This window comes from Lygodium microphyllum, chromosome 8, assembly GCF_053477565.2.
Source record: "Lygodium microphyllum isolate KBCC chromosome 8, Lygodium_microphyllum_v1.1.10, whole genome shotgun sequence".
Taxonomy (NCBI): domain Eukaryota; kingdom Viridiplantae; phylum Streptophyta; class Polypodiopsida; order Schizaeales; family Lygodiaceae; genus Lygodium; species Lygodium microphyllum.
In genome coordinates this window covers 67,210,408-67,787,123 of record NC_141142.1, presented here as the reverse complement: position 1 = coordinate 67,787,123, position 576,716 = coordinate 67,210,408, and the positions used below count along the sequence as shown (strand labels likewise).

At 40.8% G+C, this 576,716-nt stretch overlaps 3 protein-coding genes across 4 annotated transcripts; 2 read left to right on the top strand and 1 right to left on the bottom strand.

Annotated features, from left to right (window-relative positions):
• The first annotated feature begins 97,654 nt into the window (after positions 1 to 97,654).
• LOC148032411 (LEAF RUST 10 DISEASE-RESISTANCE LOCUS RECEPTOR-LIKE PROTEIN KINASE-like 1.2) lies at positions 97,655 to 100,950 on the top strand. 2 transcript variants are annotated; one of them, XM_087683063.1, is made up of 3 exons: positions 98,294 to 98,585; positions 98,880 to 98,944; positions 99,050 to 100,204. In XM_087683063.1, the coding sequence occupies exons 1-3, from the start codon at positions 98,433 to 98,435 to the stop codon at positions 100,053 to 100,055; spliced, it is 1,224 nt and encodes a 407-aa protein (XP_087539189.1). In that variant the 5' UTR covers positions 98,294 to 98,432; the 3' UTR covers positions 100,056 to 100,204. The 2 variants fall into 2 exon arrangements, with proteins under 2 accessions (XP_087539188.1, XP_087539189.1); XM_087683062.1 differs by lacking the exon at positions 98,880 to 98,944 and having other exon boundaries at positions 97,655 to 98,585; positions 99,050 to 100,950.
• A 311,909-nt stretch (positions 100,951 to 412,859) lies between these two features.
• On the top strand, positions 412,860 to 415,789 carry LOC148032410 (LEAF RUST 10 DISEASE-RESISTANCE LOCUS RECEPTOR-LIKE PROTEIN KINASE-like 1.3). Its single transcript, XM_087683061.1, has 2 exons — positions 412,860 to 414,087; positions 414,179 to 415,789. Exons 1-2 carry the CDS (start codon positions 413,079 to 413,081, stop codon positions 415,474 to 415,476), a joined length of 2,307 nt encoding a protein of 768 aa, XP_087539187.1. The 5' UTR covers positions 412,860 to 413,078; the 3' UTR covers positions 415,477 to 415,789.
• A 120,642-nt stretch (positions 415,790 to 536,431) lies between these two features.
• On the bottom strand, positions 536,432 to 539,344 carry LOC148032409 (wall-associated receptor kinase-like 20). The gene is made up of 2 exons (XM_087683060.1): positions 538,349 to 539,344; positions 536,432 to 538,257 (listed from the first exon to the last, which is right to left on the bottom strand). The coding sequence occupies exons 1-2, from the start codon at positions 538,962 to 538,964 to the stop codon at positions 536,957 to 536,959; spliced, it is 1,917 nt and encodes a 638-aa protein (XP_087539186.1). The 5' UTR covers positions 538,965 to 539,344; the 3' UTR covers positions 536,432 to 536,956.
• Between the last annotated feature and the right edge of the window lie 37,372 nt (positions 539,345 to 576,716).

Here is a 576,716-nt window from a genome sequence, read left to right as displayed (position 1 = left end):
GAAATGAGTGTTATTGTACTCTCCTCTGACTCATCCTATAGCATAGAGTTGATAGGCCACACTATCAGGAGGAGCCTAAAGTCCAATCAAAGCTTACCTCATTGAAACCTAAGAAAATAGTAAAACTTAAATCAAGGGTTGTTCAAAGAATAGGACCTCCAAAATCATGTCTTGAGATATTACATATGTATAATTTTCAACCTTTTTCATCTCTATAGCTTCAAAGTTGGCTATCATTTGTAGGGCTATCAGTTTTTCTATTTGGTTCGTGCTTGTCTACCTGTAAAGGACAAGACATTGCCATTGCTTAAGGCAATAGGTAAGACCTTCCTATAATGGCCATGGCCTATCTATATGTAAGGTCTCAAATTCACAAGTTCAATGGAAAAGATTTCCATCCTTGGCAAGTCCTAGTAAAATATAAAATGATGGAACGAGGCTACTAGCACTTCATAAAAGGGACCAAAGTTATTGACCCATCCAATCTCCTTGATGTAGAAGATGATGAAAGAGCTCGGGCCATCATCATGCTTCATTTAGATGAATCTTTAATTCATCATATTGACCAACTCTCCACTGCCAAGGAGAAGTGGGATGAGCTTGAAAGGCTCAACGTTGCTACAAGAAAGAACTCCAAAATCTTTCTAAAGATTGAGTTTTTCAGCTTGCAATACAAACAAGGAGAAGATCTAAGGAAGTTTATTTCACATATGAAGGGGCTTATGGCATAGCTTGCCTCCATTCAAGCACCCATTCATGATGGAGATGCCACTGCCATCCTTCTAAAGTCTGTGAAGAAGGTTTTTAAAACCCTTGTGACTACCCTAACTAACATTCCAAACCCAACCTTGGCAAGTACCATCCAATCTTGCTTGGATGAAGAGAAGAGAAACCATACTGAAGGAACTTCAGCATTCACTTCCCATGAGCAAGTGTTAGTTCATACTACTTCCACTAAGTGCTCCTTCTATCACAAAAAATGACATATTGTAAGGAATTGCTAGAAAAAATACCCTAACAAAATGAAGTGCAATAAATGCAAAAAGACCGAGCATATCACCAATAAGTGTCCCAGTGTTCCCAAAGTACCTAAGGAATTGGAGGTCAACTTTGCCTCCCAATCCACAAATGGTCTTGTAACACTCTCTACCTATAACCTTCTTTTGTAGCCTAATTTATAAAGGCATCTCATTGTGGATTAAGGGGAGGCATCCTATCATGCTTTATCCAATGCCACCTGGCATTGGGGGGGGTGTTGAGAAGTAAGCATGGGAACTCTCCTTATACTAGAGAGGATAAGGGTAGCTAGGTGTAAATGGACTAGAGGATAGGGGAGCAAGGGAAAACCCTAACCCTAACCTCTCGAGAGGCTATATAAACAGCCTAAAGTACACACTCACAGTTGAGGAGAGTCTACTAGTTGTACCTTCAACAACTAACTAAGCAAGTTCTTATTTTTGTACTTGAGCTCTCGCTCTCCCTCTTTTGCACACTTTCTCATGCTTCCAACTCTGATTTGCAACAAGTTCATCATAACTCCATGCAAATATGTCCCTAAACTCTTGCATGAGCACTACATAAAATATCGGTCCTGACACAAGTGGATTCTGCATCCACGACTGAGAACTCATTTGACACATCTTTTAATGTGCACTCAATTACCTTTTCTGTCACAGCTTTAAACTTACACTACAAGATACAAGCCTTATACCGACGTTGAAAGTGACGAAAATGTTCATAAAGAAATTTTCTCCCATCGTCGCAAAAAGCATCATTATTGGCGACGCCATAGAACAATCGGTATTAGTGTCGTTATCAATGTCGCTATTTGCATCGGTATCAGTGTCGCAAATACCGATGCAAATAGCGACACTGATAGCGACGCGTGTAGTAAATTTTCGATGCTAATATCTGCCGCGTCCATACAATCAATTGAGCTCATCATTAGATAACATGATGCTGACTTTAATGGGGCATGGATCATTGGGAGTCCCAAGATCCAACTCTTATCACATCAGCATCACAAATCATGTCCCTTTCCTTTATTGGCTCATTATAAACATGAAAATATGCTTGGATTATTATTTGTAAATTATTTATTTAAACAAATAAACACACACACACACACATACACACACACACACACACATCATGTGTGATTTTATGATTAAGTGCACTAAGTTAGAGTGAAAAAATCTAAATTTGAAAGCACTAAAGCTAGCTCCCTTTTCTGTACCCTGGATCAATTTATTAATTTCCACTTAACCAAAAGGTCTTCATACTAAGTTTGTCCCCCATGCAGATGCCAACTCACACGCCATAGCAAGGAGTCAATGCAATCAGGGATGCCAAATATGATGAAAATAATGGATTCTTCACCCTAGAACAACAACAATGGATTGACTATTGCTCGTAGCAATAGAGAGTGGGGCTCACCTCTCATTTGATTTGAAGGGAAAGACTGGTCACTCAACCCACCCTTTGTCTCACACTCACTGATAGATATAGAGGGCAGCCCCTACTCACGTCCCCATCCTGTTAGGATGAAAGCTCGCATCACTCAAGGGGTTGGTGATGAAGATTAGGTCGGCTGTTGTTGTCATTAGGATCTTGAAGATGAGCCTCTCTCAGTGGCGCGGCTCTGATACCATGTCAAGAATTGCGTGGTGGAGGGACTTGCTTAAGATGCTGCGCCGAACACACATAGAATGCACAAGGAGAAGTTCACTCAAGAGACAAGAAGAGAGATGGAGGCCAAAACGTTTTCTTGCTGATTTCTTCTTCTTCTTCCACACACTTTACAACGTACACAAAGTATAGATAAGATACAACATAAAGGAAAGTGGCCTATTAAGTCAAACAATGCATAACCAACTACACTAGTCGACTGGCGCTATAATTATGCCAGCTGTAAATAGGTGTAACAACCTGAATATAATAAGTAATGAGTCAGTGGCCATGTGTGAGTCATAATGACCACTGACGTGCTAAGTGTGGACGTGTGGACCCATCTAACCAGGCGGTCCATCATCAATGTCCGCATGTGTTGAGCTTGTCATCTCAACAGTTGGGATGTTTGAATGGTGTGATTTGCGTGTTGTTTATTGCTAATTTTTTGATGCATATCATGACATAGAAGGTTTTATATTTTATTAAGAGGGTAATAGTACGAGTGTTGTCTTGGTGCTATCCTTACATCGCCACAACGGGTTAGTAAATGCATTGGAAAAGCCTGGTTGTGCACCATGTTTCTAATTTAAAATGATGTTTGAGCACTTTAGAATCATTCACTTTTGCATGTGCATGACGATCATGGTATCGGAATAAAATGACTGGATGCATAGTACCTGTTTTCAATGACAATGACCCACACTTGAGTGTGGAAAGACATCCTTAGCCGTAGGATAGACGTTCATTTCTTGGGGAATTATTTGGAAAGGACACATGGTATTTCCTAGATTACTTGCAAAATGAAAGAGTGGAGTTTGTTTGTTCGTTCTATATGTTGAGTAGTGCATCAAGGGGCTAATCCCTGCAGTGTAGGAGAGCTGCAGTGGGGCCGCGGTGATTCTACCGAGAGGTTGCCTTCCATGTATGTGATTATCGTGGTATTGATTGCCAAAGTGTATGGGTTCTCCCTCCGTGGAGTTTATAGAAAGGGAAACATTGGACTACAAAACTATAAAACTATAAACGCATAGATTAGGCTTTAGGATAGTTCGTCCTTTAGCAGCAAATTGACGCTCCTGGTCCGCGAGGCCGTGAGGGTGTGTTTACCTGTTATGAGCATGAGGTCCGGCTAGTGCTATAGCCAGTGCCGGCCCATTTGAGGACCCATCAATGAGGAACTGTATAAGGCTTTGGCAGGCAACTCAAGCTTGCAGCGAGATGCGCTAGCTAGGGTTTTTGAGGAAGCCATCAGAGTTGACGACGAGCTGAAAGAGAGAAGGTTCAGGAGCTTAAACTCAGAAGAAACCAACTTGTGGAGCTCAGAGAGAGTTTCAACCTCTAGCAAACGATCAGGCCCAACTACCCAAGATAAGGGAAAAGCCACCGAGACAAACCAGGACTTGGCTGATGTTAAGATGGAGATAGCCAAGCTACAAGATATGTTGAGACGACCAACGTGCCCACATGTCCAATGCATGTACTGTGGCAGAAACCACTTGCCAGCTGAGTGTCAAGACCCTAGGTCAAGAACTTGGACCACCTGTGGTAGGTTTGGTCACGACCCATCGCGCATTGTAGATTACAAAGAAGACTTCCGTACTCACAACCATATGACCAACCCTACCTAGCAAACAGGCCGCAACCATTCTTCGGAAGGGGATCCCTATTGGCCCTTCCTGCACTTAACGACAGTAAGCCGGCTGTTCCTAGGATGGACATAAACCCTACAGGCATACTTAGACCGCCGTCTAGTCCTTACGTGACCCATCCATCAAGTGACGCTCCAGTCCACTATGTGGAAGAGCCGAACAAGGAAGAGACTTACGTATACCCTTACGTCTTGCACGACGACAAGGGAAATAGAGTCCTTATGGACTATTGACCAGTGCCGGTGATGGCATTGGGAAGAGGATGAGGTAGAGGCCTAGGAGGGTAGATGCAGGATCCAATCACCTGTTGGACTTATGGTCACCCAAGGCATGTCTCATCATAGTGCCCTGAGGGGGAGCAGCAGAACAGAGACAAAGCTGACCTAAGGTGCGTTGAGTGCAGGATCACACATCTTTTCGTAGACTGCCCAAAGCAAAAACCATCTTCGAGGTTCATCCAACGTGCCATCTGTCCCATTGGGGCTGTTTGGTGTCGAGAACCTCAATGGGGAGGCCACACCTATCCCATTGTGGGTCATGACTCGTGCCTAGAAGAAGCAGGCAGGCATATCATTGCCAGGGCCTAGCAACCTCGATGCAGCATCGATAGGGAAGAAGAGCTGTAGGCAAAGAAAGAAGAGGCCTGAAGCTAAGGTTGCACTAAAAACTGAGAGTGCTACTACTCTGCCTACTAGAAAGAAGGTCACTGATGCAGAGGCAGAAACTTCAACCCCTAAGACAACCGAAAAGGGAAGTGCTAAGGTAGGGGAATACTCGTATCATCCGAAGCGCCAACTAGAGGCCATAGAGAAAGTGAAGGAATGGGTGAAAGCGGCCCAAGAGCACCTAAAGGACATTGAGCCCATCCTAGAGGATGAGATGATCTCTCCACCATAAGCATGCCAGTTTCACCCCCCTCGACCAAAGTCGAGGGATGCGACCGCACCACAAGAAGTACCGCTTAGGCCAAGTCTTGATGCTACAGGTCCACAAATCAGTCACAACCATTGGCCAGGGTAATCTAGATTAGGAGAGGGACAAGTAGCCAACGACCTCCTTACCACACTGGTGACTACCCCTGTGATGCTAAGTCTAGGAGACCTGCTTAAGTAGCATCCCACCCTATGGCAAGACCTGAAACAGTGGGTTGAAGGATCATGAGAGCAAGATGTTGATCTACACAACCGTGATGCAGAGACATAGATACAGACTCTGGCATTGCACTCTGTGCCAAAGCCTTTGCACGTTAATGCCTTCTAGGAGGGCATCGAGATGCATGCAGTCTTACCGGTCCTAGCCCTAGGGGACACAATGAGAAAGGGAATCGTAGACACATGAGCTAGGGTTAGTGTGCTTAGCCACGCATTGCTTTAGACTTGGGGAAGCCCATCGGTTGAGACTACTAAGTTCAATGTCACACTAGCAAATGGTATGAGAGTGAAACCATTCGAGGTGCTAGAAAATTGGCCAGTGAAAATCGTAGGTCTCCAGTTCTCGGTTGACTTTATAGTCATGAAGGGTGTGGACTACGGTATCCTATTAGGATGACCCTGGATGCGCAATGCCAGAGTCACAAAAGATTAGGATAACAACTTAATCTTCCTTGGCAATAGAATGGATGCCGTGAGGGTGGAGATGGACACCTGGAATACCTCACCGGTCAACTTGGATGCCATCTCTGCAATGCAGAGGACGAGTGAGATTGGATGCATGTCCTTGCTACAATTGACCTGCCATTCTCGGATCATGAGGCATACGAGCAAGCCATCAAGACAATCGATAAGTCTAAAGGCGCACCCTCCATACCAGTCTGCATGATGGCAGGAACCCTTCAGGGGAGACCTAAACCTGTCACCTTCCAAGTGCCAAATAACAAGAGGGAACTCCAGGAGATTCTGGAATATTTAATGGGCAAGCTAGTTGGCAATCCAGCAGCAAACTTCAAACCACTCCAGGATCTCTTAGATGAATCCAAGTGGCAATGGACCAGGGTGCATGACTTGAACCTCATGTACAACTAGGCCCTAATCCGTGATCAAAGACAAGAGATATACCAAGACCTAGGAGACAATGAGCAGTTTGATGAAGAGGACTTTAATGATGAATGCGAAGACTACCAATCTTTCAGTGAGGAAAGCAGGGGTGAGATGGATACCGTAGAATACGACATTGAGGAACAGGAAATAGAACAAATACAGGCAGACTCTTAGCCGCAGAAAAAGAGTGTCTTCAGGATAGAGCGATGACTCATGCGCATCGATTGTGATCACGCCTGGTTGGAACACGTAGGAGCCATAGATTTCGATCAAGCAATCCTAGCCCAATCCGGTACGACACCAGTGCTTAGGATAGAGTCACCATCTGAGTTGCGACCACCAGGGGAGACCACCTCTTTTAGTGAAGATGGGGAGTTCGATTCTGAGTTGGAGGTAAGTTTAGATAGCGACCCATAGATACCTAGGCCAATCAAGACCAAACACACCAAGGGGGACCTACCCGTCCACTTGAGGTGCAGATGGTTGAAAGAGAAAAGGATAAAACAACCAAGGGACACACGAACGGAAGAACAGAGAAAACTACAGTACCTCCCCAAAAGATTTACGAAATTCAAGAAAGAAGATAGGGTAGTGATTCTGTTGGGTGCCAAACGTCAAGGGCAAACGAGTGAACCGATCGAGGGACCAGCCAAGCTCAAGGAGGTGAACCTAGCCTAGGAAGGGGAGACACCCCGACCAGTCTTCATTGCCGATGACTTGACTGAGGAAGAGGAAATGAGTCTTGTCGCTCTCTTGTGAGAGTACATAGATGTATTCGCTTGGTCCTTAGAAGAGCTTAAGGTGGTAGATCCGAGTGTAGTGACTCATAACATACCCATGACACCAGATGCTACGCTGGTCAAGCAGCGACCATACCCTATGAATCCAAAACATGCTCACGCAGTCAAGGAAGAGATTGACAAGCTGATGAGAACATGATTCATTTACGAAATTGAGCACACAGACTAGGTATCGCCCATAGTCATTGTCATGAAGAAAAAAGGAAAAATCAGAGTGCACGTCAATTACAAGAAGGTGAATGCTGCTACTAAGAGGGATAACTATCCATTGTCGTACACCGAACACATGCTTGAAAGAGTGGCTAGCAAGGAAGCCTACAGTTTTTTGGATGGCTCCTCGAGATACAATCAGGTGCAAGTGCATCCTGTCGACAGGCATAAGACTGCCTTTGCCACTAAGTGGGGCATCTTTGCTTACATAGTCATGCCCTTCGGATTGACTAATGCCCCCGCCAACTTCCAATGCCTCATGTGCGCCATATTTAAAGACATGATATGCAAAGAGTTGGAAGTCTTCATAGATGACTTGTGTATTCACTCGACCTAGAGAGAACACTTAGAAAAACTCTGAGCAATCTTTGAGCGGTGCGCCTGTATCGTCTCTCCCTGAACCCCTAAAAGTGCCAGTTTTGGGTGAAGCATGGATGCATCCTAGGGCACGTGGTGCCAAAGAACAGCATTGCCACTAACTTCTTGAAAGTCTAGGTTATTGTCAATGCTTCTTAGGGGAGTGATAGTGATCCTGAGCTATTAATGAGCTGGTTAAGGAGCAAGGGGGTGGAAGTTTTCTTCTTCATCGGTGTGACTATCTCCTCAGCCGTCAGTAGCTGGTTACCACTGGGCACAAAGGAAGCAGATAAGGGCAAACATAATGCTTCACTGATATTGGCTACTGATAAACAGAATGTCCGGTTGTTTGGGAACAAAATGAAGAGCAGAATCAGAGAGAATGACTATCCATGGAAGATTTGGCATTCATTGAGAAGTTTCTATACATCATCAAGTGGGAGATTGTGAAGAAGCTTCAGGAGTTGTGGTCTGTGGAGGTTCACGAAAACAAGAAGGAAAAGAGTTGGAATTTGTTCGTGGATGCTGAACATCAAGATACGTGGGATGCTTGGTGCACTGATAATCTTCTGTTTGTCCAATTAGCAACCCACTGGAAGTTGGTAGACAGAGTGTTTTCCACAACATACATTGTTGAAATCCTCAGAAGCTGGCATTATTATAATGGCACAACAACGATCCTAAGAAGAATGAGTTTTGATACTTTCAGAATGGAATATCTCCCCCTCTGTAGTGGTTTGAAAGCCGAATTTAGATATGTTGAAAAGAGGGAAGTAGAAGAGATGTTGGCTAGACAATCCCTCAGAGACTAAAGCCCTCTCTGATACTATCCTGTTGAGTACAAACCCACTGGTTGGAGCCAACCTCCTGATGAATGATGCAATCAAGAGGCAAGCATTAGAACGAGTCCAAAGGTAAGTGAGAAGAGAGAATGCAAAAATCAAAGTTGAGAACGAGCTCGCAGTAGAAGCCTCCTTTGACACTCTAAAAGCACTCTTTACAGAAGTCCCCATGGCGACTCAAGGTCCCCTTCCTAGTTAGATTCGTCCTGGAAATATTGATGACATGCCAGCAAATTTAGTCCCATTGCCAGTTTTTAAAGGAGAGTACAATGAAGACCCTGATCTTCATGTAGCAGAATTCATGGTAGCATGTGTGGCTAACAATGCCAGAACCCCTGAGCATTGGTTTGCAATATTCCCCGCCACTTTCAAGGGCGCGGCATTTCAGTGGTATGAGAGACAAGTAGTAGGAACTTTTGGCACATGGGATGTCTTGAAGTTGGCCTTCCTCACTAAATTCAAATGTGAAGGTTTTGAAGAGCGGATGAGAGAGGAGTTCATAAACCTAAGTGAGTCCTCTGGAGAAAGAGTAGAAGCTTATGTCTCGCGAATGGAATCCATCCTGAAGAGATGGACTAAGTCCTCTGGAGAAAGAGTAGAAGCTTATGTCTCGCGAATGGAATCCATCTTGAAGAGATGGACGAACCATCATTTGGACGAAGGTATCCATAAAGGAGTGTTTCTCAGAGGCCTACAACCAGAAGTTCTCAAGTTTGTGGAATTGAGAAGACCAGTCAATCTGCAAGCTGCAGTGGAAGGTGCAAGATTACATGACAAAGTTGAAGCAAGGCTGTCAATGACTCTAGGAAGATGAGTCTTACCTTCTCCCATTCCAGGAATGGTATACCCACCAAATGCAGTTCCAAGGACAGCTCCCTACCCCTATCCCCAGATGCAAATAGTGCCGCAGTATAATGCACCTAATCCACTGTGGTCATCACAGACGACAGTACTTCAAATGATGGTTCAACCACAACAACAGTATCCTCAAACAGTTCCTGCAATGGCGACTCAACAACAGTGGAACCCTACTAACTGGAATCAACAACCCCAAGTCTCAACATGAGCTCTGAATCAGAACCATAACAGAGGACCTTGTGGATTGATCCAATCAGTGTAGGCAGTAATTATAGAAGCTTCCCAAAATCCCACTACATGTACTTCAGGAGGTGAAAATCTGAAGGATTACTTATCCAACTCAGTTGCAAGTATCAAGAAAGAGCTTATGGATGTGATTACAGAGAAGCTACAGACACTGAAGGTGAATACCGCCAATATATCCACTCCTATGGGAGCTGGAAGAGATGTGATGCGCTCTAATACATGGTATGGAAAGTGTCATCAAGCGGGACATTTAGCCACTGAATGTACCCGAAAACCAACCATTCCTGGAGCCTTTTGTTCCTACTATTTGCGGAAGAACCGTACAGAGGATATTTGCTCTCTGAAAGAGATGCACGAATGAAGACAGAAGGATGAAAATGCAAGATTCAACTTGCTAGAATCCAAAATGACAACACAGGATATTGGACCAAAGCCTAGGGAATTTGGTCCTAATTTTGGTCCAAAGAGGTTTTCCTCTCAAAGTTACAGAGGGCGATAGTATGGCGGTGGTCAGAGATCAGAGGTGGAATGTTATAGGTGTGGAGAAAATGGTCATATCTCCCCAAATTGTCCAAACCCTAGACGATCTGTGGATTACAAGCCCTTATGCAGCCGATGCAAAGGAGAAGGCCACATTGCAAAGGACTGTCCAAGTCCAGCACTTGTAAAGGCCAATAGCACTGATAGCCAACAAAAGGTACAAGAGCCTGCCTCCAATTTGGTAGAGTTGGAAGTTTCTGCTGTCACACGCACCAAGAAGAAGGAACTAGTTGTTCAGAACGAAAATAAATCTCCTGCCAAGACTGTGAAGTTCAACCTACCAACAGAGGGACAGAGCGGTACAGGGCAGAACAATGCAACGTCATAGAGACAGTCCCAGAAACAGGACCAGAGGTCCAGGAGATAGATGAGATAAAAGCACTTCCAGAAACAGAAGAAGTGCGATGCTGCAATTACTAGAAGAAAAAGGAAAGATGAAAATGGGTGTAGCCCCATTCCCCAGCTGGTTGGAGAAGCCTGTGGATCCTATCAAATATTATGACTTGGTCAAAGACCTAGACACTTTTAAACCAAACCTAACATTCTGATAATTGCTGATTGTGTCTCCCGAAAGAAATTCAAAAGCATCTTGACAAGAAGACGTGGACTAAGGATCACTCCTTCAACAAAGACCAAGATCAGTAAGGCCTTGGAGCATGTAAAGGAAGTTGATGTGGCTAACGCCTTCCTAGATCCTGGAACCCCAGAGATTAGTGTATGGATAGAAGGATGCTTTATTTTAGATGCATTGATTGATGGAGGCTCATTAGTAAACATAATGACGGATGTGACAATGAAGGACTTAGGGTTGCAAGGAATTCAACCTACACAGTGGCTTATCAGATTGATAGACCAAATCAGAATTAAACCGTTGGGCATCCTCACATATGTAAAAACAACCCTTACAGGAAGAGACTATTGACTATCATATCTGGTGGTCAAACCAAATTGTTATGGGACCTCATACCCTCTGTTGTTGGGAAGAACTTGGCTTTTTGAAGCAAGAGCCAGGACGGACTGGTTCAGAGGAACCCTAACCCTAGGCAGAGGACCCAAGAAAGTGGTGTTAAAGCTGTATGGATTGCAAAAAGGCAATGGATCCACATCCATCGAAGTCATAACTAACTCCTCCAATGAGGTAATAGATGGTACATCAGGAGACGAAGAGGCTGTTAAACAGATCTTTCCTAAGAAAATAGAGGCACAATCCCTAACAGTGGGTGCTGTAAGCCAACTACCAAGGGAAGCAAAGTCCTTGTCCATGGGAGAATACCTCCTGCCTCAACTTGAATTGATTTCTAAAATCACTTCTAATAGTGAAATAGAAGCATGGATGTACTGTTCTCCTTGTTACATGATAGTCACAGAGACAGAACAGATACAGAGCAGTAACAGATATAGAGACAGTAACAGACATAGAGCTAGAGACAGAGGCAGAGGCAGAGTCAAATACAGTGACTGTAACAGAAGCAGAAGCAGATGCAGGGGAAGAAGATCTGTTCTTCTCTTACTATAGAGCCTCTACAGAAGTAGAGACAGAGCCTCTAGAGGAAGAGAATGAAAATGATGAGGAAGAAAACGAAGGAGGTTATGAAAGTGCATATGAAGAATTTCCTCTGATAGAGGATGATCTTGTTAATGTCCCTACAGAGACCTTAGAGGCCAAAGATCTCAGGGTGTTGGATGGAATGACCATGGTTCCATTTGGGTTGATCAATGGACCACAAAGTATGCAGAATCTGTATAAGCAATGTATTAAAAGCATAAAAATTAAGTTCACCAGTGGCTCCTATCGCCCTGATTGTTCAGTCCAGAGAAAAGACGATGATGATGTCCCCTGCCAACAGAAGCCAAAGCCCTCAGAGCCATGGCCTTTAGAAGGTGTGTGCTATGTGACATTCCTCGACGCATCCTCTGAAGATGAATCCCTAAGTCCAGAAGAGATTACCACTTACACAGAAGCAAGCAAATCTCTGATACCCTTCCATCAGCCTCAATAGATGAATGAGTCATCTGTTCAGAAGGAGGACACTGGTTCTAGTGGAACATCAAACGATGACACTAATCTCTTGAAAGAGTCAGACCTCTATCCAGAAGAAATCCATGGGACATTCATCTGCGAAGTGGAAGGTGAAAGACAAGTAACGTTTCTGGATACTGACGGTACTGAACGTCACCTGAAAGTGGGTCTCAATTTTCCAGAAGAAGAACTAGTGGTCCTGCGAGACTTATTAAATTAGAACTTAGACGTGTTTGCTTGGTCATATAAAGACCTAAAGGGGATCGATCCCACAGTATGTCAACGTCACATTGACCTAGAGCCTGATGCCAAAACTGTAAGGCAAAGACAAAGACGTATGAATCCTAATAACTCTGCTCTGGTGAAGACCAGATTATTGAAACCTATTTGTTGTCAACACACTTCAAGTTCTATGTGGATCATGAAGCCTTGTCCTTCCTGATGAACAAAGCATATGTTAAAGGACGATTGATGAGATGGTTACTCCTATTCTAGGAGTTTGATTTTGAAGTGGTCACTAAGCCTGGCTGTTTCCATGTCCTAGCCGATCATCTGTCACGGATCCCTCAAACAGAAGTAGAGGAGCAAGATGATCCAGACCTTCCTAATGCTTCTTTGTTTTTAGTTGAAATAGTTACTCCTTGGTATGCAAACATAGCCAACCTCCTGGCAACTCAGCAGTATCCTCCTGGCATCTCAAGCCACTAGAAGAAGAAGTTTCTATTAGAATCAGCCCCCTACACTTTGCTAGGCAGTGCACTGTACAAAAGAGGCAAAGATAAAGTGTTGCGAAGATGTGTTGCAGGGGATGAATCAGTATAGTATTGAAAGCATGCCATGAAGAACCATGTGGTGGACACTTCGTAGGAGAAGCGATAGCCAGGAAGTCTCTGTTAGCAAGATACTGGTGGCCAACCCTCCACAAGGATGCATTTGATTACTGCAAGAGATGTGATGCTTGTTAGCAAATGGAGAAACCCACCAAAACAAGTGCCATGCCACTGGAACCCATTCTTTCCCTAAAGCCATTCGAGAGGTGGGGGATTGATTTTGTGTGTCCCATTGATCCACCTACCAGACGGAAGCAGAACATATATATTTTAGTATGTACGGATTATGTCACAAAGTGGTGTGAAGCTAAAGCTCTCAAACAGGACGATGGTAATAGTGTAGCCCTATTCATGTATGAGAATATTATCACTCGTTTTGGTAGTCCCCTCGAGTTGGTAAGTGATAAAGGTACTCATTTCCTTAACAAAATCATGGAGGAGCTGACAGAGCTGTATAAGATCCACCATCGCAAGTCCACTCCCTATTACCCCAGAGCCAATGGCCAAGTTGAAGTCACCAATCACATCCTCTGTCCGATCCTGACAAGAACGATTTCCCCACATCATCGCCACTGGGACGATCGACTTACAGAGGCACTCTGGGCATACAGAACCTCTCATAAGGCAACTATAGGACATACCCCTTTCCAGCTACTGTATGGTACAGAAGTCGTCTTCCCTGTCGAACTTGAATTACCCTCTTTGCGAGTGGCAATTAAAGAACACTTGGGAGATGATGAGTCACTACAATGCCATCTCTTGCACTTGGAATGCTCGGATGAGATATGGCAGATGGCTCTACAGTGCATGGAAATCACTCAAGCACGATGCAAGGCCTATCATGACAGTTTCATCAAGCACAAGGAGTTCAAAGAAGGTGATCTTGTCTTGGCCTATGATTCGAGATTTGGCAAGTTTCTTTGGCAAGCTTCAACAACGGTGGATGGGCCCATACAAGGTACTTGCTGTCAACCCTAATGGCTCTGTTGAGGTGCAGATCGTTGATGCCTCTGATGATCCTTTCATGATCAATGGTTATTGTCTAAAAATGTACTTCCCTCCCTGGGGATCTTGACAATCACAGTCGACCTACCCTTTCCCTTTTGGGCATCGCACTGTCCTTCTCGTCGTGCTTCTGATAGCCCTTCTGATTCTCCTCATGAGGCGGTCTCGTTCTGCTAACCCCTCGTAGATACATCTCAACCCGACCTTGTTCTCTTCTTGTCTGATCCAACAATGGTGGCGAGGTTGGTCCTGACACATGGTATTTCTACCATTCTCTTTCTCAACGAAAAAAAAAGAAAAGGAAAAAAAAAACAAACAAAACTGTTATGGGAGAAAAGTAAGAAATTCCCTGTCATAGCAGGCCTCATTCCAAGAAAAGGTGGAAACACCCTTGGGTGGAAAACTGACTGTGGAAAAGGTGGTCACACCCCACAGTTCAGGATAGCTAACTCACCAGGCAGAACCTTTCCAGCAAGTAATTTGACGCCACCTCCCTTGGTGCACTGTCTCTGCAATATCAGTCCATTTGTCCTTCTTAACAAACGATCTTTCTTACAAATCATTGAAGTACGAGACCTGTAGGCTGCCTCCCTGGGTACGCCTCGTCTTCAAGATCCTGATGATAACAACAGCCGAAATGATCTTCATCACCAACCCCTTGAGTGATGTGAGCTTTCATCCTAATAGGATGGGGACGTGAGTATGGGTTGCCCTCTGTATCTATCAGAGTGTGGGATAGAGGGTGGGTTGAGTGACCAGTCTTTCCCTTTAAATCAAATGAGAGGTGAGATGTGTGAACAAAGTGTTGCACGCATGGGATGGGCCTCTCAATGCACAATGCACGATCTGTTCCTGTGCACTGCACCATAAGGCTCCCTGGCCTTCCTTCTTGCACTGTATACCGGGACAGGGTGGGATGCACAGTTGCACCATCAAATGCGCACAAGGCATACAACCTCTGCACAAGTGACAGTGAGGACCCCAACCTGAGTTTTGATGCATCAGCCGTGGAATCCCTTTCTTTTGGACATTTTTCCTTTTTATTGTCCTCTATTCGGGTGCACAGTTCTTCCCGTCTTAATTTTCGAGTCTATTTTTGGGTCTGTTTTGGGGGGTTTTTCCCATGTGAATGCATCCTATCTTGATCGAAACTGTGTTTTTCCGTGATAGGGTTGTTGACACATTGTTTTGCACATTTTTCCTTGTTTTCGCACTTCGTTCCGATGTGCGGATTTTTCGATATTAATACCCGTATGTGTTTTCGGGCTTGTTTTTTGCGTTTTTCCCATGTGAACACCTTGATTTTGCCCTGGACCCGGTGTTGCATGTTTCCATCATTTTCTCCTCGTCTCCCGATACATTTTTCCTTTTTATAGATTTTTGATCCGATGTACGGTTTGGGTTTTATTAAATTTTCTTCCTTTTTGTCAGGTGGCCGCGTTTCTCGTGTCGCGTGTGAACGTGCCTGTTTTGGTTTTACGCGCCTTGAGACACCCCCGTGGCGTCTATGGCTTGCACGTTGCCGTCTCTGCCCCATTTGATCCCATCGATGCAATTTTTTTTACTCCCGCCCCCCGCGCATGGGACAGGGGTGCGTTTCTTTTTCACATCCATACCCAATTTATTTTTAAAAAAAAAACAAAAAAAACAAAAAAGAGAAACCATGAAAAAAAAACACCAAAATCAACAAACAACACACACCATTTAAAAAAAAGAAAAAACCAAATACACATAAAAACAAAATAACCCATATTAAATTTTATTGAAAAAAAAACAAATAAACCACAAAAAAAAAAACAAACGACAACAACAAATTAAAATAATCATGATATAAACTTAAAAAAAAACACATTCATTTTATAAAAGAGAGAGAAAAAAAAACACCCCTTGAAATAGAACAATCAACATGAAAAAAAAAAACAAAAAAACACAACCAACACAAACCATTTTACCAAAAAATAGAAAAACACAAATTGAAAAAAAAAGAACACGAAAACAAAAAAGAAAAAAGAAAACCTCCAAACTACCTTGTCACCTCGCGGGCTCCTTCTTTCTGCTCTCGCCTTCCTCCATACCCTCGCCGACGTACCAGTGCACGAAGGCGCACTTGGCGTACATGAGGTCGAATTTGTGGTCCAGCCGAGAGAACACCTCCGCGATGCTGGTCGAGTTAGAGATCATGCACATTGCCCGCTGCACCTTGGCCAGGTCCCCACTTGGCACCACGGTGGGCGGTTGGTAGTTGATGCCGGCGCCAGCATCCTCGTCTCCTCCCCACCCTCCCTCTCCGCCAGCACCCTCGTCTCCTGCCCACCCTCCCTCTCCGTGCTGCCACCCTCATCGCCACCTTCTTCGCCTCCTCCCCACCCTCCCTCTCCGTGCCACCACCATCATCATCACCATCCTCGTCTCCTCCCCATCCTCCCTCAGCCGCCTGCACCATCGTCGCCTCCTCCTCATTTACGACCTCCTCTCCCTCTCCACCCTCTACTCCGCCTCCTACTCCTCCCTCCTCCGTGGCCATCGCCACCCCCCTTCGTCCTCTCCTTTCTCCCTTCGTCATCCTCCCCCCTTTCGCCCTGCTCCTCCATCCGCCTCTCCCTCCTCCCGCCTCGTCCTCCACCTCCGCCTCTTCTCCCACCTCCGCTCCTCCCTCCTCCGCCTGGCCTCTTCTCCCCCTTCTTTTCTCCACCTCCTCCCCTCCTCTCCACCACCTCCTCCCCTCCACCACCTCCTCTCCCCCTTCTCTTCTCTGCCTTCACCTCTCCCTGGTTAGTCTCCCTTTGGTTAGTCTCCATTAATTTCATTGACTTACCTTACTAACTTAACCTACCTGACTTAAAATACTAACTTAACCTACTTGACTTAAATTACTAATTTAACTTAACTGACTTAACATACTAATTTCACCTAATTTACTTACCCTACTAACTTAATCTACTTGACTTAACTTACTACCTTAACCTAATTCACTTAGGTTACTCCACTAACCTAATTACCTTAGGTTACTACCCTAACCTAATTACCCTTCTTCTAGCCATCGTTTTCCCGTATAGCCTCCGTTTTTGCCCTTTTGCCCCTCTTCCTCCTTTGATCCTCCGTCGCGCGCACACGTGTTGTGAGCTGCTAGCGAGCGTTTACGCGCAAGGACGCGCTTCCGATCGTTCGTGCGGTGGTGTGTTGCAGCCAGTCGTTCACACGTAGTCATCCTCTGCTATTCACATGCAGCTCGGGTACCGCCTTTTAATTTCCACACCCGAAAAATATATAAAGAAAAGTACATAAAAATACACATAAAACACCAAAAAACTTCAAAAATTCATTTAAAATCCAAATAAATTGCAAAAAAATTCCTAAAAATTTCTCACATTGCTAAAATAATTTGGAATATTTTTCAAAAGTAGCAATTCAAGAAAATAAATTGTAGAAAATTCAAAATTCAAATTTTTTTCAAAAACACATGTAAAATGAGTAAAATTCATTAAAAATTAGTAAAAATTCAAAAAAATATCCAGAAAAATTTTAAAAAATTTCACAAATCCCGTTGCCCCTTTTGCCAATAATTTCTCAATTGGAAATACTTCCATAAATGGCTAAAGTATTATTTGAAGCAAAAATCCTAAATTTAATACCTTACCTCATGAAAATTCATTTTAAATTCCAAAAATAAGCTGAAAAATCATGGATAAATTACAATACATTGTTGACACTTGTTGGATTGCTGAAATTCCACCCTTACACTTCACAACATATTCATGTGTCCTATATCTTGATTTAATTATTATTATTTTAAAAAATAAATAAACAAGAAAGAGAGAAAAAAAAACCAAACACTATACAAATTACAAACACACCTAAAATAAAATTAAAACAAAATATAGCAAACAAAACAAATAAACAAATAAAACAAAAACAAAAACAGTAAGGTGCTTTATTTTTTCTAGTCAGTGGTGTTTGTTTTTTTGACTAGATTCCTTGCATTTGGGAACTACTCCATGCCCCTTCAGCCTTTGCATACACGCTCCTACCAGGTATTTATTTTTTGAGCTTTATTCATTTTCATTATTCCTTAACCACAGTGAATTGCTAAAATGAATTATATTCACCCACTTTTTCACGTACGCTCGCGCTAAACACACAGTTTCTAATAACTTAAAAATCAACTAGCCGTTCACTTTACACGCGCTATGTGCGCTTCAGAGGCACCTTAATTTTTAATAAAAATGAACAAGCCGTCACAAGAAAGCACGCACTTGTACAAAAGTGCTATACATCACTATTAATTTTTAATTAATGAATTTTCATTTAGAGATCCCAGTCTGGGAATCGAAGTTCGGGTTTCGTTAAAGCACCGCTTCACCCGAATAAATTTTAATTAAAACTTTAAGAAAGAATTGTCGTTTTCTTATTAATGTTTATAACCTAATAAAATGTCACCCATTGTTAATAATTTCTTAAAATGAACTCTTCATTAAAACCATTTTCCCTCACTGCACTTTTTTCTCCTTTTAATAAACACGCTTCATGGGATGGGCGCATAAAGTCCTCTTAGCTGAAACTATTGGTCAAAGTTATGGTCAGGTTCTGATTAGGTTTTTTATGGTATTATGGTTTGCTTATGTGCTACGATTACAGGTGCGGTTTGTAGTTTTTTTTCTCTTTTGCCTGATATGGGGTTTTGGGTGCCTGCTTGTTGCATTGCATGAAGTTTTCGATCGCATATGTGTAGAGGTCATGCCGAATTTTTTCTAGGATATGGGTTGTTTGGGGTGGTAAATTGGTTAGTTACGTCTGTGTGTGTACTTCTTTTGATCAATTTCTTTTTGATAGCTATTTTGGTTGTTTTGCAGGTATTCTTTATGATTGTCTGTGTTTGTGGTGTGTGTTTTCCATCTGAATGGCGCCTCACGCTCCTCCTCCTATCCAGTATGTCCCGCTGATCAGTAGGGATTATTCTTCCCTACTGGCTTTTGAGCCTATAGCGAAAGAGCAGGACTTGCGACTTTCATGGCTGCTTCATTCCCATTGATTCTAGATGATCCATCTCTATGTGCTGAGTTTCTTGCATCATACAGTAAGAAGTCGGGCCTGGTTCATGGTGCTTCCATGGTATTGACACCCTGAGGGTTAGGGAAGGGTTTGTCTCTTCCTTACAAAGGAGAACCCTTTGTTACAGCCAGACAATTATTCTCCAATGATGAGATTTTCAAGCTGTTACAGAAGCAGACCAAAGAGATTTTAGATGTCAAGAAAGTGATAAACACTTCAGGAGTATCTTTTTCCATGATCACTGATCCTCTTTGGAAGTTAGTCTACCAATTCCTCCAAGATAGGTTTATGCTTGCCAAAACACCATCTCATTATTTGTCCAAAGAACTCTTCACAGCGTCAAGGATGGTGTTAAAAGGGGTGGCCATTGATTGGAGTACTTACCTGCTTACAAAGATGGACCAACATTTTGTCAAAGTAACCAGAGGAAATGTCACAAATGTCACCTATGGTTCCTACTTATATGCTTTCTTGACATACTCAGGCCTTAAGAATGGCGTGCTACCACCCTCCTTCATCTAAACCAGTACCTCCCCCTCCACCTTCAGAAGAGTCAGAACCTATTGACATAGAGGATCTTGATTCCCCTCCTCCATTGGTAATTCAACAGAAGCACTTGAAGCATGTAGTAGATAAAACTCCCTCAGTCATTCCTTCAGTCACAATTCCTGCTACATCTGGCAGTGACATCCCTGCCTACCTCACATGTAACAATTTATTCAGGGCACATAGTGAGGGTTCTTTGGAAATATCAGTCCCTTCACTGAACAATTTAGTGTCAGGAGATGCTATCCATTCCTTTGTAAAGACATCCAGAGTTCGATTGAACTCTCAGTGACAGCTTGTGTTCAACAGCTGTATGCTTCTTTCTATGAAGAACTGATGTAGTCCAAAGACCAGTTGTATAAGGAAACCTCAATGTTTGCCTCTGCTAAAGACACTCTTGCATATTTGTTTAAGTAGATGGAGCAGCAGACCCACATGATTGAGACCCATAGAGAAGAAATATCTTCTTTGCAGATTCAGTTAGCAGAAGCTCACTCAGAGGTCACTAGCGTCTCGGAGGAGAAAGAGAGAATGTCCAAAGAAGCTCAAGAGTTTCAGACTCTTTTAGATGCAAAACTGTTAGCTTTACAGACTGCTCATAATACAGTGGAATCACAAGCTTCCCAGATTAAGCAGTTGCAAGACCAACTGATACAGTCACGGTCCATTTCTCAAAGCCCCAATGTTCCTATTATTCCTTCTATCTCTAAGCAGGACTTGGCAGTTTTCCAGAGACAAGCCACATTGTGTCCCTTATTTCAAGATAAAGTGGAAAGATTGCAGTCCAAGATGGATTTGCTATGGTCTACATTTGAGAACTTTCAAGAGTATGTTCCTCCAGACCATTCTTTCTTTGTCCACTATCAGTTGTGCAAAAGTTGGCCTTTTATATGAAGCTTTCTTTGATGGATCTTCCTCTTCCAGAGGATGGTTGGAGTGGGGCCTAGTCTCCTGATTTGCTGACAGAAGTGGTCCATATGGTTTTTGAAGATTCCATGACAACGGATACCATGTTGCTGTCTTACATGTATCTACAAGGTGATCTGTTGATTTTCAGATGATGTAGATTTGGCCTGGTATGTGGGGGGATGTGGTTTTACAAGTTGTTTTGTATGTCAACTATTTGGAGTTGCGGATAGATGACATGTTCCAATGTTATTCTTCAAAAGTGGCTACTTGCCCTGATAATTCATGGCATTCAATGAGTGATTCTGTGGTCTTGAATCAACGTCAAAATACAGCTTCTACTTATGTACAGAGCACTAGCCAACTGAGGGTGGCTCTCCTAGATTATCTTTCCAAAAACCATCCATTTGATTCATCCTTTTTTTATGCCTATCAGAGAAGATTTGTTTTAGGTCCCTTTGTTCCTAGCCTATTGTACTACCAGCAAATGGCCCATCGCTATGATACTTATCTTTCCCTTTATCAAACCAACTCAGCCAGCTATCTTGCCTCTTCTTTTTCAACCTCAAGGTTTTCCTCAAATTCCTATATTTACCTATTGTTCTTTCATCGAAGATCGAGTTTTTTCCCCTTCTCCATCTATCCATATACCTTCTACTTTTCCTGTTTATCAATTGACACCTTTCCTAACCGATTCACTTAAATTTTCAGCCACTCCTTCTTTATCTTATTCCTCCTTTTATGATTTTTCCTACCCATATCTTCATCCTCTTTTACTTATTCCACTTCCATCTCCTGCCACTTCTATTTCTCAACCCCCTCAGTTGGTTAATGAATACAAAGGATTTGATCAGTAGATTCCCTCACATGACCATAGATTAACTGGCCATTAATTCTCTCACAGGGCCACAGATTAACTAGCTATTAATTCCAGGGGAATGGACAACTGCTAGTCAAGCATACCAGAATTACCTTCATTTTGCTCACCAATATTCACAATCTCTAGATCCTTCAATGAGGTTGACAGCTCATTTTGCTTGGTATCTAGCATACATGCATAGGCATTCCCATAACAATCAAAAGGCCATTCCAAAGCTTTGTATGAATGTCAATGTGAACATTGATTCCCAATAGTTGGATGTCCTCTATTTTCATGCCCTATGTCTACCTAGCAGATATCTTGTTTTGCTAGAAAGGATGTGTTGCATGTAGTTCTTTCAAAATCCTCCAAAGACATTTGTGGATGAGTCCTTCTCCATGGATCGTTTTTGAAACCACCAAGCCTTCAAAAGGGATCACCTTCATTGATGCCTTTGCAATGTATTTTGGATGATTCTTAATGATATATATATCTCTTTTTGGAGGTGTCATTCAGATGGTTGTGTTAGTGTTTGTGTGTGTGTTGTAATAATTGTATGTGATGAGTTCGTGCTGATTGAGAATAATTTGTTCGAGAGCTCTTTTCAAACTATTGATGGTGGATGGGAAAGCCTATGGTGGAAAGCTGAAGAAGAACCTTTTATATCCTTTACATATTTGTTATGACTTTTAATTGATTATCAAATGACTTAATGAATAACGAAGTTTTCCTTTAGTAGTTTTTTCTAGAGATACAGGTGATGAGTTGGGGTCGTGGTTTAGAGAGATTGTTGAAGATCCTACGGAAGATAAAATTGAGCTCTTTAGTGAACTTATATTCTTCTTTTCCTTAGGTCATGAGGACGCTTCCTTTCTAAGTGTGGGGATATGTTGAGAGTGGAAAAAGATTGAATTTTTGACTGATTTTTGTTGTTTTTGAGGTCTGAATGATTGATTTTTGATGGATGATGTATGGTTGATAATGGAAGTGCTTGAGAGTGTTTTGGATGATATTGATTATGTTTTGGAATTTCATGATGATTCTCAATGGAAATATGAAGCTCTGTGATGTTCTGATAGGTTCTATTGAGATTCTGATTGGTTCTGTATACCTTCTGTAAAGCTTCTGTTTTGTTCTGATTTTCTTCTGTATGAAGCATGGATTGATGATTAATGAAGATTGAAATATTTTGGAAGCTTATTGAATAGTTTTTTATAGTTTGGAATGGTTTTAGTATGAGTTATGAGGTTCTGATGACCTTCTGTAACCCTCTGTAAACCTTCTGTAGAGCCTCTATCTCTGCTTTGTAACTGTTCTGTATATGCTCTGATCTTGTACTGTACTGTTCTGTAGATCTTCTGTAAGTGTTCTGTAGAATGTATGTGTGACTTTGGGAAAGTTTTCTAACTTTTGGAAAGGATGAATTTAAGTTCAAAAGAGCTAAAACAAATGGAAGAAGCAGTTGCTGAAGATTGAAGAGAAGACTGGAGTGACAGTGATAGTAGTGAGCTGTGAAGGGACACTGTAGTGGATCTGGTGCCTCTTCATATCAGACATACCTCTTGGGAGGTGTATCCACCACCTAAGAAGGATTATTGAGAGTCATTATGAGAGTATTATAGTGAGGATATAATGTACTATTGATAGAGAGAGAGTCAGAGATAGTGAATTCTATCAAAACAGTGTAACTGTATATGAGAGATTGAGAGAGAGAACTATGAAGACATTGAAGATAAATACTATGTGATTGATTTCCATTCAAAAATGGTGTATTATTTTTGGTTCATTATTATGTTGAATAATTCTATGAAGATGTTGAAGATTATGGTTGATTCTATCAAATCCGTGGGAGATATCTACTATGATGCTGCGTGAAGATTTGCTGTTTTCTTTGTTTTGGTCATCAAAAGAATGAAATAAAAGCTTGTTGATGTTACAAGATAGATTTTCTTGCAGTAAAATACCATTTTCCTTGGTTTTCCTCTTGGGGCTCCAATAAGAGGGATCAAAAGCAAAAGGCTTTACAAGGCCTTGGTGTGCAACTGAAACCTGCAAAGAAATGTGCTAGCTAGGGTCTTTGAAGAAGCCATATGAGTGGATGACCTACTCAAGGAGAGGAGTTCAAGATCCATAGCTTGAGACATTAATGTCTCTAGAACTTTAGAAAGGGCTATAGCCATTAATGAAAGATCTAACTAGAGCACCCACCAAGACTAGGAAAAGAATGCCAATTAGAGCCAAGAGTTGGTGAATATGAAGCTAGAGTTGGCTAAGCTTCAAGAGACGATGAGAAGGCCCGCACGACCTCATGTGCAATGTATGCATTACGGAGAGAACCACCTTCCAATATGAGTGCATGGATCCTAGATCCAGAACTTCTGCCAATTGTGGTAGGTTTGGCCATGATGCAATGCATTGCTGATTACTGAGGCGGTTGCCATACCCACAACCATACAATCAGCTTTACTACCTAGGGAAAAGACTGCCACATTATGGAAGAGAAGATCGGCTATCTCTCCCAGCACCCAATGATTCAAAGTGAATTGTCCCTAGGATGGACATAAACCCCACAAGGATACCTAGACCACTTGGACTCATCGTGACCCACCCAATGAGCGATGCTCCAATACATTACATAGAGGAACCAAACGAGGATGAAGCATACATAAACCCTTACATCTCATATGACAAAGAGGGAAATTCCATTTTGATGGATTTCAAACTAGTGCCGCCCTGATGGCATTGGGTAGGGGAAGAGGTAAAGGTCAAGGAGGATAGAACCAAGGATCCATGCTGGACTTGCGGTCACCTAGGACACATCTCATCTCGATGCCACAAAAGGGACAAGATAATCAAGAGAAGGTTGACTTAAGATCACACACTTGTACACTAAGTGCCCTAGGCGGAAACTCTCCACTAGTTTGGCTATCATGCCATCTATACCATTGGGACTATTTGCAGTTGAAACACTCATTGGTGAAGCCACACCAATTCCGTTGAATGTCATGACCCGAGAACATGCAAAGCATGCCGGTATTTTATTAGCAAGACCTAGCAATCTCGATGTAACATCAATAGGGAGGAAGAGAATCTGTAGAAGAAGGAAAAAGCAAGATGAGATGAGGATTACGTTAAGACAGATAGTGCTACCATGTTACAAAAGGGAAAGCAAGTCACGGATGTAGAAGCAAATTTTGAGATATCGAGCTCCACTCGTGATATGCCAGGGTGACCGTTGTGCATTTATGTCACGTTGTTCGTGGTAAGGAGCTCAAGAAAGCAAGCCAAGCTCGCGGTGTTCTGGTAAGAGGAGCAGTGTTGCTTTCATTTTCTGTTTTGGGAGCAGATCTCTGCAGGTAGCATAGCCGGAAATTGCAAGAGTGCATTGTCTCAGGTTGAGACGCCCTTCGCGGTGAAGCAAGAGGGCAGTATATGCTGTGGATAAGGGCTTTAGCCCTTGCTGACCCTGTTTTTTTGATTTGAGGCCATTTCGGGGCCTGTTTTGGAGGCGGAAGTTTTCTGCACGCACTCAGGAAAAGACCCTATTTTATGCTGTGCGATCACTGTTCTACAGGTCGGTGAAAAGTTACTGTAGAAATTGCATCGTATGCTTGTGCGCAGAGACATTGGGAGTTACAGAATCATCCTTGTTGCATGTTGATGCAAAATTGTCACTTGGAAGTGACTGTGTGGTCAAATACCACTTTCGTCAGTTTTGCAGATTTGCCCTTGTGAGGCTGAAGCTGTGTTCTTTGCAGTGACATAATTTTTTGCAGTGTTCTATAATGGCGTCTGATTCTCTTTCATAGATTGTCACTGAAAAGCTTGACAAGAACAACTTCCAAGCATGGAAGTTTAGAATGACGAATTTCCTTATGGGAAAAGGATATTGGGAATTTGTTGCAGGAAATGAAGAAGAACCAGTTCTTCCTAATGTTCCCAATCAACAGCAAATGCAGGCATTTAAAGCATAGCATGAGAGAGCCAGGAAAGTTATGTACTGGTTGTCTATCAGTATTTCAAACTCTATGATTGTGCATATTCAGGATGCAAGTACGCCAAACGAGGCATGGGATACTCTGTCAAAAATGTATAGCACAAATACGCAAGCCAGGAAAATGTAGCTCAAGCAAGAGTTGCATAATGTGCAAAGAGAAAATATAAGCATCAATGACTACCACATGAAGGTGAAGAAGATTGCAGATGCACTTGCTTCCATTGGGTCGCCAGTGGAAGATGATGATTTTGTTTCTGTGACCTTGAATGGTCTAGGAAAGGATTATGCACAGTTTCGGACATCCATTTCAGTTCGTGAAAGATTTCCTGATTTTGAGGAGTTGATTGCTCTTCTAATTTCTGAGGAGCAGAGAAATGGTGGTGCATCTTCTTCAGGAGGAACTTCAAAGGAAGCCGTCTTCTACTCAAATGCTGGAAGAGGTAGAGGCAGAGGTAGAGGAGGCCGATCTGGAGGCCGTGGTAGAAATCAGAATATGCACCAAACTAAGAAAACCAGTCCTATGGAGGAGGACGTGGTAACTCTAGAGGCAGGGGGAGCCAAAGAGATCGTGGTGGATGGCAAAGAGGCCAAAATGAAAACAGTAATGTTGAATGCTACTACTGTGGTAAAATGGGTCATATGGCTAAAGACTGCTATAAAAAGTAGAATGACATCATGAATGGAAAATTGCAACAAGGGAATTATGCATCTTCTAGTAGACAGGGTGATGACAGAAATGAGCATTTGTTTATGGTGCAGCATATGAACAATTCTGTGACAAGTGCAGAAGAAAGTAATGATGTATGGTATGTTGACTCAGGTGCATCAAACCACATGACAGGTCATGCAGAATGGATGGAGGATGCAAGGAAAATGGAAAAACCAGGATTTGTGGAGACTGGTGATGATACTGCACATCCTATTGTGCAGATTGGAAAAATTACTTTGTCTATGCAGGATGGAAAAAAGAAATACCTGTCCGATGTATTTCATGTCCCGAATATCACCAAGAATCTGGTTTCTGTTGGTCAAATGGTTGAGCAGGGCTTGCAGGTCAGATTTAATCCTCATGGATGCTTTGTTGAGGATATGAAAAATAAAGATCGCTTGATAGCAAAAGGAAAGAAGAAGGGCAGAATGTTTACGTTGGATGCAGACATGCCTGAATTGAGTGCAGCAATGTTTGCACATGGGACCGGTGTAGTTACAGATATTGATATCTGGCATAAACGCATTGGTCATGTTAATGTACATCGACTTAAATCAATGCAGGCCCAAAATATTGTTGCAAGATTGCCTAAATTCAAGGTTGCAGAAATGCATAAGATATGTGAAGCCTGTCAATTTGGAAAACAGGCAAGGAAACCATTTCCTAGACATGTTCAAGAGAGTAAGAAGCCATTGGAATTAATCCACTCTGATGTGTGGACTACTAAAGCTGCATCTCTTGGAGGCTGTCATTATTTTGTCACTTTTATTGATGACTACAGCAGAAAAGTTTGGGTGTATTTTATGAAAAAGAAAAGTGAAGTTTTTGGGCATTTCAAAACTCTTAAAGCTATGGTTGAAAAAGAAACAGGCCTGCAAATAAAATGCCTAAGGTCAGATGGAGGGGGAGAGTACCTCTCAAATGAGTTTGCAAGGTTCCTGCAGGAGCATGGCATAAAGCAGAAATATTCATGCAGTCATACCGCACAACAAAATGGAATTGCAGAAAGGAAAAACAGGCATATTGGAGAGGTATCTCGTGCCATGCTCAATGAAAAAGACATGCCAGATTTCTATTGGGCTGAGGCAGTTGCTACAGCAGTCTACATAATGAACAGGATTCCCACTGCAGCAATACATGGGATGACTCCAGAGGAGAGGTATACTGGTAAGAAACCAGATATTTCTCATTTGAAGATTTTTGGTTGCATTGCCTATGTTCATGTGCCAGATGAGTTGAGATCCAAGTTGGATCCAAAAGCTAAGAAGTGCATCTTTATTGGTTACTCTCTACAGTAGAAAGGGTATAGACACTATAACCCTTCTACTCGTAAGTTTACAGTGAGCAGAGATGTTGTTTTTGATGAGATGAGGAGCTGGTATAAACCAGTAAATGTGATTGATGATGTAGATGCACAAAATGGTAATGCTGCACAGAATTCACAGCAGCAGTCACAAAATATTAGTGGACCTGGAATGTCTTCTAGCAGTGGTTCACATTCTTCGCCATGGACAGGCAGATTGAGATCAGGAGAATCTTCTCAAAGCAATGTAGATAGTGGTATGCAGGTATCATGAAAAGGAAAAGAGAAGGTAGATCAGCCCATATTTGATGTGAATGCAGGTCACTCTTATGTGGATGGTGAATCCAGTGGCTCAGAACAGAGCATTGATGATGAGTTGGGTATTCCTTCTATTGTTACACCTGGAGTAAGGAAGACCAGGGATGTTTTGAGAGCACCTGGGAGTGAACCTACTTTGCGCAGGTCTACCAGAGTTAGGTATCCTGTGGATAGGCTGAAATATGATGGATTTACAACCATTCACTATACATATATGGTCAAAGGGATACAGGAACCAGAACCCACTTCTTTTTAGCAAGCCATGGAAAAAGAAAAATGGGAGAAAGCCATGGATGAAGAAATGGATGCCTTGGAAGCAAATGCTACATGGGAATTGGTACCTTTGCCTAAAGGTAAGAATGCAATTGGCTGTAAGTGGGTTTATAAGGTGAAGCACAATGCAGATGGTTCTGTGAACCGATACAAGGCAAGATTAGTAGTCAAGGGATATGCACAAACATATGGCATTGAGTATGAAGAAACATTCAGTCCGGTTGCAAGGATGGCAACCGTAAGAGCAGTCATTGCTATGGTTGCATCAAAGGAATGGTCTTTACATCAGATGGATGTAAAGAATGCCTTCTTGCATGGTGACTTGCAAGAAGAGGTCTATATGGAGCAGCCACCAGGTTATGTGCATGCTGTTCATCCTGAGTTTGTTTGCAGGTTGAAGAAAGCCTTATATGGCTTGAAGCAAGCACCTAGAGCATGGTCTAACAAGATAGGACAGTATCTTGTCACTATTGGCTTTCAGATTTCCAAGGCAGATTTCTCACTTTATGTGAGAAAAACAGAGAAAGGTATTATGCTACTTGTGATTTATGTTGATGATTTGATTATGACAGGTGACAGTGATGAAGATATCCTTCATGTGAAAATGCTATTGAAGCAGAAGTTTGAGATGAAGGATTTGGGAGAGCTGAGTTATTTCTTGGGCATTGAGGTGATTAGATCACCAAGTGGGATACAGCTCTTGTAGAGGCAGTATGGATTGGACATGCTGTCCAAATATGGGATGGCAGGCTGTAAGCCTATTTCAGTTCCTTTGGAGCAAAATGTGAAGCTGAGCGCAGATGCAGGTGAGTTTCTGGAAGACCCTACTATATACAGACGCATAGTAGGAAGCTTGATTTATATGACTATTACCAGGCCAGATTTGAGCTATGCTGTTGGATTGGTAAGTCAGTTTATGCAGGCTCCAAGGAAACCGCATTTGGATGCGGCTAGACACATACTCAGGTATGTGAAGTCCACATTGCAGTATGGACTATTTTATGAGACTGGGGTTCAGATACAGTTGCATGGATACACTGATGCTGATTGGGCTGGTAGCATTTCTGATAGACGATCTACCAGTGGATATGTGTTCTCTTTTGGGAGTGCTGCAGTCACTTGGAGCAGCAAGAAACAGCCTACAGTTGCCTTGTCGAGCACAGAGGCTGAGTACAGGGGTGCAGCAATGGCTGCATGTGAGGTATCTTGGTTGCATAAGCTACTTTATGATATGCATCAGCCTACAGATGGGCCAGTTGCCATTTATTGTGACAACATGAGTAGTATACACTTGGCAAATAACCCAGTCTATCATGCTAGAACAAAGCACATTGAGGTGCATTATCACTATGTGCGGGAGAGGGTTTTACTAGGTCTTATTGATCTAGTTTATGTCAGCACAGAGGATCAGGTAGCTGACATATTCACGAAGGCATTGGGTGCAGAGAAGCTGCGCAAGTTCAGAGACTTGCTTGGTGTGCAGGAATTGGGATTGAGCTCGAGGGGGAGTGTTGAGATATCGAGCTCCACTAGTGATATGCCAGGGTGACTGTTGTGCATTTATGCCACCGACTTGTCAGTTGCAGATGCGGTTGGTACACCGCCCATGAATAATAGCTAGATGACAGCTATCCTTATCTACTCTAGTTCGTGGCTCAGCTAGTATGCCACCTTAGTTAGTTGTCTTTGGTTTGAGACCCATATATAGGGTTCTTCTATTTCTTTGTATGAGAGTTCTTTTGGCTTACACAACTAAGAAGAGGAAAACGGTTTTCAGCCTCCACCTTTGTGTGTATTCCCCCATTGTGCAAGCAAGAAAGCTACAAGTGAGACTCCTTCCTTCTCTCCCACAATCTTGACAGCAAAGACATTTGCTCCTAAGATAGCAGAAAAGGGAAGTGCCAAGATTTGAGAATATCCCGATTCAAGGCACCAATTAGAAGTGGTTGATAAGGTCAAGGAGTGGGTAAGAGAAGCCCAAGTGTACCTTAAATATGTGGAACCCATCATGGAAGACAAGATTGATGATCTCTCTAGCATGAGCACACTAGCCTTGCCTATTCAGTTTAGATTAAGAGACACATCTACACCTCACGTAACACCACATAGATAGAGCCTAGATGCCACAGGTGGGAAGATTGCCCAAGATCATTGTAAAAAGAGTGTAGAGCCTAACAAAAAGAAAGCCATTGGAAACTTTCTCACGACATTGATATCAAACCCCCTGTGACCCTACCTTTAGGAGAACTACTTAGGCAGAACTTGATGCTATGGCAAGGGTTGAAGCAATGGATAGAACAACATAATGAGCTTGGAATGACCAACTTGCCTGACCACGATGCAGTAATGCACATACTAAACTTAACTTTGAACTCAGTGCCTAAGTCTTTGCACGTTACTGATTTTTGGGAAGGTACAAAGATGCATGCAGTCTTGCCTATCAAGGCATTAGGAGATGCCACAAGAAAGGGAATTATAGACATAGGAGGTAAAGTGTACTAAGCCATGCAGTCCTACAAGCTTGGGGTAACCCACTTGTGGAGACCACAACGTTTAATGTCACATTGGCTAACATAATGAAGGTTAGACCATTTGGAGTATTGAAAGACTAGCCCTTTAAGATAGTGAGAGTTCAATTCTCAATGAACTTCATAGTCATGAAGGGAGTGGACTACGACATTGTGCTAGGCTGACCCTGGATGCAAAATGCATGAGTGATAGAAGATTGGGGCAATGGTCTCATATTATTAGGCAATAGATCAGAGGTTGTAAGAGTCAAGATGTATACTTGGAAGACCACCCCAGTTGACCTAGATGCCTCCTCTGCTATGTTGAAAGGAGACTCACAAGTCAGCAAATCCTATGGGCCACTAACAAAGTATATCCCTTGCCTCGAGAGATGAGTGGGATTGGATGTACCTGTTAGCCACCATTGATATGGTATTCTCAGAGGAAGAGGAGAATTATAAGCATGCTACCAAGGTAGTTCGTGAGTCCCAAAAAGTCACATAATCTTAGCTGTCGTCAAAGAGTAGAGTCCCACCATCAAGTACTACTCTGCATGATGGCCAAGGAGTGCTAGTAATCGATCAACACGAGTGCACCTACCGTATGATACTCCAATGATGAACATGTCTATAAACGTAAGAATAGCTACCATCACTAAGATTGAGAAAGAGGGTGAGGAAGCTCTGGCACTTGCCTACCTACACATATTCGTGACTTCCTAGAAGACATGTCTTTGACGTACTCATTGATGAGGGAGTTGATTGTAATATCCTTATGCATGATCATTAGACCCTCATTGATAAGCCCCAACTGTAGCCTACCAATGCTAAACTCAATCCATTTAGGGGACAATCCTACTCATTGCTGGGAAATTGCAAAATAGTGGTCTCTCTATTGAGACTTAACATTACTATAATGACTCTCCTATAATGAGGCATAAAGCAACGGATTGTCATCGCATGAGTGATGTAAAAAGCCCAGTCGCTATTGTAGATTGTTTATGCAACATGTATAGTGAGGATATTAGCGACTAGAAATCATCGCATAAGCAGCTTAAAATTTTTAACATGGCTTTAGTTGCTTAAGCGAGGTAAAATTTGTTTGGTGACGGCGTCGCTTAAGCGACGAAGGAATATTAAAAAAAAATCGCTTAAGGAACGGTACCATGAAGAGCTCTCCGTTTTCGTCTCCTCTGTTTCTCCACAACTATTTTTTGCTACACCCCTCTCTCTCCCTCTCTTTCTATGTTGTGCATCTCTCTCTCAATCTCTCTTTTGCTTACACACACACACACACACACACACACACACACTCTCTCTCTCTCTCTCTCTCTCTCTCTCTCTCTTCCCCTGTGTTTTTTGGCAATTCCTTCCTTGTACTCGATTTGGACATTGTATACTTTGGTCCGGCCTATGCATAGGTGATTCTTTTCAAGATTTTTTGGCTGATCACAAACTGATCATGAACATGGATTATGGTGAAAAACTATCTCCATTTTCTTGATAATTTATAAAATAAAATTATTAAATAGAATGAAAAATGGGTTTGTGTTTTTTTAATTGATAATTTTAAAAATATCATAATTGAATAAGATAAAAAATAGATTTTTGTACTTGTCTTAACGATCACAAGTCTTAATATGTGTAGATGTATATACAGAGAGAGAGGGGGCTTGCCATGAAGTCTTTAATTACCTTGAAAAGATTTTATTTTTCTAAGTCTTGAATTACTTTTAAGATTCATTAAGTTGTTGTATACATTCACGAAGTGAATTTGAGAGGTAGGACTCATGATGCTTGTGCTATTTTTCTCAACCTATTGTTGCATGTAAAGACTGTTGTTGCATCTAGTAGTTCTTCAAGAATTTTTATGAAGGAGAGTGTAGTGCTTAGTAAAGAAGAAGTAATAACATGTTAAGAATAGTGTAGAACCATGACGTTTTTCCCAAAGGATTGGGTATTTGTGTGATCCTTCTTGGGTGCTGATGGGACCTAAAACGGGCCAGCACTGGCTCATGCACTAGCCGGACCTCTATCATGCGCTCAACAACCCCACGGCCTCGCGGCCAGGAGCGTGGATGACACATACATCATCTTCCTAAATATCTTGCGTTTGTATCACGTCTTGAAGTCCAACTCTAACCCAATTAACACTCCTCCTCAGAGGGAGTCCCAGCACATTGCCAAATGGCACGAAGCACAAACATAGGAGGTCCTCCCATGGCTGACTGCCGCTACCTCACTGCGACTCTCCTACATCTTGGGGATTGGCCCCTCGATGCGTCGCTAAACATATATATCACTTCGCACATAGTTCTCTCAAGGTACCAATTATTTCGTTCCAGGAATGTACCATACCTCACTTTACTTTCCCCTTAGACCCAATGCCTAGCCTACAGCTTAGGACAACCTTACTCACTCAACGTTGGTCACCATTTAGAGAATACAGGTGCTATGCATCCATGAGGTATTGTCTGATACCTTTCATCATTTTATACTTCATGCAAATTGTGAATGTCCACGTGCTCAAACAATTAAGAAAATCAGCATTTGTGCACTTGTGGAAAACATTTCTTTCAATGATTTTGACTATCGCTCGTATGCAGCGTTGCATGAACCTAGCACTGAGAAACCCTCGTGCTACTAGGTCCTTAATTTTTAATTATCGACCAACCTAAATGGTATGCACAAAAACTAGCAAGCTTTTCATCATTTCATTCAGCATTTAAACACCTTTTATACACTCTACCCCCTCACCCGTTTAGGTTGTGCATTATTGATCGGTTTAGGGTTCATTTTCATGTTTTTTGTGTGTATAAAAACAATAAACACTCACTAAAACATAAAGGTAGGGCTGAACTGAGGCTAAACCTCATACTTCAAACCCCCCATACATACACAAATATGAATCTTATTTTTCCTTAATTTTCGGCACTCAAAATCCATTTTCCCTTATTTTTCCCCATTTTCCCTAATTTTCTTGTAATTTTTGCAATATTAAATAACTGAAAATACAAAATGAGTTGTGGGATGTGGCCCTTAGGTTCATTTGCAGCAAAAACTCAAATTTAGTTGGTGTGTCTTATTATATTTTCCATTCACAACACTTATGATTTTCTAATTTTCTGAGCATAAACTGATCAAACTCATAGCAAAAAACAACATAATGCATAATCATCCCATGGGAACAAATATTCATGAAGCAAATTGCATAAAACATCAATTTCCTTTGTAAAAATGAAATTACCGTTCTTTGCGAGTTGCGGGTTTCTATTTGCCATGTCTCGGGACTGATTTCCAGCAGCCATTAATGCTCATGACAGTCCACAATCAACAATCTTCATTCCTCTTGAACCACGGAGCAATCCGGTCTTCATTGGACAAGCATCTGTCATCCATTCTTCTTCTTCTTCTTCTCCACATGAATCTGCCCTTAGAAGAGAGGGAGGGAGGAGAAGAGAAATACTGAAATCAGAGATCTTCATAGAGACCACCATTTGAGGAGCGACAGGTGACGATAGAGTCAGCATAGAGAGGGTAGACAAGGGCCAATGTCTGTTGCATGGGGTGCATTCAGCCTCCATCCTCCGTCTCCCAAGATCATGGTGCAAAAATCGGCGCCTTCCTGCCATGTTTTTTTCCTTCCTTCCTCACCACGATTTCATGCTAACTCAAAAATTTGGCATAAAATGCCCACTAGCCCCCAAAGGTCACCACTCCTTTGGCCAAACTCATGTCCACCTTTTCAAATCTTGCCCACTTTGTGGCCATTTCCCCGTCCGGACTCCGAATTGAGCTGTGAAAAATCTTGGGCATCTGGCTCGGCATCTCGCATTGGCAGGTAACTCTTGTCAACACGCACGACAGTCTGAAAAATTATGAAAAATCAACAAGTGTCGCTCGGGCTCCTTTAAAGCACTTTGACGCTTAAAATCATCCTAGATCGAGCTGCCGCCTTCGATGTTGAATATTTTTCCCTTGATATTCGTAATTTTTAGCTATTTTTAAGCTTTTCTCAGTATCAAAATTCCGCTCTTAGGTGCATATGAGATTCGAACTAGTTGTTTGGTATGGAGTGGATTCCTTGTAGCTTGATGTTCTTCACAGAATAAGCACTATAAGATATCACAAAACTTGTTAGATTTCGTTGTTATACTAGTGTTATGGTTCTTTACTATAATTGATCCTTCAAAAAATGTCTCATATTTTTGTGATTCTTGATAATTTCGAAAAACCGTCAAGTTAAAGACCTTAATGTTTATTTGGCTCCTCTCATTAATGATCTTCAAGATCTATGGAGAGGGATTGATGTCATGGATATGTCCAAAAGCAGTGGTCAAAGACAATTTGTGGTTCGTGGAATTGTAACATGGACTATCCACAACTTTCCAGGATATGGTTTTTGCTTAGGTACACGGTTCAACATATACACAGTCTCGTGTGTTTTTATGATATTTGTCAACTAGGTTGTTCAATTTTTATTTTTTTATTTATTCATGGATATCTACCAAGGGTTATAAATCTTGTCCTTTGTGCTGCAATTGGTTGAGATCGACATATTGCAAAAGTCTCAACAAAAATATCTATCTTTGGCATATATGATTTTTACATGCAAATCATCATTTAGGAAGTAGGGGACAAGCTAGGCATTTTAATGGAAAGGTGGAGAATGGGAGATGTCATATGCGGATGACACCAATGGATTGGTATCAAAAACGTATTGCTGGACTCGCTATCAATTCGGAGTCAGAAATCATAAGTGGCGATGAGAGCGATGATGTCTAGATGCAAGCTAGAGGAAAACATTCTTTGGTGTTAAGTCGCTTGATATGGTATGCTTTAGAATACTGGAAGGATTTGAAGATTTTTCATATTCTTGATCCTATGCATATAATCAAGAAAATTGGTCATTCCTTATGGCAACACCTAGTTGGTTTGAAAGACACAATTGCAGCAAGAAATGACTTAATGAACCAAAAATCGAAGCCCAATCTATGGTCACAATTTGATGAAACTATAGGTGAGAAAACTTATGAGCCCACCCCATGGGTGCTCACATAAGAAGAGATGCAAAATCTCAACCAACAAATTCAATCTATTCGTATGGCTACAGGGTATGCCGCGTCTTGTCGAAACATGTTCATAGTAGATGACAAGAGCTTGTCTAGCCTAAAAACACATGATTGGCATAATTTTTTGAAGGTAAATCTCTCCCGATCTTTGAAAGTAATTTTGAATACCTTCCTTATTTCATTCATCGAGCTTATCATGGATTCATATGTGCAGCATGTCCTACCCCTTGTTATTGATGGATGTACTACAAGAGAGGCATCCGAGATATCATTTACTATCTTGGGTCACTTACAAAGTATTCCTTTGCTCGTTAATTTGCAGTACAAAAAAATTCAAAAACATATCTAATATATATTTTTTCCTCTATAGATGGATTACGTACAAAAAAATTGACGAAGGGTTCATTCCACAAAAGAAGCGCGAATGCATAGAGCTTCTTTGTTTAATGGAGAAGGAGCTTCAAATGTCCTTTTTTGATATCCAAGTTCATGTTCTGATCCATGTAGTGGACGAGATAGAGATCACTGGTGTTGTGAGCACTCCATGGATGTTTTGGGTTGAGAGATTTATGGGAGTTTTAAAAAATTATGTACGCCAAAGGACAAAACTAGAGGGTTCCATGGCCGAGGGATGGGCACTCCAGGATTACATGTATTACGTCTCTGAATACCTAGAGCCAACTGATGAGGAGGCTCCACGTGCATGGACAACCGAGTCTTCTTCTACCATGTCAAACGAGGTATTGTCTGGTCAGGGGGTCCCTTTTTGCCTCAAGGTCCAAGACAAATTGGATATATCTACTTTCATAGGCTACAATAGCGAATGCATGCAATAGTTTGTTGATGAGTACGATGTAGAACTTGCAAATAGATGAGTTGACAGACATAGAAAGAGGAGATCAATACGTTAAGCCAATGTAAATGAAGATGAAGACGTGCCTTCTTTCATGGATTGGATATACACCTGTATGCAATGGGCAATTAGAAATCATGAGTCTATCTCATATGAATAGAGAGAGTTTATGATTGGGTGTGAAAGATAGGTAACCTTTTATAAAAAAAAAGTTTCGAGAACTTTGAACTAAACAAGTGGATTTTATATAAGTTACTTTTTTATGGTTTATTTGTTGGTTCAGGGTTGCATGTATACAAACATGTGGGCTTATGGACAACAACTAAGGGTGAAGAGTATTGACGACTTACTTCTCACTCAAGATTCCCTCGTTGTTGCTTCTTTCAAGTAAGTATCACGTGCAAGTTCAAGAGACAAAAATCTTGTCGACAGTGAACTTGGCTATGTGGGAACCATAGTAGGCATTTATGAAGTATCGTATCATATCTTCAAACATGTAAATAAAAACACTCTCTTGAATTGTATAATCGTGACATCTAGACTTCTTGAATTTATACATAATTCTAAAGCTTCAATTCATGCATTTTAATAGGTGGTTTTGAAGGTGGATTGGTTTCAAGTAGAGTACAAAGGTAGTAATGCCACAATGAGACAAGAGCCATCTGGATTTTGGTTTGTTGATTCCTCCAATTTAATACGGGCTTCAAAGGAGCCATATATTTTGCCAGCTCATGTTGAACATGCATTTTTCTACAAGAATGCATATGCTCATCCATGGTGGCAAGTTATGCATGTCCAGCCTAGAGGTCAACGGTTGTTTGATAGTGCTGACATAGTGGTTGATGATTGGACTGAATTGATTTCACCTTCTGATCAAAATGCATCAATGTTGGACAGTCATAGAGTTCTTCTTTCTGATCACGATGACCTTGTTAACGCTCAGAATGACAACAATCTGCACTGCGACACTAGAGACATCGAAGAGGAGGAAACAATGGATGCCAAGCCTGCAGCAGAAATGAACATCAATACAGGTTTAACAATGGAGGAGATTGAAAAAGTCAACAAGGATAATGAAGATGAGATTCTATTGACAATAAATCTTGGAGATGACGATGAGAATTACTAGCATTAGCCAAAAAACCTACGAATCAACCATTTTTGAGGGATGCTTATTATTTCCAACACTTGGTAATGTATCCAACTCTCAATATTTCATTATGTGGTCATGATTTTTTTTTTCCCATTGTATTCTTACTAACAAGAGAGGGTGGACAGGGAGTCTTGTGGTGATAGCCGCATATGGCTAGTGTTGGGGTTCAATTCCCCTTAGACTCTCTCATATGGGATAAGCTTAATGCCCATATTTGTTCCTTTCTCTTTCTGTCATATACTATAGCCGTGATTTTCCACATAGAGCACTTGACAATGGCTAGGGAGATATGGCTAGAGTTGGGGACCAAATGTACAATCGGATGACCATCATGAAGAGGGTTTTGTTGGAGGTTTAGATGCGGACTTTGAGTCGGAACAAGTCATCTTCAATGCGGGAGCACGCCAACAAGTTGAGGAAGCTCCAGATGCAAGTGCAGAATGTAGAAAATGTGATCACTTTTGAAGACATGGCGATAACATTGCTGTCCTAGTTACCACCACGGTTCGGTGCATTTTATTCCGCCTTGATTTTAGGATGGGGACGACACATGATTCCTTTGACGGATGGTGTTGCCCATTTGTGACCTACGCATGGGCAGATTCTAATTGGAGATAGCTCTTTGGTGCCTATTGAGGGATAGGGTGACATGCCACTAGGAGGCCATACCTTGCCGCTTCAGCCTCTCCATGTAGATAGGCCCATGCGGGACATCTTAGGATGACCACACTCCATGAGTAGTTCCACACTGCACTTGAAGTGCATCAAGATTATATCTAGTTTGTATACCATTTTGTACATACCTACTCATTTAGTTTACGATAGCACTAGATAGTTGCTTTACTGGATTTGGAAAACTTTCCAGACATTCTATATGTAACTTTTTGGTCTCATAGGCCAACTTGGCTTTTTGTAGATGTTAATATAACTTTCTTTCTTCTTTCTTTCTTTCCCTCACACACATACGCACACACACACACATTCATATCAAAGCTTCTCATCGTGCACAGTCACGTCGATGGCCCATAAGAGTAGACATCGCCCCACAAAGCCACTTGTGGCTCCATCCTATCCCATACTCCATCTCTAGTACGCTGATGAAATATTTATTGTCATCCTGGCAATGATCACTACATTGAAAAACAAGGCCCATTAGTAGTTTTAAATAAACACAATTTATCATTTTTATGTTAATTAATACTCACCCACGGAATGTGGATGCGTGGCATATAGGAGTAGCATAGCTCTCCCATTCGACGTCGAAAGGCAATGCATGCTCTTGAGTAGTCAATGGAGCTGTTGGGCACAATGTAGCAGGTAACACCTAGGATGTTGGTACAAGGTCACAGCGGGACTCTAGGTACGGATAGCGGTGAGACTGAGACTCTTGGGCTCTGTTGTTGCTTGTTAAGCAATCAGGCAGTGTGTTGCTCAGTCGACGCCTGCATGTAATAGAAAAATAAGACAATGAATTCCTAATTATTGAAAAACACACTTAACTTGATGTGTTGCCATCGTAAAGGATATATCTTTGTGTCTCTTGAGTAATAGGAGGTGCATCATGAGGTATGGGCTGGCTCGATGGTTGTGGCAAAGGTATAGGAGACCTAATATACACAGACATCAAGGAGACATTGAGATTTTTAGATTACTATTTTTATTTTTTGAGATGCTTTCTATTTTATCGTTTGAGATGCGTACCGACACTCTCTGATGATACCTCCAGTTGAAGAGGTGCCTCCTCTTGTAGGTGGTTGAGATGACGTGCCCTCCCCAGGCCGCATGGGCTGCGATGTCCTTCCCAGTAACTCAATCACACTATCCAATGCTCCATTGGACAACTCCTCGTAGTCCGCCATGGTTGCGTGTAGATAATCACGTGATAGTCCACCACCTCATAGCATGGTGTTTATGGTCACCAGGACTAGCCTCGCTCTATGGCCACGGTCACTCATAGTGCTTGCATATTAAAACAACCATTAATAAAAAATAAAATACATTGCTCTCTTCCATTAAAATTAATAAAATACTATGCGATAGCATGATGGATACTATAGGGCAACACTTGTATTGAGTGCTTATTGCTCATTTGATATGCTTATGTGATACTGATTTGATGCTAACATATTGATAAGTGTTTGGTCCTTGCTTAGAGTTTCTTTCTAAGCTATGTTTCTCACTTATTTATCTGCTCAAGTATATGCCTATGGCTACTTGATGCTTCTCAGGCACTTTGGATACTACATTGGTATTTAATGTATAAAGCACTTAGTTGTATTTTATTGTATACAGTTTGGAGAGCAAAGGGTGCTGTTTGTATAATCCTCGTACTTGAAATATTTATGTCAATGGAGATGCCATTTTTGCTGAAAATTCTTCTTGTTCTAAGGATCATTTTGAGATGCCAGCCAGCTATGAGTTTAGTGATGTCTTTGAGGGTCTTTTGCCACTTGTATTGGGATCCGAGCCTACTATAAATGCAAAAATAGATGTATTACATCAAGTTGCTACTGCTCCACCTGCCCCAGATCTGTGAATACTCGGAGTTTGCACCAAGAAGGATGTGCACAAGGGAGATGAGAGCTCAAAGTACAAGAACAAAATCTTGTTTACTAAGTTGCTTAGAGTACAACTTGGGTACACTCTCTCACAATGATAGTGACCCATAGGATGTTTATATAGCATGTGCTAAGGTAGGGCTAGGGTTTCCCTTGCCCCTTAAGGCCATTCTCATACATCTACCCTTATAGACCCTTGATTAGGGTGGATTTCCATGCCTACATTCTAACACCCCCCCTCAATGCCAAGGTGGCATTGCATCACAAGACATGTTAAAGTTCCCCCCCACCCAATTTAAATGAGATGCCTTTATAAATCAGGCTACAAGGTGTGTATTGAGCCAAGACCCACGGACCGCTTATTGTTCAAGTGTTCCAAGTGAGCTCTAATGGCTATCTCTCACCTAGCCAACATGCCATCGATCCTACGAGTGTAGTGAGCTTACCTTAGTGCCGATATGAGTTGCCTCCTCTCTCACACACGTCGGTAGCTCCACGATCCTAGATGCAAGCTCAAGCATCCTCAAGCCTCCTCCACCTCCAAGATCCATCCTCCATAGCTGCGCGCACGAGAAGAGATAAGAGAGGAGAAGAAGAGAAGAATAGAAGAGGAGATGCTGAAGAGCTTCACTCTCTTGATCCCTCACTCTCACACACTCACTCCCTCACACTCTCACACAAGTCATGCCTCCCATGGAGGGTGGCGACAAAATCCACGCCTACTCTATGAGGATATGCCATGAATGTGGGGTCGTTCCTCTCGTAGGGTAGGGTGTTGCAAAATGCCATCCAGGCGAGCATGTTAGTATTGCATATTCGCCTTCTCCAGAGGGGTTGGCATTCGTAGCTCTTTACGGTGTGTAGCACTTCGTACACTTTGTCTTGCCAAAATTTTGCTTCCTTCATGCCCCACAGAGTGGGGGTCTTTGCCCTATCATCTAGCCATTTTTGGCCTAGTCAGCTACCAGTCACGATCACCTCCTCCATTACTTTGATTGTCAGAACCCTTCTTAGGCTGTTAGGCATAAGGAAGCTGAAAGAGAAAGAGTCCTTTTAGATTTCTTGCCGTTCCTAGACCACCAGCTCCACGTGGAATTGCATTGGGAGGTCATCGGGGCATGGTGCGAGAGATGCGGATGGCCACACAACTGACTTGGCTTGCAACTTTTTCCTGGATTCTTCCACCAAATTTTTCCGTCATTTCTTGAGCGTGGCTTGTCTGTCCAGGGGCGGGTCAAGTGGTTTTGTTCCTGAATGTGCGGCGGGGGGGTTGTGGGATCACATCTTCCGTGAATCTGTTCACGTCAACTTCGAGTTCGGCTTCCTCCCCCTGCCGGTTTCCCTGTGGTGCTCTTTCTTCAAATCCTAGGGCATCTGCTTCCTAGGGCGTTAGGCCGGCCAACAGTAGGTACTTCCGTTGCTCATCTAGGCTCAGCCTAACCTCCACAGGTTGGGGTGGCAATTGAAGTCCTGCGTGTAGGGCTCTTCGTGAAATGTTGAGCTTTCTTTGTGCCACCTCCAACGGCTCTCCCTCCTCTGAGTGGGTAGTATCCCTAATGGTGTCGAGGAAGGCTTTTTGTTGGGCATTGAAGGCCACTTGGGTGGCTTCTGCCTTGCTCTCTGCACTGATCTTTTCATTTTCTGTTAGAGCGAGGCACCATGCTAGTGTCTTCACCCTCTTTTCATTATGCATCACTCACTCCTCTGCCTTCTTGTTCATGTTCTCCATGCTCTCCCCTTGCTTCAGGGTCAGTATCATGAGCCTTTGCTCTTGGTCCTCCAATTCCTTGATCAGCCTCTCCTGTTCTTCTCTTTCCGCATTCAACTGACCGGTTAGGCACTCATTCGCTTCTTGCTGCTCCTCCACGTCCTGCTTCCTTTTCTCCTCCCTGGAGTTGAGCTCAGCCACGAGCTCTCCAACTTTAGCAGCTTTTGCGAAGAGCTCCTGATATTGCATTATCAGGAGCTTATGCTCTCTTTGCATCTTTACTAGCTCCTGTGTTTCATTCTCGAGCTGCTGCCTCCAGTGCTCCTGTTTGTCATCCTTAGCCTTTATTTCCTGCCTTTGTTGCATGGCTATCATCCTTGTTTTGTCAAGCTGGAAGGTGGCTATTGATTCCTTCTTAGCTGCCAACTCAGCCCCGCTACCTTTCATTCCTCCTTAGCTCTCTCCAACTACGAGAGTAGCTCGGCGACATATTCGTCATAATTAGTTGGCGGCGTCATCATTGTTTGAATGGGTGTTGTTGAGCCCTCCACCTTTTGTCGCTTAGAATCTTGCCTAGACTCTGCGTCTGTGGCCGGCCGCTTTTGTCCTGTAGCCGTGGTTTCAGTGCTCGTCCCCTGGGCTATCTCCTTATTAATGAAATACTAAGATTTGATAAGTCTGTACTGGTGGGGATGCTGGGAGTGATAGTGGTTGGCTTGGTGGGAGGCACCAATAGGGTAGGAGTTGGGTGGATCGGGGCCTTTCCCTTGCCCTCAGTGACGGCGGGCGACACAATCTCTGGCACCTGTGTGCTTGACCCAGGCCTTTCTTCTCTATTTGGGCTCAAACTCCTCAGTTCATTAGCTCTGCATTGTTGTTCTATGGACCGGCGTGTAGCTTCCGCCAGGTCCTCTTCCTCCTTCCTTCTTAGTTCTTCCTCTTCTTCATTAGCCTTTCTTTGCCTTTCCTCTTCTGCTTTTCTCTGCTCTTCCTTCTTCTTCTCTTTTTCTTTCTTTTCCTTTCTTTTTCTCTCCTTTGCCTCCTGCTTTGATGCCTTCTTAGCCTTCTGTAATTGCTCCCTTTCCTTTTCTTCTTCCTGTTTTTTCTTTTTCTCCCTCTCTTTGGCCTCCCTAAGGGACTCTCTCTTGGCCTTCTCCAAGTCTTCATTCTCTTTCTTGCGGCCCTCGTCATCCTTTTTCTTTTTCTTTTGCACTGCCTTCTTTTCGGTCTCCTTGACCTACTTTTTACTTTTATGTTTCTCCCCTTCTTCCTCGGTCTCAGTCCTATCATTGGACCTCTCCTGGTGTTGATGAGGAGGTGATCTGTCGGGTGTTTTCCCCTCCCCCTCTTCTGCCTCCTGCACCTCCTTAACGGCCTCCTAGATAAGCACTATTAAGACACCTCCATACCCGATGTAAGAGGCCTTGGATGAAGCTTTCTTTCTCTCTATAGCCTTGGAGGCTGGAGACCCTCCACTTGCTGGCACACTTCCTAAAGCCAATGCTTTGGATGCCTGGTTGATAGTTTTTCGTACATACCCGTTCCAGTCAATTTCGTCCAGAGTGTGGGCCGCTATATTCTCCAGCACAGGTGTGCTGATTTGATGCATCAGGGAGTTGTAGCATTGGCTGGAGAAGAGGACATGTACTATCTTTGCTTGCAACCTAGCTTCTGCATTGGGGATGTCTAGGATGCTGATGCCGTCATTGGTAAGTACCTCTTCCTTTTTCATTTTCAGCATCGCATAGACGTCCCTCTTCTATTTTCTCTCTGTCTTTGGCTCCAACCCCAACGCCTTCTCTACCAAGGCTGGGTCTAGATGGACCTGCACCTGCTTGGCACTTTCTCCTGTACCCAACGTCACTGTGCTGCATTCTTGGTCTCGGTCATACGATCTGAGGAACTCTACGCACTTCAGGTGTTCAGGCTCTTGTGAGAATTTTTCGAGGTACTTGTTGAGGTTACATTGCTCGACCACCCTCCTAGCCGCTTCCTCCCTAGCCATCACAACTTCTATGTTGCAGACGATTTGAAACTTAAGCTGGCCGAAGGCACGGTTTTCTAGGTGGATGCGATATTGCTCTCTTTCCTCGTCTGTGAATGGGAGCCAGTGCATGCAGTCTTGTTGCGACATCTTTTGTTCCTGTCATAAACAGTAATTTTCATTAGTGCTTGCGACATAATAATTTTTTGAAAAAGAAAAAATCTATGCTTTTGAATGATTTCATTAAGATCCAATGCAGATTCTCCTTTTTAGACTTTGACTTTTTGCCCTTTACTTGAAAATTTCCATGCCCTTTTCCTACCCCATCCATTTTTCATAATATATGTCTATGTGTTTCACTGACTTTGATTTGATTTACTGATTCTAATTTGATTCACCTTACCCCCTCCCCTTCCAGCTTGGGAAGAATCCTTCCTAGGATTTAGGGTCAGAAGGTTAATGGCTTTTGGCATGGAGGTGTAGGGGTTACTTGTGAAGGAGCCAAGTATAGAAATTGGGATTGTATTCCAAATGAGCTTCGCGGTCCAGGTCAGAGGGTTTAATCCCCACTTGGGTGATGTATGTGAGAGCATCTGTTAGGAAGTCACCCGAGTTGACTCGGCTAGCAATGTGTAACTCCTCCTCGGTTAACAAGCGGTCGAGGTAGGGGTGTCCTTTGATGTGTTCTTCTATAGGACGGCCCCAAAGAGTGGTTAACACTCGATATGAGGTTGGCGCGACATATGTGGGATCGCATTCCGCTGTTTCGATAGCGCGGTGCTACTCCGCGTTGGTCATTATTCGGCATCCTTCAACTTCCCATTGCAACCTAAGAGTGTACCAATGCCTTAAGAACTGGGATTCCGTCTCAGCAAGTCTTGACAGCTCTGCAACTTCTTGGTCAGTGATGGCAGAAGTGGTTCGTTGATCATACGACGTGATGAGGCATTTTTTGATTGCTTGCTTTGTGGATATCTCAGTGTTGCAATTTAACAGCGGAGGTAGCGGCTTTTGCAAACACGAATTCAAACGTTTCCCAAGAACAATGCATCGTTTGAACTTTGGTTGCGAAGGATTCGTCCAATAGGCCTAAGTCTAGGCGATCATAGCTCAGAGCTAGAGACACAAAAGTGGCGTCCAGTTGCTTAATGCAATCCATCACGTCATCCCCTGTTTCTTTAGCTAAATCAGCTGCTAGTGTGAGAAAGGATTTCCTTTCGTAAGAGGGTCTAAGGACTGTGGGTGGTTGGGGTTTGGTAGGACTCGAGCCTTTGGCGACGATAAGTTGCAGTTGTGAGTATTCTTGAGCTTGTGATTGGGTCACTGGGACTATGGCTGGGTTAGCAGTAGCCTCGAGTGACGGCCTGTTGCTTTTGGGATGGGTTGGGAAAGTTGGATCGACTCTGGCGGGTGATGCCTTTTGTGACAGTGGTGTCGCGTGGGTCGATAGGCTTGGGTGACTTTCATGGGTTCACGCGTGGATAAACTTGATAGTCACAGGTCAGGGAAGCTCTACGGCTTGTGGTTTTGAGGTTTTGCGGTTTTTGGGATGATCTGGCGTACGAGTGGTGCCTTTGGCCATGTGGGCCTTAGGTATCCATATCCAAGCATTGCCCTCATAGTAGCCTTGAGCGTTCTCAAGAGGGCTTTGGGGACCCATCTTTGACCGATTGCACGTCTATTCCTGTAATTGCATCTGGGCCTCCTAGATGTAGAGTTTCTAGTCTTATGAGGGTAGGAGCGTCAACTCCTAGGCGGCTACTGCGGCTGTTTGGGCATCCGTTGAAGGCGAGGCTATGGGGTTTTAGCTTTGGCTGTTATGGGTTGCAGTCTATGAAATTCGAGGAGTGGCGGCTGTGCACTACCCCCCTCCTTAGACTTGACTACATATGTTTCTATCGGGGGCTTTGTAGCCCGAGTTGAGGTCTCGCAGCCCTTGTTGAAAGCAGTAACAATGCGAACGTTGCCTATTGTGAGGTGGATGCGCTGCGACGCGTAATCCACATTGCAGTGGGTCTGCTTTTTGAAAGTTCGCCCCAGCAGTGACTCTGTGCCTGCGTTTTTAGCATTTGGCAACACGTAAAAAATCATTGGAACAGTCTCAGACTTGATAGAAATGGCTGCTTTGCACTTGTCGAGTAGTGCGTAGGAATGGGCCCCATATGGGCTTAATTTGGCAGTGGTGGTTGAAGTTGTGGTTTGCCAAGTTGAGTCCAATGATCATGGGTTAAGACATTGAAGTCTGCTCCCTTGTTGATCAAGGCATTGAAAGCACATGTTTGTTTTGCCGTGACCGTAATACGGAGGTATGGAGGTTCTATGGCTTCCTCATCCTCGTCGTCGATTTCAGTGACTGTGGCTACTCGTACTTTGATAGGCGGTTCTAACATAGGTGGCTCATGCAAAGGGTGCGTAGGAGGATAGTACTTCTTGACACGACTGCCATTGAAGAAGCCTATCCCTTCACCGTCTAGGGTCTCAAGTTCGACATTGCCTATTCGGCCGATCGCACGAACTTTAAAAGGTCCAAGACCTCTAAAGTTCCGCCGATCGCACAAACTTTAAAAGGTCCAAGACCTCTAAATTTCATTTTTTGCCTATGCCCCTTAACTGAGTAGAGGAGCACTAAGTCACCTTGTTCGAACTCAAGCTGCTTGATGTGCTGGTCAAACTAGCTCTTGCATCGGGCTTTCTCACAGATTAGCGCATGAGTGGCTAGAAGACGAGTCTCCGAGAGGCATTTGAGCTCAACTAGGCATTGTGTCCATGCCTCCTTCCCTTCCCATCATTCTTAAGTGCTATTCTCAGGCTAGGAACAAAGAATTCTAATGGTAGAATCGCTTCTGTTCCATATGTCAGCCTAAAGGGGGTTTGATCGACAACCATTTTATAAGCTGTTTGGTAAGCCCACAGAGTTGCCATCAGCTTGTTGTCCCAGTTGCTGCGTGAAGCAGAGACAACCTTGGTCAGGACACTGACAAGAATCTTATTCGTTGATTCGGCTTGGCCATTTTCCTAAGGGTAGTATGGTGAGGATTTACGATGGATGATGAGGAAGGTGGATAGAAGATGCGTGATCACTTCATTGATGAAGTGCGTGCTTTGGTCACTGACCAGTTCGATGGGGCAACCGAATCGTGAAATCACTTGCTCCCATAAGAACTTAGCAGTCGTTCTAGCATCGTTTTTTTGTGTTGCTCTCGCTTCTGCCCATTTCGTGAGGTAATCTGTGGCCACAATGATGTACTTGGCCTGCGAATATTGTGCCGCAGGACTGATGGGTCCAATGAAATCAATTCCCCATTTTTCGAAGGGTTGTCGAGCAATAACTGGGGTTAGTTCCATTTGATCCTTGCGAATTGGAACCTTCGTCCGCTGGCACTTGTCTCACAGTGCTTGACAAATCATGTTGCATCGCAGAAAAGCGTGGGCCACTACAGTTGAGATTGCAACACTTTTCGTGCTGTTGTGTCTCCGCTAAAGTGCCCTCCAACAATGCCGCCGTGTGCCTTTGAGAGCACATCGTGCATCTCATGCTCACAAACAAATCTACGTAGCAATCCATCTTGCCCCAGCCTATAGAGTTGGCCTGCAATCAGCTGATAGGGCTGGATCTTAAGGATTAATCGCCTAAGTTGGGCTTTTTCTATTGGTCGGTCCGGCAGTCCGTGCTCAAGTACTTGGACTATGTCATCTACCCAATAGGGCGTTAGATTAGCCTTAAATAGATCTCTCTCACTGGAAAGGTTAAATAGATGGGCGTCGGGTAATTCATCAACCACACCTTATCCAGCGGCTTCTCCAGTGGGAATGCGTGACATGTGATCAGCCATGTAATGCTGTTTTCCCTTCCGTACCACCACAGAGAAGTCGAACTCTAAAAGCAGAAGGAGCCATTGATCTATGCGTCATGTGGCACAAGGTTTGTTTACTAGATAGAGCAAGGCTTGATGGTCCACGAAGAAGGTAAAGGGCATGGCCAAAAGATAATGCCGAAATTTCTTCACAGTGAATACCATGGCTAATCCCTCTCTTTCTGTCGTCGAGTAGTTCATTTCGATCTCAGTGAGTTATCTGCCAGCAAATCTCATTGGATAGTCTAAATTGTCGCCAGGTTGGCACAACACTGCCCCCACGATAAACTTAGAAGCATCGATATGCACGTGGAAGGTAATGGTCCAATCTGGGGCTCATAGGTTTGGTGCTATGGTTAGAGCCTTCTTCAACTCTTCGTATGCCCGTTGGCATGCTTTGGTCCATTCGAAGACAATAAGGAGCTTGTACAAGGGTCTGACGATTAACGCATAATTCAGTACAAACCGTCGATAGTATCCAGTATGGCCTAGGAAGCATTGAACTCCCTTATAGTTGTTCAGGGGTGGAAGGTCAACAATAACCCTGACCTTTGAGAAGTCAGTGGTGGCAATGCCGTTCTTCGATACCACGTGCCCTAGGATGCATCCATGCTTCACCCAAAACTGGCACTTTAAGGGGTTCAAGGATAGATGATATAAGGGGCACCGCTCGAAGACTGCTCGGAGTTTGTCTAGGTGTTCGATCCAGGTCGAGTGGACACAGAGGTCGTTGACAAAGACTTCTAACTGCTTGCGAAGCATGTCCTTAAAGATGGTGCACATGAGGTGTTGGAAAGTGGCAGGGGCATTAGTCAATCCAAAGGGCATGACTATGTAAGCAAAGATGCCCCACTCAGTGGCAAAGGCAGTCTTATGCCTGTTCGCAGAGCAGGATGCACTTGCACCTGGTTGTACCCTGAGAAGCCATCCAGAAAATTGTAGGCTTCCTTACCTGCCACTCTCTCAAGCATGTGCTCGGTGTACGGCAATGGATAGTTGTCCCTCTTAGTAGTAGCGTTCACCTTCTTGTAATTGACGCACACTCAGATTTTTCCATTTTTCTTCATCACGATGACTATGGGCGAAACCCAGTCTGTGTGATCAATTTTCTAAATAAATCCCGCTCTCATCAGCTTATCAATCCCTTCTTTGATAGCATGAACGTGTTTTGGGTTCATGGGGTACGGTCACTGCTTGACCAGCGTTGCATCTGGCGTCATGGGTATGTTGTGTGTCACGACACTCGGATCTATCCCCTTAAGCTCCTCTAAGGACCAGGTGAGCACGTCTATGTACTCTCGCAAGAGAGCGACAAGACCCGTTTCTTCTTCATTAGTCAAGTCATCGGCGATGAAGACTGGTCGGGGTGTTTCCCCTTCTTGGTCTTGGTCCACCTTCTTGACCTTGGCTTTGGTTCGCTTGTTTGCGCTTGACGTTTGGCACCTAACAGAACTACTATCCTATCCCCTTTTTTGAATTTCGTAAATCATTTAGGGAGGTCCTGCGGTTTTCGTTGTTCTTCCGTTCGTATATCCTTGGGTTGTTTTGCCTTTTCTTGCCTTAATCGTCTGCGCCTCAGGTGGACGGGTAGGTCCCCTTTGGTGCATCTGGTTGGGGGCGGCCTAGGGATTTCTGGATCACTATCTGAACTAACTTCCGATTCAGAGTTGAATTCTCCGTCTTCGCTAGAAGAGGTGGTCTCCCCTGGTGGGCGTAGTTCAGATGGTGATTCAGTCCTAAGTACTGATGTCGTTCCTGGCTGGGCTAGGCCTGCTTGCTCAAAGTCTATGGCTCCTACATGTTCCAACCAGGCACAATCACACTCCATATGCATGACTCCTCGCTCCATCTTGAAGATACTCTTTTTTGCGGCTTGGAGTCTGCTCGTATTTGCTCTATTTCTTGTCATTCAGTGTCATATTCCATGGTATCTACCTCACCCTCACTTCCATCACTGAAGGATTGGCAGTCTTTGTATTCGTTGTTAGAATTCTCTTCATCAAACTGCTCGTTGTCTCCTAAGGCTTGGTATATCCCTGGTCGTTGGTTAGGAACCAGGGCCTAGTTATACATGAGGTTTAAGTCATGCACTCTGGTCCATTGCCACTTGGATTCTTCTAAGAGATCCTGGAGTGGTTTGAAATTTGCTGTTGGATTGCCAGCTAGCCTTTCTGTTAGGTATTCCAGTATCTCCTGGGATTCCCTTTTGTTGGTTGGGACCTGAAAGTTGACGGGCTTTGGTTTTCCATGAAGCCTTCCTGCCATCATGCAGACTGGTACGGAGGGTGTGTCGTTAGCCTTGCCGAATATTTTGATGGCCTGCTCATATGCCTCGTGATCAGAGAACGGCAGGTCGATTGTAGCAAGGACATGCATCCAATCGCGCTCGTCCTCTAGGCATGGGATATACTTGGTCAAGGGCCCATAGGACTTCTTGACCTGAGCATTACCCTTGAGCATAGCAGAGATGGCATCTAAGTTGACTGGTGAGGTCTTCCAGGTGTCCATCTCTACTCTCACAGCGTCCGTCCTATTGCCAAGGAAGATCAAGCAGTTACCCCAATCTTCGATGACTCTAGCGTTGCCATCCAGGGTCGGCCTAATAGGATGTCGTAGTCCACTCCCTTCATGACTATAAAGTCAACAGAGAACTTAACACCTGCGATCTGCATTGGCCAATTCTTAAGCACCCTGAATGGCTTGACTCTCATACCGTTTGCTAGTGTGACATTAAACCTAGCAGTCTCAACAGGTGGGTTTCCCCAAGTCTGAAGCAGTGCGTGGCTGAGCACACTAACCCCAGCTCCCGTGTCCACGATTCCCTTTCTCGTTGTATCGCCTAGGACTAAAACCGGTAAGATTGCATGCATCTCGGAACCTTCGCAGAAAGCATTGACGTGCAAGGATTTAGGCATAGAGTGCAGCATCAGACTCGGTATTTGCGTCTCTGCATCATGGTCATGAGGGTCTACTGTGACCTGCTCTTGTGACCCTTCAACCCACTGCTTAATATCTTGCCATAGGGTGGGGTGTTGCCTAAGCAGATCTCCCAGGCTAAGTGTTACAAGGGTAGTCACCAACGTGGTTAGGATATCGTTGGGCATTCGTCTCTCTCCTAACCTGGATCGTCCTGACCAGTGGCCGTGACTGAACCGCGGCCCTGTAGCACCGAGGCTTGGCCTCAGCGGCACTGCTTGTGGTGCAGTTACTTCTCCCAACTTTGGTTGTGGAGGTGAGGTTGGCATACTTATGCTGGAGAGATCATCGATCTCGTCCTCTATGATGGGCTCAGGGTCTTTTAGATGCTCTTGGGCTTCCTTCACCCATTCCTTCACCTTTTCTATGGCTTCTAACTGTCGCTTCGGATGCGGGTATTCCCCTACGTTAGCTCTTCCCTTTTCGGTCGTCTTAGGGGCTGACGTCTCTGCCTCTGCGTCAGAGACCTTCTTTCGAGCAGGCAGAGTTGTAGCACTCTCCATTTTTAGTGCAATTTTAGCTTCCGATCTCTTTCTCCTCCATCTACGGCTCTTCTTCCCTATCGAGGTTGCATCAAGATTGCTAGGTCCTGGCAGCCGGCCTACTTCGTTTGGGCACGGGTCATGACTTGCAATGGGATAGGTGTGGCCTCCCCATCGTGGTTCTCGACACCAAGTAGCCCCAATGGGACAGATGGCTTGTTGGCTAAGCTAGACGACGGCTTTCACCTTGGGCAATTGACGAAGAGATGGGTGATTCCGCACTCAGCACACCTTTGGTCAGCCTTGTCTCTATTTTGCTGCTCCCTTTCAAGGCAACGTGATGAGACATGACCTGGATGACCGCAAGTCCAACAGGTGATTGGATCCTGCGTGTACCTTCCTAGGCCTTTACCTCGTCCTCTTCCTAACGCCATCACCGGTACGAGGCGATAACCATGAGGACAGTGTTGCCCTCATCTCATGATTGTTCGGTTCCTCCACATAGTGGACAGGAGCGTCACTCGGTGGATGGGTTATGTAAGGACCAGGCGGTCTAGGAATGCCTATAGGATTTATTTCCATCCTAGGGACAGCCGGCTTAATGTCGTTAGGCGTAGGGAGGGCCAATGGGGCTCCCCTTCTGAAAAATGACAGTGGCCTGTTCACTAGGTAAGGTTGGCCGTATGGTTGTGAGTATGGAAGTCTTCTTGGCAACCTACAATGCGCAACATCATGACCGAACCTACCACAGTTAGCGCAAGGTCTTGACCTAGGGTCTTGACACTTGGCTAGCAAGTGGTTTCCGCCACAGTACACGCATTGGATGTGTGGGCACGTTGGTCGTCTCAACATGTCTTGCAACTTGGCTAGTTCCGTCTTAACGTCATCCAAGTCTTGGTTCGTCTCAATGGTTTTCCCTTTATCATGGGATGATGAGACTAATCGTTCACTCGAGGCCGATGCTCTCTCTGAGATTCGTGAGTTCGTCTCTTCTAGGTTCGCGCTTCTGGAGCTCCGCTCCTTCAGCTAATCGTCAACTCGGATGGCTTCCTCAAAGACCCTAGCTGGCATGTCTCACTACAAGCTCAAGTTGCCTGCCAAGGCCTTATATAGTTCCTCGTTCTGAATCCCGCTGATGAATACAGTTGATACTACTCTTTCAGTTGGCCGTTCTCCAGTAGGGATTCTCTTGAAGAGACTTCGCACATGGGTCACGTAATCGCGAATGTCCTCCTTCTCTTTCTGCTTGACGTTCACCAAGCGTACCACTAGATTATCGGAGTATCCGAGCTCGACAAATCTCTTAATGAAGAGATCCTTGAGGCCATCGAAGTTGGCTCGCTCTGCTTTATATAAGCTTGTATACCACATCCTACCCTTGTCTCCCAAGCAAAGCCCAAACACTTGAGAGCGTTGAGTCAGGTTGTTGAGGCCGTTGGCTTCGCAGACTTGCTCGAACTGCTCAACAAAGCTGTATGGATCGCCATGGGGTTGGTACTTATCAAATTGCTTGGCAACAATAGGGATTTTGGACTGGCTCTTTGAGCCTTGGTTTGCTCCTAACCCTATGAGTAGTGTTGTTGCTAGTGCTGTGGCACTTTGCTCTGTAGTCGTGTTATCGAGTAGCTGCTTCATGAGAAGCTCGCTCAGCATTAAGTCTCCTTCTAGCGCTCTCTCATGGTCCGTTCAATTTCTGCCAGCCAGGTTTAGTACACGCTGCACCTCTCGCAACTCCATGCCTTGCCTTTGGCTCCTAGCCTGCTGATCCCTATTGTATTCAGCCATGCTTTGCAATGCTTTGTGGGCCAGCTTTCTCTCCTCTTCTAGATCTGCGATGATAGCATCTGCTGTCCTACCCCGGTGCTCATATCGGGCATGAGCATTGTAATTGCTGACCAGTTGTGCTGAATAGCATCTGGAAAGACTCCTAAGTTGAATTCCTCGTTAGATCTGCGGTCTGAACTTTCTTCTGCCATTGTCGAGTTATCGTGCTCCACCAAGCTATCGATCAGGTTCAGTAGACTTGTCAAATCCACTTCGTCGGCGTCCCTTGCTTGGTCCTACTTTTGCATGTTGATGGCTTGTCTATGTCTTGGGTCCTCTCTTACTGGTGGGTTCCTTGAGTGGTTTATCTCGGTGAGTTCCTTTATTGAATACAATCCTCAATTTATGGCCACTCAACGTGTGTGTCTTTTCCTGTGCACTTGTGCTCAATCAGGCTTTCAGTTTCCTTAAGTGTACTTCAAGTGCGGAAAGTCAGGGTGAGTACAGCAACCAACTTCTAGAAGTCTTACGCACTCTCGTGTTGTTTCGGGCCTAATAGGCTTGTTGGTCAATTTTCTGGCCGTCTTGGCAGGGTTTAGGGTTTCTCTAATATGTTGCCTTGTTCGTTTTTGGTCCAATCAGGCTTTACAATTCAGCAGTTTGAGTCTAAGTCTCTAGGTCTTGCAACTGCCTACTTCTAGCTGCTAAGCGGCTGCGCCCTACGATTTTGCATATTCCGTGTGCTAGAATCAAGTTCTGAGTGTCCTAAGGGCTTCGACATTTTGCACTATTGAGTTCTAGCCGAGTCAAGTCAAATTTCTAAAAATTTAGTAAAAATCTACACTTGGCCCAACTGGTCCGAATTGTAGGGTCCGAGTGGGTCACTCGGACGGGCCGAGGCGCATGGGCCAAGGGCCGAATTTGGGATTTGGACAGGGTGGGCTCGAACGGGCCGAGGAGTAGACTCAGATGAAGTCACTTGGACGGGTTGGCTCGGACGGGCCGAGTGGTCAATTTAGACGAGGTCGCTTGGACGGGCCGAGGCAATCTGTCCGAGGGAAGTGAGCCGAAGGTCGAATTTGACACATGGCAGAGGGCCGAATTGGTCCACGGTCCGAAAGGTAGACTTGAACGGGGCGAGTAGGTTTGGGCCGAGTGGGCCGATTAGGGTTTTGGCCGAATGGGCCGAATGGTAAGGGGCCGAGGGCCGATTCTGGGACTCGGCCTAGAAGTGACCGTTCGGATGGGCCGAGCGCGGCGCACGTCAACAACGCGAGTTTGATTTCAATCGTTCCTTGTGATTTACTCAATCGTATCAGGCATAACCCTCCAGATCCTACCTAAGGGGGTAAGGAAAGGGATTCATATACCTGGATAGAGTGGTGGGCTCGTTGTTGGTGCAATCGAATTGAATCAGCAATAGCTCTCTCTCTCTCTCTCACTGAAATGGTTGCAAATGAGCTCTCTCCCTTGGCCTCTTGGCTCTTATACCCCTTCCCGGGTATGATGTTGGTGCCCCCAATCACTCACTTGCCGATCTTAGGCATCACAAGCAAACTTTTTGCCGTTTTTTGCACAATTTTTGTCCTATTTTGCCCTGTTTTGCAACAGTAAACCCTACCCTTCTCCAGTGCAATTTCCTAATCCTAGCCTACTCTAAATGCAATAAGAATCGAAAGCAAAACACTGAAATGATTTCTCCATGTTTCCAAATCATCAAACAAACAAAATAACCCAAAATACTTACTTGTTTTGAAGATCAAAAACACCCAAACTTCCTACCTATCTCAAGCTTCGTTTCGGGGATGAATCCCTTACTTCAATGCTCGATATGAGGCGCGCAAGTGCTCAAGCTTGAATTCGTTGGTCCCGAAAATGGAACCAAAATGTGGGAGCCTTTGCTCAATCGCTAAGACCCACAGACTGCTTATTGTTCAAGCGTTCCAAGTGAGCTCTAATGGCTATCTCTCACCTAGCCGACACGCTGTCGATCCTATGAGTGTAGTGAGCTTACCTTAGTGTCGATATGAGTTGCCTCCTCTCTCTCACACATCGGTAGCTCCACGATCCTAGATGCAAGCTCAAGCATCCTCAAGCCTCCTCCACCTCCAAGCTCCATCCTCCATAGCCGCGTGCACGAGAAGAGAGAAGAGAGGAGAAGAAGAGAAGAGGAGATGGTGAAGAGCTTCACCCTCTTAATCCCTCACTCTCACACACTCACTCCCTCACACTCTCACACTCCCTCTCTCAAGAGAACACACAAGCAAGAAGATGGGAAGGAGAGAAGAAGAAGAAGACTCTTGTTGCCACACACCAAAGAATGATCTCTTATTCACTTTTTGAACTTTATATATACAAACCCTAAAATCCCATGGGCACCCATCCCTTTTTTACACGACCGGCCATTGTGGCAAGGTTCTTTTTCCATTTCCCTCTTCTAGCCTTGTGCCTTTAGCCTACACCCATCTAATATTTTACAATTGGAACAGGAGGGAGCCTGGTGCTCTTTTACAAGAGTTTTCTGAGTTTTTTGAGGCGCCTTTTCATTTAAAGTTGTGCTTTTTGCCCCGGTTCATCTTTAGAGGCCGCATGCATGTCTTTGCTCTTTTTCCATCTTTCTTTTGCTTTTTCCTTTATTTTTCCACCGTCTCGACTTGGGGTTAACACAAGGATATTCATAAGTAAAGGAGTTTACAAAACTTAAAAGAGTCGGCCATCTGTGGATTGGGAGGCAAAGTTGGCTTCCAATTCCTTAGTTACTTCTGGAATACTAGGACACTTACTGGTGATATGCCCGGTTTTTTTGCATTTATTGCACTTCATTTTGTTAGGGCATTTCTTCTAGCAATTGCTTACAATATGCCATTTTTTGTGATAGAAGGAGCACTTAGTAGAAGTGGTATGGACTAACACTTGCTCACGGGAAGGGAATGTTGAAGTTCCTTTAGTATGGTTTCTCTTCTCTTTGTCAAAAATCGTGTGGTGGGAGGACTTGCTTGAGTTGTTATGCTAAATACACACTGTATATACAAGAGGAAGCTAACTCAAGAACACATGAAGAGGATGGAAGCCAAAACGTTTTCTTGCTGATTTTTTCTTCTCCTTCCACACACTATACAATGTACACAAAGTGTAGATAAGATACACTAAAAAGGAAAGTGACCTACTAAGCCAAACAGTGCATAAAAATCTACACTAATCGATTGGTGCTATATCTTCGCCAGCTATAGGTAGGTGTAATAAACTAAATATAATAAATAATAAGTTAGTGGCGCCATGTGAGTATCATAATGACCACCAATGTGCTAAGTGTAGACGTGCAGATCCATCTAGCTAGGCGGTCCATCATCAATGTTTGCACGTGTTGAGCTTGCCATCTCAACACTCCCCCTCAAGCTCAACTCTATCTCTACAACTCCAAGTAAGCTTCAGAACTTTCAAAGCTTCTCTGCACCCAATGCCTTTGTGAAAATGTCAGCCATCTGATCTTGTGTGCTGACATATACCAAGTCAATCTCTCTTGCAAGTACCTTTTCTCTCACAAAGTGGTAGCGAACCTCAATGTGTTTTGTCCTAGCATGGAACACAGGATTCCCAGCTAACTATATGCTGCTCATGTTGTCACAACGAATGACAATTAGACCATCTCCCTGCACATCCAAATCACCTAATAACTTTTGTAGCCATACCACCTCACATGCTGCCATAGTAGCACCTCTATACTCAGCCTCCGTACTCGATAAAACAATTGTAGGTTGCTTTTTGCTGCTCCATTTAACTGTTGCACTACCAAGGGAAAACATGAATCCACTAATAGATCTTTTATTTGACATGCTACTAGCCCAATCTGCATCTGTGTATCCAAAGACATGTACATCCTTACCTGCCTCATAAAAAATTCCATAATGTAAAGTGGACTTCACATATCTCAATGTATGTCTAACTGCATCCAAATGAGGCTTTCTAGGCATCTACATAAACTGACTAACAAGGCCAACATCATAGCTCAAGTCTGTCCTTGTGATAGTCATGTAAATCAAACTCTCTACTATCCTCATGAACATAGTAGGGTCTTCTATCTCATCCCCAATGTTGGCACTCAACTTCACATTTTTCTCCAATGGTACTGAAAGAGGCTTACATGCTGGCATACTATACTTGGATAACATATCCAAGCCATATTGCCTTTGGGATAGCCATATACCATCATCACATCTGATCACCTCAATACCAAGAAAGTATCTCAGCTCACCCAAATCCTTCATCCCAAACTTCTCCTTCAAGAAGTCCTTAACTTCAGGAATCCCATAGTCATTGTCACCTGTAACAATCAAGTCATTCACATAGATGACTATGATGACCAAACTTGCATCTATCTTTCTCACATAAAGTGAGTGATCAGCATCATAAATACAAATCTAATATTGACAAGATACTCTCCAATCTTGTCAAACCATGCTCTAGGTGCTTGCTTTAGCCCATAGAGCACATTCTTTAACCTGCATACATATGTGGGATGCTCTAAATCCTCATAACTTGGTGGCTGCTCCATATACACTTCTTCTTGCAAATCACCATGCAAAAAGAAATTCTTAACATCCATTTTCTGCAAACTCCAACCTTTGGCTGCTGCCAAGCACATCTAATAGTTTCCATCCTAGCAACTGGACTGAATGTCTCTTCATAATCTATGCCATATGTTTGAGCATAACCTTTTGCAACCAGCCTAGCCTTATACCTGGTTCAATCTGCATTATTCTTGAATTTGTAAACCCACTTACAGACTAGCTTTCTTACCCTTAGGCAGCAAGGGTACCAAATCCCAAATCTTATTAGCTTCTAATGCAACCATCTCCTCATCCATTGCTGCATCCCAATGAGCATGACCAACAACATTCTCAAAACAAGTGGGCTCAACATCCTCAACTAGTTTCACCATATAAGCATAATGGTGAGCTGCATAACCTTCAAAGCCAAATCTTTTAATAGGGTATTTGACCCTGCTAGACTTACGTACCACTGGATCACTCAATGGAGTCTTTACATTACTATGAGCTCTCTGTACACCTGGTGTCTTGACTGAAGGAATACCAAGCTCATAATCCAAACTCTTTGAACTACTAGAATCTCTATCAAATCTGAAATGACAAGTAGATGCATCATTACCATCCAACACTTTCTTCTTTCCTTTGTCTTTTCCTGCAACACTTATAGATACACTTGAAGATGTGGGGCTACTCCTTTGTCTCCCAGACCAAGGGCTCACTGTGTAGATGTAGTACCAGATGATGTTTCTGGTCCACTAAGACTCTGTGATTCTTGATTTTCTTTCTGCACATAGCTAACATGATCATTATCATCATCTAATACATCACTAGCAGGTGCATACCAACTGTTCTTCTCATAAAAAATAACATCCCTGCTCACTTTGAACTCACCTGTGACAGGGTTTTAACAATGATACCCTTTCTACTCTAAAGAGTATCCAATAAAAATACATTTTTTAGTCTTTGGATCAAGCTTCTTCTGTAGCTCATCTGGCATATGAACATATGCAACACATTCAAATACCTTCAAGTGTGATATGGCAGGCTTCTTGCCAGTAAAGAATTCTTTAGAAGTCATCCCATGAACTACAACTATGGAGGTTCTATTCATAATATAGACAATAGTATGGACAGCTTCAGACCAAAAATATTTTGGCATATTCTTTTCAGCCATTAATGCACGTGCAACTTCTGCAATATGTCTATTTTTTCTTTCTGCAACCCCATTTTGTTGTGGGGTATACCTACAAGTAAATAGCCTTTTTATCCCTTGAGTCCTCAAGAAGCCACTAAACTCATTAGAGAAGTACTCTCCCCCTTCATCTAATCTCAAGCACTTCACTTTCAAGCCTATTTCTGTTTCAACAGTTGCCTTGAAAGATTTGAAGTACTCAAATACATCACTCTTTTCCTTCGTAAAATATACCCATAGCTTCCTTGAGCAGTCATCAATAAATGTGACAAAGTATTTATTGCCACCAAGAGATACATTCTGTGTAGGCCCCAAACATCTATATGCACTACATCAAGTATATTTTTGCTCACTTCTCTATCATGCGAGAAGGGTTGTCTCACCTGCTTACCAAACTGGCATGCTGCACAGACTTTTATGAAATTTTGCAACTCTAAAAGAAGGCAAACCTGTAACCAATCCTCTGGACTGCATTAATTTCAGCCTTTGCACATTTTCATGCCCAATACGTTTATGCCATATTTCAATTTTTGCAACCACTCCTTTTTCTTTAGCATACATAGCAGCATCCATTGCAGGAATTCCAACATCTAAAGTGAACATGCGGCCAACTCTACTTCCTTTTGGACCAACATGCACTAAATTCTTCTACAAAATAACCTTTTGCATTGAATTGAACTTGTAACCCTTGCTCTACCATTTGGCTAACAGACACTAGATTCTTTGTGATTGATGGCACATGTAATACATCTATCAGACTCTTTGTCTGGCCATCATACAAGGATAAGGGAACCTTTCCAATGTGTGAAATTGGGTGGCATGAATCATCACCCGCATCACCCATCTGCACATAACCTGGATTTTGTAAGTCTTGCATCTCTCCAAACCATTCAACATGATTGGTCATATGATTAGATGCACCTGAATCGACATACCATACATCATCATGTGTCCCCTTTCCTGTAACTACATTCATCATATGCTGCATAACAAACATACACTTATTTTGTCTTCATTCTGTTGTGAAGTCGATGCATAGTTTCCTTGCTGCAATTTACCATTGCAAATATTATACTTCTTAGCATAACAATGGGCTACAATATAACATGTCTTGCCACAGTAATGGTAAACAATAGTAGCAGAGTTTCCATAACCTCTACTTTGCCATCCACCTCTTCCTCTAGAGCTCCTCCTACCTCTAAAGTTTCCTCGGTTTCTTGAAATATGCATTTCACCAAATTGCTGATTGAACCTGTTTTGCTGGTTATCCCTAGCATGTCCCATACCATGACCTCTCAAAGAGAATCTACCACGTCCCCTTCCTGAACTTAAGTAAAATGCTTGGACCTGTTCATCTTTTTTAGATGAGTCCCCTTGCATATTGATTTTTTTCAGTAATCATGAGAGAGATTAGCTCATCAAAATTTGAAAATGGTTTTTGTATGTATATTGAAGTAATAAATGATTTTCATGCCTTCTCATTATAAAGGCTGCTCAAAGTGGATGAAACCAAATCATCATCATCAGGCATTGCATCAATTGCTGCTAAAGGATTTGCAATGCTTCTCACCTTCAAAACATACTCATTGAGATATATTTTTCCTTTTGTTAAGGTATTCAACTCTTGCTTGAGTTGAATTTTCCATGCCTTTGTATTTACTGAAAACATATTCTAAAAATTGTCCAAGTTGCATGTGAAGTTTTTGCATTCTTGATATGTCCCAACATCGTATTATCAATGACTGCAGATAGTCAGTACATCACTTTTTTGTCTTTTGCATTCCATTCTTTCCATGTTTTTAATTCATATGCAGTCTGAGGGATATCCAGCTCCTGGCTCCTTTTCTTCACCTGAAATAAACTCATAAAGGCCCTTTCTAATGAGGAAGTTAGTCACACGAAACTTCCATGAAGGGTAGTTGTTCTTGTCGAGCTTCTCAATAATAGGATTTCCACTATTCTTTGTCATTATCACAAAAAAGGATATAACATAGTAAGCTAGTCTTCTACAGCCTTTCACAACTAGTGTACGACAATACATCAAGCAACCTTTTTCACTGATTGCTCAATAGTACATGTAATCTACAATCTGTTTGGAAATAAACCTTATGTTTGCTCCCTAGAAAATACCTCAAAATATACAGATTCAAAATTTGTAACGTGTGCACTCACTTTCGGTCAATACAATCGAAATCACAATGTACCCTGAAACTACTGTCCGCAACCTTGTAGCTCTAAAACGGGGCCTGAAACGGCCTCAGATGCCAAAACGAACTGCAGGAAAGCCCTAAAGGGCCGATTTTCAAAATATACAGTGCTTTACTTGCACACAAAATCTCACAGCAATTTGAGATTTTCACTATACCACCTGCTTCCGGTGCCTCCACAGGCACTATCTAAGAGAGAGAGTGGAAGAATGGGAGAGATTCTTACCCGTTTCTTGCTTTCTCAAACCTTGCTTCTCCTTCACTTCAACCTTCAAAATTAGTCTCTCTTAGTGGCATGGATTTGATACCATATCGAGAATTGTGTGATGGGAGGACTTGCTTGAGTTGCTGCACCAAACACACACTGTATACACAAGAGCAAGCTCACTCAAGAACACAAGAAGAGAGATGGAGACCAAAATGTTTTCTTGCTGATTTTTTCTTCTTCTTCCACACACTATACAATATACATAAAGTATAGATAAGATATAACATAAAGGAAAGTGGCCTACTAAGTCAAATAGTGCATAACAGACTATAGTAATCGATTGGTATTATATCTTTGCCAGTTGTAGGTAGGTGTAACAAACTAAATATAATAAGTGATAAGTTAGTGGCCATGTGAGTATCATAATGACCACCAATGTGCTAAGTGTAGATGTGCAGACCCATCTACCTAGACGGTCCATCTTCAATGTCCGCATGTGTTGAGCTTGCCATCTCAACACCCTTCATCTAGGCATTGGATGGTACTTGCCAAGGTTGGGTTTGGAATGTTAGTTAGGGTAGTCACAAGGGTTGGAAAAAACCTTCTTCACAGACTTCAGAAGGATGTCCATAGCATCTTCATCATGAATGGGTGCTTGAATGGAGGCAAGCTGTGCCATAAGCTCCTTCATATGTGAAATAAACTTGCTTAGATCTTCTCCCTATTTGTATTCCAAGCTGAAAAATTGAATCTTCAGAAATATTTTGGATTTTTTTCATGTAGCACCGTAGAGCCTTTCAAGCTCATCCCACTTCTCCTTGGAAGTGGAGAGTTGGTTAATATGATGAATTAAAGATTCATCTAAATGAAGCATGACGATGGCTTGAGCTCTTTCATCATCTTCTACATCAAGGAGATTAGATGGATCAATAACTTTGGTTCCTTTTATGAAGGGCCAGTAGCCTCTTTCCATCATTTTGTATTTTACCACAACTTTCCAAGGATGGAAATCTTTTCCATTGAACTTGCAAATTGGAGGCCTTACATCTACATAGGCCATGACCATTTTAGGAAGGTCTTACCTATTGCAATGGCAGTGTCTAATTCTTTAGAGGTGGCCAAGTATAACCGAATAGCAGAACTGATAGCCAACTTTAAAATTGTAGAGTTGAAAATGGTTGGAAATCATACATATGCAATATCTCAAGATAGGATTTAGGAGGTGCTGTTCTTCGAACAACTCTTGATTTAAGCTTTACTATTTTCCTAGGTTTCAACGAGGTGAGCTTTGACTAGACTTCAAGATCTTCCTAATAATGTGGCCTATTTGAGGAGTTCTTGGTGGAGCATGGCTTATTGATCAACTCTATGCTCTTGGATGAATCAGAGGAGAGTACAATAACACTCATATCTCTATGTACCAGCAGTAGACTAATATTGGGATATGGTCTATGTGTTTATAGTTGTACACATAGCCTTACAACCAAGTAAGAAGAGATAAATGACATAAAGCACTTGATGGATTTAATTTTTTGATAGAAAAATTAGATTAAGTCAATATCCAGCTAGCAACATGATTGTAAAATGCAACATTAGTGCTTACAAGCACTTATCTCAAAGTTTATGCCACTTGAGATGTGAGATGTGGGTTATTTTATGAACTTAGGTGGTCCACCAAGGGTAAGAGACATTGCAATAGAGCTTTCAAAGTTTCAACTAACTTTGGAGAAGATCAATCAATGATTAGAATCACTGTTAATGATAGTAGTAGTGAAAAATATGAAATTTGAAGCAAGCTTGAGGTTTGGCTATGGCTTGATATATTGAGAAACCTTCCCTTTTTGCATTAAAATAGCTCCAATAGCATTTCTTCCCATTGCAAGATTCATATAAAAGCATTTCTTCCAATTTGGAGTTTGAAAATTATCCAAGTTTCCCAATACCTCTTTCACCCATGAAAACATCTCATACTCGAAGGGAACCCGGGGCTCACTATGAAGAGAAACCTCGGGCTCCCTTTGATTAATGAAAAGCACGCACTGTGAAGAGAAACCCCGGGTTTGCGCTTCTGTCAAAATAAGACTTCATCGCTTAAGCGAGGAATTGCAGTTTTCCAACATCGCTAAGGCCGTCACTTACGAGCATCACTTAAGCAACAGCCTTAGAAATGACACTTAGAGACGGTCTTCCTCATGTAAGAAAGGGCAAAATTTAAAAAATCAAATGCCATTGCTTAAAGGATGGTTTCGTCGCTTAAGTGATGACCCCCGTCATCGCTTAAGCGATGACCAATTTTTTTACTCCCTCACTATGCACGGTCATGGCTAGTAGTGGAAATCCTTTCTATGATCTTCTATGTAATGCCTAATACCAAAGTCATTGGTAAGGAATATACTAGGATGTGCATTAAAAAAGCAAGCACATTGCAACATTGGCTATAGCTTGCAACGCATTCACCTTGCCATTGGCAATTTTTGGATAGTGACAACTTTATCAAGGGAAATGTAGCTCCATTAAAACCTACAATGCCACTGATAGAGGAACTTAATGCAAGGTCTAAGGAAGGGGGTTGTAACTTGTCCCATCCTACCAAGAAAAATCAGCCGCAACCTTGTTTAGATTTGTAATCACATCCATGCTGCCCCTTTGTAAGAGCAAATGGGCTGAAGACATGCAGGCTACAGGAATCCCATATGCATAGAGAGGAAGACTGGCACCTACCCATCTCTATATAACATTGTACTTGGATGTCACTTTCATATATGATGAATGCAATATCATGATGCTTTCCTCTTTCAGTTAGTGTCTTGGTCATTGTCTAGTCTTATACACAAGATTTGTGTTTATGAGTCCAAGCTTCCATCTTGGAACCTAATTCACTTGTGTAACAGGTCAAGTCTTTGTCTATGTCATCATGAGCTTAATCTTTATCTTCCATCCACCATAGCTTGTGCCATGCTCTAGATCTCGTGTCTTTTCACAAACCTAAAGGAGCCACACTTAAGACCATTGAGCAACAACTCAATTAGGTTCCCAAATGACCATCATGGCCACCTAGGAGCAACTAAGCTGCACAAACCCATAACCACAAAACCTTACACCCAAAGCCTAGGAGACAAAGTTGGTGATATACAAATATACGAACGATCAAGCCATGATGGGTGCCCAAAGACCTCTTGCATACTCAATGCTACTATCAAGGCAACAACTTGATTTGGTTGCCCAAGACTAGGAGTGGTACACATGCTCCTCAATTCAAGCCCTCCTATCTATCTCGACAAACTAATGGGCCAGCTAAAAATGAGAAATTCATTGAATCAAAAAGCACCAAATCCATAGAACCTCAATGAGTCTATCAATTAAAGCCATAACCAGTTAGCCCTAGGCCAACTCAACCTAACATTTTCAGTATCCCAACTACTCCACATGTCAAGAATAGCATATCAACTAAGCCCCAAGAATAATCCATTGTGCAAGTGGCCAACAATAGACACCCCATTGAATAGCACAAAAGACATGCATCAGTAGTTAAGCTATCTAGCTCAACCAAACCCCAACCTCCCAAAAGCTTCAAACCCTCCTATAAATGTAGACCTATCGTTACATTGGCCATGGACCTAGGCGCAAATATGGGGGACAACTTAGTCACTTGCATCAGATGCCTGGATGCAACATTCACCATGCTAGCCAAGAACTATGAATGGATGGACTTAGGCTCCTCAACGAGATATGGAGCATCTCTTAGCTCCCTATGTAACCACAAGTGTTGGCCTTAGCACCAAAACTCAACGAGGTGGATGAAGTGCACTCCTTGACATGCACTTGGGAGGACTATGAGTTCATGTTTGTCAAGATTCCCAAGGTAGCCTAGGAATTGATTGACAAAGAAATCTCTCGAGAGCAAGCTTACACACAATGACTGATCACATCCTATTGTATAGGAGCAAAGTCTCTACAACAAGAAGGAGCTAGAAGAGCTAACAAAGCTAGCACATTTTGACTCTTCCTTTCTATGAAAATGGTATGCTCTACATCTCCAATGAGAACAAGAAGGTTGCCAAATCATGACCAATGCCACCAGGCAAAGATGCACGATCAAAACTATTGAGTATGACCTTGCCTATGTGGCTCCCACCTCATTCAAAAGTCTTGGCCATCACATAAAAATGACCTTTAGAGGAATATGTCATGACCCACTCCTATTTCAATCGAATCATGACTTAGAAAGAACTGCATATGGCTAGCAAAATGAACTCCAGTGACTTCCTCACTAATGTCCTAACCTACATTACACATGCATGCATCAGACCTCATGACATGGACTGTCATGCGCACATGGAGTATAACCCAAACTTGGCTCATGACAAAGTAAAGCACAACAAGCATGCACTTAAATGCCCTTAACCCTTAACCCTTCACTCTTCAATCCTAGGAAGGATTTTCATCATTCCCAATGGGGAGGGGGTAAGGTGGAAAAGAAAACCTACCTTGTGGAAAAGAAAACATGATTTGAACTTCAAAACTCCAAACTAAATCCTAAAAGTAAAAAAAAGGATGAATAAAGGAAACTTGTACTTCAAGAAAATCTTTTATGAAATTTGTTGCTTGGAATGTGTAGATTGCTTAAAGTATAAAAAGTTAGTATTTCCTATTGAAAAAATCGCACCATTCTATAATGTTTAATCTTAAACTTTTTTCTTTTTTACAAAAAGTACTCTCAAAGGAGCTAATTGTAAGCTGTTGTGCCATAATAGGAACTCGAGATGGTAGGATAACTTCTATTCTTAGAGTAAGAAGACAATAGGTACCAGACTGGCCACTATAACACAAGTCTCCAACCAGCTAAAGTACCCTAGCATTAGCAATTTGAGAGAGCTGGTGAATAAGGAAGGTGTGGTGAGACAAATAGTTGACTAGTGCAATCTCTATAGATATATAGAGAAGGTTGGACAAAAAATCGACCACAGAAGATGCACAAAATTCCTAGGAACTTTCAATGTGTACCATTTTTGGAGAATCTTGTAGCCAATGCCTTAGGATGAGGAAAATTGGAACACCTACATCCAAAATATAATATAGGCATCGGCAAAGGTATTAGCCACAGCGCCAAGGGTGGCTAAGAAAGAGTCTTCGACTACCATAGTGGAGTCCAAGAGGAAACAACCTATCTCTAAGGCTTTGACTATAGGCTTTGGAAACAACCTATATCCAAGGTTTCGGCTATAGGCTTTGGAGGAGTATTAATTGCCATAGGGAAGGCAAAAAGAGAAGTAGCAGAGAAGACCCCAAAGTTGTCACCAATCCAAGAGGAGCATTGCTCTTCCACCCCAACTAGCCCAATCATCTCACTTTCAACAAGAGAATAGGGGGAAGAAAAAGTCCACAAGGAACAACAAGATGACATGGAGAGAGAGTTACTAATGAAAAGGAGAATGACCAACCATCTCAACAATAAGAAGTCTCAAGTGAGAGGACACTTAGTGAGTAGTAAGGCTTCAAATTATCGAGCCAAGGGGAGAGGAAAAATATCACTCTCAGAATCCCCATAAAATAACTTGATCCACCTCCAAGGAAAACTGAGAGTTGCAAAGGGTGGAGGAGGAAACAAAGACACTAGAAGAAGAGCACAGGAAAATGCAAGAAGAGGAGTAAGAATGACTATGCCAAGGAGAATCGTAAGTGGCTATTGAATCCTATTTTAATTACGTTACCCTTTGAAAAATGGGGTATCAATTTTATTGGAGCAATATACCCTTGATTGACTACGCAGAAGTATTATATCATTGTAGCGATGGACTATTTTTTGAAGTGATCTTAAGCTTGAGCAACGATGAAGGATAATGCTAAGGAGACGATCAGTTTTATTATGAAGCAAATTATTTACCATCTTGGTCTACCTAAGGAATTAGTGTCTGATCGAGGAGCACACTTTTTGAATAAGGTTATAGTAGCCTTAACATAAGCTTTGAAGATTAAATACAATAAAACCACCCTATATAATCTACAAGAAAATGGTTAAGTCAAGAGTATGAATAAATAGCTTGTGGGGATCTTATTGGAGATAGTGTCTAAAAGTAAGTGAGATTGGGATAATAAATTGTATGTAACAGTTTGGGCTTACAATAAGACATTTAAGAGAGCTACATGCCACACCCCATTCAAGCTGGTATATGGGGAAGAGTGTGTCTTACCATTGGAAATAGAGCTACCCACTGTGCAATTTGCTCTCAATCATTCGTTGGGTGAGGTAGAAGCATTGCAGGAAAGACTTATTTCTCTTACTCATCTTGATGAAATTCGATTGCATGCTCTATTACATCAAGAGGTAGGAAAGAAGAGAATGAAAGCGCTTCATGACCTTCGGGCTAAGAAATATAAATTTTTCAATGGTTAGTTGGTGATGTATTATGTGTGAGAAATGCGGGATCTAGAGCATGGCAAAGGCGGAAGCTATGGAGGATGGAAGATGAAGATACTACTCATGTTGACATTGACAAAGAAGACAACTGTTACACAAGTGAATTAGGTTTCAAGATTGAGACTTGAACTCATAAACACAATCTTGTGTAGGACTGACAATGACACATGGACTTGACACAAAGAGACAAGTACTATTGCATTATCATCATATGAAAGTGATAGTCAAGTACATCATTATATAGGATTGCTTGGTAGCACATTTCATCACTGTGCCTATGGGATCTGTCTCTCTTCCTAGAATGAACTGAATCTTCCTAGCCTAGTTGTTCCATACAAAGGGGCATATATAGGGTGTGATTGGCAGATACTCAACACCCCTCCTCAATCACAACATGAAAGTACAAAGTGTGTAGAGGCTTTAGTGAGAGCAGCACCTGCAAAGTGTGGGCATACCACAAACATGGCAAAACACCAGAGGTTGTCGCAGAAAAGGCTAAGTGTGGGTACCATAAACATGGTGGACATCCAGAGGCTGTAACAGGGGCCTCACAAAGTGTACAGAGGCTGTAGTACAAGGCTACATGAGGAGTTTTTTTTCAAGCTTATGAAAGGAACATTAAGGCAGGTACAATGCTTTTAAAATAGAAAATGAGAGACAAGGACCGATAGGCCCTTGTGGTCTTTTTCAGCATATGATTTCTCTTTGTCAGCATGGAAAATCTTCTTGTCTTTCATCTTTGGTTCTTCAGCTTTGAATGATGTGGTCTTTTGGTCTTCATGGCTGATCTTCTTATTGTCCTTCTTCCTTTGCTCTTTGATCTTATGGTCTTCTTGGTCTAGTTCTTCTTTGACTTTGCTTGCAACTTTAGTCTTCATGTCCATGTCTTTGTCCCCCTCAAGCAAAGACATCTCATTCTTCATGATGGCCAAGGTAACTGGAGTGTCTTCAAAAACTTTAGATGGAATCATTGATTGCACTTTAGTATGAGCAACTCCATGTCTCTCTGCAAGTAGATCACAAAAATCTTCTATGTAGTGTAGATAAGTCATGTTACTTTTCATAAAGTGTATCCACATATAAATCTTCTTGGTTATCATAGATATGACCAAGAGTCTGCTTTAAATCTGTGAGTAAGTGGCAACCAAATTGATCTTCAATGTGTCAAAAAACACAAGTGAAGATAGTGTTAAATCAACACTCTTAAGTATCAAGGGATACTAGAGTTGAAGATGGTGATTCTTGATGTGGTTGTTTGAATGCTTTGGAGCTCAAGTCTATGAGAGGTCTTCAAATCTTCAATGGGTCTTTAAGTGCTTCAGAGATCTCCCCTCCTTGATTTGATGGACAAATGTTGTTGGAGACTAATCAAATCAATGAATCAAAGTGGCAGGGTTTAGCTTGACTCAAGCCAATGAGGAAAATCAAGTGAAATGAAAGCTTGAAACAGAATAGCTATGGAGTCCCACAGTTAGGGTTTTCAGCCTGACTGGTTTTCGACCTGGTGCAGCTCGTAGACGCAATGATCACGCGCGATATTCAGGGAGGAGTAGGTTCATGGGTCAACCTTTAAATGACCCATGGTTGCAGGATGAATCGCGGCTTGTGCGTGGAGATCCAGCAGTACGATAGGAAACAACGCAGATTTGAACAGCGAGCTCGAATTTCCGCAATGCTGGGCTCGATGATGAGCAATGTTGGACTGTGATGTATCAAGAGCTTCGCCACGAGTAGAGGAATGATTCTCCAGAAGGAATCATGGGCTAGGATGGCCTGTAGAGTAAGATATAGAAGCTCCAAGTGCTGTATGTCCTGTCTGGCTATGGCTGCCAAACAGTGGCTATGGGGTTCAAGTGAGAGATTGGAATCATACACTCACACTGAGTTGGATGTGAGCTGGATAGAGGTTGAGAGGAATCAAGAGAGGTTGGAGAAGCAATGCCATGCCCGACTGGGCTTTGATACCATGTGAGAAATGTGAGATCTAGAGCATGGCAAAGGTGGAAGCTATGGAGGATGGAAGATGAAGATACTACTCATGTTGACATTGACAAAGAAGACAACTGTTACACAAGTGAACTAGGTTTCAAGATTGAGACTTGAACTCATAAACACAATCTTGTGTAGGACTGACAATGACACAGGGACTTGACACAAAGAGACAAGTACGATTGCATTATCATCATATGAAAGTGATAGTCAAGTACATCATTATATAGGATTGCTTGGTAGCACATTTCATCACTGTGCCTATGGGATCTGTCTCTCTTCCTAGAATGAACTGAATCTTCCTAGCCTAGTTGTTCCATACAAAGGGGCATATATAGGGTGTGATTGGGAGATTCTCAACATTATGATGCCCATCATGAGTTATTCCTAGTAAACTGGAATCCAAATGGGATGGATTGTATAAAATTGTCCATATAGGAAAGAATAGCTCTACAACCCTTTTAGCAAACTTACAGGGGGTAGAGTTTAAAAATAAGGTAAACTTTAATACGTGTAAAGGGCTGACATTGGGCTCAATGCTTGTGCAGGTCCTTTAGGATTCACCCTTAACTTGCAATATGTACCAAGACAATTGGATGGAAAGAATCATTCCTTATCTTGACCATGAGTATTCAGAGAAATTTTACCACCAAGGTCGAGTGCTCTGGTGGAGTAAAGGTTATTGGGTTATTGAGTGGCAAGACGGATCTTTCACATTGGATATTAAGGTCTACTGCCACCATTGTCAAAATATTCTCACGAGTGTTCTTATTGAGTTCAGCACAAGGAAGGAGGGATTGTACCCATTACATATACTCTCTCGCCGATCAACTTTGATTATCATCGGTACGAGTGAGCTAATCATTATGGTGTGGCCTATCAATGAAGATTGGGTCTAGACTTTGTATTTTGATGGAGCTTCTAGAGGGTCCTCTAAGCATGTGAGTATTGGTGTAGTCATTAAAGATCCTCGGCATAGGGTGGTTATGAAAGTGTGAGCATATCTTGGCATTGCTTTTACGAGTGACATGGTAGAATACAAGGTCTTAATCATGGGACTGATTGTGGCCCTATGTGGTGGTACCCATCGATGATTGGTAAAAGGTAACTTGTAGCTAGTAATCAATCAATTGAATGGGACCTATACTGCGAGGAATCCTATTATGCGGATGTACCACTGTGCAACCTTAGATATGATGCATATTTTTGAGGTAGTGACTTGTCAGCTTATTTCTCGACACTGGAATCACTTTGAAGTTTCCCTAGCCAATTATGCTTTTATTGAAGATATCTTTTTCAATTGTGGTCTTAGGGCACTCTTACAATTTCCTTCTAATATCAACTCAGGGCTACTTTGGTAATTTCTTACACTGACACGTCCTATTTTGGCTATCGTTGGTTAGTATGGATCATGAGTTAGGTGGCAGTTGATCACCTTTCTATTCTGTCATGGACACATAGGATCGTTTTCATATTCATTAGATAACCTTTGCTATTTATGCAAGGGGGTTATCCAATAACTTGATATACTTAGTGTAGGCCCGGGTGTTCAAAGATGGGAGAGAGAGACAGGGAATACTCCACATCCATATGCTCTAGATCCACACCTCTTGACATGTTATCAGGCATGGCATGACTCCCTTCTTTGCTCTCTCTGTCCCTCTTAACCTCAAGTCAGCTCAATGAGCTCATCACTCAACTCATCTCATCTCCACTTGCTCCACCTTGGCAACCATAGCCAAGCCTGCACCTATCTTCCTTCAAGCTTCTACAACTTTCTCTATAGGGCATATCTCTCCAAGCTCCCTTCTGAAGATTTATTCCTTAAATCCCAAGGCTTCTCTACATCACATAAAAACCAATCATCAAGCTTTGGAAGATTTGGAGAAATCAAAGCTCAACAGGACAACATCATTGCTACTACAAGTCTCAAGCTCTTCAATTTCTCACTCTTTTCAGTCAAGTAGAGTTCCTACCATTCAAGATCTACTAAACACTCAGTCTTCTAGCAAATATTTAATTGATTTATCATCAAGGAGGGGTTTCAAGCTGAAGGGGTAGCATCAACCAAAACTTGAACGGGTAGCATCAATCATCAAGCAACAAGAATCATCATCTTCAAAACCATAGTATCTTTTGATACTACATAGTGGGATTTGACACTGCCCCATCACTTGTGCTTGTTAGCACATTCGAGAAGTAACTCACCTTCTGATTCATGCTTCAAAGATTATTCTTAGTTTGTGTGATGATTTAAAGTCATATTGATAAAATCCCGTGTAAATCTCAATCTTCTTGTAAAGGGATAGACACTGCTCGAGAGTTCTTGTGGTAATACCTCCTACTAAGATGACTGAAGTGGAACAGATAGCAAAGTTTAATGGTGAAGACTTTCATGCCTGGAGGGAGAAGACCATGTAACACCTTATGCAGAAAGACTTGTGGGACTTGTTTGAAGATGAGGAAGAAGATGCAAATGACAAGAAAGAAGATACTGCAGAAGACCAACCTAAAACAAAGGCATGGAAGAAGATGAACAACAAAGCTCTAGGTATTATTGCACGGGGTCTATCAGATGATATATTACATCACATCTCTAGCTTCAGGGATGCAAAGAAGGCATGGGAAGAACTTGACAAAATCTTTGGTACACAAGCAAAGAACTCAAAGGTAAAATTACTTATGCAGTTTTATAAGTTGGATGTAAAAGACAATTCATCTATGACTATACACATCAATAAGTTCAAGAGCCTTAAAACTCAGCTAGAAACTCTTAAAAAGAACATTGATGAGGATGAGGCAATAGCATTGCTACTTGCCAGTGTTAATCATGAACCATATGAGAACCTTGTTTCAACACTAAGTAATGTTCCCAATCTCTCACTCAAAGATATTGAGCACTCACTCCTTGATGGAGAAAGCAAATTCAAAAGCAAAGATGTAAAAGAGACCAGCTCAAGGGAAAATCTCTTATACACCAAATGATCTACTGGACCCAAGGGAAGAGGTCAAGGATTCAATGCCGACAACAAAAGTCGGATGACATGTCATTATTGTGGTAAGACTGGCCATATTACCAATGAATGTTTTCACAAGAAAAGAGCATAGCAGATGCAAAATGACCACCACCAAGGTCAATTTATGAATGAAGAAGAAGAAGAAGATGCTTCCGCTACCATTAACAACTCTGACAAATTATTCTAAGGAAAATTTTTCCCATAGTGGATTCGCTTTGTAAAAACCCTTGCCAAAGATCTAAAGTCTCAAGCTTCAACTTAACTAGGCTACCTATGAGCTAGTCTCACAGGGCATGTTATCTATAGTGGATTTGCTTTGTAAAAACCCTTGCCAAAGATGTAAAGTCTCAAGCTTCAACTTGACTACGCTACCTATGAGCTAGTCTCACAGGGCATGTTATCTATAGGGGGGGCAAAATCCAACAAGTGTAGGGACTCATCATTTGATGGGGGGTGTTGAGAAATGACAAATGATGTATGCTCCAAGAAGAGCTGTCCTGAATCCCATATGCACAATGAGGAGAGTGGAACAACCCAATTTCTATAAAGCATAGTGCTTGACTATCACTTTCATATGGAATGAATACAATGTCATGATGCTTTGTGCTTTCAGTTAAGTGTTTTCTGTTTGTCAGTCCTAAACAAGATTGTGTTTATGAGTCCAAGATGCCATCTTGGAACCTGATTCACTTGTGTAACAGTTTGTCTCTACTTGTCTATGTCATGAGTTTGGTCTTCATCTTCCACCCACCATAGCATCTGCCATGCTCTAGATCCATGCCTTTTTACACCCCATACATGTATTCTTCTTTGTAATGCTAAATAGAGCAGTACTTTGCAACACCCCCCCTTCCACTGTGAGCCACACCAATAATTCCTCTTTTTGTTTTTGAGGGAAAAAAAACCTTTGAGGTTGGGATGGAATGTAAAAGATTGGGGATACATAGGTAGGACATGGGTTAGCAGAAGAATACATAGCTATACAGATGGGGTATTTTAGGTATTGGGAGATCCAATTAGGGCAACGGTTATCGAAATAATCAAGTCTCTTTTTCCCTTCCTTCCAACTTCCATGGCTTTCCTTCTCTTTCTCTCTCTTTTCTTGTCTTTCTCTCTCTTCTCTCATCTTCTTTCTCTTTCTCTTTTCTCTCTACAGTCTCTCCCTTCTCTCCTTCTCTCTCATAGGTCTTCTTTATTACACCAAATTCTAGAATACATTTGGTTTTTAGTGATGCAACCTTTAAGTTGTCTTAAACTATCATCAGCCGTTTGGAGAATCCTAGAGGCATCTTTTTGGATTTCTAACCCTAGCCTCTCCATCAATTCTGAACTCATAATGTTGACGGAGGATCCCCTGTCTACAATAGCATGTTCCACTAATATGCCATCAATATATGCTGCTACCCTTGGGCAATACTTTTCAACATGTTCCACTAATATGCCATCAATATATGCTGCTACCCTTGGGCAATACTTTTCAGCATGCTCAAACCAATCATCTCCTACTTGTGCTATTTCCAATGGCTCCACTATATATCCAGTGCAAAGAATCTTCTTAAACTCTTTACGCACTCTAGGAGACAACTTGATCAAATGCAGGAGGTTTACAAGCGGCTTAACCTCGAAAAGAGAACTTGTCAGATTAAATTCATGATAATTAGCAATAGCTCTCTTCTCCTACTAGACCATTCTCTCCTTTGGTCTTTGAACAGGCTTTGGTGCCTCTTTCTTAGCTTTTTCCTTCTTTCTTGGTAATTTCTTATCCTTCTTGGGGTCAGCTTTACTATATATGGCTTTTCAAGGTCCGCTTTCCATGTCAGGATCAAGGACTTGTATCCCCTTATCATCTTGCTTAGGATTTCCCTCGACAGGTTTGACCTTGTCTTTATCACCATCTTTACCCTTTTGACCTCTTGTAGTAACTCATATTTTAGAAGCTTTAGTGTCATTGACACAAACAGCTTCAATAAGGCTAACTTCATTGCCACTAGCCAACTCCTCTACCATAGCTTTCCCTCTTTTCAATATTTGTTTTGATCCCTCACCTTGCTAGAGACTATTCCCTTGTGCTCAGACCTGGCTATTTACTTCCTTGCTGGAGCGAGCTAATCTTGCTCCAATAGGTACTAGCTAAGTGGCCAGACTTTCCACACATGTCACATTTAACATTTGGATAATTATTAGGGAAATGCTGGCTGCCACAACACTTACAATTGAATCTTGAGGGGATACCCTCTTCAAAGTGTGGACTCCCTATCAAATTCTCTGCTTCTTAAGGAATTTGAGATCAATAGCTATTTGGCTATATTGTTCAGTGTGTTGAGATATCGAGATCCACTCATGATATGCTAGGGTGACTGTGGTGCATTTATGTCACCGACTTGTTAGCTGCAGATGCGGTTGGTACACCACCCATGAATAATAGCTGGATGACAGCTATCCTTATGTACTCTAGTTCGTGGCTTAGTTAGTATGCCACCTTAGTTAGTTGAGTTTGGTTTGAGACCCACATATAGGGTTCTTCTATTTCTTTGTACTAGAGTTCTTTTGGCTTACACAACTAAGAAGAGGAAAACTATTTTCAGCCTCCACCTTTGTGTGTATTCTCCCATTGTGTAAGTGAGAAAGTTACAAGTGAGACTCTTTCCTTCTCTCCCACTATCTTTACATGGTATCAGAGTCTGGTTCGTGGTAAGGAGCTCAAGAAAGCAAACCAAGTTTGTGGTGTCCTGGTAAGAGGACCAATGTTGCTTTCATTTTTCGAGTTTGGGAGCAAGTCTCTGCAGGTAGCACAGCCGGAAAGTGCAAGAGTGCATTGTCTCAGATTGAGACACCCTTCACGGTGTAGCAAGAGGGCAGTATATGCTATGGGAAGGGGCTTAGCCCTCAGTTACCCTATTTTTTTTATTCGAGGCCATTTCGGGGCCCGTTTTGGAGGCGGAAAATTTCCGCACGCACTCAGAAAAAGGCCCTGTTTTTTACTATGCGACCATTGTTCTACAGGTCGGTGAAAAGTTACCTCAGAAATTGCATCGTATGCATGTGCGCAGAGACATTGGGAGTTACAGAATCATCCTTGTTGCATGTTGATGCAAAATCGTCACTAGGAAGTGACTGTGTGGTCAAATACCACTTTTATCAGTTTTGCAGATTTGCCCTTGTGAGGCTGAAGTTGTGTTTTTTTGCAGTGACAGAATATTTTGCAGTGTTCTGTAATGGCGTCTGATTCTCTTTCACAGATTGTCACTGAAAATATTGACAAGAACAACTTCCAAGCATGGAAGTTTAGAATGACGAATTTCCTTATGGGAAAAGGATATTGGAAATTCGTTACAGGAAATGAAGAAGAACCAATTCTTCCTGATGTTCCCAATCAACAGCAAATGCAGGCATTTAAAGGATGGCATGAGAGAGCTGGAAAAGTTATGTACTGGCTGTCTATCAGTATTTCAGACTCTATGATTGTGCATATTCAGGATGCAAGTACGCCAAAGGAGGCATGGGATACTTTGTCAAAAATGTATAGCACAAATACGCAAGCAGGAAAATGCAGCTCAAGCAAGAGTTGCACAATGTGCAAAGAGAAATTATGAGCATCAATGACTACCACATGAAGGTGAAGAAGATTGCAGATGCACTTGCTTCCATTGGGTCGCCAGTGGAAGATGATGATTTAGTTTCTGTGACCTTGAGTGGTCTAGGAAAGGATTATGTACACTTTCGGACATCCATTTCCGTCCGTGAAAGATTTCTTGATTTTGAGGAGTTGATTGCTCTTCTAATTTCTGAGGAGCAGAGAAATGGTGGTGCATCTTCTTCAGGAGGAACTTCAAAAGAAGCTGTGTTCTACTCAAATGCTGGAAGAGGTAGAGGCAGAGGTAGAGGAGGCCGATCTGGAGGCCGTGGTAGAAATCAGAATATGCAGCAAACTCAAGAAAACCAGTCCTATGGAGGAGGATGTGGTAACTCTAGAGGCAAGGGGAGCCAAAGAGGTCGTGGTGGATGGCAAAGAGGCCAAAATGCAAACAGCAATGTTGAATGCTACTACTGTGAGGTAAAATGGGTCATATGGCTAAAGACTGCTATAAAAAGCAGAATGATATCATGAATGGAAAATTGCAACAAGAGAATTATGGATCTTCTAGTAGACATGGTGATGACAGAAATGAGCATTTGTTTATGGTGCAGCACATGACCAATTCTGTGACAAGTGCAGAAGAAAGCAACGATGTGTGGTATGTTGACTCAGGTGTGTCAAACCACATGACAGGTCATGCAGAATGGATGCATGATGCAAGGAAATTTGAAAAACCATCATTTGTGGAGACTGGTGATGATACTGCACATCCTATTGTGCAGATTGGAAAATTTCCTTTGTCTATGCAGGATGGGAAAAAGAAATACATGTCAGATGTATTTCATGTCCCGAATATCACCAAGAACCTGCTATATGTTGGTCAAATGGTTGAGCAGGGCTTGCATGTCAGATTTAATCCTCATGGATGCTTTGTTGAGGATATGAAAAATAAAGGTCGCTTGATAGCAAAAGGAAAGAAGAAGTGCAGAATGTTTATGTTGGATGCAGACATGCCTGAATTGAGTGCAACAATGTTTGCACATGGGACCAGTGTAGTTGCAGATATTGATATCTGGCATAAACGCATTGGTCATGTTAATGTACATTGACTTGAATCAATGTAGGCCCAAAATATTGTTGTAGGATTGCCTAAATTCAAGGTTGCAGAAATACAGAAGGTATGTGAAGCCTATCAATTTGGAAAACATGCAAGGAAACCATTTCCTAGACATATTCAAGAGAGTAAGAAGCCATTGGAATTAATCCACTCTGATGTGTGGACTACTAAAGCTGCATCTATTGGAGGCTGTCATTATTTTGTCACTTTTATTGATGACTATAGCAGAAAAGTTTGGGTGTATTTTATGAAAAAGAAAAGTGAGGCATTTCAAAACTCTTAAAGCTATGGTTGAAAAAGAAACAGGCTTGCAAATAAAATGCCTAAGGTTAGATGGAGGGGGAGAGTACCTCTCAAATGAGTTTGCAAGGTTCTTGTAGGAGCATGGCATAAAGCAGCAATATTCATGCAGTCATACCCCACAGCAAAATGGAATTGTAGAAAGGAAAAACAGGCATATTGGAGAGGTATCTCGTGCCATGCTCAACAAAAAAGACCTACCAGACTTTTACTGGGCTGAAGCAGTTGCTATAGCAGTCTACATGATGAACAGGACTCCCACTGCAACAATACATGGCATGACTCCAGAGGAGAGGTATACTGGTAGGAAACCAGATATTTCTCATTTGAAAATTTTTGGTTGCATTGCCTATGTTCATGTGCCAGATGAGTTGAGATCCAAGTTGGATCCAAAAGCTAAGAAGTGCATCTTTATTGGTTACTCTCTGCAGAGCAGAAAGGGTATAGATGCTAAAACCCTTCTACTCGTAAGTTTACAGTGAGCAGAGATGTTGTTTTTTATGAGATGAGTAGATGGTATAAACCAGTAAATGTGATTGATGATGTAGATGCACAAAATGGTAATGCTGCACAGAATTCACAGCAGCGGTCACAAAATATTAGTGGATCTGGAGTGTCCTCTAGCAGTGATTCACATTCTTCACCATGGATAGGCAGATTGAGATCAGGAGAATCTCCCCAAATCAATGCAGATAGTGGTATGCAGGTATCACGAAAAGGAAAAGAAAAGGTAGATCAGCCCATGTTTGATGTGAATGCAGGTCACTCTTATGTGGATGGTGAATCCAGTGGCTCAGAACAGAGCATTGATGATGAGTTAGGTATTCCTTCTATTGTTAGACCTGGAGTAAGGAAGACCAGGGATGTTTTGAGAGCACCTGGAAGTGAGCCTACTTTGCGTAGGTCTACTAGAGCTAGGTATCCTGTGGATAGGCTGAAATATGATGGATTTACAGCCATTCACTATGCCTATATGGTCAAAGTGATACAGGAACCAGAACCCACTTCTTTTGAGCAAGCCATGGGAAAAGAAAAATGGGAGAAATCCATGGATGAAGAAATGGATGCCTTGGAAGCAAATGCTACATGGGAATTGGTACCTTTGCCTAAAGATAAGGTTGCAATTGGTTGTAAGAGGGTTTATAAGATGAAGCACAATGCAGATGGTTCTGTGAACAGATACAAGGCAAGATTAGTAGTCAAGGGGTATGCATAAACATATGGCATTGATTATGAAGAAACATTCAGTCCGGTTGCAAGGAGCAAACCGTAAGAGCAGTCATTACTATGGTTGCATCAAAGGGATGGTCTTTACATCAAATGGATGTAAAGAATGCCTTCTTGCATGGTGATTTGCAAGAAGAGGTCTATATGAAGCAGCCACTAGGTTATGTGCATGTTGTTCATCCTGAGTTTGTTTGCAGGTTGAAGAAAGCCTTGTATGGCTTGAAGTAAGCACCTAGAGCATGGTCTGACAAGATAGGATAGTATCTTGTCACTATTGGCTTTCAGATTTCCAAGGCAGATTTCTCACTTTATGTGAGAAAAATAGAGAAAGGTATTATGTTGCTTGTCATTTATGTTGATGATTTGATTATCACAGGTGATAGTGATAAAGATATCCTTCATGTGAAAATGCTATTGAAGCAGAAGTTTGAGATGAAGGATTTGGGAGAGCTGCGTTATTTCTTGGGCATTGTGGTGATTAGATCACCAAGTGGGATACGGCTCTTGTAGAGACAGTATGGATTTGACATGTTGTCCAAATATGGGATGACAAGCTGTAAGCCTATTTCAATTCCTTTTGAGCAGAATGTGAAGCTGATCGCAGATGTAGGTGAGCTTCTAGAATACCCTACTATGTATAGACGCATAGTAGGAAGTTTGATTTATATGACTATTACCAGGCCAGATTTGAGCTATGCTGTTGGATTGGTAAGTTAGTTTATGCAGGCTTCAAGGAAACCGCATTTGGATATGGCTAGATGCATACTCAGGTATGTGAAGTCCACATTGCAGTATGGACTATTTTATGAGACTGGGTTCAGATACAGTTGCATGGATACACTGATGCTGATTAGGCTGGTAGTATTTCTGATAGACGATCTACTAGTGGATATGTGTTCTCTTTTGGGAGTGCTGCAGTCACTTGGAGTAGCAAGAAACAACCTACAGTTGTCTTATCGAGCACAGAGGCTGAGTACAGGGGTGTAGCAATGGCTGCATGTGAGGTAGCTTGGTTGCATAAGCTACTTTATGATATGCATCAGCCAGAGATGGGCCAGTTGTCATTTATTGTAACAACATAGCAGTATACACTTGGCAAATAACCCAGTCTATCATGCTAGAACAAAGCACATTGAGGTGCATTATCACTATGTGTGGGAGAGGGTTTTACTAGGTCTTATTAATCTAGTTTATGTCAGCATAGAGGATCATGTAGCTGACATATTCACGAAGGCATTGGGCACAGAGAAGCTGCGCAAGTTCAGAGACCTGCTTGGTGTGCAGGAATTGGGATTGAGCTCGAGGGGGAGTGTTGAGATATCGAGCTCCACTCGTCATATGCCAGGGTGACCATTGTGCATTTATGTCACTGACTTGTTAGCTGCAGATGCGGTTGGTACACCGCCCATGAATAATAGCTGGATGACAGCTATCCTTATGCACTTTAGTTCGTGGCTTAGTTAGTATGCCACCTTAGTTAGTTGAGTTTGGTTTGAGACCCACATATAGGGTTCTTCTATTTCTTTGTACTAGAGTTCTTTTGGCTTACACAACTAAGAAGAGGAAAACTGTTTTCAGCCTCCACCTTTGTGTGTATTCCCCCATTGTGTAAGTGAGAAAGTTACAAGTGAGACTCTTTCCTTCTCTCCCACTATCTTTACACAGTGATCATGTCAGTATAATGCTTCATCATATCCTTAACTTTGCCAAGGACATTTGAGGCACTTGACTCATAGTTGTGATCGTCTACGTGTCATTCCATTGGCCTAACCACTTGAGTAGGAAGTGGCTACTATTGATTTCCTAGAACAACATTAGAATTTGTCATTTGGCTTTGAACATTTGGTGGAGCCATCTGACTAACCATAGGCATGGTCACACTGGGAGGAGCTAGCAACATGGGCACATTTTGAATCATTCTCTCTCTCCCATTGGAAGTACTCATGGGCATCCCTTGACCTCCATTTGTCAATGCCAAAGTATTTCCAACACCTAGATTTAGATTCCAATTTTCCCTAGAGATATAGGCTACTTGCAATTGTGACTCTACCTCCTCTACTCGTGTAATAGCCGTACTAATGTCAACAAGAGAAACATTACTCAACTGCACCTGAATATTAAAGTCTAGCCCATGCAAAAAGTATTGCAATGGAGTAGCAAATGCGGAATAGGAATATAGCTTTGAAACTTACGAAATACTTTCTTCAATTTATTGGCATAGCCTCGAAGATTCTTGTGAGGTTCTTGACGTGTTACATTAAGAACACGTAATCAATACTGACCTCCCCTTTTAGGGGAAAACTCTCTTCAAAAGGCTGCAAAGAATAAATCATTCATAGTTATGGTTCGAGCCTCTACCATATTGCAACTCATTCTTTCAAAGTCATATTAAAGAACATCATCAAGTGTCCTTCATCTTGGATTGAACAATTAAACATTAACTTATGGAATTCATTAACATGAAGTTCATCATCTTCCTCTGCTAACCCATTAAAAATGAGTAGAGAAAATCTTAAGGAGGCTGGCAAGTCTAGTGTTCCTACTGGATTGCAATGGGTTGTGCCATGATAATCGAATTTACTAAGGGTCTTTGAATTATGGAAACCACTACTCCACTCGAAGTGGGCTAACTAACTGGGAGAGGGGAAGTAATGGAACTTCCACGTCCTCTTAATGGACTATACATGGGTCTAGGGTTACTAAGACCCCTCCCTTGTAGGCATATCGGACCACTCCGTTGAAGAGAATACCTCCTAATAATCTGAGCTCGCTGTCTAGACCGTTCAACACTTTCTTGCTTCTGAAGCTCATCTTGATGGTCTTTTAGATCTATTCCAATGCATTTTGGCATATACTAATGAACTAGTCCCTATCGATTGAGATTTGGAGACCACTACTTATTAGCAGCTCCTAGCAAATGCACCACCTATCGGGACTTAAACAAGTTAGGCCCGACACTAGCTCTAATGCTCTAGCCGAGCCTCTGTGCTCCATTAAAACACCCCATGGCCTTGCAGCCAAGAGCATCTGGAGGCTACACATTTATCTTAACCAAATAAGCGTCTATATGGCTCATAGTCCAACGGATAACCCTTCCCAAACCCCTTATAGGGAGTCCCTACACATATTGGTGTTATACACCACATAAAACAAACACAAGGAGCACCCCTCGACTAATCGCTACGGCCCCTCTATGGCTCTCCTACACCTTGAGGATTGGCCCAAGATGCGCCGTGAACGCATAAAGCACGTACAAAGCATAATCCTCTCTATTTATCGATCAATCCAAGAGATAAAGTATAATCCTCACCGTACACTCCCCAAAGGAAACGAATATCTAACCCTATGGCTCAGGTACCTCACCTCCTCAATGTAGATCATTGTTTATGAAGGCAATTACTGTGCATCCAAGATGACACCATATGTTATGTGCAATAAAATTGTGTATGATTGATAGTGCTCAAACATTTTTATCATCAACAACCAGCACTGTGAAGGTGCAAAAACATTTCTTTTCATGCCTTTACTATAAACTATAATTGCCGCATTGCATAGGGCCAACACTGACATGCTCATGCTACTAAACCCTCTGAATTTTAGACCACACGTATCCTATATGCCATGCATCAGAGACAAAATCAGAATTCAACATATTATCAGCCCTTAACACCCCCCTTCTCCCTACCGCTTAAGGTTGTGCATTTGGTGATAGGTTTACAGAGCATTTTTAATGTATTTTTCTTCATAAAAAGAAATAAATACTCACTTTACTAAAAAGATAAGCCTAATATGAGGCTAAACATCACGCCTCATCACGCCTCAACCTCATCATACATTCAAAAACACAAATGTTATTTTTCTCTATTTTTTCTAGTTATTTATTGATAAATATCAATATTTCTCAATTTACTAATATAGACTAATTAGACTTACTGAGAATTATTTTCATACCACATTTCAACCCATGCAAAGAGCATATACACAACAAAACCCCAAAATTGCATGATTTTTCTTAAAATCACAATGTTGAGGGTTCTGCATATTTATGAACATTTTATTAAATGACTACTTTTTCTTGATTTCCTTAACATTCTGATAGATCAAAGCATTTACAACCAAATACAACCATTTCCAACCATTTTCAATCAAAATTTATCATAACACAATAAAATATATCACGTACTCATACAATCGGGCTTTATGTTGTACACATATCTCAAGATTGGAGGCCCATTGACACTTCCCAATAGTCGCTCATGATCCTTCCAACCTTGATCTATGCTCTTCACACTCCAGCATCATCCCATGATTGAAATCTCTCATCTTAGCTGACCCCCTTCTCACATAGAATCAACTAAGGAAACATACAATAAGAGAGAAGAGAGAGGAGAGAGAAAGTCAAAAAACTGATATTTTCATTTACTCAACCATTTTTTGCACGGATTGAAACATTGGATGGCATCAAAATTCTTTATCTTGCTACCCTCTTGCCTCCCCCTAATGCCAATAAGCACAAAAATCATTTTTTAAATCAAGAAGGGGGTATTTAAAAAAATTCCCTCCCCTTACCCCCATGGTTTAGTTTTTGTATGTTTTTAGCCTTTTAATTAGGCTATTAAGCCTTACGATTAAAATATCTAGTTCATCTTTTCATATTCACACTTGGACATAAGTGGTTTCAACCATTTTGGAGAGGGAAGCAAACTTGGAATTGAGATTCGACTAGATAGCTAGTTGTGTGGCATCGAAATCTATCAATCTAGCCTCCATCATGCACTTCTTGGCTCTCAGATCACATAATTGCTTTATAATGTGAAACCTTGTAGGGATTAAATGGGGGGTCAAACGGACTTCGATCGACAAACTGAGACTTGCATTACATTCCTGGCATCAAACTCAATGTACAAAAACTGTAGCTCATCAATCTGAAACCATTTCATTTTCCATGAAAAATTGGTCTTTTATGCCTCCCGAGCCACTTTTTTGCTTCAAAAATGGTTTCTAAAAATCCGTTGTCATAACTATAAAATTTTCATCTAGAACAATTTGAAAGAACGTTTCATTGTATTCCTATCTTATATATTAAACAAATCTTAACTTTTGAAAAGAACCTAGGATCATGTTGTGAGATATGGTGCATTGTTCATGCTTGTGGCTTTGTTTGTGGCTCTCGTGCTTCCCACTTCAGAGTTTCATCTCTTGAGGGCAATAGTGGAAATGGGGCTCTTGCCCACTAGCCTCCCAAGCTTCATCGGTCTTGAAGGGGATGATTGAGAACCTCGAATTGCTAGGGGGATCCTTTGTGATATGAGGAAGGGTGGAGTTGTCCATGAGTGCTAGTCCACGCATGTTAGAGATTGGAGGGAGGTGGTGTCCTAATAGAGTTCTCTTAGATAGAAGAGGACTCTTGTACGAAAACGTAGGTTGCTAATGGTGTTGATTCTCTTTTCCTTTTTGCAATTCTCCTCTTCCCTTCCTTTAGTCGTCCACTCACTTCTAAATCTCTTTACTCCTACTACTCCTATTCCTCCTCCTCTCTCTTCTTCTCCTTACTTCTCCTACTCCTCTATCCTCTTTCTATACCTCCCTCTTCTCTTAATCCTCCTATCATTACCTCCTATTCTCTTCTCCTCTTTTTATCCTCTTTTCCTCCTTGTATTATCTCTCTCTCTCTCTCTCTCTCTCTCTCTCTCTCTCTCTACGTATGTTAGCAACAACTGGAGCACATGGAGAAGAAAGACAATGTATATCCAAGCCTTGACTAGCCATAGCTAAGGATTTTATACTAAGGCTTATTATTTTATTTCTATCATAGCTTGAAAAATAGTCTAGTGGCTATGGCGTCAAGGAGTGGAGACGATAAGGAGTGATGATACCAAGGACCAATTTTTTATGCTCGATAAACTGGGGATGTTGCTTACATAGGGCTTCCTGATTAGCCCAAGTGGCATCCTCTTCAAGATAGTCTTTCCACTCGATGAGATATTCCCTAAGGGTTTTTCTTTTGAGAGTTCCTTCTTTTACATCAAGTATCCTATCTGGTTGAAGCTCAAGGACTCCTTCACTTGGCATTACAACTTGTTGATCATTAAGAACATGATTAGGATTGGATACGTAGTCTTTCAATAGGCTAACATGAAATACGTAGTGAACTTTCAAGTGTGCGGGAAGTTGTAACTCGTAAGCATTGAGTTCCAGACACTTGAGAATCTTGTATGGCCCACAATATCTTGGGCTTAATTTCTTGAATTGTCCCAAAGACAAGAAAATCTTCTTAGGATGGACACATACAAAAACCATGTTGCCTTCCTTGAAAATCTGATATTTCCTTCCTAGATCAACATATGTGTAATAAATGAAGCTAAGTGAGTGATGGAAATTTGACTCTGAGACATGCTTAAAAATAGCCAAAAAATCTGAATTTCAAGGGAAAAATAGACTTCGTCGAAGGCAGCATTGGCAATCAAGTCGATTTTAAGCAGCAAGCAGTTGTCGGGTTCCTAAAGTGCTTTAAAGATCCACTGAGCAATGTTTGGGGAATTTTCATAATTTCCCAGGATGTCGGATGAGACTTCAGGAGATGACAGGCAGTGTGGAACCCCGAGACGGTCAGTCAAAAATTTTCAGCTCATCCAACGGACGCCAAACGGCCAATGACCGGCGGGCAAATGGCCAAACTCAGTGTGTAGCGGGCCCAAAATGAGAAGCAAGAGGGTGTGACCCTTGGGGGCTCCCCTTGGGGCCCAAAATTTGACGATTGGGGGCAGGGGGGGACACTTTTTGAGCGTGGAGGAAAAAAAACCATGGCGACTTGCAGGCAAGCAACGAATTTTGAGGGAGAGGGGGGCTATGGGGCCTAAATGTAACCCACCAAGCTGATCATATCAAGTAGATGTTGCTTCTCTTCGCTCTCCATCGCCACCCTTCACTCTTCCAATGGATGCCTAGATCAGAAGATTAAAAACCAGCCTTTCTCTCTCCTCCCTCTCTCTCCCCTATGAGGCAATTCATGTGAAAGAAGCCCGGCGTGGTACCGGATTGCTTCTGAACGGAGTGGGGCTGAAGTTGGATGATCAGAGAAGGGTTGAGCATCAATGATGGGATATTTTGCTGTCCCGAATCAGATTTTAAAAAACCCACAACAAAAGGAAAATTTGATAATTCTCTTTTATGAAGGAAAATGGCTATTTTTTAATCATTAATGGTCCAAATGATGTTCATATTGAATGAAAATTGGTGAGAATGTTTTTTGCCATATATTTGATGAGTCTATGTAAAAAAAACCCAGAATACATAATGCCATAATGCTGAAAATAATTTTCTAAAACCCGAAAAGCGCCTTTTTAGTGTAAAAATGAAGGTTTGATTGGTTTTGGGTGGGGAAAAGAGATGTGCATGAGATAAAATTGTGATACAAAACATCTTTCAGTTGTCATAATCAATCCATAATCACAAATTTTAAAAACTTATTTTTATGCATAAATAAATAGTAGAAAATAGCAAAAATAGAAAAAATGGAAAGAAAATGGGTTTCGGGCTTAGAAAAATGAGAAAAATTATGGTTAGTGTCCGTGCATGTTTGGCAAGGGTTAGGTATGGGGGTAAGCCTTAGCTCGCCCTTGTCTTTATGTTCTAATGCATTTTTATAGCTTTATACGTTGAAAATGACAAAAAAATAATACCCTACACCTATGCAACAAGGCAACACATAAGCGGTAGGGGGAAAAGAAGGGTTGTGGAAGTGTTTAAGTGTTAAAAATTAAAAAAAGTCCGATATTTGGTTTGTGCTCGTCATATAGGATGATACAAAATTGAAGGTTAAGAGGCTAGTAGCACGAGAAATCGGTGCTAGTCTCCATACATTGAAACATATGTTTAGTGAAGATCATGAAAGGGTTGTTTTTCCACATCATAAAGTGCTGATTTGATAAATATTTTTTGTGTTCTAGGGTCATATGCACTATGCATGATGCATGCCATGGTATCAATCTTGGATTGCATAGCAATTGTTTTCTTAGGACATGACTTATACGTGGAGTGAAAAGAAGCCTAAGCTGTAGGTTAGTCGATCGGTTTCTAGGGGAATTGTTTGGTAAGGACACATGGTATCTCCTGGAATACGTTCAAAATGAAAGAGCGGAGCTTGTATCATGCGTACTTTATGTTGGAGCGACGCACCTTGGGGCTAATCCTGAGGTGTAGCAGAGTCGCACTGGAGCTGTGGCAGTCAATTGAGAGGTGCTTCCCTATGTTTGTGCTACGTGTCATTATGCCTATATCTTATGGGATCTCCCTCTGAGGAGAAGGAATGGTAAACGTTGGACTATGACCTAATACAAATGCAGAATCGACATTAGCATTTAGCGTAGAGTGAGCCTTAGATGCTCTTGGCCATGAGGGCCATGAGGCCGTGTGGTGGGGTTGTCTGTTGTGTGTATAAGGTCTGGCTAGTGCCATAGCTAGTGTCGGCCCATTTTAGGTCCCATCACTAAGAGGAGAGAGGAGAATGAGTTGACGAGAGAGAAAGAAGAAGAAGAAAGAGTAGAAGAGGAGAGAGAAAGACATGAAAGAGGGGAGAAAGAAGGAGGAATTCATGGAAAGCTTGAGAGGAAGGTCAATCAGTTCTTGATAATATCTGGATGCCCTAAACTGGATCTCTTACACCTTATATACCCTAGTTAGTGTGATGGGTATCTAACCCCTAGTTTTCATGAATCTCACTTGTTACATTACATCCAAGCCTGTGATTTTTTGCCCTTTAAAAAAAGGAAAACTAGAGGGACTTGTTGACATAGAGGCTGAGGAGTGGGGTGAAAAGTACTACTCTGATCCACATTACAACGAAAAGGGGTGGATGAAGATTATGGATAGCATGTTGTCCACTAGAAGCCTTCTTGGGTAAATCTACCATAACTTTTGATAGGATGCTCTAAATGGGGCATCCCACATATCAAAATAGAGCTTATGATATGTACTTTTAGCCCATGTAGGAAGCACATGGATGTAATTTGGGCAGATACAAAACTATTCTAGAATAGTTTGCATTATGCAAGCTATGTGTGGTCAAAAGGGGACATAACTTGCTAGTCTTTAGCCCATTAGACCTCTTAGAGGTGAGGAAATTTATTCACAATAGTGGTTGGACACCAGGAGGCTTCTTCTAGGGGTAGGCCTTGCCATTTGATGAGGTATTCCTTGGTGGATCAAGATCTCAAGTGTTTATCTTGTTGCCCAATGATTGCCTCAAGGATGTACTAAATGATACTTTCTTCATCTATGGGAGGAAGCTCTTCCACATAGTCCACTAAGGTGCCAATGAAGGGCTTCACATGGCTAACATGAAACACATTGTGAATCTTAATGGTAGGGGGAAGCTCTAATCGGTAAGCCAAGTTGCCAACTCTCTTGAGGATTTAGTAGGGGCCATAGAAATAATGTGCCACTACTGCCTTCTTTGAGAGTGTAGTAATGGGACTTAGGCACTTTCAAGAGGATGAGCTCTCCCTCTTGGAATTCCAAATGCCATCTTTTCTCATTGATATAAAGCTTCATATGGATTTGTGCCTTTTGAATATTCACTTTGCATTGATGAAGCAGGGCATGCATGCGATTCAACTTGACTTTACTCCAAGGGTTGATTTTAACATTGAACAAGAGTGTAGGGAGGGGAACCTTATACGCATATAATGCCTCAAAAGGACAAACCTCGATGCTAGAGTGGGTGGAGTTATTATATGAAAATTCAGCAAAGTGGAGCCATATATCCCAATTGTGTTGTATATCATGGCAAAAGTGTCATGGATATGTCTAAAGCCATTTATTTACCCTTTCAGTCTAGCCATCTATCTGTGGATGGCAATCAACTACCACATATATATTGTTCCATCCTTTCTTGGTAATGGGGAGGCCAGTAATGAAGTACATGGTGATATGTGTCCATTTCTCTTCAAGGATAGGCAAGGGCTACAAGAGGCTAGTGGGTCAAAGCATGTTGTTCTTGTTCTATTGGCATGGAACACATTTGATCACAAAATCCTTAACACCTCTCCATAAGCCTTTCCATCAAAAGCTCTTAGCAATCCTATTGTATGTTTTGAAAACACCCAAGTCACTAGTAGTGGGGCAAAAATGCATCTCTTCCATGATCTTCTGTGTGAAGGGAAAAGTGTGGGGGATGAAAATTTTGCCATGGGACCAAATAAGGCCATGTTAGAGCTGATATTGGTAGTTTTCAACCATTACTCTATGTTGTAATTTTTGAAATATGTGGCTGAAGTCCTCATCCAACAAGTAAGATTCCTGAAGTTTCTCAATCCAATCACTAAGTAACTCTAAAATGGAAGATACTATTCATGCCCACATCCATGAGAGTGAATCGGCCATGATGTTATCTTTTCCTAGAGTATAAGAGATGTCAAAATCATATTTTTGCAAGGTTGTCACCCATCTCCTTTGCTTAGGAGTCAAAGTAGATCAATTTAGAAAATATTGGAGGACTCAATAGTCACTCTCCACTCTAAAACAGCTATCTAATAGGTAGTGGTGTCATTTCTTAATAGTGTAGAGGATGTTGAACATCTCCTAGTCATAAATATTCATTTGCATCTCCTTGTCATCACACTTATGGCTCTCAAAACAAATCATACCTGCTTTTGTAGCAATACAGCACCAATATCTTGGCCATTAACATCACATTGAATGGTCAAATCCTTGGAGAAATCAGAGCATACAAGGATGGGGGTTAAAGTAAGCATTTCCTTCAACTGTGTAAAGTTGTGACCAGTAGTAGTATCCCAAAAGAATGATTCCTTCTTTAACTGATTAGTCAAAGGTGTTGCAATGGTGGCATAATGCTTAATGAAGTGTCTATAAAATAAAGAGAGACCAAGGAAACCATGTAATGAAGTAGTGGTGGATAGTGTGGACCAATCCTTTACACATTGCACCTTCTTGGGACTAGCTTGTATGCCATTCTTGCTAACAATGTGTCCCAAGTACTTCACTAATGTCTACATGAAGATACACTTACTTTTCTTAGCAAAGAGACAATGCTCTCTCAAGATATCAAACATCCTTCTAACATGTGCCAAGTGCTCCTCTTTCGAGTTTCTCTAAATGAGAATGTCATCAAAGAAAACAAGCACAAACTTGAACATGAAGGGGTGGAGGATTTTATTCATGGGCTTTGAAATGTGGCAGGGGTATTAATCAACCTAAAAGGCATCACTAGAAAATGATAAAATCCATGATCAATCCTAAAAGCTGTTTTGATCTCATCACCATCTCTCATGCACTCGGGGACATCAATCATAAATATATGTATGTATCACATGGGTTCAACATTAGGGATTTTAGAAATACCATTTTTACACAATTTTTATATTCAGAAGTGTCCCATATAAAGGTGATACTTACAGATTGAATAGAAAAGGAATATGTTTTATTAAGGAAAAATTCACAAATAAGGATATTTATAAATAGGCCTTGAACACATGTGATGTAGAGGGTATACATATAGTGAATTCCTTGAGCTCATGCATATCTGATGTTAGCTAGAGATCAATTTTAATGAAGAATTGTGACCCTTTCAACTCATTCAACAAGCCATAAATCTATGGGATGGGATACCCATTCTTAACTATGATTTTTTAAAAGTCCCTATAGTTGATGCTCATGTGGAAAGAGCCATCTTTTTTCTTGACTAAGAGGTCAGGAGATGCATAAGGGGAAGAACTTGGTTCAATAAAACCCATCTCAAGTAACAACTTGACATGCTTTGCAACTTCTCCACTTTTACACTTGGAGAGTTTATAAGGCGGATTATTCAGTAGCTTGGAATGGGGCTCTAAATCAAGTGGATGGTCCACTTGCCTCTTAGTAGAAAGGGCTATATGCACATGAAGTAAATCACTATACACCTCAAGTAAGGTCTACAAGGCTGAATCCTTAGATACTTTGGAGGGATGATCTGAATTTTCTTGATTCAAGTGCAAGACTAAAATCTGTGAGCATTTCTTAAACTCCCTTTTGAGTTGCTTTGCTATAATTAGCCAAAAATCAGTATTTTCATGAACTCCCTATAATCAAATGAGTTGTCTATGCATCATAAACTCCATGTAGAGCTGAGACAAGTCTATAGCCATTTTCTCCAAATGTTTCAGCCAGTCACCACCCAAGACAACATCAATGGGGCCCATGTATAATGCGATTAGGTTAACCAATGCCACATAATTCTCACCCAAGCATAAGGGGACTTTGGGTGCTGATTTCTTCATTTCCATTTGGTACTTGAACTTTCAAGGGGTGCTATACTTATATAGGAGTGTATTTCAATCTATCAATGGTTGATTTATTGACAAAACTGTGTGTAGTACCACTATCCACAAGGATAAACACATGCTTTCCATTAATACTGCCTTGAATGCGTAGGGTGTTGGGGCTCCTAGAACTAATCGAAGCATCTAGGGAGAGGGAGTAAAGGGAGGTGGTAGTCGGGTGAGGTATAGTAGGGGTAGTCAAATCAAGAGCATGGGATGGGCAACCACTTGGGTCAAAGGAAATACCATATTGTCCATGATTGGGTTGAGCCATATAAGTTTCATCGGGGCTCCTAAGAAGAGTGGGGCAGCTTCTACCAATCGTGGGCGAGGGTCTCACTAGAGGATTGATTGTATGGATGATTGGGGAGCTCCGTTATTAACATGAGAGATCTCATTGACTTTATAGGTGGAAGGGGGAATATCCTTGGGACCAAGAATGCCATGTGGGCTATGTAGTGGCTCTAGTGGTGGAGGATGTTGAGACTCGTTCTTGGACTTGTTTTCCTTTTCTTGTGTCGGAGTGATGGCTATCTGAGCTACAAGTGTGGTGAGCTACTCTAGGGTTTGTTGAGTGTGAGAGGGCCATTTTTTCAATTGCTACATCAATTTGAGACAGCATCTAGTGATGGTTGGCAACCATGTCATTATGCCTCTCCATGTGACGAAGGTCATTGTTCATCATTCATTGAGGTCATGGAGTCCCTAAACTCCCTCTCAACCTCCTCATGGGTCTTACTTTTGCCTTTTTGACCAGCCATTTAGATATAGTCCATAGGACCCATTGTTAGTAAATGGGGTGTAACTTCTAGAAAGAAACTCCGATCTGTGAGATTTTTTATTCAAATTGAAGGGGAGGAAACCCTCTTGGATATGCTATCAAACTTTGTAACAAAAAATGATCGTAGAATTCTAAAATTGGATTTTTATGCCTCTAGACTCTATCCACAATGACCTTAGTGTACAAAAATGGTCGTAACTTTTAGAGTATATCTCCGATTAGGGAGATTTTTTATTCAAATCTAAGGGGGGAAATTCATCTTTAAGACAAGCTATAGGGTTCACTCCCAAATGCAATACAAACTTTTTTGCAACAAGCTATCCCTGAGTGACTATGACTAAAAACACTATCTGTCCCGATTCCCACATGCACTGTATGAATGGCTCATGGATTGAGGGGCCTAAGCATCATCATAAGCAACATCCTAAGCATACTGAACATAATCCTAAGTACATTAACATATCCATTTTCTTTTCCATCACTACATAAGTAGATTTTAGTATCATACAGCTCCTTTGATCACAACATACCAAGTGTCATACATGGGTACCATGATCACTGAGAAGGTGTGTCCAAATAGGGTTATTTCATCAGGAATGGGGTGACTGGAGTGCACTTGCACCTACCTAGAAGTATTGGGCTTTGGATAACTCGGAGGTGGGAAAATTTCCCCCCACACCACTGGTTGTGCACCTCTTCAAGGTCTTAAGTGGTAAGGGAGGGTCACCTCCCTTTTGGCTCACCACCTTGTCTGGCATTGGCCTTTTTCCTTAGTTGGAGTATACATGGTATATATTTTTACTTAAGAAACTAGAATGAGGTACATTGGAAAATAAGCATTGGGTCTTTTCATGAGATGTAAGGATTGAATTAAGAACTTGGGTAGGGCTTACATTGGCAATCTAGTGACTCATTGGTTGCTACTTACCCTTTTACAATGGCTTATTGTCCACATGGGATTCTTCCAAGACACACATGATCAGATAAGAGTTAGTGGTAGCAAGAATAATTGATGGAGAGTTAATCGTGATGCATTGGAAGAAAAATGGGATCAAGTGGGTTATTGTTTCATGTGGATAGCATGTGTATAATGAAAGATTCAACTAAGATGTCATATGCAGCCGTAATCTCTCTAATAAAAGAAATTCAACTCAGCAAGTGGATTAAAATGAGAGATTCAAATTGGATTCACATACCTCTTTAGTGTTTGGAGTAAATGGATAAAGCATGATCCCACCATGATGCCATGTTCTCCATCAAGTAAGCCCGGTTGATTAGAGCACTCCAATGGATGAATCCTTCAAGGATTTGATGCTTTCTCTGATGGTAGGGACACTCATGCTTGTTCTTGAGCTTTATATTCAAGAATCAAAAGCTTCAAATGGAGCTTTCATGGATGCCCACAAGAAATCCACGCATGTTGAGCTCCATGTCTTCAACCCAAGTAACTAGGGTTTCAGATTTGAAAATGGAACTAGAGAGGAAGACAAAAGGAGAAAATGATCAAAGCATGATGCTATGATACTACTTGAGAGGAGAGAGGAGAATGAGCAGAAGAGAGAGAAAGAGAGAAAGAAGAAGAAGAAAGACTAGAAGAGGAGAGAGAAAGACAAAAAAGAGAGGAGAAAGGAGGAAGCCATGGAAGCTCGAGAGGAAGGTAAAGAGTCTATTCTTGATAATATTTGGATGCCCTAAACTGGGTTTCTTACACCTTATATACCCTGATTAGTGTGACTCAATGTCTAGCCCCTAGTTCCTATATATCCTGATCGTTGTAATATGATGTTTCCCAATCCTTGGTAGCCTAGATATCTTCTCTAAAAGCCTTAACTTATTCATCCATTTCTTCCAACATCTCCTTGGAAGCTTCTACCTTTAGAGTAGGGTCAGAAAATTTCAATGGAGTTAGACATTCTTGTCCATACAAAGCTTGGAATAGGGTCATTTGAATGCTTTGATGATAAGATGCATTATAGACAAACTCAACCAAGGGTAGGTACCTATTCGCCTCTTAGGTTTATTGTTCCCTATAGCACTAAGCTCTAATTACATCTTCAATGACTTTGATTCACTCACTTAGTCTGACCATCGATTTGGAGATCACATGTTGTGCTGAAACAAAGTTGGGTATACCAATGGCCTCAAACAAACTCTTCTAGAAGAGAGAAGTGAAAAGAGAATCATAGTCACTGACAATCCTTAGACAACCTATATAGCCTAAATATCTCTCTAAAAAAGAGCCTTGCAATATCTGAAGCCTAATAGTTGGTCTTGACTTGCATAAGGTGAGCAACCTTAGTTAGCATACCCACAATCACTAGGATTGAGTTATATCCTCCTTGGACCAACTATGAAATCCATGCTGATAAATCCCTCTTCATTTGTAGAATGTTAAGTGGTTGGAGCTTTCTTCACATCCTAATAGGTTTAGCTTTTACCCATTGGTAGCTTAGCCATTTAGTGACATATTTAAGCACATCTCCTTTGAGCTTTTCCCAATGAAAGCTTCTCGTAGCATTGAGAGTCTTTGCATAACTTAGGTGTCCTGAGAATGTGTGAGAGAAGAATTTAAATGCCCAAGAAATGCTGAAAAAGATTGAAATGATGCAAAATTTACAGGGAATTTAAAGCTTGATGGAAGTGGAAGACACAGATTCAATGCTTTTAAGTGATCATGGAAGACAAGAATGCAATTTTCTACCACTGCAATGGTTGCATGTTTTTCATAAATTTTTTGACTATCGGATTGAAGGTAGATGACTTCTGGGCCATTTGGGACCTCAAGCCGGACATGTAGGATTTTTCAAATCGCAAATTGAGTGCCGAACGAAGAAGAAGTTGGAAGCCGGGCACAAAAGACCAAGAGGAAGTGTGAAAGTGACTTGGGGGGGAGAGTTCAAAGGGTATGACCCTAAGGCCTACCCTCCCCCCTCTGGCAAAAAAAAAATTGATAAATTGTGGGGAGGGGAGATGATGGTTTATGAAAAAGAAAAAGAAGGAACCTTGCCCTATTCATGGTGACAATTTGGTGGGGAGGGGAGGGCTGGAGCCGACAAACAACTGATAGATATAAAGACAATTACTCAGATCCTCTAATTTTTTTCTCTCTATTGCTTGTCTTCGCTCAACCAATGGTTGCCTAGATGAGAAGAACATAATCTAGTCTTTCTTTATCCTCTCTCTCTCTCTCTCTTCTTGATGCATGCTTCTATGTCTTGAAATATGAGAGAAGGGGGTGGCCTGATTTGAGAGATTTTGATTGGGAGATAATGGTGAGATATGATGGAGCATAGATTGAGGTTTGGAGCATTAGTGGCTATTAATGAGAGTTAGCAGCCTTCCAAATAGGAGATACATGTGAAATAAAGCATGACTTTATGAGTAAGTGATAAATTTCATCATTTTATGATAAATCTCGATTGCAAATGGTTGCTATCAATTATCAATGATTTTTTTTATGAGAAACATTAAGAAAATCAACAAGAATCAATTGTTTATTAATTTTTCTATAAACACGCAAAACCCATAAAATTGTGCTTTTAGAGTAAATCATGGATTTTGGGGGTTTTAATGTGTCAATGGTGTTTACATGGGATGAAATGAGGAATGGAAATAATTCTCAGCAAGTTTAATCAATTCACATTAGAAAATTAAGAAATATAATTATTTATTAATAAATCAATGAAAACATAGAGAAAAAAAAAGAAAAATTAGGTTTTTCACATTTGAAAATTAGGAAAAAATAATATGTGTGTCCATGGGATGTATAGTATGGCTGAAATGTGATGATATCTATTGTTTATTGGTAAAAGCGACTCACAATTAGTGATTAACCAATTGAATGGGACTTATAGTGTGAGAGATCCCATTCTATGGATATATCATCACAGAGCCTTGGATATACTTCAGATTTTTGAGACAGTGACTTATTAGCTAGTACCTCATCAATGGAATCGCTTTGTGGATTTGTTGGCAAATTATACTTTTGTTGAGAATATATTTCTTAAATGTGGTCTTGAGGGGTTATTAGAATTGCCCGATCTCATTAGCCTAGGACCATTATGGGGACTACTTGCTGGCATATCTTGTTATGGTTATCGATGGTTAGTATGGGTGATGAGTCAGGTAGCAATTGACAATTTTCCTATTCTTTCATGGATACATAGAATCGTTCAATGACATGTTCACTAGACACCCCTTGTTGTAGGGGCCCTAGCTAATAATATGATGCATTTAGAGTAGGGCTTGAGTGGCCCACTAGTGTCGTATTTCAATATGATTTATGTGGGGGCCAAGGGTTTGCTTTTAGCAAAATATGTTACTGAATTGTGTGCTTTATAGCTTTATTTTGCTAGGCCAAGAGAGGTCCGCTTATTTTGTGATGTACTAGTTGATTTCATAAGGCCAAGAGGTCCATGTATTTGTTTGGTGTGAGTGTGGTTAATGGTTTCTTGTCTTAGTGCTGAACATATTTAATGGAGTACTTGTAGCGATCCTCTTGTTGCATAGAAGCTTCTTGTGGCCAAGTCTAGGTGATATTCTTTCTTTATGAGCTATTCCTCTTTGTGCTATACGTGTATATGGGGAATTTTCTTCTGTTGGGGATCAAGAAGTTAGGCATGAAGTCCCAAAGTTTAGGTTATACGTGTCTAGGGAGGTCTAAGTAGTTATCCACTTCCTATAAAGGCGTTGTGAGTCATTGGTGTGTGGATATGAATGTTAACAACTTTGACATGTGCAATATTACTAGTTCAATCAACTCTAGTCTATAGATCAATACTATAATGCCCTATTCCTCACCCTCATGACACCTCATGTAGTGGAAACTTGCTTATTATACTACACTATTGCTTATAATTCAAGGCAATTATTACATCAACAAAAGTTATCAATTTGATATATATGCAATTTTGTTTGTTGAATAAGAAAACCGTATGTTGCACAATCTAGATGGGAACAATAGGACGAATGAATTGTGCTAGATCTCAATGAGGCTCCTCAAACTTATAAGAATGAGTGCTAATCCTTGAAGAATTAAAGCAATTCAGTAATGAAAAAGACACATGCTCAAATTCAAGGATATGAAAAATTTGAAGCCTAGGTATTCAACATGTTTATTTCTTTGAGAATGCAAATATTGGCAATCTATATAACATAAGCACCTTGAAAATATGCATAGTTTTGTACATATACATACATAATTTTCACGTATGCATGAGCACATATATAATCCTAGAGATGAACACATTGATATTATTGCTTATGTAGAGATTCTAAAAATAATGTGTGTCTTGGTACAAACACAAACCCATCACTTACATGTGTGTGCACACATGCTCCCACTAGGTCTAATAGTTGTAGTAAACCTCTTAGTTTTATTAAACTAATCACTACTTACATTGAAAGTTTAGTATTGTCATGGAATGTATGTGGTTTTAAAATTTGAGGTAATGGGCTACAATGATAAGCTTAAGCTTTCTGCCATTTCTTTCTTCCTTGATAAACATCTCTACCGTAGCTATTACTTTCCCATGATATTTCATGTGGCCGAGATTTGTGCAGTTTCTTATTTGCAAATTGCCACCGTCCTACGAGTAGTGGGTTGGATGCCCACCAATGACATTGCTAGTGGATGATAATGTATACGGGGGGGGGGGGGGGGGGGGGGGGGGGTTTCGTGCAATGATAAAACAAGATAAAGATTCCGATACTACGAGAAGCAGGTAGATATTAGCTACAAAAAGCGGGTTTTGAATGAGGAGCTGGTCAACGCTGCGAATTTTCAAACCATGGCAGGGAGTTGGGACCTTTGACGGGGACAATGGCGGAAGGTAACCTTGAATTGAATTGCCGGGGCATTGCGTGTGGCCAGTGGATGGCGCTCTCTCTCTCTCTCTCTCTCTCTCTCTCTCTCTCTCTCGATAAGGACAAGGAGAAAGGAAGAACGGATCGATTGATGCACTGTGTGCTTGACTGATGAGCTGGTTGGGAAGGGGGATGAAGCGACCTCCATGTCTGAGCCTGTGGTGCTGCTTCGTCGCGGTGTGGTGGTGGCTCGCGTGGAGCGACGGGGTATCGTGCGAGTCTGATACGTACTGTACTGTATTTACGTGTGGGAACCTGACGAAGTTGGCGTATCCGCTCGGGAAGCAGGGGGTGTGCGCGGAGGAGGGGTTCCAGCTGGATGATTGCGGGCCGCAGGAGGGAGGGCCGCATTGGAAGCTGGGAGAGACCGACTACCAGGTGCGAGACGTGGCCTACAGACACAGAGTGTCGGGCGCCGCGACAGGGGGAGACGTGCAGGGGTACTTGGATCTCACGCCGCCCGGTGACCACCCCGTCGACGACTGCGTCTGCTGCCCCCCTTTGCCCCCCAAGCTCGCCCCTGTCTACGCCCCCCTCCATGCCGCCCGCTCCTTCCCCTCCGCCACCCTCTGGCCCTCCCGCCACATGACATATCTCATGCTGAATTGCACCAAAAACGTCTCCTCCGTCGTCGTCCAACTCGACAGCCCAGCCTGCCGTAACATCTCACAGCGGCGCTGCAGCTCCCGGCCGCCCCCGTCCTGCGCCCAGTTTAAACCTGACCCCTCCATCAAGGATGACCTGCAAAGCCTCCTCATTGAGGCCAATTGCAGCGGCTTCCTATCCTTCCTCGACCACAACTCCTCCTGGAATCGCACCATACTGCGCATGGAGTGGACGAACCTGGCCACCAAAGGGACCTGCCCACCGACTTGCAACACGTCGCAAGGTATGCATGCGCTCTATCCCTTTCTCGAATGCGGTAATGTATAACATTAGGAGTCACCCCATCTACCCGATTCATATGGCCTACATGAAGAGCTTTGTAAGGCACAGATGCTCGTGATATTGATCCCTCTATGATCCAATTTACATGAGGTTCAATTATGGAGTTCAAGAAATGGGGATTCATATGTAATGATCCCTCTATGATCCAATTTACATGAGGTTCAATTATGTAGTTCAAGAAATGGGGATTCATATGCTTGTGATATTGATCCCTCTATGATCCAATTTACATTAGGTTCAATTATGGAGTTCAAGAGATGGGGATTCATATGTAATGATCTTGTCAGAGCTGGCTAAATGGTATTGATCATATGTAGGGAAATTTCAAAAGATTCTTATGAATGTGAGAGATCCCTTGACTGACTCTTATCTGTGATCTCTGGCGGCTCTATCCTCTCTGTACAGGCTCTACCCAGCGAAAAACCCAGCTCGTTGTTGCCCTCTCTGTCGCTGGCGCTGCCATCGCCATAGCCCTTGTCGGGTGTGGTTTCCTTGCCGTCCAGCGCCGAAAATGTGCAGAGCACAGCCGCGCAGCCACCAGCGGGCGCCTGAAAAGTGGCGGCGGCGGCGGGGGCGGGCCATCGACCAGATTCTGGACGGAGCGCGCCAAATCGCTCTCTCTCAAGTGCGGGCCGGCCTCCGGCGCGGAGGAGTTCTCGTATGCGGACCTCCTTCTGGCCACGGACGACTTCTCGGAACGGCGCCTGCTCGGCGACGGCGGCTTCGGCGCCGTGTACAGCGCCACTCTCAGGGACGGTCGACGGGCTGCCGTGAAGCGCCTCTACCACGACAACTTCCGGCGAATGGAGCACTTCTGGAACGAGATCCGGATCCTGTCCTCGCTCAAGCACCCGCGCCTGGTGCGGCTCTACGGCTTCTGCTGCCAGGACAAGCGGGACCTCCTGATGGTCTTCGAGTTCGCGTCCCACGGGACGGTGGCGGAGCAGCTGCACAATCCGGCGCCGAAGCTGGCGGAGGGCCTGCCCTGGAACCTGCGGCTAAATATAGCGGTAGAGACGGCCGAGGCTCTGGTGTACCTCCACACGTCGGGCGTCTTCCACCGGGACGTGAAGACCACCAACATTCTGCTGGACGAGGATTTCCACGCCAAGCTGGCGGACTTCGGGCTGTCGCGTCTGGTGCCGGCGACGGCGTCGCACGTGTCGACCAGCCCGCAGGGCACGCCGGGCTATCTGGACCCGGACTACCACCAGTGCTACCAGCTGACGGACAAGAGCGACGTGTACAGCTTCGGGGTGGTGCTGGTGGAGCTGATCTCCGCCAAGCCGGCGGTGGACCTGTCCCGAAGCAGAGGCGAGATCAACCTGTCCAGGCTGGCGCTGGCCAAGATCACCTCCGGCGCGTGGAGGGAGCTGGTGGATCCCCGGCTCCGCATCCACCTGGACGCTGACGTGGAGCGCATGGTGCAAGGGGTGGCGGAGGCGGCCTTCAGTTGCCTGCAGACCGAGAAGGACGACAGGCCCACCATGAGCTGCATCCTCGACACGCTCTCCCGAATTCGGGACTCCGGCTACCCGTCGGATCATCATCCCGGCAGCCCCAACGTCGATCATGCGTCCGATGAGACCAGCCTCATAAAGGCTCCAACGCCGCCCGCTATCCCTCCCAGTCCCAGATCGTCCCTCTCCCTGTGGCCTAGCTTCACATCATCCACAGCTACACACAATTCCTCGAATTCCTCGTGAGCTTGTAGCTGCTATCCCTCAACAACTGTCTCACCCCATGCACTTAACACACTCCTGCTCTGTCACGTCTTCCTCCCTTATCGCCTGCACTTCTCCCAAGCTGCATTACCCGCACACTCGGACGTCTCACGCATTGCCTTCTCTGAAAAGCATGATGAGCGCAACATCCTTTTCCCCCTATCCATGCCTTGTGACAAGCGCTTTCTTGTACAAGCATCGATATGTTGAAATTGTAACACAAAGTGGCAAGTGCATGTGATTCGTAATGCATTACACAACGACAAAAATTCCTTTGTTTCCCCCGCCCCACACACAATCAAGTTGATATATATCATCATTTCAAGCCCATCATCCATGTTGTCTTGCTAGACCAAAGGACATATTGTACTATATGTTGCTTGTACGTACAAAGATAACATACAAAGTCCTTGTTGTCTTGCTTAGACCAAATTCCATAATTTTTATTGCACACATAATCTATATTACAAGTTTATTGTATGAACTAGCAAAGCCAAAGCCTTTGTGACATTTTCCAACAACTCCTAAGAGAAAACCTAGAAAATTGCTCTATCTTAACATGCATGTGCTAATTTAATAAGCAAGACAATGACGACATCATCATCATCATCACACACACATTCTCTCTCTCTCTCTCTCTCTCTCTCTCTCTCTCTCAAGCCAATATAGATTTCAAGTGGGAGTTTTTGGATCAATTTACATGCAACTGAGAAGAGGTGGCATGCTAAGCCCCACCCAAATGAAATACAACTAAGATTCACCATGGAATGGGTATCAAGCTATGCCATCCCATTCTCATGCTTCGATGGGTCAACATTGGCACATGCTTAAGCTAAAATTTAACAAGATCCTCTCACATCTATTAACGGGACCATTACATGCATTAAAGTTTTAAGAACTAATAAGTTAGCTACTCACTGCCCTTTTGGTTTCCCTCCCACCATTCAATTTAAACAAAACATACCCTTTTTTTTCCCTACCCAATGCTCTCCTCCATTTCCCTCCATTCAACACTATACAGTATGGAAAATGTACCATTTCTACCATATTTTGAAAGCTTCCATTTTTTCGAAGGTGCCAGTTTTAAAAGCTTACAAAGCTTTCATTTACACCAAAAACTATTATTGTAGGTACTTACATAAGTCCATCTCCGCCATGATTCTAGTCATTGCCAAGCATCTCACACCCATTGTAGTAAATTAAAAAATTCATGTTCAAAATCTCCCATCTGGTAAATTTGATGCCTCAAACATTTAATAGGAGGTAGATACAAATCCGTCTCAAAATTTGAGGACCAAAACATGTGTATATTCCATGGGATTGATTGGATGATTTTACATGTAGTGAATCTTAGAGAAAGGACACACCAATTGACTTTCACAAGCAATGGGCATCAAAGGTCCCACTAAGTAAACCATTGTATCTAATGACAAATAGTCATATACAACTCATTGGGTGAATCCATACTTCCAAAGCCCAAAGTGGCATACTCTAATGAAGTAGCTTTTTTTCAGTGTAAAGTACATCTTGTGATGCCATTGAAAGTTTTTACTTTATTATGTAGGTATTGTTGCAACTTTGGCCCCATTGATGCTTGGGGTAATGCATCATCAATGAAAGCCTAAAATAAGGCTGGCAAATAAAGGGTTAAGTTCCAAACCTATGCTTCCAAGTGGATATTAGTGTCATTTTACTATTGCACAGCTATGCCTTTAACCCATAGTTTTCCATTTTAATTATATATAAGCATACAAGAAGAGAGAGAGGTGAAGTAACCAAGAGCACACATACACAATGGAGACTTGAGCTCACAGAGAAGTAAGGCTAAAATCTTCTTAATCTTCTTCTTCTTTTTTCTTCTTTTTTCCACACAAAGGAACAGAGTTTACAACATGATAAAAGACTAATATGAAAGTACTAAAAAATATGTACATGTGGTCATTAAGTTTAAGCCTGTTAAGGATAGATGAGATGGCACCATGAATGTGCAATAACTAAGAATGGACTAGGTGAGTGAAGTCTAGCTATAAAATCACAGGCATATCCTCTATAAAATTTGAGGTCCAAAACATGTGTATATTCCATGGGATTGATTGGATGATTCCACATGTAGTGAATCTTAGAGAAAGGACACACCAATTGACTTTCACAAGCAATGGGCATCAAAGGTCACACTAAGTAAACCATTGTATCTAATGACAAATAGTCATATACAGCTCATTGGGTGAATCCATACTTCCAAAGCCCAAAGTGGCATACTCTAATGAAGAATGAAGTAGCTTTTTTTTAGTGTAAAGTACATATTGTGGTGCCATTGAAAGTTTTTACTTTATTATGTAGGTATTGTTGCAACTTTGGCCCCATTGATGCTTGGGGTAATGCATCATCAAATAAGGCTGGTAAATAAAGGGTTAAGTTCCAAACCTATGCTTCCAAGTGGATATCAGTGTCATTTTACTATAAGCTATACCTTTAACCCATAGTTTTCCATTTTAATTATATATAAGCATACAAGAGGAGAGAGAGGTGAAGTAACCAAGAGCATACATACACAATGGAGACTTGAGCTCACAGAGAAGTAAGGCTAAAATCTTCTTCTTCTTTTTTCTTCATTTTTCCACACAAAGGAACTGAGTTTACAACATGATAAAAGACTAATATGAAAGTACTAAAACATATGTACATGTGGTCATTAAGTTTAAGCCTGTTAAGGATAGATGAGATGGCACCATGAATGTCCAATAGCTAAGAATGGACTAGGTGAGTGAAGTCTAGCTATAAAATCACAAGCATATCCTCCATGTCGATCACCTAATACACTAGTGAGTAAAGTCATGCCACATCACTAAGGCACGTATTGGATGTCAACTTATGTGGAACTCAACTTAACACTCCTCCTCTCTCGCTAAGCAAGAGCTCATGTACTCTAAGCATTGTTTTGAAGTGGTAGAGCTTCTTAGCTCCCAAGGCCTTGGTGAAAATATCTAGGGAATGATTCTCTGTACTAACATAAACCAAGTCAATATCACCTGCTAGAACCTGCTCTCAAATGAAATGATAATGGATCTCTATGTGTTTGCTCCGTGCATAATGCACTCGATTCTTGGCCAATTGAATGCTACTAAGGTTATTATTATAGATGATAACCTTCTTATCCACCTATAGCCCCAAATCACTAAGTAGCTTACATAACCAAGCTACCTTACATACTGCAACTGCAATACCCTTATACTCTACCTCAGTGTACTAGATAATACCATTATAGGGTGGTTCTTACTACTCCAAATAACGAGGGTTGGTTGCATGGATAATGGGAGAGCTCAAAAGAGGCACTTCATTTTTGTGGGAGGGATCCAATGATGTCATGTAGGTCACATACCTACTCCAATGGTGACGGCTATCATGCTTCAAGCTTGGACTCATTTGCCTTCTCTTACACTGAGGTGGTAGGTAACTGGGCAACAAAAGTGGTGAGATGCTCTGATGTTTGTTGAGTCTAAGAGTTGGAGAGGACCATTTGTTCAATTGATTGATCAATCTTAGAGAGCATTTGGTGATGGTTGGCGACCATGTCATTATGTCTCCCCATATGGAAAAGTTCATGCTAACATAGAGTGTGATTGAGCATGATATAGGGGTCCGTATCCATCACTTATTCTTGCATTTCTCCATTGTACTCTTGGGCTAAGCTAGGCTCTTCATTCATGGATGCTCGGGAGTCTCTTATGTCCTTCATGCTGACATAGGGTATAATTGATCATACTGTAAGGGTCGGTATCTAGCACTTCTTCTATTTCTCCATTGTACTGTTGGGCTGAGCTAGGCTTATTATTCATGGATGCTCGAGAGTCTCTAATGTCCCTTTGAAGCTCTTTCTAAGCCTTTTATTTGCCTCTATGTCCTGCCATTTTCATGCAATCCATAAGACCTTGCTACACAAAAATGATTGTAGCTTTTAGCTTATAACTATAATAGGAGAAATTTCTTATTCAAATCAAAGGAGATGGTGCCTTCTTTGCAATGAGCTATAGATTTCTATAGAAAAATTAAATAGAAAATTTTGCAAACTGATTTTCATTGCTGTTAAAAAATTTTGACACCCTATCTACAACCTGTTTCCACTATTTGAACTCTTTAGGGGCTAAATACCATGTGGAACCTCTTTGCAAAGCATATACATCACTGGATACATAACAAGAACTCAATACATGGATTGAAAATGTCTGCAACTTACTAGGAAACATGTACATAAGCTTGAAGTGCCATATATCCAACCCTTTGCTAATACATTTTCCAAGAACCCATTTGGCCGTTGTCAATACCTTTTAGACTTGAGGGGTGCGCAAAGTTCCTCCTCAGGCCAAGTTGTGCACCAGGCATTAGCCTTTTTCCTTAGCCAGCATAGACATGGTAGTAGCATACCATGTTAATCAAACAATATGCAATGTAAGTTTGATAAAAGAGCCATTTTCTTTTGATGATATGCAAGACAAATATGAAACATGCTAAGGGAGAGATTTCCTCAATAACTTAGTGACTCACTAGCTACTAACTTACCCTTTTACGATTTCTTTTCAGATTTAATCAATGAAAGCACACAAATTAAATGGGTTATGGGCTAGGATACAAATTTCGATTCAAGGGAAAAGATTAACCCATTCATGGATCGTTGATGCATGCTGTGAAAGATTGAAAGGGGTTGATGCTTTCAATTGATCCATTTCATGTAATCCAAATGATTAAGTGAAGAAGAGCACTAAATACCTAAAATCTCTTAAACAAATGACATAGGCTTAGCCAATGGATTAAGAGAGACATTAGGTTTCAATAAATATACCTCTTCCTGATGCCAGGAGGCATATTTCACGGTGGATTCTGTGCCACAGTGGATTCCATGAGGTTTTACGGTGGATTCCTAAACTTTGTTGACCGGGGCTCATACACAAAGTGGATTCTTTGTGCGAGAATTTGATGGGGACACCTATCCTTTTCGGGCGTTTCATTAATTTAGTGTGTACATGGGTGATTCCATAGCAGGTGATTCCGCAAAATACATATTAAATTAATAAACGTTTATGAGTTTAGAGTGCGCACTCGTGATAAGTTAAGGTTAGGATTGATTTCTAACCAGTTGATTTATTTATGTAGCTGAAGACTGCTAGGTATTCACTTTTGTCGATTTAATTGTATTATTTTACTAACGATTGTGAATGCTTCAGTTGATGTGTAGAGATAGCAGTAGTGGCGGAGGAAAGCATTGGAGGATAGCGTGTATTCGAGTTATCACTTATATTTTGATGGGCGCATACCTTAGGCATGGCGCCTATATTTTGTCGTGCCTATTTATTAAGGCATTGGATATTTATTTATTATTTTGTATGTGCATGGGCGCACGATTATGATATTTGTATTTGGACATTGTATTGGGTATGCCTGACTCTTTGGGCGCCCGCCCATTAGCTTTATTTCTATTTGGCACTAAAGCAAACTCAAAAGCTAAAAGCGTGCTATTTTGTAATTTGGGCTATTATTTGAGCTTGAAGATGATTAATACATAAAATACATGCTTTGTGGAGCGCTCACACAAGGCGTGGGGGGAGATTGCACCCAATTGGTCTCTTGTTCATGTCAATCGAGCTCTACAGCCAGTCTCATCACGAACGGTCGATACGGGTGGATTCCTGGCGGTCAAGAACCTCTGTTTACAGCCTCTGATCATGAAGGACCGGCCTAAGGAGGCGGAGGACCACTCCTACATCCCTCTCTCCAAGTCGCTTTGTACAGAGAAAACAGTAATCTCCATATCTTTCAAAAAGCTTAAAAGCTTAAGTTTAAAAGTTAGAAAGCTTAGTATTAAGCTTTCAGAAGCTTAAAATAAAAAATCGTCAACCAGCGGGGCAAGAGGACGTGTTTGGCGGCGTCAAATTCGACGACAGTATATCGACGTCCTCAAATAAAAAATTCCATAAGCTTTAGTTGCTAAAGCTACTAAGCTATCTAATCTTCTAAATCTTCAAAGTTTATCAAGTTTCATAAGTTCTGCAACTCCGCAAGTTAGTCAAGTCACCAGAAGTCAGAACTGACTTATGTCAAAAACTCCCATAAAGACTGTTCCTGCGCAGAAGCACTGAACTGCAAAGTTGTTCCCTAGAAGACTCTGTTCGCATACGCAGACTTGCTAAACCAGTTTCAGCACAACGCAGAAGGTCATACACAGAATTTACGAAGATTTCAAATCCCGCAACCGCAAAAGTCGAAGACCATGAAAGCCAAAAAAAAATCTATAAGCCTTGTACACCTGACTTTGAGCTATGCTCATCCCGCTAATTGGATTTTGAGAGTGTGAGGTCTTTTGAATTTTTACACGATGACGGAACAAAATATGGATGATTTAATGGCTGAAGGCGATCTTCCTGAACCTACCATGGAACAAAAATTGGATTTAATTATGATGCAGTTGGACGAAGAACGAAGAGCCTGGCAAGCCTTGCAAGTTCAATTGGCCAATTTACAAAGATCGACTACCGACAAAGATGGACCACAACCCGAAGATCTTATCCGACGAACCATCGATGCGACTCTCGAAGCTCAATCCATCTGCAAAGAAACAAAGATAAGTAAAATAAATTTCAAATTCTGTACTTTCAATGGCACTCGAGATGGAAAGACCGTTCTTGCATTCATCAGTCAGTTTGATGATTACTTTCATGAAGAGACATACGTTGAAAAAGATAAAATCAAGTATGTCACTAATCATTTAGTGGATAGAGCATCTCTTTGGTGGACCGTGGTTCGTAAGAGCATAGATTGTCCCACTACCTGGGAGAGTTTCAAGAAGAAGTTTATGCAAAATTTCCTTCCTCCACAATTCCATGAAAAAGCCATAAAGCAATGGGACCTTCTTCAGCAAAGAGATCGTGAGCCTATTTCCCAGTACACCGAATGCTTTTGGAATGCCTTACTCCAACTACGCATGCTTGAAGACGTACCCGAAGTGACTCACAAGCGCAAGTATATGTCTAGATTACTTGGGCATTACTGCGCTGAAGTCAATATGTTCAAGCCTGCAACTCTTGAAGATGCAATTTCTTTAGCTCATGACACTGAAGAGAAGCTTCGAGGAAGAGACAAGCGTCCACAACAATTTCAAGCAAATGGTAACTATGGTTCTAAGCAATTCAATTCAAATTTTAGAAGATTCAATCAAGATTGATTTCCTTCATCGTCTTTCCGTTAGTCTTGGACAAAACCACCTGCTTTGCCATCAAATACCAATCACAACCCTAAGCCATCTTCACAGCCAAATCCTAATATTCCTAGACTTCCTGCCATTGCAAACAATGTATCTAAAGCCAAACCTATAGTGTGTTACAAATGCCATCAACCTCGACATCTAGTAGCCAATTGCCAATCAAAGAAGCCACCTGTCCATATCAACTATCTTGGAGCAATGGAAGATGAAGAACATGAGGAAGTGCCTGACTTTACGCAAGATGAGGGTGACATTACTACTCCTTCGGATACTTTACCAGGTATGCCAACTCCACATTCTTTGTTGACAATGAAATGTTTAGTACATGGAAAAGAAAAGATTATTTTGCATGATGATGGTAGTACACATGATTTTATTTCTGCAAAGTTAGTGAAAGAATTGAAATTACAAACTGTTCCTACCCATTATCGCATTAAAGCAGCATTCTTAGGCACAAGGTATAATGGGACACAAGAGGTGCATGATTTAGAAATTCAAATTGGTGAATACATTGAAAGAAGGAATTTTCTAGTTGTACCATTACAGTCGAGTGAAATTATCCTAGGTATTCCTTGGCATCATCAGCATAATCCTGACATAGATTATTCCACGCATTCAATTAAAATTCATTTTCAAGGAAAACACATTATATTGTATGGTATGCACGCATCTAATGCTTTTCCACTGCTTACTCATACTCAAGCTAAACGTACATTACGCAAAAATAGTAAATCTTATCTAATTTAGGTGAATGAACTTCAAGCTAAAGAAAAACATATGCACCCTAGGCATAAAGAATTCCTTGCACAATTTAAAGATTGTTTTGCTGAAGATTTACCACCTAGACTACCTCCTTTACGTCTTGAAGATCACAAAATAGATTTAATTCCTGGTACACAACCACCCTGTAAAGCACCATATAGGCATAACTAGATAGAACAGAAAGAAATTCAAAATCAAGTTGAGGAATTATTAAACAGAGGATTAATTAGACCTAGTAGTTCTCCATTTGGTGCACCTGTTTTGTTGGTAAAGAAGAAGAATAATACTTATCGCATGTGCATTGATTATCGTGCCCTAAATAAAATTACTGTAAAGAATAGATATCCAATTCCTAGGGTAGATGATCTTATGGATAAACTACAAGGTTCTGCTATATTTAGTAAAATAGATCTTAAATCTGGTTATCATCAGGTGAGATTAGATAAATCTGATATATTTAAGACTACATTTAGAACGCAATTTGGTCATTATGAATTTTTAGTGATGCCTTTTGGACTGACTAACGTACCTGCTACATTTAGTAGAATGATGAATCGCATATTTTTGAAATATCAGCACTGTGTTATAGTATTCTTTGATGATATCTTGGTATTCAGTTAAAATGAGAAAGAACATTATGAACATCTGTCTTTGGTTTTTAAGTTGTTGAAAGATAATCAATTGTATGCTAATCCAGAAAAGAGTGAGTTCTTTCAAACAGAAATTGAATATTTAGGTCATATTGTATCATCAGAAGGTATTAAGGTTGACCCTAAGAAGACAAAAGCAATATTAAACTGGCCTATACCTAAAAATGTGCATGAGTTACATTCTTTTCTAGGTCTTACTAGTTTTTACAGGAAATTTGTGCGAAATTTTTCATTACTTGCTTTGCCTTTGACTAAACTTTTAAAGAAAGGTATTGTTTATCATTGGTCTGATAATCAACAGAAATCTTTTGATTTATTGAAACATGCATTAACCCATGCTCCTGTATTACAACTACCTGATTTTAGTAGACCATTCTTTTTGGTAGTTATTGATGCTAGCGGATCTGGAATAGGAGCCGTACTTATGCAAGATAATCATCCCATAGCCTATTCTAGCTGTAAACTGAAACCATCCGAACTTAAATATTCTACATATGATAAAGAATTGTTAGCTGTTGTACAAGCTTTAAGACAATGGAAACATTACTTAATGGGTTCCGAGTTTATGATTAAGACTGACCAACAAAGCATTAGACATCTCCTTAGTCAACCTCAAATATCTGACCGACATATCAAATGGGCAGCTTTTATTCAGAGTTTTCATCCCCTTATCCAATATCAATAAGGTAAAGAAAATGTAGTGGCCGATGTATTAAGTAGAAGACCGACCATTCATAATATCTCTGTTATTTCATTTGATTCTCTAACTCCTATGAAAGATACTTATCATCAGGATATTACTTTTCGTGCTGATTGGAATAAATTAGTTGGAAATAATTGGATTCCTATTGATTCACTATCTTATAATGATGGATTCATGTTTTATGAAAAGAGATTATGTGTTACAGTTCCATTTATATATTTTGTTTTGAATGAGATTCATTGTCCTCCATATCAAGGTCATAGAGGTATTATATCTACTTTGCGTACATTGACTGAAGATTTTTATTGGCCACATATGGACACTGATGTATCTAACTTTGTTTCTGAATGTTTAGTTTGTCAAAGAGTTAAGAGACATCATGGTAAACAGTATGGTTTACTTATGCCTTTATCTATCCCATCAAAACCATGGGAACAGATTTCTATAGACTTTATTACTGGTTTACCTAACACTAAAGCTAACCATGATATGATTTGGACTGTAGTAGACAGGTTTAGTAAACAAGCATATTTCATTCCATGTAAGAAAACTTTAACAGCATCTCAGGCAGCACAATTGTTTTTGAAAACTCTTTTCACTAATCATGGATTACCAAAAGTTATTATTTCTGACCGTGATTCTAGATTTTGTAATAACTTTTGGATTACTTTGTTTGCTAACCTAGGAACAAAGATTGATTTCTCATCTGCATTTCATCATGAAACTAATGGATAAATAGAAGCCACTAAAAGTACTATTTTAGATCTTTTACGTGCTTACACTATTTCTAAACCATAGACATGGGATACATATTTGCATTTACTGCAGTTTGCATATAACAATACACCACACACATCTACAAAGAAAACACCGTTTGAAGTGATTTATGGTTATAGATTGTCTATACCTGTTGCATCTTTATCAAATAGAATTCAGAGTGATGATGATATTGCTAATATGCATGCTACTATTTTTGATGAGGTTAAAGACATGATTACCAAAGCCTAGCAATCATATAAAAAACAAGCCAATAAGAAAAGACAGGCCATGAATTTCAAAGTTGATGACTATGTTTGGTTGAGAATAGAAAAACGTAGATTACAAAGTGTAGATAAACACCTAGATGAAGAGACTGAGATACTTGAACCTGAAGCTATCATAGATACTGATTTTATGACCACTAGAACTGGCCGTAGATATTCTAGATATTTGGTCAAGTTTAAAAACCATCCTGTTGAAGAAGCCCAATGGATGCACGCTAGAGACTTAAATGCTTTCCCCACTCTATTAGCTCCACATTGAGCTAATAGCAATTGAGGACAATTGCTATCCCACCCTGGGGGTATGATGCCAGGAGGCATATTTCACGGTGGATTCCGTGCCATGGTGGATTCCGTGAGGTTTTACGGTGGATTCCGTAAACTTTGTTGACCGGGGCTCATACACAAAGTGGATTCTTTGTGCGAGAAGTTGATGGGGACGCCTATTCTTTTCGGGCATTTCATTAATTTAGTGTGTACATGGGTGATTCCATAGCGGGTGATTCCACAAAATACATATTAAATTAATAAACGTTTATGAGTTTAGAGTGCGCACTCATGATAAATTAAGGTTAGGATTGATTTCTAACCAGTTGATTTATTTATGTAGCTGAAGACTGCTAGGTATTCACTTTTGTCGATTTAATTGTATTATTTTACTAACGATTGTGAATGCTTCAGTTGATGTGTAGAGATAGCAGCAGTGGTGGAGGAAAGCATTGGAGGATAGCGTGTATTCGAGTTATCACTTATATTTTGATGGGCGCATATCTTAGGCATGGCGCCTATATTTTGTCGTGCCTATTTATTAAGGAGTTGGATATTTATTTATTATTTTGTATGCGCATGGGTGCACGATTATGATATTTGTATTTGGACATTGTATTGGGTATGCCTGACTCTTTGGGCGCCTGCCCATTAGCTTTATTTCTATTTGGCACTAAAGCAAACTCAAAAGCCAAAAGCGTGCTATTTTGTAAATTGGGCTATTATTTGAGCTTGAAGATGATTAATACATAAAATACATGCTTTTTGGAGTGCTCACACAAGGCATGGGGGGAGATTGCACCCAATTGGTCTCTTGTTCATGTTGTGCATGCTTTCTACCTTGAGTTTTGTGCAAAAAGTAGAGTTCTTTTGTTCTTGGGGACCTTCCGGCGCTCATCATGCGAGCTTACAACATCCGATCTGTGCACCACTTCCGTGCTTAGAGTAAGTGGATGCAATCTTCCTCAATCAAGGGACCCAATTTATTTACCAAATGAGCATGTGGGAGCAAGATGTCTTTAATATGGTGTACCCTTCAAGGATTTGAAGCATGCACTGATGTAGCCTCTCTTGTGAGCTTTGCACAACTTTCAGTCCAAGAAATTGAAAGCCTATATGAAAATCTCATGGCTTCCCATGAACAATCCGTCCACTTCGAGCTCCATGTCGTCAATCTGGAGCAAACTTGATCAAGAATGGTTGTAGGTGGACCCTGAGGTTAAGGTTCATAGGTTTCTTGAAGCTTTATGAGCTGAGGGATGAGTGACTATGGCAACTTTATGAGCTCAGGGCTAAGTCTCTATGGATGCCCTTTGATGTACACAATAGGGTTTGCTTCAAGAATGGTGGACAATGCTAAGAGGAAAGGAGAAGAGGTTAATGGAAGTCAAGAAGGTGCCATTTGTTCCCTAGGGAGCAAGTTTCATCCATTGCCAAGTGGAACAAATCAAGAGAAGACCAACAATACACCAATGCAATTTGTGGTCCGAATTGTGGGCAATAGCAAGGAGCTCACTAATGTCTTCATCACTTAGGAATGGTGCTTAAAATGATTGGGCTAAAATGAGAGAAAGGACTATAGAGAGAAGAGAGAAAGAGAGAGAATAGGATAAAGAAGGACTAGAGAAGGAGAGAGAAAGGTAAGAAGAGAGAAAAAGAAGGAGAGGAAGTCATGGAAGCTTGGAGAAGGTAAAGAGACTATTGTTTGATAATTTTTGGATGCCCTAACTTGGTCTCTTTACACCTTTTATACCCATGGTTCCTATGCGATCTCACTCTTCACAAGTACCATCATGCATGGAATTTGAAAGTATTCTTATTGACTTTCTATTCCTTCAAATTTTGTAATATTTTGATTCTAGGGTGTCTTTGAAGGTCTAGTGATTGGAACTTTAGAACATGTTTTGGGGTACTATGAGGAATTAATTTGCCTAAGAATAATTGCCAAAGAGGATGACCAAAAGATACTCAATTGATGAAAATTATTGGGGACGTCAAGTTTTTAATTTGGGAGATGGATTGAAATATGGAAGGACTAATTTGTTGGGAACAAGACATTAACAAGTGCTTGTAGAAAATTGTCGAGAAACTAAAGTAAAATGATTTAGCAAGAGTATTGAAATGAGGAAAATCAATGTCCAATGCATTTTAAGCCTTCAAGTTTTCTTACATATGAACAAGCATTACATAACTGGAAGAAAGTAATTTGCCAAAGGATTACTTAAAACATCAAGAGTGTTAAAAACTTAAATCCATCCAAAAAAGGTAGATCCTAAAACGTGTTTGAAGAATTGAAATATTCTTCTAATAGAAAGTAAGCTTTAATATTAAAAAGATTACATCTCTTTTCTAAAGGGCTTAAAGCATGTATGGATGGTATTCTTTACTTGTCGATGGTTAAAAAGTAAAATCATTGGCATTTCATTAAATTTTTGCAAACTAATAAAATATTGATCAAACTTTATATGTTTAGACTCTACTCTTCACGACATTCCTAATTATATATAACATCATATGTAATCAACTATAACACAAAAATAGGTGGATGATAGATTTTGTAAGTGACCACTCTCCAAGTAATGTCTTGATCACAAAGATTGGTACCCTCTCCTTGAAGAGAGGATGAAAATGTTGAAGATGGTTGTGGTGACAATTTAGTACAAGATGACATTAGAGCTTGGTTAGTCTTTGATGCATAGATTGCGCTATCATGGATAGTGATGCAAGTACCAAGAGTTTACCAAGACTCTAATATTATCAGTAATGTGACCAAACAAACACCAATCATGCATGTAGCAATTGGATAAAGCTCTCCCTCTTTCTGCCCTTTTCTCTCTCTAAATTAGAAAACATAGGCAAATAGACTAAAAATGCAAACAAGGAAATCTGAGCATATACAAGGTCAGGTACAATTGATCTTCCCCCAATACATAGACAAGCATTTCATCTATGTATACAATGGAAATGTGTTAGTTCTTTTTTGAAGAGGAAACCCTTTATAACTTAGTTTTTCCATAAAATAATATCTCCATGCACTAGCTTTCATAATTTTACCTTTTTATAGTTCTTAGCTAACAAAAATATGAATATTTTGATGGTGTATACTCCTCTACTTTTGTTGAATGAAATATCAATACACCTAAAATCAAATATTGGTAGCACCCAAATAGTCTCCTACCAATGAAAATCTCATTTTGTGTGTGTGTGTGTGTGCGTGTGTGTGTGTGTGTGTGTGTGAACATGCCTCTATATATCAATTAAATTACAAGTATAATTTAGTGTGAGAATCAAATCAATCACCTTATTGTGCCATTTTAAACCACACTAAAAATATAATTGTCAAAATAAATGGTGTAGCCATAAAAATTAATAACCAAGAACAAAGTATACTCACTCCAAACCACATAAACTTATCAAGTAGTTAATGTGCATTTCACAAATCATCTACTAGTCATCAACGATTAATTGGTGTCCTTGTCAATTCACCACTCAAGTCAGAACCATTTAAGGCACTCATCCCTTTTGAGAACATGCACCAATATCAAAGAAGTACTATTCAAGGTACTAGTCCTTGACAAGGCTCTATAGAATACTTTAAAAACCTTGTCTATGGTCCAATAGCCTTTAAGCGCTACCAAGACTTGTCCCTTGAGTCTAGCCCAATGAACATTAGGACTTCTCCAAGCATGTAGGATTGCTGTCTTGATTGATAATATCATTCTAGTCTTGAAATTGGCCTAACTATAGGCTTTGTATATATCTTTTTTTCAAATATTGATAATATCATTCTACCAACGCATTATAAAAAAAGATACTCAAACAAGGATGAATCATTTAAGGCACTAATTACCTTGTGTAGGTACCTCTTCACAACTAATATTCCTATGGGATATCTCACCTTCACTAACTTAACAACATGAATTTTGAATAGCAACACTCCTAGCAAAATTATGTTGTGTGAATTAGTGATGATCCTAGTGGTGCGAAATTATGTTTCGATATGTAACTTTAAGAGATGTATAGTAATGATGTTGCAGTGGTCAATAAATGTATCTCACTATAGCAAAACAATTAGTACCATGCATCATCTAAATCAATCCCAAAGTCCTTTCAAAGCTTAAGAGTTTTTCATTGAGTTTTTAATACAATTTCGTATGGTTCACATTATAGAAGCATGACCATCTAGGCACTAAATTCTCGAATCAAATGTGTCTATTAGAGGGTTTTTTTAAAAGTAGAAGCTACTTTTTTTTTGGGGGGGAGGGGGGGGAGCACACATGAATATATGTAAGTGCAATATGAGTTTAAAATAGTGGGTTTTAAAAACAGTATTCTTTACATATAAAATGCATTATATAAAGGGGTTACTTACAGATTGAATAAAAAAGTTGTGTTTTATTCAAGGAAAATTCACAGATAATGATATTTATAAATAGATAGATAAGGTACTTATATAATTTTTATCAATATAATCTTATACTAATGATTGGCCCTCAAAATCTAAATTATTTGCTTTGGTTTTTGCATTCTTATAGATTGGACCTATGTGTCCTCTTCACTTGCCTTATACCAAATGGGTGCTAATTGCTACTATCAATGCACACATCTTGAAGTAGTGAAATGATGTGTTAAATTGCCAGGTAAGAGTATCACATTTCTAAATATGAAGTATCTCTCTCATGCATATGATCAAACCAACACTTACTCTACTTAAAGTAGTGAATGTAATATAACTAAAATTTTATCACTTAATAAAAAGTTACCAATCAACATATATCTAAATATTGTTAATGTTAGTATTACGTATGTTAGGGCACTACATGAATAAATCTTCTTGAAAGATAGGGTAGATTCTATTCTATATTTGAACAAAATGTTGATTTTTCAAAAGGCTAATTTTTAAAAACTTATATGTATTCCATAGAGGCCTAGATTTTTGGGTAAATGTATGTTTAAGGTAGTACACTTTTTGTGCTTTTTAAAGTACTTTCCTTTTCAAAATGAGTTCATGTACATTATTAAACTAAGATCTCCTCTTTAAAACCTTTCCAATAATATATTTCATGGCATATACGTTTGCATCATGGTCAAGATTAAACCTTTAGTTTGTTATCCTAAACTACTTTTAAAAGTTGTGTGATTAACATTTCTACCATTTCGAAATGAATAAGGAGAAAAAACCATTTTGACAATTTTATATATTATGAGTATACTATCAAGTGTAGAAAAATGAGAAATGGCATTTGAATTAGGCCCCACAAGGAATATCTAAGAAATTTCTCCTTCTATGCTATTGAATCCCAAAAGAAATGATACTTGGTGAATATCTATAGTAAAATTATTGTAGTGTGCCTCTACCATTGTTCTAAATGACAATTCATTACAAAACTAAAGCCTTCATTCCCTATTGTCAACCTTGTTATACAATATCTTTCTCTCTATATGTTATGTGATTGAAATAATCTCTAACGTACAAAATAAAAAAACCATTTGACAAACAAAGATACTATTGAGCACAATTTTCGTTTGATAAGAAAGTTCGATGTTGCACACAACTTGATTAGTAAAGATACTAATATAGAGTTTGAGATAATTCATTCTCATTTTTTAAAAGCATCTTAAGTCAACAAAAGGAAGATACATAGTTCCGACTAGCTACATATGTTGAGTCCATTCTATAGAGCATCTCATCAATAATCTATTAGTTAACTGTGTGGATCTTAAAGAGTCCTGATTACAAGAATCTTAAAGTGTGTTGAATCTTTCAAACTTTGACTAAAAGGTGTCTTTCAATCAAAGAAAGAGGTTCAAAGTTCATGAGCATCGTGCATCATATCAATTTAAAAAGGGGGTTATATTGATCTTATATGAGTCATCAATTTAGGGTTTTCTATACATCTTCACTCATAGGTGACATGTCTCTTTTATAAATAGTGAATCCCCTAGGAGCAAACAATGCTACAAATTCATAGAACAATTTGATTAGGTTTGTGAGGCCCAACAACCTTATGTTTGACTCAAGGAACTACAAGTCTGTGGTTGTGCTTGGGCAACCACAAGCAAACTTGGTTTTATAGGCATGGATGCTCCTAGAGAAGTCCCATTTCTCTATGATGCATGGATTACCTTACTTTTACAAGTAGATTATCCTAAGTTTTGTTGAAGTTTTCAACTCATGTGCTTCATTTTGCATTGTACATGTCCTAATGCTTCCTTAACTGTGAGCAAATTGGCACAATGATTGTAATGATTGTTTTACAACCAATAATACCATGCTTTTGGCAACTTAGTTAGCCCATTTTTTGTGGTACGTACACTAATGCCTAAAGTGGTGACATGAATTTTAATCCTAGTTGTCTAAAGTGTAGCTAGGCGTGTCTAAGGTTCTTACTTTGTGAGCTAAGAGTGACCTAGGAGTATTCATGATGTTCATTAAGGTCAAATGTGGGAGTTTTTGACAATAGGTTAACCTAAGTGGTAGTGCACTTAAATGGAATCTATCCTAGGGGAACTTGAGTATGTCTAAGTGGTATTAAGTACACATAAGTGTGTCTAAAGTTCTAGATGCAAGCTATGGGTGGCCTAGGAATACCTATGGTGTTAACTAGCAAGTGGACTTGCCTTAGACCTTAGGGCATGTATGCCTTGTGTGCATGTGCAATTATGTGCATTATTGAGGTGATCTAATTGTATTTGTGATTCCTAGTGTGCACATGTGCCCTAATGGGCCACGTTGTTGTTGTCATCGTCGTTCGTGTGTGTGTGTGTGTGTGTGTGTGTGTGTGTGTGTGTGTGTGTGTGTGTGTGTGTGTGTGTTAAATGCTACTGCTACTACTACCTAAGTGAACCTTGTGCAATCAAGTGTTTTAATGTCTATTATGAATGTGCCTATGTGAACTTAAATAAAACACTGAGTGTGATTGTGCCCTATGTGTGCTCTTATGTGGCTTGTACTTAAGTTTGGTGCACTTGGTGGCATATATAAGTGCACCAATGCTCATTAAGAGGTTGGTTTTATGGTGTGAAGTGGCCCTCCAATGCACTCAAATATGCAAGCACTTGAGGTAATGTGCCTAGTGGGAGTGCTTGTGGGCACTTGAGTGATTGAGTGCTTAGAACTAATATTAGATGGAGGAGGAGAGTACTTCTCCAATGAGTCTTTGATTTTTTATGACAAAAAAAAAGGGGATAGTGTACATGTAGGTACACTGTGCAACAAAATGGAGTTACTGAGTGAAAGAACATGCATAGTACAAAGGTGGCTCGAGCATTGGTGTCTGAAATAAACTCATTATTATTGGATTGAATTAGTTGCTACTAATGTATACATTATGAACATATGCTTAGTTAATGTATGACACCTAAGGAGAAGTATAAAGGTAAAAAGCTAAATTTATCCTATCTAAAAGTATTTGAATGCATTGCTTATGTGCATATTCCTAATGAGTTCTATAGTAGATTGGATACCAAGATAGAAAAATGTCTTTGTGGGATATTCTCTTGCCAAAGAAATACATATGATATAACCCTATTACACGTTGTTATCATAGATATTGTCTTTGATGAAATGAGTAGATGGTATAGCAATGTGGAAGATATAGTTGGGGTTGATGTACATGAGAGTGTGGCTATGCAAAAAATAGGTCAATAGTCACATATATTGAGTGGGCCACAAGAGTCTCCTAGTCATGGGTCTATTAATAAACCTTGGAGTTATAGATTATGATCACAAATCACTCCACCAAGTACATCACATGTATCAAGAAAAGGCAAAATGAAGGTTGTAAATTCACATGTTATGACTAAATTATCATCAATTTTTTCTCATGGTGGTGTGGATTCAAATGGTTTTGAGTAAAGCATGGATAAAGAGGTTGGGATTCCATCTATTAAGATACCTAGTACGAGGAGGGCACAAGAGGATATTAAGGCACTTGGTAGTGATCCAGGTCCATGCAAGTCAGCCAAAGTAAGAAAGCCCATGTAGCAATTGAGATATCATAGCTATGTAGCACATCACTATATATATATGGCTAAGGTTTTACATGATATAAATCTTAGTAGTTTTGAGGATGTAGTGCATAACAAGTATTAGGATAATGTTATGAATGAAAAAATGGTTGCTCTTAAGGTAAATGTCACATGAGATTTAATATATTTACCAAAAGGAAAGAAATCTATTAGTTGCAAATGGATTTACAAAGTGAAGCACAAGTCTAATGGATCAATTGAGCACTATAAGGCAAGGTTGGTTACCAAAGGGTATGCACAAACTCATGGTATTGATTATGAGAAGCTTTTTACTCTAATAGATAAAATGGATTCTATGAGGGTTGTCATAATAGCGATTGCATCAATGGGTTGCATCATGCATTAGATGGATATTCAAAATACCTTCTTGCATGGAGAGTTGTAAGAAGAAGTTTATGTTGAGCAGCCACTCGATTATGTGCATGATAGTTATCTTGATTATGTATGCATGCTTTGTAAAGCTTTATATGGGCTAAAGCAAGGACCCATAGTATGTCATGACAAGATTATAGAATATCTTGTTAGCAGTAGATTCCATAGAGCATAAATAGATCACTCATTTTATCTATGTGACAATGCTGTGGGTATTGTGGTCATTACTATATATGTAGAGATGTCTTGATTGCTGTGGGTGATAGTGAGACACAGATTGACCATGTGAAGAGTCTTCTCAAGGCTAGAAATGAAGGATTTGGGAGAGCTATGCTATTTTCATGGTATAATGATAATCAAGACTCCAAAGGGTGTATGGTTGTCACAGAGTCAATATAATCTCTACATACTAAAAAAGTATGGTATGTTGATTCTAATCCAATCTCAATACCTCTAGATATCAATGGTAAGCTTAGTGCACATGAGGATGATGTGATTGAGGATATATAGAAATATTGTGGGTAGCTTTATCTATTTGATAATAATTAGACCAAATCTAACCTACATAATTGGTTTGGAGAGTTAGTTCATGCAGCTTGCATGGAAGCCACATTTGGACATAATGTGGTACACATTGCAGTATGCGATGTCTACACTTAGTTATGCCGTATTCTATGTTATAGATGTACCATTGGACTTGCATGGTTATGCATGTGTAAATTGGGATGGTAGTATTTTAGATAGAAGATCTACCAATGGGTTCATATTTTCTTTTAGGAGTGGTGTAGGTAATATTACATAATAAAATGTGATATCATAGATATAAACCTTGGTATAGAAGCTCGCTAGAATTTTTATCTATCCAAAAATATTTCTCAAGCAAGCTTAGTAAACAAATTCCCTTAGGTAGATGGTTTTTGAACCATTACATCAATATACTTGGCTCTAACCCATAAATGTATTTGTGCAATTCGGCACCATCACCGATGCTCTCAATATACATGGCCAAGTTCATGACCCCAATTTTTGTATTTCCTTACTATGTGGTTTCATTGGTCAAGCTGATATCACCGCCTTGCGAGCTACTCCTTTTCCATGGGGGACAAAAATACTTGAACCATGTGCATTTTAAAATATTCCCAATCAAGGAATTGTTGATCATTTTCTCTACTTATGTAGCGCCACTATGTATGGGGAAAACCTTCCAAATGGAGAGAGGAAAATATAATTTTTTTATCATTAGGGTGTGGATAAAGATTGAAGTATGACTCTAGTTTGGAGGTCCATTCTTGCAAGTCAGATGGGGATGGTGATTTTTTATTATACTTTGTGAGAATAATCTAATCACAAAGGTCATTAGGGCCTTACTGCCCATAAAAATCTTGTTGCCCACATATATCATGCTACCCATATGTACCATTAGATCTATGAAAGCCATGCCACCCATGTATGCCATCTACCCATTAATGCCATGTTGTTCATGAGTGCCATGCTAGCCACCATTAATGCCATGATATCCATGATTGGGCTAAGCTACACAATTGCCATTGGGACCATCAATATTGGAAGGGCTCCTAAGGTAAGTAGGCATGCTTCTACCAATGGTGGGTGGGGTCCAATTTGATGGCACAAAAATTGGGAGTGGAATACCACAAACTTCCAACATGGAAATCCAACTATGTGGTGAGCTAAGCATAGGACAAAGAAAAGAGATTTTGAAATGTTGCCCTAGGATGTAGGTACTCTAGGTTGACAAAGATTGTTGATACATCTCTACTGGAAAGATTTGGTTGGTGAATATGTCTTCTTTTTCATATTCCAAAAATCCTAATGAATACAAAGTATAGATGTTTGTAGAATAGGTAAGGATTGGTAGCACTCTCTCTATTCTGAAAATTAGGTCATGTACAAGAAGGCTCAGGTTTTATAAACACCTCATATAGCCCATCACTATTGTGGCTATATGGAAAACAACACGATTGAGATCCTCAATGGTGACCTCATTCACAAGGCTTGCAAAGCATTCTATGTGCACTTGTGACTTTTTTGCTACCTCTCTCATAAAACCCCATGCCTCCACTTTGTAGGCCTTGATGATGTTGGGGTTAGAGGAATTGATGGACTTGTCATTGTTGTGGAAATGGTGGTACCTGTCGTCTCAGTGGCCACATGGCCTACTCTCCTTTTGTGATTTCTTTCTAACCTCCATTTTTGTATTCATCAAGTTACATATCTCTTCATTTTTGGTATTTTTACCTACATCTACCTTCTAGATAAGAGGGATTCTCGGGCTACATACTATATTTTTATCCACAAAGTGACTATGTATAACATCATCTACACCTTCGGGCCACCCTTCCCTAAATGTTGTCTTTCTAAAAGGAATCTTGGAGCCACAATACCTCCTAAACAATTCTACTATATCTTGCCACATTTTGTCGTTTCCTCAATCAATCCTATACACTTCACTCTACAACCTCGTGGATTCTTGCATATTTCCCACAAAGCTAGATTGATGCTATGATCCACAATTGTGAATTGCTCTCTCATTAGTGTTGATGCATCTTGTTTTGACATTGTTGTGTGGAGCAAAGTTTCTCCAAGGGTGGCCTTTTTGTCATTGCTCCTTGGTTTCCATAACAAACCTAGGCTTGTGAGAAGAAGTTCCTATTGTACATGTTGATTTTCTCCTCTTGCATTGTAGAATTTCCTTATTCCCTTGCAAATTTTTTGGCTCCTCAAACATGGGAGTCATTGCCACCACATGTACCATACATGAGTGGTGGGCTTGGGATATTCCTCATTGGAATATGGTCAAAAGTACTTCCATTCTTGGACCATCACTAAGGTGCTTGTTGAGGGTATATGGATACTGTCTTATACTTTGAAGCACGACATTGGCCATGTTTGATAAACATGTATCATATAGAGAGATCTTGTCCTTGAGAGATTTGTCCTTGGTGTTTGGGCAACATCCACATCACTTCTTGAAACCTACAATTGTCAAGAATTATAGTGAATCAAGTACTATAGAAGTAGCATATTACAAAGATTGAAATCATGTATTAGGAATGCTTACAAAAAACATGAGGCTTCCTAATGAGCAATTTGATTATCTCAACAAGTAGGCTAAATATCCATGGAGGGAATATCACTCTCTTAGATGTGGCCTTTTCACCACCACTTTCTTATCAATGCTATTTGTGCCATGGTATCAAATTTTGATTGCACCAACTTCCATTACTCACAAATGGAGAGGTGCTCTTGTTGCTTTTCTTTATTCACAAACTTCTTGGTGGCTTCCAATGAAACAAGCACAATTCCTCTCTCCCAGTCATCATATTTTCTCGACTCCCATTGAAGATGGCCCTAAAGGCCAATCCATTTTTCCCCTACCTCATCTACCACTATGAATCCCCAAAAATCAGCACACTGATATCCACATTGTTGGGTCATGGAGTTTAACCACTCCCAAAATAAGACCTAGCTCACATTGTCCTCCTCTTTCATCTCACATGTAGCTACTATCATTACTTCTTACCTAGTTCAATAGATTTCAATCAAGAGTGAGCCCCTAAGAGTCTTTCATCATATGACATTGCACAAAAAATGCTCATACGTTGGTAGGTAGACGTGGCAAGCCATTGTAACTGAACAACTCACTCTGTGGGTATGATCAAGTTGTACCCACGTGTTGCAATGGTTACCTCCTACCTTGGGCTCTTCTTCTTTGCGAGTAACATACATATGGATTGTGAGATGATCAAGCACTCTTTCAATGTTGGACTACAAGGAGAGAGCATACACCATTCAAAGCTACATTACAAGCTATTTATGTGCAAAATATCAGTGTCTTTGGTTCAATTGCCAGTTCTTAGGGCCCCAAAACATCAAATTCCTTCTCCTTGCTTCCTAAAAAGACTCACAATCCTTGTATTGATGCTCAAAATTGTCACACCAAATACATCTCCTCGTATTATTTCTTATTGTAGGCGGAGGCATCTGTACCTACTGCAACCCTATAAATTTAGACAAATCAAGTCTTAGATCTTTGAAATTTTTAGTTAACTCATGGATATGTTCATTACTGAGTGATGGTGGTGCAAGAGTTGGTGGTGTAGTCATAGGTACAAGGATTGGCATAGGCAAGCTCAGTTGTTGCCACCAAGCCCTTGTTTGGCTTATGGATCCATTAGCAAAAGTTGTGCCTCGTATCCATCCTAAGATCCTCCAAGAAATATTCTTTCTTCAAAGTTTTCTTGAAAGTAGACCAAATATAGGACTCATAGCATACAACTCAGTGATGCACGGTTTCAAAGAAGAAGTAACTAGCCACATCAAAATACTAACTCATCATGTGATTAGGTACACCAAAGAACTCCATCTTTAAGTGATAGAGCTTCAAGTAGCTCGCAACATTGTGGCCATCAAAAAGTTGTCTTTAGCTTTCTACTGCCTCCAAAGCCTTTAGAGTAGTAGCTTCATATTGCATATTGGCTTGTAGTTGCATCTATTATATAATCTATTGTTAATAGTGTTGTTTTTGCCGCTCCATAAGTGTACAAATAAGCTATCTTATCTCTTTAGAAGAAGATGGACTTGTAAAAAAGGATGATTCTTCCTTCTTGTCGACACTTTGGTTGTGGTTTCACAGTGGGTTCACCAATGATGTCGAAGTGCAATCGTGCCAAGCCACAAAGCCATGGAGGCTCAGAAACATAGCAAGATTAAAGAGCTTAGTGAAATAAACTCACATGGACTTCCTTAAAAAGGTAGAAGCACAACTATTTGCAATGAAGCAAGCCTTTAACAACATGAATTTGAATACACAAATTCTTGAATTGATGCCTTCTAAGCATGACATGATAGGGTAGATGAATTCATCTTCCAAAGAATCACACAAATTGGCCACAAGAGAGTAATAGAGAATAAGTGGAGTCACATCAAAGATTAGATAGTCTTTATTCACTCTTCGATGCTAAGATTGCACTGGTTTTGAGCATGGGCTATTCCCTTACAAGTTGGACATCATGTCCTAATCAGAGATCTCCTCATCGAGGATATCAAACTCTGATATTGCTAAATCAAAATCTTGCTTTGCAATTGGTCAAGTTGGATCTAGAGCCTCAAGACATAGCCTTCACACTAATCTAGCATTGAATGCAACTGTTCCTCCGATTAAGTCTCCCTCCATTAGCCAAAGGACAATTGACGTGCATGTAATTGTCATATTCATGAAGCAATTCATGACATATGTTGTATATCATGCACCTATTTGTGAATATGTTGATGATGATTAGAAGGCACTGGATGCAATTTTTTAGTCCTCTATCATGATGACAATTCTGTCTCCTATACAAATCACTTTCTCCACTTCACCATGCTACAACACTGCAAGAACTGATAAGTATCTGCCTCTTGAATTGCTTCCAAGAAAAAGGGAAGAAAATATGCACTTGCAAAACCATCAACAAATCGATTTGAAAGAACATGGGATATAGTGGCCCTATTGCTTCTACCCAAGTATTTGTGATCACAAGCAGTCTGTTCTACTTGGAGATAAGGTCTCATCTCTTGTATGCTTCAAAAATCCTATGCCACCTCACTACAGTCTCTATCATCTTAGTTTTATACTTCATATAGCCAATATTGATCTTTGGGCCATCCCATTGTGTGGCTATATATGTAATGCATGACCCCTGACAATGAAGACCTAGCCTCTTACAAGTTAAATTCCCTCTTCTCTCTCTAGTCTCTTTTTCTGTGTCACTTTGAACAGCATGCATGAGCCCCCTCCAATCCATCTCCTCTTCGTATTCAAATTTGATATTTTTCTATCCAACACACTCTAAGAATCATGATGCTATCTTGTAGCTCCCCTCTTTTTCTCCAAAACATGCAGTTATGGTTGACTTCTTTCTCCAAAAAGTATCATGCACTTGTTTTATTTTTTTTTAAAAGCTAGCACTCCAATTCCCATGCGTTTGCAATGGGTAAATCCCACTAAAAGCTAGCATGCTTTCTCCATACAAAGCTTTTTTCTTCATGTAATTAATTACCCTTACATCCAATCCTTAATCAAGCAAAGACACACATCATGCTCTAAAGCATCACAACCAAAAACCCATGCTAAAGCTAACCCTCAAAATTAAGACATAAGAAAAATTTGGTTCTACTCCTTCCTCTTCACAAGGCTATTGAAAAGGCCATTCTATACTATACAGGGATATAGGGATATGACAAGCTAGATGGATATGAAGATAAATGTGAAGAACTACACCATTTATGAGTAGATATCAATCTTAAGCAAGAATGGACTTGCTCCTTTGTTATGTCCGAGCTTCCTCTTGCTCATATGAGGATCTCTACTTCCTCCTTCATATGATGAGAACATCCACTTTCTCCCAAACAACAATCCTTCATACACAACGCCGGAGCTCCTTATTATCTTGCTTATTCAAAAGCAATGCCACATTTTTTTAATTACTCTTCCTAGGTTTTTTGGGGTTAAACGCATGGCATCATGACAACATGGCTTTGTCAAAAGAATCCAAGGACAATACCAAGTTGGTCAAAGAAGGAAGGCTAAAACAAATGTGGTTTGAAATTTTGTACCTACACTTGACACCAATGAATCACCAAGTTATTTTCATTGCAATTGAGGTTAGCCACATTAGAAGAAAATGCCCAAAGCTAGGCTAATCAATTCACCAAGGATAGTTTCATGGCCAGATTTGAGCAGCTACGGCCAAGGGAAAAGTTGCTAGAGTGACCTTCAAGGGGATAGAAGAAGGTGAAGATCCTACCTTGGAGGCAAACATGGAGAAAGAAATATTACATGCCACCCTCAATAAGAAGGGTCCAAATCATAAATTCTTAGTGATCGAGACCCTAGCAATCTACGAAGGTAAGTTCTTCAAGATTTTGATTGATTATGGAATCACCCTTTCATTTATCTCACCAAAGTGTGCAAAAAGATTAGGGATAGAGATTGCACCTACATCAAAGTTGTTAGTAGAATTAGCAACAGGGAAAGAGGTAACTTTCGCTCAATAAACTAGAGAATTGTAATTTAATTTAGGAGGAAACCCTCCCAACATGGGGTTTAGAGTTATGAATCTAGGATCTTATGAGTGTTTGCTAGGGATGTACTAATTGATCCCCAATTATGCTCATCTTCATTGTGAGAAAGGCCAATTCACCTTCCAAGACCAAAAAGGGGAGTTAGTAACCACTCAGGGCATAGTTGAAAAATCTAGAATCCAATTGGAAAAAGGTTCTTCGATTGTGAAGGGGCTATGAAAAGGATTGCATCTCTACCTAATCAAACTTAAGAAGATTGAGCAAGGTAAGGAAACTGAAGAAGGACCATCCTAGCTAAAGGAATATGTGAATGTATTCCGAAAAGATCTAATTGAACTTTCACCACAAAGAGAAGTTGATAATGAAATCAAGTTGACACCATGAGCTACTTCAGTAGTAAAGTGACCTTATTAGATGTTTATTCCAAAATCCATTGAGCTAAAAGAGCAACTCAAGCAACTCTTGGATCAAAGATCCACTTGGCCAAGTAATTCACTATGGAGATCCCTAATGTTATTCCAAAAGAAAAAGGATGGGACCCTCTATCTTTGCATCGACTATTATGGGCTAAACTAGGTGACAATCAAGAATAAGTATCCAATTCCAAGGATAAACATGCTATTTGATCATCTTCAAGGGGAAAAATGTTCTCAAAATTTGATCTAAGATTACATTATTACCATATAAGGATCAAAGAAGAAGGAATTTCAAAAACTACCCTCAATACAAGGTACGACCATTATGGATTAACCAACACACTTGCAATTTTCAACACACTAATGCAAGATATTTTTTGGCCATATCTTGATGAATTTGTCTTTGTCTTCTTTGATGAAATCTTGACCTATTCCAAAAAGGATGAAAACCATGAGCCCCAACTTCGAGTTGTCCTTAAAATAATGAGGACACACAAGCTTTATACTAAGAAGAAGAAATGTGACTTCTTTAAGAGACAGATTGAGTATCTTGGATTCATAGTATCCAATGAAGGGATTGCAGTAGACCCTGACAAGATTAAGGATGTGCAAGAGTGGGCACCTCAAACAATGGTTAAGAAAGTCCCAATATTTTGGGCTTAATACGATGGTACAAGACCTTTATTAGGGACTGTGCCTTAATTGCTACACCCCTAACCAACTTACTCAAAAAGCAGGTTGCTATTGTTACTTGAGCCAAGAATTTGAAATAGTGATCGATGCAAGATCTCTTGCATTAGGTTTTTTACTCATGCAAGAAGGTCACATGATAGCCTATTCTTCTAGGAAGATGAAGACTCGTGAGAAGAATTATACTACCCATTATCCGAAGCTACTTGTTGATTCATGCTCTCAAACTATGGAGGTACTATCTATCACTTTAGTCACTGACCACAAGCTCAAATGAATCTTTACTAAGCCATATCTAAACATGAGACAAGAATGGTGGATAGAAGTATTGCAGAAGTATGACTTTGAAATCAATTATATGTTGGATAAGAAGAATGCCATTGCAGATGCCTTAAGCCACAAAGCATTTCCCAATGCCCTCATCTCAAAGAAACCCTCTAAGGAATGATCTCTAGTAGCAATGGTGTCAATGCCGCAAGTAATCTGATTATGAAAATGGCCAAAGAAGAAGAAAGTAAGAATCCAAAGTATCAACAAATGATAAAAGAGGTCTTGTCCAAGGAAATAAACCCCAAGCTCAAGGTCAAGTATCTGAACTTCTCTACAAAGGAAGGACTTGTCTACCTCAAGACAAGAGTGTGCATCCCAAGGAGTTAAGATGTCAAGAAGAAGATACTCTGGGAAGCCCATGATTTCACATTGTCGGGACCTAAAACGGGACCAAAACTGGCTCTAAGGCTCTAGTCAAGCCTCTATGCTCAACCAAAATACCCCATCGCCTCTCGACTAGGAGCGTCTGGAGGCTACACATTGATCTAACCAAATAAGCATTTATATGGCTTGTAGTCCAATGGATAACGCTTCCCAAAATCCTAATAGGGAGCCCCTACATATATTTGCATTGTACACCACATAAAACAAACATAGGGAGTGCCCCTCGACTAAATGTCCCGGCCCCTCTATGGCTCTCCTACACCTTAGGGATTGGCCCCGAGATGCGTCGTGAATACATAAAGCACGTGCAATACCTACTCCTCTCTTTAAACAATCATTCCAGGAGATAAATGATAATCCTCACTGAGTAAGTCCCAAAAGAAAATGAATCGCTAGTCCTAGGACTTGGGATACCTCACTCTCAACATGGGTCACTATTTATGAAGAAAATTGCCATGCATGCAAGATGATACCATGTAATGAATGTAATGCAGCTATAAATGATTCATAGCTCTCATTTATTTAAAATAGCATTGTGACAATGCAAAACCATTTCTTTTCATGCTTTCATTCTAAGCGTAATTGCTATGTTTTTCATAAGATCAGCACCGAGCATGCTCATGCTACTGAACCTTTTTAATTCTCAAAACACATGTATCCTATATAACAAGTGCATTTAAAAAAATCAACTTCAACATTTAATCAACACTTAATATGCCCTCCTCTCCCTACCATTTAGGGTTGTGCATTTGGTGGTAGATTCAGAGAGTATTTTGATGTATTTTTCTTCATAAAGAGTGATAAATACTCACTTTAGCATAAAGATAGGGCTAAATTGAGGCTAATACTTCAGCTTCATCCATATTATACATCCATCAAGACATAGAAACATGCATCAAGCAAGAGGGGGGAGAGCGAGAGAGAGAGAAAAGAGAGAAACACTAGATTCTATTCTTCTCATCTGGGCAGCCATCGATCGAGCGAAGACAAGTGATGGAGAATGAAAATTTGGAGGATCAGGCATATATCTTCAAATCTATCAGTTTGTAGGCTCAACCCTCCCCTACCACCAAATTGTTGCCCCATGAACATGGCGCCTTCTTTTTCTTTTTTCCTCTATGAAAAATAATGCCCCCCCTCCCCCATGATTCATCGATTTTTGTTTTGCGGGATGAAGGGTAGGCCTTAGGGTCATACCCTTTCAACTCTCCCTCCCAAGTCAGCTCCCAAGTTAGTTTCACACTTGCTCTAGGTCTTTTGTGCAACTGGCTTCCAACTTCTTCTTAGTTCGGCACTCAATTTGCAATCCAAAAAATCATGTGCATTCAGCTTGAGGTCCTGAACGGCCAAGAAGTCATCTTGCTTTGATCCAATTGTCAAAAAATTTATGAAAAAACCACAATCACCACAATGGTTGAAATTTGCATTTTCATCTTCCAAGGCCACTTAAAATTGTTGAACCTGCATCTTCTACATCCATTGGGCTTTAAATTTCACGTAAAATTTGCATCATTCTACTATTTTCCATCATGTCTTGGGCATTTAAATTCCACTCTCATTGGCAACCACATGATAGGGTGACTTAGCCCGTCGAATCCCACGAACTGATATGCACAAACAACAATCATAAAAAGCATCAAGCTGCCACAAAATAGAATACTCAACAAAGCACAAACACAGCTCTCACCCTACCCCTTGACAAAGTTAAGACATAAAGCCCACAATGGATAGGCCCAGCATAATCTAATAGAAATCTAGAGTGAGTCACTAATGAATTGCTCCTGCATAGAGTGGCTAAAAAGAGCCGCCAAAGAAGTCATCCTAGGTGGTAGCCTAAACTATTTACCCAACTTAGGTCAACTGGAATAGGAACTCCTACTAGGCAAGGACTCCAATAGCTTGGTCATCACATATTTCTAGTTTATGATATTGTTCTTTCTAGTTTCCATACTTAGGCATGTAGAAAGAAGGAAGCTGAGTGTAGTGCCCCAAGGATAACAGGGTATCGCGACCTCACGTTATCTTGACTCAGTACCCAAGAACCTACCAAGCCCTTGCAAGGTGACACTTAAATCTTTTTCTTGCACTCACTATTATTTTCACTCCAACCTTAGTATTTTTCCCAACTAGATGCCACCCCTAGGAAGGCAAGGCATGGGGCTACGGGCCCGAGTCTAACTCGGCCCCATGAGCCTACTAGGCCTTCGCAAGGCGATGATCATTTGCACTTAAGATTTTGTCCTTTTCCTTTTCTATTTGAGGGGTTAGAACCTCTTTTTACACACCTCTGTATTTTTTATTCCAAGGATATTAAAAATTTTCTCTTCTTTTTTTCTTTGGCAGGCTTCTCTAACTGCCTCACTACTAACAAAAGCTCCTAAAAATAGCTACCTAGCAGGCTAGCACAAGAGGGTCACTAGGATTACCTTCTAAAATAGTTCTTAGAATGCTTGACAATGCCTTCACAAGAGGCAGACAACTACTCAAACCTCCCTCAAACACACCTAACCTAACCCTAGGAATTCCTACCTTGATTGCCTATCCCCAACAAAAGAAAATTTTCCCACAAGTACATAAATACATATAGCATAAAGAGAAAGTATTCGTAAAGGAAAAATATCACCTGGACTTGGCCACAAGAAGCTTCTGTGCAACAAGAGGCTCCCCCAGGTTCTGCTAAATCTATATAGCACATTAGTAAAATAAAACCATAACGGCACATGCACTAGATAGGCATATGGCCCTCTTGGCCTAATAAAATACAACACTTCATTGCTGAATAACTAGCCTCCTTGGCCTAGCAAAATAACTCATGAAACAACCATATAGCAATATATTGCTACTGAAACAAATCCTTGACCCCATCATAACTCTACTGGAGCATAAGATTGACCAAGGTTAAGGGCTCCTCGGTGTTAGAAGTCAAGGTCACTTCAGTTCGTCTTTATGAGTGACCGACATCTGTGACAGCTAGTGTGTGTGTACAGCTGTCTCCATGTGACTACATTGAATAAGTCGGGTGTGTGTTAGTCAGTGACCTGACTAGAGTTAGTCAATTAGGTCTACACCTAGTCTAGTTTACTTTTACATTGTATTGTGTGCTTCTCAGTTAGTTCTTGAATAATGAAGAAAATACAATGAGAGCTTGAAGGCTCATGATATGGAGTATTCCATGTCTCTCTCTCCCATCTTTGAACATGGTATCAGAGCAAGACTTGGTGGTCTTCTTGGAGTAGGAAGGAGTCAAGAAGACTTGAAGAAGCTGAAGAACAAGGTTTTTTTAAAACAAAACAGGCTGCCATTACTCTATCAAGGTATGCATTTGCTCATTTGGACTCTATGCTTTATCACAGTGGTTGAGGCCTTTCTGGGAGCCTTGGCGGGCATCTTTGAGCATATGTAAGTGCTCATTGAGCCTCATGATGAGGAGGACCAACCGTCAAACCAGATCTAGAAATCAGCATGACTGTGCCTGCTGGACTGTTGATCACAGATCTTTGCAAACTATCAACTACATCATTTACTAAGTGATATGGAGCTTGTCTACACCTTCTGAAGGTACTTGAAGACTACAGAAAGCCATTGCTTGTGCTAGAGCTCTGTTATGAGTTGGGAACAGAGTACACAGATCTGTGAAACAGTCTTGAACTATTGGGAAAGTGAAAGGACAGCTTGCATTTGATTATAATTGAGCTACGGAAGCTCTTGGTTATGCCCAAAAGCATCAACAAGGCGTAGACATTTACTTGGAGGCCGTATGTATATGTTCTCATGTGTTGGAGCTAGTTTTTTATGACTAAAATATTCAGATTTGGAAATATTTTAATGGCTGGGAACTGTCATACACAGTGAATAGCAAGCATTGTATCTTGCTAAGCAATACATGTCACTTTGGAGCTTCTATCACCTATATGAACTGACATATGCATGCTGAATGTATGGAGGATTGTGGAAAGCATTGGATGCTGCTGAATACTCAAATCTGGACCTGAAATAATTGCCGTGACAGTGCTTGGGCTGGTTATGAACAGTCATGGTTATAAACAATCATGTATTCCTTGACAGTGAGTAATGAAGACAGGTTGTCTATGCCTACCCAAATGCTCATGTATTGAACCTATCACTTCAAAGTGAATGTATGAAATGTCTTGAAGATTTTTGGAGCTGAAATACATCTTGGTTACCAGAGTATTGGTTGTTTGTAATCTGTGAGCAAATTTATGTCACTTGTACTTGCTGGATATGCACTACTTTGTGCTCGAATGGTTATGTTTGGACTGCCACATGTACTAGCAGATACTCTGGAGTTTTTGGGACATGTATGACATGTATACACATTGATTTTGGCCTTGAAATTGTTGTTGGTTACTCACAGTCTACAGTTTTCAGACTGCATCTTTGGTCCTTGGCAGTGAGGTTGCAGGAGTTTAAACTGAAGTAAATACATAGCATATGTATTGACTGTTTTACCTATGGGTTAGATCATTTATTTTGGGCCTGTTTTGGGTTATCAATGGGCTGAAATACCCTGGTTTTTTACTGCAATTAGTTGCATAAAACTATCATAAACTGTTGTGGACTGAACTTGGTTAGTCATACTTATTGGTTTGCAGGTAGTTAAACATCTGACAGACAGTGTATTGCATCATGGCTAATGCACATGGGACTGATAATATCACTCAGATAGTTGGAGAGAAGTTAGAAAACAAGAACTTTGCATTATGGAAATTCAGAATGAAGAACTTTCTAGTTGGCAGGGGTTATTGGGATCTATGTACAGGAGATGAGGTTGCTCCTGAGTTGCCTGCAATGAATCCTACTAATGAACAGAAAAGAGCTCATAGGCTATGGAATGAGAGAGCATGCAAGGTGCTGCATTGGTTTTCTCTATGTATATCTGATGCTATGGTAATTCAAATCACTAGATGTGAGACTCCGAAGGATGCTTGGGACATACTGATGAAAAATTATGGAACCATGACACATGCACGAAAGATCCAGTTGAAACAGCAGTTCAACAACGTGTCTAGGAATGGCAGGAGCATCCAGGTGTATACCATAGAGATTAAGACCATAGCTGATCAACTTAATACCATTGGCTCAAGTGTATCAGAAGATGATATGATTGCTGTTGCCTTGAATGGATTAGAGAAAGAGTACAAAGCTTTTGACACATCTATTTTTGTTAGAGAAGAGCCTCCTGCCTGGGAAGAGCTAGTTGCTTTGTTGCTGCATGAGGAGGTCAAACTTGGTTTGAATATAGGTTACAATGCATCTTAGAGTAGAGACACTGTGTTATACTCTAGTCAGCGTGGCAGAGGATTTAGAGGTCGTGGTTCATTTTGAGGTCGTGGTGACACTCGTAATGCTTATGGACAGCAGCAGTAGCAGGGTAATTGGCATGGTGCAAATACACAAGGCCAACATGGATCTGGCAGGTTTAGAGGCAGGGAGAGATCACCCCGCGGTAGAGGTGGTGGATCTGATTCATGGCAGTCATCTGATCAGTCCAACAGGGACAAGGATTTCCATTATTGTGGCAGGTATGGGCACATTGCAAAAGACTGTTACAAGAAGTAGGGAGATATGAAGGGAAAGGGCAAACAACATGGGCACTATGCATCTTCCAGTGGTGCTCATGATGAGCAAGTTGATAGACTCTTTGCCATGCAGCATGTATCCAAAAATGCATCGATCCAGTGATGCTCATGATGAGCAAGTTGATAGACTCTTTGCGATGCAGCATGTATCCAAAAATGCATCGAGAAATAATAGAGATGATAGATGGTACATTGACTCTGGAGCGTCAAACCACATAAAGAATGCCTTTCTAAATGGAGAGTTACAGAAAGAAGTTTACATGGAACAGCCTGAAGGCTATGTGCATCCAGAATTTCCAGCACATGTATGCCGGCTTAAAAAGGCATTATATGGGCTGAAATAGGCAACCAAAGCATGGAATGCTTGCATCAACAGTTATTTGCAACAACATGGTTTCCGATTGGGTGATGCTGATCATAGTTTGTTTGTGAAGAAGACAGATCGTGGCTATGTATTCCTAGTTGTCTATGTTGATGACTTGATCATTACAAGAGATGATGAAAGTGGGATTGCTGAAGTAAAGACATGTTTACAGGCTGAGTTTAAGGTCAAGGACCTAGGATAGCTGAAATATTTTTTGGGGATTGAGGTTGTCTCTACACCTCAAGGCATATGGCTGCTACAGAAGCAGTATGCTCAGGACATGTTATAGAAATATGGTATGGCTGATTGCAAGCCTATGGATACACCTTTAGAGCAGAATGTCAAGCTGCAAATTGATGTTGGGACAGAGATTGAGAATGTTACCACGTACAAACAGATGGTAGGCAGCTTGATCTATCTCACGATCACTAGACCTTACTTGAGTTATGATGTGGGGCTGATCAGTTAGTTCATGCAGAAGCCTCGCAAACCACACTTGGATGCAGTCAAGAGAATTCTGAGATATGTAAAGAGTACCACAGATCATGGGCTGTTTTATGCATATGGGAAACCCCTTGACTTGATGGGGTATATTGATGCTGACTGGGCTGGTTGCACTTATGACAGGAGGTCAACCAGCGGCTATGCATTTGGATTGGGTAGTAGCATGATCAATTGGTAGAGTAAGAAACAGCCTACAATTGCACTGTCCAGTATGGAAGCAGAGTATCGTGGTGCGACCTTAGCGGCCTGTGAAGCTATGTGGTTACAGAAGTTACTGAATGACTTGGGAGTACACTTGGACAACAAAGTAAGGCTGTATTGTGACAATTTAAGCAATGTCATGTTAGCAAGCAATCCTGTTTATCATTCAAGATCGAAACACATTGAGGTTCACTACCATTTCATCAGGGAAATGGTTTTAGCAAATCAGATTGACTTGGAGACTGAAGACCAGGTAGCAGACATCTTTACCAAATCACTTGGTAAAGATAAGTTCATTCACTTTAGACAGCTACTTGGAGTGATGCTGATGATTTGAGTTTTGTTTTGAGCTTGAGGGGGAGTGTTAGAAGTCAAGCTCACTTCAGTTCATTTTTATGAGTGACTGACATCTGTGATAGCTGGTGTGTGTGTACAGCTGTCTCCATGTGACTACATTGAATAAGTCGGGTGTGTGTTAGTCAATGACCTGGTCAGTTAGGTCTACACCTAGTCTAGTTTACTTTTACATTGTATTGTGTGCTTCTCATTTAGTTCTTGAATAATGAAGAAAATACAATGAGAGCCTGAAGGCTTATGGTGGGTGGAAGATGAAGACCAAACTCATGATGACATAGACAAGTAGAGACAAACGGTTACACAAGTGAATTAGGTTCCAAGTTGGCATCTTGGACTCATAAACTTAATCTTGTGTAGGACTAACAAAGACAAGACACTTAACTGAAAGTACAAAGCATCATGACATTGTATTCATTCCATATGAAAGTGATAGTCAAGTATAATACTTTATAGAAATTGGGTTGTTCCACTCTCCTCACTGTGCATATGGGATTCAGGACAGCTCTTCCTGGAGCATACATCATTTGTCATTTCTCAACATGGAAAAGTACATTCTCATGTGGAATTGGGGCATAAAAATGTATATATGATGTACAAGACATGTGCAAGTTGATAGCATATGAGTTTCGCCACCAATACTTGACAATTAGGGACTGACAAATATTGGACATGCATGCTGTCCAAAACATGCATGCTGGAGAAAACTCGTCATAAATTTCTATGGGTAGCTCTAATTGAGGCATTTGACATGTCAAAACAAAGCTCATGAAGCGTACTTTCAGCCCATATAGGTGAAACTTGATTGTCATTAATGCAGGGTAATTTTTTTCCTAAAATAGTGTGATGTCTGCAAGTTTTTTGTAGTGTAGACTAGGGGAAATTTAGCCAATCCTCAATAAAAATCACACCCTTGAAGTAGGGGGAAAACTGAACTGGTAAAATGCTAATTGGGGTAGGGATTTTCAAAGATCATTCCGTTCCCTGAGATCAAATGGATAACCTACATAATAAGCATCAAGAGCATAAGGGTAATTCATACAGGCATGGGTCACCGTACTACCACCGGGGTCAAAAGGATAATTGTGATCCAATGCATCCACTATATCATAGAAGTAATTCATGGTGTCATCTTCAAGCACTGATGGTGGCACAAGATCCTCACCAGCCCATATGGTAGCATGCATTGACTTGTCCATAAACTCATTGGGAACCACTATGCAAGATAGAACTGAAGCAGATGAGGCTGCAATCACTACAACATTCACTACATCAACCCTTAGGCATTTCATGTCCATGAGTCCCACATGCATGGCTACTACTAGGCATTCAAAGTTAAGGGCCTTGGGCTGATGGGGCATCTGCTCTCATGAAACTACAATGAGATGCTCTCATCATGGCATTTTTGTGAGAAGCATCATGTTGCTCATAAGGATGCACATGTTGCTCATAGTAATGATCAAATGGGTGATGATATGGAGCACTCCTTTGCTGATACTAATATTGTTTCCCATGTACATACTCGTATACATTTGCATGATGTTTCCCATGTACATAAGGCTATCTAGATGGGTTTCCATGTATGTGACCACAATGTAGGTCATAAGAACATGTATAGTCATTAGATGCATACTGCTGCTCAAAATATTCAAAATCATCATATGCATGTAGACCATAAGTAGGTGCATGCAATTGCCTTTGCACATAGAACCCATGCCACCAGTGGTCATGGTACTCATAATGTCCATGATAATGCCCATGGTGCTATTCATAATCATGCTGAATCACCCTTTTAATCGTAGAGCCATTTGAGCAACTTAAGTCATAAGGGCTGCAAGTTTGTCATTGATTGCCTTGGTTTGCATGTTGGTAACTTAGATGGTTGAGATCACTTGGTCCATCTTAGACATGAACACACTATGTTGCTCAATTACTTGGTTGTGGCTTACAACTCGGAGAGCTTCTTGTTGCCATAGAGTAGCATTCAATGCATTCATTTGGGGATGCCAAGAGTGAGAAAAGGAACTAGAACTAGGAGCCATGACTGATTTGTTTTTTGCAAATACTATTGTCTCTTTATTGGTACATTTTATCCATCAAGTCCTTATGCCTTTTTGCATCCATTGCATCAAGCCATCATGAAGTGTGGAGCAAAGCTCTACATTCTTGGTCACTAATCTTTCTTTTATTCTTGTCCCTTGCCATTGAAGGTGTAGTCCATACAGACCCCTAGTCACAAAATGTGAGATAACTTTGGCTAGGGAGCTCCAATCAGGGAACTTTTTGATTCAAAATGGAGGGGTGAGTGCCCTCTACGAGCTTATGTAAAAAGTTTTATGAAAAAATATATTTAGAATCAGTTGTGAATAACTTTTTGTGGCTATACAGAAGGGGGCTGCAACTTGTCTTGTAAGACCACTACACACTAAAGTGGGTATAACTCTCCAATGGGATCCGATTGGGGATATTTCTAGCTCTAGTTGAAGGTATCAATCCCCTCTACGCAATGATTATAGGTATGCAATAACATGGCTTCTAGAAAAAATTCTGTAATAAGAATTGTGTGGCTGAACTATGCAGTCTAGCACCCTATTTGCAACTGTGAGAGGCCTATTTTGAACAGTCAATACCCTGTAGGGTCTAGCCAAGTTATCAAACTAAATGAGGACCTTTGAGACCTGTGAGAACCGTGGGGGAGCTATAAATACTTCTTCAACCTAGAAATACCTTTGTAAACACTTGTGGAAGTCTATAGCAGCATGTATAAGCCCATTATGAGTTGGAAGTTGTCCTGTATATCATTGTGGGTTGAAAGTCACTGCCAATATGATCCAAACCATTGCCACCATGGCCAAATGCATTGCCAATAAGAACATAACCTTGTCAAACATGATCATCTCATGACCACATCACTGCCAAATAGGGGCACATAATTGCCAGCATTGACAAGTTCATAGACATCTCAATGTCAGCATGAGCATATGAGTGCCACCATAAGTGTCATTGCCAAAAAAGTCAATGTGTCAATATCCTTTGCAATTATGATATAATCTTTGAGGCATAAATATACCACATCCATAGATCAATTAGCATCAAAACACCTATCATGCACTCCCATGTCTAATGTAGTCACTGTTAGCATGTCAAATGAGCTAGTCTAAGGCTCCAGTTTGTAGTTTGTGTTCTCTATCTTTAAGCATCCTCTTTTGATGATCAAATACGCTGCTCAGCTTAAGAATCCTTTAATGAAATCCATATCTATGGATTAATTGTACATGAACATGGGATAATAAAAATTTGATCAGGAGCAAGGTAGTGAAATATATTGAATATAACATTTCTTTCTCAAATGAACAAAAGAAGTTGGTCAAAACTATAAAAGTAGGACGCTATTCTAACAATGATGAAGTAGGCCAAAAATTGAAACTACTGATCTGGATCTCACTGAACTAAGGAAATGGCTGTTAATTCTAGCACCTTCATGTAGCAGCAGCAAAGTGAAGAAATCACTTAAGGATACTCCTCCTTGTCCTTTTTAATCATAGAGATTAAAGCTTCTTGTGGTAGCTTACAAGGCAATCCAAGCTTACTCAATATAAAAGCACTATAGCTCCAAAAGATAGAGCTCAAGGACTGATCTCTCTTTCACATTTGACACTGAACCACATGCATGGATTTTCCAAGTCGCAGGGTAAATGGCTTCTCCTTAATTTGTAATTGTGCAATACATGCTTGCACAAAACACAAATGTTGGCCCCAATGAACACAATTCAAAATTTGCAACTATATTAGGTTCCCATGTCTTCTGAGAAAATAGTAAATATATCTGTGAATGTGAATACTTGGAAGCCTCATCCATCTAAGAATCTCGAAAGAAATAGTAACAACAGACAGTTGTAGTGCCAAAGTGAGAAAGTTGTTGATGTTGAGAGTGGGGCTCAACAATGGCCCTTTGAATCTGGTTGGAGATAGTGAAAGTCCGATTATAGAAATGGCAGACATCAGAGTATTTTGTAAGGTCTGGCCTCTGGTAGGTGATGATGAAGACATAGATCAAGCTCAACTAGTTGTTCACTATCCTCAGTTTAGGGATTTAGTTGGTAGAGGCATTGATCTTGTTCATTTTGAGGGCCAAAAGTAGATAAATCCAAGATACAAGAGGAAGTGTTTGATGCACATATGAGCATTGCAGAATGATTATAACAATGTGATGATTGAAGTAGATAAGTTGAACTTGAACTTGAAAGAAAAAGTTTACACAACAACTACAAGCTTATGCATCCCACTGCCACACAAGAAGACACCAAAACACAACAAGAAAAGAGCCTCGCAAGTTTGGAGACGTTGATGTTGTTCAGAGCAATGCTACTTCTTTGTAATCACAACAGGATATTATAAAGCTTGAGGGAAGTTACAAAAATGAGCGCCTCCCTCTTCACCTCTTCCTTAGCATATTCTTTGTTCCCGTCGTTTTCTTGCCTCGAGACCTCCTCCTTTCTGCCATGGTTGAGATCAAAATTGAAATTCTAAAGGAGTTCATACTGCTAAACCTTGATTGATGGAGTGGGTCTTTTATCCAATATGACGTCCAAGGCAATGTGTTATAGTGCATTCCAACAAGACTTTTAGTCGACCGGCTCTTATTTGTGAGAGTTTCCTTTATTCAAAAGATGGGGAAAGTTGGGTGCATGCTTTCCATGTCATAGATCCTTGAGACCTCCTCCTTTTTGCCATGGCCACTCCCTTCGAAAACCAAGATGGCTAGGCCAACCAAAAGCAAAACTCGAGCAACATCAGCCTTGCTGATTACAATGAGAAGATGAGGATGGTGGTAAGCACTAGCATGAAAAAGGCCAAAGTAGTGGCCTCTACAAAAGGGCCAAGAAGGTGAAATCTAGCTTGAAGAAGCAAGTAGTGTGTAAAAATCTTCGAAAGAAAGCAAGTTCAAGGTGACTTGAGGAACATGGGAGAGCTAAGAAAGGGGTAGAAGCAAGATTTCACCATGGAAGCTTCAGCCAAGCTTGAGAGAAAGAATAACAAGACCTCTTTTACAAAAAGTAACTATAAAAGCCCTCTTTAACTCTTGTATCACTTTCTTTGACATAGATACCTTCAAAATGGCTTGAGAATGAAAAATGAGTGCTAAGTTTGGAAGTTTGCCTCTAGATATGTCCAAAGCTTCTATGCAAACTCCAAGAAGGATTTCATCTCTTATACTCCTTGATTCTTGTGGACTTTCAATGTTATACATGTCTTTATATACTTGTGTACCTGAGTAACTAGGGTTTATGAACTAAAAAGAAACTAAAACTAAACGGGGGGGAGAGAGAAAGAGGATCAAAGATCAGTGCTCTGATACCAATTGTAATGAAGGAGACCTAAGAGAGAGAAGGAGAGAAGGGAGAGACTGCAGAGAGGAGAGAGAAAGAGGAAGTAGATGAGAGAAGAAGAGAGAGAAAGACTAGCAAAAGAGAGAGAAAGACAAGAAAAGAGAGAGAAAGAGAAGGGAAGCAATGGAAGCTGGAAGGAAGGGTAAAAGAGACTTGATATGATAATTGATGCACTAGTTGGATCTCCAAATACCTTAAATACCCCATCTGTATAACTAGGTATTTTTGTGTAACTCGTGTCCTACCTGTCTATCCCCACTCTTTTACATTTAGGGTTATTAGATTTGCAGGGCGGCCTAGTTATCAAGTACTTCTAGTAGGTAGGCCATGGATCTTGCAAGCAGACTATCACGTTGATATATCCACTGGTCAGCTAATTTTTGGTAGAGGTGCCAGACTTGTATAGTAGATATCTACCCTGAATCTCCTCAAAGTGAGAGAGTTCTTTTATCCTCTACAAAGATAGATACATTTGAGGATGCAGCTAGTAGTGAGATGTCATCAGGCGATGAATCCAACAAAGGGTCCATTATAGAGGATATCTACTAGATAGCTTTGAATATGAACCAATAGAGGCTCAAGATAGAATAAAAGACACAGATGTAATTGAGTTAGACCTTGGGATGATGAATGATTCATGGCCAATTAAATTAGGGTCCATGCTCAGTTTGGAAGAAAGGGAGGACTATGTGTATCCTTGATTTAGGAATTTCGAGACATCTTTGCTTGGAGTTATAATGAGCTAAGAGGCATTCCTCCCAGCTTTGTTGTTTATAACTTTCCCCTAAAGGAAGGTAGCTGCCATGTGTGACAAAAAGCAAGGCATATGCCTTTTGAACTAAGGGATGGCCTATTTGAGGAATTGACAAAACTATGGAAAGCTGGCCTGATATTTCTAGTACACAGAGAGTGGTGTTCACCAAACATTATCAAGAAGAAGAATAATAATCAGATTCAGCTTTGCATAGATTTTAGAGATCTTAATAAGTAGATGGTTAAGGATTACTATCTATTTACATCTATTGATTAGATGTTAGATCAATTAGCAAGTTGGGAAATCTATTCATTTATGGATTGCTTTGCTGGATACAACCAAATGGCTGTTGGGGAGGAAGATAAGTTGAAAATGACATTTATCACTATCTTCAATATGCTTGTGTATCATGTGATGGCCTTTGGGTTATGCAATGCACTTTTGGTTCTTAGCAATGAACAAGTGATAAGACTTTTGGTGATACCTCCCTAGAGGAGTTAATAGTTTTCATCGATGATTTGGAATCAACCACCATAAGGGATAAATAGTTTATCATTTTAAGAAAATATTTTGAGCATTGTAGACAGTTCTGCATCACTCTCAATCCTAGGAAGTGCATCTTCGGGGGGTTCCCTATGGGTTGTTACTGGGCTAGTTTGTGGCTAGTATCATGACTAGCCCTAAAAAGATAAAGGTTATAGTCGCTATGAGCCCATCTGTTGGGACCTAAAATATGCCTGACATTGGCTATAGGCACTAGCCCGACCTCTCTAACACTCACAAGACAACCCTACATGACCTCGTTGGTGGCTAGGAGTCTAGGGACACACTACCCTAATTACTAACGTAGATATCGCGTTTGTAGTGGAATGTAGTCCAATGATTTCCCTTCCTTACTCCTCAGAGGGAGATCCCATACATCTTCCAATGTAATAAAAACATAAAGGAGACACTCTTTCGGCTAAATGCCAAGGCCCCATTGCTACTCTCCTACACCTCGGGGATTGACCCCAAGATGTGCTGCTTTAACATAAAGCACATATGATTACACTCCGCTATTATATATTTCAAATGTTCCAGGATATAAATGTCCTCACTTGACAAGTTCCCAAAGACTCGAGCGTCTAGCCTATAGCTTGGGTTTCCTCACAACTCCACGTAGGTCATGTGTTTCGTAATCAGTTGCTATGCATCTAGGGGTTGCCATGAGATATGCACATAAAACGATTGTGGATGATACACCTCATACTCAAACATTTTACAATTAAGAAAACCAGCCATGTGAGGTGCAAAACCAATCTTTTAATGATTTCCAAGCTACTCGTAATTGCGGCCTCACGAGAGACTAGCACTGAGTTTCCTCGTGCTACTGCTCTCTCTTAAATTTAAATAGTGATTAGCCTATATGCTATGCATAATCAAATGAATCAAAATTTAAAACATTTTCAGTGTTGACCACTCCCTTTCATAATCTCTCTTCCCTCCCACCATTTAGGTTTTGCATTTGTTAGATAGGTGTAACGGTCATTTTTATGTAGTTTTTCATGTAAAAATTGATAAAAACATACTCTAACATAGAAACAAGGCTTGACTAAGGCTTAGCCCTCATGCTCCAGCCTTGTTATATGTCACGAATATAAAATGTATTTTTTCCTAATTTTTTAGGCACAAAAACTATTTTTCCCTAGTTTTTCTCATTTATTTGTCAATAAAAATGTGGCATTTTATGATTTATGTGTCTTAACTGATCATATTGACTACACATTGGTTTCTATCAAGCTTTTTATCCCATATTAACTTCATTCCCCAATCCGAAACGGAAGAAACCCTCATTTTTCATTTTAAAAGATGCATTTCAGGTTTTAAATTATTAATTATGGCTATGTACGACTATGAGTTCTTTGTTTTATCATGTGCAACCCTCAAATATACTTCAAATATGATTCATACAAATTTTCTTTCCATGCGCACATCACTAAAGCCATCAAACATCAAAACAAGAAAATTTTCTTTGTAAAAATTGAGCATAGTGCTTATTTGCATGTAGCATGTTATTAAAGATGGTTTCGGGGCAGCCCACAGACCCATCATCAATTCCCCAATAGTGCTAGACATTGCCTCTCATGATCTCGGAGCAATCCGGTCCACGCTGGACAAGCATCCTTCATCCCCCTTCCTTCTTGATTTTCTGCGTGTGATCAACCTCTTAGAGGAGAGAGGAGAGAGATATACTAAAAATCAAAATTTTGATTCCCTCCATAAAAATCAAAGTGCTCATGAGCAAAAGGAGGCCCTTAGGGAGCACATAAGGAATGTGCAATCGGTTCTTGATGATGCTCAACATCGAAGAGACACAATTCTCACGAAAAATGGGGCGCAAAAAAATTTGCGCCCCCTCCCTCAGGATCAGTTTTTTGGGCTTTCTTTCATTAATTAAGGTTAAGATTTTAATGTTTAAAATATCTAGTTTATCTCTTTGTATTCACATTGCAACTGAGTGAATTTTTCACTTTTGGAGGGGCAAACGAGCTCGGATTCAAGATTCATCTAGCTAGATGGCTTTGTGACATCGAAATCTATAAAGATAGGACCCACCATGCACTTTTCAGCTTTCGAATCATGTAGCTACTTCATAGTACGAAACCTTGCAGGGATTAAATGGGGGGTCAAACAGACTCTGATCGACAAACCGAGACTTGCATTGGGTTCTTGGCATTGAACTCCATCCAGGGAAACTCCAGCTCATCAATCTGCAACCGTTTCATTTTGCATGAAAATTTGGTCTTTTATGGTCTCCCGGGTTCTTTTCGGCTTTAAAAAGGGTCTTTAAAATCTGCTCTCATTAGTGACCATGGGATAGGGTGACTCAGTCCATTTGAATCCCATGAATCGATCTACACAAACAATGACCAAAGAAAGCATCAAGCTGCCACAAAAAAATACTCAACAAAGCACAAGAATAGCTCTCACCCTACCCCTTGACAAAATCAAGGCATGAAAATCTACAAGGGATAGACCCAGCATAACCTAACACAAATCCAAAGCGAGTCGCTAATGAACTGCTCCTAAAAACCCTATCAAAGAAGTCATCCTAGTGGTGATCTAAACTACCTACCTAACTTAGGACAACTTGACCAAGAACTCCTACTAGGCAAGGACTCCAATAGCCTGGTCATCATATTTTTCTTGTACCACATTTTCCCTTCAAGGTTTCATACTTAGGTGTGTAAAAAGGAGGGAGCTGAGCATAGAGTGACCCAATGAGAACAAGGCATCGGTCTCAGGTCTTGACTTGGTACCCAAGAACCTACCAAGCACATGTGATGTGACACTTAATCCTTTTTGTAATATTTCCACACAATAAAAGTTAGTTGGTTAGTTTGAAAGTTAGTTAGTCAATTAATAAGTTAGTAAGATTACTAACTAAAAACTGACTTTTTTAAATAAAAAGAATAACTAAAGAAAAAAAACTAACTAATGTTAATAATTAAGGATTTTTATTTAATTTAAAATATATGTTTAAAAATTTGAGAGTCGTCAATCTGATATTTTTATTGGATTGACAAGGACCGTAGCCACCCTTCACGGAAGTTACAACATGAATGAGACTTAAGCCACCCTTCACGGAAGTTACAACATGAACGAGACTTATGAGCTATATTAATCACTAGTATTAATGTGTATAGTTTGGATGGTCCAAAAATAATAGATTTTAGGCAAAACTAGTATATTTTAGATTTTATCCTAAAAAGATATGGAGATTTCTAGAACTGGATGTCATTTAAAAGAAAAGACAAGTGATGTTTTAGTTAGTTTTGGAGATTTTATAAAAAGAAAAAAATAAAGAGAGGGATTTGTGAAATTGTGCGCGGCACGATCATAGTCTACAGACAGAAAACAACACTTCGAATAGAGAAAAGAAGAAGGAGTGAACTAAGAGATTTCTAAGCAAGTGTCTTGGAGTTTTACCCCCCTTTCGAAGCTAATAGAACCATTAGATTTATGATCTTAGTATCAGATCACTGATCTTTCCAAGATCCCCCTCCACAAAGAGCTCCACTTCTCAGCCATGAGCCCTCTTCTCTAATCCACTATAAATATGAGGCATGGAGAGGCACAAGAAGCACAAGGAGACCCCAAGAGGCTGTGAGAGAGAGGTAGAGAGAAGGATACCCCTCCAAAAGATTGTGAGGGAGAGCTTGAGAGAGAGAGAGAGAGAGAGAGAGAGAGAGAGAGAGAGAGAGAGAGAGAGGAGTCACCCCGAGAGGCTACAAGGGAGAGAGTTAACTCAATTCTCTCTATCTTGATCTTTGACTTAACCATCTTCTCTTACACTCTCCCATCTCGAATCTATTCCTCCTTCTTAATCTCTTGAGTCTACTTGCAGACGATGGCCCCCAAGCGAAGAATGTCATGTACAGAGATGGCAATCCCATAACCAACAACGAAGCTTTAGACGAAGGCATCACTGTCAATACAATTGTGGTTCCAGTCGTAAGTAATGTATTTCCAAATTGATAGATGCTTCTTTTGATTCTCGTATGAGATACGTTAGGCCCCATACTTGTAATGAAGGAGACCTAACTGTCCTAACTAAGGGGAAAGAGAGAGAGAAGGACTACAGAAGAAAAGGGAGAGGAGAAAGAAAGGCAAGAAGAAGAGAGAGAAAGAGGGAAAGAGGAAGAAGAAGAGGAAGCCATGAAAGCTTGAGAAGGTGAAAAGAGAGTTTCTTGATAATTTCTGTGATGCCTCAAAATACCCTCTTACACCTTATATATCGTCAGTGTGACTGGTATGTTCCCATGCCATATTCCCCTGATCCCCGTTCATTACAAACCATCCCGTCTCATAAAGTTTTTGTCCTAAAAAACAAGGGATATAGTCATGGACTGTAAGAGTATGCTGTAGGAAATCAGCCATAACTTTGTGTGGGCAACTCCGAATGGGACAATTGAGGTGTCCTTACGGAGCCCATGAGATGTACTTTCAGCCCATGTGGCTGGGGCAGGGCTGCAATCAGGTCAGGACCAAAACTTGTACAAAATAAAGGGCTATCCAGGAATTTCTAGTGTGCAGTCCCAGATGGTATGGCTGGAGAAAAACAGCCATAACTTCCACTAGGGAACTCCGATCGGGGCAAATAAGGTGTCGGAACGGAGCCCTCGAGGTATACTTTCTGGCCATGTATGGAGGATGAGGCTGAGAGTGGACCAGGATCAAATCTGGTACAAAACAGGTGGCTGTCCAGATGCAAACTGCAGCCCAAAACAGGGGTCATGGTGAGGTGCCAGCCAACACGGCCTCCTTGAGGTGTGGGAATTCATCCAACATAGATGCTGGGCGCCAAGAGGCTTCCTCTATTGGTAGGCCTTTCCATTTGATCAAGTATTCATGTATGGAACGGGTGCAGAGTTGCTTTTCACGTTAACCAATGACCGCTTCCAGAATGTACTGAATAAGGCCCTCCTCATCTATGGGTGGGAGCTCCTCTACATGATCCTTGGGAGTGCCAATGAAAGGTTTCAATTGGCTCACATGGAAGACATCATGGATTTTAGTGGTGAAAGGGAGTTGGAGGCGGTAAGCCAAGTCCCCGACCTTCTTAATGATCTTGTAGGGCCCATAGTAACGGTGTGCCAACTTGTTGCAAGAGCCGTCCTTTAGTGTGGCGTAACGGGATTTGGGGACCTTGAGGAGTACCATTTCACCCTCTTGAAAGTCAAGGGGTCTTCTTTTTGCATCAGCATGGAGCTTCATGTGCTCTTGAGCCCTTTTGAGGTTTACCTTGCATTGTTGAAGTAGAGCTTGCATGCGGTCCAGCTCTTCTTTTCCCAAGGGGTTGAGCTTTTCATTGAAGATCACGGTAGGAAGGGGCACCCGATAACCATACAATGCTTCGAAGGGAGAGACTCCAATGCTTGAATGAGTGGAGTTGTTGTAAGAAAATTTAGCCAAGTGCAGCCATACATCCCAAGAATTTTGCACATCATGACAAAAATGTCGCAAATAAGTTTCAAGCCACTTATTGACTCTCTCGGTCTGCCCATCCATTTGGGGATGATAGGCTGTAGACGGAGCCAATTTGGTCCCCATGGAGCTGAAAATGGTCTGTCAAAACTGACTCATAAATTTGGTGTCCCGGTCATGTACTATGACTTGGGGCAAGCCATGCAACTTAAAAACATGCTCCATAAACTAAGTGGCAACTTGGGATGCTGTAAACTGGGATTTTGTAGGGATGAAATGGGCTGCTTTAGTGAGTCGGTCAACTACCACGTAAATGCTATCCCAACCCTTCTTAGTTATAGGTAAACCAGTGATGATGAAATCCATGGTAATGTGGGTCCATTTTCCTTCGGGAATAGGTAAAGGCTGCAACAAACCACCCGGTTTAAGAGAGCTATCTTTATTTTGTTGGCAAGGCACACATCTAGGCACAAAGTCTTTTACATCCCGCCATAGGCCTTTCCAATGGAAGCTTTTTGAAACTCGATCGTATGTTTTGAAGACCCCTAAGTGGCCAGCAATCGGGGAAGAATGCATCTCTGCAAGGATCCTTTGGGTGAAGGGAGAGGCATGGGGAATCACAATACGGCCATGGATCCAAATGAGGCCATTATGGAGCTGATATTGGGAATTCTCATCTAAGACACCTTGCTGTAATTTCTAGAAAAGAGGGCTGAATTTAGCATCAAGCAAGTATGCCTCTTGGAGCTCTTCAATCCAATCATGGTGGAGTTCAGTGATGGATGAGACCTTGCATGCCCACATGCGAGAGAGTGCATCGGCCACTACATTGTCCTTTCCACGGGCGTGGGTAATCTCAAAGTCATAGTTTTGTAGTGTCGCCACCCATCTACATTGTTTAGGAGTGAGGTTGGGCTGAGTCAAGAAATATTTGAGCACACGGTGGTCACTTTTTACCTTAAATCTGCTGCCATACAAGTAGTGATGCCACTTTTTGATAGCATGAATGACTGCCAACATCTCCTGATCATAGACATGCAACTCTCTCTCTTTATCATCCAATTTTTGGCTCTCAAATGCTATTACCCTATATTCCTGCAGCAAAACTGCACCAATACCCCGTCCACTAGCATCGCACTGGATGGTAAAATCCTTTGAAAAATTGGGGCATACGAGGATGGGGGCTAAAGTGAGCAAGTCTTTCAGCTGCTGAAAATTGCGGGCAGCCAATTCATCCCATAGGAAAGCCTCTTTTTTCAGCTGGTCTGTTAATGGGGCTGCAATGGTGGCATAATGGCGAATAAATCTCCTATAAAAGGAGAAAAGACCAAGAAAATCGTGCAAGGAGGTAGTAGTAGCGGGGGTGGGCCACTCCCGGACACATTGCACTTTTTTAGGATCAGCTTGGATGCCTTTTTCACTAACGATGTGTCCTAAGTACACAACCTCCGTTTGCATAAATACACACTTGCTTTCTTTGGCAAAGAGACGGTGCTCTCTCAGTACATTAAAAATTTGTCTAACATGCTTCAAGTGCTCATGCATTGACTTGCTGTAAATGAGTATATCATCAAAGAACACCAACACAAAATTGAAAAGCCATGGCTGCAATATCTTGTTCATTAAGCTCTGAAAGGTGGCGGGGGCATTTGTGAGTCCAAATGGCATGACAAGGAAATGATACAAGCCACGGTCAGTCCGAAAGGCCGTTTTGACTTCATCACCCGCCCGCATTCTGATTTGGTGGTAACCAGATCGCAAATCAATCTTAGTGAAGTAGCGTGCACCCTTGAGTTCATTAAGCAAGTCATCAATGCGAGGGATGGGGTATCTATTTTTGACGGTGATCTTATTGAGATCACGGTAGTCAATGCACAACCGGAAAGATCCGTCCTTTTTCTTAACCAATAGGACCAGGGAGGCATAAGGGGAAGAGCTAAGCTCTATGAATCCCATCTCATTGAGCTCCTTGACTTGCTTTGCTACTTCCTCTCTCTCACATTTAGAGAGTCGGTATGGGGGTTTATTGATGGGCTTGGCATGGGGCTCCAAGTCGATCGGGTGATCCACCAATCTTTTAGGGGGAAGGGTAGTGGGAGGCTGAAATAGGTCTTCATACTCAGCCAAAAGTGCTTTTAGTGCTGCATTTTGCTTCCCCAAGGTATGTTGGTCATCATTATCCTTATGCAAATGCAAGATAAAGATTTGGGAGCACTTCTTGAATTCCTTTTTGAGTTGTCTTGCTGTTATAAGCTGAAAATCTGCATTTTCTTTGATTCCCTCCAAGTGTACAAGCTACCCATGCATTACAAACTCCATGTACAGCTGAGAGAAGTCCATAGAGATTTTTCCCAATTGCTGAAGCCAATCACATCCCAATACAACATCCACGGGGCCCATATCAAGGGTAATCAAGTCCACCTTTGCTGTGTAATTTTCAGCCAGCATGAGAGACACTTGTGTGCATACATGGGAGCTCACTTCTTCATTTCCATTGGCCACTTGAACCCGAAGGGGTTGCTGTAATTCAGTGGGAACACATGTCAAACGGCTAAGAGTTGATTTATTTACAAAGCTGTGTGTGCTGCCACTATTTATGAGGATGTATACACTATTGCCATCAATGTTACCATGCACCCGTAAGGTGTTCGGAATCCTAGAGCCGGTCCATGCATCCATGGAGATTGAGCAGGCTGATATGGCGGTGAATGAGGGGTGCCAAGGGTCATTCCCAAGCATGTCATCAACGGGGCAGCCACCGGGGTCAAAAGGGAACCCGTCCGGTGAGTCATAAAACTGATCGGGATCAATATCCTCCTCATATTCAACATTTTCAGCAAGCGTCATTATTTGAGAGCTGTCATGCATGTTCTCTTCCAGCTTATCACTATCTTCCAGTACATACATGCTATTAAACTTGATAGTGGCGTTCTTAAAGGGGCATTTGGATGCATGATCAATCGTGTACTTATCCCCGCATTTGAAACACAAGCCTTTGGCTTTTCTATCCTTGACAACTTCAGGAGGAATGAATTTTTGACCGTTGGGACCGAAGCCATTCCTGGCCTTATTTTCAGCATACTTTGGGTCACTTTTGAAGGGTGGTGCTATCCCAAAACTGTCATATTTCCTTTTAGCATTAAAAGTGGGATAAGTAGAAATTTTGGGGCTGCCATTCCCTACGTTATTGCTGCGATAATTAGTAGCATATGGGGGTTGCCTACTGGGATATCTTTGCTGTCCGGCAATGGGCTGCGTGCTCTCATTGCGGCGGTACTTTCGACCATAGCGTTCGGCCAATTCTATGGCTGCAAACAGGGTGGCTGGCTTTTGAGCCATTACATCAGCTGAGAGATGTGCACCTAGCCCATAAATGTATTTATGCAATTTGGCCTCATCACTAATTGCCTCAACATACATGGATAAGTTCATAAACTGGTTGGTGTACTCCCTCACGATGAGATTTCGCTGATCAAACTAATACCATTGCCTAGCCAAGCGTTCTTTTTCCACCGGGGAGACAAAAACTTGGATCATATGCATCTTGAACTCTTCCCAATCACGAAACTGCTGGTTTTCTCGCTGAATAAATCTCCACTATGCGTGAGCAAAACCTTCCAAGTGAAGGGAGGCAAAAATGATCTTTGCTTCATCGGTACGGGGGTAGATGAGAAAATAGGCTTCCAATTTAGAGGTCCATTCCTCTAGTTCAGCTGGGGATGAGGATTGCCCATTGAATTTTGTAAACACGATCTTGTCACGCAGCTCATTTGGGCCTGGTTGCCCATGAATGCCATGTGCTACATGCTGCCCATACATGCCTTGCTGTCCAAAATTCCCATGGGGGCCATGCTGCCCGTGCATTACATGAGGACCAAATTGCCCATTAGGACCTTTTAAATCAATTAAATGGGATGCACACAATGTGGAATCCCATTTTTCGTATGTATTGTTTGTGCTACTATAAACCTAATTGACAAGTTTGAGTGAGTGTCTCTTTAGTCAATTCAATGATATTGGAATCAATTTGTTGATTCCTTAGCAAATTACGCTTATGAAGAAGACCTCTTCTTCAACTTTGGTCCTAGCTCAAACTTCTCCCTTGATGATAAGATAGGACCTAGTTGATTATGGGGACTTTTATCAAAACATGCTTTATATGGCAAGCAATGGTAGTATGGGTAATGCGGAGAGTAGCCGAGACCCATTTACCATTGCTATCTTGGACCCGTAGGGTGGTCGTACGACATTTTATGCATATGCATGTTGCCGTATATGCAGGAGGTATAGGTCATAATCTGATACATCTAGTTTAGGGCCAGGAGCCTTGTTTTCTCCTTGGAATGGAGCATCTAGTTGTATGTTAGTGTTACTCCAAGGAGGCATGTGTATGAGCTGTATTGATTTACTGTGTTAGGCCAAGAGGGCCAATTTGTTTGTTGTGAAATGCTATATCTCGTTAGGCTAAGAGGGCCATGTGTCTGTTTGGTGCAGGTACATTTAATGGCTTTTTGTTTTAGTTATTGCATCAGATAAGCTTGACAAAGTGCTTGGAGGGAGGCTTTGATGCATGTGAGCTTCTTGTGGCCATTCTAAGGGTGGTGTGTTGCCTTTCTGATTTTTCCCCCCTTAAGTTGATTGTGTTATATGTGTCTGTGTGGGGATTATTTTCATTTTCATTTGTTGGGGACCGGCAATCAAGGTATGAGGTCCTAGGATTAGGTTAGGTATATCTATGGGAGGTTGAGCAGTTGGCCACCGCTTGTAAGCCATTAGTAGGCTATAAAGTCATGTTATCGAGGGTAGCCCTAGTGACACTATCCTTCTTGCTTGATAGGAGACAGAATCTAGGAAATCTTGCTGGTTGTGAGGCTATTATAGAAGCCTGCAATAAAAGGAGAAAATAAAGCAATACAAATAAAATAAATACAGAGGTGTATGAAAAGGGATTCTGACCCCTTAAAAAAGAAAAAGAGGAAAAATAAAAAAATCAATGAGTAGTTGTTTCTCACCTTGTGAGGGTTTTGTAGGTTCCTCGGAATAAGCCCAAGGCCGAAGCCTTATCTTCCTTGGGGTAGTAGCTAGCCAAAATAAAGAAATAAGGATGGTTGGAGTGAAAATAAAAGTGAGCATAAAAAAAGGATTAAGTGTCACCTTGTGAGAGCTTTTACTAGTAATTAACACAATATCAGCGAGTTTGGGAATATCCCAATTCCCATTTTTTGAATACTAAAAAGGTGGCACCCAGATAACATGCCCATAAGTTTCTCAAAACCATATGATGTGACCTATCATTGGAAAGCACTTGAAAAATGGAATCTATTGAGTTATAGAGCGCTCGATTTGGAGTTATAATTTTCAAGTTATGACAAATCCAAATATTTGACTACGTGTCCCAAACTTATGAGAATTCCCATATTCCCCAATATGGTGTTAATTGGCAAATACCACCTTTTTTAGCAATATTCAATCCCATGATCAGGGCTTTATATTATGCCATATTATTAGTAAATCCTACCCCAAGGTAGGTAGCTAATTTCATCATGACTCTATGTCGGGGATCTTTAATGACCACCCCAATACTCCCTTTCTTATTGGGACCTCTAGATGCTCCATCAAAATATAACATGTACGGAAAAAAAGGGTTCACGCAACTAGCCATCATTGACTCATTGATTCATAACTATGATAATCAAAATTTAGCATACTCAGAGGATGAACCAACGGCTCTATCCCACCTTCTTCATTGAATCACACAAGGATGCTCATCAAAATCCATAAGCAGTGATGGCAAAAGACTTTGATTTCCCAAATAAATGTCATGTCCTCTTGCTCAAACACTTTATAACCTTTACTCCACCAAGCAAGTCTTCCTTGATGGTATCTTTGTAGGTGTTCCAAGTAAGGAATTAGCTGCCCCATCAGCTGGCTTTAGCCTCTCTTGGAAGTTTCAAATTGATTCAACCTTACATGCGAGACAATTATCTCATTAGTATGGCCAAAGATAATAAGGTTTAATGTTATTAAGATTGACCTTATTTTTAAACTCCACTCCTTGCAAATCTACTAGTAATGTTGTAGACTTATTTTTTTCGATTCGAACGATTTTGTAGAGACCATCCCACTTAGGCTCTAATTTCCCAAGAAATAAGTCCCTTCATGTATCATAATATAGAACTAATAGCCCTTTCTTGAAGGTATACTTATTTGCTTTTAAATCATAAAGTTGCTTCATTCAATGCTTAGCTACATGATGTAATAGAGACTGCAATCATATTTCATCAAGATGCGCAAGTGAAATAAATCTCTCTTGTAATGTCTCTACCTCACCCAATGAATGATTAAGAGCAAATTGCACAGATGGGAAGCTCTATTTCCAATGGTAAAACACACTCTTCTTCATATACTAGCTTGAACGGGGTGTGGCCCATAGCTCTCTTGAATGCTATATTGTAAGTCCAAAATTCCACATACAATTTCTTATCCCAATCTTGCTTACTTTTAGAAACTATCTTGGATAAGATCCCCACAAGCTGTTTATTTGTACTCTCAACTTGACCATTGGCTTGCGGGTTATAGGGGATGGTTTTATTATGTTTAATCTTCAAAGCTTCCGTTAAGGCTACTATAACCTTATTCAGAAAGTGTGTCCCTCAGTTAGATACTAACTCCTTAGCTGAACCAAAATGGCAAACAATTTACTCCATAATAAAACTAGTTGTCCCCTTAGCGTTATTCTTCATCATTGCTCGAGCTTCAGATCACTTTGGAAAATAGTCCATTGCTACAATAATATAGCACTTCCACGTGCATTTTATGAAGTGTGTATTGATCCCACGAAATCAATATCCCATTTTTTGAAAGATAACGTAACCAAAATAGGGTTTAGCGGCCTCTTATGATTCTCCTTGGCATCATGTCTTTGAGAGACATCGCAATGATTAACATAAATAAAAGTATCTTTGAGAGACATCGCAGTGCTTAACATAACTAAAAGTGTCTTGGAAAATCGATGGCCATCAATATCCAGCAAAGAGAGCTTTCTAGGCAATAAGCCATCAAGCAAAATCTCCCCCACATGTTGAATCATGGCATTCCTCAAGAATAAATGGTACCTCATTAGGTACTACACATCGAGGATAAATCTCATCCACACCTTTCTGATACAAGACACCTGCTATAATTGAGAATCTTAGTGCTTATTGCTTAATCTTTCTCTTCTCAAACTTGGATAGAGCAGCCCCAAACTCTCTTGTAGATAGATAATGCGTTCTAGCTACATACCAGGAAGAGATGGAAGCTTTATCAATTTTGAATAGACCTTCAATGTTACTCCCTTCTACTAGAATTTCTTTTGGCTCCCCAAAATCCACAAGACATTCCACAGTGCCATGTAGCTTTGGTGGTTTACTCCTAATCTCATAATTGAACTCCTACAAAGTAATTAACCACTTTGCTAAATGGTTAGGCAGTTACAACTTGTTCATCAACATCCTAAGTCCTTCCACCTTCATTAAAATTACTAATTTCTCATAGAGAATATAGTGCCTAAATTTCTTTGTTGCGAAAACCATTTCAAGGCACAATTTCTCCATATAAGTATAATTAACTTCAAATATCCCCAATTTATAGCTAGCAAAGGCAATTGGATCATATCATTTCTCTTTCCAAATTTGGGCTAAACAGTAGCTAATACTAGGCATTATTGTTGTTAAAAATATATAGAATACCTGACCTCGTTTGGGTGCTTTTAGGATTGGTGCTTTTGCTAGTTCTTACTTCACATCCTCAAAAGATACCTGACATGCTTCATTCCAATTAAATACAATTGAAAGATAGGAGGTTCATTAATGGCAATGCTCTTTTTGTCAGTGCATTGATAAATATTTGATAATATTCCACTGATGACAAAAAGTTATGCACTTCTTTTGGAGTATATGGCATTGAGAATGGATTTTAAAGACCCTTTTTGAAGTAGAAAAGAGCCTGAGAGGCCATAAAAGACCAAATTTTCATGCAAAATGAAATGGTTGCAAATTGATGAGCTAGAGTTTTTCTAGATGGAATTCGATGCTAGGAACTCAATGCAAGTCTCAGTTCGTCGATCGGAGTCCGTTTGACCCCCCATTTAATCCCCACAAGGTTTCATGCTATGAAGCAGCTACATGATTCCGAAGCCGAAAAGTGCATGGTGGGTCCCATCTTTATAGAATTCGACGTCACGAAGCCATTCGGCGAATTCAAGCTCATTTGCCCCTCCAAAAGTGAAAATTCCACTTGTTCAATGCGAACACAAATTATGAACTAGATATTTTAAACATTAAAACCTTAACCTTAATTAATGAAAGAAAATCCAAAAAATTGATCGTGAGGAGGGAGGGAGCGCAAATTTTTTTGCGCCCCATTTTTCGTAAGGATTGTGTCTCTTCGATGCTAGGCATCATCAAGAACTGACTACACATTCCTGATCTACTCCCTAAGGGCCTCGTTTTGCTCATAAGCACTCTGATTTTCATGGAGGGAATCAAAATTTTGATTTTTAGTATTTCTCTCTCCTCTCTCCTTTAAGAGGTTGATCACACGGGCAGAAAATCAAGAAGGAGGGGGGATGAAGGATGCTTGTGCGAGCGTGGACTAGATTGCTCTGAGATCCAAAGGAGGATGAGAGGCAATTTCTAGCACTATTGGGGAATTGATGATGGGTCCGTGGGCTGCCTCAAAACCATCTTTAATAACACGCAACACACAAATAAGTGGTATGCTCAATTTTTACAAAAAAAATTTCATTGTTTTGATATTTGATGGCTTAATGATGTGCGCATGGAAAGAAAATTTGTATGAATCATGTTTGAAGTATGTTTGAGGGCTGCACATGATAAAACGCAGAACCTGTAGTCATACATAGTCGTAATTAATCATTTAAAACCCGAAATGTGTCTTTTAAAAGGGAAAATGAGGGTTTCTTCCATTTCGGATTGGGGAATGAAGTTCATATGGGATAAAAAACCTGATAAAGTGTTCAATAAATATGATTAATCAAGACACATAAATAAAAAAATATCACTTTTTTATGAATAAATAAATGAGAAAAAATAAGTAAATTTTTAGTTTTTTCACCTAAAAAATTAGGAAAAAATAAATTTTATATTTGTGAGTGAATAACAAGGCTGGGTTATGAGGATTAAACCTCACTCAAGCCTTGTTTCTATGTTAGAGTATGTTTTTATCGATTTTTACATTAAAAACTACATAAAAATGAACATTATATCTATCCCCAACGAATGCAAAACCTAAACGGTAGGAGGGAAGAGGGATTATGAAAGTGAGTGGTCACTGAAAACGTTTTAAATTTTGATTTATTTGATTATGCATAGCATATAGGATGATCACTATTTAAATTTAAGAGAGACTAACAGCACGAGGAAACTTGATGCTAGTCTCTAACGACCCCGCAATTATGAGTAGCTTGGAAATCATTAAAATATTGTTTTTGAACCTCATGTGACTAGTTTTTTTTATCATAAAATATTTGAGCACGAGATGTGACATCCACGATTGCATTATGCATATCACATGGTAACTCCTAGATGCATAGCAATTGATTGCAAAACACATGGTCTACGTGGAGTTGTGAGTAAACCCAAGTTGTAGGCTAGACGTGCAAATCTTTGGGAACTTGTCAAGTGAGGAAATTTATATCCCAGAATGTTTGCAATATATAAGAGAGGAGTGTGTTCATATGTGCTTTGTGTTAGAGTAGCGCATCTTGGGGCCGATCCCTGAGGTGTAGGAGAGCAACAATGGGGCCCTGTTAATAAAAGGGGTGCCTTCTTTATGTTTTTACTACATCAGTGTACTACACCAAGATGTGTGGAATCTCCCTCTGAGGAGTAAGGAAGGGAAATCATTGGACTATGTTCCACTACAAACTCGATATCTACATTCGCAATTAGGGCATTGTGTCCCTTGGATGCTCTTGACTGCAAGGCCATGTGGGGTTGTCTTTGAGTGATAGAGAGGCATGGCTAGTGTCTATAGCCAGTGTTCAGCTTGTTTTGGGTCCCGACAAGTGGATCCTTTTCCAGGAGCCGCTAATAAGTAGTGATTCCGTACCTTGGTTGATTGGGACCTATTCTTTATAGTGTATGCCAAAAATTAGTGAGCTAGACTCACAAGACTGTCAAGCAGAGCTCCGAAAGCAAGAAAGGGTTGAAGAAGCTAGATGGTGGGCTACGATAAAAAGAAGATATTCTCCACAAAAGAGTGGCCCAATATCTTTACAAGGGCACGGTCTTAATAACCCTAGCTCGGAGCACAATTCGTTAGGGGGAGGAATCTCTAGCCTTTCCCCCCCCTCCAATCAGTCCCTCCACTTTGAGTGGAGCTATAGTTCGGGTTGTTCGAACCCTTGTAGCAAATCTAGTTGTTACCATGGTGGCACAACCTATTGCTATACCTACTAGAACGGCGGATTTGCCAGCTTTGGGATTTTCTCTACCCATCTTTAATGGGTTAGCAGAAAAAGACACAGAATTGCATAGTAATGAATTCCAGAAGTTGATGTTCAATTGTCGAATTCAAGATGAAGGACACTTAATGATGTTCTTCAATATGACTTTGAAAGGGTGCGCCGCAATGTGGTATCACAGCCTAGAGGCTGAAACCATCACTACAATCGATTTATTCTTTGCAGCCTTTTGAAGGGAGTTTGCCCCTGAAAGGGGAGGTTAGTATTGGCTACATGTCCTTAATGTTACACGTCAAGAATCTCATGAGAATGTTCGTGGGCATGCCAAGAAACTGAAGGATATTTTTCAAAAATTACAAATCTACATCCCTATTCCAGCTATACTGCTCATTTGCAATACTTTTTAAATGGGTTAGACTTTAATATTCAAGTGCAATTGAGTAGTGTTCAAGTGCAATTGAGTAGTGTTGCTCTTGCAACATTGATACATCCATAACACAAGCAGAAGAGGTAGAATCGTGATTACAAGTGGCTTATGACTCTATGTCAAACTGGAATTCAAGTTTAGGGCTTGGAAATACTTAAGCACTGACAAATAGAGGTCAAGGGATACCCACGAGTCCTCCTAATGGGAGAGGAAGCAAAATTCCAAATGTACCCATGTTGCCAGCTCCTCCTAGTATGACCATGCTAATGACGAGTCAAATAGCTCCACCAACTATTGGAAGCCCAATGATAAATCCTACCACCATTCCAGGGAATCAATAGCCAATCCCTAATCAAGTGGTTAGGCCAATGGAACGACAGGTAGACGATCGCGGCTATAAGTCAAGTACCTCGAATGTCCTTGGCAAAGTTAAGGATACGATGAAGCACTATATTGATATGATTAGCAAACAATATAGAAAAATAACCTTTGATGTTAATTTCCTTAAGAAGTAGCAGAATTTGATAGGGACTTGATGCCTTGAAGAGGGTGGCCCATCAAGATTCAGCTATAAGTGGTATGGTGGTCAACATTTCCCTAGGAATTGTCCAAGTGTCAAATGTGACATATATGGGAAGTCCAACCATTTAGCCAGTACTTGTTGGAGTAAGATTAGCTCTCTCCAACAAGGAAGTAAACATCCAAGTCTAGTTAATCATTGAGCGCAAGGGAATAATCTCCATCAAGATGAAGGGCCGAAGCAAATATTACAAAGAAGGAAAGCTACAGTAGAGGAGCTACCTAGTGGCAGTGGAGTTAGCCTTATAGAAGCGGTCTACATCAATGTTATGGAAGTTGCTAATCTACGGGTTGTTACAAGAGGTCAAAAGGGTAAAGAAGTCGACAAATCTAAGGAAAAACCTATCGAGGGAAACCCTAAGCAAGATGATAAGGGGATGTAAGTCCTTAATCCCAGTATGGAAGGTGGACCTCTCAAAGTCGTAGATGATAAAGCTGACCCCAAGCAGGATAGGGAGTTGCCAAAGAAGAAGGCAAAAGCCAAGAAAGAAGCAGCAAAGCCAATTCAAAGACCAAAAGAGAGAATGGTCTGGGAGAAAAGCAAGCTCTTGCTAGCTACCATGAATTCCATTTAGCGAGTTCTCTTCTGTGCTGGATATTGGTGGCTGTCGATTTTCCAAGATGCTTTCAGTTGTGTGAAGTGTTGTGATGTCTATCAAAGAAACGATGCAAGGGAAAATCGTAGGTGACCTCTAAATCCCATTTTGGTTATGTTACCCTTTGAAAAATGGGGTATTGATTTTTTGGGTCCAATACACCCTTCATTAACTATGCAAAAGTGGTATATTATTATAGCAATGGACTACTTTACAAAGTGATCTGAAGCTCAAGTGACGATGAAGGAAAATGCTAAGGAGATGGCTAGTTTCATTATGGAGAAAATTGTTTGCCATTTTGGCCCACTGAAGGAGATTGTGTTTGATCAAGGGACACTCTTGAACAAGGTTACAGTGGCCCTGACTGAAGCTCTGAAGATTAAGCACAACAAGACTATCCCGTATAATCCTCAAGCGAACAATTAAGAGAGTACGAATCAACAAGTGATAGGAATCCTATCTAAAATTGTATCAAAAAGCAAGCATGATTGGGATAAGAAATTATATGTGGCAATGTGAGCTTACAACATAAGCTTCAAGAGAGCCACATGATGCCACACCTAGTTCAAGCTAGTGTATGGGGAGGAGTGCATTTTTCCATTAGAAATAGAGCTTCCCACGGTGTATTTTTCCCTCAATCATTTATTGGGAGAGGAAGAAGCATTACCAGAATGGTATACTTCCCTCACACATCTTGATGAGATTCCATTGTAGGCTTTATTACATCAAGAAGTGGGAAAGAGGAGAATGAAATCCCTTTATTACATCAAGAAGTGGGAAAGAGGAGAATGAAATCCCTTCATGATCTTCAGGCTAGGAAGTACAAATTTGTGAAAGGAGAGTTAGTGTTGTATTATGATGCTCAAAGGGAGCTCTTTTCAGGAAAATTAGAACCCAAATGGAATGGACAATACAAGATTATGTGTTTAGGAAAGAATGGCTCTATAGCCCTTCTAGCAAATTTGCAAGGGATAGAGTTTAAGACTAAAGTTAACTTTAATAAGATTAAGCCTTACTATGTGTAAGGGCTGACATTGGGCTTGGTGCCTATGCATGTCCTCATGAGTCAACTTTAACGTGCTATAGGTACCAAGAGGAGCAGATGGGACGCATCATTTCTTATTTGGAGCATCCATACCTTGAGCAACATTATCACTAAGGTCAAGTGATGTGGTGGAGCAAAGGGTATCAGGTTACTAAGTGGCAAGAGGGATCCTTTATGTGGGAAATTAAGGTCTATTGCCACCATTGTCAACAAATTCTGACTAGCATTCCTATTGAGTTCCGCGAGGAAGGAGGAATTGTGCCTGTTATACACCCTCTCTCTCAGCTTGATTTTGATTATCATAAGTATGAGTGAGCTGATTATTATGGTGTGGCCTATCAATGAAGTCTGCTTTTATACTCTGTACTTTGATAGAGCTTTCAGAGGGCCCGTTAAACATGTGAGCATTGGTGTGGTCATTAAAGATCCCCGACATAGGATTGTTATGAAGATGGGAGTCTATTTAGGATCCTATTTTTACTAATAATATGGCAAAATACAAGGCCTTGATCATGGGGCTGAACATATCCCGATGTGGCAATATCCATCGATTATTGGTTAAAGGTGACTCGCATTTAGTAATTAATCAGCTAAATGGGACCTATAGTGTGCGGGATCCCATCTTATGGATGTATCGTCATGCAACCTTGGATATGTTGTATATCTTTGAGATGGTGACTTGTCAGTTAGCTCCTTGACAATGGAATCACTTTGCGGATTCCTTGGCTAATTGTGCTTTTGTGGTAGATGTCTTTTTCAATTGTGGTCCAAGGGAGTTCTTGCAATTACCTCCTAACATCAGCTCTAGACTACTTTGGGTTCTTCTTGCTGACACGTCATATTTTGGATGCCAATGGTTAGTTTGGGTTATGAGTTAGGTAGCAAATGAGTACCTTCCTACTCTGTCATGGACGCATAGGATTGTGTATCATCATATTTGTCAGACACCCCTTGCTACTTATGTAGGGGGGTTAGCGAATAACTTGATGCACTTAGTGTAGGGCCTACAAGACCTTATCTTTGGTTGTTTTTATGCTTTAGTAGAGTAACATTAGGACCAAGGGATTGTTTCAATCGTGCATTGCACTGAATGGTAGTACAATGATTTATTTCATAAGACCAAGAGGGCTGGTTTTGTCAAGTTCACATGCTTTATTTCATAAGGCCAAGTCTCCCAATTTTGTTGGGTGTGAAGTGTTATATTTTGTAAGGCCAAGAGGGCCATATGTCTGTTTGGTGCAGGTACGTTTAATGGTTTGATATTTTAGTGATTGCATCACATAGGTTGATGAGGTCACTGGAGTGAGCCTTTGCTATAGAGGAGCTTCTTATGGCCATCCTAGGTGCTATCGTCCCCTTTCCAAGTTTTTCCCCTCAAGAAAATAATGTTCTATGTGTATGTAGGGATTAGTTTCTTTTCGCTTGTTGGGGATAGCAATCAAGCCATGAAGTCTTAGGGTTGGGTTAGGTATATCGGGGGGAGATTTGAGTAGTTTTCTACCTCATGTTAGGACATTGTCAGGTGATAAAGACCTATGATAGAGGGTAGTCCTTGTGACCATGTCCCTCCTACTAGCTAGCCAGTTGTCCTAGGAGTCCCTGCTAGTGTGAGGCAGTTAGAGAAGCCTGCCAAAGTACTAAAGAGAAGAGCAAGTTTTGAAACTATTAAAAAATAAAAATTACAGAGGTGTGTAAAAAGGGTTCTGACCCCTCAATTAGAAAAAAAAATTAGTTCATATAAGCAGTTGATTATCGCCTTACGGAGGCTTGGTAGGTTTCTAGGGACGAATCAGACCCAGCGTTGATGCCTTGTCTTCCTAGAGGTAGCAGCTAGTAGAAAAGAAAAGAAAGGAAGGTTGCAGTGAAAATAAAAGTGAGCGAAAGAAAAGTGTGAGATGCCTACTCATTGGTTATCTAGGCATGCTTTTAGCGGTCTATCGAGAAATGAATCTGAGAATCGCTGACTGGCACTCCCATGGAATGTTCAAAGTTTTGTCGCCAAGGGTTTCTCGAATCCGCCTCGCAATGAAACCTTCACGGCTGAACCCACTAGGATCAACCTAAAATTTGGGCTCCTAGTGGCCAAGGTCTCCTAAAAGCATTCTGGCATCGAATTCTAGACATTCTACTTTACGCAGAGATACCCAAGCCGAAGCAGACCCATGCCGCACTTGGTTCAAAGAGAATGGGAAATGAGAGGGAGGTACCGCTCAACCTCTCTGCCCGTAGGGCATAGTCCCATTCTGGTCCTCTAAAACAACATGAGCTAGGTTGTAACCTAAAAAAACCTAAAGGTCGAACGACACTAAAATCTTGTGAGAAGCCTCCGCTTCCCTTAATAGCTTTAGTTTTCTAATTAAGTCCTACCACATTTATGTGTGACACTTAAAGTTAGCTTCATTAATCAAGCCTTTTAGGGAACAGGGTTCATTTGCATAACTTACGACACAGACACAAAAACAGAGCAAAGAAATCTATTGACACACAAGTTCAAACAAGTTCCTTAACTTATCTTCAAGTTAATCTTTGTCTCTCGCCCATACAGGAAAAATTATGTATCCCTTTTGTCAAACAGAAGTATCCCTTCTACCCTGCAGAAGTAACTAGTCCAAGTCACATGGCACCACAAATTCAATCCTTTATCTAGAATAGAATCTCCCAACATGCCCAGATGTTGGGGGACACGGAGGTCTTCAACTCCATTCTAGACCTAGCAAGGGCTGTCTAGAGCTTCACCTAACCCGCAGGCTGTCGAAACATCATTCCCATGGTTGGCCTTTTCACCACTCGACCTTCGGCCCATGAATCAAGCAGTGCCCTCTGTGGTTAATCCACAGTGCGATCATGGAGGTAATCCACCCGTGCAATATATTCTTCCTTAATTAAATCTTTTAAGAATCCAGCACAACAAGGCATTCAACCCTAATATCATTTTCTAGGAATGCATTCCTTTATCTCCATGGCAACTTGTCATCATAGACCCTTGCCATCCATTTAGCATAAATCACAAGCACTTGAAACAACCATTCAAATAACAAACTGACAGCCAATTGAATGTAAAAGCATTTAGGATGTTTCTCGATCAACCAACAAAAAAACCAATTGTATTCTTCACAAACAATGCAAGAATAGTTGCGATAATATTTCATCGCATATCTGCTCTTCCCCTTGGGATCAAAGAGCGATTTTATGTAAAATTTACTTAACTCTTGTTTGCATTCTTTTTAATGTCATGATTATGCCATCCATAACCCCTAACTAATTCTTCCTTGTAATTGCTCTATCAACGAATAAGCCATATGCAACTAGGTACAATTAACTTTCCTTAATACATGCACATTGCAAGGTCGATCTTTTGACTACGTGAGATAAATTGTATCCCTTTCGATGTCCTACTCGTGCATCATAGTATTGTAATTAATAGAGATCACGGGAATATGGCATGGGAACATACCAGTCACACTGACGGTATATAAGGTGTAAGAGGGTATTTTGAGGCATCATAGAAATTATCAAGAAACTCTCTTTTCACCTTCTCAAGCTTTCATGGCTTCCTCTTCTTCTTCCTCTTTCCCTCTTTCTCTCTCTTCTTCATGCCTTTCTCTCTCCTCTCCCTCTTCTTCTGCAGTCCTTCTCTCTCTCTTTCCCCTTAGTTAGGACAGTTAGGTCTCCTTCATTACAAGTGGTATCAGAGCTTTGTCCTTGATCCTTCTCTTTCCACATAGATTTAGGGCTCTCACAGTTTCCCATAGTTAGAAAGCTCCAGTTACATCTCTTTCATAGGTACACAGGAGTACTCAGGCAGGCTGTCAGCCCTCTTGAAGACTGTGGCAGCCTTTCTTAGAGCTTTCCCAAGAACCATGGACAAATCTGGAGGCGGGCAGACAAATTTGACAGGTCGTCACTAATTTTCATGTAAGTTTTTTAGGGTTTTGGGCAAAAAGGAGGGCAGCACAATTAGAGAAGGCCAAAAACTCAGTTACTTTTCAAGAAGACCTTCTCTCTCCTCTTTTCCCAAGCTGCCATGGAAGCTCTAGCTTAAGAATCTCAAAAATTCTGCTCCCCCTCCTCTTCCTCAGCAAGATTGGCTGGTCCTAAGGTGTTCCTCTCAGTGGGAGGAGCACAGTGAGCAGCAGCACCCCTTAGTTCAACCCTGCCTGTGGCCCCCAGGAGCAGTCCGAAATTTGCGGCGCAAAAAACGGGCTGCTTCCTGGCCTGCAGGGCAGCCCCCCCAGCCCTCCCCTCCTTCCTGGCTTCAATCCTGGTCCTTGGCAACCTTCTTGGGCAGCATCAGTGACATTTTCCTCAGCCCTTGGACTCCCCTTTGGCACTCAAGAGTCCCTGGTCTGGTGCAGTCCATGGCAGCCATGGAACCTTGGCATCAAGCTCAGAAATCCTGAAGATTTTGTTCTCTCCTTGGTCCCCGGGAGTCCCTCTTCAACATTGCTCAAGATTTCAACCATCAAGAAGAACGGGAAGAAGATTACAAGCAAGATTTGAAGGCATGCACTTGTGGGCAGCCATGGCTATGGAGTAGGACCTCAATTTCAGCAAGAACTCTCATGGGGAGGTCCTGAACCATCCTGCCCCAAGCTTGACTTCACCCTTTCTTGAGGAAGCTTACCCATTTTGGAGCCATGGAGCATTCGGGATCAAATGGAGCTCTCATGGAGGACTGAGGTGGCATCAGTGGCTGCCTTCTTCTCCAAAAGACTCAAGGTAACTGATTCTTGGCTCTCATTCTCTCCGTTTAAGCCTCTTGTTGAATCCCATCCATTTGTTTGAGAGAATGTATGAGTCCAAGTAGATAATAGGAGACCCAGACCTTGAATGCATGCTGATTAATTGTCCCAGTCATTTCTCTTTGATCTTATAGTGCTGAAATGGATTTTACTCATGCTGAAGCTTCATTGTGATTATATTTTGCTTACCCATAACCCGTTTGGCTTCTTGTGAATTGGCTGAGCCAAGAAGTGATAAAAAAAATCCATTGTATAAGGGTGAGTAGGCAGTGAGTCACTGCCGGTAAGCTCCCTATCCCTATTCCCCATTCCAATTCCATGCACTTCATGAAAAGCCCAAAATTTTGATTTCAGAAATGCATCTCATGCTGGTTGTTTAATTAATAAATGTCTGCCATGTATATTCTGGGTGAGGAAAAGCCTGATGCCAGGCGAGGTGGCAAGACAAAAGAGGGGTGACCCCCTTGCCATCAAAGACCCTGAAGGGGTGCACAACCCGGCCCGGAGGGAACTTTGCCCACCTCCCGGTGATCCGGAGCCCAAAGAATTATTGCAGTTGCAGGGTACATTTGATGGAATAGCCCGAACCCTAATCGCTTGAGCCTACAAACCCCTACATGCATTGGTAATGTCATAAACCGCTTCGTAATGTATGGTGGATGCAATGCAAGAAGGGCAGGGAATGCACTATGGAACTGGCCTAAGCAATAAGCTATGAATGCAAAGAATGTATGGCTTTATGGGGCATTGAGAGCCACCATTGAGGCCCTGGATGTCTGGGATAAGACCCTCACCATTGGGATAAAGAATTCTTCTTGAGGGAGCCTTTGCAGGGTATTGCAGACAGCCAGTCCTACACAGTCAGCTCACAAGAATTGATTACAGCAAAGCCTCTTTGTGTAACTGAGCTCAATCTCTATAGCTTGACTCGAAGAGGGCATTTTCCCCTTCGATTTGAGCTAAAAACCTCCCCATTCTGCCTTACTTTTTGGGAGATACACTCAGTTTTGTACCCAGAGGCACTGTGGGACAGGCATCAGTCCTACACAGTCAGCCCGTAAAAACTGATTACAACAAAGCCTTCCCATATGATTGAGTGTGAGCTCTATATCTTGATTCAAAGAGGGCATTTTTCCCTTCAATCTGAGCTAAAGACCTCCCCATTCCACCCTACGGTTTGGGAGATACACTCAGTTTTGTGCCCAGAGGTACTGTGGGACAGGCAGCAGTCCTACACAGTCAGCCCACAAAAAGTGATTACAGCAAAGGCCTGATCATTTACTGTCAAAGATATTTTTACATAGTCTCGTAGAGGGGATCGAGAGCTTTCATTTGAATCAGAAATTTTGGCAATCGGAGTTCCCTAGCTCAAGTTACCATCATTTCTGTAACAGGGGGTCTGGGACAGGTAGTAGTCCTACACAATCAGCCCACAAAAAGTGATTACATCAAAGACCTGATCATTTACTGTCAGAGATATTTTTACATAGCCTCGTAGAGGGGATCGAGAGCTTTCATTTGAATCAGAAAGTTTGGCAATCGGAGTTCCCTAGCTCAAGTTACCATCATTCCACTCGCGATATGCTAGGGTGACCGTTGTGCATTTATGTCACCGACTTGTCAGTTGCAGATGCAGTTGGTACACCGCCCATGAATAATAGCTAGACGATAGCTATCCTTATCTACTCTAGTTCGTGGCTCAGTTAGTATGCCACCTTAGTTAGTTGTCTTTGGTTTGAGACCCATATATAGGGTTCTTCTATTTCTTTGTATGAGAGTTCTTTTTGGCTTACACAACTAAGAAGAGGAAAACTATTTTCAGCCTCCACCCTTGTGAGTATTTCCCCATTGTGCAAGCAAGAAAGCTAAAAGTGAGACTCCTTCCTTCTCTCCCACAATCTTGACATGGTATCAGAGCTTTGTTCGTGGTAAGGAGCTCAAGAAAGCAAGCCAAGCTCGCGGTGTTCTGGTAAGAGGAGCAGTGTTACTTTCATTTTCTGTTTTGGGAGCAGATCTCTGCAGGTAGCACAGCCAGAAATTGCAAGAGTGCATTGTCTCAGGTTGAGACGCCCTTCGCGGTGAAGCAAGAGGGTAGTATATGCTGCGAGAGCAGGCTTTAGCCCTTGGCGACCCTGTTTTTTTGATTTGAGGCCATTTCGGGGCCTGTTTTGGAGGCGGAAGTTTTCTGCACGCACTCAGGAAAAGGCCCAGTTTTATGCTGTGCGACCACTGTTCTACAGGTCGGTGAAAAGTTACTGTAGAAATTGCATCGTATGCTTGTGTGCAGAGACATTGGGAGTTACAGAATCATCCTTGTTTCCTGTTGATGCAAAATCGTCACTAGGGAGTGACTGTGTGATCAAATACCACTTTCGTCAGTTTTGCAGATTAGCCCTTGTGAGGCTGAAGCTGTGTTCTTTGCAGTGATAGAACTTTTTGCAGTGTTCTGTAATGGTGTCTGATTCTCTCTCACAGATTGTCACTGAAAAGCTTGACAAGAACAACTTCCAAGCATGGAAGTTTAGAATGACGAATTTCCTTATGGGAAAAGGATATTGGGAATTTGTTGCAGGAAATGAAGAAGAACCAGTTCTTCCTGATGTTCCCAATCAACAGCAAATGCAGGCATTTAAAGCATGGTATGAGAGAGCCAGGAAAGTTATGTACTGGCTGTCTATCAGTATTTCAGACTCTATGATTGTGCATATTCAGGATGCAAGTACGCCAAAGGAGGCATGGGATACTTTGTCAAAAATGTATAGCACAAATACGCAAGCCAGGAAAATGCAGCTCAAGCAAGAGTTGCATAATGTGCAAAGAGAAAATATGAGCATCAATGACTACCACATGAAGGTGAAGAAGATTGCAGATGCACTTGCTTCCATTGGGTCGCCAGTGGAAGATGATGATTTAGTTTCTGTGACCTTGAATGGTCTAGGAAAGGATTATGCACAGTTTCGGACATCCATTTGAGTTCGTGAAAGATTTCCTGATTTTGAGGAGTTGATTGCTCTTCTAATTTCTGAGGAGCAGAGAAATGGTGGTGCATCTTCTTCAGGAGGAACTTCAAAAGAAGCTGTCTTCTACTCAAATACTGGAAGAGGTAGAGGCAGAGGTAGAGGAGGCCGATTTGGAGGCCGTGGTAGAAATCAGAATATGCAGCAAACTCAAGAAAACCAGTCCTATGGAGGAGGACATGGTAACTCTAGAGGCAGGGGGAGCCAAAGAGGTCGTGGTGGATGGCAAAGAGGCCAAAATGCAAACAGTAATGTTGAATGCTACTACTGTGGTAAAATGGGTCATATGGCTAAAGACTGCTATAAAAAGCAGAATGACATCATGAATGGAAAACTGCAACAAGGAAATTATGCATCTTCTAGTAGACAGGGTGATGACAGAAATGAGCATTTGTTTATGGTGCAGCACATGAACAATTCTGTGACAAGTGCAGAAGAAAGCAACGATGTGTGGTATGTTGACTCAGGTGCATCAAACCACATGACAGGTCATGCAGAATGGATGGAGGATGCAAGGAAAATGGAAAAACCAGGATTTGTGGAGACTGGTGATGATACTGCACATCCTATTGTGCAGATTGGAAAAATTCCTTTGTCTATGCAAGATGGGAAAAAGAAATACCTGTCCGATGTATTTCATGTCCCGAATATCACCAAGAATCTGGTTTCAGTTGGTCAAATGGTTGAGCAGGGCTTGCAGGTCAGATTTAATCCTCATGGATGCTTTGTTGAGGATATGAAAAATAAAGGTCGCTTGATAGCAAAAGGAAAGAAGAAGGGCAGAATGTTTACGTTGGATGCAGACATGTCTGAATTGAGTGCTGCAATGTTTGCACATGGGATCGGTGTAGTTGCAGATATTGATGTCTGACATAAACGCATTGGTCATGTTAATGTACAACGACTTAAATCAATGCAGGCCCAAAATATTGTTGCAGGATTGCCTAAATTCAAGGTTGCAGAAATGCATAAGGTATGTGAAGCCTGTCAGTTTGGAAAACAGGCAAGGAAACCATTTCCTAGACATGTTCAAGAGAGTAAGAAGCCATTGGAATTAATCCACTCTGATGTGTGGACTACTAAAGCTGCATCTCTTGGAGGCTGTCATTATTTTGTCACTTTTATTGATGACTATAGCAGAAAAGTTTGGGTGTATTTTATGAAAAAGAAAAGTGAAGTTTTTGGGCATTTCAAAACTCTTAAAGCTATGGTTGAAAAAGAAACAGGCCTGCAAATAAAATGCCTAAGGTCAGATGGAGGGGGAGAGTACCTCTCAAATGAGTTTGCAAGGTTCTTGCAGGAGCATGGCATAAAGCAGCAATATTCATACAGTCATACCCCACAGCAAAATGGAATTGCGGAAAGAAAAAACAGGCATATTGGAGAGGTATCTCGTGCCATGCTTAATGAAAAAGACCTGCCAGATTTTTATTGGGCTGAAGCAGTTGCTACAACAGTCTACATAATGAGCAGGACTCCCACTGCAGCAATACATGGAATGACTCCAGAGGAGAGGTATACTGGTAGGAAACCAGATATTTCTCATTTGAAAATTTTTTGCTGCATTGCCTATGTACATGTGCCAGATGAGTTGAGATCCAAGTTTGATCCAAAAGCTGAGAAGTATATCTTTATTGGTTACTCTCTGCAGCAAAAAGGGTATAGATGCTATAACCCTTCTACTCGTAAGTTTACAGTGAGCAGAGATGTTGTTTTTGATGAGATGAGTAGCTGGTATAAACCAGTAAATGTGATTGATGATGTAGATGCACAAAATGGTAATGCTGCACAGAATTCACAGCAGCAGTCACAAAATATTAGTGGACCTGGAGCGTCCTCTAGCAGTGGTTCACATTCTTCGCCATGGACAGGCAGATTGAGATCAGGAGAATATTCTCAAAGCAATGTAGATAGTGGTATGCAGGTATCACGAAAAGGAAAAGAGAAGGTTGATCAGCCCATGTTTGATGTGAATGCAGGTCACTCTTATGTGGATGGTGAATCCAGTGGCTCAGAACAGAGCATTGATGATGAGTTGGGTATTCCTTCTATTGTTATACCTGGAGCAAGGAAGACCAGGGATGTTTGAGAGCACCTGGGAGTGAACCTATTTTGTGCAGGTCTACAAGAGCTAGGTATCCTGTGGATAGGCTGAAATATGATGGATTTACAGCCATTCACTATGCATATATGGTCAAAGTGATACAGGAACCAGAACCCACTTCTTTTGAGCAAGCCATCGGAAAAGAAAAATGGGAGAAAGCCATGGATGAAGAAATGGATGCCTTGGAAGCAAATGCTACATGGGAGTTGGTACCTTTGCCTAAAGTACTCACTTTATGTGAGAAAAACAGAGAAAGGTATTATGCTGCTTGGCATTTATGTTGATGATTTGATTATGACAGGTGACAATGATGAAGATATCCTTCATGTGAAAATGCTATTGAAGCAAAAGTTTGAGATGAAGGATTTGGGAGAGCTGCGTTATTTCTTGGGCATTGAGGTGATTAGATCACCAAGTGGGATACAGCTCTTGCAGAGGCAGTATGGATTGGACATGCTGTCCAAATATGGGATGACAGGCTGTAAGCCTATTTCAGTTCCTTTGGAGCAGAATGTGAAGCTGAGCGCAGATGCAGGTGAGCTTCTGGAAGACCCTACTATGTACAGACGCATAGTAGGAAGCTTGATTTATATGACTATTACCAGGCCAGATTTGAGCTATGGTGTTGGATTGGTAAGTCAGTTTATGCAGGCTCCAAGGAAATCGCATTTGGATGCGGCTAGACGCATACTCAGGTATGTGAAGTCCACATTGCAGTATGGACTATTTTATGAGACTGGGGTTCAGATACAGTTACATGGATACACTGATGCTGATTGGGCTGGTAGTATTTCTGATAGACGATCTACCAGCGGATATGTGTTCTCTTTTGGGAGTGCTGCAGTCACTTGGAGCAGCAAGAAACAGCCTACAGTTGCCTTGTCGAGCACAGAGGCCAAGTACAGGGGTGTAGCAATGGCTGCATGTGAGGTAGCTTGGTTGCATAAGCTACTTTATGATATGCATCAGTCTACAGATGGGCCAGTTGTCATTTATTGTGACAACATGAGCAGTATACACTTGGCAAATAACCCAGTCTATCATGCTAGAACAAAGCACATTCAGGTGCATTATCACTATGTGCAGGAGAGGGTTTTACTAGGTCTTATTGATCTAGTTTATGTCAGCACAGAGGATTAGGTAGCTGACATATTCACGAAGGCATTGGGCGCAGAGAAGCTGCGCAAGTTCAGAGACCTGCTTGGTGTGCAGGAATTGGGATTGAGCTCGAGGGGGAGTGTTGAGAGATCGAGCTCCACTCGCGATATGCCAGGGTGACCGTTGTGCATTTATGTCACCGACTTGTCAGTTGCAGATGCGGTTGGTACACCGCCCATGAATAATAGCTAGACGACAGCTATCCTTATCTACTCTAGTTCGTGGCTCAGTTAGTATGCCACCTTAGTTAGTTGTCTTTGGTTTGAGACCCATATATAGGGTTCTTCTATTTCTTTGTATGAGAGTTCTTTTTGGCTTACACAACTAAGAAGAGGAAAACTGTTTTCAGCCTCCACCCTTGTGAGTATTTCCCCATTGTGCAAGCAAGAAAGCTAAAAGTGAGACTTCTTCCTTCTCTCCCACAATCTTGACAAGCTTGGTAGGTTCTTGGTGGGTACCGAGTCTAGACCTCAAGTCGATGCCCTATTCTACTTGGGTCATACTGAGCTTCCTCCTTTTCACATGTTCAAGTATAAAACTAATGGAGAATAAAGATTAAGAGAATAAGAGTCAGACTATAGGAATCCATGCTTAGTAGGGGGTCCTCATCTAGTTGTCCTAGTTAGGTAGGTAGTTCAAACCACCACTAGGATGACCTCTTTGGTGGTTCTCTTAGCCTTTCCATGTTGAAGCAGTGGATTGACCACTTACTTTTGATCTCTTATTGGATTATGCCAAGCCTATCCCTCATGGAGTTCATGCATTGATTTTTTCAGGGGGGAAGGGTGAAAGTTGTGTTTTGTGCTTTGTTGTGTATTTTGTTTTGTGACCACTTAATACTTTTTATGGTTCTTGATTTGTGTAAATCAGTTTGTGGGACTTGATGGGCTGAGTCGCGCTATCCTGTGATCACCAATGAGAATAGATTTTTAGAGCCTATTTTTGAAGTGAAAAAGTGACCCAGTCGGATCTCGATTCTGAGTTCATTTTCCCCTCCAAAATGGTTGCACCCACTTATATCCAAGTGTGAACATGAGAAGATGAACTAGATATTTGAATGTTAAGCCTTAACAGCCTAATTAAAAGGCTAAAAACACACAAAAACCTAATTGAGGGGGGGGGGAGTTTTTTTCGATGTCCCTTTCTTGATTAAAATTTTGATTTTTGTGCCTGTTGGCATCAGGGGGACACAAGAGAGTAGCAAGATGAAGAATTTTGATGCTATCCAATGCTTCAATCCATGCAAAAAATGGTTGAGTAAATAAAAATACCATTTTTAGTCTTTCTCTCTCCTCTCTCCTCTTGTTATGTGTTTCCATGGTTGATTCTATGTGAGAAGGGGGTAGGCTAAGATAAGAGATTTTGATCATGGGATGTTACTAGAGTGTGAAGGAGAGTAGATCAAGGTTGGAAGGATCGTCAATGGCTGTTGGGAAGCATCAGTGAGCCTCCAATCTCGAGATACGTGTACAACATAAAGTACGGTTTTATGAGTTAGTGATAGATTTTATTGTTTTATGATAAATTTTGATTGGAATTAGTCATATTTGATTGTCAATGCTCTGATATATCAAAAATATTAAGGAAATCAAGCAAGAACAATCATTTAATAATTTCTTTATAAACATGCAAAACCCACAATATTGCAATTTTAAGGAAAATCATGCGGTTTTGGGATTTGTTGTGTATATGTTATTTGCATGGGTTGAAATGTGGTATGAAAATAATTCTCACCAAGTATAATTAGTCTATATCAATAAATCAAGAAATATTGAAATTTATCAATAAATAAATAGAGAAAAATAGAAAAAATAAGTTTTCTTTACATCTGAGAAATATGAAAAAATAACATGTGCTTGTGAATGTATGATGAGGCTAAGGTATGAGGTTTAGCATAATTTTGGTCTTATCTTTTTGTTAAAGTGAGTGTTTATTACTTTTTATGAAGAAAAATACATTAAAAATTCTCTCTAAACGTACCACCAAATGCACAGCCTTCAGTGGTGGTAGGGAGAAAAGGGGGTGTTAAGGGCTGATAATACACTGAATTCTAGTTTTTAAAATGATGCATGGCATATAGGATACATGTGGTTTGAAATTAAGAGGATTTAGTGGCACGAGCATGCTTGATGCTAGCCCTATGCAATGCGGCAATTACGATTTAGAGTAAAGGCATCACAATGCTAGTTGTTGATGATAAAAATGTTTAAGCACTATGAATCATACACAATTGCATTGCAAGAAACACATGGTGTCATCTTGGATGCACAGCAATTGTTTTCATAAATAATGACCTATGTTGAGGAGGTGAGGTACCCTAAGCCATAGGGTTAGATATTCGTTTCCTTTGGGAAATGTGTAGTGAGGATTATACTTTATCTTTTGGATTGATCCATACAGAGAGGATTATATTTCGTACGTGCTTTATGTGTTCACGATGCATCTTGGGGCCAATCCTCAAGGTGTAGGAGTGCCGTATCAAAAGGTGCCCAATCATATTGCTAGTTGAAATAGTAGTTTTTAATATACCTTTTTGCATTGAGTAGCCTCCAAATCAATTTATACTTTTTTTATACCCTTATAATTAGTTCTTGGGGCCTTGCAAAGATAGCTACATATCCTCTTTACCACTACTCCTCCTAAGTGCCAGATCAACATGGAAATTTAATTATTGCCCCATAAAGTGACTTTTTTCTCCCCTCTCCAAAAATGGTATTTTTTACCTCTAATGGTGCCTGACCATATTATATACACATCTAAGCATTTTTCATACATTGTTTTGATCTCTAATTATTCTAAATCATTATTATTGTGACAAACTTACTCTATTCCATTCTCTCACCTAACTTGCATTTCCTAATGGAACCACTTAGGGACATAAATAATTGTAGGAGGAAAGTGGATTTGCATGTTTGAGTGGATGAAGAGTATGCTTTTCTAAAGGCCCCTTTTTATAGTAAGCATGGCCTAGATGCAATAACCACTTTTCAATATCGTTCAAAAGAAAAGAAAAATATCAATCTTTGGGTAGATGGTTCCTTTTATCTTAAAGACCCTAGCACTAGGCTAAATCCACCTTTCAATTCCGCTTCTTTGTTGTTTACTTTTGTTAGGGATGGTGAACACAAGGTCTACTAGACTATTGCAAACACTTAGGTGGCAATCTTCAATTGCATCAATATTATGAATTGTTATATAACACTCACTAATATTTGTTACAATCCCAGAGTTCTCTAGATGTGTTGCAAAAAGCCCTTCAAGATTAGGAAAAAAAGGGCAAAAACTTGAAGAAGAATCAAAGCAATGCAAAGACAAAGGAGCAAGATATGGCAGAGGACATGCAACAAACTTCAACCGTGGAAAAGGAGAATGCTTCATTGAGATATAAGCAAACTCTTATGAACGGGATACACAAGAACTAGGGGCTAGACACCTACCCACATTGTCTAGGGTATATAAGGTGTAAGAGACTAAGTTTAGGGCATCCAAACATAATCAAGAATTTACTCTTTACATTTCTCTAAAGCATCCATGGCTTCCTCCCTCTTTCTTGGATAGTGCATGTGGAGGTGCCAAAAGCATGGTAGAGCAAAAATCTTAGATTGCTATGAGATTTGGTGCACAAAAGCAGAGTACTATATATTCAGTAGATGGATCCTTTAGGGCTTTTCTGCTACTAAATTGGCCATTTGAGTCCATTTCAGGCTCTGTTTTAGTAGCACAAGGTTGCAGTTTCAGCGTATGCTACAATTTTGGTTATGTTGATCGAAAATTGATGCACATGTTATAGATTTCAAATCTGTAAGTTATGAGGTGTTCTCTAGGAAGCAAACACAAGTTTTATCTATGAACAGGTTGCAGATTACATACATTGTAGAGTAGTCAATGAAAAAGGATGCCTTGTGAATTATTGTATACTTGTTGTGAAAGGTTGTACAAGACTTGCTTGCTATTTTGTATTAGTTTTGCAATAATGGCAAAGAATAATGGAAACCCCATCATTAAGAAGTTAGACAAGAACAACTACCCATCATGGAAGTTCCCTGTGATAAACTTCTTTATTAGAAAAGACCTCTTTGAGTTTGTTTTTCAAGTGAAGAAAAGAAGCCAAAGATGAGTGACCCTGTGATTGCATATGAGTTGAAGGCATATAAATAATGGAATGTAAAAGATTAAAAAGTGATGTATTGGCTATCTACAGTCATTGACAATGCTATGTTGGAACATATCAGAAATTTAATAACTTCACATGTAGCTTGGACAATTTTTGAGAACATATTTTTAATAATAAATAAAAAGACACAAAAGATTCAATTCAAGTAAGAGTTGAATATCTTGAAGAAAGGAAAGATATATGTAAATGAGGATGTTTTAAAAGTGAGAAGCATTGCAATAGCATCTATTGATGAAATACCTAATGATGATGATTTGGTTTTATCTACTTTGGGTAGCCTTATAATGAGAAGTCCTGGAAATTATTTACCACTTATATGCATATACAAAAACCATTTTCAATTTTTGATGAGTTGATCTCTCCCATAATCACTGAAGAGATCAATGTATAGGGTGAGCCATCTCGAATAAGTGGTGAATATGTCTATACATTTTACTCAAGTTTAGTAAGGGGACATGGCAAATCCTCTTCAAAAGGCTATGCTATGGGATATGCTAGTGATAATCAACAAAATAGGTTAAATCAACAATTTGCTGAAATACAAGTTTTAGGAGACTATGGAAACTTTAGATGCAAGGGAAGCTCTAGAGGAAGACTTGGATGGCAGAATAGAGGTTCTAGAAACTTTGGTATTGTTTGTCATTACTGTGGCAAAATAGGTCATATTATAATCCATTATTATGCTAAGAAGGATAATATCTATAGTAGTAAATTGTAGCAAGAAAACTTTACATTGTCTTTGTGACAGAATGAAGAAAAAATGAGTCTCTATTTGTTATGCATTATATGATAAATATTATTATAAGAAAGGGGATATATGATGATATATGGTATGTCAATGTAGGTACATATAATCATATGACTAGTCATATTGAATGGTTTGGAGAGATGCATGATTTACAAAATCCAAGCTATGAATAGACATATACTATCCAATCTCACACATTAAAAAAATCTCTTTGTCCTTGTATGATGGTTGAGCAAAAAGTTTGTCAGATGTATTACATGTATCATCCATCACAAAGAATTTAGTGTTTATTGGGGTCAAATGGTAGAGCAAGGGTTGAAGGTTTGATTTAATACAAAGGCTACTTTGTGGAAGATTTTAATGATAAGTGTAGATTGGTCACAAAAGGAAGTAGAGTTGGCCGTATGTTCACTGTAGATGCTCGAATTTTTGCTATGAATGTTATGTATGCTTAAGGAAAAGGAGTGGTTACGGACACTAAAATATGGCACAAATGTATTAGACATGCAAATGTGCAAAGGCTGAAATTAATGCAGTCCAAAGGAGGGTTGATTACAAGATTGCGTGCTTTTAGAGTTGCAAAATTTCATAAAGTGTATAAAGCATATCAGTTTGGTAAGCAAGCAAGACAATCTTTTTTGCATGTGGTAGAGATGTGAGTAGAAATAAACTTAATATTGTGCATATAGATATTTGGGGACCCACATAGAGCATATCTCTTGATGGTAGCAATATCTTATCATGTTTATTGATGATTGTTCAAGAAAGTTATGGATATACTTCATGAAGGAAAAGAGTGATGTATTTAAGCACTTCAAGACTTTCGAGGCTACCATTGAAATAAAAATAGGCTTAAAAGTTAAGTGCTTAAGGTTAGATGAAGGGAGAGAGTACCTCTCTAATGAGTTCAATGACTTCTTATTAAGGTCTTATGGAATAAAGAGATAGTTTCCTTGCAAGTACAAAATAGGATTGCAAAAAGAAAAAATAGACATATTACAAAAGTTGCATGATGAGCATTGATAGCTAAAAAGAATATGCCAAAATATTTTTGGTCTAAAGTTGTTCATATGGCTATCTATATTATGAACATAACTCCCACAACTAGGATGACCACTGAAGAATGCTTTATAGACAAGAAACCTAATATGTCACACTTAAAAGTGTTTAGATATATTACATATGTTCATATGCCAGATGAGCTACAAAAGAAGCTTGATCCAAAGATTGAAAAAATTATATTTTTATTAGATACTCTTTAGAGTAAAAATGGTATTGTTATTATAATCCTATCATAGTTGAGTTCAGAGTGAGCATGAATAAATTATTTTTTATGAGATGTGAGCAATTTGGTATGCAACTAGTGGTGATGCATTTGATGATAATGATGATAATGAGAGTTATATGAAAAAAAAAAAGCAAGAGTCACGGAGCCTTAGTAGACCAAAAAAAAATCTATCCTACATCTATAGTTAGCATAGGAGACTAAGGAATAGCCCCACATCTTCAGGTGCATCCATAAGTATTGTAGGTAAAGATAAGGGAAAGAAGAAAGTATGGGATGGTAATGATACATCTACTATGGCATTTGGGGATTTGATGGAGATTCTAGTGGTTCAAAGAGTTTGGATAATGAGTTTGGTATTCCTTTAGTTAGGTCACCAGGTATACATGATGCACATAGTAATATAAAGACTCCATTGAGTGATCTAGTGGTACACACATCTAGTAGGGTTAGATATTAACTTGTTAAAAGATTTTGTTTTGAAGGTTATGCAACTTAACATTATGATTATATGGTAAATGTGGTTGAGGATGTTGAGCTCACTTGTTTTAAGGATGCTGTTAGTCATGCTCATTGGGATGCAACAAGGGATGAGGAGATGGCTGCATTAGAAGCCAATAAGACTTGGGATCTAGTACCATTGCCTAAGGGAAAAAAAGCTATTGGCTATAAGTATATTTATAAAAGCAAGCATAATACAAATGGTTCTATTAGCATGTATAATGGTAGGGTGGTTGCAAAAGGCTATGCTCAAACATATGGCATAGATTATGAAGAGACATTCAATCCGATTCCTAGAATGGCAACTGCTAGATGTGTGATTGCTGTGGTAGCAACCAAAGGTTGGAGTTTGTAGAAAATGGATATCAAGAATGCTTTCCTGCATGGTGAATTGCAAGAAGAGGTGTATATGAATCAACCTGCTGATTATGAGGGTTTAGAGCATCCCGCATATGTATGTAGGTTAAAGAAGGTACTCTATGGAGGCTGAAACAAGCGCCTAGAGCATGGTCTAATAATATCAAAGAGTATCTTGTCAGCATTGGATTTTATGTTTCTAATATTGATCACTCACTTTATGTGATAAATGAAGATGCATGCTTGGTTATAATAGTTATCTATGTGGATGACTTGATTATTATAGCTGATAGTGATAGTGGGATTGTTGAAGTCAAGGGCCTTTTGAAGAAGAAGTTTGAGGTAAAGGATTTGGGTAAGCTGAGGTACTTTCTTGGTATTGAGGTGATCAAATGTGATGAGGTAATAATGCACCTCAATGTGTTTTATCCTAGCATGGAACATTGGGTTCCTAGCGAGCTATATGGTACTCATATTATCACAATGAATGACAAGTATACTATCCCCCTACACATCAAAATTACCTCATAACTTTTGCAACCATACCACCTCACATATTGTCATAGCAACACCTCTATACTTAGCCTTTGTACTCAATAAAGCAACTGTATATTTATTTTTGCTACTCTATGTAACTATTGCAATACCAAGGAAAAACATAAATCTATTGATAGATCTTCTATCATACATGCTAACAGCCCAATCTGCATCTGTGTATCCAGACACTTGTATATCCTTACTTGCCAGTCTCATAAAAAAATTATAACGCAAAGTGTACTTACATACCTCAATATGCATCTAACTGCATCCAAATGAGCCTTTCTAGGCATCTATATAAATTGATTAAAAATGCCAACAACATTGGTCTTATGATAGTCATGAATCAAACTTCCTACTATCCTCTTAAACATAGTAGGGTTTTCTATCTCATCTCCAACATTAGCACTCAACTTCACATTTTGCTCCAATGAAACTAAAAGAGGCTTACATGCTTTCATACCGTACTTGGATAACATGTCCAAGCCATACTATCTTTGGGATAGCCACAAACAATTTGTGAAGGTACTTGCAGGAGAGGTTGACTTGGTATATGTCATCACACATGATTAGATATTTGACATTTCACAAAGGCATTGGATGTAGAGAAGCTTCGAAAATTTTGAAGCTTACTTGGAGTTGCAAAGATACAATTGAGCTTGAGGGGAGTATTGAGATTGCAAGCTCAACATGTGTGGACATTGATGATGGACCACTTGGTTAGATGGGTTTGCATGCCTACTCAGCACATTAGTGGTCATTATGATCCTCACATGGCCATTGACTTATCACTTATTATATTAGATTGTTACATTTCTCTACAACTAGCATAGTTATAGTGCCACTCGATTAGTATAGTCAGTTATGCATCGTTTGACCTAATAGGCCACTTTCCTTTATGTTGGATCTTATTTATACTTTGTATACATTATATTGTGTGAAAAAGAAGAAGAAACTAACAAGAAAACATTTTGGCCTTCATCTCTTTTTGTGTACTTGAGTGAATTTCCTCTTGTATATATGGTATGTGTTTGGAGCGTAGCAGCTCAAGCAAGTTCCCCCACTACACAATTCTTAACACATGGTTGGCCACCACAATCTAGATTGCTAGATTGTTTATATGGTTACCTCGGAATGCGAATGGCCATCGGTAATCCCTGGGTATTCTATGAATACAAATAGCTATGTAAGTCAATATTCTATGATAGAGGATGGCAAACCATGGCTTTTCTCAAAGGGGACATTGGGCCTTATCATGTTTTTTATCTCTTGTTCTTCGTAAATTTGTTAAGTGATTCAAATTCTTTTATGTGTAACTAAGTTGTCTATATCTAAGTTTTGAGTTGTTATATTTAGTATGTGGTTTGCTTTATAATAATGGTATCATAGCTTGGTTACACTCCAACTTAAAATCATTTGGCATATTATGTAAAGGTGAGAACTATAGTAGAATCAAGGTCTACAAGGTGGACTATTACAAACAAAAGCTATGGTCGTGACATGCTTCAAAACTCTTAATTTCATTATTTAACTACGTTGATTAGTTCATATTTCTCTAATTTCTGGATGAAGGTTCTCATGTTTATATAAGAAGAAGGCACCATAGATAAGCTTTGAGCTTTACTTAAGAAATATTTAATTTTCAACCTTTTAAACTTTAATTTATTCGATGTAGTTATTGAGTTTTGGATGATTATATGGATACTGTAACTTTTTATTTTTTGAAATCCTCTTGTGGAGCTATTTTCCATGTACTATAACCTTCTATCAAGTCAAAATTTGGGAACGATGTAGAAACAAAAGTTCTAGAGATTGAAAATATATGTGATTCTTATTAGAGACAAGATCTAAAAATGCTAAATATTTCACGAGATATTTAAATCCTAAAGTGACCTTGAATCCATATTTCACTACAATAAGTACAAATTTATGCCTTGGAAAACTTTGGGCTCTATTTCCTTACCTTTGCCTTCTTAATTAGCAAGTAATGAGAATAATAGATGATTTATAGAAATCTTTTAGATCTAAAACTCTTTAGTTATTATCTTGAACTTTGAATATTTAGAAACTTATTTACCTCTAAAGTCAACAATCACATTGATCTAGACTCCCAAGTAGACTTTGAATATTTAGAAAACTATTTGCCTCTAAAGTAACATTTCAATCCTAAAGTGACCTTGAACCCATATTTCACTATAGTAAGTAGAAATTAATGTTTTTGTAAACTTTGGCTCTATTTCTCACCCTTACCTTATGAATTAGCAACTCATCCATAAGAGATGATTTTTAGTCATTTTTCTTATCTAAAACTCTCTAGTTATAATCTTGAACAAACTATGAATATGTAGAAAATTATTTGCCTCCAAAGTAGACCTTCACACTTATACTTAATTACTTAGTTTCTTATCAAAAATGACTTTTAATTTATTTAAGACTTAGATGTACTATAAAAAGCAAAGTTGTAGCTTATAGAAAGAACTATAACTTATATTAGAGATTATCTTGACGAAATACACATAGCTTTTAAGTTAACCTTAGTCAAAGTTAGCCGCTTAGTCTAATTTTGTAATCTTGTCCAAAAATATGCTCTCTTGTCATTTTCAAGTATTGATTTGGCTAATTGTTCCTTGTTTTTAGAGCATACTTAATTGGATACATTTTGTAGAGCATTGAAAAATCAAAGTCTTATATAATACATGATATTATAATGATTAATTATTTCTAAAGGGGTGTGTGTGTGTTCACACACACACACACACACACACACACACACACACACACACACACATTAAGTAACTATTATTTATTTCATCACTCTATTTCATCCATATTACATAGCTATTAGTAATTAAAATAAATTTATGTTTATAAATGCATGTTAAGTGACTGTTATTTATTTAATCTCTCTATATTTCATCTATATTACATAGATATTATATATTTAGTATTAAAAAGTAAACCCCCTTGATATTCCTACTTAATAACTATCTATTTATTACTCATAATCACATTAATGTCGAATATGCATAAATTTGCTGCATAAGATAGTGTTTTATGAAAATCCATTGTTATCTTATTTTCATAGAAAAGGTATAGATCCATCACATGAGGGAGCACATGTGTATGGCTTATTATCCATGTGATTTTTCTTTTCAGTTTTATCAAATAAAGACAATTTCCTTTTAATCCCTAAGAAATGTTATGGAATTATGAAATTTATTAGCAATTACCATGAAAATAAGATGTCATTTACTTTACTTATTTTCTTAGATTTTGTCTATTTGTCACATGATCTCCGACTTGTTGCACACATGCACATGTGTAATACTAGTCATATTATGCATGGTAGATAGGTGAAAGGATACGAATGTGCTTTCTATTATGACGAGTAGACTATTTACCAAAACTAGGTGAATTAATATTTTTAAATAATATTTAGGTGAATCTACATAGTAAGTTTTATCCATAATAATATGCATTTATATGATGTTGTATGCTATTAAAATTATTAAAATGTTTATGAATTATAGATTTAATCTTCTTTAGTGATAGTTTTAACTAAATCATTGATCTTTGGCACTATTATTTTATTTGATTTAATATTTTTAATATAAATAGTACTATAATATCAAATTTAGGATATCATTTTATCAAAATAAGCATATTTATAAAATACCTTGCTATTTTCTTTATGTGTTTCATTTTACTCTATTTTGGTTGTCGTAGCCATAGGCCAAGTTTTCAACACAGCCAAGAATCCAATGTCACCCAATATTTTAGGTTGCTAAAGGAATTGTATGTCAAATTTCTGTACATTTGATGGGGGTATTCATGTATATCAAGAAGATTCCAATTAAGGTTGAAGTTCTTTGAGTTCTTAAGATCCTCTTCTTGAATTAATGACACATTTGTAGAGGCATTCTTGATGTCTAGGGCCATGTTTAAGTCACCTCCAATGAGGCATTTTCTTGGAGGTCATGAAGCTAAATATCTCAATTTCTCAGTCATATTATTAGTCTAATTTTAGCCATAGATATTAATGATGTTGAGAGGGGCTTCTTCCCAATGAATGGAGACTTCTAAAATGTGTGTGTCATCTTTGTTGGTTGTAGTTTTGATGATCATGAGATAGCTTGACTCACTTCCTTTGAGCCCTCCCACAAAATAGTTATAGTTACTACTATGAAAAAAAATAAAGTTACTCTATCTATGGAGTTTGTGCTCTTGCAACAAAATTTCATCACAATCTCCTTTTTTGATATAAACCCAAACCAAGCTCCACTTGATTTTCTCATTAAGGTCTTTTACATTGATATGACACATTTCACTTTGACTTTGAGTAAGTTACTTGCATTCATTGAATGTTTTATTTTGCATATTTGAATCCCTAGCCAACCCACAAGTGATATCTGCAACAACATTGCTTATTTGGCCTCTAAGATTCCCATGCATTTCTTTATTAGTTCTTACCATAAACCATTCTTGACTACTTGACTTGAAAATTGAGAAAAGTAAATGGGATTTATTAAGATGGAAACTAAGTGCTATTTTAGAGTTAAATTGATACAATAAACATAATCAAATCCAAGATAAAAGAAAGAATACATACTTGATTGATGTATGACTAAACTGGATATGATCCTAATTAAACTAATGACATGGTTGAAGGAGAATCACTTAATCCACTCATACAAGGCTAAGCTAAAACCTAGAGATATGCTACTTGAGTTCTATACCTATTTCTCTTTCTCTATTGTCTATTCTTTGCGAGTTATTTACTCTCTTGATATGAACTTTTTATAGCAAGCACATAGTGTTATTGCTAGTGCTGTAGTAGGACTAATCTCATCCAACCCTTTGGTAAGGAGAGGGTGCATTATGTAGGAGATTTTTTTCTTCATATTTCATTCTTAGATTATGGCTATAGCTCAAGATATTTAGCTCCCCACGTAGGTAGGTAGGTGCACTCTTGATTTTGTGCACTTTTCAACTAGCCATAATCTAGCCTAGATTTTTGGAGATCTAAGTCAAATCCATCCAATCCCAATAGTCCTATTGTAGATATTTTTAATCTTTACATTACATAATTTTAATGATAGGATCTTGAGATATTATCCCTGCAAAACTACCTTCTAAAAAGGTAACTGCCTAAAATTTTTACTCAAATATAGGAGAATCTTTTGGAAAGTTGGCTACTGCTCTTTTGTATGTTTCCATAAAGTACATATGATTTTTATTATCTTGGAATATATATTCTCATATCATATCGTATTTACATCATCAACCTCAAAATTATCCTCATTTGAAGAATATTCCTTTCTATGCTAAATAGTAGTGTGTGAATTAGGAGTATGCTAATTAATAGTGTTGAACTTGCGTACTTCAAAATTTTCCTCAAGTTCAAGACTCAATGTGATCTCTTTTCTCTTGCATGTAAATCAATAGTTTTTTGTATGCTAGTTAATAGTGTTAGTTAGTAGTGTTATTTTGTGAGTAACAATGCTAGTTAATAGTAACCAATATGCTAATAAGTTATCCCAGGTGGTCTGCTAGTTAGAATACCCTTATTTATTAGTAACATAAGTTTTTTGAGCCAAGAATCCTTAATCATAATGCATCCTTCCTTGAAGGGAAGCTCCCTCATTCCAAGATGAGCTCTATGTTTGATGAAGAGTTATCCACCTAAGGGCTTGGTGAACATATTAGCTATATTCTCCTTTGTATTGCAATGTTTTTTCAAGAATGGTGTGGTGGGGTGACTTGCTTGAGTTATTGTGCCGAACACACACCACACACACAAGAGGAAGCTCACTAAAGAACACAAGAAGAGAGATGGAGGCCAAAATGTTTTCTTGCTTGTTTCTTCTTCTTCTACCACTCACAATACAATGTACACAAAGTATAGATAAGTTACAACATAAAGGAAAGTTGACTACTAAGCCAAATAGTGTAGAACCGACTATACTAATCGATTGACACTATCACTATGCCAGCTGTAGGTGGGTGCAACATACTTAATATAATAAGTGATAAGTTGGTGTCCATGTGAGGATCATAATGACCACTGATGTGTGAATGTAGATGTTTGGACCCATCTAACTAAGTAGTCCATCATCAATGTCTACAATAGTGTTTAGCTTGCCATCTTAACACTCCTTCTTAAGCTTAATTGTATCTTTGCAACTCCAGGTAAGCTTTGAAATTTTCTAAGCTTATGTGCATCCAAATACCTTTGTAAAAGTGTTTGCTATCTGATCTTGTGTGCTAACATATACCAAGTCAATCTCTCTTGCAAGTACCTTCTCTCTCACAAAGTGGTAATGCATCTCAATGTCTCTTATCCTAGCATGGAACACTTGGTTCCTAGCTAGCTGTATGTTGCTCATGTTCTCATAGTGAATGACAACTAGGCCATCTCCTTGCACATCCAAATTACCCAATAACTTTTGCAGCTATATCACCTCCCATACTACCATAGCAGCAACTTTGTACTTAGCCTTTGTACTCGATAAAGTAACTGTAGGTTGATTTTTGCTGCTCCATGTAACTACTACACTAGTATAAGGGAAATAATGAATCTACTACTAGTAGATCTTTTGTTAGATTACATGCTACCAGCCTAATCTGCATCTGTGTATCCAAACATCTATATATCCTTACATGCCTTAAAAAAATCCATAATGCAAAGTAGTGGACTTCACATACCTCAATATGTGTGTAACTGCATCCAAGTGAGGCTTTCTAGGAATTTGCATAAATTAACTAATAACGCTAACAACATAGCTCTAGTTTGGACTCGTGATAGTCATGCAAATCAAGCTTCCTACTATCCTCTTGAATATAGTAGGGTAGTCTATCTCATCCCTAGCATTAGCACACAACTTCACATTTGGCTCCAATGGCACTGAAAGAGGCTTACATGCTATCATATCATACTTTGATAATATATCCAAGCTATATTACCTTTGGGACAACCATATACCATCATCATATCTACTCACCCCAATACCAAGAAAGTACCTCAGCTCACCCAAATCCTTCATCTCAAACTTCCTTCAAAAAGCTCTTAACTTTAGTAATCTCACTATTAGTGTCACTTGTAATAATCAAGTTATCCACATAAATGACTCTAACCATAGGTAAGTGTTACCTCCCTAGGGATGTCCTGCCCTTGATGGGCCCTAAGCATGAAGTGGGGGATCAAAAGGTCTAGGGGGTTAGGAGCGAAGCTGGCAGACCAAAGCCACCGGGCACGCCTAACTTGAGGACCCCTAGGTGCAGTGATCGTGTTTTATGTGGTGCTAAGTGCTTTTTTAAGTGAGTCGTTTTTTCCATGTCTTTATGTGATGTTCTTCTTGCTTTTCCTTTTATGTTTTTCTTTTTCTTTTCTTTTCCTTTAAAAAAAAACAAGTATTAAACTAATAGGATGATAGCCAATGCCTAAGTCTCATCGTTTGAATTAGGTGGAGAAGCGGGTCGGATGGATTTGCGCAAAAATTGCTAGCTCTGCATGTATCCTTTAAGATTCATGCAAACGTGGAGTGAAGTGGTGGAGAGGAAGGGATGATTACAACTGGTGAACTGGTTGTCATTCATGTCTTCCAAGAGAGTTAGGCAAAAGGAAGGGAGGAGGCTAGCCCTCATCATCAGGCGCCATGGCACAACTGTCGATGGTGTTAGGATCAAAGAAGAGGGGAGGCAGTCCACATTCTTGTGGAGTTGGGTCCTACTTAAGTAATAATTTAAGAAGCCTAAGATAATTGCATGTAGTTATGAAAGCTGGATCAGGGCAAGAAGAGAAGTCAGCAAGGAAGCAAGTCATGGAGTCATCCAAGCTTTCCGAGTTGAAGATGAGGGCGTGTTCAAAAGTGACAACATCAGATTTGTAGATAATGGGAAAATCATATTGTCCGCGGAGGGTGGCCGCAAAATCCACTCCTACCCTATAAGGGTACGCCATAAATTTGGGGTTGTTTCTCTCATAGGGCAGGGTGTTGTAAAAAGCCATCGCGCCTCCTCCCTAGGGGCTGCCAGTTATAACCTTGCACGGATTGTGGCACTTCGAACACTTTATTTTGCCAGAATTCGCCTTCTTCAGTTCCCCAAAGAGTGGGGTTCTTCTCTCTTTCTTCCAGCCACTTCTATCCTAGTCGGCTACAAAGCCTAATCACCTCCTCCATCACCTTGAGTGGTAAGACCCTCCGCAGGCTGTTGGGCATGAGAAAGATGAAAGTGAATGGCTCTTTTTCTCTTTCCTGTCACTCCCAAACTACTAGTTTTATGTGGAATCCTGCGGGAACGTCATCAGGGCATGGTGGGAGAGGTGCGGATGGCTGCATGACTGGCTTGGCCCTTAGTTGCTTTCTGGTTTCTTCTACTAATTTTTTCCTTCTTTCCCTTAGCACGGCTTGTCTTTTCGCAAATGTGTCGATCGGTTGTTGCTCTTGGGAATGCGGCGAGGGGGGCCTATGAGATTATCTCTTATCTAAACCTTCCCATATCGAATTGAAGTTCAACTTCATCCCCCTGCCGATCTCCTTGTTGTGTTCCCCCTTCAAACCCTATCGCATCAATTTCCTGGGGGGTTAGGCCAGCTGGTAACACGTACTTTCGTTGATCATCCAGGCTCAGCTTAACCTCCGCAAGTTGGGGTGGCATGTGCAGCTTTGCATGCAGAGATCTACGTGCGATACTGAGTTTCTTCTTAACCACCTCCAATGATTCTCCTTCATCTGGGCGGGTGGTGTCCATTAGTGTATCTAGGAAGGCCTTTTGTTGGGTATTAAAAGCTACCTGGGCGGCTTCTGCTTTGCTCTCTGCAAGGATCTTCTCTTTCTCTACCAGAGCTAGGTGCCACGCCAGTGTCTTCACCCTTCTGTCATTTTTCCCAGCCCATTCCTCGGCTCTCTTCTTCATCGCTTCCATGCTCTCACTGTGCCTCTGGAATAGGGTCACGAGTTTCTGCTCTTGGTCCTTTAGCTCTTTGCTCATGGTTTCCTATTCTTTCTTTCCTTGGTCCAGCTTGTCGGTCATGGTCGATCTCTTTCTACTACTGCTCTAACTCCTACTTTCTTTCCTCGTCCCTAGCAGTAAACTCAGCCATAAGCTTTTCGATCTGATCGGTTTTTGCAGTCAACTCTTCAAGTTGCACAATCAAGAGCTTGTATTCTCTTTGTATCTTCATGAATTCCTATGTTTCATCCCCCAGCTGCTGCCTCTAGCCCTCTTCCCTGTCATCCCTAGCCTTCAGCTCTCCTGTTTGAGATCAAAGATCTCCCTTTGTTGCATGGCTATTACTCGGGTCTTTTCAAGCTGAAATGTAGCCACCGACTCCTTTTTTGCCTCCAACTTAGCCACATCTATCTTCCTTTCCTCCTTAGCCTTCTCCAATTGTGAGAGCAGCTCGGTGACGTACTCGTCGTAATTAGCTGGTGGCGTCATTGTTGTGTGGATGGGAGTGGTCTAGGCCTCCACTTTCTGGTGCTTTGGATCCTGCCTTGACTCGGCGTCCGTGGTTGGCCTTTTCTACCTTGTGACTGTGGTCTCGATGCTCTTCCCTTGGGCCAGTTCTTTGTTAATAAAGTACTGCATCCACATCACGAAGTTTGAGACATTTGCGCTGGTGGGGATGCTTGGGGTGAGGGTTGTTGCTTCGATGGGAGGCACCAGGAGGGTCGAAATAGGGTGGATGGGAGCCTTTCCTTTGCCCTCAGTGACGGCTGATGGTATGATTTCTAGCACCTGCGTGCTGGAACCATGCCCCTCCTCTCTGGGCGGGCTCATAGCCCCCAGGTCATCTGCCCTGCTTTGTTGTTCGATTGACTAGCGTGTAGCTTCGGCCAAGTCTTCCTCCTCCTTCCTTCTTAGCTCCTCCTCTTCTTCAGTAGCTCTTCTCTTTCTCTGTTTTCCTTGACTCTTCTTCTAATCTATCTGCTTCCTATTTTTTCTTCTTCTCCCTCTCTTCGGCCTCCTTGAGGGAGTCCCTCTTTGCCCTCTCTAAATCCTCTTTCTCTTTTTTCCCGCCTTCCTCCTACTTCTTCTTTTGTGTCGTCTTTTTAACAAGTTTCTTTGCTATCTTCTTGCTCATCTGTTCCTTCTGTTCCTCCCCTTATTCTTCACTCTTAGTTCTATCACTAGATAACTCTTTGTCTTGGTGAGAGGGCAATCTCTCGTGTGTTTCTCCTTCTCCTTCCTCTACATCCCGAGCCTATTTTACCGCCTCCTGAATGCATCAAGGAGTTGTAGCACTGGGTGGCTAGAGAAGAGTGCATGCACTAGCTTTGCTTGTAGACGGGCTTCTGCATCAAGAATGTCCTGGATGCTGATGCCATCATTGGTCAGCACTTCTTCCCTCTTCATCTTAAGCATGGCATAAACATCTCTCTTATATTTTTTCTCTACCTTCGGTTCCAACCCCAACGCCTTCTCCACCAAGATTGGGTTTAAGTGTACCTGCACCTACTTGGCCTTTTCTCCCCTTCCCACCGTCATGGTGCCGCACTCCTAGTCTAGGTTGTACGTCCTGAGGAACTCCACACACTTCATGTGGTCAGGTTCTTGTGCAAACTTCTCAAGTTACTTTGTGAGGTTGCACTATTCGACAACTCTCTTGGTTGTTTCCTCCTTGGCCACCACACCCTCTATGTTATGAACGGTTCAAAATTTGAGTTCATTGTAGGCGCGATTTTCTAGGGCGATGCGATATTGCATCCTTTCCTCCTCTGTGAACAGGAGTCGGTGAGCACGGTCTTGCTGCGACATCTTTCATTCCTGTCATGAACCCAAGTTTTCATTAGTGATTTCAAAATTATAATTTCCTGGAAAAAAAAGACTCTATGTGTTTATTGAATGAAAGCATTAAAATCCCATGTAGATTCTTTCCTTCAGATCTGACTCTTTTTTTTTAACAAAAAATAATTTCAAAATTCTCGTACCATTTTCCCTACCTCACTCATTTTTTACGTGTTTAAGCGTTTTCTTGGTTTTCCTTGGTTTTGGTTTGATTCACCTTACCTCCCTCCCCTTCTGGCTTGAGAAGAATCCTTCCTAGGATTGAAAATTAGGAGGTCAAAGGCATTCTGCAATGCGGTCTAGGATTTACCTACGTAGGAGCCAAGTGTAGAAATTGGGATTGTACTCCAAATGAGCTTCACGGTCTAGATCAAAGGGTCGACTGCCTACATGTGTGATGTATGTGAGAACATCAGTTAGGAGGTCACCGGAATCGACATGGCTAGCAATATGTAACCCTTCCTCAGTCAGTAGGCGATCGAGGTAGGGGTGTCCTTTGAGGTGCTCTTCCATGGGTCGGCCACGAAGAGTGGTTAACACTCTATACGAGGTTGGCGCAACGTAAGTGGGGTCATAGTCCGTTGTTTTGATTACACGGCACTGCTCAATGTTGGTCATTATTTGGCATCCTTCAACTTTCCATTGCAATCGAAGAGTGTACCAATGCCTTAAGAATGAGGATTCAGTATCAGCAAGTTTTGATAATTCTGCGATTTCTTGGTCAATAATGGCAGAAGTGGTTTGTTTATCATAGGACGTGATGAGGCGTTGTTTAATGGCCTACTCTTTGGATATCTTGCTGGTGAGCAATTCAGCAATGGAGTTAGAGGCTTTTGCGAATGCAAATTCAAACGTCTCCCAAGAACAAGGCATCGTTCGAACTTCATTTGCAAAGGGTTCTTGCAGTATGCCTAAATCCAAGCGATCATAGCTCAAAGCTAACGACATGAAAGTGGCATTGAGTCATCTAATGCAATCAACCACATTCTTCTCTGTGTCCTTAGCAAGATCGGCGGCCAGTGTTAAGAATGATTTCCGCTCATAAGGGGGGTAAAGGCATGTTGGTGGTTGGGGTTTGATAGAACTAGAGCCTTTGACAACAAATACTTGCGATTGTGGGTGTTTTTGAGATTGTGGTTGGACCTCTTGAATTAGGGCTAGGGTAGTAGCAATGATGTCGGACGGACTGTTGCCTATGGTATGGATCAGGGAAGTTTGAGCAGCTCTATAGGGTGTTGATTCATGTGATAGTGTTTGTCGTTTGGGCCGATAGACTTGTTCGACTTTCATGGGCATATGTGTGGATGAGCTTGATGGATATAGGTCTTGAAAGCACTACGGCTTCTCGATTTGAGGTTTTATGGGGCTTGGTGTGATCAAACTTGAGGGTGGCATGCGAGTAGTGACTCCGGCCGTGCGGGCCTTAGGGACCCATATCCAAGCATTTTCCTCATAGTAGCCTTGCGCATGCAAGAGGGCTTTAGGGACCCATCTTGGCTTGATCACGCATCAATTTCTGTAACTGTACCTTGGCCTCCTAGGTTTAAAGTTTCTGGTATTACGAGGACGTGAGCGTCGACTCCTAGGTAGCGGTTGCGGTTGCTTGGGCCTCCATTGAAGCCTAGGCTATTGGACCTTAGCCTTTGCTACTGTGAGCGGCGATTCTAGAGATTTGGTGGGTGGTGGCCGAGCACTAACCCCCTCCTTAGACTTGGCTGCTAGCATTTCTACTAGTGGTCTTGCGGACTTTGACAAGGTCGCACAACCCTTGCTGAAGGTTAAAACAATGCAAACGTTGCCTATGGCAAGGTGGATACGCTGCAATTCATAATCAACATTGCAGTGAGTTTACTTCTTGAAGGTTTGCCCTAGCAACGATTCCATGCCTACATCTTCAGCATTTGGCAACACGTAGAAGATCATTGGTATAGTCTAAGACTCAATATAAACGGCGGCCTTGCACTTGCTGAGAAGTGCATATGAGTGGCCCCCATATGGGCTTAATTTGGCATTGGTGGGCAGTAGTGGTGGTTTGCCTAGTTGGGTCCAATGATCGTGAGTTAAGACATTGAAGTCTGCTCCCTCGTCCCTCAAGGCTTTAAAAGCGCATGTTTGCTTGGCAGTGACTGTGATGTGTAGTTATGCAGGTTCTATGACTTCCTCATCCTCATCATCCATTTCAGTGATGATGACTACTCGTACTTTGATAGGGGGTTCTAACATTGGTGGTTCATATAGAGGATTCGTGGGAGGGTAGTACTTCTTGACATGACTACCATTGAATAAGCCTATGCCCTCGCCATCTAGAGTCTCGAGCTCAACGTTGCCAGTTCGGTTGATTGCACAAACTTTGAAGGGTCCAAGACCTCTAAACTTCATTTTTTTCTTATGCCCCTTAACTAAGTACAGGAGTACTAAGTCTCCCTGTTCAAAATTGTGTTGCTTGTGATGTGCTTGTCAAACCAGCTCTTGCGTTGATGGACCTAAAAACGGGCCGGCACTGGCTCATGCACTAGCCGGACCTCGTCACTGTGCACAAGACAACCCCTCGGCCTCGCGGCCAGGAGCGTCTATCAAAATCTCTGCCTTCCTAAACATTGCGTTTGTAATACGTTGCAGTCCAACTGATCCTAACCCAATATTGCTCCTCAGAGGGAGTCCCTCTCACATAGCCAAAAGGCTCGAATCACATATACATGGGGTTCCTCCTACGGCTGAATGCCGTCAACCCTCTGCGACTCTCCTACACCTTGGGGATTGGCCCCTCGATGCGTCGCTCCACATTTAGACATTTCGCACAAACGTCGCTCAAGGTACCAAATAAACGTATCCAGGAACGTACCATTGTCCTTACTTGACTTCCCCTTTATGATCCCACGACTAGCCTACAGCATAGGAATCTCACGCTCTCAACGGTGGGTCACAGGCCTACTGAAAACAATTGCTATGCATATCCAGGAGCTAACTCTGATACTTTTAATTTCCTCTAAATGATCATGCAAAGAGGTGGATGCCTAGTGCTCAAACATTTTAAAAACCAGCAGCGTACAAGTGCAAAACATCTCCTTCATGCTTTTCTTTCTAACTGCTTTGTGCTTCGCTGCAACACCTAGCACCGAAGTGATCTTCGTGCTACTAGGTTTTAATTTTTATCATTATTATTCCGTCCTAGATGCGATGCACATAAAATCAGCAAATTATTCCTCATGCTCAGCGGCATTTAACCATTTTTTCCACAACTCTACTCTTCCCCGTTGATAGTGCATCATTGCATTCATTTCTTTTAGGGTTTCCTTGTCATTTTATGTGGAGAAAGGAAGGAAACACGCACTAAAACATATAAACAAGGCTGAACTGAAGCATAACTTCATGCCCCAGCCTTGTTATACATCAACAAACATAAATCCTATTTTTCTATATTTTTCGTAGCCCCAAATGTATTTTTCCCCTATTTTTCATGGTTTTTTTATCATTTTTCCGCCATTTTCTTCATTTTCTTGTATTTTTTAAATTGCTGAAAATGAAAACCAGTTTGTGGCCTGTGGCCCTTAGTTCATTTGCAACAAAATTGAAAGATTAGTTGATGTGTATCGACGGTTTTCCCCATTTATATGCCCAAAACCCTTGTTTTTCCCCATTTTTCATGCGTTTTCGGGTTTCTTGACATTATTTCGAGCCATGAAATGCATGTTTTTCATAATTTCTGGTTATAAACAGTAAGAACTCAGAAGAATCAGCAGCATAATCAAATCTTAGTCCATATGAACGGCATTCCATCAATCAAAAGCATAAAACACTAAATTTTCTTTGTAATTTTTTAGTTTACCGCTTAAACGCGTGTTTCGGGTTTCTTTTCCATGGCTGTAGATTTGGAAAACAGCAACACTTCATGTCCAGCAACATCACAAATCACCATTCTCAGCCCGTGTAGCAATCCGGTCCATGCCGGACAAGTCTCCATCATTCTTTCTTCTTCCTTCTTCTCCCCACATGATCTTGCCTTTAGAAGAGAGAGAGGGAGGAGAGAGAAAGACTAGAATCAGAAATTTCAAACCAGGCCATCATTCGACGGGCGAAGGGCGGCGATATGATCAGCATACGGAGTGTAGGCAAGGGCCAATGTCAGATAGGGGGGTTGTTTGCAGGCAGGGATCTCCATTGATCAACATTGAGCGCAAAAATCGGCGCCATTCCTGATCACGTATTCTTCTTCTCCTCACGATTTTTTTTCATCTCAAATGTCAAGTGGCATCAAATGCCCCAACTCCCCAAAGGTCATGACCACTTGACCAAATTTTGTCCACCTTTTCAAATCTTGACCGATTTCTTGGCCATTTCCCCGTCCGGACTCGGAATCGAGCTCTGAGAAATCCTGGGCGTCCGGCTTAGCATCCCGCATTGGCCAGTAGCTTGTGTCAACCCGCACGACTGTCTGAAAAATTATGAAAAATCAACAAGCGTCGCTCGGGCGCCTTTAAAGCACTTTGGCGCTTAAAATCGTCCTAGATCGAGCCGCCGCCTTTGACAGTGAATATTTTTCCCTTGATCTTCATAATTTTTAGCTATTTTTAAGCACTTCCCGTCACCTAAATTCCGCTCTCATTGGCGACCACGGGATAGGGCGACACAGCCCGTCGAATCCACGAACATATCTGCACATAAACAACCAAAGAAGCATCAAATTGATACAAAACAATTATCATCATAAAACTCAGCACAATGCTCCCCCTACCCCTGGACAAAACCAAGGCATGACATCCACAAGGAGTAGGCCTAGCATCATTTAATAGAAGATCCGAAGCGAATCACTAACCAGCTGCTCCAACACAGCCAAACAAAAAAAACTATCAAAGAGGTTGCCCTAAGTAGTAGTCTGAACTACTGACCAACTAAAGACAACACAACTAGGAGCTCCTACAAGGCGAGGACTCCTATAGCCTGATCAAAGAATATTTTCTTTCAGTATATCTCTTCTTTGAAGGTTTTTATTGGATGAACATACTTGGGCATGCAAAAAGGAGGGAGCTGAGCGTAGTGACCCAAGGAGAACAAGGCATCGGTCTCAGGACCTGTCTCGGCACCCAAGAACCTACCATGGCCTCGCAAGGCGACACTTAATCCTTTTCTAACGCTCACTTTTATTTTCGCTCCAACCTTCCTGGTTTTGATATTACTTTTTCCAGCAAGAAGCCACCCCTAGGAAGACAAGGTATCGGCCCCGGGTCTGACTCGTCCCCAGGAACCTACCAGGCCTTCGCAAGGCGATGAGCAACTGCTTATATATTGTCATTTCTTTTCTTTTCATTGATAGGGGTTAGAACCCCTTTTTACACACCTTCGCATTGATAGTCATCTTTCAGGATATTCAAGATTTCTTGACATCATTATTATTATCTTCTAGCAGGCTTCTCTAACTGCCTCACTACTAACAAGAACTCCTAGAACGGCTGCCTAGCAGGTTAGCAGGACAGGGCCACTAGGACTTCCTTCTAAAACAGGTCTTTCGATGTCTAATAATGTCTTTACAGGAGGCAATGACTACTCCGACCTCCCTCAAACATACTTAGCCTAAACCTGGGACTTCATGCCTTGGTTGCCGGTCCCCAAAAAAAATAGATCCCCTCGGCAAGTACAAATACACAGATAACAGGAAAGAAAGGTACTCGTAAAGGAGAAATATCACCTGGAGTGGCCACAAGAAGCTTCCATCGCAGCAAAGGCTCCTCCAGGCTCCACAAAATTCCACAACCCGCGAAACCTATCCAGCACAACACTAAACAAAAACCCAATTAAACGCACCCGCACTAGACAGGGAAATGGCCCTCTTGGCCTAATGAAATCAAACACTTTACTACAAAACTGCATCGGCCCTCTTGGCCTAATGAAATAAAACAATACTATGCAGAACATCCACCTTGAAACAACCATGATAGACATCAAAGCATACTATTCCCAGGGGAACAGGGCTTGTAGCCCTAAACTAGGTGCAGTAGATTATGACCTATCCCTCCTGCGTATATCGCAAGAGGTGTTCGCATCACATGTCGTCTAATCAGTCTGTGGGTCCGAGATAATAAAGGCAGATGAGTCTCGCTTACCCTCTGCATCACCCAAATCAACCATCGTCTGCCAAAGAGGGCATGTTCAGAAAGCATACCCCACAAACGACCAGGTCCTGTCTCACCATCAATAGATATATCGGGACAAGGGCCACAATTAAAGAAGAGGTCCTCTTCATACGCAAGATTAGCCAATGAATCGGCAAACTGATTCCAATTCCGTGGAATCAGCTGAAAAGACACTCGATCGAATTCGTCTAGCAGGGCTATGGCAGTATGATGGTACATACAAAGGATCGGGTTCCGCACCATGTACGTCCCATTGAGTTGATTTAAAACCAACTGAGAGTCCCCTTTCACCAACAACTGGCGGATACCACCCTTCTTCGCAATATTCAAACCCATGATCAGGGCTTTGTATTCGGCCATATTATTAGTAAAATTCGCCCCGAGATAAGCAGCTAACTTCATGACAATGCGTCGTCGGGGGTCTCGGATGACAACTCCTACACTTCCTTTTTTGCATGCACCCCTGGACGCCCCATCAAAGTACACGGTGTACGTCCATAAAGGGTTTACATATCCCGCCATCCCGGACTCTACTCGTAATTTTGGTAATCGAAATTCAGCATATTCAACGGGTGGACTATAGGCTCCATCCCTCCTTCATCATTGAATTCGACAGGGATGCTCGTCAACATTTGTAGGCAGTGATGGCAGAAGACCGTGATTTCCCAAATAAATGTCCCGCCTTCTTGCTCAATCACCTTGTATCCTTTGCTCCACCAAATGAGCTTTCCCTGATGATACCTCTGTTCCAAATATGGGTGTTCTAAATAAGGGATCAGACGACCCATCAACCTCTATCACGATTTCCTTGCAGATGTTTGATCAATCTTGCTTAGACCTGCAAGGCAGTCATAGCATTAGTACAATCAGAAGTAATAAGGTTTAATCTTATTAAGATTAACCTTATTTTTAAATTCTATCCCCTCAAGGTCAGCTAACAACACTATGGCTTTATTCTTTCCTATTCTAACGATCCTATAGGGCCCATCCCATTTGGGCTCTAACTTGCCTGGGAATAATTCTCGTCGTGCGTCATAATACAGAACAAGCTGTCCTTTCTTGAAGGTGTACCTCTTGGCTTTGAGGTCATGTAGCTTCTTCATTCGGCGCTTCGCCACTTCTTGGTGCAATAAGCTCTGCAACTTAAGCTCATCTAAATGTGCCAGTGTCGTCAAGCGCTCAAAAAGAGCGTCTTCATCGCTCAAAGAATGATTGATGGCAAACCGAATAGTCGGCAGCTCAATCTCTAAAGGCAAGACACACTCCTCCCCATATACTAACTTAAACGGGGTATGGCCAGTGGCTCGTTTGAAAGTCGTATTATAGGCCCACACTGCCACGTATAACTTTTTATCCCAATCCCGTTTCTTTTCCGACACAATTTTGGACAGGATGCCCACAAGCTGCTTGTTGGTACTTTCGACTTGCCCATTGGCTTGCGGATTATATGGGGTTGTCTTGTTATGCTTGATGTTCCACAACTCTGTCAAACCTTTGATCACCTTATTCAGGAAATGAGTTCCGCGGTCCGACACTAATTCTTTCGGTGGACCAAACTGGCATATTATCTGCTCTAAAAGGAAACTAGCAGTTTCTTTAGCATCATCTTTCCTTGTTGCACGTGCTTCTGACCACTTTGTGAAGTAGTCAGTTGCTACAATGATGTACCGCTTTTGCGTAGTCGATGACGGAGTAATAGGACCCACAAAGTCTATTCCCCACTTCTCAAATGGAAGTATCGCCATAATAGGGGTGAGTGGTCGTTTCCTATTCTCTCGACTATCATGCCGTTGGCAAATATCGCATCGCTTAACATACGCAAACGCATCCTGGAAGATGGCAGGCCACCAATAACCTGCTCTTAAAGCCTTTTGTGCTGTAAGCCGTCCAGCAAAATGGCCACCGCAAGCAGAATCATGGCACTCTTCCAAAATGAATGGCACCTCGTCAGGCATCACACACCGGCGATAGATGTCATCAACCCCTTGCCGATATAATGTACCTGCGATCAAGGCAAACTTTAACGCTTGATGCTTAATTTTCCTTTTCTCAGCCTTAGATAGTTCGGATCCCGCCTCTCCCGTTGATAAATAATGCGTTATTGCAGCATACCAGGAGGGAATAGATGCCGTATCTATTTTAAATATCATCTCCATGTCACTACCTTCAGCCACAGATTCTTTCGGCTCCCCAAAGTCCACTAGACATTCCACGATGCCTTGCAACCTTGGTGGCTTACTCTTGATTTCATAATCAAATTCCTGCAAAGTGATCAACCACTTCGCTAAACGATCAGGCGGCTGTAACTTATTCATCAATAGTCGAAGTCCCTCCGCCTTCGTATAAAGCACGACTTTCTCATAGAGAATGTAATGCCTGAACTTCTTGGTCCCAAAGACCATCGCTAGACACAGCTTCTCCATGTAGGTGTAATTGATTTCGGATACCCCCAGCTTCCGACTAGCAAAAGCAATCGGGTGGTACCACTTCTCTTTCCAAAATTGGGCTAAACAGCAGCTGATACTATACATGGTGGCTGCTGAAAATATATAGAACACCTCACCTCTTTTAGGCGCTTTTAAAACGGGCGCTCTTGCTAGCTCTTGTTTCACGTCCTCGAATGCTACCTTACAAGGGTCACCCCATACAAACGAACAGCTAAAGGACAATAAATTTGTAAGTGGCAACGTTCTTTCTGCTAAGGCGTTAATGAATCTACGGTAGTAACCAACCGAAGACAGAAAGCTATGAACTTCTTTCGGAGTGCGTGGTGGACCCATGGCAACTATAACTTTGACCTTCTCAGGGTCTGTCGCAATTCCTACCGAACTGACCACATGGCCCAGCAATAGCCCATAAGGTACTCCAAAAGCACACTTCCGTGGGTTTAGGGCGATGCAAAATTGTCTACAGCGCTCAAAGCATTTTCTCAAAATGATCAACTGCCTTTCTCTCACGGTGGCGGCCCCTAAGTCATCAATAAACACCCTCAACTCTTCAGGGGATATGTCACCGAATGTCTTATCGGCTGTTCGTTGCCACGAACCAGGCGCATTGCATAAACCAAAAGCCATCACGTGGTAAGCAAAAGTGCCAAATACAGTGATAAAAGTTGTTTTCAACTTGTCCTCTTCTGCAATTGCCATTTGGTTATATCCTGCAAAGCAATCCATAAACGAATATATCTCCCTACCCGCTAATTGATCCAAAATCTGGTCAATAAATGGCAATGGGTAGTAGTCCTTAACTGTCTGCTTATTCAGCTCCCTAAAGTCTACACATAAACGGATCTGATTATTCTTCTTCTTTCTAATCACAACTGGCGAACACCATTCCGTGTGTTGTACAGGGAAAATCAAACCCGCTTTTCGAAGCTTCTGTAACTCTTCAAACAGCCCGTCCCTCAATTCGAAAGGCATACGCCTTACTTTCTGCCGTACAGGACGACTGCCCTCTTTCAACGGAATTGTATGAACAGCAAGACTAGGAGGAATGCCTCTCAACTCATCATAACTCCAGGCAAAAATATCACGGAATTCCTGGATCAAGGCCACATAATCCTCCCTTTCTGCTGTGCTGAGCATAGAGCCTAATTTGATTGGCCGCGAATCATCAAGCGTACCAAGGTCTAGCTCGATAACATCTGCATCTCTTATACGATCTTGGGCCTCTATCGGCTCGTTCAAAGTGATCTGATAGATGTCCTCCGTGGTGGATCCCTCTTTGGACTCATCGCTCGATGATGTCTCACTAGCAGATAAATCTTCTAATGTCTCCAATTCTGTAGAAGATAGAGGAGCTCGCTCACTCTGCGGGGACTCAGGATAAGCATCAACCACCACACGCTGGGCACCTCTGCCGAATATCAATCGACCGGCGGGTATATCCACTTGGCAATCCGCTTGCAAGATCCAAGGTCGTCCAAGTAATACTTGGTAACTTGGCCGCCCTGCAAAACGAATCACCCTAAAATCCAACATGCATTCTACATTTGCAACAGTGACATGGACCTTAGTAATGCAGCCTTCCGGCTGTCTCAAACTGTCATCTGCCATTCTGAGAATTGTGGAGGTATCTTTCTGAATCGCAAGACCTAACCTTTCCATCAGTTCAGAACTCATAATGTTAACAGATGATCCCGTGTCGACAATGGCATAATCTACTAATATCCCATCGACATAGGCTGCAACCCTTGGGCAATGCTTCTCAGCATGCTCAAACCAGTCATCACCAACTCGCGCAATACCCAAAGGTTCTACGATGTACCCGGTACGTAGGATCTTTCTAAATTCCTTGCGTACTCCTGGGGAAAGCTTAATAAGCTGTAAGAGGTTCACATCCGGCTTGACTTCGCAAAGAGAGCTCGCCAAATCGAATTCATGATAGTTCGATAGAGCTCACTTTTCACGCCAAATCATCCGCTGTTTAGGTCGCTGAACTGGCTTTATTGCCTCTTTCTTAACTTTCACCTTCTTCTTTGGTGCTTCCTTATCGGCTTTACTCTCTACGGGCTTCAAAGGTCCCCCTTCTAGGGCAGGATCCAAAACTTGCATTCCTTTGTCGCCTTGTTTAGGGTTTCCGTCGACAGGCTTATCCATGTCGGCTTCTCTACCCTTTTTACCTCTTGTAAGGACAGCTCGTAGATTAGAGGTTTCAGCATCATTAACGCGTACAGCCTCAATCAAACTAACCCCACTACCACTTGGTAGCTCCTCCACTGTAGTCTTTGGTCGTTGAAGTATTTGTTTAGGCCCGTTTTCTGGCTGGGAATCATTTCCTTGGGCACGATGATTAACAGGCCCTGGTTGCCGACTACCACGCTGGAGAGAACTGATCTTACTCCAGCAAGTAGCTGCTAGATGGCCGGATTTTCCACAAATGTCGCACTTAACATTTGGGCAATTTCTTGGATAGTGCTGCCCACCACACCATTTGCAACTAAACCTCGATGGTGCACCCTCCTCTGGGTATCTACTTCCTATCAAATTTTGTTGTTTTTTAAGGAAGTTGACATCAACCGCTATTTGTCGATACTGCTCCGTAATCATGTCGGTATAATGCTTCATCATGTCCTTAACCTCGCCAAGAACATTGGAAGAACTCGACTCATAGCCTTGGTCATTACCATGTCGCTCCATCGGCCTAACAATTCGATTAGGCACTGGTTGTTGAGCTAGAGGCATGGTATTAGAATTGACCGCCTGGCCTCCACTACTTGGAGCCATTTGACTGCCCGTAGGCATCGACATGCTAGGGGGAGCTGGTAATAAAGGCACATTCTGCATCATGTTCCCTCTCCCATTAGGGTTAGCCATCGCTATCCCTTGGCCACTACTGCCATTGGCTATTGCCATATTATTTCCCAATACTAAACCCATGTTCGAATTGCCTCTAGAAGCATAGGCTGCTTGTAGTCGGGATTCCACCTCTTGTGCTCGTGTAATGGCAGTATCAATATCCCCCAAGGGGACACTACTCAACTGCAATTGGATATTGAAGTCCAACCCATGTAGGAAATATTGCAATTGGGCAGCTGCGGGGATAGGAATAGAGGTGTCCAACTTACGGAAAACCTCTTTGATCTTCTTCGCATAAGCACGAATATCCTCGTGTGGATCTTGGCGAGTCACGTTGAGTACACGCAACCAATATTGCCCACCCCTTTCAGGGGCAAACTCCCTTCGAAAAGCTCCATAAAATGCATCAATGTTCAATATAGTTCCGGCTTCTAAACCATGATACCATATAGCGGCTCTTCCTTTGAGAGTCATGTTGAAGAACATCATTAAATGTCCTTCCTCTTGAATGCGACAGTTAAACATCAACTTTTGAAACTCCCTAATGTGGAGTTCCGCATCTTCCTCAACTAGCCCATTAAAAATGGGTAGCGGGTAACCTAGAGCCGGCAAATCCGTCGTTCCTGCTGGAATTGCAATAGGCTGCGCCATGACGAGGATTGGATTTGCACTAGGAATAGGGACCAGTGGGGTTACACCTCCCGTACTTGACGTGGACTGGCTTATGGAAGGAAGGGGAGCACTAGAGCTTCCACCTTCTCCTAACTTACTGCTTGTGGTCCTAAGACCACTAGATCCACTCCCTCGTAAGGGTTCAGCACCGCTACGCTTAGGGGAATATCTCCTAAAAATTTCAGCACGTCGCCTAGCTCTTTCGTCTCTTTCTTGCTTTTGGATTTCTGCTAGACGATGCTTATCAATAAATAACGGATCAAGCTCAGTATCCTCTGGCATAAACTGCTAGTTGGTCCTTAAACAACCAGGATTCGAGAACCGCCACTTTTAAGCAGCTCCCGGCAGACGCACCACTGATGGACCTAAAAACGGGCCGGCACTGGCTCATGCACAAGCCGGACCTCGTCACTATGCACAAGACAACCCCTCGGCCTCGCGGCCAGGAGCGTCTATCAAAATCTCTGCCTTCCTAAACATTGCGTTTGTAATACGTTGCAGTCCAACTGATCCTAACCCAATATTGCTCCTCAGAGGGAGTCCCTCTCACATAGCCAAAAGGCTCGAATCACATATACATGGGGTTCCTCCTACGGCTGAATGCCGTCAACCCTCTGCGACTCTCCTACACCTTGGGGATTGGCCCCTCGATGCGTCGCTCCACATTTAGACATTTCGCACAAACGTCGCTCAAGGTACCAAATAAACGTATCCAGGAACGTACCATTGTCCTTACTTGACTTCCCCTTTATGATCCCACGACTAGCCTACAGCATAGGAATCTCACGCTCTCAACGGTGGGTCACAGGCCTACTGAAAACAATTGCTATGCATATCCAGGAGCTAACTCTGATACTTTTAATTTCCTCTAAATGATCATGCAAAGAGGTGGATGCCTAGTGCTCAAACATTTTAAAAACCAGCAGCGTACAAGTGCAAAACATCTCCTTCATGCTTTTCTTTCTAACCGCTTTGTGCTTCGCTGCAACACCTAGCACCGAAGTGATCTTCGTGCTACTAGGTTTTAATTTTTATCATTATTATTCCGTCCTAGATGCGATGCACATAAAATCAGCAAATTATTCCTCATGCTCAGCGGCATTTAACCATTTTTTCCACAACTCTACTCTTCCTCGTTGATAGTGCATCATTGCATTCATTTCTTTTAGGGTTTCCTTGTCATTTTATGTGGAGAAAGGAAGGAAACACGCACTAAAACATATAAACAAGGCTGAACTGAAGCATAACTTCATGCCCCAGCCTTGTTATACATCAACAAACATAAATCCTATTTTTCTATATTTTTCGTAGCCCCAAATGTATTTTTCCCCTATTTTTCATGGTTTTTTTATCATTTTCCCGCCATTTTCTTCATTTTCTTGTATTTTTTAAATTGCTGAAAATGAAAACCAGTTTGTGGGCTGTGGCCCTTAGTTCATTTGCAACAAAATTGAAAGATTAGTTGATGTGTATCGACGGTTTTCCCCATTTATATGCCCAAAACCCTTGTTTTTCCCCATTTTTCATGCGTTTTCGGGTTTCTTGACATTATTTCGAGCCATGAAATGCATGTTTTTCATAATTTCTGGTTATAAACAGTAAGAATTCATAAGAATCAGCAGCATAATCAAATCTTAGTCCATATGAACGGCATTCCATCAATCAAAAGCATAAAACACTAAATTTTCTTTGTAATTTTTTAGTTTACCGCTTAAACGCGTGTTTCGGGTTTCTTTTCCATGGCTGTAGATTTGGAAAACAGCAACACTTCATGTCCAGCAACATCACAAATCACCATTCTCAGCCCGTGTAGCAATCCGGTCCATGCCGGACAAGTCTCCATCATTCTTTCTTCTTCCTTCTTCTCCCCACATGATCTTGCCTTTAGAAGAGAGAGAGGGAGGAGAGAGAAAGACTAGAATCAGAAATTTCAAACCAGGCCATCATTCGACGGGCGAAGGGCGGCGATATGATCAGCATACGGAGTGTAGGCAAGGGCCAATGTCAGATGGGGGGTTGTTTGCAGGCAGGGATCTCCATTAATCAACATTGAGCGCAAAAATCGGCGCCATTCCTGATCACGTATTCTTCTTCTCCTCACGATTTTTTTTCATCTCAAATGTCAAGTGGCATCAAATGCCCCAACTCCCCAAAGGTCATGACCACTTGACCAAATTTTGTCCACCTTTTCAAATCTTGACCGATTTCTTGGCCATTTTCCCGTCCGGACTCGGAATCGAGCTCTGAGAAATCCTGGGCGTCCGGCTTAGCATCCCGCATTGGCCAGTAGCTTGTGTCAACCCGCACGACTGTCTGAAAAATTATGAAAAATCAACAAGCGTCGCTCGGGCACCTTTAAAGCACTTTGGCGCTTAAAATCGTCCTAGATCGAGCCGCCGCCTTTGACATTGAATATTTTTCCCTTGATCTTCATAATTTTTAGCTATTTTTAAGCACTTCCCGTCACCTAAATTCCGCTCTCATGCGTCGTGCCTTCTCACATATGAGTGTATGACTGGCTAGAAGATGAGTTTTTGAGAGGCGTTCAAGCTTAACCAGGCATTGCATCCATGCCTCCTTTCCTTCCCATCATTCCTGAAGTGCAATTCTCAGGCTAGGAACAAAGAACTCTACGGGGAGAATTGCTTCAGTTGCGTAGGTCAACCTAAAGGGAGTCTGCCCAAGAGCCACTTTATAGACTGTACATTAAGCCCACAAGGCTACCATAAGCTTGTTATCCCAATCGATGTGTGCGAAGAAGAGACTACTTTGGTCAGGGCATTTACAAGAATCTTATTCGTGGATTTCACCTGGACATTTGCTTGAGGGTAGTATGGAGAGGATTTTCGATGGATAACTAGAAAGGTAGATACAAGATGTGCTATCACTTCATTGATGAAGCGTGTGCCCTGGTCACTAACTAGTTTGATGGGACAGCCGAATTGTGAAATCACTTGCTCCCACAAGAACTTGGCAATCGTTCTAGCATCATTCTTTCATGTCGCTCTCGCTTCTGCCCATTTCATTAGGTAGTCTGTGGCCACAATGATATATTTGGCCTTTGAATACTGTGCAGCTTGACTAATGGGTCCTATGAATTCAATTCCTCACTTTTCGAAGGGTTCTCGTGCAATGATTGGGGTCATCTCCATTTGATCCTTGGGAATTAGGACCTTTATCTGCTGACACTCATCACAATGCTTAACGAATCGTGCTCATCACGAAACAGTGTTGGCCACTATACTTGAGACTGCAGCACCTTGTGGGATGTCGTGTCTCCGCTAAAGTACCCACCAGCGATTCCACTGTGCACCTCTCTGAGAGCACATCGTGCATCTCATGCTCGCACACGCATCTACACAGTAGTCCATCTTGCCCTAGTCAATATAGCTGGCCTGCCATCAACTGGTAGGTTTGAATCTTGAGGATGAGTCACCTAAGTCTTACCTTTTCTATCGATTGCTCAGGCACTCCGTGCTCAAGCACTTCGACTATGTCATCTGCCCAATATGGCATTAGATCAGCCTTAAATAAATCTCTCTCACTGGAAAGGTTAAAGAGATGGGCATCTGGCAATTCATCGGCAATGCCTTCTCCAGCAGCCTCTCTTATGGGGATGCGTGTCATATGGTCAGCCATGTAGTGTTGTTTTCCTTTTCGTACAACCACAGAGAAGTGAAACTTCAAAAGTAGAAGGAGCCACCGAGCTATGTGTCCTGTAGCGCAAGGTTTATTCACTAGATATAGCAAGGATTGATGGTCCACAAAGGAGATAAAGGTTGTAGCCAATAGATAGTGCCAGAATTTCTTCACAACAAACACCATGGCCAATCCCTCTCTCTTTATTGTTGAGTAATTCATTTCCATTTCAGTGAGTTTTCTGCTAGCAAAGCTCATTGGGTAGTCCAGGTTGTGTTTGCCAGGTTGGCACAACAATGCCCCCACAACAAATTTCGAGGCATCGATATGTACGTGGAAGACATGGAAGGTAATGGTCTAATCTGGGGATCGTAGAGTTGGTGTTGTGGTTAGAGCCCTCTTCAACTCTTCATATGCTCATTGGCATGCTTCAGTCCATTCAAAGACAATCAGTAGCTTGTATAAAGGTCTGGCAATCAACGCGTAATTCAACACAAACCACCGATAGTATTCCATGTGGCCTAAGAAGCATTGAGCTCCCTTATAGTTGATTGGGGGCAGAAGATTAACAATAACCTAGACTTTCAAGAAGTCAGTGGCAATGCCGTTCTTTGGTACCACGTGCCCTAGGATGCATCCATGCTTCACCCAAAACTGGCACTTTTAGGGGTTCAGGGAGAGACGATACAAGCGCACCGCTCAAAGATTGCTCAGAGTTTTTCTAAGTGTTCTCTCTAGGTCGAGTGAACACACAAGTCATCTATGAAGACTTCCAACTCTTTGCAAATCATGTCTTTAAATATGGCGCACATGAGGCATTGGAAGTTGGCGGGGGCATTAGTCAATCCGAAGGGCATGACTATGTAAGCAAAGATGCCCCACTTAGTGGTAAAGGCAGTCTTATGCGCCTGTCGACAGGATGCACTTGCACCTGATTGTATCTCGAGGAGCCATCCAAAAAACTGTAGGCTTCCTTGCTAGCCACTCTTTCAAGCATGTGTTCGGTGTATGACAATGGATAGTTATCCCTCTTAGTAGCAGCGTTCACCTTCTTGTAATTGACGTGCACTCTGATTTTTCCTTTTTTCTTCATGACAATGACTATGGGCGATACCTAGTCCGTGTGCTCAATTTCGTAAATGAATCCTGTTCTCATCAGCTTGTCAATCTCTTCCTTGACTGCGTGAGCATGTTTTGGATTCATAGGGTATGGTCGCTACTTGACCAGCGTAGCATCTGGTGTCATGGGTATGTTATGAGTCACTACACTCAGATCTACCCCCTTAAGCTCTTCTAAGGACCAAGCGAATACGTCTATGTACTCTCACAAGAGAGCGACAAGACTCATTTCCTCTTCCTCAGTCAAGTCATCGGCAATGAAGACTGGTCGGGGTGTCTCCCCTTCCTAGGCTAGGTTCACCTCCTTGAGCTTGGCTGGTCCCTCGATCGGTTCACTCGTTTGCCCTTGACGTTTGACACCCAACAGGATCACTACCCTATCTTCTTTCTTGAATTTCGTAAATCTTTTGGGGAGGTGCTGTATTTTTCTCTGTTCTTCCATTCGTGTATCCCTTGGTTGTTTTATCCTTTTCTCTTTCACCCATCTGTATCTCAAGTGGACGGGTAGGTCCCCCTTGGTGTGTTTGGTCTTGATTGGCCTAGGTATCTCTGGGTCGCTATCTAAACTTACCTCCAACTCAGAATCAAACTCCCCGTCTTCACTAGAAGAGGTGGTCTCCCCTGATGGTCGCAACTTAGATGGTGACTCTGTCCTAAGCACTGGTGTCGTACCGGATTGGGCTAGGATTGCTTGATCGAAATCTATGGCTCCTATGTGTTCCAACCAGGCGTGATCACAATCGATGCACATGAGTCATCGCTCTATCCTAAAGACACTCTTTTTCTGTAGCTTAGAGTCTGCCTGTATTTGTTCTATTTCCTGTTCCTCAATGTCGTATTCTACGGTATCCATCTCACCCCTACTTTCCTCACTGAAAGATTGGTAGTCTTCGCATTCATCATTAAAGTCCTCTTCGTCAAACTGCTCATTGTCTCCTAGGTCTTGGTATATCTCTTGTCTTTGATCATGGATTAGGGCCCAGTTGTACATGAGGTTCAAGTCATGCACCCTGGTCCATTGCCACTTGGATTCATCTAAGAGATCCTGGAGTGGTTTGAAGTTTGCTGCTGGATTGCCAACTAGCTTGCCCATTAAATATTCCAGAATCTCCTGGAGTTCCCTCTTGTTATTTGGCACTTGGAAGGTGACAGGTTTAGGTCTCCCCTGAAGGGTTCCTGCCATCATGCAGACTAGTATGGAGGGTGCACCTTTAGACTTATCGATTGTCTTGATGGCTTGCTCATATGCCTCATGATCCAAGAATGGCAGGTCAATTATAGCAAGGACATGCATCCAATCTCACTTGTCCTCTGGGCATGGAATATACTTGGTCAAGGGTCCATAGGACTTCTTGACTTGAGCGTTCCCTTTAAGCATTGCAAAGATGGCATCCAAGTTGATCGGTGAGGTATTTCAGGTGTCCATCTCCACCCTCACGGCATCCATTCTATTGCCAAGGAAGATTAAGCTGTTATCCTAATCTTTTGTGACTCTGGCATTGCGCATCTAGGGTCATCCTAATAGGATACCGTAGTCCACACCCTTCATGACTATAAAGTCAATTGAGAACTGGACACCTACGATTTTCACTGGCCAGTTTTCTAGCACCTCGAATGGTTTCACTCTCATACCATTTGCTAGTGTGACATTGAACTTAGTAGTCTCAACCGATGGGTTTCCCCAAGTCTAAAGCAATGCGTGGCTAAGCACATTAACCCCAGCTCATGTGTCTATGATTCCCTTTCTCGTTGTGTCCCCTAGGGCTAGGACTGGTAAGACTGTATGCATCTCGATGCCCTCCCAGAAGGCATTAACATTCAAAGGCTTTGGCACAGAGTGCAATGCCAGAGTCGGTATCTATGTCTCTGCATCACGGTTGTGTAGATCAACATCTTGCTCTCATGATCCTTCAACCCACTATTTCAGGTCTTGCCATAGGGTGGGATGCTGCTTAAGCAGGTCTCCTAGACTTAGCATCATAGGGATAGTCACCAGTGTGGTAAGGAGGTCATTGGCTACTTGTCCCTCTCCTAATTCAGATTACCCTGGCCAATGGTTGTGACTTATTTGTGGGCCTGCAGCATCAAGACTTGGCCTAAGCGGTACTTCTTGTGGTGTGGTCGCATCCCTCGACTTTGGTCGAGGGGGGTGAGACTGGCATGCTTATGGTGGAGAGATCATCTCATCCTCTAGGATGGGCTCAATGTCCTTTAGGTGCTCTTGGGCCGCTTTCACCCATTCCTTCACTTTCTCTATGGCCTCTAGTTGGTGCTTCGGATGATACAAGTATTCCCCTACCTTAGCACTTCCCTTTTCGGCCGTCTTAGGGGTTGAAGTTTCTGCCTCTGCATCAGTGACCTTCTTTCTAGTAGGCAGAGTAGTAGCACTCTCAGTTTTTAGTGCAACCTTAGCTTCAGGCCTCTTCTTTCTTCGCCTACAGCTCTTCTTCCCTATCGATGCTGCATCAAGGTTGCTAGGCCCTGGCAGTGATATGCCTGCTTGCTTCTTCTAGGCACGAGTCATGACCCACAATGGGATAGGTGTGGCCTCCCCATTGAGGTTCTCGACACCAAACAGCCCCAATGGGACAGATGGCACGTTGGATGAACCTCGAAGATGGTTTTTGCTTTGGGCAGTCTACGAAAAGATGTGTGATCCTGCACTCAACGCACCTTAGGTCAGCTTTGTCTCTGTTCTGCTGCTCTCCCTCAGGGCACTGTGATGAGACATGCCTTGGGTGACCATAAGTCTAACAGGTGATTGGATCCTGCATCTACCCTCCTAGGCCTCTACCTCATCCTCTTCCTAATGCCATCACCGGTACTGGTCAATAGTCCATAAGGACTCTATTTCCCTTGTCGTCGTGCGAGACGTAAGGGTATACGTAAGTCTCTTCCTTGTTCGGCTCTTCCACATAGTGGACTGGAGCGTCACTCGATGGATGGGTCATGTAAGGACTAGATGGTCTAAGTATGCCTGTAGGGTTTATGTCCATCCTAGGAATAGCCGACTTACTGTCATTAAGCGCAGGAAGGGCCAATAGGGATCCCCTTCCGAAGAATGGTTGCGGCCTGTTTGCTAGGTAGGGTTGGTCATATGGTTGTGAGTACGGAAGTCTTCTTTGTAATCTACAATGCGCGATGGGTCGTGACCAAACCTACCACAGGTAGTCCAAGTTCTTGACCTAGGGTCTTGACACTCAGTTGGCAAGTGGTTTCTGCCACAGTACATGCATTGGACATGTGGGCGCGTTGGTCGTCTCAACATATCTTGTAGCTTGGCTATCTCCATCTTAACATTAGCCAAGTCCTGGTTTGTCTCGGTGGCTTTTCCCTTATCTTGGGTAGTTGGGCCTGATCGTTCGCTAAAGGTTGAAACTCTCTCTGAGCTCCACAAGTTGGTTTCTTCTGAGTTTAAGCTCCTGAACCTTCTCTCTTTCAGCTCGTCGTCAACTCTGATGGCTTCCTCAAAAACCCTAGCTAGCGCATCTCGCTGCAAGCTTGAGTTGCCTGCCAAAGCCTTATATAGTTCCTCATTGATGGGTCCTCAAATGGGCCGGCACTGGCTATAGCACTAGCCGGACCTCATGCTCATAACAGATAAACACACCCTCACGGCCTCGCGGACCAGGAGCGTCAATTTGCTGCTAAAGGACGAACTATCCTAAAGCCTAATCTATGCGTTTATAGTTTTATAGTTTTGTAGTCCAATGTTTCCCTTTCTATAAACTCCACAGAGGGAGAACCCATACACTTTGGCAATCAATACCACGATAATCACATACATGGAAGGCAACCTCTCGGTAGAATCACCGCGGCCCCATTGCAGCTCTCCTACACTGCAGGGATTAGCCCCTTGATGCACTACTCAACATATAGAACGAACAAACAAACTCCACTCTTTCATTTTGCAAGTAATCCAGGAAATACCATGTGTTCTTTCCAAATAATTCCCCAAGAAATGAACGTCTATCCTACGGCTAAGGATGTCTTTCCACACTCAAGTGTGGGTCATTGTCATTGAAAACAGGTGCTATGCATCCAGTCATTTTATTCCGATACCATGATCGTCATGCACATGCAAAAGTGAATGATTCTTAAGTTCTCAAACATCATTTTAAATTAGAAACATGGTGCACAACCAGGCTTTTCCAATGCATTTACTAACCCGTTGTGGCGATGTAAGGATAGCACCAAGACAAGACTCGTACTATTACCCTCTTAATAAAATATAAAACCTTCTATGTCATGATATGCATAAAAAAATCAGCAATAAACAACACGCAAATCACACCATTCAAACATCCCAACTATTGAGATGACAAGCTCAACACATGCGGACATTGATGATGGACCGCCTGGTTAGATGGGTCCACACGTCCACACTTAGCACGTCGGTGGTCATTATGACTCACACATGGCCACTGACTCATTACTTATTATATTCAGGTTGTTACACCTATTTACAGCTGGCATAATTATAGCGCCAGTCGGTTATGCATTGTTTGACTTAGTAGGCCACTTTCCTTTATGTTGTATCTTATCTATACTTTGTGTATGTTGTAAAGTGTGTGGAAGAAGAAGAAGAAATCAGCAAGAAAACGTTTTGGCCTCCATCTCTTTTCTTGTCTCTTGAGTGAACTTCTCCTTGTGCATTCTGTGTGTATTCGGCACAGCATCTTAAGCAAGTCCCTCCACCACGCAATTCTTGACATGGTATCAGAGCCGCGCCACTGAAAGAGGCTGATTTTGAAGGCTGAAATGAAGGAGAAGAAGCAAGGTTCGAGCAAGCAAGCCACGGGTAAGAAGCTCTCCCATTCTTCCACTCTCTCTCTTGGATAGTGCCTGTGGAGGCACCGGAAGCAGGGTCGAGCAAAAATCTCAGATTGCAGTGAGATTTGGTGTGCACGAAGAGCGGTGTATATTCTGCAGATAAGCCCTTTAGGGCTTGCCCGTAGTTATTTTGGGCATCTGAGGCCGTTTCAGGCCCCGGTTTTAGAGCCGCAAGGTTGCGGACAGCAGTTTTAGGGTACACTGTGATTTCGGCTGTTTTGATCGAAAGTGGGTGCGCAGGTTACAGATTGTGAATCTGTAATTCTTGAGATGTTTGCAGGAAGTAAACATAAGGTTTATCTGCAAATAGGTTACAGATTGCATGTATTGTTGAGCAGACAGTGAAAAAGGCTGTCTAGTGTATTGCTGTGCACTACAGGTCAAAGGTTGCAGAAGATTTGCTTGCTATTTGGTATTAGGTTTGTGATAATGGCAGAGAACAATGGAAGCCCCATCATTGAGAATCTCGACAAGAACAACTATTCATCATGGAAGTTCCGTGTCACGAACTTCCTTATTGGAAAAGGCCTCTATGAGTTTGTTTCAGGTGAAGAAAAGGAGCCGGAGGTGAGTGATCCTCCAACTGTAGAAGAGACAAAGGCACGGAAGGAATGGAATGAAAAAGATAAAAATGTCATGTATTGGTTGTCTGCAGTAATTGACAATAATATGCTGGGACACATTAGAAATGCAGAGAATTCATATGCAGCTTGGACCATACTTGAAAGTATGTTTTCTGTAAATACGAAGGCACGAAAGATTCAACTCAAGCAAGAGTTGAATACATTGAAGAAAGGGAAGATGTCTATCAATGAGTATGCACTGAAGGTAAGGAGCATTGCAGATGCCTTGGCAGTGATTGATGCAATACCCGATGATGATGATTTGGTGTCGTCTACCTTGGGTAGACTTAACAATGAAAAGGCTTGGAAGTCTTTTGTAACTTCCGTATATGTTAGAAAGCCATTTCCAGATTTCGATGAGTTGGTCTCCCTTATGATCACTGAAGAGATCAACATGCAGAGTGAGACATCTGAAAGAAGTGGTGAACAGGTCCAAGATTTCTACTCCAGTTCAGGAAGGGGATGTGGCAGGTTCTCTTCAAGAGGCCCTGGTACAGGACGTGGTAGTGACAACCAACAAAACAGATTGAATCAGCAATTTGGTGATATGCAGGTTTCAGGAGGTCGTGGTAACTTTAGAGGCAGGGGGAGCTTTAGAGGAAGAGGTGGATGGCAGAACATAGGTTCTAACAACTCTGGTATTGTGTGTCACTATTGTGGCAAAATAGGTCATATTGCATCCCAATGTTATGCTAAGAAAGATGATATCCGCAGTGGTAAGTTGCAGCAAGGAAACTATGCATCGTCTTCACGACAGAATGAAGACAGAAATGAACGTCTGTTTGTTATGCAGTATATGCTGAATGCAGTTACAGGAAAGGGAACACATGACAATGTTTGGTATGTTGATTCAGGTGCATCCAATCATATGACCAGCCATGCAGAATGGTTTGGAGAGATGCAGGATTTGCAAAATGCAGGTTATGTATAGACGGGTAATGATTCATGCCACCCAATTTCACACATTGGAAAAGTTCCCTTGTCCTTGCATGATGGTAAGACAAAGAGTCTTTCAGGTATATTACATGTGCCATCTATTACAAAGAACTTGGTGTCAGTCGGTCAAATGGTAGAGCAAGGGCTACAAGTTAGATTTAATGCAAAGGGTTGCTTTGTAGAAGACTTCAATGACAAGTGCAAGTTGGTAGCAAAGGGAAGTAGAGTTGGACGTATGTTTACTCTGGATGCTGGAATTCTTACTATGAATGCTGCTATGTATGCTAAAGGAAAAGGTGTTGTTGCAGATATTGAAATTTGGCACAAACGCATTGGACATGCAAATGTACAAAGACTGAAATTAATGCAGTCCAAAGGGTTGGTTACAGGTTTGCCTACATTTAGAGTTACAGAATTTCATAAGGTATGCGAAGCATGTCAGTTTGGTAAGTAGGCAAGACAACCCTTTTCACATGACAGAGATGTAAGCAGAAATATCCTTGATGTTGTGCATACAGACATTTGGGGGCCTGCACAAAATGTATCTCTTGGAGGCAGTTTATACTTTGTCACATTCATTGATGATTGTTTTAGAAAGCTGTGGGTATATTTTATGAAGGAAAAGAGTGAAGCATTTGAGCACTTTAGAACTTTCAAGGTTGCAATTGAAAGAGAAACAGGCTTGAAAGTAAAGTGCTTGAGGTCAGATGGAGGGGGAGAGTACCTCTCGAATGAGTTCAGTGATTTTCTGAGGTCTCATGGGATAAAGAGACAGTTCACATGCAAGTATACCCCATAGCAAAATGGGGTTGCAGAAAGAAAAAACAGGCATATTGCAGAAGTTGCACGCGCCTTGATGGCTGAAAAGAATATGCCTAAGCATTTTTTGTTTGAGGCTGTTCATACTACTGTCTATATTATGAACAGAACTCCCACAGCTGCAGTTCATGGTATGACCCCCAAAGAATGTTTTACAGGTAAGAAGCCTGATGTCTCACACTTGAAAGTGTTTGGCTGTATTGTGTATGTTCATGTGCTAGATGAGTTGCAGAAGAAATTGGATCCAAAGGCTAAAAAGTGTGTCTTTATTGGATACTCTTTAGAGCAGAAAGGGTATCGCTGTTATAACCCTATCACATGTAAGTTCAGAGTGAGTAGGGATGTTATCTTTGATGAAATGAGCAGTTGGTATGCATCTAGTGGTGATGCACTGGATGATGATGATGATCATGACACTCATATGCAGGTTGAAAAGCAAGAATCACGGACTCTTAGTGGACCAGAGACATCATCTGGTAGTCCTTGGTCTGGGCGATTAAGGAGTACCTCTACATCTTCAGGCACATCTAGTAGCACTACAAGTAAATGAAAGAATAAAGTGTCAGATGACATTGATGCAGTTCTTGATGGAGACTCCAATGGCTCAGAGAGCTTAAATGATGAGCTTGGTACTCCTTCTGTCAAGACACCACGTGTATAGAGAGCTCATAATAATGTAAAGGCTCCATTGAGTGATCCGGTGGTACATAGATCTAGCAAGGTCAGATACCCCGTTAAAAGATTTAGTTTTGAAGGTTATGCAGCTCACCATTATTCTTATATGGTGAAACTAGTTGAGGATGTTGAGCCCACATGTTTTGAGGAGGCTATTGGCCATGCTCATTGGGATGCAACAATGGATGAGGAGATGGCTGCATTAGAGGCCAATAAGACTTGGGATCTAGTATCATTGCCGAAGGGCAAGAAAGCTATTGGATGTAAGTAGGTTTATAAGATTAAGAAAAATGCAGATGGTTCTATTAGTAGGTACAAAGATAGGCTGGTTGCAAAAGGCTATGCCCAGACATATGGCATAGATTATGATGAAACCTTCAGTCCAACTGCTAGGATGGCAACTATCAGATGTGTGATTGCTTTGGCAGTAGCCAAAGGTTGGAGGTTGCAGCAAATGGATGTGAAGAATGCCTTCTTGCATGGTGATTTACAGGAAGAAGTGTACATGGATCAACCAGCAGGTTATGAAGATCTAGAGCATCCCACGTATGTGTGAAGGTTAAAGAAGGCGCTCTATGGGCTCAAGCAAGCACCTAGAGCATGGTCTGACAAGATCAGAGAGTATCTTGTCAATATTGGCTTTTATGTTTCTGATACTAATCACTCACTTTATGTGAGAAAGGGAGATGCAGATTTGGTCATCATAGTCATCTATGTGGATGACTTGATTATTACAGGTGATAGTGATAGTGGGATTGCTAAAGTCAAGGATTTTTTGAAGAAGAAGTTTGAGATGAAGGATTTAGGTGAGCTAAGGTACTTTCTTGGAATTGAGGTGATCATATGTGATGATGGTATATGGCTATCCCAAAGACAATATGGCTTGGATATGTTTTCCAAGTATGGTATAACAGCATGCAATTCACTTTCAGTTCCATTGGAGCAAAATGTAAAGTTGAGTGCTGATGTTGGGGATGAGATAGAAGACCCTACTATGGCAAACACACCAAAAAATGATTCATTTAAACCAAGTTTTCAAGCTAACTCCTAAGAGTTGTTGCATCTGTGATAGGTGAGATTTATCACTACTTTATACGACTTGAATAAGCCTTCTAAGTTTTTATGACACTCTTTTGTAGTAGTAGTCCAACCAATACCACACAATGACTAGAAACTAAGTAAGCTTACTCAGTTTCATTTACTTTACTTTTTATAATGACTTATGGCTAGGTCTCTAGGTTAGGCATTAGAATTCTAATCCTAGGCTAGCTATGGCTGTCAAGATTGTGGGAGAGAAGGAAGGAGTCTCACTTGTAGCTTTCTTGCTTGCACAATGGGGGAATACACACAAGGGTGGAGGCTGAAAACAGTTTTCCTCTTCTTAGTTGTGTAAACCAAAAGAACTCTAGTACATAGAAATAGAAGAACCCTATATATGGGTCTCAAACCAAACTCAACTAACTAAGGTAGCATACTAACTAAGCCACGAACTAGAGTAGATAAGGATAGCTGTCATCTAGCTATTATTCATAGGTGGTATACCAACCGCATCTGCAACTGACAAGTCGGTGACATAAATGCACAACGGTCACCCTGACATATCACGAGTGGAGCTCGATATCTCAACACTCCCCCTCGAGCTCAATCCCAATTCCTGCACACCAAGCAGGTCTCTGAACTTGCGCAGCTTCTCTGCGCCCAATGCCTTCGTGAATATGTCAGCTACATGATCCTCTGTGCTGACATAAACTAGATCAATAAGACCTAGTAAAACCCTCTCCCGCACATAGTGATAATGCACCTCAATGTGCTTTGTTCTAGCATGATAGACTGGGTTATTTGCCAAGTGTATACTGCTCATGTTGTCACAATAAATGACAACTGGCCCATCTGTAGGCTGATGCATATCATAAATTAACTTATGCAACCAAGCTACCTCACATGCAGCCATTGATGCACCCCTGTACTCAGCCTTTGTGCTCGACAAGGCAACTGTAGGCTGTTTCTTGCTGCTCCAAGTGACTGCAGCACTTCCAAAAGAGAACACATATCCACTGGTAGATCGTCTATCAGAAATACTACCAGCCCAATCAGCATCAGTGTATCCATGCAACTGTATCTGAACCCCAGTCTCATAAAATAGTCCATACTGCAATGTGGACTTCACATACCTGAGTATGCATCTAGCCGCATCCAAATGTGGTTTCCTTGGAGCCTGCATAAACTGACTTACCAATCCAACAGCATAGCTCAAATCTGAGTGGTAATAGTCATATAAATCAAACTTCCTACTATGCGTCTGTACATAGTAGGGTCTTCCAAAAGCTCACCTGCATCTGCGCTCAGCTTCACATTCTGCTCCAAAGGAACTGAAATAGGCTTACAGCCTGTCATCCCATATTTGGATAGCATGTCCAATCCATACTGCCTCTGCAAGAGCTGTATTCCACTTGGTGATCTAATCACCTCAATGCCCAAGAAATAACGCAGCTCTCCCAAATCCTTCATCTCAAACTTCTGCTTCAATAGCATTTTCACATGAAGGATATCTTCATCACTGTCACCTGTCATAATCAAATCATCAACATAAATGACAAGTAGCATAATACCTTTCTCTGTTTTTCTCACATAAAGTGAGAAATCTGCCTTGGAAATCTGAAAGCCAATAGTGACAAGATACTGTCCTATCTTGTCAGACCATGCTCTAGGTGCTTGCTTCAAGCCATACAATGCTTTCTTCAACTTGCAAACAAACTCAGGATGAACAGCATGCACATAACCTGGTGGCTGCTCCATATAGACCTCTTCTTGCAAATCACCATGTAAGAAGGCATTCTTCACATCCATCTGATGTAAAGACCATTCCTTTGATGCAGCCATAGCAATGACTGCTCTTACGGTTGCCATCCTTGCAACCGGACTGAATGTTTCTTCATAGTCAATGCCATATGTTTGTGCATACCCCTTGACTACTAATCTTGCCTTGTATCTGTTCACTGAACCATCTACATTGTGCTTCACCTTATAAACCCACTTACAGCCAATTGCATTCTTACCTTTAGGCAAAGGTACCAATTCCCATGTAGCATTTGCTTCCAAGGCATCCATTTCTTCATCCATGGCTTTCTCCCATTTTTCTTTTCCCATGGCTTGCTCAAAACAAGTGGGTTCTGGTTCCTATATCACATTGACCATATATGCATAGTGAATGGCTGTAAATCCATCATATTTCAGCCTATCCATAGGATACCTAGCTCTGGTAGACTTGCGCAAAGTAGGTTCACTCCCAGGTGCTCTCAAAACATCCCTGGTCTTCCTTACTCCAGGTGTAACAATAGAAGGAATACCCAACTCATCATCAATGCTCTGTTCTGAGCCACTGGATTCACCATCCACATAAGAGTGACCTGCATTCACATCAAACATGGGCTGATCTACCTTCTCTTTTCCTTTTCGTGATACCTGCATACCACTATCTGCATTGCTTTGAGAAGATTTTCCTGATCTCAATCTGTCTGTCCATGGCAAAGAATGTGAACCACTGCTAGAGGACGCTCCAGGTCCACTAATATCTTGTGACTGCTGCTGTGAATTCTGTGCAGCATTACCATTTTGTGTATCTACATTATCAATCACATTTACTGGTTTATACCAGCTACTCATCTCATCAAAAACAACATCTCTGCTCACTGTAAACTTACGAGTAGAAGGGTTATAGCATCTATACCCTTTTTGCTGCAGAGAGTAACCAATAAAGATGCACTTCTCAGCTTTTGGATCCAACTTGGATCTCAACTCATCTGGCACATGTACATAGGCAATGCAACCAAAAATGTTCAAATGAGAAATATCTGGTTTCCTACCAGTATACCTCTCCTCTGGAGTCATCCCATGTATTGCTACAGTGGGAGTCCTGTTCATTATATAGACTGCTGTAGCAACTACTTTAGCCCAGTAAAAATCTGGCACGTCTTTTTCGTTGAGCATGGCACGAGATACCTCTCCAATATGCCTGTTTTTCATTTCTGCAATTCCATTTTGTTGTGGGGTATGACTGCATGAATATTGCTGCTTTATGCCATGCTCCTGCAAGAACCTTGCAAACTCATTTGAGAGGTACTCTCCCCCTCCATCTGACCTTAGGCATTTTATTTGCAGGCGTGTTTCTTTTTCAACCATAGCTTTAAGAGTTTTGAAATGCCCAAAAACTTCACTTTTCTTTTTCATAAAATACACCCAAACTTTTCTGCTATAGTCATCAATAAAAGTGACAAAATAATGACAGCCTCCAAGAGATGCAGCTTTAGTAGTCCACACATCGGAATGGATTAATTCCAATGGCTTCTTACTCTCTTGAACATGTCTAGGAAATGGTTTCCTTGCCTTTTTTCCAAATTGGTAGGCTTCACATACCTTATGCATTTCTGCAACCTTGAATTTAGGCAATCCTGCAACAATATTTTGGGCCTGCATTGATTTAAGTCGCTGTACATTAACATGACCAATGCGTTTATGCTAGATATCAATATCTGCAACTACACCGGTCCCATGTGCAAACATTGCTGCACTCAATTCAGGCATGTCTGCATCCAACGTAAACATTCTGCCCTTCTTCTTTCCTTTTGCTATCAAGTGACCTTTATTTTTCATATCCTCAACAAAGCATCCATGAGGATTAAATCTGACCTGCAAGCCCTGCTCAACCATTTGACCAACAGAAACCAGATTCTTGGTGATATCCGGGACATGAAATACATCGGACAGGTATTTCTTTTTCCCATCCTGCATAGACAAATGAATTTTTCCAATCTGCACAATAGGATGTGTAGTATCATCACCAGTCTCCACAAATCCTGGTTTTTCCATTTTCCTTGCATCCTCCATCCATTTTGCATGACCTGTCATGTGGTTTGATGCACCTGAGTCAACATACCATACATCATTGCTTTCTTCTACACTTGTCACAGAATTGTTCATGTGCTGGACCATGAACAAATGCTCATTTCTGTCATCACCTTGTCTACTAGAAGATGCATAATTCCCTTGTTGCAATTTTCCATTCATGATGTCATTCTGCTTTTTATAGCAGTCTTTAGCCATATGACCCATTTTACCACAGTAGTAGCATTCAACATTACTGTTTGCATTTTGGCCTCTTTGCCATCCACCACGACCTCTTTGGCTCCCCCTGCCTCTAGAGTTACCACGTCCTCCTCCATAGGACTGGTTTTCTTGAGTTTGCTGCATATTCTGATTTCTACCACGGCCTCCAGATCGGCCTCCTCTACCTCTGCCTCTACCTCTTCCAGCATTTGAGTAGAAGACAGCTTCTTTTGAAGTTCCTCCTGAAGAAGATGCACCACCATTTCTTTGCTCCTCAGAAATTAAAAGAGCAATCAACTCCTCAAAATCAGGAAATCTTTCACGAACTGAAATGGATGTCCAAAACTGTGCATAATCCTTTTCTAGACCATTCAAGGTCACAGAAACTAAATCATCATCTTCCACTAGCGACCCAATGGAAGCAAGTGCATCTGCAATCTTCTTCACCTTCATGTGGTAGTCATTGATGCTCATACTTTCTCTTTGCACATTATGCAACTCTTGCTTGAGCTGCATTTTCCTGGCTTGCGTATTTGTGCTATACATTTTTGACAAAGTATCCCATGCCTCCTTTGGCGTACTTGCATCTTGAATATGCACAATCACAGAGTCTTAAATGCTGATAGACAGCCAGTACATAACTTTCCTGGCTCTCTCATGCCATGCTTTGAATGCCTGCATTTGCTGTTGATTGGGAACATCAGGAAGAACTGGTTCTTCTTCATTTCCTGCAACAAATTCCCAATATCCTTTTCCCATAAGGAAATTCGTCATTCTAAACTTCCATGCTTGGAAGTTGTTCTTGTCAAGCTTTTCAGTTACAATCTGTGAAAGAGAATCAGACGCCATTACAGAATACTGCAAAAAACTCTGTAACTGCAAAAAACACAGCTTCACCCTCACAAGGGCAAATCTGCAAAACTGGCGAAAGTGGTATTTGACCACACAGTCACTTCCTAGTGATGATTTTGCATAAACAGGAAACAAGGATGATTCTGTAACTCCCAATGTCTCTGCACACAAGCATACAATGATATTTTAGTGGTAACTTTTCACCAACCTGTAGAACAGTGGTCGCACAGCATAAAACAGGGCCTTTTCCTGAGTGCGTACAGAAAACTTCCACCTCCAAAACAGGCATGGCCTCAAATAAAAAAAAAAACAGGGTCACCGAGAGGTAAAGCCCTATCCTGCAGCATATACTGCCCTCTTGCTTCACCGCGAAGGGCGTCTCAACCTGAGACAATGCACTCTTGCAATTTCTGGCTGTGCTACCTGCAGAGATCTGCTCCCAAAAAAGAAAATGAAAGCAACACTGCTCCTCTTACTAGAACACTGCGAGCTTGGCTTGCTTTCTTGAGCTCCTTACCACGAACAAGGCTCTGATACCATGTCAAGATTGTGGGAGAGAAGGAAGGAGTCTCACTTGTAGCTTTCTTACTTGCACAATGGGGGAATACACACAATGGTGGAGGCTGAAAACAGTTTTCCTCTTCTTAGTTGTGTAAGCCAAAAGAACTCTAGTACATAGAAATAGAAGAACCATATATATGGGTCTCAAACCAAACTCAACTAACTAAGGTGGCATAGTAACTAAGCCACGAACTAGAGTAGATAAGGATAGCTGTCATCTAGCTATTATTCATAGGCAGTGTACCAACCGCATCTGCAACTGACAAGTCGGTGACATAAATGCACAACGGTCACCCTGGCATATCACGAGTGGAGCTCGATATCTCAACAATGGCTTCCCCCCATCTTGTAGGGGGGCTCCTCATACTTTTCTCCTGCCATACTTGTGGCAATTTATCTAGTGGTTTATTTTGTTTAATTTTAAAGGATTTGTTTTAGAATATAGATATTCTTGATCTATTAGTGTACTTCTATTTAAATTCCTTCTTTATTTTTTATTTCTCCACCTTTTATAAATTAATTCCTTTTATTTAGTTAACAACAAACATTCAAAGAAATCAATGAATGTTCCAAAAACCCATAAATCTTAATTTTTCTTTTTGAATGTTACCCCTCTCTATGAAATAAAGTTCATCTCGTTGCTCTTTAAATGTTTAAATAATTGATTTATTTTCATTTTTGATAGAGACGTCCTTCTTTTCTTTCTCGCAAACTAAATCATAAGCAAGATAAAAACAAATCTCCTTTTGCACTCTCTCGATTTACATAAAGAGTTCATTTTTAAAACTTAGAAATTTTCCCTAATAAATAAATTATGATATTGGCTCTACTCTCTTCAATTACTTGATCAACCCAAAAATATTTATATTAAAAAAATATAAAATTTCATCATTGATGCTAAGGCTTACCCTCAAGTGATCACATTACTTAAATGTAAACTGAGGTTTTATTTGTAAACTATTACCTTTAATTTTGCAATTGTAATCCATCCCATATTATTTATTCCCTACATAATAAACAAACTTATCAATTCTAATACTCTTAAGAGGTAGTCATATACTCCCCCTATTACCATGTGTCACGAATACGCATAACACATATGATATTCTTATGTGAATTTTTCTTTTGAAAATGCATTTAAATTATTTCCTATTTTTATAAAACCTCAAAAAATTTAGTAAAATTTAGAAATGATATTCTTAACTTCCTCGCTTTTGATGAGTATACATAATCCGCTATCCATAAAAATCCTTATTTTCACTCAAAATGATCACTTTTTAAATTTTAAAATATAGTACAACTTATTATAACATCCCTGAGTCACGACACGTTTTAGTACTCCATTAGGAGTTCGATCTAAAAGATGCTTCCTGGCACTCTTACGGAATATCACAGGGTTTATCAGATAGCGAATCTCGAGTCTACTACACAACAAAGCGTATTGGCCAACCTGGTTAGGATCAACTTGAATCTTTTTGGAGTTTCTAACGGTCAAGTCATACTATAGCCTTCTAGCATCGGTCTTCAGATGATCTACTTTGCACAAAGCGTCTAAACTGAGGCATCACACTTGGTTGAAGGAGAATGGGAAAAGAGAGGGATGCATCCCTAGACCTCTCTACCCATAGGGTAAAGTCCCATTTCGGTCCCCTAAAACGATATGAGCCACGGTTCTAACCTACATTAAGTAAGGTCAATACGTCGTCGTGATTTGAATGTTGAGAAGCCTCCTAGTTCTTTAGGACCACCCTGCCATAGGACAAACCCGCCCACTTGCTTCCCTTGGTAGCTTTAGTTTTCTACTTACCTAAGGGCACATTAGTGGTAACACATACAAGCAGCTTCCTTAATTAACCCGTTAGTCACATGTTCCGTTACGTAATTTTATGCACTAACACAAAAATAGTTTAGAAAGTTCCTTGGAAGTAAACTTCATATTAACATTTTAGTTGAGGTACAAGTCCTGTCCGAAAGAATGATTCCCACAATCAGTGAGGATGCATCTTATTTTCCTCCAATTTTTTGCCCTTACACTAGTAACATGGCCTCGAGAATCCATCTCAAGTCACGTAGATCATTTGAATAGGACTCTGAAGCAATGAATTTATAGCAAGAGCCTCCCTGGCATCCAAGCATCCTCCTACATTCAAACTAATACATGGAGAGACCTCTCATGGTGGGTTCGGTCCATATTCCCATCACGGTTATTTAAAACCCACTTGGATAGGGTTGGCAGCCAGCTAGGGGTGGTTTGGCATGCCCTCTGTGAATTTAACCTGATTCATTATGCTAGTTTCTTATGAGAGCTTGGGTCAGACAATCCTTTCACAGACAGTGCTCCTAACATTACAAGCACAAACAATAATGGAGGCTAGTGCTTGGAACATCTGCTAAGGTGGAGTTTCCTTTTGAATTCTTAGCATTTGACCATCAGATTTTCTTTCCTTGGAGAGATTGGTCACGATGCGTTGGCCTTGAATCCTTGGTGTCATCATCCATATCTCTCATGTGATAGAGGTATTCCAGACGCAAGTTCTCTTACTCCTGGATGAGTAATCTACGTTTCATCCCTCGATTATCTTGCAATAGGAATTGCAATTTTCCTTTAATAGGCGCTACCCCCATTATTATCCCCATGAAACCCTAACCTAATCTTCTAGGATTTAGATTTTTTGCGTAAGTCAAATTTTGTCATCCTAGATCACTCTAGGCCATATTTAGGGTCCGTCCTATTCTCGTTTTCTTGCTCCTTTGATTTTTCTTGCAGAGAATCATTATCAACTACCTCATGTATGATAAAAATAACTCTATCATAGTTTGGATAACCACCACTATCATGGGGTTTTTATTTTTCCATGATAATAACCCTAGTTTGCTATGAGCAGTTGTATGTTTGTGAGTAACTATGATCTCGCCAATGAGTATGGGAAGAGAACTCAATAGTCCTATGGATTGGGTCCTTAGATGGTCCTTAGACAGTGTTCCCTTCATTTTGATGGTTGGGTCACAAATATCGCTCTAAGGCTTATCTATTGATTGAGAATCCTGGGAAATAACTTGAGTGAGTTGTCTTTCTTACCTGGACAATTTTAAATAGTCTAATTATCTACGTCATTACCGCAAGCAGATCGGAGCTTGTATGTCTTTCAATTATTCTTTATTGTGGATATATTTTTTTATGCTCCAGTGAACGCAAGTATTCTAATTTATGCACATTGCACTCATGTGGTATAACACACTTTTGTGCTCATGCAGTGAAGCAAGCATTTACTTCTTTTCATGGTTGCATTTATTTCTTGCAAAAACGGATGCGAATATCTCTTTATTAACTAAGATACTTAGGATCCTACCTTGCAATCATATGATGTAACTTCCTAGATACAAGTCTCCCGCATGATATCTTTGATGCAAAACATCAATCCTTGACAGTCCATATCATTTTTCTACGCACTCGAGTGCAACCATCTTTCAATTCCTTCTATCTCTCAAGCATGCCAATGCTAGTGCATAAATTTTAACACTCCATGAGCAAAAAAATTCAATACAAAACCGTTGATTTTTGTGTGCACCAATGCGAAGTCTATTATGCAAATTTTTCATTCTATAACATGCCTTAGTGCAATAAAAACACAATCCCCAAAACACCATATTGGGGAATATGGGAATTTTTCATAAGTTTGGGACACGCGGTCAAATATTTGGATTTGTCATAACTTGAACAATCTAACTCCAAATTGAGCATTCTATAGCTCAATAGAATCCATTTTTCAAGTGCTTTCCAATGATAGGTCACATCATATAATTTTAAGATACTTATGGGCATGTTATTCGGGTGCCACCTTTTTAGTATTCAAAAAATGGGAATTGAGAGATTCCCAAACTCACTAATATTGTGTTCCAACATGATTTTCATTCTATAACATGCCTTACTATAATAAAAACACAATCCCCAACATGATTTTCATGCAACATTAGTGGTTTTCTATCATGAATTTTAGCATGAATAATTTTTTCTACCTAATGCAATTGATTTGCGCTTATTGTTCCTTCAAATATTTTCTACCAAGGTAAAATTTATGAAATGTACCTGGTTATTGTTGAGAAATAACAAATGATGTATGCTCTAGGAAGAGATGTCCTGAATCCCATATGCATAGTGAGGATAGTAGAGAAGCTGGAAAGCTATAAAAGCATGTACTTGGTTCACTTTTAATGCAATGTTATTGTACTTTGTACTTAGAGTTTGTAACTCTATCCACTCAAGATTGTGTTTATGAGGCCAAGCTAATCTATCTTGGAACCTAATTCACTTGAGTGAAAGTCTATGTCTAGTCATCAGTCTTCACGTCTCTTACTTATGAGTTCAAGCCTCCATAGCTAAACTATGTTCAAGATCCATGTTTGACAACATGGTATTAGAGCCATGGTGAGCTAAATATATCTCTTCTCCCTACTTCTCCAACTTCTCATAGCTCAGCCCCAAGTGTTTGAGTTCATCTCCTACTTTATTCCCACACACCTCTTCTTGGCCACCATAGCCAAAATGCACCTACCTTTAGTTGAGCACTTAGATCTCATCATACAGGTTATTCCAGCTTGAGGTGCCTTCAGGGGAACTCTTCATCTACTCTCAGTGCAGCTCCCTATCACATCAAAGTGTGACATTGTTCAATGTGGAACAATGCATTACAAAAATTTGACCTCACTGCCCAGAACTGTGCCAATATCAGGTCCTACAGAGATACATCTCCTACGTTGCGCAATCTACCTAAGCATAGGGCTTTTGATGCCCACTATGAAAGCCTACCCCCCATGCAATATCTTGTGCAATGGTCAACTTGTTGTGTTGCTAGAAGGGAAAAACCAATCGGGCTGAGAACCCTAATCACAGTCCACCATAGCCAAAAGTGACTAAGCTTTAATTCTCACTTCATTTTCTTATCTTTACTAATTGGAAGACTCAAGGGACCCCTTGCAAATCTCATCTACTCGATGCCACTAATTAATCAACAAGGATGAAAAGTCTTTGAGGATTTTTGAAGATTTGAAAGAATCAAGTCAACAACATCTAGCTCAACAAGGAGAATCAACATCAATAGTATCTCTTGATACGTCTCTTGGCATTTGTGTATTTAACTCACTCATGAATTCATTGATTTTACCTCAACTATGCTCAAAAGTTCATTCTCAGCACTTGTAATGATTTAAAGCCCTATTGATCAAATCCATTTGTAAGTCTCAATTTCTTTGTAAAAGGTTAGACACTGCCTGAGCATTCTCGTGGTAAGACCTCCTAAAATGACTGAACTAGAGCAAATAGCAAAGATTAATGGTGAATGCTTTCACACCTAGAAGGAGAAAACCATGTATCATCTCATGAGGAAAGACCTTTGGGATCTCTTTGAGGAAAATGATGCAGATGACAAGGAAGACGATGCTGTAGAAGACTATCCTAAGACAAAGGCATGGAAGAAGATGAGCAACAAAGCTCTAGGTATTATTGTATGGGGTCTATCCGATGATGTATTACATCATATTTTCGGCATCAGGGATGCAAAGAAGGCATGGGAAGAATTTGACAGAATCTTTGGTACCCAAGCAAAGAACTCAAAGGTGAAATTACTCATGCAATTTTATAAGTTGGATGTTAAAAAAAGTTTATCTATGACTGTACACATCAATAAGTTCAAGAGCCTTAAAACTCAGCTAGCGATTCTTAAAAAGAACATTGATGAGGATGAGGCAATAGTAGTGCTACTTGCTAGTGTTAATCATGAACCATATGAGAACCTTGTTTCAACACTAAGTAACGTTCCCAGTCTCTCACTTAAAGATATTGAGCACTCTCTTCTTGATGAAGAGAACAAACAAAAGAACAAGAATGCAAAAGATAGTATCCGATTATCTAGGGAAAATCTCTTATACACCAAAGGAGTTGCTGGACCCAAAGGAAGAGGCCAAGGATTCAACACCGACAACAAAAGTCGGATGACATGTCATTATTGTGGTAAGATTGGCCATATTGCCGGTGAATGTTTTCATAAGAAAAGAGCACAACAGATGCAGAATGACCACCACCAAAGTCAATTCATGAATGAAGAAGAAGAAGAAGATGCTTCCGCTACCATCAACAACTCTAATAGATTGTTCTAAGGAATTTGTTCCCATAGTGGATCCTTATTTTCCATAGTGGATTTTTTGTTTCCCTTAGTGGAATTTTCCTTGTAAAAACCCTTTCCAAAGATGTCAAGTCTCAATCTTTAACTTGACTAGGCTGCTTATGAGTTAGTCTCTCCGGCCATGTTACCATGTAGGGGGGGCAAAAGCCAACAAGTGTAGGGACTCATTATTTGAGGGGTAGTGTTAACAAATAACAAATGATGTATGCTCCAGGAAGAGATGTCATGAATCCCATATGCACAGTGAGGATAGTGGAGAAGCTAGAAAGCTATAAAACCATGACATACTTGGTTCACTTTTAATGTAATGCTATTGTACTTTGTGGATAGAGTCTGTAACTCTATCCACTCAAGATTGTGTTTATGAGTCCAAGATAATCCATCTTGGAACCTAATTCACTTGAGTGAAAGTTTGTGTCTAGTCATTAGTTTTCATGTCTCTTGCTTACAAGTTCATGCCTCCATAGCTAAATTGTGTTCAAGATCCATGTTTAACAACAGTTACTAAGTGTTGCGGTTCCTTGACCCGTAGCTTTGTCAATTGACATGGGATTAACGTTTACTTGGACCTTGCTTTGCTTTTTGGAGCCATTGTTTATCTCGGGCTTTCTTCACAAATGCGCACACGGACTACTAAGGAAGTTGGCTCCTTGCGAGAGAATCGGCGTGGTCTTACGAGAGTTTGGGCATGGGAACCCCTCTCAAGGGGAGACTTGGAAGCTTCTTGGAAGATTCCTCCTCTCTCTCTCTCACCCTCTCTCTCTCTCTCTTTCTCTCTATCTCTCTCTCTCTCTCTCTCTCTCTCTCTCTCTCTCTCTCAGCCTTTATTAGGGGGAAAAGAGGTAGAATATCTTGTTCTAGGGGGGGCGTGACACGAGGCCCCTCTTCTTACCTTCTATCGGGGCAGCTAGTTTGGCCTGCCGCCATGCAATTGACGTTCTTGGGGGGGGAAGAGATAAGGGGGGAGAGAGAGAGGTGGGACATGTGTGCTTCTCCCCCCATCAACATCATCATCATCAACACCGTCTTTAGCTCCCCCCTCCCCCTCGCCAGCTTGTGGTGTCAACAGGGGTGGGGGAGTAAACAAAAATCAATTAATTTTAATGATTTAGAGGGGGGTCCTATGTGAAACAAAAAAAGGGGATTATTACATCCTTCCCCCCCTAAAGGGATCAGGATTTCCTCATCTCAAAAGGAATTGGGGGTATTGTTGGTTGAGAGTACTCTCATCAACCCATGTGGCATCTTCTTCTAGATAGTCCTTCCACTAGATAAGGTACTCCCTGATAGTTTTACTGCTCAATTACTTCTCCCGAATTTCTAGGATTCTATCTGGCCAAAGCTCAAGGACTTCTTGGCTCGGCATTACAACTTGTTGATCATTGAGTACATGGCTAGGATTGGTTACATGTTTCTTTAGTAGGCTAACATGAAATACGTTGTGAACCTTTACATTCTTGTGGAGCTAGAGCTTGTATGCATTGGGCCCTAGGCACTTGAGGATCCTATAGGGCCTGCAATACCTTAGACTTAGCTTTTTAAATTCTCCCAATGATAAGGAGCTCTTCTTGGGTTATACACAAATAAAAACCATATCTCCTTCTTTGAAGAGTTGCTATTGCATAGGCTTTCTGCCTATCCTTGGCAGCTTTAATGTCTTGTCTGATGGCCTTGACCTGCTCATCCATTTCCTCTAGCATTTTCTTGGAAGCTTCTACCCTTAGGGTAGGATCTAAAAAATTCAATGGAGTATGGCAATCATGCCCACACAATGCTTGAAAAGGTGTCATTTGAATGATTTGCTAGTAAGAAGCATAATAGGTGAACTCTACCAATGATAGATATTGGATCCATTTCTTGGGTTGGCGACAGCAATATGCTAAGAATATCTTCAATGACTTGGTTGACTCTCTTTGTTTGTCCATCAATTTGAGGGTGATATATTGTACTGAAATAGAGTTGAGTCCCAATGGCCTCGAATATCCCTCTCCAAAAGTGAGATATGAAGAGGGAGTCGTGGTGACTAACGATCCTTCTGGAAAATCCATGGAGTTTGAATATCGCCTTGATGAATAATCTGACAATATCTAAAGCTTTATAGTTTGCCTTGATTGGAATGAGATGTGAAACCTTGGTGAGCATATCTACTATAACCATAATTGAATTATATCCTCCTTGAACTAAAGGTAACCCAACAATAAAGTCCATGCTGATAAATTCCCACTTCATTTGAGGAATGTCAAGAGGTTGCAGCTTCCAAGGCATTTTGATATGCTCTGCCTTAATGTGCTGGCAAGACAAACATTCCATGACATATTTGAGTACATCTCCCTTCAGTATTTCCCACTGATAGCTCTTTCTGACCATGTTGAGGGTCTTAACATATCCAGGATGACTTGAAAAGGAGGAGTCATGTGCTTCCCAAAGTATTCTCTATTTGAGTTTCTTGCTTGAGGGTTTGCATAATCTTGTCCTAAAATAGACAAGTCCCCCATGTTGACAGAGAATTCTTGATACTTGACCGCAAGTCTAGGGTTTTGGTCCTTTTCCAAAATCTCCTTTATCATATTCAGATATTCTGGGTCATGGCTAGCTTCCTCCTTAGCTAATTCAAGGATAGGGTTACTAGGCATTGACACCATAGTTGCTAATTATTCTACCATTGAAGGTTCCTCCATAATAAGAGAGTTGAGGAATGCCTTGTGAATTAAGGCATCGTCAACCACATTCTCTTTACCAGATCGATACCTGATCTCAAAGTCATATTCTTGTAGAACCTCAATCCAACAACATTGCCTCATATTGAGGTCCGTTTGGGTGAAGATCCATTTGAGACTCTTATGGTCTATGACCAAAGAGAACTTATTGCCAAGAAAATAGTGTCACCAAAGTTTGAGAGCATGAATAATTGCTAGTAGCTCCAAGTCATGAGTACCATAATTCTTTTCATGGTTTTTTAGCTTCCTCGAAGAATATGATATAGGATTACCTTCTTGCATTAGTACACAGCCTAGTGCAAGTGAGCTAGCATCCCTGACAACTTCAAATTCCTTGCTCAAGTAAGGGTTTTTCAGAAGTATTGCTATCACTAAGCTATGCTTGAGTTGATCAAAACTCGATTGTTCGGTTGGCATCCACACTATGGCAACCTACTTTTTTAGTAGATTTATCAGGGGTGCTATGATTAAGCATAGTATGTAATGAAGATCATGTACCAACCTGTTAATCCAAGAAAACTACATACTTCTTTGACAGTGGTTGGTGGAGGCCACTCTTGGACATCCTTAACCTTTGTAGGGTCTACAAAGATTCCTTCTTTTGACACAATAAATCCAAGATATTTGATCTACCTCTTGAGAAAGGCACACTTTTTCTTCTTAACATAGAGCTTGTGTGTCCTCATGGTCTCAAGGATGATGCGAACTTGGGGTTCATGATCCTTCTCTTCCTTGGAATAAACCAAGGTGTCATCAAAGAAGACAGGTACAAAACATCTAGATATGGTCTAAAAATATCCTTCATTAGTCTGTTAAATGTGGCAGGGGCATTAGTCAATCCAAAGGACATTACTGTGAATTCAAAATGACCATATCTTGTATTGAATGCCGTCTTAGGAATATCCTCATCCTTGATGCGAATCTGGTAGTATCCTGACCTCAAATCTATTTTGGAGAAGATATTTGACCTCAAATCGATCAAGTAACTCGTCTATCCTTTGGGATAGGATATTTGTTTTTGATGGTTACTTGGTTCAGGCCTCTATAATCGATGCAAAGGCAAAGTGTACCATCCTTCTTCTTCTGGAAGAGGATTGCAGCCCCCCAAGGAGAACTTTTGAGGCTTATGTACTTTTGGCCCAATAGCTATTTGAGTTGTTCTTTTAACTCAATAGCTTCAGGAATGGACATCTTATAGGGCCTTTTTGAAACTGATGCAGTACCTGGTATCAGCTTAATCTCATGATCCACTTCCCTAAGTGGTGGTAATTCTGTTAGTTCCTCCAGGAATACATCCGTGTACTCTTTTAACCATGACGATTCTTCAATGGAGTCCTTTACATGTTCCGACTTGTTTAGCATGATCAAATAGACATGTAATCCTTTCCTCATTCCTTGAGCTATTTGCATTGCCTTGGCTAGCTAGATATTTGGTTTACCTGCTTCTCCTTGAGTTGCAACTAGCTCACCTTTAGGATTTCGAAAGGAGACTTAGCCCTTCCCACAATGGATGTGAGCATCGTTGGGGACAAGCCAATCCATCTGAATATGCACTCATGGACTCCTAGATTCATTACCCTGAAATTAACAGATGCTCATTTCTAAGTAGAAATTCCACCTTAGTAGTTTGTCTCGTGCAAGTAATTCCTTGCTCATTTACTAGTTTGACAAGCAAAGTAGGTGCAACAACAGTGGCTAACCCTAACCTTCTTGCACTAAGTTGGTGAAATGAAAGAATGAGCATTGCCACAGTCAATCAAGGTTTTGAATTTCTTACCTTGGTAATTTGATGGAGTTTGGATCATCAGAAATTGGTGATCCGGGCCCTTTTTATGGAGAGCAGCATGAATTGAGGCCCTCTCAATCTCAGCTTCCATGAACAAGTCTTCTTCTTTGTTGAGTTCCTTAATGGTAATATTGGAAGTTTTCACCATTTCCATTGTTGCAGGACCTCAACCACAGGTAGCCCTGGCTTGGCCAGTGAATTTTCCTTGACCATGATCTTTGCCAAGTTTGGGACATTCCCTTTTGAAGTGCCTAGGTTCCTTGCAGTAAAAAAATCATAGACTTTGTTCATTTATTTGAGTGGGGACAATGTCATTGATTGCATTTGCCTTTGACTTCTTCCATTGGCCTTGACTTTGTCCTTGAGCCCTTTTAAATTGAGCCTTCAACATCCCTATATTATGGTCTTTGTGAGAGCAAGGTCTATTATTCCTAGACTTCTTGGACAATGGGTCCCGCTCGTATCAATGCATCTTGTAAATCCAAAGGATACATTGATTCCAATCAAGTGTTCATTGGTGGATTCAGTCCATCACAGAACTTTGAGACTTGTTGGGAAATACTCATTATATTGGGGTGTATTTTAATAAGGAGACAAATTTCAAGTAGTATGCCTCCAAAGACAGACCTAATTGTTTCAACTTAAAGAACTCATTCATCTTCTAAGTTCTATATGTAGGTGGCATGTACCTTCCCTGTATTGCTTCTTTTAGCTTATCCCAAGTACTGTGCTTTCCATGACTATTTGGTCTTTACATCATTACTTCCACTAGAGCCTAGCTTCGCTGGTGAGTTTGAGCTCGGCAATCATAGCTTGGTTTGTAGTTGTTGTTCCTACTACATTGAGGTAATCTTCCATGGATTGAATCCATACTTTGGCATCAGCTTCAACATTCTTCCCTTTCCCATCAAATTTCGGTGGTTTGATTTGTTTGAGAACAAACTTCTTCTCTTGTGCCTCCATCAAGCTTAGTGTAGAAACAAGATTTTGATTCTACATTTGGGGTTGTATCTGGTTTTAATTTAAACTTTCGCGTTAAGATTGCATTTACACATCTCTTCACAACTTATCTTAATGCGCAAATTATTTTTTATCAATATTGTGCAACAAATCAAATAATCATAAAATTCTTATTTATCCATAAAGAAGCATAAGCCTCAAGTACAATTATTCGAGGATAGATAGAGATAGGTTGGGATGATTTTCCTTTCTAGAGATACATCAACACGAGGTTAATAATTCCTTGTTGGATTCAGCTACAGGGACAAAATAGTAATATGGATTTGGGGAATGGATTCCCACGAAGCGGTGAGTCATGGGAAGTTCAAGAAATCAATCCCCGTTTTTTATAGCCATGACTTTCATTTTGCCCCATTACTTTAATTCTATCTGGCAAGACTTTGACCACCTCCTCATAGATATAGTGAGTCTATTCTACTTGCCAACGTGTGATCTGTAGGATTGAGTTCAAACATGCCTCGTGGAAAATGAATAACTTGATAATCTTCAAGTTCTCCAACCATTTTAGCCTCTTCAAATTGTTTTGAAGATAGGCAATCTGGTTGGCATCTATGTAGCAGTAACCTGCACTCCAAGTCCAACACCTTGCTGCATACAACAGTGAAGGATTATAGAGCTATTAACCCTCAAATGAACAAAGGTGGAAAATCTAGAAAATTTGAAGCAGAAGACAAGGCCAAGGCAAAAGCGAAACGAAAGGCGAAGGCGTGCCAAGAAGAATTCAAAAATGCAAGAAAGAGTTTATTCTCCAGTCCAAACTCTCCAAGGTGACAAAGCTAATCCCCCTTGGAAAAGGGATCCTATTGGTGGGACCTAAAATAGGCCTAACACTGGCTCTATGGCACTAGCTAGGCCTCTACTACGCACCCAAATCACCCCTCATGGTCTCGTGGCTAGGAGCATCTAAGTAGTATACTACCCTAGCCTTTAATGTAAAACTTTGTGTTTATATGGATTGTAATCCTATGGATAACCCTTTCCACACTCCTTAGAGGGAGTCCTTACACATATTGGTGTAATACACCATGTAAGCACAAACAAAGGGAACACCCCTTAGCTGATTGCTGCAGCCCCACTACGGCTCTTCTACACCTCAGGGATTGACTCCAAGATGTGTCGTGAACACATATGACACATACAAAACATGCTCTACTCTTTTAATTGATCGATCCAGGAGATGCAATATATTTTTTACCCAATATTTCCCAAGGAAACAAACCGCTATCCCTACAGCTTAGGGTACCCCACCTTTTCAACATAGGTCATTGTTCATGAAAAAAATTGTTGAGCATCCAGGTCAGGATGATACCGTTGTCGAAGGGTTTGTGAAAGCAATGTCGCAACCACAGAGGTTATTGGTCCAAGATAGAAGAGTTCTCAAGTCCAAAGGTGTTTAAATGTAGGCGCTTACTTCCTTAGGAGTTGGAAGAGATTAGGATGATGACAATAAAATTCATGTCACCGTTATACCTATCTCAATTTGCAAATTTCTCATAGATGCTTCTGGCCAAAAAGCAAGAAGTGTATTTCTGTTTCAGAATATCCTTTGAAATCTGATTAATGCATACAGGGTACTGAATATGCTCTATTTTTATGCCAATAAATCCTCCAAGTAAGGTTAAGGGATTGAGATACAAAATCAAAGGGCTTTCCTTTGTATTGACACCTCTGACATGGACAACACATTCAGAAATATTTTGTTTATTTAAAAGCAGTCAAACTGAGCAAACTTTTTAATCAGGTGTTAGTCCTTCAAAAGAACAGGACCTCTAATGTTGATAATCAAAGATGAGATAATATTTCATACTGAGCATGGAGTTTGTGGTGAAGAAGGGAGGGAAGTTGTAAGTTCATGGCAGATGGAACTCACAGGGTTTATGGAAACAATACTGTGGCAGTGTGTAATCACATTCAGGATTTTCAGTTTACAAAACTGACGCTTTCCCACTGAGTTACAGAGGCAATTAGACTACAGATGTTGGCCATCTCTAACATGCCGAGTTCTCCTCACTTCTGCTGGCACAATTTCTTGTAGTATGTTCTTGTAGTATGATAGGCTCTGTAGTTTTTTACAGTCCTGATTGCCAACCCCTTTCCATGTCACACACATGTATGCTGTAGTTATAATCATCATGAAGCCATTCATTCAAGATTGTCTTATTCACTCTCATGTATCACAACCGTTTTTCCACCTCATCTGAGTGCTAAAACGATGAGATTGTAGCTCTTTAATCATAGTCTGAGGCATCTAGAAAATAAGGCAGGCTTAGATGATGTCTGTGATACGCCGTCCCACATCATAATAGTCGTTATGCTTCCATGGTTATCTCTAATGATTGCAGTGCCTCAGTTCTCAGATGAACATCAACAACAGCGGGTTTCCAATTGTCACTCTTTTTCCATCTCTGATTCGTTCCATCGTTCCTCTCCCGTCGAATGCCTCTTCATCGTTTCCTTCCCACAGTCGATCCTCCCCTCCATGAACAGCTGCCAGTCGGTCTCGAAGGAGGACCTAGAGCTTGCAAATCTCGATGCCAATGATGGAGATCTATGTTTGGCTGCAGTGAGCAGCAGAGTCCAGGGTTCAACAAATTTGCCGTTTGGAGGGTAGAATGTTCCGATATCAAAGCCTGGAATCAGTCCCAGATCGAAGAGGACAATCGATGGACAGCCATGACTATGCTGGCAGCCAGCAAACCTGACAAAATGGCAACACAACCTGAGAACAGGACCTTCAATAGGGGAGTAGTAATACATATGAAACCTTGAGCAGCAGTCGTAAACTGGGGAGTACTACAGCATCTGCCATGTGAGCAATCCAGGCCACAGAGGTTGAAACGGAGAACACGAACATGGGAGTCAGAGAGGATGCAGAGAAATCCCTTTCCAAACATTTTCAAGAAGAGTCTCTCTCTCTCTCTCTCTCTCTCGATTCATTAGCCACCATTGCCTAATTTTCTCTGCACCACCGAATCCCCTGTTCCTCCTTTAGCTACAGTGCTCACAATCCCATAGCTTTGTCAATGGCGTCTCCCTCTCTCCCCAAGCAGCCTACAACACAGACAGATCAATCCTCTTCGTAAGCAGGCTGTTTATCATGCTGTTTTTCCTTCGTCGCTCCTCTCTCGTCGATCCCCTTTAGAGCTCCTTAATTTCCTCCTTCTTCCGCATTCGCCTATTTTCCCCTATAATGCCATAATCAATCGTTCACAATTGTGTGTGCTTGTGAGGTCCGTGAATTTCCTTTTTGAAACTGACGAGCTTCCCTCTAATCCTCCTTTCTCAGCGTCGTTCTCCCTATGTCGTTGAATCTTCTGTCCCATTCAAGTGCCTGTCAGGGAACAGAAAAACAGAATCCCCCTCCACATTCGTCTGCTTTTCTGCTTCTTTCCTCTTCGTCCCTCCGTTGTCGCCAGAGCGTCTCCGTTGCTTTTCATTTCTCTATCTTCACCCTTAGTTGCAGAGCTCCTACGACCTTCTTTATATCAGCCATGATCTCCCTCCCAGAATTCTGCGCCCCATTGTTCTCTTCTTCCCTATGCTCTGTTCTGCTTTCCCCGTCTATTTCCCTCCTTCCACGATTCAAAAAGCTCCTTCTTTTTCTAGAAAAGCTTCCTTTTTTCCCCCTCAATAGCCTTTTTGCTTTTCTTACCATTTACTATTCACAATCCCCTTTTGTTTTTTTAGCCACTCTTTCTTCCATAGCATATCACACACAGAAAAGCGGCCTCCATCTTTTTAACTTCCCGTGTATACCATAATGCTCGCAAAGAAGCCGAGATGTGTGAACTATAAGTTAAAATGTTGCATCAGCCATGTTGCAAAACACTTGTTCTATCCCAACGATCCGTTGAATTGTCAAGAGCATTATACTGAAGTAGCAACTCCACTAGCGACAAGATGTAAGGCAATTCTGTTATCACAATCAGCTGCTTTTCGTGAAGCCCCATCATCAACACATCCTTCAATGCATTTGTGTTATCTTTGCTTGTATAATTTCTAGTAATGTCATCTTCTCTATGACTACTATGCATGCCTGAAGGCTAAGGACAAATATTGCCTTGCAAAGAATACAACCTTCATCTTGCATTTGCTTGTAACATGATAAACTGCTTTTCTCTTGACCTTACACAACATAGGCTGAAAGCATCTCATCTTGCTCACCACTATGCCTCCAACTCCTCCTCACTATACTCATACGCAGAAAATAAATGTAAACACAACAATTAAATATGTACAAAGTACCAAATCCCATGCACAACTTTTGGGTGGTTTACATACCTCGAATGCGCAGCAATACGACATCCACCCCCTCTAATCCTGCGCATCCTCCGGATGGGCCAACTACCCATGATCATTATCATCAAGATCCACAAACAAATCAATCTCTTCGTTATGCATTTCCGGTAGATCAACAAGATATCGAGCCATATCATCTGTCTCTTCCATTGGAGTTTCTTGTCGTTGCTCTTCTCTCGAAAATTCTTCCAATGCATAATCCTCATCATCTCTTTTCTTGAAAATCTTGATTCTTTTTCCAGCAATAGGCACTCTAAGCACTGTTCCATCCAATTCTGTCAGCTCATATGTTGCATTATCAAAGACATGTCTGACTATGTATGGCCCAAACCATCTTTTCACCATCTTCCGAAGTGCAGTATGCTGATTTTCAAGGCTGCTATCAAAGACCAATACCCAATCTCCCTCTTCTATTGCTCTAGGCCGCAAGCGATGCCTGCTATCAAACCTGTCCTTGTTCCTTAGTCTAGCAACTTTCAACCTGTCAATAGCTAGCTGAATATCTTCAGGTCTCCTCTCCAACTGTCGAATCCGAAGAGCTAAGAGCTCCTCTCTCGTCAAATCCTCCTGCCATGGTAAAACTGACCAAGTCAAAGCACAAGTCTCAATCGGCATAACAGGTTTCTGACTATACATCAACTCTGCAGGCATATATCCTGTAGTAACACTATGAGTCGTACGATCAGCCCACAAAGCAAATGGTAGAAGTCTCGGCCATTCTCCAATCCGTCCTCTGCATGCTTTGGCTAATGCTTTCACTATTGGCGGATGCCCTCTTTCACTCTTCCCATTTCCCTCTGGATTGTATGCTGTGGTTAGAGCCAATTTGATTCCTAGCTGAGAGAAAAACTCCCTAGCTTCATCTGCATCCAATTCACCACGATCCGCAGTGATCTTACCCACACAACCATACCTGCAGAAAATTTCCTCCAATAAGAACTTACACACTGCACTAGTGGTCTTCGTTCTCAAAGATCTGCCCTCAACGTGATTGGTAAGATCCTCTCTAGCCAAAACAATGTATCTCATCTGCCATAGACCCATAGGCATGGTAACCAAATCAACTACCCACTTATAATGGATGCATAGCGGATAGGTCGGATGAAGCTCATCTCTATGACGCACTACTGAATACATCTGGCAGTCTCTGCAAGTCTCAACAAAGTGAGAAACATCTCTGTACATGCCTTTCCACCAATATTTCTCCCTGATTTTCTCATAAATAGCCCATACTCCTCTATGACCAGCCCAAGGACTCTCATGAAACTCCCTCATCACCTGTAACTGTGTCTCTCTATCGCAGACAACCCGCAAAGGTAATCCGCCTCTTTTCTTCGGATGTTTCCAAAGAAATCCATCCTTGAGAAAATAACCATAGGCTTTCCTTCTGATCTTCTTAAACTCTTCATCTGTCCATTCATCTCTTTTGCTTAGTGTACTAAGGTACCTGCCAATCTGCAACCAATCTCCAACATAAAGTTCTTCTGCAAAAGCCATAATATCATAGACTTGACAAACATGATCAACCATAGTGGCTGAAATTTCTGCATCATCCTCTTCTGCAAGTAGAGTCTCCTCATCATCATACCTGGCTCTAGACAACATATCTGCCACTGGATTATCCTTCCCTGCTATGTGTTTAAATTCCGGATTTAATGACTTGATGTATGCAATCCATCTCAACATAGCTATATCCGGAGTAGAGCAACTCGTAATCATACCAATCAATGGCAAACAATCTGTCTCTACCACAACTGAAGCTCCAATAAAGTACTCCTTGTCACATTTGAGAGCCGTCACAATCCCCAATAACTCCCTCTTGATTTGCGGATATCTCCTCTGTCTCTCGTTTAGGACTTTCGCCCCAAACCGAATAGCATACCTATTTTCATCTGCATCATCTTGACCCACAGCCCAACCTATGCCAATTGGACTAGTGTCAACTGTCAATACAATAGGCCTATCACAATTATAATCTGCTTTCCTGAGAGTAGGAGCATTCTGCAATAACTTCTTCAATTTCCGCATGGCTCTAGTGTGACTTTCATCCCAATAAAATTTCTGCCCCTTTCGAAGCAGCTGATACAAACAATCTGCAATGTGTGCAAAATGAGGTATCCAAATCATATAAAACACACAAGCACCAATGAATCTCCGTACCTCAGAAGTAGTAGAACAATACTCTGCAATCTTGCCTATAGCATTCACCTTATCAGGTGAGGGTTTCTTGCCATAATATCCACACATATGCCCAACAATGACAACCTCATTCACTCCAAAAACAGATTTTTTCCCTGAAAGTGTCAAGTTCACTTCTTCTAACCTGGCCAAAATCTTCTCACATGCTGAAATATGATCAGCCACAAAGTATCTGCATCCCTGCTCATTTAGGCTCTCATTTTTCTCTTCCTCTGCACACCCCTTAATGGGCACATCATCCAAGAAAGGCATAGTAAGCTGAGGTATGTAATCACGAAGGACCTTATGCATGGCATTCATCATATGTGCAACAGAATTAGTGGCACCTTGAGGCAAGGTACACATCCTGACAAGCCCAATAGGAGTTCTCATGGTGGTTATGTCCCTGCTTTCCAAAGCCAGCTGAAACTGATCATAACCTGAATACAAATCACCTAAAGAATAGATGGCACGTCCAGCAAATGCCTCTGCAAACTCATCCACAACTGGACCAATACCAACATTCCTGATAGTAACTCTGTTCACTAGCTGCATGTCCTGAATAAATCGAAGAGTACCATTCTTCTTTGGAACTGTAAACCACCTGTTTGAGTATGGTGCAGATGAAGGCTCAAGGATTCCCATCCTGATTTTCTCATTCAATAAATCAATCAGCTTTGGCAAGTGTGCTTTAGGCACTGGAATAGGTCGGAGATTCCATGGAATATGAGGAATAGTAAAAATAACCATAGGAGCAACAATATCAGGATTCACACATCCAATCTCATGTGGGACAAAAGCAAATCCCCTTCCATGACGCTCAAGCATCTCCTGAAAGCATTGCTTCTCCATGGGTAACAAGAAATCACCATTTCCAATTTTCAATTCAGCAAGTGTCTCTGCTGAAAATTTATGACCAATATGCTTCGGATTCCTCAAAATTTGCTGTTTAGCAGCCCTTTCTATTTGCTGATCACTGTCAGGTGGAAGCGGTACAGCAACCGACTTCACCTTCTTATCCACAGTTTTGTATTTCGTGTCAACCCTGGCTTCATTATGCTCTTCTGCATTACATAAACCTTGCTGTAAATCAGCAATTCTGCACTCCAATGGCTGAATATTCTCAGCCCTCTGCTCTATGGACTGCATAGAAACAGCCCCAAACTCTGAATGCTGAAATATTTCAGCAGTAAACTCTATTGGCTGAAAATTTTCAGCCCTCCGTCTCTCTGAAAGCTGATCATAACCAGCTAGAAACTCTGTTTGCTGAATTTCTTCAGCACTCAATACTCTTTGCTGAGTTTCCTCAGCCTCTGACTCAATTTGTGACACAAAATCTGCAATTTCATGAAACATGTCCAAGGATTGCACTAATACATTACCATGACAATTCAGCATATCAGTTTTCAGCATATCTCCCATCTCTGTCATCGTATCTGCACAAATCACACTGTCATACATACCATCTATGTACTCATCATCCTCTAAAATTCCTGCATTTTTCAAAATTTTCTCCTTCCTGCATATATACTGCCTGGCAGCTCTAGGCAACCTAGAAGTCTTTTGATAGCTCATCGAACTGTTTGCTGAAATCCCAACATAACCGGAGGAGAAAACACTGCTGCCAGGAGGCGAGAACTCCAATCTCCTCTCCTCTGTACCACCGTCGTCTCGCGAAACGGCGGTACCTAATGAAAACCCGAATCCCTCACAGTGGGTAAGGGTGCATCTCTGAGAGTATCCCTGTTTCTAACATGATTCACACATACAGTCATAAACTGAACTGCTCTCATACCATCCTTACTGCGAATCCGTGCATAAGCAGATCCATCATCCATGACCTTTGTCTCCATGCGCATCTCTGTAATGAATGGCTGTCCAAGAATTATGGGATACGAGCATGAATCCTGCACAAAGAAATGAAAATCCTCCTCTACATCACCAATAGAAACCCTGACACTAGGGCAAGCAGCATATAAATCACCTGCAGTGTTATTGGCGGCTCTCATACGCCACCCATGCTCTACATCCATAGGCCATCTGTTACTCTCATAAACTCCACGAACAATGAGATTAATATCTGAACCATGATCAACCAATGCAACATAAGGCACCTGTTTTTCTCCAACCTTTACCATCGTCTCTGTAGTTGCCCTAGCCCAATGGCTCCGCGAAAAGTGACTACGCGGTATCAAAACAGGCTCATCAATTTCAGCATAATGCATAGGCTGAACCCTCTTCTCTACCTGTGGCAAAACAGAAGCATTATCAACCATAACCTCATCATCATCCTCATCCAACTCTCCAATCAAAACTCCCTGTGTATCAGTGGTAGCCAATGCATGTCTTTTCCTCTTCAGGACCTCCTGAAACTGATCCTGAAACTCTCTTTTTGAGATGCCCAAAATCTCAGAAATAGTGAAAGTCACCTCACTGCCAAGTATCTTATCATTAAAGATTTTCTTCATGTCTATAGATATCTCAATATCGGACATCAATCTGAATCCTGGCTGTTTTCTCTCTCTAGGCTCTTGCCTCTTTTCTCTCTTTTGAGCATCCTCCATCTGTCAATCTGGCCCTGGTCTTGAAGACGGTCCTGCAGTAGGTGGAGAAACAAACTCACCCCCTCTAGTCTTCTTAGCTGCACTTGGATTTTCTTCATCCCTCTTACGCTTCTCCTCAACAAATACATCTGCACCATGAGATTTAGCCAAATAAGCATAAATAGAATACTTGTCAACAGGCGAGTCCCATCCTGTCTCTGATCTGATGCTAGAGCCTGCGCTAGTCAAAACAGTTTGCTGAATTTTCCCCTTGTTTGCAGTCTCCATAGCATAAGTCCATAGTGCGGACTGAGTCTCCGATCCCTTCTCAATCTGTACTCCATATGCAGAAGCATCACCTCTAGCTGTCACATAAGAAGTACGCGCAGCCATGTCCTCCACTAACTTTTTCATTCCACCTTTACCAAAGTTGGTAGCAAGTGGAGCTCCTGTCTCAGTCAACCAAATCTTACCATCTTGCCCCCAATATACCAAATTCTGCCTCCTTGCGTCTTGGAAAGAGTCACAATCCCTGCAATGCTGATGCTCCGTACTATCACACCAAATGCATCTCCGATCTCTCCTAGGTGCACTAGGAGCACTCCTAGGTGCAATAGGAGCACTAGAAGAAGTAGCAGGCGCAGTTGAAGCAAACTGCTCCTTCAACTTACCCACCAACTCTGCTTTGACTGACTCAAGTGTCAAATCTGTGATACCTTTGATTATGTCATCAAGAGAAGTAGGCACCGATGGAGCGGATGGTTTTGGAGCAGAAGGTGTAGGCATCGGTCGTGGAACAGGAGGAATAGGTGGAGTAGAAACAGTAGGCACTGGCATAGGCCAAGAAACTGGCTGAGGAGGAGAAGAAATTACAGGGATAGAAGTAGGCATAGGAGCAGATGATGGTGTAGGTGTCATGGAACCATTCTGTAGGCGAGTCTTCCATATCCTCCTCTTGGTCAAAGTCGAGACTGCATCCTGAGCATCCTGCCAATCAGTTTTAAGACCCATAGGCTTTGTGCGATCTTCAAGAAGCTCACCCAATTCTTCTTGAAGAGCAGGATCTGCAGCTTGCAAGAAAAGCTCAACTTTTTCAACATCCAATGCTCTTTGTTCAATGACATCAAGCTGACTATACCTCTCTTCGAATTCTCGAATCAACTCCGAAGCAGCAAGACCTTTGTTTGGCATGTAGACCCACTCTCGGAATGACCGCCGAGTAGCCATACCAAAGTCCTCAAGGAAGTATTCTTCTTTTAGTGCCTTCTTAAAATCTTGCCAATGTGTATTTTGAATAAATAAATCAGTTACCTTTGTCCTCAAAGCAGGTGTGACAAGACGAAGGAAGTACTTACTCATAAGTCCAGCAGGAACTCCAAAAAATCCCATCTTGATCTCATATGTCTTCAAATATGCTGAAACATTACGGCTGTCAAATAGCTTCTTCTCACTCTCAACTGCTTCAATAGCCTTAGTCACGCTGTTTGCATTCTCCTACTCCGAATAGAGTTGCCTTTGCTGAGACAACTGTTGTTGATGCAATTGTTGTTGCTGCTGCATATACATTTGTGTTTGCTGATTTTGGAGCTGCATATACATGGACATATTCTGCAAAATCTGTTTTAGATCCTCCGTTGAAGTACTTGACGCAACAGTCATTGATGGAGCTGAAGTAGAGGCAGCTGGAGTTGTAGAGGAAGCTGAAATAGAGGCTGAAGTGTCTCCCATCCTGAAATTTCTGCGACGCTTTCACGTCGGGTTCACCAAAGATGTCGAAGGGTTTGTGAAAGCAATGTCGCAACCACAGAGGTTATTGGTCCAAGATAGAAGAGTTCTCAAGTCCAAAGGTGTTTAAATGTAGGCGCTTACTTCCTTAGGAGTTGGAAGAGATTAGGATGATGACAATAAAATTCATGTCACCGTTATACCTATCTCAATTTGCAAATTTCTCATAGATGCTTCTGGCCAAAAAGCAAGAAGTGTATTTCTGTTTCAGAATATCCTTTGAAATCTGATTAATGCATACAGGGTTAAGGGATTGAGATACAAAATCAAAGGGCTTTCCTTTGTATTGACACCTCTGACATGGACAACACATTCAGAAATATTTTGTTTATTTAAAAGCAGTCAAACTGAGCAAACTTTTTAATCAGGTGTTAGTCCTTCAGAAGAACAGGACCTCTAATGTTGATAATCAAAGATGAGATAATATTTCATACTGAGCATGGAGTTTGTGGTGAAGAAGGGAGGGAAGTTGTAAGTTCATGGCAGATGGAACTCACAGGGTTTATGGAAACAATACTGTGGCAGTGTGTAATCACATTCAGGATTTTCAGTTTACAAGACTGACGCTTTCCCACTGAGTTACAGAGGCAATTAGACTATAGATGTTGGCCATCTCTAACATGCCGAGTTCTCCTCACTTCTGCTGGCACAATTTCTTGTAGTATGTTCTTGTAGTATGATAGGCTCTGTAGTTTTTTACAGTCCTGATTGCCAACCCCTTTCCATGTCACACACATGTATGCTGTAGTTATAATCATCATGAAGCCATTCATTCAAGATTGTCTTATTCACTCTCATGTATCACAACCGTTTTTCCACCTCATCTAAGTGCTAAAACGATGAGATTGTAGCTCTTTAATCATAGTCTGAGGCATCTAGAAAATAAGGCAGGCTTAGATGATGTCTGTGATACGCCGTCCCACATCATAATAGTCGTTATGCTTCCATGGTTATCTCTAATGATTGCAGTGCCTCAGTTCTCAGATGAACATCAACAACAGCGGGTTTCCAATTGTCACTCTTTTTCCATCTCTGATTCGTTCCATCATTCCTCTCCCGTCGAATGCCTCTTCATCGTTTCCTTCCCACAGTCGATCCTCCCCTCCATGAACAGCTGCCAGTCGGTCTCGAAGGAGGACCTAGAGCTTGCAAATCTCGATGCCAATGATGGAGATCTATGTTTGGCTGCAGTGAGCAGCAGAGTCCAGGGTTCAACAAATTTGCCGTTTGGAGGGTAGAATGTTCCGATATCAAAGCCTGGAATCAGTCCCAGATCGAAGAGGACAATCGATGGACAGCCATGACTATGCTGGCAGCCAGCAAACCTGACAAAATGGCAACACAACCTGAGAACAGGACCTTCAATAGGGGAGTAGTAATACATATGAAACCTTGAGCAGCAGTCGTAAATTGGGGAGTACTACACCATCTGCCATGTGAGCAATCCAGGCCACAGAGGTTGAAATGGAGAACACGAACATGGGAGTCAGAGAGGATGCAGAGAAATCCCTTTCCAAACATTTTCAAGAAGAGTCTCTCTCTCTCTCTCTCTCTCTCGATTCATTAGCCACCATTGCCTAATTTTCTCTGCACCACCGAATCCCCTGTTCCTCCTTTAGCTACAGTGCTCACAATCCCATAGCTTTGTCAATGGCGTCTCCCTCTCTCCCCAAGCAGCCTACAACACAGACAGATCAATCCTCTTCGTAAGCAGGCTGTTTATCATGCTGTTTTTCCTTCGTCGCTCCTCTCTCGTCGATCCCCTTCAGAGCTCCTTAATTTCCTCCTTCTTCCGCATTCGCCTATTTTCCCCTATAATGCCATAATCAATCGTTCACAATTGTGTGTGCTTGTGAGGTCCGTGAATTTCCTTTTTGAAACTGACGAGCTTCCCTCTAATCCTCCTTTCTCAGCGTCGTTCTCCCTATGTCGTTGAATCTTCTGTCCCATTCAAGTGCCTGTCAGGGAACAGAAAAACAGAATCCCCCTCCACATTCGTCTGCTTTTCTGCTTCTTTCCTCTTCGTCCCTCCGTTGTCGCCAGAGCGTCTCCGTTGCTTTTCATTTCTCTATCTTCACCCTTAGTTGCAGAGCTCCTACGACCTTCTTTATATCAGCCATGATCTCCCTCCCAGAATTCTGCGCCCCATTGTTCTCTTCTTCCCTATGCTCTGTTCTGCTTTCCCCGTCTATTTCCCTCCTTCCACGATTCAAAAAGCTCCTTCTTTTTCTAGAAAAGCTTCCTTTTTTCCCCCTCAATAGCCTTTTTGCTTTTCTTACCATTTACTATTCACAATCCCCTTTTGTTTTTTTAGCCACTCTTTCTTCCATAGCATACCACACACAGAAAAGCGGCCTCCATCTTTTTAACTTCCCGTGTATACCATAATGCTCGCAAAGAAGCCGAGATGTGTGAACTATAAGTTAAAATGTTGCATCAGCCATGTTGCAAAACACTTGTTCTATCCCAACGATCCGTTGAATTGTCAAGAGCATTATACTGAAGTAGCAACTCCACTAGCGACAAGATGTAAGGCAATTCTGTTATCATAATCAGCTACTTTTGGTGAAGCCCCATCATCAACACATCCTTCAATGCATTTGTGTTATCTTTGCTTGTATAATTTCTAGTAATGTCATCTTCTCTATGACTACTATGCATGCCTGAAGGCTAAGGACAAATATTGCCTTGCAAAGAATACAACCTTCATCTTGCATTTGCTTGTAACATGATAAACTGCTTTTCTCTTGACCTTACACAACATAGGCTGAAAGCATCTCATCTTGCTCACCACTATGCCTCCAACTCCTCCTCACTATACTCATACGCAGAAAATAAATGTAAACACAACAATTAAATATGTACAAAGTACCAAATCCCATGCACAACTTTTGGGTGGTTTACACACCTCGAATGCGCAGCAATACGACACCGTGTGTTGTGTGTAATGCAATTGTGTATAATTTATAGTATTCATATTATTTCCCTTATTGATAACCAGCATTATGAGGGTGCAAAAACATTTCTTTTCATGCCTTTACTTTAAACGAGATTGCTATGTTGCATAGGGCTAGCATTGAGCATGTTGATGCTACTGGATCATCTTAATGTTAAACCACACGTGTCCTATATGCCAAGCATCAGAAAAATATCAAAATTAAGCATACTAGCAGCCCTTAACACCCTTCTTATACCTACTACTTAAGGTTGTGCATTTAGTGGTAGGTTTAGAGAGCATCTTTTATGTATTTTTCATATATAAAAGTAGTAAATAGCCACTTTAACATAAAGATATGGCTAAATTGAGGCTAAACCTCATGCCTCAACCTTATCATATATTCATAAACACAAATATAAATTTTTCTATTTTTTGGATGTAAAAATCTATTTTATTTTTTTGTTATTTATTTATTAATGAATATTGATATTTTTTATTTACTAATTTGGAGTGATTAAGCTTATTGAGAATTATTTTTATATCACATTCCATCCCATAGGAACACCATATACACAACAAAACCCCAAAATTGTGTGTTTTTTCTTAAAACTACAATGTTGTAGGTTTTGCATGTTTATAAAGAAATTATTAGATGACTGGTTTTTCTTGATTTCCTTAACATTTTTGATCAATCACAACATCGAGAAACAAATACAACCATCTCCAACCATTTATCAATGTAATTTATCATAAAATAATTAAATTTTTGACTTACTCGTAAAACCATGCTTTATATCATATGCATCTTGTGATTAGGAGGCCCGTTGATGCTTCCCAACAACCATTGAAACTCCTTCCAACCTCAATCTATGCTCCTTCATACTTAGCATCATCCCGAGATCAAAATCTCTCATCTCAATCCACCTCCTTCTCTCATAGATTTAACCATGGAAGTACACAACAAGAGGAGACAAGAGAAAGAAGGGAGAAAGACTAGAAATTGATCTTCCCATTTATTGCATCATTTTCTAATCCGTTTCTTGTGATAAAAGACATGGAAAATCTTCATCTTGCTACCCTCTTGCCTCCCCCTGATGCTAACTTGACAAAGTTTTAATCAAGAATGGGGTGCCCAAAGAAAAGGCGCTCCCGCTCCCCCCCCCTATGATTCTTTTTTTTGTTTGTTTAAGCCTCTTTAATTAGGTTATTAAGCTTTAAACCTAAAATAACAAGTTCCAATTTTGAGTTTTCACACTACATGCAAGTGGTTTTTTGTTGGAATGTGGATCCAAACAAACTTGGATTCATGAACAAACTAGACAACTGACTTTAGAGCATCGAAATCTATCAATCTAGCCTCTATTGTGTAGTTTTTGGTTTCCAGATCACATAGTTGCTTTATAATGTGAGACCTTGCAGGGATTAAATAGGGGGTTAAACGAACTCCAATTGATGAACTGAGACTGCATCGCATTCCTAGCATTGAACTCTATCTAGCAAAACTCTAGCTCATTGATCTACAACCGTTTCATTTTCTCTAAAAATTTGTTCTTTTATGCCTCTTGGGCTACTTTTGTGCAACTTTGACCTCCCTTAGATGTAGGTGATGCCAAATTATTGTTATGACCTAGACTTGAATAGAAATTTACCCAATGCATAGGTCACTTGTGATCACAATTGTCTCCTCTGCTCGTATAATGGCAATAACTATATTAGTAAGAGAAACACTAGTCAACTACACTTGAATGTTAAAATCCAATCCATATAAGAATACTGTACTTGGACAACATGTGGAATGGGAATAGAGTCTTGGAATTTGCAAAGCACCTCCTTCAACTTCTTGGCATAAGCTTGAGCATTCTCATGAGGCTCTTGATGTGTTATATTCAAAACATGCAACTAATATTAACCACCTCTCTTCGGGGCAAATTGTATTTGGAAGGCCACATAAAATAGATTGATCATAGTTATGGCCCTAGCTTCTAAGCCATGATACCACACCATAGTTCTTCCTTTCAAATTCAAGAACACCATAAGATGTTATTCATCCTAAATCCGGCAATTAAGCATTAATTTTTGGAACTCACTAATATGGACTTCCGCATCCTCCTCTACTAAACCATTAAAAATGGGCAAGAAAAAACCAAGCATTGGCAAATCTCTCATTCCTATAAGTATCGCAATTGGTTCTGCCATCATAGTAATCGGGTTTGCTCTAGGGGTTTGTATCAAGGGAGTTATACTCCCACTTGTAGATTGACTTTTTGAGGAAAGAGGGATGTTAGAGCTTCCTCTTCCCCTTGACAAACTAGCGAGATATTAATTGGGTCAATAAGACCTCTCACTCTTAGTGTTATTGGACTATTGCACTTAGGAGAATACCTCCTAAGGATCTCTACTCTCCATCTAGCCCTTTTAGCTCTTTCTTGATGTTGAATCTCGGCTTGATGGTTTCTATCAGGATATATTGGATCTATCTTGACACTTTTTGCATATACTAACTAACTAGGTCCCTATTAGCCAAGATTCAAAAACTGTCACTTATTAGTGGTTCATGACAAGTGCACCCCTATCAACACTAAAAACGGGCCTGGCTCTAGCTAGGCTCCTACACTCTCCAAACAACCCCGACGGCCTTGCGGCTAGGAGCATCTGGATGCTACGAAATGATTAATCTAACGAATGTGTTTGTAGATATGAGTTTGAGAATATAGTCCAATGTATTGCCCATCTAGACTCCAAGTAGAGGGAGTAACCCATACATATAGATGACTAACACCTCATTATACACACAAATAGAGAATCGCCTAGCTAATTATTGTGGCTTCTATGGCTCTCCTACACCCCAGGAATTTTTCCTAGGATGGTGCATTGTCTAAAACACAAAGAACAAACGTAACAAAATCCTCTCATGATGTATATAATAATCTAGGAAAATTTTAGCCTCACATAACATCTCCCCAAAGATCACTATGTTGCCCTATAGCATAGTGAGCAAAGGAACATCACATCCTCAGTGTTGGTCACAACTAAGCATACATGTGCTATGCATCCAGGAGTTTTCCTTTTGATATCATGCTTAAATGCAATGCAATGTGTATGACTCATTGTGCTCAAATCATTTGAACTATAAATGAACCAAGTGTTATGCGAAAACAAATTTTCCATGATTTATTTCCTCTAACATTATGCTACCTTACAAAGGGACAATACCGGGCTAACTTATGCTACTATTCCTCCTTAAACTTAAATAAACCAAAGCCTATATGCCCTAATATGTAATGAAATCAGAACTTATTCAAATCTTATCTCTTTTCAGTCATTTTCTTCTTATTACTTAGGTTTTTCTTTCTTGCATAGGTGTAAAAGAAATTTGTCATTATTTTTGTATAAATAAGCAATAAATATGTACTTTTCACACATAAATGGAGGCCCGGGTAGTTCACTATATGTATACCCTCTATATCACATACATTCAAGGCCTATTTATAAACATCCTTATTTGTGAATTTTTCCTTAATAGAACATATTTTATAGGACCCTTCTGTATGTGTAAGTAACCCCTTTTTAGAGGACCCTTCTGTATGTAAAAAATGTGTAAAGATGATATTTTAAAAATCCCTTATGTTGAACCCACGTAATACATACATATATTTATGAATGACCTCCTCGAGAATGGAGGTAGATTGAGGCAAATCCTCATGCCCTACCCTCATTATAAATCCACATATACACTTTTAGTTTTTGATTATTTTTTGGGTATTAAAATTGAAATTTTCATTTTTTTTCCATCAAAAAGACTATTTTTCATGTTTTTACTAATTATTTGAACATAGATTACTAATTTTTTCTTATTTTTTAAGTTATGTGACTAGTATGGACTATGGTTTATTACCATATCAATTATTATTCTATGTGAACAACATTGAACCCCCAAAATCCAACAAAATCCCGTATCTCGGGTTTTGTGGTTTTAATATTTTTTATGTAAACAACTAAAAGTGACTAAGTTTTTAATGATTTCATACATTGCCAAACACAACTCCAACATTTTCAACCTTTTTTTACGATAAACACAACAGACATGACATACATGTAATAAATCGAAATTTACACTAGATCTCGCACATGTGGTGCATCGTATTTTGTAAAAATGGAGTCACTTATGCCATCACACAACTGTTGATTCTCCCCTCATGATTCCTAAATCCATTCCTTGTATCTTGCCACAATCCAACACCCATTCACCCTCATGCTCTCAACCCATACAAACAGCAATTATGGCAAGAGAAAGAGGAGAGAGAAAAACTAGATTTTGATCTTTTTATTCATCCATCATTTCTCTTGCTATCTTCTGCACAGAAAAAGAGCATCGAAATTAGAGATCTCACAACTAGGAGGAGGAGGCATGATTTGGAGGGGTACAAGAATCCATTTTTTAATGCTAAAATGGAGTCTTGAAAATAATGTGCCTCTCCCGTCCCCCCCATTCATTGAGTTTGCCTTCATTTGAAGCTTCATTAACAACTAACTTTCCAATTATCATCTTCAGCTACTTCACATTGGCATTGCTGATAAGTGGTTTCAGGCCAAATGGAGAGGCAAACAACCTCGAATTTACAATTCGACTAGACGCAGTGGCTTCCTAGCATCAAAAACTATTATCTTGGCCTCAGTCACTTGCTTTTTGGCTTCTAGATCAAGTAGTTGTTTTATAACGCCAAACATTATGGCCATTAAATGGGGGGTTCAAATAGGCTTCAATTGATGAACAGATAGTTGCATTGGATTCCCGGCATCAAAATCCACCTAGTAAAAGTCTAGCTTCTTGATCTATGATTGATACATTTTCTGCCAAAACTGCCACTTTTACAACTCCCATGCCACTTTTATGCTTTAAATTTGCTATTAAAATCAGCTCTCAAAAGGCCATGGTTCTACCTCCATAGAAGTCTTCTCTTTGGCTCTTCTAATGAAGCAACCGATGGAACATCATTTGAAGAAGATGTTGTTAAGAAAATTTTCCCAAAGAAACCAGAGGTATAGTCCCAAACATTGAGCACTAAAAGCTATCTCCCAAAATATACAAAGTCATTATTGATGGGTGAATACCTCCTACCAAAACAAAAAACGATTTCTGAAAATTACCTCGAACAACAAGATACAGTCATAGATGTACTGGTCTCCATATTACATGGCCATAGCAAAGCCAAACACAAAGCTAGAAGCTTGGCTAGAAGATAAAGTAGAGAACATGTTATTCTCTTAGAGAGGTAGAGATAAAGTTTGAAGAAGATGATGATAAAAGTGAAGATGCAGATTATGAAAGCTACATGGAAGAAGCTATCCAACCAGAAGAGGATACTAATGATGAAGAAGTCCTAGAGGCCACAAAAATTGAAGATCCTATGCTATCGGATAGAATGACTATGGAACCCTTCGAACTAGTAAATGAATCCTATCATATTCAAAAGAGTTATAAGAAGTGGATTAAGCAAAATAAGCCTTCCTTTAGCATTATGCAAAGAATCTAATTCCCACAAGAAGCCATTAAACTAAAAACACAAGAAATAGACTAAATTGCCAAGAAACCATAGCCAAGGTGGTTAGGCATAAAATGATATTACCAATATTGACTATGAATCAAATGATGAGTGGTTGCAGCATGGTATACACCCCAAGCTATGGTGGCCAAGAGTATGCACCCTCTTAGATGGTGGGAGGTTGAGACCTCAAAAATGTAATGTTTTAAAATGGCAAAAAAGATCCTAGGCTAGTTACAACTTATCCTTTTATACTTAATCCTAGTAGGCTAAATATTGGCGAAGGCATTTAGGCACTTTTACTCTATTACAAGCTGAATTTGGGAACAAGATATAAGAATGAGTACATGAATAGCTTGAAATAGATGAAGTCATGTTGAAATAGGAGTCCATGTTGAAGAAGACCAAATAAGTTGATGAAGAAAGATCATGTAAATGGAGTAAACTATTGCAAACTGTCCAAAATAGGCTACAGTACAAATCTGGTCATATCTTGAAGTAGAAGTTACCAATTTCCATATGTGAGGTATAAAAACCCATAATACCTATGAGTGAGTTTATTATGTCCTCCCTTAAGAGAAGCATAACGGGATTTTGGAACTTTCAAGAAAACCCATTTACATTTATCAAACTCCACATGTTTTCTTTTCTCATCCACATAGGCCTTCATTGTCTCTTGAGCTTTTCCAATGTTGTCCTTGCATTGCTTCATGAGAGCCTCCACCTTCTGTAACTCTTCGCAAGAATTAGGATTTACATCATCATGAAACAATGCGGAAGGCACTTGAGCTTTGTAACCATATAATGCTTCAAAAGGAGACATTCCAATCCTCATGTGATGAGTATTATTATAACAAAATTCTGCAAGATGAAGCCAATGGTCCCATGTGCTTTGTGTGTCATGGCAAAAATGATGCAAATAAACTTCTAGCCTTTTGTTGACCCTTTTAGTTTGCCTGTCCATTTGTGGATGATAAGCTATACTAGGAGTCAAAATAGTCCCCATAAAAGAGAACAAAATCCTCCAAAAGTTTCCCATAAACTTGGTGTTATGATCGGACACAATCTTCATTGGCATTCCATGAAGCTTAAAGACACATTCCATAAACTAATCAGCCACTTGCTTTGCTATAAATTGAGCCTTTGTTGGAATGAAATGGGCTGATTTAATCAACCGGTCTACCACCACATAAATGCTATTCCACCCATGCTTTGTTCTAGGCAATCCCGTTATGAAATACATGCTAGTATTTTTCCACTTCCCATGAGGAATAGGTAGTGGCTGAAGCAAACCACCGGGTAGAAGTGTGGAATCTTTATTTTGTTGACATGAAAGACAACTCATGGCATAGTCTTTAACATCTCTCCAAATCCCTTTCCAATAAAAGCTCTTATGAATATTATCAAATGTTTTGAACAAACCATGATGTCCTGCTAAAGGTGAATACTGCATCTCTTGCAAAATGCAGTCTTTGAAAGATGATTGAGGAGTCAAGAAAACCCATCCTTGATACCATAAAAGACCATTATGCCATTTATAATTTGGGTACTTTTCTCCTTTGCATTGTTGAAATTCCTTCATCATTTTGGATGCTTGCTCATCAAGAAAATACTCTTCTTAAATGTCATGGATCCAATCCTTATGTACGGTTGAAATGGTAGAGATAGAACATGCCCACATTCTTGATAAGGCATCCGCCACCACATTGTCTTTTCCAACCATATAAGATATCTCAAAGTCATATCCTTGAAGAGTAGCTAGCCATCTTTGTTGCTTGGGAGACAAATATGGTTGTAAAAGGAAGTATTTTAGCACACGATGATCATTTTTGACCTTGAAATGGCTCCCATAGATATCATGATGCCACTTTTTAATAGCATGTAATATTGCCAATATCTCTTTCTCATAAACATGTAATTGATGCTCCTTGTCATCAAGCTTTCGGCTCTCATAAGCTATGACTCCATGGTCCTGACATAAAATAACCCTAATTCCTCTTCCACTAGCATTCGCACATATGATAAAATCCTTAGAGAAATCCATGCATACAAGGATAGATGCTGAAATTAAGAGAGATTTCACCTCATTGAAACTTTGATTGATGATGGAGTCCCAAAAGAAAGCCTCCTTTTTGAGTCTATCCGTCATGGAGCTACCACATAAGCATAATTCTTGATGAACCTCCCATAAAAGGATGATAACCTAAGGAATCCTCTCAAAGAGGTTGCATTTGTAGGAGTAGGCCATTATTTAACACATTTTACCATGTTGGGATCCACTCTAATGCATTTCTCTCCCACAACATGACCTAAGTATTCAACCTTATCTTCCATGAAATAACACTTTGTCATCTTGTCAAAGAGCGTGTGTCTTTGTAATGTGTCAAAGACCTCTCATATGTGCTTTAAATGCTCATCCTTGGATTTGATATAGATAAGGATATCATCAAGGAAAACAAGGACTATTTTGAACAAAAAGGGCTATAATATTTTATTCATGAGGGATTGAAAAGTAGCGGGTATATTAGAAAGTCCAAATGGTATAACCAAGAAGTAGTATAACCCTCTTTCAATCCTAAAAGTTGTTTTGAACTTATCTCCTTCCTTCATTTGAATTTGATGATAACTCAATCAAAGATCTATTCTGGTGAAGACCTTTGCATCTTTAAGCTCATCCAAAATATCATCAATTTAGGGAATAGGATACCTATTCTTGACTGTTGACTTGTTCAAATCCCAATAATCAATACACATGAGAAATGATCTACCATCCTTCTTCTTGACTAAGAGTATGGGAGAGGCAAATATTGATTGACTTTGCTGAATTAAACCCATTTGTAGCAATTCTTTGACTTGTCCCTCCACTTCTTTCCTTTCAAACTTAGACAAGTGATAGGGAGATTTGTTAATGGGCTTTGTGTTGGGCAATAAATCAATAGGATGGTCAACCTCTTGCTTCAGAGGTAAAGATGATGGTGGTTGAAATAAATCCTTGTATTCCTCCAATAGCTCTTCCAATCTTGGATCTCTTTTCTTTATGGAAGAAGATGACTAATTTGATGATTGCTCTTCATTTACTTTCACAAGAAAAAGAGTGAAGATACATGACTTGACATTGATTTCCTTTTGCAATTTCTTCATGGAGATAAGTTCTATATGTTTGTGGTCTATACTTTTCAATTCTATGTGTTGTCCTTGCCAGTTAAATTTCATTTGCATTTGCTCCATGTCTAAAGTGAATTTGCCAAGTATCTTCAATCAATTACATCCAATAACAATGAATAGGTCCCATATCCAAAGTGATCAAGTCCACTTATATTGTGCAAGGGGATGATAGCTAAATGAAGTACATGGACACACTTCTTTACTAGACTCATATGCACCATTGGCAACTTGTATCCGCAAGGAAGAATCCATATCACTGGATAGCAACTTCAGTCCGCTCAAAGATTTGGTGTTGACAAAGCTATGAGTGTTTTCTGTATCCAGTAAAATATGTTCAACCTTGCCATTAATGAAACCTTTGAGTCTAAGTGTACTTTCCCCTTTGCAACAACTGGTCCATGCATCATGTGAGATGGTACACAAGGAAGCATAAAAATCATGAGTTCCACCTAGATCAGATGGACATCCATCCATGGGAACATAGAATCCTTCATTAGTGGCATACTCTTATTCATGAATCTCTTCAACCATTTTGTATGCATCAACATGTAGTAAATTTCCCTCTTGATCTTCTTCTTCTTCAACTTCCACATCTTGAGTTATCACCATATTGATTTTTTAGCTCTTAGCTTTACACTTCATCTTATGATCTTGTGACCACTTTTCCCCACATTTGAAGCATAATTCTTTTGCATGCATTTCTTAAGTTTATCATGAGGAAGGAAGTTGTTGTTAGAATAGTTTTGGGATAGTTTAGGAGCATTTTCAGCTCCTGAAAAAGTGATTCTTTTCTCAGCCACATTTTTGAAAGTTTGCTCCTATTTCTATGCATAATTTCCACCTTCTTTAGAGCCATAAACAATGGGAAAAGTTGGCACTTTGCTGTTATAACAATTTGACTGTTATAACCATATTTTCTTGCTTAAAAGAGTCTCTTGATTGGCTAAAAACTTGGCCATATTTTGTAGGTTGATTGGAAATATTATTGCCCATACTCCTTTGCTGGAAATTTCTTGCATCTCTCTTGTACTTCAAGGAGTATGTTTCATCCAATTGTATAGCCTCATGTAATGTTTTTGGTTGTTGAGCTCCTACCTTTGATGATAGGGCAAGGTCAAAACCAAAAATGTATTTATTCAACTTAGCAAAATCTAGAATACCTTCAACATACATGGAGAGATTCAAGTAGTTGTTGGAATAATATCTAATTGACATTCCTCTTTGAGCACATGCATACCATCTTCTTTGGAGCCTTTCTTTCTCCAAAGGAGAAACAAAGACATCAATCATTGCTTGCTTGAACTCCTCCCAAGTGACAAAGTTTTGCCCAATCTTGTGCATGTAATGCCACTAAGTATGGGCATAACCTTCAAGATGAAGAGCCGCAAAAGAAATCTTAGCTTCTTCACTTCTAAGTTAAAGGGTGAAGTACAATTCAAGCTTATTAATCCACTCCTCCCATACCGAAGGTGAAGCATTATCCCCTTTGAAATTAGTAATATTGATCTTTTTCTTATATTATTTTTCATCGTAAGACGGCTTCCCATAAGAATGTTGCATCCATGAATCTTTGTTCCATGAGTTTTTCCTAAAAGTAGGTTACCCAAAACCATGAGATGAGGATTGACCATTTGAAACATGTTCTTGATTTGGGATTTCATGGGTTGATCTTGGCTCATCATACCTTCCACCTTCATGAACTTGATTGTTAACTGCATTTCCTTTTTGTACATTTGAGGATTGATGATAAAAAGTCTTGTAGAAGGGGTCACATCCATGATTATCATTATCCTATTGATTATTGTCTTGTTTTCCTTCATGTCTATGATTATCTTTTGGGCTGCTAAACTAGGGCCTTGGAGTATGAATGCTATGGATTTGTGAAGGGTGATGGTTGCCCCTCACTCTAGATGGTTCTCCCCTTTCAAAAGTGTACATAGCTGGTTGAGAACTCTCTTTTTCTGGATGGGAAGGATTACCAACAAAGGGAATTGCATGTGGATCTTCAATAGTTTGAGGTTCCCTTTGTGGCTTGCTCCCAAATTCCTTTATGACTGAGATGAGTTCTTGGAATAAAGATTTGTTGCTTTGCTACAAATCACAGATTCCATTGTTTACTTGTACCATCCCTTGTAACAAACCTTGATTCATATGTGTTAAGCCTTCATTCAAAGTCTTCAAATCCTTAGAAAAGCCTTTATTGACATGTCCCAACTCTTTTGATAGTAAAAGGCAATCATTCACTGCATGCACTTCATGTATGTCATGTCGTCCTTGGTGTGTGATGTAAGCAATCCCAATGCTTAAATATTCATCTATTTGTTCAACATTATGGGATTCATTTGTGTAATTTTGATCTTCTTAAAAGTCCCAGACACCATCATTCAATGCTTCAATAATGGGGCCTTTCTTCTTATTCCTGGCCATTAGGAGGAGACAGTGATGTAATTTTTATTTATTTATTTTTTTGGCCATGGTTACATGGGGGCAGCAATACAAGGGATAATGGGAGTTCTACCCCTCATCATCCGAATTATGGGGAAGGGTGGGTGGAGGCCGGGGGGCCTTGTTGAGGAACTTCTGGCTTAGCAAGTAGCCTTTAGTATGGAGGCGGGTTTTAAGGGTGGTGGTGGAGAGAAAGGGGTGATTGCACTGTGTGAACTTGCTGTCATTCATGTCTTCCAGTAGTGCAACACAAAAGGATGGCAAAAGGGCAGCACACATCATGAAACGAGTCATGGTGGTGCTGTCTATGGCGTTGGGATCAAAATAAAGGGGCGGAAGGTGGCGCTCTTGGGGTGCAGGTTCCTGGTGTACTAGTATTCTAATTAATCTAAGGTAGTTACAGGTGGTGATGAAGGCTGGGTCAGGACAAGAAGAGAATTCAGTAAGGAATTTATTTATGGAGCTGTACAAGTCGGGCAGGGTGAAGAGAAGGGCGCTCCTATGGGAAGTGGAGTTGGCATTGTAAATAATGGGAAAGTCAAACCTGCCGTGGATGGACAGGTTAAAATCCACTCCTACCCTTCGAGGAAATGGCATAAAGGTGGGGTCGTTCCTTTCCGAAGGGAGGGTGTTGCAAAACGCCATCCACGCCTCCAGGTTGACGTCAAAAATGCGCTGCCTCCAGGTAGGTTGGGAGCTATATCCTTCCACGGTGCGGGGTACGTGGAGGACTTTGTCCTGCCAAAATTCGCGGTCCTCGGTCCCCCAAGCAGTTGGGTGGGCCTTACGCTCTTCTAACCATCTAGCCTTGAGCTGGGCCCCCATGGCAATGACATCCTCCACCAACTGAATGGGCAGCACCCTATTCAGAGCGGTGGGCAACTCGAAGCGTAGGTCGAAGGGGTCCCGGCTATACTCCTGTTGCTTCCAGATGATCATCTCAGCACGGTACTCAGCGGGTGAGTCTTGGGTGCACAGCGGGAAAGGGGCGGGCTGTTTCAGGGTGGGTATGGCCTTGAGTTTTCTTCTTGCCTTCTCCACTAGTTCCTTCCTTCGAGTGGTGTGGGCCGCTCTTCGTTCGGTGGGTGCATCATGGGGTGGCACTTCGGTTTGTTGGGGTTGAGGGGGTGGTGGGGCATATTCCTCGTCCTGAGGCCCTAATTCAAGCTCGGGCTCACCCCCTTCCGCTTGCTCCTCCTCCTGTGTTTTTTCTTCAGTGAACCCCAGATCATCCATTTCCTGTGTTGTCAGTCCTGCTTGTGCCAGACATTTCCTTTGTTCCTCCAGGCTCTGCGGAGGGCCTCCTAGTTGCAGTGGTACGTGCAGGCCTGCCGTAAGGGCCTTGCGCGCAGTGGTTAGCTTTCTCTGCAACTGATCATTGGTCTCTCCTGTTTCTGAGTGGGTGGTGTGGAGTAGCGTGTTGATGAAAGTGTGCTGTTGAGCCATCATAGCAAGTTGGGCTGCCTCTGCTTGGTTTTCAGCCATCACTTTGTCGCCCTCAGCCTTGGCCAGCCGGCGTGCTAGGTCTCGCACTCTCTGCTCGTTGTGATTTGCCCACTCCTTTGCCCGCTTCTCCATGTCTTCCAGGCTCTCTCCTTGTCGGAGGGTCATTGCCATGAGCTGTTGTTGTTGGGCTTCGAGCTCCTGGTGCAAACGGGACTGCTCTCGGTGCTGCTCTACAATCTGCTCGTTGAGTTGGTCCCGCGTCGCCTGTAACCTGCGCACCTGTTTTGCCCTCAATTGATCCAGCTCTGCAACGTCTTCTCTAATTTTTTCGAGTTGGCTATGCGCCTCCAAGTTAGTTGCAGATAGCTGGTCATTTCTACGCTGAAGGTGGGCATTTGTCTCCCTTTCCCTGGTGAGACGCTCCATCAGAATTTTCCTTCGTCCTTCCCAAGTAGCATCGCGCTCCTTCAGGGTTTTCAGCTCCTCCATCTCCTTGGTGCTGGCTTCCTCCTTAAGCATAGCAATTTCTTTTTGATACTCTATTATTTGTCTTACTCTGTCCAGTTGGAGGGCAGCTCCGCTGCCAGCTCTTCCACCGCCACCCTCCTTTCCTGCCTGGCTGTTTGCAACTGCGCGAGCAGCTCCTTTACATAGTCATCATAGTGGCCTGCTGGGGGTGGGGAGTGGGGCCTAATCATAGTAGTGGCAGTCTCCTCCACCTTTTGCCTTTTCTCCTCTGGCCCCTGCTCTAGCTCGGTCGTCGCTGCCCTTTTGGCCCCTGAGACTGGGGTGGCCTTGGCTGCTTCCCTTGCCAACTCTCGTTTCACTAAGAATTGTAGCCAGGTAACTATATTGCTTTCATCTACCTTTGCGGTGTGCATCAGGGCGACCATGTCAGGGGGCGTCACCTTGAGGGGAGTGACTAGCGTGGTTGGTGCGGGTGGAGGGGAGACGGGTCTGACCGGGTCTTTTCCCTTCCCTTCTGTAGGAGGCGGCGGCACGGGTTCCGGCGCACCAGTGCTGGGGCCGGGTGCTTCAGATTCGGATTGGTATGCCCTGCCCGCTCCCTCTATTTCTTTCCTACGCTGTTCCTCGATGGAGCGACGCATTGCCAGCTCCAATTCTTCTTCTTCTCTCCTCCTCAGCTCTTCCTCAGCTCTTTTTCTTCTTTCCTCTTCTTCTCTTACCGACTCTCTTCGGGCCCATTCGAGCTCCTCCTGCTCTTTTCTCCTTCGCTCCTCCTCTCTCTTTCCATGTAGGGCTTTGGTCCGTTGCTCCGCTTCCCTTTCTGGTGCAGCCTGGCGCTCTTCCTCCTTGTCGGTGTCCGTCTCTGTTTCATCCGACTGTTCCTCCGGCCGGGGCTGGGACTGGGACGGCGATTCGCCTCCTTTTCCGCCGCCTCCCTGTTTGTCCTCTTCAGCACGTCCCTGCCCTATTGCCTCGTGGAGGATCGCAGTGAGGACACCTCCAAACCCTATGGTGGAGGCCTTGGAGGACGAGGCCTTACGGGTCGATCGAGGCGAGGGGGATTCTCCTGCCCCGGCCCTTCCTCCTGTTGCCAGGGCCTTTGCTGAGGCCTCGATCGTCCTTCTCACGAAGCCATTGAGGTTTACCTCATCCAGTGCCTGAGCCGCGATGCTTTCGAGTAAAGGTACATTTATCCTGGACATGATGCTATTGTACCGTTGACTCGAAAATAGGGCATGCATCATTTTTGCCTGCAGCTGGATCTCTGGATCAGGGATGTCTGCCAAGTTGACTCCGTCATTGGTGTGGACTTTCACCTTGTCCATTCCCAACATGGCGTAGACGTCCCTTTTCGGCTTCTTCTCCACCTTGTTCGGAAGTTCCAGAGCTCGTTCTACCAGTTCAGGGGTCAGCTCAACCTGCACCTGTTTGGTGGCTCCTGCGTCCCGTACTGTGATGGTGCCTCTGTTTTTGTTGAAGGTGCGTAGGAACTCTGCGCACAGGGCATAGTCTATTCTCCGGCCCACTGCTTCCAGGTACCGTTGTAAGTGGCATTGCTCCATGATCCGTCGCACTGCTGATTCCTCAATAACCACATCCTCCAAGTTGAATATATGGCGGAACTTCAGCTGATTGAATGCTCTGGTTTCCACCGTGAGGCCGTACCGCGCCTGTTCCTCCTCCGAAAAAGGGAGTTTGCCCACTTTGTCTTGGCCTGCCATGGTCACTACCTGTACATCCAGTCAACTCGCTCCTTAGTATTTTTGGCAACCAATTTGTAGGACAACCATAACAGATTTCATCATTTATAATCATGATTTTTTTTCTTTTTCAACTTCTATCACCTGTTCCTGCATGGCATTTTAATTTGGAGCTTTTTCATGCGTGGTTCACTTTTAGTTTTAACTTTCATGCTTGGTTTACTTTTTAGATTTACTGATTTACTGCCCCACTGATTTACTGCCCACTACTGCCCCACTGATTTCCTGCCCACCTTTCCCTGGAGGAAAAGAAAAATCCGTCCCAAGATTGGGGTGTGGGCTCCAGGTGTTCAGGTTGTTTTGTGGAGGAGCCAATCGTAGAAGTTGGGGTTATATTCGAGGTGTGCAGCATGGTCCAGGTCACAGGGTCGGATGCCTACGTGGGTGATGTATGTGAGGACATCAGTAAGGAAATCTCCAGAGTTGATCCGACTTGCGATGTGGAGCTCTTCTTCTGTCAGGATGCGATCGAGATAGGGGTGTCCTAAGATATGATCGTCCATGGTTCGACCTCGAAGAGTGGTTAACACTCGATACGAGGTGGGCGCGACGTATGTGGGATCATACTCGGCCGTCTTGATGGCTCGGCGTTATTCGGCGTTGGTCATTGTGCGGCATCCTTCTGTTGCCCACTTTAATCGAAGAGTGTACCATTGCTTCAAGAAGGGAGATTCGGTGTCCGCGAGGTGGGACAACCTTGCTGTTTCTTGGTTAGTGAGGCTGGACATCGTGCGCGGGTCAAACGATGGGATGAGGCGTTGCCTAATGGCTTGCTCTTCGGAGACCTCGCGAGCGAGTAGCTCAGCGGCAGAGCATGAAGCTTGTGCGAAGGCGAATTCAAAAGTCTCCCAAGAGCAAGGCATAGTGCGCACGTCCGTTGCAAGGGGTTCCGCTAATAGTCCCAAGTCTAGGCGGTCATAGCTAAGGGCCAGTGCCACAAAAGTGGCTTCGAGTTGTTTGATGCAGTCCACAACGTCAACCCCCGTGTCCTCGGCGAGGTCCGCGGCCAGCGTTAGGAATGACTTCCGTTCATAGGAAGGCTTAAGGCCGTCGGGTGGTTGAGGTTTGCTGGGGCTAGAGGTTCGGTCGGCACAGAGCTGCCGGTGGGGGCCTGTTTGAGTCAGCGGATCGGCCAACGGTTGAATGGACGGGTCGGGGTTGATCTTAGGAACCGTGCTAGGGTGGTCGGCAGGGCTGCTGGGTTGCGGGCCAGGGTGGTTGGGTGATACCGCCGGCAGTAGTGGCCGGTGCTTGGGCCGTTGGGCATGTATGACGCCTGTGGGATGACTCTCAAAGGAGTCGGACGACTGGGATGGATTGTGCGGTTCGTGGTCTTGAAGTGTCAGAGGACCGGACTTTGCGATTGACGTAGGAGCAGGGCCTGTGTCAGTTGGGACCTTGGGGATCCACAGCAAGGCATTCCCTTCATAGTAGCCTTGTGCACGCAGCAGGGTTTTAGGGACCCATATTTTCTTAACCACGTGGCGCTTGTGATGATGGCGTTTTGGTCTTCTAGGTTTAGGTTTGTATGTGTTTCGCGGATCCGCGCGTCTAGTTGTAGATTGATCCCGCGGCTTTTTCGGCACCCAGTGCAAGCGAGTCTGTTGGGGTTTTGCCTTAGGTTTGGCGGGTTGCGGTGCATGGGGATCTGGGTGTAGTAGATATGCACGGCCCTCTTTTTTAGTCCTGTGTGCAACTATTTCTAATGGTGGTCCATTGAGCAATGCTGGGGTTACGAGGCGCTGGTTGAAAGTCGTGACAAGTGCCACATTTCGGATTGTTAGGTGGATGCGTTGTAACTCATAATCAACGTTGCAACGGGTCTGCTTTTTAAAATTTCGCCCGAGCAGTGACTCTGCGCCTGCCTCCCTGGCATCGGGTAGGACATAGAACAACATGGGAATAGTTTCAGTCTCGATAGAAACTGCAACCCTGCATGTGCCAAGGGGCGGGTAGGATTGGGCCCCATATGGGTTCAATCTGGCTGTTGTGGGATGAAGTGTTGGAGCGCCAAGTTGGGTCCAATGCTCATGCATCAAGATGTTAAAATCCGCCCCCTCGTCGATCAGGGCGTTGAAGGAGCATGTTTGCTTGGTCGTGACCGTGATCCGGAGGTAGGCGGGTTCTACAAGCTCGTCCTCATTTTCTTCGATTTCTGTAAGTGTGGCTACTCGTATTTTAACGAGCGTTTCCACCATTGGTTGTTCATGCAGTGGGTGCATGGGCGGATAGTACTTTTTGATTCGACTGCCGTTAAAGAAGCCGATTCCCTCTCCATCCAGTGTTTCCAGATCGACATTACCAGTACGGCTGATTGCGCGGACCTTAAAGGGCCCAAGACCTTTGAATTTCATCTTCTGTTTGTGTCCTTTAACTGAATAGAGGAGCACTAGGTCGCCCGGCTCAAACTCTCGTTGCTTGACGTGCTTGTCAAACCAGGTTTTGCGTCTAGCTTTCTCACAAATAAGCGCATGGGTGGCTAGCAGACGTACCTCCGATAGGCGTTCTAGCTCGACTAAGCGTTGCGTCCATGCCTCCCTCCCCTCCCATCGTTCTTGTAGTGCTATCCGCAGGCTAGGGACAAAGAATTCTAGGGGGAGAATAGCTTCGGTCCCATAGGTTAGCCTGAAAGGCATTTGTCCGACGGCCGTCTTATAAGCTGTTCGGTAGGCCCACAGGGCCGCCATCAACTTGTTATCCCAGTCACTTCGTGAGGTTGAGACAACTTTGGTCAGGACAGTGATGAGAATTTTGTTGGTTGACTCAGCCTGGCCGTTAGCCTGAGGGTAGTATGGTGAGGATTTGCGATGGATGATGAGGAATATGGATAGGAGATGGGCTATCACTTCGTTGATGAAGTGCGTTCCCTGGTCGTTGACCAATTTGATGGGGCACCCAAAACGCGAGATCACTTGTTCCCATAAAAACTTGGTAGTTGTCCTAGCGTCGTTTTTCCGCGTGGCTCTCGCTTCCGCCCATTTGATGAGGTAGTCCGTGGCTACCACTATATATCTAGCCTGTGAATATTGTGCCGCAGGGCTGATGGGTCCTATGAAGTCAATACCCCACTTTTCGAAAGGTTGGCGAGCGATGATCGGGATTAACTCCATCTGATCTTTACGGATTGGGACCCTCGTCCGCACGCATCGCAGTAGTTGACAAATTGTGAGGCATCCCAGAAGAGCGTGGGCCACCATAGCTGGGACTGCAACACCTTCCGTGCTGTCGTATCCCCGCTAAAGTGTCCTCCTGCAATGCTGCTGTGCGCCTCTGAGAGGACATCGTGCATCTCATGCTCACATACGCATCTACGTAGCAGACCGTCTTGCCCCAGCCTATAGAGCTGGCCTGCAATCAACTGATAAGGCTGGATTTTCAGGATTAATCGCCTAAGTCGTGCTCGTTCCATTGGTCGTTTGGGCAGCCCATGCTCGAGTACTTGGACTATGTCGTGTGCCCAATATGGTGTCAGGTCGGCCCTGAATAGGTCTTTTTCGCTGGACATGAGGAATAAGTGGCTGTCTGGTAATTCGTCCACTATGCCTTGTCCAGCAGCTTCTCCTGTGGGTATTCGGGACAGATGGTCAGCCATGTAGTGTTGTTTTCCCTTCTGTACTACCACTGAGAAGTCGAATTCTAGGAGCAGGAGAAGCCATCGTGCTATACGTCCTGTAGCGCAAGGTTTGTTGACTAGGTAGAGCAGAGCTTGATGGTCGACAAAGAAGGTGAAGGGGGTGGCAAGCAGGTAATGCCGGAACTTCTTCACGGCGAACACCATAGCTAATCCCTCCCTTTTTGTTGTTGAATAGTTCATCTCTGTTTCAGTGAGCTGCCTACTTGCAAAACTCACTAGGTAATCTAAGTTATGCTCACCCGGTTGGCACAGCACCGCCCCCACGGCGAACTTAGAAGCGTGGATGTGTACGTGGAACGGCATGGTCCAATCTGGGGGTCATAGGATAGGTGCTGTCGTTAGGGCTTTTTTCAGTTCCTCGTAGGCTCGCTAGCAGGCTTCGGTCCACTCGAAGGCAATTAGCAGCTTGTACAATGGCCTAGCGATCAACGCGTAGTTTAGTACAAACCACCGGTAGTATCCTATGTGACCTAAGAAGCATTGAACCCCCCTATAATTACTTGGGGGTGGGAGGTCCATGATAATCTTGACCTTTGAGAAGTCCGTGGCAATGCCGTTCTTGGACACCACGTGTCCCAGGATGCAACCGTGCTTTACCCAAAATTGACATTTCAGGGGGTTGAGAGAGAGACGATATAAACGGCACCGTTCAAAGACCACGCGAAATTTTTTGAGATGCTGGTTCCAAGCCGAATGGACACACAGGTCATCGACGAAGACCTCCAACTCCTTGCAAAGCATATCCTTGAATATGGTGCACATGAGGCGTTGAAAGGTGGCGGGGGCATTGGTTAGCCCGAATGGCATGACCACATAGGCAAAGACGCCCCACTCAGTGGCGAAGGCGGTCTTGTGCCTATCTGCAGGGTGCACTTGCACTTGATTGTATCCCGAGAAGCCATCCAGGAAACTGTAGGCTTCCTCACCTGCCACCCTCTCAAGCATGTGCTCAGTGTATGGTAAGGGGTAGTTGTCTCTCTTTGTCGCTGCGTTTACTTTCTTATAATTGACGCACACTCGAATCTTGCCGTTTTTCTTCATCACAATGACTATGGGTGGTACCCAGTCTGTGTGCTCAATTTCGTAAATGAACCCGGCTCGCATTAACTTGTCAATTTCCTCCTTGACAGCATGGGCGTGCTTGGGATTCATGGGGTATGGTCGCTGCTTGACCGGCATTGCATCCGTCGTCATGGGTATGTTGTGAGTCACAACACTCGGGTCCACCCCTCGTAGCTCGTCTAGGGACCAAGCAAACACATCCCGGTACTCCCGCAAAAGAGTGATGAGGTTGGATTCTTCCTCCGTGGTTAGGTCCTCGGCAATGAACACCGGTCGGGGTGTTTCCCGTTCCAAGGCTAGGTTTATCTCCTTGACCTTGGCTGGCCCTTCGATGGGTTCGCGGATTTGCCCTTGGCGTTTGGCACTTAGCAGAACCACCACCCTGTCCCCTTTTTTGAATTTTGAAAAGCGCTTAGGGAGGTCTCGCGGCTTTCGTTGTTCTTCCGATCGCAGTCATTGGAGCACTCTGTTTTATTCTGTCGTAGTCGTCGGCGCCTCAGGTGGATGGGCAGATCTCCCCTAGTGCGTCTGGCCGTGGGTGGCCTAGGGATTTCCGGGTCATCCTCCGAAGTAACTTCAAATTCAGAGTCGAATTCCTCATTTTCACTAGGGGAGGTGGTCTCTCCTGGCGGCCGCAGTTCGGAGGGCGACTCGGTTCTAAGCAGGGCTGCCACTTTTGATTGGGTCAGGCCGGCCTGCTTAAAATCCACAGCCCCCATTTGTTCCAACCACGCACGATCGCATTTCGCACACATGACCCCTTGGTCCATCCAAAGGGCCGGCCTCGGCTGTGGTTTTGCATCCGCTCGGATTTGTTCAATCTCTCGCCCTTCGGTATCATATTCTACCGTGTCCATCTCACCCTCACTTTCTTCATCGAAGGGTTGGCAATCTTCGTATTCGTCGCCGGAATCCGCCTCGCTGGACTACGCATCGTTCTCCAAGGCCTGTTCTGCCTCATTTTGTTGGTCGGGGACCAATGCCCAATTGTATCTGAGATTTAGTTCGTGCACTCTAGTCCACTTCCATTTGGAGCGGCTTGAGATTGGCGGCTGCGTTGCACTCCAGTCGGTTCGTTAGGTGTCCCAGTATCCCTTGAAGTTCTCTCCTATTGGTTGGTACTTGGAAGGCGACAGGTTTAGGTCCGTCATGGAGGCTTGCTGCCATCATGTAGACAGGTGTGGGCTGTGTTTCTCTTGGCTTGCCAACTGTTTTGACAGCCTGCTCGTACGCTTCCTGATCTGAGAATGGCAAATCAAGCGTAGCGAGAACGTGCATCCAATCCCGCTCGTCCTCCGGGCAAGGGATATACTTCGTCAAGGACCCGCGGGGTTCCTTGTTCTGGTCGGTTCCTTTGAGTAGAGTGGAGATGGTATCTAGGTCGACTGGTGAGGTCTTCCAAGTGTCCATCTCTATTCTCACAGCGTCAGCTCGGTTGCCCAAGAAGATCAGGTTGTTACCCCAGTCTTCGATAACTCTGGCATTGCGCATCCAGGGTCGACCCAATAAGATGTCATAGTCTACTCCCTTCATGACGATGAAGTCGACAGAGAACTGGATTCTTGCAATCTTCACTGGCCAATTCTTCAAGACCCCGAATGGTCTTACTCGCATGCCATTTGCTAGTGTGACGTTAAACCGGGCGCAGTTTCGACGGGCAGGTTTTCCCACTTCTGTAGCACTGCATAGTTGAGCACACTGACCCCTGCGCCTGTGTCCACGATCCCCCTTCTCGTTGTGTCCCCTAGGGCTAGGACTGGCAGGACTGCGTGCATTTCTGAGCCCTCCCAGAAGGCGTTGATGTGCAAGGACTTAGGGCTTGAGTGTAGCATCAAACTTGGCAAGTGCGTTTCTGCATCCTGGTCTTGAGCATTTCCTGGCGCTTGCTCGTGCGGTCTGTCGATCCACCGCTTGAGATCCTGCCACAGGGTCGAGTGCTGCCTGAGCAGCTCTCCCAGCGCAACCGTTACAGGGGTGGTCACTAGTGTGGTTAGGAGATTGCTAAACCCCTGTCCTGCTCTATGTTCAGACTGTCCGGGCCAATGGCCAGGGCTGTCCTGTGGTTCTGTTACGTCTAGGCCTGGCCTTGTCCTGTCGATACTGCTTGTGGCGTAGCCGCCTCGGCAGACTTAGGGTGGGGTAGCGATGATGGTGCACTCATGCTGGAGAGGTCCTCAATCTCATCCTCCGTGATGGGCTCGACATCCTTGAGGTGCTGTTGAGCCTCCCTCACCCATTCCTTTACCTTTTCTATGGCTTCCAATTGCCGCCTGGAGTGTGGGTATTCCCCCACCTTAGCGCTCTCCGATTGCGCAGTACTAGGGGCTGAAGTTTCTGCCTCTGCGTCTGAGACTTTCTTGCCGTGGGGCAAGGTCGTGATGATGTCGGTTTTTAGTGCGACCTTAGCCTGTGACCTCTTCTTTTTCCGCCTACGGCTCTTCTTTCCTACAGAGACAGCGTCGAGGTTGCTAGGTCCTGGCAGAGAGACGTCGGCCTGCTTCGTTTGTGCTCGGGTCATCACTCGTAGAGGGATAGGTGTGGCCTCCCCATCGGGGTTTTCAACACCAAACAGTCCCAGCGGGACGGACGGCAAATTAGCCGTCCCAGAAGGCGGCTTCTGCTTTGGGAAATCTATAAAAAGATGAGTGATTCCGCACTGTGTACACCTTTGGTCGGCTTTGTCCCTATTTTGCTGCTCTCTTTCTGGGCACCTTGACGAGACGTGGCCGGGATGTCCACATGTCCAACAAGTGACTGGATCCGATGGCTGCCCTCCCAGGCCTCTACCCCGTCCTCGTCCTAGTGCCATCACCGGTACTGGTCGATAATCCATGAGGATTGCATTGCCCTCGTCGTCATGCGAGACGTACGGGTATATGTAGGTTTCTTCGTCACTGGGCTCCTCTACGTAATGCACAAGAGCATCGCTCGGTGGGTGGGTCACATAGGGACTAGGCGGCCTAGGGATACCGGTAGGGTTTATGTCCAGCCTAGGGACCGCTGGCTTCGTATCGTTAGGTGCTGGTAGGGCAAGAGGAGCTCCCCTTCCGTAGAATGGCTGTGGCCTGTTAGCCGGATAGAGCTGGCCATAGGGCTGCGTGTATGGCAGTCTTCGTGGTAGTCTGCAGTGTGCGGCATCATGGCCGAACCTTCCGCAGTTGGTGCAGGGTCTCGACCTAGGGTCCTGACATTCTGCTGGCAGGTGGTTTCCTCCGCAGTACACGCACTGGGTATGCTAACGCATAGGTCGCCTTAACATGTCCTGTATTTTGGCCAGTTCTGTCTTGACCTCGGCCAAGCCATGGTCTGCCTCGGCGGACTTCCCCTTATCGTGGGATGACGCGTTGGATCGCTCGCTGGAGGTTGGTGTTCGTTCTAAACTCCATGGGTTGACTTCTTCTGGGTTCGAGCTCCTGGAGCTCCGCTCCCTCAGCTGGTCATCGACCCTAATGGCCTCCTCGAAAACTCTAGCCACCACATCCCTTTGCAAGCTCGAGTTGCCCGCTAGTGCTTTGTACAATTCTTCATCCCGAATCCCGCTGATGAACACGGTTGACACTGCCCTGTCGGTCGGTCTTTCGCCCAAGGGGATTCTCTTAAGGAGACTTCTAACGTGGGTGACGTAGTCGCGGATGCCCTCCTTCTCCTTCTGCTTGACGTTCATCAGACGCACTAGCAGGTTGTCAGAGTATCCGGGTTCGGCAAATCTCTTAACGAAGAGATCCTTGAGGTTATTGAAGTTGGCTCGTTCTACATTATCTAGACTTGTATACCACGTCCTACCCTTATCGCTTAAGCAAAGTCCGAATGCTTGCGAACGCTGGGTCTGGTCATTGAGGCCATTGGCTTCGCAGACCTGCTCAAACTGCTCGACAAAGCTATACGGGTCGTCCGGTGGTTGGTACTTGTCGAGTTGCTTAGCGACAATAGGTATTTTGGCCTGGCTCTTTGAGCCCTGGGTTGCCCCTAGTCCTGCAAGTAGTGAGGTTGCTAGTGCAGCGGAATTTTGTTCCGCCGCAGTGTTATCGAACAGCCGTTTCATGAGGAGCTCGCCCAGCGTCAGGTCTCCCTCGAGTGCTCTCTCCTGGTCTGTTCGGTTTTGGCTAGCCAAGTTCAGCACTCGCTGCACCTCATGCAGCTCCATGCTTTGCCTTAGGCTCCTGGCTTGTTGGTCCCTATTATAGTCTGCTATGCCCTGCAACGCCTTGCGGGCTAGCCTCCTCTCCTCCTCTAGGTCTGCAATAATTGCCTCCGCTGTCCTGCCATGGTGTTCGTACCGGGCGTGCGCATCGTAACTGCTCACCATTTGCTGTATGGCTTCCGGAAACGTGCTAACATCTTGCTCCCTCGCAAACCGATGATCTGGAACTCCCTCTGTCATGGTGAAATCCTCACGCCTGGTTGTCAGTCAAATCCTTGTCGTTGTTGCTCCTTGCTTGATCCTGCCCTACGCTCTGTGCGTCTGTCACGCTTGGGTTTTCTCCTAGTGGTGGGTTTTTTTTTTTGGCAATTTATCTGAGTGAGTTCTTTTTAATTTTTGAATGCAGTGCTCAACTTAGGGCCACTCGTAATTGTGTTATCCTTGTGCACTCATGCTCAAACAGGCTTTTGACTTTCCTAAGTGTTCTTCAAGTGCGGAAATTCGATCAAAGTGCTGTGAGTGCTTTCCCTGTGTCTTGCCCACTCTTGTTTCTTTTGGGCCTAACAGGATTTACTACTCTATTCCTGGCCGCCTCATGGGTCACAGGGCCCCATGCTGCTTCCTGTTGCGCACGTGGGGGGTGGACCACTGGGGGAGTGCCCCAGTGTGCTCCTAGATGGGTCAGGTTTTGTTCTGGGTTGACTCTGGGAATCGGACGTCCGATTTACCAGTGGTCCGATTTACCAATGGTCCGATTTACCAGTGGTCCGATTGTGGGGATCGGACCAGGTATGTCAGGGCGAAGTGGGGGTCTTAGGGTCCGCGCGTCCGATTCTCAAGAATCGGACGGGCGAGTGTGCGAGGAATCGGTCCGATTCTAGGAGGTCCGATCGGACATGGTCCGACTGGTGACGTGTATTACTCCGTCCGATCGGACCGGGTGGGTCCGAGTTGGGGCGTCCGAGTGGTCCGAGTGGTTAAGTCGGATGAGTTGGTCCGAGTGTCCGATTTTAACAAAAGGGACTGGTCGGTCCGAGTGCCACGTGGCACGTTCGATCGGACCAGTTAGTCCGAGTTAGTGATTGAACGGGAGGTCCGATCAGACGATTTTCCGAGTGTCTGATTTTGGAAATCGGACACTGGGCCGGCTGTCCGATTCTGCCGGTCCGATGGGTCGCGCACACCGATTTGCTTGATTTTCACTAGGTGTATTATCCTATTGGTCGTGCGATTACCCCGCGACAGAGTTGGAGTGGGGCGGACGAGATCGATTACCTGAAGTCGCCGAATGCAATGTCCTCCTAGCTCCAGTCGATGTGGACAGCTGCCCAGCTCGCTCACTCTCTCACTCTCTGTCTCTTTCGCTCTCCGTTGGTTGGAAATGGGGTCCTCCTGCCCCCCCCAGAGTTTTATACTCTGCTAGTTCTGCCCTACACCCTCCAGGTTCCTTCCCTGGTGTTCCTTATGCCGTTACCTTGCATCTACTCCATTTTTTCCCTTTGTTCCTATGATTTCTCCCTTGTTTCACAGCAGCATCCCTCTGCCTTTTCGTGTGTGATTTCCTACTGCTAATCTATCCTAAACACATCCTGAATCGAAAACAAAACACTGAACCAATTTCTCCATGTTTTCCAGTCATTAATGACCAGATTGTTCAAAAAGACTTACCTGTTCTGAAGATCAAAAACACCAGACTTCCTACCTATCTCAAGCTCTGTTTTAGGGTGAATGCCCTACTTCGGTGCTCGATATGGGGCGCGCGAGTGCTCGAGCTTGAATCCGTTGGTCCTGGCAACAGAACCAAAATGTGGGAGCTTTCGCTCAACCGCCAAGACCCACGGACCGCTTATTGTTCAAGCGTTCCAAGCGAGCTCTCATGGCTATCTCTCACCTAGCCGACGCGCCGTCGATCCTACGAATGCAGTGAACTTACCTTGATGCTTGATCGAGTGCCCTCCTCTCTCTCACACTTTGGTAGCTCCACGATTCTTGATGCTAGCTCAAGCATCCTCAAGCCTCCTCCTTCTCCAAGCCTCATCCTCCATAGCCGCGCGCGCAAGAGAAGAGAAGGAAGGAGAAGAGGAGAAGGGAGGAGGAGATGGTGGAGAGCTTCTCCCTCTTGATTCCTCACTCTCTCACGTGCTCACTCCCTCACACTCTCACACTCCCTCTCTCAAGAGCACACACAAGCAAGAAGAAGGAGAGAAGAAGAGAGGAAGAAGAAGACTAGTTTTGCCACACCAAAGAATGAGCTCTTCATTCACTTTTCAACTTTATATACAAAACCCTACTTCCCTTTTGGGCGGTCATTCCCTTTTTCCCTTTTTTACATGGCCGGTCATAGCCCAGGCCTTGTTTTCCATTGTTCTTTTCTCTTCCTTGCTTTCTTTTCACTACCCTTCTATCTTTACAAATAGCATTGGTGAGAGCCCGGCACTCTTTTACAAGATTTTAGAGTGCGCTTTTTATGCGCCTTTCCCTTTTTATGGTTGCCTTGGTCTTTGACGGTTGTCCTTGCGCTTTTGGGCTTTTCTCCTTCTTTTCCTTCCGTCGGGCTACCTTCTTTTCGCCTTTGCCCTGCGTCTTCTCTGCCTTCTTTCGCTCTTGTCGTGTTGGGGTTAACAATGGCAAGTACATTCTAATAGCTAATCAAACAAGGATGCTATGCACTGACTGAAAAAGGCTTTAATTTCTTTAATGAAATGCAAGTGGGTACTGGGAAATGACTAAATTGAAAGGGCTATGGATAGGACATTACCCTTTTGCAGTGACTCACTGCTTTTACAATATTCCTACTTATCATTTTCATCATTATTTTAGTCCTATATTATCAATATTCAATCATCCAACAAAAATCCAAGTTAAATAGGTAGTGAGTAGCATTTATGCAATCAATTCAACATTAACATTTGAATGGGCAGGAAATAAATTCATCAAGAAATCATAATCAGTCCTAGGCTGAATTTTGCATGCCCTTAAATGGGAATTAAGAGGTTCTATTACACTCAATCTCTCTTATGAACAACAGGACTGGTTCAACAATTGGATGAAAAGAGAGATTAAGCTTAAAGCAATAGAATTACCTCTTTAATGTTGATGAAAAGTAGTAGATGAATCCAACCAATAAATATTCAGCGTAAACCACCATCAATGGACCAAGGTTGAAGATAATAAGGCCAGCTTTAAGAAATGTTTGTCCAATATGAATGATCCTGTATAATTTCCAGCTCTCGATCAATAAGATTGCTCCAATGCAATCAAGAGAATCCACTGATTTGATGGGAGTCTAAAATGGCTTATTGTAGAAGATCCTTTGAGCTTTGATGAGTGTAAATTCTTGTTAGAATCAAAGATTCCAAAAAATTTTAAGCATTGCCATGTACAAGAGGCTAAAAATGCCTTTAATCTTGATGAAATTCTTCAATGTAAGCCCAATCTTTATGTAATACCTTCTATTAGACCTTCGTGGGGTTGTAGACAAGAAAAGCCCCATGAATTGAAGCCTCAAGGAAGCAAAATTTGATGAAGATTGATTGGCTGCCTTGTTTTTTCTCAATCTGAGATGAGGAAATGCTTCAATCTTGCTTGGACGCTCCAATGTTTTCCCAATGTTTGCCCTTTCTTGCTTGGAGGCTCCAATGTTTGCCCAATGTTGATTGTAGATGCTTTCTTTCCACTTCTTGAAGTTAAAAGACACTAAGATTGACTCAAAACTTGAAGAAATTACTGAAATATTCATGCTATTCATTTTCACCCATAGCTAGGGTTGTGAATGAAGCTTCAAGGCTGAAGGAAAGTGAAATATCAAGTAAGAGATGACTAGTACTTCAAGCTAGGGCTGCATTTGATCATGCAAGGGAGGACATAGCTTCAGGATGAGGTTGTGAACTAATTCAGGTGGACAATAGCATGCTAAAAACTAGCACAAACTATCCAGGACCTTCTCCTACATCATGTGATGATAATCTTGATGAAGAACCATCAAATAGGTAGTCCATAGGTTGCCTAGGGTATTAGGAATCATGTCTAGTAGGTGGCTTGAAGAGAAATGATCATGGTAGAGAGAAATAAAAAGAGATCTCCATGGTAGTTTTTAGTAAGAAGAGGAAAGAGAAGCTTGCTCCAAAAAGTAACCATGATTTAACCTCTCTAAACCCTGTTTAGGCTTCAATCTCAGTTAAGTCCATGATCCTTCAAAATGGTCCCAAATTGACCACAAACCACCAGAATGACCATGAATTTGCCATATTTCTTTAGATATTATTCAAGACTATCAAATTTAGTCATGGCTTACTACAGAGACCTTAACTAGTCACAGTTTTAATTGAGTTAAATCATGTGACTAATTCTTGTCCTCTAGTTGCTTTGTGCCTAAACTGTAACAAGATTTAGCATGAAAATGACCTTCACGTTAGATCGAAGATGTACTCTGGTATCAATGTAAAGAAGCTAATTTCCACATGAATTCATTAAGCTAAAAATACAAGAAATAGACTAAATTGCCAAGAGGGAGAGTGCTACTAATTTCATGGATAGCTTGAAAATGGCTTTCCTTGTCTCATGAAGCGATAATGAGGCTACAAAGCTTTGTGGCCTACCATCGGTTCTTAAAGAAGAAACAAGGGCTTGGTACCGTGGCTTGGGTGATGAAACTAAAGCCACATGGGAGGCCCTGAAGAATGCATTTCTTCTCCAATATGGTGGAGGTGATGCTCCTAAAGATTTGTGAAGATAGATTTTAGAACTATACCAACATTCTCTTGAAGATTATGTTAACTATGAATCTAAGTTTGTGAGCATCTGGGCAAGATGGTCTACTACCCTACCCAATGGAGAGAGAGCTCCTAATTTTCTTAAGAAATAAAGATTTGTGGAAAGTCTTTTTCCTCTTCTCTAAGAGAAGGTCAAAAGAAAATTTCTTAGTACATTTGAAGAGGTGATACAAGTGGCAAGAGCTATGGATTGAAAATTAAGATTCCAAGATCAATTGTTAAAGGTGGAGTGCTTGCAATCACAACCTATACCTTCCCAATCCATGGTTGTTCTACCACCACTACCACCACCACATACAATTCCTACGAATTTTCACATGGGAGATGCTAATCAAGAACTACTGAAAATGATAATTAGTCAATTAGATAATCTTTCAACCAATTTGTGTAGGGTTTTAGGGTTCCACAATAATAGCCTCCACAATAATAGTTGGTGATGAAAATGGTTGAGCTCTAAGGAGACCAACAAGGGAAAATTTTTGCTACAATTGTAGTGAAGAGTAGCATGGTATATATTTTTGCATTTATCCAATAATAACTACATGGGATGGCTAACCTAGACCATGCCAACAAGTTAGATCTCCTAGAGAAAGGCCTTCTACTCCTACTCCATCCTTTTTGCAAAACCCAATACAACCACAAATTCTAAGACCTCCAAAAATACCCCATCCACTAGCTATAATTCTCCCCTTGAAGATAGTGCTATGAACATGATTGGTTTGGAGAAAATAGAACAAGGGAGAGGGAAAATGGTAGAGGTGGATACCATGCCAATCAAGAAAGCCCATGTTGATGGGTCTTAGAATTTGCATCAAGGCAAGATCAAGACTTGAGATGGGGAGGACACTTTAAAAGATAGCAAGCAGAGGAAGAAGAGGTCAAATCACCCTCGATGCAAGATAGGGATCAAAGATTACCCATTGGGAGAGAAAGATGAGCCCTATAGTCTAATCAAGGATGTGAATTCACAATGATTAAGACTCACATGGCCACAACTACTATATCTATCACCACAAGTGTGATGACAATGGGCCTATATGGTGAGTACAAGAAGAGTAGTGAAGAAGGTGGGCTTAATTAAAGCCCAAGGCATCGAGAATGTGCTACCAATAGTAGATACTTATATCAAAGGACAAAGAGTATCCAATATATATGTTGATGGGGGTGCACAAATGTGTGTAATGAGTAATAATCTAAAGCATCATTTCTGTCTAGAGATAAGTGGACCCTCTTCTTTTAAAGAAAAAATAGCAAATAATGTTTCAATTAACAATGTTGGTGTTATAAAAGGTGTGAAGATTATAGTATGTGGTATTCAAGTGAAAGTGGATATGTATGTGTTGCCATCCAAAGGGGAGGGCTATCCAATTATACTAGGAAGATCTTGGCTCATTTCTATGAAAGCAAGACAAGATTGAGAGTCTGATACAATCGAATTGCGACTGCAAGGAAGGGTTGGAAGAGAAGGACAAGCCATTGTGTACAATCTTAGGGAAGGGAGACAAGAGAATATAGAGTAGGAGACTTAAAAGATGAGTGAAGCTCAAAGGAATGCTTCTCATCCAATGAAGAGATGTCGGAAGAAGAAGACAATAGTTAATTAGAAGTTATAGTAGTCCCTAAAGGAACCAGTTGGAGCCGAGTCAAGCACTTGGATGGGGCCAAGTGAAGAGGAGCTAGAGATGATGTTGGCCAAGGATCTTAGGACAAAGAAGAAGGAGGATTACATGGTAATGTTGAGAAAGCATGCCACTATTTTTATCTCTAATTATGATCACATTACAACAGTGACTGTTGTGGAGCACCACATCAATTTGAAGCCAAATAGTAGACCTGTAATACAAAAGTTGTGGCATTTAGGGATCATACAATAAAATGCTCTCCTAGTGGAAGTAAAAAGGCTCTTAAAGGCATGTTTTATCTATCCTATGGAGGATTCTAAATGAATTTCACTGGTTGTGGTAACACCTAAGGAAAATAAAAAATGGAGGGTTTGCGTGGACTATAAACCACTTAATGCAACAACAAAGAGAAATCATTTTCCTTTTCCATTTCAAGATGAGATTTTCAATGAGGTAGCTAGTCATGAAAGATACATAATTTGTAATGGATACTCAAACTATTTTCAAATTTGAATTGCTAAAGAAGATCAAAGAAAGACAACATTCATTATTCCTTGGGGATGTTTTGCATATAGGGTCATGCCCTTTGGTCTAACCAATGCCCTTGCTACCTTTCAATGTTTCATGAACTTTGTCTTCTAGCCTTTCTTTGGCAAGTCAATCAAGGTGTTTATTGATGACATTTGTATCTATAGTTCTCATGATCTCTACTTGGCTAGATTTTATGAAGGGCTAAGTAGACTAACACAAATAAATGGGCAACTAAACATAGACAAATGTCACATTGGGGAAAGAAAGGTCATCTTGTTAGGCCATGTGGTATCAAAAAATGGAATTGAAGCTGACTTGGTGGAGAAGGTTCATACTCCCTTGACACTATAGGCTCCTACCTCAATTAAGAACCTAACTTCTTTCATCCAAAAGGTCAGGTACCTAAGTCGATGTATTCATCTATTAACACAATTGGTCTTGCCCTTGCAGTGACTTGCTAATGTAGAAATACTTGCTTAGAATGAAGAGAGTGAACAATAGTTTCAAAAAAATAAAAGAGATCCTTGTGCCATCTCTTCCCATTATCCTACCACCATGTTGTTGTACTAGAGAGGTACTCCAATGGCAACTATTAGTTATAGGATATCTTGGACAAGATGCATAAAACCCGAGTGAATGGTTGGAGGTTGAAACCATATCATTGTAGAGTCTTCCACCATGGTGTGTCTTCTTGGGAAGAAGATCCTATGAACCTATTGACACTGACATAAACATGAAGGTAAATCTAGAGGCATGAATACCTCTAGCTTGAAGAGAGGGCTAAATATGATGGGTGCATTTCATAACCTTTTGTTTTTCCATGTGAACCTCTTAGAATCATGTAAGGTGCATATAACTTTTGGGTGCATAGTTTAAGCCTTATATAGGAACCAATGTTTATAAAGGCTTGCACATTTCTATCAAATATTGGTAGCCGTCCATTTTCCAAGATGCATTTGAGTATGTTAAGAGATGCGATACTTGTCAATGACATGATAGTAGGGAGAATAGGAAGTGATCACTTACTCCAATTATGGCTATACTTGCATTCGAGAAGTGGGGCATTGACTTTGTGGGTCCTATTACCCCATCATCTTCTACACAGAAGAGATATATCATAATGGCAACTAACTATTTTAGAAAGTGGTCAGAGGTACGAGTGACGAGGAAGGATGACGCAAAGGAGATTGCTAGTTTCCTATTAGAGCATATTATATGCCGATTTGGTCCACCAAAACAATTAGTATCGTACCGTGGAACCTATTTCTTAAATAAGGTGATTAAAAACCTGACTAACACGTGGAAAATTAAGCACAATAAGATGACTCCTTATAACCTGCAAGAAAATGGGCAAGTTGAAAGTACTAACAAGCAACTTGTGGGTATTTTATTGAAAATAGTATCAGAAAAGAAGCGAGACTGGGATAAGAAACCATATGTGGTGGTGTGGGCGTTGTCGAAGGATTCTGAAAGCAAAGTCGCGACCACAGAGGACTTTGAATACTTTCAGGATAGAAGGTCAATTTAGCATATCAAAGTCAATTTGAAAGCTCTATTTCTGCATCATTTTTAGTCTCTAAATCTGTAAATAACCAGGGTACATTCATGCACAACATTAGTAATATGAGGAGCTTCTAATGCAATTTTGTAAGTTTGCATCAATGTATTTCTGCCTTTCAAAACATCAACAGGCTAACTTCATCTTCAAAGGCAAACTGCATAATACGAAGAGAATTTTGTTGGGTAAACTCAACATCTTTACAAACAAAATTTATCATAAGGTGCAGTTCTGAATCAGTTTTTAGTAAAGTCTTGGTAATTATGCTGAATCTTTAAGTGCTGTTGCAACAACTGTCACTCAGGGTACACATAAGGACCATCCTTAAGATAGTTATGTTGTCGTTCTTGTTCAGCTTTCAACCAGAGTCGAGTTAGTCTTCCAAGATTTTTCCTGCACACAGTCTTATCTACTGTAGCACCACGGCGTATTCTTTCCCTATTGTAATGTGCAACATTTGTCCACCAGTCAGCCTTGGACTTCACATATCTTAGGATCATATTCTCAATGGGTACAGGCAGGCCTGGAACCTTCCAGCGAATGTTTGCTTTCCAGCAAGCATGGTTAAATCAATCTTCTCAAAGAACTTCTCAAATCTTGTTTGAAGCATCACTACACACTCTCCTCCACTTGTATCCCATATGTCTTGCAGATTATTTATGCCTTGACACCACTTGTAAACTAGCAAAGGTGGAGGCTCAGAATCGGCAGGTTTGATCCAATTTGGAAACAAGTGTCGTTTATCACCTTCATACCACAAGTACTGATCAAGGTATGCATCTGTGATCTTTTCCAATGGCTCGATTTCATAAACTGGAATCAGATAACTATACAAGTCCATGAACTCTATCCCAACTTCTTTGAAGGCACGTTGAGTCAGTAAGTGTCGCTTGATATGGGACAAAGCCTCATGTGGATTATCATAGGCCTATTCAATTAGACCAAGCTCCTCGCGCTGTTGTTGATTCAATCGTACAGCCACACTATACGACTCCTTCAACTGTTCTAACACAAGAATCAGAAGCTTCGTATCATGCTTATATGAGAGAGGAGGGAATGGAATAGGTGAAAATTTTCTGGACTCCAGCCAATGCACGGTAGTAGTATATATTGCAACTGCCTCCTCCTCAGTCAATCCCTATTCAGTAACAGCATCGGTGTCCTCCACTGTACGAGTCTTTTAAACCCACATATAAATGGGGAAAAAGATAAACTGAGAGTAGCTCTTCACAAGATTCTGAATGCGAATTGGATCAGAGTACTCGAATGCTTCTTCAGGCTTGAGGTATAAAACTATCGAAGTTCCTCGTTGTAGAAGCTTTTCAGGATTCGTTTCTTCTCTTATCACATAGGCACTACTAACAGCTTCTCCCTCCCAAATAAACTCTCTATCAGACTTCGGCTCTTAGTTGAAACCACCCACTTCCTCTTTTTCCCCCCTCGTATCCTCTGTTCGTCCCCACTTGTTCTCTGCGCCTTTTTTCCCCCGAATACTCTGTCTATTTTTCCTAGATTAGTCTTCACCTCTTTTTCTGTCCCGCCCTCTTTAGCTTTTTTAAAATTCCCCTCTTTTACCTGCGTCATAAACCAAAAAAAAAACCCACTTATTTAGCCACACTTTCCTCACACAGAAAAGCAACATCTTTTCCTCTTCACGTTGCATGTCCCTTCAACTCTAGGTCTTTTGCTTTGCTTCAAGCTTGGTAAAAGTACGAACACAAAGCATTTCACAAGAACATCTGCACTCCCCATTGCAAAGCACCTCCCAGTCGGATCAATGGCAAAACAATAACAACCTGCTGTGTAAGCATCAAGTATGTATAATGTAGAAAGAAATGGATAAACAAGATATCCACCGTTCCATTCTCAGTTGTGAGGAAAAACAGTTCACCTCTTAAGGAAACTTACGCTTGTTTCTTCTATAAAGTTGAACATGAACCAACTGAAAGAAAAATGTTCAAGCAAAGCAAAGCACAACGTCTACATCAAAATATGTACAAAGTAACAAATCTCATGCACAACTTTTGGGTGGTTTTCACACCTCGAATGCGCAGCAATACGACATCCACCCCCTCTAATCCTGCGCATCCTCCGGATGGGCCAACTACCCATGATCATTATCATCTAGATCCACAAACAGATCAATCTCTTCATTATGCATTTCCGGTAGATCAATAAGATTATCTGTCATATCATCTGTCTCTTCCATTGGAGTTTCTTGTCGTTGCTCTTCTCTTGAAAATTCTTCCAATGCATAATCCTCATCATCTCTTTTCTTGAAAATCTTGATTCTTTTTCCAGCAATAGGCACTCTAAGCACTGTTCCATCCAATTCTGTCAGCTCATATGTTGCATTATCAAAGACATGTCTGACTATGTACGGCCCAAACCATCTTTTCACCATCTTTCGAAGTGCAGTATGCTGATTTTCAAGGCTACTATCAAAGACCAATACCCAATATCCCTCTTCTATTGCTCTTGGCCGCAAGCGATGCCTACTGTCAAACCTATCCTTATTCCTTAGTCTAGCAACCTTCAACCTGTCAATAGCTAGCTGAATATCCTCAGGTCTCCTCTCCAACTATCGAATCCGAAGAGCTAAGAGCTCTTCTCTCGTCAAATCCTCCTGCCACGGTAAAACTGACCAAGTCAAAGCACAAGTCTCAATCGGCATAACAGGTTTCTGACCATGCATCAACTCTGCAGGCATATATCCTGTGGTAACACTATGAGTCGTACGATCAGCCCATAAAGCAAATGGTAGAAGTCTTGGCCATTCTCCAATCCGTCCTCTGCATGCTTTGGCTAATGCTTTCACTATCAGCGGATGCCCTCTTTCACTCTTTCCGTTTCCCTCTGGATTGTATGCTGTGGTTAGAGCCAATTTGATTCCTAGCTGAGAGAAAAACTCCCTAGCTTCATCTGCATCCAATTCACCACGATCCGCAGTGATCTTACCCACACAACCATACCTGCAGAAAATTTCCTCCAATAAGAACTTACACACTGCACTAGTGGTCTTCGTTCTCAAAGATCTGCCCTCAACATGATTGGTAAGATCCTCTCTAGCCAAAACAATGTACCTCATCTGCCATAGACCCATAGGCATGGTAACCAAATCAACTACCCACTTATAATGAATGCATAACGGATAAGTCGGATGAAGCTCATCTCGATGACGCACTACTGAATATATCTGGCAGTCTCTGCAAGTCTCAACAAAGTGAGAAACATCTCTATACATGCCTTTCCACCAATATTTCTCCTTGATTTTCTCATAAGTAGCCCACACTCCTCTATGACCAGCCCAAGGACTCTCATGAAACTCCCTCATCACCTGTAACTGTGTCTCTCTATCGCAGACAACCCACAAAGGTAATCCACCTCTTTTCTTCGGATGCTTCTAAAGAAATCCGTCCTTGAGAAAATAACCATAGGCTTTCCTTCTGATCTTCTTGAACTCTTCATCTGTCCATTCATCTCTTTTGCTTAGTGTACTAAGGTACCTGCCAATCTGCAACCAATCTCCAACATAGAGTTCTTCTATGAAAGCCACAATATCATAGACATGACAAACATGATCAACCATAGTGGCTGAAATTTTTGCATCATCCTCTTCTGCAAGTAGAGTCTCCTCATCATCATATCTAACTCTAGACAACATATCTGCCACTGGATTATCCTTCCCTGCTATGTGTTTAAATTCCGGATTTAATGACTTGATGTATGCAATCCATCTCAACATGGCTATATCCGGAGTAGAGCAACTCGTGATCATACCAATCAATGGCAAGCAATCTGTCTCTACCACAACTGAAGCTCCAATAAAGTACTCCTTGTCACATTTGAGAGCCGTGACAATCCCCAATAACTCCCTCTTGATTTGCGGATATCTCCTCTGTCTCTCGTTTAGGACTTTCGCCCCAAACCGAATAGCATACCTATTTCCATCTGCATCATCTTGACCCACAGCCCAACCTATGCCAATTGGACTAGTGTCAACTGTCAATACAATAGGCCTATCACAATTATAATCTGCTTTCCTGAGAGTAGGAGCATTCTGCAATAACTTCTTCCATTTCCGCATGGCTTTAGTGTGGCTCTCATCCCAATAGAATTTCTGCCCCTTTCGAAGCAGCTGATACAAACAATCTGCTATGTGTGCAAAATGAGGTATCCAAATCATATAGAACACACAAGCACCAATGAATCTCCGTACCTCCGAAGTAGTAGAACAATACTCTGCAATCTTGCCTATAGCATTCACCTTATCAGGTGAGGGTTTCCTACCATAATATCCACACATATGCCCAACAATGACAACCTCATTCACTCCAAAAACAGACTTTTGCCCTGAAAGTGTCAAGTTCACTTCTTCTAACCTGGCCAAAATCTTCTCACATGCTGAAATATGATCAGCCACAAAGTATCTGCATCCCTGCTCATTTACGCTCTCATTCTTCTCTTCTTCTGCACACCCCTTAATGGGCACATCATCCAAGAAAGGCATAGTAAGCTGAGGTATGTAATCACGAAGGACCTTATGCATGGCATTCATCATATGCGCAACAGAATTAGTGGCACCTTGAGGCAAGGTACACATCCTGACAAGTCCAATAGGAGTTCTCATGGTGGTTATGTCCCTGCTTTCCAAAGCCAGCTGAAACTGATCATATCCTGAATACAAATCACCCAAAGAATAGATGGCACGTCCAGTAAATGCCTCTGCAAACTCATCCACAACTGGACCTATACCAACATTCCTGATAGTAACTCTGTTCACTGGCTGCATGTCCTGAATAAATCGAAGAGTACCATTCTTCTTTGGAACTGTAAACCACCTGTTTGAGTATGGTGCAGATGAAGGCTCAAGGATTCCCATCCTGATTTTCTCATTCAATAAATCAATTAACTTTGGCAAGTGTGCTTTAGGCACTGGAATAGGTCGAAGATTCCATGGGATATGAGGAATAGTAAAAATGACCATAGGAGCAACAATATCAGGATTCACACATCCAATCTCATGCGGGAAAAAAGCAAATCCCCTTCCATGACGCTCAAGCATCTCCTGAAAGCATTGCTTCTCTATGGGTAACAAGAAATCACCATTTCCAATTTTCAATTCAGCAAGAGTCTCTGCAGAAAATTTATGACCAATATGCTCCGGATTCCTCAAAATTTGCTGTTTAGTAGCCCTCTCTATTTGCTGATCACTGTCAGGTGGAAGCAGTACAGCAACCGGCTTCACCTTCTTATCCACAGTTTTGTATTTCGTGTCAACCCTGGCTTCATTATGCTCTTCTGCATTACATAAACCTTGCTGTAAATCAGCAATTCTGCACTCCAATGGCTGAATATTCTCAGCCCTCTGCTCTATGGACTGCATAGGAACAGCCCCAAACTCTGAATGCTGAAATATTTCAGCAGTAAACTCTGTTGGCTGAAAATTTTCAACCCTCTGTCTCTCTGAAAGCTGATCATAACCAGCTGGAAACTCTGTTTGCTGAATTTCTTCAGCACTCAACACTCTTTGCTGAGTTACCTCAGCCTCTGACTCAATCTGTGACATAAAATCTGCAATTTCATGAAACATGTCCAGGGACTGCACTAATACATTACCATGACAATTCAGCATATCAGTTTTCAGCATATCTCTCATCTCTATCATCGTATCTGCACAAATCACACTGTCATACATCCCATCTATGTGCTCATCATCCTCCAAAATTCCTGCATTTTTCAAATTTTTCTCCTTCCTGCATATATACTGCCTGGCAGCTCTAGACAACCTAGAAGTCTTCCGATAACTCATTGAACTGTTTGCTGAAATCCCAACATAACCGGAGAAGAAAACACTGCTGCCAGGAGGCGAGAACTCCAATCTCCTCTCCTCTGTACCACCGTCGTCTCGCGAAACGGCGGTACCTAATGAAAACCCGAATCCCTCACAGTGGGCAAGGGTGCATCTCTGAGAGTATCCCTGTTTCTAACATGGTTAACACATACAGACATAAACTGAACTGCTCTCATACCATCTTTACTGCGAATCCGTGCATAAGCAGATCCATCATCCATAACCTTTGTTTCCATGCGCATATCTGTAATGAATGGCTGTCCAAGAATTATGGGATAAGAGCATGAATCCTGCACAAAGAAATGAAAATCCTCCTCTACATCACCAATAGAAACCCTGACACTACGACAAGCAGCATATAAATCACTTGCAATGTTATTGGCGGCTCTCATACGCCACCCATGCTCTACATCCATAGGCCATCTGTTACTCTCATAAACTCTACGAACTATGAGATTAATCTCTGAACCATGATCAACCAATGCAACATAAGGCACCTGTTTCTCTCCAACCTTTACCATTGTCTCTGTAGTTGCCCTAGCCCAATGGCTCCGCGAAAAGTGACTACGCGGTATCAAAACAGGCTCATCAATTTCAGCATAATGCATAGGCTGAACCCTCTTCTCTACCTGCGGCAAAACAGAAGCATTATCAACCATAACCTCATCATCATCCTGATCCAACTCTCCAATCAAAACTCCCTGTGTATCAGTGGTAGCCAATGCATGTCTTTTCCTCTTCAGCACCTCCTGAAACTGATCCTGAAACTCTCTTTTTGAGATGCCCAAAATCTCAGAAATAGTGAAAGTCACATCACTGCCAAGTATCTTATCATTAAAGATTTTCTTCATGTCTGTAGATGTCTCAATATCGGACATCAATCTGAATCCTGGCTGCTTTCTCTCTCTAGGCTCTTGCCTCTTTTCCCTCTTTTGAGCATCCTCCATCTGTCGATCTGGCCCTGGTCTTGAAGACGGTCCTGCAGTAGGTGGAGTAACAAACTCACCCCCTCTAGTCTTCTTAGCTGCACTTGGATTTTCTTCATCCCTCTTACGCTTCTCCTCAACAAATACATCTGCACCATGAGATTTAGCCAAATAAGCATAAATAGAATACCTGTCAACAGGCGAGTCCCAACCTGTCTCTGATCTGATGCTAGAGCCTGCACTAGTCAAAACAGTTTGCTGAATTTTCCCCTTGTTTGCAGTCTCCATAGCATAAGTCCATAGCTCTGACTGAGTCTCTGATCCCTTCTCAATCTGTACTCCATATGCAGAAGCATCACCTCTAGCTGTCACATAAGAAGTACGCGCAGCCATGTCCTCCACTAACTTCTTCATTCCACCTTTACCAAAGTTGGTAGCAAGTGGAGCTCCTGTCTCAGTCAACCAAATCTTACCATCTTGCCCCCAATATACCAAATTCTGCCTCCTTGCATCCTGGAAAGAGTCACAATCCCTGCAATGCTGATGCTCCGTACTATCACACCAAATACATCTCCGATCTCTCCTAGGTGCACTAGGAGCACTCCTAGGTGTAGTAGGAGCACTAGAAGAAGTAGTAGGCACAGTTGAAGCAAACTGCTCCTTCAACTTCCCCACTAACTCCGCTTTGACTGACTCAAGTGTCAAATCTGTGATGCCTTTGATTATGTCATCAATAGAGGTAGGCACCGATGGAGCGGATGGTTTTGGAGCAGAAGGTGTAGGCATCGGTCGTGGAACAGGAGGAATAGGTGGAGTAGAAACAGTAGGCACTGGCATAGGCCAAGAAACTGGTTGAGGAGGAGAAGAAATAACAGGGATAGAAGTAGGCATAGGAGCTGATGATGGTGTAGGTGTCATGGAACCATTCTATAGGCGAGTCTTCCATATCCTCCTCTTGGTCAAAGTCGAGACTGCATCCTGAGCATCCTGCCAATCAGTTTTAAGACCCATAGGCTTCGTGCGATCTTCAAGAAGCTCACCCAATTCTTCTTGAAGAGCAGGATCTGCAGCTTGCAAGAAAAGCTCAACTTTTTCAACATCCAATGCTCTTTGTTCAATAGCATCAAGCTGACTATACCTCTCTTCGAATTCTCGAATCAACTCCGAAGCAGCGAGACCTTTGTTTGGCATGTAGACCCACTCTCGGAATGACCGCCGAGTAGCCATACCAAAGTCCTCAAGGAAGTATTCTTCTTTCAGAGCCTTCTTAAAATCTTGCCAATGTGTATTTTGAATAAAAAGATCAGTCACTTTTGTCCTCAAAGCAGGTGTGACAAGACGAAGGAAGTACTTACTCATAAGTCCAGCAAGAACTCCAAAAAACCCCATCTTGATCTCATATGTCTTCAAATATGCTGAAACATTACGCCCGTCAAATAGCTTCTTCTCACTCTCAACTGCTTCAATAGCCTTAGTCACGCTGTTTGCATTCTCCTGCTCCGAATAGAGTTGCCTTTGATGAGACAACTGCTGTTGATGCAATTGTTGTTGCTGCTGCATATACATTTGTGTTTGCTGATTTTGGAGCTGCATATACATGGACATATTCTGCAAAATCTATTTTAGATCCTTCGTTGAAGTACTTGACGCAGCAGTCATTGATGGAGCTGAAGTAGATGCAGCTGGAGTTGTAGAAGAAGCTGAAATAGAGGCTGAAGTATCTCCCATCCTGAAATTTCTGCGACGCTCTCACGTCGGGTTCACCAAAGATGTCGAAGGATTCTGAAAGCAAAGTCGCGACCACAGAGGACTTTGAATAATTTCAGGATAGAAGGTCAATTTAGCATATCAAAGTCAATTTGAAAGCTCTATTTCTGCATCATTTTTAGTCTCTAAATCTGTAAATAACCAGGGTACATTCATGCACAACATTAGTAATATGAGGAGCTTCTAATGCAATTTTGTAAGTTTGCATCAATGTATTTCTGCCTTTCAAAACATCAACAGGCTAACTTCATCTTCAAAGGCAAACTGCATAATACGAAGAGAATTTTGTTGGGTAAACTCAACATCTTTACAAACAAAATTTATCATAAGGTGCAGTTCTGAATCAGTTTTTAGTAAAGTCTTGGTAATTATGCTGAATCTTTAAGTGCTGTTGCAACAACTGTCACTCAGGGTACACATAAGGACCATCCTTAAGATAGTTATGTTGTCGTTCCTGTTCAGCTTTCAACCAGAGTCGAGTTAGTCTTCCAAGATTTTTCCTGCACATAGTCTTATCTACTGTAGCACCACGGCGTATTCTTTCCCTGTTGTAATGTGCAACATTCGTCCACCAGTCAGCCTTGGACTTCACATATCTTAGGATCATATTCTCAATGGGTACAGGCAGGCCTGGAACCTTCCAGGGAATGTTTGCTTTCCAGCAAGCATGGTTAAATCAATCTTCTCAAAGAACTTCTCAAATCTTGTTTGAAGCATCACTACACACTCTCCTTCACTTGTATTCCATATGTCTTGCAGATTATTTATGCCTTGACACCACTTGTAAACTAGCAAAGGTGGAGGCTCAGAATCGGCAGGTTTGATCCAATTTGGAAACAAGTGTCGTTTATCACCTTCATACCACAAGTACTGATCAAGGTATGCATCTGTGATCTTTTCCAATGGCTCGATTTCATAAACTGGAATCAGATAACTATACAAGTCCATGAACTCTATCCCAACTTCTTTGAAGGCACGTTGAGTCAGTAAGTGTCGCTTGATACGGGACAAAGCCTCATGTGGATTATCATAGGCCTGTTCAATCAGACCAAGCTCCTCGCGCTGTTGTTGATTCAATCGTACAGCCACACTATACGACTCCTTCAACCGTTCTAATGCAAGAATCAGAAGCTTCATATCATGCTTATATGAGAGAGGAGGGAATGGAATAGGTGAAAATTTTCTGGACTCCAGCCAATGCACGGTAGTAGTATATATTGCAACTGCCTCCTCCTCAGTCAATCCCTCTTCAGTAACAGCATCGGTGTCCTCCACTGTACGAGTCTTTTAAACCCACATATAAATGGGGAAAAAGATAAACTGAGAGTAGCTCTTCACAAGATTCTGAATGCGAATTGGATTAGAGTACTCGAATGCTTCTTCAGGCTTGAGGTATAAAACTATCGAAGTTCCTCGTTGCAGAAGCTTTTCAGGATTCGTTTCTTCTCTTATCACATAGGCACTACTAACAGCTTCTCCCTCCCAAATAAACTGTCTATCAGACTTCGGCTCTTAGTTGAAACCACCCACTTCCTCTTTTTCCCCCCTCGTATCCTCTGTTCGTCCCCACTTGTTCTCTGCGCCTTTTTTTCCCCGAATTTTCTGTCTTCTTTTTCCTAGATTAGTCTTCACCTCTTTTTCTGTCCCGCCCTCTTTAGCTTTTTTAAAATTCCCCTCTTTTACCTGCGTCATAAACCAGAAAAAAAAACCCACTTATTTAGCCACACTTTCCTCACACAGAAAAGCAACATCTTTTCCTCTTCACGTTGCATGTCCCTTCAACTCTAGGTCTTTTGCTTTGCTTCAAGCTTGGTAAAAGTACGAACACAAAGCATTTCACAAGAACATCTGCACTCCCCATTGCAAAGCACCTCCCAGTCGGATCAATGGCAAAACAATAACAACCTGCTGTGTAAGCATCAAGTATGTATAATGTAGAAAGAAATGGATAAACAAGATATCCACCGTTCCATTCTCAGTTGTGAGGAAAAACAGTTCACCTCTTAAGGAAACTTACGCTTGTTTCTTCTGTAAAGTTGAACATGAACCAACTGAAAGAAAAATGTTCAAGCAAAGCAAAGCACAACGTCTACATCAAAATATGTACAAAGTAACAAATCTCATGCACAACTTTTGGGTGGTTTTCACACCTCGAATGCACAACAATACGATAGCGTATAACATGACGTTTAAATGAGCCACACCCTGTTCAAGATAGTCTATGGGGAGGAGTGTGTTTTTCCCTTAGAGATTGAGTTGTCGACTATAAGATTCACAATCAATCATTCTTTGAGTGATGAGGATGCCCTCTTTGAGCACTTTACGACTCTGGCCCACTTGGATGAGCTCAAATTGCAAAATTTGTTGCACCACGAAGTGGCTAAGCATTGGATGAAGCATCTACATGCTTTAAAAGTGAAGAAATATACCTTTAAGAAGGGACAATTGGTTCTATATTATGATGCACATAGTGAACTATTTCCAGGAAAACTTGAGCCCAAATGGGATGGTCCCTACAAGATCATAATAATAGGAAAAAAATAAGTCCACAGCATTACTGGTTGACCTCGAGGGAGCAGAGTTTAAAAATAAGGTTAATCTTAATAAGATTAAACGTTATTATCTCTAAATGCACTAATGAAATAAATACATTGCAGGTCAATACACGATTGATCAGAAACTTGCAAGAGAAAATATTGTTTGATGGGGCGGCTTATTCCTTACTTGGAGCAGCGATATCATCAGGGAAAGCTTATTTAGTGGAATAAAGGATATAAAGTGATTGAGCAAGAGGACGGATCATTTGTTTAGGAAATCAAAGTCTTTTGTCATGACTACTTATGAATTCTAACAAACATCCTTGTTATATTTAATGAAAAAGGTGAGATGGAGCCTTCAGTACATCCTCTGAATATGCTAAATTTTGATTATCATAATTATGAGTAGAGGTGATGATGGCTGGCTATGTGAACCCATTGTGGATGTACACATTGTACTTTGATGGAGCATCGAGGGGTCCCAACAAAAAAGAAAGTATAGGGGTAGTTATTAGAGGTCCCCAACGTAGATTCATGATGATATTAGCTATTTATATTGGGGTTGGATTTACCAATAATATGGCAGAATACAAAGGTTCAATCATGGGTCTTAATACTGCTCAGAAGGGCGGTATCCATTAGTTGTTAGTAAAGGGGGATTCCCAATTGGTATTGAGCCAACTAAATGGGACACACACAATGAAAAATCTTATTCTTTCTATATTTTAGTACACTGTTATGAATTTGCTCGACATGTTTGAGAGAGTGTCTCTTCAGTTGGTTCCACGTTATTGGAATTAGTTTGCGGACTCGCTAGCAAACTTTGCTTATGAAGAAGACCTTTTCTTCAACTATGGTCCTAGTTTGGATATCTCTATTAATGATGAGATAGGACCTAGTTGATTATGGGGGCTTTTATCAAAACATGCCCTATATGGCAGGTGATGGTTAGTATGGGTGATGCAAAGAGTGGCCGAGACCCATTTTCCTTTGTTATCTTGGACCCATAGGTTGGTCAGACGACATGTTATATGTACACCTCTTGCTATTTATGTAGGAGGCATGGGTCACAATTTGATGCATTTAGTTTAGGGCTGGGGCCCTATTTTCTCCTTGGAATGGAGGAATTTGTTGCGTATCTATAGTGTTCCAAGAGGGATGTATATGAGTTGTTTTGTCTTATTCCATTAGGCCAAGAGGACCATTTGTCTATTTAGGGCGAGTGTGTTTAATGGTCTTTGTTTTAGTGTTGTTCTAGATAGATGCCATGAAACTTGGGGGAGCCTTTGCTGTGGAGGAGCTTCTTATGGCCATTCCAGGTGGTATCATCTCCTTTCTGAGTTTTCCCTTAAGAAGATAATGTTATATGTGTATGTAGGGGTAAATTTCTTTTTGTTTGTTGGAGACCAGCAATCAAGGCATGAAATCCTAGGTTTTGGTTAGGTATATTTGGGGGAGATTTGAGCATACCTCCTGTCGAAGACATTGTCAAGCCGCAAAAGACCTAACCCCTCTTTACACACCTCTGTATATTTTGTTTATCTTCCAGATATTCATGGTTTTTCTTTTTCATTTTTTTTTCTGGCAGGCTTTTCTAACTGCCTCACACTAGCAGGGATTCCTAGGACAGCTGCCTAGTGAGTTAGCAAAACAGGGTCACTAGGATTGCCTATTATAGAAAAGAAAAGAAAGAAAAATCCTATGAGCAGTTGGTCATCACCTTGCGAAGGCCTGGTAGGTTCGTGGGGATGAGCCACACCCAAGGCCTTGATGCCTTATCTTCCTAGGGGTGGCATCTTGTTGGAAAAGAAGGAAAATAAGGAAGGTTAGAGAAAAAATAAAAGTTAGCGGAAGATGAAAAGAAAAGGATTAAGTGTCACATTGCGAGAGCTTGGTAGGTTCTTCGGTACCGAGTCAACTAATGCCCTATTCTCCTTGGGTCACTCTACCCTCACCTCCCTCATTTTTACATGCCCAAGTATGGAAACCTTGAATGAAAAATGGGTTACAAGAAGAATATGATGACTAGGCTATAGGAGTCCTCGCCTAGTAGGAAGTCCTGGTCCAGTTGTCCTAATGTAGGTAGGTAGTTTAGACCACCACTAGGATGACCTCTTTGATAGGCTTTTTAGCCAGTCTGTGTTAGAGTAGTTAGTTAGTGACTTGCTCTAGATTTCTTTCAAATTATTCTGGGCCTATCCCTTGTGGATTTCATGCCTTGATTTTGTCAGGGGGTAGGGTGAGAGCTGTGGAATGTTTTGTTGGTTATTTTTTTGTATCAACTTGATGCTCTTTATGGTTATGCATGTGCAGATTTGTTCGTGAGATCAATTCGACGGGCTAAGTCACCCTATCCCATGGTTTCCAATGAGAGCTAAATTTTAGGATCCGATTTTGAGCCGTACTTGAAGCATTTGAGGCCGTTTTGGAGCACAAAAATGCTCGGGAGGCATCAAAGACCAAATTTTCATGAAAAATCAAACAGTGACGGATGGGTAAGAAGTTTTCCTAGATACATTTTGGATGCCAGGAATCCAACACAAGTCTTGGTTTGTCGATCAGAGGTCGTTTGACCCCCATTTGATCCTCGCAAGCTTTGGCATTATAAAGTAGCTACTGGATTCGGGAGCCAGTCGTCTAGACGAATCAAGGAATCTTGATTCCAAGATTGTTTGCCCCTTCAAAATCAAAGTATTCACTTGCCATAGATAGTGTGAATATGAGGGTTGAGAACTAGTTTCTTTAACAAATGAAATTAAATGTTAATGAAACTTTGGCTCAAATGGAAAAACATGCATGACAATTTGGCACCTCTTGACGAGTGCACAATGTAGAGAGAGGGTGGAGGATTGCTGATCTATGAGGAAAGAGCAAGATTTTGAGTGTTCATGTGTGTAATATGGTTCATTCAATCAAATTCTGAAAATCTAGTCTTTCTCTCTCCTCTCTCTCCTTGATGTTTGTTCATATGCTTCAATGTATGGGAGAAGGGGGTGGGGTGTGTTGAAGGATGCAAATCAAATAATGATGTGGGAGTGATGGACTTAGATCAGGCTGAGAGAGTGTCTCAACAGCAAAGAACAAGCGTCAGCGGCCTCCCAACTATGACATACGAGCCTCAAATTGCGGTTTCTATGCGGAAGTGATCTTTTCTTTTATTTTATGATAGATAGTTGAAGAAATTGCTTGAGAATGACTATTTTTGGTTTCCCATGCTGTGTTTTCTTAAAAATTCTAAGGAAAAATAAAAAATTTAGTAGTATAATAATTTTTCCTTAAACACACAAAACTCGCAAGTTGCGATTTTCATGGAAATAATGGAATTTGGGGTTTTTGTTGGGTTTTTTGGTTCATATGAAATGAAAATGAATATGGAAATAATGCTGAGTCTACTTGATTTAAAAAAAGCCAATAACTCTGAAATATCATAATTTTTTGGACAAATAAATATGAAAAAATAAGAAAGACATGAAATTTTTTAGTTTTTGCATCTAAAAATTTAGGAAAAAATTTAGTTTTTGCATCTAAAAATTTAGGAAAAAATACAATTTATGTTCGTGAATATGTAACAAGGCTGGAGCACAAGGATCAAGCCTTATTTCTATGCTAGAGTATGTTTTTAGTTATTTTTACATGAAAAATTACATAAAAATGAACCTTACACTTGGGCCACGGCATTTAGCCAGAGGGGTGCCTTCTTTATGTTTGTATTACATTGCTGTACTACACCAAGATGTGTGGGATCTCCCTTTGAGGAGTAAGGAAGGGTAATCTTTGGACTACGGTTTGCAAGATCTATAGTAGCAATTAGGGCAGTGTGTCCCTTGGATGCTCCTGGCCATGAGGCCGTGTGGGGTTGTCTTGTGAGTGTTAGGGAGGCCTAATAGTGCCTATAGCCAATGTCAGGCCCATTTTAGGTCCTGACAAGTAGAGATAGAGGTGGTAGAGAAAACCCCAGATCCATCACCAGTTCACCAAGAGTCGTCACCAATCCCTCAGGAGCTTCACTCTCCCACCCCAGCAAACCCAACCATCTCGATTTTACAAGGAGAACAAGAGGGATAAGAAACCCATAAAGAGTAGTAGGATAACACGGTAGGAATCATTACTAAAAAGAAGCATGACCAACCACCTCAACCACAACAAGCCTCAAGCAAGAGGATAGTTAGTGAGCAGCAAGTCTGAAAACTCTCAAGCCAAGGGGGAAGAAGAAATATTACTCTCAAAATCCCCATATGGAAGGCCCACCCCACCCTTGAGGAAAATAGAGAGCTAGAAAGGGTGGAGGAGGAGTCAAAGAGGCTAGAAGGAGAGCGCCGAAAGGGGCAAGAAGAGGAGCAAGAAAGACAGAGGAAACAAGAAGAAGAGGATATTTCCCTTGCTATTCAAAGATCAATGGAGCAACCCTTCCGATCCTAGGAATTGGCAATGATAAGCCCAATAAAAGGGCATGCCAAGCACAAGCACAGTAGTAGAGGAAGCTGAACTAAGACCGGTGGTGGAAGGTAAGGGTAAAACCCCATCCCACTAGTTTTGGCCACACCAACAACCACCCCAACATAGGGTATTGTAGAGGGAGTGGTCAATGAAAGAAACTCATGGCCTAGGTGCAGTACCTAGTTAGCAAAGTACAAGAAATTGCAATTGCACCCATTGAAGGATCCCCTCTTGCAGGAACCAAGAGACCAGTAGTAGTAGCTGACGTGGAGTCACGACAAGGGCCAAAGGTAACATACTTAGAAGTGTCAACCACTTGGGTACCTTTAGCCATGTGCCATAATGAAAATCAAGATGAATTGGTGAAGGAATTTCAACACCAACTTCACAAGGCAACTGAAGACAAAAATGCCACACTTGTAGAGCTCAAAAAAGAAAAGGTTGCATTTTGCAGATTACATGATGGAGCAAGCAAGAGTGATGACCATCATTAATAGGGAAATGATCTCATTAAAAGACTCCCTGAAGGTAAGAGAGGTAGAGAAGGGTCTCAAGTAGTTGTATAATGAAGAGAGGGAGACCCATATCTCCTTGGAAAATATGTGCACCTTCAACTCCCATGAAAATAAATGCCTAGAGTTGGAAATAAAAGAGCTGAAGAGGCAAAAAGAACAAGCTACGAAGGAGTTGCAAGAGGCAAGGGACCAATGGGATAAGGAGAACAAGAGGAAACTAATGGAATTTCACAATTAGCTACAATTAGTTCTCCACAAACAAGTCATACTTAAAGAGTATGTGAAAAGAAAAACCCAAGAGCTAGAGCACATGCATACACTATGGCACAAGCAACAACAGGTAATTGCCACTCTAGCCAAGTATCAAAATCAAGGGTTAGAGTGGATGAAGGAAAAAGTAGAAGAATGGGTAGCCAAAAACAAAGATCGAATTATTTAATTGAGGTACCCTTCCCAAATGCTCAATGGCTCTTCTGGTGACTTAAAAAATCATGGATGTCAAGCATGGCCTACATTGACATGAAGTTAGCTCAAAATAGTATACATAGTAAAATAAAGTGTCTGAACAAACTATTGATAACACTTACATTGGTGGAAACCTCTAAGGATTTTGTTAAGTCCAATTTTGACTTGGACTCATCGATGGGGGTGTTTATTGCTCTTCCAAGGGCACTTGTCCTAACACCAAGCTAGCTTGCACTATCTCAAACTCTTGGGTGCATGCTCCACCAAGTCCACGGTATCTCCAAGAGCTATGAGTATCTCGTCTATGCCTTACAACTTTGGGTTGATGTACTTTGTAGCCAAATCATTAGACATGAGGAAAAAGTCATTGGAGATCACCATCATCAATAATGTATCATCCTCCCTCACTCCAAAAAAAAATCTACATAACACGAAGAAACACAAATTCTTTATCGTTGAGATGAAGACTTTACTCATGCTATCTATAGGACAATCTGTATCGATGGTAGATAGTCTTTTTCTCACCTAGTCCACCTCCTAAGGTGCTATCCACAACTATAGCTCTGTTGACTATAAGGTCTAGAGATTTTACCTCTTCTACAACCTTTGCTTCCTCTCTAGCATTGACCAATACTGGTGATGGCTTTGGATCAGGGACATCCTTTAGTAAGCCATCCACATGCTCTTTAGCATCCACTATAATTGCATGGCAGTCCTCACCTTCATTAAGTAACAAAATGAAAGTGGTAGTCCATGAGAGGTAGTCACTGTTGCCATGCTAATCAAAGCTATATTCCCTGGTCTACTAAGAAGTGAGGTGCTTGAAGTAGACGAGGGTGAATTTTGCATAGAAATGACCTAATCATTTTTGAAATGCCTCCCTGCCATTGATGTACTTTAGGAGATTGCATGGCACCCATTTCTCGTCAAAATACTTGAATCCAATTATAAATTCTCATAAGAATGTGTTTATATACTTTATAGGGTATTGGAGGCTTGGACCATGCTAAATACCATATCATATTACTGTTGAGATATTGAGCTCCACTCGTGATATGCCAGAGTGACCGTTGTGCATTTATGTCAGCAACTTGTTAGTTGCAGATGCAGTTGGTACACCGCCCATGAATAATAGCTAGATGACAGCTATCCTTATCTACTCTAGTTCATGGCTCAGTTAGTATGCCACCTTAGTTAGTTGAGTTTGGTTTGAGACCCATATATAGGGTTCTTCTATTTCTTTGTACTAGAGTTCTTTTGGCTTACACAACTAAGAAGAGGAAAACTGTTTTCAGCCTCCACCTGTGTGTGTATTCTCCCATCGTGCAAGAAAGAAAGCTACAAGTGAGGCTCCTTCCTTCTCTCCCACAATCTTGACATGGTATCAGAGCCTTATTCGTGGTAAGGAGCTCAAGAAAGCAAACCAAGTTCGTGGTGTTTTGGTAAGAGGACCAGTGTTACTTTCATTTTTTTGAGTTTGGGAGCAAGTCTCTGCAGGTAGCACAGTCGGAAAGTGCAAGAGTGCATTGTCTCAGATTGAGAGACCCTTTGCGGTGTAGCAAGAGGGCAGTATATGCTGCGGGCAAGGGTTTTAGCCCTAGGTTGCCCTGTTTTTTTGATTCGAGGCCATTTCGGTGCCTGTTTTGGAGGTGGAAGTTTTTCGCACGCACTCAGGAAAAGGCTCTGTTTTTGTTGTGCGACCACTGTTCTATAGGTCAGTGAAAAGATACTGTAGAAATTGCATCGTATGCCTGTGCGCAGAGACATTGAGAGTTGTAGAATCATCCTTGTTGCCTGTTGATGCAAAATCGTCACTAGGAAGTGACTGTGTGGTCAAATACCACTTTCGTCAGTTTTGCAGATTTTCCCTTGTGAGGCTGAAGCTGTGTTTTTTGCAGTGACAGAATTTTTTGCAGTGTTCTGTAATGGCATCTGATTCTCTTTCACAGATTGTTACTGAAAAGCTTGACAAGAACAACTTCCAAGCATGGAAGTTTAGAATTACGAATTTTCTTATGGGAAAAGGATATTGGGAATTTGTTGCAGGAAATGAAGAACCAGTTCTTCCTGATGTTCCCAATCAACAGCAAATGCAGGCATTTAAAGGATGGCATGAGAGAGCCAGAAAAGTTATGTACTGGCTGTCTATCAGTATTTCAGACTCTATGATTGTGCATATTCAGGATGCAAGTACGCCAAAGGAGGCATGGGATACTTTGTCAAAAATGTATAGCACAAATACGCAAGCCAAGAAAATGCAGCTCAAGCAAGAGTTGCACAATGTGCAAAGGGAAAGTATGAGCATCAATGACTACCACATGAAGGTGAAGAAGATTGCAGATGCACTTGCTTCCATTGGGTCGCCAGTGGAAGATGATGATTTAGTTTCTGTGACCTTGAATGGTCTAGGAAAGGATTATGCACAGTTCCGAACATCGATTTCCATCCGTGAAAGATTTCCTGATTTTGAGGAGTTGATTGCTCTTCTAATTTCTGAGGAGCAGAGAAATGGTGGTGCATCTTCTTCAGGAGGAACTTCAAAAGAAGCTGTCTTCTACTCAAATGCTGGAAGAGGTAGAGGCAGAGGTAGAGGAGACCGATCTGGAGGCCTTGGTAGAAATCAGAATATGTAGCAAACTCAAGAAAACCAGTCCTATGGAGGAGGATGTGGTAGCTCTAGAGGCAGGGGGAGCCAAAGAGGTCGTGGTGGATGGCAAAGAGGCCAAAATGCAAACAACAATGTTGAATGCTACTACTGTGGTAAAATGGGTCATATGGCTAAAGACTGCTATAAAAAGCAGAATGACATCATGAATGGAAAATTGCAATAAGGGAATTATGCATCTTCTAGTAGACAGGGTGATGACAGAAATGAGCATTTGTTTATGGTGCAGCACATGACCAATTCTGTGACAAGTGCAGAAGAAAGCAACGATGTGTGGTATGTTGACTCATGTGCATCAAACCACATGACAGGTCATGCAGAATGGATGCAGGATGCAAGGAAAATGGAAAAACCAGGATTTGTGGAGACTGGTGATGATACTGCACATCCTATTGTGCAGATTGGAAAAATTCCTTTGTCTATGCAAGATGGGAAAAAGAAATACATGTTGGATGTATTTCATGACCCGAATATCACCAAGAACCTGGTTTCTGTTGGTCAAATGGTTGAGTAGGGCTTGCAAGTCAGATTTAATTCTCATGGATGCTTTGTTGAGGATATGAAAAATAAAGGTCGCTTGATAGCAAAAGGAAAGAAGAAGGGCAGAATGTTTACGTTGGATGCAAACATGCCTGAATTGAGTGCAACAATGTTTGCACATGGGACTGGTGTAGTTGCAGATATTGATATCTGGTATAAACGCATTGGTCATGTTAATGTACAACAACTTAAATCAATGCAAGCCCAAAATATTGTTGCAGGATTGCCTAAATTCAAGGTTGCAGAAATGCATAAGGTATGTGAAGCTTGTCAATTTGGAAAACAGGCAAGGAAACCATTTCCTAGACATGTTCAAGAGAGTAAGAAGCCATTGGAATTAATCCACTCTGATGTGTGGACTACTAAAGTTGCATCTCTTGGAGGCTATCATTATTTTGTCACTTTTATTGATGACTATAGTAGAAAAGTTTGGGTGTATTTTATGAAAAAGAAAAGTGAAGTTTTTAGGCATTTCAAAACTCTTAAAGCTATGGTTGAAAAAGAAACAGGCCTGCAAATAAAATGCCTAAGGTCAGATGGAGGGGGAGAGTACCTCTCAGATAAGTTTGCAAGGTTCTTGCAGGAGCATGACATAGAGTAGCAATATTCATGTAGTCATACCCCACTGCAAAATGGAATTGCAGAAAGAAAAAACAGGCATATTGGAGAGGTATCTCGTGCCATGCTCAATGAAAAAGACCTGCCAAATTTTTACTGGACTGAGGCAGTTGCTACAGCAGTCTACATAATGAACAGGACTCCCATTGCAGCAATACATGGCATGACTCCAGAGGAGAGGTATACTGGTAGGAAACCAGATATTTCTCATTTGAAATTTTTTGGTTGCATTGCCTATGTTCATGTGCCAGATGAGTTGAGATCCAAGTTGGATCCAAAAGCTGAGAAGTGCATCTTTATTGGTTACTCTCTGTAGCAAAAAGGGTATAGATGCTATAACCCTTCTACTCGTAAGTTTACAGTGAGCAGAGATGTTGTTTTTGATGAGATGAGTAGCTGGTAGAAACCAGTAAATGTGATTGATAATGTAGATGCACAAAATGGTAATGCTGCACAGAATTCACAGCAGCAGTCACAAGATATTAGTGGACCTGGAGCGTCCTCTAGCAGTGGTTCACATTCTTCGACATGGACAGACAGATTGAGATAAGGAGAATCTTCTCAAAGCAATGCAGATAGTGGTATGCAGGTATCACGAAAAGGAAAAGAGAAGGTAGATCAGCCCATGTTTGATGTGAATGCAGGTCACTCTTATGTGGATGGTGAATCCAGTGGCTCAGAACAGAGCATTGATGATGAGTTGGGTATTCCTTCTATTGTTACATGTGGAGTAAGGAAGACCAGGGATGTTTTGAGAGCACCTGGGAGTGAACCTACTTTGCGCAGGTCTACTAGAGCTAGGTATCCTGTGGATAGGCTGAAATATGATGGATTTACAGCCATTCACTATGCCTATATGGTCAAAGTGATACAGGAACCAGAACCCACTTCTTTTGAGCAAGCCATGGGAAAAGAAAAATAGGAGAAAGCCATGGATGAAAAAATGGATGCCTTGGAAGCAAATGCTACATGGGAATTGGTACCTTTGCCTAAAGATAAGAATGCAATTGGTTGTTGTAAGTGGGTTTATAAGGTGAAGCACAATGAAGATGGTTCTGTGAATAGATACAAGGCAAGATTAGTAGTCAAGGGGTATGCACAAACATATGGCATTGATTATGAAGAAACATTCAGTCCGGTTGCAAGGATGGCAACCGTAAGAGCAGCCATTGCTATGGCTGCATCAAAGGGATGGTCTTTACATCAGATGGATGTAAAGAATGCCTTCTTGCATGGTGATTTGCAAGAAGAGGTCTATATGGAGCAGCCACCGGGTTATATGCATGCTGTTCATCCTGAGTTTGTTTGCAGGTTGAAGAAAGCCTTGTATGGCTTGAAGCAAGCACCTAGAGCATGGTCTAACAAGGATATCCTTCATGTGAAAATGCTATTGAAGCAGAAGTTTGAGATGAAGGATTTGGGAGAGCTGCGTTATTTCTTGGGCATTGAGGTGATTAGATCACCAACTGGGATATGGCTCTTGCAAAGGCAGTATGGATTGGACATGCTGTCCAAATATGGGATGACAGGTTGTAAGCCTATTTCAGTTCCTTTGGAGCAGAATGTGAAGCTTAGCGCAGATACAGGTGAGCTTCTGGAAGACCCTACTATTTTACAGACGCATAGTAGGCAGTTTGATTTATATGACTATTACCAGGCCAGATTTGAGCTATGCTATTGGATTGGTAAGTCAGTTTATGTAGGCTCCAAGGAAACCGCATTTGGATGCGGCTAGACGCATACTCAGGTATGTGAAGTCCACATTGCAGTATGGACTATTTTATGAGACTGGGGTTCAGATACAGTTGCATGGATACACTGATGCTGATTGGGCTGGTAGTATTTTTGATAGACGATCTACCAGTGGATATGTGTTCTCTTTTGGGAGTGCTGCAGTCACTTGGAGCAGCAAGAAACAGCCTACAGTTGCCTTGTCGAGCACAGAGGCTTAGTACAGGGGTGTAGCAATGGCTGCATGTGCGGTAGCTTGGTTGCATAAGCTACTTTATGATATGCATCAACCTACGGATGGGCCAGTTGTCATTTATTGTGACAACATGAGTAGTATACACTTGGCAAATAACCCAGTCTATCATGCTAGAACAAAAAGCACATTGAGGTGCATTATCACTATGTGTGGGAGAGGGTTTTACTAGGTCTTATTGATCTAGTTTATGTCAGCACTGAGGATCAGGTAGCTGACATATTCACGAAGGCATTGGGCGTAGAGAAGCTGCGCAAGTTCAGAGACCTACTTGGTGTGTAGGAATTGGGATTGAGCTCGAGGGGGAGTGTTGAGATATCGAGCTCCACTCGTGATATGCCAGGGTGACCGTTGTGCATTTATGTCACCGACTTGTTAGCTGCAGATGCGGTTGGTACACCGCCCATGAATAATAGCTAGATGACAGCTATCCTTATCTACTCTAGTTCGTGGCTCAGTTAGTATGCCACCTTAGTTAGTTGAGTTTGGTTTGAGACCCATATATAGGGTTCTTCTATTTCTTTGTACTAGAGTTCTTTTGGCTTACACAACTAAGAAGAGGAAAACTGTTTTCAGCCTCCGGTGTGTGTATTCCCCCATTGTGCAAGCAAGAAAGCTACAAGTGAGACTCCTTCCTTCTCTCCCACAATCTTGACAATTACTTGATATTGGGACAAAAGATCTTGTAAAGATCTAATCTCTCGATGAATTTTATGCCCTAAAGGATTTGTATGATGTTATTAAGAGTGCCAGCCATCGTAAAAGAAGGGTTGTAGGAGGCAAGCGTAAGGGTACATGGGAGAGGAGAAGTTGTTGGAGATTTGAAAAATGAAAATGAGGCGTAGTGAATGGTTGTTATAGGCCATATACTTAAAGTTTTAGTTTTTTAAAATCCATTACATTGTTTAAATAGAGTTTTAAAAGTAAAAAATATCACAAATTAATCCAAAATATAGAATATTAGAGAATCTAAAATATGTATAAAGAATTTTTAAAAAATCCCATGATCCATTCATCATTAATTTTCAATATATCATTTTATACACAAATTTTGACTTATTGCAAAGCAATCGATAACATTTATTCTTATTTATTCTTTTGCTTGTAATTTGAAGAAAAAAAACTAAATAATATTTGAAATACTATTTTTCAACCAAAATAAAAAAATCAATATTAAATAAGCTCACTTTTCTACCACCAATATAAAATGTGAAGCTCTTCGTATGAATGCTTCCTATCAAGACAAGATGGTCCTGCAAATTTAGGAGACTCTAATAATCACTCACTATGATTGACTCAATCATTCCACCTAGTACATGAATTTGAATATCAAATGCTTCTCCCATGTCTTTAGTGGACTCCCAAGGAATCCATTAGTCTACTTTCTTTATCCAACATTGATAATAGAAGCACATGTACAATGATGAATATGCAATCAAGTAATGAAAGGTAACACTAGAGACCACCACATGATCTAAAATACTTTCAAAAACTTTCAAAATAATCAATGAACATTCAAATTATACAAAAATCACCCAAAATCCAACAAAAAATAGTCAAAAACAAAATCATATCAGCCCTCAACATATCCCCACACTTAATCAAGGAGTGTCCTCACGACCTTAGAAAAAGAGAATAAAAGTTCAAAATAATAGCTCAATTTGATCTTCCAAAACATTTTCAAGAAACACCATCCAAACACAACTCCCAACTTATAGCCTACATCTACGAAAGAATTACAACAAAAGGAAAACAAATTTATCCATTAACACAGCTTAGAAATATAAAAGCATAATAAAATTTTAAACAATATCTTGAGCTATCCATCTATCATTATCACCACGGATATCCAAAAAGTTATTTTCTTGAACAAGTTGAATATCCTACAACCACGACCCCATCACAAAGCAAAATAACCATCACACACAATCACTAAACACAAAACAGCCATCTAAATGGCACCTCCAAAAGAGAGATATCATTATGAATCATCAAAAATATAGCCATGGGTATCAATGAAGATGATCCCACTTAAAAGCTTGGAAATTTTGGAAATGATCTCCATGGATAGATATTCATCTACAAAATTATTGGGAGGATTTTGGAAAAAATGCGGGCAACACATCCTCTCCACCAATACAAGATACCAGCTAGGCAAGAAAAGGGCATGAAAGTACAATATGTCTGGGGATCAATCCGCATCCTCAATGATAACATCATCCTCTTCAGTAGAAGAGAAACCTCTGGAGGATCGGTTGCTGATAGTATGGAAATTTCTTTCACAGGGATAGCATATGGTAGGAAAACATAAAGGTAAGAACCAAATGTGACATTAATCACATTACCCCTCGTGGCTCTGATAAAATGCTGATCCATTTTAGCCACTAGGAGATATGAACTCCAATCAATATCTTTTAGCACCATGTGAGAAGCTATAAATAATTCCTTTGAAAGATAATTAGAAGGGGTTTAGGCAAGCATAAACCTATCCTGAAGGGAACTAGCATAGCTGCTTCTAGAAAGGATTGAAAATCATGGACACACTAACTCCTAAAGTAGTGATAACCCGCTTAGGATCCAAGACATCCTAGGTTTGCTTCTATAAAAACTTCAAATTATCCTCATTAGAGAACACTTGACAAATAGTAGCAAAAGGTTCCCCATGGTATGGTAAAGAAAGAGCTTTTCCTAAGCTTTTAGGCATCATGAGGATAACTGTACCACAAACAAGGCTAGACCTCTTGTTGTAAGAGGTTAAGAATTGATCACACATGTCAGAGTCATCTAAGATAAGTGGTAGAGGAAGAGTGATACATTTAGATAACCCAGCCTTAGCAATAAGGTTTGAATCTTGTAATGCCATGCCTAGATTGTGGTAGAAAAATCTTTTCGAAGATTAATATGAGCTCTCAAACTACTCGAATAATGTATTCCCTTACTATTGATGCAAAGAATTATTTTTGTCCATCCATTTGTCTCTTTGATAAATAAAAAATAGTAGATTCTAATTAAAAATTAAAAGTCTCTTTTGAAGTATAAACCCTGATCATTGTCGGATGGAAAAGCAGTACATAATTTTCCTCCTAAATTAATGAGGTAGAGTAAGCAAGTGAACATCTTTTTTTCTTGAATATGGTTGGAAAGAGAATTGATCATAAAATTTCATAATTCTCAAAACGTCACCATGAATCTCAATACTACAGAAGCCCAAGAGAATAAATTTCTTCTCAAGCAGTACAAGCCACTGGAGTTTGATGGTAAAGGAAGGGACATTCCAACTGAAGCAAAAACATGGATAGAATCTATGGAGGACTATTTCACTGCTACACGGACTACACCATCAAATCAAGCCATGATCGTCAAGCTAAAACTCACAGGAGATGCATGTCTTTGGTGGAAACAATGGTGCAAGGACCAAAGAACGCTTCAAGGTGCTATCACTTGGGATAAAATTAAGGACGCGATATGTAGGAGATAACTTTTGCCCACATATCAAGCCCAGAAGATGAATGAGTTCTTCAATCTAAAGCAATTATGCCTAAGCCTAGAAGCCTACTACTCCAAATTTGTAACACTTGTAAAATATGCACCTATGATGGATGTCTCATAACAAGTATCCAAATTTTGCAATGGTCTAGATCCACCCCTGAATGCGTGTCTTGAATCAATGATACCATCAGATTTACAAGATGCATTGATTCGAGCAACTCCAATAGTTCAGGAAATTGAACAAAGGCCAAGAAATGCAAAAATTTGGAACATAAATAGTCAGAATAAGGGCAACTTCCAAGGTTATGCAAAAAGAGCCCAAGGACAGTACCAACCAAACAAGACGAAGAAGGTAAAATCAAATGCAGTGGGAAGCTTTATACCCACAAGAAGGAGCAATGAGACTCCAAGGTGTTTCTATTGCAAGGAACCAGGACACTTTTAGAGGCAGTGCCCAAAGCTTGGCCAAGGTCAGTTTCGCAGGCAAAGCGAAGATACTAGGGGCAAGGTAATTGGAATAAACCTAAAGGAGATCAGTAATGATAAAGATCCCACTATGGAATCTGATATGGAAAGAGCTAGAGTACATGCCACTCTCAATAAGAAGGGTCCAAATCACCAATTCTCAGTAATTCAAACATTAGTAGATTATCAAGGTAAACCCTTTCAAATTTTCATTGACTATGGAAGTACCCACTCTTTCGTATCACCAAAATGCACAGAAATTTAGACATTAACACTATTCTCACACCTAGAATGCTTGTAGAATTAGCAAACGGCAAAGAAGTTCTATCAACACAACAAACTAGCAAGGTAGAATTTAGATTAGGTGGCAATTCTTCCAAAATGAACTTCCAAATTATGAACCTTGGGGCCTATGAATGTCTGCTAGGTATGGATTGGTTAATTCTAAAGAATTCCCATATCCATTGAGGAATGGGCCAAATCAAATTCTAGAATTCAAAGGGAGAACAAGTAACTACTCAGGGAGAAGCAAAAAACCCTAAGGTTCAACTGGCTAAAGCCTCCCAAATAGTAAAGGGACTGAAGAAAGGATTATCCATGTATCGAATTAAACTCAAGAATGCTGAGCTAGATAATGAAGCCAAGGATCAACCATCTTGGCTAAAAGAATATGTGGATGTTTTTCCTGAAGACCTGACAGAGCTCCCACCAACAAGGGAAGTAGATCATGAAATTCAACTTATTCCAAGTACTATGCCCATCGCCAAACAGCCTTATTGAATGTCAATTCCTGAAGCCATTGAGCTGAAAGAACAAATCAACCAGCTATTAGACTAGGGATACATCCCTGCCAAGTAATTCACCATGGGAGAGCCTCGATTTTATTTTAGAAAAAGAAAGACAAAACACTCTGCCTTTGTTATGCAAGAATGACATCCAGTAGCCTATGCTTCAAGAGAATTAAAGATCCACAAAAGAAACTATGCCACATATTATCTAGTATTACTTGATGTAATTCATGCCTTTAAATTATGGAGACATTACCTGCTTGGTAATAGGTTTTCTCTAGTCACTGATTATAAGAGCCTAAAGTGGATTTTTACTCAACCAAATCTCAATATGAGACAACGCCGATGGATTGAGACCTTGCAAGAATTTGACTTTGAAATCAAGTATAGACCAGGTAAGGAGAATGTGATTGCAGATTCCCTAAGCTGTAAATCATTCCTTAATGCTCTAATCCTAGAAGAACCCTCTAGGGCTAGAACTCTTGCCACAATGATTTCAATGCCGAGTAACCCTCTCATAGAAATGGCTAAAGAAGAGGCAACAAAGGATCCAAGCTAGCAAAACTTGTTAAGAGAAATTTCCGTCAAGGATTCAAATCCAAAACTCAAGACTAAGTATCCAGATTTTTTCATAACAAGGAGGACAAGACTATGTATTCCTACAAGTCAAGAACTCAAAAGGAAAATACTTTGGGAAGCTCACAATTCCCCATTTTTGGGTCATCCTAGTTATGCTAAGACCCCTAATAAAGCCAAAAGAAGCTTCTACTAGGAAAGACTCAAGGGTGATGTACTCAAGTATGTCACTGAATGCCTAAATTGTCAATAAATTAAGGTCGAGTGTGTCAAGTTGCTAGGAATACTCCAACCACTTGACATCCCTCAAATGAAATGGGAGTATATCAACATGGACTTCATTGTTGGTCTACCCTCGGTACAAGGAGGATATGACTCCATAATGGTAGTCATTGATATGCTAACAAAAGTTACACACCTTATTCCTGTAAAAACCAATTACAAGGCTTCCAATATCACCAAGCTTTTCATTAAGGAAAATTTTAGGTTACATGGATTACCCTAAAGAATCATCCGTGACCACGATTCTCTCTTCACCTCAAACTTTTGGAAGAGTTTGTTCGAAGCTCTAGGAACCCAACTCTGCTTCAGTGCTGCTTACCATCCCCAAATTGATGGTCAAACATAGCGAGTCAACCAAGTTATTGAAGACATACTGAGAGCTTATTGTAATAGGGAACCCAAACGATGGATCCAATACCTACCGTTAGTTGAATTTGCCTACAATGCATCATACTATCAAAGTATTCAGATGACTCCTTTTCAGGCACTATATGGGCAAGATTGTCTTACACCATTAAATTTTTCCGATCCTACCCTCTGGGTAGAAGCATCTAGGAAAATGCTGGAAGAAACGGATCAGCAAAGTGAAAGCTATAAGGCAAGATATTCAAGCCACCAAGGATCGACAAAAGGCATATGCCAATCAATGAAGGCAAGAACGCATCTTCAAAGAAGGTGACATGGTTTTCGTATGAGTTCACCCAAAGAAAAGTTCCTTATCTTTGGGGGAATTCAAGAAGCTAAGTCCCAAGTATTGTGGGCCATATAAGGTGCTAAAGTGTTTAGGAACAAATGCCAACAAGTTGCAACTCCCTAATAACTTGAAAGTACATAATGTATTTCATGTTAATCTATTGAAAGCATATGTCGCTAACCCAGACCATGTACTTGAAGACCAACAAATTGTAATGCCAAGTTAGGGAGTCCTCGAACTTCAACCAGAAAAGATACTTGACATGCGAGAGAAGAGCAAAACCCTGAGAGAATATCTCGTCCAATGGAAAGATATCACATGCCTGCCTAACAATTTTCTAACACCACATTTTAGTAGTCCATCGGGAAACTATCTTAGATGGCTTCAATCAACACTCATGAGAATGCACGGGGTCTATCGTCTAAGTTTCCCAGAGCCCACCCCATAACGGAAGGTATCGGTCATCCCCACGAGGATCAACTTGCAAGCTCAGGGTCCTAATTTAACAACTGAGGTCTTAATACATCAGCTAGCTCCATCGGAGGTAAGGGCTTCTCATTCGACTGGAGCAATCGTAGTTACTCTTGGTTCATGGAGTGCAATGTTTTTTTCTAGTAACTCCTTAGGATTCAAGGATCCTTAACGGAGTTCTGGCATAGCTGCTGCACCTTTCTCTTAAGATAATTTCTGATCAAGGTTTTAAGACCTAACCCTAGGCAAGTCAATGCTCGGCTCTACCTAATTTTTCCTAAATAACATTTAGTTCAATCCCTTAAGAGAATCTCCCAGCAGCTTACCGGGACCACCCATCTATAGGATGGATCCGTCAGAGATCTCACCCACCCATTTCCCACAAATGGTTTTCTTTAGCTTTCTAATTATCTATCACATTAAGTTATGGCATATAAAAGTAACTTTGCTAATTAACCCATAATTACATGTTCCTTCGCGTAATTTTATGGCATAACACAAAGACAGAGAAAACAATCTTTTGGTAAAACATATTTATTTATTATTTTGCAAAGTTATTTACGATGATTTTTTCCTTTTGCCTACGCTAAAGATAAACCTCTATTTACTAGAAAATCCCTTCTATTTGCACAGAAGACCCTCCAAAATTTCTATCCCTTCACTAGTACCGAGGACTCCAGGATCCCATCGTGATTCGAGTGAGGGTAAGGCAGTTCCTAGGAGCGATCGAGAGATTTACGGCTAGAGCCACCCTAACACTCTCGTCTTCTCCTACTTAATGGATTCCTCACCAAGTGACCTTTTTCTGTTGGGGCCAGTCCAAAGCTTCTCGCAGCGGTACAAAACAATCCCCCTTGGAGCAAGGTTCCATGTCTAGTCATGGGGGAGGCATAGTGCAATCTTTCCTCTTATTAACCTGATTATATATTTACAATCAGATCTAACTATTGCAAGCACAACCAATCTTTCGTATGCAATCATCAATGCGTGCACAAATAAAAAAGAAAGAGCAACAAGTGTTTTTAGCATGGGAAGCAGTCCCACCCAAATCTAGGGTCTCTCTTTTAATGTCCCACCTTATTCTTAGGGTTTCGCTTCCTACTTGCAACTCTTTTTTGGGATTTGCAAGTTATTTTGTGAATCTGATTAATTATGAGAAGTCTTCTTTATCCTTATGAAAATTTTCTTATTTCCACCCCAAAAGATAATATGGGCATTTATGCCTATGGCAAGCAATTCATGAGATGCCCTGCCCTAGCCCATGCGTAGCAGGATTTCAAATGCTTTTCCAAGTCTATTTAGACTTTAGAATTTTTATCGACAAATTCTTATCAATGTCCAACAAATCCTACATACTTATTTAATTTCTTAAATTGCCCAAAGGAATGATCCTTTCCACTACCTCCAAGGATAAGACTCAATCCAAGGCTCGTGGGTAGAGGAAGGAGAAGTCAAAGAGTGGGGATTGGAGTTCCTGATGTTGCCGGATGGTTAACTCCTACAGCCAATTGACCGGATGGTAATCCTCACGTAATGGCATGGGCTAGTCATGAAGCTGTCATGGCCATACTTGCGCTCTTTGCTGGGCTTGCTCCATGGGTTCCGTCTTCTTCTTCTTACATCAATAACACGCTCAGGAACCTGGGCACCCTTTGGCTCTGCTACAAGTAGATCAAGAAAGGGCAGACTGGGCTCTTTGGTTTGCGGTTCTTCTTTGAATTGCTATCGGCCCTTCCTTGGTGTCTTGTTCCATCATGGGTTGGACTGGGGGTGGATGGGGCTACTCTTGTTATTCGAATCCAAGTTCCCTGAGCTCATCAGTGGAGAGGCTGTCTTGTCGTAATTTAGTTGTGCTGCTACACGTAGGTTATGCCTGTGCTAGTCAAGAGTGTGTCTTCTTGTAGGCCATACCTTAAGGCTTTGGTCACTCATCAACACCAGCTTTCTTTTCATTCTCTCCACCGAATCCTTTCCTTCAACTTGTGTGACATGAAGCACTGTGCTCAAAAAGGCTTGCCTCTATGTTGGAGCATGCTTCAATGTCCTCGGCTTTGGATTCTACGAGCACCCTCTCGCACTCCACCACTACCAGGTGCTCTGTCAATCCTCGCACTTCTAGTGTTTGGGTCTTCTCTTTATCCTGGCGATTCAGCTACTCTTCGGCTATTCTTCTATCTTGATCAACCACCGAGAACTGTTGGTGGGCTTCTATGAGCCTTTCTGATAGATCTTCATTGACTTGCACTTGGCTTTGCAGTTCTGCTCAGTATAGCCTTCTTTCAGTCATGGCCATGGCCATCAGTCCCTTCACTTCATGCTGAGTGTTTCACAGGTTATCTTAGAGACTCCTGGTGGCTTCTTCTATGGCCTCTTCCTTCTCCCTTGACATGACTTCTATCTCTCTCTCTAGCCTTCCTTGCTCCTCCATTGCTAATCACAGCCTGAATACCATGGAATCCTCCTGTTCTTGGCATTGTTCTTTTGATGCCTAGTTCCCTTTCCACACTGGCTCTTCCATAATTCTACTTTCATGTCTTCCACCCATGCCATTCGTTGCTAGAGCTCACCATATTGTTGGATGAGCAACTTGTAGCTCCATTGCTCCGCCACTAGGTCTTGGGCTTCATCTTCTGCGGCCCAATCTATACCGTCAATGCTAGAAGAGATAGGCAGCCTTCCAAACCTACCTACAATCTTGGAGCCTGAGATGGAGGCAATGATTGATGCATTGATTCCCATGGATGTCGAGACTTCTGATCCGCTTAGAGAGGAAGCAGCCTTGATTATGGGATTGAATATTGCCAAGAAAGGTGGAATTAGGTGGTTGTTAGTAAAAGGGGATTCCTAGCTGATCTTAAATCAACTTAATGGGACATATACAGTCTGGGATCCTATTCTTTGTATGTATCATCAAACTGCTATAACCCTACTTGATGAATTTGAGAGCATATCTCTTCAGCTCATTCCACGTTATTGGAATCCGTTTGCAAATTCATTAGCCAATTTTGCTTATGACGAGGACTTTTTTTCAACTATGGTCCTAGTCCGGATGTTGTTGTTGATAATGAGATGAGACTTGGTCACTTGTGGGGAATGTTATCAAACCACACATTATATGGCAGGCGATGGTTGATATGGGTAATGAGAAGAGTAGCCGAGACCCATCTACCACTATTATCTTGGACCCATAGGTTGATTCAATGACATGTTATGTGTACGCCTCTTGTTGTATATGCAAGAGGTATGGGTCATAACTTGATGCATTTAGTTTAGGGCTGAGCGCCCTATCTTTTCCCTTGGAGTGGAGCGTGTGTTTGTATATTTGCCTTCTTTCAAGGAGGGACCTATATGAGCAAGTTTGCTTGATTTCTTTAGGCCAAGAGGGTCAGTTGTTTTCAAGTTTTAATGATTTATTTCCTTAGGCCAGGAGGGCCAGCTGCTTTAAAATTTCATAATGTATGCTTTCTTTAGGCCAAGAGGGCCAACTAGTTTGCAGTGCAATGTGCTATTTCTTTAGGCCAAGAGGGCCATTCGTCTGTTTGGTGTGGATACAATTAATGGTTTTTTGTTGTAGTGATTGCATCATACAGGTTAACAAAGTTGTTGGAGGGAGCCTTTGCTGCGAAGGAGCTTCTTATGGCCATTCCAGGTGGTTTCATTTCCTTTTTGATTCTTTTCCCTTAAGTAATTATGATATATGTGCGTGTAAGGGTTACTTTCTTTTGTTTCTTGGGGATTGGCACGCAAGGCATGAAGTCCTAGGTTTAGGCTCTGTATGTCTGGGGGAGGCTTGAGTAGCCATTGCCTCCTGCAAGGCATTGACAGGCATTGTAAGACGTGTTTTAGATGGGAATTCTAGTGACCCTATTCTGCTAACCTGCTAGGCGGCCATTCTAGGCGTTCCTGTTAGTTGTAAGGCAGTTAGAGAAGCCTACTAAAATAATGATGGAAACAGACAAAACCCTAAATATCTGAAAGACAATATATGAATATACGGAGGTGTGTAAAAAGGGGTTTCAACCCCTATGAAAATAAGAAATGGAAAGAAAGAAAAATCTTTGAGCAGTTGTTCATTGCCTTGCGAAGGCCTGGTAGGTGCCTGGGGATGAGTCAGACTCGGGGCCGATGCCTTGTCTTCCTAGGGGTGGCTTCTAGCTAAAAAACAAAGAATAAAAGAAGGTTGGAGCGAAAATAAAAGTGAGCCTTAGAAAATGATTAAGTGTTGCCTTGCGCGGGCTTGGTAGGTTCCTGGGTACCGAGACAGGACCTAAGGCCGATGCCTTGTTCTCCTTGGGTCACTACGCTCAGCTCCCTCCTTTTACATGCTCGAGTATGAAAAATAAGAAGTTAATGACCCAATGTGCTAAATGAAAATATTTGTTGATCAGGCTATAGGAGTCCTCACCTAGTAGGAGCTCCTAGTTGAGTTGTCTGTAGTTAGGTAGGTAGTTCAGACCACCACTTAGGATGACCTCTTTAATGGTTCTTTTTAGCTTGACTATGTTGGAGCAGTTGGTTAGTGACTAGCTTTCGACTTCTTGTCAGATTATGCTAGGCCTACTCCTCATGGATTTCCTACCTTGGTTTTGACAAGGGGTAGGATGAGAGCTGTGATGTGTTTTGTTGTGTATCTATTTTGTATCAGCTTGATGCTCTTTGTGGTTGTGTTTATGTGCAGATTTGTTCGTGGGATTCGACGGGCTAAGTCGCTGTATCCCGTGGTTGCCAATGACAGATGATTTTTTATGTCGAGAAGTGCTTAAAAATAGCCAAAAATTACGAATTTCAGGGGAAAAATAGACTTCATCGAAGGCGGCGGTGGTGATCAGTATGATTTTAAGCGGCAATGCTCGAAAAAGGCTTAAAAGACCCACTTGACGACAGTTGATAAATTTTCATAATTATTTGGCATGTCAGATGAGACCCTAGGAGATGCTCGCCAGTGGGGGACTTCAAGATGAATGCCCAAGATTTTTTGGATCGTAATTTGGACACCAGATGTGGAAGAGGGAGTGCCCGGGAGGCGAAGGACCAAAGGAAGTGTGAATGGGCCTTAAGGGGGTAGTAAGGGGGTGTGACCTTAGGGGCCACCCCCCCAAAATTTTCATGTGAAGGGGGAGGGGGGGGGGGGTTTTCGCCGCCTGCAGGGAAGATGGCGCCATATCCACATTTTGATGATGAGGGGGGTTGGAGAGCCTGAAAGCAACCCCCCCAACTGATCTTATGCATAATCTTCTTCTTATCTTCACTCTCCATCGCTCCAGTCCGGTTGTGGAGATCAAATTTCAGTATTTCTCTCTCCTTCCTCTCTCTCCTGCAAGGGGCAGTTCCTACGTGTGAAGAAGAATGAAGCCCGGTTGATGAATGCTCGTCCAACGTGGTACCAGATTGCTTCCAAGTTGAAGGTGGTCTGAAGATTGCAGTGTGGAGGTGGACTGAGCATCAAATGGGCCCTGGTTTACAAACCTGCAACAAGTTTTAAAATCCGAAATAATAAAAAATACACGATAATGATATTTTTACAAAGAAAATGGCTATTTTTTCGCATTTGATGAAGTTAGCAATGTTCATATGGACTGAAAATTGATGGACATGTTATTTGCTATTGGTTTTAGTCTTTCATAATAAAAAAATCAGAAAATATACACTTAAAGTGTGAAAAATAAATGAAAAACCCCAAAAAGCATGGTTTTTAGAGTAAAAATGGGATTTTTGGGCTTAAAATCGGATAAGCATGAAACAAAACACCAATAAAATCTACATGGTTGCTGTTTAAGGACTCAAGAGCCACATCTTTGAAATAATGCTAATTTTCTTCCATTTTTATTGATAATAAATAGGAAAAATAAGAAAAATTGAGAAAAAGTGCTCTTTAAAAGGGGAAAAATAGGAAACATACGAGAAAAATTATGGAAAATTATGGATGTGTCTATGAGTGTATAATGAGGTTAAAGAATGAGGGTTTACATCAGGTTATCCCCATTTATATGTTTTTGTAAGTATTTACTGCTTATTTTGTGCGAAATACACATGAAATTACCCTTTTACCTATCACCACAAGCAAAACTTTAAACGGTAGGGAGAGAGGGGAGTTTGAGCATTGAAATATGATATAAAATATGATGTATTTGCTGCATTATTCATATAGGATGACGTTAAGTTAAATAAAAGGAAGTACAACACGAGTGTAAGGCTCAGTGTCTTCTCTTATTACAGCAATTACGCGTTAGTGTATGGAAATATGAAAAGAATGGATTTGCACAATGCAAAGGTTGTTTTCCAATTTTTTGAGAATTTAATCATATACACATTTGTATCAAGCATCATTAAATGGTATCAATTACAAGCTCCTGGATGCATAGCACTTGGTTTCTTTAGGACTTGACGCACGTAGAGAGAGTGAGCAACCCAGCTGTAGGTCTAGATGGTGGGTTTGTGATGGGACCTCAAATGGGCCGGCACTGGCTATGGCACTAGCCAGACCTCATACTCATAACAAACAACCACACCCTCACGGCCTCGTAGACCAGGAGCGTCTATCTACTACCAAAGGACGAATTGTCCTAAAGCCTAATCTATGCGTTTATAGTTTTATAGTCCAATGTTTCCCTTTCTATAAATTCCACAAAGGGAGAACCCATACATATTGGCAATAAATACCACGATAATCACATACATGGGAGGCAACCTCTCGGTGGAATCACCGCGGCCCCACTGCAACTCTCCTACATCGCAGGGATTAGCCCCTTGATGCGTTGTTCAACATATAAAACAAACGAACAAACTCCACTCTTTCATTTCGAACGTCTCCAGGAGATACCATGTGTCCTTACCAAATAATCCCCCAAGAAATGAACGTCTATCCTACGGCTTAGGATGCCTTTTCACACTCAAGCGTGGGTCATTGTCATTGAAAACAGGTGCTATGCATCCAATTTTTTTATTCCGATACCATGATCGACATGCACATGCAAAGTGGATGATTCTAAAGTGCTCAAACATAATTTTAAATCAGAAACATGTGGTGTGCACAACCAGGCTTTCCAATACATTTACTAACTCGTTGCGGCGATGTAAGGATAGCACCGAGACAACACTCGTGCTACTATCCTCTTAATTAAAATATACAAAACCCTTATGTCATGATATGCATCAAAAAATCAGCAACAATCAGCATGCAAATCATACCATTCAAACATCCCAACCCCCTACGTTTAGGTATTGCTTTCGTTGCATAGGTGTAGAGGTTCATTTTGTCATGTTTTGATGTATAAAAAGCAATAAATCACAAACTTTGACAAGGAGATAGATCAAACTGAGGCTAAACCTCATACTTTGCTACTACCATACATCCACAAACAATCATTATATTTTTTCTTATTTTTCCAAGATGTATTTCTATTTTTCCCCTTATTTTTCCCATTCTCTTGATTTATTTGGTAATAAAATATACTATTTTCTTATTTTTCTTATTCCAATCACTTCAGCATACTAACATTCAATTTATCTTTCATTTTTCCCCATGGGAACACCCTTTGCCCACCCGAAATGGAAAAACTACCATTCTACCGCTTAAAAACTGCATTTCGGGTTTACGGGAATTAAATAAAGCATGTAAATCATTGCAAAATCAAGATTTTCTGATAAACAGCAATTACTCATGATGCAAATAGCACACAAATAAATTTTCATCCAATAAGAACATAATTATCATCATAAACTATCAAAAATCCTTCATTTTCTTCATAAAAATGGTCATACCGTGTTTTTACGTAACCCGAGATGGTTAAAAATCCCAAAGGACACCCCCCCTTTGGTCCAAGTTGTGTCCACCCTTTCATATCTTGGCCAATTTGTGGCCTCTTCCTCGTCCGGGCTCCGTTTCAGCCCCTCTGAAAAATCTTGCATGTCTGTCTTGACATCCCGCACTAACTCGCAGCTCCTATCATCCCATACGACAGTCGAAAAAATTATCAAAAATCCACGTGTCGCTCGGGTGCCTTTTAAAAGCCGTCTTTCACTTGGTGCTTAAAATCGTCCTAGCTGAAGTTGCCGCCTTCGATGTTAAATATTTTTCCCTTAAATTTCAGATTTTTTGGCAAATTTTAGGCACACCGTGGGCTCAAAACTCCGCTCTCAGTTTAAGGGGATGGATAAGTGAGGATAAGTGCACTCCTAGAACGTTAAATATATTGGCACTAAGGGAGGTTGTTTCAAATGTGTCTATGTGTGGAAGCTGCGCATCGAGGAGACAATCCCCAAGATGTAGGAGAGCTGTGGTAGGGCCACGGCAATTAGCCGGTGGGGTGTCCTTGTGCCTGTGATATGTGGCATTTGTTGCCGATATATGTATAATCTCCCTCTGAGGAGACGGGAAAAAGGGAACATCTATTGGATTACAGACTATAAACGTGAAGTGATTAGTGTTTAGGACAGTGTATACCTCGATAGAAGCTCCTGGCCCACGAGGCCGTGTGGTGGGGTTGTCTGTTGAGGGCATGAGGTCTAGCTAGTGCCTTAGCCAGTACCGGCCCATTTTAGGTCCCATCATAATTGGACAAACAAAAGGTTGTCATTGCACCAAGCATCCCACATATCTTGCTGTTGAGCATTTATGAATAGAATCCAACTCTTTTCCTTCTTGTTTTTGTGAACTTGAATTGACCATGACTCCTAAATCTTCTTCACAATTTCCCACTTGATGATGTCTTGAAACTCCTCAGTGAATGTTAAATCTCCCATGGATAGTCATCCTCTCTATTTCTACACTTCAATTTGCTCCTATACAATTTGCCACCAAGATGCACGTCTCTATTGCTTCAACACGGAGAGAAAATAGTCGAGCATATAGAGCCTATATCATGATGGTAATATGTTTCCATCATTGTGGGATGAACTTCTTGTAGAAAGTGAATTTTACAATGAGAATTTCCAATTCTTCAGAGGTAGAAGGAACTTTGCAACCATCCATTGAATTGTTCTTCTCTTGGCAATGCCATTTTCTTGATTTTCAGCCCCTTCTGATACCTATTGATGGCAGTTTTCCCTGACTGTGCACAAAAAACATAGTGCCCCAAGAGGAATACCAAGAAAATAGGGAACCTACTATAAGAGAATCTATCTTGTATCATCAAAAAACATACTTTTCATATTTGGTGTGATCACAACAAGGAAAAGAACACCAAGAACAAGAAATCTTCATGCAACTTCATAGAAGCAATTCTCCCATGACTTTAACTTGAACAAAATTGATTACACTCTTCTTATTCTTCATAGAATTCATCAAGAAACCACAAAGACACAAGAGAATACACCACTTTGAATGGAAATCATCACATAGAATTCTTGTTCAAAGGTTCCATAGCTTTCTCTCACAATTTCTCACTCGTAGACACACTGTTTTGCATAAATTTTGCTATCTCTCACATGCTCTCTCTCCATAGTGCAATAAGATAATCAAGAATAATCATCCACAATCCGTCTTTGTTAATGGATACCCCTCCCAAGATATATGTATGATATGAAAGGTCACCAATACCACTATAGTGTCCTTTTGTAGCTTAACAATGTCATTGTCACTTCAATCTTTACTTGAGTCTTCAACAGCTACTTCTTCCACTCCTTTGAGCTATTTTAAACTTGTATTCATCTTCTCCCAAGGTTGGAAAACTTCCCCAAGCTACACATTCATCCATCATCACACTTAGAGAGGCATACAAACAGAACAAAATAGAATATAAACATAGGCTCTACAACAGGTCAACCAAAGGTTAACAGAAAGTCATCACAAAGCCTTTAGCTCAACTAAAAGCATTCAAAACCATCAAGAATTATTTAGTGAACTTCCAAACACTCTCAAAATCCATCAATCATTATTCCAACCTCTCATTCAAAAGGAAAACAAAACAAAATAGAAGCTCAACAGACTCAATTAGACCTTCAACAGAACATCATATCTCCACTAAAAGGTATCATGAGCTTCTCAAACCTAATCAACCTCATCCAAAACACTCTCAAACACTTCCAAAACAATTAATAATCATAGAAAATCCATCAAAAAGTAACCATTTGACCCTCAAAAATAACAAAAATCTACCAAAAAATTAAGTCATTTCAACCCTCAACAGATGTAAGAGTACCTCTAGTAGTAGAAGAAGTGTAGATGTTGCCACTTTTAGAAGACAAAGGAAAGATAAAAGTAGGTGTTGCTCCATTTCCTAGCCAATTGGAGAAGCCTATGGATCCTATCAAAGAATATGACTTGGTCAAAGACCTAGACACCTTTTAACCAAACCTAACATTCAGACAGTTGTTGATTTTTTCTCCTAGCTGTAGAAAGAAATTTAAAAGCATATTACAAGAAGAAGAGGCCTAAGGATTGCTCCTACCATTGTCCCTAAGTCCAATAAAGCCCTAGAGCATGTGAAAGAAGTGGATGTAGCTAACACATTCTTGGATCTTGGTACCCTAGAGATCAGTATGTGGATTAAAGGATGCTTTATAGAAAATGCATTGATTGATGGAAGTTCATCATTAAACATAATGATGGATGTGACAATGAAGGACTTAGGCTTGCAAGGTATGTAGCCTACATAGTGGCTTATCAGACTAGCAGACCAAAGCAGATTTAATTCTTTGCTCATTCTCCCATATGTCAAGATAACCCTTGTAGGAAGAGATTATTGGCTAACCTATCTGGTGGTCAAACCAAATTCCTACGGAACCTCATATCCTCTACTGCTAGGAAGACCATGGCTTTTTGAAGCAAGGGCACAAATGCATTGGTTCAAAAGAATCCTAACCCTAGGCCGAGGACTTAACAAAGTGGTACTAAATTTGTATGGATCATAAAAAGTAATGGATCCACTTCCATTGAAGTCTTAATAGACTCTTCCAATGAAATAACAAATGGCATGTCAGGAGATGAAGAAGCTATCAGACAAATCTTTCCCAAGAAAACACAGGCACAATCCTTGACAATGGGCACCTGTAAAACAACTCCCAAAAGAAGAAAAGTCTTTGTTAATGTGTGAATACCTCCTACCTGAATGAGAAATGACTTCTAAAATCACTTCTAACAGTGAGATAGAGGCATGGATGTGTTGTTCTCCCTGTTACGTGGCCATAATAGAGACAAAGATAGGAGTAGAGACAGATGTAAGGCATAGGTAGATGCAAAGGATACAATAGAGAATCTATTCTTCTCCTATAGACCTCCTACAGAGGTAGAGAGAGAGTCTGAAGAGGACAAAGATAATAGTGAAAAAGAAGACCATGAGAGCGAGTTGGAAGAATCTATCCTACTCGAAGAAGGCATGAATGAGGAAGAGGTCCTAGAAGCCTCAGAAGCAAAAGATCCCATGTTGTTGGACAAAGTGACGATGGTACCCTTTTGACTGGTGAATGGATATTCTCATATGAAAAACCTTTATAAAAAATGGATTAATCGAAATAATCCCTCCTTAAATAGTGGCTCTCACCACCCTAATCCACTATTTTCAAGAAAGGATAATGATGATACACCTTGCCAACAAGCATTGGTCCCATGGCCCTAATAGAATTCAGAGGGTCCCTGTTATGTAATGTTCTTGGATGCAACTTCAAAAGATGAGTCCTCAAGCCAAGAGGTAACTAATTTCCAAATCAAACTTGAAACAACAATGATACCATTTTAGCATCCCAAAGAGTCACCCTAGCCCTCATTGAAAGAGGAAGTCGGTTCCAGTAGAGCATCAGAAGAGGAGACCAATCCCTTGAAGGAGTCGAATCTCTACCTAGAAGCAATCCATGGTACCTTCATTTGCGAAGTGAAAAATGAAAAGCAATTAACATTTGTGGATGCTAACGATACTGAATGTCACCTAAAGATGGGTATCAGTCTTTCAGAAGAAGAGCTATCGGTCCTACATGACCTTCTAAAGGAGAACTTGGACATGTTTGCATGGTTATACAAAGATCACAAGGGGATTCATCCCATCATTTGCCAACACCACATCGACCTAGAGCTTGATACCAAGCACGTGAGGTGTATGAATCCAAATTACTCGGCCCTAGTGAAAGCCAAATCGTTGAAGCTCCTTAAAGCTGATTTTATCTATCCACCACCACTGGCCAATAATGAATGGGTATTGCCTATCATGGTAGTACCCAAGAAGAATGGAAAGCTACGAATATGTGTGGACTTCCAAAAGCTGAACTCCAAGACTAAGAAGGATCATTTCTGTATCCCTTTCACAAAACAACTATTGGACATAATGACATGCCATGAGCTTTATTCCCTCTTGGATGGATTCAATGGATACAAACAAGTCTAGATCACAGAAGAAGATCAATCCAAAACAACTTTCGCAATAAAATGGGGAACTTATTCTTATGGAGTGATGCCATTTGGGCTCTATAATTCTCCTGCTACCTTCTAACAAGTGATGATGGTTGCATTCCAAAACCATCTGCATGATTTCATTGAGGTATACCTAGATGACTTCTGTGTCTATAGCCTAATTCATGAGCATTGCGGACACTTGGAGCAATTCTTTGACAGATGTCGAGAGTATAGGATCTCTCTCAACCCAAATAAATGCGTCTTTGGAGTCTTTTCAGGAGTTCTTTTAGGCCACATTGTCTCTACACACGGGATAACAATAGACCCCGCCAAAAATGAGATGATTGCAACTTTAACACCACCTCGAATGGTTTAGGGGATTCCTTGGCCATGTGGGCTATTACTGATGGTTTTTTGCATGTCATTTTGTGACAAAGGTAACCCCCTTGCATAAGCTCCTGAGGAAAGATGCACAATTTATGTGGAGGGTTGTTGATTGTGACAGAGTGTTCAATGCCCTGAAACAATGTCTAATTGTGTTAACCCTGATGCGAGATGGGAAAAAGAAAATTCAAAATTATGGAATAATGCAAAAAAATACAACTTGGCGAATGAATAAGAGAGGAAAGACCAAGAGCACAAAAGATAAATTCAAAGGCAAAGGTGCATCCTAGAATATAAATGTGCCACTAAAATTTTGTAAACGAGTGCCAGGCTCCCTCTTGTGCAAATTGTAAAATCTATATGGGCATAGGTGAAGGGAAAAGGTAGCTAGAAGGGAATAGGAAAATAGGACCTTGGCAAGATGCCCGATCATATGTATAAAGGGGATGGGTGCCCAAGGGATTTAGGGTTTGTATATAAACTCAAAAAGTGAATGAGAAGCTCATTCTTTGGTGTGTGGCTAAAGTGGCTTCTTCTTCTTCTTCTCTTCTTCTCTCCTTCATTCTTGTGTATGTGCTTGTGTTTGAGAGAGGGAGTGTAAGGGAGTGAGCATGGGAGGATGAGGGATTGAGGAGAAGAAGCTCTCCATCTTCTCCTCTCTTCTCTTGTCTTGCTCTTGGCTATGGAGGAGGGAGCCTGAGAGAGGAGGCTTGAGGTTGCTTGAGCCCACATGTAGGGTTGTAGAGCTACCAGAATTCTTGAAGGAGGAGGCTACTCATTCGGACATCAAAGTAAGCTCACTACAACCGTAGGATCGGAAGCATGCCGGCTAGGTGAGAGATAGCCATTAGGGCTCACTTGAAACACTTGAAATAATAAGTGTTCTATGTGTCTTGGTGATCGAGCGTGAGCTCCCACTACATTTTGGTTTCATGCTACTAAGACTAACGGATTCAAGCTTGAGCACTTGTGTGCTTCAAATCAAGTGTTGAAGTAGGGTTTCATCATCGAACCACTGCTTAATATAGGTAGGATTTTTCAAAGTTTAATCTTCAATGCAAGTAAGTACTTTTGGGTTTTCATGATTAGGCAACTAGGATAAATCGTTTCAGTACTTGAGTTTTGGAGAGATTGAAGCGAATTAGTTTAGGATTCCTACTATAAAAAAGCCCAAAAGAGGGCAAAAACAAGGGAAAAATGGGGTTGAAATCCATTGACAAGGCATGAGCACTAACAAGACAACACTCAAGCATTGAAACAAAGGTTTAAGACCCAAGGAAGGGGGGTTGAAGGCTCATTTTTAGCTTCAGCACACACTGAGAGAGAGAGAGAGAGAGAGAGAGAGAGAGAGAGAGAGAGAGAGAGAGAGAGAGAGAGAGAGAGAGAGAGAGAGAGAGAGAGAGAGAGAGAGAGAGAGAGAGAGAGAGAGAGAGAGAGAGAGAAGAGAGATATCTAGGATTTGTGGTGGATTGATTGACTTGTGCGGGAGTTTTTTGACCATTCTAGGTATATACAAACTTTGTCCCACTTACATTCTGGAAGTGTATGTGACCTAATACACCATAAATAGTCACCATGAATCGAATTTTTGCCTTTGTTGTTGTTGCACCATCGAAATCAGACCAAGTTGATAGAGTCCAATTCTGGGAATTAGACTTGAGCATTTGATTCTAAATAATTGGACGGTTTGATTCTTGACAATCAAATGCTTGGACACTCTTCGCACCATCTGATTGGATGCAAGACCAAGAATCGGATTCAAACCCCATATGACCCATCCAATCAAACGCATAGCTCATCGGATCCAGACTATTGGCCATTAGACACTTAGACCTTCTAAAATTGGACTTATCAAAATCAAACAAATGAAAATCGGACCACCCACGCTCTAACGTTTGATTCTAAGAATCGAACATTGAGAATCAGACCTAGCAAATTGAACCAAAATATGGGAGTGAAAATTGAGAGATCCATTGCATCCCTGGCAAAGTTGAGCACCTTCAATAATAGAGAAACCTTCAGGTAGCCCTCCAGATGTGTCGGACGGTTCGTGGGTCCTCCTGACTGCATGTAGTGTGATCTACAGACCTAGAAGCAACACTAGTTGACTCGCTAGCTATCCACCCTACTTAGAGCCACAAATCAACCTGTAGACCCTAATTATAAATTGATTAATCTGAAAGATGCAGTAAATACCCTAGAGACCATTAAGAGTAGCCAAAATTTTAGCATGGATCCATATTTGGCTGAGAACGTAGAAGGGAGTGTGAGAGCTGCATCTATCATCCTGCATTCGCACCCTATACTATTTTTTGACACTTGAAGTGCACTAAAGAAAATTGAAAGCCTGGTTTCACATAGTTCACAGAAAGAATTCCATGCACAATTAGAGTGTATATAAGTTGAGGATTGTTGTAATAAAGAAGGGAATACACTTAGACATAATAAGCAGAAAAAAGCCACCAATAGGAAACAACCCTCAAACTTAGGCTCTCAAGAATCCTGACCTGCAGGACTAGGAAAGAGTCCTAACATGGAAAGCCATATGCGTAGAAGGATCGGCACCATTGGAGGTGCAACATTGCCCGAATTGATCAACACCAGCAACAATTTGGTGGAGCAAGAGGCCAGAGACATGGCAGAAACCAATGCGAACCATGGAAGTAATGAACTCGACTTTGGAGAATTCCTAGTCAAAATCTAGTGAATGTGAGTAATTACGATCTACAAACTTGGATGGACCACCATGGTAGGCCATTAGAGGAAATCATCATAGACCTCAAGGAGGAGAGAAAAGTAGCATGCAAGGCATTGCAAAGCATCGCAGCCTACAACTAGGAGTAGCAAGCTAGGAAATTGTGGCAGGATATAGAGATGAGAGAAGTCAAGTGCATGTTAGCTCTAGTGAATAGGAATCGAACAAGACCTAACACACACACACACACACACACACACACACACACACACACACACACACACACACACACAGCGAGAGAGCACTAGAGGTAGACTTAACACTGAATGAGCTTCTACAAAGTGACTCATTGACAATATGTCAGCAGAACAGAGCATAGCAACCTTAGCAACCTCATTGCTTTTGTAGGATTAGGAGTCACCTAGGGCTCCAAGAGCCAATCTAAGATCCTTGTAGTCTCAAAATAGCTAGACAAATACCTTCCAAGCAATGATCCGTATTGTTTTGTATAGTAATTCAAGTAGGTCAATGCAGCTAATGGCCTTACTGATCTTGCTCAGTGCTTGCAAGCTTTCATTCTATGGTTAGGCAATAAGGGTAGGATATGGTACACGAGCTTAGATACTGCAGAATGCAACAACTTCAACAATCTCAAGAATCTCTTCATTAAGAGATTCTCTGAGGCTGGGTACTCTGACAATTTCATAGTTCGGTTGATGAATGTCAAGCATAAGGACAAAGAGGACATTAGAGAGTACATTACCAAGTGTGGAGTCTCTATAAGAGGATCCCAACTAATGAACAACCCACCGAGGGAGTGGTCTCCATAGTCTTTATCAATAAAATATGCAATGAGGAGCTCTAGAAGGCCTTGGAAGAAAACTCGAGCTTACAGAGAGACACACTAGCTAGGGTCTTTGAAGAGGCCACACGAGTAGATGACCAACTCAAGGAGAGAAGCTATAGAATCTCTATTCAGGACGAGGCTAACTTTAGATCCTCAAAAAGGGCTACAACATCTAGCAAACGATCAAATCCCAAGCACCCAAGATAAAGGGAAAAGTGCTAACCAGAGTCGAAGAGCTAGCAAAAATGAAGATGGAGCCAGCTAGACTATAAGAAATGGTAAGGAGACCTATGCACCCACATGTCCAATGTGTGCATTGTGGTGGAAACCATCTCCCAGCAGAGTGTCAAGTCCCTTGGTCTCAACCTTGCACCAATTGTGGTATGTTCGGTCATGATTCCATGCATTGTAGACTACCAAAGGAGACTTCCATACTCACACCTTACAACCAACCATACCTAGGGAATAGGCCATCCATTTTCTTTGGGAGGGGAGCCCCATTGGCTCTATTAGCACCTAATGATGCAAAACCAAGCATCCCTAGGATAGAAATTAACCCCACATGCATACCTAGACTCCCTCAACCTTTTGTAACCCACCCACCAAGCGATGTTACAGTCCACTACGTGGAGGAGCCAAATGACAAAGAGGCATATGTGAACCCTTATGTCTCATATGATGAAGAGGGCAATCGATTCTTATGGACTATCAACCAGTGTCGTGATGGCATTAGACAAAGGTAGAGGTAGAGGCCTAGGAGGGCAGATCCAAGAGCTAATTGCTTGTTGGACTTGCGGTCACCCAGGGCATATTTCCTTGCACTACCCTGAGAGGGAGCAAGCCAAATGGGAAAAGGTTGACCTCAGATGCGCAGTGTGAAATCACTCACTTATTTGTCAATTTTCCTAGATAGAAATCATCCTCTAGTTTGGTAATCATGTCATTGGGGTTTTTTGGAGCTGAAACACATGACAGAGAGGCTATGCCCATTCCATTGCATGTTATGACCCAAGCACATATGAAGAAGACTGGCATATCACTGCTAGGGCCTAGCAACCTAGACACAACCTCAATAGGAAAGAAGAGATATAGGCGAAGAAAGAAGAAAAGCAAAGAAAACGTCACACTTAAAATGGAGAGTGCCACTACACTACCCGTAGGGAAGAAAGTCATAGACATAGAGGCAAAACATCTACTCCAAAGATTGTGGAAAAAGGGAGTGCTAAGGTCAGGGAGTACTCCAATCTGAAGCACCAACTTGAAACCATAGATAAGGTCAAGGAGTGGGTGAGAGAACCCCAATAACACTTAAAGGATGGTGAGCCCATCTTGGAGGATGAAATTGATTATCTCTCTAGTGTGAGCACACCATTTTCACCTATGCAACCGAAGTCGAGAGATGCCACTGCACCTCAAGTAGTGCCGAATAGACAGAGCTTGAAGGCCATGAGGCAAATAGCTAGCCAAGGCCATTGGCTAAGGAGCGCAGGATCAGGAGATAAGCAAGTAACTGGCAATCTTCTTACAATGCTAGTAAACACCCCAATGGCTTTGAGCTTTGGAGATCTACTTAGGCAGCATCCGATGTTGTGGCAAGAGTTGAAACAGTGGGTGGAAGGACCGCTTCAGCAAATGGCAGTTGACTTGCATGACCATGATGCAATGTCGTAGATACCGAGCTTGACACTGCACTCAGTGCCCAAGTCCTTACATGTCAACACTTTTTCTAGGAAGGCATGGAGATTCATGTGGTCTTGCCAGTCCTGGCACTAGGAGACACTACAAGGAAAGGAATAGTAGACACGAGTCCAAGAGTCAGTGTGCCCTTTGGGTTGACAAATGCACCAGCCACGTTTCAATGGTTCATGTGTGACATCTTCAAGAACATGCTTCAACGGGGGTTAGAAGTGTTTGTGGATGACCTATGTGTTCACTCGAGCTAGAAAAAACACCTAGACAAACTCCATGCAGTCTTTGAACGATGCAGAATGTATCGTCTCTTGTTGATCCCCCTTAGTGCCAATTCTGGGTGAAGCATAGACGCATTCTAGGGCATGTGGTATCTAAGAATAGAATTTCCACTGACTTCATGAGAGTTAGGGTTATTGTCGACCTCCCACCACCAACCAATTACAAGGGAGTTCAGTGCTTCCTAGGGCATACACGATACTATTGGTAATTTGTGTTGAACTATGCGTTAACCACTAGACCAGTCTACAAATTGCTGATAATATTGGAATGGACCGAGAAATGCCAACATGCATATGAAGAGCTGAAAAAGACTTTGACAATCGCACCAATACTATGAGCCCTAGACTGGACCATAACCTTCCATGTTCACATTGATGCCTCAAATTTTTCCATAGGAGTTGTGTTATGCCAACCTAGCAAACACAATTTAGACTATCCACCACTGAGTTTTGCTAGTAGACAACTCACGGATATCGAAATGAACTATTCCATAACTAAGAAAGAAGATTTAGCCATGGTGTTTGTTGTAAAGAAATTTTAGTATTATCTTTTGGCTATGCCTTGTACTTTCTTTGTTGACCATTAGGCCTTGATCTATCTTGTTAATAAACCTTTTGCTACATGATGCATTGCTGGATGGTTACTTCTATTGTTAGAATTCAACTTCTTTCTGGTTGTGTGCAAGGGGAAATAGCATTACATGGCTAACCACATGTCCCGCATACCCACAGGAGAAGTCATTGGACAGGGTATCACCGATGATTTGCCAAACACGCATCTCTTTAACTTGTCTAGTGAGCCGACTTGAGGCCATATTGGGTAGATGACATAGTCCAACTACTTGAACATGGATTGCCCAAAAGACCCATCGAGATGGCCTAACTCAGGCAATGTCAAGATCGAAAATGGGCTCCACACTGGTTATAGGTACTAGCCGAGGCTCTTTAAGACTCACAAGAAAACCCCACACGGTCTCATCGCCGCCAGGAGCATCCAAGGGCACACTATCCTAATGGTTACTATCCTCATCGCCGCCAGGAGCATCCAAGGGCACACTATCCTAATGGTTACTAGAGATATTGCATTTGTAATGGAGCATAGTCCAACAATTTTCCTTCCTTACTCCTCAAAGGGAGATCCCATACATCCTAGTATAATATACCACACAACACAACCATAGAGGAGGCACCCCTCTGACTGAATGCCATGGCCCTATTGTAGCTCTACTACACCGAGAGGATTGGCCCCTCGATGCGCTACTCTAACATAAAGAACATACAAACAGTCTCCACTCTTATATATTTTGAGCGATCCAGGAGATTTGATCTTTCCTTACCAAGCTTGCCCCAAGAAATTGTTCATCTACCCTCCTACAGCTCGGGTTTCCTTGCACACTCCATGTAGATCAACAAGCAATTCCAATGTGTCTAGGTTTGATACCATGTCATGCTCAATGCAAATGTGGATGACCATTGTGCTCAAGCATTTTAATCATTAAAAACCAGCTAGGTGAAGTACAAAAACAACCCTTCAATAATTTTCCAACTAAGCATACGTGCAACGTTGCTAGAGAGTAGCACCGAATTTCTTCACGCTAAAGTCTCCGTAATTCAAACAATAATCCATCCTATATGTTGTGCATAGAAAAATAAATCAAACTTTGAATCATTTTCAGCAATTCACCACTCTCACAAACCCTCTTCCCTCCTACCGTTTAGGTTTTGCATTCATTGAGTAGGTTTAGGGTTCATTTTTATGTAAATTTTCATATAGAAATCAATAAAAACATACTATAACATGGAAACAAGGCTTGGCTGAGTCTTGATCCTCATGCTCCAAACTCATTATATATGCTTACAAACATGAAATGTATTTTTTCCTAAAATTGTTAGTGAAAAAACTAATATTTCCCTTATTTTTCCTATTTTTTTCATTTATTTCTTCATAAAAATGTGATATTTCAAAATTATGAGTTCTTACTAATCAAGTACACTCAGCATTATTTTCATATCCATTTTTATCTCATATGACCCCAAAATACTCAACAAAAACCCCAAATTCCATCATTTTCATAAAAACCATAACTTAAGGTTTTGCGAAAAATTATTATATCATTATATTTCTTGGTTTTCTTTCATATTTTGGAGAGAATGCAACATAGAAAATGAAGAACAATCAAAATCAAGCACTCTCTCCAATCATTTTTCATTAAAACACAAGAACCACTCACTTATGCATAAAAACCGTGATTCCAAGGCTTGTATCTCATGACGGGAGGCCATTGACGCTTCTTCTTTACTGCTGATGCACTCTCTCAACCCGATCTACATCCTCCATCGCTCTTCATCACAACCCTCCCCCTTCTCTCTTGGATTGATGCATATAAACAGCCATTAAGAGAAGAGAGGAGAGAGAAATTCTAGAAAATCATATGTTTAAATCCTCATTAAAAATCAGCCAAATTATAGTCATCTTCTTCCTCTCTCTCTCTCTCTCTCTCTCTCTCTCTCTCTCACGAATGTGAATTGAAGAGGCACTGAGCGATTTGAAAGGGGCACAAAAAAATTTGTGCCCCCCCTCTCTATTCATCAAATTTTCATGAGTTTTTCCTCTCTCTCTCTCTCTCTCTCTCTCTCTCTCTCTCTCTCTCACACGAATGTGAATTGAAGAGGCACTGAGCGATTTGAAAGGGGCACAAAAAAATTTGTGCCCCCCCTCTCTATTCATCAAATTTTCATGAGTTTTTCCTCTCTCTCTCTCTCTCTCTCTCTCTCTCTCTCTCTCTCTCTCTCTCTCTCTCTCTCTCTCTCTCTCTCTCTCTCTCTCTCTCTCTCTCTCTCTCTCTCTCTCTCTCTCTCTCTCTCACAAACGAATGTGAATTGAAGAGGCACCGAGCGATTTGAAAGGGGCACAAAAAAATTTGTGTGCCCCCCTCTATTCATCAAATTTTCATGAGTTCTATAGGATTTTATTAAGCCTAAGCTTAAAACTTCAAATTTACCAGTTTAGCTTTTTTGTATTCACAGTGCCCACAAGTGGATATTTTGATTTTGAGGGGGACAAACAGACTCAGATTCGAGATCCGTTTGGACAAATGACTTCGTAGCATCGAAATCCATCAACTTGATCTTCGTCGCACACTTTTTGTCTCTCGAATATCCAGTAGCTACTTTATAATGCCAAACCTTGCGGGGATTAAATGGGGGGTCAAACAAACTCTAATCGACAAACCGAGACATGCATTGGATTCCTGACATCAAAGTGCATCTAGGAAAACTCCAACTTGGTCATCCACCATCGTTTGATTTTTCATGAAAGTTTGGTCTTTGGCACTTCTTGCTCCAAAAACGGCCTCAAACGCTTCAAGCACGGCTCAAAATTGGCTCCTAAAATCCAGCTCTCAGGTGACTCGTCATCATGATACAGCCCTATCAGTTGATAGTGGTTCATCTCTCTATAGGCTAGGGTAGGACAGCTTGCTTTGTAGGTGTGTGCGAGCATGAAATGCATGGCATACTTACAGAAGCACACAACGGAATTGTTGGAGGACATTTTAGCGCAGACACAATAGCCCGCAAGGTGCTACAATCTCAACTACGGTGGCCTATACTTTTTTGAGATGCAACATGATTTGTAAAGCATATGATGAGTGCCAATGGACCAAGGTGCCGATTTTGCAAGGACAGGATGGAACTAGCCCCAATCATTGCAAGGCAGTCTTTCAAAAAATGGAAATTTGACTTCATTAGGTCGATTAGTCTTGCAGCTCAATACTTGTAGGCTAGGCACATCATAGTTGCCATAGAATGCCTCACAAAGTGAGCAAAAGGACGAGCCACTAGAAAGAAGGATGCTAGAACCACAACTAAGTTCCTTTGGGAGCAGGTAATCTTGTGATTCGGCTGCCCCATTGAACTAGTTAGTGATCAAGGCACACATTTCATCAATGAAGTGATTGCTCACCTCAAGTCTACCTTTCTGATCATACATTGGAAATCCTTGCCTTATTACCCTCAAGCAAATGGCCAGGCACAATCTACAAATAATATCTTAGTGAATGTCATGGCCAAGGTAGTCTCTACTTCACACAGCAACTGGGAAAACAAGCTAATAGCAGCCTTATGGGCCTATCAAATAGTCTATAAAACTGCTATAGGATAGACTCCCTTTAGGTTAACCTATAGAACTAACACCATTTTACCAGTGGAATTCTTTGTCCCTAGCCTGAGAGTAGCCATTCAAGAGCGATAGGATGGGAAGAAGGAATTGACAAAACACCTAGTTGAGTTAGAACGTCTATCAAATATTCGACTTCTAGCTACCCATGCACTGATTTGCAAAAAGGCACGCCGTAAGAGCTGGTTTGACAAGCATGTCAAGCAGCAAGACTTTTATTGGGGAAACCTCATGCTATTATACTCAGTGAAAGGCCACAAGAAAAAGATGAAGTTTAGGGGATTAGGGCCTTTCCAAGTTTGTACCATCAGCAAAATTGGCAATGTGGAGCTTGAGACCTTAGATGAAGAGGGCATAGGCTTCTTCAATAGTAGTTGCATAAAGAAGTACTACCTTTCCATATATTCATTACACGAGCCACCCATGCTAGAGTCCCTAATGAAAGTTTGAGTTTCCACAATTACGAAAATTGAAGACGATGATGAAGAAGCAATGGAACCTACTTACCTCTGCATAACAATCACTACCTAATGAACACATACTTTCCATGCATTGATTGATGAGGGAGCTGGTTTTAATAACTTAACTCATGATCATTGGACTCAAATCATCCGACCACAACTACAGCCCACAAGTTCTAAACTCCGCCTTTTTGGGGGCCAATCATACATACTTTTGGGAAAGTGCAAAGTCACAGTTTCTATCGAGTCTGAGTGCATACCCATGATCTTTTATGTGTTTCCGAATGCGAAGGTTGCTAGTAAGGAATCGTTGTTAGGACACGCCTTTAAAAAACATGCCCATTGCAATGTTGACTACAAGTCATAGCACATTCACCTTGCCATCGGCAATGTCCGCATAGTGACAACTTTCAGTAAGTGTAGCATGGCTCCATCAAATCCCACAAAGCCACCGATAGAGAAATCCACAACTAAGTCTAAGGAGGGGGGTCATGACTTGTCATAGCCCACCAAGCCCCAATGCCATAGCAAACCGCTGAGATGAAAGCCAAAGCCCATGAACCTAAGTCCAAATGGTCACCTAAACTTTAATGACCACTACTAAAAGCAACTAAACATGCCCTCACAAGGCTAGGAATTCATACTCCAAAGCTAGGAGGTATAGAAGACTATATAAGCATCGATAAATAGTCAAGCCATAATGGTTTCCCAAAGCCTTATTATAAGCACAAGGCTATTACAAGGGCAATACCTGGATATGTGTGCCTAAAGCAAGGATTGCCAACTGCACTACTCAAGTGCAACCCTCGAGCTTGTCAACACAAGCTTGCATGATGAATCAAAAATCGTATGCTCGAATGACTCAAGCTGTAGAGCCCATAGAGCCCAAACCCACTACATTTGTAGAGCCTCGGCAAGTCTATCAATCAAAAATACATCTTGATGCCTCCAAACCACCTTGACCTATCACTGCTAGTGTCCCTAAGGCCTCACAAAAATCTAGCAGCACAACATCTACATCACAACCATGTCTAATGTGCAAGTGACTAAACTGCTCCCTCAAGGGTAGCCAAAACTGCCCACCTTAGTGGCAAGCCTATCCAGCCCAAGTCAAACCTCAACCTTCCACAGGCCTAAAACCCTCTTATGAGTGATGATCAATTCTTACCTTGGCCTCAAACTTAGCTAAAAATATGGGGGATGACTTGGTTACTTGCCTTCAATGTTTGGATGCTACCTTTACTACACTTGCTAAAAGCTATGACTGATTAGACCTAGGCCTTCTAGAAGAGCCTTTAGCAATAGAGGCACATACAGTGCCTTGCTCTTGGGAAGAATCAAAACTTGTATTCATCATTAAGGCTCCCTAGGCAACCAAAGAGCTGATTGCCACCCACCAGGATTTCTTGCGAGCAAGTGCACAAACAATGACTCATCACATCATATGACACGAGCACAGTCCCTGCACCACAGACCTAGAAATTAAAGAGTTGAAATAGCTTGCTAACATTGACTCCTCTTTCTTGCAAAAATATTATGCTTTCCGACTTCAATGGGAGCTAGAGGGCCACCAAACCATGACCAATGCTAAGCAGAGATGTGCAATCAAAACCTCAAAGTATGACCCAACTTATGTAGCTCTGACCTCCTATAGGTTGTTGACCATTATTTGCAACCGACCCCTAGAAGAGCACATCATGACCCACCCCTATTTAGATCAAATCTTGACTAAAGAGGAGTTACACATTGCTAGCTGCATAGAGTCCAGTGACTTCCTAATGGATGTCCTAATTTATCACCCATGTAGGCATTCGACTTGTCGACATGGACCATTATGCTACCATGGAGTACAACCCTAAGTTCTATGCTTGGCTCATGTGAAAGTGAAACACCATGAGCATGTGCTCAATGGCCTTAACCCTTCAATCTCTAATCCTAGGAAGGATTCTTCTCACTCCAAAAGGGGAGGGGTAAGGTATGGAATATAAAAACAAACTCTAAACCTCAATCAACGTCCAAAAGCGGAAAAGTGGATAAAAATCAACTTATGATTGAGAAATTGTGTCATAAATTTTTGGGAATGCATGGACTAGTTGAAGAAATTTTTTTTTCTGTACTTAAGCATTTAAGTTTTCCATAAGCACACAACCTTTTTCTATGTGTCTTTCCGCAAGAAATTATCTGAAGAACACTAATGGTGAGTTGTGGCTTCATGATAGGCACCTACAATGGTAGGATTGACAAGGGAAAAACTAGCAAATTTCCATTCTTAGAGGTGAAGTAAGAAAAATATGGCCTCTCAATGTAGACGAGGGCTTCCAACCAATTCAAGTTCAAGCACATCCTGAATTTGGAAGATGTAGCCATGGAAGAGCAGGCCATAAAGTAGATTGTTAATCAATGAAATTTGCAGAAGTTTGTGGAGATAGTTGGCCAAGTGGTGGACTATGGTAAGTGCAGAGAGTTCCTCCAGACCTTCAATAAGAACCATGGAATCATGACTATATGGTAAGGAGAGACCACCAACCAAGTTGAAGTTGAGTTAACCTCGGATTTGGTGGAGAGAGCATTGGGCCTGGCCAATAAAGTTGAAAGATGGCCAAAAAGGGATGTATACAACATGTTGGGAATGGATGAAGTTCTAGTCCACACTAATGATGGCATAATCTTAGTTGATATCCCTGACCCAAAAGTCTAGCTACAAGCCAGGATGGTGCATGCCTTGTTTTCCAGCCAAAGGTACAACGCGTTGATGAGCAGGATCAACGTGTTGATGTTGGAAAGCATTGCAACCAAATCTTTATATGAAGTGAACTTGAACGAATTCATGTGGAAGACAATTGAGGACTCAACAAAGGTGTTGGCTACATGTGGAAGACTTGCACGTGAAGAGTGCTTGGACTCCAAGGCGAGAAAGAAGTCATCATCTAAGGCCTTGACCATAGGATTTGGTGGGATCTTGATTGCCACCATCAAGGAGATATTGGTGGAAGCACAGGGCAAAGAAGAAGCTGGTGAGACACCAGACATGCACCTTCCCACAATGAGCATGAAGAATCCAATGAGAGAACTATGAGTGACAAAGAAGGAGAACAGGAAACTGTCAAGAATCGCGTGGTGGAGGGGGTTGCTCAAGATGCTGCGCCAAACACACACAGAATGCACAAGGAGAAGCTCACTCAAGAGACAAGAAGAGAGATAGAGGCCAAAACGTTTTCTTGCTGGTTTCTTCTTCTTCTTCCACACTCTTTACCATGTACACAAAGTATAGATAAGATACAACATAAAAGGAAAGTGGCCTACTAAGTCAAACAATGCATAACCGACTACACTAGTCGACTGGCGCTATAACTATGCCAGCTGTAAATAGGTGTAACAACCTAAATATAATAAGTAATGAGTCAGTGGCCATGTGAGGTGCATAATGACCACCGACGTGCTAAGTATAGACGTGTGGACCCATCTAACCAGGCGGTCCATCATCCATGTCCACATGTGTTGAGCTTGCCATCTCAACACTCCCCCTCAAGCTCAACTGCATCTCTGCAACTCCAAGTAAGCTTCGAAACTTTTGAAGCTTCTCTGTACCCAATGCCTTCGTGAAGATGTCAGCTATCTGATCCTGTGTGCTGACATACACCAAGTCAATCTCACCTGCTAGTACCTTCTCTCTCACAAAGTGGTAGTGTACCTCAATATGTTTTGTCCTGGCATGGAACACATGGTTCCTAGCCAACTGTATACTGCTCATGTTGTCACAATAAATGACAACTGGACCTTCCACCTGCACATCCAAATCAGCCAATAGCTTTTGCAGCCATACTACCTCACATGCTGCAACAGCAGCACCTCTATACTCAGCCTCTGTACTCGACAAAGCAACTGTAGATTGCTTTTTGCTGCTCCATGCAACTGCTGCACTACCAAGAGAGAACATGTATCCGCTGGTAGATCTTCTATCAGACATACTACCAGCCCAATCTGCATCTGTGTATCCAAACACCTGTACATCTGTACCTGCCTCATAGAAAAGTCCATAATGTAATGTGGACTTCACATATCTCAATATGCGTCTGATTGCATCCAAATGTGGCTTTCTAGGTACTTGCATAAACTGACTCACAAGACCAACAGCGTAGCTCAAGTCTGGCCTTGTAATGGTCATGTAGATCAAACTCCCCACTATCCTCCTGAACATAGTAGGGTCTTCTATCTCATCCCCAACATCAGCACTCAGCTTTACATTCTGCTCCAACGGGACTGAAAGTGGTTTGCATGCAGTCATACCATACTTGGACAACATATCCAAGCCATACTGTCTTTGGAACAGCCATATACCATCATCACATCTGATCACCTCAATGCCAAGGAAGTACCTTAGTTCACCTAAATCCTTCATCTCAAACTTCATCTTCAAACAGCCCTTGACTTCAGCAATCCCACTATCACTATCACCTGTAATAATCAAGTCATCCACATAGATGACTATGATGACCAAACCTGCATCTCCCTTTCTCACATAAAGTGAGTGATCAGCATCAGAAACATAAAAGCCAATATTGACAAGATACTCTCTAATCTTGTCAGACCATGCTCTAGGTGCTTGCTTGAGCCCATAGAGTGCCTTCTTCAACCTGCACACATACGTGGGATGCTCTAAATCTTCATAACCTGCTGGCTGATCCATATACACTTCTTCCTGCAAATCACCATGCAAGAAGGCATTCTTTACATCCATTTGCTGCAACCTCCAACCTTTGGCTGCTGCCAAAGCAATCACACATCTGACAGTTGCCATCCTAGCAATTGGACTGAAGGTTTCATCATAATCTAGGCCATATGTTTGGGCATAGCCTTTTGCAACCAGCCTAGCTTTGTACCTGCTAATAGAACCATCTGCATTGTGCTTAATCTTATAAACCCACTTACATCCAATAGCTTTCTTTCCCTTCGACAATGATACTAGATCCCAAGTCTTATTGGCCTCTAATGCAACCATCTCCTCATCCATTGCTGCATCCCAATGAGCATGACCAACAGCCTCCTCAAAACATGTGGGCTCAACATCCTCAACTAGTTTCACCATATAAGCATAATGGTGAGCTGCATAACCCTCAAAACCAAATCTTTTAACAGGGTATCTCACCCTACTAGACCTACGTACCACTGGATCACTCAATGGAGTCTTTGCATTAACACGTGCTCTCTGCACACCTGGAGTCCTCACTGAAGGAATGCCAAGCTCATCATCCAAGCTCTCTGAGCCACTGGAGTCTCCATCAAGAACTGCATCAATGCCTTCTGACACTTTATTCTTTCCTTTGTCTTTACTTGTAGTGCTACTAGATGCACTCGAAGATGTAGAGGTACTCCTTAGTCTCCCAGACCAAGGACTACCAGATGATGTCTCTGGTCCACTAAGAGTCCGTGATTCTTGCCTTTCAGCCTGCACATGAGTGTCATGATCATCATCAACATCCAATGCATCACCACTAGATGCATACCAACTGCTCATTTCATCAAAGATGACATCCCTGCTCACTCTGAACTTACATGTGACAGGGTTGTAACAGCGATACCCTTTCTGCTCTAAAGAGTATCCAATAAAGACACACTTTTCAGCCTTTGGATCCAGTTTCTTCCGCAACTCATCTGGCACATGAACATACGCAATGCAGCCAAATACTTTCAAGTGTGAAACATCAGGCTTCTTACCTGTAAAACATTCTTCGGGGGTCATACCATGAACTGCAGCTGTGGGAGTTCTGTTCATAATATAAACAGCAGTATGAACAGCCTCAGACCAAAAATGCTTAGGCATATTCTTTTCAGCAATCAAGGCGCGTGCAACTTCTGCAATATGCCTGTTTTTCCTTTCTGCAACCCCATTTTGCTGTGGGGTATACCTGCATGTGAACTGTCTCTTTATCGCATGAGACCTCAGAAAATCACTGAACTCATTTGAGAGGTACTCTCCCCCTCCATCTGACCTTAGGCACTTTACTTTCAAGCCTGTTTCTCTTTCAACTGCAGCCTTGAAAGTTCTAAAGTGCTCAAACGCTTCACTCTTTTTCTTCATAAAATATACCCACAGCTTTCTAGAACAATCATCAATGAATGTGACAAAGTATGAACTACCTCCAAGAGATACATTTTGTGTAGGCCCCCAAATGTCTGTATGCACAACATCAAGGATATTTCTGCTTACATCTCTATCATGTGAAAAGGGTTGTCTTGCCTGCTTACCAAACTGACATGCTTCACATACCTTCTGAAATTCTGCAACTTTAAATGTAGGCAAACCTGTAACCAACCCTTTGGACTGCATTAATTTTAGCCTTTGTACATTTGCATGTCCAATGCGTTTGTGCCAAATTTCAATGTCTGCAACAACACCTTTTCCTTTGGCATACATAGCCGCATTCATAGTAGGAATTCCAGCATCTAGAGTGAACATACGTCCAACTCTACTTCCCTTTGCTACCAACCTGCACTTGTCATTGAAGTCTTCTACAAAGCAGCCCTTTGCATTAAATCTGACTTGCAGCCCTTGCTCTACCATTTGACCGACTGACACCAAGTTCTTTGTAATAGATGGCACATGTAATACATCTGAAAGACTCTTTGTCTTACCATCATGCAAGGACAAGGGAACTTTTCCAATGTGTGAAATTGGGTGGCATGAGTCATCACCCGTCTGCACATAACCTGCATTCTGCAAATCCTGCATCTCTCCAAACCATTCGGCATGGCTGGTCATATGATTGGATGCACCTGAATCAACATACCAAACATCTTCATGTGTTCCCTTTCCTGTAACAGCATTCAACATATGCTGCATAACGAACAAACGTTCATTTTTGTCTTCATTCTGTCGTGAAGACGATGCATAGTTTCCTTGCTGCAACTTACCACTGCGGATATCATCTCTCTTAGCATAACATTGGGCTGCAATATGACCTGTTTTGCCACAGTAGTGGCACACAATACCAGAGTTGTTAGAACCTCTGTTCTACCATCCACCTCTTCCTCTAAAGCTCCCCCTGCCTCTAAAGTTACCGCGACCTCCTGAAACCTGCATATCGCCAAATTGTTGATTCAATCTGTTTTGTTGGTTGTCACTACCACGTCCTGTACCACGGCCTCTTGAAGAGAACCTGCCACGTCCCCTTCCTGAACTGGAGTAGAAAGCTTGGACCTGTTCACCACTTCTTTCAGATGTCTCACTCTGCATGTTGATCTCTTCAGTGATCATAAGGGAGACCAACTCATCGAAATCTGGAAATGGCTTTCTGACATATACAGAAGTTACAAAAGACTTCCAAGCCTTTTCATTGTTAAGTCCACCCAAGGTAGACGACACCAAATCATCATCATCGGGCATTGCATCAATCGCTGCCAATGCATCTGCAATGCTTCTTACCTTCAGTGCATACTCATTGATAGACATCTTCCCTTTCTTTAATGTATTCAACTCTTGCTTGAGTTGAATCTTTCGTGCCTTTGTATTTACAGAAAACATACTTTCAAGTATGGTCCAAGCTGCATATGAATTCTCTGCATTTCTAATGTGTCCCAGCATATTATTGTCAATTACTGCAGACAACCAATACATGACCTTTTTATCCTTTGCATTCCATTCCTTCTGTGCCTTTGTCTCTTCTGCAGTTGGAGGATCACTCATCTCCGGTTCCTTTTCTTCACTTGAAACAAACTCGTAGAGGCCTTTTCCAATAAGGAAGTTCGTGATACGAAACTTCCATGATGGGTAGTTGTTCTTGTCGAGCTTCTCAATGATGGGGCTTCCACTGTTCTCTGCCATTATCACAAAACTAATACCAAACAGCAAGCAAATCTTCTGCAACCCTTGACCTGTAGTGCACAGCAATACACCAGACAGCCTTTTTCACTGTCTGCTCAACAATACATGCAATCTGCAACCAGTTTGCAGATAAACCTTGTGTTTACTCACTAGTAAACACCTTTGAACTTACAGATCTGAAATCTGTAACCTGCGCACCCACTTTCGGTCAATACAGTCGAAGTCACAGCGTACCCTGAAACTGTTGTTTGCAACCTTGCGGCTCTAAAACGGGCCCTGAAACGGCCTCAGATGCCCAAAATAATTGCGGGAAGGCCCTAAAGGGCTCATCTGCAGAATACACAGCGCTCTTCGCGCACACCAAATCTCACTGCAATCTGAGATTTTTGCTCTGCCCTGCTTCCAGTGCCTCCACAGGCACTATCGAAGAGAAAGAGTTGAAGGATGGGAGAGCTTCTTACCCGTGGCTTGCTTGCTCGAACCTTGCTTCTTCTCCTTTGCTTCAACCTTCGAAATCAGCCTCTCTCAATGGCGCGGCTCTGATACCATGTCAAGAATCGCGTGGTGGAGGGGGTTGCTCAAGATGCTGCGCCGAACACACACAGAATGCACAAGGAGAAGCTCACTCAAGAGACAAGAAGAGAGATAGAGGCCAAAACGTTTTCTTGCTGGTTTCTTCTTCTTCTTCCACACTCTTTACCATGTACACAAAGTATAGATAAGATACAACATAAAAGGAAAGTGGCCTACTAAGTCAAACAATGCATAACCGACTACACTAGTCGACTGGCGCTATAACTATGCCAGCTGTAAATAGGTGTAACAACCTAAATATAATAAGTAATGAGTCAGTGGCCATGTGAGGTGCATAATGACCACCGACGTGCTAAGTATAGACGTGTGGACCCATCTAACCAGGCGGTCCATCATCCATGTCCACATGTGTTGAGCTTGCCATCTCAACAGAAACACTATCTAGCCATGGAGGGGCCGAAAATTCCAAGAAGAAAACCCCCCAAGAGAAGACGAAAGAAGAGAGAAGGAAGGAAGAAAAAGTTGATCTATAGAAGGCACAAAGAGAATCCAAAGGTGAAGGAAGAAAGGAAAAGAAAAGAAAAATCTAAGTTGGAGAATATAAAAGAGGAGTTCAAGAGAGCAGAGGAGGAGAGGAAAAGGAAAGCAGAAGAAGAGACAGAAGAGCTATGGAGGAAGGAAGAAGAGGACATAGCTTGAGCCACACACATGCCAATAGAGTAGCAATTCAGGTAGGCAAAGATAGCTGCCATGAGCCCATACAGAGAAGAAGGCTTGAGAACAAATGCCCAAGTGCTAGAAATCACTCCACCCCTAGTAACAGAAGGCAAGGGCAAGGACTTGATTGATCCTATTCTAGCTATCCTAGTGCCTACCACCTAAGTCTTTGCACCCACCCAAGGCACTTCAACCACAGTAGATGCTAGTAATCTTATGGCCTAGGTGCAGTTTGTGGTCAATAAAGAGATAGCTCTCAAAATGCAAGTGGAGGAACCTCAGTGATGGGAGCAAAGAGATCAGCAGTTGCTCTATAGATGATGCTGAGTCAAGGCAAGATCCCAAGAGAAAAAGGATAGAAGCATCCAGAATGACTATCCCTACAACACTGTCATTTTCCTCTAACTATGATGATTACGAACTCCTTTCGCAGCTAGAGAGAGTGGAGGAAAAAAAGATGGATGTTGCTCAGTTAGAAGCCAAGAAAGAGACACTAGTAGCCTTCTAGCTCGAGAGAACCCGCCGCCAAGTGGCTGATTACCAAAAAGAAATAAGTGTGTTAAAGATGGAGCTCAGGACTAAAGAGGAACTAGAGGAAAGCTGGAGAAAAAGACTTGAAGATGCAAATCAAGAGCTAGTGGGAATTCAAAGGGAGTATAACCTCCTGATCCTGCAACAACAGAAAGCACTGCAGTGATAGATGGAAAAGTCTAGAATTCCATGGAGGAGTTTGCAGTAGGAGAAAAGGAGAGGGCCCAAGGATATCATAATATGTGGAATTTTTGGAGAAGAGGGTAGTCCTAGAACTAGAAGAGCAAAAGAGGCTAGAAAGAGAAATCGAGGAACAAGATCAGAGAATAAGAACCTTAGCTCAAAGTCAAAGTGAAAGCTTGGAAGAGATGAAAAGGAGAGCAGACGAATGCGTGGGCAAAAGTGAAGGAAGAGTAAAATAGCTAGCGACCCATCTAGCCCTTACAGAAGGTGACAAGGTGTTCGTAGAAAGCAGGGTGATAAAGGCTACTTAAGCAAGCTTGGAAGCCCAACAACATGCCTTCATCAATACTATCTTGGATATTACACAATCAAAAGAGGAGGAGGCCATTGAGTCACTAAAGAAAAAGCAAGAGATCACTTTCATGGCTTTAAAACATAGGTTGCACATCGAACCACAAGCAGTAGGAGCCACATTGAGCCTTTATGACCAAAGAATCTACTTGCTAAGGGAAGGCTTGACAATCCATGAAGTGGACTCTCTAGTAGTCATGGAAGGAGAGCCACAAGAACACAGGGGAGAGGAGGTGCAAATGCTAGCCAAAGAAGCAAGACCAAGTTTTGAAATGGAGCAGCAAGACGAGGAGCTAGTCCCCCCACCTCCCTCTCCATGGCTAGAAGTACAGAAGGAGGTAGAAACCACTACTCAAAGAAAAGCACAAATCAAAAGGAAGAGATTGAACGTGTTGGACTAGGCATAGAGGAGCCTAAGAGCTCAATTGGTAGTGGCTCAAGAAGCACCCATCCCTCTAAGATAAGACTATTTCCTTGTAGATTGGAATGTAGAGCTCATAGTATGGGAGTAGAAAGGGAATGGCCATGAATCCTTTGACTTCAATTTCAGATTCCCCACCACATTGAGCATAGTTCTATCAACCAAGGTGGTGGAAGAGGTGATTAATGTAGGAAGAATGCTGGGAGATAGATGGGTTGCTGAAAGAGAGAAGAATCCTACCTTATGGGGGATAGAGGCTCATGACTACTTGGAGAACAAGGTCATGGAAGTGCCCAAAATAGTGAAAGGCTACAAGTGCCAGCCAAGGTGGAGAAGAAGAATTTGGGATAGCAACATGGATGCACGGATGTCATTTTGCAACACCCTACCATTGGAAAGAGATAACCCCACTTACATGCCATATTCTGGAATGGTAGGAGTGGACTTCAATCTAGACATGCATGGCCGATATGACTTTCCAAGAATCTATAATGTCAACACATCTAAACCTGAGGAAGTGCTCACCTTTTCTGGGCAGGAGTTACATGCCTCGATTGACCATTTCCTTAATGAGTTGAGTTCTTACTCGAACCCTATTTTTCCCACAACTTGTAATTACCTTAGGCTCCCTAGATTATTATTAAGGCAAGATCCTACTCTGCAAGAATACAGCCTCCTGCTCCTACTATTTTTTTTAATCTCAATGTTGGCATAGATAGTTGAGCAATGTCTAGGCTAATGATGTGCACTACCATCTTACCATCTTTTTGTGTAGCCCTCTTAGAGGACATGAGTGAGAGCCACTTCACTAGCTGCAACCACCCGTTTCTGTCCACAACTCCCCTCAATGTTCAAATGAGCCTAAAAGGAGAAATGCTTTCGTAGTAAGTCCCTTAAACTCCCCACTTCTCCCTCTCATGACCACAATGACAAAGATTAGCTCCTCATATAATCTTTAAAAAAAAGAGAAGAAGAAAGACAGAAAAAGAAAGAGAAAAGAGAAAAAGGAAAGAAAAGAACAAGAGAACAAAGAAGAAAATCACAAGAAAAATCAAGAAACTCATGAGTGCCACAGTCATTGCACCTAGGGGTCCTCAATTTAGGTGCATCTAGTGGCTTTGGTTGGTTGGCTCTGTCCCTAACCCCCTAGCCCATTTTGATTCCCCACTTCATGCTTAGGGCACATCAAGGGCAAGACATACCTAGGGAGGTCACCCTTGCCTATGGTTAAACATGTCTCCCTAGGCTGTACCCACCGCACCTCCCTTCCACACGAACTGGGTCCTCAAGTGTGAGACAACCGAGGGACCCAGCTCCCAGTTCCACTAGCACAAGCACAATGCACCATATAGTGAGGTAGACACACCCCCTAGGCAATGTACTTTTCTTCTCTTTGTAGATAAATATGAATGCTACCAATCAATGACATCGAAGGCCCCGCCATCCACTCACTATACCCTCAACCTTCACTACTGCAATCATTTGACAAGCTTCTCTTCCATAACCAATCCCCACAAGGCCCCATCATCAACTCACGCAACCACCGTTCAAGTCATTGAGCCCTCATCAACAAACACCCGCAAATGCCATGGGACTGGCACTTAACTAGGAGGGGGGTAATGTTAACCCCGATACGAGATAGGAAAAAGGAAATTCAAACTGATGCAAGATGAGAAAAAAGAAATTCAAAAATATTGAATAATGTGAAAAAAGACAGCCTGATGAGTGAATAAGAGAGGAAAGGCCAAAAGTGCAAAAGGTCCCAGTCCAAGGCAAAAGGCGCACCTCAAAATGTAAAGGTGCCACTAAAACTTTGTAAAAGAGCACTAGGCCATAACAACCCATCCTTCCCCTAAAGCTGTTTGAGAAGTGGGGAATCGACTTCATTGGCCCCATTGATTCACTAACCAAAAGGAAGCATAATAAATACATTTTGGCCTATATTACGAACTATGTGACGAAGTGGTGTGAAGCCAAAGCTCTCAAGCAAGATGATGGCAACAATATGTACATGTTCATTACAAGATATAGGCCTTATACAGACGTTAAAAGCAACGAAAATGTAAATAACAAAATTTTTCCTCGTCGTGGCAAAAAGCGTCATTATTGGTGAGGCCATAGAACAATTGGTATCAGCGTCGGTATTAGCGTCGTTATTGGCATCGGTATCAGCGTCACAAATGCGACGCTGATACCGACGCTCTGCGATGCTAACAACGATGCCAATAATGATGCGAGCAGTAAATTTGTGACACTAATAGCGACGGTAATAGGAAAAAAAAAATTGTGGCAGGGCAGCTATAGCACTGTGTGCTTTATTTGGGCCATACAAAATAGTTTCTGCACTGTGTATAATGCTCGTGTAAACAAAAACAAAGTATACTAAAATCATAACACTGATACATGAAATAAATACATGATCACATAATGAAAGTGGCTGGTACAATCATGACAAGATATCACTACTACATAGAAAATGTCTACACAAATCAGGTGATCAAAAAAGAAAGGTGTGTGAGCTCCAAGGATCCAAGGGCGAGCTACATATCCTTGCCATCCGAAAGCTCATCCCGTCGCAAAGGAGCATCGAACAGACTCTGCAAAAAAAGAAACAACAACATATCAGTCCATCATACAATAATGCATTCTAATTAAACATGGTAACTACGGACAAGAAAGATGAGTGACTTACAGGGCCTCCGCGTCTATACAATTGGTTGATCAATGCAGTGAGACCGTGCCTCTCTGCATATCAAGTCTCAAGGCCGGTCGAATCGCGATTTGTAATGGAGTGCTGCAAAGAAAACAAAATACCAACTGTTAGAAACATGATTGTCAGTACAAAGGATATTGCAAAAAAATAAACAAGCAAAACAAAAGAAAAACTTACAAAGTCCTTCAGATATGTCCTGTGGCTACCACTCCCAAGATGATGGACCACTCTGGCCTCTAGTCCTGCCCTCGCCGCCTCGCACTGCTGGCTCCAATGTCCTGGAGAATCTATAGCCTCCTCCCTCAGTCGGCGCCAGTCGTCCGCGTCTAGCCACTTGGGCTTTGCAGCTCCACTCTTGAGTGCATTGCGTGCGTCCGATCGTCTGTGTGACATATATGCACGTATGCAGTCCATCATCCAGCCCGTAGAAAATCTATCTACTGAGGCTGGAATTGAAAACTCCTCATGCAAGGATGCTACTATGTAGTCCTTGCTCCCCTCCGGTATGTTCTTCCAATGATCTAAGACGTTGAGCCGAAAAACTTGTTGGCACAACTCTCTCGTGCGAGCCATCACCCTCCTCCCCTCATCATTCATGATGATGGCTCCTGACCTATCATCGACAAGATAGGCATATCCCCCTGGTGTATGCCTAAGATGGGTCCTCTTCCACCTGTATCCATGCTCCTGGGCATATCCAGGAGACCCCTATGCATCCGGTGTACCGACCGGGATAATATCTATCAGAGTGGCACCCATAGGGGTGCCACTTGCAGATGGCTGAGCAAAAGCTGGAGTAACTAGAGTAGACGTCCCCACAGGTGTGACAAATCCTAGAGGTGACGCAACTAACTGGAAGTAGGGAAGTACTAGGACTTCCACTTACACTCGAAGAGCTACTCGTAACACTTAGGTTACTAGAACCACTGCCTCTTATGTGCAACGGGACTACTCCTTTAAGGAGAATAACAACTTACGATCTCCAACTTCCGTCTAGCCCTCTCAGCACGTTCTGCTTTTTGTATTTCGTCTTGACGGTCCTTGTCAGAGGACATAAACCAACTATTTGGTCCCTAGAAACCCTAAGTTTGAGAACCACCACTTGTTGACGGCTACCGGCAGACGCACCACTAATGGGACCTAAAATGGGCCAGCACTGGCTAAGGGACTAGCCGGACCTCATGCCCTCAACAGACAACCCCACCACATGGCCTCGTGGGCCATGAGCGTGTATCGAGGGATACACTATCCTAAACACTAATCACTTCACGTTTATAGTCTGTAATCCAACGGATGTTCCCTTTTTCACATCTCCTCAGAGGGAGATTATACATATATTGGCAACAAATGCCACATATCACAGGCACAAGGGCACCCCACCGGCCAATTGCCGTGGCCCTACCGCTGCTCTCCTACATCTTGGGGATTGGTCCCTCAATGCGCTGCTTCCACGTTGTAATTGATACCATTTAATGATGCTTGATGCAAATGTGTATATGATTAAATGCTCAAACAATTGGAAAATAGCCTCGTGCATTGTGCAAATCCATTCTTTTCATGTTTCCATACACTAACGCGTAATTGCTGTAATGAGAGAAGACACCAAGCCTTACACTCATGCTGTACTTCCTTTTATTTAACTTAATGTCATCCTATATGAATAATGCAGCAAATACATCAAATTTTATATCACATTTCAATGCTCAAACTCCCCTCTCTCCCTACCGTTTAAAGTTTTGCTTGCTGTGATAGGTAAAAGGGTGTTTTCATGTGTATTTCACACAAAATAAGCAGTAAATACTCACAAAAATATATAAATGGGAATAACCTGAGGAAACCCCTCATGCTTTAACCTCATTATACACTCACAAACACATCCATAATTTTCCATAATTTTTCTCGTTCGTTTCCTATTTTTCCCCCTTTTAAAGAGCAAATTTTCTCATTTTTCCTTATTTTTCCCTTATTATTATCAGTAAAAATGGAAGAAAATTAGCATTATTTTAGAGTTGTAGCTCTTGAGTCCTTAAAAAGAAACCATGTAGATTTTATTGATGTTTTGTTTCATACTTATCCAATTTTAAGCCAAAAAATCCCATTTTTACTCTAAAAACCACGCTTTTTGGGTTTTTCCATTTATTTTCCACATTGTAAGTATATATTTTTTGAGTTTTTTTATTATGAAAAAAAACCAATAGCAAGAAACATGTCCATCAATTTACAGTCCATATGAACATTGCTAACTTTATCAAATGTGAAAAAAGAGCCATTTTCTTTGTAAAAATATCATTACTGTGTATTTTTTATTATTTCGGGTTTTGAAACTTGTTACGGGTCTACAAACCAGGGCCCATTTGATGCTCACTCCGCCTCCACACTGCAATCTTCAGCCCACCTTCAACTTGGAAGCAATCCGGTACCACGAGCATTCATCAACTAGGCTTCATTCTTCTTCACACACATGAACTGCCCCTTGCAAGAGAGAAAGGGAGGAGAGAGAAAGATTGCTTTCAAGCTCTCCAACCCCCCCATCATCAAAACATGGATATGGCGCCATCTTCCTTGTAGGCGGCGAAACCTCCCCCCCCCCCCCCCCCCCCCCCCCCCTTCACATGAAAATTTTTGGGGGGTGGCCCTAAAGGTCACACCCCCTTACTACCCCCCTTAAGGCCCATTCACACTTCCTTTGGACCTTAGTCTCCCGGGCACTCCCTCTTCCGCGTTGGTTGTCCGAATTACAATCCGAAAAATTCTAGGCATTCATCTTGAAGTCCCCCACTGTCAGACATCTCTGAGGGTCTCATTTGACATGCCAAATAATTATGAAAATTCATCAACTGTCATCAAATGGGTCTTTTAAGCCTTTTTCGGGCATTGCCACTTAAAATCATACTAATTGCCACCGTGGCCTTCGACAAAGTCTATTTCCCCCCTAAAATTCATAATTTTTGGCTATTTTTAAGCACTTCTCGGAATAAAAAATCATCTATCAAATTAGCAACCCACTCGAAGCTAGTAGACAGAGTGTTCTTTACAACATATATTGTTGAAACCATCAGAAACTCACATTACTATGATAATGGTAGCACAACGATCCTCAAAAGAATGAGTTTTGATACCTTCAAAACTAAATATATTCCCCTCTATAGTGGAATGAAAGCGGAATTCAAAGACGTTGAAAAGAAGAAAGTAGAAGAAATGTTGACAAGAGAGTTCCCTAGAGACTGAAGCCCTCTGATTTTGTTCTATTGAGCATAGACAAACTAGGTGGAGCTAACTTCCTAATGAATGATGTGATCAAGAGGCAAGCACTAGAACGAGTCCAAAGCTACATGAGAAGAGAGAAGGAAAAAATCAAAGCCAAAAATGAGCTAGCACAGAAGCTTCCTTTGATGCCCTAGTAGTACTCTTTACAGATGTCCCCATGGTGAGACTGAAGGTCCTCTTCTTAGTCAGATCTACCTTAGAAATATTAATGAGAGGCCAGCAAATGTAGTTCCGTTCCCCATTTTTAAGGGAGACTACAATGAAGACCCTAATCTTCATGTAGCGGAGTTTATGGTAGCGTGTGTGACTAACAATACCAAGACCCCCGAGCATTGGTTGGAGATGTTCCCCACCACTTTCAAAGGCATGGTGTTTCAGTGGTATGAGAGACAAGTAGCAAGAACTTTTGGCACGTGGGACGCCCTAAAGTTGTTGGCCTTCCTCACTAAATTTAGGCGTGAAGATTTTGAAGAGCGAATGTGAGAGGAGTTCATGAACTTATGTCAGTACTCTGGTGAACGAGCGGAAGCATATGTCTCTAGAATGGAATCCGTACTGAAGAGATGGACCAATTATCACTTGGATGAAGGCATCTAGAAGGGGGTTTTTCTTGGAGGCCTACAACCAGAAGTTTGTAAGTTTGTAGAATTGAGAAGACTAGTAAATCTGCAAGCTACAGTGGAAGGTGCAAGACTATATGATGAAGTTGAAACAAGGTTGTCGATGACCTCACGAAGAGGAGTCCTACCTCCTCCCATACTAGGAATGGTATACCCACCAAATGCAGTCCCAAGGACATTTCCCTACCCCTACCCTCAAATGCAAATAGTGTCGCAGTACAATGCATCAAATCCACAGTGGTCAGATGACAATAGCTCAAATGATGGTTTAACCACAACAATAGTGGTCTCAAATAGTTCCTCCAATAAGGACTAAACAACAACAATGGAGCTCAATTGGAACCAATACCAGTCTCAACATGAGCTTTGAATCAGAATCAAAATAAAGGACCCTCTAGATCAACCCAACCAGTGTATGGAATGATTACAGAGGCTTCCCAAAACGTTTCTACAAGAACTTTAGGAGGATAAAATTTGAAGGACTGCCTATCCAATTTAGTTGCAAGCATCAAGGAGGAGTTGATGGATGTGATTACAAAATAGCTACAAAATCTGAAGGTGAATACAGTCAATATATCTAGTCCTATGGAAGGTAGCAGAGATGTGCTATGATCTAATACATGGTGTGGAAAGTACCATCAAGCGGGACATCTAGCCACTGAACGTATCCAAAAACCAACTATCCTTGGAGCTTTCTGTTTGTACTGTTTGAGGAAAAAACACACACAGGATATCTGCTCCCTAAAGGAGATGCATGAGAGAAGGAAGAAAGATGAAGAAGCAAGATTCAACTTGTTGGAATCCAAGATGACAACTCAGGATATTGAACTAAATCCTAGAGAGTTTGGTCCTAATTTAAGCCCAAGGAGGTTTCCATCTTAAAGTTACAGAGGACAATAATTTGGCAGTGGCCAGAGATCAGAGGTGGAGTGTTATAGATGTGGAGAAGAGGGACATATTTCACCAAACTATCCCAATCCTAAAAGGTCTATGGACTACAGGCCCCTATGGTGTCGATGTAAAGGAGAAGGCCACACTACAAAACATTGTCCCAGTCCAGCTCCTGTAAAATCTACTACGGATACCCAACAAAAGACCCAAGAACCTACCTCCAAGTTGGTGGAATTGGAGGTTGCCACAATAACACGTACAAAGAAAGGAGAACCCGCTATTTCAAAACAGAACATTCCCTATGCCAAAATGGTGAAGTTCAATCTTCCCAAAGAGAAACAGAACAATGCAGAGCATAATTATGATATAGTGCATAGTACAGAGTCACAGTGTAATATACCCAACACTACCAATCACGCGTGAACTACTTCTATGGGAGCATAGGGATAATTTTTCATAAATATAAAAGCAAAATTTTTTAATTTTCCCTCTCCTCCAGCCGACTGTCGAGCTGGAGGAAGAGGGGATTAGTAAGTAGGCAAGCTCCTTGCTGGAGCTTGCGAGGGCAATGATACATGCCTGATGACACGCAAGGGGGGGAGAATCTTATCCCCTCCCCTATATAATTGAGGGGCCGTAGGCTGAAAAGGGACAGGGCTAGAGATCGGGATGAAGACGGAGTGCTGCAGCCATGACGCTGTTCCGAAACTGTGAGTGAGAGAGAGAAGGCCTTTTGAGAAGGGAGGACCGCTGTGGAGCTACTGGAGGAGGAGATGCCATAACACTCAGTCGCTGCCTGCCCCCACTCAGCGCTGCCATTGCCACGTTCTGCCGCCGTTTCGTAACTGAAACCCCCCCTCCCGCACATGGATAAGCTTTTGGAAGCTTAGAAGCTTCCAAGGGGGGGTCTTCTTAAGCCCCCTTCCTTTGGGCTTGAAACCCCCATATCTTAAAACCCCCTTAGGCCCTTCCTTTGTGCTCTTTGAAACCCCCCTCCCTCCAAATTTTCCCTAAGGGTCCTTAGGCCCTTACCTATAGCCTTTAAAGCTACTTTTCCCCCCATGTTTTAAACCCCTAGGCCCTTTTTCCAACCCCTCAAAAGTTTTTTTTCCTATAGTTTTTTTTTGTAAGTCCTCCCTTAAAGGGCCTTATCCCCCCCCCCCCCCCCCGGTATCTCAAATCCCCCTGAAGGGGCCCCCCTTAGCCCTCTCCTTTCCCCATGCAAAATACCCTTGGAGCTTTGTTTTTTTTCCACTCGTAAAAGAGAAGAGAGTGTTGAGGGTCTTTTAACACCTCCCTTTCCCACTCAAAAACCCTCGTAAGGGATTCCACACTTTTTTTTAATTCCCTGTTTGTGGAATTTTTACAAGGCCATTAAGCCCCTCCTATGGCTTTAATGGGTATTATCCGCAAAAGATTGTGAAACACCCCCCTTTTTGAAATCCCTACTTCAAGGAGGAAGCCTTCTATAACTGCTTTCGACGGATGGTGCAAGTTATTGCAAAAGGAAGCCACGGTGGAATTTCAAAAAGGAAGTTGTAAAGCTGCTTCCACGATGGAAAGACTACAATTGCGATGCCTCCTAAGAAAGTCCAAGGCGCAGCCACGGGAGGGTCATCTCTTAGCATCCACGTGGATATCTCACCCTAAGCCCAGGTTTTCCTTCCTAATTTTTATTTGATATTGTTGTAATTCAATCATGCAAGGTTAATTTTTAGAAATAGGATATATTTTTGTCCTAGAGGCTCACGACGAAGGAACTTAGTCATTAATACTTTCAATAAAACATGCAAAATAAAGGAAGCATAGATCCATTTCTAGCAAATGGCTTTATGCAGTGAAATGAATTAAAAATTAGATTAATGTCCATTAAAATAGTATACTTCATTTAAGCCTAGAAGTATAAATTGCATATCGCACTATTAACCCATATCCTCTTCGCAATGAATCATTGTGGAAAGTGCAAGGCATGAAATGATTCTTACGATGCATAACTCTAGGAAATTATCATTGTCAACTGCATAAATTATCAAGAAAAAGGTTGCTTGTTTAGCATGAATTTTGTTCGCAAAGTATAGGAAGATTAGTTGGAATTAACCTAACCTATGCCTGACCTCAAGTCGATAAGTTAGGGTTGAAAAATCAATTTACGCATAGACAACGAGTCATGTGGAAATGATCACGTAATTATTTTCTAGGGTTAACCAAATTGGCATAAACCTAAAACACATAAACTGCGTTTAGAAAGATTTGAATTCCAAGAAATTCACTAGGAAATTAATACGTGACCTAATCGTATGTATTGTTAAAACTAATATTCCTATATCTTAAATACTTGCCCACATTCACTAAACGTAGGGACAGTGAAAATGTAATTGGAAAGTGAACTAGGGTTTTTCCCTAAGAAACTTACAAGATGGAACTTGGAACTCTAGGACTGACAATGTCAGCCTAACGTAATCAGGAACAGATTGTTTCGTGACTCCATTCAATGAGTAGAATAAGTCTCATAGTTCGACGTGACACTTGCGCAACAAGTGCGGAGTCATATGATCTTGTGATTGAAACATAAGGGAATGGCCAAATTCTCGCAATGAGGTTGGCAGGTCCTTACGCAAGTTATCTTGCAAGATACCTTGCTTGTGGAATTGGCAAATGGTCGTGAGGTTACTTGTACCAGGCAAACTGCTAAGGTGGAATTCTTTCTGGGAGGAAAGAAGACTTCAGTCAAATTCAGAGTCATGAATTTAGGTATCCATGAGTGTCTACTCTGAATGGATTGGCTTAAGCCTAATGACGACAACATTCATTATGGAAAGGGTCAAGTTTCCTTTCGAAACTCTGAAAGGGAATTAGTCACAACTCAAGGTGAGGCTGGAGTGCCAAGAATCCAATTGGCCAAAGTATCTGGATCATAAAAGGAGTCAGAAAAGGATTACCTGTCTACTTGATCAAACTCAACAAGTTAGATCAGAAGCGAGAGTCTAGTGAAGGACCTTCTTGGCTAAAGGAATACATGGACGTATTCCCTGAAGAGTTGACAGAACTCCCGGCTCAAAGAGAAGTGGATCATGAGATTAAGTTAGTACCAGGAGCTGCGCCAATTGTAAAGAGACCTTATAGAATGTCCATACCAGAAGCAATTGAGCTGGAGGAACAACTCAAGCAACTACTAGATCAGGGCTACATCCGGCCTAGCAATTCACCATGGGGAGCTCCAGTACTATTCTAGAAAAAGAAAGATGGGACACGTCAACTATGTATTGATTACCGAGGGTTGAATCAATCAACAGTCAAGAACAAGTATCCTATCCCTAGAATAGATGAGCTTCTTGATCATCTTCAGGGTGCAAAGATCTTCTCCAAGATTGATCTTAGGTTAGGTTACTATCAGATAAGGATCAAGGAAGAAGATATCCCCAAGACAGCCTTCAACACAAGATATGGGCATTTTGAGTTCCTAATTATGTCATTCGGGCTTACAAACACACTTGCCACCTTCAACAAGTTAATGCAGGATATCTTTAGGCCATATCTTGATGATTTCATGCTTGTCTTCTTCAATGACACTTTAGTCTATTCCAAACACGAAGAAGATCATGAACCCCAACTTCGGATTGTCCTTGAGACAATGAGGGAGCATAAGCTGTATGCTAAGATGAAGAAGTGTGCATTCTTCAAACGCCAGATTGAATATTTGGGATTCATAGTATCAGCAGAGGAAATCTCAGTGGACCCAGCCAAGGTCAGAGATGTGCTAGAATGGCCAATACCAACATCTGTCAAAGAAATACACAGCTTTCTTGGATTGACAGGATGGTATAGGGTCTTCATAAAAAACTATTCTTTGATTGCAGCACCTCTGACGGACTTACTAAAAAAACAAACAGCAATTGCATGGCCAACTCCCGAACAAAATAGCTTTGATAGATTGAAGCAAAGTTTGGTATCAGCACCTATTCTAAAACTTCCGGACCTCAATAAAGAGTTCGAGTTAATAACTGATGCTAGCATACTTGCCTTGGGGTGTGTACTTATGCAGGAAGGTCATCCAGTAGCATACTCTTCAAGGAAATTGAAGAGTCATGAAAAGAATTATGCTATGCATGATCTTGAATTGCTAGCTATCATCCATGCTCCAAAGATTTGGAGACACTACCTATTGGGTAACAAGTTTACCCTAGTATCAGAAGAGTCTCAAATGGATCTTTACGCAGAACGAGCTCAACATGAGGCAATGTCGATGGATAGAAGTACTGGAGGAGTATGACTTTGAAATCAAGTACCAACCAGGAAAAGAGAATGTAGTTGCTGATGCACTTAGTCGCAAGGCATTCCTTAACTCCCTAATCTTGCAGAATCCATCAACAGCTAGATCTCTAGCTACTAAAGTATCTATGCCAAACAATCCAATACTTGAGTTAGCTAGAGAGGAAGCATGCCATGATCCAGCCTATCAAAAAAATGCTAAGGGAGACCTCTATCAAGGATCAGAATCAAAAGATGCAGGCTAAGTATCATGAATTTTCTATCAATAGTGGACTTGTCTACTATAGAACAAGGCTGTGTATACCAACAAGCCAGTCACTTAAGCAAAAGATATTGTGGGAAGCTCATGATTCCCCTTTCGCGGGACATCCTGGCTATGCCAAGACTCTCAATGCAGTTAGGAAGAGCTACCATTGGGAGAGCTTAAAGGTGACGTTCTCAAATATGTCACCGAGTGTTTGTCTTGTCAACATATCAAAGCCAAACATGTCAAGATGCCAGGGAAGCTGCAACTGCTTGACATCCCCCCAAATGAAATGGGAATTCATCAGTATGGATTTTGTTGTAGGCCTACCCCAAGTCCAGGGAGGATACAACTCCATCATGGTTATGGTTGACATGCTTACTAAGGTTGCACACCTTATTCCAGTAAAGACAAACTATAAAACCTCAGACACTGCAAGATTGTTTATCAAGGAGATATTCAAGCTACATGGATTACCCAGAAGAATCATTAGTGATCGTGATTCTCTCTTCACATCACACTTCTAGAGAGCTATCTTTGAAGGCATTGGGACTCAACTCTGCTTTAGCACCGCTTACCATCCCCAAACAGATGGCCAAATAGAGCGAGTAAATCAAGTCATCGAGGATATGCTTAGGGCATACTGCTGTCAAGAGCCGAAGAGGTGGATTCAATACTTGCCTTTGGTTGAATTTGCCTACAATGCTTCTTACTAACAAAGCATTCAGATGACCCCTTTCCAAGCATTGTATGGTCATGACTGTCGAAGTCCCCTAAACTTCTCAGATCCAACCTTAAGGGTTGAAGCTTCAAGGCAGATGTTGGAAGAGATGGATGACCAAATAAAGTCAATAAGATAGGACATCCAAGATGCCAAGGATAGAGAGAAGGCATACGCGGATTTGAAATGTCAAGATAGAGTCTTCGAAGAAGGAGACGTGGTCTTCATTCACGTACGCCCTAAAAAGAGTTCCCTATCTTTAGGAGATTGCAAGAAGCTAAGTCCAAGGTATTGTGGACCGCACAAGATCCTCAAGTGCCTAGGACCTAATGCTTATAAACTGCAACTCCCTGAGAACCTAAAGGTTCATAATGTATTCCATATCAGCCTATTGAAAAATTATGTACCTAATCCTAACCATGTACTTAATTACCAACAAGTTGTAATGCTTAGTCAAGGAGTCCTTGAACTAAGGCCTGATAGGATCTTAGATGTTAGGGAGAGACAATTAAGATCCAAAACCTTGAGAGAATGCCTTGTCCAGTGGAAAGATCATCCCGAAGAGGATGCCACTTGGGTAGATGAAGGCACTCTCAACCATCAATATCCCTAGTTTATCTCAAGATGAGGACATCTCGATTCCTCTAAGGGGAAGAGAATGTAATATACCCAACACTACCAATCACGTGTGAACTACTTCTATGGGAGCATAGGGATAATTTTTCTTAAATATAAAAGCAAATTTGTTTAATTTCCCCTCTCCTCCAATCGACTATCGAGCTGGAGGAAGAGGGGATTAGTAAGTAGGCAAGCTCCTTACTAGAGCTTGCCAAGGAAATGATACATGCCCGGCGACACGCAAGGGGAGGGGGGAGGATCTTATCCCCTCCCCTATATAATTGAGGGGCCACAGGAGGCTGAAAAGGGACAGGGCCAGAGATCAGGATGAAGACAGAGTGCTGCTGCCATGACACTGTTCCGAAACTGTGAGTGGGAGAGAGAAGGCCTTTTGAGAAGGGAGGACCCCCGTGGAGCTGCTGGAGGAGGAGACGCCATATCACTCAGTCCTGCCTGCCGCCACTCAGCGCTGCCATCGCCACGTTCTGCCACCATTTCGTAAACTGAAACCCCCCCATGTGGATAAACTTCTAGAAGCTTAGAAGCTTCCAAGGGGGGCCTTCTTAAGCCCCCTTCCTTTGGGCTTGAAACCCTCCTATCTTAAAACCCCCTTAGGCCCTTCCTTTGTGCTCTTGAAACCCCCCTCCCTCCAAATTTGGCCTAAGGTTCCTTAGGCCCTTACCTATAGCCTTTAAAGCTACTTTTTCCCCCATGTTTTAAACCCCTAGGCCCTTTTTCCACCCCCTCAAAAGTTTTTTTTCCTATAGTTTTTTTTTGTAAGTTCTCCCTTAAAGGGCCTTCTCCCCGCCCCCCCCCCCCCCCCCCACCCCCCCCACCCCCCCCAATCTCAAATCCCCCTTAAGGGCCCCCCCTTAGCCCTCTCCTTTCCCCATGCAAAATACCCTTGGAGCTTTGTTCTTTTTCCACTTGTAAAAGAGAAGAGAGTGTTGAGGGTCTTTTAACACCTCCCTTTCCCACTCAAAACCCCTCGTAAGGGATTCCACACTTTGTTTTTATTCCCCGTTTGTGGAATTTTTACAAGGCCATTAAGCCCCTCCTATGGCTTTAATGGGTCTTATCCGCAAAAGATTGTGAAACACTCCCTTTTTGAAATCCCTACTTCAAGGAGGAAGCCTTCTAAAACTACTTTCGACGGACGATGTAAGTTATCACAAAAGGAAGCCACGGTGGAATTTCAAAAAGAAAGTTGTAAAGCTGCTTCCATGATAGAAAGACTACAATTGCGATGCCTCCTAAGAAAGTCCAAGGCGCAGCCGCCGCGGGGGGGTCATCTCCTATAGCATCCACGTGGATATCTCACCCTAAGCCCAGGTTTTCCTTCCTAATTTTTATTTGATATTTTTGTAATTCAATCATGCAAGGTTAATTGTTAGAAATAGGATATATTTTTATCCTAGATGCTCACGACGAAGGAACTTAATCATTAATACTTTTAATAAAACATGCAAAATAAAGGAAGCATAGATGCATTTCTAGCAAATGGTTTTATGCAGTGAAATGAATTAAAAATTAGATTAATGTCCAAGAAATTCACTAGGAAATTAATACGTGACCTAATCGTACGTATTGTTAAAACTAATATTCCTATACCTTAAATACTTGCCCACATTCACTAAACGTAGGGACAGTGAAAATGTAATTGGAAAGTGAACTAGGGTTTGTCCCTAAGAAACTTACGAGATGGAACTTGGAACTCTAGGACTGACAATGTCAGCCTAACGTAATCAGGAACAGATTGTTTCGTGACTCCATTCAATGAGTAGAATAAGTCTCATAGTTCGACGTGACACTTGCGCAACAAGTGCGGAGTCATATGATCTTGTGATTGAAACATAAGGGAATGGCCAAATTCTCGCAATGAGGTTGGTAGGTCCTTACGCAAATTATCTTGCAAGAGAATGAGTAATCATCCTAATTTCGTATCTTTCTTGAGTAAAGAAGATTGATTCGAAGCTAAAGATCAGCTGATAAACTGAAATAACCTATGAGCTTAAGGTTTGGCCAAGTCAGTTTAATAGGGTATGCCCTAACCCAGGATATAGGGGATCTTGCCAAGTTGCAATTCATGCCGGATCAAGTGTTGGACGCATTCGAAAGGAAGGATTCATTCCTTAACAATTTGCCAACAAAAACGATCAATGGAAATGTTTGTGCTTGCTACAGATTGTAGAGCACTGTTTGGCTTTGTTTGATCAATGAATTAAAAGATAAATGGATATCTATACTTCAGGTTGAAGGCCTGAAGGGAGAGGCAGCTTCAGTTACCCCTGACTGCCTACCTGACCCTAACCAAGGGGGTTGTTAACCGCGTCAGGCAAGTGGACTGAACCCGCCACCAGAGGTCTCTCCGTTGAGCGCTACTTGGAGCAAGAGGACGCTTGGGTGCCAGAGGGGGCTCTGGCCGTAAATCCCTCACCTTCTGGGCCCTACACAAGAGGCTAACGTGACTCGGGATTGGATCTCGAGGCTCTCATACTAGTCTACGGGCAGAAACTTGGATTAGTGATCCTTGTGGATTGCTGGATAGCCTCCAGGCGGATTGTGGATAAGCCTACGGACTGGACTCTTTGTATTTCAAATATAAATATGATAGTTAATAAGGAACTTGTCTGATATTGTTTTTCTATGTCAAGTGATAAGATTACGTGAAAGAACCAGTGCCTAAGGGGTTAATTAAAGAAGCTGATTGTTACATGTCCAACTAATGTGTTAGGTAATTAAATAACTAAAACAACCCGAGGAAAGTGCGGAAGATGGGCCGTAGGTTCTTCCTACGAATGGGTGGTCCCGGTTGGTCGGGAACTTTTCTCAAATCACGATGGACAGCAGGAAGATCGTCAAAGAACACGAACAACAAAAGCGCTGACCTAGAGTTATGATTGAACCCGATTTACGTTGTTTTAGGGGAACGGAATGGGACTATGCCTTATGGTAGAGAGGTTGAGCTTTGCATCCCTCTCATTTCCCATTCTCCTTGAACCAAGTGCAGCGTGAATCTGCTTCGGACCTGGCGTTTCTGCGTAAAGTAGTTCGCTTGGGTTCGACGCTAGTTGCCGTTAGGAATTGACCAATAAGGAAAACCCTAATTCAAGTCGATCCTAAGTGGGAACGGCCGGAATACTTTCGCTACGTGGCAGATGCGGAAAGCCCTAGATTGCAAACCCCATAACATTCCATGGGAGTTTCGGGCAGAGCTTTCTAGACATCCTTTCCGATGGACTGCTAAGACGTGTTGTGAAGATACAAGTGGACGCATTACACACATCGATAGTTATAGAGACATGGCTTGATGTCTAGGAGATGGAGGATGTCAAAATATCTCCTATAATAGAAGACGTGCAGATGTTGCCGCTCCTGGAAGAGAAAGTAGAGATAAAAGTGGGCATTGCCCCATTTCCTAGCCGATTGGAAAAGCTTGTGGATCCTATCAACAAAGAATATGGCTTGGCCAAATACCTAGACACCTTCAAACCAAATCTGACATTCTGATAGTTGTTGATGTTGTCTCCCAATTGTCAAAATAAATTCAAAAGCATACTAACAAGAATAAGAGGCCTAAGGATTTCTCTTTCAATGGCAATTAAGTCCAACAAAGTCCCAGAGCCTGTGAAAGAAGTGGATGTGGCTAATGCCTTCTTGGATCCTAGGACCCTAAATATTGGTGTGTGGACACATTGATTGATGGAGGTTCATCAGTAAACATAATGGTGGATGTGACAATGAAAAATGTAGGCTTGCAAGGTATGCAGCCTATGCAATGGCTTATCAGATTGGCAGACCAAAGCAAAATTAAGCCTTTGGGTATTCTCCCATTTGTCAAGAAAACCTTTGCAAGAAGAGATTATTGGCTGACCTATCCGGTGGTCAAACCAAATTCCTATGAGACATCATATCCTTTGCTACTACTAGGAAGACCATGACTTTTTGAAGCAATGACATAGACATATTGGCTCAAAGGAACCCTAACCCTAGGCACAGGACTTAACAAAGTGGTGCTAAAGTTGTATGGGTCGCAAAAAGGTAATGGATTCACTTCCATTGAACTCTTAATAGACTCTTCCAACAAAATACTAGATGGCATGTCAGGAGACGAAGAAGCTATAAGATAGATCTTTCCCAAGAAAATAGAGGCACAACCCCTGATAGTGGGCACTATAAACCAACTCCCAAGAGAAGAAAAGTCTTTGTCAATGTGTGAATACCTCCTGCTTAAACCATGAATGAATTCTAATACATGGCTATAGTAGAGACACAGATAGGGATAGTGACAAAGAGAGAGATAGAGACAGAAACAGAGCCAGATGGAAAAGAAGAGGAAAAGGACATAAGAGAGAGTCTGTTCTTTTCTTATAGAGCCCCCACAAAGAAAAAAATAGAGTCTAAAGAGGACGAAGACGACACTGTAGAAGAAGACTATAAAAGGAGTTATAAGAATCTATACTACTCGCCAAAGGTATAGATGAGGAAGAAGTTTCATTGTTTACAAAAGTAGAAGGCCCCATGTTGTTAGATAGAATGACTGTGGTACCCTTTGGACTGGCTAATGAGTCACATCATATAAAAAAACATCCATAAGAAATGGATTAAGAAAAATAGGCCTTCCTTCAGTAGTGGCTCTTGTCACCCTAATCCACCCTTCTCAAGAGAGGATGATGATGCACCTTGCAAACAACCACCAGTCCTACAACCCAACGAGAACTTTGAAGGTTCATGTTATGTGACATTCTTAGATGCATCCTCCGAAGATGAATCCTAAAGTCAAGAAATAAGTAATCCCCAAATCACACCCAAAACAACTATGATACCATTTCAGCCTCCCAAAGAGCTAGCCAAGTCTCCATTAATAGAAAAAGTCTATTCCAGTGGAGCATCATCAGAAGGGGAGAATACTCCCTTGAAGGAGTCAGATCTATATCCAAAAGCAGTCAGTGGGAACTTTATCTGAGAAGTGGAAGGTGAAAATAATTTAACGTTCGTGGATATTGATGGTATTGAACGTCACCTGAAGGTGGATATTAGTTTTCCAAAATAAGAGATGTTGGTCCTTCATGACCTACTAAAAGAGAACTTGGATGTGTTTACATGGTCATACAAATATTTGAAGGGGATTGACCCTAAGGTGCATCAAAATCACATTGACCTAGAGCCTCATGCCAAGCCAATGAGGCAAAGAAAAAGGCGCATGAATCCAAATTACTTCACCCTAGAGAAAGTCAAATTGTTGAAGCTCCTTGAAGTGGAGTTTGTCTATCTAGCAACCAATAGTGAATGGGTTTCATCCATTGTGGTAGTACCCAAGAAGAATAGAAAGCTACGAATATGTATGGACTTCCAAAAGATGAACTCCAAGACTAGGAAGGATCATTCTCCTATCCCTTTCATAGACCAACTATTAGACACATTGGCAGGCCATGAACTTTGTTCTCTCTTGGACGAATTTAATGGATATAATCAAGTCTAGATCACAGAAGAAGATCAATCCAAAATAGCCTTCACAACAAAATGGGAAACCTATGCTACAGAAGAGTGATGTTGTTTGGGCTTTGTTAGTATCATTCGTGCTACACTCCAATGAGTGATGATGGCCACATTCCAAAATCATCTGCAAGATTTCATTGAGGTGTACCTAGATGACTTCTGTGGTGTCTATAGCCTAATTTGTGAGCATTGGGGACACCTAGATGAGTGCTTTGATAGATGTTGAGATTATGGGATCTCTCTCAACCTCAATAAATGTGTCTTTGGAGTCTCGTTGGGGGTTCTTTTGGGCTATATTGTCTCTACACAGGGGATCACAACAGACCCTACAAAGATTAAGAAGATCACAGCCTTAACATCACGAAGTAACCTCAAAAAAATTTTAGGGGATTCCTTGGCTATATGGGATACTACAAAAGATTCATTGCACACTTTGTGACAAAGGCAGCCCCCTTGCAGAAGCTCTTGCAAGAAGATGTAGAGTTTATGAGGGACTACTAATTGTGACATAGCATTCAACACTCTGAAGTAGTGTCTGATTGAAGCACCCATTTTGCAACCTCTTGATTGGATGAAGGAATCCCATGTGCAGACTGATGCATTAGTTAAAGGCTTAGGTGTGGTCTTATGCCAAAAAGACTCCTCAAAGTTGGATGATGGGACCTGAAATGGGTCGGCACTGGCTATAGCACTAGCCGGACCTCATGCTTATGACACACAAACACCCTCACTACCTCGCGGACCAGGAGCGTCAATCTAATGCTAAAGGACAAACCGCCATAAAGCTTAATTCATACGTTTATAGTTTATAGTCCAACATTTCCCTAAAACTCCTCAGAGGGACATCCCAAAGTACTTAGGCATAATGCCTCATCACACACATATAGGAGGCACTCCACCGACTAATAGTCGGAGCCCCACTGCAGCTCTCCTACATCTCAGGGATTGGCCCTTTGATGCGCTGCTATACATATACCACAAACGAGCACAAACTCCTCTTTAGGTACCAATATTTTACATTCCAGGATGTACCATTCCTCACGACAATTTCCCTTTAGGACCCAACGGCTAACCTACAGCTTGGGATGTCCTCTCACGCTCATTGTTAGTCACAACCTAAGGAAGACAGGTGCCATGCATCTAGGAGATTTTTCTGATACCTTTTAATTATTATGCTTAATGCAAATCGTGTATGGATATATGCTCAGACAAAAGAAAAATCAGCATCGTGCATAGTGCATAAAGCATTCTTTCCATGAATTTCACTAACGCGTGCCGCGTTGAGAGGAGGCACCGAGCCATATGCTCATGCTACCATCCTCTTTATTTAAATCGTCTCCTATATGCCAAGTGCAATGCATAAATCAAATCTTTTTTTATCTTTCAATGTTTCAGCCCCTCTTCATCCTACTCTTAGCATTTTGCATCATTGATCGGTTAGATAGGGTTTTTATGCATTTTTCCCTTTTAAAAGAACGATAAATACGCACAAAACATAGAAATGGGGACAAACTGAGGCCAACCTCGTGCTTTGCCATCATTATACATTGCACAAACATAGATATAATTTTCCCTAATTTTTCTCAGCCCATTTTCCATTTTTCCCTAATTTTAAACCCATTTTTTTCATTTTTTGGGTTTTTTTTCTATTTTTCTTTAATAAATAATGACTGAAAATGAAAATTGATTGTGGGCTGTGGCCCTTAGATTCATTGACAGCAAAAACTCAGATTTAGTTGGTGTGACATATCATATTTCTCATTTATATAGCAAAAAATCCAATTTTACCCTTAAAACGCGTGTTTTCATGTATTTTAACACTAATTCCGGACATGTAGCCTTTTATTTTTTAATCTTCAGAGCATAAACTAATCAAACTCATGGAAAAAAATATCATAATGAACTTTCATCCCATATGAACAAGATTTCACAAAGAAAATAGCATAAAAAGATCATTTTTCTTCATAAAAATAACATTACCGCTTATTTTCAAGTCTCGGTTTCTTGGTCTTGATTACGAGACTGATTTCCAGCAAGCATTTAATGCTCAACATATTCAAGAACAGCACTCTTCATGTCTTCATCCATCCGGAAGTAATCCGGTCTCATCCGGACAAGCTTTCCTCCATCATTCTTCATTGTCTTCTTCCACACAAGAACATCCCCTTAAGGGAGAGAGAGGGGGGAGAGAGAAAGACTAAAATCAGAGATCTCCATCTAGGCCACCATTTGACAGGCAAGAGGCGGCGATAGAGCTAGCATCCAGGAGGGAATCAAGCGCCATAGTCATTGGGGGTGGTTGCTCACAGGCTGGAGAAGGCATGATCAACAATGGGGCGCAATTTTCGGGCGCATATAGGCGCCTACATCTCCACATTTTTTCATCTCCAAGAATGCCACAATTTCATGCTACACCCAAATGTTACATCCCCCCCCCCCCCTTCCCAAAGGTCATGACCACTTGCCAAACTTTGGTCCACCCCTTCAAATCTTGCCCATTTGTTGTCCGGTGTCCAAATCGCATTCCGAAAAATTCTGGGCATCCGCCTCGGCATCTTGGACTGGCTGGCAGCTTCCCTGACTCACACAGGCACATGGAAAAATTACTAAAAATCTGCAAGTGTCGCACGAGCGTCTTAAAATTGTCCTAGGTTGTCCTAGGTCGAGCCGCCACCTTCGATGTTGAATATTTTTCCCTTTATATTCGTAATTTTTAGCTATTTTTAAGCACTTCTCAACATCAAAACTCCGCTCTCATTGGTGACCACAGGATAGGGCGACTCAGCCCGTAGAATCCCACAATAGATCTACACAAAACAACCAAAGGAAGCATCAAGCTGATACAAAATAGATACATACTAAACACAGCACAATGCTCACCTTACCCCCTGACAAAACCAAGGCATGACATCCACAAGGAGTAGGCCTAGCATAATCTGATAAAAGGTTGGAAGTTAGTCACTAACCAACTTCTCCAACACGGCCAAACTAAAAAGAACTGTCAAAGAGGTTGCCCTAAGTGGTGGTCTGAACTACCTACCTAACTAAGGACAACACAACCAGGAGCTCCTACTAGGTGAGGACTCCTATAGCTTGATCAAGAAGTATTTTCTTTCAGCACATTTCTTCTTTTAGGGTTTTATGTTGCCATACTTGGGCATGTAAAAAGGAGGGAGCTGAGTGTAGTGTCCCAAGGAGAACAGGGCATCAGCCTCAGGTCCTGTCTCGGTACCCAAGAACCTACCAAGCCCTCGTAAGGCAACACTTAATCCTTTTTTGATGCTCACTTTTATTTTTGCTCCAACCTTCCTTAATTTCTTCTTTTCCAGCAAGACGCCACCCCTAGGAAGACAAGGCATCGGCCCCGGGTCTGACTCATTCCCAGGAACCTACCAGGCCTTCACAAGGCGATGATCAACTGCTCATAAATTTCCCTTTCTTTTCTTTTCTTGGATAGGGGTTAGAACCCCTTTTTACACACCTTAGTATATAATTATTGTCTGTAAGATATTCAGGGTTTCTTTCCTCTTATCATCATTATTTTTCTTCTGGCAGGCTTCTCTAACTACCTCACAACTAACAAGAACTCCTAGAACGACCACCTAGCAGGCTAGCAGAACAGGGTCACTAGAATTCCCTTCTAAAACAGGTCTTTCAATGCCTGGCAATGTCTTTACAGCAGGCAACGACTTTGCATATTTGATTTCTACATCGATACTTGAGGAGAAGAACCTTGTCTTTGATTCCTCTTCTTCTCAAAGTAAGAGCAATCCTAAATAGGCTCTATTAGCAAAGATAGAGGTCGCAGTCAAGAGCAAGGTAGTGGTTGTGGGCAAAGTTATGGTGCACAACCAAATAAGGAAGGATAATCTCAAGGAAGGGGGAGCCAAAGATCACAAGCTTCAAGTTTTAATCTTAGGAAATGAACCTATAAGAAATTATCTATATAACGTTTGTTTAAATATTATTTAAAAATGCCCTTGCTTTACATGCTATAAGGCTATCAAATGATCCCTCTTACTTTACTTAAATTTATAATTTTTTTTCAAATTGTATTTAAAAAACCTATTTTATAAATATAATATTATAAATTTTACTAAATAAAATATAATTTCTTTTTGAAATCACGTGGTATATTACATGTTCTATAAGGTGTACCCCCTAGGTTCTTAACCAATGACAATAGAATTTTGGTGACAATAAGGAATGTTAGCATTGTGGTGAGAAAGGTGGCCATATTTATAATAATATTTTAAAATAAAGGCTCAAATTAGAAATGAAAAGAAATAGTGAGATAATTATACTTCCACTAACAAAAACAATGATGATGTAAGTGAGCATCTCTTTGTCATGCAACATTTAATTGATAATATGACTCCTGATGGTTCATCTAAGAATTATGTATGGTATATAGACTCAGGTATCTCTAACCATATGGCTTCTTCTCTGGAGCATGGTTTAGAGAGATATGTAGTTCAGAGTCTCCAAGCTATGTGGAGACAAGGGTGAAATAGCCCATCCCATTATTCACATTAGAAATGTTTGCTTGAGTATAGAAAAAGGTCAATGATGGGACCTAAAAATGGGCCAGCACTAGCTATGGCACTAGCCAGACCTCATGCATACAACAGACACCTCCACCACCACCCACCCTCGCGGGCCAGGAGTGTCTGTAATAACTAAATGCACACTAGATACATCTAATATTGTGTTTGTAGCTGGACACGAGTCCAAAGCACCTTCCCCGAAACCCCTCAAAAGGGGTATCCTACACATATTGGCATTAACTGCCATGTATCACGTATGAAGGAGGCACCCCACTGACTGATTCCCGTGACCCCAATGCAGCTCTCCTACATCTTGGGGATTGGCCCCTCGATGCGCTGCTTTTACATATAAACACATTCGCACAAGACTCCTCTCTTTGTCAGCAAGATCCAGGAGATACCATGCTTCTTACCAATAATTTCCCCCAAGAAACGAATGACTAACCTATGGCAAGGGAAGTCTCACCCTCTCAAGCGTAGGTCAAGTATAATTTAAACAATTACTATGCATTTCCAAGAGTTGATACCACATGTATGATTAATGTAATAGTGGATGTCTCATCATGCACAAATAGTTATAATTCGAAATCAACCTATGTCCTAGTACGCAAACAGTCTTTCCATGAATTCCAACTAATACGTATATGCTTCGTTGCAAGAATCTAGCACCAAGGCGAACCTTATGCTACTAGATCCCTAATTTCCAAATAAACCATTTCCTAAATGCTATGAATAGAAAAAAAAAATCAGAATTTATATTGTTTCAGCCCTCAAACTATTGCACAAAATCCTACTCCCCCTCACCATTTAAGTTTTGCTTCGTTGCATAGGTGTACAGAGGTTGTTTTGTCATGATTTAGTATATAAGGAGCAATAAATCACACACTATAACAAAACGATAGGGAAAACTAAGGCCAAACCTCATGCTTTTCCCCACCATATATCCACAACCACTTATTATATTTTTCCATATTTTTCTAAGGCATACTCCTATTTTTTCTCTTAGTTTTCCCAAATTTTCTATATTTTCCTCTATTTTTTCAATTAAAAAATGATATATTTTCAGAGATATAGCTCTTGATTCTTAGAACAATAGAAATACAGATTTTCTTAGTATTTTATCCCATGTGTATCACTTTATCCCACTCGAAAACACCAAAAACCTCCATTTTTTTCATAAAAACCATGTTTCACAGGTTTTTAAAAATTATTTCCAGCATTTTAACTTCATGTATTCTGATTTTTTCATCATGGAAGCATAGAAAAAACACTAATCAACATTCCTACCAATTTTCACTCCATAAGAACAACATTAACTCATTCAAATATAAAAAACAAGCAATTTTTCTTTGTAAAATAGAATTACCAATTTCTTTCCTTCTTTGCGGGTTTTAAAATCTGATGCGGGATTGCAGATCAGCCATCATTCAATGCTCAGCCTACCTCCAAACAACAAACTCTAGCCCTCCACCAATCTGGGAATGATTTGGTACCATGCTGGACAAGCGATCTTCAATCCTCTTCATGGGCATGAACTGCCTCTTAAGGGGATAGAGAGGGAGGAGAGAGAAAGACTGAATTCTGATCAGGCCATCCGGGCAGCCATTTCACGTGCGGAGACAGGCGATGAAGAGCCAAAAGAGAGTGTAGACCAGCCATCCGGTCAGTTGGGGGGGTTGTTTTTAAGTGCCATAGCCCCCCTCTCCATCAAATAGAATAATGGCGCCTCCATCTTTGCTCATAATGAAAAAAACGGACCCCCCCCCCCATGAATTCATTTTTTGTTGGGGGCCCCAAAGGGAGCCGCCAAAAGGCACAACCTTTAGGACTTTTAAAGTCCATTATCACTTGACCTTGGGTCTTGGTCTCCCGTCCGGCCTATCTCCCACGTCCAGCATCCGATTCGCAGTCCAAAAAATCTTGGGCATTTGTCTTGAAGTCCTCCAATGCTAGGCATCTCCCGAAGTCTCACTTGACAAGCCAAAAAATCATGAAAATTCAACAACTATCGTCTAGTGGCTCTTTTGAGCACTTTTCAAGCATTGTCGCTTAAAATTGTATTGATTGCCACCGCTGCCTTTGACAAAGTCTATTTTTCCCCTGAAATTCAAAATTTTTGGCTATTTTTAAGCACTTCTCAGTGTCAAAAATAGCTGCAACCCATCAACATAATTTGCAACCCTTGGGCAGTGCTTTTCGGCATGTTCAAACTAGTCACCCTCTAACCGCGCTATTCCCAAGGGTTCTACGATATAACCCATACACAAGATCTTTTTAAATTCTTTGTGTACTCTTGGCGAAAGCTTGATTAGCTGCAAGAGATTCACATCTGGTTTAACATCGCAAAGGAAGCTAGCCAAATCAAATTCGTGATAATTCGCTAAAGCTCGCTTCTCGCGCCAAACCATCCGCTCTTTAGGATGCTACACCAACTTTATTGCCTCTTTTTTAACCCTCACCTTCTTTTTCCATAACTCTTTATCTCTCTTGGCGTTAGCCTTACTCTCTATGGGCTTCAAAGGTCCCCCTTTCGTATCAGGGTTTAGAACTTGCGTTTCATTATCATCATGCCTAGGATTTCCGTTGACAGGTTTTACATTATCTTTGTGACCTTCTCTATGTTTTGGGCCTCTTGTTATGACACATAGGCTAGAAGCTTCAGTGCCATTAACCTGCACAGCCTCGATGAGGCTCATCCCACTGCCACCTGGTAGTTCCTTGAAAATAGCCTTATCCCTTTAGAGTATTTGTTTCAGCCCATCATCTTGCTGAAAATTGTTTCCTTGCGCACGATGATTAACAAGCCCTGGTTGCCGACTGCCTTGCTGGAGGCAATTGATCTTGCTCCAATAAGTGACTACTAAATGGCCGGACTTCCCGCAAATGTCGCACTTGACATTTGGGCAATTATGTGGAATATGTTGCCCACCACACCAATCGCAGCTGAATCTAGAGGGTGCATCCTCTTCGGGGCATCGACTTCCTATAAGATTCTATTGTTTTTTTAAGAAATTAACATCAACGGCTATTTGCTGATATTGTTCAGAGATCATATTCGTGTAATGCTTCATCATGTCCTTGAATTTTCTAAGGACATTTGAAAAACTCGACTCATAGCCTTGATCATCTACTTGTCCTTGGCCACACAATTTGATTAGGCATTGGTTGCGTTGGTTGCTGACCCAAAGGAACGACGTTAGGGTTCGCTACTTGGCTTCCTACATTTGGAGGCATCTGACTAGCCATAGGCATAGTCACACTAGGCGGAGATGGCAATAAAGGCACATTCTCAGTACCACATTCCCTCTCCCGTTTTTAGGGTTGGCCATCCCCATCCCTTGGCTTCCACTGCCATTGATCAATTGCAAATTATTTCCCGACACTAGACCCATATTCAGATTGATTCTAGAAGCATAGGCCGCTTGCGGACGGGACTCTATTTCTTGCGCTCATCTAATGGCAGTGTCTATATCTGCCAAGATGACACTACTCAACTGCACCTAGACGTTAAAATCAAGACCATGCAAGAAGTATTGCAACTAGGCAACAGGTAGAATAGGGATAGAGGCATCCAATTTACGGAAAACCTCTTTGATCTTCTTGGCATATGCTCATATATCTTCATGCGGTTCTTGGCGTGTCAAATTCAACACGCGCAGCCAATATTGGCCAACTCTCTTTAGGGAGAACTCCCTTTGGAAGGCTTCATAAAATAAATCCACGATGGTTATGGTTCCGACCTCAAGGCCATGATACCATATGGCTACCCTTCCCTTCAGGGTCATATTGAAAAACATCATTAGATGTCGTTCTTCTTGGATGTGGCAATTAAACATCAGCTTTTGGAACTCCCTTATATGAAGCTCCACATCCTCTTCCACTAACCCATTAAAAATGGGTAGGGGGAAATCTAAGGTAGGAAAATCCGTCGTTCCCGTAGGGATTGCGATAGGCTGCGCCATGGCAATGATTGGATTTTCTAACGGAATCGGGACATGCAAGCTGTCATGCCACTCGAAGGGGACAAATACTAGAACTTCCACCTCCTAATAGACTTTGATTCAGACTAAGGGTACTAAGACCCCGCCCTTGAATATGTTTAGGACTACTCCTTTTAGGAGAATAACGCCTATTGATTTTGGCCCTCTCTCGTCTAGCCCTCTCGGCTCTCTCCTATTTTTGGAGTTCGGCTTCACGGATCTCTTCAAAGGACATAAACTAACAAATAGGTCCGAAGAGACCCTAGATTTAGAAGCCACCACTTTGAGGTAGCTCCCGAAAAACACATCACTGATGGGACCTAAAAATGGGCCGGCACTGGCTATGGCACTAGGCGGACCTCATGCATACAACAGACACCTCCACCACCACGCGGCCTCGCAGGCCAGGAGCATCTGTAATAACTAAATGCACACTAGATACATCTAATATTGCATTTATAGCTGGATACGAGTCCAAGGCACCTTCCCCAAAATCCCTCAGAGGGGGTATCCCACACATATGTGCCATGTATCACACACGAAGGAGGCACCCCACCGGCTAATTGCCGTGACCCCACTGGAGCTCTCCTACATCTCTTTGGGATTGGCCCCTCGATGCACTGCTTTTACATATAAACACATTCGCACAAGACTCCTCTCTTTGTTAGTGAGATCCACAGAAACCACCACTTTGAGCCAGCTCCTGGCAGATGCACCACTGATGGGACCTAAAAATGGGCTGGCACTGGCTATGGCACTAGCCGAACCTCATGCATACAACAGACACCTCCACCACCACGTGGCCTCGCGGCCTCGCAGGCAAGGAGCGTCTGTAATAACTAAATGCACACTAGATACATCTAATATTGCATTTGTAGCTGGATACGAGTCCAAGGCACCTTCCCTAAACCCCTTAGAGGGGGTATCCCACACATATTGGCATTAAGTTCCACATATTACACATGAAGGAGGCACCCCACCATAGCTGATTGTCATGACACCACTGCAGCTCTCGTACATCTTGGGGATTGGCTCCTCGATGTGCTGCTTTTACATATAAACACATTCTCACAAGACTCCTCTCTTTGTGAGCGAGATCCAGGAGATACCATACTTCTTACCAATATTTTTCCCCAAGAAACGAATGACTAACCTATGACAAGGGAAGTCTTACCCTCTCAAGCACAGGTCAAGTATAATTCAAACAGTTGCTATGCATTTCCAAGAGTTGATACCATATGTATGATTAATGCAATAGTGGATGTCTCATTGTGCACAAACAGTTATGTTTTGAAATCAGCAAGCGTCAAAGTGCTTTAAAGGCGCCCAAGCGACACCTGTTGATTTTTCATAATTTTTCAGACTGTCGTGTGGGTTGACAAGAGTTACCGGCCAATGCGGGATGTCAAGTCGGACGCCCAGGATTTTTCAAAGCTCAATTCGGAGTCCGGACGGGGAAATGGCCACAAAATGGTCAAGATATGAAAAGGTGGACACTTGGGAGGCCAAAATTGAGCATGCCTTTTGAGTTTGGACCCCCCCCAAAAATTTTATGCACCTTATGAAGCAAAAAACGTGGAGAGAGAATGAGGGATGAAAAAACGTGGAGCAACATGGCGGCCGTTTTTTACGCCCTCTCATGATGGAGATGAAGTATGCAGGCTGAAAACAACCCATACAATCGATCATCGGGCTGATCTTCCCTCTCTTGAGCTGATCTTATTGCCTGTCTTTGCCCATCCAATGGTGGCCTAAATGTAGAGATGGAAATCTAGTCTTTCTCTCTCCTCCCTCTCTCTCCTCTAGAGGCAGATTCATGTGGGAAGAAGAATGGGTCCAATGAATACCAGATTGCTCCATGGTTCAAGAGGAATGAAGATTGCTGATTGTGGACTGTCATGAGCATTAATGGCCACTGGAAATCAGTCCCGAGATATAACAAATAAAAACCCGCAACCTGCAAAGAACGGAAATCCCATTTTTACAAAGGAAATTGATGTTTTATGCAATTTGCTTCATGAATACTTATTCCCATGGGATGATTGTGCATCATAATGTTGTTTGCCATGAGTTTGATCAGTTTATGCTTAGAAAATTAGAAAATCATAAGTGTTGTGATTGAAATTAATAGGGTAAAACCCGTAAAACACACAAAATATGGAAAAATTGGGTGTTTTTGATATATCAATGGAAATTATAGTAAAACACACCAACTAAATTTGTGTTTTTGCTGCAAATGAACCTAAGAGCCACAGCCCACAACTCATTTTGTATTTTCATTCATTTAATATTGCAAAAAATACAAGAAAAATAGAAAAAATGGAAAAAAATAAGGGAAAAATGGATTTTGAGTGCCGAAAATTAAGGAAAAATAAGAACCATGTTTGTGGATGTATGGGAGGTCTGAAGTATGAGGTTTAGCCTCAGTTCAGCCCTACCTTTATGTTCTAGTGAGTTTTTATGGCTTTTTATACAATAAAAATGTGAAAAAAGAACCCTAAACCGATCAATAATGCACAACCTAAACGGGTGAGGGGGTAGAGTGTATAAAAGATGTTTAAATGCTGAATGAAATGATGAAAATCTTGCTGGTTTTTATGTATACCATTTAGGTTGGTCGATAATAATTAAAGATTAAGAACCTAGTAGCATGAGGGTTTCTCGGTGCTAGGTTCATGCAACGCCGTATATGAGCGATAGTCAAATTCATTGAAAGAATGCTTTTGCACTAAGCACAAATGCTGATTTTCTTAATTGTTTGAGCACATGGACATTCACAATTTGCATGAATCATAAAGAAATTTAAAAGGTATCAGACAATACCTCTTGGATGCATGGCAATTTCTTTCTAGAGGAACATGACCAATGTTGAGTGAGTAAGGTTGTCCTAAGCTATAGGCTAGGCGTTGGGTCTAGGGGAAAGTAAAGTGAGGAAGCATGGTATATCTCTTGAAAATACGTGAATCATAAAAGAGAGGAGTTTACGTTTGTATGTTATATATGTTTAGCGACGCATCGAGGGGCCAATCCCCAAGGTGTAGGAGAGTCGCAGTGAGGTAGCAGCAGTCAGCCATGGGAGGACCTCCTATGTTTGTGCTTCGTGCTATTTGGCAATGTGTTGGGACTCCCTCTGAGGAGTGTTAATCGGGTTAGAGTTGGACTATGAGATGTGATACAAACGCAAGATGTTTAGGAAGATGATGTATGTGTCATCCACGCTCCTCGCCGTGAGGCTGTGGGGTTGTTGAGCGCATGATAGAGGTCCGGCTAGTGCATGAGCCAGTGCCGGCCCGTTTTAGGTCCCATCAGCTTGGGGTTGTATCTAGTTTTGAATTAAAACCTTCATGTTAAGTTTGTATTTACACATCTCTTCACAACTTATCTCAATGCGCAATTTATTTTTCATTAAAACTATACAAAAAATCAAATGAGCATAAAATTTTTATTTATTCATAAAGAAGCGTAAGACTCAAGGACAATTATTTGAGAATAGATAGAGGTTGGCTTGGATGATTTTGTTTTCAAAAGATACATCAGTGCCAGGTTAATAATTCCCTATTGGATTCAGCTACAGGGACATAATAATAATATAAATTGGGAGCATAGATGATTTTAAGAGCCAATGTATACTTTCATGTTATAGAATATGTGGCGAAACTTGTATTTTAGACTTTTGAAAGTGTGGTGATTTGTTCTCTAAACCAAAGATATCCTATAATCTATTGGCAAATATTTTTTATGAAAATAATAAAGTAATAAAAGGTCTAGAGTGTTATTTTTGAATTCAAGATGGTAAAGTTTTCTTAATAATAACATAGAAAAAACGTTGAATAAAGTTAATTCAACCAATGACCGTGTTATTGCAAAGAAAATAGTACAACTAAAGTATGGTAAATCAAGTCAATACACATTGATTAAAGCTCAATTTTCCTATGATGAAATACTTATAAATAATGTACTGATGAGTCACAGTGAAACATTCACTTGGATTGTCTATACAAAAGCTTCACCATTGAGGTTGATTACACAAAGAGCAACTTGATTATCTTAGGCTTGCCATCCATCAGTACTAGGAACTTCATCATTTTCATGTAGTTTTGTTGATGATGATGATGGTACTGATGTCGACCTTGATATTCAATTGATCTCACCGAGTATTGACTGATATCCAATATGCTAAAGCTTGGTCATAGGGAAAGTTCTCTACTGAGTACTGATGGGAAACATACAATCTCATGCAAGTATCCAAGTTTATACTTAACTTGTTGCGCTCCTTGTCTTTTAAAAATGCCATAACACTAAACATTCTTTCATCCTCCACGGATCCTAAAATCATTGTTTGAGCAAAGTCAACAAGACAAAAATATTCAGGCATATGATCTTGGAGAACTCGACTCATACTCAACCTGTTCCATAATTGAGTAATTACACCTGATTTTGTAGGCTCTACAAGTTCTGTAAATTGATCCCACATGGTCTCTCCAAAGCATTGTGATTGTTCCAAAAAAGCATCTCCATCTATTACTAAGAAGGTTGCATCAGACCCTTGCAATTGTAACATTTTTCCAAAGCGATCTTTAAGAACATGAACTCTTTTCTTGAAATCTGCTTGAAGAGCATGCATGTATTGCTGATGGTTCCAAAATTGTGGATTAACTATTGACATTGCCTCCAATAGTTCATCTCTTAGAAACCGTTCTTTTATTTCTTATGACACAGATTGTGCAACTTATGCTAATGTGATTTTAACACTCTCAACTACATTACTAAAATTTTCATTCTTTAGAGGTTGTCTTCTAACAATTTGTCCTCAAACTTGCTTCCTAGAGACATAAAGATGTACCAACCTTGAATGTACTTTGATGCATACCGTACCATTTCCGTTTATCTTTAAAAAGCTCTTGCTAGGTTTTGATTGAAAGTTTATGATCTCATGCCATCTTTTGAATCTCTCCTCGTGCAAAGAATGATTCATATCTGCATAAAAAGAATCTTGAGCATCACTAGTTTCGTTTTTTTCTTTTTGTAATGTGTACAAAAGATTATAAGCATCCCAAGTGAACAAAAGTCTACAAGAAGGCCTCTTCCTTTTAGATAGGAATGGCTTCTTCTTTTGTTCTATCCAACTTTTCTTATGTAAGTGACCTCTTTATTTTGTAAGATGGAAGTCTAGTGAGGAGTGTCAAGTAAGTCAAAAGCCAAATGAACAACACAGCATGGTTGCACTAGGACCCTCCTCATGATACGTCATCAAGCATAGTTCCCAAAGGTTTCAAAAATGGAAAAATGGAAACACGTTTTGGAGTCAAATTGGAGTTTCAGCCTTGGTCCGAAAAAAGGGAATGGGAATAATTTTTCTATGATTATATATTGTTACTAATGTACTTACACATGTCCAACACAACTTGTGAAAATTCATGAACTTGCTCAAGTAAGTTACTCATGACTATATGTGTGCATCACATGGGTTCAAAATAGGGTATTTTTAAAATACCATTTTTATACATTTTCTACATACAGAAAGGTGTAATATAAAAGGTTTATTTTACATATTGAATAGAAAAGGGTTATGTTTTGTTCAGGAAAAATTCATAGATAAGGATATTTATAAATAGGCCTTGAATGCACGTGATGTAGAGAATATACATATAGTAACTTCTCCGAGTGAACTTTCCTTCAAATAGTGCCAAGATAAATCACGTATGAGTGAAAAAATGCATTATCATTGATCAACATGCTAGAGACTCAACTTTCATGATACTTTATTGAGATCAATCGAAGACATCACATGCAACCTTGTGAACAAGTGATTTCTCCTTAGAGTATGATCTTGCCCTTATTTTTCAAGGGCCTAAGGCCCACTACATGCACACTGCACAAATCAACCCTCAAGCAAGTGCCATAATGTATCAAGTTCTGGATTAGTGGCTAGGAGAAGTGGCAAACAACATACATAGCCTCGTAAGGAAGCCAAAGGGGCTGCAAGTGGTTTCATCTTATCAGAGGGGCTAGAACAATACCCACCACAAGACCACAACTTGCAAGAAGTATAAGTGAAGAAAATGTGCCCATAAACTTTGAAGAGCCTTCAACCCACAAACCACAACCCAACATGGTCAAAATCTAAGTAAGACATCATAAAATCTATCATTCACTCATTTACTTCTTTTTTCTTACTCAAGTTTCACTTAAATTTGATATCAAACCCAAACCACAATCCAACTTGAATATAGATCCTTTAAGGCATTCAAGATCCCACCCGAACCACAATCCAACTATGCACAAATTATCCATTTCTTCCCACCCATTGATCACCACCATTTGCTAAGGTTGAGCCATTTAGGTGATCAATCAAGTAATCAACCATAACTCATCCAATGAACCCTTCATACTAATCAATGCTTTTCTATATTCCATCTAAGTGATAAGTCTCTTGTCCAAAAAGAAATCCATCCATAACCCATTGATAAAATTGTTAGGAAACTTATGGTAGTTTGGTACACGCCATGGTTTCTAGGCAATTTAATTAGCCTTTAATTGAGCACTTTTTAGAGAAATGGGCAACTCTTTAGGGGTTAGTCCAATGCAAATAGGGAGAGTAGAGGCACTCTTGATGTCATCATTATGCTAGTACCAAATGATATTGTATTGTACATCGTATGCTTCATCTTACGAATTCCATTGCTGCCCATTCATTCCAATGACTCATGCTTTGTCTTCCTCATTTCCAATCATCGATGCATTCTCACATGGTATGAAACAACCACTGGCTGATTTTCTATTCTTGTGTGTTGTCACTATAAGTGATTTCAAGCTTGAAACCTTTGTGTTTTCTGTTGTTAGAGCTCTATAACCTTGCATTTTTTCTCACTGACCCTTCCCCTCCACATGGTGACCTGCACAACAACTAGGCAACCTCGTTCTTGCACAGCTGGCAACTTGTTTTCCTGCTATACAAACGGCTATACTCTGCACTTTCTACTATTGGACTTTCATAGAGAGTCGAGACTGCTTCGTTGAGGTTTCCATCACTATCACCTACTGTTTTCTACCTCACATTGCAATTGTGGGCTTATTGCTTCTACAAGTTGGCAAACTAAGCATTTTTTGTTGATTTGATCCCTACACACTTGCATTTTTTCTTTTTCACCTTCAAAGAGGGTCTTGTGAAAAATTATCATGACTTTTTGCAACATTCCTTTAGTGTTGCTCCATTCTCTATGATCTCTTGATTGCTTATGTGTCTGAGTTGTTGAACTCTTGATTGGGCTATTTTGACCACAAGTTCCCCACGTTGCCCTCTCTAACTCTCTCTCTCTCTTCCATCTTCAGTCACTCTCATGGCACCTCCATGTTTCTACTATGGCAAGCTTTAAGACCCTAACTACTATGCTTGGAATGTTGCTTCAAATGCTTGGTTTGTACAGCTACAAGGGAGATTGCCATCTCAAGCTAGCAACTCACATGTTCAAAATTTCATGATTGTAGAGTAGGGTGACAAGAAGTTGGAGTGCTTCCTTTGAGGCAAGAAAGGGCAACTCTACAAGGATTGCAAGAAGCTAGCAATTATTTGGAAGAAGAAGAGAAAGAAGGGCAAGGATGAATCTCACTCTTGTCATTCTCAACTTTTGACTCTCATTTAGGTCACACAACTAAGGCTACCATGACCAAGGAATCAATTTTCTAGCTTGTAGCCATGTGGCCTACATAGTTGGTTTCTCACATTTTTACCACAACTATAAAAAATTTAACTCACACACTGATTAGCAAACAAAATCATACAAGCTTCAGACTTATAGCCTTCATTCATACTTACAATAAAGAGACACAAAAAGTAGGAAGGCCTAGAAGCCCATGGAACCAAAGCCAATTTAATGCATCAAATTATTAGAAATAAGAGAAGTCAAAGGAAGCCCCCTCTCCCAAATGAAAGTGACACAATCATCCTAATAAAGATTCCTAGTGTCAAATAAATGCAACTAAGAAGAACAAGCAAGCATGCCCATGGCTGCATTGGTGAAGAAATTGTACATGCTAGGGGCTACCTTCCATTATAGAGAAAAGACTCATAAGCCTCTGTTGCTTCCAATTTGGCCTGATTCCGCTCCACAACTGGTAGGAGATCACTTTTCACTTGCATTAAGTTCTGAACCATGTTGAAACTAACTTTCAAAAATGTTCCCTCAAGGCGAGACAGGTGATTCTTCTACAATGCATTACATTACAATAATCAAGCATTAATATCTCACATGATTCTGCAAAATCATTCAGTCTATAAACTTGCCATATCCAAAAAATGTCACATTCTATAGAAATTGGTTGGCAGCACTATAATGAGCATCTTGATCATGTGAGAGATTGATGCTAACTAACTGACTACAATCTAACACATGCAAATGGATAGAAATTTACAATGGTATTTGGTTAGATTCATTGGTCGTTATGTTTGTAGTTCAACTTTCAAATATGCCAAAAAAGTAACATCTCTCACCAGGTATAGATCTTCTTTTTCTATGACTTCAATACTGGTAATAAGCCCTTCATAGTGGCACAACAATTAATGAAAAAAATCTTTATGAATGAGACATTATTACTAGTTGAATTTCTGCAACACCAACCTGACACATGAAATAGAGATCAACACAGTTGTATATAGTACTCGTGTTTGGATCATCAAATGAAGACTAGCCAACAATAGCCATCAAATTTCAACAAATATTTTCAAGAAAATAACTTCAGGAATTTTTACGATAGCATCGAGGAAAAAATTGTCTTATTCTATTATGAAAAAATGAACTAGAGCTGCCACTCATGCAGATACAGGTGAGACACACTTACAAGTGAGAGGGTGACAAGCCATCCTAAGCGCAGCTCCCCATCTGAGAAATCATCAAAGCCAAATCTGGATTCCAAGGCATCCCCTGCTTTCATCAATCGGACCTTGGAGATCCCCACTCTGTGCACATTATCCTCACTTGTGGCAGGTGGTAGGGCTCGGTCCCCACTACTTTTCTTCAAGCCCCTTCCTTGTCCTCTACCTGCATTTTTTGTATTCAAACTTCCCATCCCTGCCACCTCTACCCCTCCCGCCTCTACCACCACAACCTCCGTCACTCATTTTTTTAGTGGAGAAATGGTGGAATTAAGGTTGAATTTGACAAAATCAAGCTTGCTTTTGCCTTCAAGCGGTGGGCCTTGATAGGGGTCGGCTTCAGGGCTCGATGGAAGCCATTCTCTGCATGGAAGTTAGCACAAAATGTAATTTTGGAGTCATGAAGCACGCCAGAATGAGAGTTGCATTGTTGCGAGGAGTCCACCTAAGGCTCAATGCTAGGAATTCCAGTGGAAGGCATCAAAATGAACGTGGATGGGGTACAAATTCAAGCAGCTCTGTGCAAGGAAATAAGGGTAAGGATGGATGATGTTATGGACTGCTTGTGTCATGAGAAGCAGGTAATCCTGGTTCCTTGTGATCCTCACAGAGAGAGAGAGAGAGAGAGAGAGAGAGAGAGAGAGAGAGAGAGAGAGAGAGAGAGGTGCTCAAAAGCCCCTGAAGCCAAAGATGTTGGAAGGCAGGGAAAATTTGTGTAGCTAATGAGCCTAAGCTCGAGTACACATGTAGAAGAAGTTTCTAGCATTTTCCCATGTGGGGAAAAGAGCCACTTCTCCCTTGTATTTCCAAATAGCATTCAACATCATGAGCTTCTACTTGGGTGGCATTGCATACCTAGCTTGATGCAGTTAGGCATAGGAGGCCCCGTGACCCACACCCAATTGCATCGAGGTGCATATTTATGGTCCCTCGTCACTGGCAACACTATGTGGGTCGTTCAAGACAGAACAAGAGAGTTTAGGTGCTAATTCATGTACATACTAACTCTTAGGGTAGTCGTGAAAAGGGACCCGTACCTGCTAGATAAGCTGAAAGAAATGGCAAGCAAACTCATTAGCTAAGCACTTTCCATGCCCTTATCTACAAAATACTATACAAGAAAGGTTAGTATAGGAGTAGGGAGAAAAAGAAAGGAATGGATGATTTGGGGGACAAAGTAAAGGCAAACGGATTGGATGTGGCAACCCAGGTTACTAACATAAGCTCATGTGATGGTAATTCACAATGTGAAATAATAGTGGGAATTTGTCTAAAATTTCTTGCAATGTTTACCCCCCCCTCAATTCCCTCCCTTCTCAAGGGCCTTCTTAGGAACCCAACTATTTTGGTTCCTATCAAATGCATCCATGCATCTTGGGTTGGACCATTAAGAAAGGTAGCCCACCCCAAGATGGAGTCATTCACACTAGCAAGGAAAAAGCCACTATCATTTCACATGAGAGGTCGTTTTCAAGCCCCATTGCAAAACTTGTTCTTTTAGGATTTTTTTTTTCTCAATACCTTTTTTTGCTAACAATCTAAAACCCAACTTGATTGGTCTTGCCTATTTTCTTCTTTTAGGGGGGCAATTTTTAATGAAATACAATATCTTTAGACACATGAAATATGCATTTGGCAAAATTTTTCTAGACTATATATAGGTTGGTTTTTAAATAAAGTTTGGAGATACTTAAAGATTCCAAAAGTTTATTATTAAGGTTAATTTCAATGATAAGTTATAGATGGCAACTCTAATTTACATCCATAAGGGCCTCTATCGTAACATCTTCCTGAAGAAGCAACAATAATTTTAAGAAATGAATCAAAATTTAGTAGAAAATTAGGAAATTCAACTCACATAAGCACCTTGGTGGGTTTATGGCTTGTCAAGTCAGATTCTATAGTCCATTTAAATAAGGACTTTTGAATGAAATACATTGCTTTTAAACACTTGAAACTCAAAACAAGCATTTTGCAAATTTTTACAAATTATTGGTTGATTTTGAATGAAGTTTCCATTTCAACTAGAAATGCTTAGAAATTCCAAAGTCTTATTTTAAGATCAAGTTCAATTAGAAGAATTCCACCTTGGATTTGCATTTATGGGTCTCTACCTTAACAACTTACCCAAGAGTATAATCACAATTTTAGGAAATGGATAGAGATTTTGTGGTGAATTAGGAAATTTGACCCACACATACACCTTAGTGAAATTATAGCTTGTGGGGTCAAATTCTACACTCCATTTAAATAAGGATAGTGGGGAGCTTCTAAGCATCCATTGAAATACCTTAATAAATTAAGTATCATTTGTTCACTCTAAAATAAGAAAAAAAATGTTAGATAGGTATCTCGTCATCTATAATCTCCAACCTAGAGGTTTCCAATTGTTCTTGACCCAATTTCTAAGGAAATTAACTAGGGTCTTGCACCACAGCATGGCCCAATAAGAGCCCTTGCGTAGCAAGCCATGGTGCATTGATTTAGACCTACTATTGGAACAAAAATTGGGAGAGATGCAATTGAAAAATTTGTTCGATTATTTTCGTGTTGGAAGCGCTCTTGATTTTATGTAATGTTTGTAGCTGGGATGTTGACCTTCTCCTTTCCCTATTGAGTTGTATGTTGGCCTCATTCAAAAGCTATGTTAAGCCTCACGAGCTACTAATCAACAACAATCTTGGGCTCAACTTCGGCTAGCACTAAGAGATGCTTATGGAAAACGTTAGCATATCCTAGTCATCAGTAAAGGTCAATCTACTTTCATCCTAAATAAATGTGATAGTCTCAATTCTCTCAATTCTCTTTGATGCTTACCTTTGAGAGAATTGAGACTATCACATTTATTTATGACAAAAATAGATGCACCTTTGCTGGTGACTAGGATATGCTAATGTTTTCCACAAGCATCTCTCAGTTCTAGCCAAAGTTGAGCCCAAGAATGCTGTTGATTGGTCTTAGTGTGTTGCTAAAATATTGGATGTGGAAATGGAGAGAGTCCTTAGCACCTTGCTAGAATTAGCTTGCTCTTAGATAAACCATTCATTGAAGGAGGTATTATTAGGTAGAGCTCTGTCTTGCTTTGCAACTTTCAAGATGTATGCTTCAAAGATCTGACTAGCTCAAGTTATTGGACCATGAGTACCTCAAACCTTTTGGTTCTAAGAATTGTGTATATGTATGTATGAATACAAGAGTAGATGTAATGTTGTGTAATGTGTGTGTGCGGAGGGGTGTGTGTGAGTCATGTATATGAGTATGTAAAGAAGGAGCATGGATAAGTAGTATGTGATACGTGTCTATGTATGTACTATGTGTATGAGTACATATGTATATGTGGCGAATGTTTCTATATATATCCCATTACTTATAAATATTGTGGCAAATTTAATATATTTCTTTCAATATTTGTTTTGCATGAATGGCGAAAGAGCCTTCAAAATCTCGATGTACCTTAAAAATGTTGGCAAATAAAATTGTTTGGAGTTATAACTCAACCTACTCAAGTTTTGAAAAAAAAATCCAAAAAAATAAAAGTATAGCCATTTGGCGACATATAGCCACTAAAATCATGTATGATTGGGAGAATGGATTTTTAGGAAGTGGTAAGTCATGGGAAGTTCGAGAAGTCCCCATTTTGGATAGCCATGACGTTTGTTTTACCCCATTACTTTAATAAAAGTAATGATGGGGATCCTGGATCCCCATCATAAAGCGCTCCAAGTCTAACGCCTTTCCACATACAGTAGTGAAGAGTTGTAGATTCGATCCAGGATCCCCATCATGTCAGATCATTGGCGATAACATGAGTTCGTAGCCGTCTTGAACATGATGTGAAAAACGAGGAACCTTCTTCATGCCTCGTAAGTCTGGAAGCGGCAACAATCCACAAATGAGTAATAGAAAAAATATTTTTCTAGTGAAAAACATCACTTCTCTCTTCCAACTTTTTTTCTATCTGGATTTTTTAATTCATTGGTTTCGGCTCTGATACCAACTATAACACGACTGTCCAATCACATTTTGGTGGTCCATCGAGAAACAAATCTAAGCGTCATCGCTCAACACCCCCATGGGATGTTTCGGGGTTTGTCACCTAGGGTTTTTTGAGTTCCTGTCTCGCAATGGAATGTTCACGGTCAACCCACTAGGATCAACCTGAAGTTTGGGTTTCAAGTGGTCAAGGTCTCTTGGTAGTATTCTAGTGTCAGGTCTTAGATATCCTACTTTACGCAAGGATACCCAAGCCAAAGCAGACCCATGGTGCACTTGGTTCAAAGAGAATGGGAAACGAGAGGGATGCACCGCTCAACCTCTTGCCCATAGGACATAGTCCCATTCCACTTCCCTAAAACAACATGAATCAGGTTCTAACCTAACAATCCCTAAAGGTCGTATGGCTATTTAACCTTATGAGAAGCCTCCCAGTTCTTTGGGACCACCCTTTTGTAGGACAGACCTGTCAGGGGTTCTGTCCACCCGCTTCCCTCAATGGGCATTCCTTACTTATCTAATTAGGTCCTATCACATTTATGTGTGACATTTAAAAAATAGCTTCCTTAATTAAGCCTTTCAGAAAATAGGGTTCGTTTGCGTAACTTATGGCACTGACATAAAAATAGTTTAGACAAGTTCTTTGGAAGTAAACTTTATATTAGCATCTTAACTTAAATACAACTCTTGTCCAAAAGGACGAATTTTGCAATCCATGAGGATATGTCTTATTTCCTCCAAGTTTTTTCCCTTGTACTAGTAACAAGGCCTTGAGAATCTATCTCAAGTCACGTAGATCATTTAAATTGGACCCGGAGATAGGGAATTTACAACCAGAGCCCCCTATCATCCAAGCATCCTCCTACATTCAAACTAACCCAGGGAGAGACCTCTTGTGGCGGGTTCAGTCCACGTTCACATCACAGTTATCTAGAACCCCCTTGGCTAGGGTTGGCAGCTGGTTGGGGGGAGCTTCGTGCACCCTCCATGATTTCAACCTGATTCATTAATCAAATTTCTTTTGCGAGCTTGGGTCATGCATTCCTTTCATTGACATTGAATTTAGATTTACAAGCACAAACAACAATGAAAGCGAGTGCTCAAGACATCTGCTAAAGTGAAGTTCCCAACTTTAAATGCTAAGCAATGCCCTTCTTGGGTCTTTCTTGCCTTGGCGTCCATTTCCATTATCTCTTGAGAGATAGAAAATACCCTCTTTCCAATCTCACTCCTACGTAATAGGAGTGAGCGATTTCGCTATTGGATTTATATCCTATAGTTTTTGGATGGTAGTTTCCCCAAGTTGCTAGGCTTTGGTTCTTATCTTAAGGTTCAGATCTACATGATTCAACTAAGATTTCAATTGGTCAGTTGGTAACCCTTTTCCCATCTTAGAATTTTATTAGGGTTCTAAGTTTACCCTAGGGTTCTCTTCCCTCAAGATAGCAGGGACTTTTGTTCATTCCTCTCGCAAGTCAAGCGCAAACTAAGCCCATTTACAATCCTTGAATAGTTTTGAACATCGAATGTGATGTGGCGAATGGTTGTTTTTCTTGTGGATACGCCATTCGAGATGTATCATATTTTGAAAATGATATCTCCAAGAGTATTATGAACTCATCACGACTAGTTATTGGGATAGAGACCAAAGAGCATGTTGGTTCTAAGTCAAAAATATGGTCGTAAAGGACAACTTGACCTATTTGTGATTATAACCCTAGTTGAGTCGAATTAATTCTTGGCCTCACTTATCATGTAGGATTTCCTTTATCAAATTGGCCCTTGCAATTAAGCTTAGCATTCCACATACGCATCTTAAATCCATCTTTTTAGATGAATCCCTACATGTAATGTAATCGAAACTGTCCATGATGCTACATAAATTTAGATGCATGTCTTTGATGATATGATGCAGAATTCCCATTCATGAAAATTTCTTCTAGTGCATTTATGCAGATCATAAAGCGTGACCTAAGTATTTAACTGCTACCTTTTACATTATGCAAGTTACACGATGCAAAGTATGACTTCTTCCTAATGATGTCCATGCTTTAATATTCCATTCAAGGTACTAGACACAGTAGCGATACCTGATCTTCGGGTGTCAAATTAGTATTTACACCTGATATCCCATTCATGTTAATGGTGGCATCTTTGCCCGATCCTCCTTCTGTAGTTGTGGCCTTTTTGGTTACTAGGAAGAGTTTGCACTTTGAGGCCATCACATAGAGTTTTGGAATATGGCCTTCACTTCTCTCAGAGAATTCCTTGGTGCCGGATAAAAAATAAAATACCTTTCAACAATGTATCGAGGCTAAGATTGTCCTTCGTAAATGAGTACAAAAAATATTTATTTTTTCAATTATAAGGTTATCATATCCTTTAATTTATAAAAATAAGATCCCTTGTGGTTACATTTGGGTTCAAGAATAGGAGTCCTTGGTTCACTTTGGATCTCCATTTCTAATGTGAGTATCACATTTAGACCTACTTCAGGCTACATAGTAACAACCTTAGTCTATTTAATAGTAATAATATCATAATCCATTCATGCTTTACAAGATCATTATATAACATTATTTTTGTTTGAAAGGGGTATATACTTTTGGTCTTAAGACTTGGAGTTATTAAAAGAAAGGTCCTTAAACCTTTGCTTGAAAGGGACTCCTCTAAAGTTTAACCAAAGCTTTCTTTTTTGTTATTCTACTTTGGTAGTATGTGTGCTATCCAAAACCACTTTTCAAAGTGGCACTCCAAGTTAGTTGGTTTTCATTTTGTGAGGAGGAGCATGAAACTAGATTGTTTAAATCTAATTTATTTGATCTTTACATTCCGAAACCACCTTGGATTGCCTTTGAACTTATATTCTACCATTGCACGCAAATTGATGGTGTAAGAGAGAATTTTTTGCAACTGTGTCATGTTGATAAGTGAACCATTAGTATTTAGCACTATCACACGGTTGTTTTTCTCTCCTTCTATTCCATCATCAACTAGGGGTATCGAAATCAATTTAACTAATAAGCTTTATTTAAAACTTTGGTTGAAAAGATTAAATCTTTATAATTCTTTTATTTTCTTCTCAGTTAGCACATGATTTATTATTCACAAAGAGGGGGGCATTACATAAAGCCATTTTGCACTACATTATTGATCCTTTGCCTTACATGCCTTGATAATCCTTTTCTATGCTTCTCTAAGAGTGGTATCTTAATATGTTTTAGAACTACCACTAGTCGAATGACTTTAGGCTACTATTTTGCAAGAAGGTTACTTTAATTGTGGACTCTATCATAAGATATTATTGTATTCTAAGTCTCTAATGTAGTATTTCCCCCATAGGATATAGACTATCTAATAAACTTTCAATACAATAGCTTGCATATATATATTAGTAGAACCTTGGGTCATACCCTCTTGGTCCATCTATTGTAGTCCTATTTGATGGACTAGTTGAATCAATGTGACATTGTGATACCATTGTTCAATTTTTTTAGTACCTCCCTCTAGCCTTTAGCCTTCCGAAGACCCGTGTGCTAGAGGAGATCTCAAATCTCTTGGCTCATGATAGTTGGGAGCACTAAGATCCCTTCTTACCCTTCTACCTCTCTCTTCTTTTCTTCGCTTCTTCTTCTTCTCTATCCATCCTTATTTATCTTTCCTTCTCTCTCTCTCTCTCTCTCTCTCTCTCTCTCTCTCCTCCTTTATCTCTGTTATCTCTGTCTTTCTCTTTCTCCCCTCTCTCTCTCTCTCTCTCTCTCTCTCTCTCTCTCCCTTATCCTATCTCTACCTCTCTCTCTCTCTTCTTCCCTTCTCCTATATTCCCTTCTCCTCTCTCCACTACCTCCTCTTCCTTTCCTTCTCCTCCCCACTATCTCCTCTCCTTTTCTTCCCCACTATCTCCTCTTCTTCTTCTTCACCTCTCACTTCTATCTCCTCTTCTTTTCCTTCTCCTCTCCACTGTCTCTTCTTCTTATCCTCTTCCCCAATATCTCGTCTCCTTCTCCTCTTTCCCACTATCTCATCATCATCTTCATCTTCTCTTCTATTTTTTCTTCCCCTCTATTCTTTTTCCTCTCCTATTACTCTCTCTTTCCCTTATCTCCCCCCCTCCCCTCTCGGTTCTCTCTCTCACTCTCTTTTAGCATGTCAGAAATTGTAGAGACAAAGGCTAGTTTCATTATGCCTTAGCTAAGGCTTATATAGCCTTAGTAAAGGATCGTTTTTTTTTCACAACTATGGTTTCCATTGTCTAAATCTCTCTTACTTTCAATGATACTCACAAGATGACTCCCATTCATCCATTTCGTGTGGTGATGAGAGGCTTTCATGCTAAGTGGTTGTGTGATGATTTCAAGGCACGTAATGATCATGAGGCAAAGAGGTGGTAGCTTAACGTGTCAATTTATTTCATCTTTTTTTTAATTCTTTAAAGTGTCTAAATATAATAAACCTTTAAACTCCCAACCCCCCTAAGCCCCCTTCATGCTCCTCCTGGAGGGGCCAAGACATCACATCCAAAAAAAGGGTTTGTAAGGATGACCCTCTAGTAAGAGTCTTGATGTAGATTAGACTCCAGTGTCCTCTAGCAACACTCATTGCCTTGTATTGGCAAATATGTTTACATATTCAATGGACACTCAAGAAGAAGACATATGTGGAGTGACCTAGCATTCTTGGCTTGCTATAATCTACAATCCTCATGCCTCACACTATATTTCATGTTTGTATTGGCACAAAAGGTATTTGACCTTCCCTTTTCCTTTCACAATATTTTATGAGCTTTGGGCCCATGATTTTACATTGCTTCATATATGATTTTCAATGAAGGGTATAAAAGAAAATTACCATTTTACAAAATATGTTTCCATGATGAGCACATTTTTATGCCTATTTTTGCACATATTTTTGAGTTATTATCCAACTATGCCTACACTCTATTCCTTCACATGGAGTTATTGTAGCTTTGTTGAGAAAGTGCATGGAGGTGGAGCACTCATTTGATACAATCAATGTTGTGATGGAGTTCATGTTGCAAAGGTTGATGTGGATGGCAATCACTTAGATGACAAAACATCTATTATTTATGCCATTGGTAAGAACAAGAGACCCTTTGAAAGTTTTCCATCTACGATCTCCAAAGATGATAGTGACAAATGTTATTTCATATACCAACAATGTCATTTCTATTCTATATACTTTTTAGAGCTTTGCCTTAGGGATCCCAAACCAACAAGAAGGCTCCCAAGCCTATGTGGAAAAATGAGAATGAGTTTGGTATTCAAGAAATAAAGATGGCTTTTCTTGAAGGGTGAGAAGGGGTTATATTTATTTTCTATCATCTGTCCCACCCAATAGAATACATATACATACACATAATCTCTCTTTCTCTTTTCTTTTTAAAATGGAATATAGGATACGATCATGTAAAGGGGAAAGATGAGTCCTCTCTCTCTCTCTCTCTCTCTCTCTCTCTCTCTCTCTCTCTCTCTCAAGAGAGATAAATTTCTTATTTAATTAGACATATGAAATGTAATGACATTTTAATGGTTGAACGTGTGCACACATTATAAACATAATCTAAAAACAACCATAAATGCACGTACACTATAAAAGAAGAGTTGAATTTTTAAAAAAATTGGAACAATATGCAATGGAATAATAATTTTAATGATTGAACATGCTCATGCAATGTATGCATACTCTAAAACCACACAGAAATGCACACAGCCTATAAACAAACATAAACAATATATGCACACATACACATGTATGTGTACACACATGTGCAAACACATGTATACATGTATGTACATATATACACATGTATGCATATATGAAAACATGCTCATACACACGTAAATATATATAAGTGAGAGAAAATATGGAGAGAGAGATAAACACTTATCAAACATGCATTAACATATATGCATACATGCACATATGTAGATACATATGCATGTGATGCATATACACATGTTTATACACGTATATATATATATATATATATATATATGTACATACATACATGTATACACATGCAAATATATGAGGTGAAGTAAGATGAGATATAGTAGGAAGAAAAAGAAATAAGAGAAAATAAAAATGATGAGAGGGAGAGAGAGGACACACATTTACTAGACCACATGAAAACACACACACACACACACACACACACACACACACACACACACGTATACGCACACACATATATATATGCATGCACAAACATACAAAGCATAAGAAAAAAAGAGAGAAATGTATGCATGTGTGCATGTGTATCATTCATACACACAAACACACAAATACACACACCCACACACATACATATTGATAGTGTATTAATCATTACCTATTAACTATTATTATGTAAATTATACTTAATCTATAATCAATATATAGAGAGAAATGTATGTGTGTATACATGTGTATCTGTAACGTGCCCGCCTATTGGCTTTCTAGGTATGCTTTTAGCGGTCTATCGAGAGACGAATCTAAGTGATGCTCCCCGGAATTCCCATGGAATGTTATGGGGTTTGTTGCCTAGGGTTTCTCGAGTCTGCCTCGCAATGGAACGTTCGCAAACCGAACCCACTAGGATCGACTTGAAATCTAGGCTCTTAGGGGTCAAGGTCTCTTGATAGTATTTTAGCATTGGATTCTAGACATCCTACTTTAGGCAGAGATACCCAATTTGAAGTACATCCATACCGCACTTGGTTCAAAGAGAATGGGAAATGAGAGGGATGCACTACTTGACCTCTTTGCCTGTAGGGCATAGTCCCATTCTAGTCACCTAAAATGGCATGAATTGGAGTTCTATCTTAACAATTTCTAAGGGTCGATCATCGGTAAAACCTTGTGAGAAGCCTCCTAGTTCTCTAGGACAACCCTACCGTAGGACAGATCCGTCGGGGTTCTGCCAATGTGCTCCCCTTGATAGCTTTAATTTTCTAATTAGGTCCTATCACATTTATGTGTGACATTCAAAATCATCTTCCTTAATTTAAAGGCCTTTTAGGAAATAGGGTTCGTTCGCATAATTTATAGCACCAATACGAAAAAAAACAAGCAGTCCTTTTTACAAACAAGTTCCTTAACTTATCTTCAAGTTAATCTTTGTCTCCTACCCATACAGGAGAATTATGTATCCCTTCTGTCCAACAGAAGTACTTGGTCCAAATCACATGGCACCATAATTTCTATCGAGTATCTAGAATAGGATCTTCCAATGCCATAGACATTGGGCTCACGATAGACTTCAACTCTGTTTCGGACTCGGCAAGGGGTGTCCATAGCTCCATTGACCCCAAGTGACTTAGGAGTGAGACACACTTTCCATGTTGGCCTTTTCACCACTTGACCTTTGGCTTGTGAATCGAGCAGTGCCCTCTTGGGTTGAAACATGGCATGACCTTGGAGATGATCCATTTGTGCAAAATATCATTCCTTAATTAATCCAATTAAGAACCAAGCACAATCAAGGCAATCAGGCATCTTCCAAGAAGAACATTCCTTTATTCCCAAGGCAACTTGTCATTACAGACACCTGGCATTCATTTACCATCAACACAAGCACTTGGAGTAATCATCCAATTCACATCCCAACAATTAGTTTAATGCAAAAGCATTTAAGACATTGTTTAATAACTCAAAAAAAACAATGGTATCCTTTTCCAAACATTGCAGGAATAGTCGCAATAATCTTTCCATCGCGTGTTTACTCTCCCCCTTGGGATCTAAGCGATTCCATGCAAAAATTACTTAACACTTCCTCCATTTGGCTAGGACATATGTTGAAGTTTCAACATTGCTCAAGACATGAGTTCTAATAATCCCTTACTTTAATCGATAATCGAGCCTTTTTTAGTACAAAAGCATCGGTATTTCCTTTGACTTAGGGTTTCCTAACTCTTGAGTTCTTCATTTTCCTTTGAGGCCTAGAGTTGTTTGTATCCATTCCAGTCCTCCCTGAATAGGATTGATAACATCGTAGCTATCGGACGGATCTCAAGGCGCCTCAATTTTTAGCCCTTATGATCGCCATTTGTGTTAACTATGCACAATATCAAGACTCCCAATCTATGAAACATAATCTATTAATGAAAGCTTGGACAAAGGACTAGAGCTCGATATCGATTCCTTTCTAGGCTAAGTTGCTTGCCATGTAATCCTTCGAACACTTGCAATGCAGTTTATCCTTCTCAATGTCTTATTCCCATATGGCATAACATGGGTCTAATGCATCTCATGCAGGAAATCAAAGCAAGCATCTATTAATTTGGAAATACATTACTTACGACCACTATTGCATGCGGATTGGCAGTGATGTCCTTGTGCAAGCCTTTGTTACTCGTTGTGAGGTTTCCATCCACGCGTGTCATTTTCCACTTGGGGGCCATCCTCAATCATTGCGAGTCACGTAGGACTTCCACACCTTGTGCTCGAGTAGTGGGGCCATTTGCGAGTGGTGGATATTCTCATGAGACATGTATAGGTTTGCAGCCACAGAGGAAAGAGATGCGTGTGGCCACCCTTCAGAGGGGAAATGAAAGAATCTCTCTCCTTCTCTCTCTCTCTCCCTCTTCTTCTTCCCTGCTTCTTCTCCTCCTTCTCTTCTTCTCTCCTCTCTCTCTCCCTCTCTCTTACTCTTCTTCTCTCCTTCTCCCTCTCTCTCTCTCTCCCTTTCTTCTTCTTCTTCTTCTCTTCTTCTTCTCTTCACTCTCTCCCTCTCTCTTACTCTTCTTCTCTTCTTCTCCCTCTCACTCCCCCCTTCTTCTTCTTCTCTTCTCTCTCTCCCTCTCTCTTACTCTTCTTCTCCCTCTCTCTCTCTCCCTCTTTTCCTTCTTCTTCTTCTCCTCTTCTTCTCCTCCTCTTCCTCTCTTCTCACCTCTCCCTTCCTTTCCCTTTCTCTTCCTCGACAGCAAAAAGGGGGGTCTCTTTCTCTATCCCACAGTAGCCAAGGGGGGGCAAGGGTTGGTAAATCCCCCGTTCGTTTAAGAGGGGGGAGTGAGGTGGCACACGTGTGCCTCTCCTCCCATTGATTTCATCGCCGTCCTCATCACCGTCATCCCCGACATTGTCTCTAGCTCATCGTCTCTCATCGCCTCATCTCCCACTCATCTCTGGGCTCACCATCATGATCTCCTCCTCCATCCTTGTTGACTATCATTTAGCCCCCCCTTCCTCGGACGCATAGTAGGAAGTTTGATTTATATGACTATTACTAGGCCAGATTTGAGCTATGCTATTGGATTGGTAAGTCAGTTTATGCACGCTCCAAGGAAACCGCATTTGGATGCGGCTAGACGCATACTCAGGTATGTGAAGTCCACATTGCAGTATGGACTATTTTATGAGACTGGGGTTCAGATACAGTTGCATGGATACACTGATGCTGATTGGGCTGGTAGTATTTCTGATAGACGATCTACCAGTGGATATGTGTTCTCTTTTGGGAGTGCTGCAGTCACTTGGAGCAGCAAGAAACAGCCTACAGTTGCCTTGTCGAGCACAGAGGCTAAGTACAGGGGTGCAGCAATGGCTGCATGTGAGGTAGCTTGGTTGCATAAGCTACTATATGATATGCATCAGTCGACAGATGGGCCACTGTCATTTATTGTGACAACATGAGTAGTATACACTTGGCAAATAACCCAGTCTATCATGCTAGAACAAAGCACATTGAGGTGCATTATCACTATCTGTGGGAGAGGTTTTTACTAGGTCTTATTGATCTAGTTTATGTCAGCACAAAGGATCAGGTAGCTGACATATTTACGAAGGCATTGGGCGCAGAGAAGCTGCGCAAGTTCAGAGACCTGCTTGGTGTGCAGGAATTGGGATTGAGCTCGAGGGGGAGTGTTGAGATATCGAGCTCCACTCGTGATATGCCAGGGTGACCGTTGTGCATTTATGTCACCGACTTGTTAGCTGCAGATGTGGTTGGTACACCGCCCATGAATAATAGCTAGATGACAGCTATTCTTATCTACTCTAGTTCGTGGCTCAGTTAGTATGCCACCTTAGTTAGTTGAGTTTGGTTTGAGACCCATATATAGGGTTCTTCTATTTCTTCATATTAGAGTTCTTTTGGCTTACACAACTAAGAAGAGGAAAACTGTTTTCAGCCTCTATCTTTGTGTGTATTCCCCCATTGTGCAAGCAAGAAAGCTTCAAGTGAGACTCCTTCCTTCTCTCCCACAATCTTGACAACTATCACTACCATTTTTGTATAGATTTATCTTGGTATTCTTCAATGATATCCTTATATATACGAGGAATAAAGAGGATCATTTATAACATATCCATGAAGTCCTCCTCACATTGAAAAGACATAAGTCTTTTGCAAAGGAAAGTAAGTGTGCTTTTATGGCCAGTGAGGTGAAATATTTGGGTCATATTATGGGTGAGAAAGGGATCATGGTGGATCTAAACAAGGTACAAATACATTAAGGATTATCCAATACCACAAAATTCTACTTCATTGCAAGGATTTCTAAGACTATGCTCTTTCTATAGGAGATTCATCAAGAATTATGCCCATGAAGTAGCTCCTCTCACTGATAAATTGAAGAAAGGAACTCCTTTTTGGGATACTACAGCCATGAAGAGCATCGATGAGCTAAAATTTCTTCTTACTTTTGCACCTATTTTAGTATGCCAAGACTTTTCTAAGGAGTTTACCATATATGTTGATGCTACTGGTCATGGCATTGGACTATTTTAGACCAAGATCATAGAGAGTAGAAAACTCAATGATAAAGAAAGGGAGCTCCATGTCTATGAGCAAGAAATGTTAGCCACACCTCATGCATTAAGAAGTGGTATCACTACATTTATGGTAGCTATTTCAAGGTCAAAAGTGATCACCGAGTGCTAACGTATTTTCTTTCATAGCCTAATCTTTCCCTAAGAAAAGGAGGTGGTTACCTATGCTACATATATGGCATGTAAGGATAATTTAGTAGCAAATGCATTATCTAGGATGCAAGGATATTCCACTTCTACTATTTCTACACTTTATAAAGATTGGATCCAGGATCTTCTTGAGGAATATTTGTTAGATGAGCACACTACCAACATCATGAAGACATTACAATAAGGCAATGAATCTGATTTTCCTAACTTCAAGTGGAAAAATGGACTTCTTTTGTTAAACAAGAGAGTGTATTTGACTCCTCAAACATCATTTAAGCAACTCATCTTTTAGAATATGCATTCTTTACCTTTGGTAGGGCATATTGGATTATTTGAAACCTTTGATAAGATCCATAAATGTTTTTATTTTCTTTTGAAAAATGCCAAAGGTTATGTGATGCATTGTTTACCTTGTCAACTGAATAAAGATTCCAATTTGTTGCCTAGCGGTCTACTTTAGCCATTACCCATTCCACTTGGTAAATGGATTGACATAACTATAGATTTTATTACAAGATTACTTACTCTAAGTAGGGTTGGAATAGCATTTTCTCGGGTAAATTACTCATGAATATATGTGTGCATCACGTGGGTTCAAAATAAGGTATTTTTAAAATACCATTTTTATACTGTTTTTTTACATATAGAAGGGTATAATATAAAGGGGTTATTTACAGATTGAATAGAAAAGGGTTATGTTTTATTCACAAAAAATTCACAGATAAGGATATTTATGAATAGGCCTTGAATGCACATGATGTAGAGGATAAACATATAGTAATTTCCCCGATAGTATTTTTGTCATGGTTGATCCTCTTACCAAATCAGCCCATTTCATATCTACAGAAGTCCAATATTCAACCAAGAAAGTGGCAGATCAGTTCATGAAAGGAATTTTCAAAGTTCATGGGTTACCTATGAAGATTGTCTCTAATAGAGATATAAAGTTCATGGAATTTTTTAAAAAAAGTCTTTTCACTCCCATGGTAACCACATTAACTCCAAGTACGGTCTATCATCCACAAATAGATGGATACATTGAAAGGATCAATAAATGGATAGAAGTATATTTGAGATATTTTTTCCATGACACACAAAATGCATGGGATCATTGGGTTCATCTTGCAGAAGTTTGTTATAATTATACATATCACATGAGTATAGACATATCCCCATTTGAGGCATTGTATGGATACAAGGTCCAAGTACCTTCAGCATTGTTTCACGATGAAGTGAATCCTCTTGATTGAGAAGAGTCAGAAAAGATGGAAGCCTTAATGAAGCAATGCAAGGAAAATATTAGAAAGGCACAAGAGACTATGAAATCTTATGCGCATGATAAATGGAGACATGTGGATTTTGAAGAAGGAGAATGGCTATTCTTGAAGGTACCTAAATCTCGTTATGCATCTCTTAAGGGTGAACATAATAAGTTTACTCATCGCTATTGTGGTCTACATCAAATCACAAGGAAAGTTTTAGATCTTGCCTACCAACTTGATTTGCCTTCAAGTACATGCATTCACAATGTTTTTCATGTCTCCCAACTCAAGAAGTATATTGGCCCTAACATTCAAGTTTTTGAAGAACTACCTCCCCTTGATGAAGATGGGTTGATAATTTGAGGCCAGAAAGATTATTAGCAAGTGGGAGAAGGTTCTAAGAAATTGTATTGTCATGGAATATATTGTCAAGTGGAAGGGTTTACCTATGGAAGAGTTTTCTTGGCAATATACTTCATATTTGGAACAATTTCCATGGCTTTTTCAAGAAGATACTTAGTACATTGAACAATGGATACTTGATGTATTAAATTTATGTGTTAAAAATAAATGCCTATTGTCATAAAATTTGACCTTTGATTATATGGATGGATACTTTATGGAGTATACTTCATTTCTATATCTTATATGCGTCAATATGATATTTCTATCCAAAGTTATAGACCATTTTCTATAGCTACCCTATTTAAGATAGCATATCAGAATTTCAGTGTTTGAAGCTTCTATAAGGCTACTTCAACATTGGGCTCTCATTCTTTATTGTACTATCCATTGACATTTCAATCTTAAAGTTTTGAGGACAAAATTTTCGGGTAGGCATAGATTGTAATAAAGGAAATTTCATACCCTTTAGTTTAGGGAAATTTTCATACTTTAGGCTGGATTATAAAAGGCAAGAGGGTGCCAATGTAACTATCTTTTACCCATTTGTTAATTTTCTCCATTTCGTGGAGCTTTAGGGTTTCTTTCTTCCCCACCAACATTGAGGGTGAATACTCAATGCCCACCATTGTAAGAGGTAGATTTCTTGCAATAACCTCACCATGATTCTCATTGTTTCTTGATTCAATCTAACGATGGCTCCATTGTGCTATAGTTTAATACAAGCTTCAGCTATGGCATGGCTATGGCTAATTGTCTCATATATTGTTTCTTCATTTTCTTACCATTAGAATTTAAGATAGGCTAAGTTTATTTCATGTCCCCATAGCCCTTTCCAATAAAATCTCTTATGAACCTTGTCAAACATTGTAGAAATACCCAAATACCTTGCTATTGGAGAGGAATACATCTCTTATGGTATTTTCTATTTGAAATTTGATAGAGCTATCAAGTAGACTTGAGCTTTGAGCCACAAGAGACCATTGTGCCACTTGAAATTTGAAAATTCACCACCATCATCACCTTGCTATAATTTTTGCATAATCATTGCAGCATGTTGGTCCAATAAGTAGTCCTCTTAGATGTCATTGATCCAATCTTTATAGATAATGGAGATGGTCGATCCCAAATATGCTCACATATGTGAAAGTGCATTATCCACAACATTGTTGTTACCTACCATATATGAAATCTCAAAGTCATAACTTTCGACTGTGGCTAACCATCTTCATTGCTTTGGAGAAATGGTAGGCTATGAGAGAAAATACTTCAAAAATTAGTGATCACTCTTCACCTTGAGATGCTTGCCATAAAGGTAATGGTGCCACTTCTTGATGGCATGGAGTATTGCTAGCATTTCTTGTTTGTAAACATGAAGGTTCCTTTCTTTCTCATCAAGTTTCCTTCTCTAATATGCAATCACTCCATGATCTTATATCAAAAAAATCCCAATTCCATGAGCACTTGCATCCACATAGATTGTGAACTCTTTAGTGAAATCCAAGTAGACCAATATAGATGTTGATACAAATAGTGTTCTCAACTCATTAAAGCTCTTCTCTACCATAGCATCCCAAAAGAATGCATCTCTCTTTAACCAATTGTAAAAGGTTCTACTACATGCACATAATTCTTGATGAACAAATGGTAGAAATATAAGAGCCCAAGAAATCCCCTCAAAGAAGTTGTGTAGGTTGGAGTAGGCCAATTCTTCACACATTGAACCTTCTTTGGATCTTCCATAATTCCTTTCTCACTTACTTTATGGCCTAGGTGCTCCACCTCTTTTTCCATGAAAGTATGCTTGGACTCATTTGCAAACAACTTATTTTACCTCAAGAGTTCAAACACTTCCTTGACATGCTGCAAATGGTCTTCTTTATGCTTACTATAGATCAAAATCTCATTGAAAAAGGAAATGATTGCTTGTGAGAGGAAAGGCTGAAGAGTGGCGAGAGTGTTAGGATAGCCCAAATGGCATCACTAAAATGATAGAGACCTATCTCCATGCAAAATGTTATTTTGTATTCATCCCCTTCCTTTATTTATATTTGATGATAGCCCAGACAAAGATCAATCTTGATAAATGCCTTGTCATCTTTAAGCTCATCCAAGAGGTCATCTAAGCAAGGAATGGGGTATTGGCTCTTGATTGTACTACTATTGAGATTTCTGTAGTCAATACATGTGTAGAAGGATCCATCCATCTTCTTGACTAGAAGTAGTGGAGAAGTAAAAGGGAATTGACTTGGTTGAATCTACCAAAATTTTTGCCTTATCCTTGTTTTTACACCTTTTTCTATTCACACTTTGACAATATATATGGTGGCTTGTTGATGGGGTTTAGTGTCAAGAGCCAAATCAATAGGATGATCCACTTCATGCTTCAGTAGTAGAGAAGAAGGAGGCTAAAAAGAATCTCTATATTCTTCCAATAACTTGCAATGACAAGGGTCAATCTCCTTGGAAGAAGTAGAAGGCTATTTTTCATTCACTTTTGACAAGAAAAGTGTGAAAATGCATGACATAGCATTGATCTCATTCTCATTCTGAATCTTGTTTGCGCTGATCAACTCCACTCTTATTCTTTTCAATCCTATGTAATACTACTTGATATCCTTCCCACAAAATTTCCATTTTTTTTCTCTAAATCCATATAGAACTTCCCTAGGCATTTAGGCCAATCACAACTAAGAAAACATCAATGGGTCCCATTTCCAAAATAATAAGATTGATTTGAGTGGTACATATCGATGATAAAACAATTGGGATGTGTGGATGCACTTATTTGCTGATTTTATGAGCCCCATTAACCACTTCCACACACAATGAAGACTCCATTTCTTGAGGAAGTAACTTGAGTCCTTCAAGGAGATTTTGTATTTACAAAAGTATGAGTGCTCCCTATATCTATAAGAATGTGAGAAACTCTTCCATTTATTGATCCCTTAAGTTGAAGTGTGTTATCCCATTTACATAATGTCCATGCATCATGTCAAATGAAGCACAACTTTGGAGAATATTGCTCATCCCGAAAACCGTCCATGCAATAACTATTGGGTTGAAGGGAAATCCATCCATGGGATCATATAACTCTTCATTGTTGTTCGCTTCATTTTAATTTGTTTCTTTGTAAAATAGAAAGAGCCTCTACTTGAAATGGTTACTATCATGTGCCTCCTCATTTGAATCATCTTCAATCATCATGCTCACCCTAGCATTCTTTGGTTTACATTTTGACTTATGATTGGAAGTCCACTTTTCTCCACATTTAAAGCATAAACTCTTAGTCAAAATTTCCTTCAACTTGTCATTTGGGATGTGCTTTCATTACACATTATTTCTTGAAGCTCTGGTTCCAAAATCTACCCTCATATACTCCATTTTTATGTCAGCATTAGGCCTAAAATTTGAACCCTATTTTGACCTATAGGATGTAGGAAATATTAATATCTTGCTATAGGTGTTTTGTGTTTTTCCATCTTTCCTAATTACTTCCTTTACTTGTCCAAAAGATGGCACTCTAGTACTCATTGACTAATTATGCTAAAATGTATTCTGTGTTTTAGGTTGAAAGCTCTTGTATTTTTTAGTATACCTCTATGCATATTGAATTGTAGCATGGACTGAAGTGGACAACATGGCACCCACTCCAAACAAGAGGTTGGGGTCAAGTACAAAAATATATTTATTCAGTTTAGCTCCATCAAAAAATTCATCCATATACATTGACAAATTGAGAAATCGATTAGAATAATCCCAATTTGATTGCCTCATTATTAGAGTGAATACCAATGCCATTCCAATTTCTCTTTTTCCAAGGGTGAGATAAAGACCTCAACCATTGATTTCTTTAAAGATTCCCATGTCAAGAAAACTTTCCCAATCTTTGCTATGTATTGCCACCATGTATGAGCATATCCTTCTAAATGGAGGGCTATGTAACAAATCTTTGCCTCCTTTGCATGTGGGTACAAGATAAAATACATCTCCAATTTATCAAACCATTTCTCTAATTCTGTAGGGGATGGATAATCACCCTTAAAATTAGCAATGGTGATATTTTTTTGTATTCTTTATCATAATGATGTTATTTTCCATTCATGACTAGTTGTGCCTTATTGTGCACCCCAAAAGATGTGGTCTATTCACATCATTATTCCAAGATCCTTGTCTAATCGAGGATACCCAAAAGAATTATTCCCTCCACCATATATTTGAGGATTTACAAAGTTATTTGGTAGCATTTCTGGCTCTCCAAATGGATTATGGGGTTTCCTTTTTCAATAACCACTCCTTTGGCCATTGTTCATTGCTAATTTTGGATGGCCAAAGGAGTGCTTATTTGCATACTATCCATATGAATTAGGACATTTGCATGATTATTACCAAAGAAATGTTGCTGTCCAAATGAGTGATGAGCTCCACTAGATTGGCCATGTGAAAAACATATTTCATTAAAGCTTTCTTCATGTGGAGGCTGATTATTAATCCTACTCTCTTAGGAACCTTGGGAGGTGGTTCATAGAAGGATTTGTAAAAAGGGTCACAACCATGGTAGTCTTCTTGTTTCCTTGGACTCACATGTACACCTTCAAAGTGATCATATCCCTTGGAATATATTGGTTCATTTTTTTGTACTTGGATTGGTAATGTTGATTATATTTCCTTGCTTTTGAAGGCTCTCAAGATTCAAAATTCACACCATTTTCTTGGTTCGTAGCCTTAGAAATGGGATTTTCTAGAATGGGAGAACTTCGCAAATTAGGGCCTACTATTAAAGTGAATGTCTCCTATTCTTGAAATAAAATTTTCAACTTATCTAGAACAGTACAAACCTTTGTTTTGTCCCTATTTCCATCTATAAACCCCCTATAACTTGCAAACAACCTAGAATGACATGTGGTACCCGTGGGGAAGGACTTTGGGCACCTACGGAGAAGGGTTAATAACCTACAAGTACCAAATGACTACTATATTACCCCTACAAATCTTCTAAAACACCTGTAATGGACATACACCTATAATGACATTCTCTTGGGCCCTATTTATGATGACACTTCCCAATGTATGAATAGTATATTGCCAACTATTGAGCAAATCAACCCAAAATATCAATGAGATGATATCCCTACACTTGCAATTTGTTTAGGGGCTCTGATCACCAAGGGTTTGCAGAGTTAATCTTCTGCACCCCTAATAGTTCCCATAATCGATAAGGGAGGGTCACCTCTCTTTTGTCTTACCAACTTGCCTAGCATCGACTTTTTTCTACTAGGGAATAAACGTGGCAAGGATCATATATGCTAAGCAAAAAATTCCGAGATGCATGTGCTGGAAATAACCTTTTCAATGTTTTCATGAATTGTATACAAGGGGATGAAATTGAAGAGATCAATGTTGGGGTGTAAGATAGATTTCTGAGATAATCAATGACTCACTGATTTATCACTTGCCTCTTTTTACAAGGGATAACATCTCTTCAAAATTTCAATCAATCCGAATCAAGGTTAGGAGTGAACCGAATGGATCAATGATGATAATTCTTAGATTAGTAAGTTAAGCCATAAAGGATTTGTAGTCAAAGAAGAGAGTCATGCGTGGCCCGTTGTTGGGGCCTTTGTGTTAGCTTGAACATGAAGTTTTTGATAGTTGTCTATGTGGAAAAAGGGAGTCTTTCCCTTTGTTTTTCCTTGTAGTGTTCAACATCATGGGCTTCTTGAAGCTCGTGATTTTTTTCATGATATATAACATGATAAATATAGCGAGAATTGTCCAAACTTCTTGCGTCATTGGATGGAGATACCAAACCAAGTCATTGGCCACACAAAATGGTAGTGGAAAAACTTTTATGTGCCAAATTGACACAAAAAAAACCATGTTTAGCCTACAAATATGTATTGATCAAGACCCCAAATACAAATAATACAATAGAGAAGAGCACTCCAACCATCACCATATGGCAAGCTAGTGTTGAGACTCTAGTTGCTACAGGGATGCCAACTATGCCCAACTATTGTAGACCTATCTACTTACTTGACTAGTATAGGAGCAATGAGAGAATTGACCACAAAAAAATTCATTAATTTGAGGGTTGAAGATACATTCCATAGCTTGTCTTCTTGAGAGTTGAAGATACACTCCACTACTTGTCTTCTAGGTAATATACTCCTTTGTCATCATCTCTTCCAACTGTAAGTTTATTGTCACACCTTGAACTCTTCTAATTCTCTCCTAACAAAAGTAGCATATGGCCAATAGAAGGTGTGCTTTAGCATTCATCTACTTGACAATCTTAGTATGGCATGCAACATTACAATCTACTCGGGAATTGGTACTTATTGACCATGCAAATGTAGAATAGTTGGCAAGGTTTTTTATCAATGGTGTTTGGAGATCTAGAAAAAATCTATGTGTGGCTTTAGGGCCTTCATTGATGTGAGACCCATGGACCTTATTATATACTTGAGCAAGTTATCACATCAAAGCCATCATCTTCTGTCCCACAGAAAATAACACTTTAGTATATTTGTAACAAGAGTAATTCTAAATTTCTAGTTAGAATATTGAGGAGTTCACTATATGTAGACCCTCTATATCATGTGTATTCAAGGTTTACCTAAAAAATACTCTTGTTTATGAGTTTTTTGTTTTAAAAAAAACCCATTTTCAATTCATGCGAGACCCATGGACCATATATAATAAGGTCCATGCGAGACCCATGGACCTTATTATATACTTGAGCAAGTTATCACATCAAAGCCATCATCTTCTGTCCCACAAAAAATAACACTTTAATATATTTGTAACAAGAGTGATTCTAAATTTCTAGTTAGAATATTGAGGAGTTCACTATATGTAGACCCTCTATATCATGTGTATTCAAGGTCTACCTAAAAAATACTCTTGTTTATGAGTTTTTTGTTTTAAAAAAAACCCATTTTCAATTCAATTCAAGAATACCCCTTTATATGGTATCCTTCTATGTATTAAAAATATATAAAAATGGTAATTTAAAAAATCTATTCTTTTGAACCCACATGATATATTACATGTTTATGATTTACCCCCCCAGCCCCCATAAAAGGATGACATTTTTGAGTGCTTTGGTTTGAAAAACCAAGGCAAACATGTTCACTTGAAAATATAGTAATTAATCCCTAAAATCTCTTGGATCTTTCCAAAGTTAACTATCACAATGCTTGCTCTCTTGTTTAAACTTTACTATTACACAGCAATCAAAGGTGTGTTGTCTTTGGTGTACACTCTCCACCCAAAGTTGACCACAAGGTAAAATATGAATTGTACTAAAAATGGCAAGCAAAGATAGACCCCGAATGCTTGATTCTCATGCAAGCATGCATAACAAAGCAATTTATCCCAACAAATTGCTTTTACCTTGTATGCACAACTCTTAGACAACTCCCATTCCTCCATGCTCGCATTGATCCCATCATGAGTAGCTCTTCTTAGCTCTCCATACAACCTCTTGGGGCTCATGAAGATGGATGATGCCTCTAGTGTTCAAAGAGTAGAGAAAGAGATAGGGAAAAACTCCATATCCATGAGCCTTTAGGCTCCCAAGCTCATTTCTTCATATTCCACACTCTATACTGAAAAGCACACACACAACAAGATAAAGTGACCTAGTGTAAATGTAGACTAGACTGACTAACTCTAGTCAGGTCACTAACTGACTACTAACCCGACTTATTTAATGTAGTCACATGTGGACAGCTGTACACACTAGTTGTCGTAGATATCGGTCATAGATGAAGACACACTGACGGTGAGCTTGATTTCTAACACTCCCCCTCAAGCTCAAAAACAAAACTCAAATCATCTGCATCACTCCAAGTAGCTATCTAAAGTGAATGAACTTATCTTTACCAAGTGATTTGGTAAAGATGTCTGCTACCTGGTCTTCAGTCTTCACATGCTCCAAGTCAATCTGATCTGCTAAAACCATTTCTCTGATGAAATGGTAGTGAACCTCAATGTGTTTTGATCTTGCATGATAAACAAGATTGCTTGCTAACATAACACTGCTCAAATTGTCATAGTACAGCTTGACTTTGCTGTCCAAGTGTACTCCCAAGTCATTCAGCAACTTCTGTAACCACTTAGCTTCACAGGCCGCTAAGGCCGCACCACACGATACTCTGCTTCCGTACTAGACAGTGCAACTGTAGGCTGTTTCTTACTCTGCCAACTGATCATGCTACTTCCCAATCCAAATGCATAGCCACTGGTTGACCTCCTGTCATACGTGCAACCAGCCCAGTCAGCATCAGTGTACCCCATCAAGTCAAGGGGTTTCCCATATGCATAAAACAGCCCATGATCTGTGGTACTCTTTACATATCTCAGAATTCTTCTGACTGCATCCAAGTGTGGTTTGCGAGGCTTCTGCATGAATTGACTGATCAGCCCCACAGCATAACTCAAGTCGGGTCTAGTGATCGTGAGATAGATCAAGCTGCCTACCATCTGTCTGTACATAGTAACATTCTCAATCTCTGTCCCAACATCAATCTGCAGCTTGACATTCTGCTCCAAAGGCGTATCCATAGGCTTGCAATCAGCCATACCATATTTCCGTAATATGTCATGAGCATACTGCTTCTGTAACAGCCATATGCCTTGAGGTGTAGAGACAACCTCAATCCCAAAAAAATATTTCAGCTCTCCAAGATCCTTGACCTTAAACTCAGCCTGTAAACATGTCTTTATTTCTGCAATCCCATTTTCATCATCTCCTGTAATGATTAAGTCATCAACATAGACAACTAGAAAAACATAGCCACTATCTGTCTTCTTCACAAACAGACTATGATCAGCATCTCCCAATCGGAAACCATGTTGATGTAAATAACTGCTGATGCGAGCATTCCATGCTCTAGGTGCCTGTTTCAGCCCATATAATACCTTTTTCAGCCGACATACATGTGCTGGAAATTCTAGATGTACATAGCCTTCAGGCTGTTCCATGTAAACCTCTTCCTGTAATTCTCCATTGAGAAATGCATTCTTTACATCCATCTGCCATAATTTCCAGCCTTTAGCTGCTGCCAAAGCAATCACAGTTCTAACTGTAGCTATCTTTGCTACAGGGCTGAAAGTCTCCTCATAGTCAAGACCATACTGCTGCGCATACCCTTTTTAACCAGCCTGGCCTTATATCTTTCCAATGATCCATCTGATTTACATTTCACCTTATACACCCACTTGCATCCAATAGGTATTTTTCCCTCAGGCAGCTGTACCAAATCCCATGTACCATTTTCAGCCAAAGCTGAATATTCCTCATCCATAGCAGCACGCCAATTCTCATTTGCAACTGCCTCATCAAACTTACTTGGTTCTCTAAAACCTGTTACTTTCGTCATATAAGCATAATGACGGGCTGAATATCCAGTGTAAGTATACCTGTCAACAGGTCGTCTGACCCTCTCTGATCTCCTGAGCTGTGGCTCACTGTGAGCTTGCCTCTCATGAGGCGGCACATAACGGCTCTGCCTAGCACCTAGCGTCATAACAGAGGAATCCCCAATTCACTGTCTAAGCTATCACTGCTAGATGAATCATAACCTGCAGTGAGTAGAGCTGTTACATCTTCAAAAACCTTTTCTTTTCCCTTATCTATTCTCCCCCTCACTGACATATCCGTGTCAGTGGATGCAGTAGTGCGACTCCGTAATTGTCCTGTCCAAGGACTCACTGTAGATGATACATCACCTGTCTGACCACTCATGGAAGTACTCTCTGCAGGAGTATTTTCAGCATGACTCATACTAGGTGAGCCATCAGTAGGCACTGCAACAGGATTCCCATACCAAGATGCTAACTCATCAAATACCACATCTCTGCTTATGAGTGTTTAGCAAGATACACTTTTCACTGCCTTAGGATCCAATTTCTTCCTCTTCTCATCAGAAGATACCACATCTCTGCATATCCAATAAACACACTTTTCACTGCCTTAGGATCCAATTTCTTCCTCTTCTCATCCGGTATATGCACATATTCAATGCTGCCAAATACCTTCAAGTGTGAAATATCAGGTTTATGACCATACATCCGTTCATACGGAGTAACATCATGAATCCCTGCTGTAGGGGTTCGATTCAACACATATACAGCAGTCACCACTGCTTCAGCCCAATAACCATTTGGCAGACATTTTTAATTCAGCATAGCTCTAGCTGACTCCATCAAAACCCTGTTTTTCCTCTCTGCAACACCGTTTTGCTGCGGTGTATAACTACACGTGAGCTGTCTTTTGATCCCATGTTTAGCAAGATACCTGTCAAAGTAGTTTGAGACATATTCACCTCCTCCATCTGATCTCAAGCATGATATGTAACAGCCCAATTCATTTTCAGCATGTTTCTTGAAGTCTTTGAATGCATCAAACACATCATCCTTATGCTTCAAGATATAAAGCCAAGTGTACCTGCTGAAATCATCAATAAATGAGACATAATATCGTGCACCGCCAAAAGAAGCATTATGTGAAGGACCCCAGACATTAGAGTGCACCAACTGTAAAGGCCTAGTGCTGTTTTTTACATGTCTCATGAAAGGAAACCGTGCCTGCTTCCCAAACTGACATGCAGGGCATACATGACCAAAATCATTATACTTGAATTTGGGTAATCCAAGTACTACTTCTTTCTGCTGCATAGATTTCAGCTTTTGTACATTGACATGTCCAATCCGCTTGTGCCAAATCTCTACATCCCGAATGGCACTCTCATCATGTGCAAACATGGCTGCCTTGAGTCCCGGAATGGTAGCATCCAATGTAAACGTCCTGCCATCCCATCTGCCCTTGGCAATTAACTTGCAGCCATTTCCATACTCCTCAATGAAACACCCATCTTTGTTGAACCTCACTTGCAAATTCTGTTCTGCCATTTGACCCACAGACAATAGATTCTTTGTTATGGTCGGGACATGTAATACATCATGCAGGCCTTTCTTCTTGCCATCAGGGCATCAAAAGAGGAACAATCCCTTTATGCTTAATGTCATGTTGGGTGTCATCCCCAGTACATACATGACAATGTGTACCTGCAACCATCTCATCAAACCACTCTCCATGCGGGGTCATGTGGTTTGACGCTCCAGATTCAATGTACCATTTGCCATCTCTATCATGTCTCGATGCATTTTTAGATACATGTTGCATGGTAAAGAGTCTATCAACTGGCTCATCATGAGCACCACTGGAAGATGCATAGTGCCCATGCTGTCTGCCCTTTGCCTTCATATCTCCCTGCTTCTTGTAACAATCCTTTGCAATATGCCCATACCGGCCACAATAATGGCAGTCCTTGTCCTTGTTGGACTGATCAGACGACTGCCATGAACCAGATCCACCACCTCTACCTCGGGGTGATCTCCCCCTTCCTCTAAATCCACCAGATCCATGCTGGACTTGTGTATTTGCACCATGCCAATTACTCTGCTGCTGCTGCTACTGTCCATAAGTATTACGAGTGTCACCACGACCTCGAAATGAACCACGACCTCTAGATTCTCTACCACGCTGGCTAGAGTATAACACAGTGTCTCTACTTTGAGATGCACTGGAACCTGTATTCAAACCAAGTTTGACTTCCTCATGCAGTAACAAAGCAACTAGCTCTTCCCAGCTAGGGGGCTCTTCTATGACAGAAATGGAAGTGTCAAAAGCTTTGTACTCTTTGCCTAAGCCATTCAAAGAACATCAATCATATCATCTTCTGATACACTTGAGCCAATAGTGGCAAGTTGATCAGCTATGGTCTTAATCTCCGTGGTATACGCCTGGATGCTCTTGCCATTCCTAGACATGTTGTTGAACTGCTGTTTCAACTGGATCTTCCTTGCATGTGTCATGGTTCCATAATTTTTCATCAGTATGTCCCAAGCATCCTTCGGAGTCTCACATCCAGTGATTTGAATTACCATAGCATCAGATATACATAAAGAAAACCAATGCAGCACCTTGTATGCTCTTTCATTCCATGGCCTGTAAGCTCTTTTCTGTTCATTTGTTGGATTGTGTGCAAGCAACTCAGGAGCAACTTCATCTCCTGTACATAGATCCCAATAACCTCTGCCAACCAGAAAGTTTTTCATTCTGAATTTCCATAATGTAAAGTTCTTATTATCCAACTTCTCTCCAACTATCTGAGTGATATTTTCAGTCCCATGTGCATTAGCCATGATGCAATAGACTGTCTATCAAGTGCCTGACTCCCTGCAGTCCAATAAGTATGACTGAATAAGTTCAGTCCGTAACAGTTTATGACAGTTTTCTACACTAAATTGCAAAAAAAAACCAGTGTATTTCAGCCCACTGACACCTCAAAACAACCCACAACAAGTGGTCTCAACTGTAGATATAACTGTCAATACATAAGCTATGTGTTTGCTTTAGCTTAAGCTTCTGTAACCTCACTGCCAGGGTACATACATGCAGTCTAAAAACTGTGAACTGTGAGTAACCAGCAGCAATTTCAAATTCAAAGCTGAGTGGTAATCATGTCATACATGTTCCAAAATCTCCCAGGTAGCTGCTAGTACATTTGGCAGTCAAGACATGAGCATAAAGGCACAGTACAGTGCATAACCAGCACATATAAGTGTCAACAAGTTCAGTTGCAGGTTGCAGTCAACCAGAATTCAGCATAACAAGCTCCAAACCACTTCAAAGTGTCTTCAATCCAAATCATACATTTTCTCCAGTATGACAAGATCAATGCATGACTATGTAGTGACCATAGACTGTCTGTCTCTAATGAGCAAAGTCATACATTACTTCTGCAATTTGTACTCAGCCAACAAGACAAGATTGTATTTGCTTCAGCTCCAAAAATTTCAGCATTCAGTAGCACTTAATGCTTTTCTCAACCCATAAACATTCTGACATACACATGTCAGTACATACATCTCATAGATGTCACCAAATATCACACTATGCTTCAGTAAGGAACTAATGCTTGCTATCCATATTAAATGATAGTTTTCAGCCTGTCTGAAATGCTCCAGATCTGAGTATTTCAATTACAAAAATCAGCTTGCAATGGATCACAACAATTACATATGATCTCCAGCATATATTTATGCTCCAAGAGTGCTTCTGGGCTTGTCAGAGAGTTTCCAAAGCTCTTCAATGTGTTGCATATACCATGTATACTGTGTATATAGCAGTGCTGTCCTTTTTTCCAGATCTGCCCACTCTGATTTCAGCTCATGTCAGAGCTTAAGGTCAAGCATTTGCCTCTTGCCATCTTAAAACACTTCATACCTATCATAATCAAGCATTTGATGACCAAATGCACCAGCATTTGATGAGATGCAGCCCAACAACTGAGAGCAGGAAACAGGTGCAGTTCACGCAGATCTGTCCTCTGCTCCAGCAGCTCTATTTGCTAAGTTTGATGCTCATGGAGCACACACTAGTGCTCAATACAGCCTCCACAAGGCTCTGAACAAGTCACAACCTACAACTTGACCCATAGAGTATGTAATCACTCAGTGCATACCTTCAGCTTTCAATGGCATTCAGCCTGTTTGAGAAAAATGACAGAAGTCTTCAACTGTAGACCATCTTCACTCCCTCTTGCTCCAGGAGGTCCACCAAGTAAGGGTCTGATACCATGTTCAAAGAGTAGAGAAAGAGAAAGGGAAAAACTCCATATCCATGAGCCTTCAGGCTCCCAAGCTCATTTCTTCATATTCCACACTCTATACTGAAAAGCACACACACAACAAGATAAAGTGACCTAGTATAAATGTAGACTAGACTGACTAACTCTAGTCAGGTCACTAACTGACTACTAACCTGACTTATTTAATGTAGTCACATGTGGACAGCTGTACACACTAGCTGTCATAGATGTCGGTCATAGATGAAACACACTGACAGTGAGCTTGATTTCTAAAATCTAGGAACTCTAGATAACACACAAGCCATGTTTTGTGAGATGGCTTAAAGGCATGTCTTGTCAACATTCATTGCTTTTCATTGCATTAATACAAATATTGAATTGGTATAGTATAGAAAATATGAGACAATTATGCAATGACCCCCAAAAATATAGGATATAATACAAGGATGCATTAGCAAATACATTGATTATCATATTACATTTTAAAGATGATTAGTGAAGGAAATCTTCTGTACAACATATAATTTTGTACAAGAGTTTCTTTCATATGAAATAAAACATTGGGCTATTCTTTTGTAGGAAATAGATTTTTCCTATAAAAATGGGGGTTGTATGGCATATCTATCATATTTAATTAGTCTCTATAAGCAAAGGATTGTAATGACAATGGCAAAGAATTCGTCATGTTTGACTAGCCTCTCTAACCAAGGGATGAATATCACCCTATAAAAATGGTGCTTATACGATATATCATCATGATTAACTAGTTTGTATAAGTAAGGGATTGTAATGATAAGCAATGAATTTTTAAAAAAATTGTAATGAGCTATTTTAGTATGAAATGTAGCTTACATGCCTTTTATGGGACTAATATGTTTAACAAATAAAGATACTTAATTTATCTTGTTAGAGTTTATATTAATATATAATATTAATTAATTAATTAAAATATATTTAAGTTAGAATTTAATTAAAGAAATTAAAGATAGTAGAATAATTAACTTTAAGTAACACAAACTTTAAGTTTATGCTTATTTTTCACTTGACTTGAATAATACTACCTCTCCTTGACTACATAGCTATGGTGTGGCTTTCTTACTTTTCTCTCGTTACATTGTGTATTGGTCTTTTTGCTTTATATTTCTCAGTTACAATAGCCCATTGATGAACAATCCCAAGTGTAGTGCTTGGAACCTTTGATCAATGGTTTGCTTTGAGTGACAAATGTGAAGTGGACTAACAATCACATAGTGAAATGAGAGACAAGAAAGAAAGTTACACCCCAATTGTGTAATCAAGAAGAGCTACTATTATTGAAAGTCAAGGTTGCCTTAATCAAGGTTGAGTTAATAGTTCTGCTTATTATTCTAATAATAAATCTCATTCTAAACAAGTATATATTTTATTTTTAATAATATAATATAATATTTTAAAAATATATTTGTAGGATAGACTCCTTTCAGGTTGACCTATGGATTTGAAGCAATTCTATTAGTAGAGTTCTTGGTTCCTAGCTTGAGAATAGCTCTTCAAGAGAGATGGGACGGAAAGGAAGCATGGATGGAGCACCTAATTGAGCTAAAATGCTTATCGGAGACTCGACTTCTAGCCACCCATGCATTGATATGCGAGAAGGCACAATGTAAAAGCTGGTTTGACAAGCACGTCAAGCAATGAGATTTTGAACAAGCAACTTAGTACTGTTGTACTTAGTCAAAGGCCATAAGCAAAAAATGAAGTTTCGGGGGCTAAAATTAAAAATATTTTGTAATCATGGAAAGAATGGTTTACTAATATTATTGAAGATTGTAATGTTGTGAGTGTAGGATTATGTGTGCTCACTTACCACTGCATACGTTGATCTACATATTAACATGCACATTGATGAATATATCAAATGAGCTTAGTGAGACAATGTCATTTTTTAAATATATAGTGTGAAAATTGAATGTTGAAATATCCTTTATCCATTATAGTTTTTACTATGTTTTCTTGTAGATATTGATGAGAAAATCTTGATGTGTGGCAATAAAGTACTCCCTCTATATTGGAGATGCATGTGAGGACTCTCTATTTGTCTATCTTTACTACTCTCTCGACATGCATGCATTAGTGCACATGCACATACACATGTACATGCATGCATGCACACATACATACTCTCTCTATTTGTCTCATACACACACTAGAGAGAGAGAGAGAGAGAATGTGTTGTTTTCTTCCACTCTTTGGAGTTAATCTTTGTGAGAAAAATGACCCAAAAGCTTAGCTCTATAAAGGTTTCTTCAAGGACATGTCATATTTGAGTAGTATACACATTCCAAAACACGTACAAGGTAATAATGATTCATAATTCTTTGAAAATTTCATTTCATGGTAGTATGTTGCTTGGTATTCACATTTTAGTTTTTACTATTATATTTAGTTCCCAAATACCTAATAATATTATTGATGCCCATATCCTCACTCAAACTTACATCTCAAAGGAGAATTTTCATGGAGCATGGGCTCAACACAAAGGTCATTGTCAATAAAGAGAAATTGCTTTCGTGATTAAACAAACTTTAATGGATAAGCAATGAGAAGAACAATTGAGAATCATATGCAAGGAACATCGAATGTGCTCTAGCAAAAGTAAGTTGGGTGATGTATTTGTTAGCATTTCCCATTAGGGCATATGCTATTGCAATGGTATGGTGACAAGGTGGTCCTTTGAAAAATTACCCTAGCTAGTTGATTATTAACTAGCCTACTTTTAGGCTTGTTGCGAGCCAATTTAGTTCAACTAAAGTATAACTTGGGAAAAGGACCATGGGTCCCTAGCAAGCTAAGAGGACAAGTGATCCATATATAGTTTGTCTTGAGCCCACTATAAATGTTCTAAAGTTTCATAACAAAAGTATTTGGGAGACTTGGGAAGGGCACCTTACTCACCACCTAGGATTGGCTTAAATGTAATGATTAAGTTATTACATTTTCGTACAATAGAAAAATGTTAGAATTTAAAAAACAAATTTACAATATAAATGAGAATCTTTTTCCTCTAGTCATTTCATGTCACCTTTGGTCTACTAGCTCATACTCTTGTTTGGGCAAACCCTTGCATTTTACATTACTTTGTTAATATAAAGTCTTTGTTTTTCATATTAAGACAAAATACTTATTTTATTTTTTGAATAAAAAAATAAATACACCCTTATACAAAGGAAGTTAGACATTGCATATATCCAAAATTTCTAGTGTTAAAAACTTGGGCAAACGTGTGAGGTATTTGGCTTAGGCCGTTTTAGATCCATCAAGACTACTTTTGCCATAGTGGTATTCAATTGAAATGTCGTGCATAAGGAGAAAACAAAGAAGTGTCCACAAGCAAAATGTGACCAACTTTGCTCTAGTGCCTAGGTATCCAAAGAGTCGAAAATTTCATTGGGATGGATTTAAACCTTGGATCACACCAAATACACAGAATGCTTTTTCCAAAGAGCTGATGAGGGCAAGTTCAGACACATCTAGACATGTGCTTCACACAGGAGTGTCTATTATGCATGGCAAAAGGAGAATGTCATTGCGAAAAGTGGATGGATATTAAAACTTGTTTGCCATTCAAATGGACAATTTTAATGTTGCAAATGTGATGCTTGAACCCCGCCACATGTGGTGCAAGAAACGTTTTCACTTTCTGCTCACTTGGGGCGGCCATGACCTATTCTTCACGATGCAGGAGGGCAGCCCTAGATGGCGATACACCACTCCCCCCCCCCCCCTCCCTGGCTTCTTGTCCCCACCCCCCCAGACCACCTTGAGAGGCTTGTATACATGATGGACTTAAGATTTGCATCAGCTCCAACTAGTCTGTTGAGCACGCACACTTCATTGTAATCAGCCTTCTGAGTAATATAATTAGCCACATTTTACTTGCCAAAAAAAATCCTCAAGGCATGGGGCTTAGATCATTTTTCAAATTTACCATTGGCAGGCTTTATGACATACATGGCTGACAAGGAATGACATCATCTTTGATTCTGCATCAGGCATTTCCTATGGATCCTGTGGCAACTATTTCTTTGAGAGAAGTTGTGGCCATTTTATGTTTGCTTGAAGGTCTACATGAGGAACATCACATGGCTTATTCCCAATCTCTCCATCCACTTCACTATAAATCCACCACCTTAATGATAGTTATAAGACTATTTACAACTTATAATAACTAGCATAAGGGAGCCAATTGTGAAATGGGTGTCAAAACGCTAACACCGTAGGGCTAGTAATGTGACAAAAAAGGGAATATGCTGAGAATCTTGCTTTTGTGGCACTCATTGATTTGCTAAAAAGTGTTACCTTACTAGCTCTCGAGTGTACCACTATCTTCCAAATTTGTATTTTTTGAATTTCAATAAATATTTTAGAAATAAAAAATTCATTTTTGGAGTCCTTTAATTCCTCTTGATTCCCCTACATGCTCATATATTCAAATCTCAAAAGAATTGCAAAATGTGAAATCTCCTCCCAAAAAAAATCCTTTTCCTTAGTTATGCTATAGTTGGCTCCTGAACTATTGTCCACCACGAAGTGTGAGAGTACATTAGAAATTCATCTTAGGGAGGCAGCTCACCCCAGTGGATGGGTCTGAAACCAGCCTTAATAGAGTGTCAAAATCAATCAAGGCCCCTCTTTAGACTCTTCAAATATTGGCAAGGGGTCTGAAAAGAGCCTTACTAAAGTATGGAAATCAGTCAAGGCCCTCTCTTTTTTTTTTGATGGAAGCTTTAAAGTTGTATTAAAATATATAAAAAAGGTTTAAAGTTAAATCTGATCTTTGAGAAAGATAATTCTCAAGCAGCATGAAGACAATATGAAGCATTTTCCACTGTGGATGTGGCAGCCATACTGCTGACATCAAGAAGAAGGCTGAATAATATTATGCTGTTATTATGTACTCTCAAGTCAAGGTAGCTTCCCTGTTTTGAAGCAACACTCCCGTCAAGGCCCTCTTTAGGCTCTTGAAATATTGGCAAATGCTCTTGAAATATTGGCAAACGGACCGGTCCGCAGTAAATTGGACCATGTCATCTTCTTTCTCCTTCACTCTTTCCTTTGTTGTCGTTGTTGATTCTAATTTCTAGCAACTTGCGACAGTCATGCACGTCATCTAGAAGTCAAGCATGTCCTTAAAGCGCGTTAGTAATTTTCCATGATTGAACGCGGAAAGGACTGCTGTGTTGAAGTTTACCACGGATAGTATTAAGCAATGGCTGATGCGGAAGCTGCTCCAGCGCTAATGCAATCAAGGATGAAGCTGCAGCTTCACGCCTTCATGACGCTCATCCTCACCTCCATAGCCGCCGTCTTTCTGTTGATCAGTTCAGGTGATGCGACTGAAGACAGCGTACAGGTCTGCCCATCCTCGTGTGGCAAACTCCGGAACGTTAATCTTTACCCTTTCGGCGCTTTGCCAGGCTGCAGAGAAAGCGAGGGCTTCTCTCTATATGGCTGCGACAATAACAGTAGCGCCCCTCGCTGGACCTTGCAGGCCGACGGTGAGACAATCGACTATGCTGTCGAAAACATCTCCAGCGATATTCATGATGGCACAAATGGTCAAGTCACTCTCAACTTGGCCGACGGCAGCACAGAGGCAGACAAAATGGAGCCCCTTCTCAAGAAGTACAGCTGGTGCGAGGGTTTGCCTGCCGACGCGGACGACGCCAGTCTCTTGCTCTTCTACTACGCCCCCCTCAACCTCACCAAACGCGCCTTCGCCTCCAGCATGGACGTCGGCGCCTCCCTCTCTCCCTCTCGCAACATGCTCTACCTCCTCTTTGATTGCACCGCGGCCGCAAACACATCTCCAAGATTGGAATTCCACTCCGAGGCTTGCAAGAAATTCCTGAGTTCTAGCGATTGCAATCTTGAGACACCTGCAGTCCTTCGGCCAAAGCTGTGCTGGCAATACCAAATAGAATCAGCTCAGGCCGCCGACGAAAGCTTCTGGTCGGCGATCATAGAAATGTACCAGTGCAATAGCTTCAGATCCTTTATGATGGTGAATGACTCGGCCTCTATTTCACAGGGGTGGGATCCAACCCTTCTACAGCTTCAATGGAGCAATCTTAAGTCGGCAGCCAATTGTGCCGAGTGTAAGCAGAGGAACGGATCATGCGGGTATACAGTTAGTAATTCTGATAACGCTGTTAATTTCGCCTGCATGTGCCCCGTCGATAATTCATCGTCACCAATAAGAGTTAATTGCGGCCAAGGTAATCGATATAACATTTCCTTATAACTTGGATATAGTTGGTTGCAAAGCTTTCCGACGACTGATGAATTCGCTCTTGTGGCTTCTTGTAGCTGACATTCATCGTTGCAAAGGGTTCCTGTGCAACCCCTCCAAAAAGGCCGCTCTCTATGTAGCTCTCTCGATTGTGGCCATCATTTTGGCAGTAGGCCTGATCATCGGATGCTATACTGTCGTGAAACGCAATAGATTTTTCACTAGAATCGATGGTGACAGTACAGGAGAGGGTGTACTTAAGTCCATCGGAGGCGAAATTCGGGCCGTAGATGGATCAACAATATCAGCGCCTGTCACCAGGTTCTGGTCACAACGGTCGCTGTCCCTCTCCGCCAAATTTGGCCCCGCTTCAACCGAGGAATTCCCGTACGCAGAGCTCCTGCACGCCACGAACTCCTTCTCCGATGACAGGATGGTCGGCGATGGAGGCTTCGGAGCTGTATACGTAGGCGTGCTCAGGGACGGGCGCAAGGCCGCTATTAAGAGGCTTTACCACGACAATTTCAGAAGGATGGAGCAATTCTACAACGAGGTAAGGATCCTGTCTCGCTTGGACCATCCAAGTCTGGTGAAACTGTACGGGTTCTGCTGCGAGGACGACAGGGATCTGCTGCTAGTGTTCGAGTACGCCACTGAAGGGACAGTGGCGGATCACTTGCACGATGTGTCGAAGGAAGGGTTGCCATGGGGGACGCGGCTAAATATAGCGGTGGAGACGGCAGAGGCGCTGGATTACCTCCACAGCTGCGACATCTTCCATCGGGATGTGAAGACCGCTAACATCCTGCTGGACGAGGGTTTCCATGCGAAGCTGGCGGATTTCGGCCTGTCGAGGCTGGCGCCTCCGCTGGCGTCCCACGTGTCGACCGTCCCGCAGGGCACGCCGGGCTACCTGGATCCGGACTACCACGAGTGCTACCGCCTCACAGACAAGAGTGACGTGTACAGTTTCGGCGTGGTGCTGGTAGAGCTGGTCTCCGCCAAGCTGGCGGTGGACATGTCTCGGAGCAGAGGCGAGATCAACCTGTCCAGCCTGGCGCTGGCCAAGATCACCTCCGGCGCGTGGCGGGATCTGGTGGACCCTCGCCTCTGTAGCCACCTGAACGCTGACGTGGAGCGCATGGTGCAAGGGGTGCTGGAGGTGGCCTTCGGCTGCCTGCAAGCCGACAAGGACGACAGGCCCACCATGAGCTCCATCGTCCATACCCTCTCCAGAATTGGAAATGACTGGAGCTCGGATCGCATCAAAATCATCCCAGTTGATCATGTTGTCACACTCCAGAGCTGTACTCAAGAGAAGGCATGCAAGGTGCTCGGAGCCTGGCCAAGGGAGCAGCGCAGAGACTTCCCCTAGGAGAAATAGGCTTCTATAAGTAGCAAGTTGCAACCCTTCCCTTGACATGATCATGTCACATGTATCATAATAGGATATAAAGCGACAGGAACCACAAATTTTCATTTACATCTGCCTTTAACGCCCTTTTAAAGTTGCTATCGGATTATTCCCTCCATCTCATTTTAGATCCAACTAGGAGTCTAGCAATATCCACCCAAAATCAGCCTCTTTCCTCTTTGTGTATATGTATTTTTTAAAATGCACATTTGTATTGATAACGTAATATTTACATGAGCTCACTAATGTGGGGGAATTTACATAGTTAATTGGCTTTGCTGCATTTCTTCAAAAACGTATAGACAACTTTAAATAAGAAATCTTTTTCTACGGCTTCCAAAATCTCAGGCTCCTTACAAGCTAGTGTTAAGAGAGGAAAACCTAGCTAGTCTACCAAAAACTATGGCATTCCTAAACTTCCAAATGAATATGATGGTAATGGCTCAAGTATGACATTCTAGATTTTCATAGAGTCTACATTTAGTTGATTAGCATCGTGGAATAAAATTGTCTATGCTCCAACTTTAGCATGGAAGTCCCAATTTCTATCCAATTGTTGAGTTGCTTCCCCAAACCCCTAGCTTCATGACATTCCCATGGCAAGTGTTAAAGAGACTCTTCTTCCCTTTTACAAAGTAGATACAATAGCAGAACAAGTCTACATGTATGCAACCTTTCCTGTGCTCGAAGTTCATTCTTAATAGCCTTCCTTAAAACCAAATTTAGTCTCTACAAGGGCATTGTATGCCATATTCTTGTAACTCTTTTATTCCATGTCCTAACTTCAGTTCTTGGGAACCTCTTCTAGTGCTCCTTATTCTTCAACACCAAGTGCCCTTTGTATGCTTGAAATTCTCTTCTTCTATGAGAATCTAAGAGGGTCCTACCAATTTCAGCTTCAAGGCATGGCATTTAAAGGGGAGGAGTGGCTTGGTGATATATGATGTCAGCCACTCTTTTCTTTTCTTCTAAAATGTCTCTCCTATCTAGATCCGTTCCTTTTTTGTGAGCCTCTATGTGTGTAATCTCTCTCACATCCATCCAACTAAGTTGAGCCAAATTTGAGTCTTGAATATTGATTTGAGAAACATTACTAAGTTAGAGATTGTCCCACCTTATTCTTGTCCACCTAGCTACCTAAATCTATGATCATGACATCATCCAATGATGCATAATAATCACCCATGGCTTATCTAAGTCTAGCCTCCCTACTACTAGCTTGAGCCTTAGAGTTGCACCATGCATATGTTAGATATTCTCAATGCCCCACTTGTTGAGATGGCAAGCTCAACATGTGTAGACATTGATGATGGACCACCTAGTTAGATGGGTCCACACATCTACACTTAACACGTCAGTGGTCATTATGATGCCCACATGGCTACTAACTTATCACTTATTATATTTAGTTTGTTGCACCTACCTATAGCTAGTATCGTTATAGTGCTAGTTGATTAGTATAGTCAATTATGCACTATTTGACTTAGTAGGCCGCTTTCTTTTATGTCGTATCTTATCTATACTTTGTGTATGTAACGTGCCCGCCTCTCAAATTGCGGGACATGTCTTAGTAGCCCATTGAGAGATCAATCTAGAAGACGCTGCTCGGCACTTCCAAGGAATGACACGGGTTTGTCAACTAGGGTCTCTCGAGGTGGAACTTATCCGGCCGTTCCCACTAGGATCGACCTGAAGTCCGGGTTCCTTGTAATCGGATCTTCCTAACAGCCTTCTAGCGTCGGTCTACAATTGCTCCACTTTGCGCAAACACAACTGGGCCAAAGCATACTCATAGCGCACTTGGTTCAAAGAGAATGGGAAATGAGAGGGATGCATCACTCGACCTCTCTGCCCGTAGGGCATAGTCCCATTCCGGTCCCCTAAAACGGTATGAATCAGGTTTTTTACTCACAAGTTCTAAGGTCCTTGTCTATCTAACGTTCGCATCAAATAAATTCCATTAAGGAAAGCTCTTGGCTAACCGAGACCACCCTTCCGTAGGATAGACCCATTGGTCACATCCACCATGCTTCCCTCAGGGGTTGTTTTAGTTATATAATTACCTACCACATTATGTTTGATACATAAAAGCAGCTTCCTTAATTAACTTATTAATCACAGGTTCGTTTACGTAATCTAGGGCATAGACACGAAGACAAGCTAAAACAAGATCAAACACTTCCTTAACTTATCTTTAGATTAATGTTTGTCTCTCGCCCATACAGGAGAATTAAGTGTTCCTTTCTACCTCCGCAGAAAAATCCTTCCATCTCTCGGTAATAAAACTGGAAGTTTTATCCTACCAAGATTCCACCTTGTAACTAGTATCAAGGCCTCGAGATCCCATCTCGAGTCACGTAGAACACTTGTGTAGGGCCTGAAGGCATTGGGATTCATGGCTAGAGCCCCCACTGGCACCCAAGCGTCCTCCTACGCCAAGTAATTTCCACAGAGAGACCTCTCCCGGCGGGTTTGGTCCACATTCCCGGCGCGGATTTATAACCCCCTTGGTTAGGGTTTGGCGGTTCGCAGGGGGTAGCTAGCGCCATCCTTCCTTAATTATCCCTTTAGGATATCAACCACAACTGAAGCAACCAGCTTAATAACATTTACTAGGGAAAACATCCCTTTTGTTTCCATGGCAATCAGTCATCTGAGACTCGGCCATGCAATCATCAATCACAGCCTACATGGATTAACATCCAAAACCACTTTAACAAACAGTGGAACACACAACCACTTGCTTCAAGGCATTGCAATCCCATTGCATGCACGACCAGAACTTAACTAGGATGTATCAAAACACTTGCTCAAGGAATTTACAACATTTTCAAACAACCAAGCATAACTTGGGTCAACAATCCATGTTTAACAATTTCAACAGCTCCAAGCAACATGCTTAGCATAAATCATTTCAACAGCTCCAAGCAACATGCTTAGCATAAATCAACTACCATAAAGTTCGCTCTCCCCCTTGGGTTAGGGCTTCGCAAGGTCAATTTAACAAATTCCTTCTAGATCCTTTAAATGATCTAAGTGGTCTTCCCCTTGATCCTGATTTGATCAAGGCTAACATTGTCCTATTGTTTCAAACATAGACAAGTTTGGTGGTTTGTACAACATTCCTGTTAAGATGAAGTTCCCTTCCTAAATACCCTCAGGATTCTTCCTTAGGTCGATTGCAACCCGCAAGAATCTGATACCTTGGGAATTGGGGTTTTCCCTAAGTTCGTCTTTGCTTGTAAGGAACAAGAATCTACATAGTTGAATGCCAATTCAACTCGTGCTTTTCGAGTTATGGACTGGTGCTCCGCCCTTTCCAATGACCTTAGCATCGACTAGGTCTTCATAGGAATTTTCCCCTAGATAGTTTACCTATCTAACTCCTAAATGTTGTTGTGCATTGAGTCCACTAGGATGTCCTTGCCCCAGTATGTAAGTCTTCCCTTCCTAGAAGAATAGGAGAATTTTTCCGTCCCAAGTTCTAATGCATTTAAACTATATTTTCGAACTTATAACTTACCATAAATCCTGGGTCTTAGAAAAACCTGATTTTGATTTGCAGGAGTTGAGACATTAACAATTCCACTTGATTCGGTCGGCTTCTTTTTCCCTTTCTCAGCTCCCACTTTAGTACTTCGATCGCGTCGAATGAGCTCTCGTCCTCCTTCCTCAAAGAGAGAACCTTGCAAGGAACTCCATAGCTTTGCTAGGAATTCGAAAGCCCTCAATTTGAAGGGAATAGTGGCAATGATCCCGTGGTTTAAGTGAGGGGGAAGGATGAGTAGGAACAAGGCTTAAGGAGGGGGGACCTTAGAAGGTTCTAGAGCCTTCTCTTTCTCTCTCATTCTTTCTCTTCTTCTCCTTCTCCTTCTCCAACTCTCTCCCTCTTCTTCTCCTTCTTCTTCTCCTCTCTCTCCCTCTTCTTCTCTTTCTTTCTCTCCCTTCCTCTTCTTCTCCTTCTTCTTCTCCTCTCTCTCCCTCTTCTTCTCCTTCTTCTTCTCCTCTCTCTCCCTCTTCTTCTTCTTTTCTTCTCTCGTGCTCCTACTCTCTCTCTCTTCCTCTTCTTCTCCTTCTTTCTCTCCCTTCCTCTACTTCTCCTTCTTTCTCTCCCTTCCTCTTATTCTTCTTATTCTTCTCCTTCTTTCTCTCCCTTCCTCTACTTCTCCTTCTTTCTCTCCCTTCCTCTTATTCTTCTTATTCTTCTCCTTCTTTCTCTCCCTTCCTCTACTTCTCCTTCTTTCTCTCCCTTCCTCTTATTCTTCTTATTCTTCTCCTTCTCTCTCTCTCCCTTCCTCTTCTTCTTCTTCTTCTTCTTTTCTTCTCTCCTGCTCCTACTCTCTCTCTCTTCCTCTTCTTCTCCTTCTTCTTCTCCTTCTCTCTCTCCCTCTTCCTCTCCTTCTTCTTCTCCTTCTCTCTCTCCCTCTTCTTCCTCTTCTTCTTCTTCTTCTCTTACCTCTTCTCTTCTTCTCCTCTCTCTCTCTCCCTCTTCTTCTTCTCTCTCTCTCCCTCCTTCTACTTCTTCTTCACCTTCTCTCTCTCCCTCTTCCACTTATTCTTCTACTTCTCTCTTCTCTCCTTCTACCTCTTCTACTTCTTCTCTCTCTCTCTTCTTCTCCTTACCTCTCTCCCTTCTTCTTCCGCTTCTTCTTCTTCCTCTCCTTCTCCCTTCTCCTTCTCTTCTTATCTCTCTCTCCTCTTCCTCTCCTTCCCTCTCTCCCCCCTTCTTCTTCTACTTCTTCTTCCTCTTCTCACTGAGCACATGGGGGGAGGGGGGGGGGGATTCTCTATTCACAGACGGGGGGGTTTCAGATGACGAAGAGGGAGGGGGTCTTTGTCGGAGCCCAGGAGGGGCACTGTTGCAGTCCTCAACGGAGGGGGGGTGCTATACCGTCTAAGGGAGGAGGGGGCACTGTGTTTTATAGGAGGGGGAGGAGGTAAGGGGGGGAGGAGTCGGTGCTCCCCATTAGCTGGGGGGCTGCATGCCTCCCACTCCACATTATTCTCTCTCTCTCTCTCTCTCTCTCTCTCTCTCTCTCTCTCTCTCTCCCCACCATGCAGTCGGCAGGGGGAGTAAAAAAAATTGAATTTTTTTTTCTTAGGGGAGGGGGGGTTGTCACGGGGGGGAAGCATCGGGGGGGGGGGAGGGGGGGGACATTACAGTGTACATTGTATTGTGTGAAGAAAAAGAAGAAGAAACTAGCAAGAAAACATATTTCGCCCCCATATTTCTTCTTATGTCCTTAAGTGAGCTTCCTCTTATGTGTATAGTGTGTGTTTGATGTAGTAGCTCAAGCAAGTCCACCCACCATGTGATTTTTGTACATGGTATCAGAGTGGCACCACTAAGAGAGACTGGTTTTTAAGGCTCAAGTAAAGAAGAAGTAGTAAGGATTTGAGCAAGTAAGCAATAGGTAAGCTCTTTGATTCTTTTGCTCTTTCTCTTAGTGGATAGTCCATGTGGAGGCACAGGAAGTAGGGTAGAAGAAAAATCTTAGATTGTTATGAGATTTGGTATGCAAGCAAAGCATTGTATAGTCTGCAAATAGAAATTTGAGGACATACTGTAATTTCAGTTGTATCGGTTGAAAGTAGGTGCACATATACAAATTTCAAATCTATAAGTTTTGAGGTGTTTGCTTAGAAGTAAACATAAGTTTTATCTACAAATAGGTTGTAGATTACATATATTGTTGAGTAGTCACTGTGAAAAAGGCTACTTGGTGTATTGATGTGCACTTGTTGTTGGGAAAGGTTACAAAAGACTTACTTGTTATTTTATATCATTTTTGCAATAATGGCAAAGAATAGTGGAAACCCCATAATTGAGAAGCTGGATAAGAATAGCTACCCATCATGGAAGTTTTGTGTGAACTTGCTATTGGAAAATTCCTTTATGAATTTATTTCAGGTGAAGAGCTAGAGCTGAGTAATAATGGAATACATAGGACAAAAAGGTGATGTATTGGCTATCTTCAAATCATTAATAATATTATGCTGGGGCATATTAGAAAATGTAGAAACTTCACATGCAGCTTAGGCAATTTTTGAGAACATGTTTTCAGTAAATACAAAGATACGAAAGATTCAACTCAAGCAAGAATACTTTGAAGAAAGGAAAAATTCTTGCCAATGAGTATGTTTTGAAGATGAGGAGCATTGCAAATACTTTGGCAATGATTGATGCAATGCCTGATGATGATGATTTGGTTTCATCTACTTTGGGTGGCCTTAATAATGAGAATGCTTGGAAATCATTTGTTACTTCTATATAGGTACAAAAGCCATTTCTAGATTTAGTTAATCTCTCTCATGATCACTAAAGAGATCAACATGCAAGATGAATCATCTGAAAGAAGTGGTGAATAGATTCAAGTTTTAACTCAAGTTCAGGAAGAAGATGCAACAGATCCTCTTCAAGAGGCCATGGTATGGGATATGTTGGTGGTAACTAGCAAAACAGGTTAAATCACCAATTCAGTGAAATACAAGTTTCAAGAGGCCGTGAAAACTTTAGAGACAAAGGGAGCTCTAGAGAAAGAGGTGGATGATAGAAAAAAGGTTATGACAATTCTACTATTGTTTGCCATTATTGTGAAAAAATAGGTTATATTGTAGCCCATTGTTATGCTAAGAAGGATGATATATGCTATATAAATTGTAGTAAGGAAACTATCCATCGTTTTCACAATAGAATGAAGATAAAAATGAGTGTATATTTGTTGTGTAGCATATGATGAATGTTGTTATAGGAAAGGAGACACATGATAATGTATGGTATGTTGATTCAGGTGTATCTAGTCATATGACCAGTCATGCTGAATGGTTTGGAGATATGTAGAATTTACAAAATCTAGATTATGTGCAGACATGTGATGATTCATACCACCCAATTTAACACATTGAAAAGGTTTCCTTGTCCTTGCATGGTGGCCGGACTAAGAGTTTGTCAAATGTATTACATGTGCTATCAATCACAAAGAATTTAGTATCTGTTAGTGAAATGGTAGAGCAAGAGTTGTAGGTTTGCTTTAATGCAAAAGGTTGTTTTGCAGAAGACTTTAATGATAAGTGCAAGTTGGTCACAAAAAGGAAGTAGAGTTGGCCGCATGTTTACTTTAGATGCTAGAATTCTTGCTATGAATGATACTCTGTATACTAAAGAAAAAGGAGTGGTTGTAGATATTGAAAGATGGCATAAACGTATTGGATATGCAAATTTGCAAAGGTTGAAATTAATATAGTCCAAAGGATTGGTTGCAGGGCTACTTGCTTTTAGAGTTGCAGAATTTCATAAAGTGTGTGAAGCATGTCAGTTTGGTAAGCATGCAAGATAACCTTTTTTCATATGGCAGAGATGTGAACACAAACATACTTGATGTTGTGCATACAGATGTTTGGGGCCCTATACGGAACATATCTCTTGGCAGCAACAAATCTTTTATCATGTTTATTGATGATTTTTCAAGAAAGCTATAGGTATATTTCAAGAAGGAAAAGAGTCTTGTATTTGAGCACTTCAAAACTTTCAAGGCTACTAGTGAAACGAAAACAAGCTTGAAAGTTAAGTGCTTGAGATCAGGTGGAGGGGGAGAGTATATCTCTAATGAGTTTAATGACTTTTTGAGATCTCATGGGATAAAGAGACGGTTTACTTGCAGGTATAGAAGTTGCACAAGCATTGATGGATTGAAAAGAATATGCCCAAATATTTTTTTTCTGAAGTTTTTCATATTGTTGTCTATATTATGAATAGAACTCCCACAACTGCAGTTCATGGAATGGCTCCTAAAGAATTCTTTACACGGAAGAAGTATGATGTGTCACACTTGAAAGTGTTTGGCTATATTGCGTATGTTCATGTGCCAAATGAGCTGCAAAAGAAGTTTGATCCAAAGTTTCAAAATTTTATTTTTATTGGATACTCTTTAGAGTAGAAAGGGTATTGTTGTTATAACCTGTCTCATCACACACGTAAGTTCAGAGTGAGTAGGGATGTTATTTTTTATGAGATGAGTAGTTGATATGCATCTAGTGGTGATGCATTGGATGATGATGATGATCATGATAGTTACGTGTAGAAAGAAAAGCAAGAATCACAAAGCCATAGTGGACTAGAAACATTATCTAATACTAGATTTACAGTAAAGCCCTTTGTGTGGGAGACTAAGAAGTAGTCTCAAATCTTCAAGTGCATCTACAAGTATTGTAGATAAAGACAAAGGAAAGAAGAAAGTGTCAGATGGTAATGATGCATCTACTAGTCATATAGGATTTGATAGAGATTCTAGTAGTTTAAAGAGTTTGGATGATGAGCTCGGTATTCTTTTAATCAAGACACTAGGTGTACACGGAACATATATGGTATATAAAGGCTCCATTGAGTGATCCATTGGTACACAGATTTATCAGGGTCAAATAACCTATTAAAAGATTTAGTTTTGAAGGTTATGCAACTCACCATTATGCATATATGGTAAAGGTGGTTGAGGATATTGAACCCACTTGTTTTGAGGAAGTTGTTGGTTATGCTCATTGGGATACATCAATGGATGAGGAGATGGCTACATTAGAAACCAATAAGACTTGGGATCTGGTACCATTACCTAAGGGCAAGAAAGCTATTGGCTATGAGTGGGTTTATAAAATCAAGAATAATACATATGATTATGTTAGCAAGTATAAGGCTAGGTTGGTTGTAAAAGACTATGCACGTGTGGCATAGATTATGAAGAGACATTCAGTCCAATTGCTAAAATTGAGACTCTTAGATGTGTGATTGCTTTGGCAGCAAAACCAGAAGTTGAAGTTTGTAATAAATGAATATCAAGAATACCTTCTTGCATGGTAAATTACAAGAAGAGGCATATATGGAGTAGCCATCAAGTTATGAGGATTTAGAGCATCTTATATATGTGAACAAGTTTAAAGAAGGCACTTTATGGGCTGAAGCAAGCACCTAGAGCATGATATAAAAAGATTGGAGTGTATCTTGTCAACATTGGCTTTTAGATTTCTGAATGCTGATCACTCACTTTATATGAGAAAGGGAGACATATGTTTGGTCATCATAGTCATCTATGTGGATGACTTGATTGTTACAAGTGAGAGTGATAATGAGATTGTTGAAGTTAAGGACTTTTTGAAGAAGAACTTGAGATGAAAGATTTGGGTGAGCTGAGGTACTTTCTTGCTATTGAGATGATTAGATGTGAAGATGGTATATAGCTATCCCAAAGGCAATATGGCATGGATATATTATCTACATATGGTATGGCAGGGTGTAACTATCCTACTATGTTCAAGAGGATAGTAGAAATTTTGATTTACATAACACAAGGCTAGACTTGAGCTATGCCATTGGCCTTGTTAGCCAATTTATGTAGATGCCTAAAAAGCCTAATTTGGATGTAGTTAGATTTATATTGAGGTATGTGACTTCCACTCTGCATTATAAACATTTTTATGAGGTAGATAAGCATGTACAGACATTTGGATACACAGATGCAAATTGGACTAGTAGCATGCTTGACAGAAGATCCACCAATAAATTCATGTTTTCTCTTGTTAGTGTAGTAGTTCCACGGAGAAGCAAAAAGCAACCTACAATTCCTTTATTGAGTACACAGGCTGAGTATAGAGGTGCCACTATGGTAGCATGTGAGGTGGTATGGCCGTAAAAGTTGTTGGGTAACTTGGATGTGTAGGGAGATGGTCCAGTTTCCATTCATTGTGACAACATGAGCAACATACACTTAGCTAGGAACCCAATATTCTGTGCTAGGATAAAACACATTGAGATGCACTACCACTTTATGAGAGAGAAGGTACTTGTAGAAGAGATTGACTTGATATATGTCAGTACACATGATCAAATAGTTGATATTTTCACAAAGGCATTCAGTGAAAGAAGCTTCGAATTTTTTGATGGAGTTGCAGAGACACAGTTGACCTTTAGGGGGAGTGTTGAGATGGCAAGCTCAATACGTATGTAAAATAGCTAATTCTCATAGCAAGCAAAATAACTGGAAATACAAGAAATACATCACATATGCCAATAAACCATCTCCAAGGTGATTAGGCATGAAATTATATTGCCATGGAAGACTAAGAATCATAGATGAATGTTGTAATATGAATACTCACCCCATGATAAGGTGGGACATGGTATGCACCCCTTGATCTTGGTGGCTAAGATCATACACCCTCTTAGATGGTGGGAGGAAGGAAACCTCAAATCATGTATTCTTCAAAATGGCAAAAGATGTATTTGAGGAAGGAAACCTCAAATCATGTATTCTTCAAAATGGCAAAAGATGCTAGGCTAGTTACAACTTAGCCTTTTATACTTAACCCTAGTAGGCTAAGGCATTTAGGCACTTTTACTCTATTACAAGCCATCCCGACCTAGAAGAGCTTTGTCCTCCAAGCTGAATTTGGGACAAGATACAAGGATAAGTACAAGAATAGCTTGAAATAGATGAAGTAATGTTGAACTAAGACTCCATGCTGAAATAAAAGTCTTCATGTCACAAAGAAGATTCCTTCAAAATATGAAAATAACCAAGAGAGGCCAATGGATTACCGTAAACTGTAAAACATGGCAGCAATAAAAGTTGCCCATAACTCTTGATAGAAGAGTCCAAATGGCACAAATAAAGTCTTTTTGGATAGAAAAGACCATAAGGAACTTGTCTAACACATAGAATTCAATCATGTTGCCAAAAAGGACCATGTAATTCAAAAAATTCACACAGCAAGTTGTCCACTGTCCTATAATTGCAATAGTCCCACTATTTTGAAGGAATCATGAAGCCTTTGAGAGGATGATTGAATATGCTAAGGAATCAGTAATACAAACGTTATTTACAATTTACAACCCACCAACAATGAAAGTTAATAAAGTCCAATATGCCTCCAAGGTCAAATGAATAACCATCAAAATAGTCATCATAACCATAAGTTCCTTCTGCATAAAAATATATCCCATCATTATCTCTTGGGTCAAGTGGAAAAAAGGAAGCATCCTTATGATCCCCCAGATCAAATGGAAAGATACATTAGGAAAAAAATAAACTCACAAATGGTCCTTTTAGCCCCCCCTCTCTCCTCCTTAAAATAAGGAAAAGAGGAGAGAAGAATAGTAAAATAATCATCTTCTCTCTCCACTTTTGCAATCTTATTTTGCCATTTTTATATTATCTACAAAGATATACTCATATTACTTCTCTCTCCTCATTCAAGAAGTCTTATTCAACCAAATTTTATATTAAAAAAGAAGTTAGTTATGGGAGTGTGGTGCTTTGTTTTCAATGCAAAATGATTAGTAGATACAAGATAATTGATTTTTTAATCGAGAATAAGGAAAATAAAATTTCAAAAGTTCCTTTTAAGATATTTTGGGGATTTTTTATATTCTATCTTTTGGTAAAAAAACAAACCAACTGGTCAAATTTTGTGTTTTTTGGAAATGTTTTTGGAGGTAAAATAGAAATGTCTAAAATACGAAAAGTCTTGGACATCCCTACCCTTTGAGCTATTTTCCCCCATATCTATATTCTCTCATGGCTCTATTGTGACCTCTTCTCTATGTTTATGCAACCTTCATTAATAGAGTGAATTACTTACATCCTCCTTTCCCTTGGCACCTTTGTGTGCCTCTCTGTGCATCTCCACTCTACCTCTTGTGACAACCAAGTAGGCTCCCGTTTCTATTAATAGTAAAATGAATACAAGAAAGAAGGAGCTACATATTGAGGTAGAGATTGAATACGCCCCATTATTCAAAAGAACCTAGTGTACCAGTGTCAACCCTCAGGTTTTGCAGAGTTACATGCAAATGTGATTGAAACATGTGGATTTGTGGGTTGATGGGGGAATCTACCCAATTGGCCCCTTAAACAATAGACCTCCAACTTTCTCAGGAATCGAAAATTTGCTAAAGTATGTGTGTGAGGGTGAAAATGAGTTGTTCGGTTACACTAGGTGGCTCAATGATCAGGCGTTCAAAGTATTTACAACTTGCCAAGTAACCATAAAAATATTCCATGATGTGATCACTGCACATCAACTTCATATACAATAGCTCATAGGACAAGTGGTATAGTTGAATGACACTATAATTCAACAAAACAATCAAATTATTTCAATGCAGGACACTATCCATGACATTGGTATCTCATATGAGGAGGCAAAGGCACAATTGGACGACTTGAGAAAGATCAACAGGAAGCTAGTACATGAGTGCAAACGAAAGGAGAAGCCAATCGATGAGTTAATTGTGAATAGCAGCCACTGGAAGCAACCTATCAAAGCATGTAAGGTAGCTCAAAAAGAGAACCTAGGTGAGGGTGAGGTTGGATTGTGTATTAGTAGATTGCTAAAGGAAAGTACATTGAAAAATGCTTTGAGCAATCCTAAGTTTAAGGCTATGAAGGAAGAGGTGACTAAGTGCACATTAAAAGATGTGTCAAATGAGTTCTCAGCTGTGGATACATAATCTATTTGTGACAGGGCCGGTATTAGCACAACGACTTACTCAAAGATATTTAAAGGTGTGAAGGCTGGGTTTGGTCGTGTGCTAAAGAGAAATAGAATCATGCCTCTTCCTCAACCTTCAAAGTTAATAGAGGCCCGATGACAACTTAATACAAGGTTTTAGAGCTAATAGAAGATCGATCCCATGCATGTTCAATGCATGGAAACACTAAAGGTTGGGACCAAAAATGCATATGAGTTGAAGTTCACCAAACTCAACAATTACTGTTTAGATTTGTATAAGGTATAGTCGGCAATAGTAATGTACTACAATATGTCTGTTGAGGAATGTAATGGTAAATTGCAATTTGTTATAAAATTAGATGAAAGTGAGGTCATCAAAGGAGTAAAGCTTGAAAGAGTCAGTTGGAAGCCCATCTTCAACATTCCATTGGATCGTATTCACATTTGTTCATTGCATGCTTTTGTCAGAATCATGGAGAAACTTGTATATGGATACATTTTCTTTGCTTATAGGATGCAACTAGAAAAACAAGCCACTGCAACATGTAGGAATGTGGAGCGAGTGCTATCGGAAATTGAGCTACACAAGCATCAAGTGACGATTGAAAAAGATGGGAAGAGATTAGGAAAATTTGGTAACTTGCCAAAAAAGCCTTGCTTTGGAGGAGCAAAGGCTAGGAAGTTTCTCTCAGCACCCATCAATGAGGAAGGGAATGTCATGGTTCGTAGGCCGCAAGACTACGATGGGTGAAAAAGGTTACATTTTACAGTTCCTGATCGAAGTAATGGATGAAAAACAAGGTTTGCCAAAGCTAAGGTTTGGATAAATCTTAACAAATTGGCTCCCTTACTTTGCGAGATGGTGTTTAACAGTGGAGATAAGCAAGAATTTATCAATGTTGTATATAGCTTCTACAAAAACATGGTGGAAGCATGGGGCAAAAGCTCTATCACACATTACATGGTGCGTGCTAAGTTAATATTTTAAAATTGTATGAATTGTATAAACTACCGAGCATAGTTTTACTCATGCATGATATGTGTCTTTGTAGCATATCCTTGAGGTACACGGGCCATACTTTGCAGAAAAGGGAAGCATCAGAATTTGGTCCACACAAGGGATGGAAAATTCACATTGAATAGCGCATGATGCATACTAAAGAAAAACTAATCATGGTGGAGGGGTGAATGGTAGCAATCCAATGATCCAATTGCTATCTTGGTGGTATAGGATGATATTAGCAGATAAAGCTAAACTCTCCCAAAAGAGAGGAAATGAAAGTATTGATGAATTGGCATGCAGACATGATGAAATCACGTCATGTCACTAAAAGAGTGTGTTATAAAGCCTCAAGTGATAAAGAAAACCATACCAAGTAGCTAGAAACAAAGCTTTGACAAGGAAGTAAATGGGTTTGAAGAGAGCTAAGATAGTAAGATTAACAATGTGTTCAGAGTAAATGCAATTCATAGTTTAAGAGATAAAGACAGTGTGTGCATCTATGTGAATGAGTCTTACAGTTTAGGGTTATATAAAAGAGGGTTTCACTTTCTATCTTATTCATTGAGTTCTTACATCTCTTGTGTAGAAAAGATGGCTAGGTCTAAGGTAGTTTGCAAATAAGCTTTTGCTCAAAGCCACATATTGTGTTTAGCCCCTTGGAGCATCTACTAGATCAGATGCACCCCCTTCTCAACCTAATCTAGCTTCCTCAAGTCGCCCTCACAAGGGTCCTCCTCAGCATCCCCCATAAGAAACACAAGTGGAAGCCAAATAGAGTGGCCTTGAGAGAAATTAGGAGGTATTGACGCTCTTTTGATCTCATCATTCCGAAGGTGAGCTTCTCGAGACTTGTTCGCGAGATTGTGCAAGACCTCTACCACATAGAAAGCATGAGGTGGTTTTTGGCACAAGGTCATGATAGACTTGATCGCTTCACAAAACAATGTCTTCATGCTCTACATTGTGCTATAGAGGCCTTTTTAGTTGACTTGATGACTCATGCTTAGGGTTGTGCAATATATGCGAAGCGCATCACTATAACTCCCAAGGACTTCCAACTTGTAAGAAATCTTGAAGTAGTGAAGGATGCATTAGTTCCAATGGAATGAACACAGTTTGTAATGTTATCTTTTTTGGCATAGTGTTATCCTCGTGCATTGGACATATGACTATGTCCTAGTGCAAAACTATTGTATGCGCCCTTAAAATATGAATTAAATTTTTACTCTTGTCCTTCGCTCTCAGATTTGACTGTGCATCTTCACTATATTTTCAATTTTTACTTACAATTTTTGTTAGCACTGTCAATTTCAATAGAAAAAAATACAAAAAATTGCCATTTCTTATTGTAGACTTTACTCCTAATGCCTTTGTATAGTCTATGTGGTGTGAAGTTCCTAAGGACCAGTAGTTGCGATGTTGATTTCTCAATTATCAATTCATCCATAATATTGGTGTGGAATAAATTTTAAAATACTAAACTGTATCAGAATGCGATGAAACTTTACACACGTACTCGTTAGGTGGCCAAGAACAAAAGTGGCTCGAGACGCTAGACTTCGGACCAGGGGTCTGCAAGTATTTTTTTTCAAAAAATAAATAATACTAGGAAAGTGGCTTCAGATGCCAAACTTTGGACTAGGGGTTTGCAAGCATTTTAAATAATTTGGACTCTTGGCCACCTAACGAGTGTGCGTGCGAAGTTTCGTCACATTTCGATAAAAGGTTATGGATTTATCATCACATGATGGACAATGCATATGAAGCTGCATTAACCCGATTTTGGGGTTTAAATGGGTTAAAAGTTCATTCTTCTTCTCATTTTCACATCTTGCTTTCTTTGCTTCCTCCATTCTCACACCCCCAACCTCTATCTCTTCTCCATCTTGCCCTCCTCAAGCTTGCATGGTACACACTAAGCAAGCATATCGCCGTTTCGGCCCTGGGAAGACCTCATACCAAGGCCTACCACCTAGAGCACAAGGTTGAGCCTCCTCTAATGCAGCAATAGGTGCTCCCCATAGAGCACAAGGACCACCACAGAAGAAGAGGAGATGGAAACCAAACATTATCGCTCTTCGGGAGATAAGGAGAATCCAACGCGGATACAAGCTTCTCATCCCAAAAAGTTATTTTCATAAGGTTGTTCGGAAAGTCATGCAAGACTTAGAGCTAAAAGGGATGGGAAGATTTTGGATGCAAGTACGAGATGGCCCATCAACACAAAGGTGGACTATTATAGCTATGGAGGCCCTATAAATGGCTCTGTAGAGGGGTTTCTCATCGACTTGTTTGATGATACACAGCTTGCGGCCATCCATGCAAAGCATATCACAATCATAGATGAAGACATGAACTTTATCATTCGGCTCCGACATGGCAAGGGGATTCCTCCATAAGTTATGAGATTAATGATGGAAGGTTTTGTAATGAGTGTTATATTACCATAGCATCTTGGAAGGCCAAAATTTTTTGTATACTCTACCACATTGGAATATTTATTTATATATACATAATATCTCATGCAATGTGTACTGAATTCAAATAATTGAGTAAAGTTTTTTTGTTTTGTTTCTTGAAACGCACGACTCTTAATTTTTGTTTAACATACGAATGCATCGAAAGTAGTAATATGTACATATACGAGTTACGTTATTGCTTATGCACAATCGCAAGTACAATACTAGGCGTTGAATTATGTTAATGTATGCAAATGTATCATTCACGTACCACACATTATCGTCAAACTTACACAATTGCAAGTGCAGTACTACACATTGAATTATGTTAATGTATGCGAATGTGTCATTCACGTATCACACATTATCGTCACACTTACATGAATCACATATTTATTCAATAAATATTTATTTATAGGGATAGTAAAATATAATACATGTGATGGCTGATAGTGATGGTAGATACAAAAAGTCGATAGCCAACAAGAACTCTCAATTGTTCCTTGGCTTTTTCATTAGTGGAGAGGAGGGGTCAGCTTCCAATGAAAATATAAGTTCCTTCTTTGCTTCAAAAACGATACACTCCCCCTTCAGTTCTCTTTCCAAGAGTAGCGGATCTGACACTTTAGCAAGGTTACCTAATGTAGCAAGCACACACATTGCTCTACCACGCGTTTGGTCAAACAAGTAAAGAAGCTTTGATTGCTTGATTAGCACCACTTTCTTCAAGCTAGATGTCATATATATCACTTGAAAAGGTCCAAAGCTTGAATTTTCATGATTATTTCTTGCCCTCGTGGTGAGCACTTCTTATGGAAGACCATCAAGTCTGTAACAAGGTTACCAATGTACTCCTTTAGAGTTGAATCCTTCTGTCGATCCGCATGTCGAGCTCCTCCTTGCCTTGATGCAAACTCATCTATATACAGTATGTCCTGAATGATAGAGTCAAATCAAACAATATATTTAGCGACTAACCTAGAGTTATCAAAAAGCGACGAAACTTGATGGTAGGGTGCGTCAAGTCCCCGAAGTCCACCGATGAAATCTTAGCCAAGAATGATGCCTATAGCTGCCCTGTTTGAATCTAGGGCCACTTTCTGGCCAGAAAGTGGCCCCAGATGCTAGACTTCAGATAGGGCAGCTGCATGCATCAATTCGGATAGGGCAGATACATGCATAATTTTTTGCCAAGATTTCACTGCAAAAAAGTGGCATCATTTTTTACCAAGATCTTTGTGGCAGTGAAATCTTGGCCAAAAATGATACCTATAGCTGCCCTATCTAAATTGATGCATGTAGTTTCCCTATCTAAAGTCTAGCGTCTGGGGCCACTTCCATCATTTTTATCCAAGATTTCACTAGTGGACTCTGGAGACCCGATGCACCCTACCGTCAAGTTTCATTGCATAAAAATATATGGTACTCAGAAATCTCACCTTCTTCAAATCATCTTGTATCTTCATTTCCTTATGTGTCAGCAAGGCACCTCTTTGAGCAGAGGAATCTACAAACTCCTTGGTAGGAAGATTGGGCCTTGCTCCAAACAGATCATGTTGTAGTGCTTAAAATTCTGCATCCGACAGAAGGTAATATTCTTCAATTGAGGTAATATGCTCATGTGCTGCTATGATAGCACTCACTGTATCTAAGCTTGTACCATCATATCTTCCAATCTCTGCCATCGTCGGATGCACATCCATGTAATCATAATCAATCAAGTCTTCCATCAAATCCCTAACTAAGATGGAAAACAACTCTTCTTCCTTCATTTCCAAGTATTATAGCACATTTGATAGAAGAAAGTATTGTACACTATCTACTTCAATGGGCGTCAAGGAGGCAAGGTTGGGTTTGTCGACTTGTGGTTATTCTAAAGAAGATGGAACCATGAGAGCCAATCCTTGCTCTGCCACCACCCGATGTTCCTTTTCAATATTTATGAGCTCTTCAATCGGTTCTTCTCCCATGTATGTGATAGTAAGAACATGTGGAGTTGTATCTTCATCGCTCTCCTACTCTAGGGATGTATCTAATGCAAGGAGGTAAATTGCCAATGCACAATCACACTCCATGAGATCCAAAGGTGATGTACCTAGTGCATTGCCCATGGGAATAGTGCATACTCTGTGCAAAGGATCCATGTGGGATAGATACCTATTCACCACTTTTGGTGATTCTTCCCTGCCTCAAATACCATGAGTTGTTTTAGAGGCACCCAAGTCATGTCGGATCCCCCGATGGAGTATATGCAAGTAGCAACGGTGCTCACAAAGTCTTACAAAACCTGAAGGTGGGATCCAGTGATGAGAGCATGCTTTCAAGGTTGAAGTTCTTAGAGAAAACCTGAAATATCTCGTCACCTGTCTAGCAAAGATAGTCTGGTGGATCCACTCATCAAAGTGTTCGTGAGCATCCATCGTAGCAGTAGGAGAGATGTGGTGGATATAAAGAGATGAAGAGAGAAAGTGTAAAATGAAACAATGAAATAAGAACTAAACTAGTTCTACTTTTAAAACCTTAAGTTTTAAACCATTAAGGCATGTTCACATACGCTATTTAGTTATGGCTTTACTTACGTCTTTGTAAAGTTTACATGCATATATAAATGTGTAGATGTGGAAAGTGTATAACAAGTGTATGATTTTGCATGAATACCATAGTTTTTAAATATTTCAAGTTTGCAAGCGACAATATTCTATTGGCAAAAAAAATCCAAAAATTTATAGGTGTTGGATATTACAACTTGTAGTGTTGGGAATTTTCAGGGAGACTCTACAATTTATAAATTATATGGAGCCACACACTTTTCGTTGGTAACAGTATCCTCAGCTTGTCTTTGAATTTTCCTACCATCTAGTTTAAAATAGAAGCTAATAGGTGGATTCTACATTAACATTTTAATTTCTTGGCACATTATACTCAAGGGCCAATCATCATCCATTTGCAACACTTGGGGCTCACGGCCCTCATAAATGACAGTAACATCCACAGCTGCACTTTCACCCATGTCTTGATCAATGCACAACCATTTACCCTTGAGCATCCTCCATCTATGATACTTGAATACTAGGCATAAAGTCTATCGTGTGACAAAGTACCTGTAATTGGAAAGTAAAGTTAGTTGATTCATCCCAAAGTAAGATAATAGTCAACTAAGAGAGAAAAAATTTACCTGAAAACCATGTCCCTTGTTGTGACTCGACACTCCACTGTGTCAAGACAATGAGTCATTTTTTATGTCCAAGTTTTGCCTAGAATCCTTGTTACACAATCCTCTGATGCACTTTTTATGATGTACGTGCTTTTGGTATGTCTAAAACCCTTACATTCCTTGAACATGTGTGCAAAAATTGCAATCGGTATAAAAGAACTTAGATGTACATTCTTTGAGCCGGTGCTTGGCTTCATAGAATTCAATATGTCTGCTAAAACTTTTGTGCTACACATGTGCAAAATGTCGCTACTACACAATGGGCATTCTATGCTATTAAGATTCGATATGTGCATAGACTCAAGGGTTCCATATTCTCGACTCCCCTTGGGCAATATGTACTTGGAGTCATAGAAAAAAACAAGGTCCTATGCGAGCTGCTTAGTTATACACCCCCCAAAGAGCAATCTACCAATTTTGAGGTGGTAACACTTAAAAGAACCTGTGAAACTCTCAACATTTTGCCACTCACAACAATCCGAAGGGTATACTTCTGTAAATACGAGGCAAGTTGTTACATAGATATCATGAAATTTACATTCTCAATGAGTTGCAAATACTTACTATTTGCAATGTTTCATTGAAAGGGCACATTGGGCGCAATATGTATTTGTTTTTGTATGAATACATGTTGTAAAAATGCCTCTGTTACAACGTGAGAATCAACATTCCTATCTGAGAGCTAAAATTTTACCTTTCCAGTGCTTTGATACATCTGCAATTGTAGATGCTTTCACCCTAAAAGCTCCCTTCATACTTGGATGCATATTTACCCAAGATGAGCAATGATACGTATCAGTGTTCCAATTTCCTTCTTCATCTTTTCTATTACATACTTCTATTGAGAGAATGCTTATTCTTCTCTCAGTCATTATAACCTATGCAGTAGATGTAAAGAAGTATGTATTAACCCCTAAATAATAAGCATTTTAAGTCTGTCTAGTAATCACCAATATGCCATACAAATCAATATGGCATTAAGAGAGGTTTACACTTTTGTAAATAGACATAAACATCGATATCAAAACGCATGTGGATATGTACATCAACACAAAGTATAGATTCAATTTCAAGGCATCACTTTAATCATACCATTTACATGAAATATAATGAAAAGAATAGCACAAGAATAATCAGAGAAATTTTTCAAAATAAATTTTATTGTAATGAATAGGATTTTGATTTGACTCAATACATTGTATGAAATGTGGGTATTATAGAGTAGTTGTTACAAGGATAGCAGCCACATGGCATGGAAATCTTAATAGGCACATTGGATTGACACCTAAGATATTCTAAGACTCAACACATTGTGTGTTATATGGATGATATGATACAAGAGTTTCATGGATAATTGACAATCGGCATGGGGATATAAATGGACACATAGGACCAATAAAGTAGAGGATTTTTGAGCCATCAACTTTCAGTAGATCCATATCATCCACCACAAAGGAATCACTCACCACATCAAAATAGTCGATCGAGAATTATGTGCTTCATCTAAACCTTATACAATACCTGCATGTACAAAAAAATACATGCATGAATCCCTTTTAACAAAAAATATCTATATAACTGCATGAATAAAAGTAATATAAAACATGGCAAATTTACCTATAAGCTGATCTGCTAAAGATAAGATTGAATCGTTGCTTATCAAAACCCATTGCAAATGATGGACATAAGAAAACATCAATCCCATCAAACATAAAAGTCACTAATTAAATGAATAAATTTTGACACTACAAGATATGGCAGATTTACCCGTAAATTGAGCTATAGAATCTCTGCTCTACCTTTTGTTAAGTGTTGCAACAACAATTGATCCTTAAGTTGGAACTAGCATCAAACCCTATTGTAAAGATAGTAGAAAAGGGATAATATAGAGAGAAATAAAGAGAGAGTGTGTGAATATGTGGGAGAGAGAAAGAAATGAGCGCCTATCCAATCTTGCCCAAATTAATCTCTACAAAAGACAATAGCAAGAGTTAGTATTTACATGAAGGTATATTGAAAAAAAAATAGAAAATAGGAAACATAGAGAGAGAAAGAGAGAGGGAGAGAGAGATGAGAACTTATGCAAGGTCACCCAAAATGATCTCTACAATAAAACAACAACAAGGGTTAGAACTAATATTATGTTGTATTGAGACAAAAAAAAAAGTTCAGAGAGAGAGATTAACACCTTTGCCACTTACTCCAAATAAACTCTGCAAGAAAACAACAATTAGAACCAACATCAAATTCTATTGAAAATACAACATAAAATAGAAACAACACATAGAGAGAGGGGAGGAAAGAAAGGAGAGAGAGAGATGAGCACCTCTATCTCTTGCCCAAAACAACCTCTGCAATAAAACAACAATAACAATAAGAAATGCCATCAAACCCTATTGAAAAAATAGCAAACAAGAGAAAATGCAAAGAGAGATGGGCACTTTTTTTTGCCAAAAATCTGGAGCTGCATGAAGAAGAAAGTGCATAGGTAAGTAGAATGCTCAAAAACCTAATTACTCTCAGCAGGGAACTTCAATGGAGATGAAAATTCACGAGTATAGAGAAGAGAGGGAAAGTGATCTGTTGCTCAACTTTTGGGTCAAATTGATTTCGTGAGAGGGAAAAAAACCAAAATTGAAAATTCTCCAAAAAAAGGGGGGAAATACGAAGTGAGAGAAACTCAAATTTTGTGTACTATTCATTCTCGCTTTTTTTAAATCCCTCGCTACCCATTTTTTTAATAGAAAATCCAAGATTTGGAGAGAGAAGATTCATCCTCCATGGATATCAACATCTAGCCTTCCTATTGGACAATCCAAAAGGCTCACATCTTAAACTATATTATTTTTAAGGGCCCATTTGTGAGTTCATTTTTTTCATAATGAGGTCATCAATTGAGAACATGTCATTTAAGTCCATAGATTGGTGTATGGATTCATGAAGTTGCTTCACATATTTCTCTTCAATTTGCATTCACTTGATCTTTAACATGATGTAGGTTAGAAAGTTAATAGGCATCATCATCAACTTCAAAGTATTTGTAAGACTGTCCATCTTGGACTTTACAATCCACTTCCTCTTTAGCCTATTTATTATTCAGAAACTCTATAACCAGTAGCAATTTAGCATTCCTTTTCCTGCATATATATTTATGATTAGAATATATTAGTTCAGCACATCTATAACATAAGCCTTGCTCATGTAGTCCTCTAATATCATCACTGGTTAAGATTTTTCCTCGAAAAACATCATGCTTACCACTATGACTGTTATATTTCTCATGATGAAATGGTTTTTCATAGTCATGACCACATTCATTTCTACTAGCATAATGCTGATGTCAAGGTAACAGTTGATCATCATCATAATATTGGCTATGGGATGACTGATCATCATAGAGGTACTGATCAACATGCTGCCCATGTTGACTAGCATAATGCAAGATCATGATCATGTACATGTTGCTGCCCATTTATGTATGACTGTCCATTTGGATGCATATCAAAAGAGTTGAAACCATTCTCAAATCCTTATGGCGTTCCCACATGATTCCGATTCATGGAAGAGTGTCCAAAATGACTACAAGGGTGTCCTCGCTTTTGGGGATGACCATAATCATAATGATTGACATGTTGTTGCTGTCCAAAAATATTATGACCATCACTTGCACATGGAAACTCAATAGAGTTCTCATCACTATCATATGCATGTTGTTGGTCATACTAATGTTCGTTGTACTCATAGTCATAATACAAATTGTTGGAAGAGAGGGAGAGAGAGAGAGTGGAGCGGAAGATGAGTCTCAGCTCATTATTGTTCTTCTTCCATTCTTCTTCCATCATACTAACTGAAAGAGACTTACACACATAGGTATGACTAACCAAGACTAACTATGGTTAAGTCACTGACTACACTGCCTTATTAAATGTCACACACATGTACAGATGTATCTAGCTAATGTTGGTCACACATAAAGATAGACTGACTCAAGCGTAGCGGGAGCTTGATATTCTAACACTCCCCCTCAAGCTCAAACCATCTAATAAACTCCAAGTAGCTGTCTAAAGTATATTAACTTTTCTTTACCAAGTGACTTGGTAAATATATCTGTTACCTGGTCTTCAGTCTTTCTCACATGAATCAAGTCAATCTGCCTTGTAAGAACCATTTCTCTGATAAAATGGTAGTGAACCTCAATATGTTTGGACCTAGCATGGTAGACAGGATTGCTAGCCAACATAACACTATTGAGGTTATTACAATGCAATCTGATTGTGCTTTCCAACTGTATTCCCAAGTCTTTCAGCAATTTCATGAACCAAAATGCTTCGCAAGCTGCGAAGGCAGACCCTCTGTACTCAGCTTCTGTACTGGACAATGGAGTAGTAGGCTATTTTTTACTCTACCAACTGATCATACTGTTGCCCAATCCAAATGCATAACCACTAGTTGACCTCCTGTCATAGGCACAACTAGCATAAAATAACCCATAAAATAACCCATGATTTTCCATATGCATAAAATAACCCATAATTTGTAGTATCCTTTACATATCTCATGATCCTTGTGACTGCATCTAAATGTGGTTTGCGAGGCTTCTGCATGAACTGACTAATCAGCCGCACTGCATAACATAAGTCACGACGGAGTATATCAAGCTGCCCACCATCTGTTGATACATCGTCAAATTCTCTATGTCATTCCCAACATCAATTTGTAGCTTGACATTCTGATCAAGAGATGTCTCCATAGACTTGCATTCAGCCATACCATACTTATATAACATATCATGAGCATACTGCTTCTGTAGCAACCATATACCTTGAGGCATAGAGACTATCTCAATCCCGAAACAATACTTTAGTTCACCAAGGTCTTTGACTTTGAATTCAGCTTGTAACATATCATGAGCATAGCAATACTTTAGTTCACCAAGGTCTTTGACTCTGAATTCTGTCTATAAACATGATTTAATTTCAGCAATGCCCTCTTCATCATCTCCAGTGATGATAAGATCATCTACATAAACCATTAGAAACACATATCCATGATCTGTCTTCTTCATGAGAACAGACTGTGATGTGCATCAGTGCAAATACAATGCTTTATAGGATTTTAGTAGTGGTACTTTCTCCTACTATGCATATGGGATTCTTGTCATGAGCCCTCACACCCCCTCACAAAGGGACTAAAGTAGGTGTGATTGCAAATATTTCAACACCCCTCCTCAATCACAACCAGAAGTACAAAGCATATAGAGGCTTTAGTGAAAGCAACACCTGCAAAGTGTGGGCACACTATAAACATGGCAAAACACCAGAGGCTGTTACAGAAAAGGGCTAAGTGTGGGTACCACAAACATGATGGACATCCAGAGGCTGTAGCAGGGGCCTCACAAAGTGTATAGAGGTTGTAGTACAAGGCTAACTGAGGAGTTTACAAGTTTATTTTTGAGGCATTAGGGCTAGGAAATACAAAACTAAAAAAGTCTATCTGAATAGAAGGACTGATGAGGTTTGTCCTTCTCCTGGTGGTCTTTTTCTTCTTCTTCTTTGACTCCAACTAGATAGGCCTTTTGGGACCTCTTTCTGGCATGGTAGAACTTCTCGGTGTGTTCGGTCCTTTTGCAGAATTAATAGAAGAGCTAATCCTTCTTACCTTTGTACATGTTGCCAACATATAATGCATATTCATATCTAGAGGTGCTTGGTTATTCCTTAGTTTTTAGCTTCTTTTCCTCCTCTAACAGTGATGCCTGGATATCAATAAGTTCAAGATTTGGCATGTTGATCAAAGTTGTTGATACATTATTATATTCAGGAGGCAAACTCTTAAATAGAACACTGATGCAAACATTTTCTTCCATTTTAATGTTGATTCCTGCAAATTGAGTCAGAAGTCCTTCCATATAATATAGATGTGTAGCAATGATGTGCTGGACTTCATTTCAAGCCTGAAAAACTCAATCAAGATACCATACTTTGATGATTTAGACTGTGCACCGAACAAAGTGTCAAGTCTCTTCCATGTATCCTATGAGGTCTCACAGTTATCCACATGGTGGATATAATTGTCATCTAGCTCCAGTTTGATAATGGCCTGAGCCTTATCATCGTTCTTTTGCCAAGTGACAACAACATCTGCATCATGAGGCATATTTTCTTTTCTAGTGGTAGTGGCCCAAAATCCCTTCTTCATCAGGATGAGTTTGATGCGGGTCTGCTAGGTGTGAAACCTGACTCCTTTGAAGCGAGCAGTTGGAGAGTATTTGCCCATGTTAGAATTTCCAAAATAGCAACAAATCAAGTTTAGACTTATCAAATTTGAGCAGTAGAAGAGTTGGTCAAGATATATCAAAAGACACAAGTGCTAAGAGCACTAAACGAGTGTCAATGGACACTATGTTTCTTCCTTGAGTCTTCCAAATTTGCAAAATCCTTCAAGTTCTTTCAAATCTGAATCTTCCCCTTCTTGATTTGATTCTAGGACAGTAGATTGGAGTGGCAATGGGTTGTTCCAGTGGCAGAAGAGAGAAAATGATGAGATTTTGAGCTTCAGTGAAGTTTGGCTCTGGCTTCCTGGATTAGGGTTTTGACCTAGCCCTGGTTTTTTGCTGATTGTGGGAGCTACAGTGGATCATTTTTAAAACTTTTTTAATCAAAATGAATCTTGAATGATGTGCTATCAATGCCCTATGGTGGTCGTCAACTTCGCGACCTGTAGCAACGACAACAACAGCATGAATGACAACATGCTCATTTTGGACAACGACCATGAATTTTGTCAATGCTGGGCTCTCGAGTGGCCAATGTCAAGGTGTCAGGTGATAGGAATTTTCTCCCTGAGAAAAGGCACAACTCTCTAGAAGGAAGCTTCCAAAGATATGAGCTCTATGATGAGATATGAAAGCTCCAAGTGCAGCAAGTCCTGTCTGGCTATGGCAGCCACCACAAAACAGAGCCTGAGAAAATTGACAATGCTGAGTAGTGGATGAGGCAATGTCAAGTTCTGAGATGATACATAGAAGTATCAATAGTGGGGAACATTTCTCCAGAAGGAAACTTGGTAATATTTGGCCTGGGGAGTGAGATACAAGAGCTTCAATCTGATAGGGTGCTGATGGCTATGGTAGCTATGAAGGAAAGCTTGAAGGTGGAGATGGAAAGTGAATTCATAGACTGAGACTGAGCTGAGTAGAGATGGACCAGAGGTGAAGATATACTAAAATGAGCTAATCCACGCTTAGTTGAGCTCTGATACCATGTTAAAATACACAGGATCTAGAGCATGGCAGATGCGAAAGCTATAGAGGTTGAAAGAGGAAAAGGAAACTCATAAAGTCATTGACCATGACACGGACAAATTGTTACACAAGTGAATTAGGTTCCAAGATTGAGACTTGCACTCATAAACACAATCTCTTGTATTGATAGTGATATGACACTTTATTGGAAAGAAAAGAGTACTATCATTGCATTAGAAAAAGAGTGCAAGTACAATGCTTTATAGGATTTGAGTGGTGGTACTTTCTCCTACTATGCATATGGGATTCTACTCCTAAGCCCTCACTGCCCCTCACAAAGGGACTAAAGTAGGTGTGATTGCAAATATTTCAACACCCTGTTGCAACCAACTTGGCCTTATAGCGTTATAACCAACCATTTGACTTTCACTTAACCTTGTATACCCATTTGCAGCCAATGGGGACTTACTCCTCATCCATGGTAGCATACCAATTATCATTTGTAACTACATCATCAAACTTTGTAGGTTCTTTGTAACCTGTCACACTAGCCATATATGCATTATGGCGAGCTGAATAACAAGCCTCATATATATGTATGTGTGTATGTAGACACACACACACACACACACACACACACACACACACGGCCTTCATGGAGGCATATCTTTAAATCACAATTACTAGAGTCCAACAAATAACTAAGATGATAAAATTGAAAAAATATATTATTTTTCATGAAAGTAAAGTAAATTTTTATATAGTATATGTTTATCTCATTTGAAATGTCCTTCATATGAAATAATATAGGTCTCATAAAAAATGAGTTTTTTGTATAAAAGAATATAATTTTCCCCAAAAAAGTATTTTTTCATACAAAAGATTAGTTGTTGTGCGGTAAGTAAAGTGTTATATAGAGTGTATAACTATATTAAACATGTAAAACATATTTCTGATTAATATGGGCATATAAATGCAACTTACTTTATAAGGCTCTATGTGAGTCATCTTGAGAAGCACTTCACCAAATTCATTAATCACTCTTTCAAGCATGGTGCTATGGCCAATGATGTTAATGGTGGATTGATTAAGTAATCCACAAATCTTCCTTTTGACTAAAAATATCATAGTGGCATCCTTTAATGATGCTAAAGGTTCCTTCATTTTAGTTATGTTGTAGGTAGGTGAGCAACCATACCTTGCTTATATATCTCCTTTAATACTGCAAAACCAATATGACCAAGTCTTTCATGCCAACTTTTAATTTTTCCCACACCAATGGTGGTTGTAAGAGCACTTAGCTTATACAGGTTGTTCCTTCCTTCTCCTTTGCCAAGAACTTTGCCACCAGCATTGTTGATAATTTTTACACCTGCCTTAGTCAACCTCATCTCATAGACAAGATCAATTATAAAATCAACTCATAGTGAATTTCTCTTAATCTCTTGAACACACAAAACATTTGAAATATTTTTAGTTCACAATTTTCAGCAACAAAAAAATAGTACATGTGCCCTCAGGAGGGCATTGTGTATCATTCCCAACCATCATAGTGATGTTTTCTTGCAGAGGCTTTATAGAACTATATAGATCTTTCTTTTTTGTCATGTGATGGGAGGTGCCACTATCCAATACTCATGAGTTAGTGGTAGATATTTCTTATGCTGAGAAACAAACTTCCTCAATGGTCGCCATGAATAACTCCAAATCTACTTCAATCGTATTGGTTGTCTTCTTCCCTTTAGACTTCATGGTGCCATTCTCTTCATTTGCCTTCTTGACATGACAATCTACAATTGTATATCCTTTCATCTTTCAGTAGAAGCACTCTCCTTGAAACTTTTTCTTACCACCCTTCTTCTTTTTGTGACCATTGGTAGAGGAACTATCTTTGCCTTTTACATTGGTGGAGAATACATTATGGCATTCGATTGCTACTACCTTCTCGAGTTTTAAGCCACAACTTCTCTGCCATTAGTAGTGCACAAAAATCCTCAAACATCAAAGCTTGGGGTCTCACCTGTGTTTAGGGTAGTTACCAATCCATCAAAATTTGGTAGATAAATTTGAAGACACCTCAAAGCTAGCTCCTCTCACTAGTCTTTTATATCCTAGCACCATCCATCTAGTTGTGCATATTCTTGATTCGAGTGATGAATGCTTCAACTATTTCTCCTTCAACATACTTGTGTGTTGCTAGTTGATTCTCCAAGTTCTGAATCCTTGGTTGATTTTTAGTTTCATATTGACTCCTCAGTACATTCCAAGCCTCTGATGCCTTTGTTGTATGATGAATTAAGATCAAAATAAACGTTGTCATAGCAGAACAACTTGTAACCAAGGGACACGTTGCATATCTGCATTACGTTATTTCCAAGCTCATAGAAGATCTACATTTGAAGGAATCATAACACTTGAATTTGATGGGTTGAAGGTGGGTTGTTGTTTTGGATCAGTCCCTTGCATCATCTCCAGAAACTCATAAGCATCAAGCATAATTGTAGTTTTAAACTTTCACAAAGTGTAGTTTGTACCATCTAACTTGTCTTTGCGAAGGTTGGTGGATGAATCCTCAATGTTTGAATTATCAATACAATAGCATCACTACTTTGATACAGTAGCACCACTACCTAATACAATACTACCACTATCTCTTTGAAGCCCTTACCGCTTGCATACTCTTCACTCCTTAGAACCCCCTAGGTTCTGATATCATGTAGAAATTACATGGTGCAGTGGATAGAATTTGAGCAAGGAGTAGAGACAACACACAGTAAATATGAGAAAAATAAAACTTCTTTAATTTTAAATGAACTAATACAAAAATGACTCTGTCCACCTATGTTATTTCATTGTGAAGCTTAGATGGTGATCTAGACAAATGATAAGTGAAGAGCTTAAGGGTAGTTAGAAGAACTCTAATTGGGGGAAAGATAGATTGATGATGACTTTGGAGGGGTCTTCCTTTTATAGCCCAAGAATATAGTTTAGTTGGCCTGTCCAACCATATTATGAACCTTCCCTAGTTGGTCATGGACTATTTCCTTTATTGTTGGATCGAGAATACTTCCCCTGGACTTCCATCAAGGGGATCAATGGCCCCCTAGAGACCCCCCAATTAAGGGCTACTTTTACGGCCCTTAGACTCCAAAATAGGAATCCTTGATAAAACTGCCACATCATGCAAGTCAACGTGTTGTGCCTTGAGTTGCTACTAGCATAACTACTCTATCTAACCCATAGACTAGATCCACAAAGGTCACCTTTTGCCATCCAATCACATAGACCTCAACTATACAAGTTAAGACCCAATCGGAGCTCACACATGGCTTATCTTCATAATGGGGACCTTACAACTTAGAGTACCATGGATCATTGGTGGCACCTTATGAGGGTGTTGTTAAGAATTGAGTGGTGGGGGGACTTGCTTAAGTTGCTACACCAAACATGCACCATACACATGAGAGGAAGCTCACTCAAGAACATAAGAAGAGAGATAGAGGCCAAAAACATTTTCTTGCTAGTTTTTTCTTCTTTTTCTTCACACAATACAATGTATGCAATGTATAGATAAGATATAACATAAAGAAAAGTGACGTACTAAGTCAAATAGTACATAACTGACATCAATTGGTGCTATAACTATGCCAATTGTAGGTAGGTGCAACAAACTAAATATAATAAGTGATAATTCAATGGCCATGTGAGGATCATAATGACCACCAATGTGCTAAGTGTAGATGTGCAAACCCATCTAACCAAATGGTTCATCATCAATGTTTGCACATTGTAATAGAGTAAAAGTGCCTAAATGCCTTAGCCAATATTTAGCCTATTAGGTTTAAGTATAAAAGGCTAAGTTATAACTAGCCTAGCATCTTTTGCCACTTTGAAGAATACATGATTTGAGGTTTCCTTCCTCCCACCATCTAAGAGGGTGCATACTCTTAGCCACCAAGATCATGGGGTGCATACCATGTCCCACCTTGGCATGAGGTGAGTATTCATGTTGCAGCATTCATCTATGATTCTTAGCCTTCCATGGCAATATAATTTCATGCGTAGCCACCTTGGCTGTGGTTTCTTGGCACATATGGTGTATTTCTTGTATTTACGGTTATTTTTCTTACTGTGAAAATTACCTAGTTTACATTAGTATCAGAGAAATAATTTAGATCCTGTCAGAAGTCATTTTCATGCATTAGATCTACTTGCATTGACTAGGGAGTGGAAACTGCAATTAAAATCTAGTCACAAGAGTTAGTTCTTCCAAAACTATGTTCAAACATGGAGATCTATCACAAATTGTGACCAAGATGGAGGTTCTTGGCATGAACCAATGTGGATAATGGTGGGCTCCAACTATTTTAGCAGGTCTGACAAAAATGTTAACCAAAATTTAGGGTAAGGTGGACAAAATGAAGGCTACAGTCTTTAATGGAGACCAAACTTGAGTTACTTTTAGAGAACATGGTTCCTTTTCTCTCTATTCAAACTTCCTTTCATGGATTCCATGGAAAACCCTACTCTTACCTTGATTCTATGGCTTTTATCTTGCAAAGGAACTCCATAACAAGCTTCTTTATCAACTAAGATTGCCAACAAGCACCATTTATGGTGGTTTTTCTTCGATCACTTCATGCAAAAGGGCAAGAATGTAGATCAACATGGCTATGGTGGACAAGCTCATAAGAATACATGCACTTTCTCCATTTTGACACTCAAAAGCAACACTCGATCGGCCATCCTTTCTGAAAGACCTTCCTAGAAGCCATGATTATGATGGTACATAAGCCTATCAAGAAAACATTGGAGATAGTTTGAAAGATTCCCGAGCCTATCCAAATTCTGCAAGGAGCATCGCAGAACCTGTTAGAGACTCTGCCTAAGCCGAAGAGTCTACTAGGCTTGTCCATGGAAAATATTCTACAAGAAATGGAACCGGTGGTGCAAGTATCTAGCACACCATTAAACCTATGTGAGAAGCTTATGTGTGCATAGTATTTCAAATGCGCAAGTATCTGGTGCACCATTAAACCTCTACAAGAAGTTTATGCGTGTAGAGTCTTTCAAATCCTTGGTGAACAAAAAATATCAATGTGGATCCTTTAGTGGAGAGACTTCATTAGCTAGATTTGGTCTAGCACGACATGTAGGGAACAGGGTGCTGAGAAGGAAACAATTGAAGTGAGATCTACCATACAAACTACTTCGATTTTTGGACTGATAGAAAGCTATGCACATGCAAGCCGCAAGCATCTAAGGCCTCCTTTTGGACCAGTATATTGTGATGAATTGGAAAATGGCATGTGTTAGAGCTTTGGCTCACTCATCAATGATTCAAAATTCAACAAAAAAGGGTCATCAATAAGCTTTTTGGCCTATAGTAGCCACAGGGTGAATAATCTAAAGCAAGCTTGATCATCTCTCCCTAAAGTTACTCCATCTAAGCATAATCTTAGGTATGCTGGTCGTAGGGCCTAAAACATGAGCATCGTGCAGAGCCTGAGGCAATGTGCAGGGTTTGATAGAATAGGCATTGAGATATAGGATCCGTGCATCACTAGTACTAGGGGCATGTCATTCCACAAGCATATGTTTTTGAATTTTAGTCTTGAAGTAGCTCATGTTCATCATTGCTCTTGAAAGTTGAAGGCATTGAGATATGGATATTTTCACATTACTGAATGTTTGCACCTAGTCGAGCATCTATTAGTGCAATATCTTGTGGTGTAGAGACAAGCACTACTCCTGAAAGTTGAAGGCATTCATGCAGTATTGAGAATGTGAGCCTACTGAAATGACTGAATCTACCATTGCAGACGAGAGAGATCTGTCTTGGATGAAGGTCCTATGGGGGAAGAGCTCTTTTTTAGAAAATCCCACAAACTCTTCATCTATTTCAGCTAATTCCTCCTAAAGGCTCTTTGGCTTTCTTGAAGCTGCTACCTTCTCAAAATCGACTTGTAAATCTAAAAAACGGTCCCCTATTCCATAAAAATCCTCCTCTTCTTTTTTGGATTTTGGAAAGCCCCAGCTGAACTCATCTGCATTTCCACTAGAGCAATCATATTTGGAACGAGATTTCGTGTTAACAAGAGTTTGATATGCATTTTTTATGGCCATGAATTTTTTCTTTGCATCTGGCATTTTATGGACATCAGGATGGTATTTCAATGCCAATTTCCTATAAGCCTGCTTGATTTCCTTCTCTGATGCAATTTGGAGGACTCAGTTTGTCAGCGAAGTGCAAATAGGTGGCCCGTGAATTAAAGGGTAAAATTGTCAATGTCAAATGGTTATGTGAGTAAGAGGACAGTTAAGGATGCAAAAGGAAACAACAAAATGACTGCACTAATGGTACCTAAAGAGGCTCCATCCAAGCCAAATAGAGAGAAGGATTCAAGACTATTACTCTAACCGAAAGGTTCCATTGCAGACCACACGATCTCTATCCAATTCTCTTGAATGAGAGCAGGTGGAAAGGTTTTACTCCGAGAAATACTACAAGCCACGACCTCAAATTTTTTCTACTTCCAATCAAGCAAAGTTTGTTCAAGCAATTGGATGAGTTCAAATTTATTGCAATAACTCTAGTGTGACAAGTCTGATCCAATGGTAAACATATAAATCAATTCAATTGGATGAATAGATGCTCATTGAACATGTGGTGGAAGTAGCATCAGAAATCCGTGGAAAGACGTATTACTTGCACATGATGACTTAATATGTTTGTATGTGTGGCAGCATGCAAATCAAATTGTGAGCCCTCATTCCAAATGTTAGAATTCTGCTCACTGTCTTGATTGATTAATGAGCATTTGTTATGTGGAATGGGGACACAAAACTTCCTTGAAGCCCTGCTACATGAACTGATTTTCTTTCCAAGTTGATGAAGGTTCTTCTACATGTCCAGGACTTGAGAATATTTTCGTGTGATGCATCATACAATGAAGGAAAAAGAGGAGCGACTGTCGGTTTCTAGATGAAGATTTACCTAAACTCCACATTCATTTATCCATTGCAGCTAGTATTCTTTGAAGCAAATTGTTGACTCTAAGCAATTGTAGTTTCCTGGTGCAACTTCAACTCCCTTGAAGTCTATAGTAGCTACTCCACCAACTGGGAATTTTCCTCCTTAGTCTTGACTTCTTGTTTTACATCACCAAGATGTTTAATAGAGCCAGATTCATTCCTTCACAGATCATTGAAGGAGGAAGAACTTTCATCTAACAGACTTGATCATTAGAGATATTATTCATTACTATTATGGCATCTTTGGATTCTTCAAATTTGATGATTATACATGCAAGAGAGACTTCAACCTTTGTTTCACCAACAAAAGGCATAGGGATCCTTGTGTTGCCTTGTGAATGAGAAGCTTTTGGAAGCTTGATAATGGGTCCTTTGAGGAAGTGACTTACCATTGTCATAGAACTGATTTCATTGCTAGTGGTGTAGACCAATAAGATTTCAACTAAATCTTCTTCAAGGGTGTTCACGAATGCAAGAATTAGACATAAGGGCTACATCCTTCTCAGTTGACAAAACTAATTCCAACTTCAAATATCTGCCATAGAAGCCATGGAAAAAGGCTAGGTGATGTTATCATTTCAACAAGTGGGAGGAGGAGAGATGGAAGATTTTTGTCCTTGGAGACAAAAGGTATAGCTAGTTCATCTGTTCCAATAAGATATAAGGAAGATTTGAAAGGTCACATTCCGCACGTGGTGAAAAAATGCATTTTTCATTTTTGTCTTTCATCAAGACTTGGCACTTTACTAAGGAAGTCTGTTAGTAGAGCTATCAGTGTTTAGCATGAATAGTACAATTCAACATAGGCACATGTTTATTTTCCCTCCTTGGCTGTGTTCTAGCTCTGAGTAGCAAACACATTGGCCATGAATAACTTCTGCACTAAACAACCCCTCCCTTGCCTTTTATTGTTCAATTTGAACAACCTTAATCTCAACATCATAAATCTCGTCATAAGATGATGAAGATTTTGGATGGAGATATGCCAGAGCTCTTATTCTCAAAACATGAGCAATCATTTTCTATGCATTTGGAGTAGCTATGCAAGAACAAGTAGACTATGGAAACAAACAACATGCTTATCATGAATATTATGAAGAATATGTAAGGTATGGACCTCAATCTCATGATCAAGAGCATTATGAACCACAATCTTATTGTCATGGATATTATGGAAAACAGTATGACTATGATCCGCATTTGTGTTAGAATATCAAGCTCCCGCTACTCTTCAATTAGTCTATGTTTATGTATATGATGATATTAGCTGGATACAGCTATACACGTGTGTGACATTCAATAAGTTGGTGTAGTCAGTTACTTAACCATAGTTAGTCTTGGTTAGTCATACCTATGTGTGTAAGTCTATTTCACTTAGTATGATGGAAAACAATAATGGAAGAAGAACAACAATGAGCTGAGACTCATCTTCCGCTCCACTCTATCTCTCTCTCTCTTCCAAAATGGTATCAGAGCTTGAATGCCTGAATCCTGAAGGCTTGGCAGTGGCCATTTGACATCAAGACATCAAATCTAAAGAAAACATCATCAAAGGAGACTATGCATGCATCCCATTTTTTTGCAGAATCTATATCTTGCTAGAAAAATGGTATCTGGAGAAATGACCCATTTTTCCTAACTGTTCCGACGTGGTCTATAACTTTGCAGAAGAAAGTTTTTCCAAATTCCTCACAGATTTTGAGATATTCAGCACAGACCTATGTAGACTGACTGTTCACTGCAGTAAATAACAGGTGATTCTAGGGCACTGGTGGCTTTCATCCTAAAAATATATATGCCCTTATTATCATTCATTTGAGCATGATATTGGAGTGTTAAATGCTCATTTTTGGAGCTTATTTGTAGGTTGGAAATAGTGAACTAGTTGCTGTCATGAATTTGAAAACAATATACCTACAGGGTTGAAGTATTTGTGATGCTTATTTGCTAGTGACAAATGCTTTGATCATACCACTTGAGTGGTAGATACTTTTTGGGATATTCTGAGTGCTGAAAGTCCAAAGTTTGGACTGATTTGTTGTTGGTTATACTAGGGTATTGCTAGTTATTGTTTGAAGGAAGGATGCCTATCATTTTCACTTGACATACATGCAATATATTTTGAATGGTTGGACATGTATCAACTCCTGTATAGAGTGGCAACTAAATGAGATGTTTGGGCTATTTTGAGGTCTGAATACTCTTGTTTTAATAGAAAAAATTGTGACATTCCTGATTTCTAGGCATGCGTTCCTCACATGAACCTCCTCTTAATAGGAGGTCATGAGAATAATGAATTGAAAATAAGGGATTTTTTAAAAATTATTTTCCCCCCTTTTTCCCCAGCGACTGTCGTGCTGGAGGGGAGGGGAATAGCAAGGATGTCTGAGCATCCTTACTGGATGCCTGAGGGGGGGTGAACCCATGCAGGATACCACGTGGGGGAGGGAGGATTCCCTCCCCTCACCTATATAAATCGTGTGAGCAGAGGGAGGAGGGGAGGGAGATCGCTGCCAATGTGCCGTGATGCGCCGTGAGGAGAGAGGGAGTTGCAAGACAGACTGTGGAGGCTATAGTGGAGGAAGGAGTAATGAAGCATTGACTGCTGTGCTACGTCGTGTGGTGAAAGGAAGCACTGCTATTAACGCCGTGACGTGGCGAGAGGAGGAGGACTGTCACTGCCGTGCTGTAGCCGCCATAGCCACCGCCCTGTTGCGCCCAACGCCGATTGCTGCCTTGTTTCTTGCCTGCAACGCCATCATTTGCTCCCGTTTCCCCTCATCAATCCTTTCCTTCCAATCATTCGGGCTTTCCATGTGGTCATGGCCATCAGAAGCTTCTCTAAGAAGCTTCTAGAGGATAAGGCTTTGAGCCTTGTTCCTATGCACCCTTCTCGGGTTTAAAACTGAGCTCATTAAGATCTATTCCCGCAGCTTCCTCGTAAAAGCCCATTTCCCAAAACCCTTTTTTTTGTAAAAGCCCCATTTTCGGCAAAACCTCTCTTAAAGCCTCAATTTCCATAAACTTTTTCAAAAAGCTCCATTCCGGCAGCTCTCTCATAAAAGGCCCATTTCTACAATCCAAGTTCCAACCCTGCAAGGCCTCCCGTAAGCCCAAATTTCTTTTCCCTCTTAAGCTTCAAAGTGGAAGCCTATAAGGTCTCCCCATTAGCTCCCTAAGACGCCTTTTCGAGCTTTGAAGGAAAGGGAGCTACAAGGCCTTCCCACCAATCACCCAATAAGTCCATCCCGAGACTTTGAAGAAGAGGAGGCTACAAAGCCCCTTCCCACCAATCATCCCTAGGCCGGGATTTTGAAGAGGAAGAGAGGAAGCCTATAAAGGCCCTTCCCACCAATCACCCACAAGCTCGGTCCTAGGATTTTAGGGAAGGAGAAGAAGAACTCTAAAGCCTCCATTCTTGCAAGGCCCATTCGCAAGAGCCCTTTCCGCGAACATCCTCGTAAGGCCTCAATTGTTGGAACTCCATTCATAAAATCCCCATTTCCAAGAACTTTGTAAGAGCCCCATTTCCACAAACCAAGCTCCAACCCCCCAAGGCCTTCCATAGGGCCAAATTCCGCAAGCCGGTATTCTCAAGGATCCACACTTCGAAAGGGATCTCCTGCGTACCAGGGAGAAAAGGGCAAGATCTTGAGGCTGCGTACAAAGGCAAGTAAATTCACCGATCGGGTAAGGACAAAGGCAAATCAGAAGTCCGTAATTACGCCTACGATGGGCCCTAAAAAGTCACAAGGTGCGCCTATGGGAGGTTCTTCTCCTAATATTCACGTGGATATCTCCTCAAGGCCACAAGTCCAGGTTTTTTACTAATTTTGATTCCACGCAAAAGCATTGCATTAATCACGATAACTTCATGGATTAGGAAGCACCTATGCATGCTTAAAATCACCTAGTCAAGTTAAATGCAATTGGAAATAAATCGACTATTCGAACAATGATTAGAATTAGTTCATGACATGAAATTGAGTCCTATAAAGAAATTGTCTATCCATTTAATATCCTTAATAGTATGTTGCCTTGTCATGCATGTCAAAGTGACGGCCTAGAACACCTATTGCCTATCATTATAAGGTTGAGATTATTAAAGTGCACCTTTGACTAGGTATGGAGAGATTAATTGCACGTAGCATTTTTAGACAGTTCTTCATTGAATGATTTCATTAGGGAAAGTCCTTAACCCCGTAGGAAATAGAAGAGCGCGGAAATGATTGTAGGAATTTACGTGTGGCATGTGATTGTAAATTGGAATAGGTCAACTCTAGTTTTTTGGCATGAATTTCACTACATTGTAGTCAGGAAAGGAGTGCATGTTGCACATTTGTCATATGAAAAATTTCATTCATCAAGAGTTGTATTTAGGGAAAGGCTGCATGGTTTAATTGAAGCATGAAATCTTAAAAGCTTAGAAAAAGAATTGTGGGCATGATTCTTGAATGCAAGTCCTAGTAGGATCAATGGAAGTTATGCCGCAATTTAACATGCGTTTTGATCTTAACAAGAAAAGTTAGGGTTATTGTGAATTTAGGGGTACATAGAAGCAATGAATCTCGCGTTTAGGTGAATTATGAGATGTTACAACTAGCTTTCTCCTTTAAGATCAAGTTAACATCTCTAGGGATGGTTCGTCCTTGTCGCAAGACAAGTAGATCGAATTATCTAAATCACCTAACCCGCAAGGGATTCACATAGGATGGCTCAGCTGATACGATAAATAACCCAAGTGCTAACTAGGGTTTAGCACGTTAAGGACTTGACCTAGTTTCATGCACTTGTTGCCAAGACGAAACCCTTGAACCAAAGGTCCTACCCACATTCATGGAATGTAGGGAAAATTGGACGCTCGTGCATAAAACGATCTAAGGTTTTCTACCCTAAGGATCACTCGTTCAGATGATGAAACACAGATTGAGTTGGAATCCCTAGGACCCGAACATTGTCGGCCTAGTGTAATTAGGAATGGGTTGGGTAAGAAGACACCCTAAACCCCACTTCTTGTCTAGAGATAAATTCGTGACTAGAAAATACCGTTTAATGAGTGAAATGATCCCACGGAATAGATGCGACACTTGTGCAATAAGTTGCAACGTCGCATAAACTTGTGGTTTGTTCACAAGAGAGTTTTGCCATTCCTTTGAATGAGGTTGGCAGGTTCTTGCGCAAGTTTAACTTGCAAGAGGATGAGTAGTCATCCTGTTATATCACCTTTCTTAGGAAAAATTGCTAAGGGAAGTTAGGTATTTGATTGGAAGCAAATGATCAATCAATAAATTGGAGCGACATGGTCGCCAGGATTTACTATTAATAAAACCTAAGGTATTGATTAAGTTAGGTTAACAGGCTATGGCCCTAACCCAAGGACAAAAGGGTGAACAAACAAACCCTTGGGGATCTTGCCATGTCGCAATTGATCCCGGATCGAATGATGGATGCATTCGGAGAGAAGGATTCACTCCTTAATAGTTGGCCTAATAAACGACCACTGGAATTCATTGTGCTTGTAACAGTTTAGAAAGCACTGTTTCCATTGTTTGTTCAAAGAACTAAAGGATGAAATGATATCTAATGCTTCATGTTAAAGGCCTGAAGGGAGAGGCAGCTTCAGTTACCCCCGACTACCTGCCTGACCCTAACCAAGAGGGTTGTTGACCGCGCCGGGAACGTGGACCGAACCCGCCGCGAGAGGTCTTTCCATTGAGCTCTACTTGGAGCAGGAGGACGCTTGGGTGCCAGGGGGGGCTCTGGTCGTAAATCCCTCGCCTTCCGGGTCCTGCACAAGAGGCTAACGTGACTCGGGATTGGATCTCGAGGTCCGCATACTAGTTTACGGGCGGAAGCTTGGAATAGTGATCCCTGTGGATTACTGGACAGCCCTCGGGCGGATTATGGACAAGCCTACGAGCGGAACTCCTTGTATTTCAAAGATAAAATGATGAAATGATAATAAATAATTTGTTTGATATTGTTTTTCTATGTCACGTGATAAGATTACGTGAAGGAACCAGTGCTTAAAAGGATTAATTAAAGAAGCTGATTGTTATATGTCAAATTAATGTGTTAGATAATTACATAACTAAAACAAACCGAGGAAAGTGCGGAGGATGGACCATGGGTCCGTCCTACGGTTGGGTGGTCCCGGTTAGCCGAGAACTTTTCTCAAAAATCTCGAAGAACAGCGGGATGATCATCATCATCAAAACAAATAACGAAAGCAATGACCTAGAGTTATGTCTTAACCAATTTACGTTGTTTTAGGGGAACGGAATGGGACTATGCCTTATGGTGGAGAGGTTGAGCTTTGTATCCCCCTCGTTTCCCATTCTCCTTGAACCAAGTGCAGCATAAATCCGCTTTGGATCTGGCATTTCTGCGTAAAGTAGTACACTTGGGTCCGATGCTAGTTGCTGCTAGATAATGACCAATCAGGATAACCTTGATTCAGGTCGATCCTAAGTGGGAATGGCCAGGATACATAAGCTACGTGGCAGATGCGGGAAGACCTAGATCGCAAATCCCATAACATTCCATGGGAATGCCGGGTGGAGCTTTCTAGACATCCTTTCCGATGGACTGCTAAGACATGTCCTAGATGATTCTAGTGGACACGTTACAGTTGGTATCAGAGCGAACCAACAAAGGACTTAAGAAAATTTTAATAAAAAGAAGTAAAGAAAATGTTGTGTCCCAAACATTTCCTTACTTTCAAGGCTGTCTTGCAGAATTATGAAGCATGGAACAGGTTCTTAGTGTTCCGAGTCATGTTTATGACCGCGATGCATTCCATGAATTATCGACAAAGGGTTGAGATGATGAACATCCTAGAACACATTTACAATCCATCACCTGTGTACATGGAACAGAGATGGATGGGTGTTTCAGGGATCTATTACATAACTGCCTATCGACCTGCATACCTTCAAATTAACTTGAAGAGAATCAAGTGGATGGAGGATTTGAAGATCATGAAGCTGTTCGTCTTTGTGGAGGCTCACGCAAACGCAACCCTACAGATCGAGGGTCGAAGGATTAACCAGAATAAGTATGTGTACGGGGAAGTGATTCAAAGAATCCTTGCCGACCGAATCAAGGTTTTGGGACGTCATGAGAAGAATGGATATCAAAGGAAAAGATACCCTAATCTTCCAATGAACTATCGATTCCTGAAAATCGATGACCCCAATCCGTACTACTACTCAGTTCCTGTAGCTGAATGCAACAACATCTTACTCTCCTCGAATTAATGTATTAACTTGTTCCATCGCCCCAAAAAAATAATTGTACCTCGAAAGGGCTATGCTGATATGAATGGAATAAAACTTTTTTTTTTAAAAAAAAATCAATGATTGTCTTGACTGTGAATATTGATAAAGAAGTGAAGTGAATTGGTCACTTGGCTAAAGGAATACGCGGGCATAGTTCCTGAAAAGTTAACAGAACTCCCGCTTCAAAGAGAAGTAGATCATGAGATCAAGCTAGTAATAGGAGCTGCGCCAATTGCAAAGAGACCCTATAGAATGTCTATGCCGGAAGCAATTGAGTTGAAGAAACAACTCAAGCAACTGCTAGATCAGGGCTACATCCATCCTAGCAGTTCACCATGGGAATCACCAGTATTGTTCCAGGAAAAAGAAAGATGGAACACTTCGACTATGTATTGATTACAGAGGGTTGAATCAATCAACAGTCAAGAACAAATATCATATTCCTAGAATAGATGAGCTTTTTGATAGTCTTCAAGGTGCCAAGATCTTCTCCAAGATTATCTTAGGTATGGTTACTATCAGATAAGAATCAAGGAAGAAGATATCCCAAAGACGACCTTCAACACTAGATATGGACACTTTGAGTTCTAGTTATGTCATTAGGGCTTACGAATGCGCCTGCCACCCTCAATAGGTTAATGCAGGATATCTTTAGACCATATCTTGATAACTTTGTGCTCATCTTCTTCGATGCCACTCTAGTCTATTCCAAATAGGAAGGAGATCATGAACCCCAAACTTTGGATTGTCCTTGAGACAATGAGGTCTCATAAGCTGTATGCTAAGATGACGAAATGTGCATTCCTCAAACATCAGATTGGTTATTTGGGATTCATCATATCGACAGAAGGAATCTTAGTGGAGCCGGCCTAAGTCAGAAATGTTCTAGGATGGCCAAATACCAACAACTGTCAAGGAAATACGCAGCTTTCTTGATTGACAAGATGGTATAAGAGTCTTCATCAAAAACTATGCTTTGATTGCAGCAACTTTGATAGACTTACTGAAGAAGCAAACGTCCATTACATGGTCAACTACCAAACAAACTAGCTTTGATAGGTTGAAGCAAAGTTTGGTATCAGCACTGAACCTAAAACTTATAGACCACAATAAGGAGTTCGAGGTAGTAATTGACACTAGCATGCTTGCCTTAGGATTTGTGCTCATGTAGGAAAGTCATCCTATAGCATAATCTTCAAGAAACTAAAGAGCCATGAGAAGAATTATGCTACCGATGATATTAACTTTTAGTTGTCAAGCTTTGGAGACACTACCTGCTGGATAACAAGTTTACACTAGTGACTGATCATAAAAGTTTCAAGTGGAACTTTACCTAGAACAAGCTCAACATGAGGTAATGTCAGTGGATTGAAGTGCTGGAGGAGTATGACCTTGAGATCAAGTACTGACCTGAAAAGGAGAATGTAGTTGCTAATGCACTCAATCGCAAGGCATTCCTTAATTCACTAATCTTGCAAAATCCATCAATAGCTAGATCTCTAGCTACAAAGGTGTCCATGCCAAACAACCCAATACTTGAGCTAGCTAGAGAATAAGCATGCCATGATCCAACCTATCAAAAGATGCTAAGGGAGATCTCTATTAAGGACCATGAATAAAAGCTATAGACTAAGTATCATGAATTCTCTATCAATAATGGACTTGTCTACTATAGAATGAGAGCATATATACCAGCAAGCCAGTCACGTAAGCAGAAGATATTGTGCGAAGCTCATGATTTCCCTTTCTCGGGACATCCAAGCTGCAAAGGATAGACAGAAGGCATACGCGGATTTGAAGTGTCAAGATAGAATATTTGAGGAAGGAGACATGGTCTTCATTCACGTATGCCCAAAGAAGAGTTCTCTATCCTTAGGAGATTGCAAGAAGCTAAGTCCAAGGTAATGTGGACCATACAAGATCCTCAAGTACTTAAGCCCTAATGCGTATAGACTGCAACTCCCTGAGAACCTAAGGGTTCATAATGCATTCCATATCAGTCTATTGAAGAATTATATACCTAATCCTAACCATTTACTTGATGACCAACAAGTTGTAATGCCTAGTCAAGGAGTCTTTGAACTAAGGCCTGATAGGATCCTAGATGTTAGGGAGAGATAACTGAGATCCAGAACCTTGAGAGAATGCCTCGTCTAATGGAAAGATAATCTCGAGGAGAATGCCACTTGGGTAGATGAGGGCACTCTCAACCACCAATATCCCAGTCTATCTCGAGATGAGGACATCTCGATTCCTCCAAGGGGGAGAGAATGTGACATTCCTGATTTCTAGGCACGCGTTCCTCACATGAACCTCCTCTTAATAGGAGGTCATGAGAATAATGAATTGAAAATAAGGGAAATTTTTTTTATTATTTTCCCCCCTTTTTCCCCAGCGACTGTCGTGCTGGAGGGGAGGGGAATAGCAAGGATGTCTGAGCATCCTTGTTGGATGCCTGAGGGGGGGTGAACCCATGCAGGATGCCGCATGGGGGAGGGAGGATTCCCTCCCCTCACCTATATGAATCGTGTGAGCGGAGGGAGGAGGGGAGGGAGATCGCTGCCAATGTGCCGTGATGCGCCGTGAGGAGAGAGGGAGTTGCAAGACAGACTGTGGAGGCTATAGTGGAGGAAGGAGTAATGAAGCATTGACTGCTGTGCTACGTCGTGTGGTGAAAGGAAGCACTGCTATTAACGCCGTGACGTGGCGAGAAGAGGAGGACTGTCGCTGCCGTGCTGTAGCCGCCATAGCCACCGCCCTGTTGCGCCCAACGCCGATTGCTACCTTGTTTCTTGCCTGCAACGCCATCATTTGCTCCCGTTTCCCCTCATCAATCCTTTCCTTCCAATCATTGGGGCCTTCCATGTGGTCCTGGCCATCAAAAGCTTCTTAGAAGCTTCTCTAAGAAGCTTCTAGAGGATAAGGCTTTGAGCCTTGTTCCTATGCACCCTTCTCGGGTTTAAAACTGAGCTCATTAAGATCTATTCCCGCAGCTTCCTCGTAAAAGCCCATTTCCCAAAACCCTTTTTTTTGTAAAAGCCCCATTTTCGGCAAAACCTCTCTTAAAGCCTCAATTTCCATAAACTTTTTCAAAAAGCTCCATTCCGGCAGCTCTCTCATAAAAGGCCCATTTCAACAATCCAAGTTCCAACCCTGCAAGACCTCCCGTAAGCCCAAATTTCTTTTCCCTCTTAAGCTTCAAAGTGGAAGCCTATAAGGTCTCCCCATTAGCTCCCTAAGGCGCCTTTCCGAGCTTTGAAGGAAAGGGAGCTACAAGGCCTTCCCACCAATCACCCAATAAGTCCATCCCGAGACTTTGAAGAAGAGGAGGCTACAAAGCCCCTTGCCACCAATCATCCCTAGGCCGGGATTTTGAAGAGGAAGAGAGGAAGCCTATAAAGGCCCTTCCCACCAATCACCCACAAGCCCGGTCCTAGGATTTTAGGGAAGGAGAAGAAGAACTCTAAAGCCTCCATTCTTGCAAGGCCCATTCGCAAGAGCCCTTTCCGTGAACATCCTCGTAAGGCCTCAATTGTTGGAACTCCATTCATAAAATCCCCATTTCCAAGAACTTTGTAGGAGCCCCATTTCCACAAACCAAGCTCCAACCCCACAAGGCCTTCCATAAGGCCAAATTCCGCAAGCCGGTATTCTCAAGGATCCACACTTCGAAAGGGATCTCCTGCGTACCAGGGAGAAAAGGGCAAGATCTTGAGGCTGCGTACCAAGGCAAGTAAATTCACCGATCGGGTAAGGACAAAGGCAAATCGGAAGTCCGTAATTACGCCTACGATGGGCCCTAAAAAGTCACAAGGTGCGCCTACGGGAGGTTCTTCTCCTAATATTCACGTGGATATCTCCTCAAGGCCACAAGTCCAAGTTTTTTACTAATTTTGATTCCACGCAAAAGCATTGCATTAATCACGATAACTTCATGGATTAGGAAGCACCTATGCATGCTTAAAATCACCTAGTCAAGTTAAATGCAACTGGAAATAAATCGACTATTCGAACAATGATTAGAATTAGTTCATGACATGAAATTGAGTCGTATAAAGAAATTGTCTATCCATTTAACATCCTTAATAGTATGTTGCCTTGTCATGCATGTCAAAGTGACGGCCTAGAACACCTATTGCCTATCATTATAAGGTTGAGATTATTAAAGTGCACCTTTGACTAGGTATGGAGAGATTAATTGCACGTAGCATTTTTAGACAGTTCTTCATTGAATGATTTCATTAGGGAAAGTCCTTAACCCCGTAGGAAATAGAAGAGCGCGGAAATGATTGTAGGAATTTACGTGTGGCATGTGATTGTAAATTGGAATAGGTCAACTCTAGTTTTTTGGCATGAATTTCACTACATTGTAGTCAGGAAAGGAGTGCATGTTGCACATTTGTCATATGAAAAATTTCATTCATCAAGAGTTGTATTTAGGGAAAGGCTGCATGGTTTAATTGAAGCATGAAATCTTAAAAGCTTAGAAAAAGAATTGTGGGCATGATTCTTGAATGCAAGTCCTAGTAGGATCAATGGAAGTTATGCCGCAATTTAACATGCGTTTTGATCTTAACAAGAAAAGTTAGGGTTATTGTGAATTTAGGGGTACATAGAAGCAATGAATCTCGCGTTTAGGTGAATTATGAGATGTTACAACTAGCTTTCTCCTTTAAGATCAAGTTAACATCTCTAGGGATGGTTCGTCCTTGTCGCAAGACAAGTAGATCGAATTATCTAAATCACCTAACCCGCAAGGGATTCACATAGGATGGCTCAGCTGATACGATAAATAACCCAAGTGCTAACTAGGGTTTAGCACGTTAAGGACTTGACCTAGTTTCATGCACTTGTTGCCAAGACGAAACCCTTGAACCAAAGGTCCTACCCACATTCATGGAATGTAGGGAAAATTGGACGCTCGTGCATAAAACGATCTAAGGTTTTCTACCCTAAGGATCACTCGTTCAGATGATGAAACACAGATTGAGTTGGAATCCCTAGGACCCGAACATTGTCGGCCTAGTGTAATTAGGAATGGGTTGGGTAAGAAGACACCCTAAACCCCACTTCTTGTCTAGAGATAAATTCGTGACTAGAAAATACCGTTTAATGAGTGAAATGATCCCACGGAATAGATGCGACACTTGTGCAATAAGTTGCAACGTCGCATAAACTTGTGGTTTGTTCACAAGAGAGTTTTGCCATTCCTTTGAATGAGGTTGGCAGGTTCTTGCGCAAGTTTAACTTGCAAGAGGATGAGTAGTCATCCTGTTATATCACCTTTCTTAGGAAAAATTGCCAAGGGAAGTTAGGTATTTGATTGGAAGCAAATGATCAATCAATAAATTGGAGCGACATGGTCGCCAGGATTTACTATTAATAAAACCTAAGGTATTGATTAAGTTAGGTTAACAGGCTATGGCCCTAACCCAAGGACAAAAGGGTGAACAAACAAACCCTTGGGGATCTTGCCAAGTCGCAATTGATCCCGGATCGAATGATGGATGCATTCGGAGAGAAGGATTCACTCCTTAACAGTTGGCCAAATAAACGACCATTGGAATTGATTGTGCTTGTAACAGTTTAGAAAGCACTGTTTGCATTGTTTGTTCAAAGAACTAAAGGATGGAATGATATCTAATGCTTCATGTTAAAGGCCTGAAGGGAGAGGCAACTTCAGTTACCCCCGACTACCTGCCTGACCCTAACCAAGGGGGTTGTTGACCGCGCCAGGAACGTGGACCGAACCCGCCGCGAGAGGTCTTTCCATTGAGCTCTACTTGGAGCAGGAGGACGCTTGGGTGCCAGGGGGGCTCTGGCCATAAATCCCTCGCCTTCCGGGTCCTGCACAAGAGGCTAACGTGACTCGGGATTGGATCTCGAGGCCCGCATACTAGTTTACGGGCGGAAGCTTGGAATATTGATCCCTGTGGATTACTGGACAGCCCTCGGGCGGATTATGGACAAGCCTACGAGCGGAACTCCTTGTATTTCAAAGATAAAATGATGAAATGATAATAAATAATTTGTTTGATATTGTTTTTCTATGTCATGCGATAAGATTACGTGAAGGAACCAGTGCTTAAAAGGATTAATTAAAGAAGCTGATTGTTATATGTCAAATTAATGTGTTAGATAATTACATAACTAAAACAAACCGAGGAAAGTGCGGAGGATGGACCATAGGTTCGTCCTACGGTTGGGTGGTCCCGGTTAGTCGGGAACTTTTCTCAAAAATCTCGAAGAACAGCAGGATGATCATCATCATCAAAACAAATAACGAAAGCAATGACCTAGAGTTATGTCTTAACCAATTTACGCTGTTTTAGGGGAACGGAATGGGACTATGCCTTATGGTAGAGAGGTTGAGCTTTGTATCCCCCTCGTTTCCCATTCTCCTTGAACCAAGTGCAGCATAAATCCGCTTTGGATCTGGCATTTCTGCGTAAAGTAGTACGCTTGGGTCCGATGCTAGTTGCTGCTAGATAATGACCAATCAGGATAACCTTGATTCAGGTCGATCCTAAGTGGAAACGGCCAGGATACTTCCGCTACGTGGCAGACGCGGGAAGACCTAGATTGCAAATCCCATAACATTCCATGGGAATGTCGGGTGGAGCTTTCTAGACATCCTTTCCGATGGACTGCTAAGATGTGTCCTAGATGATTCTAGTGGACACGTTACAAAAATACTGTTGGTTATAGCAGTGGACTAGCTATATTTGGTACTACTACTTGCATATAGTACAAACATTAATACTTGTATGGATATAGTTTGTTGTTGGGATGTTTTTCCACTACCATAGAATGTTTTGAATTGATTTGAGCTTGGTTCATGCTCAGTTGATTGTGTTTTTTCATTGTTGCAATACAGTTTATAGTAAGCAAGTTTTCAAGAAAACTATCTTGAATTGCAAAAAAACGTAATGAATAGCAGGAAACTGGTCCTGAATTGTAGGAAAAGGAGCCATATACTTATAGGTTGTATACATCACTGAATACCTAAGCTGTAACTATGGCAAATGCTCAAGGCATTGACAATATCACTCAAATTGTGGGAGAAAATCTAGACAACAAAATTTTTTCTTTATGGAAGTTATGTATGAAGATTTTTTTGGTTGGCAAAGGTTATTGAGACTTATGTACAGGTGATGAGGCTGAACCTGAAATACATGAAAGGAATCCAACAAACAATCAAAAAAGGGCTCATAAGCTATGGGCTGAGAGAGCATGCAAGGTGTTACATTGGTTTTTCGTGTGTATATCAGATGCTATGGTTATACAGATTACTGGATGTAGTTCCCCAAAGGATGCATGGGACATACTCATGAAGAATAATGGAAATGTAACACACGCAATAAAGATTCAGCTAAAGCAATAGTTCAATAACATGTATAGAAATGGCAGAAGTAGTCAAGTCTACATTATAGAGATTAAGAACATAGCGGATCAGCTTGCCACCATTGGATCTTCAGTGTGTCTGAGGATGATATGATTGCAGTGACATTGAATGGACTTGGCAAAGAGTATAAAGCATTTGATACGTCTATGTCTGTGAGAGCTGAATCCCTTGATTGGGATGAGCTGATTGCTTTGCTGCTGCATGAGGAAGTTAATCTTGGGATGAATACAGGTTCTAGTATGTCTCAAAGCAAAGACACTATTCTTTCCTCTAGCCAGCATGGCAGAGTCTGTGGTTCTTTTTGAGGTCGAGGAGACACTCAAAATGCTTATGGACATGATCAATAGAATGCTTGGCATGGCACAAATACACATGGCCAGCGTGGATCTGGCAGCTTTAGAGGCGGAGGGAGATCACCCCATGGTAGAGGTGGTGGATTTGGTTCATGGCAGTCAAATGATCAATCAAACAGAGATAATGACTATCATTACTGCGGTAGATATGGACACATTGCAAAGGATTGTTACAAGAATAAGGGAGATATGAAGGCAAAGGGCAAACAACATGGGCACTATGCATCTCATAGCGATGCTCATAATGAGCAGGTTGATAGGTTGTTTGCCATGCGTCATGTGTCTAAGAATGCATCTAGGCATAATAGAGATGAGAGATGGTACATTGATTCACGGGATTTAAATCATATGACACCCCATGGAGAATGGTTTGATGAGATGGTTGTAGGTTCACATGGTTATGTGTGTACTAGGGATGACACCCAACATGACATTCATCACACATGAATTGTTCCGTTGTTGATGCCCTTGATGGCAAGAAAAAGAGCTTGCATGATGTACTACATGTACCTACAATAACCAAGAATCTTTTGTTAGTTGGATAGATGGTAGAATAGAATCTGCAAGTGAGATTTAATAGAGATGGATGCTTTGTTGAAGAATATGGTAATGGCTGCAAATTGATTGCTAGAGGCCAAAGAGATGGCAAAATGTTTACTCTTGATGCGTCAATTCTAGAATTGAAAGCAGCCATGTTTACACATGATGATGGTGCTATATGGGATGTTGAGATATGGCATAATCAGATTGGCCATGTGAATGTACAAAGCTGAAATCTATGCAGCAGAAGGAGATTGTGCTTGGTCTGCCTAAGTTCAAGTATCATGACTTTGGACATGTATGTGATGCATGTCAGTTTGAAAAGCAAGCACGGTTTCCATTTACAAGACATGTATGGAATATCTCATGATCCTTACAACTGGTACATTCAGATGTATGGGGTCCATCTCATAATTCTTTGTTTGGTGGTGCTCATTACGATGTATCCTTCATTGATGATTTCAGCAGGTATACTTAGCTTCACATACTGAAACATAAGGATGATGTGTTTGATGCATTCAAGGACTTCAAGAAGCATGCTGAAAATGAGTTGAGCTATAAAATTTCATGGCTTAGATCAGATGGAGGTGGAGAATATGCCTCTAATTACTTTGACAGGTACCTTGCTAAACATGGGATTAGAAGACAGTTAGCTTGCAGCTATACACCATAGCTAAATGGTGTAGCAGAAAGGGAAATTAGGGTACTAATGGAATCAGCAAGAGCTATGCTGAATGAGAAGAGTTTTCCAAATGGTTATTGGGATGAAGCAGTAGTGACTATTGTCTATGTGCTAAATAGAACCCCTATAGCAGGGATTCATGATGTAACTCCATATGAGAGGTTGTATGGTCATAAGCCTGATATTTCACACTTGAAGGTATTTGGCAGCATTGCATATGTGCATGTTCCTAATGAAAAGAGGAAGAAATTGGATCCTAAAGCTATCAAGAGTGTGTTCCTTGATTATGCACAAGACCGGAAAGCTTACAAGTGTTATGTACTATCTACACATGAGACGTTGATTAGTAGATATATTGTTTTTTATGAGTTGGCATCGTGGTATGGTAATCCTCTTGTAGTGGCTATTGATGGATTAGCCAACACTAGTAATGCTGGTACATCTATGAGTGGTCCTATAGGTGATGGGCCACCTATAGTAAGTCCTTGGTCAAGATGCTTGCGGAGTCGTACTCCTACGTCCACTGACACAAATATGTTAGTGAGGGGGAGATTGGATAAGGGAAAAGAAAATATGCTTGAGGATATGACACGTCTACTTATAGCAGGTTATGAGTCATCTAACAGTGATAGTTTGGATAGTCAGTCGGGCATTCCGTCTATTATGATGCTTGGAGCAAGGCAGAGTCATTATGTACCACCTCATGAGAGGCAGGATCAAGCCACAGTTATGGATATTTGAGAGAAGAGGCATCAATAGAAAAGATTATAAGAGGCAATAAAAGAAGAGGCATAAGACTTAGCTTGATATCTTATTATTTCAACAAAGAAATCATGAGATACTTGAATGACACTAGAGCTATGTGCATATACTTCAAAAGGAAGGATGCATCTATTCTTAGATGTGTAGATGCTTATTTCGCAACAAGGAATGTAGACTCTAGGGGGTCTACTACATGTTTGGCCTTTACTTTCACAAGTGCTAAACTCTCTTGGGTATCTTGATTGTAGCCATATACATCATTATTTACCATCACTAAGTATGTTGTAGCCACAAAGGCTAGTATGGAAGCTATATGGCTTAGTTGACTACTGTGAGACTTGGGTACCATAGGAGAGATGTCTACATTGCAATATGATTATCAGAGTGCCATTCACTTTGCATGGAACCCTATCTTTCATACAAACGCACAACACATTGAGAAAAATTTAAATACAATTTGAAAAAAAATTGTAAATTTAAGTAAAGTAAGAGGGATCATTTGATAGCCTTATAGCATGCTCTTTGCCATGTGCCACGGTGACATGCACAAAATGACTAGACTACAACTTTAGAGAGAGTGTGTGACATTAGACTTGTTTAGGGTGCAATTATTGAGGTATGTTGAGTCTTGATCACTTGAAGCATCAATGGTGCATATTAGGTGTTCTTATTTCTTGCTTGTTCAGATATGCTTTGTGCTAGAGTATTGAGAGTGGTTGTTTTAGAGGTCCAGGGGTGCCAAAACCCTAATTTGCTAGCATCTTTTCTTAAGTCTTGGCCAACCTTCTTCTCATAGGTTGCATACCCTTTTCATCCATAAAACAAGGGTGTGTCGTACGTTGAATAGTCCCTCTTCTCTTTGCAAGATTTCCATCTCACAAGAAATCCCCATAGCTGTTGGAGACTCTTGATCAAGATTGTTAAAGTTTAAAGCTAGTGCACATGGACTTCTTATTTGCAATGGCCCCAAAAAGAGATGGTATTCTAGAGCAGGGAGTGTAGGAGCTATGAATACGATCACGAATATGGTCAACACGCTGTCACATGCAACACAAAACTAAATTCTTCTATAGATTAATGATCATTTGTTAATATATAAATCAAAATCTAAGTAAAAGAGTTTTATTCTTCAATGAAGAAGCTATAGCTTAATGGGAATTCAACAAGAAAGAAATGTTAGAACGAGTAGGGATTATTAATTTAGAGTTTTAATTTTTGAAAGGTATGATAAATTGCATGACATTTCAATCCATACAAATAAAGAGCATCAAAGAAATCCATTTTTTTAATTATTCAAGGATAATCATTAGAAAAATCGCTAACAAATTTAGCAAGAATTAAGAAGCAATAAATTACATTAAGAATATTTCTTTAGCTATAGGGAAAAGTGAAATTTGCATCAAGAATAATTTTGAAACTATAGGAAAAGTAAGAATTTGTATTAAGAAAATTTCTTTGGTATTTTTAAATTCATGAATATAAAGAATTATTTTAGAAATAGTTTTCTTGGTATTTATAAAACATATAGAGCAAGTTAAGATAATTAAAGTAAGAAATTAAACTTGTTGATTAGAAATACTCTCTTTAGAGAAAAGTTTCACCATTTTTAATTAAGTCAAAATTATTAAATAGCATGGATAGCTCATTAGAAATTATTAAATTGCGTATGTAAATATTTTGAACCTAGGATATTCAAACCAATTCACTTTGCCAACATGACAAAGTGAAATATAAGTCCTAGGTCATGAGATAACCAAAATGATGAAATAATTCCCCTTTGAGAAAAATAGAAAATATAAAATTTCTAAGAAAAATATTCACCTTGTTGATTCACATACTTTCCAAGAAAAATTTGTGATTCTAAGTTTCAACTTAGATTCTACAAATTAGGGTAAATTTTAACCATTTCTCAATATATAGAAGTCTTGAATAATAGTTAAGACTTGTAATAAGATCAAGTGACCAAACTTTAACAAGGGTTATGAGCAAGATTGCAAACAAAGACTTGAGAATGACCCAATGAAGGAAGGCTAGTTAGAATATAGATCTTTAAAAAAAAACTTAGAAAATGAAAAAAAATCCGAAGGGAAACTAGGAGAAATCCAAGAAGGTAGGAATAGAACCAAGTTGGAAAGAATTGCCGCTAAGTTAAGATCTTGCTCAAATTGCCTCTCCATTTATATAGAAATTTTGCTTGAGGAAGAATTACTTGTGTTTGTAATGCTATATACAAGTTTAACTTGATGCACTTAGAAAGTTGATTAAATTAAATCAAAATCCTAATGCACTAAGTTTGCAACATGATAAAAAAGGAAAGCGCACTAGACCTCTCCCAAGGCTGGTTATAGGTCCCTTTTGCAATGGGGATTAGCTTTGCCATTTCAGAGAGTTTGGACCGACCCCGATGGCGAGAGGTCACTTTGTAGGAGGATCCTTAGGCAAGAGGAGTTAAGGCTCAGGTAAGTTACTTATGAATATATGTGTGCATCACGTGGGTTCAAAATAAGGTATTTTTAAAATACCATTTTCATACTACTTTCTTTTACATATAGAAGGGTATAATATAAAGAGATTATTTATAAATTAAATAGAAAAGGAAGAAATGGTGAATAAATCCAAGAATTTTAATCAAGTTCATAAAGGAGACGTGGTATATCCTCTTCGAGAGGCCGTGATAGGGGACGTGTTGGCGATAACCAGCAAAACATGTTCAATCAGCAATTTGGTGAAATCTAGGTTTCAGGAGGCCTAGGAAACTTTAGAGGCAGGGGATGCTCTAGAGGAAGAGGTGAATGGGAGAATAGAGGTTCTGAAAATTCTGCTATTGTTTGCCATTAATGTGGCAGAATAGGCCATATTGCAGCCCATTGCTATGCTAAGAAGGATGATATTCATAGTGATAAATTGCAGCAAGGAAAATGTGCATCATCTTCACAATAGAATGAAGAAAAAAATGGGCATTTGTTTGTTATGCAGCATATGATAAATGCAATTATAGGAAATGGGACACATTATGATGTATGGTATGTCAATTCAGGTGCATCTAGTCATATGGCCAGCCATGTTGTATGGTTTGGAGAGATGCAGGACTTACAAAATCCAGGTTATGTGCAAACGGGTGATGATTCATGCCACTCAATTTCACACATTAGAAAGGTTCCCTTGTCCTTGCATGATGGCTAGACAAAGATTTTGATAGATGTATTATATGTGCCATCAATCCATAAAGAATCTAGTGTTTGTTGGCCAAATGGTAGAGCAAGGGTTGCAGGTTTGATTCAATGTGTTGTTTTGTAGAAGATTTTAATGATAAGTGTAGGTTGGTCATAAAAGGAAGTAGAATTGGCTGCATGTTCACTTTAGATGCTAGGATTCTTGCAATGGATGTTTCTCTTTATGCTAAAGGAAAAGGAGTAGTTGCAGATATTGAAATATGGCATAAATGTATTGGATATGCAAATGTGCAAAGGCTGAAATTAATGCATTTTAGAGGATTGGTTATAGGGTTGCCTTCTTTTAGAGTTGCAAAATTACATAAAGTTTGTGAAGCATGCCACTTTGGTAAGGAGGCAAGACAACCCTTCTTGCATGATAGAGAAGTGTTCAGAAATATACTTGATGTAGTGTATACAGATGTTTGGGGGCCTACACAGAATGTATCTCTTGGTGGCAGCAAATATTTTGTCACATTTATTGATGACCGTTCAAGGAAGCTATGGGTAGACTTCATGAAGGAAAAGAGTGATGTGTTTGAGTACTTCAAATCTTTTAAGGCAATTGTTGAAACAGAAATAGACTTGAAAGTGAAGTGCGTGAGATCAGATGGAGAGGGAGAGTACCTTTCTAATGAGTTTAGTGGCTTCTTAAGGATTCATGGGATAAAGAGGCAATTTACTTGTGCATGTATATCCCATAGAGAAAAATGGGATTGCAGAAAGAAAAAATAGGCATATTGCAGAAGTCGCATGGGCATTAATGGCTAAAAAGAATATGCCAAAAATCTGAATCTGTCCATACTACTGTCTAAATTATAAGCAGAACTCCCACAGCTATAGTTCATGGGATGACTCCTCAAAGAATGATTTACTAGCAAGAAGCATAATGTATCACACTTGAAGGTTTTTGGATGTATTGCATATGTTCATGTGCCAGATGAGCTATGGAAGAAGCTTGATCCAAAGACTAAAAATTGTATTTTTATTGGATACTTGTTAGGGTAGAAAGGGTATCGTTGTTATAACCTTGTCACAGGTGAGTTCAGAGTGAGCAAGGATGTTATTTTTTATGAAATGAGCAGTTGGTATGCACCTGTTGGTGATGTATTAGATGATGATAATGATCATGATAGCTATGTGTAGAAAGAAAAGCAAGAATCATGGAGTCTTATTGGACTAGAAACATCATCTGGTACTACATCTACAGTGAGCCCTTGGTCTAGGAGACTAAGGAGTAGCCCCACAGATTTGGGTGGATCTATAAGTGTTACAGGAAAAGACAAAGGAAAGAAGAAAGTACTGGATGGTAATGATGCACCTACTAGTCATTTGGGATTTGATGGAGATTCTAGTGGTTCAGAGGGTTTGGATGATGAGATTGGTATTCCTTCAGTCAGGATACTAGGTGTACAAAAAGCTCATTGTAATGTAAAGGCTCCATTGAGTGATCCAATGGTATGCTGGTCTAGCAGGGTCAGATACCCTGTTAAAAGATTTGGTTTTGAAGGTTATGTAGCTCACCATTATGCTGATATGGTGAAACTAGTTGAGAATGTTGAGCCCACCTATTTTTGAGGATGTTGTTGGTCATGCTCATTAAGATGCAATGGATGAGGATATGGCTACATTAGAAGCCAATAAGACTTTGGATTTGGTATCCTTGCCTAAGGGTAAGAAAGCTATTGGTTGAAAGTGGGTTTACAAAGTCAAGCATAATGCAGATGGTTCCATTTGTAGGTATAAGGCTAGGCTGGTTACAAAAGGCTATGCTCAAATATATGTCATAGATTATGAAGAGACATTCATTTCAATTGCTAGGATGGAAACTCTTAGATGCGTGATTGCCTTGGCAGCAGAGCCAAAGATTGGAGTTTGCAGCAAATGGATGTTAAAAATGCATTCTTGCATGGTGAATTGTAAGCAGAAGTGTATATGGAGCAGCCAACAGGTTATGAGGATCTAGAGCATCCCACATATGTGTGCAGGTTAAAGAAGGCTCTCTATGGGTTGAAGCAAGCACCTAGAGCATGGTCTGACAAGATTGGGGAGTATCTTGTCAATATTGGATTTTGTATATTTGATGCTCATCGCTCACTTTAGGTGAGAAAGGGAGATGCATGTTTGATCATCATAGTCATCTATGTGGATGACTTGATTATTACAGGTGACAGTGACAATGGGATTATTGAAGTTAAGGACTTCTTGAAGAAGAAGTTTGAGATGAAAGATTTGGGTGAGCTGAGATACTTTCTTGGTATTGAGGTGATTAGATGTGATGATGGTATATGGCTATCCCACAGGGACTTGGATATGTTATCCGAGTATGGTATGACAGCATGTAAGCCTCTTTCAGTACCATTGGAGCAAAATGTAATGTTGAGTGCTGACTTTGGGGATGAGATAGAAGACCCTACTATGTTTAGGAGGATAGTAGGGAGTTTGATTCACATGACTATCACAAGGCCGGACTTGAGCTATGTTGGGCTTGTCAATCAGTTTATGTAGATGCCTAGAAAGCCTCATTTGGATGCAATTAGACATATATTGAGGTATGCGAAGTCCACTTTACATTATGGACTTTTTTACGAGGTAGGTAAGGATGTACAAGCTAAGGATACATAGATGTAGATTGGTTTTGCAGCCGTACCACCTCACATGCTGCCATAGCAGCACCTCTATACTCAGCCTCTATACTCGATAAAGCAACTGTAGGTTGCTTTTTTTTTACTCCATGTAACTGCTGCACTACCAATGAAAAACATGAATCCACTAGTAGATCTTTTGTCTGACATGCTACCAGCCCAATCTGCATTTGTGTATCCAAAGACTTGTACGCCCTTACCTGCCCCATAAAAAAGTCCATAATGTAAAGTGGACTACACATATCTCAATATACATCTAACTACATCCAAATGAGGCTTTCTAGGCATCTGCATAAACTGACTGACAAGACCAACAGTGTAGCTCAAGTCTAGCCTTGTGATAATCATGTAAATCAAACTCCCTATTATACACCTGAACATAGTAGGGTCTTCTATCTCATCCCCAAAGTCGGCACTTAACTTCACATTTTTCTCCAATGGTACTGAAAGAGGCTTACATGCTGTCATACCATACTTGGATAACATATCCAAGCCATATAATTACCTTTGGGATAGCCATATACCATCATCACATCTAATCACCTCAATACCAAGAAAGTATCTCAACTCACCAAAATTTGTCATCTCAAACTTCTTGTTTAAGAAGTCCTTAACTTCAGCAATCCCATTGTCACTATCACCTGTAATAATCAAGTCATCCACATAGATGACTATGATAACCAAACCTGCATCTCCCTTTCTCACATAAAGTGAGTGATCAGCATCAAAAATACAAAATCCAATATTGACAAGATACTCTCCAATCTTGTTAGACCATGCGCTAGGTGCTTGCTTCAACCCATAGAGTGCCTTCTTTAACTTGCATACATATGTAGGATGCTCTAAATCCTCATAACCTATAGACTACTCCATATACACTTCTTCTTGCAATTCACCATGCAAGAAGACATTCTTAACATACATTTGTTGCAAACTCCAACCTTTGGCTGCTGCCAAGGCAATCACACATCTAACAATTGCCATCCTAGCAATTGGATTGAATGTCTCTTCATAATCTATGCCATATGTTTGAGCATAGCCTTTTGCAACCAACCTAGCTTTATACATGCTAACTGAACCATTTGCATTATGCTTGACTTTGTAAACCCACTTACAACTAATAGTTTTCTTATCCTTAGGTAAGAGTACCAAATCCCAAGTCTTATTGGCTTCCAATGCAGCCATCTCCTCATCCATTGTTGCATCCCAATGAGCATGACCAACAACATCCTCAAAACAAATGGGCTCAACATCCTCAACTAGTTTCACCATATAAGCATAATGGTGAGTTGCATAACCTTCAAAGCCAAATCTTTTAATAGGGTATCTGACCCTGCTAGATCTGCATACCACCGGATCACTCAATGGAGCCTTTACATTACTATGAGCTCTCTGTACACCTGGTGTCCTGACTGAAGGAATATCAAGCTCATCATCCAAACTCTCCAAACCATTAGAATCTCCATCAAATCCCAAATGACTAGTAGATGCATCATTACCATCTAGCACTTTCTTATTTTCTTTGTCCTTCCCTGTAACACTTATAGATCCACTTGAAGATGTGGGGCTACTCCTTAGTCTCCCAGACCAAGGGCTCACTTTAGGTATAGTACCAGATGATGTTTCTAGTCCACTAAGACTCCGTGATTCTTGTTTTTCTTTCTGCACATAGCTGTCATGATCATTATCATCATCTAATACATCACCATCAGGTGCATACCAACTGCCCATCTCATCAAAGATAACATCCCTGCTCACTCTGAACTCACCTTGACAAGGTTATAACAGCGATACCCTTTCTTCTCTAAAGAGTATCCAATAAAAATACATTTTTTAGTCTTTGGATCAAGCTTCTTTCGTAGCTCATCTAGCACATGAACATATGCAACACATCCAAATACATTCAAGTGCAATACATCGGGCTTCTTGCTAATAAAGCATTCTTTAGGAGTCATCCCATGAACTGCAGCTGTGGGAATTATGTTCATAATATAGACAGCAATATGGACAGATTCAGACCAAAAATGTTTGGGCATATTCTTTTCATCCATTAATACACGTGCAACTTCTGCAATATGCCTATTTTTTCTTTCTGCAACCCCATTTTGTTGTGGGGTACACCTGCAAGTAAATTTCCTCTTTATCCCATTAGTCCTCAAGAAGCCACTAAACTCATTAGAGAGGTACTCTCCCCCTCCATCTGATCTCAAGCACTTCACTTTTAAGCATGTTTCTATTTTAATAGTTGTCTTAAAAGATTTGAAGTGCTCAAACATATCACTTTTTTCCTTCATGAAGTATACCCATAACTTCCTTGAATAGTCATCAATAAATGTGACAAAGTATTTGCTGCCACCAAGAGATACATTCTGTGTAGGCCCCTAAGCATCTATATGCACTATATCAAGTATTTTTCTACTCACTTCTCTATCATGCGAGAAGGGTTGTCTTGCTTGCTTACCAAACCGGCATGCTTCACAGACTTTATACAATTCTACAAGTCTAAATGAAGGAAACCCTATAACCAATCCTCTGGACTGCATTAATTTCAGCCTTTGCACATTTGCATGTCCAATACATTTATGCCATATTTCAATATTTGCAACTACTCATTTTCCTTTAGCATACATAGCAGCATCCATTGCGGGAATTCCAACATCTAAAGTGAACATGCGGCCAAGTCTACTTCCTTTTGCGCGACCAACCTGCACTTATCATTAAAGTCTTCTACAAAACAACCTTTTGCATTGAATCGGACCTGCAACCCCTACTCTACCATTTGGCCAACAGACACTAGATTCTTTGTGATTGATGGCACATGTAGTACATGTGTTAGAATCTTTGTCTGGCCATCATACAAGGACAAGGGAACCTTTCCAATGTGTGAAATTGGGTGGCATGAATCATCACCCGTTTGTACATAGCTTGGATTTTGTAAGTCCAACATCTCTCCAAGCCATTCAACATGACTGGTCATATGATTAGATGCACCTGAATCAACATACCATACATAATCATGTGTCCCCTTTCCTGTACGTGCATTCATCATATGCTACATAACAAACATACGCTCATTTTTGTCTTTATTTTATCGTGAAGACGATGCATAGTTTCCTTGCTGCAATTTACCACTGTGAATATCATCCTTCTTAGCATAGCAATGGGCTACAATATGGCCTATTTTTCCACAATAATGGCAAACAATAACAGAATTTCCAGAGCCTCTATTTTTCCATCCACCTCTTCCTCTAGAGCTCCCCTTGCCTCTAAAGTTTCCTCGGTCTCTTGAAACCTACATTTCACCAAATTGTTGATTTAACCTATTTTGCTGGTTATCGCTAGCACGTCCCATACCATGGTCTCTAGAAGAGGATCTACCATATCCCCTTCCTGAACTCGAGTAAAATGCTTGGACTTGTTCACCATTTCTTTCAGACGGATCACCCTACATATTGATCTCTTCGGTAATCATGAGAGAGATCAGCTCATCAAAATCTGGAAATGGCTTTCGTACATATACTGAAGTAACAAATGATTTCCATGCCTTCTCATTGTTAAGGCCACTCAAAGTGGATGAAACCAAATCATCATCATCAGGCATTGTATCAATCGCTGCTAGAGCATCTGCAATGCTCCTCACCTTCAACACATACTCATTGAGACAAACATTTTCCCTTTCTTCAAGGCATTCAACTCTTGCTTGAGTTGAATCTTTCATGCCTTTGTATTTACTGAAAACATGTTCTCAAAAATTGTCCAAGCTGCATGTGAAGTTTTTGCATTCTTGATATGTCCCAACATTGTATTATCAATGACTGCAGATAACCAGTACATCACCTTTTTTTCTTTCGCATTTCATTCTTTCCATGCTTTTAATTCATCTATAGTTGGAGGGATACCCAACTCTGGCTCATTTTCTTCACCTGAAACAAACTCATAAAGGCCCTTTCCAATGAGGAAGTTCGTCATACGGAACTTCCATGAAGGGTAGTTGTTCTTGTCAAGCTTCTCAATAATGGGATTTCCATTGTTCTCTACCATTATCACAAACAAGAATACAACACACCAAGCTAGTCTTCAGCAATCTTTCACAACACGTGTACAGCAATATACCAAGAAACCTTTTTCACTGATTGCTCAATAGTACATGTAATCTGCAACCTGTTTGCAAATAAACCTTATATTTGCTTCCTGCAAACACCTCAAAAATTACAGATTCAGAATCTATAACCTGTGTACCTGCTTTCGATCAATACAGCCGAAATCACAATGTATCCTAAAACTGTTGTCCACAACCTTGGGCTCTAAAACGGGGCTTAAAACAACCTTAGACACCCAAAATAACTTCGGATAGCCCTTATGCGGCTAATCTGCAGAATATACAGTGCTCTGCTTGCACAACAAATCTCACAGCAATCTAAGATTTTCGCTCTACCCTGCTTCCGTTGCCTCCACAGGCACTATGAGAGAGAGAGAGTGGAAGAGTGGGAGAGCTTCTTACCAGCTGCTTGCTTTCTCGAACCTTGCTTCTTCTCCTTCACTTCAGCCTTCAAAATCAGTCTCTCTCAGTGGCATGGCTATGATACCATGTCAAGAATCACGTGGTGGGAGACTTTGCTAGAGCTACTATGCCAAACGCATACTTTATACATAAGAGGAAGCTCACTCAAGAACACAAGAAGAGAGATGGAGGACAAAAATTTTTCTTGCATGTTTTTTCTTCTTCTTCCACACACTATACAATGTACACAAAGTATAGATACGATACAACATAAAGGAAAGTGGCCTTCTAAGTCAAACAGTGCATAACCAATTACACTAATTGACTGGTGCTATATCTTTGCTAGCTGTAGGTAGGTGTAACAAATTAAATATAATAAGTGATCATTCAGTGGCCATGTGAGTATCATAATGACCACCAACGTGCTAAGTGTAGATGTGCGGACTCATCTAGCCAAGCGGTCCATCATCAATGTCCGCACATGTTGAGCTTACCATCTCAACAATATCCACATGCTTCATCAGAGAGTCCGTATCACAAAAGGAAATGGTTGGAATGTTTCCAAGTGCATCCTCTCTAATTGGTTGATGTTTTGTGAAAGGGTTAGTGAGAGTTAGGAGGCCTCATGACAAATTTTTTGTTGGTCTTCCTTACTATTTAACTGAAGCTCAAATAAAGGAGCTACTGGAATCATTTAGGATGCTACATGGTTTTGAAGTCAAGGATTAAGAAACTAGAATTTCGAAGCATTATTCATTTTGTGTGTATTAGGATCGTGGGTTACATATGTTGCTTCTGCTGCCTTGAATGGTTTGGAAATGGGAGATAAGACCTTGACAATGCGACAAGCAACAATAGGTGGCCAACCAAAACCAGATTAAGCAAACGTTCTCTTGCAAGCTCAACAACAAATAGCTATACAGTAACTTGTGCTATAGGCCACTGGTGCTACTACTTTGGTTTGCTACCAACTCCAAATACCGCAAAAAGTAGCTATGAGCATGATCTTACAGTGGATGATCTCAAATCCTAGCTCGAGATATATTCTTCTACAAATGCAATTCTCTCACAAAGGCTTGAAGCTTGTGAGTGCCAGAACTGACAAGATTGAGGCTGATTATGTTGAGTTTAGGGAAATTTTAGAATCATCGACTCCACCATTGCCATGGATCAGACCACAAAAAGAACAAGAAGAGAGAACGAGTCATTTCCCCTTCTAGTTCTTCTTTGCAATATACTGATGCTGCAACCACTACTCCTCCTGTGGCAGACAATGAGTCTTTGCTAGCACAAATTTGGATGATTCACTAACTTAGCATAAAATAAAAGGTTTGAATAGGTGAAAATGACCAAATTATTTCTTAGAATGAAGCTCAAGGTCCCTGGGAAGCTCTAGTAGAATCCATCTGATCAATGGAGGTGGGAAAGAAAAGATCTGGGGTGGTTTTCCTCCATGGAAGCTTGACAGGAGCTTGAGAATGGAGAGAGAAGACTCTTCCTAAAAAGTAACCAAGACTTTACCCTCTTTTACTCCATTTACCACCCACGGTCTTTTAGGAAAACACCTTCAAAAGTGGCCAAAAATGACCCACGAGCTACTAAATGAGGGCTTCCAGCCTCCAAACTTGGTCCATGCCACCATTAATGCTCCTAAACTATAGTCCTTGTGGTCTAGAGATCATTGTAACTCCATTGCTACTCCATGCCATGTCTATACATGCGTACATGTGGCTCTTAGATCTGTGTGATTGAAAAATGATAACTAAATGCAATGTTGGCCAACTGGATCAAGAACCTATGGCTCTGATACCAATTGTCAGGGAGAGGACTGAGGAGAGAGGAAAAGGAGAGAGAATATTGTAGAAGAGAGAGAAGAAGAGAAGTAGAAGAGAGAGAACGAGAGGGATGAGGAGAGAGAAATACTAGAAGAAGAGAGAGAAACACAGAAAAGGAAGGAAAGAAGCCATGAAAGCTAGAGAGAGGGAGAGAAGATGAAGGAGACTTGTTATTATAATCTAATGGAAAAAATTTCAAGCACCTTACATCCTATATGCTCGCCAATGTAGCAGGTATTTTTTCTCCATTATTTTATTCTCATATTTCCACCCGTATTCCCTGTCTCTTATAAATGTTGTGCCATTGTGACTAGAAACTAGTTACTAAAATTGAATTTTGCTTTATGAGATTGCTTATGCTTGAATAAGCTGGCTATGGACTAATATGGGAATTTTCCATAAGTTTGGGACACGTGGTCAAATCTTTGGATTTGTCATAACTTGAACACTATAACTCCAAAGCTCAATAGATTCTATTTTTCAAGAGCTTTCCAATGATAGGTCACATCATAAGGTTTTGAGAAACTTATGGGCATGTTATCCGAGTGCCACCTTTTTAGTATTCAAAAAATGGAAATGGGGAGATTCCCAAACTCACTAATATTGTGTTAGTTGCTTGTATATGTCTAACAATATGGTAGCATTTACTTAGATAACTAAAGAAAATTGGATGCATGTGTGAAAAGCGAGTGAATAATTACCACGAGAACATTCTCCACTGGATGGGTGGACCCTATTGGTCTAGTGCTTTTTGAAATAAGGAATTAGGAACATGGCCAAATGATGGCTTTCTACAATCAATGTCATAAAATTAGGATAGCATTGTTTTAGGGGACCAAAGATGATATTATGCCTTATGGATAGAGGGTTCAAGAATAGCTCCCCTTAGTCTCCCACTCTCTTTGAATCAAGTGTGGTGATAGTCTACTCTCAACCTAATGTACCATAATCTCTCACTCTCTTTGAATCAAGTGCAATGATAGTCTACTCTCAACCTAATGTGCCACTAGACTATTGATAGATCCTAGGTCAGTCAAGTTGATCCTAGTGGGTCAAGGCCATACAATTTTCCACAAGGTAGACTTGAAAGATGCATGACCAACTAAGTATATAAATCCTAAGCGGTTCAAACAGTGCTGCTTAGGATAGGTGTTCAAAATGGAGTTTAACTTTAAACTGAGCATGCATGAACTGAGCAGAGATAGAAACTAAGCATGCAAAGACCGAGTGGAGCAGTAAAAAAGAGCAACACGAAGAGAAGTGATAGAATTCAACCACTATAGAACCAAAATCACACCTCTTATCTACTCTAATTGTTTATTGAAAACTCTCAAACCTTACTTACAACACCACGACTTGAAGTAACAAAAAAACACTCTATGCATGCTCAAATTTGATAATTAAACCATATGATAGAGATTAAAAGACCGGAGGTTATCAAAATTTTCAAACCAACCCGTACAATACTCATAGTCTTAGCACAATAGTCATTGTCTTAACATAACACCAAAAGCTCAATACACTTCACACCCTCTCTTCTCCACACTCATCATCTACAAAATAACATTCCACTCTTCTCCCTTTGTTGGTTTTTGTCTTGATTGTATCACAGGAGGCACCCTTGCTCATCTCCCTTGCATCTTCCTCTGCATAACATGGTAGTACACTACAATAAGAACTTTATAAACCGCATTTCATTAACATTTCAAAGCACATGGCAAAAACTCACACACAAAAGCATATAATCCTAGAGTGCATATAATGTCCTAATTAATTCAATAGTAGTAACCTTGACAAACCATTACAAAACACAAGTCAATAGTAACAACCATACTAATCAAAAGGGCAGCCATATGCATCATCCACTGGCTCACTCTCTGAAATCTCCTCTTCTGAGCCACCGTCTTTTTCTATTTCTTATAATCCACCCCCAATTTATTGATTTCAGAAAAAAAAAATATGTATCTTTGCATAATCCTCATTTCTAATAGAGGATGCAAAATCCTTACCCATAGAAATATAATCTCCACATCCAAATGAAAAGATAGAGCAATCCAAAGAAGCCCCCCCCCCTTGTATAGACAAGAGTGGCACATATTCTTTTTGGGATGGTGGTCTAGGAAATGAGGATGGACCTAAATAATCATGGCAAGTATAATGAACAACAAGCATAACATACAAAACAATCAACTTGCGTATGTCCATAAAAAGAAGCATACCACTATGAAAGCTACCATGCATACCAACATTGAGTGGTGGTGAATTGTCATCAACAAAAAATTCACAATCTAAGACAAAACAAACAAATAAACATAAATCTTTATTTTACAAAGAAGGTATATAAAGTATCCAACATAGAGAGCTAGCCTTCTCTAAGTTGCATGAGACATGAATATGCAAAGCGGAATAAGTAAAAGTCACATGTACTCTGTGTCTCACTAATTTGAGCTTGCTTGCCTCTTTGAGCATGCTCACCCCTTTGCGCTTCCTTGCCCCTTATTTGATCACCTTCAAAACCACTTCTTTGTTAGAAAAGTAAAGCTTAAGGAAAGAGAGGAGATAGTTGTGGAAGCCCCTTTACCTTGACTCAAAAAATCACCACTTGCACCCTTTTCCTTTGATTTTTTCCATTCCTCAAACTTAATTTTGTCACTTGGAAATACATGGGGCGAGGGCATGTCAATCCACCAAGGGCATGGCTCAATGAGAGAGCAATCATATTCTCCCCATACACAGTGGACTCTTTGTTAGTGATATCCACCCATGTTTTACAAGCCTTGGGAAAATCAACAAGCAGCTTGAGGTCTCTCAAGTGCAAAAAATACCTGGAATATTCAAAGATAATTTATCCAAGTCAACACAAACTACACACTGCAATGTCAAACAAAAGGCATTAAAATAGAAAACCAACCAATAGAGCAACTTACAAGTGGCTACATCAAGATGGGACTGAATAGGTTGATCCTCTTTTTTTTGGACTTTTCTTTAGCATCGGTTTTCTTAATGTTTCCAAGAATATGTTTTTTGCCCTCATATCGTATGGATGCGAAGTAAACATGAAGAAATGGCTCATCGGGCAAATTAATTGGATGCTCTGTGTAGATGCTATTCTTATCTTTTGCTCCAAAGAACGAAGTGCATTCTTTTCTATCATGTCTAGCAACAGTTCCCTAGACAACCACCTACAATGATAGAAATAATGAAAGGCATGAAAACATGAAAAGCAAAGACAATTTTTTAATATGAAGCATAGACATAAAGCAAGAAAAAATGAAAAACTCTTACGCTCTAAACTTTGTGTTTGTTGACGGCATACCATGGGTATTGCAAACAGATCTTGAACTCTCAAGCAATCTCAACCAAGTTATCTTTTATCTGCATTAACGAAAGAGATTGCTATCAAATTCAACTTTTCAATACCCACAATGGTGTCCACTCCATCAAATTGAAGAGAAAAAAAAGTTTCTCTCCATTCCTTTCCAAGGGATGGATTGATAATATTCAAAACCTAATAAATATACCAAAACCATTTCATATTAGTAGGAGACAAACACAACAATAATAATTCTTTACAAATCAAACATTGCAATACTTTTTGCATATGATCAATGTACTTTCGTCACAACTCAGTGGAGATCTATTATCTTTTAAAGCCCTCTCCTTCACTCTTAGACCTTTTGTCACTTCAGCTACTTTGGTCCTTACTTCCTTTTGAAACTCAATCTAAAAAATTTTGGGGAAACGATTGCATACCATACTTTCTAATCCTCTCATAACAAGAAAGATCCCAAATATATATCTACCTGGTAAACAAGCTGGGTCAAATCCTCTCTAGCCAACGGATACTATGGGGGTGAAGTCTTTGATTCAAGCTTCTTTTGGGCTTCCAAGGTTTTAGCCACATTTGCAGGTTGCTCTCGCAAATAGGATTTAATGTCACACTCACAAATATTTGCAGCATTGACCAATGTATCCTTCAAATTTGTGACTATGACTGCATGCTCATTCAAGCTTCCAAATAAAAAATAAAAAATACAAATGCATTTAATGAGAAGGATCACATGCACATTGTGTTTTGAGAGGAACTTACTCATTCATGCGAAGAAAGCCAATAAGCAAGGAGACTTCACTGAGTCTAGTTGGATCAACAACAGTGCTAAAAACCCTCAAATGCCATTCTTTATCATCTTTATATTTCTCTGTGATGAGCTCCATCCAAGCCACTGTGTGATGGTTCCCCTCCCACACATAGAACATTCTATTGGAAAGAAAAGACAACCCCTTCTTGGTTCTCAACTCATTCTCAAACTCTTTATCTATAGCCTACCAGTGGGCATCCCATGAAGCCCTCATCTCACTTGTCACCGGAATTGCAATACCCAAAGGGGAGACAACAGAGACAATGAAAATACCCTTCTTAGTAAGTTTCACCCTCTAAGGTTATTTTGAGTAGCGAAGTGTCACTTCTCAAGCCTTGAACCCTAGGGTATGGAAACATCCTACAAAGGGGAATGGGTGGGCACCTTGAAACATCTAAAACCATGCATTTAGCCAATACATCTCCACCTTTCAAAATTTCCACCACCTCATTTTCCCCTTGCTCTTCTTTCTCACTACACATGGATTGCATAGTGCTGCTAGCAGGTTGAGACAAAACTTGTTCTTTTTGTCTTCTTTTAGAAACCTAGAAACATTTGAAATTGGAAAACTCAATATAAGCAACATAAAATATTCCCTAGGAAAATCATACAAACAAGAACCTGGATAGGAGAGAAATCATCGCCACCACTCTCATCTGTTGTAGGACTAGATGCACACACTCCTTTCTCCTTGCTCATTGGTTAAATTATAAATCATTAGTTCACATACAAATATTAAGAAATCAAAGCTGCAACAATTGAATGTAAAATCTTACTGTAAGAGACCCGAACTCCCTATGTTTTTTTCTTCTTGTCTCTTTCATGGATGCATGATTATTCCCTAACATTTCACATAATATTATATTGGTGTCAGAAAATTAAGATCATGGCCCTCTACATTCATGCTAACTCACTCTAACTCACACACCCGCACTCTGTTACAAACACCTTGAGCCTCACACCACTCTTCTCTTACTGCACACACACACACACACACACTCTCTCTCTCTCTCTCTCTCTCTCTCTCTCTCTCTCTCTCTCTCTCTCTCTCTCTCTCTCTCTCTCTCTCTCTCTCTCTCTCTCTCTCTCTCTCTCTCTCTCTCTCTCTCTCTCTTGTCACCATACACACACACACACTCTTGGCCTCTTACACACACACCAACACCAAGGGCAAGAAAGCCCATATGCCAACGTATGGGATTTCTTGCCCTTGGTGGCAAAAAGCTAAGGCCATAGACAATGATTCTAGTTTAGGGACACCCATAGAAAATAAAGTTCTCATTATCTTGTCTCTGATTAGATGATTTCTTGGTAATGAAACTCTTCTCAGTGCTTTAATGAATGCATCTAAAGTTAGGAAAGTTGATGAACTTCCATCACAATACGATGGGGATATTGTTTTTGAGCTCCCTATGGCACCACAAGGTAAGCCAGTGGCTAGGATGGAGCAAAGATATGATGGTCATGTGTGGGTGGAGTATAACACATGCACAAATGAATGTTTTGATGGTGTTGTTAGGCATAGTTCTTGTGGGGGGCATCTAAGAAGTTGTAATGTGGAGTGCCCATATTATGAGCGGACGAAGGAAAACAATCACTCTCAATGGAAGGGAAAACTTAAACAGATGCCCAGAATTGGGTTTTTAAGTTCTGAAACTAGCACTTTAGTTTGTCTGCATTGCTCTAATTTACCGGAATGCTTGGCTATGTTTGAGTCTTCTATTTATTATTGCTACCCTACAAATAGAACTACTACAACAAGATGTGTCATACATCAAGGTAGTCACAGGCATCTAGTGGCAGTTGGGGTGTCGAAAAAAAATGAGACTTTTGTGCATACTTTGGTGCAAGATAGAGCTTCCCATGAACTTATGCAAAGTGTAAAAAGGCTGAGACATGTGTAGCTCAAGATATAATTATGGACATACTCTTTGATGACACTGACATCACTCTTGACATGGGAGATTTGGGGGTCAAGCAGCTTCTGGAAAGAGTTACACCTGTTGTACAAAGAAAAAGGTTAGGTCTAAAATTTGTTTACACTTTTTTGAAACTCACATGTTGCAATGGTTGACTTTTGGTATTTGATTAGGATTCAGAGATCCATGGATATTTCCCGTCAAAATGTGAAGGGATCGATTCTTGGGCTCAAAGCATTACTGGATCTTAAGGAGAAAACAAATGGGCGATACCCTTTCCTTCATAGCCTCTTATTTTGGAACACTGGAAAGTAATGTGGAGCCTCATGTATTTAAGATGTCCTCTGTGGGTCCTGGAAGTGGGATCAACTTGGTTAATAAAATGAGGCTGGGTGGACCATTAGACAAACAATTTGTCCACTTTGACCATGTGCACAGGACAAGTCGCAGGAGCAGAATGAGTGCACATGTTTATCACCCTTTTGTCAGAGAGTTTCTTACAATTGTAGTAGGTGAGTTCAAGGCAGAGAATACAAATGCACAGGTTTTATTTTGGACTTTGATGAATGAAAGGTTGCAGCAATGTGGATTTGAGAGTGCAGAGTTTGTAGGTTTCATGGCTGGTGAGGCACAAGCAAATTGGCTTGCAGTGCGTACTGTTTTCAATAAAGGTAAAAGGAATGTGATGATGTTCAAGGAACGCTTATGTTCTTTTCACAGGGAAAAGAGTATTTCGGAACATACATGAGTTTGTATCAAACTACAATTTCAAGAAGAGCATAAGGATTTGTGTCAACAGTGGAGAGATGCACCAAGTGAAGTGTCAGCCGCATCAACAAAGGAAAAACTTGTTACATTTTGGAGTTTGGGACATGTGCATGAGATAGAGCTACATTCATTAGAGACATGGTTATCTTGGTGGGAGGTGCAGGGATTTCACTAGACAAAATGGGTATTGGGACATGTGCATGAGATAGAGCCACATTCATTAGAGACATGGTTATCTTGGTGGGAGGTGTAGGGATTTCACTGGGCAAAATGGGTATTGACACAAGAAGGTGGAGGTCCATTTGTGCCTATGGTTAATCTCTTAGAGTCTAAGCATGCATCCATGAGAGCCGCTTTGGGATACACTCAACAAGTTAGCTTGTTCTCTGCTTCAACTACAAACCTTGCCATGTCAGTCTTGCAAAGTGCCCATTATAAGGTCTACTTGACAGGAAGACATGAGGGGTTTGGGCTGAGTTTAAATCAAATTAAGAAAATATTTATGTTCGGAGATGAAGGGGTTCGAGCAAAAAAAAATTTGTGGACCTTGCATCAACAGTGTTGGAGGAACAAGATATTGTTGCTCCAAATATTCAGAGGACAGCCCTAAAAAGTGTGATGTGCAAGAGAAGAAATATGGATGCAAAAATCATACTTGATACAGATAGTCATCGGCTAGAATATGAGAACATTACTATTCATGTTCCGAGACCAAAAGGGGGCGCATGCATTCATGGGACTTGAAAAGAGAGCGAGGTTGATGTGAAAGAATGGGCTATCCGGAGAACACCACCCAAATGTCAATCTATATGTTGGGATATTTTGGAAGGGAGAGCCAAACACTGTGGAGCTTTCGTTCTTGACAAGAAGGAAGGACAACTGAAGGGTATTCTTGCACCTTGCTTCAAAGGACGTTGAGACAATATAAGGATAAGGAGAATTGGTAGATGTTCTACTTTTGTCTATCGAATGTAATTCATTCAGCTAGAGTGGATGAACAGATTCAGAAGTCTTGTGGGCCAGCTCCTCTTCTTTGGAAGGTTGCTAGAGGCACATGTTTGTCTGTGGAAGAGACACCCAAACTCATCAATGCGGGTTTTATTTTGGAGGGTGTAAAACACCGTGTTTCCACTATTCAGACAACACCATGCAATGTTCGCCCAAGGAGCAGAGGTGATGGCCACATTGTAAGATGGAAGGAGAAGATAAGCAGGGCAAGCCAAGATTGCATTAACAGAGCAATTATAATGGAAGGAGAGAGAGTGCGTGAGAAAGTTGTCAGTCAAGAAGAGTCACAATTGTTTTGGATTTCAACAACTGATTCAAAGAAATTTGGAATCTCCTTTGTGGTTAATTTATGTGAATTTCCAAGATGCTCTAGTCTAGAGTTTTCTTTGAGGGATTTGAAAAAAGAGTTGTACGTGCCATGTGAGCATATATATTTTGTGTTCATTAGGGTGTTTGGTTTGCAACCTACAATATACACAAATTTATGCACCAAGCTACAATTACAAAGTTAGAGCTTAGTCAAGCACTCTCGGGACACTACAATATTCTTTCTACTAGTGTTATATAGAAGGAATGTATCTACAATGTTTGGCATTTGGTTGGATTTTTCGATCCATTGCGGAAATGCGAAAATTGCAGGGAAGCAAGAAATTATGTAAAGCAAGAAATTAGGTTTGCACCATAGATAAATCAATAACTTTTGGGACATCTATAATTTCTTCTTCTAATGTCTTATAGATGGTTATATATTGTCATTCCTTTTTTGGTTCATTAAAATAGAGTCTCATTTTGAATTATGTTTGCGCTTTCTTGATTGAGACAATATAAGGTTCTTTTGCTAATGTCAATAAGTTGTTGATGTGTTGTTCTTGTGAGTGAGAATTCCATTATTAGGCTTGTGTATGAACTTTCTTTGAGAATCTAAAACTTTAAGATATGACTACGAGTTCTAAATGACATTGTCAAAACAACTTGCTTGGTCTCTTGCCGCTCTTTTTGGGTCCTCGCTCGGTTTTTCCATGCTCGGTTTTTGGTAATCGTCTTCAAAACGTCCTCTTCCCTGGCTTGGATAGGGGCAAGTATGCTACATTCTCCCACACAAAGTACTAGAATATATGTGCATACCATTTTAAGTGTGAATAGGCTAAGGATAGATGAGGTGGCACAATGAATGTACCATAATTAAGAGTGGACTATGTGAGTATAGTTCAGTTATAGAATCACTAGCATATCCTCCATGTTTGTCACCTAATGTGCCAATAAGTAAAGTTTTGCCACGTCACCAAGGTGTGTAGTTGATGCTAACTCATGTGAAGCTCAACATCTCAACATTTCATGGGACTAGGTTAAATTAATTTTCACTGAGGTAATTGGTCGTGTTATGGGCCATATTAAACCTAGAGATAAATCATTGGGTAGCTGAACCAATGAGTGAATTGCATAGTTATTGGACTAGCATCCTAAACTTGAGCAATGTTTGCTCATGTGTAGCATAGCAAGTTTACTTCATGATTATTTGATTTGTGTTGGATTTGACTAAGGTATTGGTTTTATAGGCAAAAGCTATGTAATAAAATCTCAAAGGGTTATATGATTATATATTTCCTTTACAGTTAGTAAAAAAAAATTCTTAACCAAGTAGATAGATTGTCAATATAACTTAGGACATGTGCATATAATCTTGTATGAAAGCAAAATTTTGTCTACACATATGGACATACACCCACACACACACATATATATGTATATATGATGTGCATATGTCTATATGTATGCATGTATGCATGTGTGTATTTGTACATACATACATACATGTGAGTGCACACATGCGCATACTTATACTCACACATGTACACATTATGGATGTGTATATCTACAATAAATTCATTATTTGATCACATGCTATGTTACTTGCTTTTGTACATGTAATTGTATGCACACACATATGTGCACATATTATTCTCATGAGTATATGCATGCTTGCATGATATATGTGTGTGTTTATATTGTGTTATTGTACCATTTCTTGCTCTGCTTTAAATTATTCACAATGATTATTAAAATTGAAAAAATGATATAGTCTAGCGATAAAACTAAAAATCCAAGAGGCATTCCAAAAAAATGAAAAAGCTCCACAAGCTTTTTGTAGGTTACTAGGTGACCCTTAACCTTCTCATTGAGTCCCAAAAAAAAAGATAACGTAAAGACAATAAACACAATAATTAATCTGACTATTTACAAAAACTTTTGAGTAACTACACAAATATTCAATCCTTACATGTAGCTAGGGGAAGAGATGGAGAACCTATGTTATAGACATAGAGAATTCGTGCCACCCATGCTCATCTTCCTTGAAGCTTTAGTTGTCCCATCAATTGCGTTCTCCATCACTATCCATCTCATCTTTTGTAACCTTAACCTAAAAGTATATATTTTAGTTTACTTTCATTTAATATGCAAATGTAATTTCCTCTATTTAAATGGTATCTTTTATTTATTTAGAGAAAATAGATTTGTAAATCTTTTGTATAAGTTGCATATCTTTCCTTGAAAGGAGTATCCTAATCATTCTCTTACCAATATTTGGAAACAAAACATTTTTATAAGTGACCAAAATTGCGCTATGACAAATTTTCAACACTTTATGAAATTCTTCAGAATCCCTAAATATATATAGATCATGATATGTAAAAAATTAATCCTTTTTAATGTGAAAGTTTGTCACCTTCTCAAGTTATACCTTTAAAAATTATGAGAATATCCTAATTTGATAATTTCATTGATGTGAAGATATGCCGATTTGATTGGGATTTTGACATGTTAAACGATAAGTCATACACATTTCAATCAAGACTTTTAGAAATAAGTATTTCATGAAAACACAACAAAAAAGATGAAGAAGAAAACATAAACTTGCATATCTAGTGAGAATCAATATTGTATTCACAAAAAGGATGTGACACATTTCATTACACTAGAATACTTGACTTGTTCAAATCCTTCAACATTGCATGAAAGCTATATTATATGATAAAACTCCTTTTCATCTCAGATATTGGAAATGTTTTGTTTTGTATAGGAGGGTAGCAAAGCCATAAGTTGTTTCCAATCATATTTTTCTTTAAGCTTTAAGCCAAAATGAAAAGACATCAAATTTTTTGTTTCTTAATAACCTTTGGCTTAGACATTATCTAAGCAAAGGTATCTAATGCTTACAATTTTTTCTCTTTTACAATCACAACTTGGAGATATGTGAAGAAGATCTAGAGGCCTACTAAGCCACAATGAGATTTTTCTTTAAGCTCTAAAGTCGAAGTGAAAAAAAAAATCAACTTTTTGTTTCTTCATAATCTTTGACATATGATCTAAGAAGAGGTACCTAATGCTTACAATTTTTTCTCTTTTCCTACCACAACTTTGAGATATGAGAAGATCTTAGTGCCAACTTCTTTTTCATTAAAGTCAGGTACACAAATGTCCACATTTTTCAACAAGATATTACTTCTTTAACCAAGTTGGTAATGGCAAGGGTGACACATTGAACTTGAAGCATATTCTTTGGATATAATGATATGCCCACATTTTTCAATAAGATATTACTTCTTTAATCAAGTTGGTAATGGCAAGGGTCATGCATTGGGCTAAAAGCGCGTTCTTTGGACAAAATGATATGAACACATTTCTCAACAATATATTACTTCTTCAACCAAGTTGGTAATGGCAAGGATGACACATTGGACTAAAAGCATATTCTTTGGACATAATGACATGAAGAGGAGATACGAGAAATGTTAGCTCATTTGAGTAAAAGAACATTCTTTCAACACAATCCTACAAGGTCTTTTACAAGACTTCTTCTAACTTTTGGTTATAGTGTGTTATTAGAGATAATGTAGTGTCTTTGACAAATTAAAGTGTCCACATTGTTGACATGATGTCTTCCCTTTGAATTGTATCTCTAATAATAGAAATAAGTGTATAAATATATTCATGAAATATGCTATCTTGCTTTACAAGACTATCTTTTTATCCAAGTGTATGAGATCTATTCCCTTCCATATGTAGGTACATTTCTAGCATTTTTATTAATTACAAAGTCTTTGCATCTTCTTTTAACTCATGTAATACTAGGATGCTTAGCCTTTTGAGGCTAGTTTTCTATATGGAAGACCAACTACTCACTATAGTAGCATGATTAGCTTTATATTACATTCTAGGTAATGGTTTTTCATATTGTTGATTATTGTATAATATCAAGCCCTTTGAGTGTTGTCCTTCTAAGCATGGTATTTACAAACACAATTGCAAGTTCAACATCTCATTACATGGTTCAATACAAAATGTTAAGAAAATGTAATAGAGATAGAGCATTTGATTATCTTTTCATACATGCAAAAAATTGTAAAAGTCTACTAGATTGGTATTCACCAACACAATTGCAAGTTCAACATCTCATTTCGTGTGTTAGTCAAAATTTTAAGAAAATGTAATAGATATAGGGTATTGCATTATCTTGTCATGCATACAAGAAATTGTAAAAGTCTACTACATACACCGCAATTTTATTACATAAGAGTGTCATGGGGTATATTTACTTGTCTTATTCAAAAGAAGAAAAAGTAAACTCAACTATGAAGAATGTATTATGTGTGTAGAATATATGCAAAAAGTTTTTATTTGGCATCAAATGTCAATACATTGTTTCCCTAAGTAGCATCTTGGAGTATTAGATGCAACTTACACCTCCATCAAACTTGTGATGTAATACACGAATAAGTCTAATTATTGTGGATATTTACAAACATTTCTTTGATTTCAAATATCATTATATTGGAATGAAGATTGCAAATTTTAGGCAATGTGATATGCTTGTATCATAATTGACCACTCCCACCTTTTCTTAAATACGTGATGCCTTACTTTGTCACACCCACCTTTTCAAATAGCTCCTACTGCTCCAATCCATAGAAAGTTAAATTTTTATAGCAAAAAATTCCAAACCCTAAACTCATTCATTGATACACCTAATCTCATGAGATATAAGAGTAGTACAATAATAGATCAACCTTGAACAACTTTTGTTAATAGTTTTGGTGCATTATTGATTATATGGACTTGATATAGTCTCTCTCAACATTAATCTAGGTATGAGTAAAATACAAAGTTTCATAATTTAATAGGTTACCAATGTTAAAAATGAATAATACTGAAGAAGCTAATGGAAAATAAGTGAACCTTACGTTCCATAATGGCCTTGTCACCACTCGATCTTTGGCTAGTGTATTGAGCAATGCCCTTCTTATGTCATGCGGATGCATGTCTAATGGTTGAAAACTCTAAGAGGTTTGATACTAATAGCATCTAAGTTATGTGCATATGGGATCTTATTACTTGTGTTTATACTATATAAATACTAGCTATGCATATTTGTCATGAAGTTCAAGTTTGTTTTGAACCTCTTAAAGTGTAAAGTGTCAACTACCTTTCATGGTAGGAAACTGGATATTTGTGATGATACTGGATAAGATTTAAATCCCGGGGGGTCCACTAGGGTTTACCATATGGTACCATGTGAGTGTAAGGGAGGGGGTTATTTAAGGGAAGGAAGGTACATTTTATAAGGTAAGGTCCCATAAATAGGGGGTAGATAGATAAGGGGTATTTTCATATATTTCTTGCACGCAGGCGAGGTCTCCTTATTACTACTAGGGAATCCCCCATGATTTAAATGAGGATTGAAGTGTAAATGACCTACATGCTTCATGCCACATTTTTAAATGCAATTTTTAGGCTATAGTAGAAGCTTACTAATGTAGGAGGAGTGGCAAAAAAAAAACACAATGGCCTAACCATATCAATGAGAAAGAAAGGGAAAGACAAGGAGAAGATTTTGATTTGTGGTAGAGGGCTGATACATGTGGATTCTCACTATTCTCAACTATTCTAAATATAAGCTATCGAGCTAACTCAGAAGTGTCCTTAGATTTTTCTAGCAAGGTTTTATTGATTGGTAATTTTCTTAAACACTTAGGTGAGACCCCAAGTTTTGACGTTGATGAATTTTGTGTACTACTAATGGAGGAGGAGTTGAGGCTTAAAGCTCAAGAAGGTAGCAGCAATGGAGATGTTGCATTTGCCACCAATGCGAAAGGAAAAGGTGGTTCTTATACCAACAATGTGACAAAAAGAAGAATAAATTTTAAAAAAAGTTTCAAGGAGAGTGCTTCTACTGTAAGAAAAAAGGACATGCAATTGTAGATCGTCGTGTCAAGAAGGTGGATGAAAAGAATAGTATCGTGTGAGACTAAAGGAAAGAAGACAACCAATATGGCTAAAGTAGAGTTGGAGTTGATGACTACAATAGGAAGATGTGGGTGTACTTCATTCGTGATAAGGCTCAAGATTTTGGTAAGTTTAAAGAATGGCTAAAACTTGTTGAGAACGAAACATGAAAAAGTGTAAAGAAGTTTAGAAATAATAGAGTGGTGATGAGTTCAACTCAAAGGAGATTCAATACTTTTTCAAGAGCAAAGGGATTAAGAATCAATTGACAATGCCTCATTCACCTTAGTAGAACAACATTATTGAATGTTGAAATCACACCATTATGGAAATGACATGATGCATGCTTAAGGGAAAGGGTTTGCCTAACCATTTTTGGATAGAAGTTGTCAATAATGTAGTCTACATTCTCAATTGGAGCTACACAAAGGCTCTTAAGGGAAAAAACTCCTCATGAGGCCTATTTTGGTAATAAACCATCTGTCTCACATAGTGCATTTAGTATTGACTTACTTATAGATTGTAGGTTCTACAAGATTGCTTGTCTTCTCAAACATGTTTGAAAATTTTAACCAAATTGTCAGTGATAATCTTGATAAGAATAATTATTGTACTTAGAAGTTCAAGATGAAAACGTTTTTGAAGAGAAAAGGCATTTAGAACTACATTAAAGGAGACATGGAAGTAGCACCAAAAATGTGTTTGCAAAATGTTATTGCATAACAAATAAAAGCTAAGAAGGATTGGGAATGGAGATAGAGTAAAGTAATATATTGGTTATTTGTAAGTACGACTAATAGCATGATGGAATGCAAAAATTTGAAACTCCCTATATTGCATTATGGAAGAATCTAGCAAGGTTGTTTGAGATACACACAAAGAGAAGATAGTTGTAGATCAAGCTAGAGCTAAATCAAGTTAAAAGAGGGGATTTGACTATCAATGACTATGCAATAAAGACCAAGTGTATTGTGGAAGCTCTTAGATCTATTAGTATAGTAGTTGACTATAATGATATTGTGCAAGTATTTTTAGACGGACTTGGAGATGAATATAAGAGCTTCAGGTCATCTATGAATACCATGGATGATGTCCTTGACTTTGCATATTTGATTTCTATGCTAATACCTGAGGAGAAGAACCTTAGCTTGGATTCTTCTTCTCCTCAAAGTGAGAGGAAGTATAAATATGTATTTTACTCCACTAATGGAGGTAGAGATTATGGTCGAGGCCAAGTTGGTGGTCTTGGTCAATGGATAGCAAAATAGGGGAGGACAGTCCCAAGAAAGGGAGAGCCAAAGCAAAAAATTAGCAAGTTTTAATCGTTAGTGGTAGCAGAATTCTGATGATAATAGAGAATGGTAGCATTGTGATAAGAAAGGCTATAGTTCTAGTATTTTTTCAAAAAGAAAGCTAAAATAAAAAATGGGAAAGCCAACAAGGCAGTTATGCTTCTACTAGCAAAAATAACGATGATAGAAGTGAGTAGACTTTTGTCATACAACATTTTATGAATACTATGATTGTTGATGGTCCATTTAAGAATGATGTATGGTATATAGACTTAGGTGCTAATAACCACATGACTTCTCATGGATAATGGTTTAGAGAGATGTGTAGTCCAGAGTCTCCAAGCTATGTGGAGATAGAGAATGATACATCCCATCCCATTAGTCACATTAAAAATATTATATTGGGTATATAGGATGGTAAAATAAAGTACTTAGCCAATGTGCTACATGTACCAAATATAACTAAGAACCTAGTTTCTACGAGTTAGATGGTGGAATAGGGATTGTAGCTTCGATTTACATTTGATGGTTTTTATGTACAAGACTCTGAAAATGGTTGCAAGTTAATTGCAAAAGATATGCATGCTAGGAGATTATTTACTCCATGTAGGTTTGCTTGAAACAGATGCTACTACATTTACACAAGGTTCAAAAGTCATGGGGTAGACATAAAAAATTTTGCATAAGTAGATTGGTCATGTAAACTTATAGTATCTAAAAATTTTGTAATCAAAATAAATTATGGACGACTTAGAAAAGTTCAAAGTTAATGGGGTGCACAAAGTATGTGCATCATGTTAATTTGGAAAAAGTAGCCAAAGCATGTATTTCCACATGCAAAGCATGCATGCAAGAAACCACTCATTAGGGGAGATTTGGACTTACTTTTGGTCCTTTTAAGCTATTTAGGATTCTAAGAATATTCCATAAGGACAAATGAGAGTGAGGCTATCACTATGGAAATTTTTAAGTTGCTTTTTGGTCAAGGGCTATAATTTAAGCATATAAAGTCCAAATTTGTCAAAGATTATTGTATTAAAATCCTCTTATCAATACCTTTTCAATTATATATTACATTATTATAGTTTTGAGGTATAATCAAACTACTTATCTATGGCCTCCCTTTTTTTAATAAGATAATGATATGAAAAGTATTACAAGGTCTAAAAGAGAATCCAAATCTCCCCTAATATGAGTTGATACATTCTAATATGTGGGGTCCTATAAAGATTTCAACTATGAGTGGTTGAAAGTGTTATGTCTCTTTCATTGATGATCATACTAAAAAAATATGGGTCTATTTGGCCTTTTACCTATACATTTTTTTTCCTTATAGAAAAATGGTATTCAAAGATAATTTACATGTAGGTACACTCAACAACAAAATTGAGTTGCTGGGTGAAAAATTAGGCATATTGTAGAGATGATTGGAGTATTGATATCTGAAAGAAACTTTCCTCACTATTATTAGACTGAAGTAGTTGCTACTATTGTATACATTATAAACAACAGACCTATTGCTATTGTACATATGGTATGACACATGAGGAGAAATATATAAGTAAAAGGCCAAATTTGTCCCACAACTGAAAGTACTTGGATGTATTGTTATGTACTTTCCTAATGACTTTCAAAGTAAACTGGATCCCAAAGTAGAAAAATGTATATTTGTGGGATATTCTCTTGAGCAAAAGGGGTGCATATGCTATAATCCTCTTACACATAAGTTGAGAGTTAGCAAGGATATTCTTTTTTATGAAATGAGTAGCTTGAATACCAGTGTGCATGATACAGTTGGGGGGATAATATGTATATGATTGTGCTATAGAAGAAAAATTTAACAATCATAGATATTGAGTGGGCCACATGAGTCTCGTAGTAATGAGTCTATTGATAGACCTTGGAGTGGTAGACTATAGTCAGAGATCACTCCATTAAGTTGAGAGTCAGCAATGATGTTGTTCTTAATGAAATGAGCACTTGGAATATGAATGTATAGAATATAGTTGGGGCTAATATGCATGCGCTTGTGCTACAAAAGAACAAGTCAACAATAATAGATATTGAGTGGACCATAGGAGTCTCCTAGCCATGGGTCTATTGATAGACTTAGGAGTGGTAGACTACAATCACAAGTTACTCCACCAAGTACATCATGAGTGTTAAGGAAAGGTAAGGAGGAGATTAGGGACTCACCTATTATGACTGATGTATCATTAGTTTTCTCTCATGAAATCAGATGGTTCTGAGCAAAGCTTGGATGAAGAGTTTAGGATTTTGTCTATTGAGAAACTTGGTATGAGGAAGGCACAAGAGTCACTCAATACTGATCCAAATCCACCTAGGTCAACAAGAGTAAGGAAGCCCATGTAGCAATTGACATATGATAGGTATATAGATCATCACTGTGCATACATGGCTAAGGTTGTGCAAGATATAAAAAATCACACTAGTTTTAAGACTATAGTGACTAATTAGCATTGGGATAAAGCTATGGATGAAGAAATAGTTGCATTTAAGGCACATATGACACATGGGATTTGTTGCCTTTAGATAAAGGATAGATAAAGGCAAGAGAGCTATTAGCTACAAATGGGTTTACAAAGGTAAAACATAAGTCTAATGAATCACTTGAGTGCTATAAGGAAAGGTTGGTTACCAAAGGGTATGTGTAGACTCATGGTATTGATTATGAGAATACTTTTTCTCTAGAATCTAAAATGGTGACTTTGAGGATTGTCATAGTAATGGCTATATCAAAGGGTTGGATCATGCATTAGATGGATGTTAAAAATGCCTTCTTACATAGGGAGTTGCAAGAAGAAGTTTATGTTGAGAAGCCACTTGGTTATGTAGATGTCAATTATCCTAATTATGTATGTAGGATTTTTAAGGACTTATATGGCTAAAGCAAGAATATCTTGTTAGCATTTAATTCTATAGAATATAGGCTAATCACTAATTTTATGTATGTGAGGGTGATGTCAATATTGTGGTCATCACTATATCTGTAGATGACTTGATTATTATGGGTGACAATGACATAGAAATTGACCATGTAAATATTCTTATCAAGGCTAAGCTTGAAATGAAGGATTTGAGAGTCTTGTGTTATTTTCTTTACCTAGAGATAATCAAGATGGCTTTCACAGAGACAATATGCTTTGGATGTCAATGCTAAGCTTAATGCACATGAGGGTGATGTGATTGAGGATGCCACTATGTATAGAAACTTTGTGGATAACCTTATTCATTTGATGATCACTAGGTCAAATCTAAACTACATAATTGATTTGGAGAGTTAGTTCATGCAACTTCCATGATAGCCACATTTAGATATAGTGCAATACGCACTGCATTATGTCAATTCTACACTTGACTATGCCTTGTTTTATGCAAAAAGGGTACCCTTGGACTTACATAATTATAGAGATTAAGATTGGGCTAGCAATATTTTAGATAGGAGATCTACTAGTGGATTCATGTTTTCTTTTGGAAGTAGTACTATTACTTAGAGTAGCAACAAATAGCCTATAGTTGCACTAACTAGTATTGAGGTAGAGTATAGGGGTATTGCAATTGCAACTTGTGAAAGAGGTTAGCTATGAAAGCTACTTGGTGATTTGGGACTGTAAGTGGACAAGAAGGTTATTATGGGTTTCTTTTCCACAAGGTGTATCGAGCACCTCCATCTTGTGGTGAGATCATATCAAGGTTTTCATAGTGCTATGCATTTGAGCAATACTAAGATGGGATGAAAGACCCCCTAGGCCACAAAGTGGCATGTCCCAGGTTTGGAAAATGTGTTATTTAGATGTGTAGAAGTAGGCCAGGGGAGTTTGAAAGGAAGTTTGAGACATGGAAAATGGTGAATGGTGTCTCTAAAGCTCATGTCCCTCCCTCAAAAAAAGCCTCACTTTGCAAAGTCTACAAGTGAGATTTTTATAGAGCCAGGGCTTGGGTATACAGGGCTGGTATATGATTACATTGCCAACTTGGAGTCATTATTGGAGAGGATACTCACAGCAAGGCCAATAGTATATTGGATAGGCTGTCAGAGCTAGAGAGGCTTCCATCTAGCAAAACACGAGAGTGAAATGCAATGGCCGAGCACATAAAAGACAACATTAAAGTATATGGAGTGCACCTCTAAGGGCTTTGACAACAAATTCTGTGTAATGATGCAAAGGTAAAGGACGTGGAAACTAACCTAGGAGTGAGTCAACAAATGCTGCAATGTCTTGGGGCCAATGAAAACATAAAATGACTAGGAAAAGAGGTTGAGCTTGAGCAAATATACCCAATGTACTTTATCTTGGTTTGTCCTTGGTACTCCCTCCTAATATTTTGGGAGCACTTGGTGGTTTTGGATACATTTGGTACTCCTTGGAACTCATTGATCTCCTTACTAAAAAGCTTATTGCCAAGAAGAAGTAGAAGAAGACCAAGGAAGCCCAAGTTAAAAAGTAAACAGAGAAGCTCATTCTACCCATGCAAGAAAAGTGGAAGAGAAGGAAAGCTTAGAAAGAACATGGGAGAGTACCAAGTACTCTAGCAAGGTGCTCTAAAGGATGAAGGAGTTCCTTTCAAGTATCAAGGAGGCTCTCTCAAGGATGAAGGAGAACCTCCAAGGGCTCTCGCAAGGAAAGTGTAGGGTGCAATGTGATTCATTTTATAAGAGTGCTAGGCTCCCTCCCATACAAGTTGTAAAGTCTAAACGAACATAAGTGAATGGACAAGGCAATTAGAAGAGAATAGAGAAAGAGGACCTTGGCAAGATGCTCGATCATGTAAAAAAGTGGATGGGTACCCAATGGATTTAGGGTTTTGTATATAAACTCAAAAAGTGAATGAGGAGCTCATCCTTTGGTGTGTGCCTAAAATGGCCTCTTCTTCTTCTCTTCTTTCTCTCCTTCTTGCTTGCCTGTGTGTGCTTGAGAGAGGGAGTGTGAGAGCGCGAGGGAGTGATTATGTGAGGGTGAGGGATCGAGGAGTTACTGATCCTAGCATGCCAAGCTCTCGGAGCCTGTTTCAGCCCATATAGTCCTTTTTTCAACTTGCATACATAATGCTGAAAATCAGGGTGAACATACCCTTCTGGCCGAACCATATAGACATCCTCTGCTAAGTCACCATTAAGAAATGCATTCTTAATGTCCATCTGCTGTAATTTCCACCTCTAGCAGTAGCCAAGGCAATCACAGTGCGTATGGTTGCCATCTTGGCAACATGGCTGAATGTTTCCTCATAATCAAGTCCATACTATTGGGCATACCCCTTAGAAACCAGCCTGGATTTATACCTTTCCACACTTTCATCCGACTTGCATTTGATTTTATAGACCCATTTGCAACCAATGGTCTTTTTTCCTTCAGGCAGTGGCACAAGAAGCTCTCCATCATCTCCTCTCCTCTCCTCTCCTCTCCTCTCCTCTCCTCTCCTCTCCTCTTCTCTTCTCTTCTCTTCTCTTCTCTTATTTTCTCTTCTCTTCTCTTCTCTTGTCTCACGCACGACTATGGAGGATGGAGCTTGAAGGTGGAGGCTTGAGGTTTCTTGAGCTTGCATCTCAAATCGTGGAGCTATCAGGTTGCTTGAGGGAGGAGGCTACTCATTCAAGCATCAAGGTAAGCTCACTACAATAAGTGGTCCGTGGATCTTCGTGGTTGAGCGTGAGCTCAACTAAATTTGGATCAATTTTTGGGACCAACGGATTCAAGCTTGAGCACTTGCGCACCTCAAATCAAGCGTCGAAGTAGGGTTGCATCCCCAAACTAGTGCTTGATATAGGTAGGAGATTTGGGCTTTTAAATATTCAAAACAAGTAAGTATTTTGGGTTTTTAATGAGTAGACAAGTAGGAAAAATCATTTCAGTGCTTGGTTTTTTATTTTTGCTGCATTTAGAGTAGGATAGGATCAAGAAATTGAAGCAAAGAGATTTAGGGTTTTTGCTGTAAATAGGCCCAAAACATGGCAAAAACAAGGGGGAAATGGGCTTGCAATCCATGGACAAGGCATAAGCATTAACATGACAGCACTCGAGCATTCGAACAAAGGTTTAAGACCCAAGGAAGAAGGGCTCATTTTTAGCTTTTGCAGTAGAGAGAGAGAGAGAGAGAGAGCTTGTGAGAGAAGAGAGAGTCCAAAGCCAAACAATTGGATTGGTTGACTTGTGTTGGAGTTTTTTGGCCATCCTAGGTACATAGAACCCTCCTTGTGTATCTATTCCTGCATTTTGGAAGGTTGTGTGGTGTGGCATGCCCAAAATTGTTGCCATCTACTCAATTTTAGTCTCAACTGGAAACACGGTCGATAGAATCGGACACGGTCCATAGGGGTCTGATTCCTAGAATCAGACACTCGGACTTACGATTCCTGGAATGCAAACATTTGAATTAACTTGACTTGTCTGATTTGACGTTATCCGTTGATTTTGATAATTGGACTATCCCTCGCCTGTCCAATTGGACATACACGTTGTCCAATTTGGACGATTGGACTCATTAAAATCAAACATTTTCAGAATTAGACTCGGACACTCGGCCATCAGCCACTTGGACACACTAATCAAAATAGGACCAGTCAAAATCAGACACTTCACACTCAAAAATGCTAGAATCAGATAAACTGGAATTGGACAATCGGATGTCTGATTCTCATAATCGGACACTATAGAACTAGACACTTCAAATCATACCAAAAGCATGATAGGAGAAATTGACAAATCTAGCATATCTTGAGTGAGGCAAAACACCTCCCGCAAGAACTGAGCAAGGCTTTGAAAGCCTTACAAGCATAAGTGGCATAAGAAATTGTAGCCGGACGGCTAGACACAACTCCTGATAGTCACTGTAACTTTTAGTCCCGTTTAGAGCTGTAAACTGACCCCCATACCCCCATTTGACCTTGATCAAGATGAGTAGAGTAGCACATACCCTAGAGACTAGAGAGAGTGGCTAGTGACTAAGTATGAAGTCCTATTTGTTAGAGAACTTAGACCAGAGTGCGGAAGCTACATTCTTTATCTTGTGTTCACACCTATATTATTATTAACACATGAAGTGCACTAGAAAAATTTAAAAGCTTGATTTTGCATAGTGCATGAAAAAATATATCACTCACACACTAAGTGGATGCGAATTGAGGATTGTTTGTAAATAAGAAGGAACATACTCAAACTTAATGAACAGAACAAACCCACCTATAGGAGACGACCCTCAAACCTAGACGGGTGATCAAGCAACCCCAATTGGTAGGACCAAGTGATAGACACAACACGGAAGGCTAGAGACATCAAGGGAGCAACACCATTGGGAGCGCGACACTACCTGACTTGATCAACCTCATCCACAATTTACTGGAAACACAATATTAGTGAGTTTGGGAATCTCCCAATTCCCATTTTTTGAATACTAAAAAGGTGGCACATGGATAACATGCCCATAAGTTTCTCAAAACCATATGATGTGACCTATCATTGGAAAGCGCTTGAAAAATGGAATCTATTGAACTATAGAGGGCTCAATTTGGAGTTATAGTGTTCAAGTTATGAGAAATCCAAAGATTTGACCACATGTCCCAAACTTATGGGAAACTCCCATATTTCCCAATATGGTGTTTGGAGAAGGAGACTATAGATATAACAGAACCCAGTGTAAATTGCAAAAACAAAGAGCTAGACCTGGGAGATTTCCCAATCAAAATCAAGCGAATGGTGAACTAATATGATGTGCAAACCAGGTTGGATCACCATAGCAAACCGTCAGAGGACATCATAGCGAATCTTGAGGAGGAGAGAAAGCTAGAGCGAAAAGCCTTGCAAAGCATGGTGGCATACAACCAGTAGCAATAAACTAGGAGATTGCGGTAGGACATTGAAATGCGAGAGGTCCACAGCACATGCTAGACCTAGCAAATAAAAACCAAATAAGATTGAACACAGAGAGGGAAAGAGTGATAAAGACAAACTTAACACTAAACGAGCTTCTCATGAAGCAACTAATGGACAACACATCGACAAAGCAAAGCATAGCAACACTAGCAACATCATTGCTTGCAGGATTAGGAGTTACCCAAGGCTCTAATAGCCAATCGAAAATTCCTGTAGTTGTGAAGCAATTAGATAAATAACAGCTAGACAATGAGCCTTATAGCTTCATGGAGTAGTTCGAGCAAGTCTGCGAGGCCACTGGCCTCATCGATGATGGGACCTAAAATGGGCTGGCATAAGGCACTAGCTGGACCTCATGCCCTCAACAGACAACCCCACCTCATGGCCTCGCGGGCCAAGAGTGTTTGTTGAGGGATACATTATCCTAAACACTAATTATTGTGTGTTTATAGTCTGTAATCCAACAGATATTCCCTTTCGCGTCTCCTTAGAGGGAGATTATACATATATCGACATTAAATGCCACATATCACAGACACAAGGCACCCATCAGCTAATCGCCACTACCCTACTACAACTCTCCTACATCTTGGGGATTGGTCCCTCAATGATGCACTACTCCCACACATAGACACATTCAAAACAAAGTCCCCTCTTAGTGCCAATATATTTAATGTTATAGGAATGCACTTATCCTCACTTATCCGTCCCCTTTAACCCACCATTTACGCCTACAGTCAGGTTGCTTACTCTCTCTACGTGGGTCAAGTCCTAAAGAAACCAGGAGCTTGTAATTGATGCCATTTAATGATGCTTGATGCAAATTTGTATATGATTAAGTGCTCTAACAATCGAAAAATAGCGTCGTGCATTGTGTGAATCCATTATTTTCATGCTTCCATACACTAACACATAATTGTTGTGATGAGAGAAGACACTGAGCTTTACACTCATGTTGTACTTCCCTTTTTTTAACTTAATGTCATCCTACATGAATAATGTAGCAAATACATCAGATTTTATAACATATTTCAATGCTCAAACTCCCCTCTTTCCCTACCGTTTAGAGTTTTGCTTGCGGTGATAGGTAAAAGGGTAATTTCATGTGTATTTCACACGAAATAAGCAGTAAATACTCACAAAAATATATAAATGGGGATAACCCAAGGCAAACTCTCATGCTTTATCCTCGTTATACACTCACAGACACTTTCATAATTTTCCATAATTTTCCTCGTCCGTTTCCTATTTTTTTCCTTTTTAAAAAGTATTTTTTCCTATTTTTCTTAGTTTTCCTTATTTATTATAAAAAAAGAAACAAACTAGAATTATTTTAGATCTATGGCTCTTAAGTCCTTAAACAACAAACATGTAGATTTTATTGGTGTTTTGTTTCATGCTTTTCCGATTTTAAGCCCAAAAACTCCATTTTTACTCTAAAAACCATGCTTTTCAGGTTTTACCCATTTAGTTCCCACATTAAGTGTATATCTTCTGAGTTTTTTATTATAAAAGACTAAAACCAACAATAAAAAACATGTCCATCAATTTTCAGTCCATATGAACATTGCTAACCTCATCAAATGCGAAAAAAGAGCCATTTTCTTTGTAAAAAATATCATTACCGTGTATTTTTTATTATTTTGAGTTTTGAAACTTGTTTCGGGTCTGAAAACCAGGGCCCGTTTGATGCTCAACCCACCTCCAAAATGCAATCTTTAGCCTACCTTCAACTTGGAAGCAATCCGGTACCATGCCAGACAAGCATTCATCAATCGGGCTTCATTCTTCTTCACACGCAAGAACTGCCCCTTGCAAGAGAGAGAGGGAGGAGAGAGAAATATTGAAATCTGATCTCTTGAACCACCCAACCATTTGAGGAGCGAACTAGAGCGATGGAGGGCAAAGATCAAGAGTATCTCATGCATGTAATCGATTGGGGGGGTTGTTTGCCGCCCCCATATCCCATTTCTTCCCTAAGAATGATGGAGCCATCTTTTTCATGGTGTGAAAATCGGCTGCCTACTTCTTCCCTCAAAAAACGTTTTTTTAAAGGGGCCCCATTTTGGGAGCCCCCAAAGGTCATGCCTTTTGGCTCTTGGCAAGTCCCATTCACACTTGACTATGAACTTGGCCTCCTAGGCACTCCCATTTCGTCGTTCGATGACCGAATTACGATCCCAAAAATTCTAGGGCATTCGTCTTGAAGTCCCCCACTGTTGGGCATCTCCCAGGGTCTCATCTAGCATGCCAAAAAATTGTCAAAATTCACCAACTGTCGTCAATTGGGTCTTTTAAGCCTTTTCCGGGCATTGCCGCTTAAAATTGTACTGATTGCCACCGCAATCTTCGACGAAGTCTATTTTTTTCCTAAAATTTGTAATTTTTGGCTATTTTTAAGCACTTCTCAACATCAAAATCATTTGTCAATCATTGGCGACCACGGGATAGGGCAACTCAGTCCGTCGAATCCCACAAACAAATCTGCACATAAATACAACCACAAAGAGCATCAAGCTGATACAAAAGAGACACACAACACAACTCAACACAACTCTCATCCTACCCCCTTGTCAAAACCAAGGCATGAAATCCATGAGGAGTAGACCTAGCATAATCTGACAGAAAGTCGAAAGCTACTAACTAACCGACTGCTCCAACATGACCAAGCTAACAAGAACCATCAAAGAGATCTCAACCTAAGTGGTGGTGTAAACTACCTACCTTACTAAGGATGACTCAATTAGGAGCTTCTACTAGGTGAGGACTCATATAGCTTGATCAACAAATATTTTAGTTTAGCACATTGAGTCTTTAGCTTCTTATTTCCCATACTTGGGCATGTAAAAAGGAGGGAGTTGAGCGTAGTGACCCAAGGAGAACAAGGCATTGGCCTTAGGTCTTGTCTCGGTAGTACCCAAGAACCTACCAAGCCCGAGCAAGGCGACACTTAATCCTTTTTTAACGCTCAATTTTATTTTCGCTCCAACCTTGTTATATTCTTTGTTTTTTCAGCTAGATGCCACCCCTAAGAAGACAAGGCATTGGCCCCGGGTTTGACTCGTCCCCAGGAACCTGCCAGGCCTTCGCAAGGCAATAAAAAACATCTCAAGGATTCTACTTTTTGCCCATTTCTATTTTTATAGGGGTTAGAACCCCTTTTTACACACCTTCGTATATTAATATATTGTCTTTCACATATTTAGGGTTTTGTCGCTTTCCATCATTATTTTAGTAAGCTTTCCTAACTGCCTCACAACTAATAGGAACCCCTAGAAGGACCGCCTAGCATGTCAGCATAACAGGGTCACTAGAATTCCCATCTAAAACATGTCTTTCAATGCGTGACAATGCCTTGTAGGAGGCAACGACTACTCAGACCTTCCCCAGACACACAAAGCTTAATCCTTGGGACTTCATGCCTCGATTGCCGGTCCCCAACAAACAAAAGAAAGTAACTCTTACACACACATATATCATTAATTTCTTAAGGAAAAAGACTCGCAAAGGGGACGAAACTACCTGGAATTGCCATAAGAAGCTCCTTCACAGCAAAGGCTCCCTCCAGCGACTTCGTTAACCTATATGATGCAATCACTACAACAAAAACCATTAACTGTACCCGCAGCAAACAGACGAATGGCCCTCTTAGCTTAAAGAAATAGCACATTTCACTACAAACTAGTTGACCCTCTTGGCCTAAAGAAATAGCACATTGCAATGCAAACTAGCTAGCCCTCTTAGCCTAAAGAAATAGCACATTAAAACCTGAAAGCAACTAGTCCTCTTGGCCTAAAGAAATCAAGAAAACCTACTCATATAGATCCCTCCTTGGAAGAAGGAAGATATACAAACACACGCTCCACTCCAAGGGAAAAGACAAGGTGCTCAGCCCTAAACTAAATGCATTAAGTTATGACTCATTCCTCCTGCATATACAGCAAGAGACGTACACATAACATGTCTTCGAATTAACCTATGGGTCCAAGATAATAGTGGTAGATGGGTCTCGGCTACTCTTCTCATTATCCATATCAACCATTGCCTGCCACTCCCTTTTCTATTAGGCCCCCTGGATGCTCCATCAAAGTATAGTGTGTATGTCCACAATGGGTTTACACAGTCAGCCATCAGGAACTCCTCTATTCATAAGTATGATAATGAGAATTCAACATATTTAGAAGATGAACTAACGGCTCCATCCCACCTTCTTCATTAAACTCAACACGGATGCTTGTCAGGATTTGTAAACATTGATGGCAGAAAACTTTAATCTCCCACACAAATGTACCGTCTTCTTACTCAACCACTTTGTATCCCCTCCACCAGATAAGCCTCCCCTAATGATATCTTTGCTCTAGATATGGGTGCTCCAAATAATGGATTAACCGCCCCATCAACCAGGTTAAGCTCACTTGCAGGTCTCAAATCATCCCCAACGTGGACTTGCAATGCATTTAGTGCGTTAGCATATTTAGAAATAATAAGGTTTAATATTATTAAGATTAACCCTATTCTTAAATTCCACTCCTTATAGATCAGCTAATAAAACCGTGGACTTATTTTTACATATCCCAACTATCTTGTAAGGGCCATTCCAGCTAGGTTCTAGCTTTCCTAGAAATGGCTCCCTACGCGCATCGTAGTACAGAACTAATTGCCATTTTTTAAAGGTATACTTCTTTGCCTTTAGATCATGCAACCACTTCATTCGACGTTTAGCTACCTCCTACTACAACAAACTCTGCAATTTGAGCTCGTCCAAGTGGGCTATAGTTGTAAACCGCTCAAATAAGGCATCTTCATCACCAAAAGAATGATTGATTGTGAATCTTATGGTTGGCAAATCAATTTCTAAGGGCGAGACACACTCCTCCCCGTAAATTAATTTGAATGGGGTGTGGCCAGTGGGTCGTTTAAACGTCATATTATATGCCCAAACTGCCACATATAATTTTGTATCCTAGTCTCGTTTCTTTTCAGAGACTATCTTGGATAAGATACCCACAAGCTACTTATTGGTACTTTCAACTTGTCCATTGGCTTGCGGATTATATGGGGTCGTCTTGTTATACTTAGTACTCCATGCTTCAGTCAAGCTTCTAATTACCTTATTCAAAAAGTGAGTTCCACGATCCGATACTATTTTCTTTGGGGGACCAAAACGGCAGATGATCTGCTCAAGTAGGAAACTAGCAGTCTCTTTTGCATTATACTGCCTCGTCGCTCGTGCTTCTGACCACTTTGTAAAGTAATCGATTACTACTATAATGTATCTTTTCTGAGTAGTAGACAACGGGGTAACAGGTCCCACAAAATCGATACTCTACTTTTGAAATGGAAGGATAGCCATAATAGACGTAAGTGGACGCTTCCTATTCTCTCGACTGTCATGTCTTTTACATGTATCACATCTTTTAACATAGTCAAATGAATCCTAAAATATGGATAGCCACCAATAACTAGCTCGTAAAGCCTTCTATGCCGTCAACCGCCCAACAAAGTGCTCTCCACAAGCGGAGTCATGGCACTCTTCCAAGAAAAAGGAAACCTTGTTAGGCATCACATATCGGCGATAGATATCATCAACACCTTGCCGATATAATGTCCCTACAATTAAGGAAAATTTCAATGCCTACTATTTAATATTCCTCTTCTCGATTTTTGATAAAGTAGCTCCGGTCTCTCCCATAGAAAGATAGTGTATTATAATAGCATACCAGGAGGGAATAGACGTCGTATCAATCTTAAACAATGTTTCCATGCCACTTCCTTCAGCCCCACGACCTCTTTTGGCTCTTCGAAATCCACAAGACACTCGACAATGCCCTGAAGCTTTGGCGGCTTGCTCTTAATCTTGTAGTCAAACTCCTGCAAAGTGATTAACCACTTTGCTAAACGATCAGGCAGCTATAACTTATTCAACAACAATCGAAGCCCTTCCACCTTCGTATAAAAAACCCACCCTCTCATAAAGAATGTAGTGCATGAACTTCTTGGTCACAAACACCATCGCAAGGTACAAATTCTCCATATAGGTATAGTTAATTTTTGATATGCTCAACTTCCAACTAGCAAAAGCTATGAGATGGTACCACTTTTTCTCCCAAATTGGGGCCAAACAATAGCTGATACTATACATAGGTGCTGCTGAAAATATATAGAACATTTCATCCCTTTTTGGTGATTTTAGAACAAGTGCTTTGGCAAGCTCCTGCTTTACATCGTCAAAAGATACTTTGCAAGCATCACTCCATGAAATCTGACAATTAAAGGACAATAGGTTTGTCAGTGGCAACATTCTTTCTGCCAAGGCATTGATTAACCTCCGATAATACCCTACCGATGATAGAAAACTATGCACTTCCTTTAGAGTATGTGGTGGACTCATGGCGACTATGACCTTGATCTTTTCAGGATTAGTCGCAATCCCTACGGAACTGACCACATGGCCTAACAAGAGCCCATAAGGAACTCCGAAGACACACTTTTGTGGGTTGAGAGCTATCCAGAACTGTCTACAATGCTCAAAACACTTCCGTAAGATAATTAACTGTCTCTCCCTTACGGTGGTTTCCCCCAGATTGTCAATGAATACCTTCAATTCCTCGAGGAAAATGTCACCAAAGGTCTTGTTGGCTGCCATGAACCTAGTGCATTACATAACCCAAATGCCATCAAATGGTACGCAAAGGTACCGAAAATAGTAATAAACGTCATTTTTAGCTTGTCTTTCTCAGCAATTGCCATTTGGTTATACCCTACAAAGCAATCCATAAATGAATAGATTTTCCTACCTGCTAGTTGATCCAAAATTTGGTCAATAAATCTTCCTGATCACAACTGGTGAGCATCATTCAATATGCTGAACAAGGAAGATCAAACCTGCTTTCCGCAACTTTTATAGTACTTCGAACAACCCGTCCCTTAATTCAAAAGGCATACGCCTTACTTTCTGACATACAGAGTGGGTACCTTCCTTTACAGGAATAGTATGCATAGCTAGACTGTAGAGAATACCTCTAAGTTTGTCATAGCTCCAAGCAAAGATGTCGCAGAACTCCTGAATCAGGGACACATAGTCCTCTCTCTCTTCCGAACTAAGCATAGAACCCAATTTGATTGGCTGCGAATCATTAGGGGTACCAAGGTCTAGCTTAATAACATCTGTGTCTCTTATTTGATCATGAGGCTCTATCGGCTCATTCAAGGTTATCCGATAAATATCCTTTGTAGTGGACCCTTCCGTAGATCCATCGCTCGATGACGTCTCACTATTAGATGGATCATCAGTTGTTTCTAGTTTAGTGGAGGATAAAGGAGCTCTCTCACTCTGAGGAGACTCAGGGTAAGCATCTACTATTACACGATGGGCACCTCGACCTAGAATCACTCGACCAGCAGGTATATCAACTTGACAATTTGTTCGTAAAATCTAGGGCCTTCCTAGCAAAACTCGATAGCTAGGATGTCTTGCAAAACCTTATCACCCTAAAGTCCAAATAGCATTCCACGCTTGCCACAATAATGTGGACTTTAGTGATGCAACATTCCGGTTGTGTTAAACTATCATCCACCATCCTAAGAAGCGTGGAGCCATCTTTTTGAATTTCGAGACCTAGCCACTCCATTAAGTCTGAACTTATGATATTGATGAAGGATCCAGTGTCCATGATAGCGTGCTCCACTAATATTCCATCCACATATGGTGGAACCCTAGGGCAATGCTTTTTAGCGTGATCAAACCAATCTTCTCCCACTCTAGCTATGCCCAAAGGTTCTACTATATACCCGATACATAGGATTTTCTTGAATTCCTTGCGTACTCCTTGAGAAAGTTTAATCAATTGCAGAAGATTCACATCTAGTTTGACTTTGCAAAGAGAACTTGCTAGGTCAAAGTCATGGTAGTTAGCTAAAGTTCTCTTCTCGCGCCAAACCATTCTTTTCTTTGGTCGTTGGACTGCTGACTTCAGTGCCTCTTTTTTGACTTTTGTCTTCTTTCTTGGCACCTCTCTATCCTTCTCGGGATCTACTTTACCGTCAACAGGCCTTAGAGGTTCACCTTTCATATTCAGGTTCAGGACTCGCTTTTCCCTAGCATCCTGCTTAAGATTTCCCTCGATAGGTTTTACAGTTTCTTTATCACCCTCTTTAATCTTTTTCCCTCTTGTTACACCTCGTAGATTAGAAGTTTCAGCATCATTGACACGTACAACCTTAATAAGGCTAACTCTACTGCCATGAGGCAACTCCTCTACAAACAGCCTTTCCTCGTTGAAGTATTTGTCTTGGTACCTCATCTTGCGAGAGATTGTTCCCTTGTGCATGATGGTTAAATCGAGAAGTTTGTTTACTTCCTTGTTGAAGAGAATTGATCTTACTCCAACACGTAGTAGCTAAGTGGCCATACTTTCCGCAAATATCACATTCGACATTCGGAAAATTCCTAGGGAAATGTTGGCCACTACACCACTTACAGCTGAATCTTGAGGGGCCACCCTCTTCAAGGTGTCGACTCCCTATCAAATTCTGTTGCTTCTTAAGGAAATTGATATCTATAGCTATTTGTCGATATTGTTCAGAGATCATGTTGGTGTAATGCTTCATCATGTCCTTAACTTCACCAAGGACATTAGAGGCACTCGACTCGTAGCCGCGATTGTCAGTTTGTCGTCCCATGGGCCTAACCACTTATTAGGGATTGGTCGTTGAACTATTGGGACAACATTAGGATTCATTGTTTGGCCCCCACGATTTAATGAGGCCGCCTGACTAGCCATGGGCATAGTCATGCTAGGAGGAGCTGGTAACATAGGCAAATTTGGCATGATACCTCCTCTCCCATTTGCATTTGACATGGAATCCTCTTGACTCCATTAGTCAAGGCCAAGTTATTACCATTCCAATTTATCCTTGTTGCATAAGCTGCTTGCAAGGGCGAGTCTACTCCTGCTTGGGTAATAGTAGTGTCAATGTCGACCAAAGCAATACTACTCAACTGTACCTGGATATTAAAATCCAATCCATGTAGAAAATATTGTAACTGGGCAGCCGCCGCTGGAATGGGGATATAAGTATTAAGTTTACAAAGAACTTACTTTAATTTCTTGGCATAGGTCTAGACATTCTCATTTGGTTATTGGCATGTTACATTCAAGACATGCAACCAATACTGTCCACCCTTCTCAAGGGAAAACTCTCTACAGAAAGCCGTAAAGAATTGGGCAGTGCTAGTTATGGTTCTGGCTTCGAGACCGTGGTACCATACTGCCACTCTTCCTTTTAACGTCATGTTGAAGAACATCATTAGGTGTCCTTCATCTTGGATTCGATAATTGAACATGAGTGTTTGAAACTCCTTAATGTGGAGTTCTCCATCTTCTTCTGCTAACCCATGGAAAATGGGCAATGATGCTCCTAATGCCAACAAATCCAGTGTCCTTGCAGGAATTGCGATAGGTTGTGCCATAGCTACAACCGGACTGACAACATGAGTTTGTGTAGGTAAAACTACACCCCCACTTGTTGTGGGCTGATTAACTGGAAGTAGGGAAGTACTAGGACTTCAACTTGCACTTGAAGAGCTACTCGTAACACTTAGGTTACTAGAACCATTGCCATTTATGCGCAATGGGCTGCTCCTTTGAGGAGAATAATGACTTACAATCTCCAACCACCGTCTAGCCCTCTCAGCATGTTTTGGTTTTTGTATTTCGTCTTGATGGTTGTCAGAGGACGTAAACCAACTATTTTGTCCCTAGAAACCCTAGTTTTGAGAACCACCACTTGTTGACTGCTCCTGACAGGTGCACGACTGATGGAACCTAAAATGGACCTCATGCCCTCTCAATAGACCTAAAATGGGCCGGCACTAGCTGGACCTCATGCCCTCTCAATAGACAACCCCACCTCACAGCCTTGTGGGCCAAGAGTGTCTGTCAAGGGATACACTATCCTAAACACTAATTATTGCGCGTTTATAGTTTGTAATCCAATGGATATTCCCTTTCCCATCTCCTTAGAGGGAGATTATACATATATCGGCATTAAATGCCGCATATCACAGACACAAGGCACCCATCGGCCGATTGCCACCACCCTACTGCAACTCTCCTACATCTTGGGGATTGGCCCCTCGATGCGCTACTTCCACACATAGACACATTCGAAAAAAAATCCCCTCTTAGTGCCAATATATTTAACATTCCAGGAATTCACTTATTTGTACTTATCCATCCCCCTTAACCCACCGTCTAGGCCTACAACAAAGCCGGGTCGCTCACTCTCTCTACATGGGTCAAGTCCTAAAGAAACAAAGTGCTATGCATCCACGAGCTTGTAATTGATGCCATTTAATGATGCTTGATGCAAATGTGTATATGATTAAGTGCTCGAACAATCGAAAAACAACATCGTGCATTGTGCAAATCCATCCTTTTCATACTTCCATACATTAACGCATAATTGCTATGATGAGAGAAGACACCGAGCTTTACACTCGTGCTGTACTTCCCTTTTTTAACTTAATGCCATCTTATATGAATAATGCAACAAATACATCAAATTTTATAACATATTTGTAATATTTCAGTAATGAAATATTAAGTGACCCTAGACCCCGCACAAGAGGCCGACGTGACTCAAGATTGGATCTCGAGACCCGCATACTAGTCTATGGGTGGAAACTTGGAATAGCGATCCCTGAAGATTACTGGAATTGCCTTCAGGTGGATTATGGAATAGCCTTCGAGCTGGATTATATGATGTATTCCAAAGACTGATAAATAAGATCAATTGTTGAAAAAGAACTTGCTTGACATTGTTTTTCTATGTCAGTGCTTAAGTTACGTGAAGGAACCAGTGATTAATTGGCTAATTAAGGAAGCTACTTTTGCATGTCAAACTAAATGTGGTAAGTAATTAGATAACTAAAGAAACCTGAGGAAAGTGCTGTGATGTGACCATGGGTCCATCCTACGGAAGGGTGGTCCCGATTGGCCGGGAACGTTTCTCAAAGGAATTCACAGCAAGGTAACGATGACCTAGAATCTAGAAAGCTAGAGTCCCGATTTATACTGTTTTAGGGGAACGGAATGGGACTATGCCTTATGGGCAGAGAGGTCAAGCTTCGCATCCCTCTCGTTTTCCATTCTCCTTGAACCAAGTGCAGTATAAATCTGCTTTGACCCTGATGTTTCTGCGTAAAGTAGTTTGACACTAGTTACCTCCGAGGAACTTGACCATTAGGAAACCGTGATTCAGATCGATCCTAAGTGGGAACGGCCAGAATGCTTCCGTTTCGTGGCAGACTCGGGAAGACCTAGATCGCAAACCCCGTGACGTTCTGTGGGAGTGCCGGGCGGCGCTTTTTGGACTCTCTTCCCGATGGGCTGCTAAGACATATCCTACAAGTCGACAGGTGGACATGTTATAGTTGGTATTAGAGCGAACCAATAAGGATCTAATATTTTCAAGACAACTTAATGAGGTGAAGTAGAGCAAATGTTGCTGTTAAGAACATTTCCTTACTTACTTATCGATGCTGGCCTACAGAGTTGTGAAGCATGGAACAATTTCCTGGTGTTCTAGGTTATGTTTATGATTGTGATGCATGCCTCGGATTATCGATGGAGGCTAGATATGATGAATATCCTAGACCACATCTACAATCCTTCACCCCTATACATGGAACAAAGATGGATGGGTGATTCAGGAATTTATTACATAGCTGCCCACCGACTTTCGTACCTTCGGACCAACTTGAAGAGAATCAAGTGGATGGAGGACTTAAAGATCGTGAAGCTGTTCACCTTTGTTGAGGCTCACACAAACGCAACCCTACATGTCGGGGAACGAAAGGTCAAGCAGAATAAGTATGTGTACGAGGAAGTAACTCGAGTAATCCTTGCCGACAGAATCAAGGTGTTAGGACGTAATGAGAAGAACGGGTATCAAAGGAAAGGATACCCTAATCTTCTTATGACCTATCGATTCTTGAAAATCCATGACCCCAATCCATATTATTACTCAGTTCTCGTAGCTGAATGCAACACAATCTTATTCTCCCCAAATTGATGTGCCAATCAACTTGTTCATCTTCCCAAAAATAATTGTACTCGAAAGGGCTATGCCCATATGAATGAAATAGACTTTTTATCAATGATTGTCTTGACTATGAGTATTGATAAAGAAGTCAAGTGATTAGGTCACTTGGTTTAAAGCTGAATTGGACATGAAATGTAATGCAAGAAACGTTTAGCAAGTTTTTAACGTAAAGAATTTTAATGCCCAGGCACAACCTCAAGTGCAGATTCCTAGTCTGACCCCTACACCAAGTACGATTGTAATTCAGGAGAAGAAGTTTCTTCTCAAACAAATCAAGCCACCAGAATTTGATGGCAAGGGAAGGACCATCCAAACTAATGCCGAGATTTGGATCGAATCCATGGAGGATTATTTTGAAGCAGTAGGTATTGCACGTGCTAACCAAGAAATGTTCGCCAAGCTGAAGCTTACCGGGGAAGCAAGACTTTTGTGGAAGCAATGGTGTAGAGACCAAGGGATCTCGAAAGGGTCCGCTACTTGGGAAAAGCTAAAAAGAGCTATGTGAGGAAGGTATCTACCACCAGCCTACCACACACACAAGATGAACGGGTTCTATGAACTGAAGCAGCTTGATCTATCTCTTGATACTTACTATTCAAAGTTCGTCTCTCTTTTGAAGTACACGCCACAAATGGACATGACACAACAGGTGTCAAAATTTTGTACCGGATTAAACCCACCCGTAAACACCCACGTGGAATCAATGCGTCCAATAGCCCTTCAGGACGCGCTCATTCGAGCCGCACAAATAATACAAGAGGTGCAAACCAATCCAAGAAATAACAAGACTTGGTCTTACAAGGATAAAAAAAAGGGAGTGTATAGGTCTCAGACCAAGAGGACGCAAGGCCAAAATCAGGGACAAAGGAAGAAAACTAGGACCAACACAGTCAATAATTTCGTTTCTACCCAAGGTAATGTCCACAATCTCCGTTGCTTCCATTGCAATGAGCCCGGTCACTTTAAAAGGCAATGTCCCAAGCTTAACAGAGGACAACATCAAGGGCCATTTCAAGGAGCCACCCATGGACAAGGAGCCACCGTCAAGGCCAGAGGGAGAACCTCCAGTGTCACCAACAAGGAGCTGCGTGATGAAGAAGACCCATCCATGGAAGCAAACATTGAGAGGGCAACGGTTTATGCAGCCCTTCACAAGAAAGGCCCGAATCGCCAATTCTCGATTCAAACTCCATAGAATTATCAAAGGTAAAAGCTTCAAAACCTTGATTGATTGTGGCAGTACACATTCCTTCATTTCACCAATTTGTATAAGAAGATTAGGAATAGCCACAAAAGATGCACCTACCTTGCTTGTGGAATTAGCAAATGGTCATGAGGTCACTTGTACCAGGAAAACTGCTAAGGTGAGATTCCTACTGGGTGGAAAGTCGACTTTGGTCAGATTCAGGGTTATGAACCTAGGTGTCCATGAATGTTTGCTTAGAATGGATTGGCTTAAAGCTAATGATGCCCACATTCACTATGGAAAGGGCCAAGTCTCCTTTCGAAATTCTGAAGGGGAATTGGTCACAACTCAAGAGAGGCTGGGAAGCCAAAAATTCAACTGGCCAAAGCATCTCGGATAATAAAAGGAGTTAGAAAGGGGCTACCTATCTATTTGATTAAGCTAAATAAGCTAGATCAGAATCAAGAGACTAGGGAAGAACCTTCATGGTTAACGGAATACGCATACATATTTCCTAAAGAGCTAACAGAACTTCCTCCTCAAAGGGAAGTTGATTATGAAATCAAGTTAGCGCCAAGAGCTGCACTAATCGCAAAGAGGCCATATAAAATGTCCATCCCAAAAGAAATTGAGCTAAAGGAGCAAGTCAAGTAGCTGTTAGACCAAGGCTACATCCGTCCTAGTAGTTCACCATGGGGAGTTCCAACGTTGTTCTAGAAGAAGAAAGATGGAACGCTTCGGTTATACATTGACTACAGAGGGTTGAATCAATCAACCATTAAGAACAAATACCCCATTCCAAGAATAGTGAACTTCTTGACCATCTTCAAGGTGCGAAGATCTTCTCTAAGATTGATCTTAGGTTTGGATGTTATCAGGTAAGGATCAAGGAAGAAGATATCCCAAAGACGGCATTCAGCACAAGATATGTACACTTTGAATTCCTAGTCATGTCTTTCGGGCTGACAAATTCTCCTACCACCTTCAACAGGTTAATGCACGATATCTTTAGGCCCTATCTTGATGACTTTGTACTCGTCTTCTTTGACAATACCCTAGTCTACTCCAAACAGGAAGAAGATCATGGACCCCAACTTCGCATTGTTCAATGAGGGCACACAAGCTTTATGCGAAGAAGAAGAAGTGTGCATTTTTCAAACGAGAGATTGAATATCTGGAATTCATTGTATCAGCAAAAGGAATTTCAGTAGATCCGGCCAAGGTCAGAGACATTTTGGAGTGGCCAGCACCAAAGAAATATGTAGTTTTCTTGGGTTGACGTGATGATACAAGGATCTACTAAAGAAGCAAGTATCAATTGTATGGTCACCTGCTGAACAATCCAACTTTGACAAACTAAAGCGCAAAGCTTGGTATCAGCACCTTTCCTGAAACTTCTAGATCTTAGTAAGAAGTTTGAAGTGATAACGGATGCTAGCACACTTGCTTTAGGATGTGTGCTTATGCAAGAAGGTCATCCTGTAACATACTCTTCAAGGAAACTGAAGAGCCATGAATGGAACTATGCTACCCACGATCTGGAGCTGTTAGCTGTCATCTATGCTCTCAAGATTTGGAGACACTACTTGTTGGATAACAAGTTTACCCTAGTGACGGAAGTCTTAAATGGAATTTTTTCTAGAATGAGCTCAATATGAGGCAACATCGATGGATTGAAGTGCTGGAGGAATATGATTTTGAAATCAAATACCGACATGGAAAGGAGAATGTAGTTGCCAATGCACTCAGTTGTAAGGCATTTTTGAATTCTCTGATTTTGCAAGATATCTCTAGCCACAAAGATATCCATGCCAAACAACCCAATTCTTGAGCTAGCTAAAGAAGAGGCATGTCATGACCCAACCTATTAGAAATTTCTAAGGGAGATCCCCATCAAGGATCAAGACTCGAAGCTATAGGCAAAGTATCAAGAATTCTCTATCAATAGTGGACTTGTCCACTATAAGACAAGATTATGTATACCGACAAGCCAATCACTCAAGCAAAATATACTTTGGGAAGCCCATGACTCCCCTTTCTCAAGACATCCTAGCTATGCCAAGACCGTCAATGCGGTCAGAAATAGCTATTATTGGGAAAGGCTTAAAGGTGACATTCTCAAACATGTCAAGGAATGTTTTTCTTGTCAACGCATTAAGGCCGAACATGTCAAAATGCCTGGGAAATTGCAACGACTTGACATTCCCCAAATGAAATGGAAATTCGTTAGTATGGATTTTATTGTTGGCCTAGCCCAAGTTCAAGGAGGATACAAATTATGGTTGTGGTGGATATGCTCACCAAGGTTGCACATCTTATTCTTGTTAAGACAAACTATAAAGCCTCTTCCATTGCAAGGTTATTCATCAAGGAAATATTCAAACTGCATGGGTTACCCAGAATCATTACTGATCATGATTCTCTCTTCACGTCACACTTCTGGACGGCTATCTTCGAGGCCACTGGGACTCAACTCTGTTTCAATATAGCTTATCATCCCCAAAGCGATGGTCAAACGGAATGAGTCAACCAAGTCATTGAGGATATGCTAAGGGCACACTGCTATCGCAAACCCAAAAAGTGGATTCAATATTTGCCACTAGTTGAGTTTGCCTACAATGCTTCCTACCAACAAAGCATCCAGATGACCCCATTTCAAGCATTGTATGGGCATGACTGTCATAGTCCTTTAAACTTTTCGGATCCAATCATGAGGGTTCAAGCCTCAAAGCAGATGCTAGAAGACTTGGATGACCAAATCAAGCCAATAAGACAAGACATCCAAGCTGCCAAGGACAGACAGAAGGCTTACGCGGACTTCAAACGTCAAGACAGATCCTTCATTGAAGGTGATATGGTCTTCATCCGTGTACGTCCAAAGAAGAGTTCCCTATCCTTGCGTGAATGAAAAAAGCCAATTCCAAGGTATTGTGGGCCCTACAAGATTCTTAAGTGCCTAGGGCCTAATGCTTACAGACCAACTCCCTGAGAACCTAAAAGTTCATAATGTATGCCATATCAGCCCTGCTGAAGAAGTATGTGCCTAACCCTAGTCATGTACTTGATGATCAACAAATTGTAATGCCTAGCCAAGGAGTCCTTGAGCTATGGCCTAACATGATCTTAGATGTTAGGGAGAGGCAATTGAGATCCACAACCTTGAGAGAATACCTTGTCCAGTGGAAAGATTATCCCGAAGAGGATGCCACTTGGATGGATGAAAGTAGTCTCAACTAGCAATACCCCCAGTTCTTCTCGAGATGAGGTCATCTCGATTCCTCTAAGGGGGAGAGAATGTAATATTTCCAAAATGAAATATTAAGTGACCCTAGACCCCACACACCATGCGCAAAAAGCAGTTCAAAGTAATCTCCTGCATCGTGGTGGCTAAGTGCTCCCTCCATGCGCATTAATAAACTCTAGCTCCATGACGTGTATGGAAGACCGTGGCTTGAAACCGCAAGCCCACGCGGGAACACCCTTCATGGGAAAAGCAAAAGGATAATGGGTAAATTTTTGACAATTTTTTTTATAATAACCCCCTCCCCCTCAACTGATGCATGGCGGGGAGAGGGAGTGTGGGAAGAGTTTGAGTGATGGAGAGCATGGGGGAGGGAGGAGGCATGTAGAGCCACGTGTGTGGCTATCTCCCCCCCCCCCCCTTTATCCTATATGATCCCCCCCTGAAGCTTGGGAGGGGGGAGAGAAAGGATGTAATGTTGTTGCTGCTTGGAGACGTCATGCTGCCATCGCCGCCCTGAGGAAGTGCTGCCAACTGCTGCAGTTGCTACCCTACGCTGCCGCCTTCATCAACCTCACCACCATCATCATCATCTTCAACATCATCACCATCATCATGATCTTCTCCATCCTCTCCCAATCATTTCTCTCTCCATGTCATTATCTGTGGAACAGAAGCTTGGAAGCTTCTTTAGAAGCTTCTAATTAAAGCCTCCTTAAGCCTTATTCACCTGTGCTCTCGAGTTTTCCAAAAACCTCAACTGTAAGGCCCATTCGTGAACAGAAGAAGAAAACCCCAGGCAGAAAGAGCTTCGTAACGCGTAAAGAGAGCCAAGAGGAAGTTGCTGAACCAAGATTTAATTCGTGAATGGCTCCCAAGAAAATGGCGAGAGGAGCACACGCATGAGCTTCCAACCCGAGTACACGTGTGGACAACACTCCAAACCTCAATGCCCAGGTTCTTAAAAATTGATTCCGCATGAAAAGAATGCACTAGGCATGTCCAATTCTCATAGGCAAGTTTAATTACATTTGGAAATTTTAATTGCTCGCCGATTTACAAGATTTAGTTGCATGTCATGCATTTGAAATCAAGTCCTACATCTTGACCAAATGTATTCTTGACCAAGGAACACCGTTTGATGGGAGAAATAATCCCACATATCAGGCACGACACCTATGCAGCAAGTTGCAACATCGCATGGTTTAGAGTTTAAATCACAAAATAGATTTGCCACTCCTTAGAACAAGGTTGGCGAGTTCTAAGCACAAGTCTAATTTTCTAGAGGATGAGTAGACATCCTGCTACATCAGCCTTCTGTGAGGCTGAGTTGCCAAGTTAAGGTAATTATGAACTGCCTAGCAAGCAATTGACCGAGGTTGCCCAGGATTTATTGTATTTAATTTAAGGAAACGTAAGGTGGAAACAATTTGGGTTAAGTGGGTATAAACCCTAACCCAAGGATAAAAGGGTAAACAAGCAACTTAGCTTACGAAACCCTTGGGGATCTTGCCAAGTCACGATTAATCCTGGATTGAATGCTGGTTGTATTCAGAAAGAAGGATTTACATCTTGGTAGTTGGCTGTACAAACAACCACTAGAATGCTTGTGATTGTATACTTAGGAGCACTGTTTGTACTTCTTTGCTCAAGGAATCTAATGCTGAAAAATAACTAATGCTTCAGGTTGAAAGCCTGGAGGGAGAGGTAGCATTAGTTACCCCCGACTGTCTACCTGACCCTATCCAAGGGGGTTGTTAGCCGCGCTGGGTACATGGACCGAACCCAGTGCGAGAGGTCTCTCCGTGCGTGCTACTTGGAGCAGGAGGAGGCTTGGGTGCCAGAGGGGGATCTAGCCGTAAATCCCTTGCCTCCGAACCCTGCACAAGAGGCCAACGTGACTCAAGATTGGATCTCGAGGCCCAACCTTGCTATCAATTCCTTTGAGAAAAGTTCCCGGCCAACTGGGACCACCCTTCCGTAGGACGGACCCATGGTCACATCCACCGCACTTTCTTTAGGTTGCTTTAGTTATCTTAATTACCTACCACATTTAGTTTGACATGCAAAAGCAGATTCCTTAATTAGTCAATTAATCACTGGTTCCTTCACGTAACTTAAGCACTGACATAGAAAAACAATGTCAAGCAAGTTTCTTTTCAGCAATTGATCTTATTTATCGGTCTTTGGAATATATCATATAATCCAGCCCAAAGGCTATTCCATAATCCGCCCGAAGGCAATTCCATAATCCGCCCGAAGGCAATTCCAGCAATCCTCAGGGATCCAATCTTGAGTCACATTGGCCTCATGCTTTATCCTCATTATACACTCACAGACACTTCCATAGTTTTCCATAATTTTCCTCGTCCGTTTTCTATTTTCCCCCCTTTTAAAACGCATTTTTTCATATTTTTCTTAATTTTTCTTATTTATTATCAATAAAAATGGAAGAAAATTAGAACTATTTCAGAGCTATGGCTCTTAAGTCCTTAAACAGCAAACATGTAGATTTTATTGGTGTTTTGTTTCATGCTTTTCTGATTTTAAGCCCAAAAATCCCATTTTTACTCTAAAAACCATGCTTTTCAGGTTTTTTCCATTTATTTTCCACACTTTAAGTGTATATTTTCTAAGTTTTTTATTATGAAAGACTAAAAGCAACATCAAACAACATGTCCATCAAATTTTAGCCCATATGAACATTGCTAACCTCATCAAATGCGAAAAAATAGCAATTTTCTTTGTAAAAATGTTATTACCATGTATTTTTTATTATTTTAAGTTTTGAAACTTGTTGCGGGTCTGCAAACCAAGACCCGTTTGATGCTCAACCCACCTCCACACTACAATCCTTAGCCCACCTTCAACTTGGAAGCAATCCAGTACCTTGTCGGACGAGCATTCATCAACCGGGCTTCATTCTTCTTCACACGCAGGAACTGCCCCTTGCAAGAGAGAGAGGGATGAGAGAGAAAGATTGAAATCTGATCTCTTGAACCAGGAAGCCATTTGAAGAGTGGATTGGAGCAATGGAGGGCAAACATCAAGAGTATCTGAGGCATGTAATCGGTTGGGGGGGTTGTTTGCAGCCCCCATATCCCATTTCTTCCCCAAGAATGATGGTGCCATCTTCTTCATGGCATGAAAATCGGCCACCTGCTTCTTCCCTTAAAAAGGGTTTTTTTTTAGGGGCTCCCTTTTGGGAGCCAAGGTCATGCCTTTTGGCTCTTGGCAAGTCCCATTCACACTTGACTATGAACTTGGCCTCACGGGCGCTCCCATTTCCTTATCCAATGATCGAATTACGATCTGAAAATTTTTGGGCATTTGTTTTTAAGTCCCCCACTACTGAGCTTCTCCCAGGGTCTCATCTGACATGCCAAAAATTTGTCAAAATTCACCAACTTTCGTCAAGTGGGTCTTCTAAGCCTTTTACTGGCATTGCCGCTTAAAATCGTACTAATTGCCACCGTCGCCTTCGATGAAGTCTATTTTCTCCCTGAAATTTGTAATTTTTTGCTATTTTTAAGATTTTCTCGGCATAAAAAATCATCTATCAACCGATCTCACTTAGTGCTTATAGGCTTTTAGCCTATGCTTAGACGATACGGGCAGGATGTGGTATAAAAGCTTAGACGTTGCGGAATGCAACAATTTCAATGACCTCAAGAGTCTCTTCATTAAGAGATTCTCAAAGGCTGGGTACTCAAATAGCCTTATTGTGCGGCCGATGAATATCAAAGCAGGGGGACAAAGACGACATCGAGGACTACATTACTCACAACAGGGTCTCTATAAGAGAATCTCCACTAACGAGCGACCCACCGAGAGAGTGGTGCTCGTAGTGTTCATCAATGGAATACACAATGAGAAACTCTACAAGGCCTTGGCAAGCAAATCAAGCTTCCAAAGAGACACACTAGCTAGGGTCTTTGAAGAGGCCATATAAGTGGAAAACTAGCTTAAGGAGAGAATCTCTAGGAGCTTAAATTGAAACAAAGCCGACTCTAGAACCCCAAAAAGGGCAACAACATCTAGTGAACTGTCACGCCTAAGAAACATCTAAGGTAGAGGGAAGGGTGCTGACCCAAGCCCAGAGCTAGTAGAGATGAAAATGGAGCTAGCCAAACTACAAGAAATGATGAGGAGACCTATGTGATCTCATGTCCAATGTGTGTATTGTGGTGGAAACCAACTTCCATTTGAGTGTCAAGACCCTAGGTCCCAACCTTGTGCCAATGGCGATAGGTTAGGCCATGATGCCATGCAACATTGTAGACTACCGAGGAGACTCCCATACTCACAACCTTACACCTAGACTTATCTAGGGAATAGGCCTTCGTATTTCTTTGGGAGAGGATATCCATTGGCTCTTCCTACACACCAAATGATGCAAAGCAAGCCATCCCTACAATGGAGAACAATCCCACAAGGATACCTAGGCTACATGGACCTTACATAACCCATCCATCGAGTGATGCTCTAGTCCACTACGTGGAGGAACCAAATGATGAGGAGCCTTATGTGAACCCCCATGTCTCATACATGACAAAGAGGGCAACCTAATTCTCATAGACTATCCACCACTGCCGGTGATGGTATCAGGAAGATGGAGAGGCAGAGGCTTAGGAGGGTAGGCCCAAGAGCCTGGACTTGTGGTCACCTAGGACACATTGTACATACAGTTGACTTTAGACACTATGTTGATTAAATGAACTAAGAAGGGAGCATGTCTGCTACCCTTCCTTCCTCTTCCTTTGATCATTGTATGTGTATTGTACATACAATTGACTTACTATGTTGATGAAATGAACTGAGAAGGGAGCATGTCTACTACCCTTCCTTCCTCTGCCTTTGTCCACCATCTCTTTCTCTTTGATTTTAATAGACATGATAGAGTATGACACATTGGGGCATGAAATTGAATAAATAACGAAAAACTCCAAACCACAAAAAAATAGCATAGGTCTTGCCCAACCAATGTCACACCAATACTCATCAAAGTGGAATCACCATCGGAGCTATGACCTTCAAGAGAGACTCCCTCTTTTAGTGAAGATGGAGAGTTTGACTTTGAGTTGGAAGCAAGCTTGGACAGCGATTTTGAGAAACCCCGACCACCTAAGTGTCAAGATTGTGGGAGAGAAGGGAGTCTCACTTGTAGCTTTCTTGCTTGCGCAATGGGGGAATACACACAGAGGTGGAGGCTGAAAACAATTTTCCTCTTCTTAGTTGTGTAAGCCAAAAGAACTCTCATACAAAGAAATAGAAGAACCCTATATATGGGTCTCAAACCAAACTCAACTAACTAAGGTGGCATACTAACTGAGCCATGAACTAGAGTAGATAAGGATAGCTGTCATGTAGCTATTATTCATGGGCAGTGTACCAACTGCATCTGCAACTGACACTCGGTGACATAAATGCACAACAGTCACCCTGGCATATCACGAGTGGAGCTCGATATCTCAACGCTCCCCCTCGAGCTCAATCCAAATTCCTGCACACCAAGCAGGTCTCTGAACTTGCGCAGCTTCTCTGCGCCCAATGCCTTCGTGAATATGTCAGCTACTTGATCCTCTCTGCTGACATAAACTAGATCAATAAGACCTAGTAAAACCCTCTCCCGCACATAGTGATAATGCACCTCAATGTGCTTTGTTCTAGCATGATAGACTGGGTTATTTTTCCAAGTGTATACTACTCATGTTGTCACAATAAATGACAACTGGCCCATCTGTAGACTGATGCATATCATAAAGTAGCTTATGCAACCAAGCTACCTCACATGCAGCCATTGCTGCACCCCTGTACTCAGCCTCTATGCTCGACGAGGCAACTGTAGGCTGTTTCTTGCTGCTCCAAGTGACTGCAGCACTCCCAAAAGAGAACACATATCCACTGGTAGATCGTCTATCAGAAATACTACCAGCCGAATCAGCATCAGTGTATCCATGCAGCTATATCTGAACCCCAGTCTCATAAAATAGTCCATACTGCAATGTGGACTTCACATATCTGAGTATGCGTCTAGTTGCATCCAAATGCGAATTCCTTGGAGCATGCATAAACTGACTTACCAATCCAACAACATAGCTCAAATTTGGCCTGGTAATAGTCATATAAATCAAACTTCCTACTATGCGTCTGTACATAGTAGGGTCTTCCAGAAGCTCACCTGCATCTGCGCTCAGCTTCACATTCTGCTCCAAAGGAACTGAAATAGGCTTACAGCCTGTCATCCCATATTTGGATAGCATGTCCAATCCATACTGCCTCTGCAAGAGCTGTATCCCACTTGGTGATCTAATCACCTCAATGCCCAAGAAATAACGCAGCTCTCCCAAATCCTTCATCTCAAACTTCTGCTTCAATAGCATTTTCACATGAATGATATCTTCATCACTGTCACTTGTCATAATCAAATCATCAACATAAATGACAAGTAGCATAATACCTTTCTCTGTTTTTCTCACATAAAGTGAGAAATCTGCCTTGGAAATCTGAAAGCCAATAGTGACAAGATACTGTCCTATCTTGTCAGACCATGCTCTAGGTGCTTGCTTCAAGCCATACAAGGCTTTCTTCAACCTGCAAACAAACTCAGGATAAACAGCATGCACATAACCTGGTGGCTGCTCCATATAGACCTCTTCTTGCAAATCACCATGCAAGAAGGCATTCTTTACATCCATCTGATGTAAAGACCATCCCTTTGATGCAACCATAGCAATGACTGCTCTTACGGTTGCCATCCAGGTGTAACAATAGAAGGAATACCCAACTCATCATCAATGCTCTGTTCTGAGCCACTGGATTCACCATCCACATAAGAGTGACCTGCATTCACATCAAACATGGGCTGATCAACATTCTCTTTTCCTTTTCGTGATACCTGCATTCCACTATCTGCATTGCTTTGAGAAGATTCTCCTGATCTCAATCTGCCTGTCCATGGCAAAGAATGTGAACCATTGCTAGAGGACGCTCTAGATCCACTAATATTTTGTGACTACTGCTGTGAATTCTGTGCAGCATTACCATTTTGTGCATCTACATCATCAATCACATTTACTAATTTATACCAGCTACTCATCTCATCAAAAACAACATCTCTGCTCACTGTAAACTTACGAGTAGAAGGGTTATAGCATCTATACCTTTTTTGCTGCAGAGAGTAACCAATAAAGATGCACTTCTCAGCTTTTGGATCCAACTTGGATCTCAACTCATCTGGCACATGTACATAGGCAATGCAACCAAAAATTTTCAAATGAGAAATACCCGGTTTCCTACCAGTATACCTCTCCTTTGGAGTCATTCCATGTATTGCTGTAGTGGGAGTCCTGTTCATTATGTAGACTGCTGTAGCAACTGCTTCAGCCTAATAAAAATCTGGCAGGTCTTTTTCATTGAGCATGGCACGAGATACCTCTCCAATATGCCTGTTTTTTCTTTCTGCAATTCCATTTTGCTGTGGGTTATGACTGCATGAATATTGCTGCTTTATGCCATGCTCCTACAAGAACCTTGCAAACTCATTTGAGAGGTACTCTCCCCCTCCATCTGACCTTAGGCATTTTATTTGTAGGCCTGTTTCTTTTTCAACCATAGCTTTAAGAGTTTTGAAATGCCCAAAAACTTCACTTTTCTTTTTCATAAAATACACCCAAACTTTTTTGCTATAGTCATCAATAAAAGTGACAAAATAATGACAGCCTCCAAGAGATGCATCTTTAGTAGTCCACACATCAAAGTGGATTAATTCCAATGGCTTCTTACTCTCTTGAACATGTCTAGGAAATGGTTTCCTTGCCTGTTTTCCAAACTGATAGGCTTCACATACCTTATGCATTTCTGCAACCTTGAAACTAGGCAATCATGCAACAATATTTTAGGCCTGCATTGATTTAAGTCGTTGTACATTAACATAACCAATGCGTTTATGCCAGATATCAATATCTGCAACTACACCGATCCCATGCGCAAACATTGCTGCACTCAATTCAGGCATGTCTGCATCCAACGTAAACATTCTGCCCTTCTTCTTTCCTTTTGCTATCAAGTGACCTTTATTTTTCATATCCTCAACAAAGCATCCATGAGGATTAAATCTGACCTGCAAGCCCTGCTCAACCATTTGACCAACAGAAACCAGATTCTTGGTGATATTCGGGACATGAAATACATCGGACAGGTATTTCTTTTTCCCATCCTGCATAGACAAGGGAATTTTTCCAATCTGCACAATAGGATGTGCAGTATCATCACCAGTCTCCACAAATCCTGGTTTTTCCATTTTCCTTGCGTCCTCCATCCATTCTGCATGACCTGTCATGTGGCTTGATACACCTGAGTCAACATACCATACATCGTTGCTTTCTTCTGCACTTGTCACAGAATTGTTCATGTGCTGCACCATAAACAAATGCTCATTTCTGTCATCACCCTGTCTACTAGAAGATGCATAATTCCCTTGTTGCAATTTCCCATTCATGATGTCATTCTGCTTTTTATAGCAGTCTTTAGCCATATGACCCATTTTACCATAGTAGTAGCATTCAACATTGCCGTTTGCATTTTGGCCTCTTTGCCATCCACCACGACCTCTTTGGCTCCCCCTACCTCTAGAGTTACCACGTCCTCCTCCATAGGAATGGTTTTCTTGAGTTTGTTGCATATTCTGATTTCTACTACGGCCTCCAGATCGGCCTCCTCTACCTCTGCCTCTGCCTCTTCCAACATTTGAGTAGAAGACAACTTCTTTTGAAGTTCCTCCTGAAGAAGATGCACCACCATTTCTCTGCTCCTCAGAAATTAGAAGAGCAATCAACTCCTCAAAATCAGGAAACCGTGAGCACGCTATGAGAATGAAAATGGGATGATGGATGAGGAGGAAGAAGATGACTTTCTTATGGCTAAAAATGTTGTTGCAAGAGTGAATTTAGCAATGCAAGGTGTTACTACAGCATTAACAGAAGCTTGGACAACAAAGAGAAGACACTTTAGGTGTTTTGCATCTTATGTAGAAGTGTTTTTAGAAGACAAATATGCGGGAGAGTGGCTGAGAATTGGTCAATATCTCAGTACATTAACAAAGAGAGATGAATGGTCAGATGAGGAGTTTAAGAAGATCAAGAGGAAAGCCTATGGATTTTTCTTAAAAGATGGATACTTATGGAAACATGCTAAAAAGAAACAGGGTATGCCATTGTGAGTTCTGGGTGATAGAGCTTCACAAGTAACTGTTATGCAAGAATTTCATGAAAGCTTGTGGGCTGGTCATAGAGGTGTTTGGGGTACTTTTACAAAGATCAAAGAAAGATATTGGTGGCAGGGCATGTATAAGGATGTTGCTCACTTTGTGAAAACATGTACGACATGTCAAATGTATTCAACTGTGAGACATTGGGATGGATTGTAACCCACATATCCATTGTCTCTTCATTTTAAGTGGGTGGTGGATTTGGTCATAATGCCTACACGTCTTTGGCAAATGAGGTATCTTGTGCTTGCTCGTGAATACTTGACTAATCAAGTGGAAGGGAGAGCTCTGCGTACTAAGACGACAAATGTCGTATGTACTTTTCTCTTAGAAGAGATTTTTTATCAATATGGCTATGTGGGAAAAATTGCAGCAGATAGGGGTGAGCTGGATGCAGATGAAGCTCATGATTTCTTTGCATGGTTGGGGATAAAGCTTGCTTTAATTTCATCCTATAACCTTGAAGGAAATGGAAAAAGTGAAAGAGGTCATCCACCTATTGTGAAGGCATTGGCAAAAGCATGTGGAGAGAAGGTAAGGCTTAGATAACCAGCATAGTGCCATGCGTAAAGTTTCCAAAAGATGGTTTGGACCCTATGTGGTAAGACATGTGTTTGATAATGCTACTTATGTATTAAATGAGCTAGATGGGACAGCCATAAAACTTTCGATAGCAGGGAAAAGAATCAAATTATTCAAAAGGCGGGAATCTACTGCCTATGAGTTGCCAGAATTGGAAGAAAATACTGGCCATGATACAGGGGCTAGCCAAGAAGATATGGAAGATGAAGCAAAGGATATGGTTGCAGAGGATGAGGAAGACTCAGAATCCAGTGACAACTAGGATTTTGGCACATACCGGAGGATGTGCAGGTTCAGAGGGGGTGGATGTCATCATGTTATGAGAACACAGTGTGAAAAAGTATGGAATGCATCATCATTCAACTTATTTATTAATCTAGAGAGTCAATGTGATCTAAGCCATTAGTACTAGTGTGAGTTGCATGGATTATCCAAAAATACTAGATTTTTTTGGATAATTTTAGCCTATTTTTTATATTATTTATTGTAAAAATTCGAAAAAGTTAGAAAAATCTACTAGATTAGGATGGCATGCAAAAAGCTAGTTGCTTTTTCAGCCAATTAGGGGATTTTCACAAGAAGAACAGATTAATCACGCGCGTCATGATCGCTGTAAACAAGCTGAAAACTGCAGATTGAACTGAAAGAATAAGGAGTGATCTGGGAGATCCGTGAGCAGGTGTCGGTGTCCTGAGGTTTTACCCCCCTTTCGGAGCCAACGGAGCCATCAAATTTGGGTTCCGCGTAGTAGAGAAAGAGCTGATTTTTCTGATCCACGTTTTTGGTCTACGAAGGAGCTCTAGGGAGAACTAATGCCTGGAGATTGCTTCTGAGTAGTGCAAAGATTCCAAGTTCTTTCAATACATATTTTTTCAATTGATTGTGATTTATTTTTGTAGTGTTTACCACTTGGATATTCTCTATCTTCTCTTCCATCTCCTATCTCTACTTCCTTCTACTTCTGATCCTCGATGGATTTGACCTTTCGACAAAAACCCCTCCGACAACGGGATATAAAAGCTAAACCCCTTCACAGCCATGGATCATCTATCTTTCACCCAGTCAGAGTTATTCTAGCTAGTCTTAAGCTCTTCACCTATCTTCTATCTAGATCGCCATCTAAGCTTCAGTGTGGAAGTGCACGGGTGGACAGAGCCATCTCTGTATTAGTTGTTTGGAGCTAAAGATATTTTCTAATTCACCTCTTATCTATTGTGTACTCTCTATCTCTATCTCTTTCTCAGATTCTGTTTGCTGCGCCGTGTAATTTTTACAGAGAAAGCCTCCTTCATCTGTAAGAGGACCTCCTTCAAATATTCGATGCGCTCCCGTGTTTTTTCTAGGCTTGACTTCTCCTTCACTATTCCTGCTTGGGCAGGATGAGCTTCTTTATTCACTTTTTGACTTGGGCTTCCTTGGTCTCCCTCTCCTTCTTTTTGGCTACATGGTCTGTGTCTGTGATATGTCTTGTAATAGTCTCTCTCTTCCTTCCCCTCCCTTCTTCTCTCTATTTCTCTCCCTCCTTCCGTCCCTAGTCTCACTCAATGCATCTCGTTTCAAACACAATCAAAGATAGAAAATAAAAAGCTTTAAAAACAAGGATATTTAAAGCAATGTCTCCCCACCTCTCTTTATCTCTCTCTCCCTCTTCTTTTCACTCTCCTTGTTTTCATTCTCTCTCATTGTTTTCCTATTTCTCTTTTCCTCTCTCTCGCTGTATTTTCTTTTCTCTCTATCTCTCTTTCTCCCTCTCTCTCTCTCTCTCTTCTTTTCACTCTCCTTCCTCTCTTTACCTCACCCTTCTTTTCTACCTCCTCCTTCTCTCTTCCTTCCCCTCCCTCTCTCTATTTCTCTGCTCCTCTCTTTCTCTCTCTATTTCCCTTTCTTTGTTTCTCCCCCTCTCTCTCCCTCATTGTTTCTCTCACTTATCCTCTTCTCTCCCTCCCTTCATCTCTCGTTTCTCTCTTCCTCTTTCTCTTTTTTCCTTTCTCTCCCTCTGTCTCTCTTCCTTTCCCTCCCTCCCTCCCTCCCTCCCCTTCCATGCATCTCTTTGCAAAGAAAAATAAAAATGGAAAAGAAGAGAATACAAAAACAAAGCAAGAAGAGGCAATGTACCTACCTCAAAGGCCTGAAGATGAAACCCTTTGTGCCTCCTTTTCACGCCTTTCTTCCCGTCTCCTTTGCGCACTTCTCTTTCTTCTTCGTATACAAACGGCAGTGGCGGCAACGACCATGGTGATGAGCTCTCTCTCTCTCCTTCTCCCTCTCCCACTCAAAGTTTTAAGCTCTTTCTTTCATTCTTCCTCGCAAATGTTTTCGGCAAATATCACGCTCGAGTTTTCAAAACTTTTTTCTCGAAGTAGCTTCTCTATGTGCGTCGCTATATACATCACTATATGCATCGCTATTTGCATTGCAAATAGAATTTGCGATGCTAATAGAGACACTAATAGTGATGCTTTTAGTGATGCCGCTATTTTGTGTCACAAATGGCCGTTGCTATTGCCCCATTCCCTTGTAGTGTTTGCTATAGAGGTGGAGACCATGTGGGCCAGCCACCATGTCAACATTGCATAGTTGATGGGCTATCACATCAATCACATCTATGTTGGGAGTGATCTATTGGGCATGATGGGTAAGCATGAGGTCTAATCTCTAACTATTATTCTTAGAGAAGTTTGAGAGATTAATGGACATCTCACATTTTGTGTGGAAAAAATGTTTTTGCAAGAGACATATATGGACATGTGACTAGGTATCCCTCGTGGAGAAGGGCTTGGATGGTACACACATCCTAATGTTGCTCCGTCCCTATGTTAGCTTCACATGGATTTCATGCACCATTGAGAGAAGCCACCAATAAGACCACTAGATCTAGCAGCTTCCATATATGCATATGAATAGCATGTTGTCACCCTTGGGCAGCATTGGTGGCAAGCCATGCAGTTGCATCAACGACGGCTCAAATGGCCCAACAAGGCCTAATAAAGCCGTGATGGGTGAGACCAGCTGTAGTAGTAGTAGGAGGGCCTTCATACACAAGTGTGGTCCTGAGTTTTACCTGCTCCTACCAATGACAATAGTTGGTGGCGCAAAATGTGTTGTGCAAGAAGAAATAAAATATTTGCACTTTAGAATTGTTGTAGCATTGATCTTTCTGTGTAAGTCATGGAAATGATAGTCACAATAAAATAATCATAACAAAGTGATTTTTTTCATATAATTTTTTATTTGGGGGGCAGAGAGAGTTCTAAGTGAATATTTATATATGGTGTATATATTTACCATGTGGTAAAAGATGTGCCATACGTTTGATATCAATTTGACCAAATATGATTAACTCCTATGTCTTGAAGAATAGCCTCGAAAGTGTACACACATGGATATGTGTGTATAAATATATATAGATATCTATACTATTATATATTATATTACAATTGAGAGTTTGCCTAATGTAATACTAGAAACACTAGCTCCAAACCCATCCTAGGTAGTGAAGCATATAGAACTTTGAGAATTAGATGTTCAAAAGTAAATTTAGTAGAAAATGTTTAATTAGTCAAAGATTTAATCACTCAAAGATAGCAACTAAGTCATAGAGCTTCACAATGTAGTGAGGTACAAAACCACATATGAACACAAATATACATATGTTTGCACAATTATTAGTCTAATTGAGTAAAAACATATTGTACCACCTCAAAAAGAGGAGACAACATCGTTTTATAGCACTTACAGGGCTCTTTTAGTGTGGAGTGTTAGGCTGGTTACACACAAAATTGCATCTTAGGGAGGAGGCGTCGAGGCGATGAAGATCAACAGAAACTAGCCGCTAACTCTATTGCAATGAATGCCTTTGAACTTTGCGGTTCGACACACACACACACACACATGGGCTAACAGCAGGAGAGAGAGAGAGAGACAGGGACAGAGAGAGAGACAAAGAGAGAGGCAGAGACAAAGACAGAGAGAGAGTAGATCTCACAGAGCCAGTTCTCTTTCGTATTCCATTTTATCTATCAAGCACAAAAAGAACTGTCTCTTTGTGGCCTAGCCCCCAATCAAAAAACTGCTCTCTCTCTATACAATGCAAATCTCATGCTGGAAACCTGCACCCCTTTCCCCCTAGGGGAAACCCATTACCACAAGCCTCTCACATGGAGGCACCTCTAGGTATGCTAGCAGTCTCGTCAGCATTTCGAGCACCTATAGTGAATTTGCACATCACTATGCCATAGGTTGGATCGATCTCGTCACCCTTCATCTAGCAAACTCATCCGACTACCTTCCTACACAAGACATGGATGGCTGGCTCCTTGCAAAGGTCATATGGTCAAATCGTGGGGAACCCCCTCTTTAATGGTCTCCAAGTGCTATATCTGAATAATGGAGGGTATAACACGTGGAATTGGGGAGAAGCCAACAACCATGGTGGTGAAGGTTGGGCCTTGAGTGGTGGTGCAACACCCCATGGAGGAATCGTGGAACTTCTGGGAGCCAGCAAAGGGTGCAGCACCAATTTACTGGAGTGTCCCTCATGAGCTTGGAGGTGCTACTGACAAGACAAATAATTTTCCATAGCATACCCACACAGCTCATTACAATAAACCAGCAGAGGTGGTGAAGGCGTTAATGGAGGATAGGAAGGCGTTGGACTTCCCCCAGAGGGTAATTAGGGAGCAAGTCATCAAGGTAACGCACCCTCAAGCATCCCAAGTAATAAGGTTCCTCTCTTAGTCCATGCTTTGGAATTGAAGAAATTTAATTACACCTATCAGTCAAGAGCACTGTTAGGTCTTTGTCATGGTGCTTGCCCACCGATTGACTTTCTAAGAAAGCGGGTTAGAAATAATTGGAAATCAATTGGGTGCAAACAGATTAGCATGCAATACCTACTGAATAATTATTTCTTTTTTCTATTTGAGTCTGAACAAGTGGCCTTAACTTTGTTGAGCTATGGCCAATGGTGGATGCTGCATAACTCACCTTTGTCGTTAGTGAAATGGACCTCGAAATTTGAGCCAACAGGACCAAAACTGAGATGTGTTCCTGTTTGGGTAGAATTCCCAAATTTGCCATTGAATCTCTATCCATTTCTGACATTTTTGGTTGCTCCCATATGAAGATTACTTGGTCAAAGGCCATATACGGATATAAACCCAAGATGGCATACTCAATTGCTCATTGAAGTAGATATCAATAAGAAATTGATAGTCATTGATAATCTTAGATACAGATGGGTTATTTATTAAGAACCAACCAGTTATCTATAAGAATTTCCCTAATGCCTGTTTTAAGTGCCTCAAAATAGGTCATTTTATCAGGAATTTTCCTGAATGGAACACACATGAAATTGTTGATAATAAGCAAGAGGCTACCCCCCCTAAGACTGACAAAAACCAAGATGATGGTTTTCAATAGATTAATAGTAAGGGGAGCAACAAAAATAAGGGTCAGACAAGCCAAAAAACTAATGTTAATCACAAAGGTAAAAATAACAGTATATGTTGCACACAATGCAAATTCAGATAATGATGAGGTTATCATTGAGGAAACTCAACCAGAACAACAGAATGAGGGGGTTACTCTAGTAGACAATTTGAACTTTGATCTGAATGTACAAAATGAAGATGTGGACTTTACCCAAGTTGAGGAGGAGGAACTACTTGGTGGGGATTACATCCCTAAGAGTCCACCCCCCTCAAAAAGCCCAAAAAAGGGTGGAAACAACACACAACAAACCAAAAGAAGATATTCCAAGGTAGGTGAAAGTACTAGTAACCCCTTTGGATAGGGTAAGGACTGTCAAAAAAAAGGTAAGGCAAAAAAAAACTAATCAGTAATAAATAAGTTTACTATTCTATCTTATAACTCAAAAGGGCTCACTGACCCAAAAAGGGAAATCACTATCAGGAAATTGCTTAACCAAGAAGCCATTCTTCCTGAGGTTATTTGCCTACAAGAAGTCAAAGCTACTGAATATACTTTAACTAAGAATCTGAATCTTATATCCAAGGATTTTGTATGGTTCACCACTAAACATAATAAGAGAAAGGGAGATGCATGTATAGGCATTTCCAGTAGGGTCAAGGAGTAGCTAAGCAATATCTCTGTTGACAATCATAATAATTGGATAGCTGTCCACTTTAAAAGTTTGATGATTTTGTAGTTGTCTCTACGTATGCCCCTAACTCTCTTTAGAAGGAGGAAAAGTTTAGCATCATACTAGATGGAGATTTTAACATGGTGGAGTCCTTGAAGGATAGGTTCTTGGAAAAGGGACATTGCATCTCACGCACTGAGAATGAAAAGTGGATGGCAACCAAGGCCTTTCATGGGCTAGTGGACATAAGTGACAGTCTGAGTTTCACTTGGTCTAATAATCAGGTAAATTCTAACCTTAGGAAAGCTAGGTTAGCCAGGTTTTATATCTTAGCAAGTATTTTGGCTACATTATTTAATGCTAAGTGTAAAATGCTTAAAAACATTGTTATGTCAGATCATTTTTCCATTCAGTTGAATCTGCTTAATGACTCCCAAATTGTAAAATCTGGATGGTTCCACTCTGATCCACGGTTATTTAAAATAAAAGAGGTTTGGGACTCTATCAAGGATATATTGGAACACTCATTCCAATCCTTCACCTCCCCAGCTCAAGCATGGACCAGGGGTATCAAAGATTCTCAAGATTTTATTAGATATATTAAGGCTAGGAGGGTAATGGAAACTAGGGCTAAAAGAGCAAGAAAGTATTTCCTTAGTAAGTCTCTGGAAGTTCAAATTGAATCAGGGCAGGTGCACTTACAAATAGATCTTCTCAAGGTCAAGGAAGAATTGAGTCTTTTAGAAGAAAAAGAAGCATCAAACATTCATCTTTTCACTAGAAAATGGTGGGCTGGGAAAGTTGATAAACCAACCATAGAAATGTTCAACATTCTAAAGAAAAAAAAAGGAGAAGGATACTCTCCCTCTCTTAACTAAGGTCAATGGTACCAAAGCTAAAGACAATACTGAAAATTTGGTAATTGCTAAAGAATTCTTCTCTAATATCTTTAGCTCTCCTAGAATTAGTAATCTAGAGGATACTGATGCAAAAGCCAAAATCGCCCTGGTTAGGAAGAAGGTGGTCCCATCTTCTATAGCCACCCTACTTGATGGTGATCTTACAGCAGTAGAACTGGAAGACACCATAGATGCTCTAGCTAAAGGAAAGAGCCCAGGGATAGACGGTCTCCCTAATGAGTTCTTTAAAGAATTTAAAGAATTCTTGATTATCCCCCTGCTAAAAGTATGGAAGGAATCCTTGAGATATGGAGCCCTACCGCACATAATCAAGAGAGACAAGAAATATCTACTCTCCAATTAGAGACCAATCACCTACTTCACCTCGGCCTATAAAGTGTTTGCTAAGGCTTTGGCCAAAAGGCTTTCTCCACACCTAAATTCTTGGATAAGGATGGAACAAAAGGGGTTTATTAAGGGTAGATATATCCTAGATTCTATCATTGTCTTTGGGAAGGGATTGAATATGCTCAAAAAAAGAATCAAGACTTTGTCTTTTTCAAAATAGATTTTGACAAAGCCTATGATAGGTTGGAATGGGATTTCATCCTTCAATCTTTACATGACATGGGACTGGGGAGGAGATTTATAAAGTTTATAAGTACTTTATTTGGCAATGCATCCACTAGAATCGCAATTAATGGAGAAATGATTGACTCAATACTTCTTAGAAGACCAATTAGATAGGGCTGTCCCTTGGCCCCACTGTTATTTGCTATTGCAGCAGATGCATTGGGTGGCCATAATCCTTAAAGGTCTCTGGACTAATGAAAGGGCTTTAAAGGCAGGAATTGGAAATGGACTCTGCCCAAGATGCAATGCAAATGTGGAATCAATATCACATATTTTGTATAACTGTCATCATAACACTATTTTTTTTTGTTTCTTGCAGGTGTTGTTAATGCCAGTCCACCCAACTAAGTTCACCTGGAAAGAGATAATCTTGGGTGAAATATATGGCTTATCTCCAATAGTTTGGAATTGGATTAGAAGCCTCTTTCTTTGGAATATATGGATCTGCAGGAATAAAAATGTATTTGAAAATGTTTTTTTTGATCCTATTCATGGGTTTAAGACAGATTTTTTGTTGCAAGTGGATAAGGATACTGAGAAGCTACAAAGTCTCCATGAGGAAACTTATCTTGGAGGATCAGAAGATGAAGTTGTTGCCATGATGCTAGATCTTAAGAAGAAAGTTGTGAATTCCAAGAGAATCTGAATGTGATATAAGTTGATTCATCCTGTAATCTAAGGCTAGTTACATAAGGTAGATTCCTTGTATTGAAGCTCCTCTTCACCGGCAGCTGTAAAATTCACTCTCTTTTTTAATTTATTTTAACGCTTCGTTTTTATTTTTAAAATTGCATCTTAGAATGTACAAACCACGGCATCCAGCCCTCAAATTTGAAGGGCTACCCAACTTTTCATTTAGAAGGTCTTAGAGGACCTCTCCTTTTCTTTTCAAAGAGTTTGGAAGGGCATATAACTATTTTTCTAAAATTCTTACCTTTCTTTAAATCAACATTGAATTTTTCATTGTTATGGTCATCTTCATTTCCATTACAATGGTCATCTTCAATAGCTTTAAATCGAATTTCAACTATTGAATTTCAATGAAAAATTCAATGAAGATGGCCAAAATTCAATAGCTTTGAATCGACGGGCTTGCTTTTCATGCTTACAATGTAAATGGGAAAATAATACAGTACCTTCGAGAAAGGGCATGGTTGCAAGACTTTTGAACGGGTCAAAATCGCGAGCTTGACTTAGCACATACACGGTTAAAGATGAAATTTAGCTGATTAATAGTCAAGGTGGTTTGTAACGGTGGAAAATGAAGGTGCTAAGTCAATCAGAATACGTAAGAGCAGTGCGCGGCCGCGCACACGGAGTCTGTGAAAGGTGGCTGATGATAGAGCCGTAACGATATGAATGCGCAGAAAAAGGAGCTCTCTCGTCGGGTCAGCATATATATATTGCCATGGCCGCCTTGCATCAAAGAGCAGAGAGCATAGCCTGCATTTGCCCTACAGTGTTGGCGAGGCTAGAGGAAGTTCGTGCATTGCTGTCTCCTCGATATGGGGAATCGGGAGTGACAATGATCTGTGCCCAACATCATCGATTGGGGCGATTTTAATGCAATCCGAGCTCTGGTTGTTTCGAATTGTGGAGAGGGTACGGACGATGGAGCTTATGGTGGGCCTGTCGTCCTTGTCGGCTTGCAGGCAAGCGAAGGCCACCGTCAGCACCCCGCCAACCATGCGCTGCACGTCAGAGTCCAGGTGGACGCGGAGGCGGGGGTCCACCAGATCCCGCCATGCCCCGGAGGAGATCTTGGCCAGGGCCAGCATGGCCAGGTTGACCTCGCCCCTCCGTCGGGACATGTCCACCGCCAGCTTTGCGGAGACCAGCTCCACCAGCACCACCCCGAAGCTGTACACGTCGCTCTTGTCCGTGAGTTGGCAGCATTGGAAGTAGTCCGGGTCCAGATAGCCCGGCGTGCCCTGCGGGCCGGTCGACGCATGCGTGGCCAGCGGCGACACCATCCTGGAGATCCCGAAATCCGCCAGCTTGGCGCGGAAACCGTCGTCCAGCAGGATGTTGCTAGTCTTCACATCCCGATGGAAGACCCCGCGGCCGTGGAGGTAATCCAGTGCCTCTGCCGTTTCCACCGCTATACTTAGCCGCGTCCCCCATGGCAACCCTTCCTTCGACACATCGTGCAAGTGATCCGCCACTGTCCCTTCAGTGGCGTACTCGAACACTAGCAGCAGATCCCTCTCGTCCTCGCAACAGAACCCGTAGAGTTTTACCAGACTTGGATGGTCCAAGCGAGACAGGATCCTTACCTCGTTGTAGAATTGCTCCACCCTTCTGAACTTGTCGTGGTGCAGCCGTTTGATAGCGGCCTTGCGCCCATCTCTTAGCGCGCCTACGTACACAGCTCCGAAGCCTCCATTGCCGATCATCCTGTCATCGGAGAAGGAGTTCGTGGCTTCCAGCAGCTCTGCGTACGGGAATTCCTCGCTTGAAGCGGGGCCAAATTTAGCGGAGAGGTATAGCGAGCGTTGTGACCAGAACCAGCTGGTGACAGGCGCTGATATTGTTGATCCATCTACGGCCCGAATATCACCTCCGATGGACTTAAGTACACCCTCTCCTGTAATGTCACCATCGATTCTAGTGAAAAATCTATTGCGTTTCACGACAGTATAGCATCCGACGATCAGGCCTGCTGCCGAAATGATGGCCACAATCGAGAGAGCTACATAGAGAGCGGCCTTTTTGGAGGGGTTGCACTGCAGGAACCCTTTGCAACGATTATCAGCTACAAGAAGCCACAAGAGCGAATTCATCAGTCGTCGGAAAGCTTTGCAACCAACTATATCCAAGTTATAAGGAAATGTTATATCGATTACCTTGGCCGCAACCTCTTGTTGGTGACGATGAATTATCGCCGTAGCAGATGCAGGTGAAATTAACAGCGTAATTATCGAGAGAATTACTAACTGTATACCCGCATGATCCGTTCCTCTGCTTACACTCGGCACAATTGGCTGCCGACTTAAGATTGCTCCATTGAAGCTGTAGAAGGGTCGGATCCCACCCCTGTGAAATAGAGGCCGAGTCATTCACCATCATAAAGGATCTGAAGCTATTGCACTGGTACATTTCTATGATCGCCGACCAGAAGCTTTCGTCGGCGGCCTGAGCTGATTCTATTTGGTATTGCCAGCACAGCTTTGGCCGAAGGACTGCAGGTGTCTCAAGATTGCAATCGCTAGAACTCAGGAATTTCTTGCAAGCCTCGGAGTGGAATTCCAATCTTGGAGATGTGTTTGCGGCCGCGGTGCAATCAAAGAGGAGGTAGAGCATGTTGGGAGAGGGAGAGAGGGAGGCGCCGACGTCCATGCTGGAGGCGAAGGCGCGTTTGGTGAGGTTGAGGGGGGCGTAGTAGAAGAGCAAGAGACTGGCGTCGTCCGCGTCGGCAGGCAAACCCTCGCACCAGCTGTACTTCTTGAGAAGGGGCTCCATTTTGTCTGCCTCTGTGCTGCCGTCGGCCAAGTTGAGAGTGACTTGACCATTTGTGCCATCATGAATATCGCTGGAGATGTTTTCGACAGCATAGTGGATTGTCTCACCGTCGGCCTGCAAGGTCTAGCGAGGGGCGCTACTGTTATTGTCGCAGCCATATAGAGAGAAGCCCTCGCTTTCTCTGCAGCCTGGCAAAGCGCCGAAAGGGTAAAGATTAACGTTCCGGAGTTTGCCACACGAGGATGGGCAGACCTGTACGCTGTCTTCAGTCGCATCACCTGAACTGATCAACAGAAAGACGGCGGCTATGGAGGTGAGGATGAGCGTCATGAAGGCGTGAAGCTGCAGCTTCATCCTTGATTGGAATTAGCGCTGGAGCAGCTTCCGCAAGCCGCATCAGCCATTGCTCAATATTGTCCTAAATAGTCAAGTTCGACATAATTGTCCTTTCGCGTTTACGCGTGGAAAGTTAATAAGGACTGATACTGACTCCTGCTTGACTTGTAGGTGACGTGCTTGACTCGCAACCTTCAACAACAAGACCAAACCACCAAAAGTCACAAAAATGTAGACCAAACATTCTTGTGGAGTCAAATTAAACGTTAACGCGGTCCGTTTGTTAATACTTTGAAGAGTGTTAAGAGGGTTCTCCTTCGGTTTTCGCAGGTAGGCAAAAGGAGTGGCAACATATACAGCGATACCGTTCATCTAAAGCCAAATACCTGCCTGAGAGTCTAAGCAAGCACTTGATATTAACACTATTACTTTTGCAGTATGCAACTCATGAAGACCCTAACTAATACGACGGTCGACCATGGAGGCCTGTCTTCACGTTGATGCAAGCGTTAACTTGATGAATATGGCAAAGGGGACGAGGCGCTGCAGTATGCCTCTACTTTTGTCGGCTACTGTGGTACTATAGAAATCAGCTATGGACGAGAATGATCCTCTGCTTGCTTTGCCTTCGTAGTTCAAGTATTTGTGTAAGAACTCATCCTAAGAGATTCTGATTAGTTCTAGTAATCAGTTACATCAATTAGTTAGCACCTCTTGGATAGGGTGACTGAGCGGATGCTAAGTAGCCACTAGGAAAGAGGGGAGGCCAAGGCAAACTCTCATACAAAGAGGGTGCAAGCGGCATGTTTATGAAGATGAAGAAAAACAACACAAACACGAGGAGTAGAAGAAGTGATGGTGAAAGACGAGGACACATGAATGAAGAAGAAGAGCAAGACAAGGAGCTGGAGTAGCGTAAGTGATGGTTCCAATTTCACAAAAATCATCACATTCAACTAAATCTAGCTTGAGCTTTTTGATTAAGGCATATGCAAGATCAACTAGAAACCTCACTAACCAAGCCACCTCTTTGCTATCTATAGAACAACACATCCAATTGTCAACCTTGAGTTGCTTTGAATGTGGTTTCCCCGACTGTTGTCCACTAGATCTCATTATCATAACTTAGAGCTTCATGTACTGGATGAGAATCAAATACCTTGAGACATGCATCTTTAATAAACTTCAACAACTTGAATAGACCCTTTGAGTCTTAAATATGGCTTTAGTTAATTTAGTATAGATAATATAAGTTAGATAGTAATTAGGCATTATTAGTTAGTGTTAATAGTACTTTACTTTAGTTAGTTAGAATAGTCAAGTATTAGTATTAGGAATAATTTAATGCTTTATTATTATGTGAAAATACTTAGATAGTAATAGTAATAAGAGTGTATGTAGTTAGCTATGCAATCCAAGGAGTTTTCAAAGTAAAGTTAGCAAATTTTGTATGTGGTCTACTTATGCAATTCATTCTTTTGATTTCAAGTTTGACTACAATAACAACTACTATAATCTTTGCTAAGGTTCAAATCTTCTTCTAAATCCATGTTTTTTATTACAACCAATGTTTGCAATATTGAACAATATAGAAAAGTAAAAGCAAAGAATTATAAATAAATGGTATCTTTCCCTATAATTATAAAATCATGAAGAGACTTGTGGTAGCTTTTCAATGTGCTCTAATTATATAGCATGTTCATATTTTTTTGAATTAATTTCTATTCTTTACAACGTTACAAATAAGTTTACTATGAATGTAAATAGTTACACCTATTGGATAAATTTAGTGCATGGATTAGTATTATAGTCAAAGTATTTAACAGTTATATTTGAGGATATAAACATCACCTAAACTCTGTGAAAACATTCTAAACCAAATAGTTTTTTCAAATATAGAGATCGAAAGTTAAAGGTGTATTCAATCATAAATCATAATTGTCCCATGAATAACATTAGGAAAAAAATGAACTCACAAATGGGCCTTTTAGTCCCCCCCCCCCCCTCTCTTCTCCTTAAAACAAGGAAAAGAGGAGAGAAGAATAGTAAAATAATCCTCTTCTCTCTCCACTTTTGCAATCTCATTTTGCCTTTTTTATATTATCTACAAAGATATACTCAGATTCCTTCTCTCTCCTCATTCAAGAAGTCTTTTTCAACCAAATTTTATATTAAAAAAGGAGTTAGTTACGGGAGTGTGGTGCTTTGTTTTCAATGCAAAATGATTAGTAGATATGAGGTAATTAATTTTTTAATCGAGAACAAGGAAAATGAAATTTTGAAAGTTCCTTTTAAGATATTTTGGGGATTTTTTATATTCTAGCTTTTGGTCAAAAAACAAACCAACTTGTCAAATTTCGTGTTTTTTGGAGATTTTTTTTAGGTAAAATAGAAATATCTAAAATACGAAAAGTCTTGGACATCCCTACCCTTTGAGCTATTTCCCCCCATATCTATACTCTCTCATGGCTCTATTGTGACCTCTTCTCTATGTTTATGCAACCTTCATTAACAAAGTGAATTACTTATACCCTCCTTTTCCTTGGCACTTTTGTGTGCCTCTCTGTGCATCTCCAACCTACCTCCTATGACAACCAAGTAGGCTCCCCATTTCTATTAATAGTAAAAATGAATACATGAAAGAATGATCAATTGCATATTGAGGTAGAGATTGAATATGCCCCATTATTCAAAAGAACCCAGCGTACCAGTGTCAACCCTTAGGTTTTGCAAAGTTACATGCAAATGGGATTGAAACATGTGGATTTGTGGGCTGATGGGGGAATCTACCTAATTAACCCCTTAAACAATAGACCTCTAACTTTCTCAGGAATCACAAATTTAATGAAGTATGTGTGCGAGGGTGAAAATGGGTTACTCTTTTATACTAGGCAGCTCAATGATCAGGCATTCAAAGTATTTACAACTTGCCAAGCAACCATAAAATATTACCATGATGTGATCGCTGCACATCAACTTCATATACAACAGCTCATAGGAAAAGTGATACAGCTGAATGATACTATAATTCAACAAAACAATCAAATTATTTTAATGTATGACACTATCCATGACATTGGTATCTCGTATGAGGAGGCAAAGGCACAATTGGATGACTTAAAAAAGATCAACAACAAGCTAACACAGGAGCACAAATGAAAGAAGAAGCCAATCAATGAGTTAATTGTGAATAGCGGTCAGTGGAAGCAACATATCAAAGCATGTAAGGTAGCTCAGAAAGGGAACGTAGGTGAGGGTAAGGTTGGATTGTGTATTAGTAGATTACTGAAGGTATGTACATTGAAAAACGCTTTGAGCAATTCTAAGTTTAAGGCTGTAAAGGAAAAGGTGATTGAGTGCACATTAAAAGATGTGTTAAATGAGTTCTTAGCTGTGGATATATCACAATCTATTTGTGACAGGGCCGGTATTAGCACAATGGCTTACTCAAATATATTAAAAAGTGTGAAGGCTAGGTTTGGTTGTATGCTGAAGAGAAATAGAATCGTGCATCTTCCTCAACCTTCAAAGTTAATAGAGGCCTAACGACAACTTAATACAAAGATTTTGGAGCTGATAGGAGATCCCATGCATGTTCAATGTGTGGAAACTCTAAAGGTTGGGACCAAAAATGCATACGAGGTGAAGTTCACCGAACTCAATAATTACTATTTAGAAATGTACAAGGTGCAATCAGCAATGGTAATGTACTACAATATGTCTGTTGAGGAATGTAATGGTAAATTACAGTTTGTTATAAAATTAGATGAAAGTGAGGTGGTCAATTCACAGCAACAGTCACAAGATATTAGTGGACCTAGAGTGTCCTCTAACAGTGGTTCACATTCTTCGCCATGGACAAGCAGATTGAGATCAGGAGAATCTTCTCAAAGCAATGTAGATAGTGGTATGCAGGTATCATGAAAAGGAAAAGAGAAGGTAGATCAGCCCATGTTTGATGTGAATGCAGGTCACTCTTATGTGGATGGTGAATCTAATGGCTCAGAACAGAGCATTGATGATGAGTTGGGTATTCCTTCTATTGTTACACCTGGAGTAAGGAAGACCATGGATGTTTTGAGAGCACCTAGGAGTGAACCTACTTTACGCAGGTCTACCAGAGCTAGGTATCCTGTGGATAGGCTGAAATATGATGGATTTACAGCCATTCACTATGCCTATATGGTCAAAGTGATACAGGAACCAGAACCCACTTCTTTTGAGCAAGCCATGGGAAAAGAAAAATGGGAGAAAGCCATGGATGAAGAAATGGATGCATTGGAAGAAAATGCTACATGGGAATTGGTACCTTTGCCTAAAGATAAGAATGCAATTGGTTTTAAGTGGATTTATAAGGTGAAACACAATGCAGATGGTTCTGTGAATAGATACAAGGCAAGATTAGTAGTCAAGGGGTATGCACAAACATATGGCATTGATTATGAAGAAACATTCAGTCCGGTTGCAAGGATGGAAACCATAAGAGCAATCATTGCTATGGCTGCATCAAAGGGATGGTCTTTACATCAGATGGATGTAAAGAATGCCTTCTTGCATGGTGATTTGCAAGAAGAGGTCTATATGGAGCAGCCACCAAGTTATGTGCATGTTGTTCATCCTGAGTTTGTTTGCAGGTTGAAGAAATCCTTGTATGGCTTGAAGCAAGCACCTAAAGCATGGTCTGACAAGATAGGACAATATCTTGTCACTATTGGCTTTTATTGAGAATCTGCCAATCACACCCTATGTATGCCCCTTTGTATGGAACAACTAGGCTAGGAAGATGTAGTTCATTCTAAGAAGAGAGACAGATCCCATAGGCACAATGATGAAATGTGCTACCAAGCAATCCTATATAATGATGTACTTGACTATCACTTTGATATGATGATAATACAATAGTACTTGTCTCTTTGTGTCAAGTCCCTGTGCCATTGTCAGTCCTACACAAGATTGTGTTTATGAGTTCAAGTCTCAATCTTGAAACCTAATTCACTTGTGTAACAGTTGTCTTCTTTGTCAATGTCAACATGAGTAGTATCTTCATCTTCCATCCTCCATAGCTTCCGCCTTTGCTATGCTCTAGATCCCGCATTTCTCACAGCTTTCAAATTTCCAAGGCAGATTTCTCACTTTGTGTGAGAAAAACAGAGAAAGATATTATGCTACTTGTCATTTATGTTGATGATTTGATTATGACACGTAACAGTGGTGAAGATATCCTTCATGTGAAAATGCTATTGAAGCAGAAGTTTGAGATGAAGGATTTGGGAGAGCTGCGTTATTTCTTGGGCATTGAGGTGATTAGATCACCAAGTGGGATATGGCTCTTTCAGAGGCAGTATGGATTGGACATGCTGTCCAAATATGGGATGACAGGCTGTAAGCCTATTTCAGTTCCTTTGGAGCAAAATGTGAAGCTGAGCGCAGATGCAGGTGAGCTTCTGGAAGACCCTACTATGTACAGATGCATAGTAGGAAGTTTGATTTATATGACAATTACCAGGCCAGATTTGAGCTATGTTGTTGGATTGGTAAGTCAGTTTATGCAGGCTCCAAGAAAACCGCATTTGGATGCGGCTAGATGCATATTCAGGTATGTAAAGTCCACATTGCAGTATGGACTATTTTATGAAACTGGGGTTCAGGTAAAGTTGCATGGATACACTGATGTTGATTGGGCTGGTAGTATTTCTGATAGATGATCTACCAGTGGATATGTGTTCTCTTTTGGGAGTGCTGCAGTTACTTGGAGCAGCAAGAAACAACCCTACAGTTGCCTTGTCAAGCACAGAGGCTGAGTATAGGGGTACAGCAATGGCTACATGTGAGGTAGCTTGGTTGCATAAGCTACTTTATGATATGCATCAGTCTACAGATGGGCCAGTTGTCATTTATTGTGACAACATGAGTAGTATACACTTGGCAAATAACCCAGTCTATTATGCTAGAACAAAGCACATTGAGGTGCATTATCACTATGTGCGAGAGAGGGTTTTACTAGGTCTTATTGATCTAGTTCATGTCAGCACAGAGGATCAGGTAGCTGACATATTTACGAAGGCATTCGGCGCAGAGAAGCTGCGCAAGTTCAGAGACCTACTTGGTATGCAGGAATTGGGATTAAGCTCGAGGGGGAGTGTTGAGATATCGAGCTCCACTCGTGATATGCCAGGGTGACCATTGTACATTTATGTCACCGACTTGTTAGTTGCAGATGCGGTTGGTACACCGCCCATGAATAATAGCTAGATGATAGCTATCCTTATCTACTCTAGTTCGTGGCTCAGCTAGTATGTCACCTTAGTTAGTTGAGTTTGGTTTGAGAGCCATATATAGGGTTCTTCTATTTCTTTGTACTAGAGTTCTTTTTGGCTTACACAACTAAGAAGAGGAAAACTGTTTTCAACCTCCACCTTTGTGTATATTCTCCCATTGTGTAAGTGAGAAAGCTACAAGTGAGACTCCTTCCTTCTCTCCCACAATCTTGACAGGAAGCTGGGCCCTTGGTTTGAACAAATCATGCTATAGTGCTTCAAATTTAGCCATCTGACACAAGGTAATCTTCTTCAACCGAGGTAATATGCTCCTGTGCTGCTATGATGGCACTCACAGTATCCAAGCTTGTGCCGTCATATCTTCCAATCTTATCGAATGCACATCCATGTAATCATAATCGATCAGGTTTTCTATCAAATCCTTGACTAGGATGGAAAATAACTCATCTTCCTTCAATTCCAAGTATTACAGCATATTTGATAGAAGCAAGTATTGTACACCATCTACTTCAATGGGTGTCAAGGAGGCAAGGCTGGGTTTGTCGACTTATGGTTGTTCTAAAGAAGATGGCACCATGAGAGCCAAACCTTGCTCTGCCACCACCCTATGTTCATCTTTAACATTTATGAGCTCTTCAATTGGTTCTTCTCCCGTGTATATGATAGAAACAACCTGTGAAGCTGTATCTTCATCACTCTCCTCCTTTAGGGGTGTATCCAATGCAAGGAGGTAAATTGCCAATGCACAATCACACTCCATGAGATCCAAAGGTGATGTACCTGGTGCACTTCCCATGGGAACATTGCATACTCTATGCGAAGGATCCACATGGGCTAGACACCTATTCACCACTTTTTGGTGATTCTTCCCTGCTGCCTGAAATACCATGAGTTATTCCAGAGGCACCCAAGTCATGTCGAATCCCCTGATGGAGTATGTGCATGTAGCAATGATGCTCACAAAGTCTTCCAAAACCTGAAGGGGGGGACCCAGCGATGAGAGCATGCTTTCAAGGTTGAAGTTCTTAGAGAAAACCTGGAATATCTTGTCATCCTAGTTGGCAAAGATAGTCTCATGGATCCACTCATCAAAGTGTGTGCAAGCATCCATCATAGCATGTAGGAGGGATGTGGTGGATATAAAGAGATGAAGAGAGAGTGTGTGAAATGAAACAATGAAACAAGAACTAAACTAGTTCTACCTAAAAACCTTAAGTTTTAAGCCATTAAGGGTTGTTCGCATATGATATTTAGTTATGGCTTTACTTATGTCTTTGTAAAGTTTACATGCATATGTAATTGTGTTGATGTGGAAAGTGTATAATAAGTGTATGATTTTTCATAAATACCATAATTTCTAAATATTACAAGTTTGTAAGCGACAATTTTCTGTTGGCCAAAAAATCCAAAAAAAAAGGTGTTGGATATTACAACTTGTGGTGTTGGGATTTTTAGGGAGACTCTACAATTTCTAAAATATGTGGAGCCACACACTTTCCGCTGGTAATAGTATCCTCAGCTCGGCTTTGAATTTTCCTACCATCTAGTTTAAAATAGAAGCTAACAGGTGGATTCTGCATTAACATTGTAATTTCCTGGTGCATTATACTCAAAGGCCAATCATCATCCATTTGCAATACTTGGGGCTCACGGCCCTCACAAATGACAGTAACATCCACAGCTGCACTTTCACGCATGTCTTGATCAAGGCATAACCATGTACCCGTGAGCATCCTCCATCTACAATACTTGAACACTAGACATAAAGTCTGTCATGTGACAAAGTACCTATAATTGGAAAGGAAAGTTAGCCGATTCATCCCAAAGCAAGATAATAGTCAACTAAGAGAGAAAAGTTTTACCTGAAAGCCATGTCCCTTGTTGTGACTCGACACTCCACTATGTCAGGACTACGAGTTATTTTTTATGTCCAAGTTTTTCCTAGAATCCTTGTTACATAATCCTCTGATGCATTTTTTATGACGTACATGCTTTTGGTACGTCTCAAACCCTTACATTCCTTGAACATGTGTGCAAAAATTGCAATCGGTATGAACCAACTTAGATGTACATTTTTTGAGCTGGTGCTTGGCTTCATAGAATTCAGAATGTCTGCTGAAATTTTTGTGCTACACATGTGCAAAATGTCGCTACTACACAATGGCCGTTCTATGTTATTGAGATTCAATATGTGTATAGACTTAAGGGTTTCATATTCTCGACTCCACTTGGGCAATATGTACTTGGAGTCAGAAAAAAACAAGGTCCTTTGCGAGCTACTTAGTTGTACGCCCCTCAAAGAGTAATCTACCAATTTTGAGTTGGTAACACTTAAAAGAACCAATGAGACTCTCAACATTTTGCCACTCATAGCAACCCGAAGGGTATACTTCTGTAAATACAAGACAAGTTGTTACATAGCTATCATGAAATTTCTCACTCTCAATGAGCTGCAAATACTTACTGTTTGCAATGTTTCGTTGAAAGGGTACAATGGGCGCAATATGTATTTGTTTTTGCATGAATACATGTTGTAAAAACACCTCTGTTAAAGGTTAGAATCAACATTCCTTTGTCTGAGAGCTAAAATTTTACCCTTCCAGTGCTTTGATACATCTACAATTGCAGATGCTTTCACCCTAAAAGCTCCCTTCATACTTGGACACATATGTACCCAAGATGAGCAATGATACGTATCAATGATCCAATTCCCTTCTTCATCTTTTATGTTACGTACTTCTATCGAGAGAATGCTTGTTCTTCTCTCAGGCATTATAACCTATGCATTAGATGTAAAGAAGTATTTATTAATCCCTAAATAATAAGCATTTTAAGTCTGTCCAATAATCACCAAAATGCCATACAAATCAACATGGCATTAAGAGATATTTACACTTTTGTAAATAGACATAAACATCAATATTGAAACACATGTAGATATATACATCAACACAAAGTATAGATTCAATTTCAAGGCATCACTTTAATCATACCATTTACATGAAATATAATGAAAAGAATAACACAAGAATACTGAAAGAATTTCACCAAAATAAATTTTATTATAATGAAGAGGAGTTTGATTTGACTCAATACATTGTATGAAATGTGGGTATTATAGAGTAGTTGTTACAAGGATAGTAGCCACATGGCATGCAAATTTTAATAGGCAGATTGGATTGACACCTGAGATATTCTAAGACTCAACACATTGTGTATTATATGGATGATATGATACAAGAGTCTCATGGATCATTGCCAATTGGTATGGAGATCCAAATGGACACATAGGACCAATAAAGCAGAGGAATTTTGAACCATCGACTTCCAATAGATCCATATCATCCATTACAAAGGAATCACTCACCACATCAAAATAGTTGATCGAGAATTATATGCTTCACCTAAACCTTGTACAATACCTGCATGTACAAAAAAACACCTGCATGAATCCCTTTTAACAAAAATACTTGCATGAATCCCTTTTAGCAAAAAATATTTAGATAACTACATGAATAGAAGCAATACAAGACATGGCCAATTTACCTATAAGCTGATCTGCTAAAGATAAGATTGAATCATTGCTAATCAAAACCCATTGTAGCTAATGGACATAAGAAAACATCAATCCCATCAAACATAAAAGTCACTAATTAAATGAATAAATTTTGGCACCACAAAATATGGCAAATTTACCTGTAAATTGAGCTACATAATCTCTACTCTACCATGTGTTAAGTGCTGCAACAACAATTGATCCTTAAGTTAGAACTAGCATCAAATCCTATTATAAAGATAGTAGAAAAGGGATAATGCAGAGAGGAAGAAAGAGACAGTGTGTGAGTACACGAGAGAGAGAAAGAAATGAGCACCTATCCAATCTTGCCCAAATTGATCTCTGCAAAAGACAATAGCAAGAGTTAGTATTTACATGAAAGTATACTGAAAAAATAGTAGAAAGAGGAAACATAGAGAAAAAAAGAGAGAGTGAGAGAGAGATTAACACTTATGCAATGTTACCCAAAATGATCTCTGCAATAAAACAACAAGGGTTAGAACTAACATTATGTTGTATTGAAAAGATATCAGCAAAAAAAAACTAAACAGAGAGAGAGAGAGAGAGAGAGATTAACACCTTTGCCTCTTGCTCCAAATAAACTCTGCAAGAAAACAACAATTAGAACCAACATTAAATTCTATTGAAAATACAACATAAAAGAGAAACAACACATAAAGAGGGGGGAAATAAAGGAAAGAGAGAGAGAGAGAGAGAGAGAGAGAGAGAAAGAGAGAGAGAGAGAGAGAGATCAGCACCTTTGTCTCCTGCCCCAAACAACATCTACAATAAAACAACAATAATAGTAAGAAACGACATCAAACCCTATTGAAAAAATAGCAAACAAGAGAAAATGCAAAGAGAGATGGGCACCTATGTTTTGCCCAAAACTTGGAGCTGCATGGAGAAGAAAGTGTAGAGGTAAGCAGAACGCTCAAAACCCTAATTACTCTCAGCAGGGAGCTTCAATGGAGACGAAAATTCACGAGTATAGAGAAGAGAGGGAAAGTGGTCTGTTGCTCAACTTTTGGGTCAAACTGATTTCATGAGAGGGAAAAAAACCGAAATTGAAAATTCTCCAAAAAAAGAGAAGAAATACGAGATTAGAGAAACTCAAATTTTGTGTACTATTCATTCTTTCTTTTTTAATCCCTCACTGCCCCTTTTTTTAATAGAAAACCCAAGATTTGGAGAGAGAAGATTCACCCTCCATGGATGTCAACATTTAGCCTTTCTATTGGACAATCCAAAAGGCCCACATCTTAAACTATATTATTCATAAGGGCCCTTTTGTGAGTTCATTTTTTTCCTAATGATACATATTCTTATACTAATAGAATAGACCACAATGATGACCTCTATGTAGATGTCAAATCATAGGGCCTCATTAGAATCTTCTAGAGAAAGGAAAACTATAGCATCCAGAAAAACATCACTAAAATCATGTGTAACAAGCTTGAATAATATAGAAAAATTGGAATCATCTTGGAAAATCAAACATGCAAGTATAATCGGTACACTAATAATATACACTAATTGTGGAGTAGTCACAATGCAATATCAGAATAATATCTCAAAAAACATTGCTACTTATATAGAACAAATCGAAGTTTCGACAACTCTCTCAAGCACAATCCTTATTCTTATATGCCAATAGTATAGGGTGGACATCATGACAAGGAAATGTGGATTGTGTCATTTAAACAAAGATTAAATCAAGCACATGGTTATAGTGTTGTCACACTATATGAAAAGGATTCTCTGTGTGATTCACTATAGTTACAACTTTGGAGAGGTTCCCTTTAGTGGCTAATATTCACCAATTGGCTAAAAATTTATATATTTGTGATTTTTTTTTTGAAAGTTGAGTAGGTTGATTTATAACTTTGAGATTTTTTATTTTCCCACAATTCCAAGGTATATCGAGGTTATGAAGGATCTTTCACCATTCATGTGAAAGAAAATTTTCAAAGAAATTGGCTAAATTCACCCCTATGTTTATAAGTTTTGGGGCATATATAGAACCATTCACCACATTGACCTACACTTGAGATTTGTATAGATATGGATCAGTTGATTATTTGTGAGTAGAAATATTCTAATATTTCATGAGAAGATCACACCATATGTTAAGATAAATATAGCTTTGTTGATAAAAGGTATGGGATAGTCTAGTATTCTTGTAGTGAGCACATTGAGAGTAAGAATCCAAATTGGGGGAAACTTAAAAGATAGATGGTTGGGTTTTGTAGGGATATTGTTAACCATACATAAAAGATATCCTCAAATAAAGGTCACATACTTTATAGAAGTCTAGCTAAGGTTATAACTTATGATACATATGCCAGTCATAAGGAGGCTTTGAAATGTCTTCCCAAATTTCCCCACTGGGCTATGCTAAGAAAAAAATGCTAGCCCCAAAGAAAACCATTGATATTTGCATCAATGCCAATATATTAAGCTTACTCCCCATTGAACCATTTATGAATCTAAGCTTGGATCTTATCCTTGAACTATACAAACCTCTGGTAAAGCAAGGAAACAAACATTAGTTGCATGTTGTAGTATGGGAGTTGGTCATAGCTGAGGGGTCAAAAGGAGGACTTGGATTAATGAAACCCAAAGAGGGAGTAGATTCCTTGGTGTTTCAACTACTTAAGAGGTTGGATCCACAACAAGCATGGGATGTCATTGTCAAGAATTAGGTGGAAACCTACCATCCTTTAGGAGGTTAGTGGCTAGGCCCAATGTCTTGGGATGTTGTAATAGTTAAAGCTATTACAATCAAGATTTTTGTCTCAAAATTTTCCCAATTGGTCACTATTTGGAGATTCAAGTTCAAGGAAATGCATTGGTTTGGGAAGGAAGGGGGCAAAGGTGACCCAAGCCTTAATCAAGTGATATGGATCCTTGAAGGAGACTATGAAAATGAGGTGGCTCTTGTATTTGAGAAGCTTGAACTCGCAAGGGAATAGTAAACCCTAGGGATCAACACTTGGAATGATGTATTAGATGGGGATCAATGGTGGGGGAAGAAATCAAATATAATGGTACTCCCTAGTGTCATAGATAAAAATATACCTAACAATAGGCTAATACAAGAATACATCAATTGGATTGTTTAGCTCCTAAAGAGAAAAAAAGGAATGAAGCTCAATACAAATAGCTATAAGTTTTCATATATCAAGACCAAATATTGTTAGCAATTTTGGGTGTATGTTTTATATGTATTGCAATTTCACCCTTTTAGTATATGTATATTTTATGTTTGTGAAAATGTCATCTTTTTTTTATATGTATATTTTATATATATGGAAATGTCTTATTAGAGAAAGGAGTGAAAAAATTTTACTATCATTGATAGTGAGATAATCTCATTGAGGATGTTATTTGGAATCATTAATGGCTACTCTCTCATCAATCACCACTTGATCCAATTACATTCTATCAACCGAGTGATGTATGTGAAACTTATGTTGTGAGATTGTGTAGGTAAACATAACCATCATTGAGAGCATACAAAGTGCTCTCTGTTGGACTCTTCAATATCTAAAAAACAAAGGAATTATCAAACATATCATTAGTAGATCCATTTTGCTTACTTACATGAGAGAAAGAAATTATTAAACAAATTCAGTGTTGACCAAGTGCACATCTTTTGGTGAAGCTTTTTTCCATCAATCGTACTTGTGAAAAATCAAAATAATATGTCCACAATACTTTGAAATCTTAGGAATATTTGTTATGTTCTAGATGTAGATGCCCTCACCTCTAATGCGATCCTTACTTCACATGAGAAAAGAGATTGATATCAATCATTGAGATCAAATTTGTAGTTCCTCTACTACCCTCTCATAGGCATCCAACCTAAGATCATGTTTATCCACACAAGTTAAAAAGCATAATTGAGGAAGCATAGGAAGATATAAATTGTGTAGGAGAAAATAAGAAGAAGAATGGAAAGTGATCTTATATATTTGCTTGTGTTTAGTGGACTTTATGGAACCTCTCCATGTGTTGATGTGAAGACATCATTCCCCCAGGGATTACTATGGATGTCCATATGCCATCACATAAGTGTAAGGCAAGGGGGTTTTGAAAGTTGCGACCACATAAGTATAAATATTAGTGATAGTCTCCTATTATTTCATTGTTATATTGTAGACTTAAGTATCATGAGAAGGCAAAGGAGGATAAAGTTAGTTATGATATAAATTTCATACTTTTGATTCTTTTTTATCATATTTTTATGGGATTTCTCAAAGTTTCAACTTGATTTTTCTATATTTGACCAAAAAGCTAATAGAATCATTGGAATGCTCACTCTTCCTTTTCTATTACATATAAAGATATTATCTAATTCAACCTCTTACATGTAAATGTCTTTTTTTTCATCTTCTTAACCTTGTTCATTTAACATTTGGTATTTTATTTGATTTACTATAAAAATGTGAAATTCCATTACTCTTTATGTTCCCACCTCCCATTGTTCTCTCTACACGGCCATGCTGTAGAACTAGCCAATCTTCAATATTTTTGCCCATGTAGATCATAGCCAATCTTTGGTTCTGGTTGGGAGTTTGCAAATCATGTTTTGATCCTACCAAAAAGCCACGAAATAGATGCAACATGTCTCTAAATGAACCAAATTAATTACCATTAACAATGAGTAAAGCTTAAATAATTATATAGCATTGTGTGATTGGCTTGAATAAGTTTGTGGTATGATCTTTGGCTCTAGTAAATCTTGTTTTGTGAACCCTGGACTAGCATAATAATTCTCATCTTCATTGTTAAGAGGGCTTTCATATAAGTCTCAAAAGAAACCCAAAACACATAATAGCATTTGAACCACAAACCTGTGCTACTCAAAGGCATTTTAATATGCTTTTGTCACTCAATTGGCTGGTTGACATGCAATACATCTACACACAAATTCATATTTCATTCATCCCAATCTTTGTTGATATCTTCTACCACCATGATGGTAAACTTATGGTTCATTTCTTCCTGATTTTGTAATTGATGAGAGCTAGAATCATTGAATAGAAAATGTTTGGAATGAGTGTTATCTAGTCCCATTATTATATTGTTCATTTGCCATGGTCACCATGGAAATGGCAAGTCTGATGTGTGTAGTGAGTTGTCACTAGGGAAGGATTCTAGGTAGTGCCACCTCATCGATCTATTTTCACTATCTTACCTTGCTCACAAACAACTTTGTGGTGATGGTTGGATAGCCTACATCCTTGTTGCACCTCCACTATGCTAACTAGTGCCCCTCTTCCAATTGCACTTGACCTTGTGACAAGAAAGTAAAAATGGCCTCTACTTGGTTGCACCACTAGATCCATATGTAGGCCCACTATGTACATGGATTTGGGCTTTCTATTTAGCCTCCATTGGGGAGTTAGACTTAATACTCTTGTGGGAGCCACCATACATACAACATTCATTCTCCAATCTTTGGTGCCACCACATAGTTTGAAACCTAAAGTTTCATGTTCATAGATATGTGAGATTCTTTTCCAAGTGCCTTGTAGGAAGGCTATTAAAACACAAAATAAATTTTATAGCTTGAAACATCCAAGATGAAGGTTCTCTTTGAAAATTTTATTTTGATTTTTATTTTGAAATTTGGACATAGGCAAGAATCTTCTTCTTCACGTAGTGAGTCTTTGTGTGTTAATGAAGAGTGGCCTATTGGCAATACAAGATCAAAATGTTTCCTCTACCTTGGAGCCCGAAGAGAGACACCAAGAAAACAAGAATTCTACTACAAGAAAATCTATCTTGTATCATCAACAACCATCTCTTTCATATTTGATATAACGACAACAAAGAAAAGAACACCATGAATAAGAAACCTTCACGTAGCTTCATAGAAACAATTCTCCCACGACTTTAACTTTAACAAAATCCATCATGCTCTTCATAGAATTCATTGATAGACCACAAAAACACAAGATAATATACCACTTTTAATGGAAATATATCACATATTATTCATCTTCAAAGTTTCCATAGCTTTCTCTCACAATCTCTCACTCTCACTCTCACTCACACACACACACACACACACACACACACACACACACTATATATATATATATATATGTATTGTATCCTCACTACGATACTCAATAATCACACATATTAACCCTTCTTTGGTCGTGAATACCCTTCCCAAGAGGTATGTTTGATATGAAAGGTCACCAGAGCCACTATAGTGACTCTTCGTAGCTCATCACTATCACTTCACTCCAGTCTTCACTTGAGTCTTCAACAACTACTTATTCCACTTCTTTGAGCTCTTTTGAACTTGCATTCATCTCTTTCCAAGGCTAGAAAACTTTCTCATACTACACTCTCATCCAACAAAACACATACAAAGGCATACACAAGTGTAACATCCTATAGGACCCCCCCTATAATTTCAAAAAAGAGGAAAATATATTACCTTTAGTACAAATTTTTTTACTCCCCCTCTCTCCCTGTCGACAGCACGTCGGGGAGAGAGAGAGAGGGAGTGATGGTACTGGGGGGCATGCAGCCCCCCAGGTGGGAGGGGTGGCCATGCCACCTACCTCCTCCCCTCCCCTTATATAGGGGAGGCTTCTCCCCTCCCTCGGCAAGAGACGCAGGAGGCTACGCCCCCCCTTTTTCCATACGTCGCCACCTTTCCCCCCAGCTACTACACAGGGCCACCTGGGCCTCCGTCTCGAGCCACCTTCCCCCTGGCCGTCAGTCGGCCCTATCTCCCCCCCTCCTCGCTGGCGGCACTACATACTCTTCCCTTGGGCCTCCAGATTGGGGTGTTCTTTCCCTCGCCCCCCCCCCCTCGCCGTTCTACTAAATCGGGCCCTGGGCCTTTGACTATAGTTGACCCCCGTTTACCAGACGCTGTGGGACCCTCCTCGGGGCCCTCCAAATAAAGCCGCCTCCCCCCTAAGCACCATCCAATTCGGCCGTGAGGAGAGAAGTGAAAGTAGGAGTGAGAGAGAAGAGGAGAAAGAGGGAGAGGAGGAGAAGGAGAGAAGAGAAAGAAGGAGGGAGAAGAGGAAGAAGAAGGGAGAGAGAAGGAGAAGGAGAGAAGAGAAAGAAGGAGGGAAAGAGAGAAGAGGAGGAGAAGGAGAGAAGAGAAAGAAGGAGGGAGAGAGAGAAGAGGAGAAAGAGGGAGGAAGAGAAGAAGAAGGAGAGGGAGAGTGAAGAGAAGAAGGGAGAGAGAAGGAGAAGGAGAGAAGAGAAAGGAGGGAGAGAGAGAAGAGGAGGAAGAGGGAGAGAGAAGGAAAAGGAGAGAAGAAGAAGGAGAGGGAGAGTGAAGAGAAGAAGGGAGAGAGAAGGAGAAGGAGAGAAGGGAAGTAGTGGGAGAGAGAAGAGAAGAAGAAGAGAAGGAGAAGGAGTGGGAGAGAGAAGATAAGAAGAGGGAGAGAAGGAGAAGGAGGGAAGAGAAGGAAAGGAGAGAGAAGAGAAGAAGAAGACAAGGAGAAGGATTGGGAGAGAGAAGAGAAGAAGAGGGAGAGAAGAAGGAGGGAAGAGAAGGAAAGGAGAGAGAAGTAGGAGGAAAAAGAAAGGGGTAGAAGGGAGGAGAGGAGAAGAAGAAGGAGAAGGAGAGAGGCAGAGGGAGAGAGGTAGAGGAGAAAGAAGAAGAGGTAGAAAGAAGCAGTAGAAGAAGAAGAAGAAGAAGAGTAGAAGGAGAAAAGAAGAGAAGAGGAAGAGAAAGAGAGGGAAGGAGCGGAAGGAGAAAGGAAGTGGGAGAGGGAGAAGGAGAAGAAGAGAGGGAGAGAGAGAGAAAGTAGGAGAATAAGTGAAGAGAAGAAGAAGAGAGAGAGGGAGAAAGAAAGAAGGAGAGGGAGTGTGAGTTGGTGAGTAACCGCAACAAGCCACACCCAAACCACTCTCTCGGCAAAGGATCCAATCCAGCAGTGTTTCCCACCCGAACTTGTCAACCCAAAACCCATTAAGGTCCGGACTGCCCAATCTCTGCGAGGCGAATGGCTCCCAAGAAGAAAGTCGCGGGAAGCGTAGGTGCCCAAGCTACCGGTAATGTTGGCGAGGCGAGCGGAGCAACCAACGCCGCACATACGAATCAAGCCTAGGTTCTAAGATTTAAAATTAGTTAGTAATTATTTCTCATGGAATGGATGAAAGGATTGATGACGTGCACGAAAAAAGAATGAGTCTTAGGGTTTTGTTTACTCTAAGAACTAAGTTGCATGCGTGAAACGGTAGAGTTGGAATTCACATAAGATTTTATGCATGAAGCGATAGCTTATACTCACATAAAATGATAAGGTTATCGCCTTACCTCACATGATATGATAGCTTTTACTCACATAAAATGATAAGCTTATCGCCTTACTCACATGAAATGATAGCTTTTACACACATAAAATGATAAGGTTATCACCTTACTTCACATAAAACGATAGCTTTTTAACCAGTTCAGTGCATGAATAGTCATTTAGAATTCACCTTTCGCAATCATGGTTAAAAGAAACACATGAAATGTTAATTTCTTTTTATGAGATACACTTGCATCGTTAGGCAAAACCCTAGACTTTCATATACACAAGTCACATATGATCCGATGCATTAGAAATAAGTACTCATTGCCAAGATTAAAGAGAGATAAAACTTGTTAGGAGGTACAACTATACTAAACGCACAATGTGTACGATGGTTAAGGCTGATTGGAAAATCCTACATAGAACCGCATTTTCCAACATAGAACCGTACTAAGAGAATTGGAAGGATCACATGCATCTAGACTGCATCTTGAACGTCTAAACGAAGAATCATGTGTTGCCATGTGTGTTAACTAAGCTTGGTTGGAATTAGAGATTAAAAGACCCTTGGTTGGGTTGCAAATAAGGCTTGTCCATTGCCTTAACTAACCAGCTAATGCTTGAGTTAGGGACTAAGATACGCTAAGGTAAAACCCAAGGGAAAAGGGCAAGTATAAGTCAACCTACCAAGAACATTTGCTTGCATATCTTGTTTGAAATTATTGGGATCTCGCCAAGTCACGAAAAGACCCAAGATCGGATGCTAGGAGCATCTGGGAAAAAAATGGAGTCACACCTTAGCAGCCGGTCGTACAAACGACCTCCAAAATGTTTGTGCTTGTACTTAGGTACATTAATTGATCTCTTTGCTCAAGAAACTAATTCAAGGAAATCACTTAATGCTTCAGGTTGAAAGCTTGGAGGGAGAGACAGGAACAGTTAGCTCCGTCTGTCTGCCTGGCCTTATCCAAGGGGATTGTTAGCCGTGCCGGGTAAATGGACCTAACCCACCACAAGAAGTCCCTCCGTGGGTGCTGCTTGGAGCAAGAGGATGATTGGGTGCCAGGAGAGGCTCTGGTTGTAAATCCCTTGCCTTCGGATCCCGCGCAAGAGGCCAACGTGACTCGAGATGGGATCTCGAGGCCATGTACTAGTCAACGGGCGGAACTTGGAGCAGCAATCCTGTAGATTGTTGGAATAGCCTTCGGGCGTAATATTGGATGTACTCCTAGATTTTGATAAATAAAGAGCAATTATTGGAGAAAAAGGAACTTGCTTGGCATTGTTTTTGTGTCAGTGCGCCTAAGTTACGTGAAGAAACCCGTGATTAATTTGTTTAATTAAGGAAACTGATTTTGCATCCCTTCCATTTCCCATTCTCCATGAACCAAGTGCAGCATGAATCCGCTTCGACTCTGTTATTCCTATGCAAAGTGATACATCTGGGGCTCGACGCTAGCTTCTTCCTAGAGACTTTTTTGATAGGAAAGGAACCCTGACCTCAGGTCGATCCCAAGTGGGAACGGTTGGACACTTCTACTTGGGGAAGACTCGGGAAGACCTAGATCGCAAACCCTGTGTCATTCCCTGCGAGTGCAAGGCGGAGCCTTCTAGACCCTCCTCCCGATGGGCTGCTAAGACGTGTCCTGCAAGACAAGCGGCCATGTTACAGTTGATATCAAAACGAACCAACGGGATCTAAGATTTACAAAGGAACTTAATGGAGGAAAGTAAAGGGAATAAGGGGATAGCTAGGGAAAGGTGAGTGGAATAGAGTAGTGTTTTCTGTTGAAAACATTTCCTTACTTATGTGTGCTAGGTTGTAGAGTCACGAAGCATGGACCAAGTTCTTGGTATTCCAAGTCATGTTCATGACAGCAATGCGTGCTTCAAATTATCGACAGAGGCTAGGCATGATAAATATTCTGGACCGCATGTATAATCCTTCACCCCTGTATGCGGAACGGAGATAGACGGGAGAATCAGGAATATACTACATAGCAACCCACCGACTTGCATACCTTCAAACCAACTTGAAGAGAATCAAGTGGATGGAGGATTTAAAGATCGTGAAGCTATTTATCTTTGTCGAAGCTCACGCAAACGCAACCCTACATGTTGGTGGTCGGCATGTCAAGAGAATAATTATGTGTATGAAGGAGTGACTCAGGTGATCCCTGTTGACAGAATCAAAGTTCTAGGGCATTATGAGAAGAACGGGTATCAAAGGAAGGGATACCCCAAGCTGTCAAGATTGTGGGAGAGAAGGAAGGAGTCTCGCTTGAAGCTTTCTTGCTTGCACAATGGGGGAAGAAACACAAAGGGTGGAGGCTAAAAACAGTTTTCCTCTTCTTAGTTGTGTAAGCCAAAAGAACTCAAATACAAAGAAATAGAAGAACCCTATATATGGGTCTCAAACCAAACTCAACTAACTAAGGTGGCATACTAACTGAGCCACGAACTAGAGTAGATAAGGATAGCTATCATGTAGCTATTATTCATGGGCTGTGTACCAACCACGTCTGCAACTGACACGTTGGTGATATAAATACACAACGGTCACCCTGGCGTATCACGAGTGGAGCTCGATATCTCAACACAACCTTCCTATGACTTATCGATTCCTGATAATCCATGACCCCACTGCATATTATTACTCAGTCCCTGTAGTCGATTGTAACAAAATCCTATTTTCCCTAAACTGATGTACTAATCAGCTTGTTCTACTTTCCCAAAATAAACATACTCAAAGGGCTATGCCCTCATGAATAAACAAGACTTTTACTATTGTCTATCCTGATTGTAAACGTTGGCAAAGGTGTTAAGTGATTAAGTCACTTGGCTAAAAGCTGTGCAAGTCATAATAATGTGATATGAGGAACGAGTGATAAGTTGTTAACATAAAGAATCTTATTGCCCAAACGTAACCCCAAGTGCAGGTCCAAGTCTGACTCCCGCACCAAGTACAGCTCTGATTCAAGAGAAGAAGTTCCTTCTCAAATAGATCAAGCCACTTGAGTTCGATGGCAAGGGGAGGATTGTTCAAGCTGACGCCGAGATCTGGATTGAGTCCATGGAGGACTATTCTGAGGCAGCAGGAACTGCACCTACTAACCAAGCTATGCTTGCCAAACTTAAGCTTATAGACAAAGCAAGACTTTGGTGGAAATAATGGTGCAGAGACCAAGCGATCTCGGAAGGGACAGTTACTTGGGAGAAGCTTAAGGAAGATGTGCGAGGGAGGTATCTACCACTTGCCTACTGCACACAGAAGATGAACGAATTCTATGAATTGAAGTAGCTTGGACTACCCCTTGATGCATATTATTCAAAGTTCATTTCTCTCCTAAAGTACACGCCTCCAATGGATATGACACAATAGGTGTCAAAGTTTTGTGTTGGGTTGAATCCCCCCATAAACACTCGTTTGGAATCAATGCGCCCAATGGACCTACAAGACACATTCATTCGAGCTGTACCAATAATATAGGAGGTGCAGACCAAGCTAAGGAACAACAGGACTTGACCTTACAGGGATCAGAACAAGGGAATGTATAGGGCTTAGACTAAGAGAGTGCATAGTCAAAATTAGGGACAAAGGAAGAAAGCTAGGACCAATGCTGTCAACAACTTTGTTCCTTCACGAGGTAATGACCGCAATCTACGTTGCTTCCATTGCACGATCCCGGACACTTCAAGAGGCAGTGTCCCAAGCTTAGCAAGGGACATTGCCAAGGGCCATTCCAAGGAGTTGCCCATGGCCAAGGAGCCACCGTCATGGCCAGAGGGAGAACCTCCAGTGTTGCCAACAAGGAGCTGGGCGATGAAGAAGATCCATCCATGGATGCTGACATTGAGAGGGTAATGATTCATGCTACTCTTCACAAGAAGGGTCCGAATGCCAATTCTTGGTGATCCAAAATCCATCAGATTATGAAGGTAAAAGCTTCAAAACCCTAATTGATTGTGGCAGTATGCATTCCTTCATTTCACCGATCTGTGCAAAAAGGCTAGGGATAGCCACAATAGATGCACCTACTTTACTTGTGGAATTGGCAAATGGTCGTGAGGTCTCTTCTACTAGGCAAACTACTAAGGTGAAATTCCTACTGGGTGGAAAGCCGACTTCGGTGAGATTCAGGGTAATGAAGCTAGGTGTCCACGAATGTTTACTTGGAATGGATTGGCTAATACCCAATGATGCCCACATCCACTGTGGAAAGGGCCAAGTCTCCTTCCGAAATTCTGAAGGGAACTAGTTACGACTCAAGGAGATGCTAGTAAGCCAAAAATTCAGCTGGCAAAAGTAACACGGATAATAAAAGGAGTTAGAAAGGGTCTACCTGTCTATCTGATTAAACTAAATAAGCTAGATCAGAATCAGGAATCCGGGGAAGAACCTTCATGGTTAAAGGAATATAGATACGTATTTCTTGAGGAGTTGACAAAACTTCCTCCTCAAAGGGAAGTCGACCATGAAATCAAGCTGGCGCCAAGAGCTGCAACAATTGCAAAGAGGCCGTATAGGATATCCATCCCAAAAGCTATTGAACTGAAAGAGCAACTCAAGCAACTGTTAGACCAAGGCTACATCCATTCTAGCAGTTCACCATGGGGAACTCCAGTGTTGTTCCAAAAGAAGAAAGATGGAACGCTTTAGCTATGCATTGACTACAAATGATTGAGTCAATCAACCATAAAAAGTAAATACCCCATTCCAAGAATAGATGAATTACTTGACCGTCTTCAAGGTGCAAAGATCTTCTCTAAGATAGATCTCAGATTTGGATACTATCAGATAAGGATCAAGGAAGAAGATATCCTGAAGACTACATTCAGCATAAGGTATGGACACTTTGAATTCCTAGTGATGTCATTCAGGCTAACAAATGCTCTTGCTACCTTCAACAAGTTAATGCAGGATATCTTTAGGCCCTATCTTGATGACTTCATACTCGTCTTCTTTGACGATACCCTAGTCTACTCTAAACATGAAAAAGATCATGAACCCCAGCTTTGCATTGTTCTTAAAATAATGAGAGCACACAAGCTTTATGCCAAGAAGAAGAAGTGCGCATTTTTCAAGCGACAGATTGAATATCTAGGATTCATTGTATCAGCAGAAGGAATTTCAGTAGATCCAACCAAGGTCAGAGACGTTCTGGAATGGCCAACACCAACTTCTGTCAAAGAAATACGTAACTTTCTTGGATTGACAGGATGGTACAGGATCTTCATCAAAGATTATGCTTTGATTGCAGTGCCTTTGACTAATCTACTAAAGAAGCAAGTAGCAATTGTATGGTCACCTGCCAAACAGACCAACTTTGATAAGCTAAAGCAAAGCTTAGTATCAATATCCATCCTGAAACTTCTTGATCTTAGTAAGGAGTTTGAAGTGGTAACTGATGCTAGCGCACTTGCCTTAGGATATGTGCTTATGCAAGAAGGTCATCCCATAGCATATTCTTCAAGGAAATTGAAGAGCCATGAAAGGAATTATGCTACCCACGATCTGGAGCTGTTGGTTGTCATCCATGCTCTCAAACTTTGGAGACATTACTTGCTGGGTAACAAATTTTCCTTAGTGACGGACCACAAGAGTCTTAAATGGATCTTCACCCAGAATGAGCTCAACATGAGGCAACGTCGATGGATCGAAGTGCTGGAAGAATATGACTTTGAAATCAAATACAGGCCTGGAAAAAAGAATGTAGTTGCCGATACACTCAGTCACAAGGCATTTCTGAATTCTCTTATTTTGTAAGATCCATCAACAGCAAGATCTCTAGCCACAAAGGTATCAATGCCAAACAACCCAATTCTTGAGCTAGCTAGAGAAGAGGCATGTCATGACCCAGTCTATCAAAAATTGCTAAGGGAGATCCCCATCAAGGATCAAGACCCGAAGCTAAAGACGAAGTAGCAAGAATTCTCTGTCCAGTGGTGGACTTGTCTAATTTAGGACAAGATTATCTATCCCTATAAGCCAAACTCTCAAGCAGAAGATACTTTGGGAAGCCCATGACTCCCCTTTTGCAGGACATCCTCCCTATGCCAAGTCCCTTAATGCGGTCAAGAAGAGCTATTATTGGGATAGGCTCAAGGGTGATGTCCTCAAATATGTCACGGAATGTTTGTCTTGTCAACGCATTAAGGCAGAACATGTCAAAATGCCAGGGAAATTGCAACCACTTGACATTCCCCAGATGAAATGGGGACTCATTAGTATGGACTTTCTTGTTGGCCTACCCCAAGTTCAGGGAGAATACAGCTCTATTATGTTTGTAGTAGATATGATCACCAAGGTTGCACATCTCATCCCTGTCAAGACAAACTATAAAGCCTCAGACATCGCAAGATTATTCATCAAGGAAATATTCAAACTGCATGGGTTACCCAGAAGAATCATTAGTGATCGTGACTCTCTCTTCACATCACACTTCTAGAGGGCTATCTTCAAGGCCATTGGGACTCAACTATGTTTCAATACAACTTACCATCTCCTAACTGATGGTCAAACAAAACGAGTCAACCAAGTCATTGAAGATATCCTTAGGGCATATTGTTGTCGCGAACCCAAAAAGTGGATTTAACCACTGGTTGAGTTTGCCTACAATGCTTCTTACCAATAAAGTATTCAGATTTACCCTTTTCAAGCATTGTATGGGCACGATTGTCATACTCCTTTGAGCTTTGATGGGACTTAACATGGGCCAGCACTGGCTATGGCACTAGCCAGATCTCATGCTCATGACAGACAAACACACCCTCACGGCCCCGTGGACCAAGAGCGTCTATCTTCTGCTAAAGGACAAACTACCCTAAAGCCTAATCCATGCGTTTATAGTTTTATAGTTTTGTAGTCCAATGTTTCCCTTTTTCTATAAACTCCATAGAGGGAGAACCCTTACACATTGGCAATAAATACCGCGATAATCACATACATGGAAGGCAACCTCTCGGTAGAAACACCGCGACCCCACTGCAGCTCTCCTACATCCCAGGGATTAGCCCCTTGATGCGCTACTCAACATATAAAACAAATGAATAAACTCCACTCTTTCTTTTCAAATGCCTCTAGGAGATATATCATGTTTCCTGTCCAAATAATCCCCAAGAAACGAATGTCTATCCTACGGCTTAGGATACCTCTCCCCACTCAACGTAGGTCATTGTCATTGAAAATAGGTACTATGCATCCAGGGATTTTATTCCAATACCATGATCATCATGCACATGCAAAGGTGAATGATTCTAAAGTGCTCAAACATAATTTTCAAATTAGCAACGTGCTTGTGCACAAACAGGCTTTTAAATGCATTATTCCCTAACCCGTTGCGGCGATGAAAGGATAGCACCGAGATAACACTCGTGCTACTATCCTCTTAATTAACATAACACGGACTCTACGACGTGACATGCATCAGAAAATCAGCAACAATCAGCACGCAAATCACACCATTCAAACATCCCAACCCCCTATGTTTAGGTATTGCTTTCGTTGCACTGGCGTAGAGGTTCATTTTGTCATGTTTTGATGTAGAAAAAATAATAAATCACAAAATTTGACAAAGAAGTAGAGCAAACTGAGGCTAAAACTCATGCTCTGCCACTACTACACATCCACAAACAATTATCATATTTTTCCAAGGAGTATTTCTATTTTTTTCCTTATTTTCTCCATTTTTTTTATTTATTTGGCAATAAAATATACTATTTTTTGGTTTTTCTTATTCCAAACACTTCAGCATACTAACATTCAATTTATCTTCCATATTCTCCCCATGCAAACATCTTTTGTCCACCCAAAACGGAAAAACTAGCATTTTGTCACTTAAAAACCACATTTCGGGTTTATCGGAATTAAATAAAGCATGTAAATCATTGCAAAATCAGAATTTTTTGATACAGAGCAATTAATCATGATGCAAACAGCGCTCACACAAATTTTCATCCAATAAGAACATAATTATCATCACAAACTATCAAAAATCCTTCCTTTTTTTCATAAAAATAGTCATACCATGTTTTTACGTAACCCAAGACGCCTTGAATGCATTCATAACTAGTAGACGGAGCCTCCATTGCTCTCAATCCAATGCTGTACTTCAATCTTCAGTATCTCTATCAATTTCCATCACCATTTCCTTCATTCTCCTTCCTCGGATTCCTTCTTCAAGAGAGTACACATGAACAACCCACAGAGAAGAGAGAGAGGGAGGAGAGAGAAATACTAGAATATGTTCTCTTCATCCAGACAGCCATTCCACGTGCGAAGAACAGTGATAGAGTCAGCAAAGAGAGAGAAGTTGCCCCCCAATGTTAGTTCCTTGGGGTACATTCAGCCTGACAATCATGAGGAGAGAGGATGAAGCGAAATTTGCGCCCTGTTCATGTCACCATACACCACGCCTTTATCACGTTTTTTTTGTTGCATGAAATGCTGGGGGGGTTAAAATTCCCCAAAGGGCACCCCCCCTTTGGCCAAGGTTGTGGCCACCCTTTCAAATCTTGGCCATTTTGCGGCCTTTCCCTCGTCCAGACTCCGATTCGAGCTCTGAAAAATCCTGGGCGTCCAGCTTGACATCCCACACTGATTGGCAACTCCTAACATCCCGCACGGTAGTCAAAAAAATTATCAAAAATCCACAAGTGTCGCTCAAGTGCCTTTTAAAAGTCGTCTTTCACTTGGTGCTTAAAATCATCCTAGCTGCAACCGCCACCTTCGATGTTTAATATTTTTTCCCTAAATTTTGGATTTTTTGGAAAATTTTAGGCACATCCCGGGCTCAAAACTCCGCTCTCATTGGCGACCATGGGGTAGGGTGACTCAGCCCGTCGAATCCCACAACAGATCTGCACAAAACAACCAAAGGAAGCATCAAGCTTATACAAAATAGATACATACTAAAACACAGCACAATGCTCACCCTACCCCCTGACAAAACCAAGGCATGAAACCCATAAGGAGTAGGCCTAGCATAATCTAATAGAAGGTCCGAAGCTAGTCACTAACCGACTGTTCCAACGTGGCCAAACTAAAAAGAACTATCCAAGAGGTCGCCCTAAGTGGTGGTCTAAACTATCTACCTAACTAAGAACAACACAACTAGGAGCTCCTACGAGGCGAAGACTCCTATAGCCTAATCAAGAAGTATTTTCTTTTAGCACATTTCTTCTTTTAGGTTTTTATTTTTCCATACTCGGGCATATAAAAAGGAGGGAGCTGAGCATAGTGACCCAAGGAGAACAGTGCATTGGCCTTAGGTCCTGTCTCGGTACCCAAGAACCTACCAAGCCCTCGCGAGGCAACACTTAATCCTTTTCTGACGCTCACTTTTATTTTCACTCCAACCTTCCTTACTTTCTTCTTTTCCAGCAAGACGCCACCCCTAGGAAAACAAGGCATCGCCTCGGGTCTGACTCGTCCCCAGGAACCTACTAAGCCCTCACAAGGTGATGATCAACTGCTTATAAATTTTCCTTTCTTTTCTTTTCTATTTTTATAGGGGTGAGAACCCCTTTTTACACACCTTTATATATATTTATTTTCTTTTAGATATTCAGGGTTTTTTTTCTCATTATCATCATCATTTTCCATCGGGGCAGGCTTCTCTAACTACCTCACAACTAAGCGAGAACTCCTAGAATGGCTGCCTAGCAGGCTAGTAGAATAGAGTCACTAGGACTACCTTCTAAAATAGGTCTTTTGATGCCTGACAATGTCTTTACAGGAGGCAACGACTACTCAAACCCCCCTCAGACATACCTAACCTAAACCTAGGACTTCATGCCTTGGACCCGGTCCCCAACCAGAAAAGAAAATCCCATACAAGTACACAGACACATATAGCATAAAAACACGGTACTCGAAAAGGAGAAATATCACCTAGATAGGGCCATGAGAAGCTTCCGCACGACAAAGGCTCCTTCCAAGCTCTTCTTTGAACCTATCTAGCACAAGACTAAAACAAGAAACCATTAATCGCACCTGTACTAAACAGACGACTGGCCCTCTTGGCCTAATGAAATAAAACAGTTCACAACAAAAACAGATCAGTCCTCTTAGCCTATGGAGATAAAACAGAATAGCACCTACACATCCCTCCCTAAAATAGTATAGATATACAATAATATGCTCCTTCCAAGGAGGAAAAATAGGGTACACAACCCTAAACTAAATGCATAAGATTATGCCCCATCCCTCCTGCATATATAGCAAGAGGCATACGCACAACATGTTGTCTAATCAGTATGGGTCTAGGATAACAACGGTAGATTGGTCTCAGCTACTCTTTGCATCACCCATATCAACCATCGCCTACCATATATTGCATGCTCATATAACATTCCCCACAAGCGACCGGGTCATGTTTCATTATTGATAACAATATCCAAACTAGGACCATAGTTGAAGAAAATGTCTTCTTCATAAGCAAGATTTGCAAGTGAATCCGCAAACTGATTCCAAGAACGTGGAATCAGCTGAAAAGACCAACTAGGAATCCCCTTTTACTAACAACCGTCGAGTACCACCTTGCTTGGCAATATGCAGTCCCATAATCAAGGCTTTATACTCCGCCATATTGTTAGTGAATCTTACCCCGAGATAAGCAACTAACTTCACCATAACTCTACGTCGGGGATCTCGGATTACTACTCCAACACTTCCTTTTTTATTAGGGCCCTTGGACGCTCCATCAAAATATAATGTGTACGTCCACAATGGGTTTACACAGCCTACCATCACGAACTCCTCTATTCGTAATTATGATAGTCAAAATTTAACATGTTTAGAGGGTGAACTGACGGCTCCATCCTACCTTCTTCATTAAACTCAAAAGGGATACTTGTCAACACTCGTAAACAGTGATGGTAGAAGACTTTGATCTCCCACACAAAGGTTATGTCTTCTTGCTCAATCACTCTATATCCTTTGCTCCACCAAATAAGTTTCCCCTAATGGTATCTCCGCTCTAGATATGGGTGCTCCAAATAAGGAATCAGTCGCCCCATCAACCAGCTTTAAGATCCTTTGCAGGTCTCAAATCATCCCCAGCATGGACCTGCAATGCATTTTTCTATATTAGCATACTTAGAAATAACAAGGTTTAATCTTATTAAGATTAACCTTATTTTTAAATTCTACTCCCTGCAAATCAGCTAGTAGAGCCGTAGACTTATTTTTCCCTATCTTAACAATCTTGTAGGGGCCATCCCATCTAGGTTCCAGCTTCCCTGGAAACAGCTCCCTACGTGCATCATAGTACAGAACTAATTGCCCTTTTTTAAAGGTATAATTCTTTGCTTTAAGGTCGTGCAACTGCTTCATCCGATGTTTAGCTACCTCCTGGTGTAATAAGCTCTGCAATTTCAGTTCATCTAGGTGGGCTATGGTCGTAAAATGTTCAAAGAGTGAATCCTCATCTCCCAAAGAGTGGTTAATTGCAAACCGTATGGTTGGCAACTCGATTTCGAGGGGTAACACACACTCTTCCCATAAACTAACTTAAATGGAGTATATCCGGTAGCTCGCTTGAACGTGGTATTGTACGCCCATACTGCCACATACAACTTCCTGTCCCAGTCTCGTTTCTTCTCAGAGACTATTTTAGACAAGATACCCACAAGCTGCTTATTAGTACTTTTGACTTGTCCATTGGCTTACGGATTATAGGGGGTCGTTTTATTCTTGATTTGCCAAGCTTCAGTCAAGCTTTTGACCACTTTATTCAAAAAATGGGTTCCACGGTCAGACACTAGTTCCTTCAATGGACCAAAATGGCAGATAATCTGCTCTAAAAGAAAACTTACAGTCTCTTTTGCATTGTCCTACCTCGTCGCCCGTGCTTCTGACCATTTTGTAAAATAATCAGTTGCTGCTATAATGTACCTCTTCTAGATAGTAGACGACGGGGTGATAGGACCCACAAAGTCAATGCCCCACTTCTCAAATGGAAGGATAGCTATGATAGTCATAAGTGGGCATTTCCTATTCTCTCTGCTATCATGTCTTTGACAGGTATCACATCTCTTAATATACTCAAAGGAATCTTGGAAGATGGACGGCCACCAATATCCAGCTCTTAAAGCTTTCTCTGCCATCAGGCAAAGTGTCCTCCATATGCAGAGTCATGGCACTCTTCCAAGATGAAAGAAACCTCGTCAGCATCACACATCGGCGGTAGATATCGTCAACACCCTGCCGATATAGTGTTCCTGCGATCAAAGAAAACTTCAAAGCCTGTTGTTTGATTTTCCTCTTTTCCGATTTTGATAAACTAGCTTCAATCTCTCTTGTTGATAGATAATGCGTGATAGCAGTATACCAAGATGGAATAGAAGCTGTATCAATTTTAAACATTTCTTCAATATCACTTCCTTCAGCCAAAGTCTCTTTCTGCTCCTCGAAATCCACAAGGCATTCCACAATACCCTACAACCTCGGTGGCTTACTCTTAATCTCATAATCGAACTCCTGCAAAGTGATTAACTACTTTGCCAGACAATTAGGCAGTTGCAGCTTATTCATAAGCAATCTAAGCCCTTCCGCCTTTGTATAGAAAACTACCTTCTCATAGAGGATGTAGTGCCTGAATTTTTTAGTCGCAAAGATCATCGCAAGGCACAACTTCTCCATGTAGGTGTAGTTAATTTCTGATATACCCAATTTTCGACTAGCAAAAGCTATCAGATGATACCACTTTTCCTCCCATATTTGGGCTAAACAGTAGCTGATACTATGCATGGTGGCTGCTGAAAATATATAAAATACCTCACCTCTTTTAGGTGCTTTTAAGACGGGTTATTTTACTAGCTCTTGTTTCACATCCTCAAAATCTACCTTACAAGGGTCGCTCCATACAAATAGACAGCTAAAGGATAATAAGTTCGTTAGTGGCAATGTCCTTTCTGCCAAGGCATTTATAAACCTCTGATAGTACCCTATCGATGACAGAAAGCTATGAACCTCTTTCGAAGTGCGTGCTGGACTCATAGAGACTATAACCTTGATCTTTTCAGGGTCAATTGTTGCGATTCCTACTGAACTGACCACATGGCCTAGCAATAGCCCATAAGGCACTCCAAAGACACACTTCCGTGGATTAAGAGCGATACAAAATTGTCTGCAGTGCTCAAAGCACTTTCTTAAGATAATCAACATCCTTTCCCTTACAATGGCTACCCCCAGGTCATCGATAAATACTTTCAACTCATCTGGGGAGATGTCACAAAGTTCTTGTCTGCTGTTTGTTGCCATGATCCAGGTGCATTGCACAAACCAAAGGCCATCACATGGTATGCAAAAGTACCAAACACAATAATAAAAGTTGTTTTCAACTTGTCCTCTTCTGAAATTGCCATCTGGTTGTATCCTACAAAGCAATCCATAAATGAATATATTTTCCTACCCGCTAATTGATCCAAAATCTGGTCAATAAATGGCAACGGGTAGTAATCCTTAACCGTCTGTTTATTCAGCTCTCTAAAATCTACACATAGTCGGATCTGGTTGTTTTTCTTCTTCCTGATAACAACTAGTGAACACCATTATGTGTGTTGTACAGGGAAGATTAAACTAGCTTTCTGTAACTCCTCAAACATCCCGTCGCTCAATTCAAAAGGCATATGCCTTACTTTCTAACGCACAGGACGACTGCCTTCTTTTACAGGAATAGTATGAATAGCTAGGCTAGGAGGAATGCCTCTCAGCTAATCATAACTCCAAGCAAAGATATCGCGAAATTCCTGGATCAAGGACACATAGTCCTCCCTTTCTACTGAACTGAGCATGGAACCTAATTTAATTGGCCACGAATCATTCGGCGTGCCAAGGTCCAACTCAATCACATCTGCGTCTCTTATCCTATCTTGCGGATCTATCGGCTCATTTAGAGTTATGTGATAAATATCCTCTGTAGTGGACCCCTCTCTAGATTCATCACTGGATGATGTCTCACTACCAGATGGATCATCTGCTGTTTCTAATTCAATAGAGGATAAAGGAGCTCTCTCACTCTGAGGAGACTGAGGGTAAGCATCGACTATTACTTGATTAGCACCTCTACCTAGAACCACTCGACTGGCGAGTATATCGACTTGACAGCCTGTTTGTAAGATCCAAGGCCTACCTAGCAAGACTCGATAGCTAGGACGTCCTACAAATCTTATCACCCTAAAGTCCAAGAAGCATTCTACACTTGCAACTGTAATATGGACTTTAGTAACGCAACCTTCTGGTTGCCTTAGACTATCATCAGCCATTCTAAGAAGGGTGGAGCTATCTTTTTGGATGCCTAGACCCAACCTCTCCATCAACCTAAACTTATGATATTGACGGAGGACCCAGTGTCTACAATAGCATGCTCCATTAATATTCCATCTACGTATGCTGGAACCCTAGGGCAATTCTTTTCAGCATGATCAAACCAATCTTCCCCTACTCGTGCTATGCCCAAAGGTTCTACAATATACCTAATACACAGGATCTTCTTGAATTCCTTGCGTACTCCTAGAGATAATTTAATCAACTATAGGAGTTTTACATCTGGTTTGACTTCACAAAGAGAACTTGCAAAATCAAAATCATGATAGGTAGCCAAAGCTCTCTTTTCTCACCAAACCATTCTTTCTTTTGGTCTCGGGACTGGCTTTGGTGCTTTTTTTTAGCTCTTTCCTTTTTTCTTGGCACTTCCTCATCCTTCTTAGGATCGACTCTCTTTTCAACAAGCCTTAGAGGTTCCCCTTCCATGCCAGGATTCAGGACTTGCGACCCCTTATCGCCTTGCTTAGGGTTTCCCTTGACCAATTTTGCATTATCTTTATCACCCTATTTAGCCTTTTGGCCTCTTTTCACGGCTCGTAGGTTAGAGGTTTCAGTGCCATTAACGTGTACAACCTCGATAAGGCTGACTCCATTGCCTTGTGGCAACTCTTCTATAGTGGTCTTTCCCCTTTACAATATTTGTCTTGGTCCATCATTTTGCTGTAGGTTATTACCTTGCGCTCTATGATTAACTGGACTTGGTTGTTTACTCCCTTGTTGGAGGGAACTAATCTTACTCCAACAGGTAGTAGCTAAGTGGCCCAACTTCCCACAAATATCACATTTAACATTTGGACAGTTTCTAGGGAAATTTTGTCAGCCACACCACTTACAACTGAATCTTGAGGGCCCACCCTCTTCAGGGCATCAACTCCCTATCAGATTCTGCTGCTTCTTCAGGAAATTGATGTCAACAGCTATTTGCTGATATTGTTCGAAAATCATGTTGGTATAATGCTTCATCATATCCTTAACTTCGCCAAGGACATTAGATGCACTCGACTCATAGCCTTGATCGTCTATTTGTCGTTCCATTGGCCTAACCATTTGATTGGGCATTGGTTGTTGACTCACAGGAACAACATTAGGGTTCAAAACTTGGCCTCCAACATTTGGTGGAGCCAACTGACTTGCCATAGGTATAGTCACACTGGAGGAGCTAGCAGCAAAGATACATTTTGAACCATGCTAGGGTTATTCATAGGCATCCCTTGACTTCCATTTGTCAATGGTAAATCTACTCCAGATACTAGACCCGCATTAAGGTTTATTCGAGAGGAGTAGGCCATTTGTAATCGTGACTCTACTCCTTCTGCCCACGTGATAGTGGTGTCTATATCAACTAAAGCCACACTACTCAATTGTACCTGAATATTGAAATCCAATCCACGCAAGAAGTATTGCAATTGGGCAGCCGGCAGAATAGGAATGTAAGTTTGTAACTTACGAAACACTTCCTTAAGCTTTGTGGCATAGGCTTTCACATTCTCATTGGGGTCTTGGCATGCTACATTCAGAACACACAACCAGTATTGGCCACCTCTTCCAGGGGCATATTCTCCTTGAAAAGCTACATAAATTTGGTCAATTGTGGTTATGGTTCCAGTCTCTATGCTATGATACCATACTGTAGCCCTTCCTTTTAACGTCATGTTAAAGAACATCATAAGATGTCCCTCATCTTGGATGCAATAATTAAAAATTAATCTCTAGAATTCACAAATGTGAAACTCCGCATCTTCTTCGGCTAACCCATTAAAAATGGGAAAAGGAACTCCTAAAGCTGGCAAATCCGGTGTCCCCTGTAGGAATTGCAATGGGTTGTGCCATGACAACAATCAAATTGACAATAGGAGTTTGGACTCATGGAATCAAATCACACCCCCACTTGAAGTGGGTTGACTTGGTGGAGGAGAGGAAGAACTTCCGCTTCCTCCTGCACCTAAAGGACTATGTGCAATAGTTAGGTTACTAAGACCACTACTTCTTACGCATATCGAGCTACTCCTTTGAGGAGAATAGCAACTTACGATCTCCAACTGCCATCTAGCCCTCTCAGCACGTTCTGCTTTTTGTATTTCAGCTTGACAATCCTTGTCAGAGGACATAAACCAACTTTTTGGTCCCTAAAAACCCTAGATTCGAGAGTCACCACTTGTTGGCAGCTCCCGGCAAACGCACCACTGATGGGACCTGACATGGGCCGGCACTGGCTATGGCACTATAACCGGACCTCATGCGTTTATAGTTTTGTAGTTTTGTAGTCCAACGTTTTCCTTTTTCTATAAACTCCACAGAAGGAGAACCCTTACAAATTGGCAATAAATACCACGATAATCACATACATGGGAGGCAACCTCCCGGTAGAAACACCACGGCCCCACTACAATTCTCCTACATCGCAAGAATTTGCCCCTTGATGCGCTGCTCAACATATAAAACAAACAAACAAACTCCACTCTTTCTTTTCAAACGTCTCCAGGAGATATACCATGTTTCCTCTCCAAATAATCCCCCAAGAAATGAACGTCTATCCTACGGCTTAGGATACCTCTCCCCACTCAACGTAGGTCATTGTCATTGAAAACAGGTACTATGTATCCAGGGGTTTTATTCCGATACCATGATCATCATGCACATGCAAAGGTAAATGATTCTAAAGTGCTCAAATATAATTTTCAAATCAATAACGTGCTTGTGCACAAACAAGCTTTTAAATGCATTATTCCCTAACCCGTTGCGGCGATGAAAGGATAGCACTGAGATAACACTCGTGCTACTATCCACTTAATTAACATAACACGGACTCTATGACATGACATGCATCAAAAAATCAGCAACAATCAGCACGCAAATCACACCATTCAAACATCCCAACCCCCTACGTTTAGGTATTGCTTTCGTTGCACAAGTGTAGAGGTTCATTTTGTCATGTTTTAATGTAGAAAAAACAATAAATCACAAACTTTGACAAAGAAGTAGGGAAAACTGAGGCTAAACCTCATGCTCTGCTACTACCACACATCCACAAATAATTATCATATTTTTTCTTATTTTTTCAAGGTGTATTTCTATTTTTTCCCTTATTTTCTCCATTTTCTTGATTTATTTGGCAATAAAATATACTATTTTCTATTTTTTCTTATTCCAAACACTTCAGCATACTAACATTCAATTTATCTTCCATATTCCCCCCTTGGAAATATCTTTTGCCCACCCGAAACGGAAAAACTAACATTTTGCCACTTAAAAACTGCATTTCGAGTTTACCGGAATTAAATAAAGCATGTAAATCATTGCAAAATCAGAATTTTCTGATACACAACAATTAATCATGATGTAAACAGCACTCACACAAATTTTCATCCAATAAGAACATAATTATCATCATAAACTATCAAAAATCCTTCATTTTTCTTCATAAAAATGGTCATATCGTGTTTTTACGTAACCCAAGATGCCTTGAATGCATTCATAACCAGCAGACAGAGCCTCCATTGCTCTCAATCCAATGTTTTACTTCAATCTTCAGCATCTCTATAAATTTCCATCACCATTTCCTTCATTCTCCTTCCCCGGATTCCTTCTTCAAGAGAGTACACATGAACAACCCACAGAGAAGAGAGAGAGAGAGGAGAGCGATAGAGTCAGCAAAGAGAGAGAAGTTGCCCCCCAATGTCAGTTCCATGGGGTACATTCATCTTGACAATCATGAGGAGAGAGAATGAAGCGAAATTTGTGCTTTGTTCATGTCGCCATACTCCACGCCTTTATCACGTTTTTTTTGTTGCATGAAATATTGGGGGGGTTAAAATTCCCCAAAGGACAGCCTCCCCCTTTGGCCAAGGTTGTGGCCACCCTTTCAAATCTTGGCCATTTTGTGGCCTTTCCCTCGTCCGAACTCCGATTCGAGCTCTGAAAAATCTCGGGCGTCCGGCTTGACATCCCACATTGACTGGAAACTCCTGACATCCCACACGGTAATCGAAAAAATTATCAAAAATCCACAAGTGTCGCTTGAGCACCTTTTAAAAGCCATCTTTCACTTGGTGCTTAAAATCGTCCTAGCTGCAACTACCACCTTCGATGTTAAATATTTTTCCCCTAAATTCCAAATTTTTTGGCAAATTTTAGGCACATCCCATGCTCAAAACTCCGCTCTCAAGCTTCTCGAATCCAACCTTGAGGGTAGAGGCTTCGAGGCAGATGCTGGAAGATATGGATAATCAAATCAAATCAATAAGACAAGTCATCCAAGCTGCCAAGGATAGACAGAAGGCTTACACGGAGTTGAAATGGCAGGATAGATCCTTCGTTGAAGGTGATATGGTCTTCTTCTGTGTATGCCCTAAAAAGATTTCACTGTCCTTGGGAGAGTACAAGAAGCTAAGTCCAAGGTATTGTGGACCTTATAAGATCACTAAGTGCCTAGGACCACTACAAGGGTACACACATATAGCGACGCTACATAGTGGCTTTTTTTTTTCGGCATCGCTATTTACATCGCTAATCCTCGAAATATTTTAAGTCAAAAAATGCGTCGGTATTAGCATCGCTATCTGCGTCGCTAAAAACGTCGCTATTTAGCAATGCTAATAGCGACGACTTATTCTGGTAACATTTCGCAAAAACCTGAATGTTTCTTTCAAATGCGCACATGAACTGCAGAAGCAAGGTGAAGGCGGAGAGAAAGAGAAAGGGAGGTGAGCAAGAGAGGGAGGTGAGCAAGGAAGCAAGCCACGAGCCGTACGCAAGGAGAGGAGCGTTGCCCGCACGAAGAGGTCGTGGAAGAAGAAGAGAGCACGACGGTATGCCCTGTTTTGGTTTCTTTACAATCTTTGTTTTGCTTTGCAATGTAGGTTAGAAAGTGTTGGTTTCTCTTCGATCTTTTTGTTGCTTTGTGTTGCTTTGCAATGTAGGTTAGGAAGTGTTGAAAGAGAGAGAAATGGAAGTAAGTGTTTTCAA

Coding starts and splice junctions, on each gene's coding strand:
- LOC148032411 (XM_087683062.1), top strand. CDS start 97,808: ATGAGCTGGTTGGGAAGGGGGATGAAGCGACCTCCATGTCTGAGCCTG. Junction 98,586..99,049: donor GACTTGCAACACGTCGCAAG/GTATGCATGCGC, acceptor CTCTCTGTACAG/GCTCTACCCAGCGAAAAACC.
- LOC148032410 (XM_087683061.1), top strand. CDS start 413,079: ATGGCTGATGCGGAAGCTGCTCCAGCGCTAATGCAATCAAGGATGAAG. Junction 414,088..414,178: donor AAGAGTTAATTGCGGCCAAG/GTAATCGATATA, acceptor GGCTTCTTGTAG/CTGACATTCATCGTTGCAAA.
- LOC148032409 (XM_087683060.1), bottom strand. CDS start 538,964: ATGGAGCCCCTTCTCAAGAAGTACAGCTGGTGCGAGGGTTTGCCTGCC. Junction 538,258..538,348: donor AACAAGAGGTTGCGGCCAAG/GTAATCGATATA, acceptor GGCTTCTTGTAG/CTGATAATCGTTGCAAAGGG.